General features: G+C 48.2%; 13 protein-coding genes, 2 long non-coding RNA genes, 2 other non-coding genes and 4 pseudogenes across 29 annotated transcripts; 13 read left to right on the plus strand and 8 right to left on the minus strand.

Moving 5' to 3' along the window:
* Positions 1 to 3,866: 3,866 nt before the first annotated feature.
* On the minus strand, positions 3,867 to 106,639 carry ACACB (acetyl-CoA carboxylase beta). Of its 4 annotated transcripts, none has more exons than XM_070475444.1 (53): positions 106,491 to 106,639; positions 100,740 to 101,395; positions 71,191 to 71,323; positions 70,862 to 71,000; positions 68,184 to 68,293; positions 67,887 to 67,968; positions 66,669 to 66,767; positions 65,603 to 65,712; positions 65,381 to 65,491; positions 63,894 to 64,103; positions 63,435 to 63,605; positions 62,667 to 62,828; positions 61,012 to 61,175; positions 59,253 to 59,403; positions 59,043 to 59,146; positions 57,404 to 57,485; positions 56,532 to 56,677; positions 54,909 to 55,059; positions 53,500 to 53,634; positions 50,918 to 51,064; positions 49,663 to 49,851; positions 47,808 to 47,908; positions 44,463 to 44,551; positions 44,246 to 44,370; positions 42,576 to 42,689; positions 42,328 to 42,441; positions 41,648 to 41,737; positions 39,740 to 39,858; positions 38,317 to 38,454; positions 37,221 to 37,320; positions 37,014 to 37,121; positions 34,835 to 34,891; positions 34,555 to 34,596; positions 33,019 to 33,234; positions 31,122 to 31,277; positions 30,136 to 30,339; positions 29,638 to 29,793; positions 25,933 to 26,055; positions 25,055 to 25,324; positions 23,415 to 23,512; positions 22,109 to 22,229; positions 19,770 to 19,880; positions 18,345 to 18,488; positions 17,571 to 17,691; positions 15,935 to 16,031; positions 14,010 to 14,106; positions 12,508 to 12,643; positions 11,203 to 11,380; positions 7,886 to 7,998; positions 6,354 to 6,508; positions 5,309 to 5,479; positions 4,852 to 4,988; positions 3,867 to 4,183 (listed from the first exon to the last, which is right to left on the minus strand). In XM_070475444.1, the coding sequence occupies exons 2-53, from the start codon at positions 101,384 to 101,386 to the stop codon at positions 4,057 to 4,059; spliced, it is 7,371 nt and encodes a 2,456-aa protein (XP_070331545.1). In that variant the 5' UTR covers positions 101,387 to 101,395; positions 106,491 to 106,639; the 3' UTR covers positions 3,867 to 4,056. The 4 variants fall into 4 exon arrangements, with proteins under 4 accessions (XP_070331545.1, XP_070331543.1, XP_020762940.2 ...); XM_070475442.1 differs by having other exon boundaries at positions 47,808 to 47,953; XM_020907281.2 differs by lacking the exons at positions 100,740 to 101,395; positions 106,491 to 106,639 and adding an exon at positions 82,650 to 82,869 and having other exon boundaries at positions 47,808 to 47,953.
* A 15,634-nt stretch (positions 106,640 to 122,273) lies between these two features.
* Positions 122,274 to 135,069, minus strand: UNG (uracil DNA glycosylase). The gene is made up of 7 exons (XM_070475445.1): positions 134,853 to 135,069; positions 133,983 to 134,189; positions 133,180 to 133,275; positions 130,119 to 130,216; positions 129,441 to 129,529; positions 126,821 to 126,999; positions 122,274 to 123,425 (listed from the first exon to the last, which is right to left on the minus strand). Exons 1-7 carry the CDS (start codon positions 134,979 to 134,981, stop codon positions 123,285 to 123,287), a joined length of 939 nt encoding a protein of 312 aa, XP_070331546.1. The 5' UTR covers positions 134,982 to 135,069; the 3' UTR covers positions 122,274 to 123,284.
* LOC110126401 (UPF0547 protein C16orf87 homolog pseudogene) lies at positions 127,967 to 128,703 on the plus strand (annotated as a pseudogene).
* On the minus strand, positions 132,168 to 132,274 carry LOC139037939 (U6 spliceosomal RNA). Its single transcript, XR_011490877.1, has one exon. It is a non-coding gene; the product is annotated as a U6 spliceosomal RNA (small nuclear RNA).
* Positions 135,070 to 136,654: 1,585 nt separating the features above from the next.
* On the plus strand, positions 136,655 to 143,140 carry ALKBH2 (alkB homolog 2, alpha-ketoglutarate dependent dioxygenase). Of its 3 annotated transcripts, none has more exons than XM_020876029.2 (5): positions 136,655 to 136,762; positions 137,252 to 137,684; positions 139,295 to 139,493; positions 141,331 to 141,652; positions 142,916 to 143,140. In XM_020876029.2, the coding sequence occupies exons 2-4, from the start codon at positions 137,408 to 137,410 to the stop codon at positions 141,635 to 141,637; spliced, it is 783 nt and encodes a 260-aa protein (XP_020731688.2). In that variant the 5' UTR covers positions 136,655 to 136,762; positions 137,252 to 137,407; the 3' UTR covers positions 141,638 to 141,652; positions 142,916 to 143,140. The 3 variants fall into 3 exon arrangements, with proteins under 3 accessions (XP_020731688.2, XP_020731690.2, XP_020731689.2); XM_020876031.2 differs by having other exon boundaries at positions 136,660 to 136,766; XM_020876030.2 differs by having other exon boundaries at positions 136,665 to 137,013.
* On the minus strand, positions 141,833 to 164,903 carry USP30 (ubiquitin specific peptidase 30). Of its 3 annotated transcripts, none has more exons than XM_070475446.1 (14): positions 164,710 to 164,903; positions 162,673 to 162,782; positions 161,745 to 161,846; positions 161,193 to 161,375; positions 155,337 to 155,440; positions 153,395 to 153,493; positions 152,734 to 152,776; positions 151,445 to 151,539; positions 149,274 to 149,333; positions 148,703 to 148,789; positions 147,536 to 147,616; positions 147,172 to 147,391; positions 144,747 to 144,867; positions 141,833 to 144,305 (listed from the first exon to the last, which is right to left on the minus strand). In XM_070475446.1, the coding sequence occupies exons 1-14, from the start codon at positions 164,790 to 164,792 to the stop codon at positions 144,041 to 144,043; spliced, it is 1,653 nt and encodes a 550-aa protein (XP_070331547.1). In that variant the 5' UTR covers positions 164,793 to 164,903; the 3' UTR covers positions 141,833 to 144,040. The 3 variants fall into 3 exon arrangements, with proteins under 3 accessions (XP_070331547.1, XP_070331548.1, XP_070331549.1); XM_070475448.1 differs by having other exon boundaries at positions 144,198 to 144,283; XM_070475447.1 differs by lacking the exon at positions 161,745 to 161,846 and having other exon boundaries at positions 164,710 to 164,901.
* A 9,264-nt stretch (positions 164,904 to 174,167) lies between these two features.
* SVOP (SV2 related protein) lies at positions 174,168 to 242,213 on the plus strand. The gene is made up of 16 exons (XM_020876043.2): positions 174,168 to 174,550; positions 194,014 to 194,174; positions 196,690 to 196,775; positions 198,452 to 198,550; positions 202,003 to 202,074; positions 208,399 to 208,523; positions 222,658 to 222,721; positions 224,154 to 224,279; positions 225,829 to 225,957; positions 226,997 to 227,070; positions 231,489 to 231,565; positions 233,745 to 233,852; positions 235,206 to 235,317; positions 236,543 to 236,624; positions 238,675 to 238,764; positions 240,563 to 242,213. Exons 1-16 carry the CDS (start codon positions 174,516 to 174,518, stop codon positions 240,767 to 240,769), a joined length of 1,647 nt encoding a protein of 548 aa, XP_020731702.1. The 5' UTR covers positions 174,168 to 174,515; the 3' UTR covers positions 240,770 to 242,213.
* DAO (D-amino acid oxidase) lies at positions 234,449 to 263,999 on the minus strand. 2 transcript variants are annotated; one of them, XM_070475450.1, is made up of 12 exons: positions 263,747 to 263,999; positions 259,690 to 259,892; positions 257,540 to 257,654; positions 255,656 to 255,732; positions 254,536 to 254,601; positions 252,655 to 252,709; positions 251,083 to 251,187; positions 250,073 to 250,155; positions 248,129 to 248,246; positions 247,384 to 247,482; positions 238,203 to 238,320; positions 234,449 to 236,483 (listed from the first exon to the last, which is right to left on the minus strand). In XM_070475450.1, the coding sequence occupies exons 2-11, from the start codon at positions 259,884 to 259,886 to the stop codon at positions 238,207 to 238,209; spliced, it is 1,029 nt and encodes a 342-aa protein (XP_070331551.1). In that variant the 5' UTR covers positions 259,887 to 259,892; positions 263,747 to 263,999; the 3' UTR covers positions 234,449 to 236,483; positions 238,203 to 238,206. The 2 variants fall into 2 exon arrangements, with proteins under 2 accessions (XP_070331551.1, XP_020731703.2); XM_020876044.2 differs by lacking the exons at positions 234,449 to 236,483; positions 238,203 to 238,320 and adding an exon at positions 244,887 to 246,204 and having other exon boundaries at positions 263,747 to 263,989.
* Positions 264,000 to 266,309: 2,310 nt separating this feature from the next.
* LOC139037893 (U7 small nuclear RNA) lies at positions 266,310 to 266,353 on the plus strand (annotated as a pseudogene).
* Positions 266,354 to 274,915: 8,562 nt separating this feature from the next.
* SSH1 (slingshot protein phosphatase 1) lies at positions 274,916 to 331,409 on the plus strand. Its single transcript, XM_070475451.1, has 15 exons — positions 274,916 to 275,117; positions 280,455 to 280,495; positions 300,857 to 300,960; positions 305,255 to 305,319; positions 305,787 to 305,908; positions 307,936 to 308,004; positions 309,537 to 309,602; positions 311,074 to 311,268; positions 312,228 to 312,321; positions 313,206 to 313,334; positions 316,363 to 316,409; positions 318,214 to 318,360; positions 319,883 to 320,083; positions 322,363 to 322,933; positions 325,236 to 331,409. The coding sequence occupies exons 1-15, from the start codon at positions 275,049 to 275,051 to the stop codon at positions 326,436 to 326,438; spliced, it is 3,123 nt and encodes a 1,040-aa protein (XP_070331552.1). The 5' UTR covers positions 274,916 to 275,048; the 3' UTR covers positions 326,439 to 331,409.
* Positions 305,339 to 307,940, minus strand: LOC139037810 (uncharacterized). Its single transcript, XR_011490725.1, has 2 exons — positions 307,688 to 307,940; positions 305,339 to 307,388 (listed from the first exon to the last, which is right to left on the minus strand). It is a non-coding gene; the product is annotated as an uncharacterized lncRNA (long non-coding RNA).
* A 4,947-nt stretch (positions 331,410 to 336,356) lies between the features above and the next one.
* TRNAG-CCC (transfer RNA glycine (anticodon CCC)) lies at positions 336,357 to 336,429 on the plus strand. The gene has a single exon. It is a non-coding gene; the product is annotated as a tRNA-Gly (tRNA).
* Positions 336,430 to 358,422: 21,993 nt separating this feature from the next.
* Positions 358,423 to 432,917, plus strand: CORO1C (coronin 1C). Of its 2 annotated transcripts, none has more exons than XM_020876047.2 (11): positions 358,423 to 358,547; positions 385,539 to 385,738; positions 405,346 to 405,468; positions 418,646 to 418,775; positions 422,323 to 422,504; positions 424,225 to 424,344; positions 425,230 to 425,334; positions 426,694 to 426,839; positions 429,059 to 429,116; positions 429,218 to 429,463; positions 430,510 to 432,917. In XM_020876047.2, the coding sequence occupies exons 1-11, from the start codon at positions 358,445 to 358,447 to the stop codon at positions 430,627 to 430,629; spliced, it is 1,533 nt and encodes a 510-aa protein (XP_020731706.1). In that variant the 5' UTR covers positions 358,423 to 358,444; the 3' UTR covers positions 430,630 to 432,917. The 2 variants fall into 2 exon arrangements, with proteins under 2 accessions (XP_020731706.1, XP_020731707.1); XM_020876048.2 differs by lacking the exon at positions 358,423 to 358,547 and adding an exon at positions 358,859 to 358,968.
* LOC110126419 (translationally-controlled tumor protein pseudogene) lies at positions 364,662 to 368,365 on the plus strand (annotated as a pseudogene).
* A 10,536-nt stretch (positions 432,918 to 443,453) lies between the features above and the next one.
* On the plus strand, positions 443,454 to 458,820 carry SELPLG (selectin P ligand). Of its 2 annotated transcripts, XM_070475453.1 has the most exons (3): positions 443,454 to 443,620; positions 456,536 to 456,647; positions 456,812 to 458,820. In XM_070475453.1, the coding sequence occupies exon 3, from the start codon at positions 456,817 to 456,819 to the stop codon at positions 458,221 to 458,223; it is 1,407 nt and encodes a 468-aa protein (XP_070331554.1). In that variant the 5' UTR covers positions 443,454 to 443,620; positions 456,536 to 456,647; positions 456,812 to 456,816; the 3' UTR covers positions 458,224 to 458,820. The 2 variants fall into 2 exon arrangements, with proteins under 2 accessions (XP_070331554.1, XP_020731711.2); XM_020876052.2 differs by lacking the exon at positions 456,536 to 456,647 and having other exon boundaries at positions 443,467 to 443,620.
* A 13,657-nt stretch (positions 458,821 to 472,477) lies between these two features.
* On the plus strand, positions 472,478 to 478,364 carry TMEM119 (transmembrane protein 119). The gene is made up of 2 exons (XM_020876051.2): positions 472,478 to 472,585; positions 476,779 to 478,364. Exon 2 carries the CDS (start codon positions 476,791 to 476,793, stop codon positions 477,655 to 477,657), a length of 867 nt encoding a protein of 288 aa, XP_020731710.2. The 5' UTR covers positions 472,478 to 472,585; positions 476,779 to 476,790; the 3' UTR covers positions 477,658 to 478,364.
* A 20,371-nt stretch (positions 478,365 to 498,735) lies between these two features.
* On the minus strand, positions 498,736 to 504,827 carry ISCU (iron-sulfur cluster assembly enzyme). The gene is made up of 5 exons (XM_020876050.2): positions 504,668 to 504,827; positions 503,048 to 503,161; positions 502,163 to 502,273; positions 500,381 to 500,459; positions 498,736 to 498,931 (listed from the first exon to the last, which is right to left on the minus strand). The coding sequence occupies exons 1-5, from the start codon at positions 504,779 to 504,781 to the stop codon at positions 498,846 to 498,848; spliced, it is 504 nt and encodes a 167-aa protein (XP_020731709.1). The 5' UTR covers positions 504,782 to 504,827; the 3' UTR covers positions 498,736 to 498,845.
* A 1,339-nt stretch (positions 504,828 to 506,166) lies between these two features.
* On the plus strand, positions 506,167 to 545,952 carry SART3 (spliceosome associated factor 3, U4/U6 recycling protein). Of its 2 annotated transcripts, none has more exons than XM_070475454.1 (19): positions 506,167 to 506,500; positions 516,264 to 516,390; positions 517,693 to 517,797; positions 519,755 to 519,939; positions 521,164 to 521,269; positions 522,499 to 522,623; positions 528,704 to 528,859; positions 529,553 to 529,691; positions 530,172 to 530,279; positions 530,969 to 531,046; positions 531,385 to 531,443; positions 532,355 to 532,464; positions 538,746 to 538,858; positions 539,745 to 539,821; positions 540,432 to 540,600; positions 542,360 to 542,814; positions 543,321 to 543,473; positions 544,074 to 544,264; positions 544,901 to 545,952. In XM_070475454.1, the coding sequence occupies exons 1-19, from the start codon at positions 506,189 to 506,191 to the stop codon at positions 545,076 to 545,078; spliced, it is 2,946 nt and encodes a 981-aa protein (XP_070331555.1). In that variant the 5' UTR covers positions 506,167 to 506,188; the 3' UTR covers positions 545,079 to 545,952. The 2 variants fall into 2 exon arrangements, with proteins under 2 accessions (XP_070331555.1, XP_020731701.2); XM_020876042.2 differs by having other exon boundaries at positions 521,218 to 521,269.
* LOC139037923 (U4 spliceosomal RNA) lies at positions 512,972 to 513,103 on the plus strand (annotated as a pseudogene).
* A 1,219-nt stretch (positions 545,953 to 547,171) lies between the features above and the next one.
* Positions 547,172 to 552,435, minus strand: FICD (FIC domain protein adenylyltransferase). 2 transcript variants are annotated; one of them, XM_020876038.2, is made up of 3 exons: positions 552,329 to 552,435; positions 550,601 to 550,959; positions 547,172 to 549,791 (listed from the first exon to the last, which is right to left on the minus strand). In XM_020876038.2, exons 2-3 carry the CDS (start codon positions 550,899 to 550,901, stop codon positions 548,716 to 548,718), a joined length of 1,377 nt encoding a protein of 458 aa, XP_020731697.2. In that variant the 5' UTR covers positions 550,902 to 550,959; positions 552,329 to 552,435; the 3' UTR covers positions 547,172 to 548,715. The 2 variants fall into 2 exon arrangements, with proteins under 2 accessions (XP_020731697.2, XP_020731698.2); XM_020876039.2 differs by lacking the exon at positions 552,329 to 552,435 and adding an exon at positions 551,057 to 551,138.
* Positions 551,262 to 553,406, plus strand: LOC139037811 (uncharacterized). The gene is made up of 2 exons (XR_011490726.1): positions 551,262 to 551,855; positions 552,024 to 553,406. It is a non-coding gene; the product is annotated as an uncharacterized lncRNA (long non-coding RNA).
* The last annotated feature ends 14,298 nt before the right edge of the window (positions 553,407 to 567,704 follow it).

The following is a 567,704-nucleotide window of genomic DNA, read 5'->3' on the forward strand; positions in this document are numbered from 1 at the left end:
CAGAACTTTCTGAGTAATCCACAGGGCTGCCAGCCACCTGGGAGGCTTGGCGTTCAGGCCTGTCTTGAAGGACCATCTCTAACTTCTTCCAAATTCTGGAACTTTCTGCCAAGCATCACCATCATTACTCAGAGCCCAGTGCTGCCTGTCGGAACAGCACTGCTCGCCTACTTTGTGTGACATGAATGACACCACCTCCCATAAGTTAAGCTGTTTGAGTCATTGTTAATGAAGACCGTGTTTGGGCGACCCCAGGACTGTGTATCGTAGTGTTGGAGACCCACCTTCTGTCAATAAAGGCTGAACGCAGCTCTGTGGCTCGGGGAGGGGGGGAGGGAGGGGTAGAGGACAACAGCGCCTCCAGCCCCTCACAGTGGAGACCCACTTACAGATGGGAAAACAGGCCCAGAGACTAAACACTGGACCAGGTCCTCTGATGCCAGGTTCCCCTCATGCCAGACAGTGGGAGGACTGGGTCATTATGGGTAAAATTAGTCCGGCCGCCAGTCCCCACCGCACGGTGCCCGGGCTCTTGCCCAGGCAGGGATGTGAACCCTGCCTACTGCTCAGAAGGCGGGGCTCAGAGAGGGTGGGCCGGACTTGGGGCCCCATGAGGAGGCAGGACTGAGCCCACGTGTGCCAGGCCCCAGAGCCCGAGCTCAGCCGTGCTCCCCAGAGCTGTCTTCGGTGCCTGCTTGGGGTCCGGGAGGGCAGCAAGGCGGGAGGAGGTACACTCTTTCCAGCACCAGGCCCAGTGCCAGTTAGGGCTGTAAATCAGCTCATTCGATCCTCGTGACAACCCTAAGAGGCATGTCTTACTATTTGCTACACCCATTTCCCATTTTACAGATGGAGAAGCTGAGGCCCAGGACTAAAGGAGGTGACTTGCCACCCAAGATAACAGTAGAAGGGCATCTTAATTAGCAGTCTGGGACTTCCCTGCTGGTCCAGCGGTTAAGAATCTGCCTGCCGATGCAGAGGACATGAGTTCGATCCCTGGTCCTGGGGCAACTAAGCCCATGAGCCGCAATTATTAAAGTGGCTCAGCCTGCGCTCTGCAACAAGAGCAGTCACTGAGATGAGAAGCCCGCGCACCACAAAGACCCAACACAGCCAAAAATAGAAATAAATAAATACTTACAAGTCTGTCGAACGTTTAAGCCCACCCAGGAAGGGGCTTGCAGCCTCGCCGGGAGACCAGACTCACACACAGGCAATGATCAGCCAGTAGGGAAGGCAGGGGCCGATTGATGGGGCTGTAGGTGGTACCGGGAAGGGATGACCAGGCCCCGCTTCAGAGGACAGGCCGGCAGTGGGGAGGATGTGCTGCCTTTCTGTCCCCAGCACCCCTCCTCCTCAGCTTGGCTCCCGGGGGGGCTCTGTGACTTGTGTCCCAGCCCCCAGGGACCCTCGGGGATTGGTTGTGGGCAAGGACTCGGCCGTATGGGTCACAGCCAAAGAGCATCACCTGCATGGTCTGCAGACCCTCTGAGGCACAGGGGGTGCTCTCCTGCTGGGGTGCCCAGCTGGGCGGATGGAGCTCCAGTGGCTGGATCACCACGTGCTGAGGGCTGGGGAGCCCTTTCTTGGGTCTGACATCCATTCCTTACCATAGGCAAGTGGGGCTGGTGTGTACAGAGTCAAAGCGAAAATGCCAAGGTCACAGGGTCATGGACTGTGGGCGAGAGCCCGGGTCACAGCCGAAAGACTGCCTGTGCCGGGACTGTGCTGACGCTGGAAGAAAGCAGGGAGGAGACCCAGGAGTAAGGCTTCACTGAGAGTCTCTCTGCAGCTGGCTAACTAACTGGTGAAATTGACTCATTGCCACCCTTTAAGGACCTGCTGCACACACACATAAAACACTATAGGGCTGGGTTTGAATCAGCATGGCCACTTCTCACCAGCTGTGTGACCTTGGACATCAAGTCTGCTCATCTCTGAGCTGAGGTTTTCTTGTTTGTAACAGTGAGGCTAGAACTGTAGCTGCTGCTGCTGCTGCTAAGTCGCTTCAGTCGTGTCCGACTCTGTGCGACCCCATAGACGGCGGCCCACCAGGCTCCTCCATCCATGGGATTTTCCAGGCAAGAGTACTGGAGTGGGGTGCCATTGCCTTCTCCAAGAACTGTAGCATCCACCCTCAAAAGGCTCATGGGATTGCACGGGACAGAGACCAAGGCACTGTAGGTGGCCAGTGGCCATGACCCTGAATGCTCAGTGTAGGCCTGGGTAGGCAGCCCAGGCCTCTGGGCACACTCAGTGGACTGATTCTTTCTTCTCTGGAGGCGGCTGTGCTAAGTCTCCCGAAGGAGGGAAGTTGATCTCATCGGGGAAGGTCCGTTCATGCTAAACTCAGCATCACCAGCTGGTGGACAGCAGCTTGTGTCCAGATGTGAAATGGAGGTGCAAGGATGAAGCAGTCTCCCTGTGGCCTTCAGGAGGGGAACTCGCATCAGGGCTCCATCCTCCTGAGATGGGGGCTGGCACAAGATCTCAGCAGCGACAGGAGGAGGGAGCATCCCCGGGGAATCCCCTGCCCGTCTGCCTGCCTGCTCTACTCCAGATAATAAGCCAAGGCCAAAGTGCTTCCAAAAATAATTTATTCCACACATTTCCTGGTAGGTTCTTCCACCCACCATTCCTGTGTCACAGCTAGTCATGGATGTGTCGTCCCTCCCAAACCCGCAGGGACTCCCCAGCACGGAAAGAATTCGGTTCCTAAAGCTGCATGGACTCTTACCCACCCCCATCAGTCTCAGGACACGACAAAGGCTGATTTGTCTTTCTCCCACCCCTCACTGCGCCCACACCACCTACGCTGGCCAGCGCTGTCATCATTGGCCAATGGCCTCAGACACCCCCAGCGTTCCCGCTTGTAGGGGCTTCCCCGGGAAACCTCTCTGGCCTCCACGCTGGCCAGGTGTTAACGTCCAGTGTCCTCAGGCAGACTGCCCATCACAGCAGTGGAGGGTGGCCAGCTCCCTCCCTCACGGGCACCGGGGACAGATGGACGCGACCGGGAGGATCGCAGGTCCTGACGCTGTGTGGTCTTTGGGGCTGGGTGCTGGTGGCGGCCTCGCCAAGCCCTCCCTGAGTGAATCAGCATGGTGCTCACAGTCCAGTCCTTGGGAACCCCCAGTTCTGTCCCTCGGGCTGCAGCCCACGACGGACACCGAGGCAGGAGGCGAAAGAGTGAAGGGGGCCCGGAGGGGCCTCCGAGGCAGGTGATGGCAACCACAGGGGGTGACACCTGTGAGCAAGCTGGGCTGCTGAGGCTGGAGAAGGTCTTGCCTCTCTTCTCTGTCCTCCCAGCCCGGGCTGGAGTCCCCTTCTCCTTGGAGAGAAGGGGCAGGCAGGGGGCTGTGAACCACGTGAAAAAAGAAGTCTCCCAACGCCCTTGAGCCTAGGGCTATGCAATTTTCTGCTAATGAGAGAACTAAGCCCAGTAATGGGACTTTGCTAGTGATTACCTAGGAGTCTCGTGGGGAACAAAACACCATTTTGTACTCTTAATTAAAAAAAAAAAAATCATTCATACCCTTTTCTGGGTGAGAGGAATTCAAATAAGGATTCAAATAAGCAGACTACAAAAATAGGTTTTCTCTTTCCTCATCTCTCATTTTGATTTCCTTGTTATACTGCTGAAACCTGTGAGAGGCTTACATCAAGAGCTGGTCTTGGAGTAAAAAAAAAAAAAAGAATAAGATTCCACATTCTGATAGAAAATGAGTCTAAAAGAACACCTGGATCCTGCAAGGCAACAGAAAGTGGACGGAAACTAAGTGTTTGGGTTCAATTCGATTCAGCGATGGAGTGAAATGTCTTAAAGAGCTAAAAACCAGACTTCCCAGAAATGGAGAAGGGGGCAGTTTCTGCTTGGAAGGGGGCGCTCCTGAGCCTTTTATTAGAACAGGGGTGAGCTGGGCATCAGCAGCCTTGCAGCAACGCCCAGGAGTTTTAAAAAGCAAACCCCCGCGGTCCTGGCGAGGGCCTGCGGTCAGTGGATCGGTGTGGTTTCTCTTGCCCGAGGTCCTGCAAACGACCAGGAGGACGAGGGGGTCAGGTGGAGGCTGGGCCATCCACAGTGGACAGGAGGTGGATGACCTGGGCCCGCTCAGCCGGGCTGATGTGCTGGCTGATGTACACCAGCGAGTCCATGGCCAGCTCGGGGTTTTCTTGAACCAGGCTGCAGGAGCGGGAGGAGGAGGGCGAGGTCATTTCTCCCACTGAGTTCAGTGGACAGCCCCCCAGTAGCCCCAGAGCCCTGCACAGGGCCTGTCCCACTGCTGGGTGGGCAACCAGCCACCCGGAGCACCCGACCCTCTTCCTGCTACAGTCACAAACAGGCAATGGTCTTGTGGGGCAGGGAGGCCACAGCACAACCTCAAGGAACAACAGTAGACCCTCCTGCTCATGGGTTGTGTGGCTTGACACACACATACTCTCACCCTGAACCTCAGCTTCACCCCCCAGATAGGGTCCCAAGCTCTCTGCTCCCTACCCCATGGGGACGCGGGGAGCAAGCCCTCCAGAGAGGATCATACCCAGCAGGAGCTGGCAGTGCAAGGACTAGGCATTCAGAACGTGGTTGTCTAAACAAACCCCCTTTGGCCGTGACCTTGGATGAGGTCTAACCAGGATAACGAACTGAAATCATTGCACTCCCCCCACCCCACGCCGACGGCATCCCCAGGACTCAGGGCTGGGAGACCTGGCTTGGGGGGAGTGGCGGCCTCTTAGCTGGGGGGCTGGGCTGTGGACCCCGACCCCGTGGCGGAGGCCGTGGACCGTGAGATGCGGTGGATTCGAGCGGCCGCTCTGGGGTGAGGTGAGGCAGGCGGGATGGCCACTCACCCCTGGATGGTCTTGAGGACGGAGTCCCGCTTCAGGCAGGCGATGTTCTCGCGGATGGTGGAGTGCAGCCCCTCGCCCGCCTGCCAGTGCTCCTGCAGCCACCGCACCGCCGTCTGGTTGTTGTCCCAGAGGTAGGCCTGAGAGAAAGCGTCAGTCGCTCAGTCGTGTCCAACTCTGCGCCCCATGGACTGGGGCCAGCCAGGCTCCTCTGTCCATGGGATCCTCTAGGCAGGAATACTGCAGTGGGTTGCCGTTTCCTCCTCCAGGGGAGCTTCCCTGCCCAGGGATCGCACCCACATCTCCTGCACTGCAGGTGATTCTCTACCATCTGAGCCCCGGGGAAGGCACAAGATAGGCCTGGGGTGGAGGTTGAGGCTGCATCAGTGAGGGACCCCTGACGGCCGGGCGGCCCCCTTGGGCCCCCGCCCGCGCGCACGCATCTCTGCCCCAGGCCCACCTTAACTGCGCCCTCCGTCTCCACAAACCAGCGGCGCAGCATGGACTGCACGTGCATGTGGCTGAGCTCGGGGCAGGCGCTCAGCACCTCCTGCTTCACCTGGCCCTCCAGCAGCAGGCGGCGCAGGCGCCAATACAGGAAGCTGCGGGCTGTCTTCCACTCCAGGATGTCCTGTGGGCAAGCCGCAGGCCTGAGCGCCCCCCGGAATGCGTGGGGGCCGCTCTGGGAGCTGCCCGGGCCCGGCCCTGCAATCACTCCCATTTCACAGGCCGGAAAACCAAGGCTCAGAGAGGTAGCAGAGACAGGACACTGCCTGGTCTCTGGACCACCTCCCCTGGTATACGCCCAGTGCCCAGCTCTACCTCCAGACCCAGAACACGGGCTCACGAGGGGCGTGGAGGGCCTGGAGAGGCAGGAAGGAGCCCAGCATGCAGGAGTGTTCAGGACTGGGGATGACCTCGTGGGGACAGGGCAAGATGATGGGGTTGTGACCATCAGTGGTGGGGGAGTGCGTTGTGGGAACAACGGTCCCAAACCCGGCCCAGAGGTTCTGAACACACACACGGGTTGGACTGGTGGTTCCCAAACTTGGCGACCTACTAGAATCTCTTGGGGATTTTGGGAAAAAAAATACGGATGCCTGACTCCCCGCCCCCCACCCCCATATTCTGATTCAATTGGCAAGCCACCTGGGCACTAGGGTTTTTAAAAAATGCTTATTTATTTTTGGCTGCATTGGGTCTTAGTTGAGGCATGCAGGTCTCCTTCCAGTTGTGGAGAGGTGTGTGGGCTTAGCTGCTCTGTGGCATTGGGATCTTAGTTCCCTGACCTAGGATTGAACCCACGTCCCCTGCATTGGAAGGCGGATTCTTAACCACTGGAGTTGTTTCTGGTTTGTTTTTTTAAAAAAAAGATCCCCAGGTGATTCTCACAGGTGGAATTTGCCTCATCCCACAGGCCTGAGTGCAAATACTCTCTGTGTGTTGGACACCAGGTGACCCGAGGCTCGGCCATTCACACAGACCCCGGCGCCTCAGGCTCTTACATAAATGACGCCCTTCTCCAGCATCCTGCCCGCCGTGTCGTGGAGGTCGGCGAACTGCACCGCCACCTGGTGGTACATGGGCAGCAGCAGGTCCTCCCGGGCCTTCAGCTGGCCCTCCAGCTCCTTGCGATCCGTGTCCGAGAGCCCAGACATTCCTGCAGGCAAGGCAAGAGCCAGGGTTCGCAGGACAGGCCTGAGCTTTAACCCTGATGGTGCTCCCAAGCCAAGTTGCTCCTGCACCCTCAAAAATGCACCCAGTGGGAAAAAACAGCCGGTTCCCACTAGCAACCTGTTTTACACGTGGGAGTAAATGTGTTTCAACCCCAACCTCCCAATTCATCCACCCTCCGCTCCCTGCTCTGTGTCCACACGCTGAAAATAGGTTCGTCTGTAGCATTGTTTGACTGCACACATACGTGTTAATATATGATATTTGCTATTCTTTTTCTGATAGCTCAGCTCAGTGCTCTCTGATGACCTACAGGGGCGGGAGGGGGGTGATGGTGGGAGGGAGGGCCAAGAGCGAGGAGACGTATGTTCAAGGAGGACTCACCCCGTTGCACAGCAGAAACTAACACGTTGCAAAGCAACCCAACTCCAATAAAAAAAAAAAAACGCACCCAGATTTGCAAGACAGTGTTCAACTCTCAACTTCAAATGTGTTCCCTTTCATCAGGCCCACTGCACTTACAGGACACATCAGTTACTGTTTTTAATTTACATAGTAAAATCTAATAAGGGAATATTATAAACAAGTCTATGCCAATTTGATAATTTAAATGAAACAAACTCCTTGAAATAAAACAAACTACGAAAGCTCACCTAAGAGCAGAGAGATTAAACTGAACAGTCCCATGTATAAAAAAGGAATTGAATTTGTAGTTGAATTGTAAATCTTTGCTATCAAAGATTTAAACAAATAATGCCAACTCAGACTCAGACAACTGAGGGGGGAACACTTTCTGATTCACCCTATGATATCAGCATCACCCTGATACCAAACCAAAGAAATTATATACCCATCATCACCATCATCATAAATCTTGTGAATTTCTGATGACATAGATCAGTTATAAAGGCAATACTACCTTATATGGATTTTTAAAGAGAATTACAAATAAGTTGCAAGTGAAACAAACCTATCACTCAAACAAAATTAGTAAAATGCCTGATGGAAAAATTCTAAAGGGTAATTTTGCTACCAAAATTCAAATGTTTCTCATTGGCTTGAAATACTTCAACTCTTCTATATTGTGTGTGTTGAGAAGTTACATTCACTGAGGCACTGTGTACATTTTTTAATGTTAAAGGGGTTGATAGGATGTGTGGGAACGTCTGAAACATCTCCCAGTTGGTGCTGCCGAGTTTTGGTTTGTCTTCACTGTTTTTAACATACTAGAAGCCTCCAGCAATGAGTGGGCTGAGAGTTTTGGTTTGTCTTCACTGTTTTTAACATACTAGAAGCCTCCAGCAATGAGGGGGCTGAGCCCTTTCATGACCTCTGAGAGGTGATACGTTTCAGACCCACTCACCAAGCTGTTCCACAAGCTTCTTGGAAACGGGATCGATTCTTCTGATGGTCTTCACCAGATCTTTCTTCCGGTACTTAATCTCCACTGTTCCCTCTGGCTCCAGAACACTTGCTCTGAAAAAAAAAAAAACCACAGCAGGGGGAGGTGTGTATGAGGTATTCCCCAGCAAGTGACAGCCAGAGGACACGGCAGGGCGGGGCAAGGCTGCCAGGAAATCTGGTGGCAGTCCCTGACTCTGTAGTTGGCTTTCTGGATGATCTTGGCCGAGTCACTTCCCCTCTCTGGTCACCTGCTTTTCTATCCAGATAATGAAGATTAAACCAGTTTTTAAAATAAAGTGTTCCGGGACTTCCCTGGCAGTCCAGTGGCTAGGACTCTGTGCTTCCACTGCATGGGACAATCCTTAGTCAGGGAACTAAGATCCCGCATGCCATGGCACGGCCGAAAGCTAAAAAAAATAAAACCAAATGTTCTGACCTCTGGAAGGCCCTTTCAGCGACAAGAGTGTGCGACTTTTTTCCAGAACAGCATATCCCACCAACTCTTCAGCCTCAGTCCTCTCTGGCTCTCCTAATCTCTGCTCTCCCCAGGCCAGGGTGGTGATGGTGTTCTCCAGTCATTCAGTCGTGTCCGACTCTTTGCGACCCCATGGACTGCAGCACACCAGGCTTCCCCGTCCTTCACCATCTCCCAGAGTTTGCTCAAACTCATGTCCATTGCATCAGTGATGCCATCCCACCATCTCACCCTCTGTCGCCCCCTTCTCCTCCCACCTTCAATCTTTCCCAGCATCAGGGTCTTTTCCAATGGGTCAGTTCTTCGCATCAGGTGGCCAAAAGTACTGGAGATTCATCTTCAGCATCAGTCCTTCCAATGAATATTCAGGGTTGATTTCCTTTAGGATGGACTGGTTTCATCTTGCTTTCCAAGGGGCTCTAAAGAGTCTTCTCCAGCACCACAGTTGGAAAGCACCAATTCTTCCGTGTGTAGCTTTCTTTATGGTCTAACTCTCACATCCATACATGACTACTGGAAAAATCATAGCTTCGACTATATGGACCTTTGTTGGCAAAGTGATGTCTCTGCTTTTTAATACATTCTCTAGGTTTGTCATAGCTTTCCTCCCAAGAAGCAAGCATCTTTTAATTTCATGGCTGAAAGGTATTCTTTAATCTCCTTAAAGCACACAAAGTCCCATGGAGGAATCCAAGATATGAGTGGCCCCCTCCATTCCCAACCCTCTTACCCCACCCCTTGGTTTCCCCCTGCCCCTTTCTCTTCTGACAGCTTGGAAGCCCTGACCAATACTACATGTAGCTCTGAGCCTCCTGGTGACCAGAGTGAAAAGTTAATGTGACCCTATTTGGGGCTGCTCTCGTCCTGAGCCTTCTGGAAGTCTGAGCTCAGCAGCCTCCCGTGAAGGTCACAGGGCACTGAAGGCAGGACAGGCTTGGCTCATTTGCACCATATCACGAGGCCTGAGACTTAATGCCTGAGACGTAGTAGGTGCTCAATAAATATTCACTGAATTGAGGAACGAATAAGGGAGTAGACGCAGGAGGAAGGTGCCTGTCTATACCTTGAGCAGAACTCTTCTTTTTAAAAAATGCTTGTTTTATTTATTGGGCTGCTCTGGGTCTGAGTTGCAGCATGCAAAGTCTTCATCATGACACGTGGGATCTAGTTCTCAGACCAGGGATAGAACCTGGGTCCCCTGCATTGCAAGCACAGAGCCTCAGCCACTGGACCACCAGGGAAGTCCTGGGCAGAACTACTCTTGGGGCCTTCACATTCTGCACAGCATTTGGCATAGTCTTCATTTTGAAGGTACTCAAACACCGAGTCACAAGCATTATCATCAGCATCCTTTCTGGAAGAATCTATCTGGGATAGATTCCCACTTAAAAAAAAAAAAGTGCCAGTTCTCTCCCCTGAGGAACTGGTGTCCTCTCATGTAAGTATACATTTTAGTCATTCGTTTGTCCAGTATTTCCCAAGCACCTGTTAGGAGTCAGGTACTGTACTAGGCCCTAGGCTATAACAATAAATAAGAATGAATAAAACATAGCTTCTACAGAACAGTTCTGGGGAAGACTCAGAGTCCAGTAAGAACTAGATGCCTAATCATATTTCCCTTTTCACCTTGGCTGCCAGGAAGCTCAGGTGCTTTCCAGTCTTTCTTTTTTCCTTGGCTGCACCAGGTCTTCGTTGCTGCACAGGCTGTCTCTAGCTGTGATGAGTGGGGGCTACTCTCTAGATACGGTGCTCGGGCTTCTCGCTGTGGTGGGTTCTCTTGTTGTGGAGCATGGGTTCTAGAGTGCATGGGCTCAGTAGTTGTGGTTTGTGAGCTTAGCTGTCCCGTGCATGTGGGATCTTAGTTCTCAGACCAAGGAGCAAACCTGTGTCCCCTGCATTAGCAGGTAGATTCTCAACCACTGGACCATCAGGGAAGTCCTAATTAATTAATAATCAATCAATTAGTTAACTATATTTTAATATATTAATATGTATTATAATTATATATTAATTAAATAATACAATAATTATATCACATATATTATTATATATTATATTATATATAATAAAGTATATAATATATATGTATAAATATATATTATAATATATAATATAATATAATTATATATAATTATATTATATATGTTATATTATACTATTATATACATATATTATATGTTATTATATATTATATTTTATTATTAATATATATTATGTTATAATATATAATATATAATATATATATTTATAAATAAATGTTTATAAATAATATATAAATATATTTTATATATACAATATACAATATATATTATATATAAATTTATAAATAACATATAAATTTATTATATATATAACAAATATATATATATTTGTATATATACATTGTATATATACAAATATATATAATATATAACATATATTCTATATTATTATATATTAATTATATAGATTATTATATAAAATTAATATATTATATTAATTATATATATTATAATTATATATTATTATTTTTATATTTTCTTTAAGTGACTCCAAATCTCCTTGGGAAACAGGTGAATGTAAATTGTGAAAGAGCAAACTACAATTCCTCCACTACTTCTGGGCTCCAGTCACTAATTATACTGAGAAAATCCAGTAGCATGCTGGATGCTGGTTTCAGACTGGGAAAACTAGAGTCTCTCCATCCCTTTGGAAGTTCAGAACACCCCTGCGATCCCCAGAGTATGACCCAAAGGGCATGGGGCCTCAGGACTGGGAGTGAGAACAAGAAAGGCGGGGCGGGGCTGGGGCGGCGCACCCACCTGCTCTCTCTGTCCGCGTACATCTCTATGCACAGCGGGTTGATGGAGGTGTCCATGACCGCCCAGGAGCCCCCCCGGACCTCCGCGTAGGGCGGGATGTAGATCAGGACGGGCTGTCGGTACGTCCGGAGGCCGTCCACGATGTAGGCTCCGAACTTTAGCACCTGGTCGTACATGTCTGAAAAGCAAGGCAGCCGCCCGCTGAGATGACCTCAGGCCCACCCTTCACTGCCCAGGGGTTGTGGAAAGGCTATCCTGGGGCCAGGAGGCAGGACCAAGGCACAGAAGGCTCCCTAGGGGCCTGTGTGACCTCGACCAGGTCCTCCTCCCTGCCGGGGTCTCAACGTTCCCACCCAGAAGAGGAGGCATAGGCTCATCTCTAAGATCCCTTCCAGCCATGGCTCAGAGATGCCCCTGGCCTGTCCCACTGTTTCCAGAACAGAACCCTCTCCAAGGATAACACAGTCTCTTCCCTCCTGCCCACAAGCAGATGGTCCTTATTTTCTACCAAGACACATCCAAGTAGGCATGGTACATGGAAACAACAGCACAATAACAAAATCTGGGACCTCACTGGTGGTCCTGGGGCTAGGACTCTGAGTTCCCAATGCAGGGGCCCAGGTTCGATCCCTGGTCAGGGAACTAGATCCCACACACTGTAAGTAAGACCTGGCACAGCCAAATACATAGACAAATTTTTTTTTCATTTATTTTTATTAGTTGGAGGCTAATTATTTCACAACAGACAAATATTTTTTTAAATAACTGAAAATCACACTGAGAGTAACCACCACGTGCCAACGAACCCTCACCTTGGCCCTCTGAGGTTGGCTCTATTCTTACCCCTCTTCGCAGAGGAGGGAAACTTCAGCTTGGAGCAGTCCCCACCCAGCAAGGACGCAGACCAGGTCTGCCCGGCCTCAGTCCAGCTCTTTCCGAAACATCCCACTGACAGCCTCTGTCTCTTGAAATGCGCTCAGTGCCTTAAGAAGCACCTGCATTTGGTGTCACATCACTGAGACTCACAGTAGCCCCCTAAGGAGGGCAGACGCCTTCTCATCTTCCCAAGCAGGGAGGTGACAGCCCAGGTCACTTGGCAGCTTCCCGGGGCCACCCCTGCCTCCCCTGCCCCTCCCTGCATGATGGGGACCTCTGGCAATTCACACTGGAAGCCCTCAGTTCCCTGACAGCTCCCGTCTGCAGGGCTGCAGAAAGCTCAGCTAAGATGATGATGCTGTGACCCCACGGGAGCTGTCCAGGGTGCTGACCCCGAGGCTTCAGGGCACCCACAGGAGGCCACTTTACCTTTCATGCCCCCGGAGAACCCCCTCCAGTTGGCAAAGATCATCAGGGGCAGCTTCTCCCGGTTGAAATCATTGATGGCCTGGGCCGTCTTATAGGCCGAATCTGGGAACCACACCTGGCCAGCCTGCTGGATTATCTGGAACACAGAGCAGCCTGCGTCAGACTCCTCTGAGTGGGATGGCCACTCACACAGCACCCTGGAGGGCAGGCAGTCTGACTGGCATCAGTGACAACACCAGAGATGGGGCTCAGATGCGTGAGTCTCACGCTGAAGCCCGGGGAGACTCCTGTTGCCTGTTGATAGGTGCCAAGCTAGTAAAGGCCACCCTGAGTAGGGTCCCAGGACCCGCCCTCTGACTTCTCAACTCCTCCCAGGGTGCGGTGTGGCCCACCCTAGAAACAGCAACAGTGACGGGGGAAGGAGGAGGGAGGGATTCCTAGGGACCCGTCATCCTCTGAAGAAGACAGTGTGGAGCACCATGCATCCTGCAGACACCGTGCTGGGGCCCCCACCCCACCCCACTCCAGATCCAAGGATGCCTCTGAGTCTCTGAGCTGGAAAGACAGACATGCGAGCACTCAGGACCTGCTCCTGTCAGCTCAACCGGCCTACACAGCAGACCCAGCAAAACCACACTCATGGCCGTCAGAATGGCCATCATCAGAGATCTGCAGAAACAAATGCTGGCAAGGATGTGGAGAAAAGGGGACCCTGGAACGCTCCTGGTGGGCATGTTAACTGGTGCTGCTACTATGGAAAACAGTAAGGAGGTTTCTCAGAAAACTAAAAATAGAACTGCTATACGACTCAGCAACTCTATTCCTGGGTATGTATATATATACAGACACACATATGTATATATATAGCCCAGCACTAATTTGAAAATATACATGCACCCCAATGTTCACAGAAACACCATTTACAGTAGCCAATATACAGAAGTAACCCGAGGGCCCAACAACAGGTGAATGGATAAAGATGATGTGGTATATACATACAATGGAACACTGCTCAACCACTAAAAACAATGAAATTCTGACATTTGCAGCAATGTGGATAGATCTAGAGAACATTATACATAGTGAAATTAGTCAGAGAAAGACAAGCACTGTATGTTATCACTTTTATGGAAAACCTAAAAAATAATACAAATAAACATATATGCAAAGCAGAAACAGACTCACAAAAATAAAAACAGGCAAAAAATAAACCAGGTAGTTACCAAAGGTGAGACAGAAGATGAGAGGGACAAATTAGGGGTATGGGATTAAGAGATACAAACTGCAATGTATAAAATACAAAAGCAACGAGGATATAATGTATAGCACAGAGAAATATAGCCATTATCTTGTAACAACTTTTAATGGCATACAATCTGTAGAAATGCTGAATCACTATGCTGAAATGAACCACCTGAAATTAATAAAATTTGTAAGTCAACTACACTTCAATAAAAAAAACAAAACATGCAAAGAGCCAGCTCAGCTCCCTGGCCCCTAACCTTGGCCTCAGAATCCAGGTTGGCAGGGTCAGCAGGCACGACCACCTCTACTGTCCGCGTCTCTGTGGCGATCACTCCGACAGGGATGCCCCCGAGCCTGCAAGGTGGACCACAAGTGGGCAGGGGTACGGGGCAGCACCCCAGGCTGGTTCAGGGGGCAGGTGGGTCCGGCCAGCCCAGGCTGATATTCTACAGGCACGCAGGCCGGGATAAGGGTGGACAGAGAAAAGTGTGCTGTTTTCAACTTGGCCCTGAAGTGGTGAAAAGCCTCACAAACAAGCAGGCTGGGAAGGTCCTCTGGGTGCCCGTGTTGGGGCAACAGCTGCCGGGGTTGTGGGGAGGATCGGGCCAAGGCAAGGATGGGAGCAGCATCGTCCCCTAGGATTTTCCGTGATGATGGCCATGTCCTCTAGCAGCCTGACCAGTGTGGAGCTGTGAGCTGCACGTGACCACGGGGAATCTGAAACATGGCAGGGATGGCTGAGGAACTGAAAATGTGACAGGCTCTTTCACTGTGTGATTCACCTGAATTTGTGCTGTCACGCGTGGCCAGCAGCCGCCACGGTGGACAGCACGGGTCCGGACACCACGCCACACTGGGAAAGGATGGAGGTATGCTAAGCCTGAGCAGCTTCAGTTATGGGCGGTCCGTGGCATCAGTCTCCATCAGCAACCGCCGCCAGCTGCCCCTGGCCACCTGCATCACTTGATTCCTCTCGGTTATGCTACCAACAGTTTACGGGGCAGGTTTGGGGACAGCAGTCTTCAAATTAAGCGCTTCCATGTGGAAGGGGGAGTAGATCTCATCTCAGGTTTAAAGAATACATTCCAGGGGATTTCCCTGATGATCCAGTGCTTAAGAATCCACCTTCCAATGCAGGTACCATGGGTTCGATCCCTGGGTGGGGAACTAAGATCCCGCATGTTGCGGGGCAACTAAGCCCACATACTGGATAAAGACAGTGCAGCCCCCCCAAAAAAGGACATTTGAAGAAAGTAAAACACTTATGGAGAAGCAATCCCAGTAATAGACTTAGTATTTTAACAGTTATTACAGAGAAGTAAATAACAACAATAATGGCAGCTGCTATTAATACCATTATGGAGTGCTTATGATTTTTTAAATGCTTTTTATTTATTTAAAAAATATTAAATACCATGTGGCACTTGGAGTCTTAGTTACCCAACCAGGTGTCAAACCCGCACCCCCAGCAGTCGAAGCAAGGAGTCTTAACTGCTGGACCACAGAGGAATTCCCCATTTGTGATATTTTAAGTGCCTGACACATTACCACTTCTAGTCATCACAACAAGCCTTCAGGAGTGGGAAGGGGTAGAGTTATGAGCCTCATTGTACAGATGAGGATGCAAAGGCCCAGAGAGGGTGAGTACCAACAGAGGTCTGACTCCAGGCCCTGAACTTGTAGCAACTGCCTTGTGCCAGGAATCTGAGCGGTAAATTATGAGGCTGTTGCTTTGGGCTCCATAAAAGGAAGAACTCTGGGGCAGTTGGACTCATCCCAAAGAGAAGGCGTGAGCTCAGCTTTGAAAGAATCCAAGCATTTATGCCTTCTGCCAGCTCTGGTATACAACAGTGGTTCCTGCCCATGGCCCTCCTAAATGGAGTTCATAGTTCTGACTGTCTGTGTGGTTTCCCAGAGAGTACCAGGGCCACTTTCTGATTCCCAAAGGGGTTCATGGCCCCCCTGGTGAGGGTGCCCTGGCCCAGGGGCAGACACAAGGGGCAAGGGTCCTGGCTCCCAGGAAAAAGTTGGTGGAGATGTCTTCTAAAGTTACGGACAAATCCAGACTCTGTGAAGAATTTCATCAGCCAGAAACACCCTCCTGCATTGGTTTTTCTTTCAGAAAATCCAGGGCCAGGGAGAAAGCATCACTGAGGCCACCTGGGCCGGCCCTCAGGGTTACCTTGCTCGCCCCGTCACCACAGTCTGGGCCCAGGGCACCATGATCTCCTTGAAACTGCCCTGGTCGAAGAATCCACTCTGCCAGGATCCCTTCAGAGCTGCGGGCAGAAGGGCGGAAGCTCAGGCCGGGGCCGGTTGCTGAGGGCCCCCGGCGTCCACCTGGAGGGCAGACTCCCCTGCCGTCTCTCTAGGACAGCCTGACGTTGGCAGCCTAGATACCTTTGCTCCTGGAAAACGACAACATTTCCCTGCCCGCCCCCAACACACAAAACCAGGGCTGCCAAACACTATACCAAATCAGGAAGTCGGTCCATACAGAAGATCCAACCACATCAACACCCTTCAACGCCAAACACGAGGAGACCCTAGTCACAGTCTCTGCCTTTTCTTCTCAGGAGCCAAAAAGAGCAGATGGCTGCCTTTGGAAGGCACAATTTCAGAAGGGACCACCTGCCCAGAAAAAAACTCATCCCGAACCCAGTGGCTGCAGCCCAAAACTGTTTAACTGGGAAGAACGTGTTCCATTGAGAGACAGAGAGGCAGAGAAAGGGAGAGTGAGCAAGTGGATGTCAATTGCGGCCATCCTGGGGAGGACGCGGTGCCTGGGATCCACACCGCAGTGTACGTGACTGTGGCTTGGATACGAAGAGGCAGGCAGCGGGAGAGATCTCACTTTGCAGGAGAAGGGGGGCTGGGCCCCTGGGAACAAAGCACCCCAGCCTCAGGGTCTGCCTGAGAGCCAGCCCAACTAGCTGGAGCAAACGGTCGGTAACACATCAGACATTTTTTAAAAGTCAAGCTAAAGCCAGCACTCACAGGCGAGGAAGCCTGAGAGAAACGGCAGGGGTGGGGATCAGGCCATGGGGCATCTTTCACTGGTGGAGCCTGGCATGCTCCTGGCGGCACCTCCATTGCCCCACGCAGCTGGAAGGGGAGGCTGAGTTCTAAGGCTGAGTTCTAAACGGGGCAGCGTGTGAAATTCTAGAGTCAGGATTGTGGCAACAGGGGCAGCTCAGCTTTCCAGTTCTCTCCTGGTTGCTCAGAATGTAATCAGATACCTCCAGGAGGCCAACCTGTCCCTTGGGGCGGGGAGGGGAGACAGGGAGAGAGGGAGAGAGAATGTGTGCATGTGAAAGCATGTGCGTGCACACAGGTGTGTTTGGATATATGTGTGCACATCCACATGTACGTCTACAAATGGAGCTGCAGAAGAGGCAAAGTTGCTCATCCTGGGTAAACTCAGGGAGAGTTACCTTATGAAGGTTTAAGCCAAATAGAAAAAGAAAGAGAGAGGGACAGAGAGAGAGAAGCGCTCTTCTCTCTGAAACCCTGAGATTTCAGCCCCAGAGTTTCCACCTACGTGACCACATCTGGGGCAATTTCAGGGAAGGAGGTCATGACCTCTGCTACTTTTCACCTCCATCCATCAGCTCCAGAAACCACAGGCTGTTTCCACCCCTTCTCGGTCATCAGCTTGGGAAAAGCACAGAGAAAAATCTCCATTCTTCCACCCCCTTTTGCATTTGACCTCAGGTGTATCCCTTGGGGATAATCTTCTACTGACTCGTTCTTTTATCTTGGTGGCAGAAAAGAAACCCCAAGACCCCGGGCTCGGGCAAAACCCTGGAGGGACCTACTTGGGTGAGGTCTTCCTGCAAGCAGCCACCGGGGGTCGTAGGGCCCGCGAGATGGTTGGAATTCAATTTCTCTGTCAATGGGGTCCTTGGGTGTGATGACTGGGACTGGGCTGCGATTATCCTAAGAAAGAAAGTCAGGTCTCCCACTCGGTCCTTCGGGCTCATCAATAACGTCTGTGGTTCGCTCTTTGCCCTCCTTTCCCCTTTTGACTATGGTGATGCCTAGTTACACGGCAGAAGCCCAACCCAAAGTAGGTCATCATCACAATTAGGAATAGCATTTGGCTGAGGGCCTGCCAAGTGCTGCGCTCCACACATCATGTCACTGAGTCATCAGTGATCACACCCTGGGACAGGTGCCATTGTTATTCTCACTTTACAGATGAGGAAACTGAGACTTAGAAAGATTAAGAGATGGTCCTGAGGTCTCATGGCTACGAGAAGGAAGCCAGGAATCAAATCCAGCCTGCTGCAAAGCCTGAGGGTTCTCTGTTGTCCACGTTACCTCTTTTGATGACAGGTAATATCACCTCTTTCTAAAGGATCAACACACAGCCTCCTTACAAAGTCAATTAAAAAAAAAAAAAGCAAAGAACTGTGAGTACAGGGCTGGGCATCAGAGAGGGAAGGAAGGAAGAGAAAAGAAAAAAAAACCATAGGCACAATTTCAGTGTTACCTACTCCCTACCCTTCCACATCACCTGGCAAATGAACCAGATAACAGAGTCTTCCAGGCTCCAAGCTTCAAGGGGGAGTGGGGGAAGGATACTGCACCTTTGGCATATAGGACAGCCACTCCAGGATGGTACAAACACCCTCGAAGTCATCTGGCACAGTGACATGCGAGACGCCATTGTAATGCATGATCTGCACACCTCCCAGCTGGTTGTTGGACGTGTAAACCTCTCTGCCCAGGACCTGCTTTGACATGACATGGTTAGCAAGGTCCTGCCTGACCTGGGGCCCTTCCATCTGTTCAGAAGTCACCTCCCTTGGTGGTCCTCAACCCTGGCTGACTGCATGTCAGAATCACCTGGGAGCTTTCAAAGTCCTGATGTCCAGGCTGCAGGCAGCCAGACTGATTACATCAGAATCTCGGCTACTTGTTGTTCTGGTTTGTTTTTTTTTCAACTTCCAGATAATTGCATTATGTGGCCCAATTTGAGAACCAGTGATCCAGCTGGTGACTGGTCATCTCCATGCAAAACCCAACCTAGCGTTGCTGATGGAGCAGGTCTACGGTGGGGCCAGAGAATTTTGCATTTTTATCATGATCCCAGGTAATGCTGATGCTTCTGGTTCAGGGGCCAGACTTTGAGACCCACTGTGGGATTTTTAGCAGACCTGATGTTAGGGAGGTTTCACAGCATTGTGGAAGGCATTTCAAGACAGTGAAAACAGCCACACGAAACTATGTTCACTAGGAGTCTAACTAAGTAAAGACATGAGATGAGAGGAAAACTACCCAAAAAGTATAGTAGGGACAAAATTTCTTTTTTTTGGGGGGGGAGTCTTTTTCCAATTTTCTGCAATGTGTAATGCTATTTTAATAATTTTTGAAATTTCAATTACAGTAACACAGAGAGTTAGTTCCACCAGAAGGGCCTAACACATACATTGTTGCTGTTAAGTCACTCAGTCATGTCGGACTCTTTTTTGACCCCATGGACTGGAGCCCGCCAGGTTCCTCAGTCCATGGGATTCTCCAGGCAAGAATACTGGAGTGGGTTGCACTGGAATGGGAAATGGCAATTTCCTTCTCCGGGGGATTTTCCTGACCCAAGGATCGAACCTGCATCTCCTGCTTTGCAGGCAAACTCTTGACGCTGAGCCACCAAGGAAGCCCAATACACACATATATGTATCTATCTATCTATCTATAATATATGTTAGCTCATAAGAGGCCCATATAACTGCCAAATGAAAGAACAGCACTTATAACAGCAGGGATGGAACTGGTTTCTTTTTTCCTTTCCTTGCCGCATTATGTAGCTTGTGGGGTCTTAAGTTCCCCGACCAGGGATTGAACCCGAGCCCTCAGCGGTGAGAGTGTGGAGTCCTAACCACTGGACCACCAGGGAATTCCTGGAACTGCTTTCATGTTGAGAAAAATTCCCCACTGGGAACACTGGGAATGTCAGAATGACCCCGCCCCACCCCGACACATCCACTCCCCGGCCGTCCCTTCAAGGTGGTCACCTTGTTGAGAGCCGTCGCCCCCGTGAGGATGATGTGGGAATTCTCGACCTGGATCACTCGCTGGCCCAGCCTCACGAGGTAGGCCCCGATCCCGAGGGCCCGGCAGGTCACCTGTGGAGACAGGACCCCTCCTGCATTCCTCGGGGCCAGGGCCCCGCTGCCCACAGCGGGGACAGTCCAGGAACCGCTGAGCATGCATGGAAGCTGAGCTTGGCCACGGGCATCCTGATTGGTGGCCGGACAGCATGGGCACAAGCCTGTCCTTCAGGCTGCCTGACCTCGACCTCCTGTCCAGGAAGAATGGGGCTAGCGAGGAAGAGTGTTGTAAAGACACACAGCAGACATGCAATGCGCTGGCTCTTGCTTTAAGAGGCATCTCCGTGGCTCTTCTGAGTTCAGTCACTCCTGAGACATTGCACACATTTCATACAACCAAAGGAAGCCTAGGAGGGCAGGTGAAACTGGGGAAGGATGATCGAGGTCTGTGTCGAGTTAACAGTATCGTGCGTGTCAGCGTCCCTGTTCTGATCACGTACAACGGTTACATAGACACCGTCACACGGGGGCTGGACGAGGGGCGCCCAGGACCTGCCTAACCCATCTCGTAACTTCCGATGCGTTCTAAGCTATTTCAAAATAGAAAGATTTATACAGGCAGACTTCGTTTTATTGTACTTCATGGATGCTAAGGTTTATTTATTTTTTTTAAACAAAATTTGTGGCAATCCTGTGAGTCAGATGAGGGTTAGCATTTTTTAGCCATAAAGAACTTTAAAGTGTATACAGTTTTAAAAGACATAATGCTATTGCAGACTTAACAGACTACAGTATAGTATACACATAACTTTTACATGGATTGAGAAACCAAAAAATCCATGTGACTTTATTGCAATCTCCACTTCAATGCTATATTCATTCACTTTATTGCAGAGGTATGGGACCAAACCTGTGACATCTCTGAGGTGTGCCTGTCTGTATATATATATACATAAATATAAATTAAAGATATATATTTATATATATATGTTTATCTATTTTGGAATATATAAAAATATCCCTATCTTTTTATATCCTTCAAAATAAAATGACATATTTTGGAATATGTCATTTTATTTTGAAATAGGTATGAAACATACATAATGACACCTAGACAATAAGCCGAAGGAAGACACTCAAGGCCAGCATTTTCCACCTTGGAAACTGAAGAGCCAACACCAAGGGTAAAAATCAGGACCTGAGTGACAGTTCACCACTGAAGAGAACTATTCCTACGACTCCACCAGAAACAGAAGATATTTCTGTAAAAGCCAAACTGGGGAGTGAGAAGATAGTCATTTACTACCAGTTAAAATCAGACAGAAGTTCTTTTTTTTTTTTCCCCACACACTTCTGGGCATGCAAGATCTTAGCTCCCTGACCAGGGACTGAACCCTTGCCCCCTTGCAGAGAAAGTATGGAGTCTTAGCCACTGCGCCACCAGGGAAGGCCCCAAAGTTCTTCTAAATACTCAATATCTTTTAAATAAGAAGAGATTGAATGCTGATTCAAGCCAACCAACTATAATAAGACATTTTGAGATAACTATGAAAACTGAACAAAAATTGAGTTCTGATGATATTAAAGAATCACTGTTGATACTGTTGGGTGTAACAGTATCATGGTTATGTTATTTTTTTAATGGGGGAGCATTTATCTAGCAAAGAGCCACACTAGGGTACTTAATAGATGGGAAGATAGAAGTGGAGGCAGCTTTAAAATAGTCCAGAAGAGCGGGCAGATGGGCTGAAGATGCAGGGATGGTTACAGGCTGACAACTGTTGGAGCCGGTGATGAGTACACGGGGCTCACTATCAATTCTCTCTACTTTCGCGACTAATTTTTTAAGTTTATTTTTAATTGGAGGATAATTGCTTTACAATGTTGTGTTGGTTGTTTCCGTCCAACAACATGAACCAGCCATAAGAAAACATATGTACCCTCTCCCTGCCACCCTCTAGCCACCCCCATCCCTCCAGGTTGTCGCAGAGCCCGCAGCTGAGCAACTTCCCGAAGGCTATCCATTTTACATATGGTGATGTTTCAGTGCTACTCTCCCCATTCACTCCACCCTCTCCTCCCTGCTGTGTCCACAGGTCTGTCTCTTTGTCTGTGTCTCTATTCCTGCCCTGCAAATAGGCTCATCAGTACCAGTTTTCTAAATTCCATACATACGCGTTAATATATGATATTTGCTTTTCTCTTTCTGACTTACTTCACTTTATATGACAGGCTTTTCGTGGTTGCTTTAAAGTTTCTATAATACGAAGTTGAGTTGGAAAAGAAAACAGGCGGGGACTCACCATGCTGATGGTGACGATCTCGTTGTAATCCTGGGAGGTCTCCCCAGCAATCATGCCCGAGCCCCTCAGGTTCTCTACGCCCAGGCCCTCCTCCTTCCCAATGATGTCTGTGATGACATACCTTCAGGAACCAAACAAGAGTCACAGACTGAGCTCCAGCCCGGGACAAGCCAAGGCTGACGCGCTTCCCAAGGAGCCGGGGAAGGAAGGCTGAGCGAGCTGAGGGACTGGAGGGTAAGAAAGCAGCCCACAGTGAGATGAAGGCAGGGGTCTGGGACCCTCACGATTGGCCCTAAAGTTTCCAGGAGGGCAAGGACAGCTTCAGTGATGATCACCCCTCCAACCACAGAGAGTCTGCTGATTCAGAGGCTGTCCTAACGAAGCATCACCCCTGCCCTGCACTCCTCCGGAGACAATCTAGAACAGTCTTCGGTCTGCAGACAGATGGGCCTGTGCCAGGAGAAGGCACTTGGTTCATGACCAATCAATCACAGCCACACGAGTCCACTGCGCAGCCCAAACTCCCTGCTGATCTGAGGGTGAGCTGATGTAATAATAATAGAAGTAAAGTGCACAACAAATGTGGCAACTGAATCATCTTAAAACCATCCCTGCCTCCCTGGTCCACAGAAAAATTGTCTTCTGCAAAAATCAGTCCCTGGTGCCCAAAAGGCTGGGTTAGGCCCTAACCCATTAGAGATTCACAAGGCATTTTAGTGCATTAAATACTCTGAGAAGGCCTGCAGTAAAGATGCTTGTTGGATCTCATCTAACCCAGTGTTTCCGAAACTTACTTGACTATGGAAAATCTTCATTCCCTCTCTCCCCCCAAATCAATGATTAACAGCCCAGGAAACTCAGCCTGGGAAATTTTGATTTAAATCAGAATCTGATTTTAAAAACCTACAACCTTCCCTGGAAAAGACACCAGTATCAAGGGCGATACTCAGGGAACAGACCCTGTCCATGTCTTCCCAGCTCACCCAGTGAGTCAGTTTGGCTCATTGGGTCATAAATTGTGAGCCCGCAAGCTCTGGGGACATGTGGGAATCCAACCTAACTGTCCCCGAGTGATGTGCTGTTTTTGTGAGAGCTGTGGCTCATGCAGGGACAGCAAGGATGGGGTCACCCTACAGGGGGCCCCAGGGGCACTGAGCTGTCAGTGCCCACAATGCAAGTTGGGGGTCCCTCTGTGCAAACACCCCCACCTGCTTGAGAAACTGTTAGCAGCCCAGAGGCAGATTCCCCACGAGCAGCTGAAACGAACCACAGTCAGAACGTGGGAGCTGCCTGCTAAGCTATTTACCTGGATTCTCCGTCTTCTTCCACATGTTTACAATGGACGGAGTTCAGGGAGCTGATTCTGGTGTAGTCTTGGGGGGTCAGGTACAGGTATTTAATTCCCTTAAAAACATATAAATACTTCAGTGAGGATATGAGTCCAGCTCCGTGTACTCGACAGACTGTTTTGTTTTAATGTCAACACTGTGTTTGAGGGATGCAGGGAGAATGCTGTGCTAATAACACAGTCACTGTCTGATGTTAACACCGTATTAATGGCACCAATTAACTGAATGTCTGCTCTGTGATTGCCACCCACCCTTATAGCACAGCCTCACTTTTCCCCTGGTCTCTCTGATTCACTGTATTTTTTTTTAAACCTTTATTGAGTTTGTTACAATATTGTTTCTGCTTTATGTTTTGGTTTTTTGGCCCCCAGACATGTGGGATCTTAGATCCTCCACCAGGGATTAAACCCTCAACCCCGGCATTGATAGGGGGAGTTTTAACCACTAGACCTCCAGAGAAGTCACTGATTCAGTGTGGTTTAATCATCTTTTCATTCTCTCTCCCCAAAGGAGCCTTTCAGATACTTCTTTTTCCCTGATTGCCAACCCCTTTGCCCCAGGAAAGTTTTATTATAGATATAATGGTTATGTAATAAATGTATGTGTTTGTGTGTGCGCTTCTACATGAAAATAATACTTTTGGTCCCTTTGGGGGGACAATACCACCTCCTTGAGAACATGTGCTGTGGTTGCAAAGAATGCCTCAGTCCCCTGCATTTTCACATCACAAAGATGTGTGTTTTTCTTTCTTCATTCTGCCTTTTATGATGTCCTGAGGTCTTCTGGATGAATTCTAAGAACTTCCCGAGGCCAGGGATTACGTGTCACTCACCTCTGCATCCGTGGTACGTACTGTGTTCAGAAGATGCTCAGTATGTATTGATACTAACTACATGTTTATATAAGAAATAACTATTTTCATTATTGTTCTCCAAGGATCCTTCTGAGGGCTTCCTAAGTAGCTCAGTGGTAGAGAATCCGCCTGCCAATGCAGCAGATGTGGGTTCAATCCCTGGGTCGGAAAATGCTATGGAGAAGGAAATGGCTACCCACTCCAGTATTCCTGCCTGGAGAATCCCATGGACAGAGGAACCTGGCGGGCTACAGTCCATGGGGTCACAAAGAATTGAACATGACTGACTAAGACTTTCAGAGCCCAATGAGGTGACTACTACGATTATTCCCATTTTACAGATGAGGAACCTGAGTCATTTGCTAGTGGCCGAGGAGGAGTGAGGACTTCCCAGGTGGCGCTAATGGTCAAGAACACGCCTGCCAATGCAGGAGACATAAGAAAGGCGGGATCGATCCCTGGGTCAGAAAGATCCCCTGGAGGAGGGCATGGCAACCCACTCCAATATTCTCGCCTGGAGAATCCCACGGACAGAGGAGCTTGGCGGGCTACAGTCCACGGGGTCGCAAGAGTCGGACACCTGAGAGTCGGACATGCTAAGTCTGGACTTAGCGACCAAACCACCACCACCATGTGTATCCATGCTGTCTACTCAAAGAGCAAGATTTCTTCCCCACTCCCTTAGAGGTACTGTCACTCCCTCGGAAAACACAGCAGGAGCTAGGTGGCAGCTTCGCGCTGTACCTTGTGCGGGTCTTCCGGGTCCACCCAAGCCACCTGGAACATGTGCTTGATCTCCTCTGCCAGGCCGATACGGGCCCCACTGTTGGCCGCGAGGTAGACTTTGGGGATGCCCTCGGCCCGGGCCAGCTCGGACGCCCGCAGGTAGAGAAGGTCTTCTCTGGGGCCGAAAGATCCGATACGGAAGGTGATGTCATTGCTGATGAAGATAATGTCACGCCCTTCTGGGTACTCGAGGGTTTTGAACCTCATTTTGAAGGCCACCATGCCCACCTGGAAAGGAGATGAGTGCACAAGAAAACAGGTTTGCTTCTTCAGGGAGAAAAAGTTTTTTAAGTTTGCTTTTTTTTTAATGTAGGCCATTTCTAAAGTCTTTGTTGAATTTATTACAATATTGCTTCTGTTTTATATTTTGTTTTTTCGGCCACGAGACATGTGGGATCTTAGTCCCCCGACCAGGGATCAAACCCGCACCCCCTTCACTGGAAAGTGAAAGTGAAAGTCATTCAATCATGTCCAACTCTTTGCAACCCCATGGACTATACAGTCCATGGAATTCTCCAGGCCAGAATACTGGAGTGGGTAGCCATTCCCCTCCAGGGGATCTTCCCAACCCAGGGATCGAACCTGTGTCTGCTGCATTGCAGGCAGATTCTTTACTAACTGAGCTAAGAGGGAAGCCCTTCCTTCAATGGAAGGCAAAGTCTTAACCACTCAACAGCCAGGGAAGTCCCTAGGGAGAAAATTTTTTAAAGGGTGATTCCAGCCAGGAGCTGGGCTCTGTGGGTTTTTTGTTTGTTTTTTGTTTTTTAATTTTATTGAAGTACAGTTGATCTACAATGTTAATTTCTTCTGTAAAGTAAACTGACTCAGTTCTTTACCTCATTTCCTCCAGGAAGTCGGTTCATCTCCACCAGCTGGCCCTGTGGATCCAGCACAAGTTCAGTGTACGTCAGGATGTCTTTGGGGTACTTGTCCGGGGAGTGCCACATTTTAAAAAGAGCCTACAGAGAAGGAAGTAAAGGGAAAAATCTGAAATTGGCAGTAAGGAAGTACATTTTCTAGGGCTGCCTTTCTTTCTTAATCACAAACTATTTAAAGCACGCAGCAGAAACATGCAGAAAAAATAAATACCCATGCATCTATCTTGCAGTTTTGTCAAATCATAATTTCTCCAAAGTTGCTTTAAGAATTTTTTAAAAAGAAATAATAAAAATGCAGCTGAAGCCCCTGGTGTGCCCCTTCCCATCCCATTCCCATCTGTCCTTCCCCCTGCTCCCCTCAGGTAACCATTACCCTGAACTTGAAAGAAAGTGAAAGCTCGTCACACAGTCGTGTCCAGCTCTTTGTGACCCCGTGGATAGAGCCCGCCTGGCTCCTCTGTCCATGCGATTCTCCAGGCAAGAGCACTGGAGCGGGTTGCCATTTCCTTCTCTAGGGGATCTTCCCAACCCGGGGTTCGAACCCAGGTCTCCTGCTTTGCAGGCAGATTCCAGCTGAGCCACTAAGGAAGCCCATCCTGAATTTGGTGTCAGTCAAGTCCTCTATGTGTTTACGTTTTTATCTCATTGTATGTGCAGACATTAAACACGTAGCATTATTTTGCATGACTTCCATTTTAAATACATGATGTCACATCAGACATGTCCTTCTACAACTTATTTTTCCAACTCTCCAATACATTTGAGACATTTATCCATGTTGATTAATTTAGCTCTGGTTTATTCCTTTTCCCTCCTGTTCAGTTTTTTACGGTATGAATATGTCACAATTTATTTACTCATAATTTTTAGTAGAAACATTTAGATTTCCAATTCTACAGTATTACCAATAATGCTATAATGAACATTCCTGTGGTCTTTTTACATGGGCATATACCTAGGAGTGGGATTGCTGGATCATAGCGTATGTGAAACTTCGGTTTTACTGGATATTATCAAATTGCTTCACAGCAAGGATGTGTGAGAGCTCCTTCACTCCACGTATTGTCCACATTCGGTTTTGTCAAGTATTTTCATGTTACCCATCTGCTAGGTGTGAAATTATACTGTGATTCTTTTTTTTTTGCTCTCATGTTGATCTGTATTTCACTGATTGTCAGTTAGGTAAGCACCTTAGAATATGTTGATTGAAGTTTCTCTTACATAATATTGCTCTAATCTCTTGCTGGTAACAGATATCGAAACATATTCTCCCAACCTGGGGTCTTTTTTTGAAAAGTTAATTTATTTAATTGGAGGCTAATTACAATATTGTGGTGATTTTTGCCATGAGTGTACATGTGTCCCCCGATCCTGAACTCCCCTCCCACCTCCCTCCCCACCCCATCCCTCTGGGTTGTCCCAGAGCACCAGCTTTGGGTCCCCCAATCTGGGATGTTTTTACATAAATAACTTTTAAATTTTAATGTAGTCAAATTTATGGGGCTTTCCTATGCTTATGCTTTTAACTCACTCTGAGTGGTTTTAATTTTCTTGAAATTTATTTTTGTATACCAGATGAGGTAGAAATAAAAATTTATTTTCCCAATTAGATAAAAATCTCTTTGTATCTTTTAGTGAGATATATTCCCCTTCATTCACAATTCCATCTCTACATTCTGTCAAGGCTCTGTTTAGGAGTGGGTCTGATTCTAGACTCTATTCTGTTCTATTGGTCTATCTGTTTAGCTCCCTGACAATAATATTATGATTAGAGTAAGTATAGCTGCTTGAAAATAGTGACTTATTTTAAAGGACGGCTAAGACAAGTACTCCAGATTATTTTTTCAAAATTGCTTTTGCTATTAACAAACTTTTACTTTTCCTATGAACTTTTAAGTTGCACCCAAAACTCCAGAATTATACTGAATATATTATGAGGGGAACTATTAACTTTACAATATTGAATCTTCCCATCATTCATAAGCATGATATATCTCTATTTAGGCTTAAAGTACTTCCATAAAGTTTCAAAATTTCCTCCGTAAAGGCCTTTTATGTTTTTTTATTCTTAGGGAAACTTTAGAGTTGATCTTAATATTGTAAACAGCAAAAAAAAAAAAAAAATATTGTAAACAGCATTTTCCCAATTAGATTCTAGAATTATTGCTTGTCTATGAGAGCACAATTAATTTTTGTATACTAATCTAGCTAGAGGAGGGAATGGCAACCCACTCCAGTATTCTTGCCTGGAAAACCTCATGGACAAAGGAGCCTGGTGGGCTACAATCCATGGGGTTGCAGAATCAGGCACGACTGAATGAGTAAGCATGCACTTGTATCTAGTAATCTTGCTATATTATCTTGCTGGTTCTTTAAATCCTCTTGGATTACTTTTATAGGCATTTTATCATCTACAAAAAACACCACATTGCTTCTTTCTATTATTGTATCTTTTATTTCTTTTTCTTATTTTAATGCATTGATCAAGAACTCCAATTTTTAAAAAAAGGGTGGAATAGATGGAGTAATTCAATTTCACTAATGCTTATAATCTATATTTTCTATTTCTTCTTGAGTTAGTTTTGATAAGATGTACTTTCTGGAAAATTTTCCTTTTCATGTTTTCAAATTTATGGGTAGTCCACAGTACTCTTTCTTTATCTAAAAGAAAAGTGAATGGATTTATTTTTGATGTGTCTGTTTCTTATTCTTGTGGCCCATGATGTCCAAGGCAGAAAGATACAGATGATAACATTCTTAATCATAAAAGTTTCCATTTATTAAAATAGCCTCTACTGAATACTTAATATGTATTTCTTACTACAACCTTGGGAGGTAGGCACTAATATTATTCTCATTTTACAAAGGAGAAAAGAGGCCCCGAGAGGTGAAGGAACTTACCTGGGGACACAAGGAAGCAAAGGACAGATTTGGGATTCAAGCCCAGGACTTCCTGACCCTAAATAGCAGCTTTCCCTACTACCCTGCATCTCTCATGCCTAAAGGGCACTGCTGCCTTCCTGTCTACAGCAGAAGCCCGCGGCCTCAGTTTCATGAACGTCATACACAAGGCCACAGAGAGATGTACAAGGGCATCCTTGTCACCAATGCCAGTGTGTTCAGTCTCCTAGAAAGGCCCTTCTATGTAAAAAAAATATAGGCATAGAAAACATACTTGAAGGAAATATCCAGTATATATTCTGTATCCAGTGTATACTTCAAAATTCATCAAAACATAAAAACATTCCTTTTTTTTAAATTCCTCAAAGGTAGTGACCCCATCCTCTTCCTCATGGTCCAGCCACCCTTAAAATGGTACCTGGTTTATAGCAGGTACTAAATATAAGAATTAACAAGACCAGGAGGAAATGATAAGCAATTTGTCTTCAGTATATGGAACTAGGAGTTATTTTTTATTCCTTCCCCTCTCCTTTGTTATCCAAAGTTTCTATATTATATTCTTTTTATGACTGGGATGAAACAAGTCTTGTTCTAGAAAAATATACTACGAAGTCATTCCCAATGTTAGTTTCTTTTTGTTCATGAAGACTGTTTTTTAGAGTGAGGTCTTTAGAAAAGCAACTGAGGTTGGAGGTTGTGGATGCTGGTGGAGTCTCTAAAGTGGGACCCCGGGGGGTGCTGAGTCTCAGCCCCAGGACTTGCCTGCCTGAACATTTCTGGGAAGTCATACACATAGGTGGTACCCAGGGACTGGGCCTGGAATCGCTTGGCCTGAAGCAGATCCTTGGTGACGTAGGGAGTGTTGATCAGCATCCCATGCTGGGGGCCTTGTTTGTTGCCAAAGGAATGAAACAAGATCTGGACCAGAAAGAGAAAAACAGAGAGTGAGGGAGGCAAGTCTCAGAGAACCACGCTCCTGCTCAATTTATTTCTTCCGCTCCTCAATGAAAATGCAAAGAGGGAATGCCACTCAGACATAAAAAAAGAGCAAAATAATGCCATTGGCAGCAACATGGATGGACCTAGAGATTATCATACTAAGTGGAGTAAGTCAGAAAGGTACCACATGGTATCATGTCTATGTGGACTCTAACATATGACACAAATGAACTTTTCTGAAACAGACACAGACCCATGGACACGGAGAAGAGGCTTGGGCCTCCACTCTGACTCCACTTCTGTGACCCGGCCCAGCCTTACGTTTCCAGATCTGGGGTCGGTCACTTCCTTGTAGAGGCTGATGTCCAGGTAGTAGCCTGACTCGTTGGTGATGAAGAGGCGGATGGGGATGGCGCTGTCGGTGGTGGTCTGGCGGATGTTGATCTTGACCTCAGCCTGGAGCACTCGGAGCTTCCACAGCCGGCTGCCGTAGCGCATCACCATGGACCGCACTGACTCCTCGATCTGCCGCAAACCACAGCGGTTCAGTTTCAGAACCTAAACTGCGCACACTCGTAACAGTTCTAGCTCTGATGATGACAGAATGGTGAGATATACTGAATGCAAAATGCACTGCATGCATACAGCACAGTAATACATTACGTGTGTCACTGGTAGCTGGTAAGAAGCAAAGGCATCTTTGACTTAACTCAGTACCTCACTCTGTCCCCACAACTTCCCAGAGAGGCTAGCATTTTTGTCCCCCACTGACAGAGGAGGAAACTCAGGCATTTTCTCTTCTGGGAATGACATGAACTGATGGAGCTGGGGAGTCAGCATGAGCCTCTGCACCCCCCACATGCCAAGCTGATGGACTGAAAGGACTTCTTTCATCCCAGAATCACCACCACAAACTCTGCCTGCTCGTGAGGAACCAGTCGTGGAGGATGGTTGAGCCTCAGACCTCAGGTTCTCACTCCCCTCCCCCACCCACAGGCAGCCCACAACAGAGCCTGGAACCAGGGAGAGGCCAAAACTGTGTTTTGCAGAGGACATTCTGGGCATCTGCGTTTCCTGAAAAGTGAAGCATGCCCATGGAGGGGGAGCATCCTGAGGGACAGTCCTCAGGGGGGTGGCTGGAATATGGCTCTAGAATTAACTGATGGAAGCTCTGTGCTCCACTTGCAGCAATCAGACACACGTGTATGCACCCTGCAACTTGGGTCTCAAACACCGGGAGACAATACGCCGTAGCAGGAGGGTCCCAGGGAAGGTGAACCCCCAGAGCCTGCCTGCCGAGGGGAGACCTTGGAGGGGTCCATGATGACGGTGGGCACGAAGTTGAGGAAGATGTGGTTGCAGTCGGTGCGCACGCTGGTGTTGTTGAACGCCACCTCCAGCTCGTCCATGGCCTCCAGGAGCAGTCGCTCGCCCTCGTTCTGGAGGTACTCGAAGGAGGCTTCCTGTCAAAGCGGGAGGGGGCAGCCGCTAAGGGCAGGGGTGCAGGGCTCAGAGAGTCAGAGAGAGGGGAGAAGAGCCCTTCCTCCGAAAGGTGTGCCCAGTAAGACCGCAGAGCCCCACCTCTGCAAGCAAAGGGCTGTCCAAGGCTGTCTCGTGTACAAGGCACCTCTTTTATTTTCTGTGTTTTCTGCTGTGCTGACCCCAGAGGGGTCTTACAGTCTCTTCCAAGATACTGTAAACAACTCTCCCATGAGTCCGCTTTTCAGGCAAACCAACCAATCCAACCAATCCATGGTCCACACCCCACTACTCCTCATCAGGCTCACGCTCCAGGCTACTGTCCTCGGGCCCTAATCACCCCAGGGCCAGGCATCAGACAACTGGAGACAGCCCCTATGTTCCGAGCCTGCTGAAATCACTCAAGTCAGCCACTGCCAAGCCTCACCTGCCTCACCTGGTCCTTGCTGCGAATCCCACAATAAAGGCCCCTGTCCACAAAGCCCCGCTCCCACGGCCTCCTGAGCAGCCCTGGCACTTCCCCATGTGGTCCCCATGATACAGAGTGCCCCCTCCCCTTGGGATCTGTGAGTGACAAACACACCATCTTTTCAGTGGCAACCATCTCCTGGTCTGCTGGCCTTCCCTGGTGGCCCAGACGGTAAAGAATCTGCCTGCAATGCGGGAGACCCGGGTTCGACTCCTGGGTTGGGAAGATCCCCTGGAGAAGGGAATGGCTGCCCATTCCAGGATTCTGGCCTGGAGAATTCCATGGACTATATAGTCCATGGGGTCGCAAAGAGTCGGACATGACTGAGCGACTTGCACTTAACCCAGATAATCATAAAAGCTATTAGAACACCTGAGGCTGTAAAACACTGAGATTAGCTTTGCATTCATCACTAGAGGATTCCTTAAAAAGATTACATACATGTGATACTTCCACGCTGGGGAACTGCAGGGAGGAAATCATCTTCATTAACAAAAAAGGAGGTCTATAGTAAAAACCAAGTCTTTACATGGTACCTGCAGCCTGAGCTCCCATCTGTAACATTATACCTACAATCCAATTCCATGGAATGAGGCCAACAAAGGGTCACCAACAGGGCTGACCCCTGAGCGGCAGGATTCTGGGTCCTTTACCTTGATTCCTTTTTCTGCATTGTCAGGCAGATTCTTTACCACTGAGCCACCAGAGAAGCCACTGATTTCTTTTTTTTTTTGGCCAAGCCACATAGCATGTAGGATCTTAGTTCCCCAACCAGAGATCAAACCTGTGCCCTGTGCATTGGAAGCAGAGTCATAACCACTGGACCACCAGGGAAGTCCCTCCTTGATTTTTGGAAGTATTTTCAGTATTGTTTGCAATCTTCATAGGATATTCATGAATTACTTTTGTAAATGCAAGAAACAATGGGACATGATGACACACTCTATCAGCAAATTAAAAAAAATCCCCTTAACAAACCAGGATCTTTCTTTTCTATCCTCCTGATTCTCTCATGCAGACACATCTCTGTGATGGAAGAAAGAATCAGCATGTTACCCCGTGAAAAGAAGCCACTATCTACCTCCTGTCCCCTCTAGACTGGACTGTCGGTCACAAGGCCAGGGCTGTGGGTGCCCCGTTCACCCGGTAGTCCCCGCATGCAGCCCAGGCCCTGCCCCGAGTGGCACTCAGCCCCGGCGAGGCCGGCCCCCGAGGGACAAGCTCCGGGGGAGACCCAAGCACCCGCTGACATCGACCTTGGTGATCAGGTCCGAGTGCCTGATGATGACCCGGATGAAGAACCTGTGGTCCGTGACCTCTGTGCCCTCCTTCACTCTGGCAGCCCCCAGGTACAGGTGCATCTTGTGGTTGGCGCAGGGCAAGGCGGTCACGTCGAAGTTTCGCAGCCGGCTGAGCTCCAGCTGGAAGGCCAGGGCCGGCTCCAAGTGACGGTAGATGCGATCTTCTGCAAACTGCGGGCCGACCGGGGAGAGAAGACAGACAGACACACAGACACATGTGGAGCTGGACACCGAGGTGGCGTGCCCGCTTGATCCATGCCCTGCCCTGCACGCCCCCTGGTGCTGCGGGTTTAGTGCTCGGGAATGAGGCAGTCATGGTGTCTTCTGACCGTGAACTCAAGAGATTGGAGATTAGAGATTTTGTGAAGGTCCAGCTGAGAGGAAGGTCCACGAGCATGCAGTCCTGTGCTGGTACAAGTCTCTCAGCCCAGGGGGAGCCCAGCTGGTCCCCAGCACCTGCCAGCCCGCCAGGCTGTTTTCTATGAGCCAGGACACGGTGCTTCTCGAGAAGTGCCTAAGCCCTGGTTTCCTTGCGGAGATGGGTCCCTAGGAGGAAGCGACTGGTGGTGCTAGAGTTTTAACTGAAGACGCTAAAGGAAGGATGGGTCTTAAGCAGTAAAGTGAGGCTCTGGATAGATTGAAATACTGTTTGCTGGAGGCTGGGTCTGTGCTGGGAACAAGACCACCTGTTCTAGAACAGAGATGAGCAAACTTTTTCTCAAAAGGCCAGAAAACAGATGGAGTATATAGTCGGTCACAATCACAGTCTGACTCCTGAATCCATCGGTTCTGCATCTGCGGATAAGACCAATCACAAAGATTCCATCTGTGGTTGGGTGAATCCACTGTGGAAATTGCAGACATGGAGGGCTGACTGTACTTGATTCTGCCTGATTCTACGGCTGGAGTCAGAAGGCCATCAGAGGCAGAAAGAGATTAATGAGTATGACCTGTGTCCCAATCAAAACTGTGGTTATAAAAACAGGGAGCTAGGGAATTTTCTGGCGGTCCAGTGGTTGAGACTCTGTGCTTCCATTGCAGGGGGCCTGGGTTCGTTTCCTGGTCAGGGAACTAGGATTCTGCAAGCCATGTGTGGCATGGCCAAAAAAAAACAAAACAAAAACCAACCAATCAACCCCTAAAAAACAGGGAGCCAGCCTGCAAGCCATAGTTTGCAAACCACTGTTCTAGAAGAATATAAGCAAAAGAGGTTGGGAGAGTTGTCTTACAGAGTTACAGCAGCAAGTATAAAACTTCTCCAGGTGAGACAGAAACGTGTATAGCAAAAGTTGAAAGGGTGGGAAATGTGAAGTCTGAGGCCCACATACAAACACGGGGCTCTCACTGGAAATACCAGCCCAGAGGAAGGCTGGAGTCTGCACTTCAGTTGCATTTCTAGAATACAGGGATCATAAGGACTGGGGACGATATTCTTCCTGAATATCAAAGGTTCCAGGGAAGACAGGACCACTTCATTGCTCTTCACCATACCTCATCTCTTGCTCTGAATGTGAAAAACTTGGGAAATTCTTTCTGCAAAAAAAGACATATGAAAGACAACTAAGTCAAGCAAGACTCATTTAAATATTTATAGACTTGTTTTACGATTTTTGACCATTACCCAGTCCACTGCTAGAACAAATCATTTGGAAAGCCATCTCTCCTCTAGCCATTGATCTTTCCCACCCCAATGTATAGAACAAACTTCAAATAAATGGCACGAAGTCTTGAAGAATGTGAAGAACTCAGATACGCTGAGCATTGGACTGACCTCTTGGGCAATCAGGAATGTGATTCTTCGGAGTCCACACTCCCTAAGGATGTTTTTCTGCATTAAAAACCAAACATACAATGGGATCATACTTGGTCACACAAAGGAATGAAGTCCTGATACATGTTACCACTACCTGGATGAACCTTGAAAACACGCCAAGTAAAAGAGGCCAGTCCCCAAAGGCCTCACATTGTATGAATTTCCACTTAGTTTCATTGATAGGAAACACCCAGAATAAGCAAATTCACAGACAGAAAGTAGATTAGTGGTTCCCAAGGGCAGGGAAAGGGGTGTTGGGTTGAGGGAAAACGGGGTGACAGGGGTGCAGGGTATTTTGGTGGGGGGTGGTGAAAATGTTCTAAAATATAATGATCATAATGATGGTTGCACAACCATCTATGAATATATTAGTAGCCTCTTCTTATTGACCAGGGACATGATCAGGGTCCCCAGGGGATGAATGGGACCATGGATAATACCAAACCCTATATATACTAGGCTGTTGTTTTTTTTTTCCTATATATGCCTACAATAAAGTTTAATTTACAAATTAGGTACTGAAGCCCACCAGGTTCTTCTGTCCATGGAATTCTCCAAGTAAGAATACTGGAGTGGGTTGCCATTCCCTTCTCCAGGGAATCTTCCTGATCCAGGGATCAATCCTGGGTTCTTCTGTATTGTAGGCAGATTCTTTACCATCTGAGCCACCACGAAAGCCCACAATAGGAGATTAACCACATAGAAAAATTATCACCATTTACTGTAATAAAAGCTATTTGATTCTGGGCTCTCAAAATATTTTCTTGTAGTTTAATGACTTTTCTGTCTTAACATAGCAGTTATCACTCAGTGTGGCCATAATGTTTGCAGTTTAAGGGTACATTTATTTTTCCCTCCTTCACAATTTCATGGCTAGAAGAATCAGTCTTACTGGAGACCTTAGCAGCTCATGTGTTTTTTTTCCTGCCTTATTAAGTCAAGAACTTATACCTTTTCATTAAAGGGAAGCACCCTATGGCTTCTCTTTGGCATGTCTGAATTGCTGGCATCACTACCCTTGCACTTTGGGGCATAATTAGGTAAAATACGGGTGACTGAACATAACTACTGCAATACCATGACAACTGATGGGACGACCCAGCCACCTACTATGTGACAAACAGTGGATGCACTGGACAAAGGGATGATCCGCATCTGAGTCAGACCAAGCAGGATGGTGAAATACTTCCTCATAGCAACTCAGAATGACACATGACTTAACACTGACAAATTGCTTATTTCTGGCATTTTCCATTTAATGTTTTCGGACTACAGTTGGCCATGGGAAACTGAAACTAAGGAAAACCCAACTGCAAAAAAGAGGACTATGGTACCAAGAAGCATTGAACTGTATACTTTAAATGGAGGAATGGTATGGTACGTGAATTATATTCAATACAGCTATTAAAATATATATACACACACATTATTATACATGACACCACATGTTTATAAAACCAACCCAGTTATTAGCATACATGGTTGTTAATGTAAGTGACCATTTTAAAATTGGGAGTTTTGGACTTCCCTGGTGGCCCAGCGGTAAAGAATCCATCTGCCAATGCAGGGGACACGGGTTCGATGCCTGGTTGGGAAAGATCCCACACACCTCAGAGCAACTAAACCTGTGTTTCCCAACTACTGAAGCCTTCGCGCCCTTGAGCCTGCGCTCCGTGATTTCTTATGACTGCAACAAGAAGCCCAAGCACCACAGCTAGAGAGCCGCCCCCGCTGTCCACAGATAGAGAAAGCCCGCTTACGGCAGCAAAGACCCCGTGTAACCAAAAACAAATAAATAAAATCTTGAGTTTTCTGGCTTATCCCAATGAAAACATTGCCCCAAATTCCAAAACTATTTACTGACTGTGTCGTCCGCATAAGGTGGTGTACACACTGTGTCATCTTATTACAGCAACTCCCGGGGAGAGAGAAACGCCACCCCCGTGTTACTGGGGGGAGAAGCCGAAGTTCTGGCCTGTTCAGCCTCCTCTGCTCTAGGTCACTGGCAAAGCAGAGCCGGCGTGGGCAGCCAGGCCTGAGGCTCTGAAGCTCTTAAGCGAACTGGGGCACATGGACACCTCCCCAAGACAGCCCTCCTCCTTCTCAGGGAACCAGAACCGGAGGCTGCCCAGCGTACCTTGGACTGCACAAATGTTCGGAAAATGGGCACCAGCTGCTCATCCTCCTGGTGGTCCGCGTACTGGAGGGCCACGTTCAGGATGTGGATCGGCTCCTCTCGGAGGCTCTGGGACAGAAAACCAAGGGGGGGCGCCAAGAAAACCAAGTAGAAGGGCCCGGGGCCCCAGCCCGCCCCTGCCCGCCGGCTCCCTGCTCAGACACTCACCTTGGTGTCGTCCTCGGAGTATACGGAATCCCGGGCCTTGCTGAAGAGCGGGGTGTCCTTGGGCACGTTGGCGAAGCAGGAGACGACCTCATCAAAGTTCCTGGGGTGCAGGCAGAGAGGGGGGGCTCAGGGGCCGCTGCCCCACGAGGTCGTGGGTCAGACCCGGACCCTCCCTCCTTCCCAACCACCAGGCTGCGAGCGCATCCAAGTCTGTGCAGAGCTCCTGTGGTCCCTGGAGGTACTGGTGATGGGGTCTTCCCCCAAAACAAGAATGAGCCTGTGTGGTTTGAGATGGTGAGTAAAAGAAAGGGTTCTGATACTTTGGGGGCATGGCTGGGAAACTCCCGCAATCTCATCTCACTTCTCTGAGTCAACTGAGGATAACAAAAGTAATCACTACACCTCCCAGGGCTGTTGTGAAGATACGAGATAATCCAAGTATGATGCAGAATATACAGGGGCAGGCTGAGAAAGGGCAATGGAGACTTCCCTGGTCGGCCGGTGGTTAAGAATTCGCCTTGCAGGGGACATGGGTTTGATCTCTGGTCAGGGAACTAGGGTCTCACATGTTGTGGAGCCCATGCATCACAATACTGAGCCTGTGTCCCACAACTAGTGAGTCCGTGTGCCGTAACCAAAGACCCTGCGTGACGCATCTAAGACCCAACACAGTTGGATACATACATAAATGTTTTTAAAAAGGGCAATGATACTGACATTTTTGAGCATGTTATCTATATACTAACAACTGTTTAGATACAATATTTTTAATGAATTATCTCATTTAACATTCATGGTGACCCTATGAGATACGTCGTCCTCTTGTGCCCCTTATAGAGATGAGAAAACAAAGGTACTGAGAGAAATCATTTGTTCAGAGTCTTATAGTCAAGAAGCAGGGTGTGACAGTATTCAAAAGCAGGAGGCGCTGACATGAAAGCTCACACTTTTGATGCTATATTGTTCTATTATTATTAACTCGCTGTGCCGTGTGTCTAGGGCACCCCCACCTGTGTGCAATGAACAGGGGTTCAGGGGAAGCTCGCTCAAGCCCTGTGGTTGGGGTGCTCTGGGGAGGCTGAACCCCGCTGGGTACCTGACGAAATCCTCGAATCTCTGGAAGGCGACCATGGCCCCCATCCGCTGGGACTTGGGGGAAAAGCCACTGTCCATGAAGAGCTCCGTGCTGTGTCTCAGCAGTTCCGGGTTGGTGACACTGATGGGCACGGTCATCCTGCAGCAGGGGTGAGAGGTGGGGGGTGAGGTAGCCGTCTGCAGATCCGGCCCCAAGGGCTGTTCCTGCCCTGGAAGCTTCGGTGAGCCAGCCCCACATCAGTCTTCTGAAAGAGGGGGGCTTGGAATCGGAGGTGGAAGCGGGGAGAGGTCCCCCTCTGGCCATGCACAGAGCACCAGGGACCTGGACCTCAGTCCTGCTGGTTTCTCACCTGACCTCCCCTATGGTCACAACGCACCTGGTTCTACAGACACAGGTGTGGAGGGTCCACTCAGGCTCTGTGGGGGGGCGGGGGGTGAGATGTCACCCCTGTGACCTTCCCAGAGGCTCGGAAGAGCAGGGCCGTGGGGCAGCTGAGGCCACAGGCCCCGGGTAAGCTCCTGGCCCTTCTAGTCAACAGCAACGGTGAGGGCCTGAGATGGTCAAGGAAGCCCTCCAGGGTTCTCAGCGCCTCCCTGGCTGATGATAATGCCGTGAGCCTATATATACTAAGGGCCACAACTATGACCAGGGCACTCACGTAGGTTCTCCCCAGAAACAAAGTGTGAGTGACCACCCTAGCCTTCTTTCCTAACAGCGCCGAACTGCTGCAACAAAGAACTCCAGAGGCAAAGAATTCTGGGACTTCCCTGGTGGTCCAGTGGCTAAGACTCTGTGCTCCCAAGGGACGGGGCTACTGGGCAAAGCTGACAATCTTTATTTTGTGGGACAGGGAATAAAGCTGAATAAAGTAGAGTGTGGAAGCACTTAGCATAGGGCCCAACACACACCATCCCATCCGACAGTAATAACAGTATCCACCATGATCATCGAAGGGATCCTCAACATTCATCAACTTTCTGTGTGCTGGGCATGGGCCTAAATGCTGTCTGTGCCTCATTCTTCATCAGGGTCTTGGACAACTCTGTCCAAGAGAACTTTCTGTGGTGATGGAATGTTCTAGAACCACAATGTCCAATATGGCAGCCACAAGTCACACATGAGCTGGTGTGACTGAGGACCTGAATTTTTAATTTAGTTTTGATGCATTTTAATTTCAATATCCCGTAGGTAGCGGCTACCAGCCCAGACAGTGCAGAGTTAGGAGGCAGGCACAGGGTTATCTCCATGCTACAGAAGAGAGAATGGAGGTGTGGAGAGAAGCCAGCCTGGGGAATGGCATGCCTAATGTCTCCCCAGCGGTTTCCAGACATCCCTGCTGGGTCCCTCCAGAGACAGGACTACAGTGGTCAGGGAGAAAAGAAACATAAGCCACCCCCTTCCCCAGGTCGGTACCACTCTGTACCGGTTTGGGTGAGAGGAGGGCAGCATGAACTGGAATTCCACTACGCAGGTGCCATCCGGAAACTGGCGGTGCTGCAGGCTGGTTAGCTCATAGGCAATGTAGCCCCTCCGCACATAAACCTAATGAAACAGAAGCACAGACTGCACCTGAGAAAACCCAGATTGGCGGGTCCCAGAAACAAGCCCGAAATATGATCCCTAAAGCAGTGAAGAGTAAATGTGCTCCCTCTTCAGGATGCTACCTTCTCTGCAAAAGACCAGATGTTAAATATTTTAGGTTTTTGTGGAATATATCATCTTTATCACAAATCACAACTACTCAATTCTGCTACTGTAGGGACTTCCCTGATGGTCCAGTGGTAAAGACTCTGACGGAGCTCTCACTACAGGAGGCACGAATTTGTGCCATGGACAATATGTAGATGTGTGGGTGTGGCTGTGTTTCAATAAAACTTTATTTACAAAACTGGGCAAGGGGCCAGGTGTGATCCACAGACTATAGTTTGCTGACTCTTGCTCTAGAGTAATGCTGTCCAATAGAAATATAACACAGGCCATGAAGGCAGTTTTGAATTAATTTGAGATTTTCTAGTAGACACTTAAAAGGAACAGGTAAAGATGATTTTAATAACATATCTTATTTCATCCCCAATACCTAAAATATTATCATTTCAACATGCAATCGAGTTTTTAAAAATTGAGATATTTTTCATTCTTTTTCCATACTAAGTCTTTGGAATCCACTGTGTATCCTATACTTCGAGCACAGCTTCAATCAGACTGGCCACATCCTAAGCCACATGCTGTCAGCGGCTGCCATATTGAATGGCATGTTTCTGGAGACTAAGCATTGGGAGTTTTTTAACTGGATAGGGAATCTGGGGATTAACTGCCATCCTTTGAAATTCCTTCTTGCAAGGCTGGCCCTTGGCTAGCATGTGAGAACTTGGATTTGGGGAGGGTTCCCACCATCCTGGATAAGAATGGTTGGCAGTGCATTAACTAAGCAAACAGTATGACTTATGCTGAGCATATGCTTTCTTCCTGGGAGTTTGGAATTTTGGTATGTGCCAAGCAGAAGGTGCTTATGTGACCAGACCCAATAAAATTCTGGACACTCAGTCTCTAATGAGCTTCCCTGGTAGACAACTTTCTTTTTTTTTTTTTTTTTTGACAACTTTCACATGTTGCCATAATTCGTTGCTCAAGGAACTAAAAGTTTAGATGAAGTGCCTTGGACCTGGCCCTTGGGGGCTTAGTATTTAACTGTGCCTGGCCCAGAGGAGGCTAGAATAACACACAAGACATCTGGGGTTACCAGCAAGAACTTTGGACTAAGACAGTGAAGTGAAAGTCACTCAGTCATGCCCAGCTCTTTGTGACCCCATGGACTACACAGTCCGTGGAATTCTCTAGGCCAGAATACAGGAGTGGGTAGCCATTCCCTTTTCCAGGGGATCTATCCAGCCCAGCGATTGAACCCAGGTCTCCCGCATTACAGGTGGATTCTTTACCAGATGAGCCACAGGGGAAGCCCAACAATACTGAGGTGGGTAGCCTATCCCTTTTCCAGTGTATCTTCCCGATTCAGGAATCGAAGTAGGGTCTCCTGCATTGCAGGTAGATTCTTTACCAACTGAGCTACTGGACTAAGATAGACTTGATATAAATCCTGGCTCTGTCACTTCTTAGCTGTGTGACCTTGATCAAGTTGCTTCACCTCTCTGAGCCTCTATTCCTATTTCCATGAGATGGGTGTAAGTAAAAGGACCTACCCTGGAGAGAAAACGCTGAGACCATGTTTGCCAGGCACACGGCCCAGGGTCAGGCATGTGGAGTGCAGGCAGCGGCTGCCAGGACCGGCACTGGTCAGTACTGAAGCTGTTCCAGGGACCTCTCACTTACTTACCTCCAAGGATGCCATGCAAACCACTTTGTTAGTGTGATAGAAGAAAGTGGGCAGCACATCAAAGATGGTTGTTTCTGAGAGTATTAATTTCTACAGGAAATGGAAAGGGAAATAAAGAAGGAAAGGGGAATGTTAACAAGTTCCAACCAGCAGTCAGAGAAGGGGAGGGATAGTGGCAGGGAAGAGAGGTTGGTTGTGTTGTTATCACAAAATGCTGCCCGGGCCCTAGGCCCATGAGATCTGAATGTGCAGGCAGTTCTAGGGTGACTGTTCCCAGAAGTCCCAGCTCTAGACACGGAGGGGGTGCCTGGAAGCTTGTGACCGAGGCAGATTTAGGGGGTGAGGAGGGGGCCCTGAGAAAATGAAGCCAAGACCCAGCCATGTGAGTGCTCGCAGCTTCCAACAAGCTCCATCACACATGGAGTTTTAACATCACGCCTCCTGAGAGAGCCTTGCTGCCTTGCCATCCACCCTGCAGGACCCAACCTCTCCCAGAGCTGCCCCTGGGCCCCCTCGCGCAGCCCTGGCCACGCTGAACCAAACCACTGGTGCTGGTGATTGTGCTCTGCGCCCGAGCGCCAGCCCAAGGAGGGCAGGGAGAGCCCGCCTGCCCACCCCCAGGTCCCATCTGGGCCATAGCGTGTGCTCTGTGCAACGTGGAAGGACGCAGACGGCCTCACCTTGAGGTTTTCCGGGCAGAACTGGTGGCCGTACATGTCGATGGCAGACAGGAAAATGGACTCCACTTGGTTGTGCCTCAGCTCGTAGGAGGGTAGGTGGGAGGCGATCAGGACCTGCGGGCGAGAGGAGGGGATGGAGGGGCTGGGAAGATGCCAAGGGTCGGCCCCGCAGCAGAGGGGCTGGGCGTGGGGGAGGACGGCACGCCCTGAGCCCCGGGCGTGGCGGGGACCACAGCCGGCCAGCCTACCTGCCTGGCTCTGAGGGCCACCTTGCAGTGCTCGCTTTTGCTCAGCTGAGTCAGCTCGTCAAGGATGGAGGTTAGCTCATCGGATAAGGAAGGGTCCGGGCCACAGAGCTCATCCTTTGGGGGACAGAAACAAGATTCAAGGGCGTCTTCTGTTCCACCAGAAGGAGACAGGCCAGTACTCACTGGCCCTTGGCTGGGGGTCCAGCTTCTCCAGCCAACCTCTGCAGTCTAATACATAAACCCTCCACTGCATTTTCACTCACCCATGCATCCACCCTCAAACATGCCCTAAATTCCTGGCACGAGGGAAAATATAACCAAGTCTCTGCTTGCATTACTATTACTGGCCAGCATGTAACAGGCATTTACTGTGGCCAGGCAAGCAGCTAGACCCTTTCCATTTATTTCCTCAAACACCCTCCACCCACTGACGAGTTATTATATGATTCCCATTTTACAGATGAGAAAACTGAGGCTCAGAGAGGCAACATGCCTTGCCCCCAGGGTACCAAGCCCGTGCAAGGCAGAGCCAGATTTGAACCCAAGGCTCTCTTATCCCTAGGCCCTCTCACTCTTTCCTCTGCACGTCACTGCCTGACTTAAGGGGCTCAGTTTCAGAGAAGAGGGATGAGGGGAAATAGAAGCAGGTATGAACAAAGAGTAAGGGCTATGTGAGGCTCTAGTGAGGGTGTGCAAGCCAATTCTAGGAGCCTTGGCATGGGGGGAGTATCTAGGGCCTGGAGACGTCCTGCCAGAGAGAAGATACAGAGGTGAAACCTGCCAGCGAGGCAGGGATGCTGGTTCTATGGGCAACCCTCCTCTCCACTTCTGGAACAAGGGACCTATCTGCTGGAGACCAGGGCTAGGCGTGACCAGGCTTTGCATCTACTCTTATGCCCTAAATGCAAGAAGGGTTTAGGAAAGGCTCAGAGTCAATGCTCCCTCAATACCCACTAAGACAGAACAGTGACTGCTGGGACGCTGAATACGTGGGCGCCACGCCCCGACCCCTGCACCAGGCCATTCTCCAGGCAGTCACCAGATGGTGGGACTGGGGGGGGGGGGTCATTCTTTTCTACCTCTGCTTCTGCATGTCCCTAATTAGAATGAGCCCACATTTTGTTTCTATAATCAGAAAATTTGTTTAATGTGTTAACATTTCACACACACACACACACACACACACACACACACACAAGCAGGTCTGTGCTGAAGAAATCTCATGGGAAGTTATTCTCAACCTTCTCTCCCTCCCAAATTCTGATTTCCTTTGTGTTATCAAATGATGGTGACATTAGTCTCTATCATTTCCCTGGCCTGTGCCTCCAAGGACAGCATGGAACGTAGGCACTGTCCAATAGCCAGGCTGGTGGTTTTCTAAGAGAGGTAAGACTCGAGAGTTCCCTGGTGGCCTAGAGGTTAGCATTCCAGGCTTTCACTGTCATGGCCCAGGTTCAATCCCTGGTCAGGGAAGATCCTACAGGCTGTGCAGCATGGCCAAATGAATAAATAAGAGAGGAGAGACCCAAGACAAGTTTGGTATGGAGTATCGTAAAATCTGAATCTTTTAGAATTTAGAATCTGAATTCTAAATTCTTTCCAGAATCTTTCCAGGGAAAGTCAGTGGAGCCCTGTCCAACTCTGGGTAAAGGACGACTTTTCCTGCTTACGATCAACATGATCACCAGCTGGTTCTTCTTGGCGACCTGTGAGTGGGAGAAGATGCAGTCCAACACCTGAGGCATGTCTGGCTTCAGCTGCTCCCGGAGGTTTATCACACACTTGTCGTAGTGGGCTGCAGGGGGACAAGAAGCCACGTGGGGTAAGGCTCCTGGCCCCTCCTGCCCCCGTGGACTCATCACCAGTGCCTGGGGTGGTGACTCTTGCCTTGTTGGAAATGGTGCTCAACCAGTAAATATTTCCGCAGGAGGTCCAACACCACTGCCTTCATGTAGCCGCGGGCCCCACTGCGGTACCTGGGGAGGAAGAGAAGCCAGCTGAGTGATCAGTTCCATGTCCTGGGGTGCCTGTTGTCTCCAGCAGGACTTTCAAGACTTGAAAAAGGAGTTCAGCTCAGTTCAGTTGCTCAGTCGTGTCCGACTCTTTGCGACCCCATGGACTGCAGCACACCAGGCCTCCCTGTGCAACCCCAACTCCTGGACTTTACTCAAACTCATGTCCACTGAGTCAGTGATGCCACCAACCATCTCATCCTCTGTTGTCCCCTTCTCGTCCCACCTTCAATCTTTCCCAGCATCAGGGTCTCTTCAAATGAGTCAGTTCTTTGCATCAGGTGGCCAAAGTATTGGAGAGAAAATACTAATAAAGAATCTGGAGGAGGACTTCCCTGATGGTCCAGTGGTTGAGGGCCTGCCTTGCAATGCAGGGGACATGGGTTCGGCCCCTGATCTGGGAACTGAGATCCCACATGCTGTGGAGCAACTGAGGCTGCATACCACAACTGCTGCGTCCACGCGGCACAACCAGCGAGTCCAGGAGCCATGAGCAAAGATCCTGCGTGACGCGATGAAGATCCCGCGCGCCACAGCTAAGACCCGGCACAGCCAAACAAACGAATATTTAAAAAAAGAATCTAGAGGCGGCACCCTCTCATCCTCAGGTCTGGGAGTGATGCGTGAGTTGGTCCATCTGTGCTGACTCTGCCAGTCAGAGAGAGCGGCGACTTGACCAAGGTCACACATCCAACCAGAGGTCCCCAGGGAGAAGGAAAAACAGCCACAGCGCTGGGATTCTGAATGGGGTCATGCATGAATAAGTGAAAACAAATATTTTCAATTAATCATCCAATGGATAAAGACAATTTGAAAAATAAAACAAAACTTGAAAGACATTTACCAAATGATTCCTGTGTACATTTCACTTTCCTTTTAAAAACAAATGGTAACCTGGAGGTTCCTTAAACTGTTTCCTCTTCTAAACCATTTCAGAACATGAGGAATGGGACGCTGAGTTTCAGGAAAGTTGAAACCAGCTTTGCCCCAGCACCAGCAAATGATAACAAGAGTACGAACTGAGAAGGCTCCTTTGTTCAAATGTGATTTTTAAAAAAACACATGCACACAACATAGGATATACCTCTGAGATTTATATTTAACACAAAAAAGAGCCTGCTAGGGAATCTGATTCATTTATCATTTGTTCATACCTCCTGGTCATTTCTCCTACACTAAAGGATGAATTAGGCTTAGTGCTGAGAGAGTTCAGGGGAAAGGATTAGCCCTTGGCTATGAACTCTCACTTTGTGGGGAATCCAAACGCAAATCTCCTTCCTCAACTGCAATCCTATATTGTCACTATGAGTCTTCATAAGCCAAGGAGTGCCCTGAAGAGAAGGGCATTTTCCTATAGCCATCTATCTCCTGCATCTCTTACAGTTTTTGGCACGTGGCTAATAATGTGCTAAATTAACTCACTCCAGTCTGAAAATATTTGAATTCTGTCCAAGAAGGCAAAGCTTCTTGTTGGGTAGAGTTTTCATACAAAAGGGCAGTTCTTTTTTTATCATCAGAATAATTCTCCCTGTTCAAGAGCTATGTAAGATAAAATACAAGTTCTTAAAGAAAATTCTTTTAAAACATTCTTACAAAGATGGAAATACAGATCCCCTTACCTGACTCTTGAGAAATCTGTATGCGGGTCATGAAGTAACAGTTAGAACCAGACATAAAACAACTGACTGGTTCAAAACTGGGAAAGGAGTATGCCCAAGGCTGTAAACTGTCACCTTGCTTATTTAACTTATATACAGAGTACATCATGCGAAATGCCAAGCTGGATGAAGTTCAAGCTGGAATCAAGATTGTGGGAGAAATATCAACAACCACAGATAAGCAGATGATACCACTCTAACAGCAGAAAGTAAAGAGGAACTAAAGGGCCTCTTGATGAGGGTGAAAGAAGACAGTGAAAAAGCTGGCTTAAAACTCAACATTTAAAAAACTAAGATCATGGCATCCAGCCCCATCACTTCATGGCAAATTGAAGGGGAAAAAGTGGAAGCAGTGACACATTTTATTTTCTTGGGCTCCAAAATCACTGTGGACGGTGACTGCAGCCAATAAATTAAAAGATGCTTGCTTCTTGAAAGAAAAGCTATGACAAACCTAAACAGTGTATTGGGTTTCCCTGGTGGCTCAGCTGGTAAAGAATCCACCTGCAATGCAGGAGACCTGGGTTCAGTCGCAGGGTTGGGAAGATCTCCTAGAGAAGGGAACAGCTACCCACTCCAGTATTCTGGCCTGGAGAATTCCATGGACTGTATAGTCCTTGGGGTCGCAGAGAGTCAGACACGACTGAGAGACTTCCACTTCACTTCACTTCAAACAGCGTATTAAAAAGCAGAGACATCACTTTGCTGACAAAGGTCCATATAGTTTAAACTATGGTTTCTCCAACAGTCATGTACAGACGTGAGAGTTGGACCATAAAGAAGGTCTGAAGAATTGATGCTTGAATTGTAGTATTGGAGAAGACTCTTTGAGAGTCTCTTGGACAGCAAGGAGATCAAACCTGTCAGTCCTAAAGGAAATCAACCTTGAATATTCATTGGTAGGACTGATGTTGAAGCTCCAAAACTTTGGCCACTTGATGCGAAGAGCTGACTCATTGGAAAAGACCCTGATGATGGGAAAGACTGAGGCAACAAGAGAAGGGGGTGACAGAGGATGAGATGGTATCTAACCATCACCAACTCAACGGACATGAATTTGAGCAACTTCTGGGAGATACTGAAGGACAGAGGAGCCTGGCATGCTGCAGTCCATGGGTCGCAAAGAGTTGGACATGACTGAGCAACTGAACAAGTTCTTTACCAATTCCTCCTTTTCAAGGATCCCCCAAAATCACAAGAATAATTTCTATAATCATTTATGTCTTGTAAAGTCATTTCATTCCACTGTCTCATAAGCAAAGCTATCATGAGGATTTGCTGTGTTTCAGCACTTTACAAAAGTTAATCTACCGGTAGTGCAAAATGATTCAGCATGTGAAGTGTTTTTAATTCCCATTTTACAGGCTAGCAAACTGAGACTAGGAAGTAAAGGACGTTGCTTTGTCCTTCTGTTAGGCAGGGCTGTGCCAGGGCTGGAACTGGGGTCTCAGACCCCAGGCACTGTCTCTTGGTTTGAGCCTGCCCTTAAGATAGCAGCACCCTGGGCAACACATGGATGAGTAAGTGTGACCACCACGTCCCAAGGAGGGCCTGAGACTCACTTCTGGACCAGCTGCACGATGCTCTGGGTGTTCATGAAGAAGACCTCCCGGTCAGCTTTCCGCTGCAGGGTGGCCGCGTGGCAGTCCAGGATGGTGGCTATCTGAATGGGAAAACAGGACAGGTCTGGCCACTCAGACCACACAATCTGTCCACCACACAGAAGTCACTGGAAGGACCCACCACAGGTTCCCACGCAGAGCCCAGCAGAAGATCATTCAAAAACTCCCACCCAAAGCCCTCTGACCCCCCGCCAGAAACGGCTCTGTGTGCCCCACTCAACGTGTGGCTTGAGGACTAAAGAGCTCAGGACGACAACAATCACATAAAGACTTATGCGTGTTCACACCATTCCTCTTCACAAACACTCCAGGGAAGGAGGAGAAGCAAATTTCCAACACCAGGGAGCAGGAGGGTGTCGGGTAGGTCCTATTTTTACAATTAGGTCGAATGCTATTGGCATACTGTTTCATGGAAACAAAGATACCTCTAATGAAAAACCTGCATCAATAACAAATTCCCAGAAGGTTCCAACATGTATGATTCTCCACTGGGGTCCTTGAGAGCTTTATTTTCATTATTTCTTCTAGTTGAGCTAGAAGTCATATACTATCATATTCCCCTCCCTCCTCTTAAAGTGTATATTTAATTCAGTGGTTTGTACTATATTCACAGAGATATGCAACCATCATCACTGATTTTAGAGCATTTTCATCACCACCCAAAGAAATCCTATAACCATGGGCAGTCACTCACTACTGCCCCGAGCCCCTGGCAAGCACTAATCTACTGTCTGTTCTCCATGGATCTGCCAATTCTGGATGTTTCGTATAAACGGAATTGGGCAATGTGAGCTTCTGTGACTGCCTTTTTTCACTGAGAATCAAGTTTTTAAGGCTCATCCCCAGTGTGAATCATTTCATTCCTTTTTACAGCTGAACAATAGTCTAACCTAGAAGTTGACTTCGGAGAAGGCAATGGCACCCCACTCCAGTCCTCTTGCCTGGAAAATCCCATGGGCAGAGGAGCCTGGTGGGCTGCAGTCCATGGGGTCGCGAAGAGTCGGACTCAACTGAGCGACTTCACTTTCACTTTTCACTTTCATGCATTGGAGAAGGAAATGGCAGCCCAATCCAGTATTCTTGCCTGGAGAATCCCAGGGACAGGGGAGCCTGGTGGGCTGCCATCTAAGGAGTCACACAGAGTCGGACACGACTGAAGCGACTTAGCAGTAGCAGCAGCAGAAGCTGACTTCTGGGAATAAACTGACTCACACTGACCTCAAGCTTCCCAAATTACTGACTAACGGTGCAAGGAAGCCTTCTCACCAGACCGAGGGATGAAAATAAAAAAGAGGGGGCTTTTCCAGATGTAGGTTTCCTGTAACATGCTTGATAAAAGCAACCCCCCAAAAGAACAAAATGAGGCCACTATAGAATTATTAGAGCTTTCTGAGACTCCCCGGGAATGGCTTCCATTCTTAGAAAATCTGATATATGTGTATAGCCCCACGACCGCCACCCTACACAAACCCGCGGAGGACGAAGCAACACTACACACTAGGGAGAAAAACACACTCTCCTCTTATGTCAGACAGTGCAGTTCTGGAAAATGATGACTATTCGCACCAACCACCTACTCCCGATCCGAACCCAGGGACTACTGACAACTGCTTATGTCCATCTAAAACTATTGCTTCGGGGGAAAATGTTGGGATTCTGCAGAGAAGGCGTGAAAGAAAACTCTCAGGCCCCAGCATCTCGTGCTGTCGATGTGGGTCTCACAAAGCCCAACTTGATGAGAGGCTGGAGGTCCAGACTGACCGAGGGCTGAGCTCCTAGAGGGTGCGGGACCTACCTGCTGGCTGGGGAACTGGCAGAGCACCGAGGTGATGTTGCTGGCGTACTGGGCCATCACCCTGCGGACGGCCTTCTCCACGGGGGCGGGAATGCGGCCCGACACGCTGGTCATGATCTCCTGCAGCTCCAGCAGCGGCAGCGACGGGTGCCGGAGGGTCCTCAGGAGCTTCTGCACCCAGTCCTTCAGCTGCGGCGGGACCAGAGTGTCGGCACGAGGCCTGCAGGGGGCGTGGGTGCAGCCACCCAGCACGGGGTGGGGGGCGCCCCACACACTAAGCCGTCCAGGCCCCATGTACTCTAGCAGCCAAAGATCTAGACCTGGTAGCCTCTGGAACAGTCCAGGGTGGAATGGCCCTGGACACGGAGGGGAGCAACACCCACCCGGTTTACCCATCCGGGACGGCCCCACTGCCTGCCCTGTGCATCCAAACTGCCAGCCTGGTGCGGGGTCAGGACATCAGACTTTGCGAAGCACAGGTGTTTGTGGGACGCTTGCTTTGTGCCAGACACTTTTGGAGGACCCAAATTGACCTGTTCTCATCTGATCCTCAGAAACAACCCAGGGAGTAGGTATAATCGGTATTCTCATTTTCTGTTTGAGGATATTGAAACAGAGAGATTAATTAAGTTACCCAAAGTCACCCAGCTAGTAGGAAGCAAAGCCAGGATGCAAATTCAGAGACTCTTAATAGCTGCAGTGCCCTGCTTCTGGGTCACCGGCACTGTTGATGGTTTTTGAATGGGAAGGAGAAGGCTGTCAGCCTCGTAATGAGGTTGTAAGGTTTGAACTTGAAACCATGCACACACTGGCAAGTGCAGAGGCTAAAAAAACTATTGCAATGCTGGTCATTAGGCAGCCTAACACATGGGCTAAGCACATGGACTCTGAAGCTGGAGGGTCAGGGTTCAAACCCCCTCTTTGCCTCCGTATGGATGAAATAGGCAAGTTTTATAGCCTCTCTGTGTCTCAGTTTCCTCATCTGTACAATGGAAATAATAAGAGTGGATATTCTCAGTGTTGAGCTGAACTGAATCCCCAAAAGCAATGTAACCATTACACTGGTTTATAATCAGAGAGAAATGTACTCTGATGTCTACAATGAAACTGAGGAATCCCCTGAGAACAGGTCCTTGATAGAAATGACAGACTTTCTCATTTCTTACCCCAATAAAGATCTCTGGGATCTTTGGGCTCTTTACCAGCACCTATGCATGTGTGTGTGATACACACCCACCCTGCACACGCGACCCACCTTGATGCTAAAAATAGGCTCTGGCAGACAGTAGCCATTCATGATGTTGGTGAGATTTTCCAGGACACTGTGAAAAACCTGGTGCAGTTTCTCTCCGAGGATGGGCAGCGTTGGCTGTGAGGGGAGTTCTCCTGTGAATGGCTGAGCCTGATGAGACACAACAGGAGCCAGAGGTCAAGACCACCGTGGCCTCCAAAGGAGATGGACCAGCCAAGGGCCGAGGCAGAGCCACCAACACACAATATGTATGCCATACACACAGTGTGGTTAGGATGAAGCCTGAAGGGGAGGGGGAACAGAAGAAAGCATCCTACTGGAAAGTTAAAAGCGCTCATACACACCCCTGTGTGAGGGTTCCAAATCTTCCCCTTGGTAAAATGTCATAGTCAATTACCTATTCCAAATACTTTTGGAGGGTGTTAGATGTGATTTTTTTATTTTAAATGTTCACATGTTGAGGTCAGGGGAAGTCATTGTGGCTTCTACATGAGTTAACTTGAATTTCATGCTAACTAAGCAGCCTGTTTGTAGCCAAACATACAATGGACATCTGTTTTAATTATTAAGGAAAAGAGCACATTGACCAGAAGTACAGAAAGTCCACGTTAAAAATAAAGATGAGTATGGCGGAGTCTCTTTGCTGTCCGCCTGAAGCTATCACAACATTATTAATTGGCTATATTCCAATACAAAATAAAAAGCTAAAAAATAAATAAATAAAATAGAGATGCAATGCCTCCCTTCCTGGGATGCCAATGCTGGTTCTCCCCTGATGCTAGCAGGACTCCCTTCCTGGGTGCCAAGGCCATGGTGACTTGCTGTGCATACGCTGGTCTGGTTTTTTCCTTTTCACTTTTTTTTTTTTTTGAAATCTTAGAGGAGAGTCTTCCTGATTTGTTTCATGTTCATTGCTCCGACAAGACACAAAACTGCTGAAAACCATGCTTCTCGGGAGCAGTCCCTCAGAGTTATCTGAAAGGTTGTCTTCCAGGCTGTGGTCCTCAGTTTGGCTCAAATAAAATTCTTTTCCTATTGCCGATTATTTTTGCTGACAGATATTTCTGTTTGGCTTTGCTTTCTAACCAATATCATCTCCCTATTTTCCTATTTCTTTTCAGCTTTGCTTGAATCCCAAAGATGAATGCCTAGCACTGAGAAAATTTAGGAAACTCTCATACAAATGTATGTGCTTTTTGTAAATCATAAACATTTGGCCTTAGAGGATTCTCAAACAAAAAACTCCCCAAAGGGACTTCCTTGGTGGCCCAGTGGCTAAGGCTCTGTCTTCCAATGCAGGGGGTGCAGGTTCAAATCCTGGTCGGGGAACTGATTCCACATATTGTGAGGTGAGGCCAAAACTTTTTTTTAAAAAAGCTCCCCAAAAGGGAAACACTGAATTCATGCATTCATTCATCTCTTAATTTATTTTACAAATATCCACTCAGTATGGAGTAGGAAATGGCAACCCATTCCAATATTCTTGCCTGGAAAATCCCATGGACAGAGGAGCCTGGCGAGCTATAGTCCTCAGGGCTGCAAAGAGTCGGACATCCGCTCATCACTGACCATGGGAGGCACTGGGACCCGGGAGCTGGGGGCGCGCTATTCTGCCGGCCCAGAGCCCTCAGCTTCCCATCCCCTCCGCTCCGCTCCCAGGCCTGCAGGCTCCTCTCACCCTTCAAGATCAACTGGAGGGCTTCCTGTCTCCAGTCTGCTGCTGCTTCTCCCTCTGGACCCCCATAGCCAGCGGCCAAGGACGGTCCCTCTGACTGAGCTGAATTACAAAGACTTATCTGCTTATCTTTCTCATTGGCAATCATGAGCCTGCTGGCACTGGTGGCTGGGTTCCTGTCTCCAGAACCCAGCCCGGTAGGAAAGGTCTGCTAAAACGAATCACAAAGGTAGGCACAGATTCATTTCCTGTTATCTAACAAAGCTCACTCTATTTCTACCTTTGGAAACCCTGGAAAGAGAATAATGAAAAGAAAGAGAAGAAAACAAATGAAACTGATAGGATAGTCCGGAGAAAAGAGACAATTTGATTTTTAAAAAAAATGCTTTTCTAGCTTTTCTTCTTCCTGGGCATATATGCTAATTATCATAAAGAAAAACAAACAAACATTACCTGCATGAATGGGCAGCCACCTCCCTGCAGGCCTGGCTTACTGCAGGAGGGCAGGTCACCTCACGTCATGGCAACGTGACAATGCTATATAATGCACCGCGGGGAAGAGGGCTGCATCACAGTTTGCAGGAAATGAGAGGAGGGCCCTGTGCACATCTGGGGGAAGGTTCTTCTGGGCAGAGGGAGCTGGCCCCGAGGGGGAGGAGTCCAGAGCGTGTGGTTAAGGGGGAGAGGGAGGCAGAGGGTGAATCCAGGGGAGAAAGCGGGGCATAGCCCCTGGGGGACCCTGAAGATCATCGGAAGCGCGTGGGTTTTGCTCTTAGTGGGATGGGGAGCTGCTGAGGAGGGTGTGGGCACAGGCAGGCACGTTCCTGCGCCCATCGGGGTGGGTGAGGCCGGAGGGCCACAGCCGCCAGCCTGTCCGGCTCGCAGGGTGGCTGTGCCAGGTGTCACATACCGGACGCACTTTAGAAGGGTCATCAAGCTCCAGCCTGGCCACCACGCAGCCAGCTTCCAGCATAGCCCCTGGACGCCTGACGTACTTCACCCGGCCACTTTCCTGCACATTCAGGGTCGTGGTCATCTTCATGGCCTGTTTTGCACAAAGAAGTGATTTCTACTTAGGTGGGGCCTCTAGGGTCTGGCCTGGGTCACCCCAAACTAGCAATTCTGGAGCATGGACCGTGTCACTTACAAAGAATGACCCCGTGGGCAGAGTTCAAGTGCAGCGGGGAGAGGAGAGCGGCATTTACACAATCTATCATGTGCCAGGCACAGTGCTGGTCATACATCTTTACCATCTGCAAAGCCAGCCAGGGAGGCAGGTGTTCACTGTGCCCATTTTACAGATGTGGAAACTGCTCCTTATTTCCAAAGGAAGGCCTTTCTCTTAGAAACACAGCTAAATCATATGATGTAGGGTGACTGACACATATGTTCCTAAAATGAGGTGCATTTTATGACTGGCTCCTTTTCTTAAAGGCAGAGAGAAAACCCTCTGGGGAATGAAGAATGTGCTCCCAGTCCAGTCAGCAGACCCTTTAACTGGTCTGAGAGTCTGGCTGTGTGGACGCAATGAATGTTACTAGCATGTATGGGCTTCAGACAGACAGGACTATCCTGCCCATGCTCAGAAGTTCACAGCTTGGGCACTCAGGTCCGCCAGGCCTGGGCTGGAACCCCTGAACCCCACCCATCACTCTGTGATCTTTAGCACATGCCGTCCCCTCTCTGAGCCTCAGTTTCCCTAACTGTAAAATGGGGGGAATGACAGGCTAGTCTCATAGGGCACTGAGAAAGATAAGCTGGAGGACGCATAACAAGAGGCCAACAGTTGTCAGCTCCCACCACTGCTATATTTTCATTACAGGAATCATTCTCTTCCTTGGCATCAGAGAATGACCAGGTTGGAATCCTGGCTTTGTGTGACCTTGAGCGAGTTTCTTAGGCTGCCTGGGCCCCGTGTCTTCATGTGCAAAATGGAGGTTCTGTTTGGGTCCAACTCATGATTGCTAGGAAGATTAAAGCAGGAATTAAAGACAGAGAAAATGCTTAGAAGGGTGCCTGCCATGTGTTAAGTGCTTTGCAGGTGTTGGGTTACCACTTTGTAATTGCCAGCATTATCATCATTCATCACCTGGGGAGGGATACATTTTTTGAGATATTTTTCCCCATGGAATAAGGCAGGGAACCGGGGCTGAACCCCCCACGCACTGGCTCTTTGAGGGATCAGCAGGTGAGCGCTCAGGAGAAAGGGGCGGTCTGGTGGCTTGGGTGCAGCAGCCGGGCCAGAGGGCCCTCCCTGGAGGAGGGGGTGTGAGGGCGGCCCGGCTGCAGCCCCATCCTGGGGGCCAGCTCTGCGGTCACCTCTATCTCGGCGTAGCTGCCTCCAGCCTCAACGTGTTCCCCGTCTGCCACGGTGTACTTCACCAGCTTCCCAGCCGAAGGGGATCTCAGGACCGTGGGGTCGTTCTCCTTCTCAAACACGCACGTCTTGTTGCCGATGGTGATTCGGTAACTGGATGGAGAAGGAGGTGGTGGGGACACTGGAGGGGACCAGCTACCCACGTGCCGGAGTCAGGCTTCTGACAGCGTCTTCCCTCCCTGACGGCAGCCAGGAGCATCACCCTGGGATGATTTGAACGACTCACTCCACTCTTCCCAAATGGTGCTGTCTGACAATTACCCCAAAGACTCTGGGGGTGAGCTGGGGTGGGGCCCCTTCCTGGCAGAAAACTAGCTCCTTTTCCTGACATAATTCCAACAGGCCCTGGCACAGAGAAAGCAATCAAGCAATATCGATATTATTCAATACATGCTGACCCAGGGAAAGGCTTCTCCTTATAACAGAACCACTTCCCAGGCGGCTCAGACAGTAAAGAATCTGCCTGCAGTGCGGGAGACCTGGGTTCGAAAGATCCCCTGGAGAAGGGAACAGCTACCCACTCCAGTGTTCTTGCCTGGAGAATCCCCACGGACAGAGGAGCTCTGGTCCAGGGTTGCAGAGTCGGATAAGACTGAGAGACTTAACACTTTCACTTTCTGTAACAGAACCAGGAGGAGCCTGCCCTGTGGGTGGTGCCTATAATCATCCTGAATGTTCTTGGCAGAGAGAACACGGGTTAAAAAGAGGTAACACAACGCCAGTCTGGGGTGTATCTTGTCCGCCTTCTTCCATGGAGGACTGGGAATAGAACCTGCATTCCCTAACTGGAGCTTTTTCAGGCCTGGGGCCTCTGGAACCCCCACCCCCCATCCCTCCCCCATTTTACTCTTCTTGGCCAGAGATCTTTGCTGCCTGTTCAGCTGGGGGTGGGAGTAGGGGTCTGTTTCATTGTGTGAGCTCGGGCTGGTCAGACACCCCAGACCAGCAGGGTCTCTGAGTCTGTCTCGTGAGGCTCCCCGCACTGAGTGCTTCTGGGTCACCCCATGCTCCACCCATCTGGACACACAGCAACCTTCCCTGCTGCCATCCGCTTGTTCGATGCGTCTCGTCCCCGACAAGACTCCATGAGTTATGACCACGGCTCTCTGCTGACACCTAGTCTGACACCTGGGGTGAGTATTGAGTCGGCCAAAAAGTTTATTCATAGGCAACATCTTACAGAAAACCCCAAGCGAACGTTTTGGCCAACCCAACAGATGCTCAGATAAATAGCTGCTACCCTAACTGGATAACCGCATCTTCTCCCAGCCTTGCTCCGATGGGTGTGGACACTGCAGCTCAGACCAGAGCTGCTGGGACCCAGCACACACCTCACAGGCTGTGGAGCTGGCAGCCCTGAATCCGTCCACATCACTAGACAAGGGATGCCTGGGGACCTCCCATGGATGCCAACCTGCAGCCTGGGATTCCACCCTCGAGATGAGCCTCCCCAGGAGCCCCGGAAGGTCCCGGAGAAGGTGCCTCGGCTAAGAGCCTGAGCCTGCACACGGACCGCGCGGTGGGTGGGTGGGGGGAGCTGGCTCTGGGTGCCCCCGGCCACACACCTGTCCACCTCCTCCTTCAGGTAGGTGGTGTAGCTGTTGCCACTACAGGACAGCAGGAGCCCCCCGTCGTTCAGCCGGTGGGCGTCGATCTCGATGTGAGAGCCGTTCATGACGAGGACGAACATGGTCGGAGACTGCCGGGCCACCTGTGGGGACAGGTTCTGCCCTCGAGCCGTGGCTCTGCTTGCACGCTTTGAGGGGTTAGACAGTGTCCCCCCAAGTCCACATCCTTCCCGGAACCTCGGCATGTCACCTTACTCGGAAACAGGGTCTTTGCAGATGTAGTCAGTTAAGGAGGGGTCAGGTCGGATTAGGGTGAGCCCTGAATCCAGTCTGACTGGTGTGCTTGTAAGGCAAGGAGAGACCCAGACAGGCACAGGAGGAAGATGAAGACAGATAGACAAAGACGCACTCACAGGTAGCCGTACACAGCCAGAGACTAGCAGTGATTGGAGTGACAACCTCTAAGCCAAGGAACACCAAGGACTGTCCACGACCACCGGAAGCTAGGAAAGGGTGGTTCCTGGGAGCCTAAGAGGCCACGGCACAGCCAACACCTTGATGTTGGACTTCTGGCCTCCAGAACTGAGAGACAATGAATTTCTGGTGAAACTGGTGAAGATACCGGTTTATGGAACTTCATTATGGCAGCCGTGGGAAACCAACACATGCTCTATCATGACTTGTTTGTGCATGTGGTCCAAGCCTACAGGTTCTGGAATCCAAAGCCCATAGGTTTCAAGGTCATAGGACTGCAGGGGGAATCCCAGGACCAGGCATGGAAAATCCACTGCAGGGGTGGCATGTGGCAGAAGTAAAACTCCCTTGAGACCCCAGAGTGTTAGAGACACCCCAGAAATAGAGACCTCTACCTTGAGGATGTACTTAACGCCTCCGTAAATTAATTCCACGTCCACAATGTTCAGCAGAGACTCTGCGGGGAGGACCTGGCCCCTGGGAGAGAAGACAAACCTACAGTGAGCCTGGGAGTGACCAAGAACTCTGCGGCCATCCATTCTCTGGATTTTAAAAACCACCCACTCTTTGCCTCTCCTAAGCATCACCACGGTTGGTTGATAAAGGCAAGGGATGGACAGTCCCAAGGAACCTGATATCCCTTAGAACTGAAGGAAACTGGTCTTGCGGCAGGATGTGAAATTTCAAAAGGGCTTCCCAAGAAGCAAACTCCACGCTGCTGCTTCTCGGAAAAAGTCCTTGCGTGGGAATCCTGCCACCTGCTTGTGAAAGAAACCGGTGCACGGACAGGGCCTCTGCTGCTGCTGCTTAGACGCCTCAGTCATGTCTGACTCTGTGCACTCCTATGGGCTGCAGCTTGCTGGGCTCCTCTGTCCATGGGAGTTCCCAGGCAAGAATACTGGAGTGGGTTGCCATGCCCTCCTCCAGGAGATCTTCCTGACCCAGGGATCAAGTCCAGGTCTCCTGCATTGCAGGCAGAATTCTTTACCGCTGAGCCACCAGGGAAGCCCATATGGGGACTCTATTACCATTCAAAAGCATATTATCTGGGACTTCCCTGGTGGTCCAGTGGCTAAGACTTGGCACTGGCAATACAGGGGGCCTGGGTTTGATTTCCAGTCAGGGAACTAGATCTCAGAGGCTGCAACTAAGACCCAGTGCAGCCAAATAAGAATATTTTTTTAAAAAGTATATGATCCAAGGACTAAAAACTTTCATCCTTCTATTTCCCTTTTGGTAGTCTCCTTTGCCTATCACAGTGGTTTTCAATGGGGGCGGGGCAGGAGGGAAGGAGATTTCTGCCTCTCCTCAGAGGACAGATCACAGTATCTGGAGACACACTCGATTGTCCTGACTTCTGGAGGAGGAGGAGGAGGGGATGCTTTGGATGGGCTAACGTTCCATCTGGCAAGGGTCAGCCCTCACCACAGAAGATGATCCAGCCCCAAATGCCAGTGGTACACAGGCTGGGAAACCCTGGTCCATCCTAAGAGGGACCTCCTGGCCATCTTCATGGGGTCCATTTCACTGGTCACCTGATTCATTATAGAGGTGACCTATAACCTGCTTTGCTTCTCAAGTTCGCATCCTCCTCTCTGAACTCCTGCCTGTTGTAACTTAACTTACACAGGTCAGCATGAGTATGTACATGGCTGTCTGAAGGATGATGGCTATCTTGGCCTTGAGAATCCCTCTCGCCCCCACCACCCCAATCATCCAGCCTCTTCCAGGGCAGCCCAGGTTTATCTGAGGAATTCTAAGGAGGCAAGCACATTGGAAGGACCAATGCTGAATGAAGATGGAGCTCCAGTACTTTGGCCACCTGATGCGAAGAGCTGACTCACTGGAAAAGACCCTGATGCTGGGAAAGCCTGAGGGCAGGAGGAAAAGGTGATGACAGGAGGGGTTCACTAACTTCATGGTGACTGATCTGCACCAAAAAAAAGTATGTCTCTGCCTTACTTGCCACAAACACCAACACCACTTACTTGCTACCTTTCCCAAGAGGGGAAGGGAAGTACCCCTACGCCCTACCTTTCCAGCGAGTGTAGGAAATCCGTCATGCAGGTTCTGAACATGGAGTCGGCCACGTTCAAGGCTCCGCACACGACCCCGAGCATGATATCTGGCTTCTCAGCCTGGGAGAGACTCTGTGGGTCAGTATCCACCAGGACCAAGGCCAGAGGGAGCCGGGGGAGGGTGGTGGTTCCAGGACCCCCAGGGGCAACGCGTGCAGCCCTCTACCTGCACTTTCTCTGCAATGAGGTTATCCAACCAGCTGGTGTCAATGTCATTGTTCTGAAAGTTCTCAGTCTCCAGAAGGTTGGTGAGATATTCCACGGTGGTCCTGAAGTCACCCCGGATGGATAGTTCCTTCAAAGCCACCACCATGTTCCTTGAGGGGAAGACACACAGATTGCTTTCCCAATTAATGTAGGTGTTATCAGCTCCAGCATGGTTCCCAGTGAGCCAAAACCGCAGAGAAGAGAGTGTCCTGAATCAGACAGCCTCCAGCATGGACTGGTCCAGCAAATCTTGGGCCAGTGACTAAACTGCCCTGGCTTCAGTTTCCTCATCTGGAAAATGGGGGGATAACCCTGCCTTCTCACAGGTACTTGGTGATTCAAATGAGATGATCCATATAAAGCACATGGTCAGGGAGGACCCTGGTGGTCTAGTGGTTAAGACTCTGCACTTCCACTGCAGGGGCCATGGGTTTGATTCTTGGTAAGGAAACTAAGATCCCACAGGTTGAGCAGCATGGCCAAAAAAAAAAAGAAACAAAATTTATTAGAAATGAAAATAAAGTCCAACATAAATCCTCAAAAAAAAAAAAAAATAAAGCACATGGTCCCTGATCGGTAAATGTTAGCTGCTATGAAATGATTAATTGCAGTGATTATAACTGTCATCAACCTTGCCAGTCACTTTGACTCTCTCCTGCTGGACCTGTCAAAATCGCTCAGTGTCCCAGGAGGAGTCACTCTCTAGCTGTCCACCCAGCTGCCCGGTGTGACTGGGGTGCACGGACAGATGGCTGACACCAGTACCCCACTCTGCACAGGGCAGTCACCAGCCTGCACATGCTTGGCTGTAACCACCTCCTGTTTCCCAGAGGGCCACCCCCCCCCCCAGCCCGGCATCAAACACGGTGTCCAGTCCAAAGGGCAGAAAACCCCACTCTCTATGAAATCAGGGAGAGTGTTGTAGGGGAAACACACCAGATGATATCACTTATACATGGAATCTAAAATATGACACCAACGAACGTATTCATGAAACAGGAACAGACTCACAGACATAGAGAACAGACTATGGTTGCCAAGGGGGAAGGGGGTGGGGGAAGGATGAGTGGGAGGTTAGGGTTAGCAGATGCAAACTATTCTATAGGATGGACAAACAGAAACGTCTTTCTGTATAGCACAGAGAACTGTATTCACTATTCTATGATAAACCATAACAGAAAAGGATATTTTAAAAAAAGAATGTACATATATATATATATACATATGTTTAACTGAATCACTTTGCTATACAGCAGTAATTAACACAACACTGTAAATCAACTATACTTCAATTTTTTAAAAGATGGAGGTGTTTTGGCATTTGAGGGCTTTGTCAATGTGGATTTCTCGGGGAACTATTTAAGAGACTTTAATTTAAAGAGGGCCCCCCCTGCACTTTTTTTTTTTTTTAATAAAAAGCTATAGCACTCAGCACCTTTTAAACTCCTGGAATTACCTTGAACATTCTTTGGATCACCTTCAAGTTCAACCTGTAACAAGCTCAAGATCAGTGACCTTGGTGAACTGATTCCATGTATGTCGTCACAGGTCTCAAACGAGGGAAGAGGACAGATTGTGTTCTTGGACTTTGGCATAAGGTGTTTAAGATAGGGTCTGCTATTCATCCCCTAAACTGCTCTGCATCTGAAGCCACAGGCTAATAATTTTTAGTTTCTCAAAGGAAGGGGTGGAAGGAAGGGAAGGAGGGAGATACTAACGAAATGGCCTCTTCCCGGTTCTCTCCCCAGGAGAAGCAGTGCCCAAACTGGGAATCCGCAAATTCGTGTAAGCCACCAGTTGCAGCCACGCTGAAATAACCCCATACATTCTTGCTGCTGCGGAAATTCAATTCTTGGACTGTTCCGGAGCTTGGCTTAAACCCCTGGAGCCCAGACAGAAAAAAGCAAAACAGAAGAAATTATTACTCCAGATCTATTCTCATCAGAATTAAATCTTAGGAAAACCCAAGAGTCCCTCCCACACCCAAGAGCTTAGTGTGATCAATAAAACACTGATACTTGTCACAAGCAGTGTAGGTGTATCCAGGGGAGCATGTCCAGCTGTGGAATTTTTATTCTTAAAAATAAGTTGAAAGATAACAACCGAGTTGGGGACCGGCAATCATTTACAGAGCTGAGTGACAGTACCTACTGATTTTAAACGCTTGCCATTGTTGATAAGAAAATGTTCAAATAAAAGAGGAGAGGGATTTCCAATTCTAGACTATGACAGATACAGAAATTCAATGTTAGCCCTAGCTGATGCTAATATACACATAAACTAACTTTGTGAGAATGACCCATTCACTTCTGAGTATAATTTTCTGGTAAAAGGGGAGAGGTGGGTTTGATGCTCTGGCTGGGATTGCCTGTGATAAAGGCATTCATTTTGGCAGACACGCTTGGAGGCGAGAGATGCAAAGTTTCAGGTGCCTAGGTTTTTTCTATATGTGATCCTCCATCCTGTGAATAAGCCATCCACCCCTTAAAAGTCTCCCATTTTGCCTGCCCACCACCGGAATTGATGGTTTGCTCTCAGCCAAAGATCCCAAACTAATACAGTCACCATAGGAGAGAGGGGCTAAAACTTCTCTCATCCCAAGTTTCTTGAATGAAGTCTTTAGATAACTAAATCGTGGTAGATTATGGTGGTTATGTGACAACTGCTGATACACACGTACACTGTGACAGACGCCAACTGCTTGGTACTTTAAGACACAAGCAAGAACAAGTCACAGAGGGACTCCTTAGACCAGGGGTCCCCAACCTCTGGGATCTAATGCCTGATGATCTGAGGTGGAGCTGATGTAATAATAACAGAAAGAAAACGCACAATAAATGCCATGTGCCTGAATCATCTGCAAACCATCCCCCCCACCCTGGTCCACGGGAAAACTGTCTTCCGTGAAACCAGTCCCTGGTACCAAAAAGGTTGGGGATCGCTGCCTTAGACTGTATGTTGTAGTAAAAAGTTCATGGGGCCAGAAATCCAAGGATCTGCGCTCTAAACCCAGCTGCCCGTCCCAAAGATGGACACATGTGACCTTCGTCGTCCACCATGGGGACACGGCCAAGGGCTCAGCAGGTCCTGGGCATCAGGCCGGCCACCCCAACCTCTGGAGCTGCGATATAGGGTGACAATGCCCAGAGGCGTGGCTGTCATCTGACACACCAGGCATCTGCCTGGTCCCTGGCATACAGCACCTGTGGATAATATACACCCTTCATCCCTCCCCTTTCTGCATTTCAGTTGCCTCAGCTGTAAACTGTGAGGCCTCGGTATCTCCTACAGGCTAAGGTTCGGGGGCTGCCCCAAGCTGGGAGCTTGGAGGTGGTGGAAACGCAGCCCCTCCCCACCACCACCCCCGACTTGCCTCATCTGGGTTTTCACTGGTGATTCTGGCTGCAATGACATGGCCTCGGGCAACGGGAGGGTTGCTAGGGGTCTCAAAAGAAATGGGCGTCATCCCCCACGGGGACTCTCCGTACAGAAGCCGGATATCCTTCAGCCGGTGCAGCGGCACACCCATGGCAATCTGAAATCAAGAAGTCCATCCCGTGAGAGGGTCAGTCCTCAAAGACAGAGCCCAGAGCTAGAGGTGATGGAGGAAGCAGTGCGGTGAATGATTTGGAATATACTGAGCTCCTCCTGGGCCCACAAGATGGTACAACATGGGAGACGCCAGGAAAGAAAAAGACAGCTTGCCTCTGCCCCCACGGAGCAGTGTCCTTGGGCAAAGAAGCAACAGTCACAACACCTAATGAGTATCAGATAAAAGTTACAGATTCTTAGTAGGTGGCAGGGGAGGGGAAACAGCATCCAGAGGCAGAGATAAAGAAAGTTTTGTGAAGGACGCAGGGAAAGCTGATCTGGAGGAACGAGGAAGAAGCAGATGACGGAGGACACCAGCTGAGCCAAAGGATCACACTGAGTCTACTGGGTCTTAGGATGTGGCCCACCCAAAGGGACCCACCAGCACCTGTGTCATATCCCGCCAAAGTGTGTGAGCGACTCCCAGCAGGAAGGAATGACCAGGTCAGTCCAAATGGAGGGAGGTCTGACCTCAGCAGGACAGGAGACCCCAGCCCCAGCCCCCACTCTGGGCAGAAGCCGCCCCAGGGCGCAGAGCCCGTCTCCTTGCCTGCAGCTGGGCAGCAGGCAGGTTGACATCCGCGATCATTTCCGTGCAGGGATGCTCCACCTGCAGGCGGGGATTCAGCTCCAAGAAGTGGAAGCTGCCATCCTGGCCGTAGAGGTACTCGACAGTCCCCGCGCTCACGTAGCCCACCGTCTTGGCCAGGCGCAGGGCACACTGCAGACAAGATGGGGAAGGAGTGGGTGCCGGTGCTTTTCTCGGGGGGGAAGACATCCTGGTTCCCTGACCGAATGCAGGCTGAGGACCTGCTGTGTGTAAATGACCTCAGGACCTCAGAGATCATAGCCCAACAAACCTGTGAGAGGCTGAATTCATCTCCTCCCTCCACTCCCTGCCCCTTTGTCTCTTCCTGGACACCCACGCCACTTTGGCAACTTGGGCATTGAGAGCTCTTGCTGGCACTGAGCTGAGATGCCTCCCCCACTCAAGCTCCCCAGAGCTCACCTGCTCCATGAACTCAAACACGGCGGGCGTGGCAATGGTGGCCGGTGCCTCCTCTATGATCTTCTGGTGCCTCCGCTGGATGGAACAGTCGCGCCCGAACAAGGACACTGCATTCCCGTACTGGTCGGCGAGGATCTGGACCTCTAGGTGCCGGGCTTGCTGGGCCAGCTTCATGAGGAAGATTGGGGAGCCAGGGGTCTCGTTCTGTACCTGGGGGGGACAGCAGGATGGCGGGCTCTTCCCTGGGGAAGCAGGGCTGGAGCAGGAAGCTCTCCAAGGAGAGCATGCCACAGTGGCAGGGATGCCCATGGTCTTGATGATCTTTTAGTTTTACCTCTTCTCAAAGACATATTCTCAAAATCAAACATGATCAAAAATACATAATGTAGAAGATGGAGTAAAAATAAGGATTCACATGGAGTTATTTGTAAGACAATTTAAAAAAAGCAGATTACAATAACACATGGGAAGATCCCACTTCTGTGAAAAATAATACAACAGAATTATGGCGACTTCCCTGGTGGTCCAGTGGTTAAGGATCCACCTGCCAATGCAGGGGACACAGGTTTGATCCCTGATCTAGAAGGATCCCACACGCCTCGGGACAACTAAGCCCATGTACCACAACTACTGACCCGCATGTTCTAGAGCTTGTGCTCTGAGACAAGGAAAGCCACTGCAATGAGAATGCTTGCCGCAACTAGAGAAAACCAGCATGCAACAATGAAGACTCAGCACCGTCAAAAATAAATAAAGTAATTAAAAAGCAAACAAAAAAGTCGAGAACTATATGAAGGTCTATGTAAAAGAATATACTACAGTAAGAGTACTGGAAAAAAACCCAGGGGCTAACAGGAGTTATGTTGGCGTTTTTTTTTTTTTCTTTTCCAGATTCTTTTCCCTTATAGGTTATTACATAATATTGAGTATAGTTCCCTGGGTTACACAGTAGGTGCCTGTTGGTTATCCATGTTAAACGTAGTAGCGTGCGTATTTTAATCCCAGTCTCCTAATGTATTTCTCCTAATGTATTCCTTCCCCCACCCCCCAGGCAGAATGGTTTAAAAGTAGAAAACCAGTTACAAATAAGTAAATACACGATTTGTTCCAAGGATAAAATTGATCGTCTACAAACATTAAAAATACTGAAACTGCTAAGCTGTACAAAATATTCCATCTCTCCATAGACAAATAGTCACAGATAGATAATTCTCACAAACAGGTATCTCTGAAATCCTTTACAGACACACTGGTTCATAGAATCAAACATCTAAGGAAACAGTGTACAGATCAACCCAAGCCTTGGACTTTTTGGAGGAAAGATGCATACATCCGCTTTGTAACACAACACAGTGATACTTCAGCTCCCCCCAGGGGTTCTCTTGGTTGTGACACAATAGCATTAGTGGAAAGAATCTGGTGGTCATCAACGGAAGAAGCACGATTCCCAAAGACATGTGGCAAAACACATGGTGCGAGGAGCTCACTTGTCTGAACAGGATGGGGAAGTCCTCAGCAGTCTCCGCCTTCTGAATTCCTTTCCCTCCGCCGCCTTCAGAAGCTTTGATCATCAAGGGAAAACCAATTTTTTCTGCTGCCTGGGGGCAAAAGACAAACAAACCTCCATAGAGATTTAGACAGTTTCTGCTGTTACCCGGCTTATGAGAAGGTTCTGGCTCCTGCCCCCTATCCTCCGGATCTGCACTTACCTCCAAGCCTTCATCTACATCTTTCACGCAACCAGCGTTGTAGACGGACTCTGGGATGGTGATCCTTTGCCCCTCCAGTAGACTGTGTTCCTCCCACTCCACCGTCAGACCTGGAGGGTCACAGAGAAAACAGAAGCCTCCCCAAAGAGCCTAGACGCGAACAGGGCCTCTTCCCACCACAGCGGCTCTAGGCCTGGCCTCTGGGCAAACAGAATTCAGACACAGCCCTTCAGTTTCCCACTGTGCGTTTTCATTTCCTTAAGGATGGACTCGACCCTGGATGGGAAACCAAGCTCCAGACAATTCAGACTGAGTCCACCAGGAGCAGCCATATTGCTCTGAATTAAAAAAAAAAATCCCAACTCTATCTTATGGAGTCATTTGTATGTCAATCACTACTTTCTAAAATCCTATGAAGATTTCAAAAACACAACAACAACAAAGGAAAAACAAACTTTTCACTCCAAATTTAAAATTTCAGTCTTTGTAGGAAAAAATCAAATTGTTTAGAAACTCTTGAAATGTTTCCCTGTTTTAACTTATTCTAAAAATTCCACTTTAAGGAATTTACCCTAAAGAAATGATTAAAATGTACATAGAGAGTTGGCTACAGGATTATCAAGGCCTTAAATAAAAAATTACTTGGAAACAACCTGACCGTGTAACTACAGAGGACTGTTGGTAAATGAAGGTACATCTGTACGACACAATTCTCTGCAGGCACCAGAAGTGCTGTGAAGTATATTTATTGACATAGAAAGACTAGCGAGGAAAAAAACACGTCACGAACTATTAACTCTAAGAGCTCTGGCTTTTAAACGGATGTGCCTAGAAAAAGGGGCTGAAATAATAAAACACATGATCAAAACCAGGTTCACTGGATTATAAACAATTTCTTTTTCTTACACTTTTCCTATTTTCTAAGATGTCTGCAATGATATCATACCACTTTCTTGATAATTTAAATTTTTAAATGAAAGAACTAAAGAAGCATACTCCTGTCACCCCTTCTGCTCTCAAGATTGGGCCCAGGCATCCTCCCAAATTGACGTTCAGGGCCCCTTACCACTTCCGCTCCAGGGCAGCGTTGGGATCTGCAGGGTCTGGGCCACGATGGTGGAGGCAATCTTGTCTCCTAGTGCCCACATGGCCTCGCTGGGAGGACCTGCGGGGTGGGGCAAGGGGGAAGGCAGACTCAGGCCCTCCAAACTGGGGGCTGATCAGGTACACAAAAGAAAAGTCCCCAGGTCCCAGCTTTTGAGGATTTAACATCAAGATGGGGAAGAAAAAAGATCTATTAGTCTGCTATTTCATCAGTCAACTTTCAAGACATGTGGACTGTAAACATGATTTATAGCTTAAGCTAAGTGGCCTATACAAAGTTCACCAGAAAAAAACTAGACCAAGTGGGGGCAAGCCAGCACCTCAAAACACTAGACCATGGGTTAGCAAACTTTTTCTATAATGAGCCATAGGCAATACATAAATGAATGGGCAGGGCCATGTTTCAATAAAACTTTATTTCCAAAAGCAGGCAGCAGGCTGGATTTGGCCTGTAGGCTGTAGTTGGCTGGCACTAGGGCTGGACCATCAACTCCCAGAACTAAAAATGAGAGATAAAGAGTCCCATGTGACAGCCAATGAGAGGCCATGGAAAAGAACACATCAGTGAGCACAGGTCACCAGGCAGACCCTCAGGTGAATATCAGGTACTGACTTAGCACCAAGCTGCTGTATACAGGAGTCTGTGCTGTGGGCCCAGAGGTTAAGGAGCAGCAACAGGGATTTACTGAGAATGGTAAATGATTCTAATTTACACACGAGGATGACAGACAACCTAACTGAGTAAAGTTTACAAATTATACATCTGAATTTGGAAACAATAAGTATCATTTTACCCAATAAGTAAGTAGCAGAGATGAGGGGTTCTGGTCCCAGGGGGTGAGGGCATTCCAAAGGCCTAAGAACAGCCCAAGCAAAGGTGTGGCCTAAAGATTTCTAACCTGAGTTAGAAATCTGAACATGGCTGGTGTCTCAGTACCAACAGGAGCACCAGCAGAGGGTTCTGCTTGCCCCAGCATCATTCTGCTGTGGTAACCATGGTAATCGCTATTTCCCTGGGCTGGCCAACCTCTCCATGTGCCCTCCCACTGCTAGACTCAGTTGCTCCTGACCATGAACGTGTGATGTGGGAACATCAACAGGCCCCCTCCTTACAGGGCCACACTAGCGAGAATTCCATCAAGAGCCCCATTCCCACATATCTGATGGAGGTGCACTCTACCTAGGAAAGCAATCTCGTGCTTGCGCAGGAGCTCCGGAAGTTTGGGGTTTTCAGAAGCATGGCCCCAACCAGCCCACACCGCCTGCAGACACACAGAAGCACAAATAGAAGTCTTTCTTCAAGAATCTGCCTCCCATCAAACCCCAAAAACTCCTTGCTGGGTCCTACCAGCCCTGGATTTCAGAGTCTCCTAGGACCCAGCACCTCCATCCCTTCCGAACTGCGGAATCAGGTTGCTCCAGAGCTCAGGGCATTGTCCCCATCACAGGCAGACTGGGGCTGCCTTGTCTGACTTACCTGCACGGGGATCCTCTTGGCGATATCCACAATCAGCTCCACATTGGCGTAATTGTTGTTGTTGGGCCCTCCTGGGACGGGGACATACTGATCTGCCATCTTGATATACTCTGGAATTAAACAAGAGAGAGGCAATCAGAAGGACTGACAGACCCAAGTTGAGGACAGGACACAACTACGCATGGCCACTGAAAGGATAACCATGATGATTCTAGGGTCACAATGGAGGAATAATTGTGTGAAAATATGTGTGTCATGGCCTGGAAGGCAACAAAAAAGGAAGAAGCTATCAACATAGTTGGATTAGAAGTGGGTTTTAAAACATTATATATATTTTTAATTTTTGGCAGGGCCATGTGGCTTGTGGGATCTCCATTCCCTGACCAGGGATTAAACCCATGCCATGGCAGTGAGAGCCTGGAATCCTAATCACTAGGCCACCAGGGAACTCCCTAAAAATTTTTATGTAAGGTGTTATCTTAATACTGTTTTGCCACTAAACAACACATTTGCTTTTAATCATGGTAAAAAAAAAAAAGCCACATAACAAAATCTACCATCATAATCACTTTTTAAATATATAGCTCAGAAGTGTCAAGAATCTTCACACTGTTGTGAAACAGATCTCTGGAACTTTCTCATCTCATACAACTCAAACTTGATACCCATGAAGTGACAGCTTCCCGTCCCACTGCCCAGCGCCCCGGCACCCACCCTTCTGCCTTTTGTCTCTATGAATCTGACTGCTCAGGACCTCATGTAAGTGCAAACATCCAGTATTTGTCTTTCGGTGACTGGCTTATTTCACTGAGCGTAATGTCCTCAAGGTTCACCTGTGTTATGTGCTTAGTCACTCAGTCGTGTCCGACTCTTTGCAACCCGATGGCCATGGACTGCAGCCCACCGGGCTCCTCTGTCCCTGGGATTCTCCAGGCAAGAATACTGAAGTGGGTTGCCGCACCTTCCTCCAGGGGAGCTTCCCCACCCAGGGATCGAACCCAGGTCTCCCTCATTGCAGGTGGATTTTTTACCATCTCAGCTACCAGGGAAGCCCCACCTGTGTTATAATGTGATGATTCCTTCCTTTTCATAGCTGATTTTAATCAATGCTTTGATTTTAATATACTTGAGCTCTTCAAATCCAGAAATTCTACTTTTAGGGACATGTTCTAAAAAAATATTCATCAATAAGGCCAAAGACATGTAAAAGGGTGTTCATGGGGCAGTGTGTTTTTATTTTTTGCCTGTGGAACTTCCCTGACCAGGGATTGAACCCAGGCTCCTGCAGTGGAAGCACAGTCTTAACCACTGGACCACTGGGGAAGTCCCTCCTCATAGGACAGTGTTTTGAACTGTGCAAAGGTAGATTCAATCAAAAGTCATGAGTTAGTACATCTGCACTATGACATTCTCTAGGACCTTGAGAAGGAACGATGTCAAATGTTATGTGCAGACTTGGGAAAAAACTCAAGACCAGTGCTTCCTTCCAGCCCGCCAGCCTCTGATGTTGACCCAACATGGTGTGTCGGTGACGGGAGAGTTCCCAGAGATTACAGATCTAGGCGTCAGGCCATGACCCGCTCCTTGTTGAATTTAATTTTTGTGTTGGAGAAGATAAACAAGAAAACAATCAGGGTAAGCACAGACTGTGGACAGTTCCGGGGCTGACAGGGATGGCCAGGAGAGCTACAACACTCAAACTGTGCGTGGGGGAGTGGAGGCCTGCTGTGCAAAGAGCTTCCAGAAAGCACGGTCAGCAAACGGTCCGCAGCTTTCCAAGCCTCTGCAACAGGAAAGAGCGAGGCCAACGCTGATGAGGCCAGTGCGCCTGGGACCCAGGGATGGAGGCTGAGGGGCCCCCTGAGACGGGGGCTGGGAGGCCAGCAGGGGCCAAGTCATGTGAGGCCTTAACTGGCCTTGGTGAGGTTCTCAGACTTCAGCCTGAGTGTGAGGAGTGACCCCACAGCATCGGACTGCGGACTCAGCCCACAGTTCCAATCCCCAGGACCCTGGCAAGTAAGTCGCACCTTTGTGCCTCGATTACCTCATCTGTAAAATGGGGCTAACGAGCAAACCTGTCCTCACCGTAGTAAAATGGAGATTCCACCTCTGCAGAGCAGAGCCCAGGGCCTTCACTATGGGGAAGTTCAGGGGGTGAGGGAGCTGCTGCTGGACACGGGGTCGGGGGTGGGGCATGCAGACGGAACCTGAGTTGTGTTTTAAAAGATCTGTTTGGCTGCTGTGTGCAGGACCTGTAAAGGAGCACGATTGTTCAGGGGAAAAATCAAACTGCCCAATAGTTATTCACAGAATGATCTATGCTGATAGACATGGAGCGGTAAATAAGTAGAAAAATGAAGGAATGATTGAAAAACAGCACATACCTGTGCAAGAAAAAAGCATCTGGAGGAAGAGATGCCAAGCTACTGTAACATGGACATTCCTCAAAGGTGAGATTTCCACTTTGCATGTTAACCATTTGCATTTTTATAAGGCATATGGGTCACTCTTGTTAGCAACAGATATGTTAATTAAATAGAGAAGATTGGGAAATAAATATGGAATCGGGAGAGGTACCCTGTGATGCTCTCTGGGGTGCAGGATGGACTTGGCCCAGGCTGAGTGGAAGAGGTGAGGACGGGGCGTGGCGGAGAGGGAGGGAGTCAGGGCCCGAGTACCTGCGTTGGCCTTGAGGTCCTCTGGTGTCACCATGACTGCGAACCGGATGGCCCGCTCATTTCGGAACATCTCATAGGCCCACCTGCGGATGGAGCGCATGCATTTCACGGCGGCGATGCCATTGTTGGCGATGAGCACCTGGACAGAGGGAAAGGGCAGGGGGCCTGTGCTGGAGGCTACGTGCTATCCCAGCGTTCATCTCACCTCTGAGAGCCTCCACGGGTACCTCCTGCTTCTGCAAGCGCTCACCACAGGTGGGCCTTCCTCTGCAGCCTGAGGCAGGCTGGCCTACCCCACCCCACCCCGAGTGCCGGGACCCCACCTGTACCTTCTCGATGACCAGATTCCCCCCAAAGCGCGTGACGAACTCGGCAGGGGAAGCCACAGTGAAGTCTCTGTGCAGGTCCACCTTCTTCTGTTCTCGGCCCCTTCTTGCCAGGTGGAGCCCCGACATGCTGGGCCTACGAGGGAACAGGACAGGCCCGTGAGCAAGCAGACTGGGGACGCGCAGGCACCTGGGAAATTCACTTCCACAGAGAAGCCAAAGTCCATCAGACTCCTGCAGCTCTGCAGTCCGTCTCTGGGGACCTTGAAACACTGTACGAGGAGACTTCAAGAGATCAGATCACAAAAGCAGCCGAAGAGACCCCCTGACCTGTCCTAAGCTGTATGTTCAGGTTTTTCATCTTCAATACACTCTTTATATAAATTCTCACAATTTAGGAACTCAAATAATACAAAAAAAAAATAAGCTTACAACAGGGTACAAGTTTAAGATCAGAGAAGTACACATTCTAATACTTTATACTTGTGAAGCAGTTTGTACGTTTCGTGTGCTTTTCTGTACTTGTATATCAAGCTTAAAAAAAAAACTAAAACAATAAAGAAATGTATTACAACAAAACAGAAGGTCATTGTCCCATCGCCCCTCTAGGACCCCACTCCAGAGGAAATCACGTTTGACTCTGGCATTTACACATTTCCGTGGTTCTGAACAATGTGTGCACGTTATCTTGTGAGTTATCCATTAAGACACCATCTATCTATGAGCTTCTTATTATAGCAGACATGGAATTACTGCTCATAAGCAGCCACCCCATCCCCTTTCCCCAACCTCGTAATACAGGTATCCTGCAATTTGGTAAATTTATGGTGTTTTATGAGTCTGGGATCATTATTCACAGGTGAGGGTTTGTGGCATACCGGATGTCCCTTTCTATTTGCTTTTTTTTCCCCCCACCCTGGAGTTAACTTTTTTTTTAACTTGGTTTTCCTTGCATCTTCATCTCACTCCTCAGCCTCCTAGGACATGTAAGACCATCAGTTCCACTACTTTTTCATTGGCCACATCCCTCCTGGAGGCCTCGACACTCCTTTCATCTGGACACAGTCCACTAAACCCCTGTACAAGCATCAGCTGGGACTTCCCTTTACTGACATCCTTAGGATTCCCTGTGCCTTTCCTGGGGGTTTTATCCCCCAAATTCAGGGTGCCACATGGCTCCCTCTTTTTTGATAGACCCCTTTGTCTTGCTAGGGCATATCCTACAGTAGTTTCATCCAGTTAAAAAGATGACAAATGGCAGGACATGTGACAGTGGTGTCCCAACATGCCTGTCTTGGTCCCGGCTGTATAGGCTTCTTTTGTCACTATCACCCCAGAGACCTCCTTTGGTGCTCTTAGCTTCCTTTGCTTTTCTGTCCTCCATGTCTTGCTCTTCTTTGATCTACTCTCTTGTTTCAATGGGAGACATCCTTCAGTAGCTTTCTAAGAAAATGTTCAGGGGAGCAAATGTTTTGTGGCCTTGCATGTTCTAAAACTGTCTTTCTTCTGCTCTCACACTCGATCTGATCATTTGGCTGTGCGTGGAATCCTAGGAGGGAAAGCCTTCTCCTTAAGAATTTTGGAAGCCTCAAGCCATTGTTGTTCTGGCTTTCAAGAATGCTAGAACCAGAGCTCTGCTGATCCTTGGTCCTTTTGTAGGTGACCTGTTTTTTCCTATCCAGAAGCTTGTAGGTTCTTCTCTTTGCACCAGAGTATTCTGTAAGTTTAGGGAACAATTTTAGGAATGTGCTGAGGTGTGTGTCTACTTCCATCAGTAACACTGGGAAGCTGTCAGGTTCCTTCAATCTGGAAACTGAAGTCTGGAGATTTATTTGCAAATTTTCCATCACTTTCCCGACAAAGGTTTGGGTCGTCAAAGCTATAGTTTTTCCAGAAGTCATGTACAGGTGTGAGAGTTGAACTATAAAGAATGCTGAGCACTGAAGAATTGATGCTTTCGAACTATGGTGCTGGAGAAAACTCTCGAGAGTGAGTCCCTTGGACAGCAAGGAGATCAAACCCATCAATCCTAAAGGATATCAACCCTGAATATTCATTGGAAGGGCTGATGATGAAGCCGAAGCTCCAATACTTTGACCACCTGATGTGAAGAGCCAGCTCATTGGAAAAGACCCTGAACCTGGGAAAGGTTTGAGGACAGGAAGAGAAGGGGACGACAGAGGATGAGATGGTTGGATGGCATCACCGACTCAGTGGACGTGAGTTAGAGCAAACTCTGGGAGACAGTGAAGGACAGGGAGGCCTGGCGTGCTGCAGTCCGTGGGGTCACAAAGAGGTGCACGTAACTGAGTGACTGAACAACAACAAAATTTCCTTAGTGACTTAACTGCCTCTTTTCTCTTCACTTTCTCCTATTATCTGGATGTTGAAATTCCTGAACTGGCCCACGAGTTTATGTATTTTCCCCTCTCTTATTACTCTTTTCTTATTCCTTCCGGGCTAGTCCCTCAGCCTTATCTCCTAACTGTTCTAATAGCATGCTTTTAGTGTCCAAGAGCTTGGTTTGGGGCTGTAGATGTCCCCTTCCCCATGCACCCTGATCCCACAAGTGAAGCACTGTCCCTACCCCTGATGAGGGTATTTACAGTAGCTTTTCCAAGCTCTCGTCTCCTGATGTGGTTTCTGTACCTCCCACGTTTCCTGTGTCCCGTTTCGTTGGGTGTTTGGGGTTTGCCATCCATCTTAGAAATCACACTCGAATGTCTGATAAGCTGTGGTTGCTTTCTCAGGACCAAGAGCAGGAACCAGAGAGTTGATGAAAAGTCCTGGGCATGTGGTGAAGTCACTGAACCCTGAGCTTAATGCAGGGTGATGTGGGAGGGCTGTGTGTTGGGGAATTTCAAGTATTTTTAGAGTCATCCTCGCTGGCTGGTCCAGTTCCCCTAGTGAGGACAAGTCTGTGAGGCTTCAGTTGTTGAGTCACTAAGTCGTGTCCTACTCTTTGTGACCCCATGAACTGCAGCAAACCAGGCGTCCCTGTCCTTCACTATTTCCCAGAGTTTGCTCTAACTCATGTCCATTGAGTCAGCGATGCCATCTAACCATCTCATCCTCTGTCGTCCCCTTCTCCTCTTGCCCTAGATCTTTCCCGGCATTGGGGTCTTTTCAAACGAGTCAGCTGTTTGCATCAGGTGGCCAAAGTATTCGAGCTTCAGCATCAGTCCTTGCAATGAATATTGAGGGTTGATTTCCTTTAGGATGGACTGGTTTGATCTCCTTGCAGCCCAAGGGACTCTCAAGAGTCTTCTCCAGCACCACAGTTTGAAAGCATCAGTTCTTTGGTACTCAGCCTTCTGCCTGGAAGTTAAAGATTGGCCAGGCACTGGGACAGGTCTTGGGGACAGGACAGCTTTTAGGATTCAGCACCAACACAGCACCCATCCTCTGGTTTGGGAAGCAGGCCCCACACACTCCACCACACTCATCAGTGTCCAGTCCAAAGACCCTCTACTTCCCACCCTCCAGAGATCAAACTGTCTGCCTGCAGCTGCGGTGGAAGTGGGCAGCCCCCAGCCACCTGGGCAGATGAGGGGACCTGGGATTCTTTCACCTTGTCCTCCTCACTTTGGGTCCCCAGATGCAGAAGGACCCGGCGCCTTTGGGATACAGGTTCTCAGCTTCTCTCTCTGCCGCCTTAGGGCTCAGTCCTCTTGGTCCTGTTAACCAGTGACTGCTTGTTCATCTGCTTTCCGGCTTCCAAAATGTCACTGCTAACTCCTGCTTCCATTCTGCCAAGGTCTGACGGGTTTCCAGCTCTTTAAGAAAAACCTTGGAATTCCTTGGTGGTCCAGTGGTGAAGCACCTACCTGCTAATGGCTGGGACACAGGGTTCATCCCTGGGCCAGAAGGATCCCACATGCCGCGGAGCAACTAAGTTGCTCCACATGGACGGAGCAGCTAAGCTTGTGACACAATGACTAAGCCTGCACTCTAGAGCCCATGAGTCGAAACTACTGAGCCCATATCCTGCAACTACTGAAGCCCCAGCACCCGAGAGCCCGTGCTCCCCGACGAGAGAGGCCACCGCAGTGAGAAGCCTGCGCACCGCAACACACAGTAGCCTCCACTGACCACAACTCAGAAAGCACGCGCACAGCAGTGAAGACCCAGTGCAGCCAAAAATAAATAAAATTCAGAAGAAAAGGCTCTTTACTGTCATTCGGTGAGGTTTAAACAGGCGCGGAATCAGGCATTCTGTCCACTCCCTCTCATCCCACCAACAGGCCATCAAGCAGGGAGACAGCTGCCTGCCTGGCATTAAGTTAGAGGTTTGCCACCCAGGGATGTGTCCAGTAACTGTCACCAGGCATCTTGGGAGGGAGGGGCTGAGTGGGTCTGAGGGGCCAAGAAGTTTTGGTGAAGAAGGGACGGGTCCTGAGGAACACTGCCAGCAGGCCACTGGGAACAGCAAAGCTGTAGGCCAATAAGCCGCTGGGGGAAAGAGATTCCATTTTACAGACAGGCAAACTGCGGCCCAGCCAGGCAACCACCCAGCAAGTCATCAGGCCTGGGCCTCTTGCCATCACATCAGGAAATGTTGGGTGTGGGCATTTCCTGCTACATAAAGTCTTTGCATCCAGGATAGTTCCCCATGGGGAAAGCCTTCTAGAAACCTGCAGTCTTTCCCCCTCACCCCCTCCAGGCTCTGCCTATCAGAAATGAAAAAACAGACTTCCAGGCCAGGGAACAAAACCAGAAATGAATGACAGAAACCCATCGTGAGGACGTGAGGCTACGCCATAAGAGGACTTGTATTTTTCAATGAAGACTTTCTTAGTTCAACTGGCCTTCTGCACGCTGCCTGAAAGAACAAATGGACAAGTGATTTCCGGCCCTTGAGCTGGCCGTCCTGCCTTGCTGGAAGCAAGCAGCTTCTCTTCTAAAACCTCCTAGGATTGAAGTGCTAAACTAAAACAGGACTTGGAAAAGGACTCTGGAGGTCAACATCATCTTGCAAATGTGGACAGGGCTTTCGTCAAAATCACATTCCATGAGCCAGCAAGCAGTTCAGTTTTTATTTAACAACAGCTTGTTTTTCTTTAAAACAGCAGTCCCCAAACTTTTGGCACCAGGGACCAGTTTCGTGGAAGATAATTTTTCCCCAGACAGGGCAGGGGGGAGGATGGTTTCAGGATGACTCAAGCACATGACATTTATTGTGTACCTTATTTCTATTATTACTACAACAGCTCCACCTCAGATCATTGGGCATTAGATCCCAGAGGCTAAGGACCCCTGCTTTAGAAAACAGGCAGATTTGACCTCAGCGCCGTCATTAGCAGACCCCTCATTTAGGGACACAGACCCCAACGTGGGCAATTTTCTCACAGTGGTTGGACAACGGGTCTTTCCTGTTTTCTTCTCTTTGCCTACATCTGTTACATTTTCTGTCATGCTATTATTATTTTCAGTAAGAAGAGAAAGCTCTTAACTTTGTAACAGGGATGCCGAAAGCCATGGTCACTTTGGTATCCATCGGGTAAGGCACTCAGTAGTCTCCACTGTAAAGTGAAGATATTAACATGTACCTCACTGGATTGTGAGGATTAAAGAAGCTAGTACATTTTCCAGTAGTCATGTGTGGATGTGAGAGTTGGACCAAAAAAAGCTGAGCGCTGAAGAATTGATGCTTTTGAACTGTGGTGTTGGAGAAGACTCTTGAGAGTTTCTTGGGCTGCAAGGAGATCAAACCAGTCCATCCTGAAGGAAATCAGTCCTGAATATTCATTGGAAGGAGGGATGCTAAAGCTGAAGCTCCAATACTTTGGCCACCTGATGTGAAGAACTGACTCATTGGAAAAGACCCTGATGGAGGGAAAGTTGAAGGCAGGAGGAGAAGGGGACGACAGAGGATGAGACGGTTGGATGGCATCACCAGCTCGATGGACGTGAGTTTGAGCAAGCTCCGGGTGTTGGCGATGGACAGGGAAGCCTGGTGTACTGCAGTCCATGGGGTCGCAAAGACTCAGACATGACTGAGTGACTGAACTGAACTGAAAGAAGGTAAGAGCCAGCACTGGGCGCACGGCAAGCTCTATTATTTCAGTGCAGTGATGCCGAGAGAATCAGGGGCTACTGATTTCCCCAGTAACCAAGAATGGCATCCGGCTGCTGCTCTGCCCAGGGCCTCCTCCCCACCCACCCACTCTCCCCACTCTGTCCATGGTCTTCCCCAACTGGCTAGCTTGATCCTCTGGCTTCAGAAAATCTGAGACATCCCATTTTTATACACACAACCTTAAAAATCAGCAATTTGACCTAAAGTGTAACAGAAAAACCCAGCCGCTAGAAAAACACCTTTCTGTGACCTGGGGAAAACCATTCATGGCCGCCGTTTTGATTCCAAAACGGGTGACACAGCCCCGCCACCAGGCGGGCCCCAAACCCATCACAGCAAAGCAGGTGGGTGGACAGACAGTTCTGCTGCTGTGGCTTTGCTTCAGGGCCAGCCTCGGGGCCGGCGGCTATTTTTAGTCTGTTTCTGACGAAGCTGGAGGCCAATCAACGTTAGCTCTGGGGGGCTGACCTTTGGCCGGCATTCGTTCCAAGACAAGTGTTGGGGCTGAAATACTCCATGGTGACTTTGGAAATGGCTTCAGGTGCAGTCAACTATGCAAGGGAGCTGTCAGCGAAACACCAAACACCGTCAGCTGCCCAGGCGTGAGACCAGGCAGGACTGCATGGGGAAGGAAGGAATAAACATCCTCAAGTGTCACCATAGATTGGGCCCAGTGGGTGACTCCCTGAATCCCCACAGCCTTACACAGGGGAGGCCATCATCTCCTGCACACAGTGAAGAAACTGAGGCTCAGAGAGGCCCCTGGACCTCAAGTCACACCACTGGCAGGGGGCAGAGCTGGGCTTCCAGTCCGACTCTACCTGACCCCCGGAAGCTAATTTCAAGGCAGAAAGCCATCTGAGAACAATGGAAGTAACTCTACGGTCTGGACTTTGAAAAATAAGTACTTGCATCTGAGACAATTTTGTAGGCCAGGGTTCTCAACTGGGTGCAACCTTGCTCCCTTGGGGACACATAGCAATGTCTGCAGACATTTTGGGGTGTTACAACGTGGAATGTGCTCCTGGCATCTAGTGGATAAAAGCCAAGGATGCTGCTCAACATCCTGCAAAGCCCCCCACAAAGATTCTTGTTCAGTCACTAAGTCATGCCCAATCCTTTGTGACCCCATGAACTGTAGCACGCCAGGCTTTTCTGTCCTTCACCATCTCCCAGAGTTCATTCAAACTCATGTCCATTGAGTCAGCAATGCCATCCAACCACCTCATCCTCTACTGTCCCCTTCTCCTCTTGCCCTCAATCTTTTCCAGCATCAGGGTCTTTTCCAATGAGTCAGCTCTGCATCACATGGCCAAAGTATTGGAGCTTCAGCTTCAGTATCAGTTCTTCCAATGAATATTCAGGGTTGACTTCCTTTAGGATTGACTGGTTTGATCTCCTTGCTGTCCAAGGGATTCTCAAGAGGCTTCTTCAGCACCAAAGTTTGAAAGTATCAATTCTTCGGGGTTCAGCCTTCTTTATGGTCCAACTCTCACATCTGTACATGACTACTGGAAAAACCACAGCTTTGACTAGATGGACTGTTGTCATCAAAGTGATGGCTCTGCTTTTTAATACGCTGTCTAGGCTTGTCACAGCTTTCCTTCCAAGGAGCAGGTGTCTTTTAATTTCGTGACTGCAGTCACCATCTGCAGGGCCCCGAATGTCAACAGTGCCACTGCTGAGAGATCCCAGCAGACTAGAGCCATCCTTCCAGGCTCTGAATCAGAATCTACTACTTACGATCTGGTGAGTCACGGGAAAGTTGTTTCCACACTTTGTGCTTTGGCTCCTGATAAGACGCAAACATTCAAAATCCTAATGGGGGACTTCCCTGGTGGTCCAGTGGTTAAGAATTTGCCTTTCGGTGCAGGGGATGGTGTGATCTCTGGCTAAAGAACACCCCATATGTAATGGCGCAACCAGAGGTCTCGCTCACTCTAGAGCCCATGCTCCACAACTAGAAAACCTGGCCCTCTATGATGAGAAGCCCAAGCACTGCAATAAGAGAAGCTCATGTGTCGAAACTAAAGAGAAGCCTGTGAACACACCACAACAAAGACCCAGCACAGCCCCGTCTCCCAAAAAACTGATGCCCAGGCTACTAATCAGTCAGCATCCCTGGGGGTTGAGGGATTGAGGGAGGACTCAGGCATCTACATTTTTCAAACCCTCCCCCCTCCCAGGAAATTCTAATGTCACCACGCAGGAGTAAGACCCACCTGCAGACCAACAATCAACAGGTCAACATGGGCAGCTGGCCGTGGTGCTGAGCCAGATTCCCTTTTCATTGATGTCATCATGCGGGTATTGTGGGGCTCACTGAAGACCAGATTTTCTGCATCATGGTCCTCAACTTTATTTCATGCTATTCCACTCAAGACTCCTCTTGAGAAGCTCTCCTCCAACCACTCTGACCCACATTCATTCATCTGTTCTCTGAACTCTAGTCCTGTTTGCACACCAAAGGATGCTGGCTGGCATTTGGGACCTTGCCTTCCTGCTAGTTCTGGCTCCTCAGTAGATCGTTTAGGCCTTCAGGACAGGATCCCAAACACCTCGTGACTCCCCAGGCCTCTTCTGCAACCGAATCCTGTCATCACTGTTATCAGCTGTGCAAACATCTGTGCTGACTCAGGAAAGCACTCAAGACCCCAAGTTCTGTGCATAAGAAGCCTGAAAAGTCCAGTTAGGATCAGCCTCAAGAACAGATGAGAAAACCAAGGTTCAGAGGATGGACGACACTTGCTAAAGGTTACACAGCTCAGCGGACATGAGTCTGAGCAAAGTCCAGGAGACAGTGAAGGACAGGGAAGCCTGGCACACTGCAATCCATGGGGTTGCAAGGAGTCAGATAAGACTTAGTGATTGAACAACAAAAGTTAGAGGTTAGGGACTTTCCTGGTGGTACAGAGGTTAAGACTCCACCCTCCCAATGCAGGGGGCCCAGGTTCAATCCCTGGTCAGGGAACTAGATCTTGCATGCCGCAACTAAGAGCCTGCATGCCAGTGCAGCAAGAAAAAGAAAGAGTTACAGGCTAAATTTTTGTGGTAATAGGAAAAAAAAAAGTTTCCTTTCCAGACCACCTGACCTGCTTTTGTTACTCTAGGATTTGAGTGTTTTGGCCAGACAGGTTACATGAGGGCTCCAAATGTGGAAGAAATGCGATTCCCATATTCCCCAAAAAACTTAGTGCACAAAAATGACCGTGACCCAAATCTGGGAGCCCTGCCCTTTCGTGGGCCCTCTGCTCAGACACCCTCTGAGCCCTCCAAGTCTCTCTGAAGGCTCTGACAGTCTGCTCTGCAGAAGGACCAAAAAACTGGAGGGTCAGCCTCCCGCCTGGAGGAGCGGCCGCTCATCTGGGAAGTGTCTCTTGCTCTCTCTGAAGCCCACAGCTGAGAAACTCAACAACCACTGAGGTCCTTCTGGCTCTAGGAGTCTTTACTTCCCTGGTATGCTCACCAGCCACAGTCACTAGTTGCCAGCCGAGTCCTTTAGTCTTCTGACTAGTCCAACATGAGGAAGGGCTGACATTTAGAGTTTGTTCAAGCACATCAAGCATTAGAACATGGCTGCCCATGGAGAGCCCTTTGTGCAACAGCCTGTGTGAATCCTGGTTATCCTCTCACTAGCCCCGACAGCCTCAGTTTCCTCATCTGTAAAATGGGGGTGACAGCACCCACTGAGTGTCCCATGGTGGTGATGCAGAGCTCACACATACAGAGTGTTCAGTCTGGCATCCTGAAAGCACCTCATAACGGAAGCACTTAATTACTATTGCCCCAGGGGGCCCTGACTTTGAATTACTGAGAAAACACCTGCTTTCCCCACTAGATCAAGAGTTCCCAGGAGGCAGAGCTCAGGTTGACCAAAGATTTCTGGGTCCCTTCCTGCTTCTAGATGCAGACCTTACACTCGGGAGATATTCAAGGAATATTTATGGGCCAGATGGATATACCTTGGGAAAAGAACAAGTGATACTTAGCTATGAAGCTGTTTTTTTGCTGTGTTGGTTATAATAAGAAAAAGGGAGAAGGAGCCCAAATATCCATTCTTTGTAGGAGATTATTTATACATTTTAAAGTGTATCCATTTACAGGAACACAATGGACCCCTTCTGCATGTTGCAGAACAAGGGTTGGCAAATGTTTTCTGTCCAGAATGGATAGTAAATACTTTAGGTTTTAGAATCTACACAGTCTCTATTCCACTACTAAACTCTGCCCTTGAAACACAAAAACAGCTATATATGTTCCAATAAAACCTTATTTGTAGACACTGAACTCTGACCATGTAATTTTCACAACTCACCAAACAGTATTCTTCTTTTGATTTGTTTCAGCCATTCAAAAGTTATAAACTATTCTTGGGACTTCCCTGGTGGTCCAGTGGCTAAGACTCTGTGCTCCCACTGCAGGGGCCCAGGTTTGACCTGTGGTCATGGAACTCGATCCTACATACTACAGCTAAAACATCTCGTGTGCTTCAACTAAGACCCAGTGTAGATAGATAGATAGATAAAGAAGGAAAGAAAGGTAAAAACTATTCTCTGCTCACAGGGTACACAAAAACAAACTGTGGGCCACAGTGTGCTGAGCCTGGTGGTAGAATACTTATAAAAGAATGAGATATAAAATGAAAATGTGAGCTACGATATAGTATGTTCAGTATGATTCGAGTTCATAAATTAAAATACATCTGCACACACACAAAAAGGCTGCAAGACTATACAGCAACTGTTAATAAAGAGCAAATGTGGGGCAGAAGTACGATTGAGTTTGTTCTTCCTTTTTTCTCTTATCTATAATTTTCTGAATTTTTAACAACGAAAATAATTAGCATCACTTTGGTAATTTTAAAAAATGCAATTAAAATGAGACAAAGAAATGAGATAAAACAAGTTGGCACCAAGGACTCAGGCACAGAAATGGCAGCGCTCATCTGCTTAGCAAACAACCTTAGATGGGATGCCTGCCCAGGGGCACGTGAGTTCCCCCCGGGGTTCACGATCACGAGGTTTAAAAACACCTGCTTTGTGCAACCATCATCTTTATCAAGGCTAAGCGGAGGACGAGGCGGAAAGCTCAGCCTCCGTCAACCTATCAACTAGAGGCACCTGTGCGCTCCTGCGCTGCCTCTTCCAATCAACATCACTGCCAAAACCGCCTCCACTTCAAATGACAAGCCGAGCTAGCGTCTTCAAGGAGGGCTCCATCTCCCCAGCTGCCATACTGAAGCCGGCGTTTCTTTGGGTGGGGGTGGGGAAGACTGGGTGGTGCAACCTGTCTTTACTCGGGGCGGGGAGTTGGGGGTCGGGTGGGAGGGACTCGGCACAAGCTTAAAGAAGATAACTGTCATTATATTTGAAGACTTACTTACTTTACTTTGCGGTCAGGGGAACAGACCTTGCACTTGGCAGGGCTCATGTTGACTGTCCTGCCGCTCACCAGGCTGCTCTTGGGACGCAGAGCATGCACCCCCGAACCCCGTGAAGCAGACCCCGGTCCTGGGGCCCGGCCAGGTCGCGACAGGGAGGCGGAGGCGCTGTCCTAGAGAGCCTCGGGCCGAGTGGCGCACCAGCCTGCAGGAGCCCAACTTTGGGCCGGGCTTCCTCCATCCCGAAAAGCGTCCGGCACGCGAGTGTCAGGGGGGCAGACGCGCCCTCCAGGCCCCGCCCCCACCAGGCGGGACCCGCCTTCCGGACAGGCTCCGCCCCCGACCAGGCCCCGCCTCCCGCCTCCCACCCCGGGACTGGACGCGGACCCCGCCCTCTGCCCCCCCACCTCCCCCCGGGTCGGGTCCCCCTCCACCTTCCCCTGCCCAGCCAGCAGCAGCGGCGCAGCCACCGCTGACCTTGGGCGCCCGGAGCTTGCGGCCCGAGAGTTTAAAAGAATCTCCAGGCTCCCCAGCTCCCCCGACTGGAGTAGAACAATTCCAGGATCTCAATCCCCTATACACTGGCAGCTGGGAAAAACTCACAAGCAATTCACGTGCTGGAATACACACACAGTAGAGAAGTGGTGGAAAATACGGGTTCTTTAAAATGTGAGTCCAATGTCACCGCGGTGCCTGGTAAAAGCCCCCGGAGTCAAGTCAATTTTTGGCTTCCGGGCTCCGGCTTTTGCTTATTCTTTCATCTCTGCTGCCAGGGGCATGTCTGCTCCATGCCTCGTCCCTACCCACCCACCTCTCCTCCCCACCCCCCCATCCCCCCAACCCCTTCCCTGTGATCGTCTGGCACACACTTGGAACTACCTGGGTCCCCAGCTAAAATGAGGACCTACAAGACAGGAAGGACGCAGCTGCCCTGTGACCCTAAGTAAGTTTCCTTTTAAGACATTTACAGGGTGCTCTTTGGTGCCTTTGTCTCATTTAATCATGGCAACAACCCTACTGGTTTTATTTCCTATCATTATACAGATAAGGAAAGAGGATGCAGAGAGAGAATATATACAGGTGCTGGAGACTTGGACCCAGACAAACTGATTCCAGTTAGAATGAACGAATGAATGCTTCTCCAAGTAGCTGAAAGGACCCAAAACACTGCCTAGCAAACATTGCAGTAATAATAAATGTAACTTACTTTGATAGCAAAGCAAAAAACTAAAAATAAACTGTGTGCGTGCTCAGTCTTGTCCTACTCTTTGCAACCCCATGGACTGTAGCCTGCCAGGCTCCTCAGATACAAAAAGACAATAACACCCAGCTGCCATTTCTGAAGAGCTGGGAGCAAAAAGTGGGTATTGGGATTAAAAGGAGGGTATTGTGCATGCCCCCTGCACACAACCCCACAGAGGAGTGGGCAGACCACCTAAGCCACCCCTCCAACCTGACCCCTGGACACACCTCTACCCTCACCCCATGTAAGGAATGAGTTCGCCCCCTCTTGGGAGAGCAAACAAAGGAATCTGTTACTTGTTTTCTCTCCCTCCCGCCCGGCTGCCAGGACAGGAGCCCCAGTAAAGCCTTGCCTGATCGTCTATTGGTTGAGGAAGCCCAGAACCCTAGGCGGTAACACTATCGCCTAACTCTTCCCCTTGGGCTCCCCTCTCTAGTGGCTCCGATGCTGGAGTCTGCCTGCAATGTGGAAGACCTGCGTTTGATCCCCGGGCTGGGAAGATTCCCCTGGAGGAAGGCATGGCAACTCCAGTATTCTTGCCTGGAGAATCCCCATGGACAGAGGAGCCTGGTGGGCTACAGTCCATGGGGCCACAAAGAGTTGGACAAGCCTGAAGTGACTAAGCATGGCACAGCGCAGCTCTTCCCATTAACGGAAAGAACAAGTTAGATGGAGGATGGAGGTGCCTTTCCTGGGGCCCAGGCTAAGCGGAAGTGTCGACAACTGGGAGTTCAAAGACCACTTTCTGATCTGCATCTGCTCAGGGTCTGGGTTTGAATGGCTTCTGTCTTCCCAGCCTATGCTGGGAGGCCTCGGGGAGACCCCTGAACCTCTCTGGGCTTCAGCTTCTTATATATGTAGTGAAATGACTGGTTTGCTTTCTCCTCCCCATAACTTTTATACTGTTTTGTGATTAAACATCATTAAAACATCTTATAACTATTTTCAGCAGAAAGTCTGTGCTATACAGTATGTCCTTGTTGTTTATCTATTTTAAATATATAGCGTGCATGAGTACTATGTTGCTTCAGTTGTGTCCAGCTCTTTGCGGACATATATATATGTTAATCTCAAACTTCTAACTTATACCCTCCCCTGCAAATCATTTTGGTAACCATAAGTTTGCTTTCCATGTCTGTGAGTCCATTTCTGTTTTGTAAGTTCATTTGTATCCTTTTTTTTTTTAGATTCCACATATAAGTGATATCATATTTGTCTTTTTTCTGTCTGACTTATTTCACTTAATATGGTCATCTCTAGGTCCATCCATGTTGCTGCAAATGGCCTTATTTAATTATTTTTTAATTTATTTTATTTTGCTGCATTGGATCTTAGTTACGGCATTCGTGATCTAGTTCCCTGACCAGGGATCAAACCCAGACCCCCTGCATTGAGAGCTCTGAGTCTTAGCCACTGGACCACCAGGGAAGTCCCTGTTTCATTGTTTTTTAACGCTGAGTGGTATTTATTTCACCTCTCAGAGCCTCAGTTTTCTCATCTGTAAAATAGGGATCCGTTGCTAGCATCGTACAGTGTTTATGAAGGATAAATGGGTAATTCACATAAACTATAGGTAGAAGTAGGGAAGTTCTGGGTAAATTTGAGTGCTGGATGAAGTGGGTGCTGGTGGGAGAGGGACTGGGGATGAATCTACTTACTAAGCACCTACTGTGTACCAGACTGCATACTTTATAAACATTATCCCATTAATTTTACAGATGCGGCACTGGGGCCAGGATAGGTGATGCACCACGTCCAAGGTCATGCAGTGGAGGGTGGCAGAACCAGAGTGGAGCTCAGCTCTGAAGTCTGGCCGTTCCTTTAACCCTTCCAGAAACTCAAAACTGCCTTCCCGTAAAGGTCATCAGTTAGGGAATTTTTCTTTCTCACTTCCAGTACCCAGGGTTAAAAGTTAAGTTCACCAGGAACATGGTGCCTTTGGAAGAGCCTGTCTCCTCATCCAGGTCTCCCTCATTTTGACAGGGTACACACATGATCTGCTTAAAGGTGAAGGAGAAAACAGAACAGGCTCTATCTTGAAAGCAGGACTCCATCTTGGGCCGGACTGTGGACTTTGAGCTATATGCCCACTATCTATGGAAACAACATACCAACTGGAAAACCACGCCCCCCCAGATGGAAGAGCCCCAGGGCTCTCTATCACTAAAAGAATACCCTAATTATCTGTGTAACCAAATAGAATCATACATTCTTTTATGCTTCTTGGGGTATGATCACAAGCCTATTGATAATTGTCCACTGTTAACTACCTAGGCTTAAGGCATATGAATCACTGGTTAAATTTGATTGCATTTTTCTTTTTCCTTTGTTCAGACTAGTTTCAGGGACCCTTATGCACTTAGGGTATATAAGGTTTTTGCAAAAACTGGTTGGGGTCCTTGGCTAAAAGGAGACTCTACTTTGGGCCCGCCAGTGTAATAAACTGCACTCCACTATCTGCATTGTCCTTCTGAGTGAGTTTGTTTCACGGAACACGTGGCTACATTTGGTGCATTGGCCGGGAAACTCCTCACTTTGAGGAGACAAGTCCCATTTGGGACTACTCCGAGGCCTTGTGGCTTGAATCTTCTAGAGGGGGGAAGGCGCCCCACCCTTCTGGAAGGATTCTGCTTCTCAACGCCCGGACCTTTCACGTTAGTAGGTAGTGGACAGCAGCAGGGGAACTGAGCACTCCCTCTGTTGGTAAGGAGGAACCCACCCAGCAGGGTGGAAAAGGGGGCCTGATCACCCCCCTGGAAGGGACTAAAAGGGACAGGGACCCACAAGAGCCTGGAATAGGCTGGTGGCAGAGATTGCTTGGTACACAGGTCAATAAGCGTGTTAGGGCTTAGGAAGGAAGTTTGTGAAGGTCATTTAGGAGGTGTATCCATGCCATCTCAGGGAAAATTATTACCAAGCAATCACCAGGGGATTTTTAGGATAGGAAACTGGTCCTTGTAAGCTCATATTCTGCCCTCCCCCAGGAGGTGTCCTGCCTGCTGTGAAATTCTTGACCCCCTCGGAACTGTCAGGCTAGAAGGAGGGGGATACATAAGTGAGTATGAATTGGCTTTTCCAGAGATGGCCTGGGGCGTGGGATATTTAACCCATCTGTGTTTTCATCCGCACCTGATCAAGGCAGAACGGACTTTAAGGGAGAAACAGTCTTGGACCACCTGGTGTTCTGGTTCGGCCATGCTGACTGGCAGGTGAAGACACGCCGATTCCCCTTCTCCCGCTGGGATCTGGCAGGATTTGGACAAGGATGACCTGCCCCTCCCCCACACTGGATGATGACGCGCCCTCCGGCCCAGTGCTCCACCAGGACAGGAGGCCGCCTTAATGCCCGATCCAGGGCCAGGTGAAGTTCCTGCAGTCCTCCGTCAGCTCCCCCAGAGGTAGTAGAGCCGCCACCTCGGCAGGCTCCGGTCCCGGTGGCAGAAGCCTCCGTCCAACACTTCCTGGATCCGGCTCCAGCCGAACCGCCCAAGCTATACCCGCCTCTCCCGCCCCGTGAGTACTGACAGGAAGGGGAAAGGAGACACCAGCGTTAAACAGAGGCTGCGCTCCGCCAAGGAGCCAGAGGAAAGGGCCCAGCTACAGATGCCCCTCAGAGAGTTACAGCCGCCTCTGGTTCTGGGGACAGACGGCCACCACTATCAGTCCTCCGTAGCCTATTATTACCAGATTAGGGTAATGGAGACTATTTTTCGAACCCACCGTTCTACATGGGATGACATAATCCAACTTCTAGTCTCCCTCTTCAGCACAGAGGCCAGAAAATGGCTCAGAGAAATGGCACCTGGGGGTACTGCAAACCTGCAGTGATGGCAGAACTCGCCACCCCCGGTGAGAGGCCCGATTGGGACTGTAACGCAGAGGAAGGGAGAGGCCGCCTGGAGAGATATCGGGCGGCTATTTTACAAGGCCTTAGAGGGGGGCCCGAAAACCTATGAGTATGGCCAAATCCTCCGAAGTGATTTTAAGGGAAAGCCAATCACACTCTGAGTTCTACGAAAGACTATGCGAGGCCTATAGACTTTATTCGCCAATAGATCCAGAGGCTGCTGGGTCTCAGATGGTGATAAATGCAGCCTTTGTGTCTCAAGCCTACCCCAGAAATGTCAGATGCGGGGGACACCAAGTGACTTGTGAATTTTTAAACATCCCTAAATGGCCAGTACCTTTGTTGGGAAGAGACTTGCTGTCTAAATTGGGGGCACAAGTGACCTTTCCCCTAAAAGATCCACTCTTTGAGTGGGCTCAACCCCGTATTTACTCTTCTTCTAGGTAACCCCTCAAGATGAATGGAGGTTGCACAATCTCCCGGAAGGGAAACCGGACAGGCTAAACAGTGGAGAGAATTAAGTCAACAGATTCCCTGAGGTCTGGGCAGAAGACAACCTCCGCAGGCTTGCAAAACAAGTCCCACTGGTAGAACTCAAACCCCAGTACAATGACCTCAGCACCTGCCTGGGGCCTGCCAGACCCTGCTAAGCCGTTTACTCTTTATGTGACTGAAAAGGACAAGGTGGCTATGGGATGTTGTCCCCGGGCTATGGGGACCTGGGACAGACCAGGGACTTATCTCTCAAATCAGCTGGACACTGTTGCCACTGGGTGGCTGGGATGCTTACAGGCAGTTACTATGGTTGCCTTACTGATCCAGGACGCAACCAAGCTGACTTTGGGCCAAGATTTAATCATAAAAGTCCCACATGAGGTCAACACACCCTCCTGTGAGGAGACCCCCACAAATGGCTGTCGACATCCCGGATTACTCAATACCAGGGACTGGTATGTGAGAACCCCCATGTTACTACTGAGTCTTGTCAGGCCTTGAATCCAGCCACTCTCCTTCCTGTGGGAGAATGTGGGCCCTCACATGATTGCAAGGAGATATGCCAGCAGAACTGACTTCAGAGACCAGCCAATCCCGGACCCAGATTTGGCCCTGTACACCAATGGCACCAGCCTGGGGAAACGAGGACAATGACTGTCGGGACGTGCAGAGTCACGGGAGAAGCCGTCGCTGAGGCTAGCTCTCTGCCATCACACTGCTCTGTGCAACAGGTCAAACTACGTGCTCTCGTCCGGGCCCTCCCGCTGCCAAAAGGGAGGAAGACAAATATTCACACTGACTCCACGCATGCTTTTGCCGCACTGCATGGACACGCGGCTCTGTATAAGGAGAGAGGCCTTTTGACAGCTAATGGAAAACAATATCAAAAATAAGGAAGAAATTCTGACCCTATTAGATGCTGTCTGGAAACCAGAAAGGGTTGCAGTCATACACCGCCGAGGACATCAAAAAGAGGATACCCCCTGGGCTCGGGGAAACAGACTGGCAGATAAGACTGCTAAACAAGCAGCCGAGGGCTTGAGGGTAACAAGTGAGGCCCCTATTAAAGCTCTCGTATTGGCGGAGCTGCCTGAGCTAACGCTAGACTCCCCAAAATACACTGAACCCCAAAACCAACTAGCCAAAGCAGAAGGGGCTATCAAGACTGAAAAGGGATTGTGGGGATTGCCAAGTGGCAAATTATTGGTACCAGAGGGGCTGGCACCCACTCTGGTAAGCCAAACACACCAAGTGACACACCTAGGCCATGGTAAACTGGAAGAGCTAATTCGAAAATATTTCTTGGTTCCCCACCTCTCTTCCCTATGCAGGACAGAATCTCAGAACTGCACTGCCTGCTCACAGGCTCTCAGCATGGACAAAAACCTCTGGGGATTCAGCTGAAAGGCACACTGCCCTTTGAACACCTGGAAGTGGACTTCACTGAAATGAAACCTCACCAACACTACTGTTACCTGCTGGTCATGGTATGTACGTTCTCGGGATGGGTAGAAGTTTTTCCTACCCGGACTGAAAGAGCATCAGAAGTAGCCCAGTGCCTGCTTAGGGAAATAGGTCCCAGATTTGGGTTTCCTACCAACATTGGATCAGACAATGGCCCGGCTTTCGTACCTGATTTAGTACAACAAGTAAGCAAAACTTCAAACATAAAATGGAAACTGCACACTGCATATAGGCCCCAGAGTTCTGGGATGGTGGGACAAACCAACTGGACACTTAAAAGAGACACTCTCCAAGTGGATCATAGAGACTGACTGCTTCTGAGTGGACTTGCTTCCGATGGCTCTGCTCAGACTCAGGATGACCCCAAGGTCCCATGACTATTCTCTGTATGAAATTGTGTATGGGAGGCCCCCTCCCATAATAAAACAGGTGTCAACAAATTTGCCTCAGGTAAAATCACTGCAGATGGTGATTGCAGCAATGAAATTAAAAGATGCTTACTCCTTAGAAGGAAAGTTATGACCAACCTAGACAGCATATTAAAAAGCAGAGACATTACTCTGCCAACAAAGGTCCGTATAGTCAAGGCTATGGTTTTTCCAGTAGTCATGTATGGATGTAAGAGTTGGACTATAAAGAAAGCTGAGCGTCGAAAAATTGATGCTTTTGAACTGTGGTGTTGGAGAAGACTCTTGAGAGTCCCTTGGACTGTAAGGAGATCCAACCAGTCCATCCTAAAGGAGATCAGTCCTGGGTGTTCATTTGAAGGACTGATGCTTAAGCTGAAACTCCAATCCTTTGGCCACCTCATGCGAAGAGCTGGCTCATTTGAAAAGACCATGATGCTGGGAAAGATTGAGGGCAGGAGGAGAAGGAGACAACAGAGGATGAGATGGTTGGATGGCAACATCGACTGGATGGACATGGGTTTGGGTGGACTCCAGGAGTTGGTGATGGACAGGGAGGCCTCGCGCGCTGCGGTTCATGGGGTCGCAAAGAGTCAGACACGACTGAGCGAAAGAACTGAACTGAACTGAAAGGGGGATAGGATTTCACAGCAGATGGAACTGGGTAAGGTAATAAGTCAGGTAACTAAGTTTGTACAAGTAAGGGTGCCATTCCCCCTTGGGGAACAGATTCATGAGTTTACGCCTGGTGACCAAGTATGGGTCAAAGATTGGAAACATGATTTACTAGCTGCTCAGTGGAAGGGCCCGTATACTGTTATTCTAACTACCCCTACTGCAGTTAAAGTTGCAGGTATTGCCCCTTGGACCCATCATACGAGGGTGAAGAGAGGAAACCACACAGACCCCAAAAACGCTGAGTGGACTGCGCAGAGGGACCCCACTGACTAAGATCATCCTTAAGAAGAAGGAAAAGAAGATCCCGGACGAGCCCCTTCAGGATAAAGCCGCATGATCAACTCCTGCTGCTTGGCCTCATCAATGTGCACATTCCTATGCAGACTTTACAACACCTCCAACTGTTGGGTATGTGGGGCTATGCCTCTGTCTGTGATGGATGGACTTCCCTGGTGGGTGTTACCGCTCCACCAAGAAGATTTTAAATCACTCTGCTCTTTCCTGGGACGACCAAAAGAGACTTTCCTTTCTCTTGTCGATCATAATCTCTCCCTGCTCTCTTGGTGTAAGCCAGACCTACAGTTAATAGACTCAGGTCATGGGGTTACATATTATGTAAACACCAGTTTCACAGAAGTAACAAAAGCAGTAATTCAAAATAGAATGGTTTTGGACATTCTCACAGCTGTTCAAGGAGGGACCTGTGCTATAATTAAGGTTGAATGTTGTGTATATATTCCTGATTTATCTGGCAATGTATCAGCTGCTTTAGATGATATGACACACACACAAAAAAAAAACCAGGTAAAACCAATGTCAATTGAAAACATTCCTTTCTGGACTTCGGTACTATCTTGGGTGAAGGGTGATTGGTGGAAGACTCTATTTACCATTGTTATAGTTGCCTTGATAGTTCTGCTCTGTGGACCCTGCATTTTACAATGTATTATGAACTTTGTAGCCCAAAGGTATGTGTCGTTTTCCCAAATTGGCAGTCGGAGAGCCAGGGTGCAATATATCCCTAGGAATGATGCTCATTCTATGAGTTAAGAGCATCAAGAGTGGGGAATGAAGGAGGAAACAGAATAGGCTCTATCTTGAAAGCAGGACTCCATCTTGGGCCGGACTGTGGACTTTGAGCTATATGCCCACTATCTATGGAAACGACATACCAACTGGAAAACCACGCCCCCCTAGATGGAAGAGCCCCAGGGCTCTCCGTGGCTAAAAGAATACCCTAATTATCTGTGTAACCAAATAGAATCATACATTCTATTATGCTTATTGGGGTATGACCACAGACCTATTGATAATTGTCCACTGTTAACTACCTAGGCTTAAGGCATATGCATCACGGGTTAACTTTGATTGTCAGGGAATTTGGGGAGGTGGGTTTAAGCAAGTACACTTAGGATATATAAGGTTTTCACAAAAACTGGTCGGGGTCCTTGGCTAAGAGGAGACTCTGCCCTGGGCCCGCCAGTGTAATAACCTGCACTCCACTATCTGCATTGTCCTTCTGAGTGAGTTTGTTTCCCGGAACACGTGGATACAACAACGTTAGAACACAGCAGAGGTTCTCTCAGGCTGTTGGAGTCGTGGTTGGTGGAGGCTCTTTCCTACTCTCTGCTCACCGCATTTCCAGTTTTCTACCTGCAACTATTGTATTCCATTCGTAATTTGGGAGGGGAGGTGGTGACAACAAAAACAAAGCCAGTAGGACTTCCCTGGTGGTCCAGTGGTTGGGAAACCGCCTTGCCATGTAGGGGATGTGGGTTCGATCCCTGGTCAGGTAACTAAGATCTACATGCCTCTGAACAGCTAAGCTCATGAGCCCCAGCTAGAGTGTCTGTGCAGCATCAAAAGATTTTGCATGCCACAATGAAAACCCGATGTAGCGAAATAAATCAACAGTAGTTTCACTACTTCACTATAAAAAACAAGCGAACAAAAATAACTGGGGGGAAAAAAAAGAAGCCACTGACTGCACCCCTGGGACAGTCCCGCCTGGGATGGACCTGTAGGTGTTTGTTTCTAACAATCAACTTGATGGATGTGGTTATAGTATTTGAATTTCTGCTTTTTCTTTTTTTTTGGATGTGGGATCTTAGTTCCCCGACCAGGAATTGAACCCACGCCCAGGGCAGTGAGAGCGCCAAGTCCTAACCACTGCACTACCAGGGAATCCCCTTGAGTTTCTGCTTTATCACTGGAGAAAGACATGTTTTACAGTTGCTAATTATCTATTGGATGGATCAACAAATAAATGAATATTCATCAGGAGCCAGGGATACAGTCCCTCCCTTGGGGTGTCCGTCATTGCTTTGGCTCTTGCCAACATGACCTGCTTTCTGCTTAGATTTGTTAGGTAGTTAGAATAGGGGGAAAGAGTCCAAAATGGCGGTGGCCAAAAGACCTGGAAGGGAAAGCCTGCGAAAATAGAACAAAGGAAGGTCTGAGGACCTGAGTGGGAACCTCAGGTAAAACAAACAACACTGCTGGCTGGCCCAATTTACATAAGACAGGCCCAGAGACATAGAAACATGTAAAAAGGGGAGCCGAAGCCCCCCACCCCCACCCCCCCGTCTCTCCTGCGCGATGGGGCGATCTTCTCTTCGCGTCTTTGGATCGATGTGCCCTCATGCCTCGAAGATGGATTTTCCTGCTATTATCTAAATAAAATAGAGCTGTAACACTGATTTATCTAAGAGCTATAATACGGTCTGTCCTCCGAGAGCTGTGACCCGCCGAGGGGCTTTAATGTCCGTCACTCCAAATTTTTGTTGTGACGAGACCAAGAACCGGGGAGCATACCCTCGCCTGCCATCTCTGGGGCCGTGACCCGGGCTTAACCTGGCTGAGACACCCTCCGCGCAGAAGAGGCCAGGCGCAGAAGGAGCCCAGCTCAGCGAAGCTCCCGCGGTAGAAGCGGAACGCGAGGAAAACCCAGCGCAGCGGAAGGCCCATCGTGCTGGAAACCGGGGCAGCGAAAGACGAACTCAGCAGAAAGCCCACGCGGCTCAGCCGCAGATTCCAGCAGACCTCCGGTTAAGGTAGGAGTCCTCGCTCCTATGGCTGGAGGGACATGCCTAACAAAATCTTAACTCCTTTACAATCTCTCGTTTCTTGTTTCCTCGAACCCCCCGCGAACAGGCGGGCGGCAGTGGGCGCAACTGAGGGACTCTGGAGAGGCCACCCTTCGGTATGTCCCAAAGGCGCTATCTGCTGAGCCCCAGTAGCGGTTACCCAAGCCGGTGGGGGTTCTTCTGTCCCTACTCTTCTCTGTTCCAAGAATCAGGCCAATGAAAACTGAGCACCGGTCAGATATCTAGCAAATTTTCCAGTAGGCTATGAAGGGGATTCCTTGGTACATCTTTCCCACTGCTTTTCCCTCTTTTCCTTCCGCTCTTTCTCCCGGAACGTGAGCCCGACCAAAACCCAGGATACCCGGCCCAGGCTCTGAGGTCTTATTGCAAAAATTCAGTGAGAGACAAAGCAATAAGTGGGAGGTAGATTTGCTAGGATTCAGAGAGAAGGGCCCAATTCTCAGGAGGCCATCACGCCTCGACCTGCCCAGGGATTCGATCTCTCGGAGGCTGTCACGCCTCAGCCTGCCTGGAGATCTGTATCCTGACCCGGAGGCACCTGGCTCTCAGGTTGCCACAGTACTGGGTAGGATAAGCTTCAAAGAGCCTATTAGTTTTTTTCTTTTCCTCCCTAACATGACTGTTTTTCAGATGGGAAATAACCAATCCACTTCCCGGCAGACACCCTTGAGATGCATCCTTGATAACTGGAAGCTATTTGATCCTCTAACTCTGAGGAGGAGTCGTTTAAAATTCTTTTGTGCCACTGCGTGGCCACGGTATCCACTGGGGGACGAGGAACACTGGCCCGAGGATGGGACTTTAAATTACAATACCATCCTGCAATTAGAATTATTCTTCAAAAGACAAGGGAAATGGACAGAGATCCCCTATGTCCAAATTTTCTTCAGGCTGAGAGGTATGAAGGAACTCTGTCTTAAGTACGGGGTTGTTGTGCGCCCTAAAAGTGAGCCCACTAGGCAATGGTGTTAGGCACAGGCAACCGAGAGAAGGAAGCCCCCGTGAAGGCTCACCTCCCACAGCTCCCGAGGGGCCTGGTGCTGCTTCCTTGTATCCAAGCGTGCCCCCATATCCGGGAGCACCCCCTCCACAAAAGCCAGCTCGAGTATGTCCCTTAGTTGAAACTGGAGGAGAATTCGGACTAACCCGAGTCCATAAACCCTTCTCCCTCTTAGAACTAAGATCAAACAAGACCTGGGAAGCTATACAGATGACCCAGGCAAATATATAGATACACTCGAACATATTACCTTGGCCTTTGACTTGATGTGGAAGGACATCATGGTCATATTTAGTCAAACTTTATCTGATCCTGAACATACTAGGGTCTTAAAGGAAGCCCGGGGGTATGCAACAGGGCTTCATGTGTCAAGCGATAGATACCCAGTAGGGGAAACTGCAGTCCTCTCCTCCGATCCTAACTGGAATTATAATGACCCTGAGCACATCTGGGAAAGGGATCATTTTCTAATCTGTATAAAGGCAGGACTGAAAGCAGCCCAGCAAAAAGTAATCAGCTATGCCTGGGTCTCAGCAATAACTCAGGAGCCCAATGAGAACCCCATCTGGAAAGGCTAAAAGAGGCCCTCCAAAAGTTTACCAATTTGGACTCAGACTCTTACGAAGGACAGGTGATTTTAAAGGACAAATTCCTGTCCCAATGTGCATCAGATATCAGAATTAAGTTACAACAGCTACAGCAGCAGGACCCTGCTGCCTCTTTAGATGAGATGATCCAGACAGCCACCAATACCTTTTATAACAGAGAACAGGAGAAGGAGGCCAAGGTCCAGGAGAGGGAGAGAAGGAAAGAGACAAGACATGCCCAGATGCTGGCCGCCCTCCAGGGAAGCCCTACGGCACACCCCGAGTCCTTGAATGACAAAGCACGAGGCAAATGCCTAATCTGTAGACAGGCGGGGCATTGGGCCAAAGAGTGTCCTAACCGTGACAACCTCCTAGAACAGCTTGCCACAAATGCCATCAACTGGGACATTGGGCGGCACTCTGCCCTCGGGACCCAAGAGCCTCAAGGTCAAGCGCCAAGCCTTCCCTCACGATGGTTCAAGAGGACTGAAGCGGCCCGCTCCAGCCAGCCCGCCTGTCACAGATAACCATCACGGGGCTGGGGCCAAGGGTGCAACTGGATGTGGCAGGTAGGTCAGAGAATTTCTTGGTTGACACAGGGGCTACCTACTCTGTCTTGATCTCCTACTCCGGAGACTTCTCCTCCCAAACTTGTACCATTTTGGGTGCTACAGGAAAAGCAACTACTAGAAGATTCACCCAAGCACTTCTTGGTTGCTGGGGTGGACAGATTTTTCTCCCACCAGTTTCTGGTGTTCCCTGAGTGTCCTACTCCCTTAATGGGAAGAGACATACTCACTGAACTGGGGACCACCCTTGTGATGGGGAGCTCTTCAGCCCCTAGGGCCCTACAGCTTCTGGTTACTACTGAAGAATCCATTACACCTTCTCCAATAGAGAGAGAACAAAGACGATGGGAGGACAAAATTAACCCCCAGGTGTGGGACCAGGGGATTCCCGGACGAGCCCACCAAGCTGAACCGGTCATCACTGTCCTCCGAGACCCCACTCGGTTTCCTAACCGGAAACAATGTCCTCTCAAAAGAGAGGTTCGGGAGGGACTACAGCCTTTAATAAATAAATTCCTTGCTTGTGGGCTATTGGTCCCCACCAGTTCGCCATGTAACACCCCAATCCTCTCAGTAAAGGAAAAGGATGGAATCTGGCGAATGGTTCAAGATCTCCAGATCATAAATGAAACTGTAGTCCCCCTCCATCCCACAGTACCCAATCCCTATGTAATCTTGGGAGAAATCCCACCCAGTGCCAAGTGGTTTACAGTCTTGGACCTCAAAGATGCATTTTTTTTTTTTTTTTTTTGCATACCACTGGCTAAAGAATCCCAATATCTTTTTGTCTTTGAGTGGGAGGCCCCAGGAGAAAAACACCAACAGATGACTTGGACAGTATTACCTCAGGGGTTCAGAGATAACCTCACTTGTTTGGACAGGCCCTTAGCCAGGATCTCCTAGATCTGGACCTGGGACCTAATGGGAAAATATTACAATATGTAGATAACCTACTAATCTGCTCTCCAGATGAGAAAAGTGCCAACAACATGCAATTCAGGTTCTAAAGTCTCCCGTGCTAAGGCACAGATGGTCGAGACAAAGGTCACTTGCCTGGGAGTTCAGATTACACATGGGTCCAGGAGGCTGTCCTCTGATCGGGTACAGCCTCCAGTTGCCCTCCCCCATGACTCGAAAACAATTGCGAGCTCTCCTGGGGCTAACTGGGAATTGTAGAATCTGGATACCCAACTGTGGTCTAATTTCCCAGCCCTTATATAAAAGCTTAAAGGGACGAGATGATTCAATCCCACTAATGTGGGGAATGCCTCAAAAGGAGGCAGAGGCTACACTAAAATAGGCCTTAACGCAGGCACCTGCCTTGAGGTTGCCAGATCCAAAAAAAAGCATTCCAAATTTATGTCCATGAAAGAGAGGGAATAGCCTTGGGAGTGTTAACTCAAAGGTTGGGATCTGGGCCCCAGCCTGTAGCTTACTTATTCAAGAGACTTGATCCAATCACCCAAGGCTGCCCCCCCTGCCTTCGAAATCTTGCAGCTATTGCAATCATGATAGAAGATGCTTTAAAACTCTCCTTTGGGGGCAAACTAACTATTTTTACCAGCCACCAAGTAAAACAACTCCTAAATGGGAGAGGCCATTTATGGATGTCTGATCAAAGAATCAGATATCAAGTAATACTGATGGAAAATCCAGGCCTCACTTGTGAGGTTCTTAACCCAGCCACCCTCCTGCCTACCCCCGAGGGCTCTCTCCCCTTTCACTCCTGTCTAGAAACCTTGGACCACTGGACAAAACCCCGAGAGGGATTGTCAGAAGATCCTCTGACCAATGCTGAGGAAATCTGGTACACTGATGGAAGCAGCTTTGTCATGGATGGAAAAAGAAGAGCCAGATATGCAGTAGTCTCCAATTTTGAGATCACAGAGGCTAAACCTCTGCCACCAGGTACTTCAGCCCAATTAGCTGAGCTCATAGCCCTGACTCGAGCTTTAGAGCTGGGAAAAGGAAAAAGAATAGCCATTTACACTGACTCCAAGTATGCCTTTCTGGTGCTACATGCACATGCAGCTATTTGGAAAGAAAGAGGCCATTTGACCACCCAAGGATCCCCAATCAACTATGGTGATCAAATCCTTAGACTCCTGGAGGCAGTCCATCTGCCCACTGAGGTTTCAGTCTCCCACTGTAAAGGACACCAAAAAGGGAGCACTGAAGTGGCACGAGGGAACCAAGCAGCCGGCCAGGCAGCTAAGAGAGCAGCATTACAGAACCATGACCTAATAGGGGCTGCCACCTTAGTTCCACAGACTAGCTTGCCAGAAACTCCTTCATATACTGAAGGTGAGACTCTTAAAGCTAAGAGTGAGGGCTTTCAAGAAGATCATATGGGGTGGTTCCAAAAGGAGGGGCTCCTTTTTCTGCCTGGGAACCTCCAATGGAAGTTGGTTAACTCCTTACATGCCACCACTCATTTAGGAGAAAAGGCCCTCCAAAGATTACTAGAAAGGTCTTTCAGAGGAACAGGCCTCCAAACAACTATAAGGCAGTGGTCTCCTCTTGTCCCACTTGCCAATTAAACAACCCCCAAGGAGCTCGAAGACCCCAGCTGGCCCAGCCCGTCCAACGATGTGGGGCCTATCCAGGAGAGGACTGGCAGATGGACTTCACCCAGATGCCAGTTTCTCAAGGGTATAAATACCTATTAGTCATGATAGATACATTCACAAGATGGATTGAAGGCTTTCCCACCCGAACTGAGAAGGCTGAGGAGGTGGTAAAAAAAACTGCTCCATGAAATCATTCCAAGGTTTGGTCTGCCCAGGTCATTACAAAGTGACAATGGGACATCATTTACTTCTAAGATCACCCAAGGAGTCTCTAAAGCATTGGGCATTACTTATTATCTCCATTGTGCCTGGAGGCCTCAAGCTTCAGGAAAAGTAGAAAGAGCCAACCAATTCTTAAAATCAGTGATAAAAAAGATAACCCAAGAGACCTCCCTGGGATGGAAGGAGGCTTTACCAATAGCTCTCCTCTGCACCCGTATTGGCCCTAAGGAACAGGTTGGTCTTAGTCCTTATGAGATGCTCTATGGGAGACCTTTTGTTTATGTCAATGACCTCTTCCTAGATCCAGAGGTTCAGACCCTCCAGTCTTATACCATGGCCGTTGGGCAATTCCAACAGGATATACGCTTGTGAGGTATGAACCAGGACCCAAAAGACTCTAAGGACTCGCCACTATATGCTCCAGGGACTCAAGTCCTAATTAAAGTCTAGAAAGATGGGTCCCCAAAGGCTCAACTCCAGCCCACATGGAAGGGCCCCTACCCTGTAATACTGTCTACTCCCACAGCGGTCAAGGTGCCAGGACATGACTCCTGGATTCACTACTCATGAGTCAAGCTGTGGAAGAAAACAGAAGAGGACACTCAATACACCTGTGAGCCCCTGGGAGATCTCAGATACCTATTCAAAACTACAAATGAGTGCCCTTCTAATAAACAACCCCAAAATCTGGTCTCTGGGGATAAGATTTCTCAAGACAGCTCTAAAGAGCCAACACAGCTTGGCAGAAATAGTACTCCAAAACAGACAGGAGATCTTCTGATCCCTGAACAGGAGAGACTTGATCCATCCTGGTGATGTAAATTTAAAATTGGCTAATGCCCCTACTAGTCCTTGTTTTGCCATACTGATGCTGCTAATGATTGTTCCATGTACTGTCAATTGTGTAACCTGTCTTGTCTCTGCCCAGGTCAAGCTACGACATGCAGCGCCAGTTCAACAAAGATATAAAACTACAGCCAACCACGGAAAATATCAGTCACCCTTAGATGGACACCGCTATAAGGACTCTGAGGCCTGAGACTAGCAAGAGGGGGAGGCCCAATGCCCTTCGCCGTCCCAGTTCAGCAGGAAGTAGCCAGAGAGACCTCGACGCCCCTATTTCCAAAGAATTGGGCTTCCCATCTCTTGAGGGGGGAATGTTAGGTAGTTAGAATAGGGAAAAGGAGTCCACAATGGTGGTGGCTAAAAGACCTGGAAGGGAAAGCCTGCGAAAATAGAACAAAGGAAGGTCTGAGGACCTGAGTGAGAACCTCAGGTAAAACAAACAACACTCCTGGCTGGCCCAATTTACATAAGACAGGCCCAGAGACATAGAAACATGTAAAAAGGGGAGCCGAAGCCCTCTCTCTCTCTCTCTCCTGCGCGATGGGGCGATCTTCTCTTCGCGTCTTTGGATCAACGTGCCCTCATGTCTCGAAGATGGATTTTCCTGCTATTATCTAAATAAATAGAGCTGTAACACTGAGTTGTCACACTGATTTATTTAAGAGCTATAACACGGGCTGTCCTCTGAAAGCTGCAACCCGCCGAGGGGGCTTCAATGTCCGTCACTCCAAATTTTTGTTGTGATGAGACAAAGAACCGAGGAGCATACACTCGCGTGACAGATTATAATTAGTTGTTACATACAAGGTCATCTGCCCCAACTAGACCACAGTCTTCTGGAAAGCCAGTGTCCTGGCCTGGAGCCCTGTACTCACAGGATATACTCAACAAATGATTTTGAGAGGAGGGAAGGAAGGCGGGGGGAGGCTCATGTCTCCTGCTTGCCACATAGCCACCCTCAAAGCACTGGCACAGCCGGTTGCTTGGCTGAACAGGGAAGGGTATGGACCCCACCCCAACACTGCACCTCCTGGTTACAAGGACAAAGTGTCCGTTACCTTATGACGGAGGTGGAGGTCTCAGTCTCGCCTGCGGCCTGAGCGGTCTCCAGACACAGGGCCCCCAGGCTGGCCCGGCTGCCCTTCCGAGAAGATTGCTGGAACAAGCCAGCAGCGGCATCCTCGTCAGAGGAGTTATCGTCGAAGGATCCCAGGATGAAGTCGGTCATCAGCTGTCTCCTGATGTGTGCCTGCTTCCTGTCTTCTCTGCAGAGGGCTCTGGCTCGCTGGCCCTGGGGCCTGGCTGGCGTGGGCAGGCCACTGGTGTTCGGGAGCTCCAGGCCTTCGGTCCCCGACCCGCTGGCTTGGCATGCTGGGGAGGCGTATTCAGACGAGAGGGGGTTTCCTTGGGGATCCTGCGGCGGGGGCGATTGGGAGTTTCTCTGCTGGCAGGTGTCTTGGGGTCCTTTGTGGGAGGCCGGCTCAGCCTGGCTAGGGGTCTCTGGCAGAGGGTTGCTGTTGCAGTCTTCCTGTGGCGGCTCCTGGGAGCTGACTGAGGCTGGAATCGGCTCCTGACTGGGGCTGAAGCTCACTTTCCGTTTACTCTTGGTGACTTGCTTGGAGTCTGACATTTTCCCCCAGCTTTTTAATCGGGAAAGGGTCAGGCAGGAGAAAATCAGACAATATAGAAAAAGAAGCAGAATCATTCAGAAAATCTGTAAGGAGAACAAGAGAGACATTTTAGGATCTATGTAATCGTGTTACCTGGCTTCTTAAAGGAGCTGGTGGTGAAAGCCAGCTGGGGTGCTGTATATTTGGCAGAGAGAGCTAGAAAGGAGAAGCACTAGATGGAGCGGAGAAGGGGCTCCCCTCCCCCAGCTCTGCCCATCATGAGCTCTGGGGTCTGCGGCATGTTTCTTAACTTCTAATTCAGAGAAGTTTATGTTTACCATGAAGCATGAACATGCATGTGAGAAAGGACTCAACAAGATTAGGTGCATTAAAAGACTGTTACAGCATCACTGGGCTTCCCAGGTGGTGAAGAATCTGCCTGCAATGCAAGAGACCTGGGTTCCATCCCTGAGTCAGGAAGATCCCCTGGAAAAGGGAATGGCAACCCACTCCAGTATTCTTGCCTGGAGAATCCCACGGACAGAGGTGCCTGGCGGGCTAAAATCCGTGGTGTCACAAAGAGTTGGACACAGCTGAGCGAGTAACACTTTCACTTTTCACTCCTAGCACCATTATTTATAATATCCCCAAAGCTGAAACGTCCCAAGTGCCCACTGATAAAAGCACAGACAAGATGTGGTCTGTCCATACAATGGAATATTGTTCAGCCACCAAAAGGAATTAACTTTATGCTAAGTGAAAAAACCAGTTCCGACAGACCACATATTGTATGATTCCATATTACATAGACAATACACTTGAATTAGGCAGAATTAATAGACATGGAAAGATTAGCAGTTGCCTGGGGCTAATGGGGTGGGGATGAAGGTTAATGGGTAAAGGGTTTCTGACTGGAGTGATGAAAATGTTCCAAAATTGATTGTGGTGATGGTTTCACAACTCTGTGAATAGACTGAAACCTGCAGAATTGTGCACTTTACGTGAGTGAGTGAGTCATATGGTACATGAATTATACCTCAATAAAGCTTTTCTTCTTTTAAAAAAAAAGGGGGACTTCCTTGGTGGTCCAGTACTTAAGAACGTGCCTTCCATTGTAAGGGACACAGGTTCAGTCGCTGGTTGAGACACTAAAATCCCAACACTTCTAAGCATGTGGGTGACTAAGCACGCACACCACAACTACCAAGCCCACAAGCCACAACTAGGTAAAAACCCACGTGCTGGAACTAAGATCTAACAAACCAAATAGATAAGCACTTAAAAAGGAAAAAAGGACGTCAGGGGCTTCCCTGGTGGCTCAGTGGTAAAGAATCCACCTGATGCAGGAGACACAGATTCCGTCCCCAATCCGCGAAGATCCCACATGCCGAGGAGCAATGGAGCTCTTGCACACAACTGCTGAAGTCCATGTGCCTAGGGCCCATGTTCCACAACAAGGGAAGCCACAGCAATGAGAAGCCCGGAGCACTGCAATTAGAGAATAGCCCCCTGGTCGGGCAGCTAGAGAAAGCCCTCGAGCAGCAACGAAGACTCAGCATGGCCAAAAACGAATAAGTCAATATTTTTTTTTGAAAGACTTTATTATATTCCAATTTATAGATGAAAGGGATTGTTGGCTTCTGGAATCATCAGGAATTGCTGAAATGTGGTTTGGGTTATTTTCTAGGTAACACACAGGGTCAGAAGATGTTTTTCTTTTCATGTGCTCAAGTTCCCTTTTAAAGAAAAGTCAGTTAAGGGTTGTCCAATGTTAATCAATGTAACAAACCACTTTAATAGAACAAAGGGGAAAAAAATGATCATCTCAATGAACATAGGAAAATCCAACACCGCTGGGAATTCCCGGTGGTTAGAACTTCCAGCTTTCACTGCCAAGGGCCCAGGTTCAGTCCCTGGTTGGGGGAACTAAGATCCCAGAAGCCAAATGGCATGGCCAAAAAAAAAAAAGATCCAATACCTTCTAATGATGACAACATTCAGAAAAGCAGGAATAGAAAAGAACTTCAACAGAGTAAGGCACACTGATGAAAAAAGTACAGCAAATATATATTCAGTGTTGACAGATGGTAAGCTTTCCCTAAGATCTGGAACAACACAGGATGCTCACTTTCACCACTGCTGTTCAACATCCTACTGAAAGTTCTAGCCAGAGCAACTGAACAGGACAAAGAAATAAAAGGCATCCTAATTGAAAAGGGAGACATAAAATCACCTCTGTCCACAGATGACATGAGCCTATATACAGAAAATCCTGAAGAACTACCAAGAAATGCTAATAAAGGTAGTAAATTAAGTGATTGTTGGATATAAGATCAATAGACAAAAATCAGTTTTGTTTCTATACACCAACAATTAACAATCTGAAAAGGGAATTAAGAAAATAACTCCATTTACAAAATCACATTCCAAAGAATTAAAATACCTAGGAATAAGTTTAATCACAATGGTGAAAGACCTATAGACTGAAAACTAGAGACATTGCTGAAAGAAATTAAAGAAGACCTAAATAAATGGCAAGACATCTCATGCTCATGGGTTGGAAGACTTACTTTTGTTAAGATGATCACACTACCCAAAGCAATCTGCCGATTCATGTGGAATGGTAAGGGCCCCAAAGAGCCAAAACAATCTTAAAAAAGCAAAACAAAGTTGGAGGACTCACACTTGTCAATTTTGAAACTTACTACAAAACTGTAGTGTGGTATGAGAATAAAGAGATATATAGACAAATGGAATAGAACTGAGGGTCCAACAGTAAACCTATACATCTATGACCAGTTGATATTTGACAAAGGTATTAAGACCATTCGGGCTTCCCTGCTGGCTCAGATGATAAAGAATATGCCTGCCATGTGGGAGACCCGGGTTCGATCCCTGGCTTGGGAAGATCCCCTGGACAAGGGAAAGGCTACCCACTCCAGTATTCTGGCCTGGAGAATTCCATGGACTGTATAGTCTACGGAGCCACAAAGAGTCAGACACGCCTGAGCAACTTACTTCACTTCACTTCACTTCACTTTGGGGAAGATCCCCTGCAGAAGGAAAAGGCAAGAGTCTCTTCATCGTATGGGTTTGGGAGAGATGGCTTGAATAGGCTGCAATTTTGATTTGCGGATGTCATTTCTGAAGCTGCATTCAGGAACACCAGCTGGTGTCTCCATGGCAGCTCTGAAGAAGAGTTCCAAGCAGAAGACTTTGTACAAACATGGCTGATTTTAGGTACACTTTAAATGTACACACTGTGGGGACTTCCCTGGGGGGTCCGGTGGTTAAGACTCCATGCTCCCCATGCAGGGGGCCGGGGTTCGATCCCCGGTCAGGGAACAACTGCCACAACTAAAGGTGCACGTGCTGCAACTACAAAGACCCGGCACAGCCGAATACCTAAATATTTTTTAAAAATAAATGTACACGTTGGAGATTCTGAGAAATAAGAAATTTTAAGTGTATTACATGGAAATGCTGAGCTGCCCACTACTCTAAATAGAAAAACACTTGCGTTATTGCTGAGAAAATAAAAGAGCAAAAACATGCTGTAATGCTTCGAGGTTTCGGAACCCTGAGGATGCAGTCTTCACATTGATTCCCACTGGCAAACCAGTCACTCTCTGGTTTTACATGACATGAGCACCCTGATAACTTGCTGGCTGGATGAATGGATGGTGGATGGGGGCTGCAGGTGGAAGGACGGAGAGGTGGTGTGTGGAGTGGGGTCAAGTGGATGGGCAGGCGGCCAAGATGGTGAGAAACATGCACGGTAAACAATTGAGGAGTGGTGGGGAAAGCTGCCAGGCTCTAAACTGAGCACTGTAAAGAATGGAAGGGATCAGCAATTCTCCCCACTTTGATCCTTTCTCACTTTAAGATCTGCTGTTATTCTGATAGGGGCCAGTGGACCTGACATCCCAAACCTACCTTGCAGAGGCTACCTGCACAAAAATCCTCAGAGTCTTTCCCTATACTCTTTTGTTTGTTTGTTTTTTAAATTTGGCTGCACTGGGTCTGAGTTGCAGCACAGGGGACCTTTCCGTTGTGGCGTGTGGGATCTTTAGATGCAGCATGTGAACTTTTAGTTGCAGCATGTGGGATCTAGTTCCCTGACCAGGGATCGAACCCTAACCCCCTGCATTAGGAGTACAGAGTCTTAGCCCCTGGACCAACCGGGAAATCCCTGTGTTCCCTACTCTTGCCAGTGTGATGACTGGGGGGAAGGGAGTGGCCCACAGGCCACCATATGAGCACTTTTCACAAGTACATAGAGACACACGCAGAACTCTCTGAGAAAGCTCCTCTGAGCCTCAGTTTTCTCATCTGTAAAATGGGGATACCAATTCTTGCCCCATTTACAGGCCTCACCATTGCTCTTTGAATAACCTAGATAGCATTTGTGCAAATGCTATCAGAGGCATCAAGGAGCCATCAAGCATGTACAGTGCCTTCAAGTTTCCAATCCTCAGGACAACCTGGTGTCCCGCACGACTGCTACAGTCTCTATTTCAGCCCCATTTTACAAGTCGATAAACTGTGGCTCAGAGTTCAGTTCCTTGACTCTGCTTATACCCAGGCCCCATGCCGGTACCTTTCCCACTGCACCACCATCAAAACTGGATATAAGTAAATCCCATAAAGTGGAGGGTGTTCCCCTGAACACCTGGATACGATCCTAAAGTCAGATCCCCAGTTGTGAACCTGGAGGGTGGACCCAGGTGTGCACAGCCATCTAGAAGGAGCACTGTGCATGTGGTTCAGACCCACGGGCAGTCAAGGCCAGCAATGTCCTTCCCGTGAACCCTGGCAGACAGGCCACGCTGAGCTGCTGCCCTTCACTGAAGCAACCAGGCCGACCCGAAAACCCAGCGAGGGCCGAAGCTATTTTTGTTTCTTGCAAACTGAACACAAGCAACAGCTGCTTGGTGCCAGGACGATCATAGCCTTGACCGTAACACAGGCAGAAAACCGCTCACTTCCAACAGGTGCTGGCTGGCACCCAGACAGGTCTGGAGAGGGAGACGGGTCTGGGGTTTGTTTTCCAGCTCTCCCCTGCCTCCCCTGCCGCAGCACGCCCAACTATACCTGGCTGGGCCTTCGAGGGACAGAGAAGGGCAGCAAGTCAGTGTTAAACCAGCCATGCATTCCCCTCCCACCGAGATGAACTCCCGAGCACTCACTGCCACTTACCCCCATTGCCAGGCCGCCAGCTCCAACAGGCACCCATGGGGTGACTAAGGCTAGCGGGCCATGGAGTGTCCCATTTCAGCAGGAGCCTGGTGTCATGCATCAGGCCAGGGGCAGGGAGGAGTTTGGACCAGCCCATGTTGGACACGAGTGAGCTTTCTCCCAAGTCAGGCGCCCTTATCTGCCATCTGTAAATATAGGCATTTGCCAATGTCCTGGCCCTTCTCCCTCCTGCAGGTTCAAACCTGAGTACTTAAGAAGCTGTCTGTGCTCTCGGGGGCTCTACGGTCCACAGGGCCACCTCCCTCCAGCTTGCCACCACCCTGGATTTAGAGCCTGCTTCACTGCTCATGCAATCGCCCACCCTCTCGCCCAACTCCGAGTCTTTAGAGTTTTAAATACTCCTGTAGGGACTTCCCTGGTGGTCCAGTGGTTAAGAATCCACCTACCAACGCAGGGGACACAGGTTCCCTCCCTGGTCAGGGAACTTAGGTCACATATAGCAAGGGGCAACAAAGCTTGCACACTGCAACTAGAGAAAGCCCGAGAGCCACAAGGAAGACCCAGTGCAGACAAAATTAAACAGAAAACACTCCAATAATCATGCCAGCTTCTTGCTTCCATGTGTTCATCTGTCAGACACCTGCTAGGAGACAGGCATCCGTCCCAGCACAACCTGGGTTTGGCCAAGGTGAGCTTGATGGAAACAGAAGCAAAAGCATCGCGATGAAGTCCAAGGCCCCTCAGGCTAGCAGGCGATGGTGCAACATCCTTTTGCAAACTCAGAAATCATTACAGTGATAGAGGAAGCTATGCCAGGCTGCCAAGGTGGTCAAACCTGCCAGTAGCTAATTCAACCTGCACTCTAGCCCTTAGGTTTGGGGTGTCACAGATCACCCTGTGTTTCCCCATAAGCCACTCAGGTTCCCGCCTGCCAGCCTAAGAGGAGGACACTTGGCAGGTCCAGTGTTCTTGCTTGGTAGGTGAGCAGAGGCCAGAGGTCACATGTGAAATTAACGACACTGCCATGAGTGGCACCAAGATCCCCCGCTCCAGGCCAGTGTGGGACAATAGTCACTCTAAAGACCCACTGTCCTCGGGTACCTTGGTGGGCGCCCTGGACACTGATGTGGGTTCTCACCTCACGCGGGGTGAGCTCTGGGCAAAGGAGCTTCAGCGTGCTCATCGGCAAAACAGTGTAAGGGCAGGGCTCCCAGACGGAAATGTCGAGAGTCCGGAGCGGTCACTCAGGCAGGGTGCCGAGCACAGTTCATCCAAGCGGAGAGCCTCAGGCAGGATGGATCACCGCCCGGTGACACTCTGCCACCCACACAGGGTTGTCTCTGATGAATCCTGTCCCCTCTCTGAATGTTTCCCCATCAAGGAAAGGAAGGAAAATCCCCAGGCTCACCCACATCATATGATTACTGGTAGGATCAACCAAGACCTGTCAGACCTGTCAAGCACCACCTTCCCCTTCTTGCTGAACCAAAATGGAAAGAACATGGCTGGTGATGGCGAGCAGGGATTCTCCTCCACCAAGGGACAGAAACAGACTGGGTGTTTCTATGTGGGTGGCGACCCCACTCCGATGCTGCTCAGGTGCCCAGCTGGGACAGGAAGACCCTCAAAGACAGACCACCCTTGGACCCCCTTCAGCTTTGCAGGCCTGTGGGGCGGGAGGTTTCTTCCAACGAGGAGGCCATCTGTGGGGCTGCAGCAGATGTTAATTCAGGCTGAATTCACTTCTGTTAATTAAATTCTGTCTGTTCCCTGATCCAGTGGAGATGGTCCTGAGAACTCTGTGTGTGTGTGCACATGTGTATGTGTATGACTTTTTATGTTATTCAGAGAGATGAGGTTCTTAACTTTATTTATTTTGGGTTTTTTTATTCTATTTTTTTGTGGCTGTGGGATCTTAGTTCCCTGATCAGGGATCAAACTCACGCCCCCTGCATGGGCAGCACAGAATCTTGACCACTGGATGGGCAGGGAAGTCCCAGAGACAATGGTATGGGACAGAGGGGCGTGTCCTCCTGCCTGCAGCATTTTCTGAGCGTGCAGCCACTGTGCTGAGACCTTCACACACGTGATCTCATCAAGAGGGGCTCCCTGAAGCCCTCTACAGAGGTACCACTTCTTCCTCACCTTCTGTGGGCTCCACCACTTCCCAGGTTCACACCGCTAGGACCCAGGTGGCCATGCTTTGAAGCCCACACTCCTTATCTTCATGCCCTCCTGCTTTCTGTGCTTAATTTCCCTCCATAAGCCCCAGGAAAGGTCCTAAATCCCTGAGAAGTGACTGCTGGGGGCACTGCTTGGGTTCTTAGAGCTGTGGGTTTGTTTTTAAATCTCTGCTAAAGAAACTAAATGCAACTTTAAGAAACTAAAATGCAACAAGAAATAAATAACAAAATGACTTCTTTAGCCTTGGGGGTCCTTCTCCTGGGAAGGGTTCTGGGAGAGATGGGAGAGTTCTACCCAAAGGGAAAAATAACCTTTTAAAATCAAGATTTAGCCACTAGAATCCCAGAATCAGGAGAAGTCACATCTGGAAGGCAGTTCATTTTCTTTCTTTTTTTTTTTTCCGGCCGCACTGTGTGGCATGTGGTATCTTAGTTCCCTAATCAGGATGGAACTCATGCTCTCTGCATTGGAAGGCAGACTCAACCACTGGACCACCAGGGAAGTGTCTGAAAGGCAGTTCAGAAAGAACGCCTTCCAGGTGTGGAGATGGACAGGAGAAAAATTAAAGAGGCGACATCTGCTCTGGGCCTCTGAAGGCAGAAAATGAATTCACCAGGCTGCCAAGGGGGCAGGAAATCTCAAAGAGAATTTGCCCTCGACACCTGCGGGATGGCAAGTTTCTAACTCTACTGGCTGAAGATGGGGACTCGGCCAAAGTTACTAAACTGGGAGCAGTGACTAGCAGAACAGTACTGTTGTGAAGGGATAATCATTTGTTTTCTTTAGCATGTTTGCATCTGAAGAAGATATTTAGCTATAGCTCCCCACAAATGGGGAGACTTGAGAAATCACACCAGCTGTGTAATCCCCAAACCTCACCTTTCCCTGCGACTGTGGCTGAGGGCGCGGTACTCTGTCCACGCTTCCTTACCCCCAGAGGAGCAGCGAGAGGGCTGCAGCCTCCACCTCTGGGAACAGACTGTGCTCTCTGTTATTCTTCAACTAAGAACAACAGCCAAGAAATAACAACTGCTACCCCTCCCATTATGGGGCTTCCCTGGTGGCTCAGAGGGTAAAGCGGCTGCCTGCAATGCAGGAGACCTGGGTTCGATCCCTGGGTCGGGAAGATCCCCTGGAGAAGGAAATAGCAGCCTGCTTCAGTACTCTTGCCTGGAAAATTCCACGGACGGAGGAGCCTGGTGGGCTACAGTCGGGATCGCAAAGGGTCGCACACAGCTGAGCAACCTCACTTCTCAACCCTCCCGTTATAGTGAATATCCTGCATTCAGAATCTCGCTTACTCCTCATACAGTCCTACAAGGAAAGTGTCTTATCCCATTTCACAGATCAGGCATGAGAAGACAATGCCCAGAGAGGGGGAGTGAGTTTCCCAAAGTCACACAGCTTTGGAGGTGCATAGAACCCAGCCCTGTTCTGCCTGATTCCAAAGCCTAGACTCCTAAGAGGGGGAGGTGGGCAGACTATTGATTCAACTGATGAACTGGCCACCCTCTTTGATGGATGGAATCAGAAGCTTGGAGGAGACATGGGGAGGGTCAGCAGTTCTGAAACTTGTCACCTGTCAGAACACCTAGGCCTCTGGAGAACCTCAGCAAACACTGATAGAACAAGCCTGAAATGCCAACACCCAGCTGGCCCTAGAACTGAGCAGGTGTGCAGCCCCAGGGGCCACTGATATAAGAAGCCAGCTTGCAACTGGAAAACACATTTGAGAAAAGTCTATGCATTTCAGTTCTTCCTGCAGTCAGGAAAAGGCTCAGACACCAGGAGACCCAGGGTCCTCTGGAACTGTTGACCTTGAAAGGGGCACGTCCCTGGTGCCTGTCACATGGCAGGGGCTGGATTTACACCTGGGGAGACAAATCCAGCTTTGGATGGGGTTGACCTGTGGGGGGGGGGGCCCAGGCAAAACCAGCCCAAATGGTTCCAGATTGGCCCCTGTCTTGAAGGAATGTAACAGCAGTGATCCCCCACCTCCAGAGGAAAACTTTCTCTGTGAGCTCAAAGGTCTGTCGGGTTCATCTGTCCTGATCCTGTCTCACTGGCATCATCCCTGTAGAAACTGCCGAAGCGGACTGTCGCGCACACCTGAGGTCCCCTCCGCCTTCCAGATGGAACTCTACCCTCCTTCCCCTCTCTTCCTTCTTGCCGGGAATTTGTGTTCTTCAACCATCAGTCATTCACGGGCAGGTACTTCTTAGGCACAGGCAAGGTGCCGGTTGTCATGGATACAGAGCAAAAAGAATGGGAATGGTCCTGCCCACGCAGGGTTTACACTCTCAGCGGGAAGCAAGTTAAGATCCTGGAGCAAAGTAAGGGCACAAGGCGTAGAATCGCCACGAAGGAGAAGCACTCCAAGTGCATGAAGCAGGGGCCCTGCCTTAATCTTCAAGGTGAGGGAACGCTTTCTCAGGGATATCTCAGCCGAGACGGAAGGCATGTGACTTCACCAGGCAGAGGAACAGGATCAGGAGGAGACAAGAATCTCTCCAGGAACCCTACACGGTCGGCCTGGCACTGAGAAAAGGGTGGGGTGGGGTGGAGTAGCAGACAGGGAGGGCGAGCAAGGCGGGGGCCACACCTCCTTCTTGGAGCTACTGAGAGTTGGAGCTATGGAGAGCGCCCAGAGCAGATGCTATAGTCGGGCCACCGGGGCAGGAATCTCAGCTCTGCTACCTACCTACAAGCAGAGTGGGTAACCCAAGCCTTAGTTTCCCCAACCTCAGAAGCCCACTAGGGCGATTAAATGCACTCACGGTGGGGGGAGGGGAGGTGAATTGTTGTTTAGTCGCTAAGTTGTATCTGACACTTTGCGACCCCATGGACAGTCACCCATCAGTCCATAGGATTTTCCAGGCAAGAATACTGGAGTGTGTTGCCATTTCCTCCTCCAGGGGGTCCTCCCGAAGTAGGGGTGGAACCCACGTCTCCTGCTTGGTAGGCGGATTCTTGACCACCAACCTACATGGGAAGCCACAGGCAGACTGTCTAGCCTGATGTAAATGAAGGATGGCCCCTGCCCTGGGGACCAGGGATCCTATGCATTGTTTTCCCTGACGTTGAGCTGCTCTGTGATGGGGACTCCTTCCTCCCGTCACCCCTGGCTCTGCTGGCTGAGCGCCTCCACTCAGGCTGGTCCCCAGGCGGGGCCACTGCAGCATCCAGCCTGGAAGGCAATGGGGTAACTCGGGGTGGCGGGGGCGGGGTCACCTCCTTCCCACCTGAGCCATACACCACGCTGGGGACAGCAGTTCACTTTCAAGGCTGCAGCCATGCTTCCTGCCAGCTTTGGAAATGCATCTGCCAACTTTAGAGCAGAATCAATTGAGCCCCACAGACAGGTGACTCACCTCCCTAAAAAGAAGCAACCTCTCCTCCGTCCTGTCCCTTCCGGACTGAACACAAAAAAATGGCTATAGACAGAGTCAGAGTCTGGGGGGCTCGAGCCCCGGTGCCACCACCCCGAGACCCTTCAACGGTGTGTACCTGAGTCTTGGGACCTTGGCTTTCTCGTCCTGAAGCATACCAAAGCCTGCATAAATAATGAGGATGCTTGGGAGAGCTCGTAGGCTGTCAGGACAGCAGCAGCAGTAGCGGTCTCAAGGGCCACTTCTGCTAAAGTGCAGGGACACAGAGACGCCGAGGGGCGGGGACAGGGGCTGACGGCTGGCTCTGCCCTGGGGACCCAGCTCTCTCACCCTGGAATCCCGGTTTACAGTCTCATGAAGTGTAAGCGAGTCAGCCTCACTGATGAGGGATCAGGTTTAGTGCCAGAAATTAATCTAGGTTTTGTTTTTTTTTAGTTTGAAATAATGGCATCTATGGACAACACAGTGTATGTATTGGTTGAAGTACTGGATCTGGAGATGCTAGATTCAAGATTTCTGCTCCTTATTTCCTGCATGACCTTGAGCAAATTTCCTCACCTCTCTGAGCTTTGGTTTTCTTGAGGATTCTATGGGGATGGTAATGTTAGGTAGTTAAAATAGGGAAAAGGAGTCCAAAATGGTGGTGGCTAAAAGACCTGGAAGGGAAAAGCCCGTGAAAATAGAACAAAGGAAGGTCCGAGGACCGGAGTGAGGACCTCAGGTAAAACAAACAGCACTCCTGACTGGCCCAGTTTACATAGGACAGGCCCAGGGAGAGGCGCCAAAGCTCTCTCTCTCTCTCTCTCTCCCGCCCGCTGGGGCGCTCTTCTCTTCGCGTCTTTGGATCAGTGTGCCCTCACGTCTTGAAGATGGATTTTCCTCCTATTATCTAAATAAAATAGAGCTATAACACGGTCCGTTCAAGACCTGAGAGCTATAACACGGTCTGTCCAAGACCCGAGAGCTGTGACAGACCGAGGGGGCTTTAATGTCCGTCATTCCAAATCTTTGTTGTGATGAGAAACCAAGGAGCTTACACTGGCCTGACAGTAAGAATGCCTTCCTCAGAGAGTTTTGGTAAGGTTTCAATTCACTAATATACAAACAATGCAAATCATGAAAGCATGTTTCTTTTATGCATTTCCCATTGGTTGCATCTCCCAGGATGCTTTAAGCCTTGTGCTAAGTGCTCTGCCTAAGACCAACTTCCAGCTATAGTTCTCTCACGTGGACCAGTGTACCAGCCTCCTAACCCATCTACCTGCCCCCAGTCATGCCTCTCCTGTCCATTACTAACAGAGCAACCACGGAAATCATGTCATACAGTCACAAACTTCCCTGATGTCCAGAATATGATTTCTAAGTGTATATCCCACTAAAAGGAACCGGGACCCCTTGGAGAAATGACTGACTCCAGGGCTGGGGCAGACATGTAGACACAGGAGGTACACCCTGAATCGCCTTCCCTGTCAAAGAAAAGATACTTAGGGCCAAAAAAATAAGACGACAATTCCAGTGGATTGAAATACGTCAAATATATTGATATTTTAAAAAATCATGAGGTCATAATGTTATGAAAACAAACACAAAACCCACCCCTCACTGACACCGTGGAAGGTTGCTGTGGCACTGCTTATTGCTTTGGAAACTGAATTACCAAAAAAAGGGATGTGACTGAGCATCTATCCTGCCTTTGCTGTAGGAAAGGACCCTGTACACTTCAAGGTTACCAAACGGTGGGTGAAAGTTCTAAGTTACAGAACAGGGATGGCTCATGAACGCAGAATGATTGATGGCAATAGGAAACCATTATTCACAACCAGAAATGAAACAATAATGTCCTAGGCTCCGACCATCAGTGACTTGTCAAGCCATCTGGGGAAAGTTTGAAGAGGAATTTCACAACGGAGATCAGGTTATCCCCAGACTCTATGATGAGTCGACATCACTGCAAGTGGGATGATCAGACATTTCTGTTCTTCTCGACAGGACACAATGAGAAGTACACAGCAACAGCTCTGCACTTGGACCTGAGTTCATTCAAGCCTCTAGACTTAATACTTTATTAAGAAAGACCGAGAAGCTTCCTACATGATGCCTTGAGGGTGCTTAATCAGCCAAATCCAGCATGGGGAAAATTCTACAGGACACATGATTCCATTTCTTCAATAAGCAACTGGCATTTAATAAAGGAGGGTAGTGATTACTACAGGTGAAAAGAGACTTACTAGGACCTTTCGTGGGTCCTAATTTGAACAAAACAACCTCAAAGACAAAATCTTTGAGATGACCAGAGGACATTGAGCATGAGCTGGATACTGGATAGAGGAAACAGCGTTAATTGCGCTGGAGGTAGATAATCATGGCAATGACTTTATATTTTTATCTATTCAACTGGCTGCGCCAGGTCTTAGCTGCAACTTGCAAACTCTTGCTGGCGGCGTGTGGGATCTAGTTCCCTGGCCAGGGACTGAACCTGGGCCCCCTGCATTGGGAGGGCAGAGTCTTAGCCACTGGACCACCAGGGAAGTCCTGGCAATGGCTTTTGTAAAAAGTCCTCATCTCTTTTAGAGCAATGTACTAAAGTATTTGTCTGGTTCTGAGATTTGCTTGAAATACTCCAGAGAAACAGAACTTGAGTTAATGATAGCAACTCAAGTTACTGAAGTACTCAAGGGGAAAGGTATTGAAATCTACAATTTCTAAGAAATGTGTACGGGACTTCCCTGGTGGTCCAGTGGTTAAGACTCCATACTCACAATGCAGGGGACCCAGGTTCAATCCCTGGTCGGGAAACTAAGATCTCGGCCAAAGAAAAGAAATGTGTAAAAAGTGTAGATAGAGGAACAGACATGTGATGAAGCAAATATAATAAACTGTTAATGGCAGGATCTAAGTGTTGGGGGTATGAGTGCTCACTGCAACTTTCTTTCTTTTTTTTTTTTTTTTTTTTTTTTTTTTTTTTTTTGCAACTTTCTTTCAATGTTGTTGTATGTCTGAAAATATTCATAATAAACTGTTGGAGGAAAATACAGGAGGAAAAGGTATATGTGTGAGTAGGAGAAACTAGAAGAGCAGAAGGTCAACTGTTATTGAGGCGGGTGGTGAATGCGTAGGGCTTGCTGTGCTATTTACTCTACCTCTGAATGTGTTTCCCAAAAAAGTTCACTTGTTGTACTAAAAAGTTTAAAAATACATAAAGCAAGATGTAAGGCACCCAGCCTACTGATTAGAACCTGAGTAGTTAATGGGCTTCCCAGGTGGCATTAGCGGTAAAGAGCCCACTTGCCAATGCAGGAGACTTAAAAAGAGACTCAGGTTCGATCCCTGAGTCAGGAAGATCCCCTGGAGGAGGAAATAGCAACCCACTCCAGTATTCTTGCCTGGAGAATCCCACAGACAGAGGAGCCTGACGGGCTATGGTTCATGGGGTCACAAAAATTCGGACATCACTGAAGCAACCAGAATACACACACAGTCACTGAGTCATGTACAAGTCTTGCGACCCCCAGGACTGTAGCCCGCCAGGCTCCTCTTGCCATGGGATTTCCCAGCAAGAATAATGGAGTGGCACACCGGGTCAGAATGGCCATCATCCAAAAATCCACAAACAACAAGTGCTGGAGAGGGTGTGGAGAAAAAGGAGTCTTCTTATATTGCTGGTGGGAATGTAAATTGCTACAGCCACTATGAAGACAGTATGGAGATTCCTTAAAAAACTAGGAATAAAACCACCATGTGACCCACCAGTACCACTCCTAGGCATACATCCCAAGGAACCAAAACTGAGAAAAATACATGTACCCTGATGTTCATTGCAGCACTATTTACAATAGCTAGAACATGGAAGAAACCTAGATGTCCGTCGACAGATGAATGGATAAAGAAGATGTTGTACATATATACAGTGGAATACTGTTGCTGCTGCTGCTGCTAAGTCGCTTCAGTCGTGTCCGACTCTGTGAGACCCCATAGACGGCAGCCCACCAGGCTCCCCCAACCCTGGGATTCTCCAGGCAAGAACACTGGGGTGGGTTGTCATTTCCTTCTCCAGTGCATGAAAGTGAAAAGTGAAAGTGAAGTCGTTCAGTCATGTCTGACTCTTAGCGACCCCATGGACTGCAGCCTACCAGGCTCCTCTGTCCCTGGGATTTTCCAGGCAAGAGTACTAGAGTGGGGTGCCATTGCCCTCTCCGCAATGGAATACTACTAAGCCATAAAAAAGAACACATTCAAGTCAGTTCTAATGAGGTGGATGAACCTAGCGCCTATTATACAGAGTGAAGTAAGTCAGAAAGAGAAAAATAGAAACAGATATATTAACATATATATACAGGGAATCTAGAAAGATGGTACTAATGAATCTAGTTGCAGGACAGCAATGAGATATAGACATAGAAGACAGGCTTGTGGACAAGGGCAGGGGAGAGGAAAGAGCGGGTGAGATGAATGGAGCGGGGAGCATGGAAGCATGTACACTGCCACACGTAAAATAGATGGCCAATGGGAATTTGCTGTAGGACTCAGGGAACTCAAACCAGGACTTTGTAAGAAACTAGAGGGGCGGGGAAGGCTGGGGAGGTAGGAGGAAGGTTCAAGAGAGAGGAGACATATGCACACCGATGGCTAATTCATGCTGATGTATGGTAGAAATCAAACCAATATTGTGAAGCAATCATCAATCAATTAAAAACAAACAAGTGTAGTTTAAAAAGAAAGAATACTGGAATGGGTTGCCATTTCCTTCTCCAGGGTATCTTCCTGACCCAGGGATCAAACCTGGGTCTCCTGCATTGGCTAATTAAAGTGTTTATTTTCCCATAAAGATCAAGTATCTGGTATAAAGTCATACTCTAATTTCTATCTCAGATCTGAAGGTAACAAGAGGCTGAGGGAGTTCACACAACACCCAAGCAGGGGCACATAAAACTCTTGCATGAATACAAAACACCTTCCCAGAGTTCTTCAAATAAAGTCACAATATGGGGATGCTTGCAACTCTGATCACCTGACTTAGGATGGGCTGGGTCTTTCCATTTAAAACCTAGAGAGGTCAGTAAAGAAATCACATCTTGGAAAAGATGTCCCAAGACACTGTTAGAAGCAAAAATTATTTTAAAAACCATGTCTATACCTTCCAGTTTTTAAATTGAAAAAGACCTGCTTCCTGGGAACTCCCCCTCAGTCGTGCCTGTGTGTGTCAAAATAACAGTAATGGCTGACGTGAGAGACAGGATCAAGAACACAGTACATGTTCAGAACAAAAAGTCTGAAGGATATAAGGTCTGGGAAGTTTTATACTAAACTGTGCACTGTAAAGGGGCTTCCCAGGTGGCACTAGTGGTAAAGAACCTGTCTGCCTAAGAAGGGGACATAAGAGACTCAGGTTCGATCCCTGGGTCGGGAAGATCCCGAGTGGGCACGGCAACCCACTCCAGTATTCTTGCCTGGAGAATCCCATGGACAGAGGAGCCTGGCGGGATCATGGGGTCCATGGGGTCACAAAGAGTCAGACCCAGAAGCAACTGAGCATGCACACACGTTAAAGCATGCGTTGTTAAAGGTAAGGCTCCCTGGAAGGAGGTGAGACAGACCGAAGGATGGTTCAAGGAGGCGCCTTGTTTTACTACGTGCTGATTCAAGACTTCCTTGGTACTACGCTTTTTCAAACTGCAACAAAATCATGTCTTTCTAGCCACAGAGGACACCAGAAATGCTTGACTCTTAAGAGTCTGCGTTTAAAAAAAAAAAAGTTTGAGAGATCAGACATCTATAGGAAACAGAATTCTCTTCCTGAAGACAGAAGTTTAGGAGTCAAAAATCTCCCCCCTTGCCTTTTAGGTAAACCTAAACTCTGATAAAAGTTCGCACAGGGATCCCCAGCAACACAACCATTTATAGAAGCAAAGAAAGGCCCTTCATCTCCATTGCATTTCCAGCCCTTTCCATCAGCTTCGCACAGACAGCCATGCTTCTGTCCGCAGGCTGCCCTCACTACGCATTGGATTTCTGTCCACCTGGACAATGGCTGTGTGGTCAGTGACCCCAGGGAGAGGAGAGCTCACTTACCACTTACCTCTGCCTCTTTCCTTTCCCCATGTCCTTTCAACTGGGCATCCAGGCTGTTTTCTGGGTTCCCTTTTTGCTGAGGATCTGAATGTCAGCTAGCCAGCTGCTCATTGCGGTGACTATAAATGTCACTTTCAAATGAACTAGCTCCTGATGTTTAAAAATATCCCCAGGGCACTCCACTTCCAAGGCTCTGAAGAGCAGGCATAAGCCAGGCGGAGGGGGGAAAAGTTCTGTCCCCCTTTTTTTAATCCCATTCCTCGCTTTATTTCAAAATCCCTAGATGTCTCAACCACGGGTTGTTGCAAGTCCAAGCTGCCATCAGCAATACAAAGTCATTTTGGCCCTCCTGACACATGCGGAAAATTAACCCCGAGCAGGTCGTGGGGTGTTCATGAAATGTCTTCTCGAACAAGCCCACAGTGAAGGCTCAAGACGATCACTTTCAAAAGATCTCCTGGCTTCTCTCCCCACAAGAGATTTTGCAAAAACCCTCTGAAGAAAGATGCCACCTGATGAAGTGTCTCCTATTTTTCAGGACTCAGGGGAAGAAAATTCAAAACCAAATAGCTCCGTTCCCATGCAGGGTCAGGTGGCTGTCTCAGGGACTGGCAGAGAAGACATAAATTGGCTCTGTGCCACGGTTACAGAGTGTTCCACAGCTGGGGGGCGTGTGTGGAGGGAGGGGGGCCAGAGGCTTGTAGAACAAATGTCACTTCCAGATCCGAGCCAGAGCTGGGGGTAGGGGGGGTAGAGCCAAGGCCACACAAAAGGGCATTCCACTGTGCTCTGAGAAAAGATAAATGGCCTGGCAAGTGGAAAAACCATTAAGGGCGCTGAACTAACGCACAAATGATTTCAGCTTCACCCTGCCAGAGCAACTTCATTTCTGGACATGTTTTTCAAGAAGGAAGAGTTATCAAATAGTGAATTTCGTGGGATTTTCTCCAGTGGACTTACAAGGAGGAAGCGTATTTCTTGCCTGCTGCCCGGGTTCTCCTGAAGCCTAGGTATCATCAGAGGCAGCCTGGAGTAGGGGATGAAAAAAATGCAGGTCAAGGGCTCAGCCAATGACGGTGCTTAGGTTGTTTACCCAGACTACTTCACTCCACAGGAGCTCATACAAGCCTTTGGAAGAGCCATCTCTCTAAATGCAGACCAGTCCTCGGACGTCTCCAGGGGGAGCCGTTGTAACTCGGGGAAACTTTTTAACACTCCACTGAAAATCCCTCCCTAATAACGGCAAGAAACTATGATCTGGGCAGAGGGTCAGTAGCGGCAGGACTACTGGGCTTTGAAAGCAAACTGATCTGTCTCTGAATCCTTGCTCTGTCACCTGTGGCTTGGGGCAAACGGCTAAGCCTGTTTTTTTATCTAATGACTTCACCACGTGGTTGAGAAGATTAAATGAAATACTAGGAACGTCCCTGGTGGTCCAGTGCTTGTGAATCCACCTTGCAATGCAGAGGACGAAGGTTCGATCCCTGGTCAGGGAACAGAGATCCCACATGCTGCGGAGCAACTGAGCCCTCGCGTTCTGGAGCCCAAGGGACACAACTAGAGAATTCTGTGTGCTGCAAAGCAAGATTCCTCACGATGCAACGGAGATCCCATGTGCTGCAACTAAGACCTGAAGGACCCTTCAGCCCACTCCCTTATTGTACAGATGGGGAAGCTGTGGCTTGAACTGGGGTCGGTGGGTCACATGATCTGTAAGCAGAGGAGGGGTAACAGAAACCCTCAAGTGGCCAAGACCTGCCACCCTCGGCCCCCCACCCTACACGCTGTAGTTCCCCCGGGGGCCCCAGGTGACACTAACGCAGCTCTGAATTCCAGCTGCCCAAGGGGGAGGAGATGGAGCCAAAGCACAGAGTTCCTGCAGGTACAGTGAGTTGCCTTGCACACGGCATTTGCCCTGCTCAACCTTGAAGACTCTGGCTCCTCTACCCAGAATTCTTCTTACCTCCCAGCCACCCTGACACCCCTGGGGACGTCACTGCCTTCCTGGGCGTGGCCTCAGCGCCCCCTGGTGGCCACCCAAGGCCCAAGCTGCAGAGATGGGCCGTCACCAAGCCCAGCTCACGTGTGGCTCTTTGCCCAACTGAGTCCCAGAGCAGTGTCCCACCCTGGATGCTGCAGCCCAAACCCTCCTCCCAGGGAGTGGATGATTCCACCCACGGAGTCCCATACCAGCCTTGTCCCCAGGGTACCCCAGTTCTAAGAGGTCCGTTTACCAAAACGCCCCTGTGGCAGAGCATCTGGTTGTGTAGGGCTGATGGTCAGTCTCCCTGTTTGGCCCAGGGGTCAGCAGGGGGTGGAGCCTTTTGTTGTCAGTGCCAGCCTGGGGAGGGTCTGTCCTCCTCCTCCGCTGATGGCTACCGGGCAGGTGGGAAAGCTGGATTGGGAGCAGACCTGCTGGGAGGACGCTGAAGCTGACGGCCTTTGGAGGCCCTGAGCTCTAAGGACCCACCTGCTCTGAACCAACGTCCCTCCTCTGCTAGGGTTCAAGCAGAAACAGCCAGCCACAGAGGGTAAGGGATCTGTCACAGGCATTTGAACTTAGGTGACTGTGGTCTGTTGTTGTTTAGTCCCTCAGTTGTGTCCAACTCTTTATGACCCCCCACCACCGGCAACCACCCCCCACCATGGTAAACCGTCAGGCTCCTCTGTCCATGGAATTTTCCAGGCAAGAATACTGGCATGGGTCGTCATTTCCTACTCCAGGGGATCTTCTTGAACCAGGGATTGAACCTGCATCTCCTGCATTGGCAGGTGAGTTCTTTACCACTGTGCCACCTGGGAAGTGCTAGGTGATTTGTAGGGGTTACTTAATGTAAGCTGTCTCTGGAGGGCTATATCCTTGAGTCTGACACTGGAGCTTGAAGCCCCGGGCCAGGGTGTCGGGACAGATCTGAGGCAGCCAGGAGCAAGAATGCACTGGAATCCACAGGCACAAGTCCATGTGGAACAAAGTAATCTCAATTCCCTGAGATGGTGTACCAAGAAGGGCACATAGCTTCTGTGTTATTGCCAAAAATGTATAAATTGATAAATCAAGGGAAAGACTGAGAACATGTCACAGACCAGCACTGAACGAGACATTATAGCAAAGTGTAATGTGACATCCCGGATCCGGTTACAGAAAGGACATTCCTGGGAAAATGAGAAATTTGAATAAAGCTCATATTTAGTAGGCAGCATTGTACAAACGTTTTTAACGCAACTGCATTTTTTAAGTTTTTCTGGCTGCACTGGGTCCTCGCCGCTGTGCAGGCTTTTCTCTAGTTGCAGCAAGCAGGGGCCACTCTGACGCCTGGGCTCCTCTCGTTTCAGAGCACGGGCTCTGGGGCACGTGGGATCGGTAGCTGGTACTCACCATGTGGAACCTACTGGGACCAGGGATCGAACCTGCATCTCCTGCACTGGCGAGCAGGTTCTTTACCACTGAACCACCAGGGAAGCCCCTGTACCGTTTTGATTCCTGGTCTTGGTCCCTGTACTGTGGTTCAGTAAAATATAAACATGAGAGGGAGCCGGCTGAAAGGTAAATGAGAACAAAGTTTAAAATAATTTTACAGGTTCAAAAGAAGTTCAGTAGGAAGTCTGCTTCCCTCTTGTCCTTCAACTACCCAGGTTGCTTCCCCACAGGGATCAATGTTAGCAGTTTCTGATGTTTTCTTCTAGAATAATCTGTGTCTGCAGCAACTAGTCTCCAGTGCATCTGCCTTATTTGCCATCTTGGCCTCTGACTTGCACATGCTTCAAATGCCTGGTGATCCATGGCTGCTTTCTCAACATTAAGAGCAGGAAAAATATGTTTTCCAGCCCGAAGAGGTTCCCTGAGGGTCCCAGCAGATCCCAATCCCATCTAGCCCCTGCCCACGCTCCACAGCGCTCAGGGTGCTACTTGGGGTTGGGGGGAAGGGGTGCCCAGCTTTGAGCACGCCTCACCTCCTCCGGCTTGAGCCCCTCTCAGGAGGCCCAGGGCTTCCCGAGGCTGCCAGGCAGTGGGGCAGGGGTGGGAGAAAGGAGGAAACACAGGCAAGTGTGGCCCTTCCTGCCCACAATGGTTGCCATGGTGACCCCAGGTTAAGAGTAGTCCAAGGGCATCCACCCAGGACCCAGAAGAACTAGGCACAAGTGAAACTTCAACAGTCTTTTATTATCAAACTCAGGCAGCTTTAAACCCAGCCGGGTTAACCCTTTAAACCCAGCTTACAGCAAAACTGTGTCATCTGGGGATGGAGGTGCACACCTAATAAAGGTTGTCGCTTAAAAAGATTAAAAATATATATACATATCTGTGTATCTTTTTAAAAAAGCAAAATTCACCAGTGTTGCAGAAAAGAAAAATCCTAAGGTGATTTCAGTCCCACCCCCGCCCCTCTAAATGAAAAAAACAGCATTGGCAGTCTTTGGTGGCTCAAAAACTTCAACTCAGGATGTACCCAGGAAGAAAGCATTTCTTTCCTCCTAAAAACACTTTCTGCTTCATGTTCAACCTCCATAGCTTACTCCTTAGAAACACCTGAAGAATTACTGTATAAACAAGACCAAGTTTGCTTTTCCCAGCTTCTATTCACTGAAAGTTCACACCAAGGATGGTTCCTTAGCAATTTTCACCTCTACTACAGGCAGGAAATCAATCCCTAATTTCTGGGAACTGGCAAAACATCCTCAGTCTTCCTGAGGGCTCCATGAAAGACCACAGATCAGACTGAAATGCCAGGGTAGGCAAAGGGGGCCTTTCCAAATAAAAACAGTCAGCATCCCCAAACCTAAAGTCTAACCTATCAGGTAAAAACAAGCAGCAGCTGGCTTTAACAGAAGAGGCTTCTCTCCCTGCTCTGACCACGAAGGTGGTAACAAAGGGGAAGAGTCAGTACTCGACCTCAGGTCCCTTCCGGGAAGCCTGAGCCACAGCTGGTGCGGTCCAGTTATCTCTAGCTGAATAAAGTCGCCACTCCCAGGCAGCCTGGCTCATGGCTGCTCCGCCTGAAACACATTCCCTTGTGCAGGGTGCTTAAGAATCATGAGGGAGATTTTCTTCTTATTTCGACTTCATAAACAACCAATACTTCTATTTCGCAGCTTCTAGAAAACTGCTCAGAGACCCCAATCCCCAGGATCAACATCACCCCCAGGATCCAGGTCACAGGTCCTTCCAGTTGATGGGCTCTTTGCCGGACTTTTGCAGCAGCTCATTAGTTTTAGAGAAATGCCTGCATCCGAAGAAGCCTCTGTACACCGACAACGGCGAGGGGTGTGAGGTCTGCAGTACGTGGTGCCGCTTCTGAAAGAGGAGGAGACGGGCAGTGAGACCGTGGGGGCACATTTGGGACTTTTAGCCAAACCGCTTGGCATTTGCCCTTCCCATCAGCTCTTCCGCTCCGCTGTGCCAGCTCTAAATCTGCAGCGTCTGCACAGGTCTGTGCGTGCATTCATCCTCCAATGGCTGGTACAGCCACTACCGTGGGAGGAGGCTCCGAGAAAGCAGAAGACCCCTCCCTCTCCACCTTCTGCTGGGCACTCTGTGTGGGATGTCCCAGCAGTCCCACTGCTGAGACTGCCTCTGGTAAGGGACTCAGTGGTGCATGCATCTCCACAAAGATGCAGGGATGAGGAGGAACACAGCTGCGTGGCTCCTAGCTGGTGAAGCCTGCTCTAAACCCAGTGCTATGTGTGCAGAAGATCACACACATTTTCCTAAAGGTTCTGACAATGCAACACTGCACAGCTACTAGAAGAACAAGGTCAAGCTACACATGCTGACAGGAGGAGCCCTCTGAAATCTGTCACAAGTGGAAAAAGAGAGATAGGAAGGGATAAATGCATTAAAAAAAAAAACTTCCAGGGGAGGGGGGGAGCAGATAAGACCCAAGACACTAATTATAGTAGTTCCTTTAGGGGAAGGAGTGGAAGGTATTTCCTTTCCATTCTGTACCTTGCTTTGCTGTTTCAATCATCTCACCACAAAAACAGAATACTTAAAACTTATTAAAATGCCACCTGTAGTTAACTGAGTGGGAAGATCCTGGACCATTTTTGTTTTCTTCCTGATTCTTTCCTGTATTTAACTTAAAAATCACCCAACAAGTCGTTCCTGTCTCAGATGGTAAAGAATCCTCCAGCAGTGGAGGAGATGCCAGGTCGATCCCTGCTCGGGAAGACCCCCTGGAGGAGGGCAGTACAATGGCAACCCACTCCAGTGTTCTTGCCTGGAGAATCCACGGACAGAGAAGCCTGGCGGGCCACAGTTCATGGGGTCGCGTGGGGTCAGGCACGACTAAGCAACTAACACAACACCCAGCAAATAACTGTCTTTCAAGACACGTCTGCTTTCAGGGAGCTTGGTCCAGGAGGGGCTGCTGGGGAGGCCGGGCAGGCTGGATCCAGGTGCTGGCCCTGCCCTTCGGCAGTGGGGGCACCCTCCAGGGAGTCGCTGACCATCCCTAGGCCGCTCCTCACCTGGGCCTGGGAGTAAAGCAGTGACAACCGGGAAGATCCCATGAAGAACAAAGCTGGGTCTTGTGCACAGAGCATCAGGAAGGGGTGCAGGCCAGGTGCTCAGCACAGGATCTGGGAAGCAGGGCAGGTCCCTCAACACGCGAGCTGTGTGCACGCCAAAGGACAAGTCAGCAGCCAGCCTGGGCCACACATAGACCTCCACATGCTGGACAAAGGCAGGCAGGGGAGTGGGACGCCCACAAGAAACCCAGGTGGTTCAGGGGGCCTGGAGTTCAGAGGCTGAGAGGCAGGCCGAGGCCACCCCCAGACCCCAGCTGGTGACCCCAGTCAAGGCTTTCCAGGGAGGTGTCTGAGCGCTCTGGACAAGATGAGATGTATGAGGTTAAGGTGGGCAGGTGGGCAGGTGGGCAGGGGCTGAGAAGAAAGGCTGTGAATGGCTGGTGTGTCCATGAGCGGTGGCGGGGAGGGGGGGGGTGGGAAGGGGAGGGAGAAGGGGGAAGAGAAATCTAGAACATGTGTGCTTATTTACTTTCAAACTGAACCATATTTAATACTACAGATTACAGATATACTGGGTAAGAGCACTTCTGACCACAAACCTCCCCTAAGACAGACTGGAAATGACTCCTATACATATTTCATTACCTAGATAAGCAGACCCTACTGAGCCGTCAGTTCATTTATGCCGGGTTTTATTCCTACTATTCCCTCCCCAAAATAAAAATACCTGAAAATATCCTGCTCATTCACAAAAAACCTTTACAGAAAAAAATTAAGATGGAACTCCACTTCAGAGAAAATAGAGAGGATAAATGACCTTAGAGTCCAGTCTTGACCTGGCTTGGAACCCTCGCCCGCAGGCCCACCCAGGTGAGCGGGATGCCCAAATCAGAGTCAGAAGCTCCACTCACTACAAGTGGGCAAGCGACCTCGCCTCCCTGAGCCGGTGCAAAGGGGAGTCCGTGTACCCCCCACGCCTTGCCCCGGACACAGCCTTTGCTAAGATCAGGTGAGTCACTGCGTAAGTGCTCGGCTTGCTCAACGGGGCCGGGGCCTCAGCGTGCTGCACGCCTGACACACCGCCGACTGCCAGGCCGTCTTGGTCTGTCCCTTTGCTTCACTTACTGACGTGTCTACACTGGGACTTCACCCAGCGTCACTGCCCAGTTCAGTGCCTCCAGCAGCCCAAGCTAAGCACTCCTCCTTGTTGCCCACCTGCATGCCGCCCCCCGTCCCAGCCCCACAACCACCAGTCTCCAGCCTCCGTCAAACCAGCTTTACCTGCAGTCCGTGACAGGCATCCCAGAGAAACGCCAGGGCTCAGCCCAGAGGGGTGGCAGGATCAGGGTGGTTTTAGGACTGGGTTAAAGGCATGAGGGAAAGGACTAGAGGATGACTTCTTGGTGGGCTTTTTTTGGTCAAGGCGCATGTGGGGATTCGACTAGGGCTGGAACCCCAAGCCCCCTGCAGTGGAAGCGTGGGATCTTAACTTTTTAGGATGACTTCTGGTTTTTCATCACAGTAACTGGGTATGCATGGGTGCTTTGGTAAGTAAGTGGAGAAGGAAGGAACAGACTGGGGGAGGATGCGGGGAGGGCAGAGACTGAAGAGCTGAATTAGTGGTGTCAGGGACTGGCAACCAGAGCACTGACAATGTTTTCATGGGGGAAGTTAAACTTGCACTGAAGTGGGACTCTTCATGTTTTCTATATACCCTCAAACTTGTTGAAACCAAGAGACTTACCTGACTCATCATTTACTGCATCGTTTGTTACATTACGGAACCCAAGGACCTGTGTAGTTTTGTAGTTTTCCATGTATATGGCAAGTTTACGCCAGTGTTATCAACTGCATCTAAGCAGAAGCTGGCCAACTGCTTTCCTCATTACACCACTAATCATTTCATCTGAGGTCTGTTCAGTTCTCCTTCTTGCTTTTTTTTTTTTTTGCCTCGCCACGTGACATGTGGGATCTTAGTTCCCCAATCAGGGATGGAATCCAGACTCCCTGCATTGGGAGCAAGAGGTCTTAACCACTGGACTGCCAGCAATGTCCCTGAGTTCTGTTCAATTTTTAATGAGAAACCTAATACTATCATAGCTGTAAGGAAAAATAAGTTTCATTTTAAGAAATGGATTTTCTGGGACTACATAACTGAATTCTTAGAATTCTCTAGCCTGGTTTAAACTATTAAAAAAATAAAAACCCCACACAACATACCCTATCAATGGCACTGCCCTTCTTCTGAGCGTGAAAGCCCCAGAGCAAGAAGACAAGGCCGTGGGCGTTCTGATTGAGCCACGACACGACGGCGTCGGTGAACTGCTCCCAACCTCTCTCTCTATGAGAATTGGCCTGATGTGCCCGGACTGTGAGGACAGCATTGAGCAGGAGAACACCTGCGAACACACAGCGAAAAAGCGGTTTCCAGGGAGGCTGAAACGTGGAGTCTAAAATACAGCACAAATGAACATGTCCATGAAACAAAAACGGACTCAAAGATAACAGAGAACAGACTTGCGGATGCCAAGGGGAAGGGATAAATTGGAAGTCTGGGGTTAGCAGATCAAACTATTATATATATGATGGACAAGCAACAAGGTCCTGTGTACAGGGGACTCTATATCAATATCTTGACAAACCAAAATGAAAAAGAATATGAAAAAGAATCTGTATAATGGAATCACTTTGCTATAAAGCAGAGATTAACACAACATTGTAAAATCAACCATACACCAATAAAATTAAAAAAAAAAAAAGAGGCCGAAATGAGTCAGCCCCGAAACCCAATAATGAGCTCAGTGCATGACAGAACCAGGTAGCATCAGGACAGGGTTAGCAGGTGCCTCTGGGAGACATTTATTTTCACCTCTACAGTTTCAACACCTTCCGAGTGTGCAATCATACATTCTGTCCAACATGGGAAAGAACTGTTTAAAAAATATATGCATATATTTCCTAAGTGACAGGAAATAACCTCAGAATTTAACACAAGAAAGCCAAGACATTTCACTGAAACAAAACTCTCACTGCAAGAAAACAAACAGTAAATATTCTTTCCTTTTCCTGGTTATAGTTTATTTGTTCAGAAAGAAAGAAAAAGTCCTGTATATAGGTACTAAACACACACAAGTCATGTATCGAAATGAGAAAACTGAGGCTGCCTTCTGAATGGTCCAAGCGGATAAATGTGAAGTATGGATGCCAAGGAACTAATTTTCTCTTTTACGTTACACATAAACACTGACTGCAGGATGAGATACATTTCTTGACTTAAACTTAGCCACTTTACTAGAGCTCTCTAGTTCCACATGGGTTTAAAAATATAAGGAGTCCGAACCGCCGCCACCACCGCCTGAGAAAAGCATGGCTGCAACTCGAGCTAAGAAAGTGAAGATGGCCACCAAATCATGCCCGGAGTGCGACCAACAGGTTCCTGTTGCATGTAAATCATGTCCCTGTGGTTACTTATTTATTAGCAGAAAACTTTTAAATGAAAAACACCCAGAAAAATCACATCTTCTACAGAAAACAAGCATGAGGCCAAGAGGAGGCGAACAGAGAGAGTTAGGCGAGAGAAGATAAATTCTACAGTAAATAACGATTTAGAGAACAGAAAGAGGTCTCGAAGTAACAGCCATTCAGATCATATCAGACGAGGAAGAGGAAGACCTAAAAGTGCATCTGCCAAAAAACATGAGGAAGAAAGAAGAAACAGGAAAAGGAAATTGACATCTATGCTAACCTCTCTGATGAAAAGGCTTTCGTGTTTTCAGTTGCCTTGGCAGAAATAAATAGAAAAATTATTAATCAAAGACTTATTCTCTGATATTTGTCTGCAAAATGTGTTGAAACTTTCTTCAGGATTACATCAGCAAATTCTCAAAACAGTTGTGGACTCTCAAGAGCATTCTGATTGCATCAATAAGGGCCATTGATTGTTTTTTTTCCTTATCATTTAGCCTGTGCCACACTTTGGGAGTGAAGCTATAGGCTTGGACTGTTTTGGGACTTCCTTGTTTACCAAGGAGTATTGTCAGTGTTTGTGTTTGGGATATATTGTATTTACTCCAAAAAGAAAAAAAAAAAAAAAAGGAAACAAACTGGCTGGCTGTTAAAGAATTAAAGGATAGGGTTGGGAGTGGAAGTTTGGGAGTGGAAGTATGAAAACCAGAGAAATAAAATGATAGTTTTCAGGTTTGCCGCCAGAGATGCAATATTTTAAATACTTTGAGAAAGAGTGACTTTTAAAAATATATATTTCAGATTTCAGCACTAACATTGCATATTTACAGTTCACTTAATAAATTGGCAATTGATATTTTATTGAATGGGGAATTAATATAAACTAAGTTTTGTCCTGTATTGATTTTTTTTTGCCTTTTATTTTTATGACTTTAGGTATGCGTTATATTTAGAAGCTATTTCTAGACAGTTTGAAAGTTTGGGTGCTATATGAAGAAAAACATTTAAGGATATATCATACTTCAGAGAGAAACACTTTGTTTTCTTGAATGTAATTTATTTATTGGTTAAAAAAACTTTTTTGCTCTCGAGATGGTGCCTGTTAACCTAAACATAGAATATATTTATTACATGCAAAATATTTCTTAGATAGTCACTTTTAAGCAGTAATGTTCTTTCCGAATGGATGCTCATTTATACATCCTGAAAATTATTTAAGTTGTTACTTAACCTCACTCTGGAGGAAAAAGAAAATAAACCTTAATATTGAAAAAAATAAATAAATTAAAAAAAAAATAAAAATATAAGCCGGCCAGACAGAAAAGAGAAGACTCTTGAAATCCACTCAAAACACATCAAGCATTGGTTAGCTTACCTTGTTTGGCCCATCCGGATAAATCTCCATGACCAGGGTGAACAAAACCATCTATGTCTGTAGACAGCTCTTTATAAATGTTTTCCAAACTGAAAGCAAGCCAGAAGGAAAACAAAAACCCCAGAATCTTAAGTACCATTCTGACAGTTTAGGACCCACCAGCATACACGCAAATTATGACCTGCAAAGCCCGCCCTCGGGGCTGCCCTTCCTTCTTTCTGGTAGGCACACCTGCTGAACGCCTTTACTTCAGTCACTGCTTAGGGACGAGAACTTTGGAAAACCCGGCAAATTAGCCCAAGATTTACCACCACCCTCAACCAATGGGTTTAAAGTTTATATCTTTAATAAGTTTATTATATTTACAAATGATATGTGAAATCCTCCAAAGTAGGGGTTCTTGACCAGAGGTGATTTGCCCTCCGGGGCACTTCTGGAAACATCTGAAGACATTTTTTATCATCACAAATAGGGGCAGTACTGCAGGCCAGGGGTGCTGCTGAATATCGTACAGGGTAGCCCCAGCGCCCACCACAACAAAGACCCAGCCCCAAAGGCCAGCAGAGAAATCCTGCTCCAAAGGCGAGGGGAGGTCCCACAGACAGGCGCACCTGTAACCTGCAAAGCACGCATCTAAAAGCAGTCACACGACTGGAGCCACCCTCACAGCCTGCCTACCTGGGCGGGGGCGACACGGGTCTCTGAACACTGAAGCACAGCCCGTGAGCTTGATTGGGTCCGTGATATGGGTCCTGCCCCAAGATGACGACCTTCACCTGTGAACACCAGATGGCGAGGATCAGTGTGGCACCAGCAGTGCGAGGGGACACCTGGCTGCCAACTCACACACCGGGACACTGTGAGGGCAAGGGCAGCCCCCGCCCCATCCCACCCAGGGCCCCTGGCAGGGAGGAGGTGTGACTTGGCACCGTGACTTTGCATTACCAAGTTATCCTGCCCTCAGTCACCTGCTGCAACGCCCCCCTACCTTCTCCGACCCCGATGTTTGAAACAATTGGGGATCAACTTTGCTTTTATCCCCTTCGTTTTTCAAATTATAAAAGGAGTTACGCCCTTGTCACAGTATGACCGTCCAGAAACATACCAAGCGGTCACTTCTATCCCATCTTGATCCAACTGTTTATAATCACCTATATATGAAGGTCACTGGACTCATCACTCTACAGCTTTTGTGTTTCTCATGTCATACGTCATAAGCCTCCTTTAAGTCAATAGAACTCAATCATTAACGGGCAGTCAGTGGTTTCCCAAATTTTTCCCTTACAAAAAACAATGAGGTAAACATCCTACTATATGTATCTTTACATACTGTTGCTTTTTTAAAAAAATTTTTGGCCATGCTCTGTGGCATGCAGGATCTCATTAACAGCTCCCTAACCAGGGATGGAACCTGTGCCCCCTGTATTGGAAGTGAGAAGTCCTAACCACTGGATACCAGGGAAGTCCCATTGTTGCTTTTATTTTTATGGAATAGATTCAGAAGAGTGGAGTTGCTGGTCAGAGGCTAAGTGTATTTAAAATTTTCAGACATATGCCAGACAGCTTTTCGACAAATTAAAAGAAATTCCCATCCCCAACCAGCTGCATTATGAAGGTGCCTGTTCCCCTGTACAGGTACACCAAGGAGATACTGTGGGTTTGATTCCAGAGCTTCTCATTAAGCGAATATGGCAATAAAACAGGTCATGTAATTGTTCTGGTTCCCGAACTGTCCAACTGCATGCGGTAAAAAAAAAAAGCACAGATCTTATTAAAAAGGACTTTATGGCTAAAAAAATGCTAACCATCATTTGACAGTAAAAGCTTGCCACAAAACTTCAATTTGTAAAAACCGCAGTTATCTGTGAAGTGCAATAAAACGAGGTCTGCCTGTGTCCTCTTAAGGGATGGACCCAGAGGAGACTGAGGTCATTGTCAAGGTCGGTGTTACACACTACTAGGCCTTTTGATGGGTGCCCACCCACCTCTCTTCATACCCACACTTCTGCCATGTCCCTTCTTAAAATCTTCTTTGATAGCTGAAGTACAGTTTATCCTTCAGAATCCAGACTGGACCTGTCCGCTTTCATGGACCTCTCTGTCCCCCTGGTTGGTACCCACATGGGCCCCAGCATATCTGTGAAGCAAACCATTCAGCAGCAAAGTTTTCCCATTCCTGTCCTAGATAAGGGCCTTGGCGGAGCCAGGTTAACATCCCAGCCCTCCATAGGCTCAAGGGCAAAGAAGCCCCCCGGGGCCATCTGATCCTCATAAGTTTCATGCTCTTTTCTTATACTTTCTTTACTGTATTGCTCACTGATAGTCAAAACAGCACATACTTCAAACAAGGGGCAATCCAATACTGAATTTAATAGGACTTAAGTTTTTTTTTTAAACTCTGTAAACAAGAAGATAAGTACTTGCTTGAAAATGAAAATTAAGAAGTTTGCTAAGCTCTAGGAGTGGCAATCTTTTTTTTTTTTAATTAGTTGGAGGCTAATTACTTCACAATATTGTAGTGGTTTTTGTCATACATTGACATGAATCAGCCATGGATATACATGTATTCCCTATCTCGATCCCCCCTCCCACCTCCCTCTCCACCCGATCCCTCTGGGTCTTCCCAGTGCACCAGGCCCGAGCACTTGTCTCATGCATCCAACCTGGGCTGGTGACCTGTTTCACCCTAGATAATATACATGTTTTGACGCTGTTCTCTTGAAACATAAAAATATGGAACGCTTCACGAATCTGCATGTCATCCTTGCACAGGGGCCATGCTAATCTTCTCTGTGTCGTTCCAATTTTAGTATATGTGCTGCCGAAGCGAGCACAGGAGTGGCAATCTTATCACAATGGCTTCCTCAACAATTTCGCTTCTCTTTGACTTAAGACACTTATTAAGTCGTGGGATTCTCACCCTCAGCTTATAAAATCAGTAAGGAAAAAAGAGAACAAAAAACAGAACACCTCCAGTGCAAGCAGATACTGAAGGTTTAGAGGAAATCCACATCACAAAGGGGGGACAGGCTTGCTTCCAGGAGGTGCCAGAGACGGATCTAATTGGTTTTCAAAAGACAAAAGTGAGGAGAGAGTCACTACCCGGTCCAGCTCCAAACCAGGAGAATAGGAGGTGGAGGTGAGGCTGGAAAGCAGGATGTGTCTGTATTCACGCTCAGCTGTGAACTTGCTATGAACTATGTAAAGGCACAATCAAGCTTCTGAACAGGAGTCTGAGGTGACCAGAGCTCCCAATGAGCAGGCATTGTACACAATGAACTAAAGCAAAGAGATGTCTTCAACAGGAGTGTTCAGGCCAGAAGTCGGCTACAAGGCAGTGTGGTCAGACAGAAAGAACTACCAGTCAAGACTGAACTACCAGTCAAGGTGGAGTTGCCGGAAACCAGCTGAAAGACACTTAACTGCTCCCTGCCTCAGTTCTCCCACCACCACAGTAATACCTCACATGGGCATGGGGTCAGTTTCAGAATTAAAACTAAAAAAATAAAAATAAAAAAAAAAACCAGAAGTCATAGCACATAATCTATGCACAAACTTCTCTTTTTTTGTTGCATAAATGGCACACAGTAAAAGATAGCCTGCCAAACCCCACAATTTTAGTGTTATTTCTAAATTTTGAATAGTGGTTTAACTCCACTGCCCCTAATTAAGAAATGCCATTTGAATCCTACTCCCGTTTTAGTAATTTTAGTAAAATTCAGCCACAACTTGTACTTACATCTCTTATGTCACACATTTGGGTCCATGTGAAGACTTGGTGAGGGGGAGGGTAAACAGTGTAATGTTTTCTTTCTTCTGCAACAAATCCCATAAGCTGATGGAAAGATAAACTAGGTTTACAAACCAAATTCTCACAGGAAAGCATAAGAATTCAATCACAAAGTTTCAACTGGAAAGAGCTATTACCTAAATCTTTTCCAAGTCCTATACCCAAATTCTGCTGGGAAAATCTGAAACAGTCCCCGCACCCCACCGACCTTTCAATTCCCTCGGGCTTCCTGTGGGCTGGGTCCAAGTTGATTGGCTCTGGGCCCTGATTTCCCGCGGGTGCAAACCCCTCCCTCTTTTTTTTTTTTTTAAACCCAGATTTTAGTCTGTGGAGTTTGTGGTTTTACTTCGCCACTCTTTCCTTGAGAGCAGACTAAGTAACTAAACCGGTTAGTAGAAGCTGTGATAGTTCACAACATTGTAGAGCAACCACACTCCAATTTAAAAAAAAATAAAACCCAACGCAGTCAAGAATAAATAAAAATAAAATTTTAAATATAAAAATAGCGACAATAAAAAAATTTTTAATTTTTTAAAAATTATTTTAAAAAACTTTTAAAAGAAGCTTCATGATATCATCTCACAGCCTTTTAAAAACCTTAAACTGCAGATTGAAAACACCTTGACTGTATTTTACCCCCTGAGCATGAAAAGAAGGTTGAAGGAGGGAAAGCAGGAGGCACGGAAGCCATCTCGTCTAACCGTGGGCTTGGCCCGCTCTAAGCATAAGACGCCCACAGCCTCCAAGTTTACCTTTATGAAGTACGGCTTCCCGAACTCCCCGCTGAGGTGGTTCTTCCAACTCTCACCAAAACCCACCGGCACGTTACGCGCCGCGAGTCTGAGCAGCGCGGCCGCCTTGTTCCTCTGGATGCGGATCAACTGCTCCGGGCTCAGCGGCGACGAGGGCGGCGTGCCCGGCTCCTCCGGCCCGGCCCGGGGCTTCTTGGCGGGGCTGGCCTGTAGGTGGTCCCCGCAGAGGCGGCTCACCAGCTGCCGCGGGCCCCTCCCGGGCACCCGCAGCTTCCGCCCCCAACCCAACGGCCCGGGGCAGAGGACCCCCATTCGTGGGGATTTTTAGCCCCGGGGACCCAGGACTGATCCCGGTCAGGCTCTAGAAGGCCGCGGCCCCCAGTCTCGAGTTTGGTACCGAAACAACGCGGGAGCAGAAGGGTCTGTGAGGAAGACTCGCGGCGCCTCGCGAGGGGTTGGCTGGGAATGGGGCTCTGGACGCACCGCCCCGCCCCCTCGGGCCTGGCCACTGGCGTCCCCACGCGGTCTTTTCGCGGCAAAACCTTCCCCTCCGGGGCCCACCCCTTCCCTCCCCTGATTGGCAGGCTGGCCAGCCCCCTCGCCTCTGATTGGCGGCGTGGGCCCCGAGGCTCGCCCGCATTGGCTGGCCCCTCAGGATGGCCGCCGATGGGTCGCTAAGGCGGCTGTTTTGAACACGTGGAGGCGGCCCGCGTTCACCCAGTCAGCTGCACATTCCCGCAATCCCCTCGGTCTGGGTCCCTCTCGCGTGGTCCGCCGCCCTCCTCGCCCTCCTCACCCCCCTCACCCTTTTCGGCCTCCCTGACCCCTGGCCCCACGAGAGGCCCCCCCCCGCCCCCAACCGCTCCTCACCGCCACATCCCCGCTCTGAACTACGGCCGCCACGCCGGTCCCCGGGTCGGCCGGCTCGGGACTGCAAGCACTTCGCTTCCTGGCGGGGTTCGGGGAGAAGAAGGAGTAGAGCGTCTTCTGGCCGATCATCCCGAAGCCGAGGTAGTAGCCAACGCACACCGCCCGGGGTCCGCGAGTTTGGCGCCAGCCGAGGTGGTCAACAGTTGGCGCCAAGCGGCCCGCGCATGCTCCGATTGGGATTCTGGGCGGGGGGCGGTGGAGGCCCCAGCGCGCATGTGTGGGAGGGGCTCCGGAGCGAGAGCCCTGGGGCCTACTGGGGCTTCGAACTGTTTGGAAAGGGCGGAGTTCCTTAGGTTGGTTCGCTCAGCTCTTTATTTGACACTTTTATTCATTATTCTCAGCCATCGTCCCTCTCCCTTGGGCAAGTCCCGCCACCTCTCAGCCAGTAAAAAGAACTTAAAAGTCCCGCCCAATAGGGTTGCTATGGGAGTGAAATTAGCATTCAAATAAACTATACTTCAATTTTTTATTTTAATAATAATAATAAAACAGTCACGGAACATCCCCAGTTTGTCCCTCCTGTGGTCTTTACACCTTGCGGGCGCTGTCCCCCTGCCTGGACAACTTTTAAGTCTCTACTCGACACCCGTCCTCTGAAGAGCCTTCCCTGCCCCACTTTCTAGCCAGACACTAGTTATAGCTTCATCCAAAATGATCTTATTTAGGGACTTCCCTGGCGGTCCAGTGGTTAGGCCTCTGTGCTTCCAGTGCAGAGGGTACAGGTTCGATCCCTCATCAGGGAAATAGGATTCCACATGGTGCACGCCCCCTGCCCCCAAAATGATCTTATTCTCTCCTTGCTTATTTCTGTCTCCAGCCGTTTCAATTATTTTTAAAAATAATAACATAAAAGCCACTTTGAAAAACAGCTTGGCAGTTTTGTATAAAGTAACACATCCACTCGTCTGTCCTTAGGATTTCCCAGCCAAGAATACTGCAGTGGGTTGCCATCTCCTTCTCCAGGGGATCTTCCCCACCCAGGAATCGAACCTGTGTTTTTTATGTCTCCTGCGCGGGCAGGCGGGTTCTTTACCACTAGCGCCACCTGGGAAGCCTATTTAACACATATATTTACCATGTGCCCCTGCCATCCCATTCCTAACTATTTACCTGAGTGAAATTAGAATCTATATTCACAGGAGAGCTTGTACATGAATAGATATAGTGACCATATCAAGATTTTCCCCAAACTGGAAACAACCCAAATGCCCCTCAAGTGGCAAGTGGGTGAAGGAACTGTAGAGAGAAAATAATCAAAAAACCAGTGATGATGAAAGCTGACGTTTGTTTGGAGAACAGAAGCATCGTCTCACACATCCTCTCATTATTTAATCCTCATGGCATGGGTTTTGTAGTTCCCACTGTGCAGAGCCCAGAAATGTTAAGGGATTTGTAGGAACCACAACAGCTTCAGTGGAGGAGACAGAAGTGGAAGTTACAAGGGTCTGATTGCAGAATTCGTGCTCCTACCTACGACAATATGCTGGTGGCCCAGCTTCCTGTCGAGACATCAAATTAATCCCTAGGGAGAGATGACGTCAACCAACAGCTCCCAAACCACTGGTGATCCCGCACAGCTGCGTAACAAGTAACGACCCTGCACCACCGTGGTGCTTGCAACGCGCCTGGAGGACCAACAGGTGGCGCCCGAAGACCGCCCACGGCTTTGTTTTGCAAATTTGCTTAGATTTTCTCCAGATCGCCGCTGCAATCTACCCGGAAGCAGTTCTGCGGTCGGGGCGGGTAAATGTTTTCTCTTCCCCGCGCCAGCCCTTTGTGGCGTGTCTACAGGAATTGGAGTTTAGCGGGTGCTGAGATTTTAAAGAGAACCCTCGGCACCACCACTCCACGCACGTATTACAGTTCTTATTTTCTATCAGAATTCGGCGTGCTTGCTTATGACCACGTTTAACCGTTGTTAAACATTTAGATTCTGAATCATGTCCATTTAAAGATCGCAATACTTAATCTGTTAATACTTGTGTGGGAGGGCCCGTCAGTTATCCACCCCGTCCTTTGCAGGGTGGCAGGGGGAGACAGACATACTCTTATGGGTGAATTTGGGCAAACCCCTCCTCCTCTCACCGTGTCACTTTCCCAGGTATAAAGTGAGGGTTTGGATAGTAGTTTCCAAGTTTGCCAGTGGCATTCGAATTCCCCGGGGGCGGGGAGGGGGGAGTTGTTTCTTAAAAGTTCCTATGTTGGGGGGCTGGGTGGCAGGCAGGTGGGTTTTGCAAGCTAGGCAGCTGATTGTGATACCAACCCGGGTGTGGGAGATCCTGACCAGATCACCTCTGAGGGATCCTTCCAGCCTTAACCTCCTCTTACTTCCTTTATAGGACTTGGTGTTGAACTTTTAAAATGGAACCTTAAAAACAGGAGGAATGCCCTTGTGGAACCACTTTGCAGAGTAGATTTTGGCGTTTGGGACAGACCCTGGGTAATCTCTCTTGGCCTGGCCACCAGCCCCCAGGTCTTCGTGTTGTGGAGACAAGATGGACAGATTCCTGGTGAAGGGGGCTGTCGGGGGCCTTAAGAGAAGGATGGAACAAGAGCAGATTGGAGGAGGTCCAGCAGGGTTGGCAGAAGAGGAAGGAAACAGCAAGAAAAAGCCCAGGAGAGCAGCCCCGGGGAATGGAGTTGACTTGGCAGGCCTCAACTGGCGGCACATTCGAGCCGAGGGCCTGGACTGCGATTACATAGTCCTGTTTGGCAAAGCTGAAGCAGACGAGATTTTCCAGGAGTTGGAGAAAGAAGTGGAATATTTTACAGGTAAGCAGGGGATGGGGGGTTGTGTGTGGAAGGCTGGTTTGAACACACTACTGGTCTGTGTTTAGAGGAATCTGAACTTAAGAGCCATTAATAACAGATTCCAGCACAAGCTGGAATCAAGATTGCTGGGAGAAATATCAATAACCTCAGATACGCAGATGACACCAGCCTTATGGCAGAAAGCAAAGAACTAAAGAGCCTCCTGATGAAAGTTAAAGAGGAGAATGAAAAAGTTGACTTAAAACTCAGCATTCAGAAAACTAAGATCATAGCATCCGGTCCCATCACTTCATAGCAAATAGATGGGGAAACAATAGAAACAGTGAGAAACTTTAATTTTGGGGGCTCCAAAATCACTGCAGATGGTGACGGCAGCCATGAAATAAAAGACGCTTGCTCCTTGGAAAAAAGTTATGACCAACCTAGACAGCATGTTAAAAAGCACAGACATTACTTTGCCAACAAAGATCTGTCTAGTCAAAGCTATGGTTCTTCCAGTAGTCATGTATGGATGTGAGAGTTGAACTATAAAGAAAGCTGAGCACCGAAGAATTGGTGCTTTTGAACTGTGGTGTTGGAGAAGACTCTTGAGAGTCCCTTGGACTGCAGGGAGATTCAACCAATCCATCCTCAAGGAAATCAGTTCTGAATATTCATAGGAATGACTGATGCTGAAGGTGATACTCCAGTACTTTGGCCTCTGATGCAAAGAACTGACTCATTTGAAAAGACCCTGATGCTGTAAAAGATTGAAGGCAGGAGGAGAAGGTGATGACAGAGGATGAGATGGTTGAATGGCATCACCGACGCGATGGACATGAGTTTGAGTAAATTCCAGTAGTTGGTGATAGACAGGGAAGCCTGGCATGCTGCAGTCCATGGGGTCACAAAGAGTTGGACACAACTGAGCGATTGAACTGAACTGAATAATGGGTGAGTTTGTTAATTAATACATACTCCTGGCACCTCTGGGCCAAGCACCTTACTGGGCTCTTGAGATACCAACTTAATAACAGGAATCGCTTGTCTGCTGAGAGCTAGGAAATTACCAGGTAGTTCCTGTCCACCAGTTCTCAGCGTCACCTGGAGGACTCTGTTGCTTGTGAGCACTCCATTGCTGGCCCTGCCCCCTGCAGTCTCCTGTCCAGAGTTTCCAGTGCTGCTGATGCCAGAACCCACAGTGAGAACCACTGCAGGGCGGAAGAGCACGGGGCAGTGTAGAAACGCCCGTGGGAGACCCAGCCTCCTTCGAGAGCTGCGTTACTGCCATCTTCCCTGGATGCACACACCCTTTCATCCCCACAGTTGGTAACATCACTGTGCTAGCATGTAAACAAACTTCATATTGCTCCAATTGCAGTCTCGTTTTTCTGGTTCTGCTGAGCAATGAAGTTCCAGTGTTTTGTTTTTGTTTTTAAATTGGACTAGGGCTGTCTCTCTGTGTTGGACAAGAATCACTGCCCTCATGGGAAGGCTTTGGGTGAGCCACAGTCATTTTTGAGGAGGTCCTCGGCCAGAGTGGTAGATGTTATTCCTGTTGTACTTTCGTTCCTGAATGCTCGGGGAGCCAGTGTAGACTTCTCAGGCCCTGCCCTGTTCCCCCTGCACAGGTGCGCTGGCCAGGGTCCAGGTGTTTGGGAAGTGGCACAGTGTCCCAAGGAAGCAGGCAACGTACGGCGACACCGGGCTGACCTACACCTTTTCAGGCCTCACTCTGTCTCCGAAGCCCTGGATCCCCGTTCTGGAGCGTGTCCGGGATCGCGTTTCTCTGGTGACTGGACAGACCTTCAACTTTGTGCTCATCAACAGGTGACACTCTGTCTTTACCTACCCACCCCCTCCCCCCAGGAGCATGGACTGGATTTTATAAATTTTCTGTCTCTTCCAAAAGGAAGAATTTAGGATTCCACTGTATTTTACTCATTTATACTAGGTGGGGGACCTAGTAGTGAACAGCACAAGCATTTCATCTTCATGGTGCGCTCAACCTCAGGGGCGGGGGGAGCTTCCGGGTGGCTCGGTGGTAAAGAAGCCACCTGCCAATGCAGGAGATGTGGGTTCGATCCCTGGGCTGGGACGATCCCCTGCAGGAGAGCATAGCAACCCACTCCAGTATTCTTACCTGGAGAATCCCGTGGACTGAGGAGGTCATGGGGTCCATGACATCATGGACTGTGGGATTACAGAGTCAGATGTGACTGAGCACACATGCGTGCACCTTGCGGGGGAGGGAGAGGCTGAGAACTGATGAACAGGTGAACAGGATACCTTCAGTCGTTGATAAATGTCTTGTAGAAAATTAAACAGGCTGATCTAAGAACATCTGGGAGGAAGGAGTCTGGGTTTCTCAACAGCACTCGATGCTTTGAGTCAGATAATCCTCTTCCTGGGGCTGACCTCTGCGGTGTTAGATGTTGGGCAGCATCCCTGACCTCCACCAACCGGATGCCGGGAGCTCCCTGTGGATGAGAAATGGTTGCCGGCCGTATCAGCACACAGAGGATGCAGGGCCGCTGCAGCCGCCCCCAGCAGTGAGCCCTGAGGGAACATGGGATGGAGACACACCTGTTGGCAGGCCCGCGGCCACTGCAGCTGCCTCCGACGGTGCACCATTCGGGCTGGGAAAGAACAGGATACTGGCCCCAGATTGCTGAGGTGCATGTCAAAGGGATGATTTCAATGAGCCCAGATTCTTGCATCTTCCCATACATAGAAAATACTGAACTGGTTTTCTTTAATTAACAATAATTTTTTGATGTTCCGACTACCCGGTTTTTGTTGCAAAACCCCTCTGTATCCTGGCTCCTGCCTTATCTCTTTGGGGCAGTCCCTCAGAGCTGAGAGACCGCCTCCAGGACTTAAGTCTTCAGTTCTGTCTGCAGAATGAAACACAGTTTTCAACTTTTAGGTTGTACATTTTTTTCAAGGGTCCCTTTGGAGCAAAGGAATGTCTCCAGACATCACTTGAGTGCCCCTGGGGTGGGCAGAATTGCCCTGGTTGAGAACTTGGGGTTTAGGGGAAGATGGTTAGAGGAGGGGTCATGGAGGGGTGACCTTTGAGCTGATAACTGAATCAAGGGAACATGAGCCCCACAGGCCTCTGCAGGGAGAGCAGAGGGAGTTTGGAGTGTCTGTGGAGTGGAAATCCCACTGGTGGTGCCCGAAAACAGTGTATGAGGGAAAGAGGGGTGTGGGGTGAGCTCAACTCAGAGGTGGGCAGGGGCCAGGCGAGGAATGCAGATTTTATTCTAAGTTATAGAGAGAAGGCATCTTACATGATGAAGATTTACAAATATGAATCAGGGGGACTGTAAGACGCGTGTTTGGCCTCTATCCATGTGTGTGTGGTTTTTGTTTGTTTTTGGCCATGTGACTTATGGGATCTTAGTTCCCCAACCAGGGACCAAACCTGGGCCGTGCAGTGCAAGTGTGGAATCCTAACCACTGGACCACCAGGGAATGCCCTATCGGTGGGCTGTTCAAAGAGGGCTGAGAACAAGGTGAAAGGCTTGCTTCAGCCCTTCAGCCCCTGTAAGAGCCTGGGTCTGCGGCACCATTTCCTGGCTGGCGCACGGGGACTCTGGGTGTGGGTGGCGTGTTTCCAGAGAGGACTGTTCCATGAACTCTGCTCGTTTTCTCACTGCAGGTACAAAGACGGCCAGGACCACATTGGTGAGCACAGGGATGACGAGAGAGAACTGGCTCCCGGGAGCCCCATCGCCTCTGTCTCCTTTGGGGCCTGCAGAGATTTCTTCTTCCGGCATAAGGATTCCCGGGGGAAGCACCCGTCCCGGAGGCTGGCAGTGGTCAGGCTCCAGCTGGCCCACGGCAGCCTACTCATGATGAACCACCCAACCAACACTCACTGGTACCACAGTCTCCCAGTCCGAAAGAAGGTTCTGGCTCCCCGGGTCAATCTGACATTTCGGAAAATCCTGCCTACTACAAAGTGAAGAACATTGTTAATGGTGAGTGCTTCTGTCGGCTCCTTCGCTCTCCACCCCTAGAGGGAGCTTTTTCTTTTACCGACAGGGAACAGAGAACAGGTTTCACCCAAGCGCAGAGCTTCTTACGGGTACAACGCAGAACTCAAGAGAAAGAGGACATTTGTATCAGACTGGTGAATTGTGAAAGAATACCAGCTGATGTTTTTTTCCTAACAAAATGATTCCTTTATTGCTATAATACAGCAGATACAAAAGGTACCTTTAGCAAGTACATAAATCAGCAGTTTTTATGGCATAAACTATGAGTTTGACTCGGGTCTCTGCAAAAAAAGAAGTGACTGTAAATAACTGAATGCTAGAAATAAGATTATTTGGCCACTAACTAATGCCTAATAATTTACAATGTGAGGAAGCTGCCCTTAAGTCAGGGATAGAGAATGTGCCTGGAGATCATTCACATTTATAGCCGTAGCCATGGCTCAGTCCCTGGCCTCTGACCAAAGGTCTACTTACAACCAAACGTTTAAGGAGGCACTGTTCACACCTGGCACCTCTCTTTGATGGCAGATTTCAGAGTATGCGGCGGCAGAAGGGCAGGTGCACAAAGCTACAGCTTGGGCAGGCAGGTGAAGGCCACGCGACCTGGGCACATGTTGCCCCAGACTCGGGTACCATGGGGATACCCCTTTCACCATCAGAGCCAGGTCTGCGACGAAGTTGGGAAGGGACATCTGCCAAGAGCAGAGCAGAAGCTTCACGCTGTTCCTTTCTTCCTGATGCTCACGGTCTGGAGAAACTTCACAGTCTGTTTCTGTCCATAGCAAGACTTCCCAGTCCTCAGGACGCACACACACCTGGCCTGGGGACCGCCCGGGCCTCCGATAGGTTCACTTGACACCAAGGTCTTGTCTGGGGGTGTCGCCAGCCCGCCCACCTGGGGAAACACGGTCCTCAGCCTAACCTCAGGTGACCTGGATGCACCTGATTCCAAATCTTACCTCTGAGGAGTCAGTCTGGATTTGGTATCCTTTCTTTTTTAAATAAAAAAATCTAGCGAAAACATAGATACCTCTGTGTCCTCGAAATTCCTTTGGCCCTGGGCTGCCTTCATGAGACTTACCTGAGGATGGGGGAGGATGATCAGATGGGGCCTTCTGTATGAAGTACTGGAAACCAACACGTGTAGAATATGGATCTAAGACAGGATAATGGGACCAGGTGTCAGCTGCCGTTGTATGTTTCAAAAGTTTTCTTAAACTTCTTTCTTCCTTTTCTGTGGGACAGGCTGGACTTTGAATGCCGTGGAATCAAACTCTGCACTTTACAGATGAGGAAACCGAGGCGTGGAGAGGTGGCGGCCCTGAGTGAGGTCCATGCCCTTCCTTCTGAATCCAGCTCTCGCGCAGAGGCTGGGATTGTCTGTCTGTCTGTCTGTCATGGCCCCCAGCTCCACCTGTAAACCTCAGGAGCTCCACGTGGGCAATAAATAAATAGGTGCGAGCAGTGGTCCACGGTGGGTCCTGGCATGAGAAAGGGCTTTCTACGGAGCAGGGTGGTCGTGGGTGCAGCGCAGAGGCTGCCAGGTCCTGGCTGTCCGGCGGTTACATGACAAGCGGTGGCCACGCCCCTCAGAGTCCAGGGCGCGCAGGACGACAGCAGTGAGGAAGCTGGTCACTTGTCACTGATGAAGTAGAGGAAGAATGCCCCTGAGAGGCAGGTTTGGCAGGTGAGCTTCCACTACATACAAAGACTCTGAGAGGTCAGAAAAGACATACAAAAGGGGAAGGCGGGTGTGCGCCACGTGTCTTCTGAATTGTCCCTTTGCTCTCCATTCGGTCACTCTGGAAGGATCAGAGCTTTGCAAAAATTGTTCATGTGACTCCCAGATGAGGTCTGTTTTCTAGAAGGGATGTGCTACAAAAGCAGTTGAGAGTGAAAGGCACTTTTTTTTTCTTTGAAATTGTTGCCTTTAATGATTTCACTAATTCATCCATTTTCGTGGGCCTTACTTGCTTATTAAAAATAAAAGATCTATGCTGAAGCCCTGGAGGGTCAGACAGAGTTAACTCCCCTTTGAGAACACCTGAAGCATCAGAATATATTTTAAAAAGGTGGCTTCTGGAGTCTGGTTTCCTTTAATTACCTGTATCGGGTGAGTGACAAGACATGGTCTAGACACACACGGCGCCCAGTGCTGCCACCCTGGTGCCCACGGGCGAGCTGTGCGGGGAGGGAGTGGGGGCCTCCTCTGGTGTGAGCCGGGGCCGCCAGCTCCTCTGTGGAGCCTGTTCTCTCGCCACAGCAGGAGGCCGCAGGACTAGCGGGGCTGCCGGCGCGCACACGCCACGCACAGGGACAGACACGCGGGGCTGGGGCAGTGCTGGGTCTGCAGCCCTGGCGCGGGGCGGGTCACTCCTCAGACTTGTACTCCCGACCCTGCGGCTGCATCTTGGAGAGGACGCGCTCGTAGAACAGGAGGTAGGCGCTGGAGGACAGCACCTCCTGCAGGCTGGCCTTGCGGACGGTGTCGTCGGAGACCCACAGCCACTGGCTGCTGGCGGAGACGGGGTTCTTGGCCGAGGGCGGGGAGCGCCGGTAGGTCACGAAGTGTCCAGAGTGCATGTCCCCGTGGTGGACGACCACGGCCATCAGCTGGAAGAGGTATGTGGAGGAGCTGAACGGTAGGAACAAACGCCAGTGGTTTACAAATACAACAAGGAAGGTTTAGAGGCAAAAGCAAAGAGTAGGAGGACCCTAGCTGGGTTCAATGACGGGACTGATAATGGCACAGCCATACAGCTGGACGCTATACAATCATTAAAATGCAGACCTCTATTGACTGGCCTGGTAAGCGGTCCAGTTCGGTCAGTGTACCTACATTGTGTGGTATATGCACACAAACACACACCTCTACAGAGAGGAAAACGAAGATTTAACTGGTGATCTCTGGGTGGTGTCCCAGAGATAGAATTTCTTTCTTTATACTCTGTACATACTTTCTTACATATGTATATGTATACACACATACCCATGATATTTACGATTTATGGACTTCATAATTATTATTTTTAAAGCGATCAGTGAATGAGGCTTGGGAGTCTACGGAGCGGCTCACCTGTAGTCAGGAACAGCCGGGAGGGGGAAAGGCATGGGGGTGGGCAGGGCAGGCAACAAGGACGGGGAGCAGGCGCCATTCACGAAAATCTGTGTTTTAGGGCCCCCCGGGTGATTGCGAACTGTAAGAGAAAAAGGTCAGAGGCGATTAAGATGAGTAGCAGCTCTGGGTAAACAAAACGTGGTGTTCGCTTAGCTTGAGATTTAACTCCCTGATAAGGTTACAAAGGAAAAACAGATAATTTAACTTTGTACTATGTTGATTGATAAAAGTTCCTACTTTTTTGTCTCCGCCTGCTTTATTCCCAAATAGAAAAACTGTATCCTCCTCCCAGCCTCCTGCTCCCTGTGACAGCTTTGTGGATCTTTGAGATTTCCAGGCCTGGCTGCTGAAGACATGTGTCAGAGCCAAGCAGTGGCCTGCTTACTGGCCTTCTGACCGAAACCTGATTGAGGGCAGGAGAAGGGGACAACAGGATGAGATAGTTGGATGGCATCACCAACTCAATGGACATGGGTTTGGGTGAACTCAGAGCTGGTGATGGATAGGGAGGCCTGGCGTGCTGCGGTTCATGGGGTCGCAAAGAGTCAGACACGACTGAGCGACTGAACTGAACTGATCTAAACCGAGTCTTCTCCTTGAAGCTCTGGTCGCCCTTTGTGGGGGACTGTCCCGGGCACTTGCAGGATGCTGAGCAGCATGTCTGGCCTCCACTCACAACAGCCCCTCCTCTCCCGGCCGTGACAACCAAACACGCCACCAGCCTCAGCCCAGTGTCCCCTGGGGGCCAGACTCCCTGCTGAAAAGCACTGATCCAAACATTCTCTTTTCTCCACCGTCAGCTTCTGAGGAGCGGCAGTCGGAGACTGCAGGGATGTGTTCACGGGTGCAGATGAGATAATTAAGGAGATGTTTACATCTCTTCTCCTTTCAAGTGTCATATCTGGGGGCCTTTAATACCTACTAGCTCACTGTTGGCTTCTTTAACCACCATGCTCTGAACATTGGCAGACCTGTGCCCCTGCCTGGGAGAGGAGAAAGTGAGGCCAAGAAGCCCTTGATTTAAAACTGGGCCCTCTTCCCACCCTTGCTGCTCTACTCTATATTAATCTACGGATCTGCTGAGAAAGAACAAATCTCCATCTCCCTGTGAATGATGTCCTGCCAGGCCATGCAGCTGGATGTAAAAAGGAATAACAGTAGTGAGGGTGCAGAGACTTCCCTGGTGGTCCAGTGGCTGAGACTATGCTCCCAGTGCAGGGGGCTCAGGTTCGATCCCTGGTCAGGGAACTAGATCCCACATGCCACAACTAAGACCTGGTGGGCCAAATAAATAAATAAATATAAATATTAAGAAAGACTAAAAGTGAGGGGTGCTAGGTGGGGAAAGGCCAGGGTGCAGGGAAGACAGTCCTGGCTTGACTAGGAGCAGCAAACTGGGCAGGGGGGAAGGTGGAATGGGACGGGATGTTCAGGCTTTGAGCCATTAAAATCACTGGGTTTTCCCTCACTAATAAAGAACTAAACACATTATATACAAGACCTTTACAGAACTGCCCCATGCTCTATTCCAGTGCCAGATGTCCCATCTAGACCCATCACTCAGCCTCTGGGAGCCTTGGCTCTCTCTTCAGCAAGACTGAAGGTGATAACAGCTACCTGGCTTCACTGGTTCCTGAGTCAAGGATTAACCTCAAGGGAGGATTGTAATGGGATCAGATAAATCAGCAATTTAGTAAAGCAGCAGCAACCCAAGTAAGATGTTTAGGGATCTTCAGCCAGGACACTGCCTCCCCACATTCCCTGTCTAAAGGAGGTGGTGGGAGGGCGGCTCAAGAGGGAGGAGGTATATGTATACCTACACTGCAGCTGATCCCCCGGTGGCTCAGATGGTAAAGAATCCACCTGCAATGTGAGCGACCTGGGTTCGATCCCTGGGTTGGGATGATCCCCTGGAAAAGGAAATGGCAACCCACTCCAGTATTGCCTGGAGAAGCGCATGAACAGAGGCGCCTGGCGGGCTGCAGTCCATGGGTCACAAAGAGTCAGACACGACTGAGTGACTTGGACACAGAGCTGACTCACACTGCTGGACAGCAGAGACCAACATACTGTAAAGCGATCACCCTCCATTAAAAGCTGAATATATACATATATAAACTAGGTGACTGTACAGTGGCAGAAAAGAGAAGAAACTCAGTGGAATGAAGTGAGTCAATTATTTAGTCAGATCAGAAAGCAACCTTCCACTCTCCTGCCTGTTATGTTTCCATCCATCATAGAGCTTTTAAAAACTAGACATCACTGTGTCATTGTAACCTCCTTTATGAAGCCCTCCTCCTCTCACCCCCGATCCTGCTCTTCTCAAGAATTTAAGTGTCGCCAGGGCCCAGAGGGTCCGTCCCTCTGCCCCTGGGACACCCACCTGACTTGGGGGCTGCCGGCCCGTCCTGCAGCTCCGGCGCGGGCCCTGCCTTCTCACACCGCTCAGGGCTGTGGTGGCTGGGCTTGTGCCCCAGGAGGTGGTACTTGTAGATGTCCATCATCAGGAACTCGCCGAACTGCACGTGCTCATGCCGCTTCAGGGGCGTGCCGTGGCTGGACCAGCTCAGCCGCTGGAGGTGGATGCACAGGCACTGCGGTAGCTGCGGCAGGAGAGATGGAAAGAGCAGAGGGTCGGAGCGGGACCCAGGGGGCCCCCAGAGCAGAGCTGGACCCGGGGGTCCTGGGAGCAGAGGATCTGGGGTGCTCCGGAGGTAGAGCTGGCCAGGTGTGCAGTGTAGGCTCACCTTCCCCAGTTTTAATTGTTTGACAAATGTGGTCCTCTGGTGTTCCACCTTCTCCCCATTCAGCGTCCCTTTTGCCTCAATCTGAAATAAAGGAAACATCTCTCTGAAGAAATTCCTGAAACAGGACCCTCAGGAAGAGCAGAGGGGCAGGCTGGAGTTATCCCAGCATTCACTGGGCACTTGGCATCCACCTGCTGAAGAAACTCAGCTGCCCAGACATTTGCAAGTTGGTTTCACTGTTTTAAGTGGACTTCCCTGGTAGCTCAGCTGGTAAAGAATCCACCTGCAATGCAGGTGATCCCAGTTGGATTCCAAGGTCGGGAAGATCCCCTGGAGAAGGGATGGGCTCCCCACTCCAGTATTCTTGGGCTTCCCTGGTGGCTCAGCTGGTAGAGAATCCACCTGCGATGCGGGAGACCTGGGTTTGATCCCTGGGTTGGGAAGATCCCCTGGAAAAGGGAACGGCTACCCACTCCAGTATTCTGGCCTGGAGAATTCCATGGACTGTACAGTCCGTAGGGTTGCAAAGAGTAGGACACGACTGAGCGACTTTTGCTTTCATTGTTTTAAAGAGGATGACATGGTTGGATGGCATCACCAACTCAATGGACGTGAGTTTGAGCAAACTCCGGGAGATAGTGAAGGACAGGGAAGCTTGGCATACTGTAGTCCAAGGGGTCGCCCAGAGTCGGACATAACTTAGCGACTGAACAAATACAACAGTCATTAAATAACTGTGACCGTGGCAGCAAGAGAAACAAAGAGGCTGCAGTGAAACTCTGGCACTGGCTGCCTGTCATCTGTATGGGAAAAAATTCTTTCCCATACACTTCCTCTTAATTCAGAGGATGAGATTCCTGGGGCAGGTGGGCAGGAGTGAGACAGGTGGTCATGGAGGGGACTGGAGCAAATTGGAGCGGGCATGTCTCACCTCAAAGCATATGATTCAATTTTTTTCCTTTAAGCATTCTGTGAATGAAACAACTCATCTGGGGAAAAGATATAGTTTCATGGGCTGCCAATTTTCTAAGCTAGTGAGGTGGAGGTGGCTGTGCCTGCAGGGAGCCTCTGGGCCAGTCAACAGGGCTCAGGGCTGAGGGTATGCGAGGCCCTGTATCTGGACACGGGGGCCAGCTCGGGAGATGGTGGCCGGAGCTAAAGGCATACCTTCGTACAGTTGTCACAGACGACATCCCGCACAGATTCCGACGAGATGAAGTGGTGAAGGCAGTGGTCCAGGGTCAGTGGATGACCCTATGGCACAAGAATCACATTCATGATTACAATTCAAGGAGAGCTGGGCTGACACTCTTAGCAGGGCGAAGCCCAGAGCTTTATTCTACTTAGGTAGGCAGCAAGGCTTCATAGACACAACTGGGTGTTTCCCGAACAAAATGGGGAGCTCAGAGCATCCTAGATTTGTTATTCTGGACGGATTCAAGGGTATGAGGACCCAAAACTGCATAAAAGTATGTGCTTCCATGCTGTTTTATGCATCTTTGAACTTGAGAGGTATGCGTATATGTATTCAAAAAAGCCAAAAGTTCTGCACAAAAGAGAAAACACCTTCTTCTTCCCCAGACAGGTCATGGTAACCACAGATTAAAACTAACACAGGTTCAACCAATTATGTGTCTGAGTCATGTGTAGTACCTGAGTTACACAAGATGCCTCAAAGCCCTTTCAGATTCAGATGTCTCTGAAACAGACTCGAAATAAACCAGAGATCGGTACATACCCAAGTGGCGGCTGGAATACTGAGTGAAAGACTGTCGAAGGTATCAAATCGAACGGGACTCTGAAACATAAATTTCAGGAAATACAGAAAGGACTTAGATTCAAATCAAAGTTTTGTAAGTGGGAAGATATATGCCTATAAAACAGTTTCATATTTACAAGCCCAACAGTAACATAGTCAAACATAATGTACTTACCAAGGAGCAAAGTCTATTAAGAACAACTTTGTAAACATAAGAACTACAATAATACTAAAGGACAGCTTGTAAAACTGTACAATAACATACCTAACTCAGCAAAATGGGGATATTATCCTAAGGAAATAACCATGGACAACGTAACTACAAGGATGTAGTTATCACAGCACCACTTAAAACAGCAAAACGTGAATGGGTGAAACTTCTAGGGAATAATAAAGTAAATTATATCAGGTCCACATAGAATGGAATACTATATTTAAAATACTGCAGTAGAAGTATACATGACTACACAGAAAGATGTGCATGTTTTATGATTAATTGGCAGCCCCCCCCCCCCCAGAAAAAAACAGATGACAAAATACATTGAATAAGAGATCCTGCTTTTGGGACTTCCCTGGCAGCCCGGTGGTTAAGAATTCGCCTGCCAATGCAGGACACAGGAGTTCAATCCGTGGTCCAGGAAGAACCCATATGCCATAGAGCAACTAATCCCGAGCACCGCAACCACACAGTCAATGCTCCAGAGCCCATGCTCTGCACCAAGAAAGGCCACCGCAATGAGAAGCCTGCATACGCAACAAAGAACAGTCCTTGCTGGCTGAAGACCCAGCACAGCCAAAAGAAACCTAATTTTATTTATTTATAAATAAAATAATAAATAATAAAATCAATAGAGAACTTATTAAAAAAAAGATTCAACATCATTAGTCACTCAGTCATGTCCAACTCTTTGTGACCCCATGGACTGGAGCCTGCCAGGCTCCTCTATCCATGGGATTCTCTAGGCAAGAACACTGGAGTGGGTTGCCATGCCTTCCTCCAGGGGATCTTCTTGACCCAGGGATCAAACCAGTGTCTCTTACGTCTCCCACACTGGCAGGAGACATGGGAAGCCCCAGTTCTCATGGTAAGGCCAATTAAAACCACAATGAGAGAGAAAAAAAAAAGAGACACCATGTTGCACACTAGAGAATAGCTATAAATAAAAACTTAGATAATAAGTGTTGGTGAGGAAGTAGAAAAATTTGAAACTTCATTCACTGCTGGTGGAAGTGGAAAAATAGTCTGGCAGTCTCTCAAGAGGTTAAACTTAGAGTTACCATATGAGCGAGCAACTCTACTCCTAGGGAAATACTAAACAAGAGATAAAAACATGTTCCCACAAAAATGTGCACATAACTATTCACAGCAGCATTATACATAAGAGCTGAAAAGCAGAAACGACTCAAATGTCCAACAACTGATGGCTGGATAAACAAAATGTGGTCCAGTCATACAGTAGAATATTACTTGGTAATAAACAGGAATAAAGCACTGGTATAGGCTACAACATAGAAGAACCCTGAAAACATTATGCTGAGTAAAAGAAGCGAGTCTCAGGGCACCATACATTGTATGATTCCATTTGTATGAAATGTCCCAAACAGACAAATCTATAAAGACAGAAAGTAGATTAGTGGTTTCCTAGGACTGACAGTGTGAGGAGAAATAAGAAAGGAAGCTAATGGATACAGGGTTGGTTTCTTCGTGTGTGTGGTGGGGGAGATGATAAAAATATTCTAAAATTGACTGAGGTGACAGCTGTACAATTCTGTTTTTGCATCATGTTCAAAATTTTGCACAATAACATTTTTAAATCTCAGAAACAAAACACACACACATACACACACCAAAACTAAACGAAAAAAACCAGCCCAAGAACCTGTTGTGTTCACCACGAGTATAGATCCAACCTTAGGACTCAAAACCCTGCCAGTCCACAATGGGTCTGCTGCTCTTGGTACAGAAGATGCCATCTGAGAGTCAACTGGCATGTCGGCACTCACCAAATGTGGGCAGTCAGTTGACTAAGCACAGAGACCCCAGAAAATCACAAAAGCCAAACACCAGTGTCAGTCCGCACACTCTGGTTCCTTCATGAATCTTAAATAAAACCTTGCCAGAAAATATCAGGCACTGGTAGTGTATTTACCTGATGCTCACAGTGTTTGCAGACCATGTTACTCGTGAGTCTTCCGTGAAAAGGATGCTGAGACTTCCAGTGGTTGGATGTGGGATGCGGTGACCCTGAAACACAGAACACCTTTGGATAGGCCACCTCTAGCCCTTCGGCACCAACCTCAAAATTCACTCTCCTTCTTAGTACGTGGTACAAACACCCTCTTTAGAAAAAAAAGTTTCTGGACTTCCCAGGCAGTCTATTGGTTAAGACTCCAAGCTTTCACTGCATGGAGATTGGACTTGATCCCTGGTCAGGGAACTAAGATCCTGCATGCCATGAGGAAAGGCCAAAAGAAAACAAAGGCAGAAAAAAAAAAAAAAAGACTTCTGAAAACATCAGAATAAGCAGATTCTAAAGACCTGGGGTTTAGGGGGATAGGATGGGGGTTAGTGGAATAAACATAGCGGTATGGTGTGCCAGTTAGGACCATGGGCTGGAAGACAGGCCAGCCTGGGCTGGGTCCTGGCTTTGCTTCTTTAGTCATGGGGCTCAGAGCCAGACTTCATGTTTATCAGCCTCAGTTTTCTGGAAATGGGGATGATTATGATACTACTATGCCCCACACCTGGGGCTTCCCTGACGGCTCAGCCGGTAAAGGATCCGTCTGCAACACAGGAGGCATGGGTTCAATCCCTGGATTGGCAAGATTTCCGGGAGAAGGAATTGGCAACCACTCCAGGAGTCTTGCCTGAAAAATCCCGTGGATGGAGCAACCTTGTGACTGAGCAACTAGGCGCATGCCCCACACCACCACCTTCCCAGAGCCGCTGGCAGGCTTGTGTGAGGTATTATGGTGCCTGACACACAGCAGGGACCCAAGAGATAACTGTTCTCATTGCTACCAGTGTGCAAAGGAACTGATGTGTCCTTTTCTTAAGAAAACAATGATTTCCTTCTAGGGAGGCCTGCGAGCATTTGCAGGAACAGCTGGCCACAATGGAAACGCTGAGGACATGGCATCTTCAGCTTATTAAGTTACAGGGCCAATTCAAGAGGGTAGAGAGAGACCATCATTTGAGGTAGAAACAGGTCCATTAAGCAGAAACTGAGCAGAACTCAGCTGTGATGGAACACTAGAGATGCTCACTGGGGGGACAGTTTAGAGCAGTTTCCGAAACACAAGTTCCTCTCAAATGCGCACACTCCAAGTTGGGATGGATGTCACCAGAAAAAAACATTTTTAGCAAACATAAAGCAAATTACTGCCCTATCGAAAAGGCACACATCTCACACATTACAGTTCAAGGGAAAACAACTACCTCTGGTGCGGCAGGTGATCTGTCTGGGAGTTACTTCTGTCTGCTGCAGGGGAAGAAAGAGAAAGAGGCTGAGAACCCTACTGCTCTCCTTCTGGCCACCCACCCTCAATCCCCTCTTAAATCTCTCGTTTCTGTGCTGAGTGCCCTGTTCAAAAATCAACTTCAAACTAAGCTTCCTAAAAGCAGCCTTAACTATGCTCTCTGACTGATTTCTGTACCTATTCCTTCACCAAATGCAATTGAACACCTTTTCTGTCTGGAATATCTGCACCCCACTTCTTTGACTAGTTAACTTTTATCAACTCCCTCACATTTACAATGTGCCAGGGAAATGAGATTCATTGAGCATTCTTGTGGCTCCTTGCTCTCCTGTATTAAATGGTGGGGTGAGGGGTGGGAGGGTGGAATACACTCTATCCTCTCAAGGCCAATGCAAATCGCAGCAAAGGATTGCTTTCAAGAACCTCAACATTGCTAACCACAGTCACTGACTGCCAACTGTGACACTTCAGACCCTCCCCCGGCCTCACTCCCACTACTGGCTTTTGATCCAATCTTACTTTTGAGTTTAAAGTTGTAAGAAAATCACGCTTGTGTCCCCTGCACCTGTTCGATGTGCACAGACCACATCGGGTGTACTAAGAGCGTTTTAACGGTTTACCTCCAGGGAATGCACATCAAACAGATGTGTGACCCGGGGCTGGCGGTCCCGCTCATCCTCCAGTGACGAGGTGATCACGTGGAATAACTCGTGGGCGTCCTGTCAAGAGGGCAGAGCGTTCTTCAGAACGGCTGGAGAGGCCGGGCCATGTCAGAACCACCTGCTGTGGGCACTGCCAGGCAGACCCTCTATGGCTAAGCTGGGTGGAGTTTGCTTTCCAGCTTCTCAAGGCCCAGTGCGTTCAACGGAAACAGTTATTAAAGTGGCTGGCTGACCTGATCACCAACAGTGAAGGTATGGACCAGGTCCCATGCCAGATGCTCTGATGTGCTCAGAGAGGAAGGGAACCACAGACAGGTGCACCTTCTCTCCCCACGCACACCACAGTGCCACGCGGCTAAGCGTCAGACCCTGGAAACACTCCCCAGGAGCAACTGGGACCCAAGTGGGTCCATGACAGAAGAGTAGGGAATGTGGACAAAGAATGTCACCTGTCACATCAGTAAACAAAGGACGGTGTGGCCACCAAACCACCAGCCCTGCAGTCACCCCCAACTGTGCACCCTGAGGGGATTCAGGATGGAGAAAAGCAGGATATGGGCCTGAGATAGCTAAGGTGAGTATCGAAGGAATGACTTCAATGAGCCCAGACGTGTACACCTTCCCTTCTGCAGAACAGTGCTTAATTCATTAACTTGGGAAGTTCGGCTTTTCTTTCATTAACAGCACTCTTTTGATGTTCTGACTACCGGGATTTTTTGCAAACACTTGATATATCCCGGCTCCTCCCTTACCTCTTCGTAGAAGCCCCCAGAGCTATCTGAGAGGCTGTCTCCCTGCTGAAGTCCTGCCTTCAGTACGCCAGTCAAATAAAACCTGATTCTTGGCTTTAAGGTTGTACACTTTTTTCTTTTCAGCCGACAGCTATCTGATGTCCTGAAGGACTAAACCCCAGTCGCTCTCAGTTTAGAGAAATGTGAATTGTAACTAAATAATTCCAGTTACCAGAGCAGGATTACAAAAGTAGTTTCTAAATGGAAAAATATTTCAACAAGTAATGGATTAGTCAAGAAGCATCATGAGAAAATAGAGATACTCTCAACATCATGTTTAAAAAGTAACACACACATGGCTTCCGAGTAAAGCAGAAACGGAGACCATCTTGAAAGAAAAGGGGAGTGAGAAAGCCTTCCCACCTCACTTTTCTGAGTTCTTAAATGCCTCTCACTTCAGCCCCACAGTTTGGGGAGCCCAAAGGCTCTGGTCCAGGGGATGGACCGTGGAGGCGGAAGCGGCCAACACAAAGCTGGCCGGGGCCAGCCTGGAATGTTAGCAGACAGGAGGAGGTACTGCCGGAAGAGCACACACACGGAGGCGAAACCTTTGGTGCCTAGAACTTCACTCTCTCGGCCCCAGCACTGTCCTCTGGGGAAGGGGAGGAGGGTGGCCAGCACCAACGAGGACAGTGAGGCTACAGTCTGGAAGGCCTGGCTGGAGGAAGGCCCTGGGGCTGCATATGACAGCCAGCCTCTGAAGAAAGACCTGCTTTTTTTAAAAAAAAGAAGGTATACTCTAAAGAAGAGCCACATCTGAACCTCTGAGCCTCTAAGGTAGAGCCACTCACCTTTCTCTGAAGGCCTCACGTGTCCCCGTCAGCCACTGAAGTGTAAACTCATTTGAGAACTAAAAAGATTTCCCCTCCCTGGCAACAGTGAACCTGTCCTGTGAACCTTCCCTGTCCCCAATCACAACCTGCTCTCAGGACACTCAGGCTGTCTGAAACGTCACGGGAACGTCCACGCAGGCCTGGCAACTAACTGCGAGGTCAACGCTGGCATTTACTCCTCCTGCTGCAGTGGAAGCTCCTGTTTCTGGGGCTCAGGCCCCAGCTCATGAATGGGAAGGAGTCTCCAAGGAAACCTGTTTTGAATGTCGTGTTCACCTGCTCTTCAAATGAAGAGATCTGCCATCGGTACATTCTTAAGACGTCCAACAAGCAGCTTGCATCTAAGACCTCTTCGTCAGTGACTTCTTGGCAGGATAAAGCTGGAATCAAAAAAGGCAACACTGTTATTAAGTGAACCAACACAACTAACCAAGAAAACCTGTGCAGAAAGATGTGTCAAAGCTAATTAAAAATGGAAGGACTAGAAAATTCACCCTGGAATTATATCTCTTTTGTTACTCTTCCTTGTAGCCTTACCCAGTGCTTAGGATGCTGGTAGACACCTGGAGTTTGCTGAATGAATGAAATTTTCATGTGGCCGCAGCATTTAGTAATCGACTTTCAGATCTTTGAATTACTATCATCAACAGAAACTTACTGTTACAAGATTCATGTTGAATAAAATGATTTTAACTCTCACCTCAGAGGGACTTAAAGATCCCTTAAACATCCATCTGGTCCAGCCCTACACTTTCTGCCTAACCCCTTCTCTACAGGACTCTCTACCAGGACCATCAAGGCCTTGTCTGCATGAGTTTCTGACTATTGCTACAAAGCATCAAGCACTGTGAGGCAGCCTGAAAGAGTCCTCTGAATGGTTTACTTTTCTTTTTTCTTTTTGTTGTTGTTGTTTTTGGTCATGCCACATGGCTTTTGGGGTCTTAGCTCCTAGACTAGATATTGAACCCGGCCTTCAGCAGGGAACGCACCGAGGCCTAACCCCTGGACAACCAGGGAATTCAATCTGAGTAGAATCAAGCCTAACAGATACACATAAAAGTCTGATGAGTTTATGAATTTATATTGCAATTAAATCTGCATCAGGGGTTGGCAAACTTTTTCTGTAAAAGGTCAGCTAGTAAACACTTTAGGCTGTGCAGGTCTCCGTAGCAACTACTCAACTCTGCCAGCATAAAGCAAAAAGCAGTCACAGGTGATAGATAGAGAGTATGTAATATTATACAGATATGTAGTAATATACATATGATGTGTAACAGTATATATTACATAGATACATACACAATATTATATCAATAACATGTAAATAAATGGACATGGCTGTATTTCAGTAAAATTTTATTCACAAAAACAGGTGGTACAGAAATTTGGCCCTGTGGCCAAAGTTTATCAATTCCTGATCCTGACCACCCTCTTCCCTGAGCATATTATTAAGGACCAATATATCACACTGAATCAGCACGGCCATGAGATAAAGGAGATAAAAATATAGGAGGAGACTGCCTCTCAGTGCAGTTTCTGGGAGTTTCGTGACTCTCCAGATAAATTAAGCTAGTGTTTCTTCTCTGTGATTTGCAGTCAGCGAGCTGGCGAGATGGCTCTGACCCGGGAAGCCCTGATCACTGCCACCCCCACCTCTGTCGAATCACGGTTGGTGCCTTGGGTGGTGACCTGAGGAGAAGCAGCAGCCCTGGCAGCTGGTAGCCAGTTACTGGTGCAATAAACCCTGGGGTCAGACCTTTTCCCTCCAGAAGGGTACCAGTCCAAAGAGGTATTATTCCTTCCTTCTCCCTCCTATAGCCCTAGGCAGCCCTCTGTTAGCTTTTTCCCTCCCAAAGAACATTTGAATGTCCCCTTTAGCCCAATTTTGCCTACAACACTGTGGGGCAGTGTGGCAAGGTCTACTCATTTTCCTATCTTACAACCCAGCAACCTGACTTTCTCAGGATCTACCCACGGAAACATGTGACTGTGTGCTTGATGGCCATGTACAAGGAGGTTCACTACAGCCAGTTTATCCAGACAAGGCACCGGAAGTTAATAGCTAAGTAGAGGGGGGACATGGTGCAGCTGGAAAGGTGCATGACGTTTTGCAAACCACACATGTGATAAGGGATTAAGACTCAAAACATATTAAAAAAAAACTCCTAAAATCAACAACAAAAACACAGAAAACTGATTTCAAAAATGGATGAAAGATTAGAACGGACATTTAAATATATATATATAATTCATTAAACACATGAGAAGATGCTCAACGTGACTTATGATTAGGGAAATGCAAATCAAGGCCACAATGAGACATCACTTTCACACCTATGGAGGTGGCTGTTATCAGAAAGACAGACAATAACAAGTGCTGGTGAGGATGTTGAGAACCGGAACATCTGTGCAAAGGGAAGGTAAAAGACTATAGCTGCCGTGGAAAGCGGTGTGGTGACTCCTCAAAGTATTAAACAGAATTCCCATCTGATCCAGTGAGTCCACGTCTGGGTACATAACCCCCCAAAATCAAAAGCAGGGGCTTGAACAGATAAATAAGTCCACCAATGTCCACAGCAGCATTGTTCACAATGGCCAGAAGGTGGGAACAACCTGAACACCCACTGACCCATGAGCGGGTGAACAAACTGTGGTGAATATACAATGCACACACACCGGAAAGCCATTCACAGTCAGCCTGCAGGAATGACAGACACACACTTCAGTGTGGATAAACCTCACGGACACGATGCTAAGTGAAATAAACCGGATACAAAACGACAGATATATTGTGTGATTCCACTTAAATAAAGTACACAGTCAAACTCACAGAGACAGAAAGTAGAATAGCGGTTACCAGGGCCTGGGGGTAGTAGAAAACAGGGAGTTAACTGTTTAATGGATACAGAGTTTCGACATGGAAGACGAAAATGTTCTAGAGATGAACAGTGGTCATGGTTGCCCATACTTACAGAACTGTTTACTTGAAAATGCTTAACATGGTAAATTTTAAGTTATGAATATTTTACCACAATTTTTTAAATGGGCAAAAGATATGAGCTAGTAGTTCACAGAAGACAAAATATATGAGACCAGTAAATTCAGGAAAAGAAAAAAAACAGTGAATGAGGGAGAAGTATGTGTATGAAACGGCTGTTTCTCTAATACACATCAGGTTATCTGGTCACGAAAAAAACAAAGAACATCATATATCATTTCTGTGGGTAGGTAGAAATGCAGTTAAATGCACAGACATGGTCTGGAAGGTTACACTTATCTTTTGCTTTCGGAAAGGAAGGAGGGGAGCAGGGTTGGGATAGTCGTAAAGAGAATTTCAGGCCTCTCTGTAATGCTTTAACTTCTCACAAGGAGAATCTATTCAGGTATTACTTACAGAATTAAAAATTATTTCTAAAAACCAGAATAAAAGATAATGAGAGGCAGAAGCAGAGAAGGGAGTATATGGCGGGAAGACACCACCTAACCCGACAACACCTACCCTGCGTCATGACACTCGTGTAGACATGTCAGCTTTTCACACAGTCTTTAGGATGGTTCTTTTTTTTTTTAAAACAGGTCAGTAAAAGAAAAGAGTTTCAAGTTGCCTCTTATGTAGAAGAGCAGAACTTGCTTTTCATAAAGGTTTCTGGTCAAGGTGAGATCATACCTCAGGTTAAGCAATATTCAGCTAAGTGTTTTCAAAATCCAATTTTTTTTTTCTGACTATGGAAATAATACACAATCATTATTGAAAGTTTTAGTAGGTTTTTTCCATCTTTTTAAATTGTCACCTGTACCACACCAAAATATCCATGGTTAACGTTTTGGCCTTTGTCTGTCCACCCTTAATCTGAGGTCATTTTCACTTTTCTGAAATCAAATTATACCATATTTTGTATCCTGCTCTTTTAAACTTAATAGGATAGCCGATGCCTCCTCCCAAATTAAACTTCAGAAAGATGATTCTTAACGGCTGTGTAACATTCCATTGCTGGCCTAATCACCCTACTGCTGGATAACCACATTCTTCCCTTGCTCCCCCCCCCAACCCCCATTACAACAAGGTGTTGAAGTCTTTGCTCATACAGATGGCTATCCATACCCACTGGTTCCATATCCTCAGATTTCATCAACCAAAGATTGAAAATACTCAGGGAAAAAAATTCCAGAGTCCCCAAAAGCAAAACTTGAATCTTCCAGGCACTGGCAACTATTTATATCATATCAGGTATTATATGTAATGTAGAGATGACTGAAAGTTGATGGAAGGATGTGCACAGGTTACACACAAATACTATGACATTTCATATAAGAGGCTTGAGCATCTGCAGATTTTGGTGTCTGCCTGTAGGGGTGTACAGATGCTACAGGAGGAAAAACCAGTTCTACAGTGAAAAAAAAAAGTGGTTAAAAGTAAAATGAGAGGAAGCAACTTAGATGTCCATCGAGAGATGAATGGATAAAGAAGTTGTGATACATATATACAATGGAATATTACTGAGCCATAAGAAGGAACGGAACTGAGTCACTTGTAGTGAGGTGGATGAACCTAGAGCCTTGGTCATACAGAGTGAAGAAAGAGAAAAACAAATACTGTATATTAACATGTATCTATTATAATGGGTATCTCCCCTGGTAGCTCAGAGGTTAAAGCATTTGCCTGCAATGTGAGAGACCTGGGTTTGATCCCTGGGTCAGGAAGATCTCCTGGAGAAGCAAATGGCAACCCACTCCAGTGTTCTTGCCTGGAGAATCCCATGGACGAAGGAGCCTGGTGGGCTACAGTCCACGGGGTCACAAAGAGTCAGACACGACTGAGCGACTTCACTATTCACTATTATAGAATCTAGAAAAATGGTACTGATGCACCTACCTGCAGGGCAGGAAGAGAGACACAGTTGTTGAGAATGGACCAGTGGACTAGTGGTCTGTGATGACCCAGGAGGGTGGAATGGAGAGTGGGGGGTGGGAAGGAGGCTCCAGAGCGAGCAGACATCTGTGTGCCTGAGGCTGATTCGTGCTGTTGTACAGCAGAAACGAGTACAACGTTGTAAAGCAGTTATATCCAATGTTTTTTTAAATGAAGTTAGATTGGTGGCCTCTTTAAACCTTTACCAAGCCCACGTACACCACGGCTTTCCAACCTCAGGGCTAGTACTGGGCCATTCCCAAGCGTGCCTGCCCTGGGAACAAACTCCACCCCCAGCTAGTGTAGATCACAGCCCACTGAATGACTAGGTCAAATGGTCCTGGGTGTTGCAAGCCGCCACCACGTGGTTCCAAGCCGCCTTCCCCCAAGGCTGTCTCGAGTGACACCACCAGCACGTACGAACGTGTCGCCCAGGGGCAGCTCAGGACTGCAGATTTGCTTTTCCATCTTTGCTAACAGGCCAAAAAGTGGTACTTCACTATTATGCTATTAATATCTCTTTGATGGTGGACACAGTGAATGTTTCAGTATTTTGCTTGTTTTGTTTGTTGGATACATCCTATGTGTTAGTTGCTGAGTCATGTCCGACTCTTTTGGGACCCCAAGGACTGGACTGTAGCCCACCAGGCTTCTCTCTGTAGCATTCTCCAGGCAAGAATACTGGAGTGGATTGCCATGCCCTCCTCCAGGGGATCTTTCCGACCCAGGGATCAAACCCAGATCTCCTGCACTGCAGGCAGATTCTCTGTGGTCTGAGCCACAAGGAAAGTCCAGATATATCCTGTCTCTACTTAAACACAATTTGTGTTAGTGCTTTTGTGAATTACCTCATTTCCTTGGATAAGATACTTTTTTTTTTTAACTTTGATGTTTTTGAAACCAGAGTACTCCTTACAATCTAAATGCTTAAATGGCAGTGGGTTTTTTCCCCTCCTTAAACAGCTGTTACTAAACTGACAATTTTTAAAATAAATGATTACATTTTTGATTAAAAAAAAAACAACAACACAGCCTGAGTGTATCTATTGGGCCCTTACTGCTTTTTTCGTAAGAATCTATGTGATTTTTTTTTTTCTACAGGAAGGCTATTAACCCTTTGCCTGCCCTCTGGGCTGCTGCTTTGAAAATACACACAATCAAAAAAAAAAAAGAAAGAAAGAAAGAAAATACACACAATCCCCTTTCCATTACCAATTCAGTACCTTTCAGGAGGTGCAACAGCGTCAAAGATAAGTACTGGTGTTGGGGGGGCTCCTTGTGACCCCCGGTGTACTGGGTGGTGAACTCTTCCAGCCACTTGATGAAGGTGGGGCAGGCAGACAGGCCCTGCAGCAGGGAGTTCATGAAGCAGGTGTTCCCCAAGTTGACAAGGCCAGGCACAAGCCCTAAGTGAGGGGGGAGAAGAGAACAGCACCTCACACTAGACTGGCTCTTTGTTCCTCTCCCATCTGGGCCCCAGGGCTCCTGCACCGTGGCCTTGGGCTGGAAACCCCAGTTTCAGAAAGCCCTCATCCACAGACACCAGGGGGCCGAGCGTTTCGTCCCAGCTGAGGCCTGGCCCTAATAATGCTCCTTCAGGAGATCATAGGCTGTAGAAGGGCAGGTCCTGGCCACGTGGGACTCGTGAAACTCACCAGAGCACCAGAGTGTCTGGCACAGCCTGGCTTACATTAAATGTACAGAAACACTTAGTAACCTCTCTCTCTTTCTCTCCCTCACTCTCTCTCCTTTGTTAAGAAAGCAATGTTTCTCACAACAGAAGACAACAATCGTTTTGTTCTTGCTCCCCCAGGACAATGATTTTGTTCTTATAATCAGTGGGAAAGACACTGCTCCTGCCATTCTGATCCGTCTTTCTGCAAAGAGATTAACAAGATCTGACATACTTCCCTATTCTGCTGAAACTGAAAACAACAAAAACAAAATTTTTATTATGAAAGTTCTCAAACATCCACAAAAGAAGAGTAGATACCTAACAAACCCCAATAACAACCATCCCCAGATTGAACAATGATCCAGGACGGGGTGGGAGGGGGAAGGGAGGTTCAAGAGGGAGGGGACATGTGTATACCGACGGCTGCTTTATGTTGATGTCAGAAATCAACATAACATCGTAAAGCAATTATCCTCCGATTAAAAAAAATAAATTTTTAAAAAATGACCAACATTTTGTTACATCTGTCCCTTTTATGTATTTATTTTGGCTGAATTTTAATCAATATAAGTAGTGCAACATTGACAAAAGGGGGCTTTCTTAAAAATAAGAAAATAGATTTTTTTGTTAATGAAGAAATGAGTTTGAAACATTTACTAGTGACTATTTACTAGTGACTAGCAGCCATTCAGTGAAAGCACAAAGGCATTACACAATTAGGCAGCTGTACAGCTGAAAAACACAATGGCCATAATAATGAGGACACTTAGACAATTAAGCCACTTGAAATTTCTCATTACGAAGCATGTCTCAAACTCATACCCTTCGTGGGGGTGAAATAGAAATCTTTTTACTAGAGGATATAAAATAATGAGTCACTAAAATTAACTTCTGCTTAAAAGCAAATACTGTTGACAAAATTGAAGACACAAGAGAACCATACATGTCCTCCCCCTTTGGTAATGTTTTTGAACAATTAAAGGTTTGGGTCGAGTCTACAGGCCATGATGCAAAGGCTTCATTCTTACCTTTTCTACGCTTCTTTCTTTCTGTAATGGGACCCCAAATAACATAGATTCCTGCTGCAAGAGCAGCAGCAATTCCACCTATAACACCCCAGTTCTTCATGACTTTATATCTAAAAAAGAAAATAAGTTGACTGTCTTTCCTCATAACAAATACAATACGTGCATATATAGGAACAGGTACACAGATATAACATTTCATCAAAATAACCCACTGGCCTGCCAAATACCTAGCTTTCAAATTAAAGTAATATACAGTACAGGATATGTCTTGAAAATCTGCACACACAGATATTAGGATTTAAAACCTAAGTCAGGGTACTAGCTCCCCAAGCCCCAGCTCACTCGAGAGGAGGGTCCAGGGCTTTCCTCTTGCTCTGTCTCTCATTCTACCGCCATACTGGCCACCACCCCAGCCAAAGCCATGCTCCTACCCCAGGGCCTCTGCAAGGCTGCCCTCTCTGCCTGGGATGCTCTTCCCCCAGGTCCCACTGCTTGGCTCATTCCCTCTCCTCCTTCCTTTTTAAAAAAATTTTTTTATTTTTTTGCCTTGCCATGTGGCATGGGGGCTCTTAGTTCCACAAGCAGGGATTGAACCTGTGCCCCCTGCAGCGGAAGCGCAGTCTTAACCACCAGGCAGCCAGGAACGTCTCTCCCTCTCACATCTAACAAACTGTTAGAACCTGCTCTCGTGACATTTTACCCAGTTCTACTTTTTCTTTTCACCACAGCGCTCTCCACCTTCTAACATAACATTCACGGATTCACCACGTTTATTTTCAGTCTCCCTCAATTAAAATGCAAAGTCCCCATGGACAGGGATCTTTGTTTCACACATTAGCATATTCCAAGTGCTTCCAAGTGTTTAGATCACACAGTAGGTTCTTGATAGTATTTATTGAATGATTGGAGAAATACAGAAATGGATTTATCTTTTAGGTTATTAAGTGGGGGGAGATCTTTATACAACAGTATAAAGATAGATGTATAAAGTATAAACAGATGTATAAATAGATCCTTATACAATCATATAAAGATCTTCTAAATATTTATTAAATATTAAATATTTCTTCATTTGAAGCTTGACTTCAACACTGAAGTTATTCCTTTACTACAAATAAAGAAATTTCACCAGCAGTTTAAAACACTGTCTTCACACACAGTTATGTATTTCCACTAAATAAATGTCTGAACTTATACAGGAAGTGGGGGCTGAGGGTGGCCACAGTGCTCAGCTCCGAAGCTGCAGCCCGTGGGAGGAGGGCAGACAAGAGAAGGAAGACAGGGGCCCTGACAGGACTAGGGGCTCATACTACTGGGGGTCCCGGCAGGAATGGGGGATCTTAACAAGACTGGGAGCCTTAACAGGTTAAGGGTTCTTGATTGATTTAGGAGCCCTTGTAAGATAAGGTGTCACTAATAAGACTAGGGGCTCCTACAAACGAAGGGATCCCTGGCAAAACTGGGGGGGGGGGGGGTGACAGGAAGAGGGGTACTGACAAAATGGGGTGGGGGGGACACTCGAAAGCTCGGGGTACTCTAACAGGGTTGTGAGAATCATGGCAGGTTTGGGGAGCTGGGCAAGGTTGGGGAAACCTAGAAAGCCAGGAACTGGCATAACTGGGGAGCCCAGAATAATTGGGGGTATCCTGATAGGATGAGAGAGTCCAGGAAGTCCTCCGAGGCGCCGAGAGGCCACTGACAGAATTGGGGGCCTTGACAAGCCTGAGTCTCCCTCGCAGTTCTGGCGACAGTGACAGGGCTGGAGACACTGGCAGGTGGAAGGACGGGGGTGGAGGGGGCACTGATAAAATCGGGGGCCCAGCAGAACTGGGGAATGCGGACAGAATCGGCGTTGCCTTGAGGCCCTGGAGGCCCGACACCCCCACCCCCGCCCCAGGGCCTGGGCCTCCAGCCCTGTCGACGCAGATGTCTCCAGAATGCCCACTCCGGCCCCGGGGACCCTGACTGGAGCGTGAAAGGGCCTCCACAGGCGCACCAGCCCCGGCCTCCCCGGCCGCCCCGCCCCCCAGAGCTCACCTGACGGCAGCCCCGGTCCGCAGGAAGCGCTGGATGGCCCTGTCGGCCGCGGTCATCGCCGCCGAGGCCCGGGAGCTCAGCATCGCGGCTGCGCGGGAGGCGAGCCGCCGCCCCCGCCGCTGTCGCGGCGGCCGGACCCAGGGCTCCGAGGGCTCCCGAGGCAGCGGAACCCGTGGCCAAAGTCCCAGCTCCTGCGGGGAGGGTAGACCGAAGGACGGGCTGCCAGAAGAACCGGAAGTGGCTCTCACCGGAAGACTAGAGTCGAAGGACCACAATTTTGTACTTCCTTTTCCCCCTTAGCAACGGATGTCGGCGTCGGTTACTAAGGGAGGCTCTGTGGCCTGGGACCGCTTGGTTTTCAAGTTTTGTTCGGGCCCCGTTCTATACAAATGTCCGATTTGCAAAAGGGACCCTGGCTCACTTTTATTTTTCGGTGTGAAGAGGGCGATTCTCGCCTGAAAGCGGGATCACAACTTGTCTTCGGAGTGGAAACGGGTCGCAGAAGAAGGGCCTTTAAGGAGCGTGTGGACCATCCTGACGGCATCTATAGATTAATCAGACCTTGAATAATAACAGCCACCAAACCTATTGTTTAATTCAGTGCATTGCTAAGTACTTCACATGCATTATTCATATTTAATCTTCGCGTTTACATTATCCACATTTTATATCCCAGGAAACGCAAGAAATTCAGAGATATAGTAAGTTTTTGACACAGGTGTTAAGTGGTGGAAACAAGATTGTCAGGCAAATCTGTGTCTCAAGAATAAGCACTGTCCAATAGCATATATGGAAGGCCATATTTTAAATTTTCTAGTAGCCACATTAAAGTGAAAAAACCAGTAGATTACTTTTATTAGTATCTTTCACTTGCCCCAATATGTTCAAAATATCGTCATTTGTATGTAAGAATTCTTAATGAGATAATTTACATTCTTAGGGAGTGGCAACCCACTCCAGTATTCTTGCCTGGAGAAGTCCATGGGCAGAGGAGCCTGGTGGGCTGCATACAGTTCTGTTCCGTTCAGTCCAGTCGTTCAGTCATGTCCGACTCTTTGCAACCCCATGTACTGCAGCCTACCAGGCTCCTCTGCCCATGGGATTTTCGAAACAAGAGTACTGGAGTGGGTTGCCATTGCCTTCTCCGTAAACCAACTTAAACGTAACTTACGCAACATACAGTTCATGGGATCACAAAGAGTCAGACATGGCTGAGCAACTAACACTTTTCACATGTTTGTACTAAGTACCTCTCCATTTGAACCAGCTGTTTTTCATGTTCTCAATGGCCACATGTGACTGGTAGCTGCTACACTGGACAATATTAGAGCCAGAGAGAACTTGCCCTCCCTTCTAATCGATTCCCCCAACTCCAGAGCAAGTAATTGCAACTGCTTTAGTAAAGAAATGTTTTGGTTCAGTGATTCTCAAAGTTTATAGTCTCAGAACCCATTTATAAGCCTAAAAATTATGAAGCTTTTGTTCATGTGCACTATACCTAACTATACTTACACTACTAAAAATTAAAATTGAGAAATATGGAGCATCCTGACTAGTACACTGGGTTTCACACTTCCTTTGTCTGTAAACATAATAATTGAAAGCACTTGCCAAACATTTGCTAGTGGCTAGATCCTTGTGCTGAGTACCTGTGTGCACTGTCCTATTCCATCCTCCCAACAAACCCGCCAAGCAGGTTCTATTAAAATTTCCACTTCGGGGGACTTCCCTGGTGGTTGAGTGGTTAAGCATCTGCCTTGCAATACAAGGGGCTTGGGTTGAATCCCCGGTCAGGGAACTAAGACTCCACATGCTATGGAGCAACTAAGTCTGCCCACAGCAACTACTGAGCCCACGTGCCACAACTACTGAGTCCCTGTCTCAGAGAAAAATACTGCATCCCTGTGGGAGAGTAAATGGGTACCATTTCGTCCTGGGCAATTTGGACTATTTACAAAAATGACGAATCTGCATACCCTGTGATCTACAGAGTAATCTATTTATCACACACACATAAGAATAAAGGTATTTATTGCAGCATTGTTGTGAATAATAAACAATGAGAAGAAATCTCAATACCTAGAAAAATTATAGTAATCCCACGCAGTGGAATACTATATGCTATGAAAATAATACAGCAGTTCTTGTGTATTGATAAAGGAGATTCTAAGATTCATTGTTAAGCCAAAACAGTAAGGTGCGGGCAATGGAAGAGAATGCTTTTAATTGTGTGAGAACAAATGTTTATAAATATAGAGATAATTAAAACACTGGAGACACTGCTGGCCTCTGATAAGGCAGCTATGTGATTGAGGGCAACCTTTTGTCTTTGGCTATTTTGTGCCATGTGCGTGTATTATTATTCAGAAACAAGAAAATATCAAAAAAAAAAACAATTTAAAAATGTTAAACTTTAAAAGCATCAACAAAACACAGGGGTATGACTTCCGTGGTGGTCCAGTGGTTAGGAATCCAGCTGGCAATGCAGGGGACATGAATTTGATCCCTGGTCGGAGAAATAAGATCCCACATGCTGGGAGGCAAACAAGTCAGTGCCAGCCAGAACTACTGAGCCCTAGTGCAGCAACCGAAGATCTCCCATTCTGCAGCTGAGGCCTGACACAGACAAGGGAATAAATTAAAAACTACAGTGGGAAGACAGCATCAAAATTGATGTTCCTTCTTGTAAAAAAAAAAAAATATATATATATATGTATATATATATCCATTAGAAGCTCATGAAAATTGAAAAAGCAGACCACTTAATAGGATAAATATGAGCCCAAATTTATAAGAGGACATCTACGTTCTCAACGGCTTCTATGGCCACATGCTTCAATGGCATCTATGCTCTCTATCTTTAACTGTCCCTGTGTCAAAAAATGGCTGGAAGGCTATAGTCCCCAAATGGTAACTCTGGTTCTCTCTTTGTGGTAGATTAGTAGTAAGTTTTATTTTCTTCTGAATGCTTTTCTTCTTATCTGAATTTCTATCATGATCATTTATTTCTTTCATAACTAGAAACACTTTTAAGAGATGACTAATATAAATGTATCTTTCTTTATGCAGTAGCTCTGAATTGTTGCAACCTTTGTAACTCAAACCCTCCTTTTCTGGTAGGATCTCCAATCTCCAGAGAAATGCTTAAACCCAGTTGTTAAGCTCACTTTACCTCTCAGATCTTCACAATAAACCCACATTTAAGCATTCCTATGTAGCTCTTCACTATAAACCCTTAATAAAAAATAATTAATTTGTAATAAATAATTGTGGGAATTATTACCTAATTTATGTGGTTGATCAGTTTGTATTTCACATGTATTCCCTTTAAAACCAGCAAGCGCATACAAGTTTCCAAGAACTCATTTCTGGTTTTTTGCGTGTCTCCTCCTATCTGTTGTGAATATATATGTTGTTAAACAGTGACTAGGTTCCTGTTTTATTTTCCATTAACAAAGAATGGCATTAGTTTCAAAATCACTTCCTCCTGTTCAAACAGAAGCCCTGTAAGACTCTAGCACGTTGGTTCCCAGAACATCTGATCATAACATAAGTCACCATTATTTATTTTACTAATCAGGAAGGGCCTCACCTGAAGAGGCCATCAGAGGTCAGTTCATTGACTGGTGAGGAAACTGAGGCCCAGAAGAGTTCACTGATAGCAGTATTAACTTCTGCCATCAGTTAAACTAGTCGCCCCATTTCCTGGCAGAGACTCTGCGTTTTTTTCCAATTGTCTTTTCTGAGAGTTTCAAACATGCAGAACAACACAGAAGTGAAGCTGAGGGTAGTAGCCAGCCTCCAAGATATGACCCCAAAGACCTTAGAGATCCTGGAGTCACACATCCCACGTTAAACACAGCAGATGTGTGTAACCAAATGTTTATTGGGAGAGACTTCCCTGGTGGTCCAGAGGTTAAGAATCTGCCCGCTAGTGCAGGGGACATGGGTTTGATTCCTGGTCAGGTAAGTCCCACATTCAGAGTGGCAGCTAAGCCCGATTACCACCACTAGAGAAAGCCCACGCACAGCACTGAAGACCCAGCACAGCCCAAAGTAAATAAATAAATATTTTTTAAAATTTTATTTTTTACTGTGAGAAGGATGGTATGTAAATTTCAAGGTCAGGTCATAAATGACGTTTCTGTATCCACTTTGCTTTCTCTTGGACCACTTGCTATGGGAGGAACCACTCGCTATGATAGTTGTGAAGATGCTCAGGAGAGGATCTGCCTTTTTTCTTATTTTTTATAATTTATTTTCAATCGGAGGATAATTACTGTGCTGGTTTCTGCCATACAACAAGGCGAATCAGCCATAAGTATACCTATGTCCCCTCCCTCTTCAACCTCCCTCCCACCCCACCCCGTTCCACCCCTCTCGGTTGTCACAGAGCACCCTGTTAATCAAACCGTGTTATGCATGAGCTATCTGTTTTACATGGCTATCCCATGAGCTACCTGTTTTACATGGCTATCCCGCGAGCTATCTGTTTTACATATGGTAATGTGTATGTTTTCAATGCTACTCTCTCAATTCGCCCCACCCTCTCCTTCCCGCACTGTGTCCACAAGTCTGTTCTCTATGTCTACTTCTCTATTTGTGCCCTGCAATAGGTTCATCAGTACCATTTTTCTATATTCCATATATGTGCACTAATATATATTTATTTTTCCCTCTCTGACCTACTTCACCCTGTATAACAGGTTCAGGGTTCATCCACCTCACTGGAACTGACTCAAATTCATTCCTTTTATGGCTAAGTAGTATTCCATTGTATACACGTACCGCAACTTCTTTATCCATTCATCTGTCAAAGGACATCTAGGTTGATTCCACGTATTGGCTATCGTAAATAGTGCTGCAATGAATACTGGAGTACATGTGACTTTTTCCGTTATGGTGTTCTCGGGGAATGGGTTTGCTGGGTCTTATGGTAGTTTTAGTCCCAGTTTTTTAAGGAATCTCCAAATTGTTCTCCATAGTAATTGTATCAATTTACATTCCCATCAAAGGTGCAAGAGGACTTCCTTTTAGGAGAGGATCTTCTTGTGGAGAGGTCTACCTGTTAAGAACTGAATCCCCCTGCCAACAGTCATTGCTAACTTATCAACCATGTTAGTCCACCACCTTGAAAATGGGCCTTCCTGTCTCAGAGACCACAACCCTGGCTGATATCTCACTGAAGCTTCATGAGCGACCCTGAGTTACAACCACCCAGATAACTGGCTCTTGGATTCATGACCCACAGAAATTGTGTGAGATAATAACTGTTAATATTTTTCGAAGGTCCTAAGTTTTGGAGTAAGTTGTTATGCAGCTTGAGACAACTAAGACACTGGAAACAATGTTCTTTAAAATGTGGGCCTTATACCACCTAGCCAAAAAATCCCCTGACTTCCTGGTTAGAAGTGCAGGTCCCTGATCATACATCCTTGTAGGGAATGTAAATAGGTGTGGTCACTATGGAAAACAGTACGGAGGTTGCTTAAGGAACTAAAATTAGAGTTGTCATATGATCCAGCAATTCACTCCTGGGTATACATCCTGAGAAAACAAAAACACTAATTGAAAAGATACATGCACCCCAACGTTCATAGCAGCATTATTCATTTATTCACAATAGCCAAGAAATGGAAGCAACCTAGATGTCCATCAACAGATAAATGGATAAAGATATGGAATATTACTTAGCCATTAAAAAAGAATAAAAATCTGCCACTTACAACAATGTGGATGGGCCTGAAGGATATTACATATAATGAAATGTCAGACAGGGGAAGACAAATACTGTATATTTTTCACTTATATGTGGAGTCTAAAAAATAGAATGAATGAAAATAGAAAAAAAAAAAAGGTGCATGTTCTTAGCTCCATCTCAGCCAAATGTATCAGAATGTATCAGTGTGATACTCATGCATCTGCATTTTGACAAACTATTGTTGTTTGGATAACATCCTAAATTTTTTTGGTCATATCCAGACATCACATTTACTATTTAATTAGCTTTGTTTTTTTACCTAAATCACATAAATATTTTAAAATTTCTTTTGTTTTTAGTTTGTTTTCATATTTGGACAAAATATATTTTTCTAATATATATAAAAATAAGTAGCTGTATTTATTTTAAGTAGGATAACTGTTTATCACATGTATCACCTAAAATCATCTTCCTTACACTCAGAATGAAGTGTAGTACACGCTATCTTGGGTAAAATACTGAGAAAGAAAAATAGAGATTATTCGAAAATGATAAGAGCTATAGCACCCCACATTTTCTCTGAAGCTGGACCAGTTCTATAAGTGCTGGCATCTGTAGCATCTCCTCCCAGTCTCACCACATGCTTGGACGGCAGGCAGGCTAAGGTCTGACCAGGGCCACTCTTACAGATGAGGACACTGAACCACATACAGACACAGGCCTGTCTAAGGTCACAGATGCTATCACAGAATGCAAGCCCTGTCTCTGATCTTCCCATTCATACATTTTGCAAGATACACTATTCCTCCGTGGCCAAATATCCCATAGAGATCTAGGGAAAAGGAAGGATACCTAAAATATAGAGAGCAGATTATTGTGAAAGAATGTAATGAAACACTCAAACTTACTGGAAATGGATCATAGACCTAAGCATAAAAGCTAAAACTATAAAACTCTCTAAGGAGTTTCTCTTGTAGGAGAAAAACCTTTGCAACCCTCAGGTAAACAAAGGTTTGTTTGCCACAACTAAGACCCAGCACAGCCAAATATAAGTATATATTTAAACCCTAAAGATTTCTTAGGCCACAAAAGCCTAAATTAGAAAAGAAAAAATATCTGATAATCACAATCTTATTTAAGTTTAAACATTTTCTTTAAAAGATACTGTTAAGAAATGAAAAGGTATGACACAAATTTCAGAAAATGTTATAAGTACACACATCTAATAACGACCTGTATCCATAACATGTAATGATATCTTACAATTCAGTAAGAGGACACACAGTTTTCCCCAAACTGTCAAAATATTTGGACAGACATTGCACACCAAGAAAAGATACATAAATGGCCAATAGGTACATGAAAATATGGTCAACATAATTTGTCACAAGGGAAACAAAAATTAACACTACAATACACTATATTAGAATGATGAAAATTAAAGAAATGGTCAATACCATTTGTTGGTAAGGATTTGAAGCAACTGGAACTCTCTCATACATCACTGATGGGGATGTGAAATGATAACGTATGCTTCCCAGATGGCGCTAGTGGTAAAGAACCCACCTGCCAATGAAGGAGATGTAAGAAATGTGGGTTCCCTCCCTGGGTTAGGAAGACCCCCTGGAGAAGGAAATGGCAACCTACTCCAGTGTTCTCGCCTGGGAAATCCCATGGACAGAGGAGGCTGGTGGGCTATAGTCCGTGGGGTCACAAAGAGTCGGACACGACTTAGTGACTAAACAGCAACAATAAATGCTTTGGAAAGCTAGCCGTTTGCTATGAAGATAAACACAACCTTAGCTCAGTGACCCAACCATTTCACTCTTCAATATTTATTTGCCCAAAAGAAATGCAAATGTAAATCTATAGGAAGACTTGTACATGAATGTTCACAGTTACTTTATTCATAAGAGCTCCAAATTTGGAAATTTTTAAATGGTCATTAATTGATGAACAAATAAGTAAAATATAGCATATCATACAATAGAATATTATTCTGAGATAAATAAGAATGCACTATTAAAAGATGGTAACATTTATGAATTTCAAAGCCATGCTGAATGAAAGAAGTCAGACAGAAAAGAATATGTATTTTATGATTCTGTTTACATAAATTCTAGAAAATACAAATTAATCTATAGTAGTAAAAGCAGATTAGTGGTTGTCTGAGCAGCCAGAGATGAAATTTGGGGTGATGGAAACATTCTGTATCTTGATAGCAGTATCGTTACACGTTTTCTTTTCAAGCGCATAATTGGCTATTTACATGTCTTCTTTGAAGAAATGTCTATTCATATCTTTTGCCCATTTTATTTTTTTTCTTTTGCCCATTTTAAATTGAGTTATTTGTCTTTTATTACTAAGTTACAAGAGTTCTTTACATATTTTGAGTTAGTCTCTTGTTAGTTATATGATTTTCAAATATTTTCTCTTATTCTATGGGTTGTCTTTTCACTTTCTTGATAGTATTATCTGCAGCATAAGAGATTTTAACTTTGATATAGTCCAGCATATTTGGTTTTTTTTTTCTTTTGTCTCCTGTGCTTTTTGAGGTCGTGTCTATGAAACCATTGCCTAATTGAAGGTCATGAAGATTTACTCCTATGAGTCTTGGAGTTTTATGTAAAGAGTTTTATAGTTTGCAATCTTGCACCTAAGGGTACTCAAAACCCTTTAGGCATGAAAACCCTTCTCTGGCTTCCAGTTGTAGAGCAACCAACTGTCAAGGTTTGCTTCAGATCCAGCACTTTCCAGGACACCGAGCTTTCAGTGCTATAACTCAAGTCCTGAGTAAACCAGGCTGAGTTAACGCCTTTACCAATAACCGTCCAACTTGCCAGCTCTGATATAAATTATTATCCCAACTCTCCATGGCTTAAAACAGATACTGAATCCCCTCGCTTGAAAGATGCCTGTTTTCAGTTTAACAAGCATTTATCGAGTGCTCACAACAGCAAAGCCCTGGGGTTGAGTGTAGTGAGGAATATTAAATTTCAATTTCAGTGTCCACAAATAAAGTTTTATATTCCAGGCCCTTGGGGGAACATCAGAAACCTTTACGGAGCTTATCTTTTGGAGGCAGAGTGGGGGCGGACATTCTAGTGGAAGAGGGAGGGGTGCCACTGACAAGATGAAGAGGAATTTGAAGGCAGGAATTGGGTTTTATTCATCTTTGATTCCACAGAACTGCAGAGATCACTCACGAATGCTTGTTGAATAAACGAGTGATCGTTGGCTTTCTCCTACACAACTTACCCATTTTTTTTTCTTGATTCATTTCACAAGATCTCATCTCTGTGATGACAGTGTCACGTCTAACTTGTCTCTCTTATCATTTACCCAGTGACTATCACCTTGCCCAGCATACTACAGCTGTTCAGTCGCTAAGGCGCGTCTGACTCTTTGCGACCCCAAGGACTGCAGCCTACTAGGTTCCTCTGTCCGTGGGATCTCCCAGGCAAGAACGCCGGGGTGGGTTGCCATTTCCTTAGTCCAGGGGATCTTCCCCACGCAGGGATCAAACCCTGCTTTGGCAGGCGGATTCTTTACCACTGAGCCACCAGGAAAGCCCTGGCGGACAGTAGGTGCTCAATAAACAATGCTTCAACGCACGGAAATTTTGTTTTTCATTCTCTGCATTTGTGACAGCCTCCTGGTTTTCAAGAATACCGAAGGCAACCTTCAATGAATCCCTACACACAAACCTTCAGAAAGGCATCGTCAACCGAAGAGCCCTCATTGGTACCCAGACAGCCATTTCACAGGCTGGCGGGCGCCCTGTCGGCACCCCGGAGCATCACCACCAGCCCCAGAGAGCCTGTACATTTCGCTAACCAGAAGGGCTCTCCCCGCCCCCTCTCCCCGCGCATCTCGCTCTGCCCTCCGCCGCCTCCTCTCCGCCCACTCTCGCCGCGGTCTCCTGGCGGCGGCGGCTTTGTCTCGTGGGCTGGTCCCTGGCGGCTGCCTCCCCGGAACAGCTGCCACCGAGGGAGTCAGCCGCGCGGGTCCGGCATCCTAACGCTGAAGCCCCCGAGCGCGCGCTCGTCATCCGCCACCACCATGTAAGGGCCATGAACAGGGCTCGTCCTGGCGCAGCGCGGACATGGAGGAGGACTTATTCCAGCTCAGGCAGCTGCCGTGAGTATCTTGGAGGCGAGTCAGAGGCAGACAGGCTTTTCTTAAAAGAAATAAAAAAATGAAAAAATGAAAACCTGCAGGGGAGCATCTCGGCATTCCTTCCTGAATTTAAAGGGAACGGTTTCAGGGGGAGAGACTCAGGCCTGGAGGAGACAAGCCATTTTCCCAACCCCACCGGCTCAGCCTGTTATCTCTGACTCAGTCCGGTTTTGTTTTTTTTTTTTTTTTATTTCAGATCCGTCAGAATCTTAACGGGGACCTAAGCGTGTAATATTTTCCCTTGGAATTGCTCTTCCTCCTAAAGGGATTGGGAGGGTCTGTGTTTTAAGAAAGCATTAGCTGCTGCTTGGAAATGTGGAGTGAATTGATGAGTCCGTGCAATGACATGGGTCCTTTCCAGCCCTTCTCCTATGCTGTGAAATTCCGAATTTTCCTGCAAGGTCTTTTAGAAGGGAATGATAACTGATGTTGCAAACCGGTTTCTAAAAAGCTGGGATTCCTTCCTAGAGAGGAGGCTTCGGCGAAGTCCCCGTTGTTTATGAAGTGTGTGAATGAGAGGGCTGTGTATCTTTGCTGAAACCTCTTGCCTTCTGAATGAAAGGTTTTTGTAACAGCTAGCTAAGTGAGGCTCACTGTCAGCCTATCCTTGGGAACTCAGGAATACACTGCTTAGAGGACTGGAATTTTTCAAGGATACCAAATTTGCTCTGAAAATCTTGGGGAAATACGATCAAGCAATGGAAAGGGCTTGTAAAGGGGCATTCAAAATTCTCCAACCTGGAGCTAATGGTGATTTGTTAAGCAATTCCAAGAGTATGAGATGGAGCAACAAAAAGAACATTAATGGGGATTTTGTTTTAATTTTTAGAAGCACTGGTCACTTGGATGGTAAAAGCAGACACCCCTTTGGAATTGTTGGAAAGGATACATTATTGTTAGTATGTATATTTTCTTGACTTAGATGTTTTTTTTTTTTTCTCTCTCTTTCTATAAACCACAGAGGAATTCTCCCAAGTGACTTTTAGTGTGACTGCTACATCTCTCTGAGGCTCTGAGTACTGAAGGGTATTGAGATGTCTACTTCTCAATCAGTGTAAAATTAATTTGCATTAAAAATTTTAATTAATGAAATGTTTACTTTTAAGCTTTTATTAATTGATCTGCAAATGGCCTGTCTTATGTAACACGGCATTATTTCACAAATGCTGAAAGATGCCCAGTTGTAATATCCAAAGTCGATCTATGAATCCATAAAAATGTGTGTATCTGAGTGCAGATCTCTCAAGGAAAACATACCACGTTCATTGAAAATAAATATCATGTTTAAAAACCAACCTAGTACCTCAAAATAAAAAATAAACCAGAAACTAAAACATGAAATTTGGAATTCAGGATAAGGCTACATGTTGAAACTGCAGTTTTACTGGGATAAATTTTCAAATGCTGTCAGGGCATGTGAACTTTGCAAATGACTCAAAGATTCATGTATATTTAATCCACTAATAGATAGACATGACACTGGAATGACAAGTCCTTCCTTCATTAGAAAGAAGTAAAACCTAATAAGAGAATTTTACTTAAGCTTAAATTAATTTAGTTTTTATACTAATTACAGTATATACATAGAATAAAGTCCAAAAAGAAGCACAAGAATAAAAGTAAGTCTCTCTCTTCCCAAGCCCCAGTGTTAAGTTTCTTGATTATTTTCCTGATTTTTACACACATAAATACATGTCATGTCTATTAGAGAGGCCACACTGTGTACTAGCTAAGAGCACTGGCTCTTGAATAAGACAGACTAGGCTTCAAATCCCTACTTTGCCACTTCCTGGCTGTGTGACTTTGAGCAAATGACTTAACCTTTCTGAAACTCAATTTCCTTAGCCATAAAATGGGAATCATAATAGTACTTGATTCATAGGCTTATTGGGAAGATCATGTGAGATCATGTGTACCAAATGCCTGGCAGATACAGAGACGTTGATACATATGAACACCTGAAAAATAATTTATAAAATTATGATTATGATGATATCTGAAAAAAGTTTGTAAAAACAAAATCTGTAGGCTCTTTCTGCTGGATTCCCCCAGAATGTAATCTGCAACCCCCAAATTACATTTGAACGAGGTCAAAATTAACCCTGAAACATGTTAACCTTTGTTTATTTAAAAAAAAAAAAAAGGTAAAATAAAAGGAACGACTGTGTAAATCTGAGTGGATTCACATCACGACATAGGTGTTTTTTTAAACCACAGCCTGTGTATATTATTCATGGACTGCCAGCAACAGGCTGCCTGAGAGAAATACGGGTTTTTTAAAAATCAGAGTGCCTTGTGGAGGATTGGCGAGAGTGGACCTTGGAACAGGCTGTCTCACGGGAAGCCGAGTGTTCATAGATTACAAGCCACAAGGTGTTGTTTACAGGGTCAGGGGAGGGGGAAGGGGGTGAGGATGTCTAAGAAATGGTCCTGCCCAGGGCTTGGAGGTACCTTCACGAACAGCTCCGCGACGGCTTGTGTGAGACCACAGACAACCTCTACCTGTCACCTGCTGTCCACTCAGGCACAGCGCTATGTACAGGAGATTCAGAAGGCCAGATTTTGTATCTAGTTCTGCCTTATTGTGAGATCTTGTGCAAGTCAGATTTTCCTGGGTCTCTCCTTTCTAGGATGATTTTCATGAAAACAAATTATGCAGACTACATTGATTGGTTGGTTCATCCATTCATTGATTCATTCATTCATTCAACTGTTTTCCTGAGCATCATCCTGAATCAGGGAATTCTATAACCAGATGAGATACATGGTCTTTGCCTTCAAGGAGCTCACAGCTAGAGCTTCAGTGTCCGATACAGTAGCCACTAGCCTCATGTGGCTATTTAAACTTAAATTATATATGAAATATGGTATATGAAATAATGTCCATGTATAATATGCAATGGGCTTCCCAAGTGGTGCTAATGGTAAAGAATGTGCCTGCCAATGCAGGAGACACAAGAGACAAGGGTTCAATCCCTGGGTCAGAAAGATCCCCTGGAGAAGGGCATGGCAACCCACTCCAGTATTCTTGCCTGGAGAATCCCATGGACAGAGGAGCCTGGAGGGTTACAGTCCATAGGGGCACGAAGAGTCGGACACGACTGAAGTGACACATGCACACATGTTATAAAATATGACTTATAGGTAAAATAGGTCATGTTCGAAAAATCAATTCCTTTGTTGCATTGGTTGCATTTCAAGTGCCTAGTAGCTGCATGTGGCTAGTGGCTGCTGTAGCCCCATTGTGACAGCCTGGGCCCAGAGCACTTTTTGGAACTGCAGAAGGTTCTATTGGACAGCACGGGTCTGATGGGAGAAGCAAATATTGAACACACAGTTGCACAATAATTATGAGAATTGTCTTAAGGGCTACTTACTTCAGTTAGTATGATAATCTCTAGTATGATAATCCACCTTACTGCAAATGCAAATGGCATTATTTCTTTCTTTTTTAATGCCCTAGTAGTATTCTGTTTTGCCTTTATCCATTCATCTATCAATGGGCAGACACTTAAGTTGTTTCCATGTCTTGGCTGTTATAAATAGTGCCGCTGTGAACACTGGGGTGCATGTATCTTTCTGAATTATGGTTTTCTCTGACTATATGCCCAAGAGTGGGATTGCTGGATCATACGGTAACTCTATTTTTAGTTTTCTAAGGAAACTCCATACTGTTCTCCATAGTGGCTTCACCAATTTATATTCCTCCTAACAGCACAGGAGGGTTCCCTTTTCTCCACAAGTGTAGAAGATGCCACAAATCTAGCTCTAGATGGCAGAGAGGAGTATCAGAGAAGGCTTCTTGGAGGAAATGACATTGGAGCTGAACCCCTAGACATGTGTAGGAGTGCCAGGACAAGAGACAGGAGGGAGCTTTTCCAATAGTGGGAATTGTGTGGGGGGAAGAGCTCAAAATCAGGCCAGCGGAGCTTCATGAGCAAGTGGCTGGAGGTGAGGGTGCAGAGGGTGGCAGGGACCAGGCCACACAGGACCCTGTAGTAAGGACAAGAAATTGGAAATTCATCTTGTGTTTGCTCGATCCACTCTCTCCTTTTTTACCAACCCTGTCTTTCAAGATCGAACTTAGGGATTTCCCTGGTGGTCCAGTGGATAAGACTCCAAGCTCCCAATGCAGGGGGCCTGGGTGTGATCCCTGGTCAGGGGACTAGATCCCACATGCTGCAACTAGGAGTTTGCATCCTGCAAGTAAAGATGCTGCATGTCGCAACTAAGACCTGGAACAGCTCAATAAATAACATAAAAATAAATATTAAAAAAGTAAAGATTGAGCTTAAGTGCATCAGCTCAATGAATCTTCTGACTCCTCCTGGGGCTTCCTGGGGTAAAAGTGTGGGCTCCGAGTCAGGCAGATCTGGGTTCAAACTCTGGCTCTGCCACTTACAATTTGGGTGACCCTGGCCTAGGGGTCTTCATCTCTGCATGGTTGAGTGCTCATCTATAACGCTGGGATAATAGCGATATCTGCATGGCAGGGCCATTGTGAGGATCAGGGAGGTCACCACTGGGAAGTCCCAGCACAATGTCTGGCTCCACGCAAGGGCTCAACCATTTGGTATCAGTGTTATTTGTCTTCTCCCACTCTGGACATTTCCCCCTTATCCTCCAAGCAGCAAAGCACCTGGAAGCCAAGGTCTCCTTTTCAGAATCCTAAGATGTTCTGATGAAAGCTAATGGAAGCACCCATCCAAACTTGAAGTCCTGATCTTTCCTGCACCCTGCTCCTCTTTCAGCCTCTCCCAGTTGACGGTAGCTCCATCCACCCCATTTGGAGTCCATTTTGACTCCTCCTTCCCTTAGATTTCACTTCAACCCATCAGGAAATTCTGTTGGTCCTGCCTTTAAGCTCCACCGAAACTCCTGCCACTTCTCTCCAGCTCTACTGCTACTCTTTGGTTCAAGTTCCCATCGTCTCTGACCTGGGTGGATTCCAGGGGTTATTTTGCTGGTCTTCCCTGTCCTGCCCTTGTCTCCCTACAGCACACTCTCAACACAGCAACCAAACGTATTCTTTTTAAAAAACATTCTTTATTTATTTGACTGTGCTGGGTCTTAGTTGCAGCATGCAGGATCTTCAGTTGCAGCATATGGGATCTAGTTCCCTGACCAGGAATCGAACTTGGGGCCCTGCTGCTTTGGGAGCAGGAAGTCTTAGCCACTGGACCATCAGGGAAAGTCCGCAGAGGGATTCTTCAGAAGTCAACTCACAAGCCTCTTCAGTTCCAAAACCCTCCTGGGGCTCCCGTTTCACCTGGTCTTCGGTCCTCTCTCACCCCTTCATGCAGCCATTCTGGTTCCCGTGTGTGTGTGTGTGTGTGTGTGTGTGTGTGTGTGTGTTAGCTGCTCAGTTGTGTCCAACTCTTTGCAACCCCATGAACTGCAGCACACTGGGTTTCTTGGATGGCTACTATCAAAAATAAGTAAAAACAACAAGTCTTGGCGAGGATATGGAGAAAATGGAATTCTTCCACACTGACTATTGGTGAGAATGAAAAATGGGGCAGCCTCCATGGAAAACAGTATGGAGGCTCCTCAAAAAATTAAGAATTAAATTGCCATAGGACCCAGCAATTTCACTTCTGGGTATATACCCACAAAAGAGTTGGAAGCAGAGTACTGAAGAGATATTTGTACAGCCGTGTTCATAGCAGCATTATTCGCAATAGCCAAAAGATGGAAGCCACCTAAGTGTCCCTTCGTGATGAGTTGATAAACAAATGTGGTCTATCCATACTATGGAATATTATATAGCCTTCAAAAAGGAAGGGAATCCTGAAACCTGCTACAACACAGATAAACCTTGAAGACATTATGCTAAGTGAAATAAACCAGTCACCAAAGGACAGCTACTGTTTGATTCCACTCTGTAAGGTTTCTAAAGCAATCAAATTCATAGAGACATAAAGTAGAATTGGTAGTTACCAGAAGCTGGGGAAGGGGAGGAGGGGGATCTGTGTAGTGGGTACACTGGGTCCATTTTACAAGATGAAAAGAGTTCTGTGGATGCACAGTGGTAATGATTGTGCAATATTGTGAATATACTTAATGCCCACTGAACTGTACTCTTTAAAAATGCTTAAAATGGTAAGTGTTATCTTATGTGTATTTTACTGTAGTTGAAAAAAATCATAGCCCTCTTCCCCCATCCTCCAATACCATGTTCAGCTTTTCCTCTTTAAGATTTTGTTTTTAAATCTGGGCCATTTTTAGTCTTTACTGAATTTGTTAACAGTATTGGGTCTGTTTTATGTTTTGTTTTTCTGACCATGAGGCAATGTGGGATCTTTGCTCCCTGACCATGGAGCAAACCTGTACCCCCTGCATTGGAAGGCAAAGTCCTAACCACTGGGCTGTCAGGGAAATCCCTGCTTTTCCTTTTTTTTTTTTTTTAATCACACATTGCCTTCCAACATACCATATAATTTGCTTTTTTATTGTTTAGTGTCTGTCTTCACTTAGTTGTATGAAAGCTTCACACGCTTTCATACAATGCTTGGGTCTGATGGATCCCAAGTTCATGGGACATTGCCTAGATTCCATCCGATACTGGATTTTAGGGTAGATCAGGCCACAGAATTAAGTAAAAACTGTATGCATAAAAGAAAATCAGAAAAATCTGTTCATCAGCTTAATCATTCTCCTTGACAGCAGGGGCCACCATTATTAAGTTTTAGCAGCTAAAGCACTGAGTCCCCATGGAAAGATCAGACATAGCCTTGTTGCATCATATTCACTCCCCCCTCCAAGTTGTGACAATCAAAACTGTCTCCAGACATTGCCAGTGTCACCCTATTGAGAACCACTTCTCTAAAGCATTTAGTTTAGACGATACATTTTTTCAGTCTGTCCATTTCCAGAGCATCTTCAGACCTCTCTTTACACCTCACTTTTCTCGCATTAGTCATGTAGGGACCCTGGCTTGCGCCTCTTCCTGCATCTTCAGGATACTTTTGGTAAAAGACTGTAAACTCCATGAGGGCAAGAATACGGTCTGACACATAGAATGTCCTCACTGCATGCTGGTCATGTGTTAACCTTTGTGCATTAATCGTGCTTTTTATTTTCTGTATTCTGATGTTTTGACCTTTTGGGGCCTTGCAGATTCTGGAGGGCTCTCCCCTCCCAGGGTTAACTAGTAAATAAGTCGCCTGCCAGTGGACCTTTTGTGTGCAAACCAACCAATCCAAAGCCACTAATCCACCTGCACTAATCGCACCAGGGCCAAATACCAGGCAACTGGAGATAGTCCCTATGCTCAGAGACTGGAGAAATGACTCAAACTAGCTGATCCTCAACCTGCTTGCCCTGCCTCACCTGTTCCCTCCTGTGGAAACCACAGTAAAGACTCTGCCCCAGATTTTATCCTCACCCTTGCCTCCCCAGTGTGATTCCTGGGTCGGGAAGATCCGCCGGAGAAGGGATAGGTTAAGCACTCCAGTTTTCTTGGGTTCCCCTGGTGACTCAGCTGGTAAAGAATCCGCTTGGAATACGGGAGACCTGGGTTTGATCCCTGGGTTGAGAAGATCCCCTGGAGGAGGGAACAGCTACCCACTCCAGTATTCTGGCCTGGAGAATTCCATGGACTGTATAGTCCACGGAGTCGAAAAGAGTTGGACACGACTGAGCGGCTTTCACTTTCCTCCTTACTGATCCCGGTGTTTCCCTATTTGGCTACCCCACCAAAAAAAAATGTGGCATGCCCCCTCTTCTTGGAATCTGAGTATAACAGAGGCTAAAGTCTTCAGTTGGCAGTCATCTCCTGATCTGTTTGCCACACCTAAATGATAATAAAACCAATATTTTAGGGACTTACCTGGCAGTCCAGTGGTTAAGATTGTGCCCATCTAATGCAGGGTCTTGGGTTCGATCCCTGGTTGGGTGCCGGGGTCTAGCCTCGGCAGGATCCAGGGGGCACCCTCAGGATGATCGGTGTCGGTGAGAGAAGACACGTGAGACCAGCCTTGATGGGGCCAAGTGTGCGAGGGGGAGAGAGAGAGAGAGAGAAAGAGAGAGAGAGGGAGAGAGAGAATGACCAGACGGGGGGGTGCAGGAGAGTCTGGCAAACCTTTGTTTTTTACCGTAGCTTTTGTATTCTAAGTTAGTACATTTTTAAGGGGAAGATAGTTTAATATTACATCACGAAACCTACACGAAACCAGGGTGTTTTCTGCATACTTCTTTGTGAGAGTCTTGTAGGTTATCTTCTGGCCTTGGGGCCTATTGACATTTTATGACCTAGGTAAATGCAAAGCTGTTTTCCGTAATCTATTCTTTAATGAACACAAAGGACAGTCCTTTTGCAGAAGTTATCAGTTAAATTTATCTAAAAGATTTGCCACACAAAGACTCTGCAGCTCTGGTGAGGCAGCCCCTGTTTAGCATTCCTGGTTAAAATTAACAATTCTAAACTCTTATTTTTCTAAATCTTTAACTATAACCACTTTTAGAATAATATTTTTGTGTTCTCTAATAGGGCTTCCTCACCTCCCGAAGGGAGGTGCCTATTAGGGCCTTTTGTGTGATCAGGTTCTTTATGCTGTTTATGATTAAGGTGTTGTGAGCAGTCATGTGCATTAGTACGCATTTGCCAAGCAGGCTAGAATGCCAGCAAAGGGGTCTAAATTGAAACACTCCTCTCATCCTGGATAATCTTATAGGATACCACTGTCCGGCGGACATATTGATTAAAATTCTAAGTTGATTCTCTTTGGAGAGAGAGATCGGGGAAGGCCGTCTACCTGTGTCACAGAAATTAGGGAGTAGTCTAATATAGCAAGCATCAGAAAGACAGAGATCATCTTTAAGGTGAGCGCCGGGGCAGCTTTTTGAAATCCCTGAAGTCCTGATCTGCCTTGCTTGTCAGGTCTTCTCCTCATGACCTTGTCATGGGTGGGATCTCGTGTGCTGACTCCCGGCAGTTGGGGAACTAAGATCCCATGTGCCACACAGTCAAAAAATAAATAAATGTAAGTTTGACTCAATGGGATTTTCCAGGCAAGAATACTGGAGTGGGTTGCCATTTCCTTCTCCAATATTTTAAAACACTGTCCACAATCTATTCATCCTCTTATAGCAAAATATGCCTGAATGATCTCAAAATCGACTCTGATTGCCTTCTCCTGTCTCACCCCACTTATAAACGTCTCAGTGGCATCCCACTGATCTCAGGAAAACATGAAAAACGCTGTGGTCTCTGTGTAATTCAGCCTGTCTCTCCAACTTCTACTCCTTGGTCCTACCCTCTGGATCTTCGTCCTCCCCCATCTCTTGGGACTCTCCTGGTCCCCAGACCACAGGCAAGTCTATCCTGACTACTCTTCCCTCCAGTTGTTCTTTATCTTGGCACCCTACTTGTTTCCCTCTCAAGGTTCTTTCATTTGCAAACGTATAATGATTTCTTGTCTACTGTATATTAACCGTCTTCTCAGTAGGGAATCCATTTCAGGAAGGCAGGTGTATTTTATCTCCCTTTGTATCTGAGCCTTCAGCGCACAGTCAGCACTCAATAAACACCTGGTAAAATACCGAAGAATAGGGTCTTCCTTGGTGGTCCAGTGGTTAACGCTGTGCTCTTCCAATGTAGGGGGCACAGGTTCGATCCCTGGTCAGGGAACTAAGATGCCACATGCTGTGTGGTGTGACCATGCTGTGTGGTGTGACCAAGTAAAATAAAATACTGAAGAAGGATGCCAGACTCTTTTGAGATGCTCTCTCTGTTGACTCCTTTAATCTCCATGGCAACCCTGTGAGATGGGAATTACCATCTCCATTCCACCAGCAGGAAACTGAGACCCAGAGAAGTAAAGTAACCTAACCTCAGAGCTGCCGAGTGATGGGGTCAGGATGTTCAAACCCAAATCAGTTTGTTTGCAGAGTTGGGCGCTCCTTTCTATGACACCCGCCGCCAGGCCCCCCCCCCCCCCCCGGCATCTTTAGGCAGGACTTGAAATGCTACACTGTCATAATCACAATTAGGCACAGGCTTCCTTTTTCAGGCTGATAGATTCATGAACTCAGGGGATTAATACCCAAAAGCTCAGATGAAAATAGAAAAAAAAAACTTCCTTACCCTAATCATGTCTCAGACCCTAATTTAAGGTACTGAGGTGACTTACATGATGGTTCAAGCAAAATCTTTGGGTTGACAGTTATTTCCTCAAGCTCTTCTCTTCTTTCAATAGCAAAATTATGTAAAACAAATGTTCCCTGCTATTTTGGTAAATTATATGCTATATATACACAACAAATGCCAAGAAATTGTGAGCCAGTGTGTTTCAAAGCCCTCATATAGTTAACATATGCCATTGCTATTTTCTTTTTCTTTCATATTACAGTTTTTTTTCCCCCTTGGAAAATCTTGGCTCATGTCGCTGATAACTGCTTTTAGGAACCCATCTGATTCAAAATGTAGTCTGGCTTTCTGAGTGTAATTTAATGTCAGAGGTCTCTCTTTACATGCATCTTAAAACAAGTTTTAATAAATAAAGGGCCCTGGCTTCTAGTGGATTGCCAGAAAAGGAATGTGAGCAGATCCTAGCTTAAAACATCAGGGAGCTAAGCCATTTCTCAAAGTCAAATTTCACAAAGGTCAGTGTCCTCCATGCTCAAGGCACAAAGGTTACTTGAACGAAGCTGGGTTGGAGGAAAGCCAATATTGACACAATGCCTCTACAGTTTTCTGTTCATCAAGCTCAGTTTATCTTCACGACGGTCCTGGAAGCCTGTCTTCATCCCACGTCACAGATGAACGTGTCTGTAAAATGCTTAGCTAATGTTACAGATTGACAAGCGTTCTGTGAATAGTCGCTATTGTGATTTATATTGATAATTTAAGTTAATAAATGTGCAGGTTTAAAAATTTACACATTACAGAGGGATCCAAAATGAAAAGTAAAAAGAAATTTCTTTCCCTCAAAACTCCCCATTCCCATCCATCCTCCTTCCCAAAACCAACCAGTCTCAGGCTTCTTAAGTATCCTTCCAGAATGTTCGATGGCAGAAGCGAAAATATTCTTGAGCACACTTGAACATGCACATGAATTCCCTGGGGACCTGGTTACAGTGCAGATGTTGATTTAATAGATCTCAGTCAGGACCTGAGACTCAGCATTTCTAACAAGTCCCTGGGGAGACTGGGTCTCTGGTTCGAGACCATACTTAAATCTTAGTACCAAGAACCTAGATTATGGGAATGTAGTCTAGCACATTTAATAGTGAGCCCCGGCAGGAATTCCCTGGCAGTCCAGTGGCTAGGACTCAGCACTTTCACTGCCATATCCCTGGATTTGATCCCTGGTCTGGGAACTAGGATCCCGCAAGCTGTGTGGCCAAAAAACAAAAATGAGCCCCAACAATCTTCTCCTGTTAGTTCTTACAACTGACTTGTGTGTGTTCATTATGTTAAAATAGTTGCTGTAAAATTTACCATTTCAACAGTTGTACAGTTAATGGTATGAATTATACAAGACCATTATAAAGGTCTTGTGTCACCTTTACTACCATCCACCTCTAGCATTGTCTTATCTTCCTCAACTGAAACTCTGTGCGCATTAAACACTAACTCCCCATTCCCCTCTGTCCCCCAACCCCCAGAGCTTGGTGATTCCTGTTCTACTTTCTCTCTCTGTGACTTTGACTATTGTAGGCCCATTTAGATAGGCGGGCTAATACCGTAGCTGTCCTTTGGTGTTGGTTTTATTTCACTTAGTGCAGCATCTTCAGAGTACATCCATGTTATAACATGGATCAGAATTTCCATCCTTTTTAAGACTGAATAATACTCGGTTGTACGGATAGACCACAGTTTGTTTATCCATTCATCCACTGATAGCCACTTAAGTTGTTTCCACTTTCACCTATTGTGACACAAATCAACACAAATTTAAAAAAAAAAAATTTTTTTTTGGCCGCACCATGCAGCCTCCAGGATCTCAGTTCCCTGACCAAGGATGGAACCCGCACCCCCCTAAAGTGGAAGTGCAGAGTCTTAACCACTGGACCAACAGGGAAGCCCCAATAAAAATTTTTTTTTAAATTGTATAAAAAACATTTTCTTTAATGGCTGTTCCATCATCTATTTAATTACTCCTCTCCTGGTGATTAGTTCTGGTTTTGTATTATTTGCAGCAAAGCTGCAAAGAGATACTAGCACCAGAAGAGAATACAGAGTGGCTGGAAGTGGGAATGCTGAAATCAGATAGCTTCGCCAAAGCCTCGACACTTACTGTGTGACCTTGGGCAAGCCCCCAGCCCCTTGTGCTTGAGTGTCCTCCTCTGTAAAATGGGGACAATGAAAGTGGGAATAAATAATTTAATGATGCAAAGTGCAAACATTGGGCCTGATGCATGGCGAGCTGACAATCCATACCTGCCATTGTTGGGAGGGTAAACCATTGCTTACCGTGACTGTCCCCACAATGAACTGCCAGCACAATCTCACATTCTGGGTTGGGGCTCAAAGCCCTAAAAAATTGGAAAGATATCACAGCTTGCATGCGTGTGCAGTCATGTCCGACTCTTTGCGACCCCGTGGACTGTAGCCCTCCAGGCTCCTCTGTCCATGGGATTCTCCAGGCAAGAATACTGGGGCAGGTTGCCATTTCCTTCTCCAGGGGATCTTCCTGACCCAGAGATCGAACCTGCATCTCCTGCGACTCCTGCATTGGCAGGCGGATTCTTTACCACTGAGCCACCTGGGAAGCCCATATCACCGTGTACCTTCCCAGAAGGTGCAGTGGAAGCTGTTACTCACAGAACGAAGCTCAGAGCCCTGGACGGTCCTGGAGGAGAAGGTGTGATGAAAGGGAGAGTGTCAGACCACATGGCCATCTTCTTCTGCGATGTTACCCTCAGAGTCAAGGGCAAGCCAAGGACCGTCCTTTCATCCCTCAAAAGGAATTGATAATGCACGTAAATGTTCATCTCCTTCCTTCGCCTAGTAATTCTCTCCATTCTATCTTCTATTAATGCCTCGAGGGACTGTAGTTCTGAGTTGGGGGTTGCTTCCAGGGGACAGAGAGTCCTACTTCTTGTTGCTTCCTTCCTGGAACCCACTTTGCATCACCCTTCAGTGGGTTACAGAGTTGAAATGTCTCCCCTACTCACCAACCCCCAGCCTCTTACTGCACCCAGTCCATTTCATTTATAGCTTTTCTCACAATGTGCAGAATATATATACATCCACATGTATGATATTATATATAAACATATATTTATATTTACAAATACTAATTTATATACTGACCTATAAAATTATGTTTATAGCTATAATATATATGTATGTGTTTATAATTATTTACATTTAAACTACAAAAATGCATGTGGATATATATATATGAAATTTTTATTGAGGTATAAAAAATTGTGTATATCTACATGCATTTTTGTATTTATATATGTAAATAATTATAAATATATACATATATAAATAATTACATACTTATACATTTATATATAATACTTATATAAGCAGAAGAGGACAACAGAGGATAAGATGGTTGAATGGCATCACCGACTCTATGGACATGAACTTGGGCAAATTCCGGGAGATGGTGAAGGACAGGGAGGCCTGGCATGCTGCAGTCCATGAGGTCGCAGAGAGTCTGACACGACTTGGCGACTGATCAATAAAAAGTTGATTTACAATATTATTTTGGTTTCAAGTTTTTTTTTTCCTTTTTTCTTCTATTTATTGTTATTAGTTGGAGGCTAACTACTTTACAGGTTTCAAGTTTAAAACATAGTGATTCACAATTTCTAAAGATTAGGCTCCATTTATGTTATTATAAAATATTGGCTGTGTTCCCTGTATTGCATAGTATATCTGTTTTATACACAGTAGTTTATATCTCTTAATCCCCTACCCCTATCTTGCCACTAACCCTTTCACCCTTCTCACTGGTAAGCACTAGTTTGTTCTCTGTATCCACAGGTCCTGCTTCTTTTTTGTTAAATTCACTTGTATATTTCATTTTTAGATTCCACGTATAAATGATAATATACAGTGTTTGTCTTTCTCTGATAAATTTCACTAAGAGGTGACATCCACAGCGGTGCTAAGGGTTGAGGGTTTAGGGGTTTAGGGGAGAGAGGGGCACTGTCACCATTTTTAAGAGTACAGACCTGTGGCATCAAGTGCCTTCGTGTTGTGCAACCATGAATGCCATCCATCTCCAGGACAGTGCTCATCTTCCCGAACTGAGACTCTGTGCCTGTTAAACACTCAGTCCCTATGTCTTCCTCTCGCAGCCCCTGGGACCACCATTCTGCTTTCTGTCTCTGAGTTTGACTATGCTAAGTGTCTAAGTGGAATCATGCAGTATTTGTCTTTTGTGACTGGCATATCTCACTTAGCATAAAGTCTTCAAGTCTCATCCATGTTATGTAATGTGTAGAATTTCCTTCCTTTCCAGTTCCTTTTTTTTTTTTTTGGTGCACAGCTTGTGGGATCTTAGTTCCCTAACCCGGGATCGAAGGCCCTCAGCTATGAAAGCACAGAGCCCTAACCACCAGGCAACCAGGGAATTGCCCCTTCCCTTCCCTTTTTTTTTGGAGGGGGGGGCTTCCCAAGTGGCTCAGTGGTAAAGAACCTGTCTGCCAATGCATGATCTCCTGAAGGAGATGCAAGTTCGATCCCTGGGTCAGGAAGATCCCCTGGAGAAGGAAATGGCAACCCACTCCAGTATTCTTGCCTGGGAAATCCCATGGACAGAGGAGACTGGTGGGTTGCAGTCCATGGGGTTGCAAAAGAGTCGGACAGGACTGAGTGACAAACACTTTCACTTTTCCCTTTAAAAAAATTTAAAATAATTTTTATTTATTTATTTTGGTCACACTGCACGGCATGCTGGATTTTAGTTCCCCAGCCGGGGATTGAACCCACGCCTCCTGCAGCGAAAGCAAGGAGTCCTAACCACTGCTGGGGAGTTCCCCCTTCCCTTCCTTTTTGAAGTTGAATAATATTCCACTGTATGTGTAGACTATATTTTGCTTATCCACTCATCCACTGATGGACACTGGGTTGTTTTCACCTTTGGGCTGTCATGAATAGTGCTGCTGCCATCATGGATGTACATTCACAATGTTGTACAACCTTCCCTTCTGTCTAATTCCAGACCAATTTCATCATCCCCAAAAGGGAATTCTGTGCCATGAGACAGTCACTCCCTCTCCCTCCTTCTCCAGCCCCTGGCAACCACTGATCTGCTTTCTGTCTCTCCGAAGTTGTTTCACATAAATGGGATCACGCATATGTGACTCTCTGTGTCTGGCCGCCTTCATTCAGCATCATGTTTCAAGGTTCATCCGTGTTGTAGCTTCTGACAGTGACTCGAGGACCTTACAGTGGTTGTGCTGCAGACTGCTCAGAGTGGCTCTAGCGAGCAGATTTGATGGTTAGAAATTCAGGAAATCTCAGAGCCTGTTGTTTAACCATTGAGAGCTTAAAGCTGGTCGTGGTGGGAGTATTTACCCCACGGATATTGGCAAATGCTACACATCAGTATGGTCTTGGGGGGTTTATTTGAGACTCAGTTTGTAGGCACTGGCTTTGGAACTTCCCCATAATCTCCATCAGCACCACCCCTGTGCAAAGCTGCTGCTGTTTACTTGCTAAGTCGTATCTGACTCTGTGACCCACTAGACTGTGGCCTGCCGGGCTCCCATGGGATTTCCCAGGCAGGAATACTGGAGTGAGTTACCCTCTCCTTCTCCAGGGGATCTTCCCAACCCAGAGATCAAATCCGCATCTCCTGCATTGGTAGGCGGATTCTTTACCACTGACATTCAGGCTGACGCCTCTGTTCTTTCAAGCTGTATTGACAGATGGAGCTTGGAAAAGAAACCTGGTGGCTTCAACTGAATTATAATCAAATGTTGGCAATTTCATATAGTTCAACCTTCTAGTAGGGTCTAGTCGTTAAGCTGGACAAGAAGCAAAGATAGTTCTCTCATTGTTATCTATTTAATTTTATCTGCTTTAAATATTTCAAAATAAAAGATGTTGTGGGGGAGGAATGGAGTAGATTGGGAGGAATGGAAGGGTTTGACTGGTATCCTGTCTTTGGCCAGAAACACACGGTTTTGACCAGACAGATCTAAGGGTGACCCCTGGCTCCATGCCTTTTTAGCTCTGCGACCACGGTTAAACCCCCTGACTTCTGGGGCCTCCGTTTTCTTGTCTGTACAATGGTTATAAAAATACCAACCTCATAGAGCTGATGTGCTTCCCTGGTGGTTCAGGGGTAAAGGATCTACGTGCCAAGCAGAGACATGGGTGTGATCCCTGGGTCGGGAAGATCCCCTGGAGAAGGAAATGGCTATCCACTCCAGTATTCTTGCCTGGAGAATTCCATGGACAGAGGAGCCTGGTGGACTAATAGTCCATAGGGCTGCAAAGAGACAGACTGAGCAACTAAACAGATAACAGGGCTGTTGTGCAGAACGAGTGCTCGGAGAGCAACACCTAGAACGAGGCACGGACGCCGCTGGACAGTGGGGGCGTGGTGGGGAGGGGGCGTGGTGAAGGGGCGTGGTGGAGGGGGCGTGGTGGAGAGGGGGCGTGGTGAAGAGGCCTGGCGGAGAGAGGGCGTGGTGGAGAGGGGAGCGTGGTAGAGCTGGCGGCTGGTGGTGGAGTGATTGATTGCTCCAAGGTTCAGTCCCAGCCGCTCTGCCTGCAGACCCTGTGCGCTGTACTCTGCCCCGGGTTTCCAGACGAGCTTGACAGCTGGAGCTTTCCCAGTTTAGCCTTGCCATCGAATGGTGTTTCGGGTATTTACAAAATTGCGGTAGTATCATCTGCCTTTTCTCCCAGTTCACCAGCAGGGATTGTTCCCCCAGGCTTCTGGAATCTGGAGACAAGCTTTCTATGCCAGAGCACTAATTATTCTTGGTGAACTGTGCAGAATAAGGCAATAGTTAATTGATGATGATGATAGCAATATTTTTTTACATAGAAATTTAATTTTTACCTTTTAAAAATGTTGCCCAAAGATGCCCTCCAGTCCCTCATCAGCAGACTTCCTTGATGGCTCAGTGGTAAAGAATCCGCCAGCCTATACAGGAGATGCAGGAGACGCAGGTTCAACCCGTGGGTCAGGAAGACCCTCTGGAGGAGGAAGTGGCAACCCACTCCAGTATTCTTGCCTGGGGATCCCATGGACAGGAGAGCCTGGTGGGTTGCAGTCCATGGGGCGTCAAAGAGTCAGAGACAGTGGAGTGACTGAGCCCTCGTGCACGCCCTCATCAGCCCTCTGCCCTTCATGCCCTGGGCATCCCAGACTTCTTTTTTCAAATCCTCATTCCATATGGCTCTCTCCTGGGAAGGTAGGGACTCATCTCTCTTGATACCGCCATGACCTTGCAACCCATCGCAGGGCTGGCAGAAAGCAGGAGTTTTGTTTCGGGATGAGGAAGCTGGAAGGAGACAGGTTATTATATTTTTGCCTGGGTCTCAGATGATTAAGTTGCTGCTCAAAGAAGTCAAGGCATTTTCCGGAGTCATGAGAAACAGCACAGTGTGAAGGAATGTATTGTATTGAGGGTGAAGTCCATGGAGTCTCAAACCCAAATGCCTTTGGGGGCAAAGGGAACAAGTGCCAAGTGAGAGGAACACAGAGTGAAGTGTGAGGAAAAATGGCAAGAGACTGTCAGGGCTGGAGGTCATTTGGAGAGAATGAGACTGTGGGTCACCTGTGGATCGAGTGGCCCATATGCAAGGGACACACTTCTCTGGTCTAGCCATGTTGGTCCTTTATTAGAATGTGGGTCCCAGATGGCCAGGTATTCTATTTTTTTAAAGAGACATCAGAAATCTGGATTTCTTTGTGAATTCTTCTAATTTTAAAACTTTGATATTCACTTTAAATGAAAAAAAATTACTGTGTGGGCAGCTTTTTGTGAGCATAAAGCAATCCTTACGTGACCAAATTGTTACTTCCATTAGATACAGACAAATGAGTATAAATTCTGAAACACATACACTTCCAAACAGTATTTAGGTCTAGAACAAAGATATCCTCATTCACATAGCTTACTATGTGAATAGGACTCCCCCTGGAGTTGTGCAGTGCCCAACCTGTCCAACTGTACTAGACAGCCCTGATACATAACTCTTTTTTTTTCCTAATTAAAAAAATCGTAAAAATATATGAAAATGAAAGTTGAGGAGTAATGGGGGAGTAATAGGGAATTTTAAAAGAAAATAAAAGAGAAAAAATAAAAAATTTAAAAAAAGGAAAGAAAAAAAAATTTTTTTTTCCTAATTAAAAAAATCGTATAAATATATGAAAATGAAAGTTGAGGAGTAATGGGGGAGTAACAGGGAATTTTAAAAGAAAATAAAAGAGAAAAAATAAAAAAGGAAAGAAAAAAAATTTTTTTTTTAAATTAAAAAAAAAAATACATATGTATCTAGGAATTTCTCTGGAGTTGTTGCGGTCAGTGTAGGTTCAGTTCAATTTCAGATAGCTCCTCTTTCCAGCTTACACTTCTAGATATCTATAGGCCCCTTCCGGTGTAGTCAGTGTTACCTTCAGGGATTTTAATCTGTTGCACCGGTCCTTTCTGAAGCGGTTCCCTTTGTTTGTTTTGGCTTCTCTTCGGTGTCTAATTTCCGCCCTGACACAGGCGGGCGGAGGTGATCTCTTATTTAGGTTCGCTAGTTCAGTTCAGTCCTGCTACGGGGAGGGCGGGGCGCTGCAGACAGATACCGCTCTGTGTGGATAGCACTCACCGTGTTCCGGCCACACTGGATTTGCCCCACTCACGGGTGTCAGTGTTTTCCCCGTCTACACTGCTCAGGCTCCCGGCTGCTCCACATGGAGCGGGCCCTGCGTTGAGTGCGGTTCCGGTTTTCTGGTACTCCACAAAAGCGCGGATTCGGTTGCGCCTGCGTTTTGTGCCTTTCCTGGCCTGAGCGGCCCAGGCAGCCAGAGGCTTGGGCGCACTCTCTCCGGGTACGGCGCTTTTCCCCTCCGCGACCCCAGCGCGCGCCGCCAGTCGGGTCTCAGGAAGTCTTTAGATAGGAACCAGGGGCCTCCCTTCGAAGACAGTGGGCTGCTTTTCTGGGCGCCTGATGTCCTCTGCTAGCGATCAGAAGTTGTTTTGTGAAATTTGCTCAGCGTTCAAATGTTCTGTCGGTGAATTTGTAGGGGAGAAAGTGGTCTCCCCGTCCTATTCCTCCGCCATCTTGGCTCCTCCCCCTGATACATAACTCTTCAAGTTGTCACCCTCCCCACAGTCCAGCTCAACAGAAATGCCAGCCCCTACCTCTCTCACCCATTCATGGACCATGAGAGAACTCTCTGGACCACAAGAGAAAGCTTTTCACCTGTCTTGGGCGCAACTATTCTGTGAGGTCCTCGAGGAGGAGTTCTCGCCATCATGACCGGATTTACTCTGTCCTCCAGGGTGGTGAAGTTCCGTCGCACAGGGGAGAGTGCAAGGTCCGAGGACGACACGGCTTCGGGAGAGCATGAGGTCCAGATCGAAGGAGTCCGTGCAGGCCTAGAGGCTGTGGAGCTGGACGATGGGGCGGCCGTGCCCAAGGAGTTTGCCAATCCCACCGACGGTGAGGGGACCCTGCAGTTGGGGCAGGCCATAGTCAGGGGCTCTGAGGCTCCAGGGTTTCCTCTGCAGGTTGTACTCAGAGGGATCTTGTGAAGGGGCAGGTAGGAGGGCCTGGAGGACCCAGGGGTGGCGCTGGAAGTGTGGGCTGAACCTGCATGGCTTTCTTCAGCAGGCAAGGTTGCATCACCATCCCTGACAGTCAACATCATCAACTAACACTTGGCCGAGGATGGCAGCCACGATGATGAGGGTGAGGGTGGTGATGGTGATGGCGCTGATCGTGGTGATGGTGACTGTAAAGATGACAACAGTGATTAGAGCCACAGACACAGACTGAGGGTTTACTCTGTGCCGGACACTGTTCTAAGCACTTTTCATATATTACCCATTTCATCTTCACAACAGTTCCAATTGGAACTATTATAGTCATCTTCCCCATTTTGCAGGAGAGGACACAGAGGCACAGAAAGGTTAAGTATCTTGCCCAGGGTCACACAGTTAGGACTTAGCCAAGTTGGATTTACACCCAGGAAATCTGGCCTCAGAGACCACATCCCTACCTCTGACCCTGTGCTCCCTCCGAGCAGAGATGGTTAAAGGAGACTTGAACTGCTCATAGGGGACCTGGTCTCCCCTTACCACCTGATAATGCTGATGCATGAAAACATTCCATTCATTCCTCAAAGGGCCCAGATTCCCAACCAGAGAGGGGATTAACAGCTTGAGCCCAAGGCCTGTTGTTGGCAGATCTAAGGAGGCAATGATTGGGGTGGGAGTGAAGGCGGAGGTTAGAAGCAGTGGCTTCAGGTTCAGGCTGATCTGGGCTAAATTCCCAGATCTGCGTTGTGTCAGCTGTATTGACACTGGGCAAGTCCATGTCCTCCTCTGAAAAATGGGGCTAAGACTGAGCCTTAGGTGTCACAGGGACTCAGTGAGATTATGTACAGCAAGCTTAGAGCATGGATCCCCACCCCCTGGTTCCAGCCCGTGGCCTGTTAGGAACCAGAAGGCAAAGCTAGAAGTGAGTGGTGGGTGAGCAAGCTTCATCTGTCTTTCCAGCCGTTCCCCATCGCTCCCATTGCTACCTGAGCTCCGCCTCCTGTCAGATCAGCAGCGGCAGCATTAGATTCTCAAGGGAGCGAGACTCCTAGCCATAAAGTCAAGGCGGAATACTCTGAGGTCGCTATAAAACAGAGATAAAGTGCACAATAGATGTAATGTGCTTGAATGATCCCCAAAGCTGCCCCTGTCTATGGAAAAATTGTCTTCCATGAAACAGGTCACTGTTGCCAAAAAGGATGGAGACCACTGTCTTAGGGCAGTGCCTGACACACGCTGAGCTCCTAGTAAATATGTAATTATATTACTGCTATTACTGTTCTTATTATTGATGACGTCACAGGAGTCACTCTGCTTTCTCCTCAGTATTTTTACTGAAGGAAACCAGACCCTGCTGGTGTGATAACCCCCAGCTCATACCTCAGGAGAAAATGATGGTTGATATAAGAGGCTCATGGTTGAAATTCCAATAAGATGACAACTCCCAGCAGGGGCAGATAAGATCCTCAGAGGCACCCCCACAGGACGGCCACCCAGCATGCTCCTTTAGTCTTTTTTATTTTTCAGTTAATTTTTATTTTTTGTCTTGGAATATTTTAAAAGTACAGAAAAGTTGCAAAGAGAGCACAAAGAGTGCTCGTATACTCTTTTTTTCTTTTTTAAAATCTTTTTTCTTTGTTTTTTTTTTTTTTTTTGGTATACTCTTCATGCAGCTTCCCATAAAGTTAGTATCTTACCTAATCATGACACACGTGTCAAAGCTAAGATATTGACACTGGTGCAGTACCCTCCATGAAACTCCAGACTTTATTCAGATTTCACCAGTTTTCCCAGCAGTGCTATTACAGGAGTCAATTCCAGCACACCACATTGTATTTAGTCTTTTAGTCTTTCTCAAAGCCACTGATGAGCTTCTAAATTATATCCTTATTTTTTTCTGAGCACACAAATACCATGTGTTTATTTGGAAAGCACTGGGACATGATCAAAATGTACCAAAAAAATGAGTACTAACATATGACCCTGTTGACAGTCTATGGGCATTCAATCTTACTTCCCCTGGTCCATCTTACTTTGTTTTCTAAAAATTAATTCATAATACATTGTATGCATCTTTCTAAATCTGCACATTTTTTAACAGGTGGGTTGTATTTTAGGATGTAGATATATAAACATTCATATATAATACATAAATTAATCTAACCTGTTCCTTGTTGATAGACATTCTGGGTTGTCCACTTATTCCCTTTGTAGAAATCACGTTGTATTGGACTTTGCAGCACACTTCACACTTGCTGGACAGTTTTCCTAGGATAAGTTCTAGAAGCAGCATGCACTGCTTTAAAGAGTTTGGCCAGGGATCCCCCCCCCCATTTCCCCCCCACCCCCCGCCCCAGAACTAGGACAAATACAAAATGCTCTGACTCCTTCCTTCCCCTCCCCCTTCTCCTTCCCAGATACTTTCATGGTGGAAGATGCGGTGGAAGCCATTGGTTTTGGAAAATTTCAGTGGAAGCTGTCTGTTCTCACCGGCTTGGCTTGGGCAAGTATCTCTGGGGACAACGACGTCATCTTCAGTCTCCGAGGAAGGCCGTGCTGCTCAGCTGGGTTCCCAGGCTCTACAGGGGAGGACGCGGTTCCCTGCTCTTAGCGTCTTTGCTTGAACCGACAAAGTCTGAGTGACCCTGGGTGATAATGAAGCCTGAGCCTGGGGGGCGTTGGGTGCGGTTGACAGTTGCCCTCAAGGAAGGAGGAGTTGAAGCTTCCGGTTAATTAAGTGGTTCTCAACTCTTTGAGGCTCAGGGCTACTCTAAGATTCTGATGTCATCTGTGGGACTCACCCTAGAAGAACATGCACAGATCAAAAGGTGCCTTCTCTTTCAAGGGGCTTGTGATTCTTTATTAAACTTGCCAGATCTACCTATAGCAAACGATGTATCTAGATCATTGTTGTTGGTCGGTCACTAAGTCACGTCTGACTCTGTGACCCCATAGATTGCAGCCCACCAGGCTCCTCTGTCCATGGGAGTCTCCAGGAAAGAACACTGGAGTGGGTTGCCGTGCCCTCCTCCAGGGGATCTTCCTGACCCAGATATTGAACCTGAGTCTCTTATGTCCCCTACCTTGATAGCTGGATTCCTTACCACTAGTGACACCTGGGAAGCCCCACTATATTCCAGAGTTTGCTCAAATTCATATTCACTGAGTCAGCGATGCTATCTAACCATCTCATCCTTTGCCATTAATCTAGACCATTAATACAAGTGAAATGGATTTTTATGAATAGTGCAAAACTGAGATTTAACTACCTATTTTTCCAAACAGTCATCAATTTCCCCACCTCTTTTCCCCCGCTAATTTGCAAAGTGCCCTTTATTATCCACCACATTCCCAGGGCCATGTGGGTTTACTTCTGGACTCTCATTTCTGTTCCACTGCTCTGTTTAATCCTGTAAAGTTACCACGATGTTTCATTACTGGGGCTCCCTAGTATGCTATAATATATTAAAAGGTCACACCTTTTAATATTAACTATACTGACAATTCTACATGAACAATGACCAAAGAGAAACTAGCTTTTAATTGAGCTACAAGAGAAAAAGATCACTGTCTCTCAACCTCTATAAAAGTGTTTTTCTTAAAAAAAAAAAATGTCTTTCTGATTTTCAAAATATGTTACTTTCCCACTCCGTTTGGGGAGTGTCCCTAAATTTTTTTCCAAACATGGGAAAACACACACAAAGAATGTTAAATGTAGTCATCAGTTCCTGTGTGGTACCATACTGTTTTAACTTCTGGAGCTTTCAGGGTGTTTTGATGGGTGATAGGGCACTCAGCAGAAGGTAGAAGAGGGAGTCTTTTTCTCTTTTCTTTTTTTAATTAATTGATTTATTTTATTTTAAAATTTTGGGGGAGCCATACTACATGGCACATGGAACTTCCGTGACTAGGGATTGAACCCGTGCCCCCTGCTGTGGAAGGGCAAGTCTTAACCACTGGACCAACAGGAAAGTCTAAAGGGATTTTTCCAAGCGCTCGCTTGGGGCTGTGGACTTGTGACATTTTAAATTATCGTTTTTAATTTTCTGAGATCATAAGGCTCTAAGGTTTAAATTCTTTTCTCCTGCAGTAAGTTACCATGAGGATTTTTAGTGAGGGGCTAGCCGTCCCCCGCCCCGGGCAGCACCCTGGCCTCACGCGTTTGCTTGCTCCCTGCAGATGGCCGACGCCATGGAGATGATGATCCTGAGCATCCTCGCACCGCAGCTGCACTGCGAGTGGCGGCTCCCTAGCTGGCAGGTGGCGTTGCTGACCTCGGTAGGCAGCCCAGCGGTCCTCCCCTCTCGTCATCAGTTCTGGTCCCCCGGGGGGTGTTCTGTAGGATGCCCCCTACTTCCTCCTGCTGCTGCCAAGGGCTCAGCAGACAGGAATTAAGCCCTGAATGGAATCACCAGGACCTCAGCATCCCTTCTCCTTTCTCCATCTCATGTATCCTGGCGTGTCTGCAGCCAACTCTAATCCCACTGGGGGGTTCCAACCACCTGGGGGCCCGAGATATCCTGCTCAATTAGGGGGAACTTAGAACCCACCTGATCTGATCACGTAAACCTTATAAACTTCACTCTCCCAAGAGATGCCAATTCCTTCCACGTGAGGGTGACTTGAGGGTTGGAAACAGCATAGTGCCTGTTCAGTAAATTGTAGGAACTGGTGCTCTCTGGAGCTAAGGCTTGGAGGAGCAGGAAGCAGAACCCTTCATTCTTGTCTTGTTTTCTTCTTGAACTGGTATTTTCATTCTGTTTCTCCATGTAATTTTATCTTAATGTAAGATTGTGAAAGTGAAGGTCACTCAGTCGTGTCCAACTCTTTGCGACCCCATGGACTCAGTCCGTGGGATTCTGCAGGCCAGAATACTGGAGTGGGGAGCCTTTCCCTTCTCTAGGGGATCTTCCCAACTCAAGCATCAAACCCAGGTCTCCCGAATTGCAGGCGGATTCTTTACCAGCTGAGCCACAAAGGAAGTAATGTAAGGTTTTATTACGCTTGAAAGTTTCATCCATCACCCTATTATAATTTTTGTGACATTTTCAATTATCATTTTTAATTTTCTGAGATCATAAGGCTCTAAGATTTAAGATGTTTCTCCTGCAGTAAGTTAACCATGATAATTTTTAGTAATAAACAACAGATCAAAACAAGATATAATTAATTTTGATAAATAATTGCTAAACATAAGTCACTTTTATCAGGAATGCATCTCTTGATGAGGGGTATGGAGTGTTTCTCAACCATGTCACGTATCCTTGAATTGTTGTTGTTCAGTCACTAAGCCGTGTGTGACTCTTTGTGACCCCCATGGACTGCAGCACACCAGTTCCTCTGTCCTCCACTATCTCCTGGAGTTTACTCAAACTCATGTCCATCGAGTCGGTGATGCCATCCAACCATCTCTTCCTCTGTTGTCCCCTTCTCCTCCCACCTTCAACCTTTCCCAGCATCAGGGTCTTTTCCAGTGAGTCAGCTCTTTGCATCAGGTAGCCAAAGTATTGGAGCTTCAGCTTCAAAATCAGTCCTTCCAATGAGCATTCAGGGTTAATTTCCTGTAGGATTGACTGGCTTGATCTCTTTGCTGTTCAAGGGACTCTCAAGAGTCTTCTCCAGTGCCACAATTTGAAAGCCTGTTGCCAAAATGACACAGGGCTCAGCTGTAATGCTATTTCTGTTTTTCATTTTTACTGAATCGATATGAATATGAAAGGCTTTGTTCACATATAAAAAGTTTTGCTGAGGGAACTGAAGGAGTTTTATAATAACTCAATAAACTAATGTCACTTAATTCTTTTCAGCAACTTCCAAGTTGCATGCTAAAGAGCACACAGCAGTTGTTTATGAAAAATTATTTTTAGTGATCTAATTTGCTGACAGCTTGATTAGCCTCTCCTGCAATTTGGTTAAAAATAATAAAATGGAATTGGAATCAAGATGGCTTGCGAATGGATTTGTAACTGTGTCATTGGTGTCCTTTTGGAGGCAGCCTAGAGGGTTTAACCTCAAAGCAATGGCTATGAGGTACATTGTGGGGGGCAGGGTATGAAGAAGTCGGGGAACGGTGGTTGAGAAGGGGAGCTGGGAACAGGTGAGACCCCCTAACCTGTTCTTGGGAAAGAGTTTCTATGGAAGTTGAGGATGTGGAAATTAATTCCTTTAAAATTATCCAAATTTGCTCTCCCTTGGAACACCTCTGTGTAGCCTGTTTGGAGCCCACTGCTTTAGGACGTGCCTGGAGTAATGCTTTTGGGTTCAGCCCACACTAGGCAATGCTGTTCCTGTCTCTGGGCCTCAATTAGTTGCCTTATCTGTAAAATGGGATGATACTAGCACCCACTTCGTGGGGCTCCTGGGAACATTTGGTAAGACGTATGTAAAAAGTTCCAATACTTTGGCCACCTCTTGTGAAGGGCTGACTCACTGGAAAAGACCTTGATGCTGGGAAAGAGGGCAGGAGGAGAAGGGGACGACAGATGAAGAGATGGTTGGACGGCATCATTGACTCAATGGACATGAGTTTGGGCTAACTCCGGGAGATGGTGAAGGACAGGGAGCCTGGTGTGCCGCAGTCCATGGGGTCACAAAGAGCCGGACATGATTGAGCGACTGAACAACAGCAACAGGTGTAAAGAACTTTCACTGTGGTCTCTGACACTTGGTGAGTGCTCCGGAAAGGATAGAACAGTGAAGAAAGCTCTAGTCAGCCTGCTTGGGCTTAAGACCTGTCTTTACCCTCTCCTCCCTGCGATCAGAGCAGGTTTCTAAAATCCTTCTTTTCTTTTTTAAAACTTTTTGGCTGCACCATGTGGCACGTGGATCTTAGTTCCCCAACCAGGAATGGAACCTGCACCTCCTACATTGGAAGTGTGGAGTCTTAACTGCTGGACCTCCAGGGAAGTCCCCTTAAACCCTTCTAAGCCTCAAGCTACCTATCTATAAAATGGGTATGACTAGTCATACCTCTTCAGCTCTGATCAGGGACTAACAAGGGAACCAGAATTTTCCCCAGCATGCAGTGAGTGCTCCATGGGTGCTTTCTCTTGCTCATGGCTTACAGCTCCCATCCCAACCTCCTGTCTCCTGTTTTCATATCCTCCAAATTTTATTCAGCACCGTGCAGCCTTTAACATTTTCTTAGCCATAAGACATTTCTTGGGTTCTGTAAGAAACTGGAAAAATACTAACTCTGCAGCCAGGCAGCCTGACTCCAGCCCAGGCTGCGCCACTAACACATGTGTGACCCTGGCTGCATGACCTCACCTCTCTGATGCTCTGTTTCCTCATGTGTGAAATGGGGATAACCGCAGCACCCACCCTGTAGGGTTGTTGTGAGACTTGAACAGTAACAGGAAGCACATAGATTAGTGTTTGCATCTTAATGAGATCGCAAACATGCTTGCTTGCTAAGTCACTTCAGTCATGTTCAACTCTTTGCCACCCTATGGGCTGTAGCCCAAGCTCCCCTGTCCATGAAATTCTCCAGGCAAGAGCGTTGGAATGGGCTGCCATTCCCTTTTCCAGGGGATCTTCCCCACCCAGGGATCGAACCCAGGTCTCCTGCCTTGGCAGGCGGGTTCTCTGCCACTAGCGCCACCTGGGAAGCTGTAAACTTGGTTCATTCCTATTACCAAGAGTGTGATGCTGCAGGGTCACTTCAGTGTTCCCTTTCTCTGTGATGCTGCGTGCCACTGTCTTACAGGAAGCTGTCTTTGCCCCCACAGGTGGTCTTTGTCGGCATGATGTCCAGCTCTACCCTCTGGGGAAACATCTCAGACCAGTATGGCAGAAAAACAGTAAGGCGACTTCCCCTAAGCTTGTGTTCTCTGGGTTATCTCCTTGACAATGGCAAAACTTGTGCCAACTGAACTTTTTTTTTTTTTTTGGTGGGAGTTTAATTCAGAGCTACATTGAAGGGCAAAGAAAGACATTGCTATGAGGTTGTGGACTCTTGAAAAAAATCACACCTTCCTAGGGGGCCCAAGCATGTGTGTTTCAGAACATAAAAGATGCTGGTGGTGGTGCTGGCCCCATCCCCTTGGTGCATAACCCCTCTGTGCCTCAGTTTCCTCATCTGTAAATGGGAGAGTAATAGTCTTCCCCATAGGGCTCCTATGGGGAGTAAATGACCCTTGTACAGAAAGCCCCTGGTTCAAAGGAAATGTTTCCTCAATTCCCATTACCTGCTGTTCACCAAGCTCATGGTGCCAATAAATATGGCCAGACCAGTGCTAAGATGAAGGTGTATCTGGCTCCAGAGTTCACATCCTTCACCCTGACCTGGGTTGCTGGGAGACATCACTGAATAGGATCCCGGAATTCGGTGGATCAGTTGAACATTCATCTACTCTAAATAGATGAAGCCTGGGGGGCTTCCTGTAGGGGGTGCCTCCAGCTTTTCTGACCAGCTTGCTAAATCCCACACCCAACACAAAGCTGGTGTGACTGGAGAGAGGGAAAGTGCCCCCAGATTGTAGAGCCTTCTCTTCCCCAGCACGGAACTCTGGCCCAATATCAGGAAGGTTGGATGTGGCTCTAATTATAAAGCTTTTCCAGAACTCCTCTAGGACTAGAGGGCAAACCAGACAGCTGGTGAGCCTTGGCAAGCTCGAAGAAGCTCCTCCTAGCTCCTTGATCTGCCTTGGCCCAGCTGAGAGGTTTCTGTGAGAGCCTCTGCTGCGTGACTTTGCAGGAGACTCAGTGGGCCACTTCTTTTTAAGTTGACCTTTTTTTTTTTTGCTGCACCGAGAAGTAGGATCTTAGTTCCCTGGTACGGCATGTGGGATCTTAGTTCTCCAACCAGGGATCGAGCCTGGGCCCCCTGCATTGGAAGCACAGAGTCTTAACCACTGGACCCCCAGGGAATTCCCTCAGTGGGCCACTTTGATCCCTACGGAAGTTTCAACAGCCTGGGGACTTGTGGCAGTCATGGAAAGGAAGGGCGACCGTGGGTGTGTGGCTTCGTGGGTATGGAGACACACACATCTGAGTTCATATCATAGAGCCCCCTGTCGAGGGAGGTAACTTTAGGCAAGCTGCTCTCCCTCTCTAAGCCTCAGTTTTCCCATCTGCAAAATAGGATTGACAACAGTAGAAACTCACAGGACCACTGGGAGAATTAAATAAGAATATGTATATAATACATTTAGACAGTATTTACTGATGCATAGTTAACCTGTGATCAGTGGTAACTACTATTGACTGGGACCCAAGAAAAATTTAGAATGGGATCAGGTCATCATCTAGTTCAAAGGCTCTAGGACCATGTTAGCTTTAAAGAATAAAAAGGGGTGACTGGCAGGCACCAGGCCTCTCATTTCAATGTTCTGAACATGCTCGGGTTTCCTTGCCCTGTGAAAATTTTCACTATACTTGAGCATGATTGGAGAGTACCAGGGGCTTGGCTCAGGCAACCCTGCAGGTGACTGAGCAGTGCTCCTGGCAATGAGATCAGTGTACTTCTCTGGTGCTGGGGTTGCAGGCCCGGCATCCAAATGGCAACTAGACTTTCAGCTTCTTCAGAGCAGGAGCTTGAAACTTTTCCAGGCTATGGGTTCCAAATAGGTTGGCCATGAGCCAAAGGTGGCCCCCAGATGTGTTTAATTTGTCCCATGCAGTGCTTAATGGGATTTCTGAATCAGTTGCCTCTGTTTCAAAATGGCCATATTTTGCATAAAAATAAAAAGAGTTGTGGGTTTTGGGGAAGCTGGGTAATCTGGTGGCTTAGGACCCACATTCTGTGATGGTAGCTTTTGGCTGGAGCTGAGGCTGGCAGGGCAGGGCAAGTTCTCTTTCATTTGCCCAGGTCTACCTGTCCTCACTGCATTCCACCTGCATCAGGGCTGTATATTCTCTACTGGGGGTAATGGGGAGCCATCGAAGGTCCTGGAGGAGGGGACTGTCTCATTCAAAGTACAGCTTTAGAGGTTGGAAGTCTTAGCTCCAGTATTGACTCTACTGATCCTGGACAAATCACTCATCTCCTTCGGCCCTCAATGTGCTGTTTTTAAAGTAGACATGAAAATAACAACCTCTTTCCATAGGGCATGGTGAGGACCCAGCATCACGATGAGGCAGTGATTTTAAAAATGCAAATGAAAGTTCCATGAAGTCAGAGCCTCTGGCTGTCCTGTAGCCTGCTGTCGCACAGGACAAAACCAAGTGTTTAGCAGCCAGTAGGCCATCAATATGTGCAGAGTGAAAGAATGAATGCCAAGCCCACAAGAGGTACTCAGTACATACACAGTGAACCAATGAGTGAATGAATGAATGATACATTTCAGTACCTCTAGTGCAGAGCACACAGTCAGTGTTCAATACCTGTGTATTGAATGAATGAATAGTACATTATCAGTATCTCTAAGGGTCTGGCATACTGCAGGCATTCAAATCCTGCTTATTGTGAAGTGGATAATTGAATGAGCAAAGTAATGAATGCATAATGTCTATGCATTCTATCTCCAGAGCCTGGTATACAGAGGTTGCTTAATAAAGAGGGAAGGAAGGAAGGGAATGAAGGAAGGAAAAGGGGGAGGGGTAGCAATCTATAAGGCAGAACAGATGTTGGGCAGAGCGACAAGTGCAGTTAGTGAGAACCCAGAGGACATTTCTGCAGAGGCCCTGAGCAGTGCTTGGATGGGGCTTGCTGGCAGCGCTCACGCCTTTGCAATGCCATGACAATCCCTCCAAGTGGCTGCTGAGTCCTCGTTCTCTGGGCAGCTGGAAAGCGTTGGCATCAGCGGGCAAATGCAGGGCCAGCTGCACTATGCTGTGACCTGACAGTACCGGTCGGCCTGCATGTCTTTGCTGCCTGGCAGGAGGGCATCCGGTGACCTCACCAGGGCGGCACGGCTGCCAGGCAGCCCCTCGAGGGAGGCAGAGCTCCCATGTGTCAGTCTGGGCGCCCTCCTGTCTCCCCACTCTTCTGCTTTGTTTTCCTTCTGTTCTTTTATTTTCTCTGCCGGTGAAAGTCAGCTCTTTTCGACCCCATGGATATACAGTCCATGGAATTCTCCAGGCCAGAATACTGGAGTGGGTAGCCTTTCCCTTCTCCAGGGGATCTTCCTGACCCAGGAATTGAACCAGGGTCTCCTGCATGGTAGGTGGATTCTTTAACAGTTGAGCTATAAGGGAAGCCCATAATTTGGGTTCTCTGCCACTAATGATGTCTTATTTCTGATTCAAGACTTCTCAGGTTCCAAGGAAGAAGGTCCCTAGTGAGGGGACATATGTTTACCTATAGCTGACTCATGTTGATATTTGGCAGAAACCAAAAAAAAATTCTGTAAAGCAATTATCCTTCAATTAAAGAATATATTTAAAAAAACCAAAACAGTCCCTAGTAAGTTAGGTCAAGTTAGAAGAAAGGAACTAAGTCTATGGCAGGTACCAGTATCCATCTTCTTCTTGTTTAGTTGCATAGCCCTGGGTTTAGAAAGGGGAGCAGAAAGGTTGCTTTTTTATTTATTATTATTTATTGCAATTGATCCAGATCTTCCTAGACTTTAATCATTCCTGCCCCACCTATTCTCTTATGTACTTAATATCTTTCTTTATATCAACATTAAAAAATCCTTAAATGCATGTTTTTTGAAAACAAAACTTGATTTAGAGTCTTAAATGGGAAATCAATAGCAATTGCCCTAAGTAAGAAATACCTGCAAAAATAAATACAAGGAAAACAGTGTTATAAAATTCTAGCTGGTATGGTTGCCTCATTGCTCTCTCTGTTAAAGAATAAGATTAGCAGATGTTTAAAAAGATGTTAAAGATGGTTACCGGGGGAAAGGGATACTTAGAGAGTTTGGGATGGACGTGCACACACTGCTATATTTAAAATGGATAACCAACAAAGTCCTACTGTATAGCACAAGGAACTCTGCTCAATGTTATGTGGCAGAAGGGATGGGAGGGGAGTTTAGGGGAGAATGGATACATGTATATGTGTGGCTGAGTCCCTTTGCTGTCCACCTGAAATTATTACAACATTGTAAATCAGCTATACTCCAATATAAAATAAAATTTTTTTTAAAAAGGTGTTAAGACAGACCAGCATCCCATGGATACTTCCTTTTAAGCATAATCAGAAGAGTGAAGATTAAAATGAAAAGTTAATCACATTCTTGCAAAGTGGTGCAAAGTCATTTAAAACATTCTCTCTACCACCTAAAATCATTTTCCCATAGACTGAGGTCATGTGTGGTAGACTTCCAAATTCCCTCTCTAGTCTCTTTTAATTCATTTTCATTTTAAAGCTAAAATTAGAATGTCTCACACTTTCTCCCTGAAGCAAGGGTTGAGGGGTGGGGGGGTGCAGAGAGGGCGGCAGGCAGAAGGGTGAACTCAATCCTGCAGATCTAGGAAGGGTGCTGTGAAGGGCAGGCTGCCCAGACCTCATGTGGCAGGTCTAATATTCACGTTACATTTGCATTTTACTCCAGAACACTTTTGGTGTTGGTTGTATTATAAAAAATGCTATTTTCAATTACATTCACCTTTAATTTTTTTCTCCATCTCTAAGTGTAATTAACACTCCAGGAATATATGCCAGGTCTCTCCTGCAGTTTTGTGTTCCTCGGTGATTCTCAACCCCATCAAATGCAACATCTTTTTTTTTCCCTGACTGTGCCATATGGCTTATAGGATCTTAGCTTCGAGATCAGGGGTCGAAAACCCAGCCCACAGCAGAGAAAGTGTCAGGCCCTAACTGCTGAGCCACCAGGGAATTCCTTACAATGTCCCCTTTACATTAAAAAAAAATTAAAAAATTTTTAGTAGTGCCCCCAATAATCCAGAAATAATTTCAAAGATAAAATAGCCTAGTCGTTTATACAGTTTTTTCAGTTTAATTAAAGTGTTCTGGCTGTGCTGGGTCTTTGGTGCTGCCCGGGCTTTTCTCTAGTTGCAGTGCGCAGTGGCTTCGCTTGTTGCAGAGCACGGGCTTTAGAGCGTTCGGTCTTCAGTAGTTGCGGCTGTGGGCTCAGTAGTTGCAGCTCCCAGGCTCTAGAGCACAGGCGCGATAGTTGTGGTGCCCGGAATTAATTGCTCCATGGCATGTGGGATCTTCCTGCATCAGGCGTCAAACCTGTGCCTCCTGCATTGGCAGGCGGGTTCCTCACCACTGAGCCACCAGGGAATTCCCACTTACGCAGCTTTTAAAAAGAATTCAGTTAAAATATCTTAACTAGGCCACAAGGGAGAACATTTTTTAAAGAAGTAATTAATAAATTTCCTTTCAATATGCAAATATTCACATACTACTCTGCCTAGATCCTGAAAGTTCATATTCGCCCCAATTATAAATAAGTTTGGATTTAATGAAATCTTGCTGCTTTTTCTTTATATATCTGACATTTCAAAATAAGATTCAGATCAGTCTATTCATAGATATACATAGAAGTCCCATGAATGCAGACGGATGCTGTATTCACACTCAGCCACTCAAATATCACACATAGCATTTCCACTGGCAACATGGTTTTCTGAAAAGATAATTCTGTAAAATTCCAGATAAAACAAAGTGTATCTTACTTTGATTTATCTAGAAGTTGCTTTTCTGAAAAACTACCCTCAGGAATTTTTTTGGAAGGTATGACCCACCTTCCAAAATCCTGTTTATATGTAAACCAGAATGAAAGTCTAGGTGCAGAGAGTCATAAACAGTTATCAACTGCATGGTTTAATATCTGGTGGGAAGTTCGATTCAAGCTTGTGTGAGGTAAGTCTTCATGTCTCATGTGCTGTGGGACATCTAGCATCTCTAGGACCTGTCTATTACCTTAAAAACAATTTTTTGGCCGCACTACACAGCAGGTGAGATCTTAGTTCTCCGACCAGGAGTTGAACCCCATACCTCCTGAAGTGGAGGTACAGAGTCTTAACCACTGGACCACCAGGAAAGTCCCTAGAACCTGTCTATTAACTGCCAATCACTGGGACTGCTGAGAACACCCCACACTCCCCCTCAGAGTTGGCACCACCACCCAGAGAACACCTAGCATCCCTTGGCTGTGTGGATTACCCTTTATCACGACCTACAGTGACCTTGAACACCTTGAACAGGGGCGTGTGACCTGGAGACGCTGAGAAGCCCTGTGACTGGGTGTCTTCCTTCTTCGCAGGGACTGAAGATCAGCGTGCTCTGGACCCTGTACTATGGCATCCTCAGCGCGTTTGCGCCCGTGTACAGCTGGATCCTGGTGCTCCGGGGCCTGGTGGGCTTCGGGATCGGAGGGGTCCCCCAGTCGTAAGTAAAGACCCAGCTCTGGCCACCCAGCCAGACAGCCAGGAGGCTGTGTTCATGGGCTCGGAGGGAGGCAAAGATGGTACATACACTAGGGCTCCTGCTACCCGGGGACTCTGATGGAGCCAGAGAAGAGTGTCATTGTCAGTATTGTAATGATTAACAACAGCGAAAGCAACACGATAGCTGGAAGATGTGGAATAATAATCAAAACAATAGATCTGGCATTGACCGGACATTTCTCTTGGACATGGTGCAGCAGCCCCAGGAGATGTGCAGGGGTATTGAATTAGTGCAATTCCCATTTTACAGCTGAGAAAACAGACTCAGCGGGGGAAATCATTTGCCCAAGTCACACAGGGTGCAGGTGGAACTAAGACCAGGAATCTGTCCGCCTGTAACACCCATGCTCTGAACTACCCTACCTGCTCCCTTTTACCTGTTTCTAACCTGACCACAAGGCAGGAAGTCAAAGTGAAGGTGAAAGTCGCTCAGTCGTGTCCGACTCTTTGTGACCCCATGGACTATACGGTCCATGGAATTCTCCAGGCCAGAGTACTGGAGTGGGTAGCCTTTCTCCCTTCTCCAGGAGATCTTCCCAATGCAGGGATTGAACCCATGTCTCCCATATTGCAGGCAGATTCTTTACTGGCTGAGCTACAATGGAAGCCCAAGAATACTGGAGTGGGTAGCCTATCCATTCTCCAGCGGATCCTCCCCATGCAGGAATTGAACCAGGGTCTCCTTCATTGCAGGCAGATTCTTTACCAACCGAACTATCAGGGAACGGGGTGGGGCTAATTATTTTGTAAGTTATGTGTTATTTTGTTGTTGCAGTTATTAAGATACTGAGAGTAGACAGGATTGTAGGAGGCAGTTACTGTTTCCTGGGAAACTGGGGAATTCTGAAGCAGAGATTGGCAGCTTGTGGCAGCTGGACTGAATCTGAACTGCCAACTGGATCTCTAAATAAAGTTTTATTGGAACACAGCCACACCATGCACTGACATATTATCTATGCCTGTTTTGGTGCTTCACCAACAGAGTTGAGTAATCTCAGTAGAAACTCTGTGGCCTGCAAACCTGAAGTATTTACTGTCCAGACCTCTGTCAAAAAAGTGTTGACCTCACTCTAAAGGATGGTGATTAATAGCCAATATTTAAAGGGGCAAGTGCTGTTCTAAGCAGTTTGCCCAGACTGTCTCATTTAATCTCCCCAATTCCCCTCTGAGGTGGATTCTATTATTAATCCTATTTTACATATAAAGAAACTAAGGTTACAGAGAAGTGAGGCAACTTGCCCCATGACACAGTTACAAGAGGTAGGGTTGCAGTCGGAACCCACACCCTCTAACTCCAGGGATGTTGAGCCTGGGCTCAACCATTGCTTCCCACTGCCTTGCTATGAACAGTTAAAAGGATTTAGAGAGACCCAAGGAGTTGGGGAATATGTAGGATATCTCATAAGAAGGGGATTTCATGGAAAGAGGAAGCCATAGCTGAGTCTGAGGAAGGCTAATGGTCCAATTCAGTTAGCTTTTTAGGCTGAGAAACGTGAGAGTCGAAAACTGAGATGGGCCTTGGAGACCAGACGGCTGCTGTTTAGTCACTAAGTCGTGTCCGATGCTTTGCGACCCTGTGGACTGTAGCCCACCGGGCTCCTCTGTCCATGGGATTTCCCAGGCAAGAATATTGGAGTGGCTTCCCATTTCCTACTCCAGGGATTCTTCCCGACCCAGGGATCGACCCGCACCTCCAGCTTGGTAGGCAGATTCTTTACCACTGAGCCATTTAGGAAGCCCTGATAGACTAGGGCAAGCTTATATAAGGTCTTGAATGTCAGGTCAAAGGGATTGTTTGCAGACGAGTGGGAAGCCACTGAAAGTGTTTGAGCAGAAGTACTTTAAAAGAATTAATCTGGCAGCGGTGGGTTGAATAGTTTGGAAGTAAGGAATCCTGTTGCAGTAATTTAGGAAAATTTTGCACAGAGACCAGAAAGTTTCTTTTTAGTTTTATTCATTCATTCAACCAAATTTTTTCCCCCTGTATCACGTAGCTTGTGGGATCTTAGTTCCCCTCCCAGGGATCAAACCCAAGGTCACAGCAGTGAAAGCCCAAGTGTTAACCACTGGATCACCAAGGAATCCCCTCAACCGGTATTTTCTTGAGCTCCTGTGATGACACAGGCCAGTGCTAGGTACTGGGGGTACAGCAGTGAGCCAAACAGACATGGTCCCTGTTTCAGGCTGGCAACCTGGGAAACAGAAATCGAGATATGTGTGCAAGGGGCAACCAAGATCAACACCTGTAAAGGAGTCAGAAAAACAGGGCTGGGCAGAGGGAGACACTAAGTTGCAATGTGATTGTAACAGCTGATGGGGGCCTCAGCTCATCCTTAGGGTTCAGAAGCTGGGATGGCCCTTTAGATTGTTCCGTACTGAGGATGGGGGCTGGACCTTTGTCTGTTCACATCAGCCACCTTGGATGTGGGCTGCCCTCAAGAAGGGAGCATGACCTTGGGGGAAGTTAGCTACTTTGGGCCAAGGCAGCTCCTCTAAGGGGCTCAACTCTGAACTCTTAGCAGGCAACATTCCTGGTCGTTCCAGAGGGACCGTGTGCCTCAGCCCTGAAGGGGGAATCCACGAGGTACATCCGTTACAGCCCCTCCCCTGGACCCTTCCCACGTGCTTGCATGCACGTGTGCTAGGTCGCTTCAGTCATGCCTCTTTGTGACCCTATGGACTGCAGCCCGCCAGGCTCCTCTGTCCATGGGATTCTCCAGGCAAGAATACTGGAGTGGGTTGCCATGCCCTTCTCCAGGGGATCTTCCCAACTCAGGGGCTGAACCTGCTGTTCTTACATCTCCTGTATTGACAGGTGGGTTCTTTACCACTAGCACCACCTGAGAAGCCCTTTCTCCCACTTAGAAGCTCTCAGTTCAGCTCAGCCCTTCCCTGCGTTACTCATCATCAACCCTCCAAGGCTGGGCAGAGTAGGTATTTGACATGGTCTCCTGGATCAGGGATGAGCTTAAGAAACACTGGAACTTAAAGCAGAGGCCATTACGCCAAGCCTATTAACCTGGGCTGGCAGGGGCTTGTGGCCAATCTATTCCACTTCTGGCCCAACTCCAGGAATTCCTGCTGTTGCAGCCACTGCCCTGTTTGTGAGCCATTCATTGACTTTGGGACCATTTTCCCCTTGTGGCTGGAAGGGATGAGCTCACAGAGAAACACGTGAAATTCCTCTCCCAGAGATGCTTGGGGAGATGGCAGCTGATTCAGCCTCCCAACATCCTCGCCGCGGGTTTTCTGTCCATAGGAGGGTAGGGAAAGGAACCGGGGCTTATGAACGTCCCCAGTGATTCTTGTTGAAGATGGTGCCATGAGAAGTGTTCTTCCACATTCTTCCATGGAAGAAGTGTGTCATCTGCCACATTTTCTGGAAGTAATACAAATGGTATAAGAAATAAATCTCGAATGATGCTGGAATGCAGGGAAAAGGTGCTATCAGTGAAGCAGAAATTCTCAGGAATCTGTGGAAGGTTGTAAGCTGGTGAGATTCCAATGGCCGAGTCACTGGAGGAGAGAAAAAAACCACCTCCGGAAACTGCAAAGGGAAGAGATCTTAGCCGGGGAGGACAGGACACCAAGGGAATAAACTTAAGGACACAGAGCGGCTGGGAGGGCCTTTACCCCCTTACCGGATATCTTGACGGCTCTAAGTTTGCCTGTCTGCTCCCTTCCCCCACCCCACAAATGTCATACTGCCCCATTTAGCTATTCATTTATTTAATGCTGCAGCAGCACTTCTGTCTGTTTATTGAGCTATTACTACATTCCAGACACATGACCATTCTAAACTCGCAAAACCTCAAGACGTAGATATGATGACCTCCCTTCTCCAGGTAAGGAAACTGAGGCTTTATAGCAGTAGCATGTGAAAGATCACATGGTTAGCAAACGGAGGGCAAATAAAAACCACCCACAAAATTACAGAAGAGGGACTTCCCTGGAGGTCCAGGGTTTAAGACTCTGCACTTCCACTGCAGGGGACACTGGCTCCATCCCTGGCTGGGGAGCTAAGATCCTGCATTACGTGTGGCGAGGCAAAGAAAAAAAGTTACAGGAGAAATATTTTAGCCATCCAGGAGACTCGCTTGGTTCCTGAGCACTTTTATGCCAGCTATTTACATAAAATAATCACGCCTTAATTATGCAAAGCTCTTATCTAGTTATAAAAATGGCTCTCCTAAGTTCATTATTTGGAAACATTTAGTTGAAAATATTTTTGTGTAATTAAATATAACTAAGAGTTTCCATTCCTTTAAAAGGACTTTACCCAGTTGTACCACTTCACAAAATCAAGTGAAGAGGATTTTGCTATATTATTTTTAAAAGTTCAACAATCAGAAATCCTTATAATATACTCTGTATTTAGTATAAATGCAAATTATATATACATATATATTTTTTTTTAGAGAGAGAGGAAGTAACCATGAAGTTTATTTTTTTATCATTTGATCTTTTATTTTTTTTCCCCAATTGTTTTTTTTTCCCCCAAATTGTTTTTATTAGTTGGAGGCTAATTACTATACAATATTGTAGTGGTTTTTGCCATACATTGACATAAATCAGCCATGGATTTACATGTGTTCCCCATCCTGAACCCCCCTCCCACATCCCTCCCCATCCCATCCCTCTGGGTCATCCCAGGGTACCAGCCCCAAGCACTTGTCTCATGCATCCAACCTGGACTGGCGATCTGTTTCACACTTGATAATATACATGTTTTGATGCTGTTCTCTCAGATCATCCCACCCTCGCCTTCTCCCATAGAGTCCAAAAGTCTGTTCTATACATCTGTGTCTCTTTTTCTGTCTTGCATATAGGGTTATCATTACCATCTTTCTAAATTCCATATATATGCTTTAGTATACTGTATTGGTGTTTATCTTTCTGGTTTACTTCACTCTGTATAATAGGTTCCAGTTTTATCCATCTCATTAGAACTGATTCAAATATATTCTTTTTAATGGCTGAGTAATAAATGCAAATTATATTATTACTTTTTTTTTAATTGAAGGTGGCTTAATCATAAAGAACCCCCCGGCCAATGTGGGAGATGTGGGTTTGATCCCTGGGTCTCAAAGATCCCCTGGAGAAGGAAATGGCAACCCAACGCAGTATTCTTGCTTGGGAAATCCCATGGACAGAGGAGCCTGGCGGGCTACAGTCCATGGGGTCGCAAAAGAGTCAGACACGACAGCCACTAAACAACAACGAAAACAACTGTTTAAGGATATAGCATGATGACTTCTATATCTTGCAGATGATTAACACAGTATGTTTAGCTAACATCCATCAATTCACATAGAAATTATATTGTTGATAAGGAGCCCATCCTTCTGCCCTAATTTTTGCATTTCTAACTCTTCTCCCTTGATTTCTTCTTTCTTTTCCTGCTTCCCCCAGAGAAGGTGTTCCCTTGGCTCCTTGATGATAACAACAACGACAGTAACATTGGTAGTGATGCTGTAATAATAATAATGAGTGGAGTGCTTCCCTAGCGTGGGGCACCATGCTAAGCCCTCTCTTCATGCTACCTCTTCTTGTCCATCGAACAACCCTGGTATCCCCATTTAACAGATAATAAAACTGAGGCTCAGAGATCCTGAGGGATTTGCCTAAGGACAGGTGGTTATTAAGTGGAATGTAGCTTCCTTTTGCTTTGTAACAAACTACTCCAACACGTATGGAGTAAAATGGCAATGGATTTAACCCATGATGCTGCGGTTTGGTCTGTTGGTGGTTCTCATCTCTGCAGGACTTACCCTTGTGTCTTTTGTCAGCTGGTGAGTTGGCCGAGCACTGGCTAGGCTAGCATGGCCATAACTGACTCATCTCTGTTCCATAAACCTCTCCCCCGCCTTCCCCTTTGGTAACCGGAAGTTTCTTTTCTGTCTCTGGGTCTATTTCTGTTTCGTATTATGTAAGTTCACTTGTACCTTTTTTCTAGTTTCCACATATAAGTGATATCATACTGTATTTATCTTTCTCCCTCTGGCTTACTTCACTTAGTATGATAATCTCTAGGTCTGTTCATGTTGCTGCATATGACATTATCTCATTCTTCTCTGTGGCTGAGTCTTAGTCTATTGTATAAACATACCACATCTTCTTTATCCAATTCTTTGTTGATGGACAGTTAGTTTGTTTCCATTTCTTAGCTGTTGTGAACAGTGCTTCAGTCAACACTAAGGTGTGTGTGTCTTTCCGGAGTATGGTTTTCTCTGAATATATGCCCTGGAGTGGTATTACAGGATCATATGATAACTCTATTTTTAGTTTTTTAAGGAGTCTCCATACCGTTCTCCATAGTGGCTGTACCAATTTACATACCCACAAGAAGGAAGAGACTTTAATCCAAGCAGAAGAGTTAAATGTAACTTTATCATTACAAACAATACATTTTGGGAAAAATAATGAACGTTTACTCATTTAGGCCACTAAGCAGTTTATTTTACAACAAAAACTAAGTGATAGGATAGTGGAATCCAGTAGTTAATTTAGGGTGTTTATTTTTCTGGTGGTATTGACTTTTAAAAGTTTTTGTTTTGCTTAATTTTTAAACAGGCTTAAGTGCTAATGAGTAGAAATAAATCTCAAAGACATGTCTATGTTCCAGGAAAGAGAAGCAATATTTCTAGCTAACACTAAATGAAAACTAAATAGTGTCTAAATAAGAAAAGTTGAATGTGGGAAGATTTATTTTAATAGAAAGAAAAGCAAAGCAACGTGGATTGTTCTCTTAGGGTTTGGTGTTGGGAGACTGAAGAAAGAATTATTTGTTCACTTTCCATTTTCTTGTGTAGGGCCATCCACTGAGCCTGAGAAGGAGGTGACTCAGTGTTTTAAATACTGGTGTGAAGAGGAGAGGCAGTAAACAATACATTTTTGTTTTAGAAACTTTAGAAAAATGCACATAAGAACCCCAGAATAACAATCCCCTCTAATTGCTCGTGTCTGACTCTTTAAGACCCCAGGGACTGTAGCACTCCAGGCTCATCTGTCCATGGAATTTTCCAGGCATAAATATTTGCACATAGTAAGTAACTAAGTTCAGTCGCTCAGTTGTGTCCAACTCTTTGTAACCCCATGGACTGCAGCACACCAGGCTTCCCTGTCCATCATCAACTCCCAGAGCTTGCTCAAACTCATGTCCATCCAGTCGGTGATACCATCCAACCATCTCATCCTCTGTTGTCCCCTTCTCCTGCCTTCAATCTTTCACAGCATCAGGGTCTTTTCCAATGAGTCAGTTCTTCGCATCAGGTGGCCAAAGTATTGGAGTTTCAGCTTCAGCATCAGTCCTTCCAATGAATATTCAGGACTGATTTCCTTTAGGATGGACTGGTTGGATCTCCTTGCAGTCCAAGGGACTCTCAAGAGTCTTTTCCAACACCACAGTTCAAAAGCATCTATTCTTTGGCACTCGGCTTTCTTTATAGTCCAACTCTCACATCCATACATAACTACTGGAAAAACCATAGCTTTGACTAGATGAACATTTGTCAGCATAGTAATGTCTCTGCTTTTTATTTTTTTTTTGTTAATTTTTTTTTTTTTTTAATGTCTCTGCTTTTTAGTATGCTGTCTAGGTTGGTCATAGCTTTTCTTCTAAGGAGCACACATCTTTTAATTTCATGGCTGCAGTCACCATCTGCAGTGATTTTGGAGCCCCCCAAAATAAAGTCTCTCACTGTTTCCATTGTTTCCCCATCTACTTGCCATGAAGTGATGGAACTAGATACTATGATCTTAGTTTTCTGAATGTTGAGTTTTAAGCCAACTTTTTCACTTTCCTCTTTCACTTTCATCAACAGGCTGTTTAGTTCTTAATTTTATGCCATAAGGCTGGTGTCATCTGCATATCTGAGGTTACTGATATTTCTCCTGGCAATCTTGATTCCAGCTTGTGCTTCATCCACCCCGGCATTTCACACGATGTACTCTGTATATAAGTTAAATAAGCAGGGTGACAATATACAGTCTTGAAGTACTCCTTTCCCAATTTGAAAAAGTCTGTTGTTCCAGTTCCAACTATTGCTCCTTGACCTGCATACAGATTTCTCAGGAGGCAGGTAAGGTGGTCTGGTATTCCCATCTCTTTAAGAATTTTCCAGTTTGTTGTGATCCCCACAGTCAAAGGCTTTGGCATAGTCAATAAAGCAGAAATAGATGTTTTTCTGGAACTCTCTTGCTTCTTGATGATCCAACGAATGTTGGCAGTTTGATCTCTGGTTCCTCTGCCTTTTCTAAATCCAGCTTGAACTTCTGGAAGTTCATGGTTCACATACCTGGCTTGGAGAATTTTGAGCATTACTTTGCTAGCGTGTGAGATGAGTGCAATTGTGCGGTAGTTTGAACATTCTTTGGCATTGTCTTTCTTTGGGATTGGAATGAAAACTGACCTTTTCCAGTCCTGTGGTCACTGCTGAGTTTTCCAAATTTGTTGGCATATTGAGTGCAGCACTTTCACAGCATCATCTTTTAGGACTTGAAATAGCTCAACTGAAATTCCGTCACCTCCACTAGCTTTGTAGTGATGCTTCCTAAGGCCCACTTGACTTCACATTCCAGGATGTCTGGCTCTAGGTGAGTAATCACACCATCATGATTATCTGGGTCATGAAGATCTTTTTTGTATAGTTGTTCTGTGTATTTTTGCCACCTCTTCTTAATATCTTCTGCTTCTGTTAGGTCCATACCATTTCTGTCCTTTATTGTGCCCATCTTTGCATGAAATGTTCCCTTGGTATCTCTAATTTTCTTGAAGAGATCTCTAGTCTTTCCCATTCTATTGTTTTACTCTATTTCTCTGCATTAATCACTAAGGAAGGCTTTCTTATTTCTCCCTGCTATTCTTTGGAACTCTGCATTCAAATGGGTATATCTTTCCTTTTCTCCTTTGCTTTTTGCTTCTCTTCTTTTCTAAGCTATTTGTAAGGCCTCCTCAGACAGCCGTTTTTCCTTTTTGCATTTCTTTTTCTTGGGGGTGGTCTTGATCCCTGCCTCTTGTACAGTGTCAGGAACATCCATCCATAGTTCTTCAGGCCCTCTGTCTATCAGATCTAATCCCTTGAATCTATTTGTCACTTCCAGTGTATAATTGTAAGGGATTTGATTTAGGTCATACCTGAATGGTCTAGTGATTTTCCCTCCTTTTTCAATTTAAGTCTGAATCTGGCAATAAGGAGTTCATGATCTGAGCCACAGTCAGCTCCCGGTCTTGTTTTTGCTGACTGTATAGAGCGTCTCCATCTTTGGCAGCAAAGAATATAATCAATCTGATTTCGGTATTGACCATCTGGTGATGTCCATGTGTAGAGTCTTCTCTTGTGCTGTTGGAAGAGGGTGTTTGCTATGACCAGTGTGTTCTCTTGGCAAAACTCTGTTAGCCTTTGCCCTGATTCATTTTCTACTCCAAGGCTGAATTTGCCTGTTACTCCAGGTATCTCTTGACTTCCTACTTTTGCATTCCAGTCCCCTATAATGAAAAGGACATCTTTTTGGGGTGTTAGTTCTAGGTCTTATAGGTCTTCATAGAACCGTTCAACTTCAGCTCCTTCAGCATTACTTGTTGGGGCGTAGACTTGGATTACCATGATATTGAATGGTTTGCCTTGGAAACGAACAGAGATCATTCTGTCATTTTTGAGACTGCATCCAAGTACTGCATTTTGGACTCTTTTGTTGACTATGATGGCTACTCCATTTCTTCTAAGGGATTCTTGCCTGCAGTAGTAGACATAATGGTCATCTGAGTTAAATTCACCCATTCCAGTCCATTTTAGATCACTGATTCCTCTTGCCATCTCAAGGTAAATTGACCACTTCCAATTTACGTTGATTCATGGGCCTAACATTCCAGGTTCCTATGCAATATTGTTCTTTACAGCATCGGAGTTTACTTCCATCACCAGTCACATCCTGCCTCACAAAAAAAATACACAAGACACATGCTGGCACCCGGGCAGATGGTTTATTATTTCCAGTAGAGGGCGCTGTGTGTCTCTGCAGAAACACTACTTATCTATGAGCAGGAAGCCTGCCTTACCTGGCATCCTACTGAGTGTTTTAGCCACTCTTAAAGACAAATGAACTTCACTGGTAGCTCAGACGGTAGAGTGTCTGCCTACAATGCGGGAGACCGAGGTTCAATCCCAGGGTTGGGAAGATCTCCTGGAGAAGGAAATGGCAACCCACTCCAGTATCCTTGCCTGGAAAATCTCATGGACAGAGGAGCCTGGTGGACTGCAGTCAGTGGGGTCACAAAGAGTTGGACACGACTGAGCGACTAACACTTACTTACTTAAAGACAAATACCCCAGGTAGCTGCCCATCTGTTCTACCTTGAGACTTGCCTCAGAAGTTTCTTCAGATCTGTTGTCTGTTGTCTAGAATCAGCTTGCTCACACATCTGACCTTGACACTGCTCTTTCCCCAAAGATCAAGCAGAAATGCCAGATGGAGATCCCAGGTCATTTCTCTCCAAGTGTGTGATCCAAATGGCAAATCTCTAATTGCCAAGTGCCAAAAATGCAATTACTTGCAGAGGGGATTTACTCACATCTGTATCATTTGCTTCTTGGCATTGCTAATTTCATTGCTTGTTCTTTGACTCTTTAATATGATTGTAATAATCCCCCTACTTTGAATGAATCCCAAATTAATTTTTTTTCCTAATGAATTGCTATAAATAATGGCCAGATGCGGGGCACAATTACAGGAAGAGATGTTCCTTGTGTCATAGGCTACAAAAACAAGAAATTGAAAACCATCTAAGTATTCATTGATAAGATTGCAGCTGTTAAAAAATAATCTGGTAGATCGATATAGATTATTATGGCAGTATTTCCAAACTGTCTTATCAGGAGCAGATCCTGACATAGGCACTCAGGAGCAAGGAGTTTCCTCTGAGAGATTGCAACACATTCTCCAGATTGTCCTGTTCGAGAGATAAGAGAACTGTCTCTTTGTTGAGAGCTGCTCCCAGGAAGTTGAAATTCCTTGGCTCTTCTGATCTACCACACAGGTTGGCAAAGCAAGCTTTAATGACCAGGGAAAGCACTCAGGGAAGAGTTACAGGTGCTGGCAATTGCAAGTTGGACTGGCATAGCTGGAAGTGGAAAGAATGGGGCCATTTATGGAACACTGGCCATACCCTGCATGTGCCGGGAAGGAAGGAGAAGGGAAGGGAAGAAAAAAGACATCATGTTACTTAAATTTATTATTACTATTGTGCTCAGTCGTGTCTGACTTTGTTGCCCTATGGACTGTAGCCCACCAGGCTCCTCTGTCTATGGAACTTTCCAGGCAAGAATACTGAAGGGGGTAATCATTTTCTCCTCCAGGAGATCTTCCCGACCCAGGGATCAAACGCATGTTTCTGCCATCTCCTGCATTGGCAGGTGGATTCTTTACCACTAGTGCCCCCATGGAAAGCCCAATTACTTCTATTGTTATGTAATTAATTCCGGTGTATAGACCTCACAGCGTACATTTCATACCCATGACTCATTTATTTTGCAGCTGGAAGTTTTTACCTCTTCATTTCCGTCACCTAGTTGCTGCTTTGTCCCTCCCCCGCCCCACCCCCTGGCAACCACCTGTCTGATCTCTGTGTCTATGACTCTGTTTCTGCTTGCTATGTTTGTTTGTTTGTCCTGTTTTTGAGATTTCACGTATAAGTGAAATCACACAGCATTTGTCTTTCTCTGCTGACTTACTTCTCTTAGTATAATACTCTCTAGGTTCATCCATGTTGTTGCAAATGACAAGATTTAATTCTTTTTTAATAGTTAATATTCTATTGTGTATGTATAAATATGTGTATGTATGTATATATATATATTTATAGCCACATCTTCTTTATCCATTTGTCTGTTGTTGGACACAAGTTGCTTCTGAACCTTGGGTACTGTAAATAATGCTGCGATGAACATCGAGGTGCATGTATCTTTTTGAATCAGTGTTTTCATTTTCTTCAGATGAATACCCAGGAGTGGAATTTCTGGATCATATGATAGTTCTATTTTTAATTTTTGAGGCACCCCCATAATGTTTTCCATAGTGACTGCACCAATTTACACTCCCACCAACACTGCCTGAGGGTTCTTTTCTCTCTGAATCCTCATTAATGCTTGTTATTTGTTGTCTTTTTGATAATGACCATTCTGACAGGTGTGAGGTGATAGCTCATGGTGGTTTTGATTTGCATTTCCCTGGTGATTTGTGATGTCAAACATCTTTTCATGTGCCTGTTACCATCTGCTATGTCTTCTTTGGGAAAATGTCTGTTCAGTTTTAAATTTATTATGTTCATTTACATAGAGAAGGGGCTGGAAGGTTGCAAAGCAAACAGCTATTAGTCATGGCTTTGGGGCAGGGGAATGGAAGCAGGGGTAAGGAGGAAGAGGAAGATTCTTCAGATACTTTGTATTCTTGCATATTGCTAGATTATTTACAATGAGAATGCATTCGTGTACCACTTATATGCCTAAAATAAAAAGGTTGCATGCTCTAAGTTCATTATAGCATGTCCAAACAAATCCTTGACATCTAAGGATTAGCTTTGTCCTCAGAATATACTATAGCACATTTTTTCATGGTTAGTAACTTGACTTTAATTTGGTGGAGAAAAATGTAAACACACTTCTTATTTCCATATTATTAATTTAAAAAATAATACAGAAATATCATTTGGAGAATATTAATAAAATTTCAAAGTCATTCGTGATAATCACTGTCATCTTTTACAATGCCTGCAATTGGTCTCCATTCTCAGAGCTGAGTTAATGAAATTCCTAATGATTTGTGTTGAGAGAGGTACTTGTAGGAATATAAATTGGAACAACATTTTTGGGAACCACTCCAATATTCTTGCCTGGAAAATCCCACGGACTGAGGATCCTGGTAGACTACAGTCCATGGGGTCGAGAAGAGTCGGACACGACTAAGCGACTTCGCTTCACCTCACTTCACTTTTGGTGATATTTATCAAAAGCAAAAATATGCATACCCTTTGACTCAAATTCTACTGTAAGAATCCATCCTAAGGAAAACACATGCAAGCAGAGATTTAAGATGAAAGATGCTTGTTGAAGTATTGTTTATAATTGTGAAACCACCTAAATAGGGAAGTGAATGAAGGGGTGCATAATATAGACAGACTTGAATTAAAAGTATGGCTCTTCTACTTGCTAATTTACTGGTTATGTGGTCCTGGTCGAATAACAACTTATCTGACCGGCTTTCCTGGTGGCTCAGCTGGTAAAGAATCTCCCCACAGTGCAGGAGACCTGGGTTTGATCGCTGGATTGGGAAGATCCCCTGGAGGATGCAACAGCTACCCACTCCAGTATTCTGGCCTGGAGAATTCCATGGATTATACAGTCGCAAAGAGTCTTCACTCACTTGATGCAGATACAAAGATGAAAATAGGAGTTGAAGATACACACACACACACACACACACACACACACACACAATGAGAATTATAATTATCTACCCTGTTGATTTTCCATGTTTGTCATTTATTGAGTGAGATAATTCACGTAGATCATCTCGGAAAATGTTTGGCACATAGTAGGTCCTCAGTGAAAGGTAGATATTATTAAGGAAAATATGGCCCATGAATATGGTGGAATATATGTGTGTAAGAGGATAAATAGCATGGAAATACTATTAAAATGGCACAGAAATACTATTTATATATTCGATAAAAACAGGGCACAGAGATTTTTTTTTTTTTTTTTTTTTGGCCATGTGGCATGCAGGATCTTAGTCCCCTCACCAGGAATCGAACCCATGCCCCCGGCAGTGGAAGCATGGAGTCTAACCTACTGGACCGCCAAAGAAGTACTGGGTTCAATATTCTTGAATATGGTCTTAGTTAGGGTTTCAGAGAGATGGAGAGATCAAAGAGAGAGAGAGAGAACACCAAAACAGGGAGAGACTTAAAGTAAGACTAAATGACATTGACTTTTTTCTTTGTATGAAAAAATCCAGAAAACCATAGCAATCTTCCCACTCAGCCCTGACATTAACTCCCTTTCTCTCTTTCGCTTTCCCAGGGTTACACTGTATGCTGAGTTCCTTCCAATGAAAGCCAGAGCTAAGTGTATTTTGCTGATTGAGGTAAGGAGGATGGTCTGTGAGTATGAAGAATACTCAGTCTCTGAGCAGCAGATTCCCTGTGTCTTGAGCCATGGGGCAAAGAAAGTGGAGTTTAAGAAAAATATAATATGCAAGGATTAAAATGAATCAGTTATGTTGATTTCAACATGGTGGTTTTGCAATATGGATAAATTCCTCCAACAACAAGCAAAATCAATCCACCGTCGCTGGAAAAAAAAAAAAAAGAAACACAAAACTGGTGGCAGGCAGGTAGAAAGTCCTTCTTGAACTAGAAATGACTTTTATCTGAGAGTTGGTTTTGAATAGTGTAGCTTGAGTGGACCAAACTCCTGCCGTTCACCTGTCATCATTCATTACCTCTGTTTGTATCCAGACTCACTCATGTCATATGTGAGGTCCCCATCCACAGCCACCTCTGTGGCCAATAGACTGCCTTAAAACTCTCCTGGACCAGTCAGTCCCTCTCAAGCCCTCCCTCTGCCAGGGTCCTGTGACCCATTTTCCAACTACGATCTGGAAGCCCTCAGGACAAATTTGCAACTGCCTAACGGCCCTCCTCCATGCAGTAGAAATATTCATCTGTCCCTGCTGGACACTGAGTCAGAATCCTCCCTAATCACCATGATCACATGGCAGTATTTTTTTTTCACATGACAGTATTGATCACATTGACCCCACTGCCCAACCGTCCTGACTGTGTCTACCCCTGACCAGTCAGGGGTGGTGGTCAGCTGGTCCACAGTGGTCCGGATGAACCAGATTAAATATTGAAATGCGTCTGCTGCTGATCCTGAACCCTGAGTGGGCTTCATTGCCTGCTCCCTGTCCTTTCTGAGGACCTTCACTTGAAGGGTGCAGCCAGCCCACACCCACCCTGGTGGAATAAACACCCCAGTCTGTCTTTCCTCTCATCTCCTGTGGGGTTCCCCATTGGCTGCACCCAATGTAAAGCCAGAGGACAAGGAGTCTGTGGATGAGGTCCATACAAAGAGCAAGGTGGAAACGCATGGAGTGACTCTGAGAAGCAGACAGAAGATGTTCAACCCCTCGGGGGAGAGGCAGTTCTGATAAAGGAGACCGGGGCACTCTTGGGCAAGAAGATGAATGTCAGTAGGCAAAAACCAATGTGTCCACTGCTCTGCTGACCTCACACAATATTGATCGTGTTGATCTCCGTGACCAGAGCTGCCACAGTGCACACTCCAGTGGGTGCCATGCAAATATTATCCAGTGTGAGTGGCACCCTCAGGAGCTGGACAACGTGGAGGCCCTGGCCCACCCATGTGACCACAGGAAAAGGGACGGCCATTCTTACTTTCCTGACCTCAGGATCCTCTTACCCACGTGGATAACCTTGTCTGCAGTAGTCCTGGAATTGCGCACTGTGTTGACCAAAGCCGCACCGTGACTGACCTCCATTCTCCCCTGCCAGGTATTCTGGGCCATCGGGACGGTGTTCGAGGTCGTCCTGGCTGTGTTTGTGATGCCCAGCCTGGGCTGGCGCTGGCTGCTCATCCTCTCAGCTGTCCCCCTCCTCCTCTTTGCGGTCCTGTGTTTTGTAGGTATCCTTTAAGAGACCTCAGCCTTTACTGTTAGTCTCTTGCCATTCACTATATTTTGGTGGGGAGGGTGTGGAGGAGGGCGCCAAAGCCACGTGGTGGCCTTAAGATTATTTCTTTCAATCTGGAAATGAGACAAAGGGACAGGGCCAGGGGTAGGGCCAGTAGAGGGTGTCAGGTTTCCTCCAGACTCTGCTGGGATGTCCTTGAGGGAGATATCAAGGGGGTGGGAGATATCTTGCCTCATCCCCCCATGATAGAATCTTAAATATTTGGCTTCAAACATGGCTGGATGCTTCTGTAACAAGCAAAGCCTATATATTCGTAACTTAACACGATAGGAGTTTCTCATTCACAGAACAGTCCAGAATGGGTGCTTCTGTTTGACAGGTGTGATTCTGGGCAGTCTTCTGTTATTGTTTAGTCACCAAGTTGTGTCCGACTCTTTGCAACCCCATGGACTAAAACCCACCAGGCTCCTCCATCCATGGGATTTTCTGGGCAAAAATACTGGAGTGGGTTGCCATTTCCTTCTCCAAGGGCTCTTCCTGACCCAGAGATCAAACCCATGTCTCCTGCACTGGCAGGTGGATTCTTTACTGCTGAGCCGGCGGGAAAGCCCTTGCAATCTTCTACACATAGACTGAAGAAGGGCATCACTTGGCCAGGAATATTCTGCTTATATGCCATTGGTGAAAGCATGTCACCTGGCCTTGCCTAGGTGCACGAGGTGCTGGGAAATGTAGTTTCTGACTGGGTAGCCATATTTGAAGACAACTCTATACCATGGAAAGGGAAGCATGAATTTTAATCTCTGCTACATTCTCATTTTACTGATGAGGAAACTGAGGCCCAGAGAGGTTGATTGACTTCTCAAAAGGCACACAACAAATAAGCAACAGAAACCACTTGAACCAGATCTTCTGACTCCAAGTCTCATACTCTCTTATTTCACAGACCACTGTTACTTTGTTTTATGGAGATACCTTTATCTAGTCACATGAGGTTGGGACTCTATTAGGCCTAAAGGTATTTCTGGTTTCTTTCTGTCTCTTAGATTGAGCTCGCAAGATGATGCTAAACACAGATGAGGTGTAGTTTCTTGAGAGATGGAGAGATGATGATGATGGTGTTGAGAGAGGTGAAACTTTTTCTTTTTGGGCAGCAGTCTTAATTCAGCCATCACCTGGAACTCAGAAGCACCAAATTATAGTCATAGCAACAACCACAACGGCAGCTACATCAACCATTCCCAGCACTGTGCTGAGCATTTAGGATAATCCCATCTAATCCTCTCAACAATCCTAAGAGGAAGGATCTATTATTATCCCCATTTGATGGATGAGGAAATAGAGGCACAGAGGGGTCAAGTTATTGCTCAAGGTCACAAAGCCATTATAATCAATGGGAGTGCGGGGACTTGAAGCCAGGCTTCTGGCCCCAGAGCTTTTGGCCTTTAGGACTTCACACACAGGTGAGAGTGTGTGGCTGGGACCAAGGGTTCTGTTCCGCAGTAACTGGCCACATCTCGGTCTCCTGTCCCCATAGTGGCTGCCGGAGAGCGCGAGGTATGATGTGCTGTCCGGGAACCAGGAGAAGGCCATTGCCACCTTAAAGAGGATAGCCACGGAAAACGGAGCTCCCATGCCTCTGGGGAAACTCATCATTTCCAGACAGGTCAGTGCCAGGCGTTCAGACTGCGAGTGTTGCCGCATGAGCTGGGGAGCTTGTGTACGTGAGAGGGTGGGGGTGCAGTGGGCAGGACCCGCAAGGGGAATTTGGCAACTTCAACCTGTGTATTTTCATTGCCGAGTCTTACAAGTGCCACCTGGAGCCTTTAGCCAGTGACTAGAGAAATGTCGTATAATGTCCCCTTATGGGGGGACTACTCTTGCTTCAGTTTTATCTTTGAGCACCCAGGAAGTCTGATGAGCAGATGTGGTTGCTCAACAATAAACCCACATTCGGAAGTGCCATGATAGACTTATATCCAGGGCACTGCACCACGCCTGTGTAGACATCCTTAATGGATGGTGCATCATCGCTCCCCACAGCAACACCGTCAGGGACTCCTCTGCAGTACAAACAGATGAGCAGCTACCGTGGGTGCAAGGGGGGAAAGGAGCCAGATTTAAAGGCTGCCATCCCTGCCCTCAAGAATCAGCCCTGCAGCTTCTAAAAACATCACAAATACCGTTAAGCAAACGACAGAGCTTACAAGGAAATTATTTTTAAAAATAAAATTACATTTCTATATTGGGTGAAAAGAACTGAATGGAATTTCACCAGCTCAAGAGGAAGTATTAGGCTGGTCTGAAACATGGAAGCCAAGGACATACCCCAGATTTGCTTTGGGAAGCACAGGGGTGGGGCAGGGGTCCTCCCAAAGAGCCTGGGGACAGGAGGCTCATTTAGTTGCCTTTGGGGAGAGACTTCGTTCTCCCCGCTCCCTTCTGTGTGAAGATGCTCTGGATGGAGAAAGTATACAGTGATTTCCAATGTGTGCTGCAAAGCAAAAGTGACAAGGCTGGATGCTCCAGTGGTGGGCTTCTCTTTGGAAAGGAGCTGCCGCCGCAGGGGCCTCCCTGTGTTCTGGGGTACCCGGCGGCAGCGAGTATTTTTTTGGGGGGGATATTTCCTTCTGGGGTAGGTGCATGGCCACTGCCCACACATCTGCAGGGGAGGAGAGTAAATGGCATTCTTTGTCTTAAAACAGGAAGACCGAGGCAAAATGAGGGACCTGTTCACACCCCATTTTAGATGGACAACCTTGTTGCTCTGGTTTATATGGTAAGAGCTGTTTGTTCATGCTTGGGTCGCCCTCATCTGCACCCTGTTTGGGGTTTTGTTTGAACTGGATGCAGTGAGAACTCTTCCATCTTGGGCAACATTTGCAGAACTGAGCATCACTTTCGTGACCTCTGTGTTATTCAAATATCCTCTGTACTGTTGTTTGCTTAGTCTTCTTTTATTTGACTCACTTTTTACTGATAATTTTTTTAAAATTGAAGTATAGTTGATTTACAACGCTGGGTTAGTTTCTGCCATCTAGCAAAGTGACTCAATTATACATATATATGTATATATTCTTTTTATATTCTTTTGATATATTTATACACATATGTATACATTCTTTTTATCTTCTTTTTGTTATGGTTTATCCCAGGACACTGAATGTAATTCCCTGTGCTATACAGTAGGACAGATAAATGTCTTTTAAAAGGAAACTTTGTATAACTGCTTTAAGGAAAAACTGTAATTGCAGACCATAGACAGAAGTCGTTTTTAAAGATAAATATAAAGCCTCCCTAGCCGCAGGCTCCACTCAAGTACTCAGCCAACTAGAGATGGAAAATAATAGAAAAAAAAAATTCCAGGAAGTTCTAAAAAGCAAAACTTGAAGTTGCTGCGTATTGGTAACTATTTACATAGCATTTCCATTGTAGTTACAATTCTTTACACAGCACTTACATTGTATTTGGTATTGTAAGTAATCCAGACATGATTTGAAGTATACAGGAGGATATGTGGGATTCCCAGGTGGCCCAGTGGTAAAAGGGGCAATGCAGGAGTCGAGGGTTCAGTCCCTGGGTCGGGAAGATCCCCTGGAGGAGGAAATGGCAACCCACTCCAGTATTCTTGCCTGAAAAATCCCGTGGACAGAGGAGCCTAGTGGGCTATAGTCCATGGGCTTGCAAAGAGTCGAATACAACTGAGTGTGCACGCACATGTGTGTAGGTTATGTGCAAACACTACACCATTTTACATAATGGACTTGAGCATCCAAGGATTCTGGTGTCCGCAGGGGCTCCTGGAACCCATCCCCCACGGATCCTGAGGGATGAACATACACTAAAAAGTAGCTAAACTGATGGTTTACCAGAGGCAGGAGGCATGAAGCCTCTGTGCTCAAGAGACAGAGAGGAGAGGTGTTAGGGACTCATTAGTGCGTAAGTAAGACTGAGATAGAATTAAAGAATCAAAAGGAAACTTAGGGGAATCTTTTTTTCACAAAGAAATTCTTTTTTACTCTTGCGGTATCCAGCCCACTCCGTTTATATTACCTTGGGCCCATATTTTGGGAACCCCTGATTTGGTCAACATGGGCATTCTCAGAACTTTCAGTTTTTATCTCATTCCACTTTTTCTTAAATAACAACCATGGCATTGACTGGAGGGCATTTGTAGTGAGTACTCACCTTACACCCCACAGCTAGTCAAATTTCAGCCATTCTCTCAACTCTTCCAACTGTGTAATTTCTACAGCATTAACAGTGCGGAAAATTAGCCCGGTTGAGGCTCTGTGACCTGTTTTCACCAGTTCTCACTTTTCCTATTCACCTTTGAGCAGACGTGCTAATGAGCAGGGGAGTGTCTCCAAAAAGGGCAGTTGCCGCGGAGGTGGGGGTGGAGTGTAGCCGAGGGTGGGGGGAAAGCTTTGATGACATACAGCACCAGGTTCCAGCTCTGCCCTCACGTCCCCCAAGAACTGAATCAGCTCACCAAGGCTTTAACACCTGCTGTGTGCCCAGTCCACGTGTGGAGCTGGCAGGATATTTTAAAAGGTGGGGAAACAGAATTGACAGTATCTATCTTTGAGTGCATGTGATTCTGTTGGACGGACACTGCTTAAATCCTAAGCAATTAATTAGAGCCTAATTTTAGAATACTATAGAAATCACATTTGGGAGCACATATTGTAAGGCAAGGAAATTAATCATCGGCTTCTGATTATGACTGAGCTCCCACATAGCTGTACTATAGGACGTGATATTCTGACCCTACGGACTGGAGTATTCTGGTTCCTGGGACAGTCGGAATTTAATTAACTGTGTCATTCTGATCTGAAATGCCCGTGAAGTCTGCAGACTCCACACTTGGCTGGGCACAGAGCAGGTGTTTAATAAACGCTTGGTGAAGTGATTCAGTTGAACATGGAGACAGAGCTCCGCAGTTTCCTCATCCCTGCTATTTAAAAGTAGAGTGTTCCACGTTTGAGTCAGTTCTAATGACTATAATGCAGGAAACCTGGGTTCAATCCCTGGGTTGGGAAGATCCACTGGAGAAGGGAATGGCTACCCGCTCCAGTATTCTGGCCTGGAGAATTCCATGGACTTTATAGTCCATGGGGTCGCAAAGAGTTGGAGACGACTGAGCGACTTTCACTTTCACTTAATGAGGTAGATGCACCTAGAGCCTATTATACAGAGTGAAGTAAGTCAGAAAAAGAAAAACAAATACCTTATATTAACGCATATATATGGAATCTAGAAAGATGGTACTGATGAACCTATCTGTAGGGCAGTAGTGGAGATGCAGACATAGTGAACAGGCTTGTGGACACAGGCCAGGGAAGGAGAGGGTGGGATGAGTGGAGAGAGTACATGGGAACATCACACCACTGTACGTAAAATAGGTGGCCAGTGGGAATTTGCCATATGACCCAGGGAGCTCACACTGGGGCTCTGTGACCACCTAGGGGGTGGGATCGGGTGGGAGGTGGGAGGGAGGCTCAAGAGGGAGCGAACACATGTGTACCTATGGCTGATTCATGTTGCTATGTGGCAGAAACCAGCACAATATTGTGAAGCAATTATCCTTCAATTACAAAAAAGTAAATTAAAATGTTACAAAAGTAGAGTGTTCCAATGAAAGCCTTCTCAAGCTGAAGTGGCATAAAGCGAAGAAGTAATTACCTGAGTTATTATTACCTGAATTATATCACAGACAAGCCACCCCCAAAGCTGTTCACTCAACTGGAAAAAGGAGCCAAAAAACTGGGGGAACCAAAATTTGGTAGAAAACATTTTGACAGATGTCAACAGATGTTAGAGATTTTGGGTCGAGCAGAATAGGGAAGAGAATGGAGATACATTTAATAATATAGGTATTCCCCACTTTCTGAAAGCTTGCTTCGCTATAGTTCACTTTTACGAAGTCTATATTAGTACCTGTTTTTGCTTGCCAGAAGAAATTTTTCACTTTTACAAAAAAATGGGGGAAAGCAAAAATAGCTTCCCAGGTGGCTCAGCGGTAAAGAATCTGCCTGCCAAGCAGGAGGCACAGGTTCGATCCCTGGGTGGGGAAGATCCCCTGGAGAAGGAAATGGCAACCCACCCCAGTATTCTTGCCTGAGAAATCCCATGGACAGAGGGGCCTGACGGGTCACAGTCCACTGGGTCACAAATAAAGTCGGACACAACTTAGTGACTAAACAAGAATGAAGACCATCTTGCTAGTCAAAGAAATAATAAATGGAAATAAAGCACAGATGCTCACAGACACAGTTCAGAGGGAATGGCAGCTTGAATTTGAAAAGGAATGTCTTTCTATGTATAGCTGAATCACTTCACTGCACAGCAGAAATTAGCACAATATAAGTCAACTATACTTCAATAAAATAATTTTAAAAAGAAAAGAAAAAAAAAGCTACTGGCAGCTTGGTGCTGAGATGCTGAAGGTAATTCCCGGGGAAGGAGCTTGGTGGCGCCACCATCACTGCTTGGGGCAAGACCTGCCTCTACAAAACAAACACTGGATGCTATTTTTGCTTTCCCCCATTTTTTTTGTAAAAGTGAAAAATTTCTTCCGGCGAGCAAAAACAGGTACAATATAGACTTCGTAAAAGTGAACTATAGTGAAGCAAGCTTTCAGAAAGTGGGGAGTACCTATATTATTAAATGTATCTCCATTCTCTTCCCTATTCTGCTCAACCCAAAATCTCTAACATCTGTTGACATCTGTCAAAATGTTTTCTACCAAATTTTGGTTCCCCCAGTTTTTTGGCTCCTTTTTCCAGTTGAGTGAACAGCTTTGGGGGTGGCTTGTCTGTGACATAATTCAGTTCTTTGGGTTTTTTTTTTTGGGGGGGGGGGCTGCACTGTGCAGCATGTGGGATCTTAGTCCCCTGATCAGGGAGCAAACCCATGCCCCCTGCGTTTATCTTAACCACTGGACTGCCAGGGAAGTCCCTATAATTCAATTTTCTTGATCTTTCAAAGGACACAGGATCACTTCCTTTTAGCCCATCAATATGTTTTGTACCCGCCATCTTCTTGCTCAAGCGGTCCAGAAAAACTGGCCCAGCGTGGCCTGAGCCCAAAGCCTAGTCTCTGCTGCTATGGGTGGAAGTCCTTCACAGTGGAATGGGAATGGGGGCTTGCATTTCTCCCATCATTTCCTTACGCTTCTTGCTTGCTTCCTGGCAGGTTTTCCAATGCATTTTCTTACTATGGTTTAGTCCTGCTCACCACCGAGCTCTTCCAAGCAGGAGATGTCTGCAGCAGTGAGTATCACAGCCTTCAAGCAGTTAACGCCCTCCACCCCAACACACAACACGCCCAACACACAAGGTCATACACACACCCCCAAGCCCCCGTCCTGCCCTCACAGGGCCTGGCCTGGCACAGACTCCAGATTTCTGCAAAATTTGAATATGAAAGAGCTGGGTTGTGGTTTCTGAGATGTTCTGTAGAAACCTGGACAATCTTATCATGATAGATGTAACCTTCAAGCAGAATCATATCTTACGACCCCTCAAGAGGTCCATGAAGTCCATCCCTGAGTTTTACGGCTGTGACCCTGTGGAGTCATCCTGTGTGCGTCATCCTGTGTGCGTGCATTAAGTCTGAGAACCAGGTTGGAGCTCAATCCTGGCCACACAACAGAATCACCTGGGGGAGCTTTTAAACAAAGGCAGTGCCATTTAAACAATGCCCAGACCAAGTTAATCAGTATCTTTGAGGGTGGGGCCCAGGCATGAGTGGGTTTTTAAAGCTCCCCAGGTGATTCCATTGTGGAGCTGGAGATGTGACCCAGTGGACAAGAGGAATGAATAAGAAGCAAAATCTACATATAGATGTCTGGGCTTTCAAACCAATCTGTCTTTAAGAGAGTATTAGATTCCTAGCATTGAACTCAGGATGGGAGATAAAGGGACGGAGTTCTGTCTGTTTGCAGGATTTGTCCAGTTATCTTTTTTTTGTGAAGCCTTCTTAATCTAAGTTAATTGTTTTGTTTGTTAGTATGAGGACTGGTATTATTAGTGAGATAGCAGAGTCCCACCTTGCTGGGGGGTGTGAGAGAGTCTTAAATGAACTGCTCTGAGGAAGCAGTTCAGTTATAAATTCAGGGTTTGATATTGGTTTAAGTTTAAATCCTTTGTGCCCGTGACAGAATACAAGCCTGACTCACAGTGAGGCCAAACAAACCAAATCATTGGAGTTTGGAGCAGAGAAAAGTGTGTTGCAAGGCCAGGCAAGGAGAATGGGTGACTCATGCTCAGAAACCCTGAACTCCCGATGGTTTGGGGGGAGGTTTTTATAGGCAGAATTTGCTGGTGGTGGAGGAGAGCTGCAGGGTGTGTGGCTTTCTTCTGATTGGTTGGTGGTGAGGTAACTGGGGGATGTCCCAGGAATCTTGTGCTCAGTCTGGAGTTGCCACCTTCCTTCTGGGTGGGGACCTTAGTGCCTGCAGAACTCAAAGATATTCCTTGAAGAGAAATCAGGCTGCACTATTAGGTCTTGACGGCTCCTCCCTTGTTTCTGCAGCCCCTCCCTTCCCAGGCTAGCAACGTGCCAAAAATTGGCAGTGTGTGGAAAGCCAATAATCGATTACATCACTGCCAGACACAGCTTGCATTTTTGTAGACAAGAATCATTGGCATTAGTGTTAGTATTCTATCATGTGGAGTTGTGAAAGAGCCTAAGGATGTGAAAGGTGAGATAACCTGTAAGGATTCACAGAACAGGACCTTATGCCATTTCAAAGTCTTTACCTCTATTTCCTAACAGAGGACATGAGGGCAAAAACATCACACAGGGTAAGGGAGGTCAGGAGTGTGGGGCAGAGTAAAGGGCCGTGGGTAAGTCAGTTTTAAACGGGGTGGTCAAGATGGCCTCGATGAGCAGCTGAGCTTTAAAGAAAGACTTGAAAGAGGTGAGTAAATCAGTCATGGTGTGTGCTAAGTCACCTCAGCTGTGTCCCACTGTGCTACCTTATGGACCACAGCCCGCCAGGCTCCTCTGTCCATGGGATTTCTCAGGCAGGAATACTGGAGAGGGTTGCCACTTCCTCCTCCAGGGGATCTTCCCGACCCAGGGATCGAACCCGCATCTCCTACAGCTCCTGCATTGGCAGGTGGATTCTTTACGACTGTGCCACCTGGGAAGCCCCAGTTCTGGTCTGAGCGCATTCATGTACACAGACTGCGTCCAGCCTCTCAAGCACCTTACCCCCTAGGGTTTATTAGCCCCCGCATTGTCCGGAAGCTGGGGCTTAAAGAGGTGGGGCTCTGCCACTGCTGGTGGAGGGGAGGCACCCTGAGTTGGTCTGAGTCCGGAGCCCGTGCACCTTCCTCAGAACTCCAGCCAAATCACACGCAGGGAAGGAGACACGGGGAACAGGAGGACGCAATTCAACCCTGCGCGGGCCTCTTCCTCTCCCTCTCTCTCTCCACCTCCCAGTCTCCAGCCGGAAGAAGGCCGTGGAGGCCAAGTGCAGCCTGGCCTGCGAGTACCTGAGCGAGGAGGACTACATGGACCTGCTGTGGACCACCCTGTCTGAGTTCCCAGGTGAGGGGCCTGCGCCAGGTGGGGCTGGGGGACGTGCCTGCAACCTCGTGCCAGCCGGAAGCAAATCCCGTTTCTAAAAAAAGCCGGGGATTTGTTTTCAAACCTTAGCTACAAGTTGTCAAGGACTGTGAAGGGGCTGACATTTTACTGTATGCTTCACAGAAAGCAAAGGCGATCTATCTTTTTCCGTCACCTTTTCTTTTGGCTGCACCCCACGAGATGTGGGATCTTAAGTTCCCCGCCCAGGGGTTGAACATGAGCCCACGGCAGTAAACGTGCTAAGTTCTAACCACTGGACGACCAGGGATTGCCAGTCTTATAGACATATGTCTGTTTGTCACGAGGGAGGTCACTTCTGGCATAAAGTTAACTTTAAAAAGTTATCATCTTAATCACTGCCCAAGATTCACAGATATGCTTTGTAGTAGACATATTAACCGATGTGATGGACATGAGTTGGAGTAAGCTCCGGGAGTTGGTGATGGACAGGGAAGCCTGGCGTGCTGCCGTCCATGGGGTCGCAAAGAGTTGGACACGACTGAGCAACTGAACTGAACGGAACTGGAGACATATAACGCAATGCATTTTTTTAAAAATTTAAGCACCAGGTTTTTATTGCGTCTGTACGAGCACTGTGAATTGTAGGCCATTCTTGCTTTGTTAAAATATCATTATTTTAAAGCATCTCATCGCAGTATTCACACACATGGAAAAAACAATTGTACTAGGGATTATAATGAAACCATTATAATCATTATAACCATTACTACTCTAGCGCCTCCCACCCCTCATTCAATTTCCCAGGAGGAATCACGTTTGTTTCTGAGTAACTCAATGCGTTTTAAAGCAGATTGTCGACATCTAGTAACATTAATGACATTTACGGAAAATACAGTTTTAAGTGATTGTTTTTACACTTTTGTAAGTCATTTTATCATAATCAAATATCGATATAAAATATTTTTTGACTGTTCCACGTGGTTTGTGGGATCTTAGTTCCCCAACCAGGGTTTGAACCCATACCCTCCACAGCAAAAGCCCAAGAGTCCTTACCACTAGGCCTCCGGTGAATTCCTGTTACAAAATTTTTTGGCTCAAAAAAAAGAAGTGACATTGCACACTTCTGCCATATTCTAGTCATCAGAAGTGGGTCATGAGATCTAGCCCACTCTCAGGGGGAGGGGAGTTCATAGGATGTGAAGATCGGGAGCCCACTCTCAGGGGGAGGGGAGCACATAGGATGTGAAGATCGGGAGCCCACTCTCAGGGGGAGGGGAGCACATAGGATGTGAAGATCGGGAGGTGGGGGCCGGGTCAGACACCACCTCCCACGGTACCCCTGCTCCCTTGCAGGTGTCCTTGTGACTCTCTGGATTATTGACCGCCTGGGCCGCAAGAAGACCATGGCCCTGTGTTTCGTCGTCTTCTCCTTTTGCAGCCTCCTGCTGTTTATCTGTGTCGGAAGGTGGGTCATGATACCAGCTTTCTGTGGCCAGCTGGCTTATTTCTCAGCTGGTGGTCAGTGGCTCTTTGGACCTGCAAGCTGTGGGTTACACCCTCTGGGGGTCATCTGAAAGATCCCTCCAATCCCTCACTAGGACTGAGTCTGTGGGCTGCCTCAAAACTGCCCCAGGCTTAAAGTTGGGACCTCTGATGGAGGTGAGGGTAGGAGGGCACTTTACTCTGTCGCCATCACAGTTAGACTTTTGACATCATCTCCCAGTGAGATCCAGCATTTAGGTGTTTAATTCATAGGTGGGTTGTAAGTGCTCATTTGTTCCATGGCACTGTTTCAAGGTCCTGTTTTATAATCTGCTTTCAGCATTGCTCCATCTTTTCCATCTATCAAGGTAGAACTGTTCTTCCGGTTCCAAAGGTAGAACTGGCCTGTGCTGACCTTGGAGAGACCCCAGACCAAACTGCAGATGAGAGATCTGTGAACAGTCAGATGTAGCTTAGATCTGGGAATGCTGATATTCAAAGACATTGTGGGAACAATAGAACAGGGGGTTGGGGATCAGGATTGTCCTCAAAATACTGAAGAGAAGTTTACTTTCCCTGGTTCAGCTGGTTCCTAGCTCAATTCCTGTCCCCACTAGGTCCTACCTGGACTTTGGATGATTTAGATCACTTCTCCCCAACCTCGCCCCCACCCTGGGCACCACCGATGTTTCCATCTCAGCCTGGAACTTTGGAGAATGATAAACTTATAAAAGTCGGCCTTCAGAGAGACCACTGGGGTGTGTGTGTCTGCATGCCTACCTGAATGTGTGTTGGGTAAGGTGGACTTTGCCAATTTCTAGGACGTAAATCGGAGAAGGCAATGGCAACCCACTCCAGTACTCTTGCCTGGAAAATCCCATGGACCAAGGAGCCTGGTAGGCTGCAGCCCATGGGGTCGTGAAGAGTTGGACACGACTGAGCAACTTCACTTTCACTTTTCACTTTCATGCATTGGAGAAGGAAATGACAACCCACTCCAGTGTTCTTGCCTGGAGAATCCCAGGGGCGGGGGAGCCTGGTGGGCTGCTGTCTATGGGGTCTCCCAGAGTCGGACACAACTGAAGCAACTTAGCAGCAGCAGCAGCAGGGCGTAAATTCTACCTGGGCAGAGAAGACTGCTGAAAGAAACTGTCAGAAAAAAAAAATGTTAATACTTGCTCATCTGCTTTTTTTTTTCCTCTTCCTAGAAATATGCTCACTCTGTTACTCTTCATTGCAAGAGCATTTATTTCTGGAGGCTTCCAAGCAGCCTACGTTTACACACCTGAGGTAGGAGGGTGGGAAGGGATGCCTGGGAGCAGTGGTGGGGAAGGGGCAGATGGAGGGAGAAGCTCTACTTCCAGAAACACAAAGCCTGGGCTCCTCTGACTGAAATTTGTCCTTGAGAAAGACTGAAAAAGCACACCACCCTCTAAAATATTGCCTGAACTTAGACTCCACGAGACAGTGTGTCCGTTTTCCCACACTCAGAGATGATGGGTTACTTGTTTATATTTATTTTATTTTATCTCACCTTATTTTAGATAGGGGCAAAGGGAGGGAAAGAATAGTTTGCATCAGATGCTGTGCTGGGGAAGGGACACCAACACCCCCCCCCCCCCCGCCCCGCCCCCGACAGCTCAGGTCTGCACAGCTCTTCAGAGCCCTCACTCTGAGTCATCATCCTAAGTCCTGATACCTCCACCCCACCTTCCAGGCCCAGCTCCAGCCCTGCCTCCTCCAGGAAGCCCTCCAGGATACCCACCCCCCGACTTCATTTTACCCTCACTGTCTGTGCCCCTCTTTGGTGTTTTTAGTCCTGCCACATGGCCTGTCCCCCAAGGAGACTCTACTAAGGCTCCCTGTGGACAGGGCCTGGGTCTCCAGCGCTTTGACTCTCATCTGGCCCAGTGTCCCCTCAACAGATGCTGGTGGATTGATTGCTGGAGCCTCACAGAAGGGAATCAGGAGAATGCTGCTGGCCCTGCAGGGACTAGGAGGCCCGGCGTCTACAGTCGCAAATACCAGGGATCAGCAAACTACGGGCCATGTCCAACCTGCTGCCTGTTCTTATCTAGTCCAAGAGTTAAGAATGGTTGTTATGTTTTTAAACAGTTGAACGCCAGATCAAAATGATATTTCTTGACATGTGAAAATTATATGGAATTCATATGTCAGTGTTCATTAGTAAAGCCTTATCAGAACAAGCCACAGCCCTTCCTGCACTGCTGTCCACAGCTGCTTTTGTGTAACAGGAGCAGAGCCGAGTGGTTGCTGGAGACCAGCTGGCCCCCAGAGCTCAGGTTATTTACTGTCTGGCCTTTTAAGAAAAAGTTTGCTGACTCCTGGCTTAAGCTATTCCAGCTGGCTAGGCCCGAGGAAGAATTGGTTAAATGAATGATGCTTGATCCAAATGATAGAATTCTATGTGGCCATTAAAAATCACACACTGGGGAAGAACAAATATGGACATTGGATAAAAATATCTTCAAAGTGGCATATACAGAAGTATCTAGTGGATAAATAAAACTAGATAAAACTAAAACTAGTGGATAAATCCCCTCTAGGATTTGCCTTATCATAATTTAGGAGGGAAAAGAAATGAATGTGATTGAGTAACACAGGCGGGACTTTCCTTGGCACTCCAGGGGTTAAGACTGTGCTTCCAATGCAGGGGGCACAGGATTGATCCCTGGTCTGGGAACTAAGAGCCCACATGCCATGAGATGTGGCCAAAAAATTTTAAAAAAACAAAAACCCAACACAGGCCACTGTGCTTGGTCCTAGAATATTGATTTCATCATTCTACTTTAGTCTGTTTGAAATTCTCTATGATAGAAAGAAAAAAAATAGGAATTTCATACTTACTCATTTATTTATTTAGATATAACCACCCTGGGCAGAGGCTTCTCAGATGGTTCAGCAGTAAAGAATCCGCCTGCCAATGCAGGAGATGCTGGTTCGACCCCTGGGTTGGGAACATCCCCTGGAGGAGGAAAAGCAACCCACTCTGGCATTCTTGCCTGGAAAATCCCATGGACGGAGGAGCCTGGCGGGCTCCAGTCCGAGGGGCCACAAAGAGTCAGATGTGGCCTAGTGCCTGAGCATGCACAGCGCGCAGGGCAGAGAGGACCCCGTTCCTAGGTTCCCACTGCCAGCTTGGCCTCCTGCCTTCTTGGTTGAGTTTCCTGGGCCCTTTGGGGTGAGACTCCCCACCCTGCCCTCGCAGGACTGACCCTCACTCAGGCCCGCCCACAGGGTGAATTCCATCCTTCCTGAGCCAGGAGGAGGGAGGGGCCTGCATTTTCTCAGGGCAGCCCCTTGGGCGGCTGTGTTTCAGGTCTACCCCACGGCGACCCGCGCACTGGGCCTCGGCACCTGCAGCGGCATGGCTCGGGTGGGCGCCCTCATCACCCCGTTCATCGCTCAGGTAGGTGTCGCCCCGATACAGAGGGGGCGGGCCTGGCCAAAGCTGGGCCTCCGCGTGGCCCTGGGTGTGCGTGCTCGGCCTGGCCTCCTGTTAGCAATCCGCCCTGCGGAAGCAGCCCTACTGTGTGCAAGCGAGAAAGCGGAGGCTCGGAAGAGTCACGGGCCTTGTCCAACGTCACACAGCTGGGAGGTGGAGGAGCTGGGAGTCAGCCTCGGGTCTTTCTGATGATGTGGCCAAAAACAGTTTGGATTAGAATAAACAGGCCACCATGCCTTAGAGGGAAACTAATGTCCCAGCCCCCAGTTTCTGATTCGGATGATTCAGTGTCCTTGCAGATTTTTTCAGGTCTTTGTACCTTGAAGATTTTTTCAGGTCTTTGTACCTTGAAGCAGTTCTGTCTATTTGGGGGGGGGATCTTATTTTATTGGAGTCTGTTTGCTTTTTTTAATATCCAATTCATTTTTTTTCGTGTTTTTAATCATTTTTTAAAAATTGAGGTGAAAGTCATGTAACATAAAATTAACCATTTTAATTCGAGGACTTCCTTGTCAATTCTGTGGTGAGGACTCCACATTTCTAATGCCTGGGCTCGGGTTCAATCTCTGGTTGGGGAACTAAGATCCCACAAGCCACGTGGTGCAGCCAAATAAAAAAAATTTTTAAAAGAAAGTGAATGATTCCAGGGCACCAACCCCGAGCACCCTGTATCATGCATCAAACCTGGACTGACGATTCGTTTTATTTATGATATTTTACATGTTTGGAACACATGTACACTCATGGTGAAGTCAAGTCAATGTATGGCAAAACCAATACAATATTGTAAAGTAAAATTAATTAATTAATTAATTAAAGAATAAAATAGAAAAATAAAAACAAAAAAGAACTTAATAAACAAAAAGTCAATATTTGCAAAAAAAAAAAACCAAAGTGAATGATTCACTGGCCTCTAGCACTGTCGTGATGTCGGGGACCACCACCTTGATCTAGTTCCAAAGCATTTTCCTTGCCCCCAAATAAACCTCTGTATCCATTAAACAAGGACTTCCCAGCTCTGGCTCCTCCAGCCCCTGGCAACCACTGGTATGCATTCTGTCTGTGTGAATTTTTTCTCTTCTGAATCTTCTGTGTAAATAGAATTCTAATACGTGCTTTGGCCAGTTGTTCTGTCCCAGTACCATTGTGTTTGAACATTGTACATCACTATTAACTAGCACTGGTTGGCAACTTGCCAAGTGCCTGCATGGTGCCAAGTGAGGCATCTTCTCATTGGGAGGTGACCTCTGCCCTTCTGCCCGTTTGACAGCTGAAGAAATGAGGTTTAGACCTGCTGCGTGATTTGCCTGGGTCATGAAGATAGGAAGCCAGCAGGTGTGCTGCTTTGAGAGAAAATAAACAAACTCTTGAAGGACTTTGGTGGTGGTCCAGTGGTTAAGACTCCGCACATCCAGTGCAAGGAGCATGGGTTTGATCCCTCATCAGGGAACGATCCCACATGCTTCCTGGTGTGGCCAAAAAAAAAAAAAAAAACAGACTCTCCAGTCTGATGGGATCTGGGTTCAAATCCCAGCCCCATCCTTGGTCTTTGTGTTGCTTAATCCTTTTTGAGCCTCGGTTTTTCCCTCTGTAAAATGGGGTTGGAGTATGTACCTCATAAAGCTGTCTTGAGGACTCCATGGGAGTCCAGTGACAGGGAGGGCTTACAGGAGGACCTGGCATCCTCAGCATCATCTGTATGATTGGTGGCGCCTGTGCGTCATTAGGGACACTCTCACCAGCGTGTGTCTCCCTCCCCCAGGTGATGCTGGAATCATCCGTGTACCTGACGCTGGCCGTTTACAGTGGCTGCTGCCTCCTGGCTGCCCTGGCCTCCTGCTTTTTGCCTATTGAGACCAAAGGCCGCGGACTGCAGGAGTCCAGCCACCGGGAGTGGGGGCAGGAGATGGTTGGCCGCGGGGCGCACGGCACAGGTGTCGCCAGGTCAAACTCGGGCTCTCAGGAGTAGCGACCAATGGGGGGCTGCACTGGCCTTTGAGGCTATAGAGCATGAACAGCTGGTGGAGCCCAGCGGGGCACCGATCGTCACTGCCCACACCGAGAACTCACCCAAGGGCACTGCCCAGGCCAACAAGGTTTTGTGTCTTGACTGTTTGCTCATATTCATTGAGATCCACCTGGGGGTGGGGAGGCCTTTGCTTTTGGAGGTTCTCTGTGTGTGTCAAGGTCTGTTAATAACCTGTGGATCTGCATGGGAAAACTGCCACCTCAGGAGTGCCCAGTGACACCAGTAGCCAGCCAGACACCACCCAGAGTCAGCCGGTCACACCCTCGGTGAACAACAACCAAAAGATCTCTGCAGATACAGTCCAGGCCCAGACGGACCCTTGTGAGATCTGCCGTCCAGTAAGATGACACGTGCCAGCCACCCACTGGATCTGTTCTTAGGTTTCTCCTGCATCCCCGGCCCCAGGCTTTCTTCTTTGAAATTGCAGGTGACCTGGGTGTGGCCTGAGCAGCTTTTTCTTGGGTCTGAGAAATATTCCTGGGGAAGGGGCCCCTCAGTTTGCATCCCCAGGGCTTGAGTAGCGGAGACTCTGAAAGATGGACATGCATTTGAACTTGCGTCTCTTGCATGCTTCCACCTGGCCCCTTCTTGGAGTCACTGTCCCTGGTTCTAGGGGATCCAAATGTGAGCACGAGGACAGCTGGGCTTGCACCAGATGACAACCTCAGAGAGTTGTTACCTCCAGGAATTGGGGGTGGAGGTGAAAGGGCGGTGAAAACCAAGCCCACAGCCGAAGCAGGGGCCTCCCCTTCGGAAGTAGAAAAGGCCACTCCGGGGGATTTCTTTTCTGGCCGCCTCCTTGGTCAGGCTGACTGGTGACTCTCGGGGCAAGAAAACAGTTAAGTCAGGTTTCAGCATTTGGGAGTTGAGTGTGGTACGTGGCTAGGGAAACAGAAAGAGGCTCCCCCAACCACCCACTCCCATCAGGGTCAGGGGACCAGGATCCCTTCCTCCCTGGATTCTCTGCCACCCCTGCAGTCAAGGGTTGGCTTGGTCTTTCCATAGAGACAACTCCTTGGGTTCTGGTGATGGACCACATGGCAGAGATGCTGTGCGTAGGAGGAATGGGAGGTCCCAAATGTATGAAACGTGCATTTTCAAAGAAAGAACAGGGAGGTCAACCAGGTTTGGGGGTTGGCCTCCAGAGGAAGGGCAGATGCTGTTCTCAGCAGACAACATCCACTGCCACGGTTTGGTTTCTATGAGCCTTTTCCCCATCATGAAGGCAGGAACCTAGGGAAGGAGGGAAGAAGCTTCCAGATCCCATCAAAGGCCAGAGAAGACTGACCCTCTGCTTGGAGATGTCTGCTTGAAGTGAACATTTCGAGGAGGCCAAATGTGTACGTTCATCTTTATTAAAACATGTTGGTGATGGACATTGAAAGGGTTGAAGTTTGTCCGTTTGTCATAATGTCCTAGGGATGGTTCACCTTAATGGTCTTGCCAGCTTTGTTCATTCAGGGTAAGTTTGATGCTTTCGTATGGTTTAATATGATGATCTTTCCAACAAGGGGGAAAAGGTGCACAGTTGGCTGCCGACTTTGAGTCTGTTTGGAAGCAACACTCGCTGCTAATGGTGTAGAGATCACAGTGGGCAGCTCCTTCAGGCCCAGGCCCAACTGCAAATGATCCCATGTCCCTGGATATATGGTCTGCAGCACCCCCAGGGCCCAGGCAGTCAGAGGGGGCAGTTTGGCAGAGCTTCCTCTCTCTGTCACCCACATTTCTTTGGACCATGAGTGGCTAAAGCTCTAATTATTTCTGGTCTGCTGAGCTCTCCTGGGTAACAAAGAACCTTTGCTTGTCTTTTTTGCCTTCCAGCTGACCAGACACTGCCAGATGAGAAAGTCCACTCTCTTCACCCTCAAATAACCTGGAGAAACTGGGGACTGTGGTGGGGAAGGAGAACTTGGTGGGCATAGATGTATTCCAGGGGCTGGAGCAAAGAAGCTTGTAATTGTGGGTTTTCTCGAGAAAATGAAAGGTGAACACTCTTGGCTTTCTAAATTGCATGCCCTTTTATAAAATCGATATTATTGAATGAAATAAGAGCTGCCACAAACATTGTGAAAGCCTCTGAAACACATGAGACCTTTAGCTGAAAACCTTTGTATCTAATTTTGAACCATCCAAAAGCTCCCCTTTCCATTAATGGAAATGTCATCTGTCTCTCTCAGTGTTAGGAAAGACTAGAAAATGGTAAAGAATGTTCAATGTAGCCAGGGTTACATGGTTTCTTTTTTTCCCTTACTTCAAGTATGCTCAGGAATACATACATGAGATGTGTTGGCAGTGAGAAAAAAAGAGTATCTTAGAGATGGACTTTGAATATGGATATGCATTATTTTTAAATAATGGTAAGCAACATAGAGCCTTGAAGGATGATGTCTGGAGTCTTCCTTGGTTATGACAATAAACATCAAAGGACTGGAATAACTTTGAGCTGTGAGTAAGAGCAAAACCAACCAATAGTAGTTTAACCCTTTAGAGTATTAATTGTTCATTTAGCAACAAGCCCAGAGTCAGACAGTTCCAGGGAAAGTTCAGCAACTCAACAATGTCATCAGGGACCCAGCTTTTTTTTTTTTTTTGCTTTCCCTCTCCACCCTCCTCTGCATGTCAGCCGTTGACCCTAAGTGTGAAACCTCATGGTGGCAAAGTGGCTGCCAGTGTGCCAGGCATCAAGTTTTTTTTTTCCAAAGAGGTAGAATGGGGAAGGAGCAGTCACAACAGGTTTTCTTTCTAAAGAGTCTGTTGTTTTGGCTGGAAAGAGAAGTCCTGCAGATTTACTATTGCTTTGCATTAGTCAGACCTGGGTCACAGGCCCACCCCAGCAGGAGCCATCCCCTAGTTGGGGAAGGAAGGGCCTACCTCCCACTGGTTCAAGGGGTACCCAGAGCCTCTTGAACACAAAATTGAGATTCTGTTAGTACAGAGAAGGAAGACAATGACGGTGGGATGGGAGATAGCCAAGAGAAACCCTGACACATAGTTCTCATGAAGGCTGTTTAGTTGCAAGGAATACAACAGCTTTAAGAAGTAAAACCGTAAAATAAGACTTGGAACAGTAGTTAATTTCCTGGGGGATATAAATATGGGAAACGGAAGTGTAAGGAACAACAGGAAGAGAGGAAGATTGTGGCAGAGTACAGGGCATGGGCCCTGTCCAAAGGGAGTGGCTGCTACTCAGCTCCAACTGATATTGTTGTACCATGAGGTCACCTGATTTTCAAGACAAGAATCTGCATTCTTATGTGAAATCTCCAAAATATTGACTGCTAGATCAAAAAAATTCTTTTTAATTTTAGTGTGTTGGATTGTTTAAAATTTTAAATGTGTGAGTCTAATAAAATTCATCTGTAGGCCAGGTTTGGTTGATGGGCAACCAGTTTGCAGCCTTGGAAAGTTCTCTGAAATAAATGGAACTGCAAAATAGAGAGCCACCAGGGCCTGAGGCAGCCCTCTCTCTGGATCTGAGGCCCTGGTTTCTGTCCCTGTCTGCAGACTGGCTTCCTTCTGCCCCCTCGTGGCTGCCGCATGTACCTAACCTTGCACATGGCTTCCGCTCACCAGGGTTCATCTCTGCAAACATAGCTGACTCAGCTGTCCGGTGTCCCACTTCCGATTGGTCCAGTTCAGCATTGGTCCAATTGGTTGGGTCAGGGAGGGGTGGGGTCAAGAAGTACAAACACGGCAGCCTTGGTCATGATAATTACCGGTATGCCGGGAACCCATAGCAACACATAGGTAAACTCTCAAGTCTGTTCATTATAACTGTTATGGGTTATGTCATGGCATATGGAATATCCATCATATATTGGTATAATATTCAGCACGGAGGATGCAGAAAAGAATTAAGACATGATCCCTATCTTCATGAACTCATAGTGTAGTGTGGAGAAAACACTGCACATTGGGACGCAGACCATGTGGGCATTAATGGAGGAAGGCAGAGTGCTGTGGGAGGCACATAGGAGGCCAATCCCAAAGCTCTAGAACATTCTGAAGTCCCTTCTGCCCTTCTGGCTCCTCAAAGATTCCATGATTACAATCAGACTTAGTCACTGTTGGTACTTTACTGTATTCTGATTCCTTGACATTTGAACCTCTAGATACATCACATATAATCATTCTCCATTAATCAGGAATATTTGATGATGAACCACTTCAAATATCCCTACCCCCACATGCCACAAAACAGAGCACTTCCTGAATTAAACAATTCTACTCACAATAGCATCAAAAAGGATAAAACAGAATAAATTTAACGAGTCCAAGACATTTACAAACTATAAAACAATCCTGAAAGAACTCAAAGATCTAAAAAAAATAGAGACATGCCATGAACATAAATCTGAAGACTTAAAACTACTAAGGTGTCCGTATCAGAACTCTTAGAATTGGCCTCATAAATTTAACAAAATCCCTATCAAAATCCCAGCTGGGATTTTAAAACTTAGGACGAAGCTACAGTAATCAAGATAGCGTGGTGCTAGCATGGGTGTGGAGCAGGCATGACATGCTGTTCAATGTCTCATCTCTCCTGCCTCCTCACACCACAGTGGCTGAAAGACTTCTGCCGTGAAATCCGTTACAGCCCTCTCTCAAGTGCTTTCTGCGGCCTTACTGCACCAACCTTGCAACATCCCCACTCGCTCGGAGCTGCATCACATTAAGCCTTACTCAGGACTCCCCACGCTCAGGCTTTCCACACCCGCTGCCTCACTAGCAGCTTCCACAGCTTTCCTCACCCAGAGCCCGCTCGTTAGAGCTGCCACTCGAGCTCCCTCACACCCTGCCACACTCACAGACTCCTCAGGCCTTCCACACTCAGCCCTCCTACCCTCCGACACTCAGAGCTTCCTCACTCAGAGCTGTCTCACCACTTGGATTTTCTGAGCCTTCCTTCCTCGGAGAATTGATTGGATAACAGTTCTGGCTGTACTTCTTCATGTCTGCTGTCCTGCTCCAGACAGGTGACCCTCCTATGCTAATTGATTCTGCCACCCACCTTAGGAGGAAGAAAGATGCAGTGACACTACATAAGTGCACTCGAGAGAGACACCTCGGCCGTCGGAAGAGACAGACTCACTGCTTGGAACTGACCTTGTGTTCCCTCTCACCTGTGCTTCTTGCAGAAAGAAGGCAGGGGTGGGCTGGGGTGGGGCAAGTGATGGAGCACAGTGTTTAGTGACTGGGAGGGGCAGGGAGTTATTGAGGGGAGGCGGTGGTCACTAGCTTCTTCAGAGGTGGGATGGTGGTATCCTGAGCAAATTCCTTTCTTCCAGAATTTTCCCAAAGAGCTTGGCCGCCTCTTGGGCACAGCCCCAGTGGATGGTGAGCCCGAAGCCTCCGTGGCCATAGTTGTGGATGACCTGGGAGAGGCAAGAGAGAAGTTCTGGGCTGCCCTGGAAAATTCAGGAGCCTCCTGAAGAATCCTGGGTCAATCCTGATGGTATCAGAACTTCTCTTGGCAGCATGGTGGGATGGCAGGCCCCAGGGAGAGCAGCAAGGGGAGGGGGGTGTTTAGGGAACTGGAGGTCCGTATCCTAGACTTCTCTTCTACTTATGAAATGGACCTGCTTTGAGCACTCGGCACAGGAAAAGTAGAATCATCTAGAACTTGATCAGAGCTTTCCTTCACCCCACATCAAATTATTTGAAGTTCCCTAAATCACTTTCCTCATTCCCATACTGCTCCAGACAGCTGAACCTCCTGTGTTAATAAATAGATTCTCCTATCCACCTTGGGAGGAAAGAAAAGCAGGGGTGCTATATAGGTGAACTCAGGAGAGGTTAGACCCCAGGGGCCTTTTTCAAAGCTGAAACTGTTAACAGGGAGTTACCTTCTACACGTGACTCTCCCCCCAACTCCCCCGCCCCACCCCCGCACAGACAACTTCTTTTACGGATGGACCCGCAATTCTCTGTATACATACATTACATACACAAAACTCTTCTACACACATAGACACACCATACGACTGGGATAAAGGAGGAAGGGTGACCCAGATTTCTTCATCCCCAGACAATTCTCGCCTTTTCGATAAACCCAGTTCCCACCCCATGAGACAGGAGATGAGGGGGCCCCTAAAGGGGTGATGGGCCACCCAACATAGACTTCTGAGAAATGACACTGGACTCAAATTCAAACCACTTCCCAGCCTTGCCCTCACCACTGGTCTGACGGAGGCCAGTGACTTCCACCTCTGGGAACCCCAGTTTGCCATCTGAAGCATGGGGACAACCACCCCTGTCCCAGAGAGCTGTAGGGGAGATTCGACGGGGTTGTTCTCGTTGTGGACACAAAGTAGATGCTCAATAAATGCCCCCTTTTCCTTCTGCTTGACACAGATTTTAGCAGATGAAAACCGCCCTCTGTATAAACTTGAGCGTGTCCTTTGCCATCGCTGGGCCTCAGTTTCCCCATTTATAGAGGAGGGGTTATTAGCCATTATGGCCCCTGCCTGAAGTCAGCATGACTGCTCCCTAGAATGCCAGTGCCTTCTTAGGTGTCAGGAGAGGCTATTGTTTTCCTTGCCAAGAGGGCATACCTCTGTGTTTGAAGATCCAAAGCAAAGCTGTTCTCTTTCTAGTCGAACCTGGGGGCGTACTGGCCGGAAGCCAGACCATTCACCGATAATTTTTGCATCCTGGGAAGAAAAGCATTGGTAATTCAACTCTGGATTTTTTTTTCCTGATGCCATTTGTAGGTGGTCGAGACAGCTTTTGGGAGCTCACCACCACCACCACCAGTCATGGTTTTGTATTAGCCACCATCACCACCAGCCACCACCATAATAGGGTCTCATCACCATCATTATCACCTCGTTCAGATTTTTTTTCTTTTGGTCAGGCCATACTTCATGCAGGATCCTAGTTCCCTGACTAGGGACAGAACCCACACAGCTGCAGTGGAAATGTGGAGTCCCAGCCACCGACTGCCAGGGAAGTCCCATGTGCTTTCATCACCAACACCGACCACTGCATCCCCACCTTCACCTCTGTCACTATTGTTGTCACCACTAGCAGACAAATGTGAAAACTGAGATTTCTGCAACAAGCACATCGGCTCCATGTGAAGACATGTTTGGAGGATGTCACCTCAAGAGAGAGCAACTCTTAGCCACGATTGGATAGGTTTCATTGGCCCACAGCAGGACTTCCATTGTCAGTCCCTTCTTGGAATTATTTTGCTCAATTGTCCCAGTCACAGTATCTTCCCACCCTCAAGTTTCCTTATAATCATCAAGCTGCTAGGTTCCTGGTCTAAGGCAAGAATATCTCTCCCCACCTTACCTTCAGTGTGGGCTCCAGTCTGCAGCAGCCTTCCCAAATGGTGTTGTGGTCTGGGATATTGTTTGTCTCACTCCAGTTCCCCAGCTGGAAGATGCCGCCAAGAGTTGTTGCCTGGAGCCTGGATAAAGTGAACAAGGTCAAAGATGAAGGAAAACGGAGCCTTTGAGATAAAGGGGGAGGAGCCACTGCCACGCTCACCCTTACCTAGATCACCATTATAGTCCCACAGAAATTGAAAACAAGATTATGGTTACCAAAGGGGAAATGAGGGGAAGGAATAAACCAAGAGCTTGGGATGAACACACACACACACTGTAAGACAGATAACGAAGAAGGACCTATTGTGTAGCACAGGGAACTCTACTCAATATTCTGTGTTAAAACAAATGAGGAAAGAGCCTAAAAAAGAATGAATATACGTGTAAGTATAACTGAATCACTTTGCTGTACGCCTGAAATGAACACAATATTGTAAATCAACCAGACTCAATAAAACTAGAATATTAAATATAAAAAACTCAAAAAAACCCAAACATTATCATCCCTACTAGTAGCACCAACATCACTACAATTGCCATTTCTTCACCATCAACTGCCACCACCTCCACCCTCACCATTAACATCACTGTCATCATTGTCATCCCTTCTAATGTACAGCATGGAAATGATAGTTAACAATACTGTATTATATCCTTGAATGTTGCTAAGAGAGTAGATCCTAAATGTTCTCGCCAAGATCTACATATGTATGTATGTATCTACTTACATACACAAAACTGTAATTAGGTAATGTGATGAATGTGTCAACTAACCTTATTGTGGTAATCATTTCACAGTATATACATATATCACATCATCATGTTGTACATCTTAAACATACAGCACAATGTTATATGTCAATGACATCTCAGCAACATTGGGGAAAATACTGTCTTCTCCATCAACAACATCATCTTCACTACTGCCTTCCTTGCTCCCATTAACATGTCATCACCATCCACTCCTTTGACCATTTCTACCATTAGCATTGCATAAACACTATCATCTCTGCTACACCACTAAAATTGCCATTGAGGCAGTCAGCACAGTCACACCATTAACATGGCCTTTGAGACTGTTGTGACTGCCGCATTTTTAAAAATGTGGCTGTACCAGGTCTTAGTTGTGGCACATGGGATCTTTGACTGTTGTGGCATGCAGAATCTTGTTCCCCAACCAGGGATCAAAGTGGACCCCCTTGTACTGGGAGCACAGAATCTTAGCCATTGGACCACCAGGAAAGTCCCTGCCACATTATTAGAAGTCAACATGGATAGTGTCATCTCCATCAGCACCAACTACCACCCCCGATTCCCACTCACTACCATCCATCATCCACACTGATCTCCTCATCTATAACAACATGGCCCTGATGCTGGGAAAGATTGAAAGCAGGAGGAGAAGGGGACGACAGAGGATGAGATGGTGGGATGGCATCACTGACTCAATGGACATGAGTTTGAGCAAGCTCCAGGAGTTGGTGATGGACAGGGAAGCCTGGCATGCTGCAGTCCATGAGGTCGCAAAGAGTCGGACACCACTGAGTGACTGAACTGGCCTATCCCCGCTCCCACTATTCCTCCATCAACAATACTATCATCATCAGCCCCCACCCCAGTCCCTTTATGGCCATTCACAACACTGCTCATGTCACTGCCGTGGCATCCACTGTCTTTGTCTCCAGCCTCACCGCTCCTGTCATCCCAAATCAGGTTCAAGATAGAGCCCAGGTAAGGCTGAGTCCTGCCTTCTCAGAGGTTCAATTTTTGCTCAGTCTCACTTAAAAACATTGGAGGGAAAAAAACCTGAAAAGATTAAGCAAGAGCCCTGGGGCAAGCAGCAAGGGCATAAAAAGAGCAGGAAGGTCCTCCCTCCTTCGCCCTGCAGTGTCAGATTTCTTTTTACCCTGGAATGATGTATGGAGACTTGTAGATGCCTCTCTCAGGGTCATGGGTGATAATGAAGTGTTTCAACCATGGCGCATCCACCTGTTGATTGAGGACAGAGAAGTTTCATCAGGAGAGTGAGATCAGTGGGCTCCCTTCCCCTAGTCCCTTTAAGACCACATGTTCTGGCAGGAGTGGCACAGTCGTCCCTTGGCCCTCCCTTGACCGCTCTGTCCCAAGTCTGCACCTGACCGCTTACTTTTGCAGGAAGAGCTGTCCTAATGGAGAGTCACCCCTGGTCCCCAAAGCATCACACATCCTCACCCTCAGAGCAGCCCAACACACATGTGTAAATGCACACACACATTCACTCACCTTGGGAACACACATACCTATGAACACACTCGTGTATGCTCACATGGGCACACATAAGCACACATACTCACAAATAGGCATGCTTCACACATAGACAGATGTACACAGTGAAAAGTGGGGTGGAACAATGCTTACTCACTCGGGCTCTTAAACCAGGTTGCCTGGGTTCTAATCCCATTTCCACCACTTATTATGATATGTATGAATTTGTACATGTTACTTAATCCCTCCATGCCTCAGTTTCCCCATCTGTAAAATGGTAATGGTGATGTGATAGTACCCATCTCAAAAGGTTCCTGTGAGGGTCAAATTAATTAACATGATGAAATGCTTGGGCCTGTGTTTGTCATTTAGCAGACATTTCGTAAACATTTCCTCTTTTATTTTGATACCGGCGTATGCAGCTCCCATATAGGAACAAACACACACATATACATGCTTTCCTATTAAGGACTCTGCCAAAAAAAGAAAAAAGGAGTATGTTTCGGAGGGCTGTTTTCTTGGTTCTTCTTGTTTCTTTAACATGCAAATTCCCTGGAGACTGGGTGGGGCTTCCTCTCTCAGAAGTTCCCATTCAGCCTTTATCTTTACAGATGAAATAAGCAAGCAGAAACAATCTGTCAGCAAGAGCTCATCCCTCACCTTCAGACTTACCTTAATGATCTGCCCTCGGCCTGGCTGTAGCAGGGGATCTGGTTGCAGCGCCCCAGCCCATACCCCAGTGCAGTTGATAATCACATCAGCGCCTTCTCTTGCCACCTGGGAGCAACCAACAGGGCAGGTGGGTTGAAAGGGATTAGGACCCTGGGATCCCTTGGCTTCTCCCACGCTGCAGCTCCCTGCTCACTGTGAAACAGCTAGGGAGTGGGGCTCAATGAGGACCTACCTCCAATACTGCCCTGCCATTTACCTACTGTGTGACCTCAGAAAGGTCCCATCCCCTCCACAAGATTCAGCTTCCTTAGCTATTAAATGGGGCTGGTACTATCTGTTCATAGGCTGTTGGTTCCAGGGTGATATAAATGTTATAATGTGTTTGGAAAGGAGTACTACAGAACGGAGAAAGCTTCTTGGAACCTTCCAGAAGTCAGAAAGGAAGCAGAGATAGTTTTATCCCTCCTTCTGACTCCTTTTTATTTCATTCTCTTGCCTCCCTCTCTGCCAAGGCATCTGCACAAGGCAGGTTGGAAGCCCTAGCTCCATGCATTTGTAAACGATGCTCCATAACTCAAAGATGTAGCATCATGGTACCCAAACTCCCAGCCCAGCCCCAGTGACCCTCCTTACAGGTCACTCCTGAAACATACTGGTATTGCTCACAAGCCAGTATTTGCCACACTGGACTCTGAGCCCCTTGGGAATAAGAGCTGTGTCTAATTCAAGTATGCATTCCAAGTGCCCATCAAGGCTTGACCTAGAGCAGATGCTCTTCTATTTTAGTAGGTACCGAGGGGGCTTCCCTGGTTGTTCAGTGGTAAAGAATCCACCTGCCAAAGCAGGAGACATGGGTTCAATCCCTGGGTTGGAAAGATCCCCTTCACCCAGGTTGCCATGCCCTCCTCCAGGGGGAAAGGGCAAACCACTCCAGTATTCTTGCCTGGAAAATCCCATGGACAGAGGAGCCTGGTGGGCTACAGCCCATGGGATTGCAAAGAGCTGGACATGACTAAGCATGCATGACTGAGCAACTGAACTGAACTGAACTGAAGCATGCACGCATGCAGGTACCAAGAGTCTTCCACGTGCTAACCATTTTTCTGGGTGCTGGGATTGAGTGATACACCAAAGCTCCTGGTACATAGCCAGTGCCTGCTAATGATGCATGCTACTATCATTATTATGGATGGTGGTGTCACTCTGGACCTAAGTCACTTTGTTTTGTATCAACATCAACCCAGATGTTGATAAGAAGCAGTCAAACATCTAGAACTTGAGGAGTGGGCTGCAGCTGATAGTGAGAGGCAGCCAGCTCTCTGGCCCTAAAATCCACTGAGGCCCAGACACCAATCAGGCCTTAATGGGCACCATTATTCCTTTGCTTCTGCCACTCACATCAAGGCAGAATGCCCGAGTCCTCTGGGATTAAAAATAGGCCTAAAGTCTGGGACAGGCCTCACAGGAACCCTGGTGGCCTGAGAAGGCCTTCCCCAACCCTGTAACAAGAAGCAAAGGCCTCCCTTCTTTTCCTCTCTCCCACACCCAGCCCCTTCCGGCCCTTCAGCTCACCTCCTGAAAAGACTCCACCTTCCGCAGGAAGAATTTCACTCCTCTCTCAGTTAACCTGGGATGATCAAACACATCCAAAAATCAAGCATTCAGTTCTCTGAGGACGGCAGGGGGGACATTTCCCAAAGAACCTTTTGTGGATGTTAGTCCTACAGGATGCTCCTTGAGAATATGACTATATAGTCCAGTCGGTTCATTAGCACCTTGATTGACCAGTGGCCCATGAAATGTCCTTTGGGAAACCTGAGATGGTCCACGCCCCTCGTTGAGCAGATGGAGATGGAAGAAGGACCTTGTTGAAGGTCTCATCGTGAGTCAATGATGGGATTGACCAGGTTTCGGTCCGAAACCTGGGGCTCTTGCTACCCGCGATGTTGCTCTGTGTTATCAAAGGGGATGAGATGCCGCCTGGAGGACGGGCAGGGTTGCACCAATGCCAAATGCTCCTTTGTCAGTAGCAGAGCGTGAGGAAGGAGGTGGGCTGGGGACACCCACCTCTCCCCTTAAATTTCACAGAGGAAAAAAATGTATGTCACTATTAGGAATATAGTAGAAACATTGGGAGAATAGGAAGTAAAACACCATACAAGCTGAAGCACAATCTCGTAATTGTTTTACCCTCATAGTTTCCTCAAGATATCAGTAGAGAAACTGGGGACACTCTGCCCTGGAGAGGCTGGACAGGAGTCATGAGTGTCCTATCAGGAGATGTAACCATGATACAATGATTTCCAAACCTGGCTGATGATGACAGTCACTCAGAGAACTTTTTAAAATATATAAATCTCTGACGGGACCGTGAGGATCTGGGGACCCTGGAGACCCGAGTGGGTAAACTGGGAAGGAGCTCTGGAAGCTTACGGGCGACGGAAACAGTCTGCATCTTGTTTGTGGTGGTGGTTTTACAGATAGCTGAAACTGATTCAAATTACGCTTTAAATAAATGCGGTTTATTCTAGGGAGATTAAAAAAATAAAATAAAATATAAATCTCTGAGCCCCACCCCAAAGAATCTGATCAGTAGCTATAAAGTGGGGTCCTGAAATTTACATTTTTAAAGCCTCCCCAAGTCATTTGAGGAAAGTCACCATCCAGTCCAGATTTTTTAATATTAATAAAATAATAACATACAGGAAATTTATGGAATCTTCCTTAATATGAATGTTTGTGAATATAGATACAGATATATCTCTCAAGCTACTGTTTGCTGATTGAAAATATTGCAGGATTCTTATCAACAAAAGGAACAAGACAGGGACATCCACTATCATCTGCATTAGTTAGTGTTGTTCTGGAGGTACTGGCCAGAGCAGTTAGACAAAAAACAAACGTGAGGTATAAAAATAAAAGCCAACTTATGCTTGATGATGGTGTCTATATATCTGGAAAAACTTAGGAGAATATATTTAAAACTATTACACTAACATCACAGATTTTAGTGAGGCTGACAATAAATATCATGTGTAAAAAGCTTCTCGAGTGGTTTCAGCCAGGTGTGGAAAGCACCGTCCTACTGCGTAGAGGTGGTCAGGACCAAGGATAGCTCCCACCAAACCTAAAGGTTTTCATCAACATTTAGGGCTTACCAGGTGGCGCAGGAGGTAAGAATCTGAATGCAAGAGACACAAGAGATACGGGTTCAATCCCTGGGTTGGAAAGATCCCCTGGAGAAGGAAGAATACTTGCTCCAGTATTCTTTCCTGGGAAATCCCATGGACAGAAGAGCCTGGCAGGCTACACACTCCACGAGGATGCAGAGGGCCGGGCACGACTGAGTGAGTGAGCGCGCACGCAGCACAAAGATAAATCCCATGAGCTGTCATTCACCACAACCCTGGTTCTTGGGAGCTGCCTCCTTCAAAGGAAAGCTGAAAATCTCACCTTTCAGTCAGCCACTGCAGATACTTCCTCCCCTCCAGAATCAGGCTTGTGTTGAACCAGCCATAGCTAGAATCACAGGAGGCAAAATGTGGGAAGAGAGGATTGGAATCAGAGCTGTATTTGAAGGCTATCAAATAGCGGTGGGAGCTGTCACATGCTCTGGGCCCATAAAAAGGTAGAGCGGGGACCATCAGGTGACATTCAAGGGGAAAGTGATTTTCAGCTCAAAGCAAGGAAATATTTTCTATCAAAGCCCTCCTTGACATTGGGGTGTGCAAGTGGAAATTGATGTGCATCTGCAGAGAAGATTCAGACATGGAGCAAGGTGAGGAGAGGATCACAGACATCAGGCTGTAGAGAAAAGAATAGAGGGGTTTGGACAGGGTTGGAATCCCACTGTGGTCACTTTGCTGTGTGGCCTGGGGAAGTGACTTGGTCTTTCTGAAGCTCAGTTTCCTCATCTACAGAATAGGATAGTGGCATGGATCTTCCAGAGGCTTCCCTGGTGGCTCAGTGGTAAAGAATCTACCTGCTAATGCAGGAGATGTGGGTTCAACCCCTGAGTCGGGATGATCCCCTGGAGAAGAAAATGGCAACCCAATCCAGTATTCTTGACTGGAAAATCTCATGGACAGTGGAGCCTGGTGGGCTACAGTTCATGGGATCATAAAAGAGTCAGATAGGACTTAGCAACAACAAATGGAACTTCTGGGCTTGAGATCTGTATCCATATCCCCTACCACCATAGTCTAAAGCACAGTCTGGACAGATGGGTTTCCAGAAGGAGTCGGACGGAGCACTGAGAGATCAGAGTTCCAGGGGCTCTAGGCCTGGGATGGAATAGGAAGTCCGGGCTTCCCTGGTAGATCAGTCAGTAAAGAATCTGCCTCCAATGCAGGAAACCAGAGTTTGATCCCTGGGTTGGAAAGATCCCCCGGAGAAGGAAATGGCAATCCACTCCAGTATTCTTGCCTGGAAAATCTCATGGACAGAGGAGCCTGGCGGACTTCAGTCCACGAGGTCACAAGGGTCGGACACAGCTTAGCAATTAAACCATATTCCCTATAAGTCTGTCTGCATTGTGGGGTCTCAGTTCCTTCACCCATAACAATAATCTTACCTGTAATCAGGAAACATGTCCAGCTCTCTGACAGTCAGCTTCCTAAATCCCAGAACTATATCCTTCCAGTAAGGGTCCTTTAGAGGAAGAAGAGAAGGCGGCACAGAGATGGATGAACGTCAACACAAGTGATAATAACAAAGACTTATGTAATGTTTACTATGTGTAAAGCGCTGTTCCAAGCATTTTATTCATACCAATCCATTTAATCTTCACAACAACCCATTGAGGTAGATGCTATTTTAATCCCATTTTACAGATAGGTGCATTGAGGCTCAGAGAGTTTAAATAAGTTGTCTGCGATCACCCAGCTTATAAACAGTGGCACTGAGCTTTGAACCCACAGTGGGACTTCAGAATCCATGTTCTTAACCATAGTGCTATGTGAGGGTAAGAATAAGGCTGACGATGAATGATATGGTAGGGTCATATATCAGGGAGGAAAAAAAGGGGTGACAGTGAAGGTCACCAAGGGATGAGAGTGGGAAGTTGCAGAGGGAAGGGTCAGACAACCCAGTAGGGGGAGATTTTGGCCTTGCCACTGACTACCTTGAATTCTCCAAGACTCAGTTTTATTGTCTGTATAATGGAGTTAATAGTCACTCTCTCTCTCTCTTTTTTTTTTTAAATAATCACACTTAGAAGGTAACAGATAATGAAAGTAATGTCCTTAGCACAGTGCTAAACATTGACTAAACCTTGGAGAGCTGGCATGGGATTCTGGGCACCCAGCCAGACCACCCTCACCAAACAACCTGAGAACATTCCACATGGTTGTGCCTCTTGTAACACATTGGGCACCGTGGGGTCACAAATGGCCCAGGTTCAAATCCCAGTTCTGCTGCTGAAAGCTTTATGAGCTCACGTGAGTTACCCCATTTCTTGAAGCCTCTAGTTTCTCATCTGCAAGAGGAGGACAATGACAGCACTTACTTCCTGGTTATGATGAGAGTCAAGTGAGTCACTAGTTAGAACGTGGTTAGGACAGGGGCTGGCTCCTGCTAAGTACTTTGAAGTCTCTGCCAGGATGAGTGGTTTTAGTCCATCTTGATAGAAAGTCCCAGAACCCCCACAGGAGCAGGAAACATCTTGACTTCAGCATCAGAAGTCTACCACTCCAGGATGTGTTTTGAATTTTACCCTTGACCATGAAGGAATGGTTAGTTCTCATGGTTCATCTGAAGAGTCTTTGGTCTCGGGCAGTTTAATAATAAAATGGAAAACAAAAATAATTTTTAAAGCAAAAATAGAACTGTTTTAAACCTTAGTTATTTCTTTCTCCTTCTTTTCAAGACTTTTTTTTTTAATGTGGACCATTTGTTTTTTCAAGTCTTTATTGAATTTGTTACAATATTGCTTCTCTTTTATGCTGTAGTGTTTGGGCTAGGAGGCATGTGATATCTTAGCTTCCCAAGTGAATTGGCTCAATCATGTCCAACTCTTTGTGATCCCATGGACCGTAGCTTACAAGGCTCCTTTGCTCCTGGAATTTTCCAGGCAAGAGTACTGGAGTGGGTTTCCATTTCCTTCTCCAGGGGATCTTCCCGACCCAAGGATCGAACCTGGGTCTCCTGCATCTCGGGCAGACACTTTACCGTCTGAGCCACCAGGGAAGCCGCCTGCCAGGGATCAAACCCACACCCACTGCTTTGGGAGGCGAAGTCTTAACCACCGGATCACCAGGGAAGCCCCACAAAGATAGAACTTAAAGCAAACCTGTTTTGAATGCAGGAGTCTGCCTAAGGGAGTTGAAGGACCTTCCCCTCCTCCCACCCTGCCTAAGGGAGTTGAAGGACCTTCCCCTCCTCCCACCCTGCCTGGGAACGCCTTGATCTGTGATCAAGGCTCTGCACTACAGTTCATGGCCAAAGATGTCTCACTCACCGGAACAGCTTCACGGAAGAGGTTGTAGCCTGAGACCAGGGCCAGGCCCATGTTTGCGGCGTTGGGAGAACCGATGAGGCTCAGGAGATAGTTGAAGGTCTGCTGGTTCCAGTTCCTGAAAGGATCCCCCAGAATCTTGGTCACCTAATATCCTGAGCTGGACAAGAGAGCTCCAAGGGTCGGCTTGCATGGGACTGTGCTCAGGCTGGTAGGATGTGTCCAAATCCAGAAATTCACCCCATTCGTTCTGCAGTGACTCAAGTGCTAGTCACCCTCCATAAACGTTCTCACATTTCCACATTAACAGGACAGAGAAGCCGAGGGACAAAGGATGCTCCACCACCATGGAGAACAGCCTTGTGGTTGTCAAGGGAGAGGGGGTTGGGGGAGGGGCGGAGTGGGAGGCTGGGGGTAGCAGATGTAAGCTATTATATGTAGAATGGATAAACAGCAAAGTCCTACTGTATAGCATGGGGAACTACAATATATTCAATGTGCGTGTGCTAAGTCACTTCAGTGGTGTCTGACTCTTTGCAACCCTATGGACCATAGCCCGCCAGACTCCTCTGTCCATGGGATTCTCCAGGCAAGAATACTGGAGTGGGTTGCCATGACCTCCTCCAGGGGGTCTTCCCGATCCAGGGATTGAACCCGCATCCCTTATGTCATCTGCATTGGCAGGCAGGTTCTTTACCACTAATACCATGCTCCATATACTCAATATCCTATGATAAACCATAATGGAAAGGAATATTTTAAAAAAGAATGTGTATAGAGTGTATAAATGTATAACTGAATCACTTTCCTGTATAGCAGAAATTAAAACAATATTGTAATCAACTATACTTCAATTTAAAAAAAATTTTTAATGCTCCAATTTTCAGGGCAGAAGTGGAGAAACAGACGTAGAAAACAGACCTAAGGACCCGGCAGGAGGTGAGTAGGGAGACAGTGAGGTGTATGGAGAGAGTAACCTGGAAATTTACAGTACCATATGTAAAATAGACAGCCAGTGGGAATTTACTGTGTGACTCAGCAAACTCACACACGGGCTCTGTGACCATCTAGAAGGGTGGGATGGGTACGGAGATGGAAGGGAGGTTTAGGAAGCAGGGGACACGAGTGTACCTATGGCTGATTCTTGTTGATGTATGACAGAAAACCACAACATTCTGTAAAGCAAATATCCTTCAGTTAAAAAAATTAAGTGGCAAAAAAAATAAATAAAAATTGAAAAAAAAATTAAGTGGCAAGAAAAGACAAAAAAGAATGCTCCATCACAACTGTTAATATTTGGAGCCCACCTCCAGCTTGGGATCATGTAGCTACGAGTTTAAACGAAAGCTTTGACTGCTTTAGGGACTGTGAGTCCCATGGTTCAAGCTCTCTCTCTGGGAATCCTGCGCCCTCCCCCCATAAACTCCCAGACATCACTTACTGCTTCCAAATGCTTCATCTTCCTCCTGGGCACACAGCTCAACCACGTTTCCTAGACTCCCTTGCAGTTAGGGGTGGCTGCAGTCAGGTGTGCTTGCGGCCATGTGGCCGCATTCTGGCCAATGGACCCTAAGGACTCCTGCCTGTGGCCCTCATGCTCTCTCCTTCCACAGTCACTCACTGGCTCCTGGCAACATCGAAAGCCACGAGCGGGATGGCAGAGCCATGAGATGGAAGGAGGTCAGGCCCCTGAATCGCCACCCACTGATCAAGTACATTGGTTTCATAAATTATGGACATGAGGATGAAACTTCTAATCAAGCCTGTATTCATCTCAGGGTTCCTGTGTTGAAGCAGCGGTGGTTTCTAAACTGAAACAATGACCTCTGCCACTTCTTTGCCAAACTTGAACATCAATCCACCCACTTAGACGTCTTCCTGATAGCCAGATGCACTGGCCACTGACTGCCACCCAGTTTAGGAAAGAGATGGAGACAAAACTTCCATCTGTCTGGCACACATGGCTTCTCAGCTTTTCCGCCATCTGTCTGGGGCACAGAAAGGACTTACTGTGTGCTAGTATTGTCCTTACAGCATGTCAGGACAAAGCCTCCAGGAAGAGTCCTTCTTGGGGACAGGAACCCTGAGAGAGGACAACCTCTCTGCAGACTCAGCCCCTCCAAACCCGACCTCCCCCTAGGACCCTCACTCACGCCTCCTGTGGGTTGCTGGGCTCCGAGAGGTAGGGCTGCCAGAGGCCGGCAGCCACATCGGTGGTGGTGAGTGGCGTGAAGCGGTCTGCATAGACCATCACTTCCAGCGACTGTAGGACCGAGCGATAGCGCTCATGGATGCAGAGGGCGGTGGACAGCCCGATGACACCCGCTCCAATCACAACCACACGCATCATGCCAACCTGCGGGAAGGAAGGGTTGAGGTGGGCCACCATCATTGTCACCTCTGTCGTCAGCTTAGAAGATGCCTGACACTGCCCAGCCCTTTTTATACTTGATCCTTTTGTTGATCCTTACACAGGGGAAAAATGAGGCCCAGAGAGGTGAAGCAACTTGCCTAAGGCCACATAGTCAGTAAATGATGCAGCTTTCTCTGGGGAGCCTCCTTGAATATCCTGTCCCCAGGCTGGGAAAATAAAAAGGACACAGCAGAGTGTCAGACCCAGGGAAAATAAGAAGTACATAGCAGAGTGTCTAGCCCAGCTGTCGGCTAGGTAGTCTAGTGGTTAGGATGGTGTGTGTGTTTAGTCACTCAATCGTGTCTCTTTGCAACCCCATAAACTATAGCCCTCAAGGCTCCTCTGTCCATGGAATTCTCTAGGCAAAAATACTGGAGTGGGTAACCATTCACTTCTCCAGCGGGGGGCGGGAATCTTCCTAACCCTGGAATCGAACCCCGGGTCTCGCGCACTGCAGGCTGATTCTTTACCATCTGAGCTACCAGGGAAGCCCAGTGGTTAGGACAATGGACTTCAAATCTCAGGTCTCAGCTCTGCTGTCTGCTGGCCGTGACCTTGGGTAAGATGCCTCTCAAGACTCAAATTCTTTTTCTGGAGAAACGAGAAAACTAACTCATGCCTCAGAGAGTAGATGGAAGTTTTCACAAGGCAGCAAATGTAAAAAGCTTAACACGCTGCCCAGGGAAAAAGAAGCGATTTCCTGACATTTCTGAAGCACCTACTGTGGGCCAGCCCTGAGCTAAACACTTCTTGTGCATCACTGCACCTAACTCTCCCACATTCTTAAGAGTTAGGGGCTGGTGTTATTGATCCCATTCAACAGATGAGGAAATAAAGACTCAGAGAGGTGGAGTAACTTATAGAAGGTCATACAGCCAGTAAATGGTGCTTCCAGGATTTCATTTTAATTCAAGTAAACTTGATACACATTTATTGCACACCTACTGTGTGCCAAGTTGGCAGCTGGGAGCATCTGGGATGCACTGTTGGGCCTCAGAACTCAGACCTTCAGAGTTCATCCCCTCCAGGCCTGCCTCGGGGTACTGGGCTGGCTGGGTCTCCTCAGAAATTTAGAAGACCTAGCAGCTTTTGACTTTGAAGCTGCTTGGTCTGCGCACAGCAGGGAAATATTTTGCCGGCTCCTGCTAAGGCAGAACAAGGGGACTTTTTGTGCCCGGAAGGGCCAAATTCAACTTTCCCTCCTCTTTGCTCACAACTCTCCTCCCACGGACCTCGCCTCCTGGCAACTGCGGCCCGTGGCCCCGAACGGCAGGACATTCTCAATATGGCCTAGTTTTGTAAAGGAGAAACGGCTCCAGCCCACAAGAACTGGACTCTACTGGGGTTTCAGCAGCCAAGTTGGAGATAAAACCAAAAAATGGAAAATCATCGTCCTCTGAGTGATTCTCCTTCCAGCCACGAGCCTGGCTTTGGTGGCGGGGGGACCTGCTTCACCATCTCCTCCCCCCCTTGCCTCAGGAGATCCAACCTCCTCAGCCGTGAAATAAGGTTAACCCCCGTCTCCCGGGTCAGCCTGAAGATTAAACAACTAGCCTGGTGCAAGTTCCCGGTATGGGGCCTGGCCTCAATCTGTAGTGACCTCTTTCTGTCCCCCAGCACCCTGAGAATAACAAGGGAAAGAACACTGGGTCTGGAGGAGAAGACAGCAAGGGGAGGCAGATCTGGCTTCACTGCTGGCTCACTGTGTGACCTTGGCCAAATTTCTTCCCCTCTCTGGGCTTTCTGTCTCTACATAGGCTCTGGAGATTTGACCACTTTCCTACCTTGACAATAAGAAGGCTGGAATAAAGGCTTTTCCTGTATTTTCCAAAATTCCCTGTAATGAAGGAGGTGTTGTGGGGTGGAGGGGTGTCAGTGACAGCCCCGGCTGGGGGCTGGGCAGCCTGGCACACACCATCTGTGTGACCCTGGGTAAGTTACCTCACTTGACCGAGTGAGAGGTCTCTGGGCAGGGAGAAAGAGACTTCAGACCGAAGCCGTCACATGGCATATCTCCGATAACAGGCGGCTCAGGGATGGCAAAGCCTCTGGTTGGAGGTGAAGGCAGGTGTCCAAGAGGAGAACATGAGGCAGGACCCAGAGCAACTTCTAAAACTCCCTGGCCATCGCAGAGAGGGGCAGGGAACAGCGTGGAGCTCAGTGTCCCCAAGTGTTTAAAAATTTAAAGATAAGCACGATAGCATCATGCAGAAGAGGAAACTGAGGCTGACAGAAGAGGGGCCACTCGGCCAAACTCACACATTTGTGATCGAAAGATTTGTAGAGTTTTGGGGCTAAAAAGTCCCTGTGAAAGAAAAAAAACTGGCAACGGGGAAAAACAGTAGCAACTGTCAGCTTTTCAGCTCTTAGTATGTGTCACTCATCATGCGAAGAACTTGACATGCATTATCTCCTTTAATCTTCTAACAACCCTCGGGGTTGTCATCATGCCCATTTTACAGATGAGGCGACTGAGGTTCAGGCACCTGCTGGTAAGAAGCAGAGCTCAGGCTGGCCTGACTCACAAGGCTATGTGCTAATCCCACAATTTGAAAAAACACATGAAATCAAGCAGGTGAAGAATAACAGCCAAAGCTTCTGGGTTTTTTTTCTGCATTAAAAAAAACAAACAAACATGAAATTCAATGAGTGTAGGAATTTTTAGTGTGTTGGTGGTAGGCACAGAATTAAAGGAAAAATAGGTGTCCTGAGTCAATTATCTCAGTCGAATAAGTGAGTCAGATTTGATATCGATTGTGGTAATTGTGTGTTTCTGCTTGTATTAAAGTGGAATATGAATGGATAAGGTCCTTATCAAAATCAGCAGTCAGACTATAGGATCTAACAGAGCCAGCCTTGGGTGAAATCGTTTAGGCATGGTGGTAATGAGTTCCTGGTTTACACACAGCTCTGTTATCCTTCAACCATTTTCTTCTTGTTACTGATGTTTCTATTAGTGTTGCTGTTTTCTGCTTTATGCTGTTAGTTTAACCAAACATGTTTGGCATGTACATTCAGGAAGACCCAAACAGCTGGAGTTGTTTCATTTGTGTGTGTGTGTGTGTGTGTGTGTGTATAATTATAATGTCTACCTATATGTGGCGCATGCAGGGAATTCTGGCCCTATGCCACTGGCCAGACGCACAGAGAAAGCAGTACAGACATCCTCTCACGTTACCCTGGCAACTGCTCTGAGAGGCTCTACAGACCGGGGACTGAGGTTCGGAGAGAGGAAGTCACTCCCCTAGAGTCACACAGCCGGTGTGGCACAGAGTTTAGATCTGGACCCAGTTCTGTCTGAGCTTCCTGGGCTGCACCGTAGATCTCTTAGGCAGTCATCAAGAAATTGGCACGTAACAGTGTCTGCTTACTTTCCAGTCTTCTAATAGTTTGCTCATAACCTCCCTTGTCCCTAGAACAGACCTTGAAGCAGCTGGTGCCTTTGATGGCTGCATGTGCAAAAAACAGGAAAGACTTGGTTTTTTTTTTTGCTACATCAAGTCACAGGTGAGTTATCTGCATAAATATAATCAGCTCCCTATGGCTACCTCTTACAAAGTTTCAGAGTTTATTTTTAAAATGAAACATACTATCAATGCTGGATAACCAGGCCTGGCTCCCAGCCTCCCAAATGATGATAATTAACCTTTTGCTGAGGACTTGCTGCGCTGAGTTCTGTGATAAGCCCTCTGAAGCCACCACCTCTTTTAATGTCCTGGTTGACCCTGGAAGAGGTGAGCCACGACCCCTGTGTTCTAGATGAGGACACAGAGGCTTGCAGAGGTGAAGGCACTTACCTGTGGTCCCTGCAAGGCTGTCACCTGCGTCGGGCTCTAACGTGGACCTTCTCTGTCGACACCGGGAGGAATGCTCAGATCTGGAGTGCCCCCACGCCCGCCCCCAGTCACCTGGCCTGCCAAATCTCTGCAGCAAAGAGGCAGCTGCTCTGGGCCCAGGGTCCTGTCTCCTGAAGGGAGGCTCCCGGTTCTGGGGCGTCCTGTCCTCAGCCTGGACTGGAGCTCAGGGTCAAAGTCTGAAGGGACGGACAGGGCACTGTGAGGGGTGGGGCTGGGCATCCGCTGCCGCTCGCAGGGGCTGGATCCCCGCCAGGTTGGGAGACCTCACCTCCCCTCGCTCTCGTCCCTGAGAAATTGCCTGACTTTTCTGGCTGACCCCAAGTCCCCGTGGACCGGCCTCGGGGAGGGAGGGAGGAAGAAGGGGGGTTCTTGGAGGGCTGATGGGCACAAGGAGATCTGTCTCCCGGGCCAGCTGGAGACGATCCTCTTTCTTCCCTCTTCCTGCGGCCACCCTGGGGGAGGGGACGGCGGCTTCCTGAACCACTGTGCATCTGGCCTGCGGGGCTGGGGGAGTGGTCAGGCTGGCGGCCCCGGAGGGGAGGTCAGAGGTACAGGACGAGAGCTCCTGGGGCCGGCCAGCCAGCCTAATGCATTCCAGGATGCCGGGTGGATGAGACTCAGGGCGGTGCCTCTTTGGGCCAAAAAGATGGGTAGCTTTTTGCTCCTCTATCCCAGAGACAGGCGTGGCTGGATGCCAGGTCCCTCTCTGCCAGAACTGGACCCAGAGCAGTCATTATTAGAGCCCAGAGAGCGTCAGGCACCTCGCTGTGTGAATGGAGAAACTGAGGCCCAGGGACAGGGACCAACCAGCCCTGGGTGAGTCATCTTTTGGGTTAGCTTTGAACGTCCAACCTCTAACCCCTACCTTTAGCATTCTCAAATAACAGTGTGCAGATGACAAAAGAAAATGCTTGCAAAAGACTAGTGCGTTCTGTTTTTATTGAATAATAAAGAAGATGGGGTGAACTCCGCCGTTTACTTATATGGTTCCATTTTATTTGAATTTTTTAAACAAATGTCATGGGTCACATTTATTTATTTATGGCTGCACTGGGTCTTTGCTGCTTCACACAGGCGTTCTCTAGTTGCAATGAATGGGAGCCACTCTCTAATTGCGCTGCGCAGGCTTCTCATTGTGGTGGGGGGTCTTCTTGCAGAGCACGGGTTCTAGGCCTTAGTTGCCCCAAGACATATGGAATCCTCCTGGACCAGGCATTGAACCCATGTCCCCTGCACTGGCAGGTGGATTCTTAACCACTGGGCCCCCAGGGAAGTCCCATGTATCACTACTACATCTCACAACCTTAGGGAGATTGCTTGTGCCTCTGATTCATTGTGGGAACACTTAAGAGTTAGCAAAAGTCAGCCACACATCTTTGTGCCCTCCCCGTTCCAACAAAGATTTGGGTTCTGTGACTTTCAATGTACCAATTCTAAATATTTTACCTAGATTATCTCATTTAATCTCGCAGCAGCCCTAATAGTAGGTAGGGTCGCGATCAACTTTCTCTTCATAGTTGAAATTCAAAAATGTGCTCCCAGTATCCACTGTAGCTAAACATATGTCTATCTTAAAACCCAGCAACCTTACTTTTATGTAGATATCCAAGAGAAATGCAGACAAACACCACCCAAAAGGCTTGTACAAGAACATTCATAGCCCCAAAACAGAAACAGCCAAAATGCCTATCAGCTAGAGATTAGATAAACAAATTATGACATTTTCAGACAACGCACACCATGGAATATTACACAGCAAGGAGGAAATGAAATACTGCCACACACAACAACTGGGTGAATCTCATAGTCAATATGTTGAGTGGAAGAAGGGAGGGAAGAGCCCACCCAGTGTAGAAGAGGAGAAACTAGTAGATGGTTGTTGAGGATGTGGGATAGATGCTTACCTCCAAGGCACAGGAATTTTTCTTGGGATGCTAGAAACATGTCTCTTTTCTGGGTGGTGGTTGTGGGAGTGTGTCATATTCATTGGAAAGACTGATGCTGAAGCTGAAACTCCAGTACTTTGGCCACCTGATGAGAAGAGCTGACTCATTGGAAAAGACCCTGATGCTGGGAAAGATTGAAGGCTGGAGGGAAAGGGGGCGACAGAGGATGAGATGGTTGGATGGCATCACCAACTCCATCGACGTGAGTTTGAGCAAGCTCCAGGAACTGGTGATGGACAGGGAGGCCTGGTGTGCTGCAGTTCATGTGGTCGCAGAGTCGGACACAACTGAGAGACTGAACAATAATAATTCAAATGGGAAAAGCCATCAAGCTGCACATTTAAGATTAAGATGAAAGGACTTGACATGGAAAAGAAAGTGGTGGGGAGAGGGAATAAAAAGAAAAAAGGGAGGGAAGGAAAAAGGAGAGAGTACGAGAAAGGAAGGAGGGTGGGAGGGAGAAACAGAAAAGAGAGAACTTGCCCATAGTAACAGCCTACAAGCAGAGGCTCAAATTTGAACTCAGCCTAGTGTTCCCAGATCCAACAAATAAAAATAAGTGTTACAGCTTTTTAATAATTTTTCTAGTAGGACTTCCCTGGTGTCTCAGATGGTAAAGTGTCTGCCTGTAATGCAGGAGACCCAGGTTCGATCCCTAGGTTGGGAAGATCCCTTGGAGAAGGAAATGGCAACCCATTCCAGTACTCTTGCCTGGAAAATTCCATGGACTGAGGAGCCTGCTAGGCTACAGTTCATGGGGTCACAAAGAGTTGGACACGACTAAGCGACTGCACTTTCTTTCTTTTCTGTCTGTACCAAAAATCTGCCATGGAAAAAAGAAAAATACACGACACCCTGTGTTATGTCCAGCACGCTCACCCAGGCAGTCTGTATCCAGAGCTGGAACACGCAGCCACCACCCTGGAGAGCTTTACCGCGAGTTGAGAGAAGCCCCAGGCACCCAGGGCTCCCCTACCCCAGCGTGGGAGGCTGGCCATGTCTTCAGAGTCCTGGGCTGTGGGCAAAAAGCAAATTCAGTATTTACTATATCTCCCAGAAAGGATGTGAGATTTTTGTCTTTATCAGAAGAGAGTATGAGTTTTGTTTTTTAAAAAAAGAAAAAAGTGTTGAATGACACTGAGCTGGTTGAATCTACCCGTTTTATGGTTGGGTAAACTGAGGCCCAGAGAGCAGGAGGGATGCGCCCATCTTCCTGCAGGGGTATATGGCTTACTTGGTCTGCTGATCACAGGACACTGAGAAACTGCTCTGAAGTCCAAAGTTCACTGATCATACTGATAAGAGACTCCAGGAGGCTCCCAAAAGACCTTTGGAAGCAATTTCTGTCTATTTGGCTGGAGCTGTTGAAGGTTCTTCTGACCCATTGACTGGTTGATAACAACATGGCCTTCTAGCCGCTCTGAAATACACTCAGGCCAGGACAAAAGGATTGTTGGCCAGGAGAACTCTCTGCAGGAGGTTGAACTCTGTGGTGGGCCAGAAGAAGTTTCAGAATAGCCAGTTAATCACACACACACACACACACACACACACACACACCTCTCTCTCTCTCTCTCTCTCTCAGATGAAGTTAGTTTTTTTTTGTTTTTGTTTGTTTGTTTTTGAAATTAGTTTTATTAGAACTTTTCTAAGTATTAGCATCATCATAACCTCTATAAATGTGTATAACTCGGACGGTAGAAAGAAGAAAGTACTAATTATTTGCCACCACTAATCCCACCCCCAAGAATACGGGCCATTAACATTTTAGGTGAATGTCCCCAGATGTTAACATAAATACATCTGGGTTATGGGGCTTTTTTGATTTCCATTCTGTTATCAATATGGCATATCCTGAACACCCTTCCCTAGGACTTGTAGACCAGGGGAATCCGTTTTACACAGATTGCCATTGTATGTGGATATAACACTTTTTTCCATGGAGGTTGGTCTTAGTGTTTATCTATTTGTTTGTTTGGCTGCATCAGGTCTTAGCTGCAGCATCTGGGATCTAGCTCCCGGACCACGGATCAACCCCCAGGGCCCCCTGCATTGACAGTGCAGAGTCTTAGCCACTGGACCACCAGGAAAGTCCCAGGATGTCAAAATGTGTCTGTCATACTAAAGCTTGATAATCTCTTAAATCCATCCATGTTGCTGCCCCCAAAAGTTTTAACAGCTCTCGTATGTCAGACAAACTGGGGGAAATCGCTGAGTGATTCCTCTGCTCCAATGTCACTCTGTCCAGAGGTTTCCCTGACCACTTCAACAGCCGCCTCCATCACCATGTCCCTCAGACTGTTCTGTTTCTCTCTCCAGCCCTTTCTTTCTTATAAGGTTTTTTTGATAGGGACAATTTTTAAAGTCTTTATAGAACTTGTTACAGTATTGCTTCTGTCTTATGTTTTGCTTCTTGGCAGTGAGACATGTGGGATCTTAACTCCCTGCCCAGGGATTGAACCCACATCCCCTGCATCGTAAGATGACGTCTTAACTACTGGACCGCCAGGGAAGTCCTTCTCTCAAACTCTTTTACTACTTGATATCATATTTTATTTATTTGGCTCGCATCTGTACATGTCATGTTCTAAGAACTTTACTGAAGTTGATTCATTTTAAAATGACATATTTAAATAGTCATAGATTATATGCATATGTTAGCATATGTTATGGCAAATCTATTCACTTACATGCTGTTTGACTGTATCTCCCACCTGATTCTGCTTGTTCCCTGATGGACCCCAAATTTCCAGACTGGTGCTCAGTGGAGCATGCACGCATGCTCAGTCATGTCCAGCTCTTTGCAACCCCATGGACTATAGACCACCAGGTTCCTCTGTCCATGGAATTTTCCAGGCAAGAATACTGGGATGGGTTGCATAGGCACTCCATAAATTCTTGTCCAATGAATTGAATGAATGTGAAAATGATATAATGCCCAAGAATTGGCTGCAACATATTGTATTATGACATTCTAATAATTTTTTTAATAGTTGTTAAATAACACAATTTTAACTGAGTAAAATTTTCAGATCGAATTGACTTAATTGAATGATTCAGGAATGATTCACAAATGGGTAGAATGCCATCCAATAAGTAGAAAGACGCTCTGAGGAGCTAGACAAAAAGGAAGCCTTTTATAGCAGAAAGGGGAAAAGAATGAATTGTTTCAGGCTTAGGAAACCTACCTACGAGGGACAGAAGGGGGCTGTGTGGCAGATTACCTCATTGGTACTGACCAGAAAATTCCAGAGTGACCAGTTAAGACTACGTTCCTGGAAGACGTTGTAACTGCAATTAGGTTAGATATTAAGTCTTGGTTTGCTGGTGTGGGGTTTAGCCTGGTCAACTACAAATTGGCACTTGCTATTAGGACTTGCTACCTCTATAAGGATTATATCATGTGCTGTAACAGCTGCTGACTTTCAACACCCCTTGAAAGGAGTTCAGGGTGGAGAGCAGAAATAAGACCCTCTGTGCTCTGGGAAAACCTGACAGAACAGGTGTTCAGATAGATCTTTTCAGGAGCTGATTTTATGGACCCAGTTCTCGAATCTCTTCATACCTAGAAAAGCACTGAAATCTTTCATGGTGATGATTGCTTCTCATAACCAGCAGAAACCTTCTGCAAAAAATGTGTGCTTGATTGCACGTACTTCCCCTTCACCAAAGTCACATATATACTGATCTTCCCTCCTCCCTTTTCGGAGTAGTTCTCAGAACTAGCCAAGATACTGTCTCTTGGGCTAAATAGTCCTCATTTTGCCCCAAATAAAACATAACTCACAACTCTGATGTTGTGCATTTTTTTAAAAAGTCAACAGCACAAGTGACTCCATTTGGGGTCTTTTTTTTTTTTTTTTTTTAAATACTGTATATATGTATTGTTTTATATCCACTTTCTATAGCTCCTACAACCAATTACTAGAAACTCAGTGGCTTTAAACAACAGGGGTTTATTTTCTTATATTTCTAGAGGACTGTAAGGAGATCAAGCCAGTCAATCCTAAAGGAAACCAACCCTGCATATTCACTGGAAGGGCTGATGCTGAAGCTGAAGCTCCAATACTTCGGATACCTGATGTGAAGAGCCGACTCATTAGAAAAGACCCTGATGATGGGAAAGATTAAAGGCAAAAGGAAAAGCAGGCAACAGAGGAAGAAATGGTTAGATAGCATCACCGACTCAATGGACATAAGTTTGAGCAAGCTCCAGGAGATGGTGAAGGACAGGGAAGCCTGGTGTACTGCAGTCCATGGGGTTGCAGAGTCAGACACGACTTAGCGGCTGAATAACAACTAGAGGTCAGAAGTCTAAAATCAAGATGATGGCAAGCCTGCGTTCTTTCTGGAGATGATGAGGAGAGGATTCACTCCTTTGTCTTTTTCTGCTTTTAGCGGCCACCTGCATCCCTCGGTTCATGGCCTTCCTCACATCACCCCAACCTCTTGTGTTGTCACATCTCCTACTTCTCACTCTGATCCTTCTTCCTGCTTCTTATAAAGACCTTTGGGTTTGTATCAGGCCCACCCAGATAACTCGGGATAATCCTCCTGCCTCAACTCCCTTAACTTAATCACAGTCGTAAAGTCCTTCTTTCCATATCAGGTAACACATTACAGGCGCACGTGGACCTCTTTGGGAAACCATGATTCAGTCTACCAGAGCTTTGTTATTTAATACTTGTGAATTGCAAATCAGTTGCTCTGAAAACGGAATTATCAGTAGCATTCTCTTCCCTTCTCCCCTCCTAGGCTATCCTGGAAGAACCTCTGTCTCTTGTCTGAGTTCTAAAGAAGAAAAACAAGTGTCCAAGTAACCAGCTTTACCACACCCTAGCTCTGTGACTGTGGGCGTGCGACTAAACCACCCTGTGCGTAAGCTTCCTCAGCCATGAAAGGAGAACCACAACCATGTGACGAGAAATAAACAAAGAGGTTCAAGCCAGAACAAAGCAGAGGGGCTGCAGGAGCCTTGATAAGGGGTATCTAATCTGGCCTCCGGTCAGGGAAGGCTTCCTGGAGGAGGTGGCCCTGGGGGGTAGCATGGGGGACATTCCCAGAGAAAACCCCTGTCCCCAACACATTTGCAAATCACTTTGCCTGCCACCTAGCAAACAGCAAATAACTCATTAACTGGCTGTTTTTAATAGTTGCAAAACCGAGACTACAAGGACCATGACAAATAAACTATGATGAAAAAAATAATTATGATACTGAGTGGAAAAGACTCTACTGGATGCAAGAAAACTTTGGAGCTGGGTCTTCTACCAGGTTCCCCTCCTCCACGCCTGGGATTCCCTGAAGCCTAGACCAGGGAGCTCTCACTTCTTTTCTCCCTGCCCCATCTCCTTACAGGCCACAAGGCAAGCCCACAGGTCTTTTCAGAGCTGGGTTTTCACAGAAATGTTTAGAATGATCAAAATTTTAAATACAGACAGGGACAGATGAAGACAGGATCAGTGAAAGTGCCGTTTTGGAGCCTGAGGCAACGGGAAAGACCAGTAATACAGTACCCATCCCATTCAAAATATTGACATTTTGTTCATTGACAATTTTTGGCGTACTGTTTGATTCCTGAAACTATAATCTTTCTCTGGTATACCCTGGTAGTCCAGTGGTTAGGACTTCTGTTTTCACCGCCAAGGGCCAGGATTCAATCCCTGCTTGGGAAACTAAGATCCCACAAACTGTGCAGTGTAGCCAAAAAAGGTGGGAAAAAACAAAAACAAAAAAATGTAGTCTTTCTCTTGGTGGAATTTTTGTTGTTGTTGTTTTGGTTGCCCCTTCACATTTTGGGTTCTCACCCTGGTCCCAGCCCAGCTGCTGAGGTTTTCCCTAGAAGCCATATGAGAAGACAGACAGTTGCGACAATGTTGAGACGACTTGCTGTGTGCCTGGGGGTAGGTGAGGGGAGAGATGTGACACCCTGGGAAAATGCGGAGTCCAGCCTAGGGAGCAGGGAGGGACTTTTAGAGGTGGTGTCTGGCAAGAGTTCACGTGGGAAGAAACAGGGCTCCTCAGCTGTAAGAGGAAGTGAGAAGGGGTGGGGATGGTCTCCGGACCAGTGGGTGTGGGTAGAGAGGTAAGCAAGGCCAGGGTAGACAGATTAGGGTTTAGTTTTTGGTTTTGTTTTTTTTTCAATTGAAGTATATAGTTGATTTACAATGTTTTGTTAATTTCTGCTGTACAACAAAGTGATTCAGTTATAAACACACACACAGACACACACACATATACATATATGGGCCTCAGAGGTGGCACAGTGGTGAAGAATCTGTTTACCAGTGCAGGAGATGCAAGAGACTCAGGATTTAATTCCTGAGTCAGGAAGATTCTCTGGAGTAGGAAAAGGCAACCCACGCCAGTATTCTTGGAAAATGCCATAGACAGAGAAGACTGGTGGGCTACAGTCCATGAGGTCTCAAAGAGTCACACACGTGTGCACACACACGCGTGTACACACACACACACACATACACATTCTGTTTTAAAATATTATTTTCCATTATGGTTTATCATAGGATACAGAATATAGTTATCTGTGCTACACAGTAGGACTTTGTTGTTTACCCATTCTATATATAAAAGCTTACAACTGCTGACTCCGATCTCCCACTCCTTCTCTCTGCCAACTCCTTCCTCCTTGATAACCAACAGTCTATTCACTATGTCCATGATTCTCTCTCTGTTTCATAGATTGAATCGTTTGTGTCATATTTTAGACTCCATATACAAGTAATATCATATGGTATTTGTCTTTCTGACTTACTTCACTTACTGTGATAATCTCTAGTTGCATCTATGTTGTTTCGAATAGTATTATTTCATTCTTTTTCATGGCTGAGTAGTATTCCACTGTGTATATGTATCCTGAGGGTAAGATATACATACACAGTGTAAGATGGCGGGATGGCATCACCAACTTAACGGACATGAGTTTGAGCAAGCTCCGGGCATTGGTGATGGACAGGGAAGCCTGGCGTGCTGCAGTGCATGGGGTCGAAAAGAGTCGGACATGACTGGGCAACTGGACTGACTAATAATGGCCTAACATATAAGGAAAATTCATTGTAATGAAATAACATCCCTGGAGGACACAGGGAAGTCTCAGTAGTATGTCTGTCTTTTTCTTTCTTTCTTTCTTTTTTTGAAGTATAGTCAATTTACAATGTTGTGTTGAAGTGTCTAGACTTTTAAAATTTTTATTTATTTATTTATCTCGGCCACATGGCATGTGGGATCGTAGTTCAATCACGAGGGATCAAACTCATGCCCTCTGAAGTGGAAGCTCGGGGTCTTAAACACTGGACTGCCAGGGAAGTCCCACGTGTATCTGTTTTCAAATGAATGTGTTCAGAACTGAGAAGTAAGATAGTCATTAGTCAATTGAATACTGCCCATAATTTTGTCTCATGCTTGACATTTAAAAATAGGTGCTAAATAAACAGAGCAGTCTGTCTACCAAGATGCCAGTGTGTTGGGTCAACTTCTCCAATATTAGAAGTGATGTTTCCTTCTATAAATTCTGTTTTCCAAATGGTGAACAGCTCCTGACAAAGCTCTCAAACAAAACAAAGTATATTCTGCCTTCTGTTTAAACATAGTTGCATTTCTGAAAATTCAGTGAAAAATACTTTGTGTTGATATGTCAAATGGAGTCAGATAATTATGAACGGTGCTTTCACCCCCACAGGAGTCTTATGGGAATGGAGAAATTATTCTTGGGAGGCAGGAAGGATGGAGGGCACTGAGCAGTGAACTGCAGGACTTTCAGCATTTTTTAGCATTTCCAGCTCCTGCCCTTGAAACGCCAGAAAAACCAACAGCTCTCCCCATCTGCCAAGACATTCAAAAATATTCACACAAATTAAAAAAGAAAATAAATGAAGTGGGGAGAGGGGAGGGAGACTTCTTTGGCAGTCCAGTTGTTAAGACTCCCTTCTTCCACTGCAGGGGGTATGGGTTCATCCCTGGTGGGGGAACTAAGATCTCACATTAAAAAAAAAATAGTCCAAACCACCCCCCACCCGCCACAAAGCCCGCTGAGAAGAATGATACTGAGGGAATATGGAGGAGGTCCCAGCCCCTGGATCTAGGGGAAAAAGCAGGAGTTTCGCACAGGCTGCCTGTGTTGCTGGTTTGGCAGTGAGATGCCAAGGCCTGGACCAGTAAACTTGCGGATGCGTGTGTGCGTGGGCTGGGTGAAAGAAGAGAAGTAGGGGATTTGGGTGAAAATTGACGCTGTCAAGCCACCCCCTTAGTATTTTCCTCCATGTCTCTCTCTCCCGTCCCCATACTGGTTACCTCCCCGCAGGACGACAACAGCAGCCCATCCCTGGCCTCCCTTCATGCCTCTGTTCCACAGTCCATTCTCCAAGCCTTAGCCAGAGCTTTCTAAGAGAGCACCCTGACTCCCTCTTCCCCAGCCCTAGGCTCCAGCGGCTGATGGATATCTTTCCGTTTCCGGCCTCTGTGCAGGCTCTCCCCCGGAGATCACGCCCAGCAGTCAACTCCCACCCTCACCCGTTAATCCTGCTCATCCTTCAGGTCTGAGAGCAAATGCCCCCTTTTCGGAGACGCCCTCCCTAACTTCCCAAGGAGTTAGCTGGGTTTCCGGACACATGGTAGGCATTCATATAAAAAGATGGGCAAAGTAAGTTCCAGCAATTTAATTGACTTTCATCAAATCCCCTAGGGCAGGTCAATTCTATATTGTTCCCTATGTTGAATACTCCATACGGGGCACTAAGTGGTCAATAAATATTTCATAAATGAATGAATGAATGAACAAACGAATTTATGCAGACTGCTTCTCGAGGCTCAAGGCGCAGGGACGAGCAGGTTTTTATTTTCTGTCTCTGCCTTCTTGCTCCGCGCATTCCAAGCTGCGCGGTCACGGAACCTCAGTTTCCCGGCCTGCGCAGGGGATGGGCCTCGTAGGGAGGACTTGCTCGCCGTCGGGCGCGCCCCCGCTTCGCAAGCTGGCGCGTCGGGGGCGCGCTCGGGACGTGATTGGCTGGACTGGGCCTCCCGCCGCCCCTCGGGGATCCCGCGCCGCACACGCGCACGCGCGCCCCGCGTGGGCCACGCCCCCCGCCCGCGCTCAGGCCCGGCGCGCGCCGACGCGGGGGGCGGGGGCGGCGGCGGACGCCGACGGGGAGGGGCGGGCCCGGCCCGGCTCGGCCCGGCCGCCCGCGCGCGGCTCCTGGAGCGCCCGGGGCCCGGCCCGGGCGGCGGCGGCGGCTTTAGCCGGAGGCCTCAGCGGCGCCCGCGCGCCGTACCGCAGCGCAGCCATGGCCCTGGTGACCCTGCAGCGCTCGCCCACGCCCAGCGCCGCCTCCTCCTCCGCCAGCAACAGCGAGGTGAGCCCCGGGCCCGCGGCCCCGGCCCGGCCGAGCAGCCGCCGCGCGAGGCCTGGGCCGCGAGTGCGGGGCGCGGGGCGCCGGGGGCTTCGCCGGGACAGCTTCGAGGGGTCCTCGGGACTGCGGGGACCCCGCTGGACAGCCCCCTCCTGGGTAGCTGGACTGGAGTGACTGTGCAGTGAGACTGCGGTGCTGGTGTACCCCCGTCGGGGGTTGACTGTGTGTGTGTGTGTGAGACCCCTGTTTGGGGCTCACTGTGCATGAGACGGTGTATGTGACCCCCATGGGGGGTGACTGTGTGTAAGTGTGACCCCTGTCTGGGGTTGACTGTGTGTGACTCCTGTGTGGGGGGTGACTGTGCATGAGACAGTGTGTGTGACCCCCATAGGGGGGCTGACTGTGTGAGTGTGACCCCCGCCTGGGGGGGTGACTGAATGTGTGACACTGCCCCCTCGCCCCATCGGGGGTGACTGTGCAGGGCACTTGTCCTGAGATTGGAACTCCCGATTGGGTAAACTGCGTGAGATGCCGTTCTGGGATGCTGGACCCTGTGTGCCTCTTCCTGTCTGTGATTCCGGCCTGTCCCCTGGGGGCCGTGCCTGTGTGGTGCTAGGGGGGAGCAGCCGCAGGGGTGCCCCTGTGAAGGTGAAATCGGTTCCCCTAGTGCACGCCCCTGGAGTTCTGGCTGTGGCCGTGAGTGGCCGTCCTCTGTCACTGTGTGTCGGTGAGTTCAGGGTGCTGGTGCGGGTTTCTCTGGGTCTGCGGGTGACCCGGCCTGGCTCCTTGCCCCGGAGTCACTGGGTAATTCGTCCTCTGGGCGCACAGCTGGGCTGGACTGAGCTTTGCTGGGTCTCGGGCCTTTGAGCAGGAGAACTAGTTAGGGCCTTGGGTCTAAACTCAACATCCGTGGCCAGGCTGAGTGTTGACCCACAGACATCGCAGCTGGAGGAGGAGACGGGAACTGTTTATAGAGAAGGGAGAGGAGGCTGCTGGGGGATGGCCCTGCAGGCAGGCCCAGGAAGTGACCCCGCCAGCATCTGGGCAGTTCAGGCCCCTTCTCCCTGGGGGAAGTTGACTGATAACACTGATAACGTTTGTGTGTGTGTGTGTGTGTGAGAGAAGAGGACCTGTTTGGGTTTAACAGCCCTGACTGTCGGGCCGGCTCCTGGTGGGCAGCTCTTTAGCCTGTTTCTGTTGGGACTGGCAGGAACTTTTCTCAACCTGGCTGCAAGGGTGAACCTCACAGCCCTGGCCCTCTCGAGGAGAGGCCGTTCATGAGTTATATTGCCTGCAGACAATAGGTTCTAACAGTCCCTGCTCTGCACGGCTGCCAGTGGCCTGCAGCTGGGAAGTGAGTGCCGCAGCTTCTCGCTTCCCCACAGAGACATATGTTCCCCGACATCATTTCTACTGCCGCTCTCTTGCAGTTTACTCCTCTGCACGTAATTTCATGGTGCCTTCTCAAAAACAACGGGTGAAGAAGTCAGCTCCAGGAAGAGGTTATTCGGACAGCCTGTCAAGCCTGAAAGTGAAGTGAAAGTGAAAGTCGCTCAGTTGTGTCAGACTGCAACCCCATGGGCTGTACAGTCCATGGAATTCTCTAGGCCAGAATACTGGAGTGGTGGGTAGCCTATCCCTTCTCCAGCGGATCTTCCCAACCCAGGGATCGAACCCAGGTCTCTCACATTGCGTGTGGATTCTTTACCAGCTGAGCCACCAGGGAAGCCCACGAACACTGGAGTTGGCTATCCCTTCTCCAGTGGATCATCCCGACCCAGGAACCAAACCGGGGTCTCAGGCATTGCAGGCAGCTTCTTTACCAGCTGAGCCACCAGGGCAGCCTGTCAAGCCCGGGCCTTTGATCCTAAGCCCCGCCTTCCTTGTGTTGCTTTGCATCCAGTCCACTTCCGCTCTCAACATGTTAAAAAAATAAAATTTTTTTTTGACTGTGTTGGGTCTTTGCTGCCCCGAGGCATGTGGGATTTTAGTTCCCTAACCAGGGATCGAATCCGCCTCCCCTGCATTGGAAGGCAGATTCTTAACCACTGGACCACTAGGGAAGTTACCACATGTAAAATTTTTTATTATTTTATTTTTTTAACCGAGATGGAATTCACATACCATAAATCCGCCATTTTAAACTGTACAATTCAGTGGTTTTTAGTACATGCCCAAGGTTGACCAGCCGTCACCACAGATTCCAGAATGTTTTCATCACCCCCAAAAGAAACCTCACAGCCCTTAGCCATCACCCACAGCCTCCCTCCCACCCTGCCCTGCCCTGCCCTGCCCTGATCAAACTGTAGGCAACCACTCATGTTCTTTCTGTTTCTACGAATTTGGCCTGTTCTGGGCATTTCATATAAGCGGAATCCTACAGTGTGTGGCCTTTTGTGTCAGCTCTGTTTCACTCAGCCTTATGTTTTCAGGGCTCATCCGTGTTGCAGCGTGAGTCAGGCCCACATTCCTTTTTATGGCCAAGTAATATTCTATCGTGTGGATGTGCGTTGTTGGACCTCAGGCTTGTTTCCGCTGAGTGTATTTTCACTGTCATTTTCTGGCCTTCCCTGGTGGCTCAGCCTGCAGTCCTTGAGTCGGGAAGATCCCCTGGAAGAGGAAATGGCTCCCCACTCCAGTATTCTTGCCTGGGAAATCCCGTGGACAGAGGAGCGTGGAGGGCTACAGTGCATGGGGTCGCAAAGAGTCGGACACGACTGAGCGACTCACACTTTTTTCTCTTCAGTATTCTACTGTATGGTTGTACCTTTTGTTGGACTCTTGGATTGTTTCCACTGAGCATATTTAAAATTATTATATAGAAAGCTTTATTTTCACCAAGTGCCACTGACCTCCAAAATAAAACTCAAACAGCTCTTCCTCACCTTGAGTAAATCAGCAGCATTAGTGGCTCCAGGAGCCAGCAGAGGCTGGGATGTTCCCCAGAAGGTGAGGCATCTTCCAGGTGGGGTGAAGCATGAAGATGCAGGAAGGAAGGGAGAAGGCAGCATGTGTGCCATCTCTGCCTCTGGTCCGACCTTCCTCTGGTTACTTCCCCTCTGGGCCTCAGCTCATCCGAAAGTTCCAGCTTCCTTCTCATGTGTGTTCCTTGGCATAGATAGCTTCCTTCTCTGGAATAATTGATCTCACATTGCCTTTCATCCCGAGACCCTCAGAGAGGGAGCGAGAATTAAGTGATTTTGACGTCTGCATCCCACCCCATCACTTCCTTATTCCTCAAAATGCACATCCTCCGTTGAGTCAGACACACTCAGGTCACTTCTTTCCTTCCCCAGCCCATGGTCCTGCCCGGCATGGGAACTAAGGGAAGTCACAGCCCATCCCGCAAAGCAATGCTTCCCTCTTTTTGGTTTCGTTCCCTTCCCCTCCATCTTTATCTCATTTATATCATTTTACCGTCAACCTTGTCTCATTCTGTTGTGAGAACAGGCAGAGCGCCCAAGAAGAGCTAAAGCAGTAGCTTTCAGGAGCTGTGATTTTTGACCACTATTCAATGTGACTAATTTTCACGGGTGGATCTTCAGTCCCTTTGGGGAGAGGAGTATCAGATCAGGGTTTTTCAACCTCAGGATTGCCGATGTTGGGGCCAGAAGACCCTGTGTTGCAGGGGACCCGTCTTGTGTGTTGCAGCAGATGTAGCAGCAGTCTACCCACTAGATGCCACTGTCATCCTCCCAGAAAAGGCTCCGGCCTTGCCTGGTATCCCCTGCCAAGAACCGTGGTCCCCAGTTGAGAAGCACTGGGTTAGACCCAGCAGTCTCTTCTGACTTTGTTCCTGTGGTCGTGTGAGTTGTTTCATGTATGTTTCACTTCGGGGCCAAAGCTGGTGGCCCTGTGGTCGGCAGAGCCGTCCCCGGCGGTGTCTCCACTTCTTCAGTGTGGGGTGGGGAGCATGAGAACGAACCGATGCTTTCTGCCTCCTCCAAGTGCAGTACGTACATGATCTTATTACAGCACGGGGATTCCAGGACCCTGTGCCAGGCTCATTCGTTGATGAAATCGCCACCTGTGGTGTGTGTCCCTGGCTGCCCGGAGCCCTCCACACATGACCTCTGTACCCTTTTCCCACCGCTGCCAGCTTCTGTCTGGTTTCTGTCCTCAGTCAACCTTGCATCTCTCCCAGCCATTGCTGCTTTCCAGGTTTCTCTCTTTCCCATTCAATGGGCCCTTCTGTGTAACATACTAAACATGCCAACTCCCAACGGTGGAAAGTTGTTGGGGTGTGTGTTTTCTTCTCATTTGAGTTTTCTCCTTGAAATGAAAAGAAAAATTGCAGTTGGGGCTTAAATTCTTGTTATTTTTGGAGCCTTTAACCCTTGTGGCCTTATAACTTTTAGAAAATATTAAATATCCCTTTCTTTCATGTCTAGAAATACACTAAGAGCCTAGAAAGTTTTAAACATGAAAGCCTTTTTGAGAACCTACCAAAAGCTTTGAGACCCACTGACAGCCTGATCCTGGCTACCTTCTGTTAAGAAAGACTTGCCTGGAATGGTGATGGTGGTGGTGGTTTTTTAAACTTGTGTGTTGTGGTTTAAAATGGTGTTGATCATTTGTGATTACCAGAGGGAGGGGATTGAGGTGAGGGGGAAATGGATAAAGGCAATCAAAACACATAAACTTTCAGTTATAACATAAATAAGTAATATAGACACAGTATACCACATGATAAATAAAATTAACACCGCTGTATGTTATATTTGAAAGCTAGTAAGAGAGTAAATCGTAAGAGTTATTAAAAAAAAAATGGTGTTGATCACTCAACTGTTGTTAGATTGAAGAAGGAAACAGAGCCTCTTAAAATATCACCTCCGTCCCCTAAAAAAGAAAAATGGGGGACTTCCCTGGCGATTCAGTGGTTAAAGACTGTGCTTCCAATGCAGAGGACACAGGTATGATTCCTGGTTGTGGAACTAAAATCCCACATACTTGCGTGTCCAAACATATAAATAAAATTTAAAAGAAAGAAAAACTGGGTGAGCTCCAAAGCAGTACTGAAATAGGGAGAGCTCAGGGCGGAACGAGTGTGTGGAGTACCTGGGCTGGCTAGGAACACCGCGTTAGCAGGCATCCATCCATCTGCGATGCCTTGGAAGGCAGGAGGGAAAACATTAGGAAACCTGAACATTCCTCCGCAGGAATTCTGTAGGGGAGCAGCAGAGCAGGACTGGTCCGGGAAGGTTGCGATGTTTGAAAGGAGCCAGGTTTCCTGGACATCTGTACCTTTTGCAGACACCAGAGCAGAAAATGTGAGCCTTGTGTCTGAGGCTCACTGATAGCGGTTGTCTGGGCTGTGACATTCTCTTCCTTTCTCTGCAGTTGGAGGCTGGCAGCGATGAAGATCGCAAGTTAAACCACAGGTAAGCAGGCTTCACATTTTCACCCTGAAGTCTTTCTTCCAAGCAGGTAAGAAATACTCTCGTGCCTTTCCAAGAGGGAGAACCCTGGAGAGAGACTACACCAGCTTTTCTGTAGGAGGAGGGCTTTACAGATGATCCAGACATTTAACTGTAAACAGTTTCAATAATTATGTAACATTCAGAGAAGGAGAAGAAGAATCGCCAGGATTCCATCACCCTGGCTTTGCCATGATGAGTATCTTTACAAACGTCCTTCCAGGTTTTACCTCTGCTTTAAAGAAAGTAATCATTCTAATATGTTCTCAGTTTTCCATCGTGCTTTTGGGAGGGTATTCCTTTTGAGGTAAGTACATTGCTGATTCGAAACAGGCATTCAGCCCCTCAGTTTATTAACTCAGGTTGTGTGTGTGTGTGTGTGCGTGTGTGCGTGCGTGCACGCGCGCGCATGTGCCTGTTGAGAAGTTCCTCAAGCGTGTAGTCCTCAGTTGCTATATTCCCAAGTAGACACCAAAAGTGTTGTTTTTCTTTGCCAAAAATTGGGTGTTTTGTTGGCTTGCAGAAGCTTTAGTACTTTATTATATAATGCAGTCTTCTGTTCCAATGATCTGGTCTTAAACGCTGGCTCTTAAGAGTTTAAAAAAGTAAACAGCTAGATTCAGAAAAAAAGAAAAGAAACTGCACAGAATTTCAAGGATACTGTTCTTTTATTATTATTATTGTCTGTTTCATCTTGGGAAGGGGAGGCGAATTAATTGGAAGAGGAAATACGTGTTGAGAAACTGGGGTCAGCCATTCATTGCTGAGAGCAGGCTGTCCTCCTGGTTAAACACATACACAGGAGTGGTGGAGCTCCGCCTCACCTGTCTGTGAAGTTTCCTCTGTGTTTGAGGGAAGGAGGCACCCTGTGTTCTAAAACTCACCTGTGCAGGAAGATAATCATCTTAGTGCAGGGGCCAGGTCCTCCTTTTCACATTACGCTGGAGGGAGGACCAGGTGCTGTGACACATTTCACTCTTCAAACTGGGGGTTCTGGTCGCTCAGAGTCTCGAAGGCTGGAATCAGCCAGATTCCCAAGTGGGGGCAGTCACGGGCCGTGTTGTGGATCAGCCAGTGGAGGCCGGGAGGGGAGAGGAGGTCTGCTCCGGAGACTGTTGGGGGAGGGAGATCGGGGCGGAGGGCCGGCGGAGCGCCCCGCACCCCCAGCTCGTCTCCAGCCCTTCCCTAGACTTGGACTCTCTTCTCCCCCTCAAGCTGGTCCCTTTCTTCCAGGGCTCTTCCCCAGGAGATGGCACTTAGATGGTCTTTGGGGCAAAGAACTGTTTCGTTTATTTACTTGCCCTTCCTGCACTGACAACATAGCACTTTGAATTGTTTCCATTAATAAAGAACTTACAGCTAGCAGTGATGGGAAGACATGTATGTGCTGCTGGCCAATAAAAGGCCCCGTTCTTTGCATCGTTTGGAGCTGAAAAGGGCCATTCAGAGGGAAGTAAAGGCAACTCTCTGCAGGGCCACATCTCATCCTCACAGCAACCCCAGGAGGAGGGGGTATTCCCACCCTCCACCCCACAGGTTGCGGATTGCATTCCAAGTGGGGCCTCCATTGTCTGTAACACTTGAGTTTGTCATAGGACTCAGCCTTTCCGGGGAATAGGTTCGTGATTCAGCTGGACACGGGTGTTGCAGGTACAGGCATATGGATTTGTTTAGGTCGCCCAGGTGGTTAGAGGCAGCATCAGGGCTGGAACCCAGGACCCTTGCTGAATTGTGACGGTGCCTCCTGGGAGGCCAGATCACCCTGCTGACCCCTGTGGGTCCCTCTTCACTGCCCTCAGCAAGTCCCCAAGGCCATTGTGAGTCCTGGGAGACCCAGGCTGGGAGTGACCTGGGCTCTGATCCCGTCCTCACAAGCCTCCCCTTTCTTCCGCTTTTCACTCACCTTGACGTTCAGGCCCCGTTTCAGGCAGAGGACAAAGTCCTGCTGTCTAGCCCTCCGAGCCGAACGAGAGAAGTGCCGAGGTCCCCGTGTAAGCGGCGTGACTGCAGCTCATTGGCATCTGCGTGGGGATTTGCGTTTCCAAACCTCTGCTGTCTGAGCTTCTCCTCGAGAAAAAATGTGTGGAATGGCTGGTCATTCTTTGCTCCCTGGGGGGAGGAGAGTTGGGGAGAGGAGATCTCTCTTGCTTCACATTCATCCTGAAGTTAATCTGACCTGATTTGGTGTCTAAAGGGTGCTGGGGTGGGAGAGAAACTGGGGCCTGCAGGGTCGTCCTGTTCCCTCATCCCTTTGTCTACGCTTAATGGACAGCTTCATCTTGCGGGTCCTCCAAGAAGTGATCTTGGACCCAACATGTAGCCAGTGAATTGCTGAATTTGTGGGTCAGATCTTCTCACCCTGCCCTCTTCCCCACTCCCTTCCCCCCTTGGGAGCACCATGGTCAGGTCCGTGAACCTCCCCCGGTTCACTGAGGGGCCGCCCATCAACGCATCCTTGGACCTCAGTTTATCATCCAGCTGTCAGAGGGCTGCCAGTCTGGACGTGCCCCCAGCTTCATCCTCCTGGTCCACACAGCGTTTTTTGACTTCAGCCTCATCACTGGCCTTTGCTCCCAGGGACGTGCCGTTTTTCAGTTCTACCGCCGCTCCCTGACCAGGCTCCTTCTCTAAGCCAGTTTCTTTTCCAGCTGGCCGCAGTCCTCACGGCCAGCTCCGCGTGCTCCCCCGCAAACCTCTGTGGCTTCCCTCCCCTCAGCAGGTGACTCCTGGTTTCTTTCTGGGCCAGGTACCGCACCTGCCTTCCCTGGCAAGTACTTGAGTTCTTGTCTCGTCCCTAACTGTTTGGGGCTTCCCTTAGGGACAGGGTCTTAGTTCTTCGCCTGCACGTAGCACTTCAGGAAGTTTAAACATATTAACTTGGTTTTGATGCTGCAGTAAATTGCATTCATGTACAAGAAGGACATTTCGAGGAAAGACAACGGGGTCCAGAGCCTGGCTTCCGCACTAGTAGAGGTGCCCACATGCCTCTCGGAATTACTGTGTCTCTGTAGGTCTCTGTTCGTCCGTTGGTAAAACGGATAAAGCGTCAGCCTTTCAGGGTTGACCAGCAGTTTGTACGGAGCTCCTCACCTAGAGCCAGGTCCACGACGGGTGTGGACAGTGGCTCTGATCGGTCTTCAGAGGATGGTGTTCTGTCAGTGTTAGTTTCCCAGCCCAGCAGTAGAGGGCCGGACTCCCCGCAGGGGCCAGGCCCACTGGGTCGGGGCTGGGAGGGCCATCCCCGTGGATGCCCCGTGACTCGGACCAGGGACCAGCCTGCATCGTTTGCCCGGTGACGTCCCCGTACGATGGAAATAGGAGCGCACCTTTTGCAGGATCTCGACTGTCACCCAGTCGGTTTCTCCGAAGGCCTGGGTGACATCTGGGGAGCCACTCGCCGCGCCCCCAGAGGGAAGCTGAGGGACCCAGAGCCCTCGCTCCCCCTCGCCCCCGCCTGCTCTCTGTGCCGCCGGCAGTCCCCTTTGGGAGGCTGCTCTGTTCAGACTGTGGGAACCGGCGAGCAGATGGCTCCGCCACGGCAGCCCCTGGCTCCCTCGCCATCCTGGGAGCTGCCTCGGTCTGGCAGGAGACTCAAGTGGTTGTGTGCCAGGCAGGGCCCTGGGGAGGGAATAGGGTTGTGTTTCCAGACGGTGGATCAGGAGTGAATGTTTTGCTCCTTTTTTTTTATATATATCCAGCATTTCCAAGTCAAGCACGTGAAAATGATCATTAGAGTTCTGTTAATTTCTTTTCTTGCTTGCCCAAGCAAACATTTGGGCCAGAGCAGCAGGATTTTGTCTTCTCTCTTTTACTCGGTTTCAGTGGGAAACTGAGAACCCCTGTGCACCCGCCTTTGCCTCGCTCCTCTCCCTGTTTGGGAAATCCTCAGAGGACCCTGATCTCCGTGTAACCTTCTCTGCCTTCTCGTGGACGAGTCGGGATGGAGTGTGTCCTCGCTCTGCAGACCCTGCCTCCCGTCTTCTTTCAGAACCTCTTCTTCGATGCCTGTCTACCCTTGGAGCTTCCTCTGACTTCCTTGATGGCTTCCCAGCCTGGACTTGGACTGTCCCTGTTGAGGGTCACGTCTGTCTGGTTAAGTCCCGCCCGGAGGTGTTGAGCTGCTGCCACATCCCGGCTCTGTGTAGGCTGCTGTATCAGTGATCTACTGCTGCGTAACAAGCCACCCCAAACTCCGCAGTCAGAAACAGCACACAGGTTTACCTCTTAGCTCGTATGAGCCAGGAACCCTTGACATGATTGAGTTGGATCTTCTGCTGCGGGGGTCTCACGTGGCTGCAGGGAAGGTGTTGACCAGGGCTGGGGTCTCGTCGATTGAGTTGGATCTTCTGCTGGGGGGTCTCACGTGGTTGCAGGCAAGGTGTTGACCAGAGCTGGGGTCTCGTCGGTGCCTTGGGCCCTCTTCTAAGCTCACACTGGTTCCTGATAGAATGCATTCTCTTGTGGCTATAGACATGGCTGGCAGCTTCTTCAAGGCCGACAGGAGAGCCTGCTGCCATCAGGGAATGCCATCAGGAGAGAGATCATCACCTTTGCCATCAGTTACAAACTAAGGGAGCAGCTGTCCCATCCTGGTCCCTGTTCCAGCACACACTTAGCACAGGGGGCTGGCCCAGAGTCCTGGGCCACCTTATAAGCCACCCAGAAGTCTCAGTCCACGGGAGTTCTCGAGATGTGCCAGTCTAACGGAGAGAAAGACGCATAAGCAAGTAGGTTTCTGTTCATTGTTAACAGACGTGGCAGGGTATGTCACGTAGAGGCGATGCTGGCTAGTGGGAAGGGGCCAGGAGCCCCGGGGAGCCGGCAGGGTTCGACCACCCGCCAGAGACTGTCCTGTTCTCTCGGCTCTGCGCCCACACGCCCCTTCACCCCTGAAGACCTCAGTCTTCCTCCCTTCCAGCCTGAACCCCAGGGGCCCTGCTGTGAGCGGTGTGGCCTGTCCCGTGACCTCCCTGACTGTGGGGCCCCGCCGTGAGTGGTGTGGCCTGTCCCGTGACCTCCCTGACTGTGAGCTCCAGTGAGGCTGGTACTCGATGTCCCTCCCCAAGCAGTGGGTCGCCTGGGTGGGCACCAGGGGAGGTGGGGTGTGTGTGCACATCAGGGCTCCCATTCACGAGGGGCCTGTAGGTGCTGGGAACTTGGGCAGTGCGTCTCGTTTCTGTCACCCCCACAAGACCTTGTTGTAGGAAACCACAGTTCCCTGGGGCCGGAACCAGGGTTTAGACTCAGGTCGCTGTGATCAGAAACCTGTGTCCCTTCCTGTCCCCTCCCTCGCGGCTTTACTGGCAGCCGACCGCCACCCCCCCACCCCACCTTGAAACACTGGGGATGCACACACTTGTAACAAGTGAAGAGTTAATTTGATTCTGTTGGAATGTAATTAAAATTACTAAGCTTAACTTAAAATGGATTTTGCTCAGAGTCTAGTAGGTTTCATTACACGTTTGAAATAGCAATGCTCAGACTTCTGAAGCACGCCTCGAGGCCCTGGTCTCATTTTCCTTTGCACTTAGCACTCCAGGGAAACCTGTGCACCTGGAGAAGGCCCGTGTGAGCCCTTTCTTCATAGTGGTACCCACCATCACCCTGTGGGAAGCAGCAGAGCTGTGAGAGGGAGGCAGAGAACCCGAGCTTCTGGTCCTAAAATGTGTTGCCTGCTGTGTAGCCTGCAGGCTGGTCGCTGAACGTCTCTGGGCCCCCGCTGCGCCTCTGTCAGGTGAGGTGAGATTAGATAACGGCTCCCAAACCCAGGCATCAGCGTCTTCACACCCACCAGTCTAGTTCTGTGTCACCTTGTTACAGCTTCTAACTGTCCTCCCTAGCTTTGTAACTGCGTCCAGAGTTTCTCCTTTATTCTCAGGCTGAGAACAAGGTCAGCTGTATTGGGGGGAGGCAGTGGGGGGGCGTCTTGCTGAGTCACCCTGAGATGGCGGGAACAGGCGTGGCCTCTGAGAGGAAATGGACCCTCTGCTTGGACCCACTTCCCCCTCAGCACGTGTCAGGCCAGGCACGCTTTGCCCCGGGAGCAGGGCCATGCCTTTGGCGGTGACCGCCTGGGCATAAGGGACTCCTGCCTTCAGAGGTCATCTTGGCATTATGTTGTGCTGCCGTGAGACACTCTGGATTTTGGCAGCTTATCAAGAATATTCCTAAGACTAGGAGGAGGCCCACCAGAGTCTTTCTGCTTTGAGGAAGGCTGCAGGAAGAAAACAGGATTAATCAAAATAGGATTAATGTGGGTTGGGAGGAGCCACTCCCAGGGCATGCCCTGGACAGGGCCGGGGTGAGGGGTAAGACAGGAGTCTGGCCTGCAAGGCTCCCTCACTGGAGTGTGGAAAGCCCTGGAGAGGGTTCGCATGCCTGCAGTGGAGATGGTGTGTGTTGATGAGAGTGCCCCACCGGTAGCCTGCCCGCCCTGCAGTGTTGGGAGAGAACCAGGGATACATGACTGCCATGTAAATTACACAGTCATGCTCCTGGCTGTACTTGGATGGGGTGGGGCCTCTGGGTCAGGTCTGTACACCCCCACCCCACACCCTGTGTGACTGTGACCTCAGGCCAGCCCCCCTCCCCTCCCTGAAACAGGAAGAGTCCTCCTGGGCTTCAGGGAGCTTCTGTGAGGCTGAGAGGGCGTCTTGTATATTGTGTTGTGTCTGGTCCTTGTCTGACAATGGGGCACCGTTATTTTTACTGATGCTGGGAAGCGACAGTCCCTTCGGCCACTTTCCTGACCGTCCTACCACGCCACCCCCCGCCCCAGAGGAGTTCTAGATAAAAACCCAAAAAGGTCAACCTAGTTGAACTCAAGGGAAAATAGCAGCCACTGCCTGACCTGTCTTCCTCCAAGTTACACGGAGCCTGGCACCAGGTTTTTATCCGCAAGGCATCACATCTTGTGTGCCTTTGTTTATTTTTACAATCAAAATTTTTTTTTCATTGAATGGCTACTTTTGAAGCTGTTTTTCTTTTTAAAGATTTTGTTTCAAAGAAGGCCCAGAGGCCCCGCCTTAGGAAATGCCCTGGAGGCCACTGTGGGCTGGCAGAGTGATCCCCGCACGCTTGCCGAGCGTCGGGACCCGCCGGGGAGGGGACCGTTGATGTGGTTTGGAGGGAGCTGGGCCCACTGCCACCTCCAGAGATCGCTCACCCCTTCTCCCCAAATGGTCAAGCCCGCAGTTCTGTGCCGTGTCTGAAGCAGGTGGAAGTTGGGAGCGTGTATGTTCAGGTCTGCGGTGGAGACTGCTGAGCCCTACGGCAAGCGAGCTTCCTCAGGAGCCCACTCCCCAAGCCCGGGCGCCCTGTGTGGGCCCCGCCAGGCTGGGAAGGAGGGAGGAGTATCTCATGAAACAACCTGATAACGGAGGCAGTTTTTATTTCAGAGTGATCTGCCTTATCAACTCAGCCAGTGTACATTTGGTGCCCCTCTGTGTTTTAGGTTCTGTGCCGAGTGCCGGGACTTCATGTTAAACATAAAAAGACGTTGTTAACGTTCCAGAGGTATCTCGGGTGTGCCGTGTCCACCGTGGCTCCCAGAAGGGATTTGAAACAGCGTATAACATTCAAAGCTAACTGTACGATTTAAAATTGGAAAAGTGGGGCCTGGAGGACTTGGGAAATAAAGCAAACTGAGGGGGCAGTTGTATGTGGGATTCAGGGCATAATGTGGGCTGGTGTAATGACCAGAGTTTGGCTCTGCGTCTGACTTTGAGCTTCTGAGGAGTCAAAGCAGAGAGAGAAATCATGATCGGTTGCTTGGTTCACGGTGACCTGAAAACACCGCCCGGTCATTCCCTCTGAAGAACTGTTCCTGAGGGTGGGTGTTCATGAGGAGACCCAGTGTGATGGGCAGTGAGGCAGCTTGTCTGAGGCTGGGCCCTGAGGCCCACCCCACCGGTTAACCTGTGTGTTTGTGGTCTAGAGAGGTGAAGTTGCCGGCAGTGTGTGATGCCAGAGCTGCCCAGCTGCCAAAAACAGGATGCTGAACCATCCTGCAGGCCCGCAGCATCCCGACTCCACGTTCCCATCCCAGCCTCGTGTGCCCGTCCCAGTGGGAGGCTCTCCGGGGCAGGTCGGGCCCCCTGCTTTTCCAAACATGCAGTCTCAGAGCAGGAAAACGCTAAGATTAGGGCTCACGTGGGCCAGGGCCGCGTGTGTGTGCTTGAGGCCTTCAAAATCTGGACACCCAGAGACCGAGAGGAGCTGTGAGCAGGGAGTTTCCCATCATCCTCCACGGCCTTCTGCACGAAGCAGGGCTGCTGCTGTTCTGGAAGTGCAGAGGGGAGGTGGTCCTGAGGTAGGGACAGATCTTGGGTGCTGAGGGGCAGAGCATCCCTGAGAGGGAAGCAGGAAGCCAGGACGGCTGCCAGCAACAATGACCAGCGAGAGGGTTTTAAGTTTTTATCACTGGCCAATAAAGAAAAATTGTTCAGTCCATTAGTTACGACCGACTCTTTTGCGAACTCATGGACTGTAGCCCACCAGGCTCCTCTGTCCATGGGATTCTCCAGGCAAGAAGACTGGAGTGGGTTCTCATTTCCTTCTCCAGGGGATCTTCCCAACCCAGGGATCGAACCTGTGTCTGCTGCATCTCCTGCATCAGCAGGCGGGTTCTTTACCACTGAGCCAGCCACCAGGGAAGCCTAAGAGGAAAAATGAGAGGGAGTGTTTTGCCAAAATCCAGTTAAGTGGAATTTTTTTAGAAGTAATTTAAAAAATTTAGAAGCAATTGAAAACATACATAAAAGTTGCAAATGGAGAACAGGGAACATTTTTCTGAACTGTTTTGAGAGTCGATTGTCAGCCAGATGCCATTTGAACACAAGCAAGGACATTCTCCTACAGAGCAGGCCATTAACCCAACTTGACCTGATGCATGACTCCATCTAATCATCAGACCCTATTCGGGGTCCAGCATCTGTCCCAGCGGTGTCCTTTGTCGTAAAGGGTCCAGGTCAGTGTCGCCCACCGTGTAGCATGGTCCTGTCTGCTGCACCTCCTTCAGTCTGGGACATTCCTCAGTCTTTCTCTGACTCTCATGACCTTTCGAAGGGACAGGCCTGTTAGTTTGTAGAATAGAATGTCCCTCAGTTTAGGTTTGTCTGATGTTCCCTCAAGGTTAGATTTGGTCCGTGCAATGCCAAGTGATGCTCACTGTGGTCCTCAGGTGGCCTTGCTGGGCTTCGACCCTGCACAGGTGTTCTTTTCCCTTGTGTCGTGAAGAAGTGTTTCTTGTGGGGATACTGCAAAATTAGGTCCACGCCCCCCAACTTTTCTATCGATTTATGCCTGTGTGGACACCTGTTTGTTTCGTGCGGTGGTTCACAGTCTGCTAATTGTGTTCTTGACTTCAAGGTTCAAATTGCCCCTGATTTGGCCTGTGGGGTCTCGTTCAAGTTGGCTTCCGTGTCCCTGGACACGTTCGCATCATTGTTTGAGCACTGCCTTGTTTTCCGACACCAGATGGCAGACCTCACCTTGTAGTTTTTGCCCCATCTCTGGAATCCATCTTTCCTCCACGAACCCTAGTTCCTTTTAGTAGAAAAGGGATTTCAAAGCAGGCAGGTGGTTTTTGTGATGTGTAGAAATAGCAAATCACTATGTTGTATGCCTGGAACTGGGCCTTCCCAGCTGGGGCAGTGGTAAAGAATCCTTGCCTGCCAACGCGGGAGATGGCAAGAGACGCAGGGAAAATCCTGGGAAATCTCATCGACAGAGGAGCCTGGTGGGCTACAGTCCATGGGGTCGCAAAGAGTCAGACAGAACTGAGCGACTGAGCATACACACACATGCCTGGAACTAACAGTGGCACAGGTCAATTATACGTCAACAACATTTTTTTTAAATAAAGAATTTATGAATCATTTTAACCCCTGTGAGTAATCATTGAAAAGGATAATTGATGGATGAGATAAGGAGCTGGTGCTGGACCTAGAAATCTGACAGTGGAATGCAGAACACGGGAAGTGACAGATTCAGGTTGCCAAGTTCCATTTATTTGGGTGTTAGTTGATTGATGGGCCCAGCTGATAACTAAATATCCACTAATTTTTAAAAAAAGCAGAAAATATTGCTCTTTTTTTCATGTACTCTGTAAAGCCCCTTTGAAGCTTGTCCTGCTCTCTAAACGCAAATGATATTAACAAGGGCTTTTCTTCTGAAGAAATAAAATTATACCAAATTAATCTGGAAAATAAAAACAAAGAAACTGAGGTAGATATGCTTGTTATTACTATTTGAGGTGTTGTTCTCTGCAGGCCCTTTCAGTGGGAGAATTTGGGACTATGTGGCTGTATGTGCACACACAGAGACACACACATTACATGTTTGCCTCTGTATTATTCCCTCTGTTTATGTTGAAAACCATGAGTTTAAACTGATACCCCCAGTTCTGATCCAGCATCTCTGGGTTCATTTTAGTTTTTTCTCATTCCATCTTTGTAATCCCTTTTCTCATAGTGAGAGAAACCTGGCTCCCATTGGCCCTAAAGTGTTTACTTGTCTGATCAACCCCCTTGTCTGCCACCAGCCTCCCATTTCTGCGGCCACCTCTCTGCTCCTTACCACACCCCCTCCCCAACCTGGAGGCCCTTGCTGCTCTGCCCACCAGAGGGTTTTCAGTCTGACTTACTGGGAAAAAGCAGCAGACTTGCTCTCTGGAGTATTTTCCCAAGGTGTCCACTCAGCAGAGGTTTGGTGCTTTCTGGTGAGACTTCTGGTGTCGTTTCCTGGCTTTTCCCCTTCTAGAACCACTAGAACTCGGATAAGCCACAAAACCTCTCCGAGCCTCAGTTTCCCTGTGTCTAAGATACTCACAGGTGGATGCTAAGGGTATCCATGACGTGCCCAGCAGGATACACAGGAAAGATGTTCATCATTGACTTTACATTTGCTGAGTGCACATTACCTTCTGGGCACTGAGAGATGGAGAAGTCATAGCTTTGACTCTCCAGACTCTGGTGATGTGGACAACTTAGTTGTTGTTTGAAGCACTCGGTTGCTAGAAGGACCCGACCTCCAGGTGGCTGTTACAGCATTTATGCAGCAGTGAATCTTTTTTTTTTTTCCCCCAAAGGTTGTAATGCTTAATCAGAAGTGTCTGATAATTGATTGAAGTTTGAAAAATACTTTCCCAGATCACATGTTTTCATTGAATAACCGGGCATCTTGTTAATTTATTTTTTAAAAAGATTTGCATTAATTTATTATTTCAGGCTGCGCTGGGTCTTCGTCGCTGCACTTCGTTGCCTTCTCCAGTTCCGGCGAGTGGGAGCTCCTCTCAAGTTGGGTTCATGGGCTTCTCATTGTGGTGGCTTCTCTTGTTGAGGAGCACGAGCTCTGGGGCGCGTGGTCTCAGTAGTTGAGGCGCACGGGCTTCGTTGTCCCGCAGCCTGTGGGCTCTTCCTGGGCCAGGGATCGAACCTGTGTCCCCTGCATTGGCAGGCAGACTCTTAACCACCGAGCCACCAGGGAAGCCCTTTAATTTTTTTTTATTGAAGTTCAGTTGATGAATATCATTATAGATAAGTTACAGGTGTGCCGTATAATGCACACTTTTTAAAGGTTATGCTCCATTTATGTTCCTGTCAGCTTCTGGCTGTGTTTCCCGTGCTGTGCCGAACATCCTTGTTGCTTACTGTGCACGTGATGGTTTGTCCCTCTTGATCCTCCGCCCCTGGGCTGCCCCTCCCCGCTGGTAACCACCGGTGTGTTCTCTGTATCTGTGGTTCTTACGTGTCCTGTCCGTTCTCTACGTGTTGAGCACCCAGTGTCGTAGCCACTCAGAGATGACCGAGGTGAGTTAGTCACGAAGTGGCTTTGAGGCTGGAGGAGGTACACAGCTCAGTCAGTTTGTGAGTATTTACTTCTGAGCATAGACTCTGTTGTATGCCAGGCAGTGACGAAGGCTTAAAAAATTAGGTGTGTCCTGGCCCTAGAGTCCCATTGTGAAGTTAAGTACGCTGGCGTGAAGATGATATCACCACCAGTTAGTAGGTAAACAGGGCCAGGAACACAGTTTGGGTCCTTGGGGTCCTGTCCCTTTCTAAGTTTATGACCTTGAACGAATGACTCGCCCTGAGAGTGCTCAGTGAGAGAAGGTGCTGTAAGATGTTGAAAAGCATGGCTTGTGGCGAGGGCGGCAAGGGAGGGCTTCCTGGAGGAGGTGTGAACGTCGGTAGGTGGGCAGGACATGAGGAGGCTGTGTGTAGAGAAACAGAGTAGAAGAACTGACAAGCAGTGGCAGATGGGGCTGGAGCAGAGAACGTGCGCAGTGTGGGAGGAATAGTGTAAGAGGTGATACAAGGAAGCTTTTTATTATAAATCACTTCCACTAATTGCATTATAAGCCTTGAGGTCAGAGCGTGTAAAGCTTAGGTTGGTAACATAAATAGCTGTGGCTGCCACAGCAAGCAAGTTCAAAGACTCTGGGTTCTCTAGATGAGGCCACATCATCGAAAGCCCTGGAGCTGGGATCTAATGCAACAAGAGCAGTGGCTGGGAATGGCATGGAGCAGGTTAGAGGCCAGGGATCCTCTGTTCTCTGCCCTGATTCCCACTAGGTTGCAGGCTCCTGGCGTAGCTGTGCCATCGAGATCATAGCTGCTCGCCACGCGTGGCTGATTAAAGCCCAGTATTCTTGGGCTTTCCTGGTGGCTCAGATGGTAAAGAATCCACCTGCAATGCGGGAGACCAGGGTTCCATCCCTGGGTCAGGAACACCCCCTGGGGAAGGGAACAGCTACCCACTCCAGTCTTCTTGCCTGGGAGATCCCATGGGCGGAGGAGCGTGGTGGGCTACAGTCTGTGGGGTCGCAAAGAGTCGGACATGACTGAGTGAATTTCACTACGAAAGTCAAATAAAAAGAGAAATTCAGCTTATCCACCTCATTCATCACCTTTCAAGCATTCACACCCTAGGCCTCTCCGGCTACCATATCAGACGGCACAGGTGGAGGCGATGTCCTTCCTCTTGGACAGCATTGCCCCGCAGGGACGCCAGGAAGCCTGCACAGAGCTGGGCACACGGGGGTGGACGTTGCATGGCTCACGGGGATGGGGGCCTGGGAAGGAAAGTGTGCCCTCGCCAGGTTAGGAGGGGCGACCCATGAGTGTGGGATGGGGCTGCCTCCCAAAGAAAGGGCTGGGAACCAGGGACAGTTGAGACAGTCCGTTCTCGGGATTTTTAAGTTGTTTCAGAAAGCGTTTCCTTCATGTGCCTGTTATTTCTGGCTGGGTTCTTTGCTGCTATTGCATTTCCTGCACAGTGCGGCCTTTCTCCCTCTGTGCTCATGAAGGGGGCTTCGATCCCGCTGTACCAGACGCACCAGCTCCAGCCTCCACAGACGGGGCCTGAAGGCTCACGGGGGCCGTCGAGAAGCCCTCCCGAGGTTTGCGGAGCCAAGCCAAAGCAGGGTATCTGCTGTCCTCCTTAGGCAGGGGAGAAGTCCTGCTTTTGCGAGCTTGCTGGTGTATTCAGCTGCTCGCTCCCACCCGTTGCTGTGAAGGCACGTTGTGTAGCTGGCTGCAGAGAATGTCTCTTACTGTCCAAAATACTTGCGGACATTCCTTCTCTCTGAGAGAAGCCCACGCCTTCTAGCCAAACAATACATGCCCCAGCAGCAAAGACATTTGTAACGAGCCCTGCCAGCATTTCTTGCGGGTGACCCCATTCCCTGAGTATAAGGCCCTGCAGAGCTGGCGTTTGCCTGTGGTCAGCATTCTGTGTGGAGGGGAGCCTTTGGGGAGAGGGCTCTGACTGGTAGGTGAATCAGGTGAGTTGTTGTCTACACTTTGGGCCCAAAGAATGGCCTTTGGGACAGGCCTTACCAAATGGCCCCGTGAAGCACAGAGTGGAAATAAGGTGTTGGTACACCCCGGGGCCTCTGTGACTTTTGAACTTGAGTTCAAAATGAGAGAAGCATCCACAGGAGAATAGTGGAGAGAGTGTTCTGTCTCCATCTGCAGGTGCGGGCCTTACTCCCTCTGGTAAGTCTCCCATCTCCTTTGTTGTTGTTGAGCCACTAAGTCATATCCAGCTGCTTAGAGACCCCATGGACTGTAGCCCACCAGGCCCCTCTGTCCGTGGGATTCTCCAGGCAAGAATACTCGGGTGGGGTGCCATTCCTTTTTCCAGGGGCTCTTCCTGACCCAGAGATCGAACCCAGGTCTCCCTCACTGCAGGCAGGTTCTTTACCGTCCGAGCCACCGGGAAAGCCCAGTATTTGTTAACCTCGATGGAATTAATGGAACCCCCTCTTGGCGTGTACATGGGGACCACCTTTCCTATAGTGACAACTTTACAAGCATTCCGTAAAGAATTATCATCAAGTCCACTGGACAGACCAGTCTACTCCATAATCACTGGGCAGAGCTGTGTGCAATTGAGGGTTAATTCTATCCATGCAAAAGTTATTCCGTTCATTTTGAACAGTCCAGTCAATATGAAACCTTTTTTAAGAAGATTGAAGCATAGTTGATTGACAGTGTTGTGTTCATTTCAACCTTTTTTGGAGTCTGTATTTTTAAGCCCATGTTCTCTGGTTTCTCTGCTTCCCCGCCCCCCGCGCCGCCCCCCCCCCCCCCCCCCCCGCCGCCAAGATGTAGCATCAGAAATCCTAAAATCATAACCAGTTAAGTAACTTCTTGTATCCTCTTCTATAAAATTAGTGTCATAATGCCTGCTGGGTTCTCCGTAGGAGAGCTTCTTGAAGATCAAATAGGCTGACATCATCCAGAGAGCTTTGTCAGCAGCCGGGCTTATCAGAGGTCCGATTCATTGTTACGATTGTCATCTCAGATGACTGTGATGCAGGACTGCCTTTCAAGGGCAGGAACACCTGTGACTCTGAAAGCATTTGGTAGGAAAAGGGCATTTGTAGTTATCTGCTAACCTGTTGTGCTACTTCCGAGGATGGTGTCTTTTTTTTGACCTGGCGAGGCCTTCCCCGTTGCACCTGCTTGTGTTCGTGTCCTTCCACGAGGCCCATGGTCTTACGGCTGCTGCCTTCACCAGCAAAACACGTGTCCTGCCCCCGCTGTGTGTCGGGCACTCTTACGGAGGAAGCAGTCCTTCTTTGCGTCTGTAATGGTTAAGCTCAGGGGTTCTTAGCCCTGACTGTGCTTCAGTAGCAGTTTGGGGACTTTTCTTTTAAAAAAGTGGGTGCCAAGGACTTGTCACAAACTTTCCAAATTAGAATCGGCTGATATCAGACCTGGACGTGAATGTTTTAGAAGTTTTGTAGATTCTTACCACGTACGACCGAATTGGATATTAGAAGCATTAGTATCGTGTTCTATTGTGTGATGTCTCTACACCGAGTGTTCCCCTTCTTCAAGGAATTATATTTCTAAGTGGCCTGGCACACATCCAAACTGCTCAAATGTGGACCCATCCCTTAAAGACTGTTGTCTTTACCTGGTCGACACTGATTTAGGCTTGGCTTACTGTGGTTCTCCTTACTCTGCAAATACTTGGCTATTTGAATGGCTGGACAGAGCCCTGTAAGGGAATATCAGAATATACACATAATAGACCAGGCGTTAGAACCCAGAAATATGGATTCCCAGACCAGCACATTGTATGTTTTTAAAGTTCAACATGCGCTTAGAGTCATCGAGGCAGTGGGTTAAAAATCAGGTTGTCCAGGCTCTCCCCCAGAGCTGGACTGACCTTCATTTGTGAGAAAGAAGAGAACGTCTTCCCGCAGAGCTTGGGAAGTAGGTGGGGTGGCACGTGATGGGCACTCGGGCAGCGGCAGTTGGTGAGAAGCAGCTTCTTGACCAGCGTGGCTCTGCCCCTCCCCCCCCCAGGACCCCCATTCAGTCCAGAAAGACTTGGTGATGTGTCCTGTCCCGAAACGATGATGGTGGTGCCCCCGGGGCTGACGCCGGGTCTTCTCTTTCTGAGGCTGTTGCCCGTCTCTCTCGGCACCTGGTGCATCCACGTGCTGGGAAGAAGGGCGGGGGACGGGTCCTCTCCTGATTCCTCAGTGCTGCTGGGCCTGGCCCCAGAGGGGCCTGCAGGGTCTCCACTCTGGTCCTCTGGGACGGGCCGCAGCGAGGGTGCTCCAGGGGTTAAGAAGGTGGGCGTGGGCCAGAGAGACATGGGTCTCAGCCCATCTCATAAAGATTATGCTCTTGCGGCTGAAGTTTCCTCAACCACAGAGCAAGAGCGATTGTAGCGCGTGTTTCACTTGATCCTCTTGTGCAGGTTAATTGTATCACTCGGGAGCTGGGAGAACCTTGCAGGCGAGGCCCTCCCAGAAGTCTCACGGTGCCCTTCCTTCACAGAACATTACAGAACCCGCGGCTCAGACGCACTTTCTTCCCAGCCCTCCAGGCTTCCTTTCACGGGGAGTTTAAACCGTCCTGCCTGGCATCGTATATAGTTAGTTGCGTCCTTAACCTAAATATTTCCTCTGCCAAAAGAAGCAGTAAAAGCAGAACTGGCTTCCGCCAGGTGGGTTTCAGCGTCTTGTCCCACACCCTCTGGGACACCCACGTGCTCTTCCTGCGAAGCCCACCCTGTGCCCCTCTCTCAGAGCCCCTCCCCTTCCCTCTACCTGGAATACCGTCCCCCCCGACACACACACCCCAGATCTGCCTCCTCGAGGAGCGGTTAGCACGACTGAAGGACTTCCAGGACGCGTCTGTGCTTTTAAAAACACACCGTGGCCACTGCCCACAGTCCCTGTTGGGTGAATGGACGGTGATTTGAAAGAAACAGAAATCTTCAGTCTCTGTTTGAACAAGAATGGGGTCCTCATGGCTCGGGGCGGGTTTCTGGGCCGCCAGCTGTTTTTCCTCGCAGTTTCTAATGCACACCCTATCGCTTGTTCCTGAGGCCCACAAAAAGCCGTAGGAGTAAAAGTGATTAGAGGAACTTCAGCTGTTTTGCTCCCTCTGAATAGCCCTCTTTCATCAGGATAGGCAGGGACAAGGGCCTTTTTTAAACCCAAATATCAGGGAAGGACAAGGGTTCCAGCAGAGCCGCTTGCTGTCTGGGTGGAAACGCCATCCTTCCTTCCATCAGGACGGGCACTCTGCTGCTTCCCTGGAGGGCTCCATCCAGCCTTCTGTCAGACATCCATCCTTCTCCAGGGAGTGGGGAGGCCAGGGGCCGGGGGCCGTTCAGATCACACGATGTGACCATGGCAGGCGGTCGGGGACCTCTTCTGTGGTGCTGACATCTGCCTCTCCAGCCAGCCACCGCCCCCTCCTCCTGCTCCTCAGAGGCTTCCAGCAAACCTAGTATGTATCACCACTGCCGATTTCTGTCTCCCTCCCCTGTCTCGGTTTCTGGGTGAAAGCTGGCTGTTGCTGCTCGGAGGGTGGGGTTTTCCGGAGGACCCTGTCTGTCTGCAGTGCCCTATACAGATTATGACCCCATGCCATCTCCCAAAACCGGCCTCTGAGACTCCTCTGTATCATGGAGATAAAAAGCGGCGAGGATGAGGGGAGGGAGGGAGGGGGGCTGAACTTGTTCTTAATCCCCTGTTGGAAACATTTCTGCTTCGTTTGCCTGCATCTGACTTCCCAGAGCTTTAGTCTAAAAAGCTGTCTTTTTGGGGACCAGTATCTTTGGGGAAAAGGCTGATTTCCCTGGAATGAGGATGGGTGGTTTATGGGTGTGTTTTCCTCATCCAGAGAGCCTAGAAAAGGCGCACCGTCCCCAAAGTGGGGGTGTCTGGAGACTGATGAACCCGGGGACCGTGTGGTGTCAGAGCGCTGGCTGCTGGAGACAGTTGCTCACATCAGCCACCCAGTGGGCGAGTGAGGCTCTGGTGAGCTCAGAGCAGAAGATGGGAAGCAGGGCCATAAAGAATATCCGTGTCTCATTTTCTTAGGTCCCATGACTGCCAGGCTCTGTGGCCTCGGGGCCCTGGGAGTCATCCAGCGAGGGTTTTTCCTCATGCCCCATCTGCTTACTGTCTGAGCCGCGGGGCCGTCTCCGAGGCTGGGGAGGACGTGTTCTCTGAGCCTCCCCGCCTGCCGCTTTGGATCTCACCCTGCACAGAGGAGGACAGAGGCACAGTGTTCCCGGGGAGCCCAGGCACACAGCCCCCTGAATTGACATGTAGCCTCAAGGTTCTCGATTCTGTAACAGCCTCAGAAATACTGAGGAGCAACGGGCCTAGAAAGCGATCATGGGATAAAACCAGCCTATTCTTTAGTGTTGTTCCTCCTCCACCCCCCTCACCCCCAAGGAAATATAAGGGAAACCAAGGGGAATTTTTGCCCATGATTTTCAAGGCAAAGGTCACCGTCAGTGGCTGGCTGTTTTCAGAGGGCTCAGGTTTCTGGTCACTATGGATTTTTTTTTCCCTTTTTTTTTTTTTTAAACTTAAGAATAAAAAGGTTGATGATGCCTTGCAGAGTATCCCCCCTCCACCTGCCCCCTGCCAGCTCCTTCGATGAACTGATTGCTGTTTGAAGTTCCATGCGTTTTGTTGGAGTCTCTCGGGCAGCGATGAAAGTAGGTAGTAAGTGATCCATGTCTTACCTAAAACAGCATAGTTCGGAAAACAAACTCAGTTGTAAGATTTTAAGGAAAGGGTGAGTGACAAGTTTCAGGGGTAGAAAATCGTGGGGCAGGCCTCCGCCGCTTGCTCGAACTAGACAGCCTGGGTTGTCTGTCGGCCAATGGATGCTAACGAGCTTTTTGCCTGCCGTGGGTAAGTGAGACTCACAGAAAGGGTGCATCTTGTTTCTTCCATAATTTACAGTCCTAGACTCCTCAGTGCCTGAGACTGGCACCACACGTACAGGACTCACAGGGTGGAAAGGGTGACTTGGGTGAAGAAGCGCCATCCAGGTGTGAACTCTTGCCCGAAGGAAAGAGATAAAGCCAGTTGTCAGTAGGATAAGAGGGGCAGAACTAGAACCTTAACGTTTGCTTTTTGAGCCGTCGTGATTTTTTAGCGTGCGAGGCAGAAAAACAAACAGATTTCATTGGAGGTCTTCACAGTATGGAAGATAACCATTTTTTTTCTTAATTCTAGAAACTGCTGACTTGACACTGGCCCCTGCGGTGAGGTTTCTTAGCTCCTGGAGTTGTATTTTAGACTTAGCTGAATATTCCAGGATGAGAATGTTTAACTACCAACTTTAGCTGTCCTAGGCAATGATGATTTTGTTTTATGTTACACAAGATGTCCTTGTGTTTCAGTCAAGAATTGATTTTTTTTGTTTTTTTTTAAAGTGCTTCTGTTTCTTAGAGATTTTTCTTTCAATCAAATATGTTAATTGGTTGCTCAAGAGAGAATGAATGATGTATATAGCTCCCTATAATTTGAACTGTGATCTTTTAGAGATAAATGAATAAAAATGAAATGTTTTGCCTTATGACTTTGAAAGTTAAAATATCATTTACAAAAGTTAATATTTGCTCAATACAGTAAATTTGGAAGATGCTAAGAAGTAGAAGGAAGATAACCTTAGCACTATTAATAATTTTGGTGTGTCTTACGTGTAGTTTTCAGAGATGATGGTTTTTTCTAAGTCATTGGTGGTAATTAATAGCTGATATAGTCTGTCAGTTCATACAGGCTGGATTTCTACATAAGCTAAAGATTTTCTTGGTAGCCAAGTCATGAAAGTGAAATTTTTGTATAACAAAAACTACTGTAATGATGTAAAGTAATTAGCCTCCAACTAATAAAAATTAAAAAAAAAAAAAAAAGTGAAATTTTTATTGTAATTCTTAGAATCACATGTTGACTATGGATATTATTGCCTGTAAAAGTAACAAAGACCAAAGATTCCCTTTGCTGAGAAGTTCACTGGGTTAACTCGAGCTTTTCTATGGGAACAGTGGACACAGCCACCGTTTTTCTTAAGATGCAAACAGATTGTGAAAGTGTGATTTCATCTTCCTTATGCTCTGTAAACTGAGGACACCAGGAAGCAGTGAGGCTGTTAAGTTCAGAGTGCTGGGGGCAGAGATCAACAGCAAAAGTCTGAAAAACTCACAAAAGGAGCCATCCTCTGCTCATCAGAGAGTCGGTCTCTGTTTCTAGAAGGCATCATATGACAGTGGGGTCCCTTCACAGTGTCCTGCAGGAAGGGGCTCCGAGCGCCGGAAGTGCCCACGGAGACCCTCAGGTGTTGTAGCCGAAGTATCCCCCTTTATCCTGTAAGCTCTCCAGCAGCAGGGAGTACTGTGTGGAATCACCATGGAACTATTTCATCCCCTGGGCGTTTTTATATGCCACTCTCCGGCTTTTCCTCTGCAGCTCGTCTTTGCCCATTTTCTTCTGCGAATTCCAGCCTGACTGTGCTCTGTGTGTTTTGTTTTTTTTCCTCTCCCCAGCTTAAGTGAGAGCTTTTTCATGGTGAAAGGAGCAGCCCTCTTCCTACAGCAGGAAAGCAGCCCTCAAGGCCAGCGGAGTCTTCAGCACCCCCACAAGCATGCAGGTGATGGCTCTAAACTGATGCTCTTACCCAGGGAGTTACCTTCTGTGCAACCGAGCAACCCTCCAACCCTGGTGTTCAGCGCTTGGCTGGTTTTCAAGGCCAGGGAAGTAGCGCAGCACAGGTTGGTAATGACAGGTGCAGGTTAGAGGCTCTCTTCTTGAGGCCATGTGTGTCTTCCTGACGGCCCTGGGAGCCAGCAACCCTTTGACCACATGTGTACATAAGAAGGTCAGCAGCTTTCTGTTTGGATGTTGATTCCCTACTCAGTCTATCAGTTAACTGCAGATTTTAAGTTAGAGTATCCTGGGCTCCTCCTGGTGGCTCAGATGATAAAGAAGTTGCCTGCAACGCAGAAGACCCTGGGTTTGATCCCTGGTTCGGGAAGATCTCCTGGAGAAGGGAATGGCTGCCTACTCTTGCCTGGAGAATTCCATGGACGAGGAGCCTGGCGGGCTATAGTTCACGGGGTCGCAAAGAATTGGACAGAACTAAGCAGCTAATACTTTCACTTTCTTCACATGCCTTTTTAACGAATGCACCAGAGCACCTTATAGCCAGATGTTGTCCCCTTGAAAATTACTGCCTTGGGGTGCTAGATGTCTAGTCTGTCATTGCTCTGAGCATTTGGAAAGCTCTCATTTGGGAAATTTCTTAACAAACCTTGGGCATGTACTGGGGTGGGAAGTCTTTAATCTTTAATGGTGGGTTGGTTTTTTGGAAGTAGACAGAAATTATAACATGAGATCAAACCAAATACTCACTGAGGCACAAAAGCAAGGAAATAAGAAATGTCTACAAGGACTCCCCTGGCGGTCTGGTGGTTAAGACTTTGCCTTCCAATGCAGAGGGTGCGGGTTCAGTCCCTGGTTGGGGAACTGAGATCCCAGGTGCCTGTGACCAAAAAACCAAAACAGAGAAACAGGAGCAATATTGTAACAAGCTCAATAAAGACTTTAAAAATGGTCTACATTTAAAAAAAAAAAAAAAAAAAAACTTTCAAAAAAAGAAAAGAAATGCCCAGGAAGTGAAAGACAGGGAAGCCTGACATGCTTCTGTCCGTGGGGTTGCAGAGTCGGACTGAGTGACGGAACAAGAACAAAGTAATAAGACTGGTTTTCTTAGGTGACTTGACCCTGAACCTGAAGGTATCTGGGAGTAAAGGGTTAGGGAGGCATTTGCGTACAAGTGGATCTTTGTAGCCAGTGGGGAGCGTCTCCAGGCGCTTCTTGGATGGGCAGCTCATGTCTGAATAGGCGCTGGAAAGACCTCGCCTCTCAGAACAACAGCGAATCAAAGAAGCTGGCAGTCGGGGCCAGTTCTGTTGTCGCTTCGGTCATCTTGTTTGTCTAACCTCAAGTCAGTCAAGCCTCATCTGGGAGCTGAGTCCCTAGGCTAGAATTTCCTGTCTTAGATTTTATAGCAAACCCCAAGGCTCAGTCAATATTGTCACATGCCAATATTTATAATCAAGATTTAGGTCTGTCGTAAGCTAAGTAAGCAATCCTTCTGCACAGGGAGGCAGTGTGTTTTGTGGAAAGAATATTTGCTCTGGAGCCAGACAGACCTGGCTTCTGATCCCGTTCTGCAAGCATACAGAACTTTCAGAATCAATTTCTGAGCCTTGGTCTCCTAGTCTTTCTTTACAGTGGGCATCAAATATCGGTAACTCAGATGACGAGAAATTTAAAATTTGTGCACATTAACAGGCCTACCTTCTCCTAGGTGCTCTGCCTACTTAGCTGTAATTATTGCTACAGTGACTGCTGGTGCAATAAAACTACAAACAGAACCTTTGCTCCTTAATCTGCAGCAGGTCTGCCCTGTTAGGAGTGTAAACTGCTGTTCGTGGCTTAACCATAACGTGTAAGCAAAGCCAGTGCTCAGTTTTGTTCCCTAAGTATTAAATGTCTCCTTCCTCAAATTCAACGAATATTTGCATACTGTGTGCAATCTTGGGGAAGTGGCTATAAAACTGTCTTGTAAAATCCCTCATTCCAGCTGGTTGGTGCATCTCTGGAAGGTACCACAAGAATGGGAAGGGAGCCTGATATGTTGGCTTTTCTGCCCTGGGGTCTGGGGGGGCCAGTGAGCTCAAAAAAGCAGGGCTTGCCCACTGGCCGCAGATGCTCAGTACATGACTGTGCGTCAGGCACACATTGGACTTCACAGCAAGTCCCCCGGATGACCCACAGGCTCTAAGCAAACCCTGTGCCAAGCTGAGGACAGTTGCGGCTTAACTCCCTACACGTTAAGTAATTCTGCTCAGTCCAGTCGGGCCGAGACTCTTCCTTTCCAGGGCCGACCTATACTTCAGACTCACATTCTCTGCTTTTTTTTTGCGAGTGCTTACTGAACACTTTAACATGCAGAGACTGTGTGAGGCTGCCAGGCCCGGGGTTGGGATTCCTCTCTGTCAGCAATTCCACGTCTCAGCAGACAGCCCCACTGAAAGGCCTCTCTCTGTGTGGAAAGCTTCGTTTTCACTGAGCCACTCATCAGACCAGGGACTGGGGTCCGCCTTCCAATGCACACTCCGTGTGCTTCCGTGACTCGGAGTAGGCGGTGGGGGCGCCCAGGCGAGCCGGGAACCAGCCGTGGTGGGTGTGTGCCATCCTGACGGTGGTGACACGACAGCTGAGCATGCCGTTGGGTGGAGAAACGGAACGAGATCGTCCCCTCCAGGTCATGCATCGCGGGGCGTGGTGCCAGCGTAGGGTGCTGTGCTGTGTGGGATCCTGGAAGAGGGAAGACAAGGGGGCAGGTTTCCAACAAACTGACTCCTCTCTGAGGCTGGACGTGCCGTTTGCACATCATTTGTCAACCTTCTCTGAGATTAAAAAGATGCTTTTTGCCAAAGGAACACGCCCAGGGGCTTCCTTGGCCATCCAGTGTTTGAGACTCTGCACTTCCACGGCAGGGTGCAAGGGGTTTAATCTCTGGTCAGGGAGCTAAGATCCTACACACCACATGGCCATAAAAAAGAAAAATTTCTTGAACTAAATAAAAAAATGAAAATTCAGCATACCAACTTAAAAAAATTATATGGGAAAAGCAAGTTTAAAAAAAAAAAGGGACACATCCGATGGGTTAATCCCTCTGGGTTCTAATTGTAATCTGTAGGATCATTTTTTTTCTTAAGATAATTGTTTCTTAGCAGTGTTGCACAACCTGAAATGTTTATGGATTTTCTGTGAATTACTCCTTGCACTTTTCTTCTGCATCAGCATCTTTACAGTTGAACCATTTCTTCAGAAAGAACCCCACACAGACATATTTGAAATATACATAAGCTAGGGAAAAAAGCGGCATTGGAACCACCCTCCCTACTTACTAGTTACGAAGCTCAGTTGGGGTCCCCTGTGCCTGGGACATGCAGCCCTTCTCCTGTGGGTTGGATCCTGCATGGCTTTGGAGGCTCACCACCTCCAAGAAACTCTTCCCCTCCCTGCAGCCCAGAGGCATCCCCAGGGACCCTGCGGCCACTCAGTGATGTTTGGAGGCTGACCCTGAATTCCCATCTCTTTTCAATTACCCAGGGGAAACAAACAGAAAAAGAGTATATGATTTTTAGCAGGAAAAAAAAGAATGCCATTGCTATTTACTCAAATTATATCTCTGGGTACCCAGCACATACCTGCTCTCTGTGGAGTGACTTAAAACATTTCCCCTCCTGCTTATAGAAGTCATTGTCTTTCACCCTTTCTTATGGAAAGTGGTGTGTGCGTGTTAGTCACTCAGTCATGTCCAGCTCTTTGTGACCCCATGGACTGTAGTCCCATCAGATTCCTCTGTCCTTGGGATTCTCCAGGCAAGAATACTGGAATGGGTTGCCATTCTCTTCTCTCAGGGATCTTCCTGACCCAGGGATTGAACCAACGTCTCCTGCACTGAAGGCAGATTGTTTAAGTGGAAAATAACCCCAAGTCCTTTTTCTTTCAGACCAGCCCTCAGCAAATCCCTCTCTTCATCTGTGTCTGTAGTTTCTGCTGCCCTCCCCCCACCCCCTGCAAAGTCACGTTTGCTTGAATTTAATAAGATTTCTCCTCTTGGCTTGTTTGTATTTTTCAGATTTTGTATGTTAAAAAAAAAAACCACATTACACTTAGTTCATAAAACAAAAGCAACTTTAAAAAACCTGGCAGTGAACTCTCTCCCCCATGCTCACTGTGCAGCATTCTGGAGTGCACTGAGGGAAGTCCAGGTCTGCCAGACCCTCAGAAACCAGCCTCTCCGGGGTGTCTGCCTAGAAAGTAGGTGGGTGACCTGTTTTAAACTTGCTCCATTCGTCCACCAGGGGACCTGCCTCAGCATCTTCAAGTCATGATCAACCTTCTGCGTTGTGAAGATAGAATCAAGCTGGTAAGAAGAGACGAGAGTGGCAAGTTTTCATTTTTAATTGTGACATTTGGTAGGCACTTACTGACGAGCAAGAGTTGAAAGAGAGGTCGGGGAATGGGGGGTGGGTTGGCTCTCTTACATTATAGCAAATTCTCCCAAGCTGTTCACTAAGACCAAATCCCCATCTGCTCCTCTGTCCCCAGAAGGTGCAGGAAAGGATGGATAAGGTCTCTGGGTCAGTCTGTGCTGAGCTGGAATCGTCTTTCTCTGGGTTTTATTTGTTCACCTGTATTTAACGAAGTTTGAGGGTCTTCTCTGAGCCAAGTGCTGTCCCGCATGCTGGGGATAATAACCAGATATAACACTTTCATCTTAATTCCAAAATTCTCAAAAGAAAGATAAAAACGAAAGTCTCTGGTCTTGGGCTAGTGGAGGAAGGGGCGGCCGCCTGGAAAGGCAGGCCAACGAGAGCATGTCCACCCATCTAGGCCGTGCGCTTGGAGAGTGCCTGGGCGGAGCGGGTCCGCTACATGGTGGTGGTGGACAGCAGCGGGCGCCAGGACACGGAGGAGAGTATCCTGCTGGGAGTTGACTTCTCCAGTAAGGAGAGGTGAGTCTGCTCTGCACAGTGGCTCCCCTCTGCAACAGGGCCAGGAGTTGCTGCTGGAAAAAGGTTTCTGGGGTCCCACACCCACGGTGGGGACAGTAGCTGACAAGGTAGTCAGGCCCTGGGGACCATGGAGCCCCTCGTTTTAGCTTTCATGTGCTGTGCTGGTCCAATCTCTGCTCTGAGAGCTTAGGGTCTGCACTCTGCTTAGAGATTTAACCCTGGGTCCCAGGGGTGCCCTGGGAGAGGGCACCTTAACCAGGAGGGCTTCCTAGAGGAGGTGACAGCTGTGGTGAACACCTCAGGGCAAGCAGGAGCCAGACCAGGTAAAGCAGGAAGGCACCTTCCAGGCCGACCATCCCATAAGGAAGTATGTGATCAATGGGCATTATATCAAGGGCCTGATTCAGTATTAATACCCCGTGGATTCCCAAGTATTTGTTGATGGGTCCTGGGTCAGAGGCTTGAAGAGAGGTTGGGAATTTCCCAACAACTGGAGGCCAAGTTTCTAATAGTTATATCATAGACCTTATTATATATGTGAAATGGAAGTGAATGACTCTCCTTAAATCTCGGAGAAGTTAATGCGAGTGAGGTCATTGCAGAACCTGAATTTGTTAAAGCTGGAGGAGACTAGAGGAGACTCCCTTTATTCCTCATTAACCTGCTCTTCGCTAAGCAAGCCATACGTGTGCCTTCTCCTGAGCATGAGGCGACAGGCTCGGCCCGGGCACACAGGGCTGCACCAGCATCCACGGTTCTCAGCCTCAAGGAGCCTGTGAGCTCAGCAGGGAGAGAGCTGTCACCAGAAGTCAGGGTGACGTGCCCAGTGATGGAGAAGTGTGGGGTGGTCGTGGGAACCCAGGAGAGGCGTGGGCCTGGTGGGGGGCCTGCCAGAGGCCTTCAGAAGCAGGCGATGGCTAAGCCGAGTCTTCAGAGGACGAGTGGGCTTGTCAGGTGAGTCCGGGGTTGGGGCAGGTCAGAGGGTGCGTTGGAAGAGCATTTCAGGCAGAATTGATGGCAGAAACCACGAGCCGTAGAGGCAGACTGTGCTGTCTCCTCTTGTTGCGAGGGGGCTGCAGCTAGCCCCACCCTTGTGACCAAGACTCCATTGCTTGTTACAAGTAAGTGAAGAAACAGGAAGGCAGATAGAGAAGCACAGGGTTTGAGAAGATCCCCCGCGGCTGCTGACACTCGGAGGCTGAGTGGGTTTCGTAAACCCGAGGACTGCCCGCGTGCGTGGTTTTGTGTGCGTAGCCATGCTCCCTTAGGGTCTGTCAGCCGGTAGCAGAGATGCCCGTGTAGGGTCCCCAGAGGTGGTCTGAGTTGGCCCTGGCAGTGATGGCTGTTTTCTCACAAGCCGACTCTTTCAAATGCCTGAAGAATTTTCATAGTGATCCGAGGAGACCCTCTGATAAAACCCTTTCTGTCCGTCTGTGTTTCTCAGCAATGCCAGGTTCTGAAGTGGTCAGGTATCGTTTCGCTGTTGGGATGGGCAAAAAAAAAAAAAAGCAGATTAAGCTGAATTTAAAAGCACCAGCTGCACAGCAGGTACAGAAGCAGAGGTCCAGAAGTGAACTCCAGTCCTGGTGTTGGCACTCTCCCCACCCCCGCCACCCCAGGACAGGAGACGGAGGGTAGCTGCCACCACTTTCCTGTGTCGCCCAAGCTGTGTGTAGCCTCGTGCCAGGCATATGCCTGCCGTTGTCGGCTTCACCCCCGCTGCGCTGCGGGCGTGTGGTCAGCTGGTTGCTCCTGGCCCCTGAGAGCTGCAGCTCAGACCTGGCATTTATGGAGTCGTGGTCCCCCGTGACTGTCTCTAAGCTGGGGTTTCTGGCCATCCCAGGCCCGCGTCGTCTGGAATTCAGTGGTGAGCAGTCCCTGCATTCAGATACACCCCTAGGCAGCCGGACCCAGGGCAGGTGTGGTTCCTCCCCGTGAACTGGCCCAGCTGGGTGGAGACCCAGCGAGGGAAGGCCTCGGCAGGAGGGTGGCCCCTAACTCCAGATGTCTCCTTCCCTCCGGTGTAGTAAAAGCTGTACCATCGGGATGGTTCTCCGCCTGTGGAGCGACACAAAGATCCACCTCGATGGAGATGGGTAAGGAGATCTCTTAAAAAGGCTTCTTTCACTGTAGACTTTGAAACACGAGTCAGTTTGGACATCGGATAATCATTAACAGACTCTCGTGTGTGACATGTTTATGACGTCAGGGGAGTAGCATTGCCCTCCCGAGAGGCACACAAGGCACGCTCCCTTCGGGACGTGTTACAGGGGGTTTGGGCTTCCCCGGGGCTCAGTGGCAAATAATCCATCTGCCAATGCAGGGCACATGGGTTCAATCCCTAGGTTGGGAAGATCCCCTGGAGGAGGAAATGGCAACCCACCCCAGTATTCTTGCCTGGGAAATCCCATGGACAGAGGAACCTGGCCAGCTATAGTCCATTTGGTTGAAAAGAGGCAGGCACAACTGAGCACGCACACACCTCTAATGAGAAGGGAGTTTGGGTCATGAGGTACCAACAGAAACATTCTGCTTTTTGGGAGATCTTCTGCTGTATGAAGTTCAAGAAGAGCATTAAACAGACGTTCATTTGTTTGCCTTGAGTTGTTAAATGAACACTCACCGTGTGCCCTCCCTGGGGCTGGTCCTTGCAAGTGCACGGGTGAATATGGTGCGGCTGGACTTCCGGTCTCTGGGGGCTGAGGGAAGACACAGAAGCAACAGGTGCAGTGGTGTTTCAGGTGCCACATGGGGGCGATGCAGCGGAGGAATCATCCCAGTGGGCTCGGGCAGGTAGACCAGGGCCAGAGGGCGGTCCAGATCCTAGAGCGGCAGCGAGGTGAGGGGACCTCAGGTACGGCCAGGTACGGAAGAAGCGGGAGAGGAAATGATCTCCACTGAGATTACAGCAAGAAAAGTTGTGTGGCTGCATAGATAAAACTGGGAGGGAAAAATTAAAGTTAGATTTACTGAAGACTTGGGCTTACAATTACTTTTTAAATTTTTTTTAATTTTTATTTGTCTACTTTTAAAAAAATTTTTGGCCCTGCTGTGCAGCTTGCAAGATCTTAGTTCCTCAACCAGGGATCGAACCTGTGCCCCCTGCAATGAAAGCAAGGAGCCTTAGCCATTGAACCTCCAGGGAATTGCCATATATATTTCCTTTTTAAACTTTTATCTTTCCTTAATGTGTTTGTTACGCAAACACAGACTTCCCTGATGGTCCAGTGGCTGTGACTCCAAGCTCCCGATGCAGAGAGCCCCTGGTTTGATCCCTCGTCAGAGAACTAGATCCACATGCCCGCACCTAAGACCCTAATGGAAAAAGAGAACCTAGATAGTGTGTGGGGGCCAGAAGTTGGGGAGCGGGGTGGGCAAGCGAGGCGAGCGTGTCCACTGCTGGGGTTCCGTTTGCTGGGCTTTCGGCTTTTGGCTGGCTTTGTTGGTGGGTTAGAAGCCGGTCTTCCGGCCTGTCTCATTTTCTGGCTTTTGCGCTTGTCTCTGTGGCCAGCGGTCCCTTGTCAGACAGGGTGAGACAGACTTGTCCTCGGGGTGTCCGCCGCCGCCTGGCAGTGCTGTGGTTGGGGCCCGCCTTCTCACCACGCCGTCTTCTGTTTTTCATCCTCAGTGGGTTCAGCGTCAGCACCGCTGGGAGGATGCACGTCTTCAAGCCTGTGTCTGTCCAGGCCATGTGGTAAGTGTGGTTTTAGGGACTTTTAACTCCTTACACATATTTTCCTAGCTGACAGCACGAATTAAAAAGCCCCATCTCCTTGGAAGCACATTTAGGTATGTTTATTTTATGTGTGTGGCAAAATACATGTACCGTAAAATTTCCCATTTTAAGAATTTTTTTTTTTTTTGCCACTCTGTGCCACATTAAGTACATGGGATCTCAGTTCCCCAACCAGGGACGTCGAACCCACACCCTTTGCATTGGGAGCTTAACCACTGGACCGCCAGAGAAGTCCATTAAGCAATTTTTAAGGTTGCAGTTCAGTGACATTAAATATATTAACAGTGTTGGGCACCCATCATCGCTGTCCATTTCCAGAATTTTTCATCACTTGAAACAGAAACTCTGCACTTACTAAACATTAATTCCCCATTGTCCCCTCTCCCAGCCCCTGGTAGCCTCTATCTTTCACTCTCTCTATGAATTTGCCTATTCTGGGTCCCTCATATAAATGGGATCATACAGCATTCGTCCTTCCGTGTCTGGCTCCTTGCACTTGGCACGATGCTTTCAGGGTTCATCCATGTTGCAGTACTTCATTCCTTTTTAAGGCTGAATAGTAAGTTCATTATATGGATATACTGCTTTTGTTTATCTGTTCGTCTCTTGATGGACGTTTGGGTTACTTCTTCCTTTTGGCGCCTGTGAATAGAGCTGCTGTGACCTCTGGCGGACAAAGTATCTGCTGAATCCCTGCTTTCAGTTCTTTGGGGAATGTACCTAGGAGCAGAATTTCTAGATCATGTGGTAATTCTGTGTCCAACCTTTTAAGGGCCGCCCCCCACACACTGTTCACTGTAACCATTTATTCTGATAATTTTTCCATCCAAGGTCTCGTTCGTCCTCCCTTCACTGATACCTGATCCACCTCATTCACTGAGAAATACTCAGCCCATATTTTTGTAAAAAGAAGTAGGAAAAGGATAAGTAAATTGGCTGCTACCATATGCGTCTGCAGTTTTGTTTTTTCTGCCCCACTGCCTTCCCAAACCTCTTCTGCAGTTCTCATATTAAAATTAGTTTCTAGAACTCATTTCCCTAGGAAATCTGAGCATCTAAGCTATTCTGACATTGATGGGAGGGAGCTGAAAATTAACTGACTGAGGACACAGCCAGACCTCTGTGCCGCGTGTTGAGGAAACTTTCCTTCCAACTGCTCTGCTAAACTGGGGTCCCTGCCTTCAAGGTAACCGCAGCCCCAGCAGTGGATCCGTCCTTGGGAGCCCCCTGAGGCTGGAACATGACCTGGGAGCCTGCCCGACTGGGCGAATTAGGAAGCTTTGTTGTTCCCTCCTTGGGGCTGATGACAGGCGCTGCCTTGGCCCTCGGGGTCACTGCCCCGTGTCCCAGAGGCCCGCAGGGGGGCCTAGCGGCCCCGAGGCCCCCTTGTGTCTCCTGCCCCTGACCCTCTCCCCTCCCCGGGCCCCAGGTCTGCCCTGCAGGTCCTGCACAAGGCCTGTGAGGTGGCGCGGCGGCACAACTACTTCCCGGGGGGTGTGGCGCTGCTCTGGGCCTCCTACTACGAGAGCTGCATCGGCTCCGAGCAGAGCTGCATCAACGAGTGGAATGCCATGCAGGACCTCGAATCCACGAGGCCCGACTCCCCCGCCCTGTTCGCAGACAAGTGAGTACCTGGACCCCTGGACCCCGGACCGCACAGCGTCACAGCCCCGTCAGGGGTTCCTGACCTGCAGCCCCCAGGGGTTGTGTTTGGTTGGAGGAGGATCTGTGACTTCCACTCCCCCTTTGGAGATCATGACGAGTTCAGGCGTGAATGCGTGCCCAGGGAGCGGCTCCATAACTTCCTCAGCTCCAGCCCCTCCTCCCCAAGGCCACAGACAGGGCTTGCAAAGCCTCTTCCTCTGCTTATAAGAGTGAATACATTTATAAGATGAATGTAGCGTCTGGTCCCGTGGGTCCCGAAACACGACTGCGTGATAGCAGGCCTGGGGCGCCACTCAGAGCAGAGGTGCCCCGCGTGCCCCGAGGCCACACTCAGCTCCAGTCCCGAGGGAGGGAGCCGCCCGCCCCTTCTCTACTGTTCCTCAGGGCGGGGAGCCCCGCAAATGTGGGGAGGACCAGAAGCCACATGTACGAGGCCTCCAAGAAATTACGAGAGCACTGGCGAGAATATGTGCCTTCAAGTATAATGAAGGCGCGTCACATGCCAGGATTGTCCTGGTTGGTCCGTGTGGCCCCAGGGTCAGGATCAGGCTGGCCTGTAGAAGGTGCAGGGAGGCTCGCAGATGTTGGGTCTGTTTAAATGTGTAAGGGGGTAACAGGAGCCGGATACAGCTGGGCCACGGGCTGCCTGAGGGCCCCGGGGGTTCCAGCCTCCAGCCCTGAGAGTCAGGGGCTCTACAGACCCGCATGAGGAGTGAGCATGCCTCGCCACCACCATTTGCATCCCCGGTCTGCTGTCCCCCCCGGCAGCCCCCCGGGGACGTCCCTGCCCCGCTCCCCTTCTCGCTGAGAACGCGCCCGAGCCGTGCTCTGTGCTGCCCAGGCGCAGCTGGGGTTCTGTGAACGCCGACCGCAGGCCTCCTCCAGTTCTGCACGTCCCTAAACACGACTTCTCCCCAGGCCGACCGAAGGGGAAAGGACGGAGCGTCTCATCAAAGCCAAACTCCGGAGCATCATGATGAGTCAAGACCTGGAGAACGTGACCTCCAAAGAAGTAAGAGCGCGTCCCTGCTGGGCAGGCCGAGGTTGCGGGCGTCCCTGCTTCCTGTCGGGTAGATCCGAGAGGTTGAAGCTGCCATTGTAAAAGTCACATACGATCTGTTTACAAATTAGTGCGTGTAAAAAAAAATCCTTCCAAAGCCAGGTGAAACCTCCCTTTAATGTTTCTGTGGATCACTTGTTTTCTTCTTCCTGTTGCTTTTTGTCCGTGGAATGCTGTGAATTATAGTAACAGCTGAATTCAGTAACAGGTTGATGGTATACAAAACAGTCTTTTTATGAAATAATACATAATGAAGCCCATGATGGTATCTTCCAAAGCAAGATGAAATTGATCTTAGGTTTTCATGGTGATAGATTTGAGCATTGGAAAAGCATTAAGTGCTTTCAACTCAGTAGAAAAGATCCCAGGGAATCAGATTCCTTCTTTGAAATAATAAACATCCCCCAGTCAGAGTCACTCTGAGGCCAAGTAGCCTGTTTTCCTGCCACCCACACGTGTGTTCGGTATGTCTAAATGTATATGTGATGACTCTTGAAAAAAGCCCCCAAATACTTCCTTTGAAAACAGCCATAGTTGGGCTTCTCAGGATGCTCAGAGGTAAAGAATCCGCCTGCCAATGCAGAAAACACAGGTTCAATCCCAGGGTCATGAAGATCCTTTGGAGAAGGAAATGGCAACCCACTCCGTATTCCTGCCTGGGAAATTCCATGGACAGAGGAGCCTGGGGGGCTACAGTTCAAGGGGTTGCAAAGAGTCAGACACGACCAAGAGACTGAAAACAGCAACAGCATAGTTCTTGCTGTGACTTGACTCCTCTGAAGGAACTGGTTTGTTGTGGGTTTTTTTAAACCCTCGTAATATTTTCCACTCTGCAGATTCGTAATGAATTAGAGAAACAGATGAACTGTAACCTGAAAGAATTCAAGGAATTTATAGACAACGAGATGCTCCTTATCTTGGGACAGATGGACAAGCCCTCTCTCATCTTCGACCATCTTTATCTCGTAAGAGGCACAGTGCCCGGTGGGGCCTGGCTCGGGGCTGGGGGATGTAAATCAGACCGGGATTTGTTTGGAGTTTGCAGCAAATCATGAGGGGGGAGAAACTTGAGTTCCTGGAGCCTCCGTCTTGACTTTTACGGGAACTCCCCTCTTGACCCTTTTCTCTGGCCTGCAGCCTACTGGTTTGCTCCCCAAGCCAGATGTTGGAGCCGAGGCTCCCAGCTGAGCTGCGGGGAGTTGTCTGAAAAGCTCTCTGGCGTAGGCGGCTGGCTGCCCTTTTCAGACACACGCCACCTTCCCGCCTTCCTTGGTCACTACCAGAAACCCCCTCCAAATGCTGAAGGAAAAAAAAAAAGCCCAGTTACTGAAGGGAGCACACATGCCTAACCCCAAAATTAGGCCTCGGCGTCCTAAGACGTGAGAAAAGGCAGAGGAGGCAGCATTCCCTCGCCCTCCCTGCTGGTACACACGGCTGCCCCGGCCCTGCTCCCAGAGCCCGTGGAGGGAGCAGCAGGGTCTGCACATCCGTCACCCCCTCCACCCCGTCTCTCACTCAGATTTTCATAAAGCCGTCAGTCTCCATAGAAGGCAACTGGTACGTTTTCAGAGTCGGGGGACGGAGAGGAAGGCGTGCTCCTTTAGTGAGGAGTCTGCAGGGCATGATGGAGACTGGAAACCACCCTCCCCCTGCCCCCGCCAGCCACACTCAAGTTCCCATCCCACAGCCTGACCAGCTAGATGCCTGGGAGCAATCCTTTTGGCCTCACTTCCTTCCTATACCTCCAGGCAGAAGGGCCTCCCCAGGCGGCTCAGTGTTGATTCAGGAGAGGAGGGCTTGATCCCTGGGTTGGGAGATACCCTGGAGGAGGAAATGGTATTCTTGCCTGGGAAATCCCAAGATCAGAGGAGCCTGGCCGGCTACAGTCTGTGGGGTCACAAAGAGTCCCAGAGTCACTCTGAGTGACTGAGCAAGCACCCACATAGCTCAGTGGACCTTTACAAAGCTTAAGTTAGTGTGTATTTAAACACCGAGTGTCATTTCTGTAGGCACTCGTAGGTGGTAGCCATGGTCAGAGCAGAAATCACTTCCTTGGGAAAGTTGAGAGAGCATATTGGCTGCTGAATATGAGAGATTATGAGAGAGCAATATGAGAGAACATATTGGTGACCGACTGTTTTCTGCCTGTAGGAAGTTACCAGTAGTTCCCCAAATGTGTATGTCTTGATATATACTTAATGGAGTAAATATATGTTTAACATGTTTTTGTATATTGATCTATAACTCCAATCTATAAATATTTAATGTAGTATATATGTAAACTGGTTACAAATGTGTGGATTTGAAGCCCCAATCTTGAAAGCAGTCCTGTTTCTACTCTTCTCCCTGCGAAGTGGGTTGTCTTCCCTGATGGACATACAGCCAGAGGCACCTTGGCTGGTCTCTCCACTAGGTGGTGATCACGGCAAGGGGATGCTCACGGCCGTGGCAGAGCTCTCGTTATTTTTTTCGGCGTGGCTCGGTGCTTTATGTCACTTTTTCCATGAGAGATACCAAAGGAATTTTTATATTTGAGCCTCTCCCTCCAGTATGAAAAATCCAGCTAGTTGCCCGCACACTGCCCGCTCCACTGGGGCCCTTGCCTCCGGAGGGTCCGCCCTCTCGGGAAGGAAGGTTTATCGGGAGACCACGAGGGTGCTGCCGCTCCTGTGACTGTGTCCATCCCATTTCCTAAGAGCAGAGTGGTGTTTTTAATCTTTGGGTTTTTTTCCCCCTCTGTATTCTTTGCCTGCTTGGAAATGGAGGGTTTGTTTTTTTAGAAAACCGTTTTTAAAATACGAAGTTGCAACGTGTGACTTCCCTGATGGTCCAGGGAAGTCTGAGCTCCCAATGCAGGGACCTCGGGTTCAGTCCCAGGTTACGGAGCTAAGATCCTGTGTGCTGCGCAGAGCGGCTGGAAAAAAACAAAAACAAGATGCAGATGGTCAGGAAACATAACGGGCTTCCCGATGGCTCAGCAGTGAAGAATCCACCTGCAGCGCAGGCGATGTGGCTTTGATCCCTGGGTTGGGAAGAGCCCCTGGAGGAGGAAGTGGCAATCTACTCCAGTATTCTTGCCTGGGAAATCCCATGGACAGAGGAGCCTGTCAGGTACAGTCCATGGGGTCTCAGAGAGTCGGACATGACTGAATGACTGAATCACCACCAGGAAATACAAGTCTAAGGAAGAAAAAGCATTCTCAATTTCACTATCTAGAGGCAGTCACTGTTAATACTCTGGAATGTTTATTTTTCTGTCTTTTGGGTTTTTTTTTTTAATGCATTTATAACTTCTTAAAAAAGAGAAAGAAAAGGAAAGGAACCATACCAGTTGATTCGTAGTTTTGTATCCTGCTCTAGAAAACCCTTTTTCACTATGTGGCATTTCCCTGTGTCATTAAATACCCTGCAAAAGTAGGATTTATTTCAATGGCTCCATCACATGGACCCATCATCATTTGTGTTACAGATTTCTTCTTGTCAAACCCGTGGGTGATTTCTGCTGACCTGTTATTATAAATAACCGTAAATATCCCTGTACATAAATTCCTGTGTGAATTCTGGGTGTTTCCTTGGGGTAGCCTTTTGTAAGTGGAATTTCTAGATCAGAGGGTGGGAACTTTTTTAACATTGCCAAATACTTCCCAGAAAAGGTAAACCCATTCCTGCCTGCAGTGAGCAGCGTGTAGAAGTGCCCTCTCCCGCCTGGGAGGTCAGAGGTCACTGCTTCTGGTGCCCGGGACCCTGCCGGAGACCTAGGAAAAGGAGTGGTGAAGGGGAGGGGGCAGGGTTTCCTGACCTGCCCTTCTCCCTGACAATGCCTTGAATTCTCCGGGAGCCTGCCTTGAGACTGGCCTCTTTGAGGTGGCTTCCTCTGAGGCCAGGGGCTGTCGAGATTCCACAGCACCCTCAGGGCTGGTGCGCACCGCGCATCCCGCAGGCAGCCCTGAGCTGATGTGCAACTCACAGGGGTCTGTGTGATCTGTCCCCCAGGGCTCTGAATGGAATGCATCCAACCTGGAGGAACTGCAGGGCTCAGGGTGAGTCTGCTCCCCTTGTCTTCCCTCGTCCTTACAGGCAGCTTAGAAACTCAGCTCGGCCGTCCCGTGGAGGCCGAACCCTGGTGCTGCCCACCCGCCCGCCCGGAATTGCCCGCACCCCAGTCTCCAGTGCGGCTGCTGGCTTGCTTGATTGGCATAGCTAAACCATATGTGTTTCGAAATGCCACCTCCTTGAATAATTCGGGGGCCTTAGATGTCACTGGGGTTTGGAAATGTGGGTGTCAGGGAAAAAGATTCTAAGCCACCCTCGAACTGTACAGGGCAGCCTGGATGCTGGGAGAGCCACAAGCCCCCTCCTACCGCCCCACTGCCCGGCAGGGATGCAGAGCATCCCAGTGCCTGTGAGCCAGTCAGCAGTGCTCCCAGACCACTGCCGGTTCCATCTGAGGTGGTACTTCTGAGCCTGACACCTGCAGTTAGAGACTCCGTGTTGGCCAGAAACCTACGCCTCAGTCTGAGAAACGCTCGGCAGCAGGAATAAAGAAAATGTATAAATCTAGACCTTTAAGGACAAGTGTCTGGACATCTTTTTAAAAAACAACACAGCCACAAAATCACCATCCTGTGTGTCTGACATGATGGCATTCTTGAATTACTGCATTTAAAAGTCAAGACTAAACAAATCTTAAAATATATCTTCAGAGCTATTGGTTAAGATGTGTTCTTTCAACCGAAAGGGATCTTGAAGTGGAGGGTGATCCTATCCATGCTTTATCTTGCTGGGAATAAATAAATGATTTTAAAGGTTTTTCTTTTTTTTCTAAAGCATTTATAAGTATTCTCTTATGAGATCTATTTGAGGTGTTTTCAAACTCCTGAAATTATTTTGGTCTTCCAGGAATGTAAGTATTAAGTAGAGAACTATAGAACCTGGGTTAACTGGATTAGCAAACCCTCCAGACTATTTATTTATTTATAGCCTGTCTTGTTTGAAAAAGGATTTAAGGCAATTCCCAAGGGCATAAATAATGGATGGATATATTCAGTTTACTTAAAAGTGGAGACATTGGGTTTTTTTTTTAAAGCCTCTGTATACTTATAACAGTTATGAATTTTGAATCTTTAAAAGAGTTAAAAAATGTGTTTAAATAATACATATGATGAATTTCTAGAATTAATATTGCTTGACAATGCTTTGAATGAATCTTTCTTTTTATAAGTTTTTTAATGCAGAAATTTGTTTTTTATCATAAACATATATTCTCATCATACAGAGGGCATTTAAAAGGTACCAGAATGGCAGCCCACTCCAGTATTCTTCCCTGGAGAATCCCACGGACAGAGGAGCTGGCAGGCAGTCCAGAGGGTTGCAGTGAATGGGAGATGACTTAGCGACAGACTTTCACTTTCAAAACAAACAAAAAACCAAAAAAAGGAAAAAAAAAACAACCCCACTATGAAATTCTGCCGTGAAAACACAGATCTTTTATAAATGTGTATTTAATGTTCTCTCTTAACAGTTTTTTTTCTTTTGTGTTATCTTTTCTTTTTTTTCCTTTTGAAGGATAATTGCTTTACAGAATTTTGTTGTTTTCTATCAGACCTCCACATGAATCAGCCATAGGTACACATACATCCCCTCCTTTTTGAACCTCCCTCCCATCTCCCTCCCCATCCCACCCCTCTAGGTTGATACAGAGCCCCTCTTTGAGTTTCCTGAGCCACATGGCAAATTCCCATTGACTATCTAATTTTACCTGCGCAATTTTTTATTACTCTGTTTTTTGTTTATCCTCGTTCTGATTCTCCAAATTTGTTCTTTATCTTTTTATTCTCATTGCAGTGTTGACTATATTTTAAACGTCACTAGAGAAATAGATAATTTTTTCCCTGGCTTATTTGCTTACCATAACATCCGAGTCTATGATGAAGAGACCACAGACCTCCTCGCCCACTGGAACGAGGCGTACCATTTTATAAACAAAGCAAAGTAAGTGGGCGGAGAAGCCAGAGAACCCAGGCTGGGGAAGAAGCTGACTGCCCACCCACTGGCGGGCAGACATTAGCAGGGACCCCGGACACAGCCACCTCCTGGCTCGAGGGCCAGCGGCACGTTGCAGTCCTCTGACCCCAGGCACCGGAAGGGCCAAGTCGTTCATCTTCTCCGGGGCCCCAAATGAGCACCTTCTCTCCCACCTGCCGTGCCATTTGACCCCCATTTCATCATCAGCTCTGGCTCCAGGCACAGCTTCTGTATCAAGCGCACACTCTCAGGCGCTCTGCCCGTGGGGAGTTGCTGAGCTGGAGGAGAGAGGGGGGCATGCGGGCCAGACATGACTCAGAGGACCTTTGGGGCTGCTGGCCCGGAGGAATCTGCCCATACATCTACTCAGGCAAGTGCCTGGAGCTGTGGCCGCCTCCACCTGAGTTCGCTGGACTCCCGTTCACATAGGGTGGGATCGGCCATCCCCCTTTGCCCTCAAGCCTGTCACCAGCATCAGCCTGTCTTGTCCTCACCTTACCTTCCCAAGGAACACCTCTTATCTCCCTGAAGTATCACCAGCAGGAAACAGCTCTTGAGATGCTATCAAGAGACATCCACCCCTTCTGCTTTGCACCCCTCCAGCTCAGAGCTCCGTGATGTGGGACCAAATCTTAGTTCCCCTGGGTTCCCGGGGCATAGACTTCGCAGTCCAAAAAAAACAAACTCAGATCTGAGGATGAATTTCAAGCCTGGGGTAAAGCAAGCGAGCCTGTCCCCACCTGGCAGGTGGGCTGCTTCTAATGTAAACAGGAGGCTGGCACCCGACCTCCTGTACCAATAAGCCCTCACAGGTGCGGCCTTCCCGGCCTGTGCCCGCCCCCGCCCCCCAGCCTGTTCCCCCTCACCTTCTTGGAGCAGCGACAGCTAAAACAACAGTGTTCCTGGCCTTGCCGTGTCTGTTAAATCTGCCCTGCCTGGACCCGTACCGTCTCCTTACAAAAAGACCTATTGGCCCATCTGTTTCCTTTGGCTTCTCTCTCTGGTGGCTCCTTGACCCTCCTGTCTGCAGAGGCGCTCTCTCCCGGGGCCCTGGAGCTTTCAGCCCGCTGACCCCATTCTTCTGCAGTAACCACTCCCTGTCTCCGTCTGCTCTGCAGATAACCCCTTTTGCTGCTGCCCAGTTGCTTCCTGCCCCAGGGGCTCTGGTCCTCCAGCCCGTCCCAGCCAACCCAGGCAGACTCCTGCTTTGTCCCTGGTGGTGGCCCGGTTCAGGAGTTCTCTCCCTGCCAAGCTTGGGCCTGGCTGGAGAGCTCCGTCTCGATTTCCCATTATATGCTAATCGATTTGGCAGCCAAGTTCTTTCTTTCTGAGGGTCTGTGGACACCTGCTACCTTACCCTCAGGACCTCGGAGGGTTTGGGTAATGAGATAACCTCAGGGGTTTTTGTCTTAAAAATATCTGTCTCACGGAACCTGAGAGAATGCAGCTGTGTAAGCTCTGCCCTCTCCCCCCGCCCCCGCCGCTGCAGGAGGAACCACTCCAAGTGCCTGGTACACTGCAAAATGGGCGTCAGTCGCTCGGCTTCCACCGTCATAGCCTATGCAATGAAGGAATTCGGCTGGACCCTGGAGAAAGCCTACAACTACGTGAAGCAGAAACGCAGCATCACACGCCCCAACGCAGGCTTTATGAGGCAGCTGTCTGAGTATGAAGGCATCCTAGATGCCAGGTGGGTGACCATGTGCCGGGAAGAACCGACCAGCCGAGCCGGGCTCCAGGAGCCCTACCGCCTAGCCGCGCTCACGTCCAGTCCAGGGTTGGCTTCCACAGCCAGAAATCCTGCCTCGGGGTTAGGGGGGTGGAGGGGAGCCCATCTGAGCAAAACAGCTATTGTTTGGGGTTTGATCAGCGGTTTCCAGGAGGGATCTGTGTTGATTGTGTTGGCACGTGCAGAAAGCTGTTCTGTGGCTGGAGGGAGCAGGGCATGGCTTCTGATCCAAGGCAGGACTCCCACGTGCGGCTCGGCCTGGGGCTGCCCCGTTTCCTAAGCATCTGCTCTGTGCCCAGCTCCATGCCAGGCTTCACCGCAGGGCAGCCCCAGGGACTGCAGGGGCAGACCGCTGCCGCCAAGCTGGCAGCTCAGGCCTAGCTCATCCATCTGCCCCGGCCACAGTCTCCTCTCCTGAGTTAAGAAGTAACTCCATTCCCCCTGCCCCGCCTCCTACTCTTCCCTGGTAGCTCAGTTGGCTGCCTGCAATGCAGGAGACCCCAGTTCAGTTCCTGGGTCAGGAAGAGCCCCTGAGAAGGGACAGGCTGCCCACTCCAGTATACCTGGGTCGGGAAGATCCCCTGGAGAAGGGAACGTCCACCCACTCCCGTGTTCTTGTCTGGAGAAGCCGCATGGACAGAGGAGCCTGGCAGGCTACAGCCCATGGGATTGTAAAAAATCAGATATGACTGAGCGACTTTCACTACCCCCTCATAGGGTTGTTATGAAATTTCCACGAGCACCATCCAGATGCTTCAGTAGACCCATCTCGTGGTCAGTGATGACGTAGCTGCTTTTTAATTCTCTAACTACCACCACCCACCTACCTACCTACCCCGATGTGAGAAAGGTCTGCAAAGGACAGCTGCTGCTGCTGCTGCTAAGTCGCTTCAGTCGTGTCTGACTCTCTGCGACCCCATAGACGGCAGCCCACCAGGCTCCCCCTTCCCTGGGATTCCCCAGGCAAGAACACTGGAGTGGGTTCCCATTTCCTTCTCCAATGCATGAAATTGAAGTCGCTCAGTTGTGTCTGACCCTTTGCGATCCCATGGACTGTAGCCTACCAGGCTCCTCCATCCATGGGATTTTCCAGGCAAAAGTACTGGAGTGGGGTGCCATTGCCTTCTCCTGCAAAGGATAGAGGATCCCTCATTTACGGGGAGTCTGGAACTGCCACTGGAGGTTGAGGTGTCCCATGTCATACAGCCAGAGGGTGGCCCGGGGAGGAGGGGCAGTCCCCAGGCCTGTTGGCCTCTAGGGATCCCATGCAGGGTGATCCTGCCCCCACGGAGGGGTCCGCAGTGACCCCAGGTGGATCCACTCGCTCTCCCTGTTCCTTTTCCACCCAGTCTGTCCAAGGCCTCCCTGACAGCTGTTTCTGCCCAGCACCATGGGGAGGCTGCAGGCTAAGCCCACCGGCTTCTTGGCCACGTCTGAGGGGCAGCTGGGGGTCTGGAAAATAGCTCTGGACAGCCCTGGATTCCTTCACTGTCAGCCGGAGAGCAGCTGGACAGATGTGCAGGCAGAGCTGAGGGGCGGGGATGGACACATCCGCTCCTTCAGCCCTTCAGTCACGTGTGCCATCAGCGGTTTGCAGCCCAGCCAGGGGTCTCCAGGCCAGGTTCACTGCAGCACAGCATTTTGACCTTGAATCCCAGCCCCATCTGAGGGCCCTCCCGGCCTGGCCTGGCCTGGCCTGGCGCGCACACACAGAGCAGATGGCCATGAACGATCACAGTGCTACTGAAGATCACAGCAAGCCACGTGTTTACGTGGTCACGTGAATGTGTGTAAATATTTACCAACTCTCTGCTTTCATCTGCATTATTTCCCTACAAAGGAAGTAGGAAAAGATTCAGTTTCTTATTTGACAGAGGGCGGGGAATAGAGACTGGAGCGTAAGTGGTGTGACCAGGTCTGCCAGAGTGGGCTGGGACACTGGGGCCGTGATAGGATTTCAGGTCCAGACCCCTGTGTCTGCAGCATCCTCATCACATGACAGAGCTGTTTATGTGACCATCCACAGATCACTCCTGTGGGAGCCATGATGACTTAGGGTCCCAGGGCCTTTTCCATCATCCTTGAATGTCTCGGGGGTAAATGATCCCAGAGAGGCTTCACCCAGGTGAGCCCCTGGTGTCCACCCAAGCCTTGGGCTGCCCCCGCTGCCCCACCAGCTTCTTCCCAGCACCCTCTGGGCACTGGCCTAGGCTCACCTTCCTCTGCCCTTCTTCCCCCAGCAAGCAGCGGCACAACAAGCTGTGGCGCCAGCAGGCCGACGACAGCTGCTTCCAGCAGCCTGGGGACGACCCTGCGGGGCCTGGGGACTTCCAGCCAGAGACCCTGGACAGCACCCGAGAAGCCCAGCCACCCTGCTTGGACGCCACTGGCCCCCCGCCTGGGTTCCCGGGCAGCGGGGCGCTTGGTGGCCCCACTCTGCCCTGCTGCTTCCGGCGACTGTCAGACCCTCTGCTGCGGGCCGCCGCCGACGAGACAGGCAGCCCTGTCCACCTGGAGGATCTGGAGAGGGACGCTCTGCTGGAGGAAGCCACTCAGCTGGCAGAGGCGTCCCAGCCAGCCAGACCACCCCCAGAAGGCCCCGGACTCTGCGAGAGGGAAGTGAGGAAGAAACCAGAGCCTGGGGGCCCCCAGGCCCAGGGTGGCTCCTCGCCGCAGGCGGAGGAGATGGAAAGGGAGGAGGCCCTGGGAGCAGGGAAGTGGGGGCGGCCCGCAGCCCAGCTCGATAACCTGCTCAACCGGGAAAACCTAAACAACAACAACAGCAAGCGGAGCTGCCCGGATGACTTTGAGGTGGGTGTGAGGGGCGCGGGCATGGGTCACACGCATGCCTGCCATGACTTTGAGGTGGGTGTGAGGGGTGCAGTCGTGGGTCACATGCACGCCTGCCATGACTTTGAGGTGGGTGTGAGGGGCGCGGGTGTGGCTCACACGCACGCCTTCCATGACTTTGAGGTGGGTGTGAGGGGCACGGGCGTGGCACGCACGCACGCCTGCCATGACTTTGAGGTGGGTGTGAAGGGCACAGGCGTGGCACGCACGCACGCCTGCCGTGACTTTGAGGTGGGTGTGAGGGGCGCGGGCGTGGCACGCACACACGCCTGCCGTGACTTTGAGGTGGGTGTGAGGGGCGCGGGCGTGGCACGCACGCACGCCTGCTGTGACTTTGAGGTGGGTGTGAAGGGCGCGGGCGTGGCACGCACGCACGCCTGCCGTGACTTTGAGGTGGGTGTGAAGGGCGCGGGTGTGGCACGCACGCACGCCTGCCATGACTTTGAGGTGGGTGTGAGGGGCGTGGCACGCACGCACACCTGCCATGACTTTGAGGTGGGTGTGAGGGGCGCGGGCGTGGCTCACACGCACACCTGCCATGACTTTGAGGTGGGTGTGAGGGGCGCAGTCGTGGCACGCACACACGCCTGCCATGACTTTGAGGTGGGTGTGAGGGGCACGGGCGTGGCACGCACACACGCCTGCCGTGACTTTGAGGTGGGTGTGAGGGGTGCGGGCGTGGCACGCACGCACGCCTGCCATGACTTTGAGGTGGGTGTGAGGGGCGCGGGCGTGGCACGCACGCACGCCTGCCATGACTTTGAGGTGGGTGTGAGGGGCACGGGCGTTGCACACACGCCTGCCATTTTGGTTCTGCCCGGGGGCCGCCCTCCCCCACTTCACGGCTGTCTGTGGCAGCCCCTGGGTGGATTTCTGAGAGGTTCTGCAGGCCCTTGGGGGTGGTAGACAGTGGAGGACCAGAGGCCCCCGAGGAATGTCTAAACACTGCTCCCTTGACCCCATTGCCCTGTTGCTGTGTTAGGCGAGGCTTCTAAATCTTTTTTTCTTACGTAAAATGTAAGACCTATAACTTGTTACCCAGCTTTGATCTTTACCAGTATGTGGCTGTTCTTCATTTCATCTCACCCCCATACACTTTCCCACACCCCGAATTGTCATTGTTCAGTTGCTCAGTGGTGTCCGGCTCTTTGCGACCCCATGGACTGCAGCACGCCAGGCTTCCCTGTTCTTCACCACCTCCTGGAGGTTGCTCAGACTCATGTCCATTGAGTCAGTGATGCCATCCAACCCCATCTTGTCCTCTGTCGCCCCCTTCTCCTGCCTTCAATCTTTCCCAGCCTCAGGGTCTTTTCCAACGAGTTGGCTCTTCACATCAGGTGGAAACAAATCAAACCCCTGGTCTGCCATTCCCATCACAAATGCTTCCATATACATCGGGACCACAGTACCACTGCCACCTTGGGAAAATTGATAGCAATCCCCCAGCACCATCTTACATAGTCTTAAAGACACCGTTGGTGTTTGAAACCCACCTCCGGCTGGTTCCCTGGTCGAGGCTGTGGGCACCCAAGCGGTCTTTGCCCTTCGCCACCTCTCTGCGGAGAACACAGTCGGGTGATGGTTTCTCGGAGCCGCGCTCTGTTGTGTCAGACGTGCAGGGTCCATCATCAGGCTGCAGACCCCAGACCCTTTCTGAAGGGGAGACCCGGTCACTGTGCCAGAAACGCAGTTTCACTAATCCCCACGATGCTCTGAGGGCTTCCCTGGTGGCTCAGTGGTAAAGAATCCACCTGCCAGGGCAGGAGACACAGGTTCGATCCCTGGTTCGGGAAGACCCCCTGGAGAAGGAAATGGCAGCCCACTCCAGTGTGCCTGCTTGGGAAATCTCATGGACAGAGGAGCCTGGTAGGGTCACAGAAGAGTCAGGACATGACTGGGTGACTCAACAACGACAGTGATTCTCTGAGGGCAAAGCCACCCTGGTTTCCAGGTGAGATCAGGGCGCTGGAAAGGGTCATTGGGTGCAGGTGGCGGAGGCGGGGTTTGAGAAGGGAGGCCCTTGGAGGTCCCACTCCTGGCCATGTAGCCAAAGGATTTGTCCAGGATCGTGGGCTCATAGATGCCACGAAGTTCAGTGTCTCTGACTTGTCTCCAAACCTGCATACGTGACAGTCAAGCAGGTTCTGGTTCTGAGAGCTGTCTGTCCCTACACTGGCTAAAGGGAGAGCACTGCCCACCACCCTCCTGTATTTTTCGGTCTTCGGCTTGTACTGCGTCCTCACCACATTCTTGTCTCTTTTAGCATGACGCGATCTTCGGGATCCTTAACAAAGTGAAGCCTTCCTACAAATCCTGCACCGACTGCATGTACCCTGCAGCCGGCGGGAACCCCGAGGCCTTCGGGGAGCGATGCAAGAATCCCGGTGCTCCTGCCATCTGCACCCAGCCCACCTTCCTACCCCACCTTACGTCTTCCCCCGTGGCCAGCAGGTCCCGAGCTTTGGAGAAACTGGCCTCTGTCCCAACCGAAACCGCCTCCTTCCTACCACCAACAGGCTCGAGGAGGCCAGACTCCAGTGGTCCAGGGGCCGGGGCTGCCCCGGAGCCCCCAGCCAGCCTTCCGGAACCTTCCAGAGAGATTCACAAAGCCCTACCAAAGTCCCTCCTCGTGAAGAATTCTCACTGTGATAAGAACCCTCCTGGCTCGGAAGCAGTGAACGAAGACTCGCCACCCAAGAGAGATCCGAAGCCGGCCAAGGACCTGCGGCTCCTGTTCAGCAAAGAGGCCGAGAAGCCCACGAGCAGCAGCTACTTGATGCAGCACCAGGAGTCCATCATCCAGCTGCAGAGGGCGGGCCTGGTCCGCAAGCACACCAAAGAGCTGGAGAGGCTGAAGGGCACACCGGCTGAGCTGGGGGCCCCCTGCCGGGACAGCCCGGCTGCCATCCCTGAGGAGAACCCGGACTCGCCTCTGCCCGGCCAAGCCCCGGGCCCCGAGAAACCTGAGGCCGGCCCCCCTCTGCTAGAGGGAGCCCTGCTGAAGAGCCCCCCGCCCTTCCTCTGCCGCCCGGACCACGCCAGCCACTTCTCCAAAGACTTCCTGAAGACCATCTGCTACACCCCCACCTCATCCTCCATGAGCTCCAACCTGACGCGGAGCTCGAGCAGCGACAGCATCCACAGCGTCCGCGGGAAGCCGGGGCTAGTGAAGCAGCGCACGCAGGAGATCGAGACCCGGCTCCGGCTGGCGGGCCTCACCGTCTCGTCCCCGCTCAAGCGCTCCCACTCCCTGGCCAAGCTCGGCAGCCTCAACCTTTCGACTGAGGACCTGTCTAGCGAGGCCGACGTGTCCACCGCAGCCGACTCCCAGGACACCAGGTTGAGCGAGTCTTCCCTCTTGCACGAGCCCCTGGCAGCCACCAGGAGTCCGGCCACAACCTCGAAACCATCAGGGAAATCTGCCCTGGAAGACTTGAAAAGCCCTTCGTGGCCGGGCAAAAGCTGACCCACCTCTGGCTGCGTTTGGACTTGTGCGATCCCTCCCTTAGCCTCCCTGTGGATTTCTGGTCCACCCCTGCCGTCTGGATGTCCCTTAAGCGATTGACGTTATCCACGCTTTTCCTCCCCTTCTCTTTGCAGAGGGGAGAAAAAGCAACAAAATTGCCGAACATACAGCACAAGAAGAGAGGGGTGAGCCTGGGTGTTTGTGGCCTGGGATAACCAGCAGCTGTCGGCCAGTAGACTGACCCCAAAGCAAGTGTTTCCAAGAAGACATGTTTTAAGAAGAGCGTTTATATGGAGATGCACATGCATCAAAAACCCTTCCATGCACAACCTGCGAACGAATAGCCGTGGTGTCGGCATCAGCACCACAGGGGCTCATCTTTGCTCATGCAGGCCCTAGTGGGGAAACCCGTGGATGGCACTAGAATTCCTACCTCTGATCCTGCTGTGCGCTTTTTTTATTTTTAAAAAATCCAGTAACAACCAAGGCTTGTTCCAGGGAAAATGCTGTGTCAGAAAAGGTTTTTTTTCTGAAAGAGAACTTTTGCTGTCAGGACCCATTTCCCACCCCCCCCCCCCAAAAAAAAAAAGCGTCAAGACTTTTAAAGTTGCCCACACCAAACACCGCTACTTAAAGCGACAGGAAGGCACAGCTGCTGTCATTGAACCGACTCCGGGGCGCATGGAGGTCCTCTGAGCTTTGACTTCCTGGTGCTGGCGTGTTGTCACAGCTAAGTGATGTGGGTCTGGCCAGCCCTGGAGGAAGCAGGGGCCAATGTGTGTGTGTGTGTGGTCCTCATTGTCGCCCCCATCTGGGGAGAAGGACCCACAAAGTTATCGTTGAGTCTCACCTGCTGCAGAAGCCCACACGGTCCTACGAGGGTTTCGAAGGCGCTCGAGCGTCTGGCGGGGCTGGGGAGGGGTTTGGAGACATGGGTCACCCCACCGGGAGCTCCGGCACTCAGGTTCATTAGGTCACACGCACTCAAGTCTGGGGAGGAAAAGGAGATGTCAGCATGAGAGACACTCAGTCACTCAAGGGACAGCTCGGCAGCAGCTTCTCCGATGAGCAGGACTGGTGGGAAGCTGCTCAGATGTTTACAAGTCGCCCTTTCCTGCGGTGAGAACGCTGCTTCCTGCTTCTCCACGGCTCTTCCCAGCGGGCCGGGAAGGCTTGAGGTCCCGCCCGGCTCTGGGGGTAGCCCCTCCGAGGATTTGGAGTGGAGGGACTCCTCTGATGTCAGCGGGCAAGACAGGATGTTAAAACATTTTGGAGAGAGAAGAGGTTGGTTAGATTTAATGCAGGGGTCAGCCAACCATGGCTGGGGTGTGTGGCCCCATGAGCTAAGATGGGTTTTAGTTTTTATTTTTATCATATTTTCAAGGGGTTAGCCAAAAATTACCAAACAGGCAACAGAGACCATGTAGCCTACAAAACCGAAGGTAGTTTACAATCAGGCCCTTTATAGAAAACCTTTGCTGACCCTGGTTTTACTTGAAAACCCAAGGCTTGCCCCAGGCCCTTGGGGAAGAAAATCCCGGGAGTTAGAAGGCCTCCCACCTCTTTTGTCACCTCAGGCCAAACCCTGCCCTCCTCCCGACCCAGTCCTTGCCAGCCCATCCCCAATGTTTTTCTCCTGGGGGTGGGACAGGCCCCTACTGGCTGAAACTTTCCCACGGTTGCAGCTTGCCCTCAGGCCCACCGGATTATTTCAGTGAAACTAGACATCCTTCAAGGGCCAGCCAAATTCCAGAAGTGGGTAAATGAGTCTCCATCTTACTTTGGTCCAAACTGGGCCTCTCGGAGCACCCCACGCAGAGTCTTCAGAAACAAGGCCAGTCCATGTTTTAACTCGTGGGTAGAGCTTTTGCAAAAAAACCCTCTCTCTGGAAACTTTTTCTCCCTGAATTTTTTTTTTTCTTTTTAAGTATATGTTATTTTACCTTATAGGAATTTGTTTTCCCACTGCTGTCAGTTGGAATCACCTTAGATGATCCACTTATTCCAGAAAACCCACTTGGGTTTCCCCCTTTCTCTCAGCCAACACAAGAGCATGGTCTCAAAAAAAAAAACGTCAGGTTCAGTGTTTTGCCAAGTTGCATTTTATGTGGTGGGTCAATTTTTGTGTCAAAAAAATCCTATAGATTTGATGATGACAGGCTTATGTTGGTTTTTATTTTTTTAAAAACCATGCCCGGGTATGATATATTTTTGAAGACCTTCATTTTGAAAGCCATAGTATTTCTTATCCAGTTAAAGGATATGAGGAGGATTATAAAGATGAGAGGGTCTCTGGCTTTTGGCAGAGTTATCCATTCATTGTCAGAAGTTAGTCTGTTAACATTGAAACTGGGGCCCAGGTCCCCACCATCAGAACAAAGCAAAGCCTTCTTGATGGGTAACATTCTAGTCTGAAGAAGAGGGTGAAGATTCTTCTCCAAGACCCAGATCAGTGGCGTGGAAACCTATGGTGGATTGCTGTTTTATATTTTATAAGACCAGAGTGTCCTACAAGGTTTGGGGGCATCTCGACAAAGACAGATGCATTAATAGTCTCTGAAAAGAAAGTTTTTACCATAAGCTATGCCTCTTCTTTACCAATGCTTTGTCTACACTTAGCGTATGGGGGAAATTCCGAATATGGGTGGCAGAGGTTTATGCTGTGAAAGTCATGGATTTTGGTGACCAGCTGTCTTCATGGAATGCCTTTGTTGAACTAGGCAAGAGCGAAGGTTTCTGAATCAGCTTGGTAGCCCATAAATCCAGCTGCGTTTCCTCTTCCCCCTCCACCACCCCCCACTTTCCTGCTCATTCGAATGGCATGCCAGCAGGAGACCCAGCTTGTCTAGGTCTACCTCTTGCATTGACACATGGGGTCTTCTCAGTTGAGTTTTGTTGAGTCGAAGCCGGGAGCTAGTCACAGAGAGGGGAAGCCGTGCTGCCCTCTGGTGGGCACGTGGCCTTGCCGATGTCCGTCTTTGTCCCGTGGCGACACGCATCACCGCAGGAACGCCTTGAGAAGAGGGTTCTGGCCCGCGGCGGCGCGCGTCACTGTGTGGATGCCTTGAGAAGAGGGTTCTGGCCCGCGGCGGCGCGCGTCACCATGTGAATGCCTTGAGAACAGGGTTCTGGCCCGTGGTCTCCCCTCCTCCCTGGTCTCAGTGCAGGTGCTCATGCCAGCCTCCAGGCTGCCAAACAGCTCTCTGCTGGGTGGGGGTGGCCGTTCCATCGGCCAGGAGACTGCTCTGTCCAGCCCCCTTCTGCTCCACCCATCCCACCCTCTCCAGCTAAGAAAGCATTCCAGCCCTTTCTAAGCCTTTTCCCTCCTGGATAAGCCCAGAGGATGGATACCTAGGATGGAGCCAGAACAGCCATAGAGTTAACATCAGGACAACCCTGTATGTCAGCCCTGCACTCAGGCCCCATCCCAGGGGCCTCTGCTCCTTAGTGAGAGGAAGTGCTGGCATCGCGTTGAGGTCACGTGCAGAATCTCACCCAAGGTGTCTGAAGATCAGCATGCTGTCTGTCGCCCAGAAATGCTGCTCTGGCTTCCCAGCCAGCAGGGCTTCCCTGGACCCACGCGAGCAGCGAGAGAACCCCTTCCCTTCCAGCAGGGAGATTTAGGACATCTGGACAGCACGATGCAGGTTTGCATGTTCTTGTCCTACCCCCAGCATCTTGGCCAGACGAAGGTACTTACAGATCCCAGTGTTCAGCTATTTGGTCTTTTTATCATCTGCTCTGGAGAAAGAAATGGCAACCTACTCCAGTATTGCCTGGAAAATCCCATGGCTGGAGGCATGTGGTGGGCTACAGTCCATGGGGTCGCAAAGAGTTGGACACGACTGAGTGACTTCACTTTCTTTCTGCAGATGAATACCTGTGTGAGATCGTTCTGCATAGATACATATATCTGTGTCTATACATCTGTCACTTGAACAAGAGTATCAAGTGCATTCCCCTTCCCCATCATCCACACACATGCCTCGTCACCCAAGCTGTGGAGCGGGTCACCTTTAATGGTCTGGAGCAACACCGTGCAGTGGATCTGGATGTGACCGCCTTGTTTTTTTGTCCTGTAGTAGACCCCTGCAACCCTTGCGGGACCCTTTAGAGCCAGACCCCCGTCCTCCACTGTTCTCTGTCAGCCGCGCCATGCAGGGAGATGGCCACTCCCTCCCTCCTCCTCGACACTGTAATCATTGTTTTACAATCGAGTGCCTTAATAATAGTTTACAAATACTGTGTATTTATGGGCAGCCGTTCCGCTTTCGCCTTCTGTGATTGGATACTTTGCCTTGTCCTCGGTGGTTGGCGCTGGGGCTGGAGTTTGCCTGCCCCATAGTTGGGCTGATCTGCTGGGCGGCCTCCCGCACCTGCCCACAGCCAGGCCAGGGGCATCGCTAGAAGCGGTGCTGGCTGGTGGTCCCTATGGGCGAGGCAGGCGCTGTTTCAGCCGTGGGCCCATATAGTAAGCAAAGATAAGACAGGATTGGTAGGCCGACCAGCTCGGGCACCCTCTGGACCACAGCCCTGCCCCTCCCCTTATACCCTCTCCACATCACAGCTATTCTGTTCAGTAGAGTTTTTATTACCACCTTGACCACCCCCCCCCCCCCCCACTTTCCTCTCTTTTGGTGTCCTGAGCTCTTTGCAACAACGTGCAGGTACAGAGCGCCCTCCCCAGTCAGGAGCGCCCCTCCCCCCAAGACAGCCTGCCCTTTGGTTTTCAGAGGCTGCCAGTGGGTGCCATTGTGTTGCGTTATGATATCAATGATTTTTTTTATTATATATTGTTTTTCTTCTTGTTTTTTTATATTATATATTTAAAAGGCAGTATCTTTTGTACTGTGAATTTGCAGTAGAAGATGCATAATGCACTTTTTTTTTTTTTTTACTTCTGTTGGTGTGTACTGTATATAGTCTGTGTGCTTCTTGTGAGGAAAATAAACTTTTTCTTTATAAATGCTCGATGACCTCTGAACTTGTGCAAAAAAAAAAAATAAAGTAGCAGCCCCTCCAGCCCTGGCCAGGAGAGGCGAGACACAGCTGTGTGCTGGCCCTACACTAAGCACCTGGACAAGTGGGACCAGAGAAAGAACCAGGGGGAGAAAGGTCAGCTGCTGCAGAAATTATCTTTTTCCTTCCTGTTCTTGCCAGCAAGAAAGAGCAGGCCCACTTTTGGTATACAAGGTGGTCACTTGTATACCAAAAAACCTGTCCTGCCTGCCCCCACCTTGGGTGGGACTTGAACCTGAGGGGTGTGCTGGAGAAATTCACCACCTTAACTGCTCACACAGAAGAGGGGGTGGGGAGGGGGTGCTCATCGTGGCTAACGGCCACGATGGGAACCCCAGGGGACCCCAGTTACCAGACACAGCAGAGGCTTACGCTGAGCTCAGGTCACAGTCCACTGCAGATCAGAGCTTTTGGTGGCTGTCCCCCGTGGTGTCTGAGCCAAGCCAGGCCGCTTCCAACAGAAAACCCTGCCTTCCTGGAGTTCGTGCATCCAGCAGGGCAAATGCAGCTCACATTTCCTCTTCGCTGCCTTTGGATGCCGTACCTGACGATCCCATGGGCGAGTCGCATGGGTGAGTGTCAATCATCCGCCACTAGTGCCTTGACGGGACCACGAGATTCCAGAGCCTGTGGGTCCAGAAGTAGTACACACTCCATTTAACTCATGTAGACTTACTCCGCCTCTCACCTGTACTCATAGGAGATGGGTAGAGAAACCAGGATGCAAGTTTTTCACCTAATAAGAATTATAACTGTCAATGGGAACTTCACTGGCAAGCCAGTGGTTAAGAATCCACCTTTCAATGCAGGGGACACTGGATCCCTAGTCAGGTAACTAAAGTCCTACATGCCATCAGCAAAAAAAAGATAATAAAGAGATGTTGTAAAATACTCTCATTTGCCAATTAACACATTGAGTCCTTCCAGGAAAATCTGCTCTTGAAGCCAAATCATGCTTGCTGTGCTCAGCGGCTCAGTTGTCTGACTCTGCGACCCCGTGGACTGTAGCCCGCAAGACTCTTGTCTGTGCGATTCTCCAGGCAAGAATACTGGAGCGTGTTGCCATTTTCTCCTCCCGGGCATCTTCCTGACCTAGGGATTGTGCTCACCTCTCCTGCAGGCAGATTCATTTTACTGAGCCACCTGGGAAGCCCACATTATGGCTAGGAATTGCTAACTCAGTAGAAATTTAAAGCAGAAGGGGGGGGAGTGACTCTGCTGACTGGTCCCATCAAGCTGTAATGTAGCCCTTTCTATATACAAGGTTTTTGGAACTGAACCACTGAGGGTCATGGTTCAGGACACTCCTAGGCAAAGCTGGAGATCACTGACACATTCTCTTCAGGCTCCCAAGGTGAATCCGAGCTGGAGGAGGGGGTCCAGCACTCCTTGCGATTCCCGTGGATTCCCTGGGAATTGTGATGGCCACGTCTAGAAAACCATTGAAATAGGAATGCGGTGCAGTTGAGTAGGTTTTCCCTCCGCCAGTTACAATCACATTCCACACATGTTTTCTGCAGACAACACCCACCCTTCCACATGGCCCTTCCAGAATGTGGGTGTTCCCAGATCACCCGATACTCTCTTCACTCAGATCCCCGGAGAACCTTCCTGTAACTGACAAGCTGATCTTGTCCTCAGAGTAGCAAGCCTGAGGTTGAGTGGGGCCCGGTCTTGCCTCCAGGGACCGTGGGCAGGCAGGGGAGCAGCCGCATGCCTGTGGAAGCCCTTCCTGGCTAGACCTCAAGAAGCTCCAGGAAGCAGAGCATGGAGGAGTTCCCAGCGTTTCAGAAGGATTCACTGCATGGTAGGGAAGCCCCTTCCAAAGGTGTCTGGCAGCGGTGCACCGGGTCAGCCCTGCCCAGGACAGGCCATCCGCCTACCCCTACACCCTCACATGAGGGAGCAGAACTATATTCCTAAGACTTCCGCATACCCAGCACTTTAATGAGCCCTGTGGAACCCTCCAAAGGCCCTTTGATGTTACCCTCAGTTTTCAGTTGAAGAATCAGGCCTGCAGGGTGTAAGTCATTTGGCCAAAGTAACCTCTAAAGGCGGTGAAGCCAGGAGGTACTACTGCTCCTCCACCTGAAACCCTCCCAGAGCTGTCCCCCCACCGCAGAAGTAGAAAGCAGCAAGCTTGAAGCAACATCTGATCTCCCTGTAGGTACCAGCAGGAAAACATCGAGTCAGAAATGAAGCCTCCAGCCCCGGGAAATCTGACCCACTTCAAAGGCTACCTTGGCGGGCGGTACAAGGTGTGTTTCCCGCCCCCAGATCGAATTCACTGTATTTGACCTTTAGAGGGAAGCTGCTCACACACCCTGAAGTATTCTGGCAAAGGATCTGGTGTCAGCCCCAAATTCCTCTTTGCTGTTGTTAACTGTTTTCTACAAGTGAAGTGTCAGCAGAAGCCCTAGCACAGAAAAGGATGCTTGGAAATTGGATGCTAAGAGACAGACTCTCCCACAGGCTGTTGGAGGTGCGGAGCTCCCTCTGGTTTTGAAATTGGATCTCACGACGGGTGAAGGACAGTGCTACGGACCTCGTGGGGCCAATAATTTGAGAATTAACTGATAATGTATGCAAACCTCTTCTCTGCTGGCACACCACTTGCTGAGTCAGTGGCTGTTACTGTTGGTGCTGGCGGGAGGGGAGAAGGAAGTCAGCTGCACCCAGCATCTGGATGCTGGTGTTTCATGTCTGTTACTGAGATAATCCTCACGGTAGAAATGACTGTTTTACAAATGAAGAGGTGAAAGCTCCAGAGAGGTTAGGTCACCTGGATTAGGGCCACACAGCCAGGAAGGGACAGAAGCTCAGGGTGCCTGACTCCAAATTCATACACTTTCTACCTCACCATCTTCTCTCCAAAAGAGACAGCCCTTTGTTGGCTTTGTACATAGCACGTGCATGCTCAATTGCTTCAGTTGTGTCCGACTCTTTGCAATCCCATGGGCAGACTCTTTGCAACCGTAGCCTGCCAGGCTTCTCTGTCCATGGGGATTCTCCAGGCAAGAATACTGGAGCGGGTTGCCATGCCCTTCCCAGCCATGGTGAATGACACTTGGCACTCATTTTCACAGCATATCTCATTCATTTATGCTCATTTGAAACTGACTGAGTGCTTGCTATGCACTGGGCTTCCCCTGTGGCTCAGCTGGTAAAGAATCCACCTGCAATGCAGCAGACCCTGGTTCAATTCTTGGGTCAGGAAGATCCCCTGGAGAAGGAATAGGCTACCCTCTCTAGTATTCATGGGCTTCCTTGGTGGCTCACATGGTAAAGAATCTGCCTACAGTGTGAGACCTGGGTTTGATTCCTGGGTTGGGAAGATCCCCTGGAGGAGGGCATGGCAACCCACTCCAGTATTCTTGCCTGGAGAATCCCCAAGGACAGAGGAACTTTGGCATTGAGCTAAGATTTGTCCTCCAATTTCCCAGGCTTCTGGTTCTAGGGAATTCAGCATAGCATCTGGGCGGGGTAGGTGGTACTTTCTCCCCTCTGGCGGGGTAACATGGGCCGCCTGGAGCAGAGATCACACTCAGATCACTGCAGCTCGGAGGGGCCAGGCTGGGGCTCACTCTCCTGGTCTCTATGCTTCTCCAAGCCACTTGTGTCCGCCGTCCGAGCCCTTGGGGCCTGGCTTCCTGGGCAGCTGCATAGAACCCTGCACTTACAAGGGTCCCGCAACTGGTCTGATGCTCTGCCGTAGCCGTCTTTAATTCTTTAACGAGGGCCAGGCCCTTTCATTTCCCACTGGGCCCCGCAGAGGACGTGGCCGATCCTGGCAGCGTCACCACACTTAATCAAGGGCTTTGGAGCAAGACAGCCCGAGGTCTTGCCCCCTAATTCACCCAGTCTGTGACCCAGAGCACTGGCTTTCACCTCTCCGTGCCCCCTTTTCCTCATTTGAAGAACAGGGATGACCTCATAGCGCTGCCACAAAGATGTGCACCGTGTCATCAGCACACAGCAGAGACCTGTGAACGTAGATATTATTTGCTAGACGAAGTACTGAGCACATGTCCTGGCACAAAGCCCTCCTTCCTTGAGGAGCCGCTGTACTCGTGGGAAAGACAGCGACGGCTGCCCGCAGACCAGCCCTGTTCATGGCAGCTCCTCTTCCCACGCTGTTTGCTTAGCATCCTCTGATGGGCAGAGGGAAGCCGCCGCGAGCTCCCAGAGGAGGGCCTCGGCTGGGCTGTGCACACGTGTGTCTTCCTCCTCCTTCCCCCTCCCCTCCCCACCACTGACCCCATGGAGGATGCCATCTCTGCCTCCCTCCCGACACAAACACCATTTGTCCCCAACCTGGACTCAAGCGGTTCTTCTTTGCAACAGGCCTTTGGGGAGGGGAACAGTGTGGGCGACAGCGTGGGCTTGTCCCTGCTGCAATCCAGAGGTACATCCTGTTCTGGCGTTGCCATGGCACAGACAAACATCTGCCACAACAGACGGCTGGGGCTGGCGGCTGGCAGCGAGGCTGCGGATGGGTGAGGGCTGGGACGTCCCCCCCACCCCCACCCCGACACACATGCATGCACAGACTCACATCCACGTGCAGACACACGCACGCACGCACGCACGCATGCAAGTTGGCTTTCCAAGACAGGCAGATTGCCCATAGAGAAGGGTTCCCAATTCTCTTCCTGGAGAGCAGCCCTGGCAGGGACTGGGTTGTCCCGAATTCTCATCCTGGTCCAGCCCACAGCCAGCCTCCTGGGTCCTGGTCTGCCCCCGAAATGGAATTCACTTTCCTGGCTGTTACTGCTTTTCCTGATTCGAAAGTAAAACCCGGTCAGTCGTAACACAGTCACATGATGTAGCCGACTGACAAGAGCTGCCCTCATGGTGTAGGAGCACATACCTCTCATTAAACATATACAGGCAGGGACTTCCCTGGTGGTCTAGTGGCTAAGGCTCTGCACTCCCAATTCAGGGGGCCCAGGTTCGATCCCTGGTCAGGGAACTAGATCCTACATGCCGCAAGTAAGAGTTTGCATGCTGAAACTAGAAGATCCTGCAGGTAGCAACACAGATCCTGCGTGCCACAACTAAGACCTGGCACAGCCAAATAAATAAAATAGAAATACTTAAAAAAAAAAATACCCCGGGCAGAAAGTGCATGGAGCAGCACCTGACCCATAGTACACACTGTACACGTGTCTATTAAATAAAACAATTTGTTAGCATGATCTGATTCCATCTTGCCGTGCAGGTGTCAGAACACATTTTCTAGAGGGGGAAACTGAGGCCTAGAGGTGCCCAGTGGGATCTGAACCCAAGTTATGCCAACCCTAGTGCTCCAAGCCCAGATGGCTCCAGCCTCTCAAACCCGAACCCTTTCCTGCTTCCTGAACACCTTGCAGGGTCCCTTCCATCCCTCTGATCACAGGCCCCAGCCCTGACCTCATTTCTGCTGGAGGCCCCAGGGGTCCAGCCAAGGTCACAGACCTGGCCCTAGACTCCCTGCAGCCACCCCAGGTCTGAGGCCTTTGGGGATTCATTTCACAGGTTTGTGCTGTGTCCCCACGTTCTCAGGGTGTTGGTACTCACTGCCTCTCCCCAAGGCCTAGACATTGGTGGCATCACACCCCTTTCTTCTGCCCCCTGCCATGGGGGCTCGGTTGAGACCATAATGTTAGTAATAACAGTGACATTTCTTGAGCCATACTGGACAAGGTGGACTTTGTTATCACTATTTTTCAGATGAGACTTAGAAGGTAAATGACTTTGGGGCCAGGTGGCCCAACCAGAAGGTAGACAATTCGAGAGTCAACTCCAGGAAGCCGTCCCCAGCAGCATCTCCTCCTGCCTCAATTCTAGAAGAAATGGCTGTCTGTCCCAGCACCCCATGGGCACACTCAAGACCAGGAACCTGGAACTTCCCTGGCCATCCAGTGGCTAAGACTTCATGCTCCCAATGCAGGGGGCCCAGTTTGATCCCTGGTCAGGGAATTGGAGGAGGAAATGGCAATCCACTCCAGTATTCTTGCCAGGATAATCCCATGGACAGAGGAACCTGGCGAGCTACAGTCCATGGGGTTGCAGAATTGGACACAGCTGAGCGACTGAGCACGCACGCAGGAACTAGATCCCACATGCCACCACTAAAGACCCTGCATGCCACAGTGCAGCCAAAATAAATAAAATTAAATGTTAAAAGAAACCATGAACCCCCTGAGGACAGAGGCTGGCTCAAGTTTATTGTGGTCCACCCTGTCCCTGACAGAGTAGGTGCTCAATAGACATTTGTTGAATGAGTAAACAATTAAATGAGTGAATGGTGAAACTGTTTTTTCCCCACTTGGGCCAGGAGAAGTTTGGGAGAATTAGGCCTGAGTTTGATTCATTCCTCTGCCACTTCCTGGCTGTGTGACCTTGACCAGTTACCTAACCTCTCTGACCTTGTTTCCTTCTGGGGGAGAGTCGGAGATGGCCTACCATGACTACACACATTAATAGTAGATGCTCAGTAAACAGCCCTGTAGAGAGACAATTCAGGCCCAATGTCAAGCTCCAACACAGACTAGCTGTGTGACCTTGGACAAATCGCTTTCCTTCTCTGGGCTTCATTTTCCAGATACATTCCTTGGGGGTAATAACAGCACCCGTAGCTCCGTGGTGGTGAGAGTGAAGGGACATAGTGAGCTTCCTAAGTAAGTGATGCTTCGGAGGGCTTGTGTGATGGAAGTGAGCTCTCTGGGGGCGGGGACGGCTCCTAACTCTCCCACCCACCCTCTGGCCCCACTCAGTGCCAGGCACACAGGAGGTCCTCACACGCTCAAAGGAATGGAATCTTGTTTCAGCTCTTTGTGCTGCAGCCCCAGAGAGCCAGCACTGGCTCCTGAGCACCCTCCCCTCCCAGGCCAACTCTCCTGTGTTTTTCCATCTCATTTCCGATGAGCTGGAGTCGGAGCACCAGCTCTGCCCCCGCTTCGTGCTGAGCCTGGCGGAGGCAGGGTGGTGGAGGCAGGGTGGCGGCTGCTCCTCCAGGGTGTACCCCCCAGGGGGTGCTGGGAAGCAGGGCAAGACGAAGCCCCTCCAGAGTCAGCCCTGCTTTCCCAGGGGCCCAAGCTCCTCAGGCAGGAGTGTGGGGCTTCAAGCCCAGAACCCCTACTCCTGGCTGTGTGACCGTGGACACGTCACCCACCTCTCTGAGCCTCCCCTCCTGTACAGTGCGGCTGCTGATGACGCTGGCAGCCCCCTGGGGTTGCTGGGATGCAAGTGAAGTGTGGGGCACACAGTTGGCACCGCATAGATGCACTGGGCACAGCTGTCTCAACTTTTTATAGTGCAGCTCTTGTCTTCCATAGATGGAGAAGCTGAAACCCAGAGAGGGCCAGTGTCTCGTCCAAGGTCACAGAGCCTTTATCTTGCTGGTTCCAGCTCTGGCTTTAGCCATTCTCCCTGCACAACCCCAAATACCAGCAGGGCTGGGCCTTTGGGTGGACAGACAGAGGGTCTCCTGGGCTGAGTCGATGGGGAGAGGGTGGAGTGGAGCAGAACGTCAACAGGAATAGCCGCCCTTGTTGAGGGAGGGCCTTACACGTTGTCTCAATAAATCCTGGAAAAGCTATGAAAGCAGTATTATTGTCGTCCTCATGTTACAGATGAGGAAACTGAGACTCAGCGAGGTGAAGTTAATTACTTGATCCAATCACACAGTGGTGGGAAGAAGGGTCTTGGCCGCAGCCCCAGATGTGTTTGTTTAAAGAAGACAGTGGACAATGGAGGACCACTGAGTTATGGGTTGGGGCGTTTGGTCGCCGCCCCCCTCCCCCGAGCCTGGGATGAGAGGTGGGGGTGGTGGACACCATGTCAGCAGCACCTAGGGGTGGGGTCTTGTTAGTAGCTCCCACAGAATGGAAAGGGGGAACGCTGTCATCCTTATCGGCCACTCCTGAGTCAAGAAGCCTCCCAGGGATAGCAAATGAGCGTCGGGGCGGTCTTGTGCAGCCTTGGGGGCGGGGTGGGGCGGGGCATTACCTCCTGCGGCCCCGTCCACGGGGTGCGGCCAGTGCAGCGCCGCCCAGCCCCCAGCAGACGCCCACCCCGCCTCCTCCCCCGGACTACCCCGCTCCCGGACCCACTGGGTCAGTCGTGTGCAGTCTGGAGGAGAGAGCACTCTCAGCGCGCCTCCGGGACTCCTGGAGTCCAGGTGCACCGTCTCCAGGCAGCCCACCAGGATACACCGGGAGCCGTTTCGGTCTCCCCACGTGAGGACCCACTAGTTTCAAGGTCCGAAAAGGAGGAAGGCAGAACCCTCCACTCAAAAATGTGAGCACCCATTATACAGAGCGAAGTAAGCCAGAAAGATAAAGACCATTACAGTATACTAACACATATATATGGAATTTAGAAAGATGGTAACGATAACCCTATATGCAAAACAGAAAAAGAGACTCAGATGTATAGAACAGACTTGTGAACTCTGGGAGAAGGCGAGGCTGGGATGTTTCAAGAGAATAGCATCGAAACATGTATATTATCTAGGGTGAAACAGATCACCAGCCCAGGTTGGGTGCATGAGACAAGTGCTCGGGCCTGGTGCACTGGGAAGACCCAGAGGGATGGGGTGGAGAGGGAAGTGGGAGGGGGGACCAGGATGGGGAATACATGTAAATCCATGGCTAATTCATTTCAATGTATGACAAAAACCACTGCAATGATGTAAAGTAATTAGCCTTCAACTAATAAAAATAAATGGAAAAAAAAAGAAAACAAAAAGGTGAGCACCTTTGGGGGTGTCCCTTCCCTCCGTCGGACCTGCAGGCTGTTTGGGCAGTTAATCCTCGGGGGCATCTGGGCACCTGCGTTCTCAGTACCGCTACCGATTTGTCAATGACTTCAGGTCCCCTCTGTTTCTTTTTCTCTGAAACCATAGCTTGGAGCTAGGCCTTCCACCTCTAAAACTCAAAGACGAGACTTCATTTTGTGAAAGGCTCTACCTGTAGGATTGTAGCAGTGCCTGGTCCTTGCAAACCTCTTTCCCCGTATTGAGGTCTCACAGTGACCCTCCCAGAAAGTGTTGTTACCCATTTTATTGATATGAAAACGAGGTTGTGGAGCTTTCCTACTGGTCTAGTGGTTAAGACTCTGCACTTCCACTGCAGAGGTCATGAGTTTGATCCATGGTGGAGGAACTAGGTCCAACATGCCACTCGGCATGCACTCCCCCCCAACCCCAGAAAAAAGAGGGTCATGAGTGGATGGATGTTGTTGATGTTCAGTCACTCAGTCCTGTCCGACTCTTTGCGACCCCATGGACTGCAGCACACCAAGCTTCCCTGTCCTTCACCACCTCCTGGAGTTTGCCCAAACTCTTGTCCATTAAATCGGTGATGCCATCCAACCATCTCGTCCTCTGTTGTCCCCTTCTCCTGCCTTCAATCTTTCCCAGCATCAGGGTCTTTTCTAATGAGTCAGTTCTTTGCATTATGTGGCCAAAGTATTGGAGCTTCAGCATCAGTCCTTCCAATGAATATTCAGGGATGATTTCCTTTAGGATTGAGTGGGTGGATGAGAATTGCACAAATGGGGTCCAGAAACCCTCCACCCCTGAGGCCTGACTTCAAAGCCCCATGCTCATCCCACTGAAACACTTCCTCCTCAGATCATCCGCTTGAACCCCACAAGGGCTGGCTTCCCAGAGGAAAGGTCAAGGGGTCCTTGCTCCCGTCTCTGGTCAGCACCCTCGGGTCCCTGAGACCACCTTTCTGCCTTATCCCCGGGGAACATCCTTGGGAGGAGGGACCGCGGATGTGGACATTGTGTCACTGGCCCAGCCTGTCACTGTCACTCACAGCTGCCACACACAGTGGAGGAGGGCCCCTCACAGAAGTCTAAGGGGGATCCTCGGTTTGGGAATCAGAGTGAGGTGAAGAAGTGGGGGTTGGGTGGGGAGCTGGAGGTGAAATGTGTTCTGGGCGGAGGGGGGTTCTGGTGTAGAGACCCAGCGATGGGGGACAGCGCTCTGGCTTCTGCAGACTCTGAGCAATCAAGATAGCAAGTAGAGGCTAGAGCAGCAGCCCCAACCTTTTTGGCACCAGGGACCGATTTTGTGTTAGACAGTGTTTCCACAGACCGGGATGGGGGGATGATTTTGGGATGATTCAAGCGCATTGCATTTATTGTGCCCCTTATTTCTATTATTAGTACATCTCTTCCACCTCAGATCATTAGGCATTAGGTCCCTGAGGTTGGGGACCGCTGGGCTCGAGTGATGAGCCAGGTGCAGACTCTGCAGGGCCTTGTACAGCATTGTCTGGGGTCTGGACTTGATCCTGAGGGCGCTGGGGAGCTGAGGAGGTTGCAGACTCCGGAAGGACATGATTGGCTTTCCTCCTGAATCCCATTGTTCAGTATGGTTGCCCCCAGCCCCACTGTCATGGACTGGATAGTTCTGCCCCTCCCCCAAAGTCGTGTTGAAGCCAAGTACCCATGTATGGGACCTGTGAGGGTGAAAAGAGTAAATCTGGTCATAGGGGTATGAGGCCCTGAAGCTTCCCTGGTGGCTCAGTGGTAAAGAATCCAGGAGAAAGGTAAAGAATGCAGGAGACCTGGGTTCGATCCCTGTGTCAGAAAGATCCCCTGGAGAAGGAGATGGCAACCCACTCGAGTATTCTTGCCTGGGAAACCCCACGGACAGATGGACCTGGCAGGCTACAGTCCACGTGATTGCAAAAGAGTCGGACATGGCTTAGCGACTAAACAATAGCAAGGGTGAACCCCTAACAGTTTAGGGCTGGTGCCCTTATAAGAACAGGAAGAGACACAGAGCTTTCTATCATGAGAGGATATTGTTTATAAGCCAGGAAAACAGGTTGAACCAGGAACTGAATTGGCTGGCACCTTAAATTTAGACTCCCCAGCTTTTGGAACTCTAAGACAAAAAATTTCTTTCTTTTTTTTTTTTTCTTTTGGCTGTACCGTACAGCATCATAACTTCCCTGGCCAGGGATTGAACCCGTGCCCCCTGCATTGAAAATGTGGAGTCTTAACCACTGACCCATCAGGGAAGTCCAATAAACTTCTTTTGTTTAAGTCTCCCAGTGTGATATTTTTTTATGACTGTATTAGTCAGCCCAAGATGACTAATACATACATGGTTCACTAAAGTAAAAATTCAGTTCCTAAAAAAGAAAAAAAAAATTTCAGTTTGCTGGGACTTCCCTTGTGATCCAGTGGCTATGACTCCTGGCTCCCAAAACAGGAGACCCAGGTTCCATCCCTGGTCAGGGAATTAGATCCCACATGCTGCAACCAAGAGTTCGAATGCCAAAACTAAAGATCCTGCCTGTCGCAACTAAGACCTGGAGCAGCCAAATAATGAGTATTTTTTAGTAATTCAGTTCCTTACTGCACTAGCCACATTTCAGGTGCTCAGTGCCTACATTGGTCACCATATTGGACAGTACAGATAAACAATATTTTCATCAGTGCAGGAAGTTCTGTGGACAGTGCTATATTGGACAGATCACTCAAGGTTCTGGGTGGAAAATGTTGGTAGAGGAGGAGACCAGTGAAGATGGGGTATCAGGAATCCAGTGAGAGATGCCGGTGGCCAGCACCTCTCATGCTGCTGGAAACACAGCAGGCGCTCAATAAAAGACCGCTGAATGGACGAATGGGCTGGATTTGAGTGAGGTCATGGGAATGAAGATGAGAGGATGATCTCAGGAGGCTGGCAGGAGGCTGAACTGATAAGAGTGAGGTGACTGGCTCAGGAGCCAAGGATGGCACCTCGGTTCTCGCTCGGGCAGCTTAGTGGATGGTGGGGCTGTCGCCTAAGGTGGGGACCTGGGACAGAGGCAGGTGGGGGGTGGGGGACAAGGATGAGCTCGTGTCTGGGTGCTGGTGCAGTGGCCACGTGGAGATGTCCGGGAGGCCGGCAGTGAGATGTGGGCCAGGCAGCAGTTTGGCAAGAGACGCCCTGCCCCCACCCCGGGAGAGGATGTGGGTAAAGTAGAAGGGGCTGGTGGGGGGGATGTGGGGTGGCAGGTTGGGGGGGGTCAGGGGGTCCTGGGAGATGACGTAGCCCGAGCAGCAGCAAGGCCGGGGCGAGCCGTGCCCGAAGGGCCAGGATCACTAGGCGCCTGTCAACCAGGACCAGCCAGGCCTGTGTGCAGCCAGGTTCCTGATGACTTTGGAAAGAGATGATTCAGGGTGGGGGAGGGAGAGAGAGCCAGAAGAGGAGAGTGACAGCTGGCCCCGCCAACTGGAATTGAAGAAATGGCTGCAAGTCTGGAGAAGCTTGTTGGTGAAAGAGTGAAGGCTGTTATTGAAGGCGATGCTGGGTGGAGGAAGGGAATTTTTTCTTGGAGATGGGGAAAAACCCAAGCTTGGTCACAGGTCACGGGGAAACAGGGCGCGGTGTGTTAAAGACTAGGGGGGAAGAACAGGTGCAGTTAATTCAGTGAGGTCCAGTAAGTGGGGTTTGAACCCTGCTTGACCATCTACACACGATCCTGACCTCAACATCCCAGCCAGGTAGCTGTGTCTTCTGTATCCCCACTTCAGAGATGAAGAAATTGAGGTCAGACGCATTCAGCAATCTGCCCCCGTCACTCCGGTCACCTTCTCCTAATTCTGCAGAGGCTCCGTCTAGGCCAGCAGGGCTTGGTCTTGAATCCGGCCCCTCTGGCTCTGACCCCAGGGTGCATCCCAGACTCTTCCTTCTTTGGGGCTCAACAAACCATAAAGTGATAAAGGAGCACCATGATTCCCAAGTGGAAATCATTTAGCCGGAGAGAAAGAACAAGAGATGCCATTCATTTAGTGCTGGTATTTCCAGACTTACACCACATGTGTGCTGCCGGCACCACGTTCCCAAATACAGTGTCCCGTGGGTCTGAAAGTGAAAGTAGCTCAGTTGTGCCTGACTATTTGCGATCCCATAGACTATACAGTCCATGGAATTCTCCAGGCCAGAATACTGGAGTGGGTAGCCTTTCCTTTCTCCAGGGTATCTTCCCAACCCAGGGATCGAACCACGTTGCAGGTGGATTCTTTACCAACTGAGCCACAAAGGAAGCCCTGCTTTCACTGGGACTGCCCCATTTTAATCCTGAGGACCATTCACCATGCTCCTGTTTTGTGCCGTACACTTTGCTAAGCCTTTAAATGCGACCTTGTTACACCTCACAGCACCCAGGAGAGGTAGACTGTCTTCAGCATGTGTGCACGTGTGCTCAGTCGTGTCAGAATCCTTGAGACCCCACGAACTGGAGCCCGCCAGGCTCCCCTGTCCATGGGGATTCTCCAGGCAAGAATACTGAAGCGGGTTGCCATGCCCTCCTCCAGGAGATCTCCCGACCCAGGGATCAAACCCACATCTCCTGCATTGGCAGGCGGATTCTTTACCACTGAGCCACCAGGGAAGCCTGTGTAGACCCTCTTACTCTGCCGTTTTTGAGGAGAGGCAAGGGAGGCACAGAGAGACAAAGCAACCTGCCCGAGGCCACTCAGCACGTCTTTGGCAGAGACGGAAATCAAAATGAGGTCCGTTTGCTGCCAAAACCTGTGCTCATGTGCCAAACTGCTTCATCTCTGTTCAGATTATAGCAGGAAGGCTTCTTCTTTTTCTCTCTCACCTCTGGTTTGCTGACTGAGGCAGAGGAAGAGTTGGCATCCAGTTCTCTTTTAGGCTCTCATTCTCTTCTCCCTTAGGGATGGAATTCTCCCAGGCTCTGGGGGTAGGACTCAGTTTTATCTGCAGGGAGACTGCAGCAGTCTGGTTGGACAAACCCGTGTTTGCATCCACTAAAAGCTTTTTGAGATCTGGAAGCCGTAGGGAAGTAGGGACAGATGGAGCCATAGATTTCTTCCAGAAATGGTCTCATTTTCTTTGCAATCTCTGATAATTACTGTGTTGGAGGTGGGGGTAGGGGGGGAGGTCAGGAAAATGGCTGGTCATTTTCCACTGGACTGGTGGAGGGGGAGGGAGTCAGGGGTAACCGTCTGTTGGTAATTAACAGGAGAAGGCATCTCCCGTGGCCCTTCCAGCCCTGGATACCGGAGAGAACCCGCGGTGTCTTAATCAGTGTAGGTGACAGAGAAGACTGGAGAAGTGGATGAGAGCTGACCCCTGACATTGAGCTGGGCCGTCCATTTCTTGGGATCAAACCCTGTGGCTGGCTGCTAACCCTCTGTTTGGAAAGGTAGCCTGGTTAAGAGGGTGTCTCAGCCACACAGGTGCTGAGAAGCTGAAGTGCTCGGCTTCAGTTTTCTGGGGGTGTTGAGGAGAAAGAACCTAGCAGGATGGATTTGTCAGTGAAGAGCTGTCCTCCTTCCTACCTCATTCAGTCCCACATCGGGGCACCCTGAACCTCAGTTTTCTACCTATGTGACTCAGTCCCACTCCCACCCACAGAAATAGCCAGAAATAGCTCAAAGTGAGGTAATGTCCTCCCAGTTCCTCTCTGTTTATCTGTGCTGAAGCCAACTCAGCCTGTCTTAATGTAGAAGGACACATAGGTTGTTTACAATTTCTTACTATTGTAAACAATGCTGTGATGAACAACTCTGTGCCTAAATCATTTGTAGCACCTGCCATCTTTCCTTAGACCTGGTTCTCAGAAATGGCAGCCTGCCTCCAAGGGGGGACCCCTAGCCATCCACACCTCCTAATAGTCACAGCCTTTATGTTGTCTTCCATACTGAATTATGTTGACCTGAGTGGACAGTGTGACTTTCTTTTTCACATTTTTATTTAATCTATTTGGCTGCACTGGGTCTTGGTTGCAGCACGTGGGATCTTAGTTTTGGCTTGTGAGATCTAGTTCCCTGACCAGGAATCAAACTGAGACCCCCTGCATTGGGAGGGAGGAGTCTTAGCCACTGGACCACCAGGGAAGTCCCAACAGCCTGTGACTTTCAAGGCTAAGTTATAAAAAGCACTGCAGCCTTGCCTTGGCTTCTTGAATCCCTCAGTCTGGGGAAGCCAACCGCCATGTGTTGAGGGCACTCAGTCAGACCTGAGGAGGAACCGAGGCCTCCCACCAACAGCCCCCCGTTTGTCAGCCATGCACGTGGACCAATTTGGAAATGGAAGTGGGGTCTCAGGCAAGCCTTCCGCTGACTGCAGCCCTGGCTTTGCAGCTTCAAACTCTTGAGAAGCCCTGAGTCAGAACCATGTAGCGGAGGCTTCTTCCAGATCTCCAGCCCACGAGACATGATAAATGTTATTTCTGTTTTAAGCCAATGTGTTTCGGGTGATCTGTTTCACAGCCATAGGTAAATAATATGCTGAACCAAAGACCAGAGCATTCTTTAGATGCATGATGGAGAGTGCCATTTTTTTTCTTTCCTTTTAATATTGCCAGATTGTTAGCACTGACTTTGACATGTAATTGACCTATGATTGAAAGTGGCCTCTTGATAGAAGTTCCCATTAGCTCTGGAGATGTGGAGTATATTGGAAAGTGCTGTATGTGACCAAAGATTCCCAGGTGGCGCTAGTGGTAAAGAACCCACCTGCCAATGCAGGAGACTCAGGAGACGCTGGTTTGATCCCTGGGTCTGGAAAATCCGCTGGAGGAGGAAGTGGCAACCCGCTCTAGTATTCTTGCCTGGAGAATCCCCATGGACAAAGGAGCCTGGCTGGCCGCAGTCTACGGGGTCACAAAGAGTCAGACACAACTGAAATGCCTGAACACGCATACACACATGTATTTGACCAACAGCCCTTCCCAGGCTGCTCTCAGATGCAGATTGGTTTTTGATTTGTGGCCTTGAGCCCTTCCAGGGAAAGATGTTCACAACTTGCTTCTATGCCCAGCTAAACCTTCTAATAACCTGAGTCGCGCAGCAGAGAAAGCCCAGTCTGTTGTCAGTTAATTGCTCCTTGCTTTTTCTGGATTCTCAAAAGCTTTTGAAAGTGTCAAAGATAAAAACATCTGGGTCGTGAGGACTATTTCACCAGAGGCCATACAACTCGAATGAGGGTAATCATGAGGAAGGCGGCTTCCATTTCTCTGACTCATGTGCTCCAATTATTCCCCACGTGAAGTACAGACCTGGGGAACCTGCCTGAGCACTTGGAGAAATACCAAAGGCTCCATTCATTCAATCATTAATATGCTCAGTAAATATTTATTTAGCATCTCAGACACTGTTGAGACGATTCAGAGGAGTGTAAGTCATGGTTTTTGTGCTTGAAGTTATTCACAGAGGCAGCAAATGGTGTAAAAAGTCCATAGTTGTAACAGTTTGTACTGGGTTCAAATCCCAGCTAATCTACCTAACAAACTGTGACCCTGGACTGGTTTCTGCCCTTCTCCGAGCTTCAGTTGCCTGTTCTAAAAGGAAAAGATGATAGTAGTATCTGTTTGCAATGGTTTGAGGTTTACATGAGATATGCCTATGAAACAATTAGTTCTGGACCTAGAACCTGGCATGAATTACAAGTACTGAGTTTCTTACGGTTGGTAGTAAAAGGTCCCACAGGGCCTCGAATGAACTCACATCAGGAAATATAACAGACTCATATACGTATATTTTTAATTTTATTGAAGTATAGTTGATTTACAATGTTGTGTTAATTTCTGCAGTATAGTAAAGTGATTTGGTTATACATCTATATATAATATATATTCTTTTTCATATTCTTTTCCATTATGGCTTATCACAGGATACTGAATATAGTTCCATGTGCTCTACAGTAGGACCTTGTTGTTCGTCCATCCTATATATAATAGTTTGCATCTCCTAATCCCAAACTCTTTATTCATCCCTCCCCCTGCCCTGAGGCAACCACAAATCTGTTCCCTGGGTCTGTGAGTCTGTTTCTAACGAGTACTGACTTTGTTACTGTTGGTAATACAGCAATACAGTGCCTCGAATGAGCCCACATCGCAAAACAAGACAGATTCCTGTTTGAATCCCGACTGTGTGACTGCACACACATGCCTGCAGCAGTCAGAGCCTCCGTTCTTGATCTGTAGACTAGGTAGGTCTAATCAATGCACCTTCCTGGCTTATTGTGCAGGTTAAATAAGACCGTGTCTGCCTGTGGACACTCAGCACACAGACCTGTAATATACAGTAGCTATTTCTGTGAGGGAAGATGATCAGAAAAGCAAATTATTGCAATGCAGTTTTATAATCGCTGTAACCAGGTCTTTCCCATGGCTTTTGAGGGCTGGGCGTGGATTTCTGAGGAACCATCCTGCAATCCATTTGTGTAGCTAGGAGCTGACGGAGCAAGTCCTCACTTGACTCTGGGGCTGGAACTCTGGCTCCAGAGGCAGGACCCTGGGTGGTGGGCAGTTGGTCCTGGAACTTCCGGGAGTGATGGAACTGTTATGAGAGTTTGTCAGACCAGGGTCCATGATTCTGCTCACCATCAGCTAGCTAAGTGAAATTAATCAATGCAGTCACGTCTTTGGGCCTCAGTGTCTTCATCCGTGAAGCGGTGTTGATGATGCCAGTTGGCACTCACTGAGTGCCAGCTACGTGCTGACCTTGTTTTCAGTGTTTATGTTCATCCACTCACTTAGTCTTCATAACAGCCCAATGAAGCAGCTGCTAGTGTCACATTCTCATTTTACAGATGGGGAAGGCGTGGCACAGGGAGCTTAGATCTTTCACTAGAAAATGGCCTGGCCAGGATTTAAACCCAGGCAATCTGAGTCCTCAGCCAGTGTTCTTTTAACTCTGTGTGTGTGCGTGTGTGCTCAGTTGCTAAGCTGTGTCCAGCTCTTTGTGACCCCATTGACTGTAGCCCGCCAGGCTCCTCCGTCCATGGGGTTTCCCAGGTAAGAATACTGGAGTGGGTTGCCACTCCCTTCTCCAGGGGGTCTTCCCCACCCAGGGATTGAACCTGAATCTCTGCACTGGAAGGCACATTCTTTACCACTGCACTACCTGGGAAGCCCTTTTAACTCTGCAGCTTTATTATTATTTTTTTAATAATATGGAATATAACATCCATATTCCAGCTACTTCTCACACTACCGGGCTCCCCTGTTAGTTCAGCCGGTAAAGAATCCACCTGCAATGCAGGAGGCCCTGGTTTGATTCCTGGGTCGGGAAGATCCTCTGGAGAAGGGATAGGCTGCCCACTCCAGTATTCTGGCCTGGAGAATACATGGGGTCTTGAAGAGGCAGACACGACTGAGCGACTTTCATTTCCTGGGGTTTAGGTAGGATAAAATGAGGCAGAGCATGAAGACAGCTGTGGCATAGCGTGTGCCCTGTAAGGGAGGTTGCTGAGTGCTTTTTTTTTTTTTTTTTTGCTGTTTTATTCCACCTTCTACAAGGAAAGTATTTTTTCCTCGATCCATATTTTAGAAAGGTCCTACATTCCTCCATTGCTGGCCATGAGATACACAGAAGAGGTGACTAGGACACAGAGGGGATTGGTGAACACTTGAGGGTCCCCCAGTGAAATGGTACCATCCCTGGGTTGGGAAGATCTGCTGGAGAAGGGAATAGCTTCCCACTCCAGTATTATTGCCTGGAGAATTCCATAGGCAGAGAAGCCTGGCAGGCTACCGTCCATGGGGTCACAAAGAGCCGGACATGACTGAGCAACTAACACGGTACTACTGCCAGGCACTGTTCTAGGCACTGGGAATACATCAGCTGGCAGAATTTCTGCATCCTGCAGACATGGAGGGAGAACTCCCTAGACTCCCACATTACACGGTTCCTTCCTGCTACTAGCAATTTTGGAGGCAAAAGTGCCTGTGTCTCAGAGCATTTGTTCTCCCATCTCAGCCTCCCTTTGGGAAAAGCCATTTTTCTAGCCTCTCAGAAATGGAGGTACACTTCCTTGGGGAAGAGAGATGATCCTTCATCCAGCTTTTCTGCTGGGAAAGGTAGCCACTGATGGGGACTAACATCAAAACCTGTAAAGAAAAAGGAAACAAATCCAAATCCACAGGCGCTCCCCAGGCCCTGAGAACCACAGGCTGGTGTGATGCCCCTCTGCATGTTCAGGGAGTTCAGATTCTGTACAAGAGTGCAGCACCTATTAAGTTCCAAATGCAGCCCTGAGACAACAGTGTCTCAGCAGTTTGGGTACAGGGTGTGGGGAGAGAAGAGTGCAGGTGCTGAGTTAGGAAAATTTTTTTTTTTTTTTTTTAGCTGCACCACATTCTCTGGCATGTGGGATCTTAGTTCCCCAACCAGGGATTGAACCTCATTCTTGCCAGTGAAAGCACTGGACCCAACAAGGTCCCAACCAGGACCCATGGTCCCTGGTCCCAATCATTGGACTGCCCACGAATTCCTGCAACATGATTCTTGTTTTGTTTTTGACTGTACCTCGCAGCATGTGGGATCTTAGTTCCCTGGCCAGGGATTGAACCTGCATATCCTGCATTGGAAGTGTGGAATCTTAACCACTGGACCACCCAGGGAAGTCCCCTTCAACACGATTCCTGATTCTACAAGATGGAGTCATAATCTCAGGTTTCCTGCTGAGCAGAAGCCTCAGTTTCTTCTTCTGTAAAATGGGCGAGTAATGGGCCCTATCTCCTAGGTAGATTCCTATGGGGATTAAATGGGGTCTCTCCTGTAAATCCCCTGGCCCAGCCAGACTTAATAAGGTTCTGTGTGGGCTTCCCTGGTGACTCAGATGGTAAAGAATCCACCTGCAATACGGAAGACCTGGGTTTGATCCCTAGGTTGGGAAGATCCCCTGGAGGAGGGCTTGGCAACCCTTTCCAGTATTCTTGCCTGGAGAATCCCCATGGATCCTGGTGGGCTACAGTCCACGGGGTTGCAGACAGTCAGACAACGACTGAGCGACGAAGCACAGCACAGCACATGTTTGACCCGGCGTTTCTCAGTCTCACCACTACGGACTCCTGGGACTTAAGCCTCTTTCATCGTGGGCTGGGATGGGGCACTGCAGGATATCAAGCAGCATCTCTGATCTATACACAATACGATGCCAGGAGCGCCCTCCTAGCTGTGATAGCCAAGATTGTCTCCAGACAATGCCAAATGCACAACTGCCCCCGCCTGGTTGAGAACCTTTCTTTTTTTTTTTTTCATTTATTTTTATTAGTTGGAGGCGAATTACTTTACAATATTGTAGTGGATTTTGTCATACACTGACATGAATCAGTCATGGATTTACATGTATTCCCCATCCCGATCCCCCCTCCCACCTCCCTCTCTACCCGATCCTTCTGGATCTTCCCAGTGCACCAGGCCCGAGCGCTTGTCTCATGCATCCAACCTGGGCTGGTGATCTGTTTCATCCTAGATAATATACATGTTTCGATGCTGATCTCTCGAAACATCCCACCCTCGCCTTCTCCCACAGAGTCCAAAAGTCTGTTCTGTACATGTGTGTCTCTTTCTCTGTTTTGCATATAGGGTTATCATTACCATCTTTCTAATATATATATTTCCATATATATATATATATTTCCATCTTTCCATATATATATGTGTTAGTATTCTGTAATGGTCTTTATCTTTCTGGCTTACTTCACTCTGTATAATGGGCTCCAGTTTCATCCATCTCATTAGAACTGATTCAAATGAATTCTTTTTAATGGCTGAGTAATATTCCATGGTGTATATGTACCACAGCTTCCTCATCCATTCGTCTGCTGATGGGCATCTGGGTTGCTTCCATGACCTGGCTATTATAAACAGTGCTGCGATGAACACTGGGGTGCACGTGTCTCTTTCAGATCTGGTTTCCTCGGTGTGTATGCCCACAAGTGGGATTGCTGGGTCCTTTCCTGTTGCTATTGTGAACAATAGCTCCCTTCTCATGTGAGGCCGAGGCACCTGATTTGCGAGGGGAGGCCAGGCTGAGCTTTGGAAGCTGCAGCTCTTGCTGCTGCAGTGGCAAGGTTTGTAATAAACCTCAGTCTCAGTAATGAGATTGATGCGGATGAGTGATTTTTTTTTTTTTTTTTTTGCCAAAATTCATGTTTAAATTTTGGGAACTCTCTACAGGAGCATTGTCTGGAGAAATTGTTCCAGCTGGGGTTCTGCTGAGGTTGTCAGAGGGTGACACTGGGCTTGGAGTCTGGAGAGAACACCTTGAACTCATAGAATTTCTCCTTTCCCTTTAAAAAGATAATTTTTTTTCAAAATTTATATCATTGAATGAACTTTGCAAAAGAAGTAGAAAACACAAAACAGGAAGTGTAAAATGGAAACTCACCTATAACTGGGATCCTGTCACTCAGAGATAATTTCTATTATAGTATGTGTAAAGAAAATTACCGGCCAGTATCACTGATGAGCATAGATGCAAAAATACTATTACAAAATGTGTGTTTTATAAAAACAGGACATACTGTTTTCTGACCTGCCTTTTTCATCTAACAGCGTCTGGAACATTTTTATGTATCATTAAACAACCAAATAGTCTTCCATAAAATTCTTTTATTTTTCCTGCTTAAAAACCTCCTGTGGCTCCTGGCAGCCTGGAAATAGGCAGGACTCACGGGGGAAAAGGATGAAGTCACAGTCCTTGACTCATGTTGTCCAGTGTTACCTGGACTCATGGTGGCAGAGACCATGGACCCCATGAAAGGAGAGGGCAGTGCTTGGGTTCTGGGAGGTCATTCTTGCCTCCAGGGTGAGGTGTAGACATTTCTGGCTGCTGTGTATTGTCTCCAGTGCCTATCCCTGTCTGTCTTTCTGATCATGTCCCTCATTTATAGCCTTCTGTCCACTTCCTGCCCTGGAGTGTATTGATATTAACCCGTCTCGTTTCACTGTTTCCCTTGAGGGTGGTTTCCCTAGCCGACAGTGGTGTGATAAGCATTCTTCCACATAAGCAGTTAATCCTCATTATTTGTGGACTCTGTATTTTCAAATTCAGCTACTCGTTAAAATTTGTGACCCCCCACAAAACCATACTCACTGTCCTTTATTAGTCATTTGTGGGCATGTGCGCATACAGAGTGGAGAAAAATTTGAGTTACTCAATGCACAGGTTGCCAGCTGAGGTAGAAGGAGGCAAAGCTCTGTCTTCTTGTTTCAGTTGGTACTGTAAACAAGTATCCTTTCCCTGTAAATCGAGTGCCACGTTTTTAGCATTTGTGTGTTTTGGCATGATTTTGCTACTTATAATGACACCCAAGTATAGTGATAAAGTGCTGTTTAGAGTTCCTAAGGACAAGAAGGCTGTACGGTGCCTTATGGAGAAAATACATGTGTTCGTTGCATTCAGGCATGAGCTGTGGTGTTATTGGCTGTCACTTCAGTGTTGGTGACTCACCTCTGTGCACCCGTGTGTGCTCAGTCGCTCAGTCATGTCCTACTCTTTGAGACCCCATGGACTGTGGCCCTCCAGGGACCTTTGTCCATGGGATTTCCCAGGCAAGAAGTGGGTTGTCATTTCCTTCTCCAGGGATCCTTCCCAACCCAGGGATCAAACCCACATCTCCTGCATTGGCAGGCAGGTTCTTTACCACTGCACCACCTGGGAAGTTGAATCAACTACACACACACGCACACACACACTCTCACATATATATATTTCAACAATGTACAAGTTAAATAAGATGTCTTTAAACAGAAGCACACATAAAACCATGCTATATATTGATTGGTTGGCAAACATGTAATCAGAAGCCTGTAGGAACCTAATTTTATATTTCTCCCAGAAGCAGTGATTCAGTCTTCACTCATTTAGTGTTTGTGGTGACTTTATAGAATATATCTCTTGAGTAATGAGAGTTGATTGTGTTTTTGCACGTCACCATGATTACTGCCTTAGGTTAAATTTCTGAGCCCACATAGAATGCCTCTCCTGCGGTCTTTTCAGTTTGTATCAGGTAGTTCTTACTGTGTAACAAGCCTGTTTCCACCTCTGTACAACGCTGATTTTTAAAAAGCCGTATTATTTCCCGTCAGCTTATGAGGAGTCAAAGAGTTAGTGTCTGGCAAGTCGGTTAACTCTGGGCCTGGTGAGCAGTATGCGCTTAATAAGTACAGGCTCCATCATAGCATTTACTTGTATTGAAGATCTGTAGCAGGTACGCTCACAAACATAATCATAGGTTAATGTTATTTCTCCCCATTGAAGAGATGAGGAAGCTGAAGCCCAGGGAGGTAACATGACTTGTCCAAGTTGTCAGATCCAGGAAATGGCAGGACCAGTCATTACATCGGAGTTTCTACCGTCAGCTCAATCCAATAGGGCTGTTGTACATGGACTCATTATGGTAGTCTGAGACTGAACCCAAAGTATCTCTGAGGTCTGCCTATACCATATGACCGAGCAGTTAAACTCCTGGACATTTTTCCAGGAGAAATGAGGACCTGTGTTCACACAAAAACCTATACATGAATGTGTATAGTGTTCATAGCAGCTTTATTCATAACAAATGATCCCAAACAGGAAACAGCCCAGATGTTCTTCAATGGATAAAGGGTAAAACAAATTCTGCTCTCTATCTATGGAATATTACTTAGTCATAAAAAAGGACAAAAGAAAAATGAAAAGATCACAACAAAAAGTAATAAGGAACAAACATGTAACAGTCTCAGGTCTCCAGAGAGTTATACTGAGTGAAAAAAAGCCAGCCCCCTAGGGTTGCACAATATATGAATTCTTTTTTCATTCTTTTTAAAAAAAATATTTATGTACTTTTGGCTGCACTGGGTCTTTCATTGCTGAGTGGGTTTTCTCTGGTTGCAGCGAGGGGGGTTACTGTTCATCGTGGTGCGCGGGTTTTTCATTGCGGTGACTTCTCTTGTTGCAGAGCATGGGCTCTAGGGGGCCCAGGGGCTCTGTAGCTGTGGCACATGGGCTTAGTTGCCCCTCAGCATATGGGATCTTCCCGGACCAGGGATCAAAGCTGGGTCCCCCGAATTGACAGGTGGATTCTTAATCAGAGGACTACCAGGGAAGTCCCATTTGTCATTCTTAAAATCACACAGATTATAGAAATTGAGAACAGATGAGCAGTTGCCTGAGGTTAGGAGGGAATGGGGGCAGGAGGGAAGTGGGGGTGGCTGTAAAAGGGCAATGGCAGGGGTCTTCCTGGTGGTGGAAATATTCTGTATCTTGTATCAAGATATAAATATCCAGAGTGTGAGATTATACTCTAGTTTTGCAAGATGTTACCACTGGGGGAGGGCTTCCTAGGTGGTGCTAGTGGTTAAAGAACCTACCTGCCAATGCAAGAGATGTAAGAGACACTGGTTCGATCCCTGGGTCAGGAAGATCCTCTGGAGGAGGAAATAGTAACCCACTCCAGTAGTCCTGCCTGGAGAATCCCATGGACTCAGGACCCTGGCAGGCTAGAGTCCATGGGTTGCAAAGAATCGGACACAACTGAAGCGACTTAGCAAAGCACACACCATTGGGGTAAAAAGCACATGATCTCTTTGTATTATTTCTTATATTTGCATGTGTACCTATGATTATCTCAAAATCAAACATTTAAATTAAGAAAGGCTTTCCAGACTATTATTATATAGAATGGATAAACAATAAGATCCACTGTATAGCACAGGGAACTATATTCAATGTCCTGTGATAAGCCCTGATGGAAAAGAATATGAAGAATAATGTATATGCATGTATAACTGAATCACTATACAGTAAAATTAACACATTATAAATCAACTATACTTCAGTAAAATAAATTTTTTAAAAAGACATCCTGTCCATTGCCAATCAATCATTTCTAGTTCTATTTTGCAGAAAGAAGCACTCCAAGCAGTGAGAATTAAAATTGATCAATGGAGCGTGAATTTTAATATTCCCCAAGTTTTGTCCTCTTCTGTCACTCAAGCAGAGGTCTTACCTACTGAGATTATTCCAGTAATCTGAGATTATTTCCAGTCTTTCATTTAATTAATAGTTTTATCATTTGTTAATGCTTCCATAGGGCTAATCCAGCTCAGCTTCCATGTTGCCTTGGCAACCTAAGACTAAGGTCCCCATTTGCTACTAAGAGAAACTAGAAAAAAAGATTTTCTTAGGAGCTTCCAAATGCAGGTCTCACAGTTCTTTCTTCTTCACACATGAGTTGGCATGTGTATCATGTAGGATACGGGACCATTCTTCTTTTTCCTGATCACTAAATTCATCTTCATCTAGTGTCTGTCTTTTAAGGCTACTTCAGAAATCACCAGCTTTTGAGAGCAGAAGACTTACAAATTCAGCATCTTACCTGCACCTAAATCTCTCCATTTGGGGCCAACTTGGACAGAACCAAGGTTTCCTTTCAGACCCAAGAAGAGGTTGCTATGGATTCAAGAACAATGGGATGATTTTTTTTTTCCTCAAAGAGTTATGCGATTTTCCAGCTGCTTCTGAAAGTAGCAGCTCTCCACTGAACACATTTGGGTCAGGTGTCGGGTGGGGTGGGGACGTGGCATTGCTCCTGACTTTGGATGCTTTCTGTGCAAGAATCATCTTCCTCACCCTAAGGATAAAACTGGAAGACAAATGCCTTGGGATCCTTCTCAGTATATTTCATGGTTGTAGTATGGTGGTGTCATCTGAGGGGAATTGATGTCCTGGGAAATTTTGCTTCAATTTTATCATTTATAGAACTGGGAGATGGGAATCAACACGTTTTAAATATCTTCTGAATGCTGGGCGCTATGCTGGATGCTTTGCCATGCCTTAATTCATTGACTCTAAACTCCTGAATCTTCAAAACCATTCCCTGAAGCAAGCACTTGGATGAATCCCACTATATAGAGGAGGAGAGCTGGGTACAGAGAGGGGAAGTGACTTGCCTGAGGTCACACAACTGGTAAGAAGTGGAGCCTGGATTTAGAGCCAAGTCTGTCAGATTCTAAAGTCCATGCTTTTTCTATTCTGTCATGCTGCCAGAGAGGCATTTTAATGTTTAGTGTAATGACTAACTGAGGGCTTATGCCAAGTCAGGCTCCTTGATAAGTGTGTTACTAACTGGGACCTCATGGAATCCTTCCTAAGGTGCGTCTATTATCTATTTTACTGAGGCTTAGGTGGGCCAGTGGTTAAGACTGTGGGTCCAATGTAGGGGGTGCTGGTTTGATCCCTGGGGAACTAAGATTCCATATGCTGTACGGTGCAGCACCCCCCCCCCAAAAAAAAAACCCTGAGGCTTAGAGAGGAGACATAATTTGCTTTGGTAACTGTTTTGGTTCAGGTGGACCCTGCTTTACATAACACACACTTCTGTGGCTGATGCTGAAAATGAAAAATTCTTCACTGTTAACTGCAAAGGTGTTTTGCTTTGGAAAGTAAATAGGCTACCCCATCAGAAGATCTGCTTTATCAGTTCAGTTTACCAGGCCTGAAGATTCGCTTCCCCAGATCTTGACATTTCAGAGCTTGGTATTTGAGAAAGGGACTCTGGCTATCAAGAGAACAGCTTCACGCTACAGATCAGGAAATTCAGGTCCAGAGAGATGAAGGCAACTGCCCCAGGACACACAGTCTGACGGCAGCAGAGATGGACTCGAAGCCCCGCGCTCTGACTTTTTTAGGCCTGGGTCACCCAGTTATTAAGTGAGGGACTTCGGCCAGGAAAAGAAAGGGAGGGACCCTGTAATCCTTCATTTCCCCACCTGCGAAATTGGGTCAAGACAGGCCCTCCTATGTAGTGGTGGGGGACACGCGGGCGTGGGAGTCCAGGGGCCGCCACCTTGTGCTAGCAAAGTGACAAGGTGTAGTGGAAGGAAGATCTCAGCCTCAGGAGTTCCCAGGAGCGGTGGGAAGGCGTGCTGGCTGGAAAGGCGGAGCTTCGGGAGCCAGAGGCGGGGATTCGACGGTTCTGGGCGGGGCTTGAGATTTAAAACAGTTAGATGGGCCCTGGGCGGGAATTCAGTCGTATCCGACTCTTTGCGACCCCGTGGACCGCAGCACGCCAGGCCTCCCTGTCCATCACCAACTCCCGGGCGGGAATTGCGATGCCACAAATAGGGGTTGTTCGCCCGTGGGCGGAGCTTCTAGAAGTTGGGACGGGGTTTGTGACGCAGAAGGGACAGTTCTGAAGGAATGGGAGGGGAGCTGGGCTTAAGGACCAAGAAGCCGGCGAAGGGTTCAGATGGGGCAGTGGGCAGGGCTTAGAGGAGCTGATGTTCCGGTTTTCAGGGACTCTGGGGGAATTTTTGAGGAGCCAGGGAATGTGGCTCGGCCGAACCAAGCAGGTCAGTGGGCGGGCTCTAAGGTCGCCGCTCCCAGTTCTGAGGGGGCAGTAGGCGTGGCTCTCCGGTCACTCCGAGGGCTAGTGGGCGGTGCTTGCGCTTGGGCACCACCTTCTTCCAAGGCCCACCTGCATCCCTCGCCGCGACCAGAGGAGGCGCTAGGGAGAGTTAGGCGTGGAACGCGGGGTGGGAAGCGGGCTTCCCCTCCCGGAAGTGGGTGTGGCGTGCCGCAGCCCGGCGGCCCTGGTTGGGCGCAGCACGGCGCGGGGGCGGGGCCTGCGTGCAGCGGCGGGGGCGGTGGCGGCTGTCTGCGCCCCTCCCCCGCGCGGCGCTCAGTGCCAGGCGGGAGGCGGTAGCGGTTGGAGGCTTTGCCGGGCTTTGCACTGGGGACTTCGGCAGCGGCGCCTCAGGCACCTCGGCCCCGGTGAGCTGCGCGCGTCCGGCAGGGCCGCTTGGGAGCGAGCGGGGCGGGCGGACGGACCTGTCCTCTCAGCATGTGAGGGCGCCGGCTGACAGGAGCCGGCGGGGCGTAGGGCAGGGCCCGGTGGAACGGACAGGGCTGGGTGGGCGCGCGCTGCGCGGGTCCCTAGGTCGGGGGCCCGCCCTGGCCGGTGAGCAGGGGGCAGGGGTCGGGGCTGCTTCGGGAGACTTGGGGTCCGGCGGGGCGGGGAGTTGAGGACCGAACCGCTCGGCCTGAGGAGGGTGAACCCAGGTCCCCTGTGGGGAGGAGGCTGCTCAGGGGAGACTTTTGGGTGTCCGGAACCCTCCTGGATGGGTGAGGAGCCGCGTGGGAATGGGGCTGCCCCGGGAAGGACTTTAGGGGTCAGGGCTCCACCGGGTTGGGTGGGGTCTTGGGTGGGGTGGGGCTGCGAGAGGCCAGGGCGCTGAGCCCGGGGGCACCAGGCCTGGGGGCGGGGCTTGAGCCGCCCTGGGGAGCGGGTTGGGGGGGCGGTGCCAGGGTTGGGCTCACGTGGGGTCTGGGGGAGCTGGGTCCTGCTCGGGAGGGGTGAGGGCGGCGGTCTGGCCTCGGGGTGCCTGCTTTGGGGTGAGAGGCCGGCTCTGGACCCTGAAGAGCTGGGTTGGGGGTGGGGAAGGGCGGGCCGGGCTGGGGCTGGAGTGATGTGGGTGGGGGCGGTTTGAGAGGAGCCTGTGCCGGGCGGTGGGAGCCGAGATCTGGGACTGGCGGGGGAGGGGCACGGGGGCAGGTTGGGAGAGGAAGAATGGGGCAGGAAGGCGGCAGGGTCGGGGGCCTGGAGCGTCCGCGTGCGCTGGGTGATTCAGAGCTAGGCTCCGGTGAGAGCGGAGCAGCTGGCGAGGGACGCAGTTAAGACGGAGCACGGCGCAGGTGGGGCTCCGCTGCGCCTAAATGACTGAGGATGAGCTCAGATGTTGAGGCTGGAAATACGGGAACCGAGCCCTCCCGCCTGTCCACACAGGCGCGCACACGCTGCCCTCCGTCTCTCGAATGATATGAATGTGTTGGGGGCAAGTGGCCCGCTGCGGAGAGTGCCGAGAAGAAAGGGGCTTCCTCTTGCCGGAGAGGCGCTCGCCCTCCCGTCCTTTTTTGGGAGTGTTCAAAGGGTTTTGATGGCTGGAAAAGGAAACGTAGGCTTTACTGCATCGCGGTTTAGAATCACATCCTATATTTGGCTTTAATGTAGGCTGTCCTTGTTTTGTGGTATCTGAAGTCCTTGCTCTACATGTTGCAAACGTGGGATTCAGGGTAAGAAGCAAATTGCAAGTCGCTCATCTTTCCCAGGGGAGCAAGATACAGAGGCCTTTCTTTCCTATAAGACATTTAAGCAGAATTGAATATAGTGCGCGTTTGTAAACTGGTCCTGGGGAACGAATGTATTTACTTTTGGAAATGGTTACAACAAAATATCAGGCCCTCTCACTGCAGCTTTCCTGCCCAGGGTTCCTTCCTCAAACAGTACTTGTAGGGCTGGTAGTCACTCTATAATAATTCATTTCATTGTCCTTATCTAGCAGAACTCTCTCCTGACACCAGCCTGCTAGAATAGACAGAAACATGATTAAGTATAAGCAGTTGCTTTGTACCGTCTGCTGTTCAGTTGTGAAGGCAAATAGATATCTGTTTATAGGGCTGCACTTTCTGCACTGCCTGTAAAACTGAAGACATGGGAAGACTCTATTTTGGACTTGATTCTATGAATTTCAGAAAATTTAAAGGAAACTTTTTTTTTTTTTTTTTTTACTTTGGAGGTACATTTCAGAGTCACAGCACCATGTTTGGATATGAAGCCTAATAGTAACTCTTGGGTCTGGGAGTTTGCATAAATAAATAGGGGGAGAAAGTGAAATAAAACTGGAAATTGTGTTGTATATTAGGGTGCCATGTTCTGTGGTAGATGTTTGTCGCGTGTGCTGGGGATTGAACAAAGATTGTTATAAAGGTTGGGTACACACCTTTTTGACAAATCAGGAATATGCCCTGTTTGTATTTGTTTTCAATTATTTGTAGAAGGTACATTAAAGCCTGATGGATTCTAATGGACACATACTAATGAGAGATCACTGCACAAAGTATTACATTTTTCATGATCATTTGTTTCTTTGTATGCAGATTGTGCTAATAATCAAAAGTTGTGTCTGTTACTTTATCTGGTTTGGGGTCAGATTCAGGGCTGACAGACAGGACTTTTGATGTGTGCGCTACTTCATTATTTTTTTTTTAATTAAGGTATAATTGACATGTCACATTGTTAGTTTCATGTGTACAGCATAATGATTTGATATTTGCATACACTGAAATGATCACCACAATAAACCTAGTTACCATTCATCACCATACAAAGTTACATTTCTTTTTTCTTTGTGATGAGAACTTTTAGTCTCTTGACAACTTTCAAATATGCACTAGATTATTGACTGTAGTCACTGTGTTGTCTGTAAAATCCCATTACTTACACATGTTGTTACTAGAAGTTTGTACTTCTTGACTCAGTTCACACCTGACATAGCCCTTTTTAAATATTTGGATTTTTTAATTTAAGTTTTATGCTTAATACAGCTATCGCTGTTGAGATTCACTCCACCCATGAAAGAGAGTCACTCAGATACCTACGAAATGGAATGTACAAAAGGAGAAGCGATCAGTTCTTAGTTATGTCACTAGGGGTGTGGAAATTCATTTCTGTAAGATGGCAGATTATTTCTTAATACTTTGTTTTGTCGCAAACAGTGTTTTAGAAATATTATACTAACCAAGTTGTTTCACCTTTGATTTCTTTTTCAGAGGTGGAACAATAATAAATTTTGGGTGCTATTTTCAAATGCAGGGTACAAATCCAGGTTTGTTTTCCTTTGGATGCATCCTCTTCCTGACTTATGAGAACTGTTTTCTGACACGTGTATGTCTTTTTAAACTTAAGATGCCTTTTCTCTATTAAAACATGGAAATACTCATGAATATTTTAGTATGACCTAGTACCCAGAATGTTAAGTAATAGAATCTCTCTGGGTTTTCATTGCCCTAGTTCAGATCCTTTAAAATGAGTGAACAAGATTCTATACTCCTTTTGAGAGCTTATTTTGTATTTCAGTGGCACATAATGTAATCTTTTTTTGTTTTATAACTACTTTTTGGAGCTATAATTCACATATCATACAATTCACCCATTTAAAGTGTAGAATCCAATGATTTTTAGTATATTCACAGAGTTGTACAGTCATCATAACAATTTTAGAATATTTTCATCGACCCAAAAGAAACCCTGTACCCATTAACAGTCTTACCCCCATCCCTCAATTCTTCTCCCTCCCCTGCTCTAGAGAACTACATATCTACTTTTTGTCTCTATGGATTTCCCTTGTTTTGGACATTTTTTATAAATAGAATCATACAATATGTGATCTTTTGTGTCTTTTATTAAGCATAGTGTATGGAAGGTTTATCTCTGCTGCAGCATGTGTAAGTACTTCATTCTTTTTCTAATAGTTGAAAAATACTCCGTTCCATTGTTTATCCATTCATCAGTTGATAGACATTTGGGTGTTACTCCTTTTTGGCTATTATGAATAATGCTTCTGTGAACATTTGTGTACAAGTTTCCGTATGGACATATGTTTTCCTTTCTCTTGGGAATTACTGGGTCATATTGGTTACTCTGTGTTAAACTGTTAGAGGAACTGCCAGATTTTTCCAAAGCAGTTGCACAATTTTACAGTCCCACCCACAGCGTATAAAGGTTTCGGTTTCTCTGCGTCTTTGCCAACACTTATTATCCTCTGACTGTTTGATACTAGCCATCCTAGTGGGTGTGAAGTGGTATCTCATTGTGGTTTTGATTTGCATTTCCCTCTTGTCTTTTGGGATCCTCCATGAAACCTTCCTTAGTCCTCGCAGGCAGACATTATCCCTGTCCTCATGCCTCGGACATTCATCACTCCCATCTGCTACAAGGCACTGTATCTGAACTTGAGCTCACTGTCTGAAAGGCGCCTTCCTATAGAAGGCAGAATGTGAGAGAGAAATGGACACGGAAGGCAGATCGAGATTCGCTTGCTCACAGAGTGGTCTCTAGTGCTTACTGGATATTTGCTGAATGATTATTTTGTTGAAGTTAACTGGAAAGATCCTGAGGTCAATGGGTTTGTTTCTCTGGTTATTATTTCCACCTTTGTTGCTTATGTTAAAATAACATGAAGTGCAGAGGTAATTCCCCTCTGCTTTTCTGGCACCCGAATCCAGCTCTTAACAAAAAATTGCTCAGATGTAAACCGAGTGTTTGAAACATTTTCCTGAGGGCAGAATATTCTCATCCAGGCTCTTTCCCGCTAATAAACAGTGATGACTGGCTCACAGCCTTCCCAGCAGGGCAGATGGCCAGGGAACACATTTGGTTGGTATGATTTAGCCACACCAAGTGCAAGCAGGCCTACCCTGATGGTGTTGTGTCAGTCAGTGCTGGGACTGCTCCTGTGCACCCCTGATGGTGGGTGTAAATCGAGTTTTAAAGGTGCATACTGCCTTCCTTTTCACTTGCTCTTGCTTCTCTCAGAGCATCCGATTAACACTTTAATTAAAATACTCCATTTAGTATCTTCCTAAGAATTAGAAAAAAACCAGTTGGCCATTTGAGGTTATGTTTTCTTTTTTGTGTGGTCACTGAAGTGATTGGAGTGGAGTGAGGTAAATTTCTGGGACTTCCTTGGTGGTCCAGTGGTTAAGAATCTGCCTTGCAATGCAGGGGTCATGGATTTGATCCCTGGTTGGGAAACTTATTAATAAGATCCCACACGCCAAGGGGCAACTAAGCCGGGGTGCCTCGACTACTGAGCCTCTGCTCCACAGCTAGAGTCTGGAGCAGATCCCTCATGACGCAACAAAGATCCGGTGTGCTGCAACTAAGACCTGATGCAGCCAAATAAATAAATAAATACTTAAGAAAAAAAAATTTCAAATTTGTTCTTTGTCTCATCAGGCTCAATGAGCTATCTGTTCTTACATTGTTTCTTGCTCTGAGAGTTTTGTCTTTCGAGAAATTGAAGCAACGAAGAATGCAGACCTTCAGAGCCAGACTGAGAGGGTTTCACTCTCTACTCCTGGTTTTAATAGCTTCGATTTTGTCAATTACCTGACCTCCCTGAGCCTTACTTTCCTCTTCTGTGATATGGAGATGCTAATGGTACCTTGCTAGGTTTTGAGTAGATTCCAAATAAATTTGTGTGCCCTCTGTCTTCACTTTTTTTTTTTCTCCTTTTTTTTTCTCTGTCTTCACTCTTAAATGTCTGTTAATGAATGGAATTGGGGGAATCAACAAGGGGAAGTTTAACACATTTTATTTTTGATGTTAAGCTATTAGTGTATGGATTCTCACTCCTACCTCTGTATTTTCGACTTCGTATCAAACTTGAATCCCTGGAGAGGAAAAGGTGTTTAATTTTAGGATGGGAAGGTAGTGTTAAAAATGAGACAGTTTTTGGCCATCGATCTGAATTGGAACTGTCTATTCAGATGAGCTTCTCTTATGTAGGCCTTAGGCTTGTATTCAGTCTGTCTGTGTGTTTTAAGGAAAAAGGTTTAGCTACTGGCAAAAAGATGGATCTTTGTAGGATTTGGAAGGATGCTACAGTGTGTGAGATGCTCACGGGATGGAGTACGATGTGAGTGGCAGTGTTGTGATCAAATGTAACGTTCTGTGTGGGAATAGAGCCTCCGTTGTCTCATGGGATGTTAAATTAGGCCTGTCATTTGAATCTTACATTAATGACAAAAATCGTTCCTCTGATTTGCCATAGTCAAGAGAAATCAAATTAATGCGGAGGTTGGGGTGAAGGTGTACTCTAAGTGGGAGTAGAAACACTTGTATTTTGCATGACTGAAGGTGGGAATTTCACAATACATATTTTTCCCCCTTTGGTCATGCAATTATCTACATTAAAAAAAATTATGAATAATGGATCATAATTTTAGCACCGGTAGGTCACCGTCTTTTGACGAATGTATCATTTTAGTGGGCTTGGGAGATTATTTCTCAGGCCTAGAGGTCCTCAGCTTGATGCCCGTGAGGATCAGCTCAGTCAGTCCAGCTGCCTGGGCTCCAGCCCCCTGGTGACTCTGAATCACAGCTTGCACGGAAAGCACCTCGCTGGCTTGTTCCTCATCTGATGACCAGGGGACTGTGGTCACAGGCGCTTGAGAGGCTTCCCAAGATCAGGAACTTGACTGTCCCTCCCTTCCGCCCCACCTCCTTTCATGGATGGCGTGAGCTCATTTTTGTAATTGGTGCTGTGTATTTATACTATAGTGTGGATTTTTTTTTTTTTTAACAGTGTGAACCCCGATGAGCTTTCCTTAATTTTTAGTCCTTGACACAATTCAGCAATTCCCTCTTAAGCTTCCACCATGGTCTTTTGCCAGATTTACACACTGAGCCCGCTCACTGTCGTTCGCTTCAGTTCATCATCCGGATTGGTAGTTAGCACCGATTTCTTCTTTCCGCTTCTCATCTTCAGATTGTACATGTATTAAACTAGGAAACTTGGTCCAGATTTTCAGGGTGTCTTTTTAGATATAGTTTGGGGAAACTTGAAAATACATGGAATCTCGGATAAGCCTTTGGGTAGACGTCCTAGTTTTCATGTAAAGCTCCTTGACAGTATTTTATTGACCCCTTTTTGTGTCCTCAGTCTCGTAATCCGACCATTATAGTATGTAGTTATGGTAAGGATTTATCTTGGGTGTTTCAAAGACCAATTAATATTGCAAAGGTCAGCCCCATTAGGCCATCCATACGTGAAAAGGCTCATTTTGACAGCAACAAGATCCGACGGGTACCGGAACTACAGACAGGTGTAATGAAAACCCCATAGGGTTGGCAGAAGTTGATCATTGCTTCCCAGTGTGATCATTATGTCTCTGGGGAACCACGATAGCCTGGGAACCTGGGCAGGTGGCCATTTGATGTAAGAGCCTTTTTTGCCTCATTGTGAACTCATAGTATGTCCCAATGTTGTGACAGTTGCTGAAGTCTTCATCCTGGATGAACAAAGCCGTAGTTTTTTCGGTTTTGTAAACGGCCATAAACACACATGGGAAAGGAAGTGTTGGGAGAGTGAAGCCTTTGGGGGTGTATTTTCCACTCTTGACATTATCAGGGTTCTTGACAAAATTCACAGGCTCCCCCTCTGTAGGATGAATGTTTACTCACCATTATTTGCTTACTTCACATGAAAGATACTTAAATTCCTTTTCATAATGGTCAAGCATTCTTTTCTAGTTAAAGACTCTAATTCCTTTCATTCTTAGGAACTTAAAGAATTGAGGCTGATTTATTAATATAAGAACTCAAGCACTGCCTGAGGGTGACTGAGAAACACATGTAAGCTTCAGCCATCATCTCCGTTAAGCAGAAGGGTTTATTAGGAGACTAGTCACTTTACAAGCTAGATGGTAAATTAATTTTGTGGTTAGTAGTGTCTTTAGTTTAACATTGTCATTCTAGTTTTTCTTGGGAAGCAGGCAAGAGGCCAGAGCCAACAAGTGTTGGCCATAGCTCTTTGGGGTGATACTTAATAAGATGCATGTTGTCTGTTTTAGAAATAAAGTAACTGTCCCCTTAGGCTCTCTGTCTCTTATGTGAACCACTGTTGCTTTACAGTGTCACAGAGGAAAAGGGAAACTGGAAGTTTGTTTGTTTGTTTATTTTAACCCTGAGATGTCCTTGATCTTATGCAGTATAGAGCTATCTTGCAAGCCCTGGGCTGAATTACAGTGTCAAGTGGAACAAGTGATATGTCTTACCTGCCAAGGATAGTTGTGAGTCACGTGGTTCCCTGACCCGGAACGGTTGAGAGCCCCGCTGCAGCTTCTGTTCTGGAGGCAGCATGTCCATTCAGTCCCCAACCCACTACTGGGTTGCGTTCCCAAGTCTAACTCAGTTATTTGGAACCGAGAAGGCATTTTTTTGGTATAGATTCAGTGTTGTAGTGGTGGGTAAGATCCCAGCCTAGACTGAAGAAATCTGTTTAAGTCACAGCACAGCTTTTTAAACTGTTAGTGCTGATAGCTGAATTCCGGGCTTTGGGAGCTGGGGGTAAGGAAGGGACCCAGCTCTCCCCGGCGCCCCGCCCGTGCCTGTCCATGCGGGGACACCCTGCAGCCTCAGGCCACAGCAGCCCTCCTAGTTCAGCCTCCTTCTCTCTTAACTTGAAGCTTCCACTCCCCTGTTCAACTGATTTCCTTTAAATAGTAGTCACAAAGCAGGTGGTTCAAATGCATTTCTGCTAACTAATGTGCTTCTAGAGGGCCACAGTTCCTACTAGACTACCACTGTTATTCAGCGCTAGAACAACTATGGCCTTAATTGTCTTAGCTTATTTCGCCCGTGTCTCTTGCCCCTCTTAGAGATACAGTATTATTATTTTTACAAAGGAGATTCCTTACTGATAAACATCATCTCTGTGAAATGTTGGCCTGTAGTCAGTGTACCAGAGTTTCAAGGGAAAGGTTGAGGGAATTCGAGCGGGCTCAGGCAGAGCCCATGTAGGAGGCAGCCCTGGTTCCTGGAGTTGGGAAGAAGCCTTGACTGCTTTAGAAAGGTTCCTTCTGGAGAGCAGATGATAACATATTCTCCCACATCCACAAGACCTCACACATCCATAAGACCTGGGAGGTTGCGGACGGGCTGTGTCTGGAAGTGGAGGGAAATGTGGTCAGTAGGACAGAGGGTAACATTGATGACTTTCACGTTGGTGGCTATGCCTCTGCTGAAATCCCCAAGGGCAAAGCTGCTGAAAGCATAGTAATCACTGGTGTTGATATTGTCTTGAACTATCACTTGCAGGAAACCAACTTCACAAAAGAAGTCTACAAAAAGTACATCAAAGATGATATAAAGTCAATCAAAGGGAAACTTGAAGAACAGAGACCAGAAAGAGTAAAACCTTTTATGGTAGGGGCTGCAGAACAAATCAAGCACATGCTTGCTAGTTTCAAAAACTATCAGTTCTTTAGTGATAAAAACATGAATCCAGATGGCAGGGTCGCTGTGCTGGACTACCGTGAGCATGGTGTGACCCCGTATATGATTTTCTTTAGGGGTGGTTTAGGGATGGAATATGGTAACACAGTTGGCAGTTACTTTGGGTCTGTCACCTGTCATCATAACTGGCTGGCTGCTGCTTTTCATCCACACAGCACCAGGGCTTGGACAAATGGGACTGATGTCATCTCGAGCTCTTCATTTGTTCTGAACGGTGATTTATTTGGTGCAAAGGCATTTTTTTTTTTAAGGCATTGTTTTTAAGAAAACATGTCATGTACATTGTCTAAAAATAAAATGCATTTAAACTCAAGAAAAAGAAAAGTTCCTCACTGAGAACAGTGAATATGCTCAGCTTTTTTTCAAAGCACTCATGATCCCTTTTTTTTTTTTTTTCTCTTTTGGCGGGGGGAACCACAGCTTGAAAGGGTTTTAAGTTTTAGCAGTGACTTGGTTTCTGGAATCTTGGAGTAGTGGTAGATCAGGGCAGGGTAATGGCTGTAAATTGGGGTGACTTGTGCTTGCCAGAGCTGTGTACTAGTCTCTACCTATTTTTCTAATCCTTTGTAAACTCTTATCACAAAGCCCCTTCTTTCCTCAAACAAAGGGAAATAATTGATCTTTCCTTTTTGTTATTACCTCTTTAAAGGGTTTGGATTGTCTGGTTTTTAAGAACATCTTCAACATTTTATGAAGCTAAGTATAATAAGGATTAGGGACTTGATTTTTCTGGTACAGGTAGAAAAGACTTCTTCACGAAGTGTTAATGACAGGCTTAATGTTTTGATTTACTTTTAAAATGTGTAATAGTTGTAAAAATAACATTAAAAGCTTCCTCTAGCCCCCCAGTATACATTTCTTGATGCTGAATTCTCTGTGTGGGGCCTGAGCCCTGTGGGGGTTGAAAGGACTGGGCGGTGGAGAGTCAGTGTCTTTGGGACACTGGGTTGAGGCCCTGCCCTCGGGTTTACGAAATAGCACTGGGCTGACTCAGGGCAGGTGTAACAGGGGAAGAGTAACGTGACGGATAAGGCCGATGACCCAGATTGTCCAAGGTCATGAGAACAGAATACATGTTTATACAGTGCATTTGAGTAAAATGGAAGTATGGTTTAACTATGGAGTTATAAAGGTAGATGGAAATGTAACTTATGGGTGTCACTAACATTATTGATTTCTGTGCTAATACTAATTACATTTTGAGCTAAACGAGTAGAAAGTTTAAAACAAAGAAGTGTGGGATTATTATTTTCCAGTTTGTGAAAGTGAACACTAGTACCACTATATGCCATGTTCCTTGAAGGCAGGGAAGTCTCATGTTTTTTGTGCTTTCATTTCCCAGTCCGCTGCCGTGTGCCTGGCCTACAGTAGATGTTCAGTAAAGGCTAGTCAAATAATTGAATTTCAGTTTGCATGTTGTACTTGTGGTAGGGATTGTTAGTCTTCCTAGTTTGCTAAAAGAGAAAAGGAATAGAGGAAATTTTCTGTGGTGTAGAAGGACTGCTGATTGTAAACATTTGCTGGTTAAATTATCTTATGATAAGCTAGTCATCGTTTTCATTTAAATGAATGTGTTAGCATATATATACACATTTACTTACTGAAACATGTTTTATATGTGAAGCAAATTTTGGAGTTCTAGTTATTTAAAGCATGAATTCTGATGAACTAATTTATTGAGTAAATTGAAAGTACTGGTAGCATGGAGCTCTTAGGGCTTTGATTTGTGGTTTGGTTAGCAACTTTGGGGCTTCCCAGGTGGCACTAGTGGTAAAGAACCTGCCTGCCAATGCAGGAGACACAGGAGCTGCAGGTTTGATCCCTGGGTTGGGAAGATCTCCTAGAGTAGGAAATGGCACCCCACCCCAGTATTCTTGCAACTCTGACTTTAGAAAGAATCTTAAGAAACATCCTAGTGGAAGTGTGCCTTTGGCTGGAGAGTTTTTGTCAAAACAGGTATGGGAAGAAACCTCAATCTGTATCAAAGAGAGGATTTATAGTTAAGGTGAAAGTGAAGTCGCTCAGTTGTGTCCGACTCTTTGCAACCCCGTGGACTGTAGCCCGCCAGGCTCCTCTGTCCATGGGATTCTCCCGTTAAGGTAGCCCTCGCAAAAATGGAGTTACCCTTTCTTGTCTTTCTCCTTCTGTCCAGTTTCCTGTCCTTTAATGTACTCGCTGTGACGTGCCCATAATGGACACTGCAGGGCCCCCAGGCCAGCCCTGGGGAGTCACAGGGCAGGTCTCAGCTCATTTCAGTGGCTCCTGGATCACCAAGAATTTAATGTGCTTGGGTTCATTTCACTTGAAAAATTGACAAGAACCAAGTACATTAAGATAGGGTGAATTGGGCACCCTTCCAGCTGTTGAATCATTTAGGAGTTCATTTGTGCAGTATTAAAATTTGAAAATCCGTAGGCTTTGGTTTATATCCTGTTATAACATGTGATCACAAAAAAAGAATCATTTTGTAGCTGAGTTTTTGTGTGTGTTATTTTTGGCCATTTTTAGAGGTTCCTGCAAACTATACATGTAAGTTCGTTATAAATGTGGTTTTTTAGACCAAGCACTGTTTGGGGGTGGGACACCTCTGATCTTTCTGCTGGCCTTTTACTCAACTGCTTAAAGGATTCTTCCTGCTTTCATTTGAGGCATTTGAAAATTTTCTTTTAATTACTATTATGTAGTCCAATTAATTTAACATAAAGGATTAAGGACTATGATTTTCTTTTCAAATCTTTATCCAGTTTGGAGGGAAATTGGATTTGAAATGGATAAGGTTACAGTTTTACCAGCTAAGGCTGGAAAAAGCTTCTAGTAATAGAGAATTCACTCCCAAAATACTTAGCCCAAATGAAAGCTCATTTTGCTTCTGAAAGTGAGCTTTATTTGTTTGTCTCCACTTCCCCGGAGGTATTTTCATTTTATTAGTAAAAGAAGATGTGTGACATTTCCCGCTTAAAGAACTGAGACCTTCTAAAAGTATTGAGTGGTGGTAAAGTATTTATTTGATAGTCATTACATTTTCCCTAGTGATGTTACATTTTTATAGTTTCTTGGTTGTAGACATTCATATTCTGAGTTTTTTGTGTTTCCCCCCTTTAGAAGAGAGGTGTGCTGATGAGGAAGTAGTTTGTTATTTTACCAAAAAGAATTAGTCAAAACGATCTGTCCAAAGGTGCAGTAAGACTTCAAGAGGTACAGGCATGCTCAGGCTCAGTCGCTCAGTTGTGTCTGATTCTTTGCGACTGCATGGGCCATAGCCTACCAGGCTCCTCTGACTATGGGATTTTCTAGGCAAGGATACTAGAGTGGGTTGCCGTTTCCTTATCACACTTCACAGATACTGTTTTTTCACAAAATTAAAGGTTTGTGGAAGCTTTGCATCTAGCAAGTCTATCAGCACCATTTTTTCCAACAGCGTTTGCCCACTTCACGTCTGTGTTCACACTTTGGTAATTCTTGCAATATTTCAAACTTCTTTATATACTTGGTATGATGCTCTATGGTCACTGATCTTTGATGTTCCTGTTGTAGTTGTTTTGGAGCATCACGAACCACGCCCATGTAAGATGGTGAACTTAATAAAGGGGTTTTCTAACTGCTCCGCTACCTGGCTGCTCCCTGTCCCTCTCTCCTTGAGTCTCTCTATTCCCTGAGACACAATAGTGTTGAAATTAGGCCAGTTAATAACCTTGCAGTGGCTTCTAGGTGTTCACGTGAAAGGAAAAGTGTTAGGTCTCTCACTTTAAATCAAAAGTTAGAAATAATTGAACTCAGTGAGGGAGACTAACAGACTTCTTGGGCCAGGTAGTCAAGTTGTGAATGCAAAGGAAACGTTCTTGAAGGTCGCTGGTGAACCTGGAATGATAAGAAAGCAAAGCAATCTTATTGCTGATATGGAGACAGTTTGGTGGTCTGGAGAGAATACCAAACCAGCCACAGCATTCCTTTAAGCCAAAGCCTAATCTTGAGCAAGGCCCTAACTCTCTTCAGTTCTGTGAAGGCTTGAAGTGAAGAAATTGCAGAAGAAAAATTTGAAGCTAGCAGAGGTTTCTTTATGAAGTTTAAGAAAAGAAACTGTCACTGTAACATCAAAGTGCAAGGTGCGGCAGCAGGTGCTGATGTAGAAGCTGGAGCAAGTTATCCCGAAGATCTAGCTCAGAGAATTAACAAAGGTGACTACCAACACAGATGAAGTAATCTTCTAATGGAAGAAGATGCCACCTAGGACTTTCATAATGAGAGGAGAAGTCAGTGCCTAGCTTCAAAGGACAGGCTGACTCTCAGTGGCTAACGCAGCTCGTGACCCAAGGTGAAGACAGTGCTCGTTTACCATCCTGAATATCCTAGGGACCTTAAGAATCATGCTAAATCTACTCCTCCTGTGCTCTATGGAACAATAAAGCCTGGATGACAGCACATCTGTTTACAACATGGTTTCCTGAATATTTTAAGCCTACTGTTGAGACCAACTGTGCAGAAAAATATTCTTCTCAAAATGTTACAGCTTGTTGACGACATGCTTGGTCACTCCAGAGCTCTGGTGGAGAGGCAGAATGAGGTAAATGTTGTTTTTATGCCTGCTAACACAGCTTCAGCTCTGTAGCCCATGGATCAAGGAGTAATTTCGACTTTCAAATCTTACTATTGAAGACATACTTTTTTGTAAGGCTGTAGCTGCCATAGATGGTGAGTCCTCTGATGGATTGTGGCAAAGTCAATTGAGAACCTTCTGGAAAGGACTCACCACTTTAGATGCCACTTAGATCATTCATGATTCATGGGAAGAGGTCAGAATACCAACATTAACAAGAGTGTGGAAGAAGTTAATTCCAGTCATCATGGATGACTTCAGTGGAGGAAATAACTGCAGATGTGATGGAAATAGCAAGAGAGCTAGAACTGGAGCCCGCAGATGGGCCTGGATTGCTGCCGTCTCATGATCAGACTTGGACCGATGAAGAGTGGCTTCTCATGGGTGAGCAAGGAAAATGGTTTCTTGAGGTGAATTCTGTTCCTGGTAAATATGTGGAGATTGTTGATATGACAGCAAAGGTTTTATTTAGAATGTTACATAAATTTAGATGATAAAGCAGCAACAGGGTTTGATAGGATTGACCCCAATTTTGAAAAAAGTTCTGTCGTGGGTAAGATGCTATCAAACAGCTTCATGTGCTACAGAGAAATCTTTTGTGAAAGGAAGAATCAATTGATGTGGCAGGCTATTCTCTTAAGAAATTGCCACAGCCACCCAGCCTTTCGAAACTACCACCCTGATTGGTTAGCTGTCAACCAAAAAAGATTATCACTCACTGAAGGCTCAGATGATAGCTGGTTTTTCAAGAAAGCAATTAGGTATTTTTAAATAAAGATGTATACATTGTTTTCAGACATTTTGCTATGTGCGCTTAATAGACTATATGCACAATAAGTCGCTTCAGTCGTGTCTGACTCGGTGACCCTGTGGACTGTAGCCTGCCAGGCTCCTTTGTTCAACGGATAACATGAACGGAACTTTTATATGCACTGGGAAACCTGAAAATTCTTAGGACTCACTTTACTTTGAGACATTCTTTGTTGCAGTGGTTTGAAACTGAACCTGCATTATCTTTGAGCTGTGTACACCTGCGCACTTTCCTGTCTCTATAAAATGGCTGAAAATTCTGGAAACAGGGAGATTTTTTATTTTAAACAGTGTTAGTTTTGTTTTCAAATAGCTTGTTCAGTATGTTTACCTTCAAGCTCTGGGGCATCTCTGTGGGCAAGCTACTTTAATTTAATTTAATTTTATTTTTATTTTATTTATTTTTTTTTGCTACCTTAATTTTAAAGCCACAGGTGGTTACTAATCTGAAAAGTCACAATAAGTAATTTAAATATTTTCCCCTAGTTTTTTGCTATTTTCAGACACCCTGCTTGTAAAGAGAAGGCTCTTGGGAACTCCTAAAAAGGTGGTTCTTCACCCTGTATTGACTCCCTGCCCCATGTACTTTGCGTCCCAGCAGCACAGTGACTTTGGTGTGAATATTTGATTGCAGTGTCTCCTCTTGGAGACTGTCAGCTCCGTGGGAGCCTGGCCCCTCCTCTTAGCATTATGCCAGGCACATGGTCAGAGCTCAGTAAATAGTTGGTGAATAAATGCATGATGAATGACTGGGGTTAAAGACTTCTTCAGCATTCACAGTCGAGCATGTGTGTTATGAGTATAACCCTATGGGTGCTAGTAATTCTATTCTCCTTGAATTGTGTGTGTTTTATGGGGGGATGTAGACTGCATCCCAGTGAAAGAAACATTCCATATAGACTTGTAGGCTTTAGATTAATACATTTAATAATAATTGTATTAATAATAGCACCCTAGAAATAATTTATTTTAGTACTCCCACTTTTAGATGAAGAAACAACCAACCATAGGACTGAATTGATTTAGTGGTTAGGTGATTGTGTCAGTATAAGTTTATCTTGCATCCAGGCCAGAGTTATTCTACTCTACCTCCCTTGAAACAGGGTCAGGAGTATGTTTATTTGATCACTGCTTGCCCAGGATATATGGTATTAAAAAGAGAAGATGGCAGTTTTTCAGTTGAAGGAGATTAGTGTGTTTTTTGACATTGCTACTTCTTCTTATGGCTAGGGTCTTCATAAAAATGCCTTTAAAAACCCACAGAAAGATCTGGGAGTCCAATAATTTCATTTCCTGCTCTAAGTATATTGCTAAAGAGTTATTAAAATTTTATTCCAAGAAAAACTCCATCTCAGTAGTGGAAACAGACTTAGCAAGTTTGCAGTAATACACAATGTGCTTTCCCCCAGCTGTTGATAAGAAAAGTAGGTCATCAGTATAGAAAGAGCATTTCAAAACACATTCGTCATTAATTTTTAAGTGAGAGTGCTGGGCCAGTCATGTCGGTAAAGATTCTGCAATTGGGATGAGCACTCTTGGGATTAATTTGGCTCTTTGAAGAGGGAGGCAGAACCGAGCTTCCGAGCCTGGTCTCCTGTGGGGCACTTTAGGGAGATGCTTCAGCTCAGAGGATTTTATTCAGTTCCATCGTGTTGTCTGGGCAGGTGGCGCCTGTCTCTTTGATGGGGGATTCTTCAGCGATCCTTTCTTAAAGCTCCAGGGAAGCATAGCGTGGGTGTGTTTATAAAGATGCTGGTGATAGCAAAAAACTGGGAGATACAAGGGATTGTAAACATGTCATCCTTATATGTTATCTTGGGGGAAAATATGCCCTTCCTTTGATAATGTAATAAAAAAAAATCTGTCATTGAAGAGCTAGAGATGACCCTTGCAACCTTTTAAGAGTTCTTGTTTTAGTAACTAAAATTTATAGCATGTCATTCTTTATTTTAAGGGAGTTCCAGCACAGAGCTCTCTGGTTGATGAAGGGTCTTTCTTTAAGATGAGCATGTGAGAGCTGAAGTGGGATTATTTAGGATCTTTATCTGTTGCTCTTTTGCTGTTCACGTCATGCTCATTTCTTTTTTAAAACTTTCAGCCTTGTTGAGTGTAGTTGACAGTTAGTTGTAAGATGTCTGAAGTCTACCTCGTGGTGATTTGGTGCAGGTAGATAGCTTGTTTGACCTCTTGTCCCTGCATTTTTTGCTGTCACTCTGAGCTGTGCATTCTACTCTGTCATCGGGGAGTGCCTATACTGATGTCATTTTAGGAACTCTTTGTAACCAGTTCCTAAAATGAGTACAAAGTTATAAACTGTAAAAGTAGGAGTTCTTTTCTTAGAAAGCTTTAAAAAAGAGTAAACCTGTTCTTTGTACCTCACCTTTTAGAAAGTATTCTTTATTAAAACAATAATTTATCTTATTTTTAGCTGTGCTAGATCTTGGTTGCTGGGCAGGTTTTTCTCTAGTTGGGGCGTGCGGGGGCTGCTCTCTCGTGGTACACGGGCTTTTCAGTGCGGCGGCTTCTCTTGTTGTGGAGCGCGGGCCCTAGGCTGGGCTTCAGTAGTTGAGGCACTCGGGCTTATCTGCCCCAAGGCGTGTGGGATCTTCCAGGATCAGGGATCGAGCCCATGTCTCCCACAACTTAGCAGCTCCCGGGGAAGCCCAGAAATTATCCTTGACATGTAGCTCTCCAGCTTTTTATACACGCCCAGCTCTTCTCTTGGACGGTTGAGCACATAGTTCCTTGACTTAAACCTAAGGGTTTTCAATCAGAAGCAAAGACTGGTTTCCTTGGGCACACCTAATGTGCTCTGTCGTTTGTCTCAGTATATTTGAATGCAAACAGCCAGCTTCTGTAGTTTATAAAGTGTGAGTCAAGTGTCATTTCCTATTTAAAAATGGCACCAGCAGGCCAAGTGGAACTGTGAACTGTGGAGGCACCGCATGAAGGAGTTCTGAGAGGCGTTTCTGGCTGACGTGGGAAACCCAGACTGTATGTGTGTGTGGAGTTTATCACTGAAAAAGTATGAAAGTTCAGGGGGTGAGAAGTTGAACTGCCCTGTACTTTGTGGTTCGAGGTCATCCTGTCTCTCTCTGGAGTCCTTTATCTTTGGGCGAGTCACGCAGTGTCTCTGGACTAAAAATGAAGGGCCGGGGACTGATGACCCTTTTTACTCCAGGCTTCTGTGGGGCCCAGTCTGGATACTAATTGGTAAATCTTACTTGCATTTCTTTGTATTTTCTTTCCAAGAAGCATTTAAAAACCAAAATGTTGTAGGATTCTTGGGTCAAAGCAAAGTGCACTTATTGTTGGTATGCCTCATTCGTGCCATTTTACCTAGAACCTGAGTGGATAAGGGGACGTCAGTGTTTGGAAAGCTATAATGAGTGAATTTTCGCCCATTACTTTTGCCATTTTCTTTTAAGTCTTTTATTGAATTTTTTACAATATTGCTTCTGTTTTATGTTTTTTGGTGAAGAGGCCTGTGGGATCTTAGCTCTCTGACCAGAGATGGAACCCACACCCCCTGCATTGGAAGGCAAAGTCCCAACCACTGGACCGCCAGGGAAGCCCTGTCACCATTCCTGGTGTCATGATGAATTGAACCAACATCAAGGCTGTTCCATAGTTGCAGTCAGTTGTCTTAAGTGGTCAGCAGTTTTCTAAAAAAAAAAATTTCCAACGTCTCTGGAGTGCAAACTTTCGGCCTTAGCTGCTGTATGTAAGGAATATTGTGTCTATCTGACTTTCTGCTGTGCTTTATATAAAGCAGATTGTTGCATGTGGTCTTTTTTTCTTCTTTTGTAAAACAGCTTCTATTAAAGTGAGTAAATTAGGTGTATTTTTTTTGAGAATCTCATATATGGATCTGTTTATTAAAGGATTGGATACAATGAAAGCAATTTGTTAGGTGAACTCTACAAGTATCACTGGTGGGTTTGGTTTAAGGAAATTGAAAAAAGCCGAGCCATCTCATATCCAGAAGTGATGAACCTTGAATTTTTGTATTTAATCAGAGTACCTCCCGTATCTGCTCTTGGTGTCTGCTGTCTTACAAATGTATATCCTGCACAGGCTTACGTAACACCTTTCCAACTTCTCACACAGACTTTGGCTGTTGGCGCTGCCATTTATAGTGGATTTGGGGACCCCTGTTCCCTCCTCTGCTGTCCTCTTGCCACTTGCTGTTAAGTAACGTGCCTGATCTCTCCCCACATCTAAAAGGGCCACAAAAGCAGTAGCTGAGAGGGAGCATGTCTTTCCCGGTTGGGACAGTCTGCAGTCTTCCTGTGGTTGCTGCTGCCCAGCCTCCCGAGCCCTTGAGTGATCTGGACTCTGGAATGGTCTCAGCACATGTGCTGAGCAGGATTTTGCTGCTAGTAGGGGTTTTCCTGTATGTGTTCCTAGCAGGATGTGCTTCCTTTCATACACACCAGAGAAGTGCATCTGCTGGAATCTTTAAACAGATAACTTCTCAATAAACAGGAAAATGTCAAAATTGTGGTCCCTTTTTTATGAGATTGATGGAAGCAGAGAGAATGGAGAAAAAAAATGTAGTAACCTTTACTCAGGTGTTTGTGTTTTATTTGGTGCCATTACAGTATTATAAACACCCTGTTTTGTCTACATTTTCCCCTCTAAACACCCAACACATTTATTTTATGGCCTTTGAAATAAATTTTCTCTGTTAACTTGACTAGGCATTACTGCAAGAAGCACACCTTTACACTCTCAATGAGGTCAATGATGATCACCTGATTGTGACGTGGAAGTTTTCTTCTGAGAATGATTTTTAGCAAACTTTTCTCTGATGCCTATAAAATAGGTCCTTAAAACATGGACCTTATTTTTCACAGTTTGTTATTGGTTAAAATGTTTACCCAACATGTAAAGAAAATTTTAATAATTTTTTGTTTCCTTAGATGAACTGTTAAGTATTGTGGCGATTAATAGTCAGCTTGTAGGTTTTCTCTTTTTTTAAGAGTCTTTCTTTACAGCTCAGCTTTGTCTATGTATTTCTGGCTGTGCTGGTCTTGGTTGCTGCGCTTGGGCTTCCTCTAGCTGCGGGGAGCGGGGGCACTTCTGGTGGCAGCTGCTGTGCTTCTCTTTGTGGCGGCGTCTCTTGCTGCGGCTCCCAGGCTCTAGCGCGCTTGGGCTTCAGCATTGAGGCACATGGGCTTAGTTGCCCCACAGCATGTGGCGTCTTACCAGAGCAGGGATCAAAGCCCGTGTCCCCAACATTGGCAGGTGGATTCTTAACCGCTGGACCATCAGGGAAGCCCTAGATTTTCTTCATGAAGCAAAACACAAGAACATATTATCTACTGAGTAGAAATTTGTGCAGGAATGTAAATTGGTGTAATCACTATGGAAGATGGTATGGAGGTTCCTCAAAAAGGTAAAAATAGAACTACCATATGATCCAACAATTCTACTTCTGAGTATTTATCCAGAGGAAACGAAATCATTATCTTGAAAAGATATGTGTACCGCTGTGTTCATTGCAGTATTATTTACAATAGCCAAGATAATGGAGACAACCCAGATGTCTGACAGATAAATGGATGAGAAAGTGTAGTATTGTGGAATATTATTCAGCCATTAAAAAGAAGGAAATCCTGCCATTTGTGACAAGATGGATGGATCTTGAGGGCATTATTCTGAGTGAAGTAAGTCAGACAGAGAAAGACAAATACTCTTTATCACTTACATGCTGAATCTTAAAAACAAAAGCCAACACAAAACCCAAAATCTCTAGGAAAATAGCACATTTGGTGGTTGCCAGAGGTGGTGGGTGAAATGGGTGAAGGAGTCTAAAGGTACAAACTTCTGGTTATAATATAAATAAGTCCTAATATATAGCCTGTCAACTATAAAAAGGGTAAATGAATTAAAAAGAGGCTTGCCATGATGGCTGCTAAACAGTCAAGACTTAACTTTTAATTTGCTTGCTTGGCTTTCAATATCATCTAGAAACTTGGGCAGAGGAGACATGTCTGTGAGAATGTTTTATGGTTGGAACTATGCTCGCAGCCTGTTCTCACAGTCTTTGTCTTTCAGAGATTCATCGGTTTTATTATAATGAAAATCATTCTAGAACAGTCCCAGTCTTACTGGAAATTTGGGGAGAATGATCAATTGCTTATTATAAGGCCTTGGGTAAGGTTCATAATTCCCAACATTTTGTGGAAATTAAAAAACACCTTGCAAACAAAACAAAGACCACATTGCATTTTTTCTATCTAAAATCAGTTTATTTTGAAATTTGTAAACATTTCTTTGATTTGCTTAATGATTGCTACATTTTCTCCCTCTTTATTACCACGTTGATCTTTAATTACTATGATCATTGGAAAGAAAAGGCCCTGTGCAGTTCTAAGAACTTGTACTTGAAAGACTAATGGGCAGGCAGCCTGTCCAAGGTTGAACTCTGGTAAGACATTTGAAATTGAATGTATTCTATCCTTGGACTTTGTGTCTGTGTATTTGTTCAGAATTATTTCATCTATTCTTTTTAATAAAACTGAAAATTAAATTTACTTACTAAATGCCTTCATTTGGGGGATGCTGTAGTTGTGTAATTTGGGATATGATATTTAATGAACAACTTAAGTTTGATGGTATGACACTTGGGAAATTTATAGCTGAACATTTAAAAAATTGGTGAAACTAATATGGTTTGATACTACAGGCTTCTTTCTCAAGAAGACGTTTGTTTTTCTGTAGTAAACACCATGCTGATGTGGGAGAATATAAAATTTTGTAGAGGTTCGTTGGTAACTGATGCTAGCTCATTCATGTGAAATCATACTTTTGGCTCATAAATTGGCAGAAAATTGACTTGGTTTTTTTCCCTTGGGGTAGGGAAACCTATTAGCAGGCTCTGAAATAACAGTTGCAGACATTTATCAGACAGTGCTTACTATGCTTCAGATTCTATGCTAGGCACTTTGCATATTTTTAAAAAACATTTTTATTGAGAGAATTCACATATCATACAACTCACCCTACTTAAAGTATACAGTTCAATGGTTTTTAATATATTCACAAATATGTATAGCTGTCACCACAAATCGTAGAATATTTTCATCACTTCAGAAAGAAAGGCTGTAACTCTTTAGCTATAACCTCCTATTCTGTGATACCCCCTCCTCCCTGACAGGCAATCACTAATTTGCTTTCTGTGTCCATGGGTTCGCCTATTCTGGGCCTTTGTGTGACTAGGAATCATAATATGTAAGCTTTTGTAATTGGCTTCTTAGCATAATAAGGTTTATTTAAGTTGTAGCATGTATTAGTATTTTTTTAAATTGCCAAATAATATCCCTTTGTGTGGATATATGCCATTTTGTTTGTCTATTCATTGTCCAGTGGGTATCGAGCATTTGGATTGTTTTCACCCTTTGGCTGTTGTGAATGTGCTGCTCTTAAAATTCCTGTACAAGTATTTGTCTGACTACCTGTTTTTTAGTTCTTTGGGGTATGTTCCTAGTTGGGGAATTTCAGGGTCATAGCATTAACTCTGTTGAATCGTTTCAGAACTGCCAGACTGCCCTCCCAAGCAGCTGCTCTGTTTTACATTCCCACTACCTGTGTCTGAGGGTTCAGATTTCTCTGCATTCTCATTGACACTTATTTTCTGGCCATCCTGGTGGGCATGAAGTGGTATTTCAATGTGATTTTGATTTACATTTCCCCAGTGACCAAAAATATCCAGTATCTTTTCTTGTGCTTATTGGACATTTTGTTTTTGGAAAGACCTATTCAAGTCCTTTGCTCATTTTGAAATTAGATTATTTGTCTTTTTTATTACTGAGTTGTAGGAACTCTTTATACTAGATAAAAGTGCCTTATCAGATATATTATTTCCAAAAATTTTCTCCCCATTCTGTGAGTTGTCTTTTTACTTTCTTGATGGTGACTTTGAAGCACAAAGGTTTTTAATTTTGATGCAATCCATTTTGTATACTTTTTATTTTTGTTGCTTGTGTTTTTGGTGTCATATATAAGAATCCTTTGCCAGATCCAAGGTCATGAAGATTTACTCCTGTATTTTCTTCTAAGAGTTTTAAAATTTTAGCTCTTAGAGTTATATATTTGATCCATTTTGGGTTAATTGTTTTATATTATGTGAGGTCAGGGTCCAGCCTTTTTTTTAAATCATGCATTTATTAATGAAAATATGATAACACATTTACAGAAGACTTGGAAAATACAGAACAAAGTTACATATAGTTCTGCTTCCAGCTTCTTTTGTGTCTATCCTGCGGTCCCAGCACCATTTGTTGAACAAAAGTCTTATTCCCCACATTGAATCATCTTGGCACCCTTGTTGAAATCGCTTGATCAAAGATGTAGGAAGAACTTTCAGTTCTATTCCATTAACTTTCATATCTGTCCTTGTTCTGATTTTGTCAGATACATTTTCTGTGAGATGGTCATTTGGTTTTTGCTTTTTATTTGATTGACACGTTAACATTAATTGATTTTCAGATGTCACACCAACCTTGCATTGTGGGAAAAGTCCCACTTGTTCATGGTGTAGAAGAATCCTTTTCACATGTTGCTAGATTTTGTCTGCTAGTATTCCGTTTAGGATTTTTGCATCCATATTTATAAAAGATATTAGTCTAGTTTTCTTGGGATGTCTTCGTCTGATTTTGGTATCAAGAGTAATACTGGCCTCATAAAATTAGTTTGGAAGTAATTGGTGAAGAACTAGTATTGATTCTTTAACATTTGATAGACTTCAGCATTGAAGTCACCTGGACCCGGTATGTCAAATATCGTTTTTAATTCTTATTATAAGGTATCCTCCTCTTTCATAGATGAGGAAACTGAGGCTCAGAAAGGTTAGTGGCAGAAGTGGAACTTAAATCCGGATTACCTTATGTCAAATACTAGGATGACAAAAATAGCTGGTTCACTGTGCACTTAGTTATGTGTTTCTAACTGTATAGGGCACTTTAATAAAACACTCTCCTGCTCCAGGCCCCTGAGCGAGCGCTCGTTTAAGGGTCACTCCAACTTTATATGCATTGTGCCCATTTCCAGGCAGAGAACCTGACCCTGGAGGAGATCACGACTTGCCCTACTGACCCATGGCCAGGAAGTAAACGGTGTGCTTCGCACTCACAAAGCTGCCCGATTCACCAGCCCACCCTGTTCGGTGCTCTTCTCTATTGTGTGCGGTGTGAGCAGCTGTGCCACATGTGGGCAGCTGAGCCCAGATGAGGTTCGACCTCGGATGTGGATGGCCTGGCCCAGACCGTGCAGCATGGCCAGAGCCCTGGCCTTCCCCCTCTCTGCTCCGTTGTTGTAGCAAAAGAGCCTCTCACTCTGACTTCTTGTACTTGGGATGGAAATTTGTGTAACATATATCACTCTGTGATACACAAGTGACTTTTAAAGGTATTTTAGTGCGTCAGACAGCCAGCAGCTTTGTGAGATGTTTCCCAGTGAAGACATTCAAAGCATATTTATATTAATATCCATATTGTTGGTGAGATTAGATGGTATCCTGGCCTGTTTGAGTGAAGAGGAAAAACTGTCTCCATTTTTCAAGTTAGAGGGCTTCCTCACGTGTCTGTTCACACTGACTGAATGGTGGCCCCCAAAGCTGACCCAGTGCCTGTGTGGGTGGAGGGGCGGTGAAGGCTGACCTGGGGGGCCGAGCGAGCGCTGTCTCAGCCTGGCAGCCAGTGTTTGGGAACTGCTGGGACACTGGGGCTGGAGCCTCCACTGTCGGGACCCAGGCTGTCTGGGTGGCACCTGCTGGTACCTCTGCTCCCGTGTCCTGTGTTGCCCTGTCCGGGGCCCCCTTGTGGTTTCTGGGGCGGGTGGGGGTAGCCCCTGACTCTGCCACACGGGAGAAGCAGAGCTGGGTGTCTGGCTGCTCCTAACTAGGCTGTCGGTCAGTTTTCCCTGCAGCCCCCCTCCCACATCAGCTTCCTTTCTGAGCGCTGGGCCTGGTGTCCTTCTGTGAGCTGCTCCCCCGAGACTCCGCTGCGGGGAGAGCGCTCACTTGTCAGCCCCACGGCTCGTGGCCCCGTTCGCTCTCTGGGCCCCTTTCCAGTGTCCTTGCTTCTCTTACAGCGTTTAGACCTGGGTTTACTCCTTTACTGTCGTTTTATTAGGACTCCTGGAAGGAGTGGAGAGAAATGCCATTTGTGAATTTCTTTTGTAAATTACCTCATCGTGTCCTTTGTGTGATTTCTCATTGGGATTTTCATGTTTGAAATCTGTAAAATCGTTACTTAAGCAGGATCAACTCTTTGGCACACGGTGCAGTTCTCCCTTCCTGTTCGTTAACTGCACTTCTGAAACGCCTGCTGGAAGGTCATGACGGGGATTCCAGCTTCTGTGACTTGTGTAGGTGGTCGGGGAGGGAAGTGGACCCTGAGACCAGCTGACTGTACATTGGTTTTTGTATGGATGTGCTTTTCTTTAGGTTTCACCACCTTGTGGAAGCTGTCTTGTCTTCTCCAGCTAGAGATGAATTCATTCTATTGCACGGATAGAGGGCCCCAGCCAAGTGGGAGGAAATAATTTGCTGTCTCCTCACCGAAGGCTTTGGGCATCTGCTCTTCCCAGTCAGCTGGGAAGGTCTGGCAGCAGCTGCGCTGAGGAACACGGGTGCTCACCAGCCTGCCAAGGCTTTGTTGCCTCAGCCCAGCCACATGCCCTGGGCTTCTGCACTTAGCAATGGGCCCAGAGCCATGAGGAAGGGAATTCAAGGGTGGGGGCTGGTGGTAATTAGCGGCCACCCCACGTGTGTCCTATTTGGCACGAGTGGACAGGTATTATTTGCCCTCCTCTGTCTTTGGGGACAGGGGGACTCGTTTTCAGCTGAATTGTGAAGGTTTGCCTGTGTTCCATCGTCTCTTGTGTTTTCCGGGGGCTTCTTCCTCCCTGGCCAGCATGAATGGAATGTCCTGTGTTAGTGGACAGGAAAATGACGCTGCGGAGCAGCCCAGGAGACCTCAGTCAGGTGGGGCCTGCTGCTCCTAAAGCCTGAACGCTTCCAGTGTTGGACAACCCAGTGGAATTTGGGGTCTGAGATGACCCGTGAGGAAGCCAGGAACACCAGCTGGGTGTCACTTCCTGTCCCCAGGTGCTCTGGGTTACTTGGGAGGTGGCTGTGGGGAGCGATCAGCTCTGGCAGACTGGTTTCCTTTCCCCTCCCTGAGTTTTTCTTTTCCTGTGCTCACTGCTGCTGCTGTGGTTACCGCAGGCCTTTCTCCATCACAGCAGCTTCTTAGCCTGGCCCCTTTCTGCCTGATCAATCCAGTGTGCTAGCGGCACCCCTCTTGTCATCCAGTTCATCTCCACTTTTCATGAAAACTTTTGCCTTGCTTTTTCTCTTTCTCACCCTGGCTTTGGCCCCATGATAGCAGAAGTAGTCAGACTCCAGGTAACAGTCAGCACCAGATTTGTGATTCTCAGTTGCTCTGATTGTTCTGCTTGTGTTGGAAGCCTCTTGAAGGCAAGGGCGGATTGTTTGTGTTGAATATCTGCACTTCTCATAGCTGGTCTTGTGGAAACACTCGTGAGCAGACGCTTCTCTCAGACGGCAGAGTGCTGATGTCTGGGGAAAATGCTTAAAAATGGAAAAGTTACCTTGGCAGACTGAGGAAAAAGCCACAGTATCATAATTTGGGAAGGTTCCTCAACTTCAAATCAACCAAATGACTTCACTTTGGAGTTTTCCTTATCTATAAAGGGGCGGGGGTCATAGTGGATTGTCTTTCCATTCCCACCCAGCCCTAAAAGGCTAATTTCCCTCATTCTTTACCTTGATCTTTCTCTTAAAATTAAAACTAATGAGCTGTTTCTGGATCTCGAATTTGGAATTTTTCATTTCTTTGTAATTCTTTCCCTGACGCATTTCGCAGTTTTCTCTGAGTACGTGCTGCTAAAGGAAATTTGGATTTGCCATTTGGCCACCCCTTAGGAGAGCAGACAAAATGCTATACTGTTCTGTTTTTTTTTTTTCCCCCCTGACTTGTAGCTCTTCTTTTGTAAAAGTAAACTTTCTCTCAGGGGCATGATTTTAACTTGCTTTTTGTCCTCCCACAGACACGATGAGGCGAGTGGTACGACAGAGCAAGTTTCGGCATGTATTTGGGCAAGCAGTGAAAAATGACCAGTGTTACGATGACATCCGGGTTTCTCGAGTGACCTGGGACAGTTCCTTTTGCGCTGTCAATCCCAGATTCGTTGCCATAATCATAGAAGCGAGCGGGGGAGGAGCGTTCCTTGTACTCCCTTTGCACAAGGTAAGTCATCTGACTTTCCATCCTGTGAGATGACACCCTCCAGTAATCTCTGTTTAGCCTGTAATGGATTGATTTTGGAGATTGATAGTTCACTAAGCATTGTGTGATTTCTGGGACCATTAGACTCTGATGTAATTGAAGTTAAGTTCCACACGCTTTACTAACCACATCAGTTTTTCTCTGACAGAGAATCAGTAAACAGAATGGTGAACTCTGTTCTGGACGTGCCCTCTATGGATAGGAAAGATTCTTAGAGTGATGCTGTGAGTGTGGACAGGCACAGGAACTTAATGATTTGGTTAGTAATCATCTGCTTGCCTTAAAAGATTCCCAAAGTGCAACTTTAAAAGCAGTTATGTTTTTAAATGGGCAGAAATTGTAAAAGATTTATAAGAAACTCTTGTGTATATGTGTGTGTGAGTGATCATGAGGACTGAGACTTCTTGGTTTTGTTTTGTTTTTGAATGGTAAGTGGGATGAGAGCCCAAGAAAATGTCCCCAAACAATGCAGATTGCAAGTCTGTGCAGTAGTAAGTTTCAGCATAGGATCTACTCAGCGTTCACAAGTGGTAGAAATAAAGGCTCTCTACTGAAAGTGGTTCCATGTGATTTTCAGCCTTGCTGGGCTTCTTAGTTCTACCTTCTCCTGACTTCATCCTTCCAGAGAACCCTCTCCAATATGGGGGAGCAGATAGGCGGTAACTTTCTGACTGTTCTTGAAAATTGCAGATGAGAGTCTGTGTAAGCTTTAACAGGAAATCCCAGAATTGCAAATAATGGGGGGTGGGCGGGCGGGAAACACTGTGAAGGGGGAGCCTGGAAAGAGTCATTTTCTCATTAGCTTTTGGGAGGAAAATAGGTTTGGTGAGTCCTGAGCCCTCGTGATAAGGACACAGAGGCTGGGTCACGTCACAGCTGTTTCCACTCTGCTGGGAACAGTGGGTCTCCAGGATCCCGAGCCATGCCTGTTAGGGGCCTGTCTCCTCATGATGGGCCGTGTGATTCTGAAATGGTTACAGTCCATGAATTTCTGTCAAAGTTTGTTTCCCATTGTATTTTGGTGTTTTTTTCTTAGGAAGACTTGCTGGGAAAGCTTCCAGTTTTCTTGGATTTTTCATTCTCTCAGATGCTCATGACTAAACTTGTTTTATTTTAGCATCTGATCTGCACCTTGGTGACTGGATTGATGTGGTATTATACAACAGAACCATCTCACTACAGAAACAGGAGATGGATGCCTTTGGGGAACAAATCTGATATATGTCTCCAAACGTAATTTCTTATTGGCAAAGTTGCCTATCATTTTTTAAAGGAGACTCTTTTCATTAAATTGAAATTAAATTTTGTACTCAGATACATTTGCTTTTGTGGAGAAAACATCTGCTTTGGTGGTGAATAATACATTCAGTTCAGTTCAGCCGCTCAGTCGTGTCCAGGTCTTTGCAACCCCATCGACTGTAGCACCTCAGGCTTCCCTGTCCATCACCAACTCCCGGAGCTTGCTCAAACTCGTGTCCATTGAAGTCAGTGATGCCATCCATCTCATCCTCTGTCATCCCCTTCTCCTTCTACCTTCAGTCTTTCCCAGCAGAATAATACATTACACTGTTACAACTGTACTTACCTGATTTTGTAGTGGGATTTGGAATCTCATGCCAGTTTTGCATTTGATCACCACGACTTTTTAGTTTATTTGTCCATCAAGAGCAAGGAGCACTTGAAAACTTGACTTTCAGTGGTGTCTTAATGGTGGCTAGCTGAGAAGATACCTCAGCTTGTTGACCAAGATCAGGCTCTGAGGCACTGTTATCTCTCTTGAGTTTAAGAGCATAAATTTAAGACTTTGGGGTTTTTTTTGTTTTTTTTTTTGCTTCAAAGAAATGGAACAAGCCAGTTAAACCCAAAATAAACTTCTGAGTGGCTAATCTTCCTCTGAATTCAGACATCTCTCTTTAAGTCCCACATCCACAGAAGGCTTTGTGAGTCCACCTTTGCTTTCACCAACCGTGGGAAGCTTAGGGTTCTGCTTATACCATGTAAGGGAGACTTGTGTGCAGGTCCAAAGCTGACTGGATCATGTGCTTTGGTTTTTAACATGAAGTGGTCAATACCTAGTAAGTAGATTTTAGCATTTTGTTCTTTAAGCAACTGTGTAGGAATTAGGATAGAATAAGTTGCTTCAGAAATTATCATGTTTGAGCAAAGTGGTGGTTTTGGAGGAGCCTCCAGGGCCTATCTTTCCCAGGCTTATAATAGCATTCTGTGTGGCTTTGCTCCTTAAATATTAATTTGTGTTAGAGGAGGTGACATTGGCATGAACTAACCCCAGTGACACCCGTTGGAAATAAAGCCAGTACTTGGGGTTATCAAATTTTATAATCAGTGGGTTCACACATACTCTGGGATTTTTGTGTATTAAAGTGTGTGTGTTACGCCCTTAGGATCAGTGTGGTGTTGAGGAAGGAACACAGGCCTGGGAGTCGGGGAGCCAGGGGCTCAGTGCTGGCTCAATCACTGACTTCTGGTGGGGCGTGGATTCCTCACTGTATCCTTCTGCTCTCCCATTTCTGTATCTGGAACGTGAAAGGCTCTGTAATATATGAAAGTGATTTTCTGCTTTGGCAGTTCCAGATGATCTCGTAAGTATTTCTCGTCTCCCGTGGCACTCAGTGTTAATATAATTTCTCATTTTGCTACCCAGAATTCAGCAAGGGAAATGCTGTTGTTCCTTTTTTTCCCTCCTTAGTGCCAACACATAACTTTGCGAAGTAGATGCCTGTTTACTTCTGGTTGCTTTTCCACCAAAGGCAAGGCTGAGCCAAGCAAAGAAAAATAATCCGTGGCCCCTGTAGACAGTCCTGTGTCTCAGGAGCTCTTGAAAGGCTCTGCTAGGATGGCAGGGCCTAGCCCAGAGCCCTGGAGTGTCAGGTAACACTCCCCTTTCTTTTCTTCCTAAGACCCTGTCCCTTAACTACTTAATACCTGTGCTTTTAGAAAATAGAACTGTGTTCCACATTGTCAGGAAACCTACATTTCTGCCTGCTTTGTGGGGCCGACTGCCCCAGGATATCTATTTCCTTTTAATTTTGGTTTAATAGTATATATTTGAATGAGGATCATAAGTTTTACATTTTCACAGGTGACAGTTCATTGTTAGATGTGCACATGTGATCAGTTGGTTTGATCATCTATAATCTCTGTCCTCCAGGAGTGCTGTGTCTGCCTTTCATTGTGGTCAGTTTCCTGACACCCTCCCCCGACCCCCCGAAGATTGCTGGTACTGAGAAGTTTGTCTCCCCTTTAGAAGTGCAACCTTGAAGGAGGAAAACACTGGGGACCTTGAATGCATGTTGAACCCTTGATCCTGAACAGGATTCTGCCCTGGAAAAGAGATCCTGCAACTTCAGTGTCTTGGCAACTTTGAAATAGTTTTATAATGAGGGAAAGGAAAACCAAATTCCCACATGTAATATGAAGTGATGCTTGAAATGAAGGTTGCAGGAAATGATGCTCTGGGTGTGTGTTGGACTCCTGTGTGTGAAGATGGCAGTCTAGGATTTCTCTAAACATGAACTTAAGGAGATGTGTATGGTTTTAAATAAATACCTCAGAGATTTCTGGTAATGTGCGTCGCCCCTGCTCCCCACCCCCCACGTCCTCCCCCCATGCCCTCTGCCACTGCAGTTTTTACCCCTGGTTATAGTCAGCCAGGCTGGTTTTGGTGGTGCTTAGGGGTTTTCTGTCCATATTTTTTTTTTCTGTCCATATTAATATTGAATATGTGTGTATTGATCTTAAGATGTATTGTGACTCTGAAAGCCTCCCCATTTTAAAACATGGCCCCTGTGAGTTTCTCTTCAAAGTTAGTGTCAGCAGTAAATAGGACTTATTGTTGCAGCCTCATGAGGCTTGTGGTTGAGGAGAATCATGGTCTCTGTCTTCCAGGACTTAGAATTAAAAATGCAAAGAGTATTAGAGACAAATACATTGACATGTACACAGCAAGATGTAAGCTTCGGAATGAATATGTTTATTTAAGTGTATTGGTTTATGAGGTTTTTGTCCAGAAGATTTTATAGGATTTTAAGGGGTCACTGCTGGGGGAATGTGGAAAGTACTGAGCCCTGAGGTGGGGCGATTTAGATTAGCATGCATGATTCAGGGTTTCTTCCATAATGCTTCCATCAAGCTGCGGCATGCTGTCCTGTCATGACTTCTCAAGGTGTGGCCTAGCACATTTTCTTAGTCTTTGGTCTTTCAGAGGATGAATAATAGCAGTCTTGCTGAACAAAAGTCGGCTCTGTGGTTTTGGCCGTGGGGGTTTTTGCCCACAACTGCACAAGCTGCCATGTCAGAAACATACAGGTTTCGGCCCCCGTGTGCTCCGCCACGTGGGCCTGAGCAAGCCTTCCCGAGTGGGAGCCACGCTCATGACGTGGGACCGAGGCACTCCCATCCCTGCTGGGAGCCACCGTGGCTCACACGAGCACAGTGTTTGTGGGTAGGTGTGTGCGTGCACGTGTGTACACACGCATACTAAAGCTGCCGATCACAGGGAACCTGGAAACCCTAACCTAAACAGGGGTTGAGGAAGTTGGTTCAAATTCTTTGCTCGCCATCTCTTATCCACTCGGGTGTAGGATGCAAATTGGAGGGCTCCTGTCTTCCTTCCTCCCTTGACGGTTCTTACTTCAGAGGATTGAAGTGATTGCTGATTTCTTCTTCCCAGTAATTGCATTAGAGAGCAGGTCTGCCCTCGGCCACAATGGGGTGGATGTGGCTAAGTCTTTGTTAACCTTCTGGGTCTCTGTTTCCTCTCTCTTCTTGCTCCCCTGGTGTAGCTGTGTGCTGCCTTCTTATACATCGTTGTGTTTCTCCCATATATTTTGTGGGAATATTTGGGATCTTGCTTTATTTATGTCCGTGAACTATCTTTTCAACTCATTTGTAGCCCTTTACAACTAAAGTTTTGTGAAATAATTCAGCCCTACAGAAATGATCTCAGTGAATATTTTCTTAGTTCTCTCAAGGAATGGACATTGCTAAGCCTTATAGATGCATAGGAAAGAAGTTAATCCACTATGTAAGTAGCTGCCTTAGGGCATTAGGACTTAATTCTTCCATGGACTCAGGTTGGCAAGGGCTGCTTAGAGTACTTTTCTGTCATATTTATTGAAGAAGAAATTTATTGAGGAAGAAATCTTGATTCATTGTAGTCAGTATTCTAAGTGCTGCTGCTTGATATTTAGTATCCAACTCAGAGTTTACTTCTGATTCACTGAGACAGTGGAAATCAAACTTTGGATTTCCTTAGCTGCTTGTGTCAGTCTGCATCATCACCTTGTCAGGTAATTATACTTTTAGCCACGTAACAGAGAAAGGGAGGGTGATTGGAATGGTACGCGCTTGATATCTTGATGCTTACTTGGATGGTGTGCACGCCGGATGGCTGTTGTATGGTGAGGTTCCCGGTCATCTCACCTTGCTTCACTGGGAGCAGCCTCCAGGATGGCCTCCAGGGGTCCTCACCTCCTTGGATCGTGCCTTCGTGTGGTTTCCTCCCACATTAAACAGGAGTGACCTTTGTCGCCACTAGGATATGAAGGAATTGATGGAGTGTGGCTTCTGAGATTAGGTCTTAAAAGCATATTGACTTCCACGTTGTTCCTTTCGGAGCTGCCGTGTGGTAAGGACCCTCGGCTTTGTGGAGAGGTCCCTGGGACCGCCTGCCAGTAGCCAGCACTGACCTACCAGCCACGTGAGCGTGCCGTCTTGGAGGAGGATCCCTGCAGCCCTGGCCGACACCTTGACTTATGAAACCCTCAGCTGGAGCCACCCAGATAAGCTGCTGTTGAACTCCTGACCCCACGGAAACTTTGTGAGATGAGAAATATTTATTGTTTTAAGTAGCTAAATTTTAGGATGACTCATTAAGCAGTCCAAGACACTTGGAGAGCAAGATCAAACCAGACAATCCTAAAGGAAATCGACCTAGAATATTCATTGGAAGGACTGATGCTGAAACTGAAGCTCCAATACTTTGGCCACTTAATATGAAGAGCCAGCTCATTGGAAAAGACCTAATGCTTGGAAAGATTGAGGACAGGAGAAGGGAGCGGCAGAGGATGAGATGGTTGGATGGCATTGTCGACTCAATGGACATGAGTTTGTTTTTTTTTTTTTCTTTGGACATGAGTTTGAGCAAACTCCGGGAGGTAGTGAAGGACAGGGAAGCCTAACATGTTGCAGTCCACAGGGTCGCAAGAAACCACAATTAAGCAGTAATGATAACTAAAACATTGTACAGTTGACGCTTGAACAACTAGGGTTACAGGCACAGACCACAGACCCCCAGGCAGTTGAAAATACACATTTAAGGTTACAGTTGGTTTTCTGTATTCATGGTTCTGCATCTGTGGATTCAACCAACTGTGGATCTTGTAGTACATATTCACTGAAAAAAATTTGTGTCCTAAGTGGACCTGCATAGTTTAAACCCATTGTTCAAGGATCAGCCGTATTCTCAGAATATGATGCTTACTTGACTCATAATGTTTGATCACGTAGTGCATAAATAAATAACTCAAAATAGCCTAAATGGCCTTTGCGTGCATGCTCAGTCACTTTAGTCATGTCTGACACTTTGTGACTCTATGCCCTGTAGCCTGCCAGGCTCCTCTGTCCATGGAGTTTCTTCAAGCAGAAATAATGGTGGGGGTTGCCATGCCCTCCTCTGGGGATCTTCCCAACCCAGCCATTGAACCCATGTCTCTTACGAGGCTCAAAGGCCTGTTGGGTAATTTTGGATACTCTTTCCACCTCTCCTTTTAAAAAAAATCTATGTAGATAAATACGTATAGATATATAGCATTCTTTAATAAATATTAAATGAATAATGAGGGATTGTGTACAGTAGCAAGAGAAATTTGTTAGATGGCAAGATACTTTTATCCTATGTTCTGTGATTTTGTCATACAACCTAAAAATGTGTTATAAGAGAAAAAAAACAAACAAAAAACAAACAAAAAAATGTGTTATAAGGTTATAGTCTGCCTTATGTTTAACTTCAAATTATGTTATTAATTTCAGGGGAAAACTGTAATGTTAACATAGATGGTGGGACTAAAGGTGATTTTTTATTTGATCCTTTATAATTACCTGTACTTATTTCAAAATGTTTTATAATGAATTTATTACATGTAAATATTATTTTTAAAAAGCATTATCATTAATATTACCAAAGTGTATACGAAGAGCTAATTGTTTAAACTTTAATGAAAGCTAAATCAGTACTTTAGAAAAATCACATTAATTCATTCACATGCTTATTTATGAGACATTTGAGCACCTGCTCTGTACCAGAACGTGTGTTGGATTCTTGCTCTTAAAAAGGATTTGCTAACAGTTGACGCTGATCTCTGCAATGGGGAGATATGTTTGTGCCTCAAGGGCTCTGACACAGTGATGGGAAATACTGAGCCTCAGAAGTCAAGGAGATGTCACAGAGAATAGATACAGTCTGTGAAAATAAAGTCTTCCAGGACAGAGTACTGGGAGGTGGGTTTCTCCTGGGCGTGGGAGCCAGAGGTGAAGCAGAAGAGCCCAGCCAGCTCACTAAACTCAGGAGTGAGAAGGGGGGCCCGGTCCCCGGGGGGCCCTGTCCCTCCTTCCTGCGTTGGGAGGACCTTTTCTAATGTTGGAGAAATGCAATGTTTGATTAGGGGGGGATTAGTAGGAGCTGTAGAACAGCCTTTTGGTAGAAAAATCTCACACTTCAGGGTGGTTTTTTCCTTTCACTTCCGGTGTAAATATTGCAGAAGTGGTATTTTCCTTCACCATTATATAAGGGAAAACCAGAGTAAGCATTGCTTTGCATTTTAGGATTATTGTTAAAACTGGATCCATATAGCATCTTTGCACTGTTTCAGCTTCAGAAAGTGGTGGGGACTTCACGGCGTATTCACAACAGCAAGAATGTGCTTGGCAGGTCCCCTTCACGCATCACGTCTTAGTTTCTGCATACAGTGGGCTTGCTGTCATACCTACCTGTTCTACAGTTGCAAAAATTGAAGCTCAGACCAAATGACTGCCCAGAGCTCCGAGTTCTTCCATGGATTAGAACTTTGAGTCTTTATTTGATTTGTACATGTATATTTTGATTAACATTTATTTTTTCCACTGAGGGTGAAAGATTTTTTAAAAAAAATAGAAACCATGGCCTAATTGACACTTAATCCTTTGCATTCTTTCTCTGGGGTTGGAAGGCTTAATAACAAAAAACACTAGCCTGTCAGGGCTTTGGTTCTGGCAGCTTGAGAATTGTCTCGAGGTTTGGAAAGTGCTTGGTCTCCACCGCGCTTCGTGCACAGACAGCGGCTGTGATGGAGTCGCGGCAGCTCACATCATTGAGGGCTTCCTTTAAGTGCCAGGCGTCGTGCTGATAAGTGCCTTCTTTCATGAACTAGTTCAAAAGGAATGGCAGTCTCCCGATGGCGCTTTTCTCTGTGACCCCCAGTCACTGCCAGCACCTGCTGGATTTGCATTGGCTGTGACTCCCCCTGACTGTACGCCGCTGGCAGGCAATTTCCATTCCCACAAATAGCAGTGCCCCGTTTTGGAGAGGGCTGGTGATGCCGGTAGCCCTTTGTACAGATGTGGACGTTTGGCACAGGGTAGCTTTGGTATGACGGGCCAGGGCTTCTACTCAGGACCAGTGTCCTGATGTGTCCCGGGATGCCCATTCACTGCCTCCTGAAGTAGATGCTGTCTGCTGCCCTGAGCACCTTAACTGTCGATTGTATGGACAACTGTGAAGGGCCAGGGGGTGGGGGCCGGGGGTGGTGGCGGCGGCAGGCACCAGGTGCAGAACAATGACTTCCAAATTGTGTCCCAAGCTGCCAGCCCCACGCACAGCCTCATTACCACATGAAGCGCCACAGAAGGACCTTTTCATTTTCTCCCAATGACTGTTCTCCACAGTCGTGCCGGGGGTGGGGGGCCAGGGGGGACACCCCCCTCACCCCGTTATTAACAATGGAGCACAAAGTCCTGGCAGAAGGAACTCACCATGTACCCAGGGGCTATTTTTGATTACAGCGAGTGGCTGTGTCTCAGTATGCCCTGGCAGATGACGGCCACCCCCCCCCCTCGTCCTCCGCCCTCCCCTGGAGATGAGCAGGCAGCCTGTCCTTTGTGCGTTTCCTTGGCTGGCCTCTGGAGCTGCTGCAGTTCACTGATATGTCCACAGCAGCCGGCCCGCAGGCCTGACAGGCTCTGACAGTGGTTTTTACCATATATGGCCATCAGAGCTCTGGGGCTGTCAGCCGGCCAGCATCGTTTCCTTCCTTTGCTTTGATTGGCTGCGCAGCGGGCTTGGAGAATGGTGGGATCTGGGAGTCTGTGGTGAGGGGAAGCCACTGAGTCAAGTGCAAAGAACGTTTAACTCTTTGCTGGTTTTCTGGAGCGTGTGAGCCCGGGCTGAGCACACAGGCAGTGCTGCTGGCAGAAGCCTCTGTGTATAAATGTGACGATGACCCCACGTCGGGCAGGCAGCGAGGGGCAGGTTTCTTCATACCAATTACGCTACTGAAATAGACTCCAGGTGCCGTAGACAGATTCCTGCCATCCCCACTTGTCCAGAAGCCTCTTTGTAACCATATGTAGTAGACGTTCTGCTCTCGCCAAGTTGAATTCCACGCTGACTGGGGGTGGGACCTGAGCTGAGTCCGGGCTGAGCCGGAGGGCAGTGATGAGCACGTGTTGGCCTTCTCAGAGGAACGGGGACTTGGGTTTCCTTTCTGGCTGAGCTGTAAGTCGGGAGTAAATGATACAGGCTACTGAATTGGGTCTCTGCTGCGGTGCTCCTGCTTGTTTACAACCACTGCAAGATGTCAGCTGCCTTGGCCATGCAGCCCAAAGCATTTGCCTAAAGAAAGAAAGAAAAAAAAAAAAGAGCTGTGATATTTTTCTGGTTTTCATCCCCACTTCAAGGAAGGGTGGGTTTCTGCTCTGAGGCTTGTGGGTAAACCAGTGCAGAGCTGGGATTGGAAGGGGTGGCGCTGGGGCTTCTCCTCATTCACGGAGCGTCCTGTGGGAGACACCCCCAGGGTCAGGGAGGTGACACTCGGGGCAGGGCTTCGGCCACCAGTCACTCTCCTTTCTGAGGGGGTGCTGAATGCTTTGTTTTAATTTCCTGTGGTTGCTCTTACATTGATAGTTCTTTTGCTCTCCAGCTTTTCCTTTCAAGCTGAACTGTGTTTTGACTCATTTCTACCTCATCGTGGGTTCCTAGTTTTTCTTTGTTCTCAGATCAGAGGTATCATATGGAATTATTTGTCTGCAGTGATGAGGTTTTTGCTTTACAAATTTTCTGTTAAGTCAAGAAGTTAGGAGATAGAGCCTCTCCATTTGCTGTTGTATATTTAGGCGTGGCAGAGCCAGGAAATGCCAACTCTTCCACCTTTCTGCTTTCCGATGATAAAATATCCATAGTTTTACAGTAACTGCCGTCAGATTCCTCATGGACTTTTAAAATGGTCTCCTCACTCTTCAACCCAGTTTTTAAAGAGGACCTGCAGTGCCAGAATAGTTGGCTTGGCATTTTCACTTGTGCCCATAGAGACTGTTCCTTTTTGGTTGCAGGCAGGTGAGGGCTCCCACACCGTGCCTGGAGGCTGTGGTGGCCGGCTTACTTTCCAGCACCTGGTAACCCAATCTGTGTGTGCTCTTCCCGAGCACCTCCTCTCACCTCCACCTTAAGGTTGGCGTTTCTGGTTCCCTTAAAGTAAAACCTCCTCAGAATGTTCCATTCCTGGGCCATGTACCAGCTGTCATTCTTGGTGACCGCCTGTCTGCAGGCCCTGTGTCGTGTGCATTGGTCTTCCTGGTCAGCTGCTGGGCGCCTAGCCTTGCGCTGTGGACCACTCTCCCCTGCACCGCCCCCCCACTCCCCCACCACCCCTTCCAGTCACTGTAGCTCCTTCCTGTGGAGGAGCAGGGCCTGAAGAGATTTCAATAGAACACATATCCACATAAATAATGCTGCTTGAAGAAAAAGGAAGTTAAAAAAAAAGGAAAAACCACTTCAATAGATACCCTTTTTTGACTCCTTTGAACTCTCCACAGTGTGAATGGAGGCCTTATGCCCAGGCTCTGCAAACTTTTCCTTTGCATCCGAGCACATGTTTGACTTACCATTCTCCTTACGGAGAATGAGTTTTCAGGGAATTACTCCAAGGCCAGTGGTGAGGTATGATCCGTGCCTCTGAAAAGATCTTCTGATATATCGACAGTATGATAGTTACTGAACTTTGGACATGTCAAGTGATTTTGATCAGCATTTTTCCCTAAAATGAAAACCTGTATGAATATAAAGTAGGGATGAACAGTTTGGAAAAATCTTTGTTTCTTGAGCCAGGATATGGGGGGAAGCTGTTTGGGCCTTACATCTGAGGATGGTGTAACCAGTCTGGATAAGAAACTCAGATTATCGTAATGGATTATAAAATGGCTGGATTATAAGCAGAGTGCAGATGAGAAGTTTGGAGGGAAGTCCTGGGAGCTGCCCGTACTGCACTGGCTGAGGGAGACCGCTGAGGAAGCAGACAGAACCCACCGCCCCGAAACAGCTCGTGTTTCTATGGCTGAATCCAGAGTGTAGACTAGAAGGACATACCCTCAGCATCTTCAAAGGGAATATCTGATTTGAATGATAGAACTAACACGTGTCACTTTTTGACACCATGGGAGTTTTTTTTTTTTTTTTTTTTAACTTTACGGAAACATGGTCGTGAGGAAGAAGCCTGCCGGGTAAAGTGTTGTGTGGCTTTTACAAAAGTTGCTTTTGGAAGTAACCAGTAATTATCAGATTGAGCCTTCTTGGCACCAGTTTGGTAGCATCTTCAATTTAATATTGAGCGAGCTAATGTGTAGATTGAAAGCAGTTACCATGTCAGGCAGTCTGTCTTAAATGAAGAAACAGTTGTCCTAAATGATTAATGCAAAGGTCTTATGGAAGCGTTCCAGAGTTGTATTTTGAGACTTAGGGAGGGTGAAATGTCTGCACCTGTAAAATACACCCTTAGCTTTCTTGAAAATACATCCCAGAGTGGAACTCTTTTATAGAAATGTCTGTGACAGGAGTTTTGTATGTGTCAGTTTTGTGTGTATCCAAAGTGCTCTGATTGCATGGCAGTGTCTTCAGTGAATGCGATGGGTGCACTTCCTAAACATGGATTCTTTTTTGAAAGATATGATAGGTAAGGTTGGGAAGATCCTCTGGAGAAGGGAATGGAAATCCATTCCAGTATTCTTGCCTAGGGAATCCCATGAATGGAGGAGCCTGGCAGGCTACAGTCCGTGGGGTTGCAAAGAGTCGGACACGACTGAGCAAGTAACACTCCACTCCATGACACATAAGTAAGATACACTATTAGATGTAAGTGGAAGCAGTTGTGGTTTCCTGTTCAAGCTAATGGGAAATACCTTTGCAATTAGAAATATTTTCAAGAGTTATGTTGAACTTTCTATGCCTAAGGAGGAATGTTTTTGCCAACTTATTTAAAATTGCAAGCATTCCTTCCTATTGCAGTTTTACAAAGATGTATTTACTGATGCTTAAATTTTGATTTTTCACCACCCCCCCCACCAAAAGAAAAGAAAACCTATGGGAGGAAAGTGTTCCCTAACTCTGTGGCTTTAGTGAAGCGTCAGTCCCCAGGAGCTGTGCTGAGGCTTGTAGCCACTTTGAAATGTTTGAGGACTTTTCCCAAACCCAGAGTAAATGATAGCGCCAGTGTCCTGGTGGTTCTCAACTACCAGGAGTGTTGGCTGGAACCTGTCAGAACCGTCAGCCTCAGCCTGGGCCGCCACGTGGAAACTGCTGTCACAGCTCTGCCTGGTGCCAGCCACACACGCATTTCGGAGCTACATTTCCCTGTGGCTCATATTGCTGGGTCTCCAGTGGGCCACTGAATCCTTTAGATAATAATAGTCTGTAAGCCAGTGCCCTGACCTGTTTCACTGATGTGTCCCACAAGTGTATGCAGTGGGGTCTGAGCCAGAGCCTTTGGGAACCTTGGTGTTGGTCATTTTCGCCACTTGTTGACTTGCTGGTAATTCTCACCTCTTGGAGTTTTAGCTGGAGAGGTACAATAGAAGTTGTCCTATGGCATGTGATGGGGATAACTAGTAAGTAATCAATACATTTAAACAGTTATTTGAAGCAGGAAATTTACATCTGACTGGTTAGTCTCAGCTAAGCTTTGGATTCCATGCTAGCAAAGTAGTAATATTCTAGATGATGTAACTGAGGTGACACATCCTTAATGAAACAGTGGACTGATTTGTTAGTAAATGAAATTATTCTATATATAAGCCTTGGGAAATTGATGAGTAGTTCTTAAATCACTGTTTAGCCAGAGATGATACTTTAAAAGCTGTTATTAAGTTCTTATCAGTCTTTCTTCCATCCTCTGCATTCATTTAAATTTGCTGCTTAGACGTGCAGGTAAGCCATGTTGTCACCATGACTTGCAGTCATGTCTTTCTGAATGGCCCTTCACAATCTAGAATTAGACGTGGATTCCTCAGTTTATTCACTGGATAATAAATGAGGATGTGTCATGATTATGAATGAGAAGTGCATTCTCGTTAGATCCCAGCGCAGAAGACTTTCAGAAATGATATGCCCTCATCTTTACCATATAAGGCCGTATTGTATGGTTTCCTTCAGTTTCCATGGACTTGAGCTCTCAGTAACTTGTAATTGCCCAGCTCCGCCCTTTTAAAGATACATACTCATGGGTGAAATATGTTGTGCTTTGGGTTTGATTTTATTGCAGGTAAGAAACTATTTGGAGGTGTAAGCCCTTGGAATCCAGGTAGCTGATGCCTGACCATGTGTGGAGAGCGTCCTGTGTGTGAAACCATCAGTGCACATTGAAAACAGCAGTGTTCCTCACACGCTCTGCCTTGTGTTCCTTTATCACTACCAGACATTGAGTCGATTCCCTTCCTGCCGTGCTGTAGGAGGATATGACTTTCCCTGCTTTATTTGTTGTAAGCATTTAGGGCGATGCTATAACCAGAGGAAGCAGCTGTTTGCAGGGTATCATTTTTGATTAACTTTGGGTTTCTGATGACCAGCTGCCAATAATTTCCACATTACTCTTGTGCCTTTTTCACAAGCTCATGGCATAGTGAAAATTATCTTTCCCTGTAGAAACCTTATAGGATTGTCAGTGATATTTTCGATCTCTGCTTCTTGGCTTTCTCTGTTGCTATTTCTTTGTCTAGAAAGTGGGAGTAACAGAGTTGCCATATCATGCAGGTAGTTGTGATAATGCAGATAAAAGATCTTCATACAGTTCTTAGCATGTAATGTAAGTCTTCTGAAACCACTAGTGATTTTTATTACTGATTTTTTTAATAGAAAGGAGGGAAATAAGTGACACTTGTCCTTTAAATGACATCCAAGTCCTTGTGAAAATGTTGGGCCCTTTAGTACTTTTATGCTGTAGACTTGTTGGGGCTGAGTTGAGAATGCAGAAATGCTTCTTACTATTCTCAGGTACCTTACTTGACTGAAGAATACTGGTAAGTAGCTATTAACTTTTGGCCAGGGTTGTGTAATTTTAACCTAAAAAAGAAAAGTCATTCAGTAAACTTCTGAGTATATAAGAACAACTAGTTCCCTGGTGGCTCAGCCAGTAAAGAGTTAGCCTGCAGTGCGGGAGACCTGGGTTCAATCCCTGTGTCAGGAAGATCCCCTGGAGGAGGGCATGGCAACCCAGTCCAGTATTCTTGCCTGGAGAATCCCATGGACAGAGGAGCCTGCTGGGCTACAGTCCGTGGGGTTGCAGAGAGTCGGACAGGACTGAGCAACTGAGCACACACAGCACAGCGTTAATGCACTCCCAGCTTCCCCTTGTTGCCGTACACCTAAGCAGAAGCTCTTCTTAGCCCAGACTGAAAAAAGTTATTTGCTGTCCTTAGCTTTTGAGAGCTTAGTGGCTGTACTCTACCATTAGGAAGGCCACAGGTGGTTTGCTGGGGAGAGCCCCAGAATGCAGAGACCCTGAGATCAAATAAAACAATTCAGGTAGAAAAGCTTTCTAAAGTTAAAGATTTTTTAAAAATGTAAATTAGTAGCAATACATTAGTGTGTTTCTCAACTTTATTATATTTTAATTATTTTTAAAATTAGGAAGCAAGTCATACATAATAGAACACTCCTGTACTCACCCACAAGATTAAACAGATGTTAAAATTTTGCCATATTTGTTTCATATCTGTTTTTTTTAAAAAACAGTAAAGCATAACAGATGTAGCTGAAACACCATTCCCCTTCCCATCTTTTCTTCTTCCCCAGAGGTAATCATCTTCTCAAAGTTGGTGTGCATCATATGTTTGTACTTTTATTACATGTACATATATCTATAACACAGACTACTATTTTCTATGTGTTAAACCTTTATGTAAGTGATGTTTATTCTTACACCAAAGGGCAGTTAAATTGCTTCTGCTTTTTTCACTGTTTCCAACAGTGCTGCCATGAATACCCTTCTTGTGCAAAATATGGGACAGACCATGTAGAAGTGGTATTGCTGAAGGGTGGGCACCTTCCATTCCAGTTGTTTCCAGATTGCTCTCAAAGGAATTATGGCAGGATACTCTCCTGGGCGCAGTTTCTATGACTTCCCCTTTCCCAACATCTTTGCTAGCACTTGTATTTAGATTTCTAAATTCTTGCCAGTTTTAATAGGGGTCAAATATTATTACCTTATTGTTTTAATTTGCAGTCCCCTGATTACCAGTGAGATGGAGTGCTTTCCATACAGCTGTTGGCTTTTCAGGCTTCCCTGTGGACCCTGTTCCTGTCATTTGCCCCTTATCCTGTTAAAGTGGTGTTGATTTTGTCAGATGTACGTTCTATGTATACATGCATATAACAGTGTGCAAATACAGAGGTAAATAGTAAATCTTCTCCCATTCTTCAGCTTATCCTTTTACTTATGATTTTTGAGAATAACCCACACTGCTGAATTTAGTTTACATTTTCCCCCCGTTTTGGGGGATGTTTGCATCAATATTTATGTCCTGTAGGTTTCCTTCATGTCAGGTGGTACATTCCTTAGGTAGTGAGTTCAGCAGTGTGCCTTGATTTTCTATTCTCTGGGAATGTGGGTTGGAGATGAGTTCTTCCTTGAATGTTGGTTAAAACTCATCTGTACAACCATCCAGGTCTGTTACATTTGGAATTTACTAACTGGTTGGTTTTGAGTGGGCAGTGATATATGGAGTTTACAGTACTGGTTCTTTTATGGTTCTGGGTCTCTCTAGGTTTCCTGTTTATTGAAAAACTTTTTCAATAAAGTTTTTCTAGGAGATGGCTTATTTTGTCTGGAATTTTAAGATTTGTTTTAGCTATATTCCACAAGTTTTAATATGGCATGTATTTACTGACCAGTTTTAACCTTTTTCTTATACTTTTGCTTTTCTTTTTTTAACCTTTTTCTATTGGCTGTTGGCCAGTTTTTATTTTCTATCTGAATTATTTAGTAATTCAGATGCATTGGAGATTTTTGGCTTATATTTTTCTGTTAATTTTTAATTGTTTTGCATTGCACGCAGAACATGCACTTTAGGATATTGATTCCTTGGTAGTTTTGGGGAGTTACTTTGTGGTATCCTAATTGGTTATTTTAAAGATAAATATTTAATGTGTGCTTGGAAACCAAGTTCATGTGTGCCTTGTCCTACCTCTACTGCAGTTCCTCATAATTACTACTGTTCTGTACAGTCAGCGCCCATTTACACTGGTCACGTTTGCCAGGTTTTTTGCTCACTGCTTGATTTGGGATCCCAGATCTTTCTTTTGATTAACTTTTTTTCCCCTGAAATAAGTCCTTGAACTTAATTCTTTGAAATTAACTTTGAAATAAGTCCAAGAACTTAATTCTTTGCATAAGAGTCTTTAAATGGTAAGTTTTCAGTATCTTTTTGTTTAAAATGTCCTTTTTTTTGGCCATCCATCACTTTTGAATGATAGTGTATCTGGGTATAGAATGCACAGGTGGTTGTTTTTCTTAGCATTTCCAAGATATTTTCCCCATATCTTTGTTTCTATACTTGCTTTTGAGAAGTCTGCCCACAGTTGACCTAGTCATACTCTCTCCCAAGTAATTTGTCTTTTCTCCCTGGCTGCTTTTGTTTGAGATTTTGTCTTTGTTTTAGGTGTTTTGGAATTGCACTAGGATGTGAATAGATGTGGATTTGTTTTTAGTTATTCTCCTTGGGTCTTGTGCCTCTTCAATCTGAAGACCTTCACCTTCAGTTAAACCGGAAAATCCTCAGCTTTCATCTCTTCAGTTTTTGCCTCGCTTGCATCCTCTCCTTCTGCAGTGTCTGTTGCAATGTGTATCAGATCCCACCTGGGCTTCATGTCTCAGAATGTTTTAAATTATAAAATATCACACATTCAAGAGAATAACTACTATATAGTTTAAATAATGATAATAGTGCATAATATAATGATAATACCATTAGAAAACAAACACGTGTGAGTTTGCCACCAGCGCACTGAGCAGTAGACCATCACCTGGGGCGGGAGCTCCAGGGAGGAGTGCTCACAGGGGGTCAGGTGGACACTGCTGGCTTCAGTGCTGAGTAGCAGTTCCTTCTTTAAGGAAGGATATGGGCAGGGATGTTGATAGAAGTGGGTTCCAGCAGTTGTTGAATTCTGGTAACATATTCTGATCTTTCGAAGTGCTTTCCCTTGATTGTGTCAGTCAGTTCTCACGTCAGTTCTGGAAGAAAGAACTCTAGGGTTCTCATCTTACAGGTGAGGCTCGGCCAGGGCCTCAGAGAGGAAGTGGCAGTGCCACACCCCAGCCCTGGCCCCTGCTCCCTGACTTCTGCCGCTCTGTGGCCTGTCAGTGACCCACATGGCTTCTCATATATGACCCAGGTTCTCTATAATACTCATTCAGGAGACCCACACTCTGGGTTGACTTAGTTTTGTTAGAGCAAGGGGGAGTGTGTGAAAAAACCCAGGCCTCAGGTCTGTAGGCTGGTCCATCTTCACCCCTCAACTTAGAACTCACCCTTCTCAACAGAAAACCTTCCCAGAGACTGGCCGCGATGCCTCTGGTTGCGTGTCCTCCTCTGTTCCTGCCGCCCTGGGCCTCTCCTGGTGCCAGCCGTGTTGTGCTGCACCGTGCCTGGAGCTTTAGGTGGGCTCCACACTCAGCCGGGACAGGCCTCCCTGCTATCTCTGTGTCTCCAACGCTCAGCTCAGTGTCTGGCCCAAGTGCACAGATAACACACGTTTGTAATTCTTAATGATGGAGTAAGTTAATATGCAGGAAAAACTAGTAATAAATGCCAGTTTTTCATTGAGTCTTTACTATATTCCAGGTACTGTAATTTTTTATAGATCTTATATAGATCATTGTAATGCTGAGCTATGATTTACCTTGTTTCTCATTTCCTCTTCGTGGTAATCCTAGGAGTTAAGTAGTGTTATTACTCATTTCACAGCTGATGAGCTGGAGCTTAGAAAAATTACTTGTCTGAGATCATATGCTGTTTAACCAAGAGAGCCTGGGTTTGAACCCATATCTCTCTGACTCTGAGCCTGTGACCTCTGCTTTAGCACACTGCTTCCCTGGAGATTTCCATAGTCAGTGGAGAAATCCAAATGTACTGATCTTAAACATTCTCCAAAAAGCCTGCCCCTGTGTTGTGACAGTTGGCCGTAACAGGAGAGGGTTTGGTTTTACACTGTGGTGATCCCTTTCTGTCCTCCTGCATTTAGCACATGTAGAAGAACCTCAGAAAGGACTGGCGCTAACCTTTTAAAAAGGAAGCAGCTTTTATACCCCTGTTGTTGTAATAGCATTTGTCTTGGTTAACACAGAGTTGGTCCAATAAGCCACACTGGGCTTGAGTGTGTAACATGAACACGTTGTGATGGTTGCTATGACCAATCTTAAAAGTTGTGTTCTTAATGAGATCTGGATCTGGCTAATGACTGAGTGCTAAAGTGGTTAATTAGAAGGCCCGGCTGACGTTTCTGTTGATTGAAGACAGCAGAGACCTTGGCACATCCTATGTCCTTCAGTCCCTGAGCAGTGTTGAAAGCTTTTCTTTGTATTACCTTCACTTGTTTGCTCACAGTGCCATCCATTTGTATATTCAAGGGTATTAGCTTATTATATTAAAGATTATATTTTACACTTTGAGTAATACTAGGGTTTTTTTTTTTTAAACAGTTGAAACACTTATAATTTACAGTTCAGCTATTTGTTAGAATTGTATTTTGGTAAAAAGACTTTTTCTTTTTTGCTATGTCTCTTAATGCCATTGATTAATTAAACATCTGGTTCTGGAAATGTAGCTCCTTTTGTTTGATAGAGTGTCCTCAGTAACTATTTCTAGAAATGCAAGTTGACAGTTCTTATTGGCTGACGTTGGCTGATCTGAACGTCTTTGGTAGAGTGTTGAGAGTTCAGGGTAGAGGTAATAAAGGAAAAATCTTTCTGAGAAAACATACAGACTCTGTGGCCTTGATGATACTTAATAGATCTCTTTCTCTCTCCTTTCAGACTGGTCGAATTGACAAATCCTACCCGACAGTATGTGGCCACACAGGACCAGTGCTGGACATAGACTGGTGCCCACACAATGACCAGGTCATTGCCAGCGGCTCGGAGGACTGCACTGTTATGGTAAGTCCCTGTGATGTGGTGGGCAAGCGGGCCAGCGCTCACATGCTGCCTTACAAGAGTGTGTGCACGGAGCTTTGAAATGCAGAAAATCGTAGTAGCTTTGATTGTCCATTGTATTATGTAAGAATTTAGCAACATCAAAGTTCAACTTTGATAAACCATTTTACAAGCCCTTATATCAAGGAGCTGTATGTACCCTGCTGTCTTTTTTTCTTCTTTCGAATGAGTGTGTGTACTTGTGTGTGTTCTTCCTTGTTAACAGTTAACACATCTGCTTGGTTGGGAAGATTTTAGAAAAGGTAAAGTGACTTTCAGGTATTTCCTTGAATGCCATTGGATGACATGACCTCCTTCCCCACCAAAAAGGCAGAAAATTGTTATCATGAATTGCATATTCCAGTGAAATATGATGCCAGAGGTTATACAGATAAATGGGACATGAAACAGATACTGAGAGATAGCAATGAGTTTTTTGCAAGTGCTTATTTCCAAGCTAATGTTTGTGGACCCCGATTAAGAAAGTCCTTTCTATGCAGGTGTACAAACATCCAACTTGAAAGATTTTTAAAGTAAGTTCTTTATGTTCCCTAGGTTCTGAAAGTAGGTTATATGTGAAACCAGGCTTTGGTGGAGGGAAGGAGTACTTTTGAAAGTGAAGCCTCTTGTTCTTGATTATGTTCTTCTTAGCCTTCAAATGTAATTATGGGTTTGGATCCATTTTTAACCCTATCCCAACATCTGCTGGAAAGGTTGAGCATGAGTGTGGAAGGGGAGTCCTGAAGTCAGGTCTGGATGGGGGCAGGTCTTCCCTAAGGCAGCCTCTCACTTAGCAGTGGAGAGCTGCAAGAACTGCACTCGGGGAGCTCCCTCTTGGTTTTCTGTGCACTGAACCAGACCTAGAAACATTGTTTGAAAGGCTTTGTTAATTATAATTATTTTACATAAACACAAATGAATTCCTGAACTGTGCCATTTAAACATTTACCAATTTTTCTCATGGACTTTTGGCTGAGGATAACTCCTCCTGTGATCTCATGATTTTGGCAGCCAAAGCGTATTAAAGAAATATGCTGCTATTGAAAGGAATTGTTCCATTTAACATGCCTTGCTAAATTGATCATTTGAATGGCTGCAGACACATTTTGCTAAGGGAGAGGAACAGTGTTCAGCCCCAATGCCAAAATCTTAATCTCAGAAACCTTAACCTTTCTTAGAGAGGGGTGTTTGACCCATCTCTCCTCATCTCCAGCACTATTGGTCATGTTGCCCTTTAAAAAAAAAAAACCACCTTTGAATTATAAAACACACTAAACAGTTAAGTGAAAAAGTGAATTGAGGGATTTATGACAGAGTGAACATCCTGTGACCACCACCCAGGTCAAGAAGTGGGACTCTCCCAGCCCCCTCAGACTCTTCCTGTGCCCACCCCAATCCCGAGCCGGCCCTCCCTCCACAAGTAACCAGTAAATTCACCTCCTTGCCTTCTCTTTGTGGTTTTAATCATGCAAACATGCATCTCTGGATGATGCTAGAGCTCTTCCAAGTTTTAAGAGCTTGATAGGTCCTTTAAGTCTTTCCTGGTCTACAGAAGGAGTTCCTCCTCCATCCTTTCCTTGTTAAAGATGCCTGACCTGAAGCTTCCAACAGTACAGATTCTGCTGATTGCACCCTCATGGTCCAGTTCAACCTGCTTCTCTGTCTTTCAGATTCCCTGCGAGTTGGCAGCTGCATCCTGGAGTGTGATTAGATTCAGATTCCAACCCTTTGACAAGCCTAGAGCTCCAGCTCTGGTCTCCCTCAAGGCATGAGGTCTCAAGATGCCTGTTTTTTTCTCTTTTTTTTAATTTGCGCAGTTATTGGATATCAGTTGTTTTCGTTTTCAGCTGGTAAAAGTTGTAAGCTGGTCCTCCCTCTTATCTGCTATTTAGTTACCCAGGAGTACAGTTCATACAGGAAAGCAGGGTAAACATTTGATTCTTTCCTTTTATTTACCCAGTTTTCAAGATAATGAATTGGTTCATGGTCTTCCTCAGAAGGTGACCAATTAGTTTTTCCTTTGGAGGTTTTCTTCCCCTTTCATTTCATATGGAACTCATGGATTTGAACTTATTTCACAGGTTTTGATCCATTACAGTTCTTCTTTCAAAGCTCAGCTCATTCAGTCTTTGTTAATGGGAACCTGTCTGCAGTTCCTGAGTCCTGACATGACCCTACTTGTTTCTGTTGCTTCCTTACTCTTTGGTATGTCGAAGTGTCCAAGGCCCTTCCTGGACATCTTTGGCCCCACACCTCGAATCGGCCCTTCTCTCAGAAGCTCTGGTTTCTTTGAGTGAAAAATGGAATTTCTAGGTCGCTGTCCGGATGTTTAGGGATGCTCATTGTTACTGTGGTGATCATTGTTTTTAAGACAGTGCAGTAAATTTGTTCAGAATATCCATATATATATTTAAAGATATAATACCTTGTGACTTAGTTTTAATCTTTCTAGTTCAAAGTCAGGACTATAGAGTTTTTATTTGACTTTAATAATACATCTCTGTCTCCTTTCTTTCACACCCAGAATCCTGGTTTTCAGGGATTCAAGATGAATTAAAATATTCTAGTCTATCTCATTTGCTGTTTCACGGTATACACACAGTAGTCTCACACTAAAAATATCAATAGTATCACCACTATCATGATTGCTGAAAGCAGTTTAAAAAAAAAAAAAGTCATTTGGATCATCTGACACTCCTCCTCTGGTAGATTGTAGACCCCAGTTCTCTGGAAACCAACCTGAGAGGGCTCCCTCCTGGGATGGGCTGGATCCATACTAAGGAGCAGTTCTAAGGGATGTAATCAACTAGGAAAGGTTTGTGGGAACAAGCGCTCTAAGCTCTTTGGTATTGACAGTAGCTTGTTGTGACCTTTATACTTGAAGGTAAATTTTTCTGGATATTCCTTTGCTCGCAGCATTTCCTTGAGTATTTAAATCTTATTTTGGCATAAAGTGGCATAAAAACCCAGATGATGGTGTAATTTTCTTTTCCTTATAGAGTATGTTCTTTTTGCCTAGATGTTCATAAGATTTTTGTTTTTTTCTTAAAATGTAGTAGATTTCACTAGAGTGTTTTTGGTTATTCTGAGTTGGTATTTCTGAGTATGTGATGTGCTCTTTCAGTGTAGCTTCAGGTCTTTTTTTTTTTCTTCCCTCCAGGAAAGTTTTCTTGACTTAGAAGTCTTCAAAGTTTGTTCTTTTGCTTTGGTTTTTTTCCTTTAGGGACTCGTGCTATCCAAATGCTTTATCATCTTTCTTTGATGTTTGATATTATCTATCTAGCTTTGATATTTATCAGTTTTTCTCCAAACCTTTTTTTTCTTCTTCTTCTTCTTCTTTTTTTTTTTTTTAGCATTTACAAAGATGTTTAATAGCACTCCTGTCTATTAAAGAAAACACAAAGTTCAAATGCCCTACATTAATTATGTTTAACACTTGGTTTATACATTTGAATAAAGAGAAATGCTGCTGAGTAGACATTGGATTTAAATAAAGATGTAGGTATAATTCATTACAATTTATATTATGAATAAATAAGAAAAAAGGGCTGAAAAAAACAGTAGAGATTTATTTTTCATTATTCTTTCATTTGGACCCAACACACCACACCCCTGCCCCACCAAGAACTTATTACTTCCCGCCATTAAATCATATGATGACTCTCCATCAGGCAGTTACAGCACAGAACCAGCCCCTGGTTTAGTGGAAGCAGTGTTTGGCTCTACAGTTTATATCCTAACTTCGCCCCAGCTTCAGGAGCACAAACTCATGCCTTTGGTCACTTGAGACTTTTAAAAAGCACCAACTGATGGTGTTAGCTGATTTGGACCTGAAATGTCACTGTCCAGCAGAGAAGAGGCTCTCACTAGATTCCAAATCTGTTATTTATTTTTCAGAAATCAAAGCAAGAAGAAACTTTTGAGAACAAGGCCATCCTAGGAATGTTCATAAAATCTCTCTTCAGCTTGTGGCCGATACATGAAATTATAAATAAATGAATAAATATCCCCTCCTCAACCAGGTGTGAGGCTTAACTAGCAGCTTCAGAGGCCTGGTCTATCTTTTGTGTTCAGAAAGAAACTTTGCCTTAAAAGGTCAGACCAGTAACACTGCAGCCCCAGCAGCCTCTGCAAAGAGGCCTTGCCAGCCACCAGCAGTCGAACACAGCAGTGCCCAGCACCAGTCCTCAGGCCTGCCTCTCCAGAGTTTCACAGGCAGGATCCATGTGAGGGGAGCAGCCCGTACTGCTGGAGGATGGCCCAGTGCTCCCCAGGGCGCAACAGGACAAAGGATGCCAGGCTTTCCAGGCACAGGCAAGTCGACCACAGTTGAGCCTCGTCACCCTCAGGGCTCTGGTTGTCCCCAGTTGGTCCCCAGTCAATCACCAAGGACAGACAAGGCCAGAGGTCCTGGAATTCCTCGACATTCAGAGAGCTGGCCTGAGGGCTGAGGTTGGTGCTGGTGAAAGCAAATGGTCCCCCAAAACACCTGGGCCGAGTCCTGCCTGAAAGGAGTGGAACCCGGATGCCTACAAGAGGAGTGGAGAGGCTCGGCTCCTCCGAGGGTTCCATCCCAGGGTCACTGGACCTGGCAGCAGGGGGCTCAGGAGCCCCTCGGGTGCTCTCCTATGGCGGGACCTGCAGACCTCAGCCACGCTGGGATCTGCGGGCCTTGGCCTCCTGCATGGGCGTACCAGAGACATCCCTCTGAGTCATTTCTTGTAGGCTAAAATTTTTCTGCTTTTTACCTTTTATTTCTTTGGGGGTGTTATTTTTGTCTGTTTGCTCTTACTTTCTTTGTTAGCCTTCGTTTCTAAAGTACTTTTACATTGATTTCTAATTTTTTCTTGATTTCCACCACCTAACTCTTGAATTTTTCAAGTTCGAACTTATAATGTTTCCTGTTTTGTTCTCTTAATAATGTCTTTTGAAGCGTGTGTGATAGCATTTAAATCGTTTTTTGGCACTGATCTTGTTAGTGTTCTGTATTGTCTGTCGGGATGCTATTCTTTACCTTATTTTCTTTTTTTCTTATAGTAGTTTTGGAGCCTTTATATATTTATTTTCCTCTCTTATTTTTATGTGAATTTAGTTTTTCCAAAGCTTTCGAAAGCTGGCTTTCTTTATAAAGCTATTCAAACTTTGCAGAGCGCCCTCTTCTGTCGTTTTCAGGTAGTGTTGAGGAACACCGTGGCTTGCTGTGTATTTCCTGACCTGCTTTTTATTTGACCTTTCTGATTCCTTTGTCCATCTTCTGTCCTGCTCAGCTTTGCTTCCATTTCTTGGAGCTGCCTCTCAGTGTGGGCCTGTCTCAGGAGGGAGTCCTCTCTGGTTGACTTCTAGAATATTGGGGTCTAGATTTCTCCAGCCCCTTCAGACCTTTGCTGTTTCGGGTCCCTGTTCTCGTCCACTGTTGGAGAAGGCAGAGCCCCTCCTGTTTCCGTTGTGGTCTCGTAACGGCCTGCTCTGCTCAGGTCTGTGGGGCCCCTGCTGCTGCCCCATGAGTTTTTCACACAGAGACCGACAGCACACAGGTCGTGTGGCTGTTGGTGATTTTCCTCCACCCACTTGCATCTGGCTGGGTTGTCACCTCATTTTCTGTAAATGTGGTCCCTGTGTTTTGTTTTGTCATCTGAGTGCTCTGTGTTTTTCTGCAGGGAGTTGGGGAGATCTGTCGCTGATAGCACCGTCTTCCCAGAATCCTCCAGTGTTGCCCTTTTATTGGTTTTGCCAATAAAGTGAACATTTTGTAAATTTGGGATAAATCTTCCTCCAGCTTTTTTTTAGTCCCTTAAGTATGGGGCTGATGTTTTAATTGCTTAATTTGCCTCAAATCATTTGATATTATTATTGGGCTAATTAAAAAATGCTTCAATAACTCAGCAGTTGCAAAAAAAATTTTAAGAAGTATTTGATCTCCTACGCCACCTGCTTCTTAATACCTCATTTTCCACTTGTTCTGAAGATAAAAGAACACCATACAATAGATCAAATGATTTAAAACAGCAGCTTTTATTAATTAAAAAAAAAAAGAAGAAGAGAAGTTGGGTGTAGTTTCCTCCTGGTAATAGCCCAGGAGCTGCAAATGTGGATTGCTATCAGGGCCCAGCTCCCCAGGCCACATATATGTGTGTGTGTGTGTGTGTGTGTGTGTGTGTGTGTGTGTGTGTGTGTGTGTGTGTGTGTGTGTATTCACTCAGCCTCAGTTACCTTACTTGTTTCAAAAACTAAATTAAATAAATAAACACACAAATACACCAATTGAGAGGATCAAGGAAGGTATGAATATATAATGAGTTATTTTTCTTACAGTGAGTTTTGATGTATATTTAAAGTGGATTCATGGCAGTAAGAGTATCTTCAGCAGATAATTCAGTAGAAAAAAAATACAATAAAACCAGTTTACCAGGTGAACGGTAAATGATTAAACTAATTTTAAAAACTGCTTTTTGTATTTATGGTATAATTCTATGATGTCCTCTGCATTTAAGTGGTGGTTTATTCATTGTGTGAGCATTGGTTCTGTGACAGTGATGTTAGTGTTGATTGCAATTTTAGAGAAGGCATGCCAGCCTTATGGTACATCCCTCGTCGTTTAGAGATGGCCTCTTAAAGCCGCCTGAAGGTGAATTTTACAGGCATAGTTTGCTTTTGATGTACTGCTTGTTTCTTCTTCTCATTTTTTGGCCACTCCATTTGGCACATGGTGTGGGATCTTAGTTCTCTGACCAGGATCGATGCTGTGTTCCCTGTGGTGGAAGTGCACAGTCTTAACCACTGGACCACCAGGGAAGTCCTGGTGTACTGCTTCTTGAAGTGATGTTTTGTACAAGCAAATAACAATGATATAAACTCTGCTCCTGGAAACTATACTCTGCTCCTAGGTTTTCCAGATTTTTTATACTATGAGTTCTCTAACAAAATCTCCTCACAGAGAGTTTGAAAGATTGCAGCTGTTGAGTATTTTACTTGGGACAATTTTAGCTCCAAAAAAGTAACAGCACCTTATATAATACAAAGAGCAGCCAAGGTAGGTTTAGTGAATGGTGTCGATTCAACACTGTCCCTTATCTGCAAACACGGATGCAAAGACCAGCTGCCCAGACAGTGGGGCCACCTGGCTGGTTCTTCCAGAGTCTGGGAGAGGGAAGGTTCCTGCAGGAGGCGCACTCTTACTTGTCTTCACCTGGAGGTTCTGATGGTCCCAAATGACGAGGCTTAAATGGACACTGTTCCTTTCCCCAAATCAGTCTTAACACTCCTGAGGACATCAACAGTGATCAGCTCCCTAATTTAGCCAGCTTTGCGTCTGTTGTAAATTTTCCTGTTGTGGGCTTTGCCTTGAAATAAAGATGGAAGTGACATGGTTGGTGATGACAGCGCATTCCACAGGGCTCCAGCCCCTCTCAGTCATTCAGCAGAACTTGTTATTTCCATTCTGTCCAGATTGCATCTGGGCTGTCAGCCAAGTGGGTATTCCTTGGCACATCGGAACCCCACTCTCAGTTCTTGATTTTCTCAAGACCAGCGTTGTTCTCAGGGTCATGGTTCATTGAGGGATGTCCTGAGTCTGCGTCCTGCCCGCTGGGGTGGTTGGACGGCGGCTTCTGTAGGGGGTTTGCTGCCCTGCCGTGGCTGCAGGCTCAGCCTCTCCCTGTCCCTTCGGATCAGCACTTTCCTTCATTCTGCCTTTGGAATTGATTTCTTCTGCGTTATAAAAGTGCGGCCTTTGTGGTGAATCCTCCTTTTTTTGGCCGTAACTCCAGTAGCTGGCCCGGTAGCAAGTTCACAATGGGTAATTAAAACAGGGAAGCGGTGTCTGGAAACACTTTGTGTTTGCTTTAAATTTGCACTGTGTTTGAGAAATAAAACTGTCAAACAGATACACTTTAAAATGACTGCTTTGAGAGAAACCCGCTTTTCTTAATTTTCCTCACTTTTTTCCTGTTAGAACTATTCTTGAACAGGGGCTTAAAGTTGTTTTTTTCCAGAACCACATTGGCTTTTCACCCACTGATTCACTTTTTCATCTGGAAGCCCTAGAGACTGATGGCATTCCCCCCTCCACTTTCTTTCAAAATGAAACAAGATAAAACATTGCCATAGTAATGTATCATCCACACAGAAAATGCCAGGAATACACAGTATTATTTTAAAAAAAGAAACAAGCCAGGAGGCGATGGGATAGCTTGTAGTGGCTGCCAGGCTGAATGCCCGCTGAGGGCTCAGCAGAGGGTGTCTTACGCCTCTCTTCCTCTCTGCCCCCCGAGTATGTGTCTGGAAGGGCGAGTGATATTAGAGTCCTTGCTGTGGCCGCAGAACACAGAAGCTAAGGGACCAGCCTGGAGATCGGAGCTGATTTCATTTGTGCTAATTGGCCCGGGCATGAACTAGAGCTTTCACACATGTGATATCTTGGACATAAATTAGGCAGTTGGGTACAGGGCTGAATTAATTTGAAGACAAATTAATTTCATTGCCAAGAATCCTGCTGTTCAGACTTAAAATTACATATTGGGGTCATAGGGGTCACAGTTCCAACAAGAAAAATAATCATGAACGTAGATCTTTTTTTTTTTTTTTTTTGCCAGGCACTATTTTAAGCCTTCATGTGCTGATAATATTTAATTACTGTTAACAGCACAGTGAGGCAGGAGCGTGTCCCATTTTACCACTCAGGAAACCCAGGCCCAAGGGAGGTGACAGTTTTGTCAAAGGTCACTCTGTTTGCAGTAGTTCTCCTTCGGGTGGTGCTTGGGGTTGCAGAATGTTTCAGCTCGTTTGACCTTTCCAGCTACCCTGAGAGGGTAGAGCTGCTGCTATCCCCTGAATGGAACAAGGAAATCGAGGCTCCCGGAAGTGAAGCCCCTTCTTCATGCTGATGTGGCCAGTTAGCGTCCCAGCTCTGGTGGAGACCCGGTCTCTGACATCCTGGCCAGTGTCCACACCAGGCTGCATCCCAGGTCATGCGCAGGAAAACTAAACATAGACTGAATGGGACTCCCACGACCTCTCCAGTCCAAACTGGAAGGCTGTTGTGGCTGTAGCAGGGAGCCCAGCAAAGGGCAGAAAGCCACGTACCAACGGGCCTGTGAGCCAGGTCAGCGAGCACCGAACAGGGCTGTGTCCATCGTGTGGAAGGACTTAGAGGTGTGCCAGTCCTTCCCCGAGCCCACTTTCCTCCCTGCAGAGGCTGGAAGGCCGCTGTCTTTGCGTCTCACCGCACAGGAGTTCCCCGTCACTGCCCCTCCTGCTGGGATCCCCTGCCAGTGCTGTCTTACAGCTGCTGGCTCTCAGCCCCTCAGCCAGCCTCTTTGGGGCATCCGCTCTTTAGAAAATTGCTCCCTACATCTGTTTATTTTGAAACTAGATTCTTGATTTCCTTCCTTCCTTCTCCCCTTCCTTCTTTCCTGCTTCCACCTGTCACCTAACTCCCACTTTTCCTTAGAGGTGTCTCCTCAGGGAATCTTCCTGGATGTACCAGACTCAGGTGGCAGGAAGGCAACCTCGTGACAATTTTCACTCCACTTAGCTTACACAAGTGTCGTGTTGGTAATGTAGACTCTCTGGTTTCCTAGTGAAAAAGACAAGTAATAACTACAGCCAACACTTACCCAGAGCCTGCCTTAGGCCAGGCATTGTTCTGAGTACTTTAGATTCATGTTGCCACCGTGGTCTCCAGACAGGCCCAGTGAGAGCAGATTCCTTATTATTCCCATTTTATAGACGAGGAAGTTTCAGGTCCAGATAGGTTAGGTGAATGTCCCCAAGGTCATACAGTTGATATGGAGAATTAGGATAGTCCTCACCCCTGCACTGTTCTGGGGTCGCTGACTGTGTGTCAGGCACTGTTCCAGGGCTTTCTTGATTCGTGTAGTCCTCACGGCACTAAGTGAAGTCTGATGCGTCCCTGTGCCAAGCCTTTTGGCCATCACCATAAGAGGCCTGGGCTGGAGTGGAACCAAGATCTGTTTGGTTCCTGAGCCCATGCTCCAGCTGTCTGCTTGACTTTGCTGTCTTTGACTTTCAGTCTCATAGACTGCCTACTCTGCTTTGTTAAGACTATAAGCCCCTTGAGAGCAGGGTCTGGGTTTAGTTGTCCTTCCCCCCCCTTGCCTGGTAACCGGCCCGGGTTGTGGTGGCTACTCAAGGAAAGTGCTCTTAGTGAGTGACTGAGGCAATAAGATGGGTTAGGTGTCTGGGTGAAATGCATAAGCCTTGTTGACAGAACATGAGGTCTGCCAAAAGTGAGATAAAGAAGGGACAAAGAACTTCCTCATTTTTAAAAGTATATAATAAACATTATGCTCCATCAGTAAAATCTTGCCATCCAAAGAAAAGATGGATGAAGAAGCTAGAGACAGAAGAGATGAAGTCCCGTTATGAGCTCTCAGGTTTAAGACAGGAAATGCTGATTATATCCAAAGCCACCCATCACTCCACGCCTCATTAGGGATTTAGAAAATGCACTATTTAATCGGGGTCAGTCAGGCACTGAAGGTTTTACGATCCTTGTGGGAAAACCTGGCAGCCCACGGTCACAGTGCCACCTGGAGACAGCATGTGGAATTACATGCTTTCTGTCCCAAGCCTGGTCAGAATTCATTTTGCAAAATGCATTTCCTGTTGAGTCATTGAAGTCCCACTTCCTAATTGTTTCTCTGCCGACTTCCTGCTTTGATTAAATCAGTACTTGTTTTCTGTTTAAAATTTCTGTCCTGCTTTACATTCAAGTAGCCAAGTTCAATGTGGAACTGTTTTACTGATCACAAACCCTTGAATAAAAACAGGGGAAAGCAAACAGATAACACTGGAGGGTAGCAGACACCCACACTCCAGGAGAGGGGGCCACAGGCCAGAAGTCTGTTCTGTTCAGTCTGTTCTGTTTGGAGGAGAGAACCCTGGTCTGGGTGAGGGGTGGAAAGGAGCAAGGTCGGTCCCCTTTGCCTTCCCGTGCTGGTTCACATCTGCCTTAAAACCTGCTGTATGATGAAGCGTTCAGGGGAAATTAGGTGGTTTCTTAAACCCTCAGAAGGCAGATTTATGAATAATCCCATAATTCACCACTTTTCCTACAGTCCTCAGACTGGCAACCTTTTTGTTCTGATTCTTTGCAGGACAACAGAACCGAGCTGAACCTTAACCACTCCTAATCCAGACTCTGCCTCTACTAAGCAATTGAAAACAGACAGTTGTTTGTCTCCTCCTTAAAAATCCCCAACAAAGGAAAATTCTGTTTCTCACTTGTTCCACTGTTGAGCATGATTTTTTCCACTGGCAAGTTCTAAATTTGTTATGAACTAGTTCCATAAACTCTTTTATGGTAGAAGATTTACTTAATCTTCATACAGAAGACAATAATTGTTTTAATTTTTAACCTTTTCACAAGCTTAAATGTTATTTAATATCTGGTTTTAACAGCTTTATTGAGATTTAATTTACATATAGCTCACCCATTTAAAGTGTACAATTCAGTGGTCTTTGGTATATTCACAGATAATGTGCCACTCTCACCACAGACAATTTTAGAATGTTTTCACCACCTCAGAAAGAAAGCCCACGTTCTCAGCTGTTACACACGCGCACACCCAGCACTGAGCAGCCACTAACATGCTCTCTGCCTCCATCGATTTTCCTTTCTGGACGTCTCACACGCACGCATCCTACAGTATGCCGATTGTCATCACTGGCTACTTCTTCTTAACCTAACACTGTCAGGTTTCATCCACATTGTAGCATCTGTCAATGCGTGCATGCTCAGTCGTGTCTGACTCTGCAATCCCATGGACTGAAACCTGGCAGGTTCCTCTGTCCATGGGATTTTTCCAGATAAAATTACTGGAGTGAGTTGCCGTTTCCTCCTCCAGGGAATCTTCCCCACCCAGGGATCAAACCTGCATCGACAGGAGAATTCTTTCCCACTGAGCCGCCAGGGAAGCCCAGTGTGTTAGAACTTCACCCCTCTCTTTGGTCATATGTTCCTTTGTGTTTCGTATTTCTTGCATTCATTTATCAGTTGCTGGACATTTGGGTTGTTTCCACCTCTTGGCTATGATGAATAATAATAGGTTTATGGTGCGAAACATATATTTTCCTTTTTCTTGAGTATATACTTAGAAGTGGAATTGCTGGGTCATAGAGTACCTTTGTGCTTGATCATTAGATGAATTTCTAAGCTGCTGCCCACAGCTGCTGCGCTGTTCTTCATTCTAGCCAGCAGCGTATGAGGGCTCTGAGTTCTCTGCATTCTCCCCAGTACTTGTCAGTATCTGTCTTTTTGGTTCCAAACTTCTAGTGGGCATGAAGTGATATGTTATTGTGGTTTTGATTTGTATTTCCCTGGTGGCTGATGATATTGAGCAGCTCTTCATGTGCTTTTTTGCCATTTGTATATCTTCCTTGAAGAAATATCTAGATTTCTTGCTCATTTTAAAAAATGGGATTATTTTTTCTTTTCTTATTGAGCTCTTTATATGGTCTAGATAAAAGTCGTTTTTCAGATATTTGACATAAATTGTTTTCTCTCATTTTGTGGGTTGTCTTGTCCCTTTCTTGATAGTATTCTTTGAAACACAAAAGTTTTTCACTTTGATGAAGTCCAGTTAAGGTTTTATTTTTGTAAGAAGATTTCTTCAGTACGTGTTACAAAACTATTAGGTATCTTTTTTATTTTCCTAATGTAAAATTATAGAAAATATGTTTGAAAAACTATGCCACCTCCCAAGAACTTTTGGTGGATAGAGTTTGCTTTCCTCTCAAGACCATGGGCTTACCTAGCGGTGTTCACCCCAGTGCTTCTTTTCATGGTGCTTGCTTCAGTCATTTTTTATTTTTATTTCAATTTTTTGGTATACTTCTAACTGGAGAGTTTTTAACAGGGAATATAAAATAAAATCTCCACTAAGAGTAAATAAAAGCCAGAGAGGTCTAATATTTTTAGAGCTTATGGATATTTTGCTCTTTGCTATCCTACTCCATTTGAAAAACAGCTGTTCGTGTTTCACCACATTCTGCCTTTCATCCAGAGACCACTGTGCGTTCTGTTTACGCTCAGCAAGGCTTCACACAGGATGGTCACAGTAAATGTGATAACAAAAGCCGACCACTTTCATGTGGATCACCTTTCTTCCTCTTCCAACAGGTATGGCAGATCCCAGAAAATGGACTCACCCTTTCCCTGACCGAGCCCGTGGTCATCTTAGAAGGCCACTCAAAGAGAGTTGGCATCGTAGCCTGGCACCCGACGGCCCGCAACGTGCTTCTCAGCGCAGGTAGGAACTGAGCAGCCTCTGCTTTCCCCTTCCCCTCATTCCCCACGGCCCCGTGTAGAGGGAGCAGCAGACTCATTCTGACTGTGCTGGCAGCTGTGAAATCAGAACCCAGGGTGGGGTGCAGGTGTCTCCCAACCCATGTGTGTGCGCTCGCACGTGTGTGTGTGTGTGTGTGTGTTGAGGCAGCTGGGGCAGATCCAGTGGAAGCTGTGGACTTCTTGTCTAGAAGCAGGAACAGGCACGTACTTACTTAGTGTATCTAGCACTTTGTGAGTCTAGTGAATCTCAGCAGAGTCTCGGTTCCCGCCGGGGCTTCCACAGCCCTCAGTTGTAGTTACTCCTGATGTGGTAGAAGGAGCAGGAGCCCAACTGGGAGTCAGGAACTCCGGTATTGGTGCCAATGTTGGGGTGATCTTGTTAGTTAAATATGCTCTTTCCTTTTAAAAATACTTCCATTTTTCTCCTTGTAGTCCATGTTTATTATAGAGAATACATATAAACAAAAAGGAGAAAATAAAAATCACTTACAACCCCATCACCTAGAGGAAACATCATCATTACCCCATTTTGATGTCTCCAGAAGATGTTTCTGTGCGCATAAACGATTTTACACACAAAGACGGGTTCAACCTCTTTCACGCAACCTGCTTTCTGCCCCTGCTGGTACACTGTGGCCCTTTTCATACGTACTGTGTGATATTTTTAATGACTCCATTAATAGGCCATTGTCTGGATACCTCTGTTGATTTAGTTCGCCCTCTGTTTTTGGACATTGAGGTTGTTTCTGCTTTTTCACTGTTAAACAGCACTGCAGTGAACCCTTGTGACCAAGTCCTTGTTGTTCCCTATTGCTTTCCCACTTGTATAGTTTCCAAGTTTCATCTTAAAGAAATCTTTTTCTTTGTTCAAAAATATGAGCGTTTCTCTGCTATCATAGAAGCAATACAAAGGACAGGAAGGAGCTTTGTGGGGTAATGGAAATGTTCTAGATCTCGATTGTGATAGAGGCTAGATGAGTATGTATGTCTGTCAAAACTCAACCAATGTATACTTAAAATGGGTGCCTTGTATGCAAACTGTACCTTAAAAAAATTGGCTTATTAAAAATGCAGTGCTAATGTTAGTGGTAGAATTTTAAAGTCTTTCACTTTACCAGTAAAAAGGAGGGGAGAAGTCCAGTTTTTAACTAGGAATGAAAGGTATTTGTAATGTAGTGAATTAATTTAAAAATCGAATGCCTGGTACCTATTGAAACCAAGAACTACTTTAAAAAAAAAAAAGAAAAGTAAGATTCTCTTTTTTTAAATCACAATCGACTATAACTGGGAACCCTTCCAGTGTTTTACTCAGAACCTCAGTCTGATAAGGAGAGAAAACAATTCCAAAGGTGGGATTCCATCATGGAAAATACCCTACTGTGGGCTTTATCGAGGTCAGACCTAGGGTATCATCGGCAGACCCAGCCCAGTCTCCCTTGTACAAGCTGAGGAGAATGGTTGATTGCAGCCCTGTGCATATTTTAAGACTATATGATCCATCCACAGTGGCTGGAGTTATTATTTGCCTGTGATGAAGGAGGAGGAGGACGGGTCAAGTCTCCATCCCAGAATTTAGTTCCAACTCTTCATACTGTTGTGCAGCTTTTCCACCCATTTCCTACTTCTAAAGAGATGGGAATACCAGACTACCTAACCTGCCTCTTGAGAAACCTGTATGCAGGTCAGGAAGCAGCAGTTAGAACTGGACATGGAACAACAGACTGGTTCCAAATAGGAAAAGGAGTACATGAAGGCTGTATATTGTCACGTTGCTTATTTAACTTATATGCAGAGTACGTCATGAGAAATGCTGGGCTGGAGGAAGCACAAGCTGGAATCAAGATTGCCAGGAGAAATATCAGTAACCTCAGATATGCAGATAACACCACCCTTATGGCAGAAAGTGAAGAAGAACTAAAGAGCTTCTTGATGAAAGTGAAAGAGAAGAGTGAAAAGGTTGGCTTAAAGTTCAGCATGCAGAAAACTAAGATCATGGCATCCAGTCCCATCACTTCATGGCAAGTAGATGGGGAAACAGTGGCTGACTTTATTTTTGGGGGCTTCAAAATCACTGCAGATGGTGATTGCAGCCATGAAATTAAAAGACACTTACTCCTTGGAAGGAAAATTATGATCAACCTAGACAGCATATTAAAAAGCAGAGACATTACTTTGTCAAGAAAGGTCCGTCTAGTCAAGGCTATGGTTTTTCCAGTAGTCATGTATGGATGTGAGAGTTGGACTATAAAGAAAGCTGAGCACCGAAGAGTTGATGCTTTTGAACTGTGGTGTTGGAAGAGTCCCTTGGAATGTAAGGAGATCCAACCAGTCCATCCTAAAGGAGATCAGTCCTGGGTGTTCACTGGAAGGACTGATGTTGAAGCTGAAACTCCAGTATTTTGGCCACCTGATGTGAAAAACTGACTCATTTGAAAAGACCCTGATGCTGGGAAAGATTGAGGGCAGGAGGAGAAGGGGACAACAGAGGATGAGATGGTTGGATGGCATCACTGACTCAATGGACATGGGTTTGGGTAGACTCCGGGAGTTGGTGATGGACAGGGAGGCCTGGCGTGCACGACTGAGCGACTGAACTGACTGAACCCTTAGGTAACTTAGGTGTCCTGGTTATCGGTAGCTAATTTTTCTAAATGTTTGCAGAATTGGCTTGTTGACAAGAGTCTCACTTTCAGGATGTCCATCCTTTATGTTGCTTCCTCCTTGTGCTAATGTCCTGGAAGCAGCAAACGGTGCCTCTTTTTAAAGGGGCTTTGGGGACAGGGCGCTGACCATGGAGGGAAGATAAGTTGATGAGCCGAGGGGCTCTGGCTCGGTTGACCTGTGGCCTCGTTGGGGGTCAGGTTCTGAATTTACGCGCCTATTTGATGGCAGTTTGTGCTTCTCAACCAGGCCAGCCTTGGCCTATTTTTCTCTCCTTTTTGAAGATAAAAATCTGCTATGAGCAGATGGCTGGGCATTTCCCTTCACTTATTGTAATTTACATGCTTTGGTCCAAGACTGTGTCTTACAGCACCATTGATTGCAGTAACCTCCTATCTAGTCTTTGTCTTGAGCCTCCTAAACCGTTATTTAAACCCTTTATTTTTAGTTTCTCTGGAAAAGAAAGAAGCTGTATTCATTCTGATGCATGTTTTACTAGAAAAGGAAACTTATAGTCACTCAAGGTCCACCAACCCCGTTAACTCTATTTAAAAAAAAAAAAGGATTCTATTTTCCTGCAGTTCTTTATTTTTGTTTGGTGTTCTTGTTTGTTTCACATGAACCCAGACTTAACAAGCTGTATTTTTCCTTTACCATGTTTGTTTTACATAATCTCTTTTTCTTTTGGTCATCTCAGGTTTTGACTCCTGGCAAGTAGGGCTTCTTATAATCAGCATCTCCATTTCAATACACGTGTATATTTATCCTCCCTGTGCTTATGGTTTTCACAGATGTGTTGTTCTGTAGGCGTTTCTCATCCCTGAGGGTGTGGTTCTGCTTGCTTGCAGGCTGTGATAATGCCATCATCATCTGGAACGTGGGGACCGGGGAAGCCCTGATAAACTTGGATGACATGCATTCAGACATGATTTACAATGTCAGCTGGAACCGGAACGGTAGTCTGATCTGCACAGCCTCCAAAGACAAGAAAGTGAGAGTAATCGATCCGAGGAAACAGGAGATTGTTGCTGTAAGTATTCTTAGGACAACAGCCGCAGTCTTTGTAGTGCTCCAGTGGGTGAGAGCTTTCTGCTTTTTAACGCAGATCAGAGAGGCTGGGCTGCCAGTCCGTGGACCCTTGCTGTGTACAGAGACCCAACTGTGAATCAGAAAAGGCTTGTCCGGGCTTCTGTCTCCCACTTGCCTTTTTCTTCAGAGCTGTGCATGTGCAGCTTTTACCCAAGCCTTCCTGGTAAGACTTCCCTGGAGGCTCAGATGGTAAAGCATCTGCCTACAATGTGGGAGACCTGGGTTCGATCCCTGGGTCAGGAAGATCTCCTGGAGAAGGAAATGGCAACTCACTCCAGTATTCTTGCCTGGAAAATCCCATGGACGGAGGAGGCTGATAGGCTGCAGTCCATGGGGTCGCAAAGAGTCGGACACGACTGAGCGACTTCAGTTTCTTTCTTTCCCTTTCTCCCTCTCAGTTGTCAACCATTTCTCACAGAGAGACAAATTTTTTTATCAGTGTGCTTAAGAATTTGCAAGTCCAGGGCTTCCCTGGTGGCTCCGTGGTGAAGAATCCACCTGCCAGTGCAGGAGACATGGGCTCAGTCCCTGATCTGGGAGGGTCAGCGAAGCCCGCTCACGACCGCCATGGAGCCCGAGCTCTAGAGCCTTAGACCGCAACCATTGAAGCCCAAACACCCAAGAGCCCGTGCTTCACAACCAGAGAACCCACCGCAGTGAGGAACCTGCTCACCGCAACGAGAGAGTAGCCTCCACTCACCACAACCAGAGAAAGCCCACATGCAACAACACAGCCTAGCATGACCAAAAATAATAAGTAATAAGTAAATAAAATTTAAAAATTAAGTTGTGAAGATACAATATCACCCTTAAAAAAAAGGCTTGGCAAGTCTAGATCAGCTAACCTGCAGAGTTTAATTGCATGCTGGCCTAGGACTGCAGGTAGCCCAGTGGATTCCCTCTCCTGCTCCTCAGTTGGTTGTTAAAGGGCCTGATGACGCCGAGCATTCTTTCCAGCATAACATCCTTGGTCCTGCCCTCTGAGCTAGGCCTCCACAAAATCACACATTCTGACAGAGATGGACAGTCAGGCCTTTAGTCACTTCTCCCCAACTCTGTGCCCCGTCACAGCCCTTCTCTGAGAAGGTGGCTCTTGGCTGGCATTGCTTTTTATGAATCAGGCGACAGGCATGGCTGGTGTTTATCAAGGCCCTGTGCGTGTGGTTTCTCCACTAGAACATTCCATAGGGCAGAGCTGATGGGCTCCCATTGAACAAATGAGGCCAAGGAAGGGGTTAACCAGACTCGACTTCCTGTCCCATGAAATTGCTGGATGCCATAGCATATATCCACCTTTAGGTTATTATCATGCTTTTGAGAAACAAATGTTTGGCAGAGCCCTTTCACATGTTTTTGCAGAGGCTGGACTGGAGTTGGTGGCAGGGGCTGGTGGAAGGGTTGAGGCCTTTCAGTCCAGGCCTGGCATGCTTGCTTGCTTGCCAGCTGAGAGGCCTTGGCCAGATCCCTCAGTGTCTGTTTCCTCCTCCTTCAGGGAGGGAGGTGGTCAGTACTGACATGCATGTGCGCACACACAGTTACACCTTTGATATGAGTGGCATGTGGGGTGTAGCTGGGTTCACTGAGCCCCCGCTGCACCTCACTTTTCCTTCCTGCGGTCTGGTCTGACTGTGTATAAAATGCCTCTTTGCTTTCTCGCCCAGGAGAAGGAGAAAGCACATGAAGGGGCCCGACCCATGAGAGCCATCTTCCTGGCCGACGGCAATGTCTTCACCACTGGCTTCAGTCGAATGAGCGAGCGGCAGCTGGCTCTCTGGAACCCGGTACGTGCCTTCGTGGCCCTGCCACCCCTTCGCAGCCTCAAGCTTTCCCTTTTCTGAGCACGCCTTGAGGTGGGTTAATAGATGTTGGGGTTCTCAGTGTCATATGCTGAATTCCTGCTCATCTTAAATTGGATGTGAAGTCCTCATCCTCACTAGAGACTTACTTCTGAGTGTGTTTTAAAAATACATTCTTGATACTCCCAAGGAGTCCATGTTGACTGTTGTTTTTTGAAAGAATGCATGAAGAATCCAGTGTTTTAGACTTGGGAAATAAGTTGTAAACTTAGTTAAAATGTTTCCTAAAGAACATGATCAAATGTCTAAATCACAATAGTCATGCTTGGGAAAATGTTCATGACAGCAAAAGTGGGAAAAAAGTACTGAACTGCATATATGGTATGATCCCACTCTGTGTGTGCTTATGTGCTGGAGGGAAGTAGGCCAAAGCAGTCATTGCCCCGCACTGGACTGTGGGATTATGGCATATGCGATGATTTTTGTATTTTTCCTGTACCTTTTAACTGTCTAAAGAATATGAGTTTTTTTTTTTTAATAAGAAAAAAGTACTTTTAAAAAGAAAGTAGTCACAGAAGAGATGGACTCTCTCATCTCTTATGGGATCACACTGATGGGTGCATTAATTATGCAGTCAAGTCAACACACTTTTCAGTGAGCTGGATCTCATGTACTATTCTTACTGGTAATTACACGTATGAATATTACATGTATGTTGTTTAAACTTTCATTATTTTAGGGAAATGGCTAACTTAGAGATGAAAGGATGTACTGTCTTATGAAAACTCATCTTTTAAAATGTGTGTATGTACGTGTGTTTGTGTGTGTATACATATATGTGTGTGTGTATATATATATATATACTTCCAGAAAAATATGGAGGAACCAATTGCTCTTCATGAAATGGACACTAGCAATGGGGTTTTGCTGCCTTTCTACGACCCCGACACCAGTATCATTTACTTGTGTGGAAAGGTAAGCAGTAACTTTTCTGTTTGATCTTAAATTTAATTCTGTGAGAAGAAAAGTTTATCCTTCAGAGCTTTAGTAGATGGGCAATCGTATAGAGAATAACGCTTTGTGGATATGATCTTTTGAGGGCCTCAGAGACTCTCCAGAGGGTTCTCACTCCTGGAGTTCTGTGTTAAGGGCCAGGCTGTGGATTATGTGGCCCAACTCAAGTGTCAGAATGTGACAGTCGTTACAGGAAGACCCCACACAAAACCCCTTTCTGCTGCCTGATGATCTCTGCCTAACTAAAGTGTTGGTAGCTTTATCTTCATTACTGTTACATCATTTTAGAAGGTGGTGACCTCAGCATCCCTTCTTTTTTTGTAGGTTCAATAATCATGTAGAATTTTTGTAGTTGAAATAATTGAATTAATAAAAATAGATCTGTTGATGTGTTCCCTTCCCTGAACCTGTCAGATAATCCCTTGCTGGGTGAAGCTGGGGGTCTTATTATTACTTCTGTTCACAACTGATGGAGTGAGCTGCAGACCTGCTTGAGATTTTTATAGGTCAGTTACTTAGAAACTGAGATCTTGTCTGTTTCCTTGAAAGTCGTACTTGCAATGTTAACAGCAGCCATAGACCACATCGTCAGCCAGATGTTACTAGCACTGGGTGGAAAGTTACTGTGAGTATGTAGAAAGCAGTGTGTGATTAGCTTGTCTTCATTGCTTTAGACAGTTACATCCCTGAAACAGATGGAGATCATGGGAAAGGAGAGGAGGGTGGAGTACCGCCCAGCTCTTTATCACTTCTTCCACAGACCTCTTCTCTCCCCTCTGCCTGGCAGGACTGCCTTCGTTCTCAGTTTCTTGTAACTGCATGATAGTTATTTACACTCAGGCTAGTATATTCAGGTCTTCAGAAATCTCTGACCTTCTACGCAGTGATCACAGAACCTAACACATTGCAGTGATATAGCATTCCAATCTGAAGTTAAAGAGTGCTTGCTGAAACTAATGTTTCTTCATTAGAAGTCTTACTTCTTATTCTGTTGTCTGGTGTTGTGCCCTCAGACCTGTGCCATGAAGGAATGTTAAAGTCATCCCTTTGGGCGATGAGCCTTTCCTCCCCGACTCTGCCTCAGTGTCAGACGCAGCGCAGGACAGTCAGAGCCCTCAAACAGAGGCCCTTTAGAGGGCATGCTAGCCTTGCACAAGCGAGGGGTTGCTCCGCCCGGAAGTGAAGCCATCAGAGGCTAAGCCTCGTAAGGGGAGGAAACGGTCCACACTGCAGCGGAGTCCCAGTCAGCGCCGAGTTCAGGGAGGAGTGGGACGCCCACCTAAACCAGGTGTTCTGGCTCACATCTCCCGTTTCTTGCAGGGCGACAGCAGTATCCGCTACTTCGAGATCACAGACGAATCCCCTTATGTCCACTACCTCAACACGTTCAGCAGCAAGGAGCCTCAGAGGGGAATGGGCTACATGCCTAAGAGGGGACTCGATGTCAACAAATGTGAGATTGCCAGGTAAAGAATTGGTATCGGAAAGTGTTTAGAAGGCTTACGCCGTCTGTGTTCTATGAGAGCACGTGATTCTGCTGTGCCCAGTCTTTCTACCTGTGTGTGTGCAGTAGAATCGTAGAACTAGTGTCTCATTTCCTTCTTAGAAACATGGGGCTTGAGAGCAAGAATGAACCATTCAAAATCATTTAATCCAACTGTGCCCTCCCCGTCCTCCAGATTATAAATTTGAAATACAGCTAAGTAGCTTCGCTGAGGTGACTCACACGCTGATTTAGTGAAATCTTCGTCTCTTGTCTTCAGGCTGCAGCTGTGGCCAGTGTCCCCTGGGAGGCAACCAGGGAGCCTGTCCCCAGGATGGAACTGAGGGATGGTTTTCCTGCCCTGTGAGGGGACCTGCCAAGTTCCTAACTGGCTCATGGACCCTGTGGATCTGAAATTAGAGAAGCAGCGATCCATAGCGGGTGTTAGGTTAGTTGGCTTAGGAAGCTCTTCTGTGCTGTGTAACGTCTGTCTCTCTCTGCTACTCTGTGGAGTTTTTAAAAATGCATATTCCATGATGCTAGTGACTTTCCTAAGGGGCAGGCTTTTTTTCTCAGTACCAACCGACTGCTGGCCATTTTAAACAACAAAATAACTAGCACAACATTGTCAAGCACATGATCATACCACTCATCTTTATAACACTGCTTTCATGGACATTTTTCTAAGTGTGTTCAGCTGGTCACACAGATAATTGACACATCTTTAAAAATAAAAGAAATTTTTATGGGCCCATTTTTATATAATCACTGCAGGTTTTTTTTTTAAATACTTTTTAAATACTTTTTTTAAAAACTCTATAGCTAGAATAATGAAAGGAAGCTGTCACAAATACTTCTAAATTGTGGTTTAAAACAATCAAAATGTGGTTTAAGGACTTCCCCAGTGGTTAAAACTCTGTGCTTCCACTGCAGGAACCATGAGTTCGATCCCTGGCCAGGGAAGTAGGCATGCTGTACAGGGCAACCAGAAGCAAAACGTGGTTCAAAACAGACTGATTCTGAGCTTTAAAATTACATTCAGGGTTTGGGAACAGGTTTACTCTACTGTCATCTAAAAGTTTGAAGAGACCATAGTCAGCCCTTGGAACTTGCAAGTTCTGAATCCATGGATTGAAAATACTGAGGGGAAAAAGTTCCCGAGAGTTCCAGAAAGCAAAACTTGAATCTGTGGAACATGGGACACAATTTACATAGCATTTACACTGTGTTCACAACTGTTTACCTAGCATTTACGTCATCCTAGGCGTCATAAGTCATCTAGAATGATTTAGACTGTAAAGCGCTGCACCGTTTTTTGTAAGGGACTTGAGAGCATCCTCAGATTTCCGTGTTTTGGGGTGTCCTGGACCCATCCCCCGTGAATACTGAGGAGTGACCGTTTAAGCGGGTCAGTCAGGACGCCTCCTGTTGACTCTGTTTCTGGGTGTTGGTGACATGTGGGGCACTGTATTAACCACATGGCCCAGATCCCCTTTCCATGCGCGAGGTGGGTGCTACCGCACCCCCTTCATGAATGAGGAGCTCAAGGCTGGCTGAGGTGGACATAAGCCCTGGCGTGGGAGTGGAGCTGGCCATCCAGCTTAGACCCGTCTTCCCACTGCTGAGCGACTGCACAGGTTTGGGGCTTGCTGTTCCTACTCTTCTCATGCTCTGAATAATTCCAGAGTTTTCTTGAGTGTTAACCCCTGATGTGGTTTGCTCAGATGCCAACATTTAATTCCTAGGATTGTTCTCATTTCCTTTTTAAAAATCCTGTTTATACTTAGGAATGTTCAACCACCTCATGTTGGCGGGAGACCTGGCATCCAGGTCGTAGATACTCTCTGAGAGGTGGGTGTTCTTGCCTCCTGGCTGTCGACGCGGTAATTCTCTCACAGGCGGTTCCTATTGGTGATGTTAATCATCTCCCCACGGCTCATCAGCCCCCCGATAGTTGGAACTTGACTGTCACCATAATGCATAGGCCTCTGCTCCTGGTTCACGTCCCTGTCCGCCGTTTCCCGGCATAGCTCCTCTCACTTCCTCTTCCTCCTCTGTGAATGGGAACTCTGAGTTCTCCCTGCTCCTCAGGATCTGTCAGATGAGGCGATGGGCAACCGCAGCATGTACAAGAATGCTTGCTAAGCCTGTTACTTGGCCTGTTTCACTTAATACAACTTTGCCTTTATCTCTCCTTTGAAGATTCTTCAAACTTCACGAGAGAAAGTGTGAACCTATTATCATGACTGTCCCCAGGAAGGTAAGTGCCCAGCTGTCTAGGTGATCTGTGTTTATAAAGAATTTTAAGCATTCCACACCTTTCTTCCTCACCTGTGAGTTTCTCTTCTGTGTCCCATGTAGTCTGACCTTTTCCAAGATGACCTGTACCCCGACACGGCCGGGCCTGAGGCAGCCCTGGAGGCAGAAGAGTGGTTTGAGGGGAAGAATGCCGATCCACTCCTCATCTCACTGAAGCACGGGTACATCCCTGGCAAAAACAGGGACCTCAAGGTGGTCAAGAAGAACATTCTGGACAGCAAGCCCACGGCAAACAAGAAGTGCGACCTGATCAGCATCCCCAAGAAGACCGCAGATGCGGCCAGCGGGGTAAGGACCGCCGGGCCTAGGGGAGTGGGCTGGCCCGGCCTGCTCCTCCAGAGGCGCCTGCCAGCCCTGGGCGTCTGCAAGCACTGTCCCCACCAGCCAGGCAGGCTCCAGCCATGATAACAGGCACTGTCTGTAGGAACTACCTTGGCCACATGGCATTTATGGGTTTGATTCCTTTAGTTCTGTTTTTTATGATGACTGGGATAGAAGTCAGCCTGTTACTGATGCTGGGGAGAGGAGGTCCTGGAAGGGAAGAGTGGTGAAAGAGTGTAGAAGTTGCCGGGTATTCGAGTGATGGAAGGATCTGGAGTGAGTGGGACTCAGAGGCTGAGATGACCCTGGGTGTCTTAATGATTGAGTCATGTCAGGAGCAGAGGCTGGCAGTGAAGACCCATGTGGGGGAGGGCAGGGGCCAGCCAGGGAGGGGAGAGGGCGGGGCACCGGCAGTCTGCGGAAGGGAGTTCTGGGGGCCAGGAGGGCTGAGCGTTGTCGATAATGAGAGGAGCGGCAAGCAGAGGACAGGTGCCCTCAGGCTGTGGCCAGGGAGGCTCCTTGACGCCCCATGACTTTGGAGACAGCAGGGTTTCCTCCCAAAGAATCAGCTCCACGAGGGAGAAGCTCAGGCTCTTAGGGCAGGGGGTGTAGTTCCCAGGAAGGACCTTCTCCAGGAGTTGATGGGTGCTCGGCAGCCTCTAGAAGATCACCCTCACCCTGGCCACATAGAGGGTGTTCCTGCTTGAGGAGGGTGATGGGGGTGTTTGAAATGTGGGGCAGCCTTGCAGGGTTCAGTCTCCTCCTACAGCTTAACTGTATCCCAAGAGTCCATCCAGGTAGGTGCACAGGTGAGGGGCCGGGAGCCGTGATGCACAGTTGCTTTGCTGTGGGGTCAGGAGAACTGGCCAGCGTTCATTGAGTTCCTACGAGGCCTAGCCTGCGACCTGCTACTTCCAAGTAGAACAGCCCATTTATGCCCCGTACGTGCTACCTGTGCTGAACTTCGCTGCCTTTAGTCACCCTCTTCCCTCCCCCCTTTTTTGTTTCCTTAGCAAAATGAAGCCAAGTTGGATGAGATTTTAAAAGAGATCAAATCTATAAAAGACACAATCTGCAATCAAGATGAGCGTATTTCCAAGTTAGAACAGCAGATGGCGAAGATAGCGGCTTGAAGGCCCACCCCACCCCAAGATGGGAGCAGGAAGGCGTGGTCCCGGGGAGGGCGAAGGGAGGCACTGCCTTTGGAGACATTCCATTTCAGATCTGTGGACCAGTGATAGGCCACATTCCAGTAAGAACTCAATTCGTCTCCCAAATTTGCAGAAACAAAATGTGATTTAAAAGCTGAGCTTTTTACCAGAAAACTTTTTTTGATGTTTTAAGTGTTATGTGTCTTGTGAACTTCTAAAAGACAAAAGTGCTACTTTGAAAATCCCAGATATTCTGAATTTTAGAAACCCAACCAATTCTGATTCAGTGTCCTGCCCAAGTACCTTTTTTTTCCTTTCTATTTTTTTTTTTACAAACAGGGACCAATGCCACATTGCTTTTTGTATTTCCTTTTTTTTTTAATGTTGCCAAAACCAAAAGTAGCTTTTTTTTTCTTTGTATTTTGCTACTTTGCAGTATTTGTGTGTGGGTTTTTTTTTTTTCCTTTAATTTGAAAGGGACAGCACTGTGTATGTTTATAAACTAAATGAAGATAAGATATTATTTTGTATAAACATTCATCTGAGAACAATCAGAGCCGTAGCCACACCGTGCTGACTTCTCTGCAGCACAAACCTGGTCATCTTAATGACTGTGTAAAAGGAAGACTTGAAAAATCACGTGGATTCGTATTCCCACCCTCCCCTCCCATTGAGTCTTCTGATCAAAAACAAAAAAAAAAGGCTCATATTGAATCATTTTCTTTCTCTTTTCTAGAAATTGGGTGGTTGTACCAGAATGGAATTTTGCTTCTTGGTTATCCTGTGCTTCAGATGATTATAATCTAACCTAAACTCGCATGTGTTTCTGCGGTTTTGTTACACACATAGAATCTGTTGCCTTCATCCCTTTTGATGTCATATTTCAGGTTTGGGTCAATACTTGACAAGGGTGTCCCGGACGAGGAGCCACACACGCTGTGGAGTGTTCCTTCTTGTCATTTTCAGCAGCTTACCCAAGGTTAGGCGGGACACAGACCAGGGAACCTGGAGGGGAGCATTTGCCCCGCGTGTCGCCCTGCCTGATTCTCTGCTTTCCCGCTCGTCCTGTGCTGGACAGCTTACCCCCCCACCCTCTGCCCCCCGCCAGCATCCCTGGAGCTACTGCCCTTCCTTTCTCCCTTCTTCTGTATGTAGCTCTCCCTCTCAGGGCTTCCCTCTTGCGTTTCGGTCCTAACTGCATTCTGCTAAGCGGAGGCCAGAGGGTGCTGTTGAACACCAAGACTGAGAAGGGCCAAGAAGGAAGCAGACATCTGCTGTAGCTTTGGTGGTGTCACTTGTCCCTCCGCACCCTCTACACAGACTCACCCGTGCCCCCTGCAGCGGCTCCGAGGCTGGGTCCAAACCCAGAGGCTGCCTAGTCCCAGGCCAGACATTGAGCTCCCAGGCCTGCCCCGCTCCTGGGTTAGCAGGAACCTCTCTCCATTTCTATTTTCTCAGAGCGCATGCCCGAGGGAAAAAAGGTGTAAGGAGCCCTTTTGGAAGAGCTGAGTGATGGAATAGGAATCATGTCATGCCTTTGGGGCCACGGCGGGGACGCTTGCATGTACGCCTTCGGGTGTGGGGCTGGGACGGGACTGGCTGGAATCGTCTGTGAGCAGGGGGCCAGGCTGAGGCAGAGTGTGGCGTCGGTGGGTTGGGATACATGTCCGAGCTGTCCATGTGTCCATGTAGAAAAGGTACCATGTTCTTAGCCAACCCTGGGATTGCTGTCTCCACAGTGTCAGGGTATTTGAATGTTTGGTGTGGTTTTGTGTGTACATGTGTGTACGTGTGTGCTTTAAATACTCAAGTGGATGATGAGATATAAAAAAAACAGTAATTACAGTGGTTTATATTCAAGCCTGTATGTGTTTCTTTATCAACACAATCTGCTGAAGACCGTCATTATTAAGATTCAGAAATGTTCTAAGGTTCTGATACCCAATTAATTAAGTGAGCAAAATTGGTGATGGTGGTGAAACACCTTAGGGAGTATGGTTTGGAGAGATGAGGAGGCAGGGGCTGGTTATTCTGACCTGAGTGTGCAGCTTATGGCTTATTTAATGAACGGATTCCCCGCCAGGCTCAGAGTTGGTGTCTGACGCTCTGTGGGCTATTTTTCTTGTATTTTCTTTTTTTTAAAATCTGAGCTATCCGAGAGAAGACCCAGTGAATTACTCCTAGATCGGCTCTTATAGAGCAGCCATCGTATTCTGTCGAAACACTCGCTTCCATTTTAAAAGATAAAAGAAAAAAAAATGATTACAAAACGGTGTCCGTGTTTATTTCACATGTCCGCTGTCTTTGAGGCAGTGAGTGCCTTGCTGCCTGACACAGTGTCTCTGACTCAGTGGAACCCCCCCCCACCTTTCTCGGAGGGTAAGTACGGGGCATGTATGGGTGGGCCCCCTGGCTCTGGACATGGAGTGGGGTTCAGAACCCGCCTCCAGCCTTCCGCAGGGGTGGATCTGGGGCAGACTGCCTCGTCTTGCCGAGCCCCTTGTTGTGAAGGAGGGACGAGGGTTCGGGTGAGAGAAATAGCTGTGTCTGGTCACCCAAGGAGTCCCTGCACAGCCACCAGTTTCTGTGATGAGCTGATTTCCTGGGAATCAGGGCTTAGGAAAGCATCTCTTTCTTCAGTAGAAGCACAATACCCTTGATTTAACTGTGATTTTTACTCCAACAAAAGGTTTTCAAGGTCATTTGAATTTCATGGCCCTCTCTCAGCTCCCCTTTCTGCCCTGAAAGCACTATCCTGTGACATTTCAGTGATCATAGCAAAGAATTTCCCACTGTTTGGTTTCTCTAAATGTCTGTGACTGTGATGACTCATTGGCGCGAAGCCTCTCCTCAAATTCCCTCTCCCAAAGTGGCTGTAGTCTGTGGGGAGAGCAGAGGCCAGGGCCGTGGTCTGCCCGTGCGTCCGTGTCTGCACAGACGGAAGTGGAGGTCGGCCGTGTCCGTCTGCAGCCCCCCAGCACCCCCGGTCAGGGTGCAGATTCGTGGTGCAGCGTGTTTCCGACTGGCTGGTTTTCTCCCCTCGGCCGCCTTGCTTCATTGCCAGAAGACCCAGGGTGTTAGCCCCAGACAGTCAGCCAGGCCCCGTCGAGGGAGAACTTCTGTTTTTCGAAAGTCTACTTCCCTTGCCACCATTCTCGGTGTTCTGTGTCCAGAGGAACTTCTGTTGGCGCTTCAGAATCTTAACCCTAAGTGGCCCTTCTCTTTCTGCCAGCACATCTCCAGGTCCTAAAGCCATCATGGGGTCACAGACATGAGTCATGGTCAAGGATACCCATCTTTCCTTCTGTGGGGGCTGAAAAGTTTTTCCTCCACTCCTGGAGACAGTGTATATAAACTGGCACTATTGCCGAGGGTAGGTTGATAGGGTATATCAGAAGCTTTCGATATTTTCACCTCTGGAAATTCTATCCCAAGGACGCTAGCGGGAGGCATGTTTGGGAATTAGAGGAGTAGGAATTACTTGAGCAGGGTGGGTTCATTATTAACCATCCCAGAACAGGTTGTTTTTGACAAACCCTCTTAAGAATATAGGGGCTTCCCTGGTAGCTGGTAGAGAATCTGCCTGCAATGTAGGAGATCCCAGTTTGATTCCTGGAACGGAAGGTCCCTGGAGAAGGGAATGGCTACCCACTCCAATATTCTTGCCTAGAGAATCCAATGGACAGAGGAGCCTGGTGGGCTACAGTCCACGGGGTCACAAAGAGTTGGACATGGCCGAGTGACTAAGTACACAGCTTAGGGATACATGTATATATAACGAATATTTATATGTAGGATAAAGACCACAAATGTTGCTATGTAGGGTAGCAGTTGTGGGTAATTTTTCATTAACTGGATATTTTTTTCTGAATTTCTCAATTTCCTATAAGTGTCTTATTTCCCAGAAAGAAGTTAATAATGTACAAGTGATAAATTAATAGTTGGTTGAAGCAGGAGGCGTTGTCACTCAGTGGTGGGACATTGACGCCGCAGTGGGAGCAGGGAGGCCTCCCAGCAACACCAGTGTCCATGTGTCCCGAGGTCAGTGGCTAAACAAAAGGAAACTTTTTTGAAAATGGGATAATTGCTTTATAATGTTATGTTGGTTTCTGCTGTTTAACAACACAAACCAGTCAGAACTATAGATGCAAATATAGATATACTGGAGTGGGTAGCCGTTGCCTTCTCCCGGGGATGTTCCCGACCCAGGGGTCGAACCCGGGTCTCCTGCATTGAGAAAGCAAGCAGATTCTTTTCTGTCTGAGTCAACAGGGAAGCCCAGATAGAGGTCTATATATATTCCCTCCCTCCTGAGCCTCCCTCCCCGACATTCCACCACTCTAGGTCATCACAGGGCACCCGGCTGCTCTCCCCGGGCAATACAGTAATTTCCCACCAGCTATCTGTTTTACACATGGTAAGTATGTATACTTCAGTGCTACTCTCAATTCGTCCCACCCTCTCCTTCCCCCCACTATGTCCGTGAGATCTTTCTCTATGTCTGGGTCTCAGGAAACTTCTCTTTTCAAATTTAGAAGGAAAAAATAAATCCCTTCTTATCTAGACTTGAGAGTGGGTAAAAGATTTTAAATCCTAAAGCAATAGAATGAATCCCAGAGGAAAAGATAGATTGGCTGCATAGAAAGCAAATTATATATTTAATACTTGGCATAAAAAATGAAGGCCACGGAAAGTGGGAAATATGTTTTCAACCAACACGACATGGGGTAACATGTTTTAATGTGCTTAATCTCAGTGCCAGCTGCCACCTCTGTTTGAACAGGGGTGGTTCCACCTCCCCGGGGGGCATGTCCAATTTTATTAATAAGTCCAAGAGGGTTGATGTGCAGGTAGCAACAGTCTTCATCCCATCCCCTGGAATTTAGTCCACCACCTACTGGTTTAACACAGACCTAGAAGTGGAAGGGGTTTGTTAGGAGATGCTAGTCATAGAAGTGGAAAGAGAGAAATTACTCCGGATATAAAGATCTTTGGGGGGTCAGGTGGCTGCCAAGTTTGGTAGTTGGGTTACAACATTGAGGAAGGTGAGTTGAGAGAAGCTGGTGGGCTCTGTGAGATTCAGTGTAGTTTCACGTTACTGCATGGAAATGAAAATGAGAAAGCTGATTTTCAGAGCCTGAGTTCATGAATGGAGGGTGGTGAGTGCTGGGGGGAGGAACCCAGCTCTCCTGAACAGAGAGCAGTGCCTGGAGCTGGGGTCAGACCAGATGTTAATCCACTGAAGCAGTCAGCTCAGAAGATTGAAAAGCAAGTGGACAGGTTGTTACCAAAACCACTAGGTGCTAAGGGTTGTTTTTTTTTTTTTTTTAATGGAGGCTTCCTCATGGTGATCTGAAAGACTCAGTATTTTTGGAAAATAGACATGGTGGGTTTGGAGCAGCACCGGGGAGAAATGATTCAGACAAAGGCCTGCAGACAGTTTTGGGTATAGGAAAAGCTTTGGGTTGAAAGAGGCGAGGGGGGTCATCCATGTCTGAAAGGGGAAGAGCAAGTAACTGGTCTGGTGTCGGGTGCTGTGCGCAAGGCCTTTAAACACCAAGTACCATCCCACCTTCACGGCTGGCTATTCCAGGGGGGTATGGACGGATCACAGTGTGAAGGAGTCACACACAGGGTCCTGGAGGCGGGGGGGGCCCTGAGGTGCTGCAGCAGCTGGGGAGGCGGGGAGCAGGGCAGCCTTCACCTTTACAGCCCTGCTGTCTCTCGTTACTCATTTCTAAACCACCCCTCCCCACCGTGGTTCCATTCATCTTGGCATTCACTGAGGAAATACTTATTTTTATAGTGAGATTTTTTTAAAGGCCTGTAGAAAAATTGGAGTAGAGCCAATGACCAAGCGACCCAGCCAGGAAAGGTTGTTTGAACCAAAACTCAGTGCCCCACGGGTCAAGAAGTCAATCTTCAGCTCTGGGGCTCTAGTGATGAGACCTGAGAGCTGGGAAGTTGCCCCATAGATAACAGGAAGTTGCTGCAGATTCATTTCTGTGCCAAGATGCTATTTGGATTGTAAAAGGTAAGACAAAGCAGTTCCTGGTCAACACATTGCCATCCTCAACTGCAGTTTCCCAAAGTGATGAGCCAGTTCTTACAGCCTGGCCAGCTTCTACCAGGGCAGTGGATTAAAATGTCCCCGAAGATGGCAAGGTAGAGATCCACCCCCATGTGGGCCCTGAGCCCCTGTTAGAAATCTCATGCCTCTCACAGAGTGACCAGCCTTTCGAACAGCCTTGTAACTGGTTCCTCTACCCCTGCTCCTACCCGCCTCTTCCCTTTTTTGTTTCCAGAGTGACATTTCCGAGAGCAGAGTCTGTCAAGGTCTCTGGGGGAGACACAAATGGTTCCCCTCTTGTCTCCAGCTCTTTGGCCCCCCTGTATGAGAGCCCCCTTAACTCACCCCTGCCTCCCACCCACCCCACCTGGTTCCTGTCCCCTCTCTCACAGCCCATGAGTCACTCATGTCAGCTCCAGCTTGAAAATAACGTCCATATTCCAGCTACTTCTCACACCACCACTGTGAGGCTCGTAGTTCGTGCCCCCTTCCTCTCTGAAACGAACTGACCTGTATTGTGTTTTCCCAAGAAACAGAACTAACGAGATGTGTTCATATATATATATATAGTGAGAGATTAATCAACAATGGGCTCACAGGATTACAGAGGCCAAATCCCCATATCTCCAGTCAGCTGGCTGGACACCCAGTGTTTCAGTTTTGAGTCCAAAGACAGCAAAACAGTGCTCAAAGTCAGGCAAGGAGTTCAGTCTTACTCAGCCTTTTCTATTCTAGTCTAATCGTCAACTGATTGGATAAGGCCCACCCACGCTGGGGAGGGCAATCTGCTTTCCTCAGTCCACCGATTGAAATGTGCCTCTCACCCGAAAACACCTGCATAGACACACCCAGGATAACACTTGACCAAATATCTAGGTACCCTGTGACCCAGTTAAGCTGACATATAATAGTTAACCATCACGTCTTCCTCACCAAGCTTCCTGTTATCCTCACTTTAGTCTGTTCTTGGCACAGCAGCCAGAGTAACCTTTCAAGGTATTTAGGCAGGGTTGGGTAAACAAGAGCCCACAGGCCAAATCCTGCCTGTTGGAAGGTTCTGTATAGCCCACAAGCTAAGAAGTGTTTTTGGTTTTTTGTTTTTTTCATTTTTAAATGGCTGTAAGAAAATAGCAAACACACACACAAAAACAGTGACAAGTAAAAATTATATCAAATTCAAGTTTTAGTGTCCCTAAATTTTATTGGAACACAACCACACCCATTTGAGCAGCATCTGTGGTTGCTTTCATTCTACATCCTCAGAGTTGAGTAGGTACTAGGAGACCCACTGGCCACAAAGCCTGAAATTTGCAATCCGGCCCTTTTAGAAAAAGTAGACTGACTCCTGTTTGTAGGCTCCAAACCTTCCACGGCTTTTCGTCCCACTCAGAATAAAAAGCTGGAAGAGCCTCGAGACTGGCCCATGGCTTCCTGACCTCTCCTAATGTTGTGTTTGTCAGAGGCCTCCTACCTCCGAGTTTCCACCTGTGCTATTCTCTCAGGACCACCCGTCCTTCCCCCACCCCCAGTATCTGCAGAGCTCCTAACACCTGTGACCACCAGCTCTATCAACTCTAAGTTTCTCTCTCTCCCAAATGGAATGAGGTCAGGACCAATACTTGACACTAGTATCTAGAATCTGGCATATGCCGTTAATAAACATTTGTTGAAGGAGTGAATTGAAAATACAGAGATGAAGGTGCCTAGTGGAATATCTGGGCAACAGTACTTCGCTTCCAGAATATGACCTTCCCCTGACCACTGTCCACCCCAGGCTGGACCAATGAACCCACCACCTTCAGTGGCAGCAAGTCCTTTATGAAGGAGTTGGATTTGGGGTGCGGGGAGCAAGCAGGCAGGGCAGGTGTGCAGTGATGGAGAAAGCATCCTATTCCCTTCTGCTCCCTGAGTCCATGCCTGAGATCCAGCTTTCTGAAACACCCTAGGAGTCCTACTGCTGCCTAAGCCAGTTTGAGTTGAGTTAGTCTGCAACCAAGACTGCTTCCTCATACAGCTCTGTCTCCCCCATCAGAGGCCCTTGAGTTCCGAGGTCCAGAGTTCTTCATCTCCGTACCTTTAGGGCCAAGGAAGGCCCAGGGCTTGGGGTAGCTTGTTGGAGGCATTGATTTCTTCAACTGCTATGCTCCTTGGAAAAATCACTGAGTCTGGAGCACCTTTTTAAGATTTGATTGCTGTCTGGCCTTCTGGTCTGGGACCAGCCCCTGCGCACCCTAAGCTGATCCAGTGAGCCCTAGAGAGTCCCTCTTCACTCTGAAGGACTGGCTTACTCTGTAGGCTTCCATTGAAAGCAGCCAGCTCCTGGGGTTGCTCAGAGATGGAGTCAGAATCGGGCTGAAGGTCAACTCCCCGAAGTTCTGTTCTCATTGAGAAGGGGAATTGTTGCAGGAAGAGACCCCTTCCAGGGCCTAAGGGTCAGCTCTTGTCTAGCACTGAGTAGTGAATTGTCCTAGGAGACACAGGTGCTGATGAAGCAAGAGACTATTGGGAAGGGGTTCCAGTTCCCTGGGTGGGGGACCCAGAACTCTGCTAGGTAGCTGACAGTCTCAGGTTTTATGGTGATGGGGTTAGTTTCCGGGTTGTCTCTGGCCAATCATTTTGACTCAGGGTCCTTCTTGGTGGCAGAAGGACTACCAAGATGTGGTCCTTCTTGGTGTGGACCAAGAGGCCAAGATGGATTCCAGCAAGGATGCTGGGAGGTTCATCGGAAATATGGACTGGTGTCTCCTCTCTCCTCTTCACCTTTCCTGCATTCTCACTGGTGGTGACTTGGTAGTTCTGAGTTCGTTACCAGAACTTCCTGTTGTAAGATAACTCATGCAAGTGGTTACTATCGGGCCTGGCCAGGGTGGGCAGTTTCAGTGTTTCCCCTAACAGAATGACGTCCTGGCTCTGGTGGGCCTTAAGGTGGCCATTTTCCACTTCAGCCATTCAAATCAGCAAATGGCATTCTGTGAACCATCGCTTGTGTCCACGAGGGTGTTGGGGGAACGGGAAGGGAAGGGCAAGCATTTGGGTGTAGTCCCTTCTGCCTCTCCAGGGCAGGACCTTTTATTACAATATCTCTGTTCTCTATTTTAGGAGACCTTTGTTTTCACTTGAACCAAGGGTCCCACAGCAGGTAAATTTGAAAACTGCTGCGTCTCCAGCTGTACCATGCTCGCTCACTCAGCCGTGTCTGACTCTCTGCGACCCTGTGGACTGTAGCCCGCCAGGCCCCTCCGCCCATGGGCTTCTCCAGGCAAGAATACTGGAGTGGGTTGCCATTTCCTATTCCAGGGAATCTTCCCAACCCAGGGATTGAACCTGCATCTCTTAATGTCCCCTGCATTGGCAGGCAGGTTCTTTGCCACTAGTGCCACCTGGGAAGCCAGAATTCCTCTTTGTCTGAGAGGAAGCCAGAGGCTTTGCTATCTGGTCTGCCTGGGCTCCAATCCCCTGGGCCCTTGCCTGATCCCCAGATTCCTCAGTGGCGCAGTGGCCACTTAGGCAGGCAGGCCTGACTCTATGAGACACCACCCCCATTTTCCTGCAGTTTCCTCCATTTTTAGGGAAATGGACGTAGGATCACGCAGGAAATGGACATCTTGTGGGGGAGGGGCCCCAGCAAGTCCCCAGCAAATTGCAAAGATGATCAGATCTCCGCTACTCCTGGCCTTTCAGATACAGTCCCTGCTTCTCCACATATTTCCAGAATTCCACAAGTTTTGTCTGTCTGTTTTATTTTCTCATTTTCCTCAATCATTGACCAGCTTATGTCCGGTAAATTCCAGGTTGAGGCTAAATTCTGCTGACTTTGGCCACCTAATGCTTCCTCTCTTTGTCTCTATGGTATTGTTTCATAAGAACAGTGTTCCCCACCCCAGTCCCCACCCAGAAACAACTAAGGAACCAAATGTAACCATACGATAGTCCTTCCCACAAGCAGAGGTGTACAGGTGGCGGCGAGGCTGCTGGGACTTGGCGCCCACTGTGTGACGCTGACCCATCAGCCAGCAGCAGCATGACCACATTTAGCCCCCAGATGAGTATTTAGGAATGTCCGAGTGTAAGAAGGTCGCGGGCTGTTTGGATAGCAAATCCTTAGTTGTCCAGCTGGGGGCCCAAGGAGCCACACCATTCACTTTAAGGCGAGGCTGCTCCAGGCTTTAATTAATGTTCAGGGACATATTTTCCCCAGAAGACCCCTAAATGGCCCTCGGTTCCCAGTCTAGCTCACCCCTGAACTCTGACAGAGGAAATTAACACTCAGTGGCTTTGCTGATTGCAATTCCTGCCTTACACCCCAGCACAAACATGAGCCAGGGGTGTAGACTGGGGGCTTTTTTCTGGCTTCCTGGACTCTGCCACTGACTCTGTGTGACCTTGAACAAGGCACAACTTCACTCTGAGCCTCTACATCCTAAGCTCCAAAGGCTGCTGTGAGCCTACAAGCAGATAGATGCACAGCCTCTGGTGCTTAGCAGAAGCCAAGGTAATGTTAAACTTCTGTATTTTAAGACTTTGCAGGAGAGGAAACTGAGGCTCCAGAGAAGGGACTTGCCTAGGTCACTCAGCTTGTAAAAGGTCAGCTGCCAGGCCCCTGGTCTTGGGAGTGGTCCCCTCTGGGTCACTGCTCCTGGATGGTTTTTCAAAGCTCACAGGGGCGTAAGGGCCTGGGGCCAGCCTGTTGAAGAACTAACTTTCCTTTCAGCTGTGCCAGAATCTTCTGAGAAGCAGCTTGAAGCTGCACAGGTGCCAGGGAGGAAAGGAGGTGTCTGGGGGACGTGGGGCCCTGCCTCTGCCTGCTGTGGACTCCCTAGCCAGTACCCCCACCCCAATTCTGCAGGTGGGGCCAACAGCCTCTGGCACCCCATTCATAATCGAACAAATGACCAGGTCCCCTGGCCCTGTGGCTTGGGAGAGGCTGCTCCCTGCTCTAGGATGATCAACTTATCCCAGTTTGCCTGGAACTGATTCAGTTTTAACACTAAAAGTCCCACATCCCAGGAGCTCCTTTAGTTCCAGCAGGCCTGCAGCGTTGATCACCCTCTGTGTAGACTGTCATTCTAGAGCCAGATTCTCACAGGGTCTTTCCTGCTGCAAAGTCAGGGCTGCTCCCCTGTCCACCCCACTGGTGGGCAATTGTCCCATTGTTCGTTCCCATCAGAGCCATCCTCCTGTCTCTCTGACTTGGCCATTAGCATCCGCCCCTAGTTCTTGGACAAACTTCCATCTTTGGAGGGCTTCCTGTTTTATGGATCAAGCACCAGGACCTGGATGGGGAAAGGCACACTGGGGTCACATAGATCTCTGACTCCTGGCTAGTGCTGTTCCCTTGACCTCTGCGTCTTGAGGAACTCGTCATTGACTTCACACTTGTGGGGCCAGGTGATGGGCTCTGGTTTGGGATGACCTGGGATTTGAGGTGGACATCTGGGGCGGAGCCTAGCAGAGGGCCTGTCCCACCTCCAATGGGCTTGTGAACCCGGGCCCGAAGAGATGTATTAATATCTGAGATGCTTATGATCGGGGCATGGCCTTCTTCCCCTGGGTAAGGTGTTCAGAGTTTCTCAGCCCCTGCCCATGAGGGCTGGCTGTTCCCACACCTGCTGGGGAGGAGCAAGAATCTCTGAGTTTCTCCCTTCCTCTTTGGGGGCTTCAGGTTCCCTGCCTGTACAGACTGAGTGTGTTTGGGTCCCCTTCCGGCTGTAGCTTCCTAAAGCCATCAAGGTTCTGTCATGTGAACACCCAGGGGGGCTCTGATTTTCAGTTTAAGACAACAAGCCAGGATGTGTGGTCCTCTCTGAGCATATGTCCCGAGCCCCACCTTGTATTAACACAAGGGCTCTCCCTGGCCAGGCCCTGGAAGGCAGCCCTCCCTGTCCCTTGCCTTCCTTGAGAGTCTGTGCATTCTCAGGCCCCCCAGCCTGGGTTGAAGCTCTACACTCTCCTTGGGATGTTGCCTTCTCCTTCGGCTACTTGTCATCTCAGTAGTCACTTCTCCTTGGAAGAGCCTTGTGTCATCTCCCTCCCCTGCCCAGGGTAGGTTTGGGGCCCCTCCCTGGCATGACCACACCACTCTGTCCTAGTGACCTGTTTACTTGTTTACTTGCTGGCTTCCTCATCAGATGAACAGCCACAAGAAGGCCAGAGCCCAGAGTTACTTGCCTTAGGGTCTCAGAGCAAAGATGATGGGGTGTCAGAGTTGGCTAAAGAACCAAAACAGGAAAGAGAAATAAAATAGGCAGAACCTGCCCTCGTGAATTTTGCAGTCTGTCTCCCCAGAGAGGTTCCTGATTGCAGCTAAAAGGACCCCTTGGGCACCTTTGAGAGATTCTTGGATCTCCAAAGAATGGCTGCATTTGATTTGCAAAGCTCAAGAAGATCTGTGATTTGAATCTTCCCCCACCCCCAATTCTTTTCTCGGCCAAGAATCGAGAACCATCCCCCTTTGCATCTGGTCAATCCCTCCCTTCCAGGGTGGGGTGCCTTCTCACCCCCACCCTCCATCCCCATGGAGTAATACTGTGGCCTTTCTCAACTGTAGCCTCCTCCCAACTACCTCCGCCACAAGTTCCCCCGTGGTTCTAGGTGTTTTCATGGTTACAGGAACCCGAGAGTGACCTCAGACTCCGAGGGGCCCTGTCTCCCACTCCCCACCAGGCTTGATCAGCGTCCCTGAAGCTGTCACAAACAAGGGGGTGTGGGCTGTCACGTGGCTTTGAGTAACCACACTCTCGCTTCCTTCTTTTACACACGGCCGTTGGGGGTTGGCGCGATCCGAGACCACGGCAGGGGTGCCACGGCCGGGCTTGGCAGCACAGGCTGGGTCCTCGTCGCTGAAGCAGAGGAACCACTTCTCCTGGGCCCACGAGGCGGCTGTCCCATGGTCTGCTGAGCACGGTAGGTGCCAGCTTGCAAAACCACGGGGAGTGGCTGGGTGGTGGAGTCCCCAGGGGCCAGCAGGCCTGCCTGACAGACAAGGGCAGGCTGGGGGCCAGTCCCGGGCAGGGCCTGAGCTGCAGTCCCTGCAAAAGGCGTCCTAGCAGTCTGGGCACTCGGGATTGAGGTGTGCCTAGAGTTCATAGCTTTATTCTGCTGTCTCTTCTGGGTCCTACCCACCTCAACTTCCATCCGTCCCTTCCCACAGCTGCCAGCAGCTGCCGGCTTGGGGGTTACTGTGAATTTTTTTTTTTTAATGGAGAAATCAGGAATGTTTCCCTAAAAATCATCCTACCCCTTCATGGGTGGGAAACCAAGGCCCAGAGAAGGCATTTGCTCAGGCTGTGGATCCATTTAAAATAGCATTTTTCAAACCTGTGTTCTTCACATTTTTATAGGACCGAGGAAGGGATGCGTGTGCACAGCAAATTATTAAAATGTTAGAATGAAGAAACTACTGCTAGCAAAAGAGAAAGTCAGAGTAATGATGAGAATATTCCCGTTTTGTGTCTGGAGTGCTTTAGGGGGCATATAGGGATGGTGGGGGGCTGGTGGCTCAAGCAGTGTTCCCCTGTACACTCACAGACACGGAGACAAGGAGAGGGTCAGGGTGGGTAGGCTCCGGCTGCCTGGAATTCTTTTTTTCTTGAAATGTGGCTCCCCTTGCCTCAGGCAGGCCACACCCTGCACCGCCGGTCGCTGGTCACAGGGCTTGGCCGGCAGATGGGGGAGGCTGAAACTGAGCAGAATGGGCTGGGCTGCAGGGTGAGCACTGCCTGGGAGCCTCAGCCTTCAGAGGGGTCAGGGAGTCACCTGAGAACTCTGTGCCCCCTTTTAACAGATGAAGAAACCAAGGCCCAGAGGGGTGGGGCAGCTGCCCACGGTGGCACGGCTGGGAGGTGGCCAGGCTTGCACTTGTGGTGGCCCCATCTGGTCACCGGACCCTCGTGGAGCCCACGGAGGTCCCAGGTTCTGGTCTCTCGGCCTCCTTTTGCTGAGCGGGGCAGGCAGACGGTGGGGGTGGCCCCTGGCTAGAAGGAAATAGTTGTTACTGCTTGTGCTGCTCACTGCAGGACAGGACACTCCATGGAGAGACAAGGCGTTGGCACGAGCAAGAGCAACCTTATCCGGAAAGCCAGTTGACTGAGAAGATGGCCCACTGGTGTCCCAAAGAACCGTCTTGCCTGAGTTAGGACCCAGGCTTCTTTTGTACTCAAAGGGGAGGGGTGGGGTGGCTGGTTGATGCAAACTTCTTGGAGTTGGAATCCTTTGTTCTTGCCGGTGTCCACAGTAGTTCTGGTCACGGTGTTCCTGTAAACTTCTAACAAGACAATTATTTTCTGTTCAGCACCTGTTTAATCTCTGTATGAATGGAAAAGTGTTATACCTTTAAAGGTCAAGTCTGGGAGGCGGAGCTTGAGACACAGTATTCTGTGTATTTCTGGCTATAGGTGACACTTTTTTTTCTTTACAAAAGTGCAGAGCCAGAAGGCCTAACCAGAGGCAACAAAATACAGAGGTTAGATCTAAAGGAATAGATCTAACACAGAGTCAGGTTTGTTCTTCTCTGTTACAGTTCCCCACTGTCAACATCCATTCCACAATGTTGGCAGTGGTGGGGGTGGGGAGGGTGGGGGAAGGGTGCGGACTGGGGCCGGGTCGGGTAAATGATCACTCTGGCTACTTCCTGCTGAACAGGGGCAAGGAAGGGGTGAGGGTGGAATGGAATCTATCAACTTGAAAGTATTCCCAGTTCGTTGAGCAGAAGCAGTTTGCATTATGAGGACACTGCCCCGTCTTTTTACAGTTCTGCCACACTTATACAAGCAGACTTCCCAGGCGGCTCAGCCTGCCAGCACAGAGCCTGAAGGAGACGTGGGTTTGATTTCTGGGTCGGGAAGATCCCTTGGAGGAGGAAATGGCAGCCTACTCCAGTTCTCTCACTTGGACAATCCCATGGACAGAGGAACCTGGCAGGTTACAGTCCATAGGGTCACAGAGAGTTGGACACCACTGAGTGAGCATGTATGCACACTTAGATGAGCACTTGAACACACACACACGTGTGTGTGTGTATATAATTCCACTTTACATATATATAAACTCTAGCAGTTGAGGGCACCAAGCTCTGCTTGGACAGGACTTGATTAAAGCATTTCCTTTCCAACAAGTACCAGTGAAATGAGAGTGAAGTCCTCATTACTTATATGGTACGAGGCTTACTTGAAACAGCAACTTAAGATCTAATGGATTGCAAGGCCGAGTCTGTGGACCTATTGGCTACAGATTCTCCTGGTCAGGCAGACACCAGGAATCCAATATTTCAAAAGGGCTTAATTTAAGCTTGCTTCTGGGAGCCACTCTAATCCGTTGCAGGGCAACTGTCAAGGCCTTATCCCCAGGTACGTGAATAGTTTCCAATCAATATGATACTTGTTGGCTTATATATGTAGGTAAAAGCAAGCACGTTGTCACTCTGGTGTTAGGCAATACAGATTGGGGGATAATTTGCCTTTCTTGGGATGCCATTGGCCCATACTTCTGGTCTTATCTTTCTGTAGACCTCAGGGAGATCATCTAAGTTCTGTCCATTTTTCTGAGTTTTCTAGGAGAGCCCTCTGTAGGTTTCAAAGCATGTTTTGGTGGGACTCTGATATCTAGTGGTCCTATCGAAAAAGTCACTTGAACATTTAGTTTACAGAGGTGATCTCGGCCCAGGATGAGGATAGGGAATTCATACATGTACAAGAAACTATATTTTAATATCAGATTTCCTAGTTGGCATTCCAGTGGTTGTGAAAATGATCACCTCTGTACTTCCCCTGACACCCCAGTAACTGGGGTAGGCTGGGAGGTTCTCTGTGCTAACTGAGGGTTTCAATTCAGTTCAGTCGCTCAGTCGTGTCCGACTCTTTGCGACCCCACGGACTGCAGCACACCAGGCTTCCCTGTCCATCACCAGCTCCCAGAGTTTAACTCAAACTCATGTCCATTGAGTCGGTGATGCCATCCCACCATCTCATCCTCTGTCGTCCCTTCTCCTCCCGCCTTCAATCTTTCTCAGCATCGGGGTCTTTTCAAAGACTGAACTGAGGGTTTAGCATGGAGTTTGCTTCCCCTGTGTCTACCAGAAAATCAACCAGTTTGCTATTCACTGTCAATTTTACCCAGGGCTCCTATGGGGATATTTGAATTGAGTGTTGTAAATCCAGAGGAGCCCCAGGCCTCTTCATTCATCATCTGAATATTCTTCCCTCTCTACCATCTGATAGGCCCCACTCCTATCCTTTCCTACCCATTTCTAGCCCTCCTTTAAAAAAATTTTTTTAATTGAAGTATAGTTGGTTTACAATGTTGTGTTATTTTCAAGTATATAATACAGTGATCCAGTTATACATATATTTGTCTATATCCTTTTTCAGATTCTTTTCCCGTATAGGTTATTACAAAATACTGAGTATAGTTCTCTGTACTATACAGTAGTTTCTTGTTGTTTATTTTATATATAGCAGTGTATATAAATGTTAATTGCATATTCTTATTCCTCCCCAACCCCCTTCCTCTTTAGTAACCATAGATTTGTTTTCTATATCCGTGGGTCTATTTCTGTTTTATAAAAAGGTTATTTTGTATCTTTTTTTGAGATTCCACAAATAAATGATATATTTTTCTTTCTCTATATAGCTTACTTCACTTAGTATGATAATCTCTAGGTTCATGCATATTGTTACAACTGGCATTATTTTGTTCTTTTTTAATGGCTGAGTGGTATTCCATTGTGTATGTGTGTATGTATACATAGACATGTACACACCACATCTTTTTTTTAAAGTAATTTATTTTTATTGAAGGATAATTGCTTTACAGAATTTTGCTGTTTTCTGTCAAACCTCAACATGAATCAGCCATAGGTATACGTATATCCCCTCCCTTTTGAAGCTCCCTCCCATCTCCCGCCCCATCCAACCCCTCTAGGTTGATACAGAGCCCCTGTTTGAGTTTCCTGAGCCACACGGCAGATTCCCGTTGGCTATCTATTTTACAAATGGTAATGTAGGTTTCCATGTTACCCTCCATACATCTCACCCTCTCCTCCCCCTCCCCATGTCCTTAAGTCTGTTCTCTATGTCTGTTTCTCCATTTCTGCCCTGTAAATAAATTCTTCCATGCCATTTTTCTAGATTCCGTATATATGTGTTAGAATATGGTATCTATCTTTCTCTTTCTGACTCACTGCACTCTGTATAATAGGTTCTAGGTTCATCCACCTCATTAGAACTGACTCAAATGCATTCCCTTTTATGTGTGTATGCATATATACACATGTGCACAGCACATCTTCTTTATCCATTCATTTGTCAATGAACATTTAGCTTGCTTCCATGTCTTCAGCCCTCTTTTTCTTTCATTTCAGGCATTCTCTTCCCCAGTGTGCTTTCTCTTTACAATAAGTCCATTATTTCGTACGAAGTGCTGGCTTACCTTTCTTAGAGCCTCCTGTCTTCCAGGAATCCAACAGAGCCGTTAGAAAAATAGCATTTCCCCTTGGTCTTCTTTCATCTGTGTCCTCTACTTTTGAATACCTCAAAAGCAATGTCTACCAACTGAGAAGGATTCATTCTAAACGCACTGCCTAATTTTTATAACTTTCTCCTGATACCTGGGGCAGTTTGCCCCATAAAGTTTGCATTTACCTTTCTAGTATTTTCAGGGCCCTCAGGATCTGCATCTTTATAAAGTCTGATAAATTCTTCCCCGAAATTTAGAGGGGTCTTCCTTTGATTTGTGCTGAATCTCTTGAACTTTTCCAAACTCTAGTTTTGGGACCCCTTCTTGAAGCCCTGCCAAGATGCACGTACGGTAGTGCTCTAATAAGGGCATCGGGGATTCCTTGGGGGTTCAGTGGCTAGGATTCAGTGATTCGCTTCTGTGGCTCTGGGTTTGATCTCTGGTTGGGGAACAAAGATCCACATGCTGTGCGGCATGGCCAAAAACAAGCAAGAATGGACATTGCTCCCCCACTAAGGCTCCCAGTTTGGTTCAGCTGTGGGTGCTGCCAAGTGGGCTTTGGGTGTACCACTTGGGTCCATTAGGTAGAGCTGGTATGCTTCTTCCCTGGCCTGATCGGTGACCATTCTCCTTTCATCTCCTATGAAGATCATATTGAGAAGACTGTGTATGTCTGTTCAAGAAGGTTGGTTGATGGGTAGCAAAACAACTCTGTCATTCGGAAAGGATCCTCCCTATATGGAGGGCTGTTCAATTAAACAAATCCAAGGTTGAGAAGGGTCTGTGCTTCCATAGAAACCCAGCCACCTGGCCTTTTCCGCTTATGCCTTCTATGGGGTAATTGCCCTGCTCTGGGAATGGCTCCCAGTCCAAACTGGGTGCCATGTTGGGTCTTGGAGAGTGACACCAGATCAGGTTCCAGTGCCCAGGAAGCTAACTGATCCCCCTAAGGAGAGGGAACCAGTCCAATCACTTCCTGAGCCCTGGTGTTGGGAAGTGGGGCTGGAGCAAGAAGAACAGGAGGCAGTGGGAGGAGTGGATATGTTGGGATAGTGGCTGGAGTGGCTGGGACAGCCCGCTCGGCCAGAGGAGCACATAAAGTCTAGAGCAACGTGGCTTCAATCTCAATCCTTTCCTTTCCTTCCTGTGTGACAGGTTTTCCCTCGGGCTTCTTTTCAAGCCTTTGAAAAGCCTGTATAAGGCAACAACTGTAGGACTTTTCTCGTCCTGATGTAATTGCTTGCATAGAGGGGATTTTATCATTCTTCCCCACTTCTTCACAGAATGGCTCCAATTTCACTATTGTATTATAATTTAGAGAGCCATTCAAAGGCCAGGGTTTCTCAGATCCTAACTGGTACTGTGGTCCTGCATCATTACAATAAAATGTCCTCTTCCTCTTAGTCATGGGTTCATGGCTATAATCAGACCACTCACTTACCCAAAATGCACCCCCAGAAGACTCTTTTTGGAAACATTCCCCATCTATTAAAGGCACACAAGATGGAGTCAGGCTTGTTCTTCTGTTACAGAATGGCTGGTGTGTATGTGTGTCCGTGTGCTGGTCTGTCTGTCTGTCTACAGATACCCTCTGAAAATTGTCAGTTCTTAAGCTAAAACCAAATGTAGGTCTCAGTGACTTCATTTGTGGAAGGACCTCACCTCCTCTGTTACCAGACCAGCAAATTTGGGTACGACACTTGAGACTTGAGTGATTTTGGGGTTTTTTTTTGTCCATTTTTTGTCCACACTGGAGGGGCTTGTGGGATCTTAGTTTCCCAACAAGGATTGAACCCATGCTGCTTGCATTGGGTTGGAGTCCTCACCACTAAAACCACTGGGGAAGTTCCAAGAGTTGGGTTTTTTGGAGGATGAGAGGAAGGCAAAAAAAAACCCTTAGATGTCACTATGGTTTGTGTGCCTGTAAAGGTCCACATACCATTCAACAGCTATGAAAAAAAATGAAAGTGTTAGTCGCTCAGTCGCATCGTACTCTTTGTGACCCCATGGACTGTAACCGACCAAGCTCCTCTGTCCATGGAATTCTCCAGGGGATCTTCCTGACCCAGGGATTGAATCCGGGTCTGCTGCATTGCAGGCAGATTCTTTACAGTCTGAGCCACCAAGGAAGCCCTGCTACCCACTCCAGTATTCTCACCTGGAGAACTCCATGGGCAGAGGAGCCTAGCGGACTATGGTCCATGGGGTCGCAGAGAGTCCTACACAGCTGAAGCAACTGAGCACGTGCGTAATGTCTGGAAAGGCTCCTTGATGGGACTGGGGTCATTGATAAGAAAAGGTTGGGAAGTGCAGGATGACAAATGTGAGGCCGAAAGCCTGCAGACGGCACGTCCTGTGCAGTTGTGAGCCTGTTGCCGGGCCTCACTGTGGTGTCCACTCCTGCAACATGCCTTTAATGAGCCCCCAGGATGCCAGGCCTGTGGGGACTGGGCATCCACTGGAGACTTGCAGTCTGATGGAGGTGGCCGGCCATGCTGCCTGCACTCCAATGGACCAATATCACAGTGCTTACCAAGCACCTGTCTGTCTGCTAAGCCCTGGGCATGTAGCAGGAGTCATAAGGGTCTCTGGTTCCTATTTAGCGTTTATGGGCTGATGGGAATGAATGTTTTGAAAGTAAACAAGCATTTTTTAAAAAGGTTTAAGCAACTGGATTAATCATGCCTGGGCAATCTGGGAGGGCTTCTTGGAGGAAGCAGCATTTATTCTGGCTCTGGAGAATTTCCAGGCCTGGTTCATAGGTGGTACGGAGCTGTGACTATGAGGTGGGCTCTGGAGCAAGACCACCCAGGTTCAAAATCCTGCTCCTTCTCTTACTGGCCATGTGGTGCTAAGCACCAAGTGAGCCTCAGTTTCCCCATATTTCACACGGAGTTAACATGAGGAGGTTGTGGGGCCCGAGTCAGCTAGTAATTCATGCACAGCTCTTAGAACAGTACCCAGGGCATTGTCTACACTAGACACATGTGATTCAGAAGCCACAGGAGACTAAGGCTGTGTATGGTACCCAGGCTTCTGGGGCTCCTGGCCCTGGCTCTCTCTGATTAACAAGGTCTGAAGTGTGTCACAGCTGCCCCAGGGTTGCAGGTTTTTCAGGGGTATGACCTTATGTCATGCAGAATGACAGTGACAACAGCTGGCCTTTAGTGAGCGCCTATCAGGTACTAAGTGTTCAACCCAGACCAGCTCACTTCAACCCATAACAACCCCACAAAGCATAGGCGCTACTGGAATCTTGTATTCCAGATAAGGAACTCATGGCTCAGAGACGTGGGTTCAGTTGCCCAAGGTCACACAGCTTGTACATGACAGAGGTGGGACTGGATCTGGTTTGATGCTGGATTTGATCCTGAGCGGGGCCAGAGGCTATCTGTTACCAAAACCGGGGTCCGCTCACTTGTGTGCAGTCAAGCCAATTTCCTGACACCATGTTGTGGGGGAGGAAAAGGCTGTTTATTGCAGGGTAACAGATAAGGAGTCTAGGACAGCTAGGGCTCAGAAAGCTAGAACTCCCCTATGAGCCTTTGCAAAGCATTTTTTTGTGAAAGATCTTTTTTGATGTGGACCATATTTAAAGTCTTTATTGAACTTGTTACAATGTATGCTTCTGTTTCTATTTTTTTATTTTTTTGGCTGCAAGGCATGTGGGATCTTAGCTCTCCAAGGATCGAACCAACAGCCCCTGCTTTGAAAGGAGGTCTTAACCACTGGACCACGGAAGAAGTCCTACAAAGCATTTTTAAAGGCCAGATGGGGGAAGGAGGAGCATTGGACAGTTCTGATTGGTTGATGGTTAGGTAACAGGGCAGCATCACAAGGGTTAACATCATCAGTCCTCAGGTGCCAGGTCTGGGGGCTACGTGTTCATCCACCTGGTAGGGGAAAGGTTGGCATCTGTAAAACAGCTCAGGAAATGTGCAGCAGATACTGTTATCTAGGTACTTCAGGGAGGAGCTAAAGCAAAGGATATGCGGGCGGGGTCTGTCCTAGGAAGGCCCCACAGGGTCCTGCCTGGTCACATGTCCAGTCCAGCAGGACTCAGACCTGAGCTTGGATCTGGCAGAGGGGGACGCCTGGGCCTCCACTGGATCCTCTCTCTTGAGGCTGCTCAACCCACACCCTGAGATGTTCCATCTTTCGGATCCTCAGATTTCAAGCTTTTTAATGCTGGGATTCAGGATTCCAGATGGGAGGTCCCAAACTTTTTGAGTCCCATGAACGTCTTTCCTGAGTGGTCCAGGGCAGCTGTGCAGAGCTTGGGAGGGGTGGAGGTGCCTCCTGGCAGCTCGCTAGTCTACACTGCCTTAGTGGGGCTCAGGCAGAAGTACCCCAGTTTAGGGTGGAAGGAAACGGGCAGCGTCTAACTGCCTCCGTCGGGCAAGCGACAAGACAAATAGGATGTGGCATCTCTCTGCCCCTCTCTCTGTGCCTCGCCCACCCCTCTCTGGTGGTAAGTGACTGTTTTCTTGCCATCAGAGGAGAGAAGAGGCAAAAGGTGGGGGCTGAAGGAAATGGCTTCACTGCCCTCAGCCTTGCTTCCCTAGTCTGTGTAACAGGAACCAGAGTGGCCAGCGCTGGGGGGAAGACGAACGAGCACCCCAGATGATGAGGTAGTGAAATGACCCATCCAGAGTGGGGGGTTTATACCACGTTGTTTTCATTAGGGTACAATACACGTGTCCTAGCAAAGATGAAAGTCATTATCCTGCCTGCCATAGATGGTGCTTACACTCTGCTCCTCTCCTTGTTACCTGTGAGGCTCTTTGAGTCACAGAGCCTCTGGAAACCGTGTGGGTTTCAGTCATATGGGTGAGGCCTACCCAGCGGCAGCCTGGTTGCAGGCTGCTGTGTCCCCAGTAAACTTCCCCTTGAAGCTCACAGTGTGGCAGGCCCCAGGGTCCTGGATTGCCTGAGACAGATGGGGACGAGGGATGGTCAGTGCTAACGCTGGGAACATTTGGGATGAGACGGTCAGCTTAGGCCCAGGCAGGGAGATACTGGCTTTTCCCAGTGCTCCCTGTTGCATCCCGATCAGGCAGGGAGGTCTCTGCTCTCACACAGGTCTTTGCAGCTTCCCTAGCGTGGGGAGGTAGGGAGGTCGCCACCTCTGTACCCTCCCTGAGTCAAGAGGCTTCCCCATCTCCTCTGCTCCTCTGTCCATAGCCTCCTGCTGGATGCCAGCATCAAGGGACCCTCCTGCAGCGTCTCATTCCGTTCTCCTCTTTGAGACAATGCCGCCCATCTTACAGATGAGGAAACTGAGGCTCAGACTTGGTGAAGCAATCTGCTCAGGTTACACAGCAGCTCAGCGGTCTCTCTCCCACCCCAGGCTGCCTCTGTGTGCAGGGGCGGGTGCAGGGGGAGAGCCCACCTTGGGGACCACAACCTGGCCCCTTCCACGGTACCTCCCATCCTCCCCGACTCACCCAGGTACCTCCCTGACCCAGGGGCTGGTGGGCTGGGTCTTCTGTGTTTGTTTCTCCCTTTCTGCTTCCAGGAAGTGGCTGAGAGCTCGGCCTTCCAGGAACCGAGAACTACCCAAGTGGGGGCAGTGCCCAAGCTCATAGTTATGCAATATGTCCTAAATAGGGCCTCTTCCTAAAGTCCCCTGCCGTCACGAAAGTGGGGCCAAGATTAGGCCATGTACTCTTTCCCGAGGTGCAAAGAATGTCTGCCTCCCAAAGGCAAATTCAGAGGCAAAGAATGTGTGTGTGTGTGCACATTTGTATGACACCCTTATTTAGCACGAGCTGTGAGCTGGCATTTTTGAATTCATTCTCTCATTGCATTCTCCCCACAGCCCTATGAGATGGGTGACATTTGTTGTTCCCATTTTACAGGTGATGAAACTGAGCCTCAGAAAGGCAAAGATCTGAGTCAAGGTGATTTCACTTGTAAGGGACAGAGCTGAGACTTGAACATCGTTTTGTTGGACCTCAAAATCTGTGCTCTCAATCTCGTGCCCTGCATAGCACCCAGTACAGACAGCACCGACCTTTCTGGGTGTTACGGCCTTGAATCAGAACCAGATTCCTCCTGATTCTTTCTTTGCCCTCCCTCTCCTCAGTGGGTCCCCAGTGGTAGGCACAAACCCACCAAGCTAAGCTGTGTTCCAAGCCTTTGCTCCTTCTGTCCTCTCAGCTAGGTTAGGTCTCTCCACAAAGCCTTCCTGAGTTCTTGCTAGCTTCAAATCTTGTCTCCGCGACTTGGCAGCTGTGTGTCTTTGGGCAAGTCTCTCTACCTCTCTGAGCTTCAACCCTCCTCAATAAAATGAGGATATCTGTGAGAGCCAGATGTGTCTGGTGCAAATATCATCATTTGGTTTAAGAAATTACTTTAAGATAAGATCAGACTGGCATTTTAGAAACCATCGTAATTTTAACTAACATGTGAGAGGTTGGGTTGAGTCTGGAAGCAGAGGGTCTGTGAGTGAGTTATAGTCATCCAACAAATGATGAACAACTGCGCTCTGCTCTGAATTACGTGATGTACAAGGAAAGGTATTGAATAAATGAGAAAATAGTTTGAAAAAGTAGATAGAGGTGTCAATAAATATATACTGGAATCATGTTGCTGTATATCTTAAACTAACCCAACATTGTAAAGTCAACTATACTCCAACTGAAAAAAAAAACACAAGGAAAAGTGTTGGAGATTATCCAGGCTCTGCTCCACTCTGGGATGAGCTGGTCGGCTTACTTCCAGGAAGGGAGATACTGGCTTTTCCCAGTGCTCCCTGCTGCATCCCGAACAGGCAGGGAGGTCTCTGCTCTCACACAGGTCTTTGCAGCTTCCCTAACGTGGGGAGGTAGGGAGGTTGCCACCTCTGTACCCTCCTGAGTCAGAGGCACCCCTCATCTCCTCTGCTCCTCTGTCCGTAGCCTCCTGCTGGGTGCCAGCATCATGGGACCTTCCTGCAGCATCTCATTCCGTTCTCCTCTTTAAGACAATGCCGCCCATCTTGCAGATGAGGAAACTGAGGCTCAGACTTGGTGAAGCAATCTGCTCAGGTTACACAGCAGCTCAGCGGTCTCTCCTCTGCCCTGGGCTGCCTCTGTGTGCAGGGGTGGGTTGGGCGGAAAGCCCATCTTGGGGATCACAACCTGGCCCCTTCCACAGTACCTTGGATTGCATATTGCTGAAGGGTGCTATGTCAGGGAATCGAGGAATCTCACCCCAAAACACAGCTGTTGGTCACCACAGGATTCTCAGCTGCAAGATTTTGAATCCCACAAATACCAGCCACTGCCAGGGGGAGAATAAGGGGAGAGAGAGAAACCCAGGAGGCATGAGTGTTCACAAGGCCAAGAAGAAAGACCAATTGGATGGCCAAAGGGAGAGGCACTGCCCTTTCTGGCTCCCTGGTCGGGAGGCTGAGGGGTGATACGAAGACAGTCGCCTTTGCTACCCTCAGGCAAATGAGATGACTGTCAGCTCACTGAGGACAGGCTGTTCACAACAGATTTGAGTTTTTCTCCTGGCCCCAGATAGAGCAGCAGATGGCTCTGGGCCCTTGAGGACTTACAGGATAGATTTACTGAAAGAACCAAAGTAGCTGATATTTGCAGGAGCTGGAGATGGGAGCAAAATGCTAAGGGCTTTGGAGGTATCACCTCATTTTATCCTCACAATAGTCTACGGGTAGGTGCTATCATCCCCAACATGTAAGCGAGGACCTAGCCAAAGGGAACTGGATCAAGCCAACACACTGAGAAAGGATGAGAAGACTGAGAATCTGAGGGACAGGCCAGGGTTGTGTGGGATGGGAGCCAAGATAAGGGAACCTGGAACAGAGGGATACAGAGAGAGGAATCAGCATCAGACTCCAAGAGGCCTCAGAGGGCCAAACGAGCATCTTTATCCTGTCCCGTGGTCACCAAACTCTTGCTCATGGACCCCACTGGTGGACAAGATAGGTACATTGATCTACTGATGAATTGTACACAGGTACTGCTGTGTTCATGAGACACTGTAAATGTGTACAGAAATAGAAGTTAAGTGATACAGAAGTTCATATAACTAGAAGATCTAATGTTACCTTTCTACACCTCAGTCTTGTCCACACTGCACTGGGTCTTCGCGGCTGCACATGGACTTTCTCTAGTTTTGGCCAATGGGGGCCTGCTCTCTGGTTGTGGGCACAGGCTTCTCGTCGTGGCGGCTTCTGTCGTAGAGCACATGCTCTGCGGCACGCAGGCTTCCGTAGATGTGGAGCGTGGGCTCTGTAGTTGTCGCTCGGGGCTCTGGGGCACAGGTTCAGCGGGTGTGCTGTGCAGGCTTAGGTGCCCAGTGGCACGTGGAATCTTCCCAGACCAGGGATTGAACCTATGTCTCCTGCACTGGCAGATGAATTCTTAACCACTGGTCCACCAGAGAGGTCTGAGGAAACTATTAATACATTTCTGTGCTCTGGGTCAAGGGAGTTGAAGAGCGCCCCCAGATGGAGTCAGTGGTGCTGGTAAGTAGTCATGGCTTCTGTGCCCCAGGCATGTGCTGGGTGGTGAGGATGCCCCAGACCAGGTGTGTTACCAGCTGCGGCTGCTCAGGGTCTCGGTCAAGGGCGCTTGGTGGGCCCGGGAGTGCAGCTATGCTGACATCCCATTGTCCATGTCCCCCCTCCAGGTGCCATGTCTCTGAAACTCCTGCTGCTGGTGGTCCTGCTGGGCCCTGGCAGCAGCCTCCAGCTGCAGGAGACCGGCAAGAACGAACCCGTGGAGGCCCCAGACCCAGCACCAGGTGGTGATGGGGGAGACCTGGAAGACTATGATCCCGACTATGACTATGTAGGACAGACGGACCCTCCAGAAATGCTTGACAGTATCACCGAGGCCCCCAAGTTTCTGCCTATGGTGGCAACGCTGGGGCAGAGAGAGCCTGCAGGGCCTACGACACCTGAGTCATTCATTCTGGAGGTATCCACAAGGGACTCTGCTGTCCTGAGTGCCACCGGGGCAACCACCAAGAACCTGAGCACAGAACTGGTCACACTGGTCCCTCTGACCAGAGAACTGGTCACTGAAATCCCTCCCCAAATGAAGGATCTATCCACAGAGTTGGCTGCAGTCACAGAGGCCCTGTCCACGGGCAGCACAGCCACAGAGGCCCTGTCCACGGGTCCCGTGGCCACAAAGTCCCTGCCCACGGACCCCGCGGCCACAGAGCCCCTGTCCACGGAACCCGCGGCCACAGAGGCCCTGTCCACGGAACCCGCAACCACAGAGGCCCTGTCCATGGAACCCGTGGCCACAAAGTCCCTGTCCACGGACCCCGCGGCCACAGAGGCCCTGTCCACGGACCCCGCGGCCACAGAGGCCCTGTCCACGGACCCCGCGGCCACAGAGGCCCTGTCCACGGAACCCGCGGCCACAGAGGCCCTGTCCACGGAACCCGCGGCCACAGAGGCCCTGTCCACAGAACCTGCAGTCACAGAGGCCCTGTCCATGGAACCCAAAGTCATAGAGACTCTGTCCACGGAACCGGCCACCACAGCAGCCCCTTTCAGGGAGCCCACTACCATGTTGGCCCTGCCCACAGATCCAACCACTGTGGAGGCCCTGCCCACGAGACCTGCTACCACAAGGGGCCTAACCACAGCCCTTCCTGTGGCCTCTGATACTCCCAAGGGCACCACTGTGGCAGCTGGCGACTGGTCTGAGGCCTTCACTGGGAACAAAGGTCAGAGCCTTTTCCCCTGGAGCTCTGTGGCCCCGGCCCCCCCAGAGAGCCTGCCAGACCCGGGCCCCGTGAAGCAGTGTCTGCTGGCCATCCTCATCCTGGCCCTGCTGGCCACCATCTTCCTCGTGTGCACCGTGGTGCTGGCCATCCGCCTCTCCCGCAAGAACCACCTGTACCCCGTGCGCGATTACTCCCCCAGCGAGATGGTCTGCATCTCGTCTCTGCTGCCCGAGGGGGGCGAGGGGCCTGCTCCCACGCCCAACGGAGACCTGCCCAAGGCCAAGAACCAGGGCCGGAAGGCGGGGCCGGGGGGCAACCGCGAAGGGGATGACCTCACCCTGCGCAGCTTCCTCCCTTAGCTCCTGGCTGCTGAGCCACAGCCCATGCCCACATGCCAAGGCTCTAAGCTGCGGGTGGGGCTTCCTTGGATACCCCTAGAGACGGGAATCTTCTGGGCGGGGACCCGGGCCGCCATCCACAGGACTGAGAGCAGCCGGGGTCCGGGCACTGAAGCAGGCCTGGCAAGCAGAACCTCCAGGAGAGGCTGCAGACAGCCCCTCCAGCTCCCTGCCCAGCCCCCGTGTGTCCCAGGCTCCCTCTAACGCCTCCCTTCCCCAGGAGGACTCAGAGTCAGTTCCCTGCTGCCATGCCCGCTAACGTTCCCTTCTGGTTGCTATGGTCACTGCACAGGAAGGGGGCACTCTGAACTGGATTCCTTAGTTCATTTCCTGTCATTCCCCGCACCCCTCATTTGGGGGTATCAGGAAACCCACATTGAGTTGTGGGGGCTGGGCATATTCCTTAGGGGACTCTGCGGAACGCCACAGACTAACCCCATCCTGCCCTCCCTCGCCTCCCCCCAGGGCCTTGATGGAGGTGCTCACAGAGGTCTCCCAGGGCCCAGCTCAGGGTCCAGGATGGCGCAGATGCTCAGTAAATCTTTGGTGAACAAGTGATTGCTGAATGAATGCTTCAAGCTGCCTCCTTCAGGTGGGGAGTGGGTCCTTCAGCTGTTGCCCCAGCCCCAGCCCCAGGCCCCTTAGGAAGCCCCCTGCACAGGCTGTTAGGGTTACTTCAGGGGGCACCTCGGTGTATCCTTGGGCGCTGGGGCAGGGGTTCAGGCTGTCGAGGGGCAGAGAATGCTGGCCCCAGGAACCACTTTGTCCGGTGCCCCACCCATGACACAGTTCAAGCCTGCAGAATTTGGTCCCCTGCACCCCGAATCTCTGCCAGATACCCTCTCCAAACATCAATGCCATGCTCCCCAGAAGCCTACCCTGACCTGTCTCTGTTCTGCATGAGGCTCATCTCCCCTTAACACCCAGTGGCCCCCTCCTCACAGGGGGAGCCTGGCTGCAATCCACAAGGCCTTCCTACAACTGACTGGCTGTCTTACAGAGTTTGAAGAAGTGAAATGAAGTCACTTCAGTCATATCCGACTTTGCGACCCCCTGGACTGTAGCCCGCCAGGCTCCTCTGTCCATGGGATTCTCCAGGCAAGGATACTGGAGTGGGTTGCCATTTCCTTCTCCAGCATAGACAGTCTGGGGCCCGGTAAACTCTTTCTTAAAGGGCAAGATAATAAATATCTTAGGTTTGGCAGCCCACATGGTCTCTGTCGCATTTTCTCAACTCTGGCATCCTGGCATGAAGGCCGCGATTGACTGTGCGTCATGGATGAAGGGGTTTAGCTGAATTCTATTGAAACTTTGTTTACAAACAGGAAGCAGGCTGGGTCAGGCTCTATGTCAGCTTGTCCCTGACTTCAGTGTAGGGTGACCAGATGTCCTGAGACTTTCCTGGTTTCAGTACCAAAAGTCCTATATCAATGGGCTACAAGGCTTTCAGCTCCAGCAGATTAGGACAGCTAGTGGCCCTATTTAAGCATTGAAACCCACGTGGACCCCGAGGGTCAGGTCAGGACGCCAAAAGCTTAGAGAGGAGAAGGGTGTGGTTTACTTCCTGACATGGCTGAGCCGGGTTTCAGCCTTTTGATCTTTGCTTCCTAACGCCTTTTAGTCATTGGTAAAGCGTCTGCCTGCAATGTGGGAGACCTGGGTTTGATCCCTGGGTTGGGAAGATCCCCTGGAGAAGGAAATGGCAACCCACTCCAGTACTCTTGCCTGGAAAATTCCATGGACGGAGGAGCCTGGTAGGCTACAGTCCGTAGGGTCGCAGAGTCGGACACAAAGCGACTTCACTAACGGCTCACTAATGCACACGGGGAAGGAAACACACACACTCTCTCTCTCTCTTCTACCTTCTAGAGCATTCCTCTCAGGGGACTTTTTCTCTTCTAGAAAAATGCCTCCAAGGGCCTCTTTGGGAATTCAGGACCCCCTCCACACCGTGGCATAACCTGCAGAGAAAGAATTCAAAGAAAAGGTCGAATTGGGGCAGGGGAAGGGGGGTGTTGGCTGCAACTCGGAGAGAGAGATTGGGGGAAAGGCAGGAGGAACGCAAAAAGCACTGCCTGGTTCTGCCCCCCCTGCCCCCTGCCCTTGAACCTCCAGAACACCTGTGATACACCGGACGGTGGGTCCAGGCTGCTCTGCTGGGGGCGCCGGTGGCGCGGGGTATCCGCCACGGGCGGGGACAGCCAACCCTGGAGGTGGCAGGCTCCTAAGAGAGCAACAGGGATTTCACTTCCCCTTTATCAGGGATCAGAAAAGTCCGCCGGTGGATTCCACATCACTGGGGTGGGGCCCCAGAGGCTGGAGGACTTGGGGGACATTTGAGCAGTTCCTCTGGGACTTTGCTACCCCATCCATCTGGGCGGGGAGAGGTCTCCGGATTCCCCTAAGGACCCCGGGGAGCGCCTCTGCTCCCCCACGTTCGGTTTTCCGTCTCTACCGGAAGAGGACCGCCTCCCTGCGCCCTCTCTTCAAGGTGCAGGATTCGTCAGCAGCGGAGATGGAGAATGCTTGAAGATGCCACCAGGGGGCGCCCACCACCAGCTAGTGGAGCCAGGGGCAGCCTGGCGCTTCGCTTGGTCCAGTCTCGGAGGATGAAGGAAGGATGGAGCCAGGTCTGAGCTCCAAACCCAGTGGGGTGCTGGTATATACTTACCAACTGGTGGCTTGGGGCCCAAAGCACTATTTGCAGTGCTTGCCAATTTCTTTGCTGTAAATACTCCCATGACTGATGTTGAGCAACCAACCATTTGTACAGTGAGTGAATGAGTGAGTGAGTGAAGTTGCTCAGTCGTGTCCGACTCTCTGCGACCCCATGTTCTGTAGCCTACCATGCTCCTCCATCCATGGAATTTTCCAGGCAAGAGTACTGGAGTGGGTTACCATTTCCTTCTCCAATTAGAGCATAGAAAAAAATGTAAATAATGCCAATGGCGTAGATGTAGGATGTAGTAAGATCGTGAGGAAGTGATGAGTTTTAAGTATCAAAGACCTTAGTTTTTAAAGTAATATAATTTAATTTTATGTAACAGCTGGTTCAAATAATTCTGAAAATTTGACAACTGGATCTGAGACTGATAGGCTGGCTCCTGCATCCTAGTGTGTCCTTCCCCTTGTCTGGACCTCCCTTGCCTTTGAACATCACCCCATGAATTGCCCCATCCATCCACTGAGCAGGAATATCTGCCAAGTCTCCATGGATCCTCTCATACAGCCTATGAAGGAGGAACTAGGATTCTCCCCATTTTACAGAAGAGGAAACTGAGGCTCAGAGAAGTGCAGTCACATGTCCCAGATCGTATATGAGGATCTGAGATTGGAATCTAGGCTTGAATCAGAAAGCTGAATTCTTACCACTAAGTCATGTGGTCCTTGAGATCATAGCGGGGTTCTGGGGGAATCCCGTGCCCCAAACTCCCATTCCTGCTGACCTGTCCTGGCGTCTGGAAGTCCCCCTCAGTCACCCTTTGTGGCTCCCAGTTGCTGAGAGAAGGCATTGGGACTTGTTAGTTAGTTGCTCAGTCATGTCCAGTTCTTTGCAGCCCCATGGACTGCAGCCTGCCAGACTCTCCTCTGTGCCTGGGGTTCTCCAGGCAAGAATATTGGAGTGGGTCGCCAATCCCTTTCCCGGGGGATCTTCCTGACCCAGGGATCGAACCTGGGTCTCCTTCATTGCAGGCAGATTCTTTGCTGTCTGAGGCACTAGTGAAGCCCCAGGATGACAAAGCTGAACCCAGCTTGCAGAAAGCAGGCACACAGCAGACCTGGGATGCAGGACAGAGAGAGGTGGCTGCAATAAGGCGCTGGCAGTTCCTGGGCACTCAGTCTATGCCCAGCCCCACATCAAATGCTTTATCTGCCTGATCGCATTCAGGTCTCACAACATCCCATGGGGTGAGGACAATTATTATTCCACTTCTCTGCTAGGGAAACAGATTCAGAAAGCTGGACCACTGGCTTCAGCAAGTTGCACTGCTGAGAAACCAGACTCCGCTGACTTCAGCTCTGGTAGTAGGGAAGGAAGGAGGGTAGACAGGAAATGGGGGACATGGGGTGGCATGCTAAATCCGCTTTTGTCCCTTTGGAAGGGGGGCTGCCAGCCTTGTGGGTGCTTCATCCAGCAGTCAATCTGGACAAAGGCTCCCCAAACCCTCCTCCATACCCCACCCCTGCCTGCCACTCAGCCGAGTCTTACCTGATGCCTAAGCACAGGATATGTCCTCCATAAACCATAGTTTTTAGGATTATCAAATGCAGAAAAATGACTGGAAGGAAGTATACCAAATTGTTAAGAGAGATCAGCCACCAAGCGTGGGATTATAAGTGAATTTTATTTGGTTCTTTTGACTTTCCTATGTTTTCCTAATATTTTTCAATGGGCAGAACAAAATCACAAGTGTTTAGGAAGTCTGGGGGTCCCAGGTCTCCCCAGCTGGTGAGTAAAACCATCCATTCTTTAGCTATGAATGCCCACACAGGAAGGCTCTGAGCTGGTGGTCTTGACCCGGGGGCAACTTTGCCCCCCCACAGGGGACATCTGGCAATGTCTGGAGATAAGCTGGTTGTCACGACTTGGGGGAGCATTGCTGGAATCTAGTAGGTTGTCAGGGACCCCGACAAACATCCCGCAGTGCACAGGCCAGTCCTCCGAGGCAAAGAAGGGTCTGGTCCAAATGTCAGTGGTCCTGAGGTGGAGAAATTCTGCTCTTTCCACTTGGCAGTGAGGGCCCCTTGGAGTTCCCCTTCTCAAAAGTGTTTGGAAACCCGAACTGTGTGGCCATGAACTTGATTGCTAAGCATCCTCTTGGTGGCTGGAAGCCTGTAGCCATAATTGCTCAGGCTTTTGCCCTCTGGGGACCCACAGAGCCAGCGCCCCATGCCTAAGCCTGGCAAAATAAGGATGCTGTTGCTGAACCTGGCAGGGGGCAGCCTTGGAACTGCTTTTCCAAGGAAAGGAGCAAAAATGAATGGGTCCAAGGCAGGAGACAGAAGCACCAAAGGGGCGAAGACGCAGTTCGTTTCCCGGGCACATGAACCCTGCAAGGGGTGAAGCATGGTCCCTCCCTGTCCCAGCACTGCTTCCGGGCCGCCCCCTCCCTTGGGGCAGTCCTTCCGGGAGACCGATTGTTCTGCTTTGTGTCTGGCCTCCGGCCCCCTCCGGCCTTCAGGGGATTTCCCCCAGAGCTTCAGTGGCCCCCTCAGCAAATCACTGGCTGTAAATGAATCTGTAGGACGGTAGGCTCCCCTAATCCCGCCAGCAGCCGAAGCTTCTGGAAGCCAACCCCTGCCCGTTTGGACCCCCATCTCACCTACTGACAGACGTGTTGGCTGGATGAGGGCAGGAAAGGTGTCACCTCCCATTCTCGCTTGGCTCCGGCCCCACGAGCCTGCTGGTTCTTTCCTCGCCGCACGCTCCTGCCCCAGGTCCGTGGCGCCTGCTGCTCGTCTGCCCAGTGCCCTCTTGCCAGAGGGCTGCGGGACCAGCATCTTCTCATCCTTTATGTCTCAGCATGAATGTCACCTCTTCAGAGGGGCCTTCTCTGCGGCCCTGTCCCCACTTTGGCTTTAGGACACCCCCCTACGCCCCTTCAGGGTGGTGGTGCTGATGCTCATGCCGCGTCGCGTCCGACTCCGTGGGACTCCACGGAGTGCCCACCAGGGTGCTCTGTCCATAGGATTCTTCAGGCAAGAGGACTGGAGTGGGTCGCCATGCCCTTCTCCAGGGGATCTTCCCGACCCAGGGACCGAACTGCACCTCTCACGTCTCCTGCGTTGGCAGGCGGGGGTCTTTACCGCTAGTGCCACCTGGGAGGTCAGCTGACCGCGTGGATGTATGGATTTTTGCTGTGCAAGGGCAGGGCCTCTGTCCCTCACATTCACCCTCTCCTCATCACTGCACTGTGCCTGGCAGTCCGCAAGGGTTCAGAAAACATTTACTGCATTGACAAATGCGGAGGGAGTTTGGCAAGGAGGTGAGGATGCAGGGACAGCTGTGGCACCGGCAAAAATCTAAGCACCAGAGGCAGAAATCAAAAGAGCCTTAGGTGTAAGGCTTAGGGTCAGGCCTGGGTTTCAGTCCTTGCTCCGCTGCTTATTTCTGGATGTTGGGCAAGGCTAACCTCTGGGAGCCTCAGCTTCCATACCTGTGAAATGGGGAGAAAAGTCCTTGCTATTCATACAGCTGAGACACGGCTGGCACACTTCAGGTGACCAACTAGGACCCACGTTAGAGAGGCAGTCCCCGGCTATGGGGGCAGGCGTGGACCCTCTGAGGCGCACCGTGGGGCCTCCACATCCCCCCATGCCTGAAGCCCAGCCCCCCTGTGGTTTGGGGAGCAAGCCCCCGCCCTGCTGAGCGCGCCGTCTTTTGGCCTAAAATTAGCTCACAAATTCCTTGGCTGCCTGGTCGGTGCTTCCAACCGACAATTCAAACCAGATGTTTCCAGCTGTCGGGGCCCTTCCCCCCTGGCCAGCGCCTGCGTGTGCCCCGGGGAGGTCGGACTCTACCCAGGGGAGATGGACCAGAGCATGCACTCGGGGGCCCTGGCAGTGGGGCGGGCAAGAGCGGGAGCCAGCCTGGGCTTGTGGGCTCACCCCTGTAAGGATGGGGCCCCCTCGCCAGCTGACCTGCCAGCGAGTGGGGACTGGGGTGGGTAACCGCTCTGCCTTTTTCCATTCAGGAGCCTTGTGGAGCGCCTGCTATATGCCAGGCCTCTGTATTTGCTGCTGTCCAGACACTGAGAAAGAGTCTCAGTCTGAGGCGCCCCTTGTGCGGCTGCTGTTATTATTAGCTAACGTACTTAGTGCCAGGTGGCGCTACTGGTAACCCTCCTGCCAATGCAGGAAAGTAAAGGACGCAGGTTTGATCCCTGGGTCAGGAAGAGCCCCTGGAGGAGGGCAGGCAACCCACTCCACTGTTCTTGCCCAGAGAATCTCATGGACCGAGGAGCCTGGCGGGCTACAGTCTGTGGGGTCGCACAGAGCTGGACATGACTGAAGCAACTCAGCATGCATGTGGCTCAGTGGTAAAGAGTCCACCTGCCATGCAGGAGATCCAGGCTCGATCCCTGGGTCGGGGAAGATCTCCTGGAGAAGGACATGGCAACCCACTCCAGCTTTCTTGACTGGAAAATCCCATGGACAGATGAGCCTGGTGGGCTATAGTCCGTGGGGTCGCAAAGGAGTTGGATACGACTTAGCGACCAAACGACAACCACCAAAACAAATAACCAAGGCTTACTACACTCTCACAATAACCCAAGAAAATGAAAGTTACTGTTACTCTCGTTTTACAGTGAGGGAACTAAGGGCCAGAGTGGTGGAGGAACTTAGCCCAAGGTCACTCAGCCCTGAAGCAGCAGGACCCAGAGGCCCCTGAAGAGTAGTTGGTCTCAGCTCACCCTGGGTGAGTTTTCCCTCCTTGCCGTCACCCCCACGAGGCCCCTTCCCTCCTGGTGGATGGATCTGGGGGTTGTGGAAGACCCTCTCTGTGAGGCTGTCCCTGGGCTTGGGTGCAGAAGGTGACTCACGGCAGCTGCCAGGAGAGGCGGTTCATCAGGAGACCCGGGAGCCAAATGTCCCAGCTGAATCAGAAGCCGGTGGCTGGAGGAGGGGCAGTGGGGATCTGCGTGGGCTTCATGGGGGCCTTACATGGAGCCCCTTCCCTATCCCCAGAGGTAGGACCCAGAGCCCTTTATGAGGGTGCTAGAGAAAAGGTAAGTCTGTGCATGCGTGTGTGTGTGTGTGTGTGTGTGTGTGTGTGTGTGGCATAGCGCATAAAGAAGAGAGGGGCTTGATGCAGGGAGGAGACGGCTTCACGCATGTGGGGGGACCGTGGCTGGCCTTCACTCCTAGTAAGAGCCAAAACCCCCTGCAAATGCCCGCAGAGACCTGGCGAGATCTAGCCCCTGTGCCCTCTGAACTCACTTCCTCCCACCCTCCGCCTCACTCACTCAGCTCCAGCTTCACCTGACACTTTTCTTTTCCATGCCTTGAAAACGCCAGGCAGGGACTTCCCTAGTGGTCCAGCCTCTGAGACTCGGCACTCTCGGTGCAGGGGGCCTGGGTTCCATCCCTGGTCAGGGAGCTAGATCCCACATGCTGCAATTAAAGCTCCTGCATGCTGCAAGGAAGACTGAAGGTCCCGGGTGCCTCGACCAAGGCCCAGTGCCGCGAAAAATATAGATCTATGATATCTCTTGCAAGCCTCTCACTGACTGGGGATTAAAAAAAAAAAAGCCCAGCACCGCTACCTCAGGACCTTTGCACAGCTCTTGCCTCTGCCTGGACCACTCTCCCTCTGATCATCTCCCTGACTCACTGTGCCACGTCCTTCAGGTCTCTGCTTGCACATCATCATTTCCATGCTTTTTCTTCGTCAGTACCCCATCACCACCTGTCATTCGGTATGTAATTACTAACCTATCTCTTTTCTTTTGGCTGTGCTGGGCAGCATGTGGGATCTTAGCTTCCCGACCAGGAATGGAACCTCTGCCCCGCCGCCCCCAAAATGGAAGTGCAAGTATCTTAACCACTGGACCACCAGGGAAGTCCCAACGTTATCTTTTCATGTACTTATTTGGCTGTTCTTAGCTGCGGCACTTGGGTTCTTGGCTGCGATCTTTCACTGAGGTGCAGACTGTTGAGGGCATGTGGGATCACAGTTCCCCATCAGGGATCGGGCCTGCATCCCCTGCCTGACAAGCTGGATGCTCAACCACTGGACCACCAGGGAAGAAGTCCCAAAGTTATCTTTTGAGTGGTCTTCTGATCCCCCCAGAAGGCAAGCTCCCTGAGGACAGAGGTTCTTCATCTGTGTTGTTCTCTGCTGTAGCCCCAGTGGTGGAAAGTGTCTGGCATATAACATGTGCTCAATAAGGACTGAGAGAGAGAGAACAAGAAGGGAGAAATGGAAGGGAAGGATAGGGAAGAGGAAAGGAAGGAGGAAGGGGAGACGAGGAAAGATGGGAGAGAGAGGGAAGATGGGACAGACGGTCTTAGTTAAAGGGAGGGGTCGCAGAGCAGGAGACACACAGGGTGATGTACTGTTTGGGTGACTTCAGGGCCCTGAAGTCCAGCTCCGAGCCTTCCCCACTTTGCACCTCTGCTCAAAGACAGGTAGCACCCCTCTCCCCCCACCCCGCCCCCCGATTTCCAACAGCGCTGCAAAGGCAGTTCAGGCGCACCATCTCAATTCCTCTTCCTGATGGAGGGTGAGGCGGGGCAGCGGGGGGCTCCTGCAGAATGGCCTGCTGGAGGGCACCTCGCCGAGGGCACCCCGTGGGCAGCTGGCAGAGTGGGACAGCCAGGCCAGGTCTGCAGCCGGGGGTGCAGCGTCTACACCCCCTACCCTCCAACACGTAGCCCACGTGGGCTGCACAGAGCTGCTGCTTGCACCGGGCCTGGGGAATGTCCAAGTTTACAAGGCTGTGTGTAGCTGGCCAGGTCACAAGGGACACAGGAAGCCAGAGATCCTACCGGCTCTGGTGCCCCCACCCCACAAAAAATGAGAGGGAGGCAGGGTTCTTTATTTTTAAAGACAGCTTTGAGTCATAACCTAGGTAAAGCACAACCATCTGAAGTGTGAAGCTTGATTTTCCCATACACATGTGCCCACATAACTGCCACCCAGACATTGTCCGTCTCCAGCCCCAGAAGTTTGTGTCTCTTTCCAGTCAATACCCACCCCTACCCCCGCCCAAGGGTAACTCCCTTCTTCTCTTCTTCTTCTTTTTTTTTTTTTTTTTTAACAAATGTGTAACTTTATTTATTCAGCTGCACCAGGTCTTAGTTGCGCATGTGGGATCTAGTTCCCTGACCAGGGATCGAACCCCGGCCCCCTGCATTGTGAGTGTGGAGTCTAAGCCACTGGATCACCAGGGAGCTCCTGGGTAACTGCTCTCCTGACTTCTGTCTCCATAGCTTGGTTCAACCTTTGTTCTAGAACTTGTACACGGAATCACCCAGTCCGTGTTCTGTCGCATCCATTTCTTTTGCTCGGAGTGTCTATGAGATTCGTCCAGACTGTCTGTCTCCCATCGCTTCCTCCCACTGGGGAGAAGTGTCACTGCATGGACCACAGTCTGTGCATCCCTCAACTCTTGGTGGATGTCTGGGTAGTTGCCAGGGTTGTTTTTTTTTTTTTCCTCTTATGGATAAAGCGACATTCTTGTCTGCATGTGAATGTGTATTGTCATTTCTCTGGGGGAAATACCCAGAGAAGAGCTTGCTGGGTCATTGAGAAGCATATCTTTAACTTGATAAAACCCACCAGACTGTTTTCCAAAGTGGCTATGGTATTTTTCTCCCTACCGCAGTGGTGGGTTGCTTGCTGGGGTGGGAAATTCACTTAGAATCACACAGCGAAAAGAGTTCAGAGGAACCTTGGAACTTCTTCCTGGTGCAGGAAGGGAAACTGAGGCTTGGCTCACACAGCGGTGCGTGTGGGAGGGGCAGAGCTGGGAGTGAAGAAGGCAGGTCTCTTGGTTTCTAAGCTTGAATGACTCCTGGTGAGAACTGATTCAGCACCCCGTCTGGTTTCCTGTAAGAGGCCTGGTGCTGAGCCCTTTTCCACCGCAGGGCCTTTGCACTTGCTGTTGGCTTTCTTGGCCCTGGAAGCTATTCCTTCTGCTCCTTGAGCGCCTGGTTCCTCTTATCCTGCATATGTCAGTGCTGACACCTCTTCCAGGAAGCCAGCCTTGACCACAGTCACTAAAATAGATGACCGGACACCTGCCCCCACCCCTTTGCAAGCTACTTCCTGTCTTCTCGGCCTTTTTACCTTTTTGATTTTTATCTTTATCTCTTTGATTTTGCAGTGTTAGGGTGTCTTCTTGAATTGCTGTTGACTTGCTTCTCAACTTGCTTCTCAACTTGATTCCCCTGAGAGGAGCTCCTTGAGGCAGAGCAATATTATGTCAGTGAATCCCCTCTCTGGGCCTCAGTTTCCCCACCTGTAACATGGGCAGGTTGGACGAGAGTCATTCAGCCAGTGGAGGGCATTTACTGAGCACCTACTGTGTTGCAGGCACTGGTGCCGGGGATGTGGTGACAGAGAAAGCCCTCATTCTGGACCCTAGAAGCTGAAGCCCTTACAGGGCACCAGGGGAGCAGGAAACAGAAGCAGCTGCTCATCTCCCTCCCCAGAGGCTGGGGTTCAGGGAGGGCTTCCTGGAGGTGGTGATAACAGAGATGTGAGATATGCAGATGGGTCAGGCGAGGGGGCAAACGGAGGACAGTGCTTCAGACGAGGGAACAGCTGGAGGGAAGTCGCTTCAGGATCTGTTTCATTCACAGTTCTCTCCAGGCCCCAGGCAGCTCCTGGCTCACAGAGACATTTGGTAAAGAGCTGTGGAATAAGTGAACGTCTCTAGTTTACAGATGGGGAAACTGAGGCATGGGGCGGTTTCACAGCCCTGGGCCCTGGCCACTCCACCTCCTTGGAGCCCCCCACCAGGGTCTACTCCACGGGTGTCCATCCGCAGGCCAGGCGCTTGCTGTGATGGGGCCGCAGCCCAGGTCTCTCCAGCCACATGAAAAATCTTGAGATATTTTTGCCCAGAAGGCAGGCCCCAGTGGCTTCAGGGGCTGTGTAATTAGCAGTGGCTCTGAGCCCACGAGAGGCTGGAGCTGGGGGCTGTGGTGGGCCAAGCAGCTTGCCCCAGGCTCAACCGGGGAGCACTCTGGCAGAGACGCAAGCCTGGGTGAGGTCTTCCCTCCACCTCCTCCCTGCCTCCTCAGTCCTGGTTGTTCAGTGGGGCGGGGGCGCGGGGGGTTCACAGCTGCTAATTGCAGGCTAGGCCCAGGGTGGGGGCTCTGAATTGCTTCAAGGCTGGGCAGAGGACCCGTTGCTCTGTTTCTGAAATTGTGGGTTGCAAGCGAGTGGCCTGGCCCCCTCCAAGCCACAGACCTTCCCACCCCCCCACCCTTGGAGCCATGCGTGGTGCTGTGGGCTGTGGGATCACCCAGGCCAGGCCCCACCATGGGTCCTAGAGCTGGAGAATGTGGACCCTGAGTCCCTCAGGATGGATGAAGAGTGGCTAGATACTGGGAATGTGAGAGTGGAGGGCAGAGTGATCACTGACATGGTCACAAGCATTTATTGAGCACCTGCTGTGTTCCAGGGACCACCCTAGATGCTGGAGTTATGGCCATGCACAAAACAGGCAGAGTTCCTGGTCCCTTCGCGTGCCTAGCTCATGGACTCTTGCTTGATGATGATCAGAAACTGCTCTGAAGGTACTGGTTTCCGGTTTACCCCAGGGCCTTTGCACGTGCTGTCCTCTTGCGTTCTTGCCTTCCTAAATACCTCCACCAGCAGTTCTACTTCCACCACCTCATGGAGGCCCACATGAGCCCCAGGACCAGACTCATGCCCCCCAGACTGGCCTCTCACAGCCTTGGAAATGCCCCATCCCAACTCTTAGCCCAGTTTACAGTTAGATATTCATTTCTTTGTTTACTTGCTTATTGCAAGTCTCCTCTCTCTGAGCCTGTGTCTGCTCATTACTGTCTCCCAGGGCCTGACACTGGCTGGGTGTAAACTCAATGCTCAAGAAATATTTGTAGACTGAATACAATTTAGAATGTCACAGCATTGGAACTTCAGAGCTGGCAGGCTTGCAGTGGGCATCGAGAACAACCCCACATTTAGCTGTAGCCCAGAGAGAGACAGAGATTTGCCCAGCCACTCACAGCTGATGAGTGAGCCAGGAGGGCTGGAACTCAGAGATCTTTTTTCCTCCTGTTGGTGACTGACGTTTTCGTTATTCTGCCCTCAGATTGTGGGTTGGGATGTTTGGCTTAAGGGGTGTGTGTGTGCGTGTGTGAGAGAGAGATGGTCTGATAGCTGTCTAACGGGGTCACTGGCCTGGTCACTTCCCTGGTTTTATTTTCTAAACAGCTGGCTCCTCTTTGGGGAGAGGAGCTGGGGCTGCTGGGACCATCAAAGGGAATAGCTACAATCTAGGGCCCTGGCTCCTAAAGGGTGGGCATGATCTGTTGATTCTTGTGTCCCTGTGCTCCAAACCTTCACTGGCTGCCTGTTGCCCCTGATGAATGCTGTCCTGAGCCTTTAGCCCCGCTCTTCCCTCGCCCTCCCATTGGTTCCTCCCTCTCGCCCACTTCGTGCTCCAGCACAACTTCCCCGCAGCCCCTTATCCGTGTGCGGCATCCTCAGCCCCTGCCTCACCCACGCTGGGTTCTCCTCCTGAGGACCTTCCTGGCTTTTCTCCTGCCATGGACCCGTTTCTGTTTCATAAAAAAAAGCAATTAACGTATGTGCGCCTCTGCTTGGAAGTCCGTGAGCTTCTTGAAGGCTGGGCTGTGTCTGATTCACCTCTGAAACCTGCTTAGCACCAGTCTGATGCACATAGGTGTTCATTAAGCATTTGATGGACGAATGAATGAATGAGCTCAGGAATAAGTGAATGCAAAGGTCTGCTGACTCACTGGATTCCTCAGGACAGCCAGAGGGCCTGCTACCTGTGCCCACAACCGGCTCATGTCAGTTCCCTGGTGGAGCCTCTAGAATGCACCCTGCCTCACCTTCTCAGTCTGTGAAGTGGGGCCACGACCCCTGCTCTGGCCATTTCATTTTGGGGTATCGCGAGGCTGTGGATCTCAGGATGTTAGGGGGAACCCACAGAGCTTCCCACCCACCCCTGTAAATGGGGAAATGGAGGCCTGCGGAAGAAAAGGCTCTGACGTCGGGTGTCTGAATTCCCTCCCTGCCTCAGGCCTGACCCTCCACAAATCCTCTAAGCACAGCCCAGCTCCCACTCTGTGCCCTGAGCTTGGAAAACCTGAGTCACAGCTGGAACCAAGCGCGGGGAATTTTCCTCCTCATTTCCAGGGGCCCCGGAGCCTCCCTGACCTCGGCCCCTTGGGCAGGGGAGGCAGGATCCCTGCTCGATGGGCCCAGAGGTGCTCCATAGGATGGCCCTGCTCTGTGTCTGTCGGCCTCAGCTTGCCCCGGGGACCCGCGGTCAGGGAGGAAATGCTGCCTCTGGTGTCCGGGCCGTGGAGGGGGCACCGTGGAGGAGAGGGCTTTCACGAGTGTGAGCGGGGAGGGGGACTGTGTGTGGCCGGGCTTGGCCCCGCCCCTCCCCCTGTCCCCACCCCAAACCCACTTAATGAAATCAAGCTGGACGGAGGGAGCGAGGGAGGGAGGGAGGGAGGGAGGAGGCGGGGAGGGCGAGGGAGGCAGAGGAGGGCGGCCGGCAGCCCAGAGCCGCGGCCACCGGGCACCGCCACGGACTCCGACTCGCTCTGCTCCACCTGGCGGGACAGCCTGCGTGCAGAGGAACTGGTGAGTCCTGGGGCCCCCCTCCTCTCTCGGGGAGCCCCGGGGTGTCTTGGAGTTCAGGGGGCCGGAGTGAGTGCTTTAGGGGGCTTCTCTAAGTATGTGTGAGCCGTGAGTGTGTGTCGGATGCTGTGTACGTGGGTAACCTGCGTTAACAGGACGAGTGGCCAGCCGTGTGTGCACCTGGGGTGGTTCGTCCAGAGTGTGGCGCCGTGTTGGCCAGAGAGGGGCGTGTGTGTGCAGTTGGGGCCTGGCTGTAGGGGATGTGTTGGAAAGTGGGCGCCGGGGTGGGTATTCCCGGGGTCTGCAGGAGGGTGGTGTGTATGAGGGCCGTCCCATCCGTGGGGGCCCCCAGCAGGTCGGGGATACATGTGTGCACATGTTGTGTGTGTGTCTGTGTGTGTTCCCTGTGTGTCTGGGCGGGGGGTCCGTCCGTCGGGTGTCGAGACGCTGTGCGTCTGTGTCTTTTGTCCCCGTGTTGTGTGTCTGTGTATTGTGTGTGTGTGTGTGGGTTTCAAGACTTCAGGACTCCCGTCCTTCCCCAGGCCTCCCCTCCAAGGGGCCCAGGTCCCTGTCCTCGGCTGCCCTGGAGCAGGGGGTTCAGAGCTTCAGCCAGAACCCCTCCCCCAGAGGCCACTAATTGAAGCCAGGTTTCTGTGGGCTCCCTGCCCCCTCTGGCCACCAGTCCCTGAGTGGGGGCAGGGCAGCCCCTGGCCCCTCAGCCTCAGGTCTTGGCGGGGTACCTTGGCCTTAGGGATGGATTTGAAGTATCTGCCTATTCCTGACCTCAAGTGGGGGCATCACACTTGAAAACAATGAACTCTGAGTGAGAGGGACTCTGAAGAGGGGCCCTGCTCCCAACTTGGAGTCCTGGATAATCACATGGTGCTAGTAATTGACATCTCCGCTGTGCCAGCCACCGCTATTTCTTGTCCTAACAATAGTCCAGGGACGTGGCCTTATCCCCATTGTACAGATATGGAAACTGAGGCTCAGAGAGGTGCTATGCCTGACCTCAGGACACACAGCTGGGAAATGACCTCTACCTGGGTGTTCAGAGCTGCCTTTCCAGTCAGGCTCCGTCCTGACTGACTGTGTGACCCTGAGCAGGCCTTTCCCAGTGTCGGGCCTGTGTTTCCTCCTGGTTGAAATGAGAGGGGTTGGCCTGACCCCACCTCCTCGTGGCCCATGAATTTCTGCGTCCTGGAAAAAAAATGAGGAGCAGGGAGGAGCTGGGGGCAGCCGATGGGCAGGACAATCATGTCAGAGCGCCCAGGGCAGCACACCCATTCTACAGACTGGAAGTGGAGGCCCAGAGAGGTCAGGGTCACACAGCCATCTCCTGTGAGGCCCCGCCGGCTCCCCGCAGGCTCCCCGCACTCGGCCTGCATGTTCCCTAGGGAGCCCCGGGGAGAGGGGTCGTGGGGGCGTATGAATGGACTCGGAGAGTCAGGGTCTCAGTCTTTAAGAGCCAGAAGTAGTTTGCATGGCCTTTTTCCGTATCCTCTGCCCCAGCCCCCAAGGCTCTTGGGGAAAGGAACACTTTGCTCCGTGTGACTCATTGCTGTGCGCGCGCGCGCGTGTGTGTGTGCGTGCGTGTGCGTGCGTGTGTGTGTGTGTGTGTGTGTGTGTCTGGTCCTGGATTCCTCGTTGGCTACAACTTGGGGAGAGTTCACTCAACGAGGTATTAATACAAATTTGGTCTTTCCTGGAGGATGAGGGGAGAGTGAGCACATTTACGCGTCAGGCGAGGGTAATCATCATTTGTCCACTGCGGGGTGGGAGACTGCTGGCTGGTCTTGGATCTCTGCTGGGGTAGAAATTGGGCTGCTTCTGAATTCCACCAGCCCCACCCCCGGCCCCCGGGGCAGCAGCAGCTCCCTACCAGGCGCTTTCTGAACGTGTGGTCTCATCCTATCCTAACAGCTCTGAGAGGCAGGCCCGGTGCTCACCTCCTTGCCCCGCCCCCAGTTTACAGATGGGGAAAGCGAGGCCCAGAGGAGCCCGGCAGCAGAACCAGACCCAGATGGAACCAGGATTCTAATCCTGGCCTAACTGGCCTCCTCAGTCCGGTGCATGCAGAGCTTCAGGGCGGAGCCTTGAGGACCACCGCCCCAGGAAAGACCCCTGGTCTTCAGGCCCCACCCGGCCAGCCATCCACAGTGAGAAGTTTCAGCTGCTGCCATGAGAGGTCATTCCAGGGCTTGAGTCGAGGCGGCAGGCAGGCAGGTGACCTGTGAGGGGCGAAACCGCCAAAGATCGAGGCTGTCTGTAGGAACCTAGGCTAACAAGTAGCAGGGGAAGGCTCCTGAAGTTCGTGGAACTGCTCAAATCCTGGTCCCAGCTGACCAGTGATGTCGACCAGGGAGTGTGAGCCCATTCCTGGGTTAGCCGGGGACACACTGGAGTGTGTGTGTGTGTGTGTGAGTGAGTGAGTGTGTGGATTCTCAGAATCACAAAGAAGGAAGGTTCAAATCCCAGCTCTAACACTTAGCATCTGTGTGTCCTTGGGCAGGTCACTGTCTGTCTCTGGACCTCCCATAGAGACAATACTAGTGTTCTGGGCTTCTTTGGAATTGCACAAAAGTGGCTCAGAGGAGCAACCTGTGGTAAAAGTACCTGGTGATCTACTCATTTAAAATGAACCTCTTGATTTCCCTGATGGTCCAGTGGTAAAGACTCTTGCTTCCAATGTGGGTTCGATCCTTTATCAGGGAACTAGGATCCCACATGCCATGGAGCCCCCCAAAGTTTTTTTTTAAAAGAGCCCCTCGGTGAGTGTTACCTTGTCTGATGTTCTGGGAATTTCTTTTGTATTTTGCTATCTGAGCCAGTTTGTCTAAATTCATGTCATTATTAGGAGGCACCAGGTCACTTGGAACAAGCCAGTCAATGGCCCCATGTCATTCCTACATCACCTCCTGAATCCCCAAGGCACCATGAGTTGGTACCATCACCTGCTTTGCAGAGCGGGGCCTGAGACCTGGGCTCTCACGGGGACCTGCTGCCAAGATGCTGGGCACCTGACTCCTCCAGTGTTGCCTGAGGCCTGCCCCTTGCCTTCTCTGGGCTTCTGTCTCTCCCATCTGCATCCCCGAGAGGGGGCGCCCCAATCAAGGGCGTGTGAGGTTTTCCCATCCTGGCACTTGCAGCCTCATTCAGCATCAGGGACCTGGGCCCTCTGCTGGGCCAGGCAGGGGCTCTCAGGGGCCGGCCTGGAGGGCATAGAAGGGGTCCCTGGGTGTGTTTGAGAGGCCAGGCCAACTCACACCAGCTGGGAGAGTTATGCTTTAGAAGCCAGGCTCCTCCATAAAGCTGGGCCATAAGGAATTTATTAGTCATCCGGGCTGTCTGGGCCAGGGAGGGTCTGGGGGTTCACGTCGGGAGCAGCCTACCCGCGGGGGAGGGAGGTGCGGAGTTCATCTGGATCCCATTTGGTGGCGGCCACAAGACTCGGGCTCCAGCTTTGTTTCAGGCACAAGCGTTCCCCTGGGGGGCCTTGAGGTGGGGGTTAGCCATGGGGCACATGCTCACTCAGGCCCCTGCCAAGCTCAGAATCTGGATGCTTCAAAACTCATGAATCTCCTGGTGACAGGACCGCAGATAAGCCAGGGGCAGTTGGGAGGGCTTCCTGGAGGAGCCGGTCAGCTTGCTCAGTTACTCACTGAGCCCTCCCTCGGTGCCTGCATCCAAACTCCAGCTCTTCCTTAGCAAGGCTTTTAATCCCTCTGAGCCTCAGTTTCCTCACCTGGAAAATGGGGAGAATGTAGTACTACCCCCCAGCAGGTGGTTCCCAGGAGTCAAGAGAAATTTCATCTAAGAAAGGTAAAATAGGGCCTGGCACATGGCAAGCAATGAAAGAGTAAGTTCTTCTTATTCGTTGAGCCAAGTCCATCAAGATGCATTTATTGAGTGCTTACTGTGGGGTCCAGGACCCAGATATGATACAAAACCTTGAAGTTGCTGAGATAAGTAAGATTCAGCCTGTGCCCTCTAGAAGCTCAGAGTGAAGTGAGTAATTGGGGGCGGGGGGAACCGACGTGAACCCCAGGATGGGGTCCATTGCACAGTGCGGAGGCTCAGGCCCAGGGAAGGGAAGCGATTTGCTAGAAGAGGTTCTGTGTCCCCTGCATCTCCTCGGGGTCCCCTGAGGCCCTGGGGTCCCACCCTGATGTCTCTCCTGCCTCCCTTCCCCACAGGTCCCAGGCAACATGGTTTCCGCAGTGGCGCCCAGCCTCACCGTGTCTCTGCTGCTGCTGCTGCTGCGGGTCCTACCCACGGCATCCTACCCTGTGTCCCTGCAGGCCGGCTTCCTGGAGGACACGGGGGGCAGCGGGGAGGCCGAGGGCTCGTCGGCCTCCTCCCCAAGCCTCTTGCCGCCCCAGACCCCGGCCATCAACCCTACGTCGGTGGGGCCCGAGCCCACACCCGTGGCTGGCCCTAAGCCCCCCACCAACTTCCTGGACGGCATCGTGGATTTCTTCCGCCAGTACGTGATGCTCATCGCCGTGGTGGGCTCCCTGGTTTTCCTGCTGATGTTCATCGTCTGTGCGGCTGTCATCACCCGCCAGAAGCACAAGGCCTCTGCTTACTACCCTTCGTCCTTCCCCAAGAAGAAGTACGTGGACCAGAGCGACCGCGCGGGGGGCCCCCGGGCCTTCAGCGAGGTTCCCGACCGGGCTCCCGACGGCCGGCCCGAGGAGACCCTGGATTCCTCCCAGCAGCTCCAGGCTCACATCCTCGCCGCCACCCAGAACCTCAAGTCTCCCTCCAGGGCCGCCCCGAGCAGCGGAGACCTAGCCCAGGCGCTGGAGGGCAGGTCGGAGGAAGAGGAGAAAGGCCCCCGGGAGGCGGACCTGGAAGCCCAGGGACGTGCGCTTCCGGCGGAGAAACCGGAGGTGCCTCCGCTGCCGGAGGAGCCCTGCTCAGTGGAGGCGGACCCAGCTGCAGGCGCAGCGGCAGCCCCTGAAGGTCAAGGAGAGCCAGACGGGGCTCCCTCACCCTCCCAGGAAGCCGGGGGCCCAGCTGGTCCCCCCGAAAACCCCTGTGCTTGCGGCAGTGTCCCCCCCAGCATCTAACTGCCCCCTCTCGAACTGCGGGCCCTGACTGTTGGACCCCTGGCGGTCACCTCCTTGGGCATAGAAAGACCCTTGGTCCCTACTGCGCTCTGACCATCCCGCTTCCTCGGCCACTCCCCGCTGCAGATCCCAGCGTGTCTGATCTTACTACAGTGGGCGGAGATGCTGGTCTCTGTCCCACCTCAGGAATCTCACTGACTTCGAGAACATCTGTCCCTGCAGCCCCAAGGCGCTCGTCCGAAAGGCAGAGCTCCTCTGGGGGTGGGGGTGTCCCCGTCACAGACACGTCCGCTGGGACAGACGTCTCAGGGCCCCTGTTACAGTGCTGACGCCGCTGCTTTCCATCGAGGCAGGAAAGAGAAACAGAATAACTAGACGTTTTGGAAAAGGTTGAATGAATGGGGAGACGCACAGGGGCCTGGAGGTACCACAGATCCATCAGGAGGCTTCTGTGAGGCACGAGCGTTTCCCAGACTGGCTTCCCCGGAAGCAGGACCTCGAGGTCCGATGAACGAGTCGAGGAAACATTCTTCTCCACTCTGTGCACCGCCCCCGCCCCCACCGGAAGTCCTCCAAGCCTCTGACAAGTCCTTCAGTCAAGGCGCCCGTGTAATCCGGTTTCGCTTAGCCTTTCCCAAACTGCTTTTGACCGTGGAGTACTTTTGTTTTTGTTTTACAACTACAGAGTAAAATCCTGCAGAACACTCTGGAAGTTACTGCTCTAAGTGTTCCACGGCGTGCCCCCTCCCCAGTTTCTGGGTGGTCCAGGATGAGGGTGGTGGGGTTTGGAGTCTCAGCTTCTCATCCTGCTACTTACTAGTTCGCCTTTCTTGCCAGGGACTCCAAGAGACCTAGAAGTCGGCTGGGGGGTGCTGTGTGTGAGGGGACCCCATTCTAGGAGAGGTTAGAAGGTATGGGGGAGGGTTTCCGACACCCAGGCTGGAAGCAGGGGTCCATGGCCCCCCACCCTTCACACACACACATGCCTGGCAGCCTGTGCCCACAGCATTCTTTAGTCTTTGACAAGCGAGCCTGAGCTTCGTCCAGGATTTGGAGAGGCCCTGTGATGGGGTCCTCTGCTCCATCCCTCCATCCAGGCTCCCCCACCTCTGCACAGCTGTCCAGGTGCTGGAATATAATAAACCAGCACAATAAACCTTTATTCAGGCCTAAGCATCCTGGTTTTCTGGGGATGGGGAGAGTGAGTGTGCTAGGAGGTTGGGGGGCATTTCCTCTGGGCTGTTCTATGGGGGTGGGGCAACTTTCAGGGGGCGGAACACATCAACCTGGCCTCCGGGGCTGGATGGGTGTGGGAAATGGAGGAAGGGATGAATGCCCTGTGGGAGCAGGGGCCGGAGTTTGGGCCCCAGAAGCCCTGGGGCAGTGTCCGTGCGTGCCTCTCCTGCTTACGGTGTCTGCAGGAGAACCACCCACCTCTCCGTTTGCCCCAGGAGACAGGGGCCGTGGAGGGGCTTGGAGCTGAAGTTTTACTTCCCCTCCTCCCTGCACAATGGCTGAGGGCTGGTCTGGGTCTCAGGGACAGCCCACACTGGCCGCACCCTTGGCCTGCGGTGCCCCGGGTGGAAGGCAGTCCCTGCCTTTTGTCTCCTCACCCACCAGGCTCCTCCTGGCCTTTGATGGCAATTCCTGTGGCCACTGCTACCCCAGCTGCCAGCTGGAATCCAGATGTGGCTGGGCTGGGAGCACATGCTGGATCCCTGGGGTGATGGGGGTGGAGAGGCCATTCCCACCCCCACCCCCTGCAGCTCCTCTCCTCCACCGACCCCCATCCATCAGGAGGGGGCTGGGGTTTGGGTTTCATAACACACAATGGCCACTGTCTGGCTCAGTGGGGAAGGGCACCCCCCACCCCAACCCCACTCTCAGCCCAGACAGGCTACCGCCCAAGAACGTAGGGAGAATTGAAATCCAAATACTGAATACCAGGATGCTGTGTGGCTCAGACCCGTCACTCCACCTCTCTGGGTGTGCCAGCCCCCTCCTTGTCCCTGAGCTCCTGCGGGGTCCTAGGCACAGGGGTGTGGCTAGGAAGGGAATGAAGCTTCCCCAAGTCAGGCAAAATCCAGATAAGACAGCAGCAGACACTGGAGATCCCTGGGGAGCAGGCAGGGATGGGTCTCCAATTAGCAGTTGCCTGGCCAGTGGCTCCCCATGAGTGTCCACTGGGCCCTCCAGAGGATGTGGGGTGTGCGGTTTTAGCCACAGCCTGTTTCCCCGGGGCTGGGGAGGTGGTTAAGGAGGGGGTCTGAGCCCCAATGCAGGAATGGACCTCTCACCTCTGAGCTGTTACAGCTACTATTCCCTCTGCCGAAGACACCCTTCCACCCCCTCCCTTGTTTTGCTAACTCTAATTTTCTTTTTGGCCACATAGTGCTGCATGTGGAATCTTAGTTCCCTGACCATGGATGGAACCTGTGCACCCTGCAGTGGAATCTCGGAGACCTAATCACTGGACCGCCAGAGAATTCCCGTTAACTCTTATCTTTAAGCTTCTGGCTTAGATGTCCCCTCCTCCTAGGAGTCTTCCCTGACACCCTCCTTCCCCCCTCCCCCCCACCCCAGCCTCTCTTCTACAGTCCCCTGGGCTCAAGGATAATAGCTTACAGTTAAAGGAGTATCTGTTATGTGTCAGGCACCGCTCTAAGCAGCGGACATCATCAACTCATGGCAACCCTAGGAGGCGGGCACTGTTATCATCCCCATGTCACAGCTGGGGAAACTGAGCTCCAGAGACAGGAAGTCAGTGTCCCAGATCGCAGAGCCATGATTCCAGCCCCGCGGTCTGATTCCGGAGGCTGAGTTCTCCGCTGGGCTCCACTGCTTTTTCGATGAATGAACGAGTGATTGAATGAAGGTCGCCCTTGGGGAGGACAGAACGGCCGCACGACCTCTAAGGCTTGAAGCCGCTCCACTCTGCCCCCCTGCATCTGTGATGGAGTCACCCAGGCGGGGCCTTTGATGGCCTCACATCTGGCGGGCATCAGCGGGGAGTGGGTCGCGGAGGGAGACCACGGTGGGGGTGTGTGGCGAGTCCAAGGGAGAGGGGCACAACACGGCTTAAGGGAGCGTGTGGGCGTGAGGGGTTCCAGCGCTCCCAGGGATCCGGGCGTCTGCCAGGGCAGGGACAGGCCCCCACTGTCCCGGGCCTTGTAAAACCCCGCAGCTGCCCCCAGTCTGGGAGTCTGTCCCGGGGCCAGCCCGCAGCCGCCTTCGTAGGGGAGGGGAGGGCGAACAAAACCGCCCGAGACGTGAAGCCCAGCTGGTGTGGGAATGGGGCTTCTGGTGACGTGAGGTGGGGGTGGCGTGCTGAAGAGCCCCTTCCCCGTGTCCTGCCCCGCTCTGATCGCCCGGCAGGCTGGGCATACTCCGGCTGGCGTTTTGTTGCAAACGGGAGGGACGGAACGCACACCTGCCAGGCTGCTCTGTGCTGGGCTCATCATCTTTACCCCCTTGGGGTGCTCACAGGGGTCTGGGCTCTCCGGCGAGACCACCTGAGTCCGTGCCAGCTCCACGCTTGCTTTCCTGGCTGTGTGGCCTTGGGGGAGTCACCTCGCCTCTCTGGGCCTCTGTGGATAAAGAGAAGATGAACCTACTCCAGCCTGCAGTGTTCTCCCCCTGCCCAGTGGGATTACCTGAGAGCTTTGAAACTCCTTTCTACCTGGCCCCCACCCAGACCTATGAGATCAGAGTGTCTGAGGGTACAGGCAGGCAGTTGTCACAGCCAAGATGCAAAGTCCACCCAGAGGGGCCGGGGGTCTGAGCACCACTGTCTCCCCAGCACTCAACACCGCCCCTGGCACATAGCAAGGGCTCTGTGTGTGCGCATGCGTGGAAGGCAAAGGCGGGATTGTGCCCGCACATCCACAACCACATCTAATTCTCCTCACACTCTCCAAGGAGAGAGGAGCAATATCATTACCCTCCCCCCATTTTGCAGATGAGAAAACAGGCTCAGAGGGGGTGGAGTGACTTACCTAAAGTCACACAGCAGGGCATAGCTGGTCTTCGAACCCAGGTCTGTCTGGCTTCTCAGCCTGGACCCTTCAGTGCTGAGCCTCCCATCTCACTTTAGAACTTCGTGGTCCAAAGGCAGAGCCCTTTCCCTGATGGTGGGGTGGGCACGAGCATTTTGTGTCCATTGCATTTAATCTTGGGCCACCCTTCCTCGTTCTGACCCCACCCGGCCTCCGGGGGTGATGTCAGTGACTGCCCACTGCCTCTGTTTTCATTCATAGCCTCTTGGAATCATCCAGTTTTTTTCCTTGCCTGGGATAATGTAACCTTCTGAGTTCTTAGGTGGCCCAGAAGTGTGTAGCAGGGTCCTAGATCTTTTGTTTTCCACGTACATTTCTTTTTGAGCAACTACTCTGTGCCATGTATTGGGGAGGAACTGTTAGCAAAACAGATATGAGGCTACATTCTAGCAGAGGAAATGAAACTTCATCAAAGAATCATCCAGATGCAACCACAATGATTAATAACGGAAATAGCCACCATTTATAAGTGGACTGTTATGCACGTGTCTGGCATTTTACCCATATTATTTTTTACAGCTTTACTGAGGTGTAATTGACACACAATAAAACGCACATATTCAAGAGTGCAGTTTGATAACTGACACGTGTTTAAAGCCATCACCACAATTAGTATAATGGATATACCCATCACCCTTTGTAATCTCTCCTTACTGCTCCCCCATCCCCAACCCCAGTCCCCAGGCAACTATTGATCTGCTTTCCGCCGCTATGAATCACTTTTATTTTCTGGAATTTTATGTAAGTGGAACCATACTGTGTGTTCTCTGTTTTTGTGTATGGCTTCTTTCACTCAACATAAATATTTTGAAGTTTATTCATGTGATTATATTTACCAATATTTCACACTTTTTATTGCTGAGTAGTAGTCCCTTGTGGGCGTCCCTTGTGATGCAGTGATAAAGAATTCGCCTGCCAATGCTGCAGATGCAAGAGATGCTTTGATCCCTGGGTCGGGAAGATCCCCTGAAGGAGGAAATGGCAACCCACTCCAGTATTCTTGCCTGGGAAGTTTCATGGACAGAGAAGCCTGGCGGGCTACACTCCATGGGGTTGCAACAAGTTGGACACAAATGAACACACACACACACACACACACACACACACACACAGAGTATTCCCTTGTATATACATATGAAAACTTATCCATTTACCTGTTGATGGATGTTTGTGTGGTTTCCGGCTTTGGCTATTACAAAAAAAGCTATGAACTACTGGATGTTATTTTATCTCTCCTTCCCAACCTTCTTAAAGAGATGATTGTTAGTGCTCCCCATTTTGCAGATGAGACACATGGAGACTCAGAGAGGTCAAGTAACTTGTCCAAGGTCACACAACCAGTAGCTGGAGCATAGAATCTTAAAGAGAGAATTTTTGAGCTAAGTGACTTTAGGGAACCTCTAAAGTTGAGAGAGACTCAGACCAGGCCCTCATTTTATACTTGGGCATTTGAGGACCAGATGGGCTGGGTCTCTTCTAGAGCTGGGTGAGAATTTGGGGTTCTGCTAGGCAGTCTTGCACTGTATCCAGTTCCACTCTGCTTTATCCTGGCTCTTCATCTGGTTTGGGGGAAGGATCTGTCTGGAGTGGGACAGGGATTTGTCATTTTTTCAGGAGGTTTTGATTTCGGGATTCCTCCGGCTGCTCAGAAATAGCAGGAAGGATTTGGTGCTGGCTCCAGGGCCTGGGAGATTCCCTCGCAGCTGCTCCCCCTCCCCAGGCGGGTGCAGGGTTTATGGTGGCAGCTGCAAAGTATAAAATAGCTCTGCTCGTAAATCTGCTCTTGCCAGGATCCCTGATGCCAGAGGTCTCTACAGTTCTCAGTATGGTGTCCCCCCACTCGCTGAGGCCCTGCAGTGATGCTGACGATGCCCTGGAAGGCTGGAGGGTCCAGGTCTAGGGTGGTCGCCTGTGGCCTCTCCCTTAGGGTTTGGAGAGTTGGTCTCAGCTGGAGGGACTGGAGGGGAAAAAGACTAGGATTGCACAGGCCAGACTGGGGACAATGAGGGGAGGAGGAGGTAGTGGACATGGAAATAAGGAACCAAGAGACCTAGTTAGGGTCCTCTTCGCTGTGTGACTTTTTGAACTGTAGGTTCCTTACTTGTAAAGCTGGGGCCCTATCTCCCCAGAATGCTGTGAGGTTAATGGATGTGAGTGCACTTTGCAATGTGCAGGGCAGGGTAGCCTGATGGTTAGGGGTCCAGATGACCTGGGTTGGAATCTCAGTTCTGCCACTTCTCAGCTGTGTGACTTTGGGCAAGTCACTTAACCTCTCTGAGCCTGGGTGAGTTTCCTCATTTGTGAAACAGAACCTCAGAGGGTTGATGGGAGTTGAATTCATTCTTGTAGAACAGGTCCCCCACAAGTGCTCATTGAATGTGAGCTCTTGTTTGCTGTAAACTGTGAAGTGCAGTTCCTCAGGAAGAGAAAAGAGGGAAACTTCTGTCTCTAAATGACTGGTTGTTCTGGGAGTCACTTCTTTCCAGGTATAGGTTTAGAAGCTTCAGTATCCTAAGATCAGTGATGTTAGATGCTTGGAACTTCACATTTTAAACATCTATTCTTGAGGGGCAGGGCAGAGGGTGCTAGCAGGATTGGTGGATTCAGAGCACCACCAGCAGCCAGGAAAGTCCCGTGAACTCTGGTGAGAGGGCGACAGATGCAGCCAGAGACAGAAACAGGGTGCTGTGGCCTCGTGGGTGGTGAAGTCACCCCCGTCCCATGTGCCCCTCTGCAGGGGCTTGGCGCCCAGTGGGGGCCAGGGGTCATGTGGCAGCTGTTCCCCGTCTCCCTCTGGGGTGTGGTGTCCCCAGCCAGGGTTTGGATACTGTCTGGTGGGCATAGCTAAGGACGTGGCTGTCGATACGGGCTGGGGAGCCCAGGGACCTGGAGGTGGGGCAGATGCTGGGGCTATTTCTGGGGGGTTGGAAAGGTAAGGGGAACCCAGTGGGATTGTCAGGTGACCTGGAATATCTCTCCTTCCCTCTCTGCTGTGTATCCAGTATAAAACAAACCAAATGCTTAGACTGGCCAGAAATTTCTCTAGGTGCAATGGGGGAAGAGCAGAAGGTGTCTGAATCCCGGAAAGACTGGGGTTTGGATCCCAGTGTTCGAATCCCACCTGCAGACTGCTCAACCCTGGGCAGTTTCTGCTCTCTCTCAGCACTTCACCTGTGAAACCACAGGTCCTGCCCTGTTGTTAGGCTTAGATGAGAACAATGCTCCTTGAGCACGTGGCCCACGTCGGAGACCCCCAAGTCCCCCCACCTGCACCTTCCTCAGGATTTAAATCCCACCATGAGGGCATTTCCATCACTTCTTCAGCACCCACTGTGTAGCAAGCATGGCGCTGAGGACTTTCTACACTCTGGGTTCTCACAAAGCTGAGGGTGGCATGGGTATTATCCACCTTCTACAGAGGGAGGCATGGAAGCTCAGAGAAGCCAAGTCACTCCCCCAAGGTCACACAGCCAGAGAGAGCAGGGTTTTGAATCTCCTGGGCTTGTTGGGATCCCATGCGTGTATGCTAAGTCTGTTCAGTTGTGCCTGACTCTTTGCGACCCCATGGACTGTAGCCTGCCAGGCTCCTCTGTCCATGGGATTCTCCAGGCAAGAACACTGGAGTGGGCTGCCATGCCTTTCTCCAGGGGATCTTCCTGACCCAGGGATCGATTCCGTGTCTCTTACATCTCCGGCAATGGCAGGCGGCCTCTTGACCACTAGCTCTTAACCAGGTGTCTTCCAGCTGGGAAGACACTGGTGTCCCTTAAGAGTGCTCCGACCACAGCTTCACGCTGCCTGCAGGCCTACTCGTGAAGGAATGAGTGAATGAATGAAGGATAATGGGGTTGATGGGCCCGAGGCCAATGTGTCCAGACTTCCACGTGACCACAGCTCAGCTGACGACAGGGGCGTCATCGCAGTTGTTGGTGCTGCATCCTAGTGGTTCTCCGAGGTGGAAAGGCAGCAGAGTGCTTTGACGGGAGCTGGCTACGGGGTCAGGCCCCACCTGTGCACCAACAGAGCATGAGATGGTTGGATTGTCTGAGCAAGCTTCGGGAGTTGGTGATGGACAGGGAAGTCTGGAGTGCTGCAGTCCATGGGGTCGCGAAGAGTCGGACGTAACAGCGACCCAAGGGATGCACCAACTGCGCCTGCGCACACCCTGCCTGGGGGTGGGGTCTGGGTAGGGGGCGGAGCTTGGCGTCCCTGCACTTCCCATCACCACCTGGGGCCTGTCTCTCCAGGTATTACCTAGTGTACTGAAGTGGCCTTCCAGTCCACGTGGCCAGGGAATGAGCAAGCTAGTCTGCTGGGCTCCAATCAAGGCTTTGACCCTGCTCAGGATGCCGCATGCGGTCGACGCCGAGTCCACCAGGTCTCTGGGGCCTAGCCCACGGGCCCTGGGCTCTCCGGAGGCGTGAACTTGGAGGTGGGGGGCCCAAGGCAGGCACTGACCCTGGGTCTGAGGCCCCAGAGTGAAGGTCTGGCTCTGCCCCTTTCCTGGTTGCGCCGCCTGCGGGAAGTCACTCGCTCCTTCTGGCCCTCAGCTGCCTCTCCCAGAAAGGAAAGAAGGAGGCGTCATCTAGATTTCAGGCAGCTGGTGGGCCTCGAACTGTTCCCGTGTGAGGCAGTGATTGTCAGCAGCTGAGGCAAGGGCTGCAGGAAGCCATTTTCCCTGAAGTAAAAAGAGTCGCTTGATTTTTGGATGAGAAGATCTTGGGAGAACCTGGTGTTTTTTTTTACCCCCCTTGAATCCATTGTGGGGAGAGCAACCCCCCCCCCCCCCCACACACACACCTTAAGAGACCCATGGAAGAGGTGTCCCAGCTTCTCTGACAGCCTCTCCAGCATCTGAACAAACGCTCTCAGGAAGCCGCTTTCCACCTAAGGGAAGTCGAACCGGCTCCGCCCGAGGGCTGGTTTCCCCCAGCCGAGCCCCCAGCACAAGCTCTGGCTGGGAGGACAGGGCCAGCCATGGGCAAGCCAGTTAGAAACTCTTCTGAATTTTTCCCCTGGCCTCTCACGAGATAAGAACATCTCGACTTTGTCTGGATCTGATCTCCGCACTGTCTGGTTTTGAGTAGACTTCGGCAAGAGAGAGAAGGAGGCTTTTGGAAGGTGGTGGGGGCCACATCGACCAAGCTTGTCTGTGTGTTTGCCCCTGAGATTCTTTTCCAGAAGGTGCTACAGAAATACCTCTGCATGGGCCCTGAGATGGGCCTGCAAGGATAGTTGGTGCTAGCATTGATGCGAATAAATAAGAAAAGGGGAAATGACTTAAGTGCCCATCGCTTCGGGAGGGTTAAGGAGGTGGCCGTCCTGTCGAGTTCAAGAGGATATTCAGAGAATTCGCCTCTGGGAGAAGGGTCTGGACATAAGGACTGTCGTCAACATGTCCCAATTTGTTTTTCACGTGAATGATTTCATGTGGAAGATCACTGCGAAGTCGGTTCCATCAGCTTCATTGAGCTAATGAGGAAAGCACCCATGCTCAGAGAATTGTTGACGGATGTGGTAACCCCAGGGGCAAGGGGACTTGTCACACTGTGGGTGAGCCGGGGAGAGGACTCAGGTCCTGGGTCTGGTCTGGCAGCTCATCGGTTCCTGTGGTCCGTGGTCTGCCTTACGTGAGGGAAAGGGCAGCCCTGGCCTGGTGGTTCACGCCTGGGAGTCACTTGTTGGAAGTGTGAGCCCAGACTTCCGCCACCCAGGCTTCGGCACCCCAACAATGGAACCAGTTCAGGGTGCCTCCAGGTCAGGTGCGGGGGCAGAGCGGGCCCTGGGCGAGCTCACAAGGGGAGACCACAGGCAGCAGAGCTGGAGGGCCCTGTGTCACCAGGCCATCCTGCATGTGGGTGTCTTTGCAGACACCAGGTCCTACCGGAGGGGCCGTGCCAAGGCCAGGGATAGAGGCATCACGTTTTCAGCAGTGCTGCCAGATAACTTTTCCAAAATGCGTCACCAGTTTCCATCACCATCTAGGCCTAAGAGTGGTTCCGTTTCTCCACACCCTTGCCAGCACTGTGAGTTTCCAGTCAAAGAGATGAGGAGTGGTATTTCATTGTTTTCATTTTGGTTCTCTGATTATCTGTGTGAGAGAGGGGCTTTTAACCTCATGGAGTTCCTCGCCTATGAATGACCTGTTTCCGGCCTTAGTTTCCACATGTGTCGTTTGATTAGGTACCCACTGGTTTTCAACATTTTTTGAGCCTATAGAATCGTTTGTTCGAATAAATTCTTCCTAGGAATCCTAACATAAGTTGAATGAAAGCAAAGCTGCCTCCTGGAGGAGGGGGTGGGAGTCACCTGTTTGCCCCTCTTCCCCCTCTTCAGGGGCCCCTAGGGCTTATAGTTTGCAAACAGTTGGTATAGTCCCACCACTCCAGCTCTAAGTGGGGAAACTGAGACACAAAGTTGCCCAGAAAAGATGGAGGCAGGTCTCCAGGTAGGCTGTCAGTGGTCATTCAAGAAGGATCTCTCGGGAGATGATCCACCCATCAGTGGCAGGTTCATCACTTCCAGTCTGTGCCCTGCACATGACTTGTTTTCATGTGATGGCGGTGGGGGTGGGTGATGGATGGTGGCAGAGGTGGTGACGTCAGTGTGGAGGTGGTGATGGTGGTGAACATCTTTGCTTTGTCCTGATCCTTATGGGAGTGCTTCCAGAGTTTTCCTGTGATGTTTGCTGCAGTTTTCTGGTAAATGTCTTTTCTTCAAGTTTTGGAAATTCCTTTCTATTCTTAGATTGCCAAGATTTTTGAGTTGCAAATGGACAGTGAAGTTTATCAAATGCTTTCCAGTATCTACGAAGATGATGTTGTTGTTGAGTCATTGTGTCCAACTCTTTCTGCAACCCCAATGGACTGTAGCCCGCTAGGCTCCTCTGTCCATGGGATTTCCCAGGCAAGAATACTGGAGTGGGTTGCCGTTTCCTTCTCCAGGGGATCCTTCCCGACCCAGGGATCGAACCCATATCTCCTGCATTGGCAGGGGGGTTCTTTACCACTGAGCCAGCAGGTGAGATGGTTCTTTTTTTTCACCGTGGGGCACTGTATAAAGACCTCCCTGGGAAAGTCCAAATGAACTGATTTTGTCTCAAGCATGGAAACTTGCACTCTCTCTCTCATCCACTTTCTCTGCCCCTTCTTTCTCTTTACCTAAACACAGACACTTTTCTAGGCCCGGGGAGCTGGACGGTAGAGGAGGGCGAGGCATCAGAATAGAAATGATCTCCCGTGCTGGGTCAGCGCTTTCCGCTTGCCTGACTTCTGCTGCCGTTTCCTGTACTAATCCCGGGGGGACCAGCTCCCCCCCATCTGGTTCCAGACATAGCCTGAGACATTCTGAGGTTGCGTTAAAATGCTGGTGGCAGACAGACAGGGGAGGATCTTGAAGCCTGGCACTCCTCCCCAGGATGCCGGAGGAGGGGGGAGGCCGGGCGGGTGTGTGGTGGGGGAGGAATTTGTCTTGAAGGGGGGGGTGGGTTGGCTTGGGATGTGGGGAGAAGGGCTGGTTGCTAGGCAGAATCGGCAGAGATGAATCATGTCCTGGCGGGAGCTGGTTATGGGCTAAAATGAGAAGTTATCCAAGGATGTGGAATCTTGTTGTTTGAGCTGGAAGGGAGTATGGACTCATCGGGTCCAGTCCCCTCATTTTGCAGACAGAGGAACTGCACATACAGAGAGGGGAAAGGTTTGCCCAGAGAGTAAGGAACGGGTCTCTTGCCTCGTAGCTTTTTCCAGGGATGGTGGCCAAAATAAGCCTTTGGCACCGCCTCCTGTATTGTACGCGGTTACTGTTCTAGGTAACTGAGATTTCATGGTGAATCCTCTGACTCGCTTTCCCCGAGCAAGAGAAATTCAGAATGTTATGCTGTGAGACAAATATACTGACAGTGTGATGCTGGGGTGGATCGGGGAGGCCTGTCTGGGGAGATGGCATTTGAAGTGAGCTGCAGATGCGGGTGGAGAAGCTCTGGGAAAAGGGCTGCAGGCAGTGGGGCCAGTCTGTGCAAAGGTCCCGTAGTGGGGATGAGTTTGGTGAGTTTGAGAGATAGTAGGGAGGCCAGGGGGAGTAAGGGGGACAGGCAGGCCTTGAAGACCAGAGAGAGGTTCAGTGGGAAGCTGCTGCTTGCCCTTCATCAGGGGCATGATCCCCGTCGTGACCCCTTCTCCTGCCCCGTGTTGCCTACTAAGGGCCTGTCCTGTGCATGAATGAGCATTTAGTAAGCCCCTACTGTGTGCCCAGCTGTCCCGGGCTTTTGTCCATGTGGTCTCATTTCATTGTGCGACACTCTCTCCCAGGCTGACCATCGGAGGAGGGCAGATGGGAGAGGCCCACGCTTGCTCGTGGCGCTCTCCTCGGGCATCCCTGGCCCAGGCTCCGTCCCTCACTGAGAACCTCTGCCTGGTTAGCTCAGCCGGGAAAGGACCAGCCTGCAGGAGCAGCTTGTCCTTTGGTTCAGTTCCTGAAGAAAAAGAGTGGGAAAGGTTGAGAGGCGACTCCAATCCCTGCGGCTGCCCAAGAAGACTTGCCAGGAAGCAGGGCCATGCTGGCCCGAGCCTCTGGGCTTGGAATGGATGCGCACCCACTGGAAGGGAGGTGGTCCCCAGGGGCTCTGCTGTGGTGGGAAAGTGAGCGAGAATCTGGGGCTGGAGGGCAAATGGGACAGTGTGGGAAACTCCCAAAGGGCTCTCTGCCCCAGGATAGTAAGCCCAGCGGACGCCTGGGATTCCACCAGTGATTTACTTTGTGGTGGTATCAAGACTTCCTTTTGGCTTCTCTTCTTGTAAGATGCAAATCTCCTTTGGAGAAAAGTGAGAAGATGATGTCTCAAACCGAATATTGTGATAAAATTTGGAGATTGTAAGTGATAGGGGCCCAGATGCTGAACAACTCTGAGGGGCCATCAGAGTTTTTTTGTTTTTCTCCATGGGGTCAATGGAGACTTTGCTGGGGCTACCCTGCCACCCATCTTCTCCCTCTGCTCAGACCTGCTTTCTTAACCAGCCTTCCACAGGTGTCAATCCCAGGAACACTCCTGGATAAACACCCTGTGTGTTAACTCCACCTGAGAGTCAACTTTCTGGGGAATCTGACCTATAATAACGAAGGTAGTGATGATGACGGTTATAAAGTTGATGATGGCAGTGATGATGATGGTGATGTTGATGATGAAGGTGATAATGTTGATACTGATGATGATGACAGTTATAATGATGGTATTGATGATGGTGGTAACATTGATACTGATGATGACACTGATGCTGATGGTGTGATGATGATGTTGATAATGTTGATACTGGTGATGACAATGATAATGATGCTGTTGGTGGTGGTGGTAATGTTGATACTGGTGATGACGGTGTCATGTTGATGATTGTGATACTATTGATACTAATGATAACAGTGATAATGATGGTGTTCATGATAATGTTGATACTGATGATGATGACACTGATCATGATGGTACTGATGATGGTGGTAACGTTGATACTGATGATGATGGTATAATGTTGATGATGGTGATAATGTTGATACTGATGATGACAGTGATAATGATGCTGTTGATGGTGGTGGTAATGTTGATACTGCTGATGATGACAATGATGATGATGGTGTGATGTTGATGATGGTGAAAATGTTAATACTGATGGTGGCAGTGATGATGGTTGATGTATCAGTCTGCTCAGGGTGCCATAACAAGATACCACATATGTCGTGGCTTAAACAATAGAAATTTCTTTTCTCACAGTTCTAGAGGCTGGAAGGTCCAAGATCAAGTTTCCAATAGAGCTCAGTTTCTGTGAGAGCTTTCTCTCTGGATATTAGATGGCTACTTTGTCCTCACATGGCCTATCCTCTGAGCATGAGTGAGGAGACCTCTGTTTATAAGGTCCCACCCTTATGACCTTTTTTAACCTTAATTACCTCCAAAAGGCTCTATCTTCAAATATTGTCACAGTGAGGTTAGGATTTCAATATATGAATTTTGGGAGAGGGGGCACAGTATAGTCCATAGCAGTGATGATGGTGACAATAATGATGGCAGTGACCATGACATTTGGTCACTACTGATGGTGGTAATGATGTTGTTAATGATAGTGGCGACGGTGGTGATGATAATGACAATAACAACTGTAATAGTATTGAGGATGATCATGGTGATGATGGTGGTGATGATGACGGTGATAATGAGGATTATGATGATGGGGATGGTGATGATGAGGGTGATGATGAGGGTAATGGGGTGATCATGAGGGTGATAGGATGATGATGGTGATGATGGGGATGATGGTGGTGATGGTGATATGGGATGATGATAGGGGTGATGATGGGGGTGATGATGATGTGATAACAAGGATGATGGTAGTGATGATGATTTAAATGATGATGGGGTGATGGTGATGATGGGTGGTGATGATGGGGATGATGGGGATGATGGTGGTGATGATGATGATGGGGTGATGATGGGGGTGATGATGTGATAATGGGGATGATGGTAGTGGTGATGATTTAAATGATGATGGGGTGGTGGGGATGATGGGGATGATGGTGGTGATGGTGATAATGGGATGATGATGGGGTGATGATGTGATAATGGAGATGATGGTAGTGGTGATGATTTAAATGATGATGATGGGGATGATGATGGGGATGGTGATGGTGATGATGGGGATGATGAGATGGTGATGATGGGGATGATGATGGTGATGGGGATGATGATGATGGTAGTGGTGTTGATGGGGGTGATGATGATGGTGATGGTGATGATGGCTAACATTTATTGAGTGCTTATTGCATGCCTGGTAATGTGCTTTTTTTTTTTTTTTTCTACTTGTGATCATTCTTTTAATCCTTACAACAAATCTATCACTTAGGAGCTAGTATTCTGCTGATTTTTCAGAATGGGAAATCAGAGTTCAGAGAGGTTAAGTACTTGCTTAAGGTCACATAGAGAGATCATGACAGAGCTGGGATTAGAACCCAAGTCCCTAGATCACCATCCGAGGTTATCCCCTCATGTCCTGTGGTCCTGCTCAAAGGGGCTGTGTGTGGTGGGGAGGGGGTCCGGTCGACTGCCCCCGGGGCTTCCTCTGCTCCAGCAGCCTGAGGCCCCGGCGGTGGGCGGTGGGATGGAGGCCCCCCGGGACCTTCTGCACCAGCAGCTCCAGGGCATTAAGCGTTGTCCTCACCCGGGGGGCCTCCAGGAGTTATTCTGGGATGTGGGCTTCCCTGAGGTGAGGCCACAGGCTGGAGTGCCTAACAGGACATTTCCAAAGATAGCTGGACAGGGAGGTGGCTGGTGGCATTTGAGGCCGGGCCTTGGGAGTAGCTGTGCCCTGTGGCTGACCAAGTGCAGTGGAGGGAGCTTGCCTGCCAAGCCACGTGTGACAGAAGGCACGTCTGTGTGTCCCCTGCCCCGGGGCAGGCAGACTACAGCTTTGTGCAACTTTGGAGGCTGCGCTGTGAGGGCTCATCCCAAGGCAAAGAGAGACACCATAGGTTGGAAGCCTGAAGTTATAGTATTTTATTTTACTTTATTAATTTTTATTTCACGTCATTCTAGTTTTTTGCCATGCTGAGTGGCTTGCGGGATCATAATACCCAGACCAGGGATCAAACCTGGGCCCCAGCAGTGAAAGTACCGAGTCCTAACCACTGAATTACAGGGAATTCCTTATAGTATTTTACAAGTAGTAACAGTAGGAGTGGTGGTAGCAATGGTCGTAATAGTAACCGTTGCTACGAGTCAAGGTAATAAGACCGATGGTAACAGTAATAATAATGGCCGTGAGAGAGAATAGGCCAGTCACGGGCTGAGATCTTGGGCTGGAGCCCCACTGTGGCCACTTCCCAGCTCTGTGATCTTGGACACATGCCTTTACCTTTTAGTTTCTTCATCTGTAAAATGGGGGATGATCACAGAATTTTAGGATTTCTGTGCAGAGTAAATGAGCTCATCTATATACAGCACCCAGCAACTGTGCCGGGTGTGTCTCGGGCTGAAGAGCCATGTGATGGTAACAATGATGAACATTATGTGCCACCTGCTTCACAGGCTTCATCTCATTTAATGGTCACGTCAACCAGACCAGGGAGGTCCTACTCTCATCCCATGTTTCAGATGAATGAATGGAGACTTGGGATGGTTGAGGGCTCTTGTTCAAGGTCACACAGGGCTAGGCAGCGTTTGAACCCACTGTTTCTGACTCCAGTGCTCTGAGCTCACCCTGCTCTGTCCTGATGCTGCTCCCTGGGTGGAGATGGTCTTCTCTGGGGAGGTGGCCCCTTGAGGGCTTAGCTGATGTCATCTTGAGGGATGGAGGAAGCAAGCAGAGAGGCCACAAAGCCACCAATGGAGAGGTACTCACATCCATCTCCCAGTTGGGGCTGGAGCTCTTCCTCAGGGTCCCCCTAACTCTGCCAAGACTCAGTGGGACCTGGAAGTCTTCTGTCCCATCACGAAGATGGACACAGAGCCTGCTTTCTTCATGTCTGAAGTTCAAGGGGCCTTGATCACCTCTCATTTGCTTGGCTTTTTAAGAAGATTCCATGATACAGATAGCCAGTTTTGGCAGGACAGTGCTTAATGGGAAGTTGTAAAAGTGCATTTTGATGTGGTCCCAAGTGGCTGGAACCCAGGAATAACATCTTGGAAAGGTTAGACTACAGATGTGGTCATAGCCACGGTGTGGTGCTTTGAAGGGGGTGGGAGGTGGGCAGAGGACCGCAGCTGGAGCTCTAACCTACCACTTCCTCCCTGCGCTATCTGAGGCAAATCATTTCACCTTTCTGAGCCTCTGTTTCTCCATCTGTCCTTCCTCCATCCACCCATCTATCTATCCACTCACATCCCCTCCACCCATCCCCTCCATCTTCCCATCCATCCTCACACATCCTTCCTCCCTCCATCCATTCACTAAGTAAGCATTCATGAAGCCCCTAGTAAGACAAGAGCTGGACCAGAGGCTGGGTCCCATAACTGACATTTGTTGTTTAGTTGCTAAGTTATGTCAGACTCTTTGCAACCCCTTGGCCTGTAGCCTGCCAGGCTCCTCTGTCCATGGGATTTCCACTGGAGCGGGTTGCCATTTTCTTCTTCAGGGGATCTTCCCGACCCAAGGATTGAATTTGCATCTCCTGCATCTCCCACATTGGCAGGGGGATTCTTTACCACTAAGCCACTAGTTCAGTTGGTCAGTCGTGTCTGACTCTCTGCAACCCCATGAACCGCAGCACACCAGGCTTCCCTGTCCATCACCAACTGCCAGAGTCTACCCCAACCCATGTCCATCCAGTTGGTGATGCCATCCAGCCATCTCATCCTCTGTCATCCCCTTCTCCTCCTGCCCTCAATCTTTCCCAGCATCAGGGTCTTTTCTAATGAGTCAGCTCTTCACATCAGGTGGTCAAAGTATTAGAGTTTCAGCTTCAACATCAGTCCTTCCAATGAACACCCAGGACTGAACTCCTTTAGGATGGACTGGTTGGATCTCTTTGCAGTCCAAGGGACTCTCAAGAGTCTTCTCCAACACCACAGTTCAAAAGCATCGTTCTTCAGCACTCAGCTTTCTTTATAGTCCAACTCTCACATCCATACATGACTACTGGAAAAACCATAGTCTTGACTAGATGGACCTTTGTTGACAAAGTAATGTCTCTGCTTTTTAATACGCTTTCTAAGTTGGTCATAACTTTCTTTCCAAGGAGTAAGCGTCTTTTAATTTCATGGCTGCAATCACCATCTGCAGTGATTTTGGAGCCCCCAAAAATAAAGTCAGTCACTGTTTCCCCATCTATTTCCCATGAAGTGATGGGACCAGATGCCATGATCTTAGTTTTCTGAATGTTGAGCTTTATGCCAACCTTTTCACTCTCCTCTTTCATTTTTAGGGAAGCCATAATTGATATTACTGTCATCAATAGAAGGCTAAATTATGAACCATCCTACATAGAATCTTGGGTAGCTATTAATGGGGCCAGTCTACAGGAATTGAAATGGAGATATATGGTTAAGAGGAAAATAAAAAGATACAGAAGTATGTGTAGTATGCTACCATTTATGCGGATATGCTTTGGAACTTTCTGGAAGGACAGCTAAGAAACAAATACCAGAGATTGCCTATGAGGAGAGAGACTGGGGAATTAGCAGGGGTGGTAAGGAAGCCTATATATCGTTGGGTTCCTTTTCAGGCTGTTTGAACTTAGTTACTCATGTTTATTTTTTACACTTTTGTTTATGTTTGGCTGCACTGTGCCTCCTTTGCTGCATGGGCTTTCTCTAGCTGCCTGCGCTGGGGCTGCTCTCCCGTCGTGGTGCAGGGGCTTCTCCTGGTGCGGGGCACAGGCTCTAGGGCGCTCAGGCTCAGTAGTTGCGGCTCGTGGGCTCTAGAGCTCCGGCTTAGCTGTCCCACAGCAGGTAGGATCTTCCCAGACGAGGGATTGAACAGATGTCCCCTGCTTTAGCAGGCGGAATCTTAACCACTGGATTCCCAGGGAAGTCCTGAATTTAAAAAAAAAAGTATATTACCTATTTAAATATGAAAAAAATTATTAAAAAAAAGACTCCAGTTTCTGAGTAATGATACAGAAAGACAAGGTGAGAGCAGAGAACAGCAGCCACCTGTAATATGTACGGGATCAGGGAAGGGCAGGTGCTCTGGGAGCAGAGATGGCACCTAGCTCAGCCTGAGGGGGTCAGGATCCGGGGTCACCTCCTGCTGATGCTCAAGGCACAGGGGAGCCTCCGATGGTGTCGAGTTCTGCCAGAAGGCAACAGGGGAGGAGAATCACGGCCTATGAGGCCATCCAGCCTACGCCCAAGCCTACTGACCTCCCGAGCCAGTTTGCTTGTTGAAAACAATGTCCACCCCAGAGGGCTGTCCTGAGGATGGAGGGGATTACAAATGTGAGGGCCTGGCCCGGAGCAGGAGTGCAGGGAGCTTCTGTCACTTACACGCTGGGATCTCCCATGGAGGAGTTTACGTGGAGATGCGAAGATTCATGGGATGTCAAGATCTCTAGACTTGAGTTCACCCACAGGGCCATGGTGCCCCCCTGTGGTTCAGACTAGCTGTGTCTGGGCCAAGGACAGTCTCTCATGGAAGTTCAAACAAAATGTTCTTCTCTTTCAGCTACATGACCATGTATTTTGGGGTTTGGGCTATTGCCGTGGCTGTTTACGAACAGCCTCTGATGTGTAGAATTTAGGCTCGGCTCTCAAAGGGTGTAACTGGGACAAAAATGTCTCATTTTAAAACAGTCACAAAGAACAGTGGTGGGGAATTGCAGGGCGGCCACATATAATGAAGAGACAAGCGCAGCCTAGAGGGACCGTGAATTAAACAGTAGAACATGCCACACAGGGCAACGTGACATGGTTCCACCCGCCTTCTCTAATTTGAGGCTCTGATGAAGGCCTTGCTCTGTGGCCTTCCCCACAGGGTGTGGGGGAAGGGACTTTGAAGTTCCATGCCCTTCCCCAGAACCCAGAGGAGTTTCATTTCATTTTTTTTTTAAACAAAGGAGGTATATTTAAGAGAAGACACAGCTAGCCTATGCCTGAACGTCAGGACATCTTACTTTTGAAGCTGGAGATCTGAGTCTTAGCTGGCATTTTGAGGTCATGTTTTCACTGGACCATTGGACCCCCTTCAGTGGGGCTTTGAGCTGCTGTGTGAGGAGGGCATCTCAGCATGACCCCCCACCCCCCGCCTGTCTACCCTGGGGGCAGATGGGGTAGGCAGGACAGAGATGAGATGCCTGTTATTTGTCCTTGAGTCAGAGGTGGATGTTTTAAAACTTGAGATCACTGTATAGATACAGACAGCTCAGAATGAACTACTTAAGTATCACAGCTGGGCAGGTGTGGACCAAAGAGGCTTCTTCCTGATGGCTTGGTTCAGCGCCTCCACACAAAACCACCCAAGAAGGTCTCAAGAGTCGGGTATTGGAACAAACTTATGGCTGCTGGTGGGGGGGGGGGGGGGGGAGGATGAGGAAAAGGACAGTTAGGGAGCTTGGGATGGACATGCACACACTGCTATATTTAAATGGGATAACCAACGAGGGCCTACGGTACAGCACAGGGAACTCTGCTCGATGTTGTGCGGCAGCCTGGACGGGAGAGGGGTGTGAGGGAGAGTGGACACGTGTATTTGTATGGCTGAGGCCCCCTGCAGTCCACCTGAAGCTATCCCAACACTGTTAATTGGCTATACTCCATTAAATAAAAAGTTAAAAAAAAGTCAGATACTGGAACTGCCTAGCCAGACCTAGAGCAGAACCCTGGGCCTAGAAACTGACATTTAAATCTCATCCCTCAGGCCTCTATCTGTATTTGGTCCACAGCTTTAGGGTAGAGTTCAAGCCAGCATTTCTCAGATTTCAGAAACCAGTGAAGTTACAAAAAGAATCTCCTGGAGTCACTTTGAGTTGGCAACCTGTTATTTTGTAAGAACAATGAAGAGTGATGGCCATGTCCTTTCCCCCTCCCCCTTGTTTCAGAAGACATTACTGACGTCGGCTTTGTAAGACCTCCACGCGTGGCCTTTACCACCCAGTTCGCTTGGAGAGGAGCCTTGGTCATCACCCCATCCAGCATCTGCGAACAGACCCTGTGGGGCTGAAGGCAACCCTGTGAAGTGGGGGAGGGACCCCAGCGACAAGGCTTACAAGACAGACACTGTCTTACAACATTCCTTTATTTATTATATAGATGCAAAACCTGCTTTATGTACAATACTTGTACGTTATTTGGTCCTACCAAATAATCTTACCAAGGCATTCTACTGGTAATCTTCCCCCAAAAGATTCAGGTAAAATTAAATATTGTGCACTTCACGACTACCCAAACCTGAGACTTGGCTATTGATTTCAGCTTTGAGGTCATACACACAAATCGAACTAGACACACGCAAGGTTAAGGCGATGAACGTGAGCTGCAGGAAACCACAGGGTTCAGAACTAGGCTGTGTATTTGCTTGAGTTAGACTCGCAACGTGAGCAGCAAAGGCTGTGCGGATCTCAGAGCGCTTTTATTGTAGTGCGAGGGCTTCTGCACACCCATGTGACCGCGTGGCTGGGCCGCTGGCAGCCTGTGGGGCCTGAGGCCCCCTCACCCGGGGCTCACTTCTTCTCGGCCTCTCCTGTTTTGGGTTCTTGCTTCAGTTTGTAATCAGCCAGGGCGGCCTTGATGGCGTCTTCAGCTAGCACTGCAGGTAATGGAACAAAACACAGCCATGAGTTTATACCTCTCTAGGAGCTGAGGCAGTGGTGCTGGGACGGGCTGGACAGTCACCTCGCCAGGGTGCAGGGCCAGGAGCAAGCTGGCTGCTTCCTCAGCCACTCCCTTGGGGCGCCTCTGGGGACAGGCTGGGGGGCACACACCTGGGATTCTGCATTAGCTCCTTAGCCTCTCGCTGGGATAGCGTGAGGGCGGTATACAGAAAGTGTCTGGAGCACTGGGGGTGGGGTGGGTGGGGAACAACACAACAGATGTTAGTTCTCAGCTGCTCACATGGAAATTGAGATAACGCAGTGGATGTCGGTGATGCTGGCTGGCATAACTTGGGTCGCATCAGTTTGGGGGTAGGATGGCATTTGCTGGCTCACTCTAGTGATCCCAAGTTTGGCAGCTTTTGTTTTCGAGTCGGTATTAAAAGAGAGGGTTTGGAGGAAACAAACACTGAGACAGCTGGAGTGACGGCTGAGAGCACTGGCTAAAGTTCCAGCACCCATGAAGGCCTGATGAAAAGGCAGGGGTTTCTTTGAAACCGCGTGAAAATGTTTCCAAGCTACGGCCTTTATTCTCGGGTATTTGAGATTCCAGCTCAAGTGGAAAGAACTCGGGTCTCAGCAGACCTCCGTCCTGGTCCCGGCACTCACGTCTTGCCCTGTGAGTCCTGCCCTGGCAGGAGGCCTGGCTCTCTGCTGATTTTTAACTAAGTTGGTCAGTAAACCTCCATCACTTAGTTAAGGCTACCGTGTCTCATTCCCTCCTTCCCCTAGAAGGGTGAGATTTTAAAAGCTTTAGACTGAATGGGAAAGCCAAGTAAAAGCCTTTGGCATCTGGGCTTTCTCTCAGGACAGTGAAGAGGGGGGTACTGCACAGCTGGGCTGAGTCATCCCATACACACAGATGCAGACCCCGAGAGTAGCGGCCTTGGAAAGGAAGTGATAAACCACACGGCAGATGGGATTATGGCGGAAGCCGCATTTTCTCCTGCACCGGTGCCAACTTCACCACGGTGGGGTGAGAACAGCACAGATTCGGAATCGAAGTCTGGGCTTTAAACTCTGGCCCTTCCAGGGAGGAGCTGGGAGGCTGGGCGGATTTAACCAGAGTCCGCATTTCCTCCTCTGTGAGGGGGAGGCAATGACATGACTGGAGGATATTCCAAAGGGTCAGAAGTGAGGCCGCGACCAGCTCAGCATGACGCCCAACCCACACCACCTGCCGTGAGACCCTGGGGCCCCGACCTTCTGGAGGCTGTGAAGACAGACTCCCCGAGCTCTGACCCCCAGAGGTTATAAAGGTGGATTCCACGACCCCAAAGGACGTGCATCCACGTCCAGATGCACGTGGATAACATTACAGAGCAGCCCCGTTACCACCGCCACCCCCAGTCCAAGCCCGCCGGCACGCTGGAGGCGACGCGTACTGGAGCAGTGCAGCTTCACGGGCGGCAGGCACAGCTCCTTGGCGATGTCTGTGTTTTTGATGGTCAAGGCTTCCTCCACCTGAGAGGCAGACAGGACGAACGGGCAGTTTTAGTGGTGCTCTGAATGGCGGGCCGAAGCGCAAACACTGCTGGGCTGGGGTGAGCCTGGCCTGCAGAGACACTGCCACAGCCAGGAGAGCCCAGGGAGTCACGGAGGGGTCTGCCCAAGGCCAGCAACTCGAGCCTTTTTTTTTCCCCTTGGACAAAAGGCATGAGGGAGCTTAGTTCCCCAACCAGGGACTGAACCTGCATTCCCTGCAGTGGAAGCACCATCTTAACCACTTGACCACCAGGAAGTGGTGTTTTCGAGCCTGTTTGTCAAAAGGCAGTGATTTCCTGCTCTGGTACTCTTGCCTGGAAAATCCCATGGACGGTGGAGCCTGGTGGGCTGCAGTCCATGGGGTCACTAGGAGTCGGACATAACTGAGCGACTTCACTTTCACTTTCATGCATTGGAGAAGGAAATGACAACCCACTCCAGTGTTCTTGCCTGGAGAATCCCAGGGACGGGGGAGCCTGGTGGGCTGCCGTCTATGGGGTCACACAGAGTTGGACACGACTGAAGCGACAGCAGCAGCAGTGATTTCCTGCGTTGGTTATGTGACTATGAGCTTCTCTGATGTCCATCGATTCTACGAGCTGGATGGTGTCAGGGAGGTGGGTGAGGCCAGGGCCAGCAGCATAGACAGCTCCTGCGAGGAGACCTTGGGCTCATCCCCTGCCTGTAGGAGGACTTTTCGCCTCCAGGAGGACTAAAAGGATGCCTGGAGTTTGTCTCAAGCCGAGGGCAGAGCAGGAGGCAGGCCTTTGTGGAACAGGGCCTGCTGCCTTAAGGAAAGCATTTTTTCCCAGCCTGTCTCCCAGTCTCCCAAGTCCGCTAACTCTACTGAATTAAGCTTCAAGTTCTGTTTCTGCAAACTCAGATGGGAGGCTCTCAAGGTCAGAGAAAGGCCCTCTCCCCACTTTCTGAGGTGCCCTGTCTCCTCATGCCCTCTTCCCCTGAGGATCGTTCTGGATAGATCGGCCGGCACAAGCTAGGTCTTTGCTTCCTGGCCCGGAGGAGCCTGCCGGCCAGGAGGCCCTGAGTCACAGGGCGCTGAAGGCACATGGTCTGGCAGGCGGCTCGGTTGTAGAGCTGTCTGGCACAGGCCTCCGTGACTCCGCTCGCTGAACTCTGGCTGTGGGGCTGCAAGGATGAACACCCACAGTCTGGCTTTTCTGAGAGGTTTTAATGAGGACAGGACTTTCGAAAGGCTAGTTTGTTATCTCATGAATCGTTGTAAGCCACCTGCAATCCTTCCTGAAACCGGATGGCAAGAAATAAAACAAACCATGGTACACCCACCCCCGGGGCAGACTTAGACTTCTAAGAAATGATAACATCTGTGACCTTGGAGAAAGCCAAAGATTTCTCTCCACTTCTGTTGTGTTCTAGGGGTAGGTGGGGACCTTTTTTTGATTTAGTTAAAACACCACCAAAACCCCTAAGCAAATAAAAATGGTCAACAACAACAGAAAATCCCAAACTAAAAAAACACTTACGATCATCCATAATTCCCAATGTGGAAAAGAATTTGATAAAAATCTGGGTAAGCAAAATTAAAAAGAAAATTCTTGGAATATTTAGAAAAAAAATTACAGTGTGTGTTTGTTTAAACCCCTCCTTAACGGAGAGCCAGGTGTGTGGGGATATGATTTAATTCTAGTTTTCCAGAGCCTTACCGTCTTCCCCTTCACCCATTCGGTGGCTAACGAGCTGGAGGCAATGGCAGAACCACAGCCAAATGTTTTAAACCTGGCGTCCACGATCTTCCCCTTTTCATCCACTTGAATCTAGAAAAGGGGCAGGAGTTAGCAGGGTTCTGGTGCTGCCTGCAGAACCTGGCACTAAGGAGGCCCAGAGGGCACTTCCTAAGAGTTTTGGTCCTGCTTTCCATACTCAAAAGTTTGGGCATTGATTACTGAGGCCCTCTGTTTCAAAGAGTTCAGCAATGAAAAGCTGCAAGCAGGAACAACTATACAGAATTATACGGGCCTAGCTGGCAAAGATCAACCAAAAAAAGTATGCCTCCTCCCCAGTCTCCTCCCACTCCCAAGCCTGATTTTTGGCTTCCCAGCTGCTGGGTCAGTGTGCATCTTTAAGCACTGCGAGAGTTGGCAATAAAGGTCACTGGTTAGTACTTTTTCCTTTGATATCAAACTGCATGTAGTGCGTACCCTCCTGCCTTCTTTCTGTTTTCCAAGATAGGCATGAAGCCGTCTGGTCAGCTTCCCACCACGGTGACAAAGGAGATGTGGAGAAACCTATGGTTTACCAGAGTGCCAGGCGCTTCCAACGTGGGGGCAGGGAGAATTTGATCTATTGCATTTTCTGTCCCTCTGGGGATTGCTAACTTGTAACAGTGAGTATGAACCTGAGATCCATTTATTCTGTCAGAAGGGGTCAGCCCTGGCTGGAACCATTTATAGCACTGACTTATCCCACCTCGCAGGAACCAAGGTGGGGACCAGAGGCAATGCTGGGCATGTGAATGCTCTGTCAACTACAGAGCACTGTGCAAATAAAGGGGTCACCGTTACCACCAGTAAAGATGGAAACCGGGGTACCTGTAATTTCATGACGTCACCGCACGCTGGAGCCCCCACCAATCCAGTCCCAACATTTTTAGATGTCTTGTCAAGGGACCCCACGTTCCGGGGATTTTCATAATGATCAACCACCTGAGATGAGACAGTGAAGAGAAATCACAGTCACTCTTTTTTGCTGTTGGTCTCCCCGACTTTGATGGCAAGCTCCTTCAAGTCAGAAAGCTGGACCTGGCAGGCCATCACTAAATACCAAATTTCACTTGGGTAGGATTTAAGAGATATGGGGATCCTGGAGAAAAATCAGCAAAATCATGTTTTAATTCTGTGGGGTTTTGAACCACAAATAATTACTTGACCTCTAACCACCCAAGTCACAGAGTTGGGCTCAAACAGCACTTTTGTAATTTCGGAAGAAAATCCATTCTCAAAAGAATGATGGCTATTCAAAAACCCCATAGGTCCAGACAGGGAAGGACTTCCCAGAAACCTTCAGGAGATTGTTACAGGAGGAACAAGGCCATTTGTGTGCGGTGATAAATAATAACCATGACTTTATTTCGGGGCCCTGAAATCTGCGGTGCCGCAGCGCGCCCTGGTGGCGGAAAGGCTGCGAGCGCCAGGTGTACTGTCAACAATAAACAGCCCTGGGTCCGCGGGGAGTGAGGTCTGTGCGCAAAGGCGTGCAAGCCAGACCAGAGTAGACTTCTATTCAAACTGGCACACGCGAGGCTTTAAAAACCTTGCGGTTTGTTTCCCAGTTAGCCGTTAAGTATTCCGAGCTTCCAGTCCCCTTCCCCGACCTATCCGACCACGGATTTTGACTTCCAAGTCCAAGGATCTTGTAAAATAATATCCAATCTGGACTTTCTGCCCGGGGTTGATTTACCGCATTCTTTTTTTAGTTAACCCGTTCCCGAGTGAGACGCGTCTCATGTTCAGGGACTTTACGGAAGCCCGCGGAAGGTATGGGCTGCCAACTACCCAACCTAACTCACAGCGTCCCCCCACCCCCAAACCAAACCAAAACAAACAAAAACGTGACGACTGTTGGTTACACGTCCACGTCCACTCGGAGGCTCTGAGCTCCTGCAACAGTAACATCAACCCTCAGTGGCCTCCCTGTGCCAAGCGCCCTGCCCAGGACTCGCAGGCAATGGTCTCGCATACGGAGGCGCTGCCCAGACCCCATCTGGGGAGCGCGGGGCAGTAGCTTGCCCAAGGTCACTCGGCCAGGGCAGTGGTTTTGGCTGAAGCCGGGGCCCGCGCCGCTGTGTGTCCGGCTGGCCCGGACGGAGGAGGACCCTGCTTCCTGGGCAGTCGAGAGGTTTAAAGGGTGGATGGATGCTTTAAATTTAGGGCAGCGGCCGCTAGGCTAGCGGGAGCTGTCATTCTTGTTTGAGGAGCGGTTAAGTTGCCCCAGCGCAGCGAGGGAAAGTCATTCGAGGCGGCATCTTGAGAGGAAGGCCCCTCCATTCGGGGTTGGGGGCGGCCAGGGCCCTGGGCTATAGTCGGGGTTCCAGGGCCGCGCAGAGCTGGGAGGGCCATTAGGCTGGGCCTCCGCTAGGACCCTTAAGTTCTCTCGGTGGTCCTCGAATTCCCGCCCCGCTCCCGCCCGGCGGATCCCCAGGCCGCTCTTACCTTCTTGTGATAGAGCCGAGCGGGAGCTGACAGCTCCCGGGCGGGCAGGCGCGGGGCCCGGAGCAACACGGCCGAGGCCGCCCGCCTCAGACGGCCCACTCCAGCCGCCGCCATCTTGCGGGCTTGCGCTTGCGCAGATGGAGCGCGCGGCCGAGGGGAGGGGCGCGTGCGCGAGTCGGCTCCCAGCTGGGAGCGCGCACCCTCTAAAGTCCCGGCGACCTTGCGCCTGCGCCCTCCCGCTGCGTTCACGTGTTCGCGTTTTGTTCCCGGGGCGCGGAGCCCAAAGGGTTGAAATCGCTCGAGGGCTGGTCCACCGATCTGGGTTCTGAATCTTGAGGATTCTTGAGCTGGAAATCGGGGCCCAGCTTTGCGTTCATAAAGCAGCCCCCCGCCCCCCACCGCCGGAATTCGGCGCAGAGGATCAACCAGCCCACAATTCTTGGCTCTATTTTGCAGTTTAGGAATTTGAGGATCAGAACGGTTTAGTAACTTGCCCTAGGGTTGCCCAGAGGGGCCCAGTTGGGATTATGACTTGAACAGTCCTTAGTTAGAATCTCGTTTCTGCTCCTAACTGGCTGTGTGCTCCTAGGTGAAAGCGTCTTTGTAAACCTCGATCTTTTTTGTACTAATTCAAGGACAGTTCTTCATCCATTGAGCAAATCTGTGTTGAGTATCTACTTTTTGTCAGGGTGCTTTGGGAAAACAACCAAAAACGACACAATTAAGATTGCTAATGAGGGAGCAAGGCAATAAATAGACCCACCAAGGTTTTTCTACCTCTAAAGTGAGAAGCTTAAACTAAAGGAAAGAATGCTCTGATTTTAAAAAGTGTATATGTTTATGTCTCTTAAAAAGCAAACTGGCACAGATAAAAATCACAAGATATAGCAATGAAGAGATTCTAAGTAAATGTTTATCAATGTAACTTATTGATACTGGTTTGCAGAATATGATCCTATAAAATAAAAACTCACGTGTATTGAAGTGCTAGGCGCCAGGCATTAGATAAAGGGAAGGAATCTCTGGGAAATGAGTTATTCTCATGAATGGTGCAATCGATCCTTCTCTGAGTGAGGACTTAAGACTCTTCTGCGCGTTTGAGGCTCAGTTGCTGGGGAGACTGAATCACGCGCCAGGTCAGACTAGGTAGTGAGATAGTTATTCCAAGAATCATTTTTGACCTTCTCAAGATGGCGCCAAAACCTTAACTATAACCATCACGCTCACTCCGTGGCTGCCTCTATGGCTTCCACTTCCTGCCTAAGGACCCAACTGCTGTCCGACGTTATGCCGGAACGCATGCCCTGTTGGTGAGCACTTTTTTCTGAACCATAACTACTGAAAGTATATAAAATAACATGAATCTCGTGTATTTCGAGATTTCCATGTCATCCGAGGCGTAGAGTTTCTCTAAAGGGGGCAGAAGAGCGGGATTTTGACCAGGCGCGCGCCGCGGGCAGCTCCTACTACTGCGGGTCTTTGGCGGCCAAGTGAGGACCCGGGAGTCTCTGGAAGTCCAAGATGGCGACGGCGGCCGCAGCATCGGCTTCTGAAGCGGAGGCTGAGCCCAAGGCCGGGCCCGAGGCCGAGGGAGGGGAGGATGAGGCTAAGGCGGCTCGGGCGAGGAGGAAGGTGTTATCGCGGGCCGTGGCCGCCGCGACGTACAAGACCATGGGGCCAGAGTGGGACCAGCAGGAGGAAGGCGTGAGTGAGAGCGATGGAGATGAGGAGTACGCCATGGCTTCCTCGGCCGAGAGCTCCCCCGGGGAGTACGAGTGGGGGTACGACGAAGAGGAGAAGAACCAGCTGGAGATAGAGCGGCTGGAGGAGCAGGTGGGCACGGGGGTGGGCTGCGGCGGCGGGCTCTCTCCCTCGGGTTCCCAGGCCCCGGCCCGCTGCCCTGGTCCACGGAGGTAATAAAGAGCGCCAAGGCCTCCAAAGCGCAGTTGCCCAGCGCGTCTCAGGTCCTTAGAGCGCTTACTGCTCGCCAGAGGATTGAACCCTCGCCAGACCCTGGCGAGGGAATTGCTGTATTTCCCGTTTTGTGGGAGGACCCTGAGGTTCCTGGTGGAGGGAATTCTCTTGCTCACCATTACACTTCCTGCAAGTGGCGAGTCAGGCTTTGAACTTTGAATCAACTCGTCAGCTCCCGCGCTTAGCCATACCGTCCAGCTGTGTCCAGGCCTAGAAATAAGATTCGTTTCCTCCAAGAAGAGTTATTTGTCTGTAGGAATGACGAAGATAAGGAGCTCTGGCGTGGTAGGGAAAATAGTGACCGTGACGGTGATAATAGAAACGGAATGGCGTCTGGAGGCTGAGGCCCCAGTTCTAACTCTTCCATACCTGTGTGCGCTCAGGCCGGTATTTTAACGTCTCTCATCGTCCACTCTATAAACTGGAACAAGTGGTTCCCGCCCAGAGAATTGTAACGGTAATCAGAGCTCGGGGCCTGGCAATAGTAGCTATGTGATCTCTAACCTGTAACCTTAGGAGGTACAGGTGGTGGTGTCTCCTATTTAATCCAGGATCCCAGCCGGAAATAGCACATTCAAGTTAGGAGAGTTTGGAGTAAAGGCCCATAAAGAGACTGGGCCTCCCAGCTGGCTCAGTGGTGAAGAATCTGCCTGCCAGTGTAGAAGACATGGATTCGATCTTTGGGTTGGGAGGATCCCCTGGAGAAGGAAATGGCAACCCACTCCAGTGTTCTTGCCTGAGAAATCCCATGGACAGAGGAGCCTGCCGGGCTGCTGTCCGTGGGGTCACAAAGAGTCTGGGCACAGCACAGCAATGGCGAGACTACTGAGTCTAGGGCAGGGAAGTCAGGAGCAAAGGTTTGGTTCCCCACGGCTAGTAGTAGCAGGACCTTTAGGTGTCCACCTGTAGTCCTGTAGAGGTGATGGGAGTGACTGGTTTTCTAGATAGTTTGTGGAGAGGATCCCTGAGAGGAGTTGAGATGTTTGTTCCAGGGAGGTAGCCCCTGTTTCCCATCATGGAGTTGGGTGGGCAAGAAGTACCTTGACCTACCTCTGTGCCTTGCTTCCACATGGCCTTCTGCGCAAACCCTGCTGGAAGCCAGAGACCCGGAGACCCCATGGATGTGGTCCACACGGTGGGTCCCAGGACAGGGAGGGGAGAGAGTGGAGTAGACTTGGAGGGGAAAAGATAGAGCTCCATCTCGTTTTACAGACGAGGACACTGAGGCTCAAAAGGACTGATGAAATGATTTGGTCAGAGTCAGGCCTAAGGGCATTTGAACCTTTCAAGGTTGTCTGTAGACCGAATGCCATAGTGGCTATGAAAGCACTTAGTGATGTGAGGTTGGTAGCCTGGGTTTCTCAGTTAACTTGGCTGGGTATGAGATTCCTTATAATGTCCTCTCTGGCGGTGATGTTCCTGTTAAGTTGTGAAATGGTTATATCTTCTCTTGGTATATCTGTCTCATATGTCATCCCATCTGAACCAGCCAGGGGTAGGCAGGTGGTTACTGTTTCTGCCTTTAATAAACAAGCATGCTGAAGTCCATTCATTCTCTGGCTCATTCAGCAGTTGCAGTGTAATGTGAGGTGGCAGGCCGCCTGTGACTGTCCTGGTGGCAGTCTGTTGCTCTGGCCTTGGGCCTTTCAGTGAGCCCTTAGCTCGCTCAGTCGGGCAAATAGGATTACCTGTTGAGGGGGAAAGGTAGGCTCGGAAGCAGAGGGATTAAGTCCTCAGTGAGGGTGCGCTGCTCACTGGAGTGGAGGCCGGGTCAGGGCAGAGGTCACCTGGCCACTGGTGGTGTGCACTTGCCAGCCCCGGCTCAGGCCACCACACAGGACAGCATCCGGCAGGCGACGGTGACCTGAAGAGCCACTGCTTTATCATCTTCCTGGGCTCCAGAAATGGACTTTTCCAGTTTTTCCAAAACTCCCTCCCACACCCTCCTAATCCCAGCCTCTAGTTCTTGCTGTAACGACTCTCCTGGTGGAGTGTGATGGTCAGTAACTTCCAGAGAGGCCCGCGAAGCGCTCGACCTTGTCGTATTTGAATTCTGCTTCTCACCCCAAGTGTTTTTATGAAACCTCACAGTCAGCTGTGAAATCTGTCCCGATAACAGAAGCAGAGACGTCCCACTGTGTGTGTGGTCGTGTCTGAAACTAGGAGTGGTGCCTCGTGGTCCCTTCCCGTGATTGGGCCGAGTGTGGTCTCCACCAGGCGCCTCTGTCACCTCCGTCCCCCCGCCCCCGTCCAGGTCCAGGTCGTGCTGGCAGGGGCTGAGGAAGCCTGTTGCAGAGTGCTTGCATGATGGCTAGGCCTCCTCTTTCTTTGAAGGGTCCTTTGTCCTTGGCAATGTTCTGAGAGCGGACTAGATCAGCACGTGTGCTTGTTTGTCAGCTCTGGTTGAACTCTCTGAAAGTTCTCTTAAACACATGGCGTTGTGTATTAAAGTACGTACTCCCAGAGCGCCTCTCCATGTACTCTTCATCCTCTCCTCTTCATCATTTGGGCCTAAAAATCAGAAATTTAGACTGACAAGCATCCTAGAGACATTTCTTCAGTGGGTTTTGTACATTGCAATGCTGACCTCCCTGTGGTGGTCACAGGAGGGCTTGTGTAGATGTTACTCCCAGAATTCCCCACCCCTTCGTGCCCAGAGAACACATTCAGACCCAAGTGAGTTGGCATGATGGGGTGACCTGGAGAGCCATGCCCGCGCCTTCATGAGGACAGTGCATCTCTCACCATCTTCTCTTCTTTCACTGTTGTTACTTGTGTGACACGCTTGAATTTTGGTTTTGAGACATCGCTGTGTCACAGGAGCCCACGTGAGATCCAGAGGTGCGCTCTAGTGCCTTCCAGTACAGATGGGGAAACAGAACTGGTGGATGTTAGAACACTTGTGTCCTGACCGCATTCTGACCTTTTTCAGCCCATCATGTAATCATGGGGTGGGTTCAGCCTGTCAAGTTTTATCAGTCATGAACAGGAAAACATTGCTTAAAGATTCTTCTAAAAAATTACGGGTCGTGGGCTTATGTGTTATTGACTCTTTATTATCTGTTTGTATGTAATTTAAAAAAAACATGTTTTTATTTATTTGATTGTGCTGGGTCATAGTTGCAGCGTGCTGGGTCTGTGGGATCTTCTTGTTTTAGCTGCTGCATGTGAAGTCCCGTTCCCTGACCAGGGATTGAACCTGGGCCCCCTGCACTGGGAGCGAGGAGGCTTAGCCACTGGGCCACCAAGTCCCTGTTTACGTGTGACTTGACGTATATGGGGCAGTTCACATCTGTAAATTGTAAAGGGTGGTAAAGAGGTGCGCATCCTTGCTCTGCCCCTCACTCTCAGGGTGGGGACTTCATCAGTGACGCTCCCGCCCCGGACGGCCTCTCCCGCTTCCCACTGCCCAGCCTCGATCCTCACTGCTGCCCCACACCCCCAAACCCAGGTGACTGCTTTCTTGAACCTGATGGACTTCTGCTCCCTTCTCTTTTAAAATGTATAATTTTATCCACTAACTATGTTGCCTGGAGCAGATACTATCTGCTTTTGAGCTTTTAAGAAAGCATATCATGCAGTATGTAACCTGGGAGTGCTTTCCACTTAAGAGGTGTGTTTCTAAGATTCTGCCACGTTCCTTCTAGTCATCCATTTTGACTGCTGTGTATTCAGTACACCACGGTGTGAGTAGCACACAGCTTATCGGGTGTTCTGGCGTTTGAATTGCCTGCAGTTTCTTCCCTAATACAGACTAGCTACAGGGAACGTTGTTCCTGATAAACTGCCGCTCTTGAAGCTGTGTAAGAGTCAGCATTGCTCAAACTGGGGTCATGGCCATGGCTCGTGAGCTGACTTCAGCGGATTCTCCAGTGTCCCTCGGATACACTTTCTGTGTGTGGGGGTCTGTTTCTCGGCACTCTAGTGTTCTGTTGGTCAGTTTGTCCTGTGTCTGTTCTGTGGTCCAACTCGTTATCTGCTGAGACAGATCCTCTTACCTGCAGTTTAATGCAGTAGCTAGTGTCTAGATTACTAAGAGTGTGTTGTCAGATGGCAGTGTTAGTTGAATGAATTATCATTCATCTGCTGTCTCTGGAGAGGGAAATATTTATTGCTGAAATGTTGTGGCAGATGTTGGAAGAGTAGACACTAATCTAGTCTCAGTGTGTAGACTTTAGAAAAAATCTACCGATTGGGCCGTGCTGGGTCTTCGTCGCCACGAGCAGGTTTTCTCTGGTTGCGGGGGCTCCTTGCTGGTCGCGGTGGTCTTGGTGTGGTGGCTTTCCTTGCAGATCGTGGCTCGGTAGTTGTGGTGCTTGGGTTTAGTTGCCTCTCGGTGTGTGGGGCCTTCCTGGACCAGGGATCAAACCCATGTCCCCTGCATTGGCAGGCAGGTTCTTAGCCACTGAACCGCCAGGGCAGTCCCTAGACTTTTTTAAAATTATTTGTCTGGCTGCACTGGGTCTTGGTTGAGGCCTGTGGGGTCTAGTTCCCTGACCAGGGGTCAAACCCGAGCCCCTGCATTGGGAGCACAGGGTCTTCGCTGTGGGGCCACCAAGGAAGTCCCTTGGTGTACAGACCTAACGTGACCTCATACCCTAACTCATTTGAAAGCTTTTTTAAAAATTAAACTTCGTTTTGAGGTAATTGTAGGTTTCCTTGCAGTTCCAAGAAATAATATAGACAGATCCTATGTACCCTTTATCCAGTTCCCCCAGTGGTGAACTGGAGTACCGTTTCACAGCCCTCGTATTGACACTGTCAGAGTCAACACACGGATGGGCTCTGTCACCTCAGGTCCCTCCTCCAGCCCAGACAGAGCCACAGCCTGACCCCTGACACCCACTAATCTGATCCCTACTCCTATAGTTTTATTATTTCAAGAATATTATGTAAGTGGAATAATATAGTAGGCAACCCTTGGGGAGGAGCTTCTTTCACTCAGCACAGTTCCCTCAAGATTTATCCAAGTTGGGTGTGTGTATTAGTTGGTTCCTTTTTATGGCTGAGTAGTTTTCCATGGTTCATTTACCCACTCACCCGTTGAAGGATCTCTGAATTCTTTCCAGATGTGGTTGTTAGGAGTACAGCCATTATGTACAGTCCTATACGGGTGTTTGTGTGAACCTCGGTTTTATTGCTCTGGAAAAATGCCCAAGGGTGCACTTGTTGGGTGGTACAGTAGTTGTATGTTGAATTTTAAAGGGAACTGGTTTTTTTTTTTTTAACATCTCTAGCATTTGGTGGTGCCCCTGTTTTCCCTTCTGGCCATTCTTGGTTTTGTGTCTGTTTCTTTTTTCTTTCTTTAAAAACATTTAGTTTTGGCTGTGCTGGGTACTCCTTGCTTTCTCTAGTTGTGACAGGTGGGGGCCCCTCTCTAGTCGTGGTGTGTGGGTTTCTCTTGGTGGCGTCACTTGAGGAGCTTGGGCTCTAGGCTTTCAGGTTTCAGTGGTTCTGGCAGCCGGGCTCAGTTGCCCCGCAGCATGTGAGATCTTCTTGGACCAGAGGTCCAGCCTGTGTCCCTTGCTGTGGCAGGCGGATTTTTTAATCACTGGACCACCAGGGAAGTCCCCTTTTGGCCATTCTGATCGGTGTGTAACGATAGCTCATTGTGGTGTCAGATTGTGTATCCCTCACAGCTAATGATGTTGACACTACTCACCTGCACTCACTGGCCATCTGTGTCCTCTTTGGATATACATTTTTGGTTCATGTCTTTTGCCTACTTTTTATTTGGATTGTTTGTTTTTTAACTCTAGTTTGGAGTTACATCTTTTAGATGCTAACTTTGTCAGATACTTGAGTTATACATTTTGGCCCCCCCCCGCCTATAGCTTGTCTTTGCATCCTCTTGACAATCTTTCACGGGACTTCCCAGGTGGTATAGTAGTAAAGAATCTGTCTACCAGAGCAGGAGACACAATTCTTGCCTGGCGAACCCGATGGGCAGAGGAACCTGGCGGGCTGTACAGTTCATGGGGTTGAAAGAATTGGACACAACTTAGCGACTGAGCACACCTGAGCACAACAGTCTTTTAGAGAGCAAAAAGTTTAATTTTGATAGCATCCTGACTTGCTGAGAGTTTTTATTGTGAATGGTTGTTTTCTGTATTAATTGATATCATGAATTTTTTTTGTTATACAGTGGAATACGGCGACTTAATTTTTAAAGATTGAACTCGCCTTGTATACCTGGAATAGCTCCCACTTAATCATGGTGTGTAACTCTTTGTGTACATTGACTTTAGTTCTGTGGGTTTTCCTTTCCACGGAGTGTTAGCTGCAGTCTACTTATTTTGATTTGCTGTATTTTCATTTTCATTCAGTTATAGCTTTGCGCAGTGGCAGTATCGTAGCCAATGAGGTTTATCCGAGGTGCGATTATTGCTAATTGAAAACTTTTCTCATTCAGTTCTATGTATTTTAAATTTTCTTTGAGATTTCCTCCTTGATCGGTAGATTATTTAGAAGTGTATTGCTTGGGACTTCCTGATGGTCCAGTGGTCAAGATTCTGCCTTCCAGTGCTGAGTTTGTGAGTTCAATCCCTGTTTGGGAACTGGGATCCCACATGCTGCAGGCTGTGGCCAAAAAATTAAAAAAAAAATTTTTTTTATTGCTTAATATCCAAGTGTTTAGACAGATTGATTCCTACAGTCATTGACTTCTAGTTTGCTTCTCTTCTTACCAGAAAACATACTCTGTATGGTTCAATTTTTTAAAAATGTGTTGAGCTTTATCTTATGGCCCAGGATATGGTCCCAGTGAATGTTCTTGGGCACTTGAGAATACTGTGTTACTCTGTTATTGTTGGGTAGGGTGTTCTTTATGTAGCAATTAGATCATGATGGTTAATGGTGTTGTTGAGTTCTTTTATATCCTTGCTGATAATCTGATAGTTCTTTTAGTTTTAGTTTCTGAGTGGGGGCTGTTGAAATTCCCAGTGTAATTGTGGATATGTCTGTTTCTTGTTTTAGCTGTATCAGTTTTTGCTTCATCTATTTTGAGATTCTCTTGTTTGGTGCCTGCACATTTAGGATTGTTTTGTCTTCCTGGTGGGTTGATCCTTTTATCATTATGTAATGTCCTGTTTTATCTCTGATAATTTTCTTTGCTCTAAAGTTTATTTCGTGTGATATTAGTAGGGCCACCTCTGCTTCTTTTTGTCTGCTGCATGCTGGATCTTTCCCCGTCCTTCCGCCTTGTATGACTTTATTTGCTTATTTATTTTTGGCTGTGCTGGATCTTTGTTGCTCTGTAGGCTTTTCTCTGGTTGTGTGAGTGGCGGCTGCTCTGCAACTGTGGTGTGTGGGTTCTCAGTGTGGTGGCTTCCTTGTTGTGGACACAGGCGCTGGGGCGCGTGGGTTTCAGTAATTGCGGCAGGAGCACTCCGTGGTTGTGGTTCCTCGGGCCCTCGAGCGCAGGCTCAGCAGCGGGCTTAGCTGTTGTGCAGCGTGTGGGATCTTCCTAGATCAGGGCTCGAACTCTTGTCTCCTGCATTGGCAGGTGGATTTTTTTTTTTTTTTAAAACCAGTGAGCCACCAGGGAAGCCCCCTATCCTTTTCCTTGAATTTGAAGTGAATTTCTTGTAATTAGCATTCAGGTAGGTTGTGTTTTATTCACTCTGCTATTCTCTGCCTTTTGATTAGTATGTTTAGACCAGGTGTTTTAAAGGTAATTATTGATATTGACGTATTATTCTTTCCTGTTTGTTTCCTGTCCGCTGTCTCTCTTTTTTCGCCTTTGTATGGGTTACATGAACATTCTTTGGATTCCAGCTTGGTTACTCACCAATTTTTAGAGTCTTGCTCTACATAGTTTCTTAGTAGTTGCTTTGAGTATTTCAGTGTGTTTGATTTACAGGGTATCTGTGTTTGATCCCTGAGTAATGTTGAAATAGTCCTCCCATTTAGGTCTCTTTACCATTCTTCCTTTTTAATGTCCTTGTTTTGGGTGTCAGATAGTCTTAAAGTTGTTTCCATCACCGCATACAATTTAAAAGGGTCAAGAAGAGAAGGTTCATCTGTTGTGCTTACCTGTATTTCTGCTCTTTCTTCCTTCCTGATACACCAAGATTTCTCTTATCATTTTCCTTCTCTTTGAAGAAGTTCCTTTAGCTGTTTTAAGAGTAAAAGCCTGCTAGTGACAAATTCTTTTAGTTTTTCTTTGTTTCAGATGTCCAGTATCTTTGGAAGCAGTGATCTTAATTTATTTACTTTTAGTTTGAAAAGTTTGAAATAAATCTTTTTGTACCCATAAAAATGTGCTTGTCCTGGAAATAGAACTGCCATATGACCCAGCAACCCCACTTCTGGGCATACACACCGAGGAAACCAGATCTGAAAGAGACACGTGCACCCCAATGTTCATCGCAGCACTGTTTATAATAGCCAGGACATGGAAGCAACCTAGATGCCCATCAGCAGACGAATGGATGAGGAAGCTGTGGTACATATACACCATGGAATATTACTCAGCCATTAAAAAGAATTCATTTGAATCAGTTCTAATGAGATGGATGAAACTGGAGCCCATTATACAGAGTGAAGTAAGCCAGAAAGATAAAGACCATTACAGTATACTAACGCATATATATGGAATTTAGAAAGATGGTAATGATAACCCTATATGCAAAACAGAAAAAGAGACTCAGATGTATAGAACAGACCTGTGGACTCTGTGGGAGAAGGCGAGGGTGGGGTGTTTCAAGAGAACAGCATCGAAACATGTATATTATCTAGGGTGAAACAGATCACCAGCCCAGGTTGGATGCATGAGACAAGTGCTCGGGCCTGGTGCACTGGGAAAACCCAGAGGGAACGGGTGGAGAGGGAGGTGGGAGGGGGGATAGGGATGGGGAATACATGTAAATCCATGGCTAATTCATTTCGATGTATGACAAAAACCACTGCAATGTTGTAAAGTAATTAGCCTCCAACTAATAAAAATAAATGGGAAAAAAAAAAAAGAAAAAAAAATGTGCTTGTCACTCCGTACCACAGACTGGTACCAGTCTGTCACCATTCTTGTTTCTCCTGGTAGGGATTTTCATTTGTTTGTTCAGTAAAAGAAAAGGGCTCTTACTTACATGTCCCTGACATGTGCTACAGTGTGATACTGAATTACCTTTCAGAATTCTCACAATCTGGTGGTGTATCCCATTTTACAGATGAGAAAATGGAAGCTTGGAAAACTGAGTGACTTGCGTGAGGTCACACTTTGTGTTTGTTTCATTAGACTGTTTCCTGTATTTCTGGGAGAACCAAGTGTGATCTCACAGGACCTGTAACAGATTTGAAGGAATGTTAGATTTATTGTAAAAAGTCTCTCAGAAATTTCCTGGTGGTCCAGTGGTTAGGACTCTGCCAGGGGCCCAGGTTCAATCCCTGGTCAGGGAAGTAAGATCACACACGCCGAGTGGTGTGGTCAGAAAGAAAAAAAAAGTCTCTTGTGTATTTTTCTCCATCTTCCTGAGGGAAATGTTGCCTTGCTGTTTTTGTGTCTCTTCCAGAAAACACATATTTTGCACTTGCAGCAGGCGTGTGCTTTCACCAGTGGTGACAGAAGCCGAGTTATTTTGATGATCGCATTCTAAATCTCCACCTGTGTTCCCTTTCCTTCCAGCTGTCTATCAATGTCTATGACTACAACTGCCACGTGGACCTGATCCGGTTGCTCCGGCTGGAAGGGGAGCTGACCAAAGTGAGGATGGCGCGCCAGAAGATGAGCGAGATCTTCCCTTTGACCGAAGGTAGTGCTTCCGCAGTCGAGCTGCTTTCATAAACACAGAGAATTGAAGTCGTTTTTTCTGTGCTGAAAGTGGGACATGCTCCTTATAAAAAATTCAGAACAGATAAGTGTAGTGGAAAGACGAAAATCCATCCAAAGTCAGTGACTTTTAGTTTATCATCTTCCGTGAAGTCGCTCAGTCGTGTCCAACTCTTTGCGACCCCATGGACTGTAGCCTACCAGGCTCCTCGCTCCATGGAATTTTCCAGGCAAGAGTTCTGGAGTGGGTTGCCATTTCCTTCTCCAGGGGATCTTCCCAACCCAGGGATCGAACCTGGGTCTCAGGCACTACAGGCAGACACTTTACCGCCTGAGCCACCAGGGAAGCCCTATCATCTTCTAGGTTTTTGCTAAACATAGTTGTGGTCATGCAACACTGAGTCACATTTCAAATCTTGATTTCTTTGTTGTAATGTTACGATAAAATATTTGTATGTAATTAAAATTTCCCCGTTCCCTTTCTGTTTCCCATTCTGGTATTTATGTATTTAATCTGTTCTCTCAGAAACAGATAATTGTAACTGTAGTGTAACTAGACTTTCATAAGCAATTTTTAATTTAAATGTTACATACCTTATTTGTTCCACAGTAGTTGGGCATTTAAGTTATTTCTACTTACGTGCTTATTTGAAACATGATTACGCCAAGCATCTTTGTAGTTAAATCTCAGTGAATATATTGATCTTTTAGGGACAAGTGAGTTAACACAGGTCCTAGATCCAGCTCTGTCCCCCTCTCCCTCCCACAAAGCATGACTGCGGAGTGTACAAGCTGAAATCTGATTGCCTTTCAGATGTCTTTCTAGCTGTGTGACATTAAGCACATTGTATAATCATTCTAAGACTCCGTTTTCTCAGCAGTACGATGGGGATAACAGTAGTTTCTGCCTACAAGGCATTCTGTGTGCAACGCTTAACACATGCTCTGCTTTGATAGATGCCATTGTTGCCAATGTTACTGTTGCCTACCTCACAGGAATGTGATAGATACTGAAAGAGAAAGTGTGTAGGTACTTTGCAGAATATAAAGTGTCCCGCAGCTGTAGGGATCTTAGGACTTCAGTGATTTGATCTTACTTGGGAACTAAACCTTGTGCGTGCTTAGCGCAGGTGGTAAGAATTGAGTCTGTGAGCTGGGCCAGGTTGTATGAGGCAGACGAAACCTTTGTGTGCTGCTGCCTTGGGGTGCGGCCCCTGCTCTCAGCCCGCCTTTGGGGCGGGGGTGGGGGAGGTGGGCAGTGACGCAGCACGCCGATGTCTTGCAGAGCTCTGGCTGGAGTGGCTGCACGATGAGATCAGCATGGCCATGGACGGCCTGGACCGGGAGCACGTGTACGACCTCTTCGAGAGAGCGGTGAAGGATTATATCTGTGAGTTCCCTGCGGGCTGGCCCAGGCGTGTCTGGCAGGCTCCCCTCGCGTCCCTCTCGGCTGCTGGGATCGCACTGTGAGGTGCTGCCCCCAGAAGTGTCCTTTGACCAGCAGTGGGAAAGATGGGAGTGCAGTTATTATTATCATTGTCTGTGGTTTTCAGTTGAGGTTTTTGGTTTCACAGTACACGTGGAAGAAACAGTTGAAGGGAGGAGGTGAATATACTTGCCCCCAGCATTTATCTCCTGGGAGAACTTAGCTGATATTTCCAGGTGACTAAAGGTTACCTTTTACATATTGAATGGAATTTTAGAAGCTTTGGACAGGATGCTTGTTTTCTCCCAATACTAAAAAACTTTAAAATTTTGAAATTATTATGGATTTATAGGAGTTTGCAAAGATGGTACAGAGAGGTCTTGTGTACTTTCTTGACCCAATTTCCCCCACTATCTTAGGACTGTAGTATGTGCGCGCTCAGTCACTTCAGTCGTGTCCGACTCTTTTCGACTCTGACTGTAGCCCACCAGGCTCCTCTGTCCATGGGATTCTTCAGTCAAGAATACTAGAGTGGGTTGTTATGCCCTCCTCCAGGGGATCTTCCCAACCCGGGTATTGAACCTGCGTCTCCTGCACTGTAGGCAGATTCTTTTCCACTGAGCCACCAGGGAAGCCCCATGACTGTAGTACAAACGACAGGAAATGGACCTTGGTACATACAACGTGTGCGAATAGTTTTGTGATATTTTATTTCACCACTGCCTCGAGCTACAGAATGTTCCATCACCATGGAGATCTGCCTCGTCTGCTGGTCTTAACAGTGAAAGTGAAGTGTGAACGCTTTATCTCTCTTTAAATCCAGTTTGATGGTATAAGTCTCTAAAATATTTTCTCTGCAGAACTGAGGACTGTATCAGACAGTGCTGTGGACAAAATGTTTTTTAAAAAATATTTAGAGAAACTCCCCATTGTTAATTAAACACCCCCTTTCTCTGTCTGACTGTCCTCACTCCCGCTGTGGGCATTTCCCCTTGTGAGAGGTGTAGGCCCTGGTGGGCCTGGCCGACCCTCACTGAGGGAGGGCGCTGCCTCGGAGCCGGCTCGCCCCGTTCTGTGTTTGCAGCCCATGTAGCAGCTCTGCACTGGTGCGTGAGAACAGGGCAGCCGACAAACGTCAGCTAAGTGCTTTGAAATAGATCTGTTTCATTGAAAAAGCAAGCCTCAGGAAAACATGCAGGGATTCTCACGCTAGCTTGATCTTTTTAGAATTTTTATTTTCCAAGATTAGTGTATAAGCATCAAATTATTTTCAGATCTCTGAAAAGTGACTTAATAGGCAAAATGTGTTTGGTAAAAAGCAATGCATTTATCAAGAGTTTAATTCATTAGTTTTAAAGCTGTAGGAGTGAGCATATAGAAAGTTTATTAAAGAGCGAAAGAAACAAGACAGCCAGGTCTCTTTGTTGTGTTTTAGAGCTTTAAAATCTTTGATAACAGAATTGGTACTCTTAATTTTGTTTTGTTTTCATTTCAATCGTGAGGCTTAAAAATCAATCAAGATTAAAAAAAAAGAATCAAGATTTAAAAGTTGGAACAGTCTAGACTTTGCAGTCTTTCTGAAAATTCACTCAGATTTCTAACTGTTTTCATTGAAATCTGTTAAGGGTTCCTTCAATTTTGATAAATCAGCTTTATAACCCGTCATAAGATTACAAATTACCACCTGGCATGTACTGTTTACGTAGTCAGGTCTCACTGATGATACTTTGTAGGAATGTTAGGTAGACTTTCTTCTCAGGCTGCAGTGTTGATAAAGGAAACCTGGGATGCCTGTCAGTGATGCTATTCTCTTTCTTCATGAATGAGCACATTTTCAGCGGGCTCATTTCTTCTGTTTGTGTCAGAACAAAAGTTCTGACATTTGAGCATGTCCTATCCTGAATACATTTCTCACATTTAGGTCCTAACATTTGGCTAGAGTACGGCCAGTACTCGGTCGGCGGGATTGGTCAGAAAGGCGGCCTCGAGAAAGTCCGCTCTGTGTTTGAAAGGGCCCTCTCGTCCGTCGGGTTACACATGACCAAGGGACTCGCCATCTGGGAGGCATACCGCGAGTTTGAAAGCGCCATCGTGGAAGCTGCCCGGGTGAGTGCCCATGCTTGCCTCCCTCAGCCGCTTACCAGTCCTCGCTAGTGCTCTTGGAAGAACGCAGTTAACAAAGCGGTCTTTGCCCATCCCTTAGTGGGTGGGCAGTAAGGTAAATGCAATCATGTGTCTTTGTGGAATAGTAGGAATGTCTTCCTTGACTAAAAAGCAGATGACCCTACAAGCTTTTTGTAGTGTTTAAAATTACTCCTGTTTTAGTTATGATTCCAGGTCAATATACAAGGATAACCAAGTCACCCCCCCCCAAATTATGTATTAATATGATATACAAATTATATTAGTATAATATATAAATATAGATTATGTTAATATATACATATGTTATTTACTAATGTAATAGAAAATATAGTTTATGTTAATAAAATATAAATATGTTAATATAAATGATATAATTTTGAAGGGGTGACTTGGTTATCCTTGTACACTGTATATACAGAGTGTGTCCCATAGTAATATGAGAGATTTGACCTCATCATAATTGCGTTTTTTTAGACTAGACTCTGATTTATAGAATTTTAGAGTCCACTTCCCAGTGTCTCTCCCACTACGTGTGTGACCACACTGTTGGTACGCAGTGGAGCCCTGTATTCCTTAGATCATCTTGATTACAAGAGCCCAGCCCCTTCTGGACTGAGTCCCTGTTGAAGAGCGTGTGGTGGTGCCTGCCCCCGCCCTCACTGAGGCCCGGGGCAGAGCCTCTGGCTGACGCGTGTCAGCCGTGACCCCATGTGGACTCTGGCCCCACGCTGTCCTCAGTACTCCTGCCGTTTCTGCCTCTGTGCTTTGATTCGTGCTCTGCATTCATCCGGGAGTCTGTTTCTGCCTCGTTAGTTACAGAGAGCCTGCAGACGTGTCCCTAGTGCCAGCTCCTCCAGGAGTCTTTCCTGACTTCCTCCCTTGATAGCTGCAGACAGCCCTAAAAACCAGCCTGAAGCAAGCCACGAGCCTTTGATACTTGAGATGCCTCTGTCCTATCTCATGATAGTCATTGGGGTCCATTTCTTAGATTCCTTCTTGCTCTCCCCATCACCGTCACTTGGTAGAGATAACATTGACATTTGAGCTTCTTACAACGTTTGTCATAACACTTCATGTATAAGGGGGCCTATGAATTTTTTTTAGTGTGAGCTAAAAATGTGCTGAAATAGTTTTTGAGGTAGGCAGAACCAAAGTTTGTCATTTACTACGGGTTTGCTTCTTTAGCCCATGGCTGGCTTCCTTTCCCCTTCTGACTGGGAACAAACCTTTGATTCACAGCTGGAGAAGGTCCACAGTCTCTTCCGGCGGCAGCTGTCGATCCCACTCTACGGTAAGAGAGGCTGCCCCATCAGCAGTCAGCGAGTTGGGGCGTGTCATGCGATTAGGCCTTTCCCGGCATCTCGTGAGGCAGACGCGGCTGGCGTTTGTTTTCTCACTGGACAGTGTCACTGTTGACAAGGCCCTGAGTAAAAATGTATCTTGGATTGTTAATGCTCAGGAGAGTTGTGAGGGTCAGAGGCGGGACTCCCAGTTTCCTATGTTAAGACATGGTGCAGGGGTGGGCAGAGACAGGGTCTCTGAAAGGACTAGGGAAACTGACCACCTGTATTTTCTGGGGGAACTTCATTGAATAAGAGTTCTGTCATAAGCTATTTCTCTTCAGAAGAAACCTCTATTACAGGGTGGATATTTTATGTGGACTTCTGTGGAGGTGATTTGGTTCATGAGCACAGTTGGTTGGAGTAGCTCTGTCTGAATTTTTGGGGAGTTGGGAAAGATTCTTTTTCGTGTGAACATACTTTGGCAAGCCAAACCTCTTTTTTGAATGCAAGAAGCACTAGGAGGACTTTCCCAAGCGTGGGAGGAGTTCAAGGCCACCGTCTTGTGTGTTCCCTGGATGCGGTTATGTACCCCACACCCTCGGAACCTCCGAGCGACTTTACTTGAACCCTTTACTTCACTTGAGCGACTTTACTTGTCTTTTTACTTCCTGGTTTATTTGGGTTTGATTGGACAAATTATAAAGTGGCTCTCCAGGTGAGCCCTTGGGTGACAAGCAGAAAAGGCCAGAGCGGGGCTGGCTTGTACATTTCACCTCACATACCAGTGTGAGATAGTGCAGCGTGGTGAGTGAGCATGAACTGGAGCCAGAAGACTGCCTGGGTTCAGAGCCTCGCTCTGCCATTGACTGTGGCCAGGATGTTACCTCCTGCTTGTGTTTCCTCAACTGCAAGGTGGGAATCACGGTAGACCCCCCCTTGCAGAATTGTGAGGATTGAATGAAGTAATGGATGTGAAGTATTAGAACGTAGGAAGCAGTAGGTAAGTGTGGTTATAGCCTTGCTGTTAGTTTCATTTACTCTGATGGATGGATTAGCTGGTAGGGCTGCCCAGGATGGTGCTTCAAGACAGAGTCTGGGGCCAATTCAGGGCTCAGCAGAAGAGCCCACGGCCACAGATGAGGGAGGGGCCCGGCGCACCTGTCTCAGAGTTTACTCTGTGTTTGAGTTGATAAAACCCAACGGCCAGGCCCACAGGGCTGACTCCATCTCTCAATAGACATGGAAGCAACGTTTGCAGAGTATGAGGAATGGTCCGAAGACCCCATTCCAGAGTCGGTAATTCAGAGCTACAACAAAGCACTACAGCAGCTGGAGAAATACAAACCCTATGAGGAAGCCCTGGTGAGTGTTGGCCCCTTTTACTTAAATGTCTCTCTCCCAACTTTTCCCTGAATCGACAGTTGCAAGTAGAAATAGTATCTTTGTTTATCATGAAGTGTGTAGAGTGGATAAATGAGTACATTCAGTTTACATCCTGATGATAAAATAAACACCCATGTGCCCACCACCCAGGTTAAGAAATAGCGCATTGCCAGTCCCTTAGAAGTCTCCTCTGTGCCCCTCTCCCGAGAGGCAATCACTTTCCTGACTTTTGCGATCATCATCCCCTTGCTTTTCCTTACAGTTTTACACCCTATGAACATATCCTTAATGTATTGTTTAGTTTTGTTTAGTTTTCCCAGTGGCATGTTTTGAGGACTAGTTCTTTTTTCCCCAGTAATTTTCCTTATTTTTAGCTGTGCTGGGTCTTGGTTGCTGCGTGGGCTTTTCTCTGGTTGCGGGGAGTGGGGCTGCCCTCCCGCTGTGGCTCGGTGCTTCTGGTCACGGAGCGCGGGCTCTCGGGCACGTGGGCCCGGTGGTTGTGGCTCCGGGGCTCTAGAGCGCAGGCTCCATGGTGCCGCACAGGCTCAGTTGCTCTTGGGCCTGTGGGATCTTCCTGGACCAGGGATCCAGCTCACGTCTCCTGCATTGGCAGGCGGCTTCTTCACCACTGAGCCACCAGGGAAACCCAATGAGCGGTTCTTAATTTTAATGTAATTGGATTTATCATTCTTTCCCTAGGATTTGTGCTTAAGAATTCTCTCTGTACTCTGGGGTCAGTAATCAATCGACTTAGCTTGTTTTTCTTCTGAAAATTTATAATTTTGTTGTTTGTTTTTTAGCTTCCATCTGGAATGGATCTTTGGGCTGGTCTGAGGCGGGGGCTAACTTTGTTTTTCATGTAGAGAAACAGTTGCTCAGTGCTGACTTTGATAATTCTCCCCGCCCCTCACTCATGTTTTGCCCCATGCCTGTCAGGGATTAACTGTCCATTTCTGTGTGGGTCTATTTCTGGGCTCTCTGTTCACCCCACTGGTTTATGTTACACTGTTGTAATGATGTGATGGTTTTATAATTAAGTTTTGATCTTCGGTAGCATGAGTCCTATTCATGCTGTTCCTCTTCAAGAGGGCCTTGGCTTTCCTTAGCTGTTAATGCTTCTGTTAAGAATGAGGATCAGTTTTTCAAGTTCTACTTAATAATATTATTGTTACTATTTTTTTTGTTAATTTGTCCACACTATGTGGCATGTAGGACCTTAGTTCTCTGACCAGGGATGGAACTCGGACCTTGGCAGTGAGAGCGTAGAGTCCTAACCATTGGAATGCCAGGGGATTCCTTTGAATTTTTGATCGGAATTGCATTGATTCTGTAGATCAATTTGGGGCAGAATTTGCATCTTTTAAATATTGAATCTTCCAATCTATGAATATGGTATGTTGTTGTTTAGTCAGTCAGTCGTGTCTGACTCTTCGTGATCTCATGGACTGCAGCATGTTAGGCTTCCCTGTCCTTCACTATCCCCTGGGGTTTGCATAGACTTATGTCCATTGAGTTGGTGGTGCTATCCAACCATCTCATCCTCTGTTGCCTGCTTCTCCTCCTGCCTTCAATCTTTCCCAGCATCAGGATTGTTTCCAATGAGTCGGTTCTTCGCATCAGGCGGCCAGAGTATTGGAGCTTCAGCATCAGTCCTTCCATTGAATATTCAAGGTTGATTTCTTTTAGGATAGACTGGTTTGCTCTCCTTGCTGTCCAAGGGTTCTCCAGCACCACAGTTTGAAAGCGTCAATTCTTTGGTGCTCAGCCTTCTTTCTGGTAAAACTCCCACATCTGTGTATAGCTACTGGAAAAACCATAGCTTTGACTATAAGGACCTTTGTCAGCAAAGTGATATCTCTGTTTTTAATATGCTGTCTAGGTTTGTCGTAGCTTTTCTTTCAAGGAGCAAATGTCTTTTAATTTCATGGCTGTAGTCACAATTTGCAGTGATTTTGGTGCCCAAGAAAATAAAGTCTGTCACTGTTTCCATTGTTTCTCCATCTATTTGCCATGAAGTGATGGGACTGGATGCCATGATCTTAGTTTTTTGAATGTTGAGTTTTAAGCCAGCCTTTTCACTGTCCCTTTCACCTTTGTTAAGGCTCTTAGCTTTCTGCCATTAGGGTGGTGTTACCTGCATATCTGAGGTAACTGATATTTCTCCCGGCAGTCTTGACTCCAGCTTGAGATTTCTCCAGTCCAGCATTCTGCATGATGTACTCTGCATATACGTTAAATAAACAAGGTGACGATATACAACCTTGACGTACTCCTTTCCCAATTTTGAACCAGTTCGTTGTTATATGTCTGGTTCTGACTGTTGCATCTTGACCTGCATCCAGGTTTCTCAGGAGGCAGGTAAGGTGGTCTGATATTCCCATCTCTTGAAGAATTTTCCACAGTTTGTTGTGGTTCACACAGTCAAAGGCTTTAACATAGTCATTGAAACAGAAGTAGATGTTTTTCTGGAATTCCCTTGTCTTTTCTATGATAACAGCAGATGTTGGCAATTTGATCTCTGGCTCCTCTGCCTTTTCTAAGTCCAGCTTGAACATCTAGGAGTTCACGGTTCACGTTCTATTGAAGCCTCGCTTGAAGGATTTTTAGCATTACCTTGCTAGCATGTGAAATGAGTGCAGTTGTGTGGTAGTTTGAACATTCTTTGGCATTGCTCTTCTTTGGGATTGAAATGAAAACTGACCTTTTCCAATCCCGTGGCCACTGCTGAGCTTTCCAGATTTGTTGGGCATATTGAGTGCAGCACTTAAACAGCATCATCTTTTAGGAGTTTAAGTAGCTCAGCTGGAATTCTATCACTTCCACTAGGTTTGTTTGTAGTAATACTTCCTAAGGCCTACTTAACTTCACATGCTAGGATATCTGGCTCTAGGTGAGTGATCATACCATTGTGGTTATCTGGGTCATTAAGACCTTGTACAGTTCTTGCACCTCTTCTTAATATCATCTGCTTCTGTCCGGTCCATAGAGTTTTTTATTGTGCCCGTCTTTGCATGAAATGTTCCTTTGGTATCTGATTTTCTTGAAGAGATCTCTAGTCTTTTCCTTCTTTTGTTTTCCTCTCTCTCTTTGCATTGTTCACTCAGGAAGGCTTTCTTCTCTCCTTGCTGTTCCTTGGAACTCTGCATTCAGATGGATTTATCTTTCCTTTTCTCCTTTGCCTTTTGCTTCTCTTCTTTTTTCTGCTATTTCTAAGACCTCTTCAGAGAACCCTTTTGCCTTTCTTTTCCTTGGGGATGGTTTTGATCACTGCCTCCTGTACAATTTTACAAACCTCTGTCCATAGTTCTTCAGGCACTCTGTCTATCACATCTGATCCCTTGAACCTATTTGTCACTTCTTGTGTATAGAGGTTTGATTTACGTTATACCTGAACGGGCTAGTGGTTTTTCCTACTTTCTTCAATTTAAGTCTGAATTTGGCAATAAGGAGCTCATGGTCTGAGCCAAAGTCACCTCCAGGTCTTGTTTTTGCTGACTGTATGGAGCTTCTCCATCTTTAGCTGCAAAGAGTATAATCAATCTGATTTCGGTATTGACCACCTGGTGAATTTCATGTGTAGAATCATCTCTTGTGTTGTTGAAAGAGTGTTTGCTATGACTGGTGCATTCTCTTGGCAAAACTCTGTTAACCTTTGCCTTGCTTCATTTTGTACTTCAAGGCCAAACTTGCCTTTTACTCCAGGTGACTCTTGACTTCTTGCATCCCAGTCCCCTGTGATGAAAAGGCCATCTTTTTTTGGTGTTAGTTCATGAACAATGTATAGGCCTCTGCTGTTTAGGTCTTATCTTTCTGTGAGGTCTTATAAATTTATCCAGTGCCTTGAACACATTCTTAGATGTATTTCTAAATGTTTTTGATACTGTTGTAAGCAATGTCTTTTTAAAGATTTTCTGTTCTAGTTGTCTGTTCCTGGTATATAAAATGAAATTTTTTAGTGATATTTTAATCAAACTTGTTCAATCCTTATTAATACTGGTAATGTATAGATTTGGGGGAATTTTCTGTGTTGACAATAATACACAGTATTATTTATAAATGGCCTTTATTCCTTTTTCTTGGTCTTAGAATATTTTTTATTTCATTTACCACTCCTCAGACTTATGCTTTTGTTTTCTTGTGTCTTATCTTTTAGTTGACCCACAAGTCACTGTTAATGCTGCGTTTTGCAGCACCTGTGTGGTTACGTTTACTGCATACATTTCCCACTTTCTTTGCTTCCTCTTATCACATCCTGGGTCTTTCACTTGGAGTCACTTTTCCTTTGCTTCAAGTCATGTGCTTGGATATTTGCTTGTAACACATTTTCTGTTTTTATTTAGGAGGTCTTTGTTCTCCTTGAGAGTTCTTAGGATATAGAATTCTAGGCTGACAGTTCTGTTCTCTGAGCAGTTAAATACATCTTTCTGGCTTCTGTTGTGCTACTGAGAAGTCAACTGTCTTAACTCTTGCTACTTGAAAGGAAATTCTTGTTTGTTCTCTGGCCAGTTTTAAGATGTCATTGTCTTTTGTTTGTTTTTGTTTTATTTCTCTCTTTTTTGGCTGCACATGTAGGATTCTGGTTCCCTGACCAGGGATCAAACCCTCTTTCCCCGCATTTGAAGAGCAGTGTCCTAACCGCTGAACCACCAGTCAAGTCCCAAGATGTCATTGGTTTGGTTTGATGTCTGGCATTTGGTTACAGTAGGGCCAGGTGTGTGGATTTCTTTGTATTTATCCTGCCTGTGGTTTGTTGGATTTCTTGGCTTTGTTTTTGGTATCTTTAATGGGCTCGTGAGTGAGAACACAGCTTTTAGCTCTGAGCTAGGACTTTACTCCTGTGACTTGGTTTCCTCAAATGTCAGATGGGATTGAAATGATAACTGCCTCCTGGGATTGTTTTAAAGATCAAATTCTTAGTATTATCTCTTCAGCTGGCAAAAGTGTAGCCTTCTCTTAGCTTAACCACCTTCATTTAGATTTTGTTTGTGGTATTTCTTGTTTCTTTCCCAGTTGGTTGATTTGCGAGGTTTTTTTTTTTTTTTCCTTCAGTATTTAATCTAGTATTTTCAGCCGTCTTCATTGGCACAGGTGTCTGGGACTGATTCTGTCGTTATCTAGTAGGAACTGAGCCTCTCCATCATCTTTCTAAGAGCAGAGCACGTGTGCTCTCTTGCTGGCCTGAATGAGCACTCTCTTTTTCACATGTGAATGATTGGTATTTAGTTGTATTTCACAGGGGGCTTCTCTGGTGGCTCAGATAGTAAAGAATCTTCCTGCAATGCGGGAGACCTGGGTTCGATCCCTGGGTCAGGAAGATCCCCAGGAGAAGGGAATGGCAACCCATTTTAGTATTCTTGCCTGGAGAATTCCATGGACAGAGGAGCCTGGTAGGCTATAGTCCATGGAGTTTGCAAAGAGTTGGACCTAAGTGAGCAACTAACACACCACCACTATATTTCACAAAGCCTCATTCATGAAATCCTTGTCCAGTTGTTTTGTTTTGACCATCAGCAGAGAGTGGCTGAGGATTTTGTCTAAAAATGTCTTTGGATCAGTACACATTGATCATATATACACATTGATCATATATAGCCTCTTCTGTCTCCTGCATGTACCTGTACTCTGGCAGGAGCTGATACTTGGAATGACAAACATGAAATGACACAGGGCACCAAGTCACTCTGGTGTGGTTGCATTCACCCCACTCAGTAGGCCAAGAAAGTGGTATCTGTTTTGGAAGATGGCTAGCAGTGGTCATTGGCCAGTATCTCTCTTTCATGCAGTTCCTGGTTGATGGGTGGTTTCAATTCTCTGTGATCTAGGAATGGATTTAGAAAAGGAATTATGGAGCCTCTGTAACTCTTGCCATGAGGTGGCACTTTGGACTCATTCTGTCCGTCAGACTTGTAGATCCGATGTGCAGAGGCTCTGAGAGTGGGGACCGGTGATCCTTATCTTGCTGTGGCCATTCTCGCCATGATTTACTAGGGACATGTGTGTGCGCTCCAACGGTGTTGTGTAGCCCATTGCAACTTCACTGCCATTCTCCTTTGCCCCAGCTGCAAGCTGAAGCGCCAAGGCTGGCCGAGTATCAAGCATACATCGATTTTGAGATGAAAATTGGCGACCCGGCCCGCATTCAGTTGATCTTTGAGCGCGCCCTGGTTGAGAACTGCCTTGTTCCAGACTTATGGATCCGTTACAGTCAGTACCTAGTAAGATAACCTACCTGTTCTAATCTCACTTTATTTTTACCACTTTAGGTTCTATTTAAATTCAGAAAGAGTGCCAGGAGCTGGCGGTGTGCTGCTCCTCTCTGCTTGATTCACTAAGGAAGTCTTCTCATGTTTTATTTTAAACTGATCACTAACTGTGAAAAAAATTTGGTGTAGTCTTACTATCGAGGACTTTATGACGGATTGATTTTTCTTTTAACATGTTATTATGGAAAAATTAAATACATAAATGTAGAGAGATTAGTAAAATGAAATGACAAGTACCCATCACCCAGCTTCAACACTTAACTAATGGCACTAGTCTAGTTTGATCTATAATCTTAATTAGTTTTATCTGTTTCCTTACCTATTCCCCCCTTCCCTGTTATTCTGAAGCAAATCCAGAGGTCCCATTTTGACGGTAACCGTTTCAGTACACGTGTATACGAGGTTTGAATCAGGATCTTGGCTAAGTCCATACGTTAGGATTGGCTGATGTCTGTTCAAGCTCTTTGATCTGTAGGTTTTCCTCTACCTCTCTCTTCTCCCCTCAAACCCCTGGCGATTTCTTTGTTGAAGACATCAGTCATCTTAAGGAAATTTTTTTTGTTGGTTGGCTTTGCTGAGAATGTCTCTTGAATGGTGATGTCTTAATGAAAATTTCTCTCCTGACCCTGGCATTCTTTATCGTAGGATCGGCAGCTGAAAGTAAAGGATTTGGTTTTGTCTGTACACAGTCGTGCTGTTAGAAACTGCCCGTGGACGGTTGCCCTGTGGAGTCGATACCTCCTGGCCATGGAAAGACATGGAATTGAACACCGAGTGATTTCGGGTGCGGATTGTTTTTGTGGGAAGATGTCTAAGCTTTTTGTCCCAAGTCAGGAACATTGGGCTGTGACAGAGTCATTAGATCAGCCTTCCCCAGGGGTCATTTTGGAATATTTGGTGTTAGTGACAAAAAGGGCTTTAATGAGAGAGAAACTAGTTGTAGTTTTGACCTGTTAAAACCTCTTAGTGCTTTACTAGTCATGATGTCTCTGGAGTCGTGGTCTTTTTCTTCCCCTCAGTTGACCTGGAGCACTTTAATGCAGGGCGCCCTGTGGGACTTGCCCTTTCTAGAAAGAACACAGTTTGTGCACCGCTGTGGTAGCCCTTCTTTTGAATATTTCTCTAGCTCATTTCACTTGGTTGTATCCCATTATTACTGTTAGCCATATAGTGTTTTATAAGAGGTTTTTATAATGATCTTGGTAATTTTATATTAGCTTCTTTTTGAATTGACAACAAATCCTGGATTTTTCTTCAACTCTAGTGACCTTTGAGAAAGCTCTCAGCGCTGGCTTCATTCAGGCCACCGACTATGTGGAGATCTGGCAGGCATACCTTGATTACCTGAGGAGAAGGGTCGACTTCAAACAAGGTACCAAAGTTCCTGTGTTTTCTGTCAGAACTGAACTGTCCCTTAGCGTGTCCTTTGGTGGGATGAGGCAGTGGCCCAAATACCTCACGATGGGGCAAGCGATGTAGACTGGCCACTGGTTGGAATTGTAGCTGTTTCATTCTGTAGTGAGCCATGCCATAGACCCTAGAGGGGGAGAGGAATGGTCCTTACCTTTTATTCTGGCTCCCGCCAACCTCTTCAGTCTCATTTCTCCTTTCTCTGCCTTCTGTGTGTCCTGAATAGTTCTTTACGTGGGACTGCTGTGTTCCCTCTAAGTTGTTGAACCTCCACCTCCATGGGATCCCCTGCCTTCCTCCCTCCCCAAAAAACAAATAAATAAATAGCAACCGGAGCACCGCCGTGCTCCCCCCCCGCCCCACTGGTGCCGGCTTACGCCTGCAGGTGGATTTTGGCTGTTCTGCTGGCTTGGGGAGCACCCCTCCACTGTGGCCCCACCTGGCCCCCTGGTCCCTTTGTCCTTGGCCTGTCCGTGATGTGCTCTGCCTGGGTCTGCCTCCCCTCCTGTGTGTGATCAGGGCAGGAGCAGGCAGTGTTCTATTCAGCGTCCCCAGCGAGAGCCCCGGGGGTGTCAGTGTGGGATCGCACAGAACTTAGAGGACGTGGTAGGTGGTGTCCGAGAGCCGAACCCGCTCTGTGCTTTCCCGCAGACTCGAGTAAAGAGCTGGAGGAGCTGCGGTCGGCGTTCGCCCGCGCCCTGGAGCACCTGAAGCAGGAGGTGGAGGAGCGTGAGTGTGCCCCCCGGCCCCTGCTTGTGCGTCCTCTTCCGGTCCTGGGCCTTTCAGTCAAGGCCGTGTGCCTCTCTGTGATCTCTTTGCTTTTAGTATTCATTCATTTGCCTGTGTCACATCTTAGTTGCAACACAATGTGTTGCTTGACGTGTGGAGTCCACAGCAGACTGTAGTTGTGGACCTCGGGCTTAGGTGCCCTGAAGCATGTGGGATCTTAGTTCTCTGACCAGGGATTGAACCCATGTGCCCTGCGTTGCAAGGTGGAGTCATAACCACTGGACCAGCAGGGAAGCCCCTCAGTTACTTTCTAATTTTGTCTACTACTCTTCTTCAAGGTTTCAATGAAAGTGGAGATCCGAGCTGCCTGATCATGCAGAACTGGGCTCGGATTGAGGTAAATGTTTTTTAACAGACCTGTCAGTTTCACCCACCTTTGCGGGACCTTTGTCTGATAGCGTGGCTGAAGCTGAGTCAGGGTCCCAGATGACCCCCTAGGCTCTGCAGGGATCCGAGTTGTTTACCTCACTCGCAGTGTTTTTTGGTATCTGGGGGCATCCGAGCTCCCAGCCACGTTGCACAGCAGTTGTCTGCATGCCGGGTGCTCATTCGTGTGTTCCTTCTCTGCCGCCCCGGGCCCCAGTGACGAGCGTGTTCTAGGCGTGAGCAGTTTGCCAGGCCTTCCACTGTGGGCTGGGGATGAGATAGACTCTGTCCCTGTGCTAGAAAGACTTGAAACGAAGACAGACGATGTCACAGATGGTTAGTGGATATGATGAGCTGGATATTATTGCTGGATCGTGGACCCCACAGTGAGTCAGACGTGGACCCTGCCCCTGTGTTCTCTTTTCTGAGGGGAGTCCCCTGTCAGGGTATGGCTGGATGGGATGGTTGTGCTGAAACCATGTTAAGGATGCAGCAGCCGAGGTGCAGAGGCTGAGGGCAGCGCTGGCTCCTGGTGGTCTGTCCCTGCCTTGGCCTTCAGATGACGCACTTCGAGTTCAGGCTTGATAAAAATAAAACAGATGCCTGGCCAGCACTGTCCTCAGTGCCTCCGTGCTCGCCTGTGTGGCTCTCGAGGTGAACGTGGGCAGGCAGCCTGAGGCTGGACGCTGCAGAAAGGCCGAGGTGCTTGGGCCGGGCTGTTCGCATGGCCCCGGGGGCGCCTGGCAGGGTCTGCGGAGCTGAGTAGCACGGATAGTTCTGGGGTGGGAGGTTTTCAGCACGGTGTCTGAAGTATGTTTTGTCACGGGTGTTGACACCGTCAGGCCTGAGTCCTCTCCTAACTCGGTCTGGTCATGCCTTCAGGCTCGACTCTGCAACAACATGCAGAAAGCGCGGGAGCTCTGGGACAGCATCATGACCAGAGGGAACGCCAAGTTCGCCAACATGTGGCTCGAGTATTACAACCTGGAGAGGTAACGGGCCCGGGGAGAGGGGAGGCGCTCGTCAGGTGTGACCGGCCCCAGCGCTGGTGCCCCAGCCCCGCCCGTACAGCTCAGACTGCTGCTCACGGGGCACTGCTCACTTCATGGTCCTGTCTCTAGTGCCTGGGCTTGTTGGGCGGGGCCTTAGAGAACCACACGTGGTATTCTGTGCCTGGCTGTTACAGCCATGTGTCACTTGCCACTTATTTTCGTTTGTTTTGATTTTGGGACATGAATATTTTATTTGACTTCTTGCGGAGCTGTGTTCTTTTTTTATGTTTGCTTTGTCTATAATAGTTAAAAGTACTGAAAAACAGGGAAAAACCCCCAAATTTTCTGCAGTGACACACCCATGTAAAACCACGGTTAGCTAATGGTTTGGGTGTGTTCTTTGAGACTTTCCTGTGCTTAGATTTTTAGGAAGTGGTGATGCAATCACAGTATACATATTCTAAGTCTCTAAAATTATTTTAAATGATATTTATAACATGAGGGAAGATATAAAGAATATGATCAGCTTTTTAATTCAGTATATCTTGGATGGTGGTCATGTTCAGTTGCCAAGTGTTCGGTTGTCCCACTCTTCGAGACCCCATGGACTGTAGCATGCTAGGCTTCCCTGTCCATCACAATCTCCTGCAGTTTCTCCAAGTTCATGTCTATTGAATCGGTGATGCCATCTAACCATCTCATTCTCTGTTGCCCCCTTCTCCTTCTGCTTTCAGTCTTTACCAGCATCAGGGGCTTTTTCCAGTGAATCACCTGTTTGCACCAGGTACTCAAAGTATTGGAGCTTCAGCTTCGGCATCAGTCCTTTCAAAAAGGATTCAGTGTTGATATCTTTTAGGATTGACTGGTTTGATCTCCTTGCTTTCCAAGGGACTCTGAAGAGTCTTCTCCAGCACCACAGTTAAAAAGCATCAATTTTTTGGTGCTCTGTCTTCTTTATTGTCCAGCTCTCACATCCATACATGATTATGAAAAAAACCATAGTCTTGACTATTTTTACTTTTGTCGACAAAGTGATTTGTTTGCTTTGTAACACAGTCTAGGTTTGTCATATCTTTCCTGCCAAGAAGTAATTGTTTCTAATTTCATGGCTGTAGTCACCATCTGCAGTGATTTTTTTAGAGCCCAAGAAGGGGAAATCTCTCACTGCTTCCCTTCCGCCCCCCACCCCACCCCCCGTTTGCCGTGAAGTGTTGGGACCAGATGACATGACCTTAGTTTTTTTTAATAGTTGAGTTTCAAGCCAACCTTTTCACTCTCCTTCTTCACCCTTATCAAGAGGATCTTTAGTTCTTCCTCTTCGCTTTCAGCCATTAGAATGGTGTCGTCTGCATCTGAGGTTGTTGATATTTCTCCCAGCAATCTTGATTCCAGCTTGTAACTCAGTCCGGCCTGGCATCTCTCATGATGTGCTCTGTGTATAAGTTAGATAAACAGGGTGACAGTAAACTCTCTCATACTCCTTTCTCAATCCTGAACCAGTCAGTTGTTCCATGAAAGTGAAAGGAAAGTGAAGTCGCTCACTCGTGTCCGACTCTTTGCGACCCCGTGGACTGTAGCCTACCAGGTTCCTCCGTCCATGGGATTCTCCAGACAAGAATACTGGAGTGGGTTGCCATTTCCTTCTCCAGGGGATCTTCCAGACCCAGGGATCGAACCTGGGTCTCCTGCATTGCAGAGAGATGCTTTACCCTCTGAGCCACCAGGGTTCTAAATTCTGTTTCTTCTTGACCTGTATACAGGTTTCTCAGGAGACAGGTGAGATGGTTTGGTATTCCCATCTCTTTAAGAGCTTTCCATAGTTTGTTATGATCCACAAGTCAAAGGCTTTAGCATAATTAGTGAAACAGAGGTAGATGTTTTTCTGGAATTCCCTTGCTTTCTCTGTGATCTAGTCAGTGTTGACAATTTGATCTCTGGTTCCTCTGCCTTTTCTAAACCCAGCTTGAACATCTGAAAGTTCTCAGTTCACATAATGCTGAAGCCTAGCTTGGAGGATTTTGAGTGTAACCTTACTGGCATGGGAAGTGAGTACAATTGTCCCTATGGTTTGAACATTCTTTAGTACTTTCCCTGTTGGGAATTGGGATGAGGGTTGACCTTTTCCAGTCCTGAGGCCACTGCTGGGTATTCCAAATTTGCTGACATATTGAGTGCAGCTAATAGAATCATCTCTTAGGATTCTAAATAGCTCTTCTGGAATTCCATCACCTCCTCTAGCTTTATTGACAGCAGTGCTTCCCAAGGCCCACTTTACTTCACACTCCAGAATGTCTGGCTCTGAGTGAGACTGTACCATTGTGGTTATCTGGATCATTAAGATCTTTTTTGTACAGTTCTTCTGGGTATTCTTTCCATCTCTTCTTCATCACTTCTGCTATTAGGTCTTTATTATTTCTGTCCTTTATTGTGCCCATCTTGGTATGAAATGGTCTTTTGATATTTCCAATTTTATTGAAGAGATCTCTAGTCTTACCCTTTCTATTTTCCTCTTTTTCTTTGCATTGTTCTTTCAAGAAGACCTTCTTGTCTCTCCTTGCTGTTCCCTGAAGTTCTGCGTTTAGTTGGGTGTACATTTCCCTTCCTCCCTTGCTTTTCACTTCTCTTCTTTCCTCAGCTACTTGTAAAGTCTCCTCTGACAACCACTTTGCCTTCTTGCATTTCTTTTTCTTTGGGATGGTTTTATTCTCTGCCTCTGTACAGTATTATGGAACTTTGTCCATAGTTCTTCAGGCAGTCTATTTACTAGATCTATTCCTTGAATCTGTTCGTCACCTCCACTGTATTTTCATTTGTGTTTTATTGTTTAGTTGCTCATTCGTGTCCAACTCTTTGTGACCCCCATGGACTGTAGCCCACCAGGCTCCTCTATCCATGGGGATTCTCCAGGCAAGAATACTAGAGTGGGTTACCATGAGAAGGCTACTACTAGAGAAGGCTCCAGGAGATCTTTCCAACCCAGGGATCGAAACCAGGTATCTGGCATTGCAGGTGGATTCTTTACCAGCTGAGCTATCAGGGAAGCTCAAGGGATTCATAGGGGATTTGATTTAAGTCATACCTTACTGGCCTAGTGGTTTCCCCCGCTTTCTTTAGTTTAAGCCTGAATTTTTCTGTGAGGAGCCTGATGATCTGAGTCACAGTCAGCTCTCGGACTTGTCTTTGCTGACTATGTACAGCTTTTACTTCTTTGGCTACAAAGAATGTAATCAGTCTCATTTCAGTATTGACCATTTGGTGATGTCCATGTGTAAAGTCATGTCTTGTGTTGCTGAAAAAGGGTGTTTGCTGTGACCAATGTGTTTTCTTAGTGGATTTCTGCTAGCCTTTGCCCTGCTTCATTTTGTACTCCAAGGCCAAACTTGCCTATTACTCCAGGTATCTCTTGACTTCTTACTTTTTGCATTCCAATCCCATATGATGAGTAGGTCATCTTTTTTTGGTGTTAGTTCTAGGATATCTTCTAGGTCTTCATAGAACTGATCATCTTCAGCTTCCTCAGCATTGGTGGTTCAGACACAGACTTGGATTGCTGTGATGTTGAATGGTTTGCCTTAGAAAAAAACCGAGGTCTGTCGTTTTTAAGGTTGTGTCCAAGTATGGCATTTCAGACGCTTTTTGATTGTGAGAGCTACTCCATTTCTTGCCCATAGTAGTAGATACGACAGTCATCTGAGTTAAATTCACTCGTTTCCATCCATTTCAGTTCAGGATGTTGATGTTTACTTTTGCCATCTCCTGCTTGACCACATCCAATTTACCTTGTGCATGGACCTAACTTTCCAGGTTCCCATGCAGTATTGTTCTTTACAGCATCAGATTTTACTTTCATCACTGGACACATCCACAACTGGGCGTTGTTTCCACTTTGGTCCAGCCGCTTCATTCTTTCTGGAGCTGTTAGTAGTTGTCCTCTGCTCTTCCCCAGTAGCACCTTCAGACTTCGGGGACTCATCTCTCCATGTCATATTTGTTTTCCTTTTATACACTTCATGGGGTTCTCATGGCAAGTGTACTGGGGTGGTTTGCCATTCCCTCCTCCAGTGCCTCACGTTTTGTCAGAACTCTCCACTCTGATGCGTCCGTCTTGGGTGGTCCTGCATATTACGGCTTGTAGCTTCATTGAGTTACACAAGCCCTTTGCCACGAGAAGGCAGGTTATCCATGAAGGGGTATCTTGGGCATTGCGTGTCAATAAACATATTTTTTTTTCTGTTTTGAATATTTTGCCTCCCCCACCTGATTGAAAAAAATAATATGTGCTCAAGTTAAAATAGAACATTTACAGATGTGAGAAAGTCCCTTAAAATTCTTCCCCAGAGGTGACCACAGTTAAAGCTTATTGAATATTCCTCTAGATCAGTGGTTCTCAAATGTTTTGGTCTCAGGACCACCTCAAGAGCTTTTGTTTATGTGAGGTATATTTATTAACATTTACCGAACTAGAAAATGAAACTGAAAAGTTAAAAAAACACTTTTATTCATTTAAAATTTGCTGTGAAGACATTGAACAGAAATAACATATTTTTATAAGAAATGACTGCTTTCCAGACTCCAAAGTAACATAGTGAGAAAGTGGCCTGGTTTTACACTTTTTACAAATTTCTCTAATCTGGCTCAGTAGCAGACAGCTGGATTCTCCTATCTGGTTCTGCACCCTCTTTTTCGTGACATTTTCATTGGAGAATATGAGACTGTTATGTTAACATCCAGTGGTCTGTCTTGCACTGAGCAGACCTTTTTACCCACACAGGATTCCATGACATGCGTTGTGTGTGAGGAAAATGCTGACCCATCAAGTACTGTAGCTCTTCTAAATATTGACGCATCTCATTATCCCATTTGTTCATATCTGCACTGACCTTCAGAGAAAGGTCTTTAAAGTAGGAGGCTGTCAAACTCATAGTGGCAGATACAGGTTTTTCAAGTTCTGATTTTCACTTGAAAGCCCCAGTTTTATCAGTCAACAAAAACTTAAGTGGTTTTCCTGAAAGTGACAGCCTCACTTAATTAATTTTTGAAAATGTCTGCCAAATACACACGTCTGAGTCACTGTAGTTTTTGTCACTCAACTGTTCTCTCAAGTGAAAATGATGTTCCATGAAAAAAAGGGAAGTAGCCCAGCTTGCAGCTAAGACAGTAATCTTATTCCTTTGCTCCAACCACTGTACTTGGGTATGAAGAGGTGCTTAATGTGTGCATTCCATTTGTCACCCAGAATATTATCAAGATGTGCACTGTCTTGATTTGTGCCAAGGGCCACTGTAGCTTTGGCATCCTCAGTCCAAATGTCAGCACAGTGAAAAAGTCCAATAAGTATGTCGGTATATAAGTGAAAGTAGTTTTGACTTTGCAGACCTCCTGAAAGGGTCTTGGAGACCCTTAGGCGTCCATGGATCATGCTTTGAGAACCGTTGCCCTAAATTTTTTCTTAGTGTCCTAATGTGTATTTGCAATGTTTACAAAAACTTTTTAAACAGAAGGGAGAACATAGTGTCTTATAACTGCTGGGATGAACAGAATGCTGTTTTGTAACTGTTGTGTTGAGCAGTATCTCATTTCATGTCAGTGTGGGAAGATTTTTGTGAGCCTGGGCACAAAGCCTGGCAGTCGCTGTGTTGGCTTTCCCCTCGGGGGGATGGCATCCTAGGATCTCTGGGGACTTTACCCTGTCACCCCAGCTCTTGGGTCCTTCCACACACCTTGCACACGCAAAGGCAGAAGGCCTGGGTGTGGACCGCTGTCCCCAGGTGCCTCTGCCACGAGCACTGACTTGCTGAGGGGAAGAGCGGTTTAGAAGAAAGCCTCGGGCTTCCCTGGTAGCTCAGACAGTGAAGCGTCTGCCTGCCATGCGGGAGGCCCAGGTTCGATCCCTGGGTCGGGAAGATCCCCTGGAGAAGGAAGTGGCAACCCACTCCAGTACTCTTGCCTGGAGCCTGGTAGGCTACAGTCCACGGGGTCGCAAAGAGTCAGACACGACTGAGAGACTTCACTTCACTTTACCATCTGAGCCGCCAGGGAAGCCCTATCATTACAAGAATCCGTTAAAAGAAATAGGACATTGAAAGCCTTCAGTTTTGTTTGACTCGGGAGCTTCCTGGGACAAGGAGGAAGCATTAGAACTATTGGCACAAAGAGTGTGGTGTCTCCTCGGAGCTGAAGCTGACACTGGCTTTGCTGCCGTGGCATTGGCTGTTCGAGGGTGCCCCCGCTGTGTCTTCCGCTGGGTCCCTGTGGCCCCAACTGTGTGTTTTCCGCCCCAGGGCCCACGGCGACACGCAGCACTGCAGGAAGGCTCTGCACCGGGCCGTCCAGTGCACCAGCGACTACCCGGAGCACGTCTGCGAGGTGTTGCTCACCATGGAGAGGACAGAAGGTGGGGACTTGGCGTGGCCTCGGGCTTGGGGCTTGTCCCTAGACCAGTGTGGTTGCGGGGCTGTAGGCGCAAGGACACGTGTGTTTGCGGCTCCACCCCTCTAGGGGACCTCTGCGATGAGACCATCACGCAGTGCTCGGCAGTGAGAGGGGAATCCCGCCGCCCTTCTTAGGCTCCAGGTGCAAAGGGACCCATGACGAAGCTTTAGCACAGGCCTCCCAGGGGACTGGGAGATGCTGTCACGTGCAGCTTCCCTGGACCCTCTCTTCCTGCTGGGTACCACCCCGGTCCTGACCAGCAGGACCGTCTCCGGATGTTGCCAAGGGCTCCCTTGGGTCAGCAGAGCCTGTGTTCCAGCACAGCGCGGTGAGACCCATGGCGAGACTGCTCTCTGATCACGTGTGCCTCTGGTGAATTTCAGAGCCTCCATATACAGTTTCCGTGGGCGTTAGTCTGCATTTGGGGTACTGAGTCACTTAGAACTGGAAATAGACACCTAAACAGCAGCAGCAATAAGGGAAACACCTCAACATTTATCATCTGAGGAGCTCTTAAAATCTTTTGATCTTAGTACAAATGTTTTGTACCTTTTGCATTAGAATGTTTTCAATAATCTTTGCCACAGAGAGCTCGTAATAAAACCTAGTCTGGTTTTCAAATCTTTTCTAAAAGAGAAGGGGTGATCTAAATACACCTGTAAGAAGTATTTGAGTTCTGAAACTTGAAACCTACACAAATGAATCTTAAAATGGAAAACCAATTCTCCAGTTGTTGCAGTTTGATGGAAGAGATCTCTTCTGGAGGTGTGGGGAAATTAAGACAATTTTATATTTTTATATCCTTCAAAATCCAGAGAAGTGAAAGTCCGCTTCTCCTTCCTCTCAAGGTACTCTAGAAGACTGGGACATAGCTGTTCAGAAAACCGAAACTCGACTAGCTCGAGTTAATGAGCAGAGAATTAAGGTAATGATACTCTTGTTTCAAGTCTTTGAACCTGTGAAAGCTTTTTAAAAAAAATTTCTTATTGGAGTATAGTGGATTTAACAATTCTGATAGTGATTTTGACTGTGTTTGGTATGACTGTTCCTTGTTAAAACCTTTGGGGTCATCCTAAGAAGTGTATTTTACTCAGTGTGTTAACTCAATGTGTTAACTATTCAAACTATGTTTGAATCAGTGTGTAAGACTCTTTTAGTGGCTTAAAATGTTAGCCCCAACAGTAACTACTTTAGGTAGTGGAGTACTTAAGGTTATTGAAATAGACGAAGAAGATGAAAAGGGAGCCTGACTGATGTAGCCTAGTGGTTGGAGCGTGAGCACCCCCAGATGAATCAGGGCCCGTTTTATAGGTGTTTTTCTTCTCACTGGTGGGTCACTCCTGGGGACCGTGTGAGATGCACCATAGACTTGAGCTGTAGTTCCTTAAGGGCCTGAAAAGGTGGGGCTCAGCCCCCCATCCTTCCTGGTCTCCTGGGGGCGGCCGTCCTGCGGGTGCGCTCACCTCTCCCTTCACAAGTCAGTGGACTTTGTGTAACGGCCACATCCAGTGACGCATCGTATCCCGACCTTCCAGGCTGCGGAGAAGGAAGCAGCCCTGGCCCAGCAAGAGGAAGAAAAGGCTGAGCAACGGAAGAGGGCCCGGGCCGAGAAGAAAGCGTTGAAGAAGAAGAAAAAGACCAGAGGGGCGGACAAGCACAGAGCCGACGAGGACGATGAAAAGGAATGGGGCGATGATGAGGAAGGTAATGCCTGGCTGGACTTCCATACTGGAACATCCTAGACCTCCAGACAGGGTGCCGAACACAGAGAACTTTATTCGGGAACCATTTGAGAATAAGGTCCTGGCAAGGCTCCCTTGGTGGCTCAGACCATAAAGAAGTCCCCTGTCAGTGTGGAAGGCGCGGGTTTGGTCCCTGGGTTGGGAAGATGCCCTGGAGAAGGAAATTGCAACCTTCTCCAGTGTCTTGCCTGGAGAAACGCCATGGACAGAGGAGCCTGGCGGACTACAGTCCCTGGGGTTGCAGGGAGCGGGACACGGCAGAGCGAGCGGCACAGAGGAAGTGCCACCGCCTTCCCGGTCGCCGCCTCACCACATGGTGCTGCCCGGCTCCCCTGTCGGCGCCCACCTGGGCTCCGTTCCCTGACGGGCCTGCCCCACCGCCCCCTTCCTGACTGGTGCCTGCCTTCTTCCCTGCCCTCCGCACCAAGGGTGGGCTTCTCTGTACCCTCAGGCCCTGGCGCCCGGCTGACCCCTGCCCTGCGCCTGTACCCCTCCTTCCCCTTGCTTGACTCCCACCAGGCAGTTTGACTTGTAGAATTTTCCACCCTGTGTTTCTGTCACCCCTGCCATTTCATGTGTGGGCAGGTGTGGGTCAGATTTATTTCAGCAAAGTCGGTCAAAGTAAAGAGTGGTCTCTAGACGCTAAAGGAGGCTCACCGTTTTCCTAGTGCAGAACTTTCAGCTGGAGTAAAGAGTGATGGAGTCATCATTCGTTTCTTGGGGCTTTCAGACATGATTGTGGGTAGCTCACTGCCCTTTAGGGCTCTGGTGTTGCAGGGGAAGGCACAGAGGACCTGTGACCGCAGTGGCGTGTCCCGGGGACTCGGCAGCTGTGGGTGAGAGTCGTGGTGGAGGCCGGGAAGGTACCAGAGGTCAGCGAAAGGGTTGCAGGAAGGGGTGAGGTGACTTCCTGTGGGGCGGTGCGCTGCACCTTGGCATCGGGGGAGGGCGAGTGAGTGTCCGGTGAGGGAGAGCAGAGGCCGGCAGAGCGCAGGCTGGCCCGCTCTTCTCTGCAGCCTCGGGCCCTGATCCTGCTAGGGGGCTGGGTGCTGGGGTCCGTGAGACAGGCCAGCCCGCCCATCAGCGCTCTGGAATGCAGAGTGCCGCAGGCAGACCTTATCTCGAGGGCAGTGGGGAACTGACAGAAAGGTCTGGAAGCAGGTGGCCCACACTGGTTGGTTCAGTCCTGTCCCCCTGGAGGCAGTGGGGAGCGCGGGTTGGAGTAGTGTGTTGTTGTTAAGCTCTGTGGAAGGACATGGGACAGTCATGAATGTGGGGAGAAGCTTGCGCTCTGTACCACTTCCAGGGTGGCCCAGGGAGTATGCACTTCCGGGTCACTGAGGTGCTTGTTTACATGTGGCCCCTAGGCTCCATCCCCCTTTCTGCCCCGGGCTTTCCAGGAGGGGTCCTAGGGATTTGCCGGGACAGTATAGAGACCCCCGGCCTCGACATCTTGTATGGGTGAGCGTGGACGATGAGCATTTAGGGTGTCAGTTGCACCTGAGTTGTCTCCTCTCCCGGATGTCACTGGGGCCTGGCAAGGAGTGGGATGTGCTGGGAGGGTCGGGAGAGACTTGGCAGAGGGTGGGGGGCATGCACCCCGGCATCCACAGGGGTCCTGGCTTCTGGTGGGGAGAGCTGTCTCCCTGCTGGGCGCGCCCCGGCTCAGCTCAGCGCCAGGAGACCGTTACCTAATCGTCCTTTCCCCTGACAACCTGCAGAGCAGCCCTCCAAGCGCAGGAGGGTGGAGAATAGCGTTCTTCCTGCCGGGGAAGCAGAGCCCGGCTCCGAAGCTGATCTTTCTGGGAGCATCGCCCCCGCGGCTGCGGAGCCCCCCTTGGAGCCGAAGGAGGTGCGGGTGGGCGCCCGGCGGAGGGACGTGCCCAAGGTGCCTCACGACAGCAGCAAGGACGGCGTCACCGTCTTCGTCAGCAACCTGCCCTACGGGCTGGGGGAGCCAGCCGCCACACTCCGGCCGCTCTTCGAGGCCTGCGGGGACGTGGTCGAGGTGCGCCCCATCTTCAGTAACCGCGGCGACTTCCGCGGCTACTGCTACGTAGAGTTCAGAGAGGAGGCGGCGGCCCTGCAGGCACTCCAGCTGGACCGCCAGAGCGTTGAGGGCCGGCCCATGTTCGTCTCCCCCTGTGTGGACAAGAGCAAAAACCCCGACTTCAAGGTTGGTTTGGGGGGTGAGCCCGCCTTTCCGTAGGGTTGCGGTGGGACAGACTAAATGCTCTTTCCTGCCGCGTCTCGTATTTAGAATCTAAGTGGAATGTTTGTTAAGAGTGAAGTGCCTGAGTTAACTGGGTGCATTCTGAGCTGGTTCGCTGAGGTCTCTGCGCCAGGCTGGGTCACTGAGCTGCTGGTGTTGACAGCTGTTGGTAACAGTAGGCACGTGTAGCAGCTCCTTGCCGTGGGATGGTCAGGAGTGACGGGGCCGCACCCAGCGTCTGGTGTGTGACCTTCCGACTCTCACCCAGACTCGGAGAATGGCGGCCTTCATTCTGGCCGTTTTCCAGAGGAGGAAGGGGAAGGCTTCGAGAAGTGAGGGACTTGTCCAGGGCGAGTGAGCAGTTCTTCGCACCCAGAGCTGGCTCTGGCCCGGCCTGTGGATGAGGCCTGACCCTGCGGTGTGGGGAGCTGGGCTGGGCCCAGGGTGTGAGTCCTCTCCCTCCTCCGCAGGTGTTCAGGTACAGCACTGCCCTGGAGAAACACAAGCTGTTCGTGTCGGGCCTGCCCTTCTCCTGCACCAAAGAGGAACTCGAGGAGATCTGCAAGGCCCACGGCACTGTGAAGGACATCCGGCTGGTCACCAACCGGGCCGGCAAACCCAAGGTCGGTGTCTGAGCCTGGAGCCTGGGCGAGCCTCTGTTCAGATTGCTTGGTTCTAGAGTGGTTTCTGGTTTGTCTAAGAAACAGACAAGAAGTTAACAAGGATAGGTGCACGATGCTCTTTCCGTTTGCAGTCAGGTTCACTTGTGTGTGGATCACTGTACTGAAAAGAAGATGTTGGAGGAAAAATTACTATGAATCAGCAGGGGCTCCAGTGTGGGCCCAGGCTGAGGGGCCTTGGGGTGAGGTGCCCGCCTTTGCAGCCTCCTCCCTCCTGCCTGAACCCCTCTTCATGAGGCCTGGCATCTCCCTGAATCCCTGCCCTGGTGTCCCCCTTAGCATGTTCTCCCCCTGGTTCCTCAGCCTCCTGTGAAATCCTTGACCACGTTTTGAGTGGTGGTTTGAGAAGAGTTTGGTTTGAGAGGCCCCTTCACGTTTGTGCAGGTTAATTGAGAGCTGACGAGTACATGGGCAGCCCGGGCGCACGGGACGTCGGGGCAGGGAAGCGCGAGGGAGGGGCTCTCTGAACCGGCCCGGGGGCCTGCGCGGGGAGCCGCGTCCTGGCTGGCAGCGCTGACCTGGCCAGGCCTTACCCACCCTCAGGGCCTGGCCTACGTGGAGTACGAGAACGAATCCCAGGCGTCGCAGGCCGTCCTGAAGATGGACGGCATGACCATCAGAGAGAACGTCATCAAGGTGGCCATCAGCAACCCGCCGCAGAGGAAGGTTCCGGAGAAGCCGGAGGCGAGGAAGGCCCCGGGGAGCGCCCTGCTGCCGCGGCAGGTCTACGGGGCGTAAGTGTCGTGCGCTCTGGTGCCGCCTGGTCGTGGGGGCCCCACGGCGACCCTGTTTCCCTCCAGGGCAGTGAGTTAGACGGAGGGTCGGGTCTGCCTGCTCCGTCCCGGGGCAGGGGTTTCCCAGCAAGTCCACGCCGAGGGCCAGCCCAGAAGTGGGCCCTCCCTCGTGTTCACTGGTTTACACTGGTGGTTTATTTAAGTTTTAAAAAGTTTTTTTAAAGACGGTGGTCACTCTGAAGTCCCCTTTGACAGGTGGATCCCCGTGTGTGGGTCCCGAACCTGACAGCCGGGTGTTGGCCAGCTATAACCCTGGCAGAGCTGTGTTCTCAGCCCACGGGCACGAGGCAGCGAGGTCGCAAGGTTGTCTGGTGAGGTCTGTACGGTCACAGCCGTTCCGTCCACACTACGTGTGACCATGTCACACAGGGGTGGCCCTGTGCGACGCCAAAAAGTCGTGGAAAAGGCGGAGTTTTCCAAAGCCACTTTTACCTGATAGCGAGGCAGGGAGCTCAGGGCTGTCTCAGCCTTCTTGCCTGTTGCTTTCCCCCTTTTGTGTTGGGGTGGTCCAGGACCGGCCTGGCTCACCTCACCAGTTGTCGCTTTGGGAGGTCCATGCATTGTTTGCTCTTCCAGGCGGGGGAAGGGGAGGACCCAGCTCTCTCTGCTGCCTCGCGCCCTGCAGCGCCCCAGCGCCACCACCACCCAGGCTGAGAATGGCCCCGCCACCCTGCCGGCAGGCACCACCCCGGCCACCAGCGAGGCTCCCAAGATGTCCAATGCCGACTTCGCCAAGTTGCTTCTGAGAAAGTGAGTGGGACAGTGCGAGAAGGGAAATGCCTTACTTCACGCTGGCCGGGAAGATGCCCGGTGCCCAGTGGGGCCCTGGCCGTGCAGGGCTGGGTGCAGGGCACGGCCATACGCTTCCTCTGGTTTAGGCAGGACTGGAAAAGGGTGTCTAAGGAAAGTTGTGAGTGCTCCCTCATATTGAGGGCAAGAGGACGAAAACCATCACTCCACAGGCTGGGTGCTGGGTGTAGTTTCCTGAGATACTTGTGTGTCTTGAAAGAGTTGAGAAATAGAAGTGAACTCGCACACACTGTTCTGAGGCCCACCTGTCCAGTATTTTTGGCGGACTCTGGTCCCTTTTTATAAGACACTTCCTACACCCTGCACAGCACATGTGCCCGTCACTCTTTTAATTTTTAAAAGACAAAATGGCAGATGCTAGTAATTCACCAGAATGGCCTATTTTAGTAAAGGGGTGGGGAGGGGACATCACTTAAAAATCTGATGGAGTTTTGTTCACGGGGCTGTGCTTTTTTATATTATGTATTTGTAAATGACTTGTCAACCCATTGTTTTGTTTCCTCAAAGCAAAATATTTGTGACATTTGTTTAGTGTAGGAACTTTGCGTGCCATCTGCTATGCTATGGACCATTTTCTTTGCCTAGTGACTAGTGAACTGTGTTCTTTGTCTAAATACTGAGTTTCAGCCCTTTGGTTTTGTTAAAACACCATGTCAAGTGCAAACTTAAATTCTCTCCGTTTAGCTTTGTTTATTAAACTGAAGTTCTCTTAAAAACTTCTTGCAGAAAGGTACTCAGATGTGTGTTCAAATATGTATTTTGAAATGGGTGTACCTTGCTTTACCTGATAGATGTGTAAATAGACCTTTTGTAAGTCAGATTCGGTTGTTTTGCTTTAAACCATTTCAGCTGTGACACCTCCAGTTTACAGCAGTTCAGCGCTTACAGCTTTTCTACCCCTCATCTTTTATCCAGCATTTATTCCTTTGAAAGTGACGTTGCCAGTTCAGTAGGGAAAACTGATTTTATAAAGGCACTCTGGGGGAGAATATTGGAATTCTTTCCTTTGTCATGAAAAATTGGCCCATTTTTCTGTTTTTAAAGGTTTATGCATCAGTCTTTACTGTACTTTCTAGTGTAACGTTGTTAATGGACCATTTGAAACAGGTAAGTAGACAGAATAGTACTCTAAACCCCACACGCCTGCCATTGAGCTTCAGCCTTGCTCAGCTGGTCTTCGTCTCCACCTCTCCTGTACCCCCTGGGTCCCGCAGGGAGACCCCAGATATCACAGCGCCCCCACTATTGGCACCTACCTCTACAGACTTAAAGACAATGGTTTTATCGTTATTTCTAGAAACATGAGTAACGTTAATGTCAGCCAATCCAGACAAACTGCCAATTTCCTATTGTTTCTTAATAACCCTTTTAATCTGTAGGTTCTCTGTACCTCATCTTTTGCACAGAACGCTTGTTAGGTGTTTTTGAATTCAGGCAGCAGCTTTGAAGCTGTTGGAAGAGCCTGTGTTCTCCCGGGGTGGCTGGCCATCCGCTCCCCTGCGGAGGCCTGTTCTGTGGGTGAGAGGCTGCGGGTCAGGTGGGGACCAAGGCGCCATGAACCTCTGCTTCTCAATCCAGGTCGCGGGGTGCTAGGTAATGGTGGCGTTCTCTTGCTGTTCCAGTCCTCTGCCCTCACTGCATCCTCAGGTGTGCATAGAGCTCCTTACAGAGGTGGGCCTTTCAGACTTGAGCAGGACCCCATTTAGGTGTTGACTGTTTCAGAAATAGATTTTCGGGAACACAGGAGTGGGTTTGTGTTGTCCCTGGCTTAGGGGGAGCGGGTTTGGGGGTGGAGGGGGAACTGATGGTGAATAGATACATGAAATACCATTCCAGTTATTTTAGTCTTAGTGCAAGGTCAGTGGTTCATCCCCGTTAGCATAACCAACCAGTTCTGTCTCACTTTCTTGTGACATTACCGTCTTGGGTCTGCTTTTTTTCTCACAACAATACAGGGCTAAAGTTCTGAAAGAGTCCCTCCTTCATCCCTAGGACAGATGGGAACATCTCTTGAGGAAGGTAGCAAAGTCTCAGGCATTTATGTAACAAAATACTTTATTAGTAATTTGTTAAAATTATACCCTTCAAATATAGCTAAAGTGCAAATTTCTCCCTCCAGTACAAAGCCAGCCCTTCAGTCAGGCTTCCTTGGTGTGCTTACAAAAAGCAGAACGGTAGAAGAGTTAAGGTTTAAGAAATATCTTATGGCATACAGATACAAAAATACTCTTTATCAAGGCTTGAATAACTCACTTGGGGCCATTTCATACATCGTTTCACTTCTCTTTTAGAAAACTACTCTGCTTGTTACACAGTTAGATTCTGTAGAAACACTTACTACATCAGAAGAGGGTCCTCCTTACCATCAGGATCTGAATTGCCTCCTCACACAGCACTCGGTGGGCGTCCACCCTCGTTCAGACATCGACAGTCCAGTGCTGGACGTCACCGGCTCAGTCCCCGGAAAAGGGGCTCGATGGTTTCTAGCCTCTGGACTGAACAGCGGCAGTCGTGTTGGCACCTGTGCCAGGTAATGATTGAAAAGACTGCCTCCATAACGACAGTTTGGGTGTGTTACATGTAACGTTTTAGATCTATGCTGCTGCCCCCAAGGGGACAGGGGCCATGGGGCAGGTAAGTGAATGAGAGGGATGCACCCTGGCTGTGGTCGAGGGTGTTTCTTGGTTCCTACAGAGTGGCGTCCTAACTCATCACAAACGCTTGTCTGGCACGGACTTGGCATCCGTCTTCTCTGATGTGTCCTCTAACACTTGACTTGCAGCAGGATTTAACTGTCTGGTGACAAACCCAGAGAATCTTTAGACTAAAACATCTGGTCTGAATTGCTGCAAGTATGAGAAACATCAATAGAAACCAGGCTAGCCACACCCCTGTTCTTAATTAGAAAAAGTCTTGATGTGGAAAAACAGCCTTATTTGGTACCAGAGGTTTGGAAACTGGCTCAAAGCATGTTCCTTGGACTAAGCTAGGTGTCTTAACTAGATACATGGTGAATGCTCACTTCCTGTCTCAGAAATCTGCTCTAGCAGTAAGATTAGTCACAACACTAATCTCTTTGTAGGGGCGCCAACACCTGTAAGAAATAAAGCTTTCAGTCCTTTCTCAGAACTGCAGCCAGGTCGTCCTCAGCCGTGGTGATGTCCCAGGGAGGCACAGACTCTCCCAGCTGGTTCCAGAAAGTGCTGGAAGGAGCTACTCCTCCAGGGCTCAGCCCACACTCCTCACCTTAGTGCAAATTTTGCTCCAGAACTTGTGTTCTAGTCATAGGAGCATGGATGCCCCTGAAACCACCGGGACCACCTCAGGGGTCAGGGCCACCAGCAGACACCACACGTGTGCCAGCTCAAAGGAAAATAAATAACTTGGCTCAGTTATAAATTATCTTGGGGACAAGGCTTAATAATTTAGTTTTCTTCCTTAAAGAGACATTTGGAGGTAAAGAATGTTTTCAGTTCCTTCCCCATCTCCTTCTGCTCTGGGAGACGACTAGGTTTCTAGAAATTGGAGTTTTTTTCCCTCTGCTGGGACATCCCCTTGCCGCCAAGGAGGGATTTGTAGCGTTAGGGCTTCACTGGCAGCGTCTCCTTGAACCCAGAGTGGTTGGGTCTGGCCTCTGGCAGCGCCACCGGGTACTCCGTGGTGGCGAAGAGCAGCGTGTCCAGGGTGGTTTCCGTGCACTTGGCGACGAAGCGGATGAAGGGCCTCACGTCGCCCTCGTTGGCGACCTCCAGCACGTGGTAGTACTCGGACCGCTGCTCCTTGCGGATGGTGATGGGCGGGTAGCCTGCCTGCATGAGGATGAGGTTCATGAGCAGGCGCGAGGTCCTGCCGTTGCCGTCGATGAAGGGGTGGATGTAGACGAGCTTGTAGTGGGCCAGGGCCGCAAACTCCACGGGGTGCAGGTTCATGGCGTCCTCCGAGTTGAACCACTGGACGAACTCCTGCATCTGCTTCTCTACCTCCTGTGGTGGGGGCGGGATGTGGTGGCCCACCAGGACCTGCGTGGTGCGGAAGCGGCCGGCCTCCACGGGGTCCACGTAGCCCAGCACCCGCCGGTGGATCTCCAGCACGTCGCCGATGCTGACGGAGCCCACGCGGGACAGCAGCGTCGTGTTGACGTACGTCATGGCTGCGTGCATGCCGATGACCTCGTTCTGCTCCTCCAGGCTCTTCCCCGGCACCGCGTAGCGCGTCTCCAGGATGTGCCTGATCTCCGAGAGGGTGAGGGTATTGCCCTCGATGGCCACTGTGTGGTAGATGTGGTGGTAGTACGTCTCCTCCATCACCCGGCGCAGCGCAGAGTTGCCCTTGGGGATGGACATGACCTTCTTCACTTTGCTGTCAATGATGCTGAAGAAGCGCTGGTCGATCTCCTCCACCAGCGGCAGCGTGCGGTCGCGGTTGACCAGCGCCTTCTCGTGGTGGGGTGCGATGGTCAGCGCGCGGGTGTATAGGTAGTCCGCCTGGATGATGTCCTTGTCCTCCTCCGAGAAGATGCCGAACTCGTTGAGGGCGTCCACGAAGCCCGGGTCCATCTTGAGGGCGTGCAGGAAGAGCTTGTGGGCCTTCTGCCGCTTGCCCTGCCGTTTCATTTCCAGGGCCTGGTTCAGAGCTGCTTTGGCCTCCAACTTGCCGGCTACAAAAGAGCCAGAGGCACAGAGCAGGCAGAGGATGTTCAGGGGGCCCGTCACCTGGGCTGTCTCCCCCACAGCCTCAGGGCCCCCTCCAGCCAGGCTGTACCTGCCCTTCGTGTGCCTGTCTGTGCAGACGGGTTTGTTCCCCTGCAGCCCCGTGGGGCCCTGGGCTGGTCATTGTCCACTCAGACCCCGAGCCACTCTACCATGCGGGCATCAGCTGGGTGCCCTGGCCCCTTCTGAGCGGTCGTGTTCCTGGATGGCCACGGCTCCCATCAGGCAGCCCTTCCCTACAGCTGCTCCAGCTCACAGCCACTCTAGTGACTTCTGGAGGTGCGGGTCCCTTCTCCCTGCATCCACCCTGCCCCCTTAGACTCTGAGTGTGAAGGGCTCCCCACTGCTGCTAGGCCCTGGGGGCCTCCTCATCCCTGGACCTTTTGACCTAATGGTTTTCAACCAGACCCTCCATTACACCTGGCCCTTTTCTGCCGCCATCCCACCTTCAGTGCCAGCCACACCTCCTGGGTGGCTTTTAGTTCAAGGGTGCAGTGCCCTCCTACCCTTTCCACCTGAATCACTTTCCCCTCACACCTTCTCCCTCAGGTCTCTCTGCAGGCGTCCCCTCCTTCAGGGAGCCTTCCTGGCATGCTCCCTTGGCTTCCTCTGCTCCATAGCACCACCCCTATCTTGGCCACTTATTACCTGTGTAGCTGGGAGCTCAGGGCGACCACATGCCCTGCACACAGGACATAGCAGGCCCTCTGAACACTTGTGGGATCAACAATCGTTGAGGAGAGATGGCCAGTCTTACCTGGAGAGGCCTTGGTCTTGACCCCCAGCAGCGCCGCACCCCTGGAGGTGAGACTGAGCTCTGTGGATGGCCTGGTGCACTTGGTGATGGCGGGCTGCGCCCGCTCCAGCTTGCTCCTAAGCAGGTAGAAGCCCTTGAGCACAGTCAGACAGTGTTCTTCCACCGTCCCCAGCGGCAGCAGCAGGGCCAGCAGGGAGCCCAGCACCATGCTCAGCAGCATCGCCCACAGGAAGCGGCCCCAGACTGAGACCCACTTTGGTTCAGTCACCGCCATCACCGAAGCCATCGGCGTGAGTGTCATCTGGGCCCAGAGGCAGGCCCCTTGCACACATCCACAGGGGCCTGGGAGACAGCAGGAGCTGCAGGAGGTGAAGCAGGGGAACGACACCTTCAGGACACAGGCCTGGCTTCAGCAGAGTCTCAGAGACCTCCCCCCTTACCCCCACGCCTCTTAACTGATGACCGGGGGTGGGGCAAGGCAAAGGTGGGTGCCCTGTCCAGGGTGGTGCGACTGCAAAGGAGTACTGCTGCAGCTCGACGCTCACTAAACACTTGCTGTGTGCCAGGCCCCATGCTGAACCCTGGTGGCAGCCTCGTACGATCTCTCTTGCGGTCTTCAAGCAGAAGCCCGGCTCTGCAGCTGAGACAGGTTCAGGGAAGTGAAGGCCCTTGCCCAGAGGCACTCGGACAGCAAGTGACAGCCTTGGGACCTGAGTGCGGAACCCACGGCTCTAGTCTCCCCACTTAGGCACAAATCTCTGTGGCCTCAGACCCAAAACGGTGTCCTGGATACACAAGACACATGTCCAACAGCTAAGGCAGTTCTGAGGCTCGTTTGAGAAGTACATCTGTTTGGGGGCCTGATTTATTGCCACCTGGGCAACCACCTCCCCCCTGCCCTGGCCCTGATATTACCCACAATACTGTTTCCTGCTCTGGCCTTTCTTTTCTGCCCTGTCCAACAGGCATCTGGCCTAGAGTTTGGGCAGTCTGAGAATCTTAAGAGGAACTCAGGTTGTGGGTCTGAGGCGTGACTGACCTCTATGACAGTGAGCAGGTGCTTGGGGCTGGCAGTGGGAGTGGAGGAGTCCAGTCTGCAAGCACCACCATGCTAACAATAAGCATTTATTAGGCAACTATGGTGTGCTGGGTACTGAGGTGAGTACCAGCTGTGCCTTATCTCCCCCCTCATCATCCCACGGAGGTAAGATGCCCCAGGCGTTAACTTTTCAGCTGAGGAAAACTAACACACTGAGTAAGTCAACACCCAGATGACCCACAAGAAGTAAACAGGCATCAGGAACGAATCCCCAGTGCATATATGTCTAGAGTACCTAAGTCTTCCCCACCACCTTAACTCACAACTAGGGCCCAAGCACCAACTCCTGGTACTAGACCAAGACCCCGAACTGATACGTTTCAGGGGGAGCCTGGCTGGTCGATACAGAACATCTGAAAAGGCTTGGTACGAACTCTAATGCGGAGGTACAGAAGAAGGTGCGGGTCACTGCTCCGTCCAGGTGGTCGGGGCTCTCCGGCCCGGCTGCAGCTTGCCAGGGAAGAAGTGTTCCTGAGAGGCACGAATCTCAATGCTCACTAGCTAGGAAGAGGGAAACTGAGGACCCGAGAGGACACTGAACTAAGGTCATCCTGGGGACCCTCCCCTTTCCGAACCCTACCCAGGGTTCACTGCCCCGCTGCACCCTTCCCCGCCCACCCCCTCCTCACCTCGCGCCGCTGCCAGGCCCTATTGTCACCTTCTCAGCGCTCGCAGTCTTGGCTGGCGGCCGGCTCCCGGGACCTCCGCCGCCGGCCCATGGCCCCGCCCTCGGCGACTCGCCATTGGTCGGTCCGCCAGCCTCTTCGCAGCGGATTGGCTTCCTCAACTTGTCGGCGTCTCGCACTTCCGGGTTCTCGCGTCGGCCTCCGCTTTCCCGGGAAAGACGCGCCGTGGGCCACTCCCATTGGCTGACTCCTGTATCGGTCTCGTGCTAGAAAGGGCCAATAAGCAATAGGGAGGGCGGGGCCAGGGCCACCAGCGGGAACCCTGGGCACGGGGAAAACCCCTACCTAGGCGGCTTTGGGGCCTTCTGGGTAGCGACAGGGAAACGAGGTTCCGATTGCCTTTCTCTTATGCCCAGGGGAGGATGAGAAGGGGCCCTGGGAAGGAGGGTACCTCAGTTTCCTTAGGTGTAAAATGAGGAGGCTGATGGTTTAAACCTGTGTCTGACTTCCGAGCCCGCTTTCACAGCCTGGTCTCTGCTACCAGACCTGCCGGCTTCTCTCTTTCACCTTCTTTTCCTAAGTTTTAAATTTACATACTCTTGCGAAGAACCAGCCTGGTTCTCCTGCCTCCCGGTGTGGACAAAGAATGTTGCCTGCCATTTTAGTAAACAATGTTGCTGCCATTCCGGTAAACAACAGACTATGGCCATCCCACAAGACATCAACCAGCTGCCCAGAGGGTGTGTACTGAGGGGAATTCAGTATGGAGAAAAATAGAATAGGGGGCCTAGACAGTTCAGATGCAATCAAAAGAATAATTTCAATGAGCCTAGATTCTTCCATCTTTTCATATCTAGGAGAGCACTAAAATCATTAACTTGAGATGTCTGTTTTTGTGATTAACGGTCATGTTTGGATGTTCAACTGCATCTCTCCCCCACCCCACCCTCCACCTGGCCCCAGCCAAAACTCATCCTAGCTCCTCCCTTACCTGTTTGGAACAGATCTTCAGAGCTGAGAGACTGTGTATTGGGCCATATAGTCCTCAGTAATAAGCCCGAATAAAACAACTTTGAGCTTGTATGGTTTCTGTGGTTTTTTTTTCTTCAGTTGACAGAAGTTTTCCTTGAAGCAGAGAGCTGAAACCTCCATCTTAATTCGCAAATATTGACATTAAACATGCAGGATGCATCCAGAAATGCTAAGCTCTAAGTACATGAGGTTAAAAAGAAAATGTTACCACTCCAGTTTCTGAAGTCAGAGAGACCTGGGCTTCAATTCAGATTTTGTCACCTCCACTCTGTGTCCTTGGGCAAGTCTCAGTCCCCCCATTTATAAAATGGAGGCTAACAGTCTGCCTCACTTTTGCCGTGACGTCTGGGATTTGCAGAAGCCCTGACACCAAATCAAGTTCCTCTTATCCCATGCACAGCATGCCAAAATGCTGAGAAGCTGAGGTTTACGGCAAAGAGGATTTATTCAAAAGGTAGCCAAGTGAGAAGACAGGAGAACAAATCTAAGATCCTCCTCTCTGAAAGCCAGGGGCTCAGCGTATTTACTTGAGTTTCTCTTGCGTTTCCCTTGTGGCTCAGCTGGTAAAGAAACTGCCCGCAATGCGGGAGACCTGGGTTCAGTCCCTGGGTTGGGAAGATCCCCTGGAAAAGGGAAAGGCTACCCACTCCAGTATTCTGGCCTAGAGAATTCCAGGGACTGTATAGTCGATGGGGTTGCAAACAATGAGCGACTTTTTTAACAGGAGGGAAAGGGGTAAGACACAACTTTTGAAAGAATGACACATTCTTGTAGCCCAAGGACACAAGATAAACCAATTAGAATCAAGTGGGACCAAGATGGCAGACAAGACTAGACCTTGATCCTCAATCAGCAAGTGAAATGACACACCAGAGGTGCCATGACAGTTCCAAGGCACTGTCAAAAGACCAAGAAGTGGGCGGTGGCCCAAACCCTGGAAATCTCCTCCCTTCCCAAAATAGTTGGAATAATCCTCCCACTCATTAGCACATGAAATTACCCAGCCTATAAAAACTAACCATGCGACATTTTGCACCGTACTTGCCCTTTGCGATGGCCCATGCTCTATCTGTGGAGTGTGCTTACCTCTGCTGCTGCTGCTGAGTCGCTTCAGTGGTGTCCGACTCTGTGTGACCCCATAGGCGGCAGCCCACCAGGCTCCCCCATCCCTGGGATTCTCCAGGCAAGAACACTGGAGTGGGTTGCCATTTCCTTCTCCAACTGTGAAAGTGAAAAGTGAAAATGAAGTCGCTCAGGCGTGTCCGACTCTTCGAGACCTCATGGACTGCAGCCTACCAGGCTCCTCCGTCCATGGGATTGTCCAGGCAAGAGGACTGGAGTGGGTTGCCATTGCCTTCTCTATATATCCACTACTTACCTATCATTTTGTCTCTCACTGAATTCTTTCTGTGATGAGAAATCAAGAACCTGAGCTTCATTAGGTCCTGAAACCAGGTACCATGGGTTTTGGCTGGGTTTAAGTCCCAGGCATGTGGGTTCAAGTTCCAAGCAGGGTTTTGGCTGGATTTGAGTCCCAAATATTGTTTCCTTGGGCTCAAAAATCACTGCAGATGGTGACTGCAGCCATGAAATTAAAAGATGCTTGCTCCTTGGAAGAAAAGTTATGACCTAGACAGCATATTAAAAAACAGACACATTACTTTGTCAACAAAGGTCCGTCTAGCCAAAGCTATGGTTTTTCCAGTAGTCATGTATGGATGTGAGAGTTGGACTATAAAGAAAGCTGAATACCCAAGAGTTGTTGCTTTTGAACTGTGGTGTTGGAGAAGACTCTTGAGAGTCCCTTGGACTGCAAGGACATCCAACCAGTCCATCCTAAAGGAAATCAGTCCTGAATATTCATTGGAAGGACTGATGCTGAAGCTGAAACTCCAATACCTTGGCCCCCTGATGCGAAGAGCTGACTCATCTGAAAAGACCCTGATGCTGGGAAAGATTGAGGGCAGGAAGAGAAGGGGATGACAGAGGATGAGATGGTTGGATGGCATCACTGACTCAATGGACATGAGTCTGAGTAAACTCTGGAAGTTGGTGATGGACAGGGAGGCCTGGCATGCTGCAGTTCATGGGGTCACAAAGAGTCAGACACAACTGAACAACTGAACTGAGTCCCAGTCACGTGGGTTCAAGTCCCAAGCAGGGTTTTGGCTGAGTTCAAGAGCCACATGGGTTTGAGTCCCAAACTGGGTTTAGGCTGGTTTCGAGCCCCAGCATGTGGGTTTAAGTCCCAATCTGTGGTAAACGATTTCATTTTCACTTTCAGGGTATTTACGAGATGATTAAAGCTGCTGGGTGGTCGGAGGCTTGGGGATCATGGGGCAGGTAACTGGAAGAAGGCGTGAAAACTGTGGGTCTGTGCAGGCGTAACTAAGCTACAGGCCTCCACACATTCAAAAGGTCACAGAGGGACCCTCACCATGCCCCGGTGAAGGGTGAGTGATCCTAACCCATCTCAGCCAGCTCAGTTCAATCTAGACACAACTGACTCCAATTTGGGTAAACATCTTATAGTTTAGCTATGGGCAGCTTCTGAAACGAAGCAGGGTCCTATAGTCCTTCTCCCATGTCCCCCGCCTGCCTTTTGTCTGTGGAAAAACTTTCACCAAGAATGAGTTTAACCGGAGAAGTGAGAAAATGCAGGCACAGAGGAAGAGTCCAAGGAGATTAAACAAGAATAGCTTCGTCATTATGCACAGTCAAGGACCTTTCTTGTTCCTCTTCATGGGCTATAGATGATATTCTAAGTCATATCTTGTGAGCTGTCTGATAGATACTGAAACCCCCACCAGTAGAGAAGTTAACTACATGATGGCCAGAATAGCCATGCCATAAGCTGCCACAATTCCAAGAACTGGCCTCAAGAAAATAGGAAGAAACCGACCCTGGAACTGAAGATTAATTGTACTTAAAACAATCAAAACGATACTGGTCAGACTGCCATACAACCAGTTTCAAGATGACTGTCGGAGCTGCTGGTGCTGTTTCTACATGCAGCCCGCTTCCCCCCCCATAGAAGCTCTTTTCCACTGTTTGTGGTGGGTTGGGGTGAGAAGTCAGCCTAGGGACTGAAATCCTTCCTCTACCACCCTGGTTGCGGGCAACAAAAAATAAAGCAAACTTTTGTTCCGTTAGTGTTGCTTCTTTATCAGCTTTTGAGCAGCGAACAGTCCATGCTCCACTTTTAGATATGCTTGGGGGACACACAGCTCTTAAAATGACCTTAGTGGAGGCAGATGAAATAGATTCAACCCACGGTTGCCCCTATTTTTGGATCATTCCTTAATCTTAAGAAATAAAGGCAACAACTGTTCTGGCTCCTTCTTGGTGAGAAGGGGTGTAGCTTGATGAATCAAACCATTTAGCACCATTCATTTGAAAATATTCTCTTGTTCCCAGAGTCAAGTTAACATTTTGATCCCAATAAACAATCACCACCTACATACCAGCTGTCAAGGCATTTATAGGCCCAAGATTGGTAACTGAAACCACAAAGATGTAGCCTGAGGGGGAACAGAGAATGCCAGATATTTGAAGCTCCAATACTTTGGCCACCCGATGCGAAGAACTGAGTCTTGGAAAAAACCCTGGTGCTGGGAAAGATTGAGGGCAGGAGGAGAAGGGGACGACAGAGGATGAGATGGTTGGATGGCATCACTGACTCAATGGACATGAGTTTGAGTAGGCTCCGGGAGTTGATGATGGACAGGGGATGCCTGGTATGTTGCAGTCCATGGAGTTGCAAAGAGTCAAACATGACTGAGCAACTGAACTGAACTGAAGTTCTTAAGGAAGAAACATAGCCTGGGAACACTCAGTACAATTTCTATAATATCTTGACCAAGTAGAATCTTGCCAGGGGCAGACACCAGGGTTTTAAAAAAAAAATATCCAAGCAGAGGGACTTCCCTGGTGGTCCAGTTGTTAAGACTTCACCTTCTAATGCCCGAGGTGTGGGTGTGATCCCTGGTCAGGGAGCTAAGCTCTCATATGCCTCGAAGCTAAAACACCAAAACAAAACAGAAACAATACTGTAATAAATTCAATACAGACTTCAAAAAAAAAAAAAAAAAAAGGTCCACATTAAAAAAAAAAACCACAACTTTAGAATCTAAGACCATGAGGAGAGGACCAAATTTCAGTTTAGTCAAGAAAAAAACGGGACAGGAAATTCTGTTATTAGCCCAATATATTGCTTGCGAAGGGAGACGGAAATGGCAACTCACTCCAGTATTCTTGCCTGGAGCATCCCATGGACAAAGGAGCCTTGAGGGCTATAGTCCATGGGGTTGCGAAGAGTCCGACTGAAGCGGCTTAGCACAGCCTTGCTTGTGAAGACAAAGTGAAGTTAGGGAGAGTCGGAAAATTAATGAGAGGCACAATCAAGGAATCAGCATGATCCAATACAGAAAAAAGATTTTGAATGACTTGTCCAATAGCTAGAGAGATTAGCAGTTTTCAAACTTTGGCACAAGTAGGTAGTCGCTGAATTGTCCTTCCAGACCTGGGAGGGTAGAAGCCAAGAGAAGGATCATCCTGGTAACCTAATGAGAGTTAATTCATAGGTAGGTTGATAAGGGGTCCAGGGCCTTGAAGAGGAGGAAGGGGTCTGGGGTTCTCAAAGAGGAGAAAAAGACATTTTTTTCCCATATTGCCTGGGCTTCTTTGGTGGCTCAGCTGGTAAGGAATCTGCCTGCAATGTGGGAGACCTGGGTTTGATCTCTGGGTTTGGTAGATCCCCTGAGAAAGGAAAGGCTACCCACTCCAGTATTCTGGTCTAGTGGAAAGAGGGTGGCAAAGAGTCAGACAGACTGAGCGACTTTCACTTTCATTTCACTTTTGTCTTAGTCAGATAAGTTTTTTCTTAAACTCTGAGTTGTTATGACAACACTTTTTAAGACTAACTTGCTTTAAGCTAATGATTACACAATAAAACAACGCATCTTGCTTAAGAGTATGTTTTTCCTTAAGGTCTGGACTAATGATTATATAACAACTATGTATATTGCTCAAGGACATGTATCTCCTTAACAAGAACCTTCTGATTAATCTTGTTATCCTAAGATGTATGTTGTGGGAGTGGGTCTGGTAAAAGTATGTAAGGCCTCGCTAAGACTAGGGATGGGGCACTCTCCATCCCCCTGCTGATGTCTGTGTCAGAAGATCTCTCTGTCCCTTTTTATAATTTAATAAAACTCTGCTACACAAAACCTCTTGAATGATTAAGCCTGGTCCCTCATCCTGAAGTTCAGTCTTAGGAGATCACGAATCTGACATCATTCATTGTAAGCTATCACTAACAAGTTAATTAAATTGCCCTCTGGGACTTCCCTGGCGGTCCAGGGGTTAAGAATCCACCTGTTAATGCAGGGTACATGGGTTTGAGCACTGCTGTTTTGGAAGACCCCACATGCCTTGGGGCAACTAAGCCCATGTGCCACAACTACTGAGCCTGTGCTCAGCACCAGGAGATATTAATGTTTGGGAGAAACCAACACAATTCTGTAAAGTGATTAACATTAATAAAAAAAAAATAAGCCACTGCAATGAGAAGCCCATGCACTGTAATGAGAGGGTAGCCCCTGTTTGCAGCAGCTAGTGAAAGCTGGTGCTCATCAACGAAGACAGTGCAGTCAATAAATAAATAAATACAATTTAAAAATAATAATAAATAAAATCTATAAAAAGAAAAAAAGAATCTGCTTTGCAATGCAGGGGACTTGGGCTCACTTCCTTGTCAGGGAACTAAGATTCCACATGCTTAAGAGCAACTAAGCCTGCCTGCCACAGCTACTGTGCCTGCGGGTCACAATGAAAGATCCTGAATGATGTAACCGAGACCCAGCGCAGCCAAATAAACAAACAGATATTAAAGAAAAAAGCAGATTGCCTTCTGAGGATTACCAGAAGGCAACTGCCACCTCTGTGGCAATTGGGCTCACCTCAACTTCTTTCTGGCACCTTCTTTCTGAAAAGAAAGCTGAGATTCTATAAGGGGCTCATTGCCCCCTTGGAGAAGTCAGTGGAACTTCTGGAACCAGCCGAGGTTTGGGTGATCTTGGTCCTGGCTTTTTTTCTGTAGCGAGCATGGTTTCTGTTTCCCCATCAAGTTCCAGTGAGGTTTCCCGGATGTCTATGCATCAAGATTTCAGTCTAGAGGTTCATTGTCTTCTCTAAGAGCTTCCTAAACGAGTTTCTCTGTAAGTCCAAAGTTGGGGATCTGAATGCGGCAGAACCTGGCCCCCCCCGCGCCCCCCCCCCCCCCCCCCCCCGTAATCCCCGCAAGTCTAGAGCTTCCCTTCTGTTGGGGAGCAAGTCCCTGTGAGAGTTCAGAACCGAGTATTTCACAGAAGGTTGAGAACTCTGCCTTTCTCTTGGACCACCCTCACAGCCTCTTTCAATCAAAAAAGTTAAATCGATACTGTATTCCGGTCCGAGGCGTTTGTTTTATTGGACATCAGAGGATCGTCCACAGCACTGGAGCAGGGCTTCCTCCTTTGGTGGAAGGCCCCTCAAACCTTCGGCCAGCTAATTATGGGGGACAGCGGATGGAGCGGAAAGTGGTGAGGCTCTGGGATGGACAGACGTGTGTATTCAAGTGCAGGGTCCCCCATGTCCTGGCTGGACGACCTTGAGCAGGACGCTGACCCTGTCGCTGAGCTGGTATCATGAAGCTTGTGAACCCCATCCCCCGCCTGGCATAAGGGAATATAATCACCTGCTTTTAAAGACATCGTCCTCTCTCCCTTCCTTGGAACGCCAAGTATAAACTCTTTAATGAGCTAGGACCATGCTAGCAAATCTGGAAGCCATACAAGAACCAATAATGAGAAATACTGCCTGGGACTGAGACTCTAGGGAGACGTGGGGAGTGTGGAGAAAGTGAGAACATTAGTCCAAAGTGGGCAGAGGTTCTCAGCTCTAGCCTTCTACTTCCCTGACCAGGGACTGAACCCCAGGCCCCTTGCATTGGGAGTCTTAGCCACTAGGGAAAGCCCGTCTTGCCTACATTTGTTATGCTGGGTGCAGCCCAAACGTTGATATATTTTTCCAGTTTCTCCAAAGAAACGTCAGGCCTAGATTTTAAAGAAAAATGTCCTTATTTTTTTTTAAACAGTTGGCCTGTCTGCCCACTGACTACAGAGGGCTGCCAGATTGTGATCCCTGTTGTAGGCTTTTTAAAATGTACTCGGAGATAGTGGTAGAGAACACAGTTACTGGTAACGCACAAGACCTTTTGAGCAAGTGGATGCACTACTGTCTATGGACACCAGGGGGCAGTACCTCACTTGTTATCGCTTCTTCCATTCAATCCGCGGTCAGGAGATTCCACTCAATTTTCTGTCTACATTCAGCTGTGCACAAAATATGGTCCCTGAAGCGGTATTGGAAAGTGGGCTTTCTCCATCTTAAGCACTCTGTATTTGGTGGAAATTGCCTCCCTGTGGTCCACGGAGCGGTTTTCTAAACGCTTACCTTGGCTCTTGACAAAGAACCTGGGAAGTGGCTGCCTGGGAGATGTGTCCATTATGCAAAATAAAACAGAAAGCCCTTATGCATCTTTAAGAAACAGCAGTCAATGCTTCCTCCTGGCAGAGGTGAAATCAGAATGACTCGACTTCATTTAAAAGAAAATTCTCTTGCGCTGAGTCTCTTTCCTCACTCTTACTCCTTTGCTGGATTTTTTTTTTTTTTCATTTCTATGTGGCTCAGATGGTAAAGACTCTGCAATGCAGGAGACCCGGGTTCAGTCCCTGGGTCGGGAAGATCCCCTGGAAAAGGAAATGGCAACCCACTCCAGTATCCTTGCCTGGAGAATCCCATGGACAGAGGAGCCTGGTGAGCTACAGTCCATGGGATCGTAAAGAGTCAGACACGACTGAGCGATTAATACAACCTAAGGCTAAAGAGGCCCCAGCAGCCCTTCTCTCTGATTACTGATCAGTGTTAAACTCAGTGTGGTCAGGCCCAGTTCCTGAGGCATCTCCCTCCTACCCCAGAGACAGGAGTTTGGAGACGCCGTGCAGATGTCCCTGGGCTGATGGCTCATGCCCTGGATACAGGACACTTCTCATGTTATCTGGTGTCGGATTGATTTTCACCACTGAATGGATCTCAGACATGCAAGTAAGTGTTCTCAGAGCAAGTCATTTGGGGAAACCATAGGTTCTCCTTTCAAAAAATTTAACGTTTTTTTAATTGTTAACAAATCAATGACATTATTTCTTAAAAGCAAGATGTGATTATTATAGATGTAACAGAAGCAACAAATAAACAACAACAAGGAGAGACTTCCCTGGTGGTCCAGTGGCTAAGACTCCATGCTTCCAAGGCAGGGGACCCCGGTTTGATCCCTGGTTAAGGAACTAGATCCCACATGTTGTAACTAAAAGACCCCACATTCTGCAGTTAAGACCTGGTGCAGCCAAAATAAATAAATAAGCAAATAAACTTTAAAAAAATAAAGAGAGGGAGAGAGAGGCTAGGTAAGAAAATTGGTAAAGTTAAAAACAATAAGACGAAAATCACCCATGCACAGTGATCCTTGATATTTTTCTATGCACGTCTATGCTTAAATTAAGAAAGACTTCAGACACCCAGAACGTATGGATAATACAATAAGCGCCTGCATACCTGCCACCCAGTTTAAGAAATACCATGTCACATTACAAATGCACCGTGCAAAGCCCCATGGAGGCCTCCCCCATCACACACCCTCCCCTCCTCCCAGGGGTAACCACTATTTTGAATTCAAAGCTTATAATACTCAAGCATGGCCTCTTGCCTCCATTCATACATGTGTGTTTCTAAGTAATAGTCAGCAATTTCATTTACCTGTCCATGGGCACTGGGATTGCTTCTAATCTTTCCCTGTTATAAGCAGCACTGTAGTGGAATTCTTGTATGACTTCCAGGGCACATAGGTAGAAGTTTCTCTCTGGCAATTTCTTAAAGAATCACCTGGGGAAATTTAAAAAATGTACCCCTACTAGGACTGGACTCCTTGTGGTCCAGTGGCTAAGAGCCTGCACTCCCAGTGGAGGGGCCTGGTTCGATCCCCGGACAGGGCACGAGGTTCCACATGCCAAAAGTAAGACCTGGCACAGCCAGATAAATAAACAAGCAGCACCCCTGCCTTGGCCTGCTCCAGACCGATAAGAGTCCTGCAAAACTCCCCTTAATGCTTACAGATTTCTATTATTATCTAGGATTCAATATTTGCTTACTTAAAAAATACAAGAAAATTACAAATCTTTAGGCCTACCGTTGATGACTTTGACTAATGTATTTTCTTGTGTAATGCAAGCTCCTTAAGAGATAGAAAAGATTCCTGGAGCTTCCTCTCAGAATGCCAATTCCTGTACCCACCCCTCTCCCCCACCAGAAGCAACCACTCAAACTCTGTATCTGAACTAATTCAGTTCAGTCGTTCAGTCGTGTCCAACTCTTTGTGACCCCATGCACTGCAGCACGCCAGGCTTCCCTGTCCATCACCCATTCTCAGAGCTTGCTCAAACTCATGTCCATCGAGTCGGTGATGCCATCCAACCATCTCATCAATTATCTCATCTTAACTAGAAGTGGAGATAATTGTAGCTGTCACATTATCTCATTATTAGTAGTGGTAACTACCATTCATTAAGCACTTACTGTGTGCTAAGTAGTTTATATATATATTTTTACTGGAGTTTTGTAATGATGCCATGAAATAGATATCCTTAAACCCACTTTATAGAAGGAGAAACTGAGGCTCAGAGACATTAGGGCGCTAGCCTGAGGTCACACAGCAAGCATGTGGCAGAGCCGAGGTTTGCAAGCTGTCTTTCTAACTCAGAAGTTACCGTTTTAACCACTAGGGAAAAGTGAAACTAAAAGTGGCGCAGTCGTGTCCAACTCTGAGACCCCTTGGGCTGTAGCCTGCCAAGTTCCTCTGTCCATAGAATTCTCCAGGCAAGAATACTGCAGTGGGTAGCCGTTCCCCTTCTCCAGGGGATCTTCCCAACCCACAGATTGAACCCAGGTCTCCCGCAGTGCAGGCGGAATCCTCACCCTCTGAGCCACCAGGCAGGCCCTTTAATCACGAGGAGACCAACAATTTCAGAGCCAGCAGGTTACACTGGAACTCCTCGATTTTATGGGTGGAGGCCAAGGCAGATGGGAAAGACGGAGCCATGACACAAATCCAAGTCTCTAGATTCCTTATCCACCAACACATCACTTTCTCAGGTAAAAGTACTTTGGGAAAAGGAGTGAGGAGCAAGGAGGGAAAACTCTTTAAAAGTCATCTTTTATTCTCAAGACAATTTCTGGCTATCCGAGGGGCATCTGGATCCTTTCTGTCTCAGTTATCCATTGCTCTGTAACAAATAGCCCCCAAACTTAGCAGCTTAAGACAAGGGAAGTCACACACCGTCACTTCTGCCAAGCTCTGTTCGTCACAGCACAGACCAAACTCAGTAAAAAGTATGGGAGGGGACTACCTAAGGTTAACAGAGAAGTGGAAATCACTGGGGACCATCTTGGAAGCTGCCGACCCTACACGCACGGCCCCTGCCCCTTTCTCAATCCTAAGAGGTCTGCCCGACAGCCCGATAGCTTGGACTGCAGATTCCGCGGGCAGGGAGTTTTTGCAGGTGTGAGTTTCTCCACCTGTGAGAACAGTGGGCTCCCAGTTACCAACTGCCACTCCTCTAGCTGTTTAATGAAAGCTTTCCAGCCATATTACCCTCATTGGCCCCAGGAGCTGCCTTGCCTACTCCTGCCTGAAAATATGGTCATGTTGATGAGGAGACCAGCTCTGATACTCGAGACTCTGCTGTAGATCACAGCTTCTAAAAGGTGTGGCTAACAGCCTCTCCTCTTCCCACACGGTGATGGTGACTCAGGGTGACCACTAGCCAGCATGGAGTGTGGATCCTGAGGTGCCATCGCCTGCATCCTCAGATTTCCCTGCCTCACCTGATTCCAGGCTACCCTTCCGGCCATGTCCAACAGCTAGGCATCTGGCGCCTGGGAGATGCTCGGTAGAAGGCTGTAGACAACCTGGGTCCAGATAGCAGGCCTTTTGGGCGCATCCTAAAAGCTCGGTAAAAGCTTCCTGTTGCTATAGTAACGTGTTGACATGGAAATTAACATGGGTGCCTTGCTAGCCAAGAAAGCCAAGCTTTTAAAACCCATTCCTCTCTTTCAAATAGATAAGAATTCCTAGGAGGCCTTTGGAGGGACATCAAAGCGTCTTTTTCAGGTGTTGAGGAAATGCTCGTTAAAAATTACTGTGAAATGAGTGCAGCCCTAATCAGGGAGATGGTGGAGGGTTTGGAGCTCTTAGAGGAATTAAAGGCATCAGTTTAGAGCCAAGCCAACTTAATAAAAAAGCTTTCTGAGATATAATTTGCACAGCACACAATCCAACCATTTAATGTTGTGCAATTCCATGTAGTACACTTATAATTGTAAAGCCATCCCCCCAATGCAGGAGACCTGGGTTCAATCCCTGGGTGGGGAAGATCCCCTGGAGAAGGCAATGACAACCCACTCCAGTACTCTTGCCTGGAGAACCCCATGGACAGAGGAACCTGGCGGGCTACAGTCCACTGGGTTGCAAAGAGTCAGAGGTGACTGAGCACAGAATTATAAAGCCATCCCCACAGTCAATTTTAGGACTTTTTTTTATCACTCCCCCTGAAAAGAAACCCCCATCCCTTTCAGCAGTCACTCTCACTTCTCTCCCACTGTCCCCCTCAGCCCCCGGCGATCTATTTTCTGTCTGTAAATTTCTCTATTCTGGACAATTCCTAGAAATGGAATCATACAATATGTGGTCTTTTGTGACTGACTCCTTTCAGCGTTTTTATTCTTCTTTGCTTCCTTAAGCTTCTCCATGGTTTTTCTGACAAATGTGTCTCCATTCTCTTTAGGAACAATTCGCTATGTCTGGAGGTACAGCTGCCAAATTAGCCACCAGGGTTGGAGATGGATGGAAGGAGGCAGGTTCTTCCGAGGCCGCCAACCCTGGCCTTTCACTTTCATCCATGAGGTTTCCCTTTGAGAGATACAAGCCACTTGTGAAGGGATTTTTGGTCACTGGCAGCAGGGAGCTGAGTGTCAGAATGGCACAGGCCACAGATGGATGGCCTCTGCCCGGCCTGGTGGTTAAAACACTGACCTGGGTTCAAATCTGACCTCCACCATGTCCCAGCTATGCAACTCAGGCGACTGACTCCACCTGCCCGAGCCTCAGTTTCTCTAGCTGTAAAGTGGGGCTAGCAGTAACACCTATATCAGGATTGCATGCGAAAAGAATGGGCTTCCCAGGTGGCTGAGTGGTAAAGAATCCGTCTGCCTGTGCAGGAGATGACGGAGACTCGGGTTCGATCCCTGGGTCGGGAAGATCCCCTGGAGGAGGGACTATATCCCCTGAGGAGGAACCCTGGAGAATACTGCACTCCAGTATTCTTGCCTGGAGAATCCCATGGACAAGGAGCCTGGTGGGCTACAGTCTATGGGGTTGCAAAAGTCAGACATGACTGAACGACTAAGCACACGCGCGTGCACACACACGTGCACGCACACGCACACACACATGCACGCACACACGCACACGCACACACATGTGCACGCACATACACACACGCGCACACGCACACGTGCACGCACACACACACACGCACACACACATGCACGCACACACGCACAAGCACACACATGTGCACGCACATACACACACGCGCACACGCACACACACACGCACACACACACATGCACGCACATACACACACACACACACGTGCACACACACGCACACGCACACACACACACACACACGCACGCACACACCCCGGAAAAGAAACCCCATCATGCTTTTAGCCCATCTGTGACTCATCTGTTCTATGATTTTGTTGCTCAGTCACTCAGTCGTGTCCAGCTCTTTGCGAACCCATGGGCTGCAGCAGGCCAGGCTCCTCCGTCCTCCACTGTCTCCTGGAGTTTGCTCACATTCGTGTCCGTTGGGTCAGTGATGCTCTCTAACCCACCTCATCCTCTGCTGCTCCCTTCCCCTTTTGGCTTCCATCTTGAATCATCTGTTCTATAATTTACTTTTTTTCCCTCCAGTTTTTGACCATACCCCATGACATGTGGGATCTTAGTTCCCTGACCAGGGATTGAACCCGCACCCCGTGCAGTGGAAGGCAGGGTCTTAACCACTGGACCTCTCCCAACATCTCTCTTTAAATCATCCTTTAAACATGGACTTCCGTACTTTCATCCTAAGGCAATGATATTGGTGACATTACGGGGTTCAAAGGGGTTTTCCCTAACATACACTGTAATGGTACTTAAAAAGTGATTGTCCTGCTAGAAATTAAGCTTCTTAAACAAGGCCAGGAATTTTTGTGTATTTTGCTTGCTGACGGAGCTCCAGCCCAGGGTCTGGCACACCACAGATGCTTAGTAAAGGTTTGTTGAATGAATAAATGAACGGATGACCTTAAATCGTCCTCTGTGCTTTGGGGGACAGGGAGATCATGCATAAGAAGTGTGCTTGGCTTTTGGCCCGCGGTGAGCATTTGATAAATGTTGGTTATAACGATCATGAGCTTGGACAGCCAGAGGAACCGGGCTCCTTGGGTAGGAAGCCCATCTGCCCTGCCCCCGGCCCCCGGCAGCCATCTTCCTGCCCCTTTGGTTCTGGAAGGGGGCGGGGAGGGGGAAGGAGGTAGGATTCAAATCCACTGAGCCTGAGATAACTTTTGGTTCCTCTGAGTCCTCGGTCTGGATGGCTGGACTGACCTGAGCCTTGACGACGGGAGAGCAGGCGTGACATCTCGATGGAGACGTTCACGGTCTACGAGGGCTCAGGGCACACAGCGGCCAGACCAATCCTCGGCCACTGTTTATTATCGTTGCAGGCGCTTTTTGAAGAAGACGGCAGCCGTTCGGCACATCGCTGCTTCCAGCTGTCCCCCATGAGTGCTGTGTGCTCGCTTAGCTTCCAGGAACATAAAACCCGCTGTCAATGGACTTGCCCAGAGCCTGCATTCGCTGCGTTTTTGCTCTTGTTTAGTTATTACATTAAGTCTCCTGTGATTACAGAGCCGACAGCTGGTAAGGATTTGCATATGGCATGAAATTAAGTTAGTTCATTTTAATGTCTAAACTGAGCAGGGTGTGAATTTGTCTGGTGAAAACTCTGTCTCCCTTATCTGTGTTTGCACATCTGCTTTGGGCACTAGCTTCTGAGGTCTTCAAGTTTAGTTTCTCCTCGCTGTGCCCAGGCAGGACGGGGGTTGGCTGCCCCTGGGAGAATTCCAGAAGGGATTTCTGCACT

Source organism: Odocoileus virginianus, chromosome 12, assembly GCF_023699985.2.
Source record: "Odocoileus virginianus isolate 20LAN1187 ecotype Illinois chromosome 12, Ovbor_1.2, whole genome shotgun sequence".
Taxonomy (NCBI): domain Eukaryota; kingdom Metazoa; phylum Chordata; class Mammalia; order Artiodactyla; family Cervidae; genus Odocoileus; species Odocoileus virginianus.

What these genes read in the sequence shown, in the direction of transcription:
- ACACB (XM_070475442.1), bottom strand. Translation starts at nt 101,386, where the DNA reads ATGATTCTGCTTCTTTTTCTATATTGTCTGATTTTCTCCTGCCTGACC. An exon ending in TTCCTACACTCGCTGGAAAG is followed by an intron (nt 57,486 to 59,042) that starts GTAGGGCGTAGG and finishes CTTCTCTCCCAG; the next exon opens with GGGCCAGGTCCTCCCCGCAG. An exon ending in CCGACCCCAGATCTGGAAAC is followed by an intron (nt 29,794 to 30,135) that starts GTAAGGCTGGGC and finishes TTTCTGGTCCAG; the next exon opens with ATCTTGTTTCATTCCTTTGG.
- UNG (XM_070475445.1), bottom strand. Translation starts at nt 134,981, where the DNA reads ATGATCGGCCAGAAGACGCTCTACTCCTTCTTCTCCCCGAACCCCGCC. An exon ending in AAATGTGTGACATAAGAGAT is followed by an intron (nt 130,217 to 133,179) that starts GTAAGTACAAGT and finishes TGGTGTTCACAG; the next exon opens with GTGAAGGTCGTCATCTTGGG. An exon ending in ATCCGGATGGGCCAAACAAG is followed by an intron (nt 127,000 to 129,440) that starts GTAAGCTAACCA and finishes GTGTGTTCGCAG; the next exon opens with GTGTTCTCCTGCTCAATGCT.
- ALKBH2 (XM_020876029.2), top strand. Translation starts at nt 137,408, where the DNA reads ATGGACAGATTCCTGGTGAAGGGGGCTGTCGGGGGCCTTAAGAGAAGG. An exon ending in AGAAGTGGAATATTTTACAG is followed by an intron (nt 137,685 to 139,294) that starts GTAAGCAGGGGA and finishes CCCCCTGCACAG; the next exon opens with GTGCGCTGGCCAGGGTCCAG. An exon ending in AACTTTGTGCTCATCAACAG is followed by an intron (nt 139,494 to 141,330) that starts GTGACACTCTGT and finishes TTCTCACTGCAG; the next exon opens with GTACAAAGACGGCCAGGACC.
- USP30 (XM_070475446.1), bottom strand. Translation starts at nt 164,792, where the DNA reads ATGCTGAGCTCCCGGGCCTCGGCGGCGATGACCGCGGCCGACAGGGCC. An exon ending in AACGATTGTTGTCTTCTGTT is followed by an intron (nt 161,376 to 161,744) that starts GTGAGAAACATT and finishes CCCCTCACTTAG; the next exon opens with GGCTTGTGCCTGGCCTTGTC. An exon ending in AACAATTAAAACTGGGGAAG is followed by an intron (nt 147,392 to 147,535) that starts GTGAGCCTACAC and finishes CTCCTGCCGCAG; the next exon opens with CTACCGCAGTGCCTGTGCAT.
- SVOP (XM_020876043.2), top strand. Translation starts at nt 174,516, where the DNA reads ATGGAGGAGGACTTATTCCAGCTCAGGCAGCTGCC. An exon ending in CACCCTGTCTGAGTTCCCAG is followed by an intron (nt 233,853 to 235,205) that starts GTGAGGGGCCTG and finishes GCTCCCTTGCAG; the next exon opens with GTGTCCTTGTGACTCTCTGG. An exon ending in TCACCCCGTTCATCGCTCAG is followed by an intron (nt 238,765 to 240,562) that starts GTAGGTGTCGCC and finishes TCCCTCCCCCAG; the next exon opens with GTGATGCTGGAATCATCCGT.
- DAO (XM_020876044.2), bottom strand. Translation starts at nt 259,886, where the DNA reads ATGATGCGTGTGGTTGTGATTGGAGCGGGTGTCATCGGGCTGTCCACC. An exon ending in GACATGTTTCCTGATTACAG is followed by an intron (nt 254,602 to 255,655) that starts GTAAGATTATTG and finishes CTGTGATTCTAG; the next exon opens with CTATGGCTGGTTCAACACAA. An exon ending in GCCGAGGGCAGATCATTAAG is followed by an intron (nt 250,156 to 251,082) that starts GTAAGTCTGAAG and finishes CTCAATCAACAG; the next exon opens with GTGGATGCGCCATGGTTGAA.
- SSH1 (XM_070475451.1), top strand. Translation starts at nt 275,049, where the DNA reads ATGGCCCTGGTGACCCTGCAGCGCTCGCCCACGCCCAGCGCCGCCTCC. An exon ending in TCTTCGACCATCTTTATCTC is followed by an intron (nt 313,335 to 316,362) that starts GTAAGAGGCACA and finishes TCTGTCCCCCAG; the next exon opens with GGCTCTGAATGGAATGCATC. An exon ending in GAGGAACTGCAGGGCTCAGG is followed by an intron (nt 316,410 to 318,213) that starts GTGAGTCTGCTC and finishes TTCTCATTGCAG; the next exon opens with TGTTGACTATATTTTAAACG.
- CORO1C (XM_020876047.2), top strand. Translation starts at nt 358,445, where the DNA reads ATGGGGCAGTGGGCAGGGCTTAGAGGAGCTGATGTTCCGGTTTTCAGG. An exon ending in TCATTTACTTGTGTGGAAAG is followed by an intron (nt 425,335 to 426,693) that starts GTAAGCAGTAAC and finishes CGTTTCTTGCAG; the next exon opens with GGCGACAGCAGTATCCGCTA. An exon ending in AACAAATGTGAGATTGCCAG is followed by an intron (nt 426,840 to 429,058) that starts GTAAAGAATTGG and finishes TCTCCTTTGAAG; the next exon opens with ATTCTTCAAACTTCACGAGA.
- SELPLG (XM_070475453.1), top strand. Translation starts at nt 456,817, where the DNA reads ATGTCTCTGAAACTCCTGCTGCTGGTGGTCCTGCTGGGCCCTGGCAGC.
- TMEM119 (XM_020876051.2), top strand. Translation starts at nt 476,791, where the DNA reads ATGGTTTCCGCAGTGGCGCCCAGCCTCACCGTGTCTCTGCTGCTGCTG.
- ISCU (XM_020876050.2), bottom strand. Translation starts at nt 504,781, where the DNA reads ATGGCGGCGGCTGGAGTGGGCCGTCTGAGGCGGGCGGCCTCGGCCGTG. An exon ending in CTCGGCTCTATCACAAGAAG is followed by an intron (nt 503,162 to 504,667) that starts GTAAGAGCGGCC and finishes GTCTCATCTCAG; the next exon opens with GTGGTTGATCATTATGAAAA. An exon ending in CGTGAAGCTGCACTGCTCCA is followed by an intron (nt 498,932 to 500,380) that starts GTACGCGTCGCC and finishes CATTACCTGCAG; the next exon opens with TGCTAGCTGAAGACGCCATC.
- SART3 (XM_070475454.1), top strand. Translation starts at nt 506,189, where the DNA reads ATGGCGACGGCGGCCGCAGCATCGGCTTCTGAAGCGGAGGCTGAGCCC. An exon ending in AACCCTATGAGGAAGCCCTG is followed by an intron (nt 522,624 to 528,703) that starts GTGAGTGTTGGC and finishes CCTTTGCCCCAG; the next exon opens with CTGCAAGCTGAAGCGCCAAG. An exon ending in CACCATGGAGAGGACAGAAG is followed by an intron (nt 538,859 to 539,744) that starts GTGGGGACTTGG and finishes CTTCCTCTCAAG; the next exon opens with GTACTCTAGAAGACTGGGAC.
- FICD (XM_020876038.2), bottom strand. Translation starts at nt 550,901, where the DNA reads ATGACACTCACGCCGATGGCTTCGGTGATGGCGGTGACTGAACCAAAG. An exon ending in CAAGACCAAGGCCTCTCCAG is followed by an intron (nt 549,792 to 550,600) that starts GTAAGACTGGCC and finishes GCTCTTTTGTAG; the next exon opens with CCGGCAAGTTGGAGGCCAAA.